The sequence below is a fragment of the Macaca nemestrina genome, chromosome 7, assembly GCF_043159975.1.
Source record: "Macaca nemestrina isolate mMacNem1 chromosome 7, mMacNem.hap1, whole genome shotgun sequence".
Lineage (NCBI taxonomy): Eukaryota > Metazoa > Chordata > Mammalia > Primates > Cercopithecidae > Macaca > Macaca nemestrina.
Window position 1 is genome coordinate 164,077,152 of NC_092131.1, and position 576,716 is coordinate 164,653,867.

The following is a 576,716-nucleotide window of genomic DNA, read 5'->3' on the forward strand; positions in this document are numbered from 1 at the left end:
GCAGCCGTGAAAGGGAAAGGGGGTTCCCAAAGGTCAAAATGCAGGCTGAGGAATGTGGAGAAAAAGAACCATCTCCGTTTGTTTTAGGGCTTGGGGAAGGATGAAATATTAAGGTCTATTTAAAATGTACAGATAGCAGCAGGACGTGGTGAGTCACACCTGTAATCCCAGCACTTTGGGAGGCTGACGCAGATGGATCACTTGAGGCCAGGAGCTCGAGACCAGCCTGGCCAACATGGTGAAACCCTGTCTGTACTAAAAATACAAAAATTAGTTCGGCGTGGTGGCACATGCCTGTAATCCCAGCTACTTGGGAGGCTAAGACACAAGAATTGCTTAAACTTGGGAAATCGAGGCTGCAGTGAGCCAAGATCATGCCACTGCACTCCAGCCTGGGCAACAAAGCAAGGCTCTGTCTAAAAAGAAAAAAAAAGTACAGATACCCAGGTTGTGTTTAGCTCCTCTTGACTCTCTGGCCCTTTTGGTGACATTCCACTGGTATCTGCCTGTCTCTCTACCCCTCATCCCTGTGGTACTGGCTTCATAAAACATAAGGGGCATGGTTACCTCTCGATTCTTGTCTTAGGATGGGCAGCTTAGCCTATATGCCAGGCTTACTTGATCAGTAAGCCACAAATATTTGTTTAGCATATGTATTCATATGCCAGGCCCAGTACAGGAACTATGAAATGCAACCAGCCTCTGCTGCTGACTTTGGACTGATACTCTTTAAATATCTGTTTTAACTATTATTTAACCAGGGCCACTTCTTTAATTGCTTGTGTGATGGGCGGAATTCCAAGGTGGCTCCAAGACGCTTGCCCCCAGTATCACTGTGCTGGTTATATTGGTTTATGTGGCAAAAGAGGTTTTGCGGGTATAATTACGGTTATTAATCAGTGGACCATAGAAGAGATTATCGGGGTGGGTCTAATCTAACCATATTACCACTTAAAGTGTTCTCCAGCTGGTCGTGGGGAAAAAGTCAGAAATTTGAAGCAAAGGAAGGATGTGAATGCCACTGCTGGCTTCGAAGAGGAGAAAGGCCAATGCAAGGAGCAGAGATCAGCCTTTAGGACCTGTGACCAATTCCCCACTGAGAGCAAGGAAAGCAGGGACCTCAGTCCTGCCGATCATAAGGAACTAAACCCTGCCACCAACTTGAATGTGCTTGTAAGTGGATTCTTCCCCAGAGCCCAGCTTTGATTTTAACTTCCTGAGACCCTATCTACAGAAACCAGTAGAGGCCCTCTGGACTTTTGACTTACAGACTGTGAGATAGTAAATGAGTATTGTTTTAAGATGCTAACTCTGTGGTAGTTTGTTATGCAGCAATAGAAAATGAATGTAAGGTCGGATGTGGTGGCTCATACTTGCAATCCTAGAACTTTGGAGCCCAGTGTGGGTGGATCACCTGGGGCCAGATGTTGAAGACCAGCTTGGGCAACATGGCAAAACCTTGTCTCCAAAAAAAAAAAAAAAAAAAAAAGATACTAGCCATGGTGGTACATGCCTGTAGTCTCAGTCTCAGCTACTGGGGAGGCTGAGGTGGGAGGATCACTAGAGCCCAAGAGGTCAAGGCTGCAGTGAGCCAAGATTGTGCCACTGCACTCTAGCCTGGGCAACAGAGTGAGACCCTGTGTCAAAAAAAGACAGACAATCAGAAAGAAAGAAAGAGATAAAGAGAGAGGGAGAGTGGGAGAGAAGGAGAGAGAGAGAAGGAAAGAAAGAAAGGAAGGAAGGAAGGAAGGAAGGCAGGCAGGCAGGCAGGAAGGGAGGAAGGAAGGAAAGAAGGAAGAAAGGAAGGAAGGAAGGGAAGGAAGGTGAGTATAGCTCATTTTCAGAGTTTCAGTGCAGCCCGTAGTTGTCCTGTGCAATTTGCAGTGTCATAAGAAAAGGTTTATGAGGAGACTTTATTTGTTTTTAGTTTAATTATTATTATTTTTTTTTTGGAGGCAAGATCTTGCTCTGTGACCCAGGCTGGAGTGCAGTGATGTGATCACAGCTCACTGCAGCCTCAATTTCCTGGGCTCAAGTGATCGTCCCACCTCTCAGCCTCTCGAGTAGCTGGGATAACAGGTGTGAGCCACCATGCCTGGCTAAGTTTTTGGGGTGTGTGTGTGTGTGTGTGTGTGTGTGTGAGAGAGAGAGAGAGAGAGAAGGAGGACGTTGTTTTGTCATGTTGCCCAGGCTGGTCTTGAACTCCTGGGATCAAGTGATCCTCCCGCCTCGTCCTCCCAAAGTGCTGGGATGAGAGGAGTGAGCCACCACGCCCAGCCTTAGCTTAAGTTTTAAAAATTCCATTTGGGCTCCTGTCAGTTTTGTTGGGGACAGTCTATGGCAGATACTGTTGACTGACTAATTATTCCTTGCTAAAGGGACCCTAATTTTTTTCCCCCAGTGCAGATCCTTTGATTCCATGGAAGGCATGCCCAAGTCTAAGGTGAGCAGGCTTATGATCCAATTCTGGCCAATGAGATTTAAGTAAAAGGCTGTTGAGGGGCTTTGGGAAAAATTTTACTTCTTGATATAAGAGACAGAAGCTGAGAAGAAAAGCTCTGCATCGCACTGTCACCTGCTTCCTGCCTTCCAAGGTGATGTGATGATGTGCTGCAACCGTCTTGTGACTATGAGCAGGAGGCCTTGAGAATCACAGAAATGCTGACTAAGGGCCTTGATGCCTTGGAACCAATGCTACTACTCACACCTAGATTAGAGAATTATATTTATTTGTTTATAATCTATATAATTATAATTATATAGATTAGTTAGAGAAAAATATTTATTTGTTTCAACTGTAGTTCATTGAGTTTTAATGGTTTATAGCTGAAAGCCATACAGAATTTGGGTCCTGGAAGTGGAATACTGCAGGAAACACACTTTTTGATAGGTCAGAGTGGAGGTTGCAGACTCAACTCTCAGGCAGGAAAACCTTCAGTGTAGCAAAATATTTAAGCAACCATTGGTTTTATCTGTCTTATAATGCAGACCACAGGTTGACTGAGGTTGGAGTGGCCTGGGAAATGAAAGGAAAAATTCAGGATGTTCCTTTGTGTTGGGTTATTTAAGTGGCTGTTAGCAAAAAAAGTCCTACTATGAGAGGACCAAGTTAGATAGGTAATCTCTAATCTGAGAGGAAAGGAAGTATGACTGCTCAGAAAGATGCTTTCTAAATGTGACCTACCGTCTAAATGAACAGAATTCCATGCTTTGTAGGGCTGGAGAAGGTGTCTTTGATATCTCAAGTTAAAACAAGCAAAGGCAGGAAAGTGGCATCTTTAAGACCGATAAAACTGGATATTTTTTAGCACAAAAACCTGATTGTGTGAGTTAAACACCAGAGGATTTAGAAGAGTGCAGGATCTAGCTGCAGAGAGACAAGGATTCTTAGCCTCAAAGACTGTCTAGACGAGATCTTTAGCTGTGGTTACTAATGCAAGGAATTGACCAGACACAAATAGACGGAATCTACTAAGTTTCTGAGAGGACCTTTATTGCTAAAGATACTCCAAGCCTCACCAATAACTGCATGTAATTATTGAACCCCAAAGGCAATCTTTAGCTGTCTGAATTTGTACGAACATGCAGGGGTTGCTAACATTCGAGAACTTTCTCTTGAATGCTCATTTCAGAAACAGGCATTAAAAATAGTGATTAAGGAATATCTTTCTAGAGGGAAGAACCAGAGGCTATGGAAGAAAAATCTGGAGATTTTCGTCAAGAATAGAACCAGGAATTGTCAGATTGACTAATCAAAGACTGTCTTCATTGAGAGGGCAGGCATTTCTCACTATGCCTTCCTAACAGAATGAAGTATATGCTGGCAAATATTAAAGATTTAGTCTTTTCCAACAATTGTATATTAGATGTGTTGGAAGCACATCTGATTTTTGGAGAAAATTTCCAGACCTAAAAGAACTTTATCTCTGGACCAAATGAAGATTGAACATTCCCTAGAGATACTACATTTGGAAGTGAATGTGGTAGTTAGAGGAATGCCGTAGTTTTCCTCCCTTGGGGAGAAGGGTAAGTACACCTAAAAACAGCATGTGTAGGAAGAAGGATGTGTGTGGATGTCAGATTGCTAAAGGGCTGGACTGTGGCAGGCACTGTGAGCTGGCTACCTAAAAGCACTATTTACCCAGCTTTCTTCCATATTAATGATCTTAGTCATCCACCTCCACACTCCCTGCTCACCACCCCAGCACTTTTTGGACAGAATTCCCTTGATTTCAGGAATAGTGAACTTAGTCATAAAACCTGTTGTGGGCATGTGATCCAAATCTAACCAATAATACAAAAGAAGATGCCTTCTAGAAGTTTCTGCAGGTAAATGGTCCCACTTTTGACATGTTATTAAATTGCTAAACTTAAACAGCAATCACCTAAGTCTAAATTTGTTATGTGAGATGAAAGAAATTCTTATTTAAGTCACTATTTTTGTTTATTTTTATTTCTTATAGGCAAACATTTCTGTTACAATTGAAAATTTATATTTTTGTCATTATGTAAATCAGGGAGTTGCCAAATTATAGTGTGTGCATCCAATCCAGTCCACTACCTGTTTTTGTAAATGGTTTTAGTAGAATATAGCCACTCCCATTCATCTATATAGTTGATGGCTGCTTTCACACTACCACTCAACAAGTTGAGTAGTTGCAACAGAAACCACGCAGCCTGCAGAACCTAAACAAATTCCACCTGACCCATTATAGAAAAATTTGCCAACTCCTGCTCTAAAGAGTCATACGTAGAAGTCAGTTTAAGTGGAATAAAATATCACTTGTTTTAATAATATTTTAGTATCGTCTTTCCCAAACTTGCCAAGCATGTGAATCATCTGTAGCCTTGGTCATACTTACGTGTTTCAAGATCCTGATCTAAGTCTACTGAATCAAAATATTCAGTGGAGAAATCTGGGAATCTGTATTATTAACAGTTTCCCCACAAGAATCTTTTGACCAGGCAAGTTTGGAAAATGCTGTTGTAGATGAGTGTCGTGGGCAGCTGCTTATTTGGCCCACCATTGAATTTATAACTAGCTCCTCCCTGTAATTCACTGCAAGACTCCCAGTATGACCAGGAGACTGAATAAGATTCTCTGAGATCACAGAGACTTGCTTATGAAATGAAATACAGTGAATAGGAAGATTTTGATGTAGTAAAAGTTGCATCAGCTCTGGAAATGAGAAACCCGGGTTCAGGTTCTAAATCAGCCTCTAATTAATTATTTGATCTTGGGCAAGTTTCTCTCTAGAACCTAAGATTCTCAACTGTAAAAACCTCAGTAAGAGGGGATGTCTCCAAGTTGCCTTTTTGGAAATATGAATGTCAGACTCAGAAAGTAGGAAGTGCCTAAGGAAGAAAGACAAATATAGTTTCTCTGTTTCTTGAAATTCTTGTCTTCTTGATCAGGGTTCCTCAATCCTGGCTGAACATTAGAATCACCATAGAGCTTTAAAAACACCGGTGCTTTAGGTCTCACCCAGAGAGTCTAATTTCATCAGCCGGGAGGAAAGCCTAGCCGTTAAAATATAAACTTGCTAGGTGATTCCGTGTGTTCAGTCAGATGGAGAAAACCATCTAGATGGTAATAGATTCTTTTTTTCTATTTCCTAGTCAAGGGTTATATATACATACTAGTTTCACCATTTGTGAAACACAATAAATAAGAAGAGAAAACAAGATCAGTAGTTCTCAAATACTGGTGAGTCAGGAAGGCTGCAAAAAATTATAAGGAGAGCCTGTTAAAAAATATAGCTCTGTAGGCTCCACCATCAGATTCTGCTATAGCAGCTCCAGGGCAGGAAATCTATATATTTTTTATTTCCTCAGGTCCTCCTAATACTCAACTGGTTTGGGAACCATCGGGCCCAGTGATCTCTGATGCTCCTTCCAACTTGTAGGATGTGAATTCCTGGGTTTAGTTATATAAGAGGTAAGTCACAATTTTAAGAATATTTTAAAAAGGCAATTGGTACTTCAAGATTAAGAGATTATAAAAGGGATGTTATCAAGCAATAGGAATGGGCCTGAGTGAGGTACTAGTTGATAAAAATTTGCTTACCTGTTTTACTGTCACAGAAAGAGCCATAAGGATGTGTCCACACAGTTCAATGATTTCCCCTCGGGAGCACTTGAAAAGGTTCTTCCTTTGGCCTCTTTATTTGCAACTGTTAAGTTCTAGTTGAAAAGAACGAAAACGCTTCTCTCAAACGGGTTAGATGTAGTTTATCAAACTATATATTATATACAGCAAATTGCAAATGAAATAAAGTATGGCCACAATCTGGTCTTGTATTTACTACTAAACCCTTTAAATTCTGGCATTAATAATTCCCCGCACTCATTCATTCTTTTGTTCATTTATTCATTCACTCAATAATGAATTTAAAGTTCTAACTATGAGCCAGGGACTGCTCTAGGCCCTGGGGATACAGCAGCAAACATGAGTGTCCTTCCTTTCAAAGCTTACATTCTAGTTGGGGAAGTTGGTAATAAATAATTAAAGTATTACACGGTGTTAATTGTTAAGGAACATAAGACAATGTAAGGCGAGAGAAAGTGGCGGGAGCTGGAGGAAAGTGTTATTTTAGATAGGTAATCAGGGAACGCTGCTCTGTTATGGTAATATGTTAGCAGAGACCTAAAGAAAGTTAGAGAAAAGTCATGGTGATATCTGGGGAAAGTATTATACAGAGGAAACAGCCAGTGCAAAAGTCCTGTGGCAGGAAGGTACTGGGCAGGATCTGGGATCAGCAAGTGGCTACAGTGGCTTGCATGGAGTGAGTAAGGGTGGGATGTTGGAGATGGGTCAGAGAGTAGCAAGCCGTCATCATGGGGGCTTGACAGGCCAGTTTTAAAGTCTTTGTATTTAACTCTGAAAATCAAGGATGGATCCCGCATTTGAAGCTTATAATCCTGAGGCTTTCTATAAGTAAAATAATACAAAATTAGCTACAAACCTAATATTTATTTGGAATGAAAAAAATCACAATAATATCAGTTTTAAAAGATATACACACACCACAAAATCCAAAAAACAAAAACAAACCCAAACCATAATAATTTTACTGTGACACCTCTCTGTATTACTTTTTTCTCCTTTTTTTTTCTTTAAAGGTATAAACAAAGCTAATTGCATTACTTTTTCCCTCTTCATTAGTTTACACTAAAATATCTTAGATTATTCATATTATTTTCTAACATCATTTTCACTGAAGATAATTCAGTCTTTCCTGTAGCTTGTTGGTACAAAATTTATCTTTTTATTGTTGATTTCATGGAAAAATTTTTCTTTAATTTTATAACTCATTATTGCTAATGATATGTATGTTTTTTAGAATTGTTGTCAATTTGAGAAAACTTTTCTCAACTTTCTTTCTTTATATGACCATAAGATTTGTAGGAATTTTCTGTGTACTAGCTTCTGGCTGCATATATTTCAACCCCCTTTTTTCCTCTACTAGCCACATATTTCTGGTATGATGAAGACAAGTTCCTATCTTATAACCTCAGGCTATGAACTTTAATGTCACAACGTAGATTGGTACAGAGGATGACAGAAGTATTCTTGGAAGCCATTCCAACACCAGGAAAATTTTTACACTGAAGTAACTGTGAACCACAATAATACATCCTACTAACCCAAACTAAATGCTTCTCTAATTCAACTTCTCCTTCCCTGGGCCTGCGAGTGTCTATGTCTGTTCTCACACCACTTGACTTAAAGAGAAATGTGACAGAGGGAAATAAGAAATAAAGAGCTTTGGTAAAAATATCTCATGTTTGCAAAGTAAAAAAAAAAAAACGACCACATGAGCACATGGCCAGAGCCCCTTCCAGGGCCTTGGAAGAGCTCTGTGCAATGAGGGACCCTGAATCTGCAGATTTATTAGCTTCGAGAACGATCAATGTCTGGTGAAATGTGAAGTCACTGGAGGGTTTTGAGCAAAGTATTAACGTGACCTAATTTCAGTGGTAAAAGGATAATTGTGTCTGGGGAGTAAAATATAGGGGAGCAAGCCCGAAAGCAGAGAGATCAGTCAGGAGCCTGAAGTTTAGGTTGCAAAAGAAAAACAAAAACGCAGACATAACTCATTCTGTGTGTTCTAGGAAAGCTGACTCCATTACTCATTAAGCTATTGATGTGTTTCCTAACAATTCGTGCCTGCCTGTGTCAGCATTATTTCTTTTCTTAGCTATTGTTGAGTCAGCAATTGTAGAGCATTCTCTTGATCTTTTCTCTTCTCAATGTCTTTAAAGTTCAAGTTTTACCAACAATATTTTTGTTATTATGGCGATTTCTCTCCCTATTTGCTGCTGCATAGATGCCTACGGTGCTGGGTGGATGATAGGCCTTTACCTACACTATTTCAGTTCACAGTCTCAGTGCAATCTGTGTCTGGGTTGAGAACTTCCCAGGAGAACTCTTTCCTGTTATTTAGAAACCCTTTAGAACCTGGTAATTTATCACTTCATATTATCGTATATCCCTTTGCCTGATGAAGAACTATCCAACTCACATCTTCAAGGCCTTTAGAGTTTAATAATTTTATTACATTTTGGGGGAAGTTAACTTTACGTTGTGTTGCATTAGAACAGGGATTGGCAAACCTGTTTTGTAAAGGGCCATCCAGAAAATATTTTAGACTTTGTGCACCGTATAGTCTCTGTCAGAACTACTAAACAATGCTATCATAGCAGTAAAGTGACTATAGAAATTATGCAAACAAACGAGAGCATGGCTGTATTCAAGATACTTTTATTTACATAAACAGGCCTCAGGGCTGGATTTGGCTTGCAGGTTGCAGTTTGCTGACTTCTGCTTTAGAAATTTCCTCTAGCTGTTTCATGTTATGTGTCCCAAATCTTAATCTCACGTCACCCCATGAGTCTAGAGTCTCCATCTTTAAAATGAGGACCCTAATATATGTCCTGTGTATTACACAGCATTGTTATAAGGGTCAAATGAGACATTAGTTAAAGAAATCTGCTAAAATTTTAAAGTGGCATATGTCTGTGTATTTCTTTTTTCTTTTATTTTTTTTTTGAGACGGAGTCTCGTTCGGTCACCCAGGCTGGAGTGCAGTGGTGTGATCTCAGCTCACTACAAGCTCCGCCTCCTGGGTTCATGCCATTCTCCTGCCTCAGCCTGCCGAGTAGCTGGGACTACAGGCGCCCGCCACCACGCCCGGCTAATTTTTTGTATTTTTAGTAGAGACGGGGTTTCACCGTGGTCTTGATCTCCTGACCTCGTGATCTGCCCGCCTCGGCCTCCCAAAGTGCTGGGATTACAGGCGTGAGCCACCGTGCCCGGCCTGTCTGTGTATTTCTTTCTCTTCCCTACCACTCTACAACACATTTCCCTGCCTCCCACTCCACCTAAAACACATATATAAACATTCAATCACAGAGGAAAATTATGGCTTGTTATCTTATTCTTCTCCTGAGCTTTATGGTGAAAACTGGCTTCCCCAAACATCGCCAAACTACCTGTAATGGCACAAAGCTGAGTTTGTACTTACCACGGTAAGAGAGTCCGTAATCTAGATATAGTCTTAATGGAGCCTCAAAAGAGGGAAGGCAAAGTCAGGAAATTTATTGAAATTTTAGAGACTCACCTAGATGAAAGTGGGTCTTTCAACGCAGGGCTTGGTTGGAGTTGAATATGGATTATGATATAACGGGTCAGGGTTAATGGACACAATGAAGTGAGGATTCTGAGGAGGGGTTCAAAGAATCTTGGGGTATATATTATCATTTAATGCTTTCTATTGAAGAATTGATTGATATGTCAGGAAGTTGCTGGAATAAAAAATAAACTCATTTGTAACTTTTATTTTTACGAGCAAATTTCCTGGAATAGTAAAATCATATTTATGAACCCATTGAAGCAGTAAAGTCATGTTAATATAGTCAGTAAGCTGTGTGGATGTAGACGATTTTAATTCTGTCTTAAAAAGAATATTGGAGACCTTCTGTGAGAAAAAGACAAGGAAACATAGATGGGATTGCAGGTTTTACTTAGAAAAGAGCAGAGAATGACTAGTAGAAAAGAAGACAATGCTATAGAGAAGAGGGGAAGAGAGGTCCAGGATGTAAAGGGTTTCTCAGCCAAAGTTTAAAGAAAATTTTGAAACAGAAGAGAAACTTTGGGGAACTAGAAGCTAGGATGTAAGTTATGTCAATAATGTCAAAAGTCAGAAAAGAGAATACTAAAACCTATCAAATATAAATTGTTTTCAATTAATTGTTCTGGCTGCACAGTTTTATTTTCATGTGCAAGTCTGTGTGAAGACTGAAAAATATGTGGGCATGCTTTTGAGGAGTTTACTTTTTTATTAAAAGAATACATTTTCTTAGTAGAAAATTTTAAATGTGTACATAAATAACTAGAAGAAAGACAGATAACTCTTAATTGGGAGGTGAAACTCCAGTGAAAATGAATATTAGTAGTCAAAAGTCCAGAGAAGTAAGAAAACTGACCTTCATTAAAAGTAAATAATAATTTCTTGGTGGAAGAGGAGTGGAGTGCAGACATGGGAGAATGACAGAAGAGAAGGGAGAGGATAAATTAAGAGCATGTTTGGAGGCTGTTGGCTGTTTTGTGGGAAATTGTCAAAGGCCATTGCATTTTTAGGAAACAAAATATTGATCTTAAATCTTAATTTTTTTTAGTTGCTGTGATATTTCAGAGTTTAGGCCAACAACAAAGTAGAGGTTGTAGTACCCAGTACTGTTCTCACTTCTGATACCAGCTAAAAGTTCAGGGGGTTCCCAAAACCATCCTCAGTTTTGATAATTTGCAAGAATGACTCACAGAACTCACTAAAGGCTATTCTACTCATAGTTCTGGTTAATTACAAGGAAAGGATACAGATTAAATCAGCCAAGGGAAGAACACATATGGCAGAATCTAGGAGCAGTAACAAATATGGCGCTTCTGTTGTTTTCAGCCCATGAAGGGAGGACATATCACTCTGCAGGCACTGATGTGTGGCAATACCCATGGAGAATTGCCAACCAGAGACTGATGTGTGGCAATACCCATGGAGAATTGCCAACCAGAGAAGCCCATCTGAGCCTCAGTGACCAGAGTTATTACAGGGGCTCTATTTAGTAGACATGATTGAATGATTGCATACATATTTGATCTCAATCTTCAGGGTGATTGTTACTGTGTTACCCCAAAGCCCCACTTTAATGTCACATTGTTGATCTATTGCCAGTCCTTATCCTAGGACCTTATGGTTGTGGTCACCTCCTGCCCTAAATCCCATTGCTAGACCATCCAGTATGACCTAAGGCCACCAGGCAAACAAACACCCTCCCATCAGGAGGGCCCATGGCATAGGCCAGATCTTTTCTTTGAGAAAAGCCAAATTCTTTGTTATACAAATACAAATCCCTTGTATTACCCCTCCTTCGATAGTGACTTCTTCACCCATACATAGAAAAAAATCATTCACAATCCCATCAATTTGACGGAAACACTTTGAGATGTTTTGGATTTGTGACCCCACCCAAGTCTCATGTCAAATTATAATCCCATATCAGAAGAGGGACCTGGTGGGAGGTGACTGGATCGTGGGGGTCGATTTTCCCCTTGCTGTTCTCATGGTAGTGAGTTCTCATGAGATCTGGTTGTTTAAAAGTGTATAGCACCTCCCCCTTCCCTCTCTTCCTCCTGCTCCAGCCATGTAGGATGGCCTTCTTCCCTTTTGCCTTCCACCATGATTGTAAGTTTCCTAAGGCCTCCCCAACCATGCTTCCTGTACAACCTGTGGAACTGTGAGTCAATTAAACCTCTTTTCTTTATAAATTACCCAATCTCGGGTAGTTCTTTATAGCAGTGTAAGATCAGACTAATACACGCTTTAAATATTTTGGCATAGATTCTCCTAGATATATCTTAGGTAGTTTAGGTATAAAATGTTAACTCACCTTTTCTTTATTGCTCTGCAACTTATTGATAAAATGGATAGCTATTTACATGAGTTAGAAAATGAATCAGGAAAATACAATTGTCAAATAGGAGAGTTAGATGAGACCTTAGACTTCATCTAGTCTTTTGGAAAGGTGAAGTGGTTTGTTCAAGACCAATGGAGTCAGTGAGACAGAGCTGAATCAAAATTTCAGGTTCAGTGACTTTTCTCTTACAACAAAGGGACGCTCAAGAGACCTTGTTTTGGGACCAAAGGATGTTACTGAACGTTTTGAAAATAGGGTTGCTTTGTTGATAAATGGCAGGAAAACTCTAATGCCTTTTTGATTGATTTGATTTTACCCCAGAATTTAGGATGTTTTCCAGATCCATATGTTAAAGCTTGTCAAGAAGACAGCTACTCAACTGCTTGCATATTTTTCTGATTAGCTGAGTTACATATGCTGCTGAAATAGTCAACTAGATTTCATGTTGTTGATAGAAGCAGCATGGGATCTAAAATTAAACACTATCTGTACCTCTCTAGCACTTTGGAAAAATTTCCCTTCCGTTCGGTGCTTCCTTGTCCTTCTTAGAAAGCTATTAAATTTTATGTTTCTCAGATTCAAATCTGGAACCTAGTTTTCAGCTGCTTTCTTATTCCCCATCTCCAAAATTTCTAAACGCTTAATTGACTTCTTTTTATGTGGGTGTGTGTCAGGGTTGGAGATTGTTAATCAATGAAAAATGGTTTAAAAGGGGGCCAGGACTTACTCTTCTGTCACACAAGCCTGTGAGTTGCAAGGGGAAATAAGTGGATGCACTCATTTTCATGAGCCAGAGCAGCATTGTGGATAGACGTAGTAGGTAAAAGATTGCCAGGTCTCATCTCATCAGATGGAAATGACCTGCTGTTCCAAACCATTTCCACTCTATTGACTAGATTTGCCTTAGCTATGACATAAGCAATGAGCAAATCATTTCAGTTAACTGGTGATCTATTTTAAAAATGCAAAATGCAAGCATCCCTTAGGGGAATTTTTGTACCTTAGAGCACTCTCAGTTTGATTTTGTCTTTTGTATACTTAACTAAAGTCAGCTGCAGTGAAGAGATACAATTCTGATGAAATACACTTGGAACTTGACGTGGGGTCAGGCATAGGGTAGGACATGTCAGGTATTCAGGAATGCCAGAGAAACTGGAGATCAAGGAGGAGGGTTAGGGAAATGGAGATGAGGAGGCCCTTCGTTTCTTCATTTAGTGTAGTTCTGAAGTGTGAGCTTAATGGAGCATCAATATGGAGTATTTGCAGAGGGGTTGACACATGTCTTTTCAACTACTAAGAGGAAAAATGTTGTAAATATTGGTAAAGTGATAGAAAAGGCCAGAGAGAGAGAAATCAGCTATGTACATTATGATGTACAAGTTTTAATTTTATTGATTCTCTAAATGCATAGAAATAAATTTTAATCTAGAAATACAGAAAATACAAAGAAACTTCAATGGTAGAAATTTTCAATGGGAAATTTTGTGGTGCTAGAAATTTTGCTTTACCTCATTGGGGTGTTGGTTACAGGAACGTGTGCATCGTCAATAGTTACTGAAGTGGACCCTTAAGATATGTATTTTTCTCCATGGAAATTATTCCTCAATACAACTAGTTAACAGCAGCAACAATGACAAAGTAGTTGTGTCAGTCAGGATCTTGGCAGGAAACAGATATCCATTCAGTTGGGTAATTTGAAGAGTTTAATAAAAGGCCAATTTATAAAAGGGTCAGTAGGGTGTAGCACCTCAGGACTGGAAACCTGAGTTCCCAATAGGGAAGGGATCTGTCACCAGAATGCGAAGACAGAGAATACTGCATGAAGAAGACCATTTTGCAGAAGCTGGAACCTTTGGTCAGGGACTCAGCCAGTACCTAATAACCCTACGGTGAGAGAACTGGAGGAATAAAAACCCTAACCTCAGACTCTTTCCTCCTTCCTTCCTACCCATCTCCCCCTTAGATGAACCCAACTAGAAGCCTGAGAGCAAAGAGGCCCAAAGATATAGTCTATACAGATCAGCCTGGCAGGGCACAGAGCAGGGTGGAGAAGGAGATGGAGAGGAGATTAGAGGGACAGTCAGAAGATATCCAGCAGAATGTTTTCCATTTTCCTGGAATCACTTCACTCCAAGTGTATATGGTAATTCTCCAAAGTGTAAATAATGTAAGTAAGACAAGGTTGCAGTACTTAAAACATTATACTGAAAGTTTGAGGATAACAGGGTTTCCAATGAAGCAAAAGCAAATTTAAAGCCTCACAACAGCTATCAGAGATCCATTAGCCATGCTTCATTCAGGGAGCTCCTCACTGCCTTCCTCTCTCTTCAGTCCCTAGTCATGTCATGGTGAAAGGGCCAGTCTACCTTACCAGTGGTAATTTTCTTGACCTCTTTTCCCAAGTCCAAAATCTGATCCACTGAATGGATCCCCAGTCAACTCCCCAACAGAGAGTGATTCTTTCCCTTTTTCCCCCCTGCCTCTTTTTTTTTTTCCCCAGGATGATCAATAGTGGCAATATCCATTTCATTTGGGGAAACCACTATCTTCACTATAGGCAGTGGTCTAGCCATAGTATATATAGCTCTTATCGGCTGTCGCATGGTAGTGTCTTGAGGTCCAAACGAATTGGATCATAAGAAGTCATGTCAAGGTTGAGAACATCAAGAAAGCCAGGCAAGACTAGGGCCTAGAAGAAGGGAACATGGGCCAGGACTGTTATGCTAAAGGTCTTTGGGTAGGTATCCAGGGGCCTCTCAAAAGTCCCACATGGACTGAATTCCACTTGCCAGCTATGTGGCCTTGGGCAAGTGACTTAATTACTCTGAGCTGTAATTTGTCTCTCTTCCCTTCCTTTCTTCCCTCCCCTGCCCTCCCCTCCTTTCTTCCCTCCCTTCCCCTTCCCTCCCTCCCTTCCTTCCTTCCTTTTTCTTTAAAAATAGGGATATGAAATGTACATGAAAACACTTTGTAAAACTGTGTGGTCCAAATGAAAATAAGTTCTTCCTTTCTAGTAATTGTCCATCTTTTTCTGTTGTCACAACATTCACATGTATAATGCAATGTCATGCAATAATTTCCAAGGGCAAAGCAAGGATTGGGGATTTGGGAATATGTGCCCAGAGATATATTGTAAGTGGGAGCTTGGTTAGTTGAAAAAGAGATTTTAATGAGGCTGCTCACCACATCACCCTCAACTGGGTCATATGGAGTTGAGAGTTGCTTTTGAGACAGAGGTTACAAACTCGTGTGGGTTGAAAGGTCCAGTAGATATAGCTTGTTTGGCTTTCATAGAATTGTAAAGTTGCTGAATTAGTTGTCAAAATTTTAAAATCAGAAGATTTCACATGTATAAAAACCTTATCATATTTCTGCCTTCTCTTGTAATACAGAATTTCTGGCAAAACCAAGTCTAGATTCTTCAATGCCAAAATTCTACTGGAGCTAAATAGTGGCTCTCCCTTTAGATGCAGCATGAATCCTCCAGCTGGTGTCACCTATTTGTGTCACGTGCCCTCTTGGTAATTGGGTTTGCCATCTTTGGTGTACACGATCATGCAATTGTTGATACTGGAACTGAAGGGGACTTCGGAGTGTCACAGGGCCCTGACTTTGCTTTTAGTCAGGTCGGGATTTAGTTTCTCTATTTAACAGCAAAAGCCTCCAGGCTTAAATGATCTCCCTGGCGGGGCTGAACGGGGACAAGCAGGCGGTGGAAGAAATGGATCAGATGGAGGTCAGTTTTCTCCCAGTGAAGGGCTTTTGCCTACCCTCATGTGTGCTCTCACCAGCAGATTATAATTTCTGAAGGCCCGCCGGTGGATCCATTGTGAGGAAAGGGAATCCCTAGATGAGAGAGGCTCCTGGAACCTCCCTGCAAGGTTCCACCAATGGAACACACACCAGTGCTCTCATGGGTGACCTTGAACCTGGACGCCCAGCCCTGCCCATCAAGCGCTAGCCTCACAGGAAGGACTGTGAGCTGGGAGCCTCCAGCGTCCTTGACCCCCTGGCAGGGATCCCAGGCTGAAGAAACCCTCTGTGTTTTGTTGTGGGATGGGGAAGAAAGATAAGGCTGGGGAAGGAGGGAAGAAAGGGAAGAAAAGCAGGGATAGAGAGAATACCTTTTTTCTTTTCCTCCAGAAGTTGAGTTTTTGTGTGTCTGTGCCACATGTGTGCAGTGAGATGTTCATTTTCTTTCTTGTTTTCCAGTTGTGGGATTGGTGTGTTGCCCTAATGCTGCTTGTTTTGGCTGCCAGAGGAAGTAGTGACAAAGGAAGTGGGAGAACAAACCATTTTGTAAGCAGTCTGCCTGAGAGGAACAATAAAGCAGAACTGGAGACAGGGTGTTGGGCTTGAGATTCTCTGAGACTCCCAGGCACCGGCATCCCTGAAGCTCTGGCCTGGGAGAAGGAGTGGGAACGTGGGGGTATTTTAGAGCTAGAAAAGGTTGCAGTGATCACTCGAGAGAGATGTGTCGAGCTATGCTTTGCGATTGTGACTGACCGGCTTTGGTTAGATGCCTTCTCTGGGCTCAGCTTCCCCCCTGCTCCTCCTCTCCCATCCTTCCACTGTGTCAAATACTGGGGCAACAGGCATTTTCCAATGAGGAGATAGTCTACACCAGCAAAATGTCTTTGTTTAGTGGGGGAGGTTAAAAATAAGATCAGGATATATGACTATGAAGAGGACCCCATAATGCGAATGTTCCAGAAACATTGGGTTTTATCCTTGGTCATACCTTTAGGAATTTGAAAAACATATTAGCACCCAAAGATTGTTAAAATTCCTAGTGATTGTTCAGTGGAATCTGAAAAGAATCCTATTTCACTTTACATTTTTCTCAAGACTAGCTAGGAGTGAAAGGAGACTTCGCATACATTCAAGGGATGGTGCCAAAGAGCTTGAGCTCGATTGAGAATGGTCACTGCACAGATAGTATCCTAGGGATGTGGTTGGAGAAACCCCCTTTGCCATAGATTTCTTAGAAATTGGGTCAAAGCATGTCAGAACTGGCTAAGGTGCAGTCCTTGCTCAAAACAGGACAGAATGGCTTACCCTTTCATTTTTCACCAAAGGGCTAAGAAGATGGATAAAGTCCCTAGTTTAGATGACTGCTGGGAGCCATGAAGCAGTAGGACCTTCACTTAAGCTTAACCTGCTCCCTGGGCCTCTGGGAATGAATGTGCCTAAAATGGTGATTTTTTTTAAAAGGATATTCTGCAGCTGAGAAAAAGGCCTATCTTTTTCTCTGGTGAAACCTTAGGAAGTCACCCAGATATTAGGTAACAGCACTGAATGAAAAGGTATATTGTTATATTTGAAACCCTAGATTGCTTCGAGGGATATAATGCACTTTTATTTTTTTCCTGATTCCATTAAGTGATAAGGGATGGGAACAGAGCAGGCACCAACTGGAACACTAAAGAAGTTACAGGAAATACCACTGCCTTGTAAAACTGTAGCACGTCTGCAGCAGTTAAATGACTCAGAGATGTAAAGCCTCTGGTTAATTACTGTTTCTCAGGATAAAACCTTCTTTCCACGTGGGTCTGGGCAGTGGGGTGGATGGAAGTGCTAGGTAGGTTGGATGGAAAGGGAACTTATAAATGGGCATGCCAATCTATGTGTAAAATACATCTCTATACTAGTATCAGTTTAAATTTATCTGTAAACTGGTATTAGTGGGTGTCCTTGTCTGGCTACGATTTCTGGCTATATTAGTTCTCTGGGTCCCTGCTGAACCAGTATCTGGAGCTGTTGCCTATTACACTACACAGGAGACGATAGCCTTAGTGCTGTCTGTTAAGCTTTCATATTCTAAAACACAGAGTAATTTTGGAAATTATTCTTTTATCAAACCATACCAGTACCTATTTCATATTTGAATTAATGAGGGAAAAAGAAGAGATCTTCATCAAAAAATGTGGAAATGGATTCCGGTCCATGTTATGGCAAAACTAAATTATTTTTGCTGGGCCGTTGGGAAAACCACTTGTCATCTATGTACAGGACCTGATTTTCACCTCTCCATGTCTGTACGGTGAAGGGATCTTACTGCAGCATAGATTTTCTGAGATGATCCCAATTTTGGATATTTATAGTTCTCACACATCATTTAAATGCCAGAGAAATGTGAATATTTCAATATTTTAGTATCTAAGAAATATGTTTTAGATTTAATTTTTTTCATGACAAAACTTGTGGGTCTTTTTTGTTTTTAAATAAAAAATATTTACTGAGATATGATTCACATGCCATAATAGTCACCCATTAAAAATTGTTAGTGTTTTCACAGAATTGTGCAACTATCACCACAATCTAAATATGGAACATTTTATTATCCCATAAAGAAAGCTCTTACCCATTAGCATTGTTCCCCACTTTTCCCTTCCCACAGCCCTGGGCAATCACTGTTCTACTTTCAGTCTGTAGATTTGCCTATTCTGGACATTTTGTATAAATGGAATCTTGCAAGCTGTGGTCCTTTGTGACTGGCTTCTTTCTTTTAGCATAATGTATTTGAGGTTCATCCATGTTGTTGCATGTCTCAGCATTCCATTTCTTTTTATTTCTGTTTAATGTTCAATTGTAAGGCTATACCACATTTTATTTCTCCATTCATCAGTTGACAAACATTTGGCTTGTTTCCACCTTTTGGCTATTATGAATAACACTGCTACGAACACCCACATACACGTTTTTGCGTGGACATATATTTTTACTTCTCTAGGGAATGTACCTAAGAGTAAACTTACTGGTTCATATGGCAACTCCCTTTGCTTGCAGAAGAATGGGACTGTGATTCCTAGAGAATGCCAGGACTTGCAGCCTGGTGACCTCTTCAGTGTCTATGGAGCCCTCATGATCAAGACAGCATTGTGGAAGTTGTAGCTGGGATAATAAGTATCCCCATTATCCCAGCCCCCTGATGTTTACTTCTTTGTCCTATCTCCTCCCTCTGACCTGGGTGGGAACTATAACTTGCTTCTGACCAGTTGAATATGACAATAGTGATGGGATGTCACTTTGCTGATTATGTTACATTGCATAGGGCTCTGGTAGGCTAGCGACTCTCCTTGTGTCTTGATGAAGTACACAGTTATGCTGGAGAAATACATGTGGCAAGGAACTGTAGGTGGCCCCTGGAACCCAAGGACAGTCAGTGAAGAGCTGAGGCTCCAGTCTTGTAGCTGCAAAGAGATGAATTCTGTCAACAACTGGGATGAACTTGGAAGTGGATTTTTCCCTAGTTGAACCTTTGATGAGAATGTGGCCCAGCTAATGCCTTGATTGCAGCCTTTGAAGCTCTACGCAGAGGACCAGCTAATTCGTGCCCAGACTTCTGGCCCACGAAGACTGAGATAATAATATGTGGTGTTTGTGTAGCTAAGTTTGTGGCAATTTGTTATGCAACATGAGAACAGTCATCCAAAGTCGAGGATTTGGTTCCATTATATAATCTGGGCTGGATGCCACTGGGTTTACTTGTCAAGGCAAATATTCTCTTTACTTACCAGTGTGATTATCACAAAAGATAAACGGCCATAGAAGTTCAGGTATGTGCTTGGTTGCTATAGAGTAATCTATGCCTGTGGGGTATACTCTAGAATGGGAAAGTAAGGATGGCAGAAGTAAGAAACAAGAGTTCCACTCTGTCTGCTTGACTCATACAGGAATCTCTACAAATCCTGTTCCAAAAAGAGTCCCTAAAAGATCAGAACACAAGAGGAATGATAACTTATATAATGAGAGCTACTGTTTATTAGGGACTATGGGACTGAGAGGATATGCATGAAATTGAGGCTGCGCCCTGATATAGCTTATGTTATACTGTAGTTATCATTTACCTAGCTCGCTGTGAAGCTATAAGCTTGATCTTGACATTCGTTTTCTCTTACACTTCTTTAGCCAAATAATAGCAAAACAAGCCCAGCCTAGTGAACAACACTTCTGTTTTTGGAATTTAGTTAGGATGATTCCATTTTTCTTAGTCATCCTTTTCTATATTTAACAGCCCTACACTCAGAATTTTAACTTATAACTTATTTACATCTATTAAATTAAATCTATTATGTTAAAACCTGCATTTTTTCCACCTGTCTCTAGACAGATGGAAACAGCTGATGATGTGAATCTCTTAACTGTCCTTGTCATATCATTTCATCTTGTTACATTTAATTCCTGACTGACTTAAGTGAGGAAAGTAAGGTGGATCTTATCCTGTAGCACAGGGATACATGTGGAATTTCGTCCACTTCCTTGGTGATCTGACTTTAATTTCAAGCACTGTAGAGATGACTCAGTGTGCAGCAACTAATATGAAAAGTCGTGCTGCTTATCACGTACAGTGAGTAACTACCCAGACTCACCTCAGATGACTTGGAAGTCTCCTAGTTGGGAGAATGAAGCAATTTAAAATTGATGGGAAATGAATGTCTGAAACCCAGTAGAGTAAAAGTTTCAAGCATCACTGAAATTTTCATCTTCCGTATCTCATACCAGTAGACACATAACAAAGCAAAATTTTGTTCTACTGAGGATGGAATCAACTGTGGTTCCCCGTATATTTACAGCAGTGCCATCATCCCATCATAGGAAACAGAGACGAAATGGATCGAGTAACATTTTATGTGATGTTCTTCATAGAACAGTTTTGCCAGGAAACAAGTAAAGATGACTTGGACACAGTAGGAAGAGACATTTCCATGAACAGGGTCTCGTCACTTTTTTTCTATATCTATAAAAGAAAATGTATAATTACACTCTGATGGAGCAAATAGAATGGTGAGGAATGTTTATATTTACATAGTTGATTTCATTTACTTTTAACAATTATTATTATTTTTTTATTTTTATTATTTTTTTTGAGACGGAGTCTCACTCTGTTGCCCAGGGTGGAGTGTGATGGTGCTATCTCGGCTCATTGCAACCTCTGCCTTCCGGGTTCAAGCGATTTTTCTGCCTCAGCCTCCAGAGTAGCCTAAACTACAGGCGTGCGCCACCATGCCAGGCTAATTTTTGTATTTTTAGTAGAGATGGGGTTTCACCATATTGATCAGACTGGTCTTGAACTTCTAACCTCATGATCCGCCTGCCTTGGCCTCCCAAGGTGCTGGAATTACAGGCGTGAGACACCGTGCCTGGCCAATAATTATTTTTATTTACTGTTGTCAGTAAAGCATTTTCACCTCTCTATGATGTGGGACATTGTGTGGTGATGTTGTCCTACTTCTCCATTCCATTGCCCACATCTCTAGTTCTGCAATAGAAACCCCTGATTCTCTGCTTATTGGTCTGCACTTACTCCTCTTGGCTATTAGTAGGAATTTTCTGGATGGCAAGTACTATCTTGGTTGCTCTTCCTCTTGTCCAGGTCCTTGGACCCCTTAACTTGGGAATATCACTCTACTTACCCATGGTTCTACTATCATAATTCCAAATGCTTCACAGACCCTTTTCATAGAGACAATATATGCTTGTTAATTTGGACCCAAACAGAAACGAGCTAATTATACATTACAGCTATCAATTGTAAAATGTTCTGTAGAGCAAGGCTTTAAATAAGTGTAAATGCATACATTGTCATTAAGATTAAACCAACATAGAGCAGATTCTGAGCATTTTGCTGTTTATTTCTTCCTCTTAGGCTGCACTAAGTCGTTTTCGTAGCATTAGCCCCACCTATTCCCAGTTCAGTCAGTGCTGTTACTCGTTTTTCATGTGTTAAATACCACATTAACACCTCGTTGGTATTTCCACAAGTAACATCAATGACTGAGCTGATTTTCAGTCTAATTTACTTCTCAGACTTTGACTCTGTTCAGCACTATTTACCTTTTGAATTCCCCCTTTTAAGTGTCTCTGCAAATGCCTCTTAAATGAGAGGTATGTTAGGAGGTACATGCCCCAGTTGTTCTTAGTTTTACTCAGAAGTGCTTATTCTTGCATTCCTTTAACAATCATGTCACCTCGTTTTGTGCTAACCACTGTGGTGGGTACCGAGAATACAAAGATGAATAAAACACTAGTCCCCGACCTGGAGGAGCTTCTAAGGATGGAGAGAGTCGTGCAAACACATAATTATACCATGATATAAGTCCTCTAGCAGGGATAGGAACACTGACTCAGCCTGCAGGAATAAGAAAAGGTGGTGTGTTCGTTGGGTCTTGACGGATCCATGAGGATTTATCAGATCGTTTAGGTACATATGAGGGGGTGGTGGCTGCAGAAATAATTTCTAGACTGAGAAACAACATGAACAACAGTATGGAGGCATGAAAGGAAATGGCTGGTTTGAGAATAGTGAGAAGTTGGGTGTGACTGAAGTGTAGTGTGTAGTGTGTGTGTGTGTGTGAGAGGGAGAGAGAGAGAGACAAAAACAGAGAGAAAGACTCTGGGTGATAAGCTTGGTGTGGGAGAAGTTTGGAAAGAGAGAGAAGGATGTTGTAGGCTGGGTGTGGAATTCTGACTTGATTTTGTACCAACAGGGAGTAGTGGAAGCCCTAAAACAGAATAGTTACATGATAAGAGATAGTACACGTAGCAGTGTATGGATGGGACTAGCATTGGAAGAGATGGAGCAGAGGGAGGCTCTATTAAAAGTCTGTTAAGGCTGCCTGCAGGAGACAGTTCCAAGAAATCCTCCACTAGTAGACCTGGGTATGAAGCTCTTGCAATTGAGCTGGAACTTAAACTAAGTCACTTGGAGGGGAATGCAGAGGAAGAGCTCTAGCTGAGAAACATTTCCAAGGTAGAATTGTCAAGAGTTTGTGACTGATTGGGTGATGGAGGGGAAGTGAGGCTGACTCCAGTATTCTCACCTTGGGAGACCCATTTGCTAGTCACATTATTAATAAAAATTGAATACAGGAGAAGATAGAAGTTTGGCTGGGAGGGAGGAAGGGAAATAGGTGGTACATCAAACATATCTGGTGTCTGATTCATATTCTTTTGGCATCCTCTCTGTTTTTGACCATGGCTGGGGCAAACCATTCTAGGGCAGCTTCAATACACTTTGTTCTGAGAACATCTTGCCTCCTGTGAGTGCCCTGGTCTTCATGCCTTGGGGCTTTCTGAATCCAAGCAAAGAAAGATTGAGGGGGTTAACACTCCCAGTACAACCATCAATCAATAGAAGGAACTAAAGGATAAATGCTACCACTTCCATCCTTTGGGTGGTCAATCTCAAGGCATTCTGTACCTTTGCAGAAACTGGCAGAATCAAGTTCTCTTGCCCACAGTGGAACTTCCATAACACACTCTTATGTTGGCTTTTCTTCTTCCCTGTCTCAGCCTCTCCACTCATGCAGTTCTGCTCCCTAGAATCACCTCTCAAGTTAACTACTTGTGTGTAAGTTCTTATTTTAGGCTCTACTTTTCAAGCACCCTAAGCTAAGACAGGTGGGGAAGAAAAGATTGGTTTGGTTTGGGATATGTTAAGTCTGTGGTGTCCAGGATCTCTGCTTATAGTTTAGGCACTTGGTGAAATGGTACATACAGAGGCTCGCATCCTACATGTCTAAATATTAAAAAGTTATAAGTCAAGCCAACACATAGTTGAATAAAATGTTATATTCTCCCATGTACTTGCATATGTTTGAATGTGGAATTCTTGGGCTCCTCTGAGCTTCATGCAAGAATGCAGCTATGTGAAAATGCTCCGACCCATGGCCTATCCTCCTTTCCTTTTCATCTCTGTCTCTATCATGCACTATGTATTGATACTCCAGTCTGCAAGCTCTATCCACACTCCCAACAAAGACCCACTCTCACACCTTGGGATGTGTACAAGGTGGTGCAGCTTGCCCTTAGGAGAATCAACCAAGGAAGGAGGACTGTGTAGGCTCTGGACGTGGATCCTGGGTACCTGGAACACGGTTTAGAAGTGGGACCATAGACTCTGGGTGGGCAGGTTCTTTTGTCCCATAAGATCCTCATTATGTGGGGAGGGTCACACCCAGAGGAGAGCCACATGGGGTCACTTTAAAGCATGGAGTCCAGAGGACCCTTTTGGTCATATTTAGGCATGGTGTATCCATTGGGTATCCTGGTGGAGCTGTCTGGCAGGCAATTGGTAACACAGATTTATGGCTTAAAGAAGTTGGAACTTCATATAAATATTTGGGAGTTGGTAGCATGTGGATTGTCATTGAATGATGGGAGTAGATGGATGTAACTGGGAAGATGAGTTGGAATGAATAGAGAAGGTCTAAGGACAGAACTCTGGAGGTGGTTGGGGAGGTGGAGCCAGGGAAAGAGGCTAAGGAGCATTAGCCTCTGGGAGTAAGTTAGAATGCATTGTCTTGATATTTTAAAGGGATGCTATTCTTTATAAGTTAATCCTTAAAGCAGCACAATGAAGCTTATGCATTTTCTCCTCTGCTCACTCAATGTCCCAGGTATACAAATTCTTATTACATAGCTGCTCACAAGCAGTCTGAGACTTTGAGGACAGGGATTTATTTTAGGACTCTGGTGCTCAATATCTTACCTGTTGCTGTGGCCTGAATGTGTCCCTTAAAATAAATATGTTGAAACTTAATTGGCAATGTGATATTAAGAGGTGGGGTCTTTAGGAGGTGATTATGTCATGAGGGTGGAGCTCTCATGAATGTGATTAGTGACTTTATAAAAGAGCTGGAGGGAACTAGACAGGCCATTTTTTGCCCTTCCATCTTTTCTGCCACCTAAGATCACAGTGTTTGTCCTCTGTGGAATATGCAGCAATAAGGCACTATCTCAGAAACAGAGAGCAACTTCCACCAGACAGTGAATATGATGGTGCCTTCATCTTGGACTTTCAGACTTCAGAACTGTGAGAAATAAATTCTCATTCTTTATAGTAATAAACTACTTAGTCTTGGGTATGCTGTTATATCAACATAAAATGGACTCAAACATGGAGGGGGACCAGGTGCGGTGGCTCATGCCTGTAATACCAGCACTTTGGAAGGCTGAGGTGGGTGGATCACTGAGGTCAGGAGTTCGAGACCAGCCTGGCCAACATGGTGAAACCCTGTCTCTACTAAAAATACAAAAATTTGCTGGGCGTGGTGGTGCACACCTGTAATCCCAGCTACTCAGGAGAATTGCTTGAAAAAGAGGCAGAGGTTGCAGTAAGCTGAGATTTCGCCACTGCACTCTAGCCTAGGTGACAGAGCAAGACTCTCTCTCTCTACAAAAAAAAGAAGAAAAAAACCCAAACAAACCAAACCAACCAACCAAACAAACAAAAACAGACAAAAAAAAAAAAAAAAAAAAAAAAAAAAACACACACACACAAAAAACATGGAAGGATAAATATAGTGCCTTTTTGAAGCATGAATACAGTATTTAGAGAAAGGCTATTTTGTGATTAAGGAGGAAATATCTCAAATCTCAAATTCTCATATGTTTCTAGGTGTCCATTTCTTTAACTGCAATATGAGGTAAATTATATCAGCATTAGTTTATTTTGAGAATCAAGTAAAATAACAGAATAGCACTTAGACAAAATTAAATGTTCTATATAAATGTAATTAGAAAGGCTGATTCTAATGCTTTAATTTTGAAGAATTTTAAATAGAAGCTCAGTGCTCTGGAAGGGCTTTCATAATCATCTTATCTGACTCATTTTCCACCTAAGGAAAGAGAGAGTGCAGAAGGGTAAGAGACCAAATTTCACAGCAATTTTATGACAAAGATCGGCCAACTCAGTCTACTTCCACTATTACAGCTCTTTAAGCATACCACTGAGTGTCCTCAGAGAGAGAAGAGGGAGGAAAAAGATCCACAAAGCATACAAAATGTGTGGCAAAATAGTCCATTAGCGAAGTAAGACAGAATGAGTTTTGTGACGATAGGGTTTCCTAACAGTGCTACCCTTAGTTTGCTGAGCAGTCCTCTGAGAATTACGGACATGGCCTCTGTTGTAGCCAGGTTCTGAATGAATTAATGCCTGGCTACCCACTGGGACACTCATGGAAACATCAAGGCATTGTCCCCATTGGATTTTATGTCAGTAGAAAAGACAGAAATTAACAAATAATTATAAATTACCAACTGCATGTTATTAAGTGTCTGATTAAGTATTAATAACTAAGTGAAGAATTACTCTAGATTATGAACTTTATGAGGGCAGAATAATGCCTGTTTTGCCCCTTTACGTAGCATAGCATTTGCCACACAGTTGGCATTCCACAGCTAGTTACTGAATGATATAGGAGATATAAAAAATGCCAGGAAGGAAAAAATGCCTGCTGTCCATAAAGTAGGTGAAAGATGACCTGATCTGGTGGGGCAGATGGAGAAATCTACTGAGGAAATGCTATTTATGCTGATATATAAAAGCAATTGTCTGCCAGGAGTGGTGACACATGCCTGTAATCCCAGCATTTTGGGAGGCCAAGGCAGGCAGATCACCTGAGGTCGGGAGTTTGAGACCAGACTGACCAACATGGAGAAACTCTGTCTCTACTAAAAATACAAAATTAGCCAGGTGTGGTGGTGCATGCCTGTAACCCCAGCTACTCGGGAAGCTGAGGCAGGAGAATTGCTTGAACCTGGGAAGCAGAGGTTGTGGTGACCCAAGATCACACCATTGCACTCCAGCCTGGGCGACAAGAGCAAAACTCCGTCTCAAAAAAAAAAAGCAATTGTCATGATGAAGAAAGGCAAAGAAACAGCATGTGAGAAGGGACCCAAGCAAGAGGGAGCCTGGCATAGTTCTGGAATTGAGAAAAGCCTCACAAGGGGCAGTGGGCTATGGCAGGTCTAGAGTGCTATTTATTGCTGGATAATACGTTTCTCTAGAGCTCAGCAGCTTAAGACAGTAATCGTCTATTATCTCATCATTTCTGGAGTCTGCTATCCTGGAGTGGCTTAGCTGGTGATTTTTTGGCTCAGGGTCTCTCATGGGGTTGCAACCAAAGTATTGGTTGGGGCTGTAGTAATTTGAAGGATTGACTGGGGTTGGAGGATCTGCTTCCACAAAGGTTCCTGTGTATGACTGTTGACCAGAGGCTTCAGTTCTTCACTGCTGTAGAGACTTTGCTTCCTCACCACATGGGTGTCTCCATAGGGTTGCTCATGACATAGCAGCTAACTTCCTGTAGAGTAAGCAGTACTCAAGAGAGAGAGGCAGAAGACATGATGGCTTTTATGACCTGAATGCAGGAGTCATATGTCATCACTTCTACTATGTGCTGTTGGTCACACAGACTAATACTGATACAATGTGGGAGGGACAAAGATGTGAAGACCAGGAGGCTGGGGTCATTGGGGGCCATCTTGGAGGCTGGCTACCACAAGTGGTAATGGAACAGGGACCCAATGGAATTGAGTTTTTAGGTCATATTAAGGGATTTAGACTTTATTCTATGATTAGAGAGAAGACATGGAAGGATTTTAAACAGAGTCCATCCACAGGACTGGAGATTAGGCAGGACTACTGTCCCTGAAGAGTGCAACGGAAAGCAGAAAGATGGAGTCATGACTTCATTTCTAAAGCCTGGGTGTTTATGTGCTAATTCAACCAGTATTTATGATGGAGCTTTGATACGGCAGGATATGTATTGGATGTGAGGATGCAGAGGTGATGAGATCTACTTACATATTTACCTTCTGGGGCTTACTGTCCAAGGACAGACAAAGGGAAGTAAGTGGGCAATTACAACCTCAGCACGATTTCCATCATAGGGTAAAGTACAGGTTTCTATGAGGTCATTTCAAAAGGCATATAACTCATTTTGGGCAATCAAAGGGTTCCTTGAAGAGGTGCCATGTAAACAGGGACCCAAAGGATGAGTGGGCTTATGTTCTCAGCATGAACATAGGCCAAGAAGTGAGAAAGAGAAAGCCTTGTTTGGGGGAACTGCAAGTAGTTGAACGTTTCTGGAGTGTAGATTGGAGGTGGGTGTGGGTGGAGGGGTAAGCAGTACAAAGTCAGTGTGGTCATCAGGGTCACATCAGGTTGAGCCCTTTATTCTCGTTAAGGAGTCTGAACTTAATTTGGGGAGCAGGAGGAAGTTACTAAAGGACTTTAAGAAGAGGGTGGATCATTTAGAATGATGATTACTCTGGCTGCAGCAGAGAATAATTTGAGAGCAGCCAACCTGGAGGCTGGGAGAGGAATTTAGAGGCTGTGATAATAAGACAGCTGTGAACTGATAATGGCTCAAACTGTGGTTAATAAGAATTGGATTCAAGTGAGGTTTAGGAATTAAGGTGAATAGAATCTGGTGATGATTCTCTTGGGAGATGAGGAAGTCTAGGGTAATGCCTAGGATCATGGCTTAATCTTTTTGAGTTCTGGACAGTGACCAGAACTGACACAAAATTTGTTAGACAGGGATAGAACGATCAAGCTTGAGGTAAAAGGTCTGGGATGAATCTCTCTGATCCAGTTACTGGGAATAGCCTACAGGGCTAGGAGATCATCAGTAAGGTGGATTTTACTTTTAGTCTCCTGAAAGTTATGTCACAGACACTGGAAAGAAGGGAGCCTAAAATGTAAGACTCCTTTCCATGGAGGCTGGAGAACAGGAAATTAAACATTTCCTAAGACTTATGAATATTTTCTCTATCCGCAATAAGCCACAGTCTAGAAGGCAATGGAATGAATCTTATGAGGTTTTATGTGGTGGTGAAATAAGAGTGTATCATCAGCTGCGATTTCTTACCATAACCATTGTGCAACAGCAAGTTTGCTGCCAAAAAAACCCCAGTGCATCCTATTTAATGGTATGAAAGCCTCCTGTTTATAAGTGCACGCCATTTGTGCTATACGTTTTCTCTTCAAATTTCTCAGTTCTGAGAAAGTTGAATTAACAACATAATCCACTTTAAAATACTAATTTTGGTTGGGCATGGTGGCTCACACCTGTAATCCCAGTACTTTGGGAAACCAAGGCAGGTGGATCACTTGAGCCCAGGAGTTTGAGGCAACATAGGGAGACCCTGCTTCTACAAAAATTTAAAAAATTAGCCAGGCATGGTAGTGCATGCCTGTGGTCCCAGCTATTCTGGAGCCTGAAGTGGGAGAATTGCTTGAGCCCAGAAGGTCGAGGTTGCAGGGAGCCATGTTTGTGCCACCGCATTTCAGCCTGGAAGACACAGAGACCCTGTCTCAAGATAAATAAAATAAAATACTGATTTTGTGGATTATGCTTCTTAGGATAATGAACTATCAGCAGTCAAACACAGTGTGTGTGTGTGTGTGTGTGTGTGTGTGTGCGCGGTATATGCATGCACACGTTTGTGTGAACATGTGCATGTGTGTATGTGTGCCTGTATGTGTGAAAGTGTGTATGTGTGTGTGAGTGTATGTGTGCGTATGTGTGTGTGTGTGTAGACTGTATACTTAATAGCAGCCCTAAATGACACCCAACCAGCACTGGGGGTCAAGAGTTAAAATTATGTTAAACACAGAGAGCCAAATAACTTTCCATGTGCCTCTTTTTACTCTGCACTTTCTCCCAGATCGTCACTACTCCCACTGGCCTTTTTATACACCCAAGCTAGTCTGATTCATCTGCTTCTCTTTCCTCCTTGCCTCCTACAGAAACTGCTAAAATTATTTTCTATTGAGTTATAACAGCATCTCTCTAGAATCCCAAGCTCCATCTTTAGGTTCCATTGAGTATAGACTCAAAGTTGGGTCTTCATTTTAGATGATTTTTTCTGACTTTCTTGTTTTCCTTTTTTGTTTGTTTCAATGAGGTCCTTTTTGGTCCTTTCTATGATCTCAAGGAAGTAGTTTTTAGAGTCCAGCAGGGCTCACCTATTTTGCACCAAGTGCACTGGAGATCCTTTGCAAGCATACACGGTGTTACCTTGAGCTGCTTGCTGCCCTGTCCTCTGCCCCTTACCTACTACCATTGCTGCTTTTCTGACACCATCTGCCCTTGATTGTTAATGCTTGACTCCATGTCCTTTTGGAGGAAGCCCTTTATGCAATTACAATTATCTTGACTTCTTTTTTTCTTTCAAAAGTCACCCTGGAAACAGACCCTGTGCTGCATCCTTTCAAAATATTTGTGTTTGAGACATTTCATGGAGAAATTAATCTGTGAGCAAAAAGTGAGTTGGCACAGGTAGATGCATTTGCTGAGAATGATTGAATGGAACATCAGCACCAACTGTGCCAGTCATCTAAGGCAGATTCTTATCTCAGGGGCAACTGCCATATAATGAGTCTTGAGATCAGCGGAATTAATGTGGAGCTAGTAACTTACATCTGCACTCTTGAGGTCACTTGCACAGTCTGTCTCCTATGAAACTGGTCACTTGAGCCATCTTTAACAAAGACACAGACAAAACCAATTCTGTTAAACACCACATGGTCATAATCACCACCAATCTCAAATATATTTTACGTTGTCTACATATGATCACGTTTTATTCCCATGTTACTGATGAAGAAAGTGAAAACAGGGGGCTAAGTGACTTCATCTAGTTACTACTATGTTATAATAAGGAGCTGAGCTAGGACAAACCAATTTTCTTAATTTGTGGTTTCATATTGTGTCCTCTTAAAACACTCCAAATGTAAAATTTCTCTTTCTTCAACAGCACATGTTTATTAAGTACCTATTATATGCAAGACACCATGTGTATTAGTCTGTTTTCGTGCTGCTAATAAAGACATACCCAAGACTGGGTACTTTATAAAGAAAAAGATGCTTAATGTACTTACAGTTCCACATGTCTGGGGAGGCCTCACAATTATGGTGGAAGGTGAGGATGAGCAAAGGCACATCTTACATGGCAGTCGACAGGAGAGAAATGAAAACCAAGCAAAGAAGGAAACTCCTTCTGAGCCCCCACAAACTGTTCTAACCCCTGCCTATTATCTAGTACCAAAGTCACTTCCACATTTTTGGGTATCTTTTCAGCAGCACTCCACCCTACCAGTGCCAGTTTAGTGTATTAGTCCGTTTTCATGCTGCTAATAAAGACATACCCAAGACTGGGTAATTTATAAGTAAAAGAGGCTTAATGGACTTACAGTTCCCTATGGCTGCAGAGGCCTCACAATCATGGTGGAAGGTAAAGGAAGAGCAAAAGTATGTCTTACGTGGCAGTAGGCAAGAGAGAAATGAAAACCAAGCAGAGGGAAACCCCTTATAAAACCATCAGATCTGGTGAGAACTCACTCACTATCATGACAAGAGTATGGGGGAAACTGCTCCCATGTTTCAATTATTTCCACCTGGTCCTGCCCTTGACCCATGGATATTATTAAAATTCAAGGTGAGATTTGGGGGGGGGACACAGAGCCAAACCATATCATTCTGCCCCTGGCCCTCCCAAGTCTCATGTCCTTACATTTCAAAACACAATCACGCCCTTTGAACAGTCCCCCAAAGTATTAACTCATTCCAGCATTAACCCAAAAGTACAAGTCCAAAGTCTTCTCTGAGACAAGGCAAGTCTATGAGATTGTAAAATCAAAAGCAAGTTAGTTACTTCCTAGATACAATGGGGATACAGGTATTGGGTAAATACGCCCATTCCAAATGGGAGAAATTGGCCAAAATTAAGAGGTTACATGTCCCATGCAAGTCGGAAATTCAGTGGGGCAGTCAAATCTTAAAGGTTCAAAATGATCTCCTTTGACTCCAGGTCTCACATCCAGGTCACGCTGATGCAGGAGGTGGGCTCCCATGGTCTTGGGCAGCTCCGCCCCTGTGACTTTGCAGGGTATAGCCTCCCTCCTGGCTGCTTTCCTGGGCTGGCATTGAGTGTCTGCAGTTTTTCCAGGCAAGTGGTGCAAGCTGTCAGTGGATCTACCACTCTGGGGTCTGGAGGACGGTGGCCCTCTTCTCACAGCTCCACTAGGCGGTGCCCCAGGAGGGACTCTGTGTGGGGGATCTGACTCCACATTTCCCTTCCTTGCTGCCCTAGTAGAGGTTCTCCATGAACTCCCCACTCCTGCAGCAAATGTCTGCCTGGGCATCCAAGTGTTTCCATATATCTAAAATGTAGGCAGAGGTTCCCAAACCCCAATTCTTGACTTCTGTGTACCTGTAGACTCAACACCACATGGAAGCTGTCAAGGCTTGGAGCTTGATACCCTCTGAAGCCACAGCCTGAGCTCTATGTTGGCCTCTTTCAGCCATGGCTGGAGCAGCTGGGATGCAGGGCACCAAGTCCCTAGGCTGCACACAGCATGGGGACCCTGGGCCTGGCCCATGAAACCATTTTTCTCTCAGGCCTCCAGGCCTGTGATGGCAGAGGCTGTTGTGAAGATCTCTGACATGCCCTAGAGACATTTTCTCCATTGTCTTGGAGATGAACATTTGGCTCCTCATTACTTATGCAAATTTATGAGGCCAGCTTGAATTTCTCCTCAGAAATGAGGTTTTCTTTTCTATCACATTGTCAGGCTGCAAATTTTTCAAACTTTTATGCTCTGCTTCCCTTATAAAACTGAATGCCTTTAACAGCACCCAAGTCACATCTTGAATGCTTTGCTGCTTAGAAATTTCTTCTTCCAGATACCCTAAATCATCTCTCTCAAGTTCAAAGTTCCACAAATCTCTAGGTCAGGGGCAAAGTGCTGCCAGTCTCTTTGCTAAATCATGACTAGAGTCACCTTTGCTTCCAGTCCCCAACAAGTTCCTCATTTCCATTTGAGACCACCTCGGCCTGGACCTTATTGTCCATATCACTATCAGGCTTTTGGTCAAAGCCATTCAACAAATCTCTAGGAAGTTCCAAACTTTCCCATATTTTCCTTTCTTCTGAACCCTTCGAGGGCTCCAGACTGTTCTGGAGTTCCAGCCTCTGCCTGTCATCAAGTTTCGAAGTCTCTTCCATATTTTTGGGTATCTTTTTAGCAATACCCTGCTCTACTGGTACCAGTTTACTGACTGTATTAGTCCATTTTCATGCTGCTGATAAAGACATACCCAAGACTGGGAAGAAAAAGAGGTTCAATTGGACTTACAGTTCCGCATGGCTGGGGAGGCCTCAGAATCATGGTGGAAGCGAAAGACAGTTCTTACATGGCAGTGGCAAGAGAAAATGAGAAAGATGCAAAAGCAGAAACCCCTGATAAAACCATCAGATCTCATGAGACTTATTCACTACCATAAGAACAGTATGGGGGAACCACCCCCATGATTCAAATTGTTTCCCACTGGGTCCCTCCCACAACACGTGGAAATTATGGGAATATAAGTCCAAGATCAAGGTGCCAGTAGGTTCAGTGTCTGGTGAAGGTCCACTTCCCATTTCATAGCTGGCTTTACCTGGCAGGCCTCATGAAGAAAAGCTGTCTTTCCCACACTAGGCTTGGTGCACGGCCTGTGCATTGCAGTGTCTGAAGGGGGTTGCATTCAATGACTCAGGGGCCCTGGCCGGTCATGTTCTTTCACATATTTACATTCCTAGTCCAGGTGCCTTCATTCTTAGGTCTCTCTATGTGAGGCCTTGGGCTGAAGTGCTCTTCACCTTCTCCTTAAGGGGGAAAGAGGGGAAACATTGAAGACATTTTTCCCCCCTCTGACTCAATAACTAGTACTCTTCCCTTAGCCTTTGCCTTCCCTCTGGCCTCAGGATCCATAAATCTGCTGAAATCTTTTGTTTGGGGCTCCCTGAACAGTGAAACAACCCCAACATCTATGCTGATTCACCTGATTCTCCACCAGGGTACTATTCAATGGGGGAAAATGGAACAGGGTGAGTCAACATTTTCTCTGCTTTTAGTCTCTTGCTTACACCATCACAGGGAGTGATTACAGATTCAACTCTTGTTTTTTGCATGTTACTTTAATTAGCTACTCCAACACCTGACAGTTCAGCTCTCTCTTCTAACTCAGCTGAACTCTTGACACATCCAGCACTGAACTGACTGCCATGATGGGGGACATCAGAACAGGTACAACAGCACCAGTCCTTTCTTCTCATCCCTTTTCCTCTTCCTGGAGAAGCTCAGTGGCAGCGTAGTGTGTGGCAGTAGAAGAAGTGGAAAGGCAAGAAAGAGGAAACTAAAACAAGAGACCATTGTCCTTTCTCTCCAGCTGATCAGGCCGAAGCTTGGAAAGCAGAAAAGTTGTACATTAGGATGTGAGATTCAAGTTTTGAATTTGATGAGATTGTGGTGTTGAATATCTGAAAATTGACACACTCTTTCCACAGGAGTTCCCATGTCCTAATGTCTGAAAAAGACTGGAAAAGCTCTGAGATCTTTCTGGAGTAGAATACAGAATTGGGAATGGTGATCTGGCAGAACCACTTTGAAGAGTGATAATATGAGGGAACAGAGCTATTTCACTATTTTATATTATGTAGTCCTTTAAACATACTAAATCCTTTTCTGTAAGTTATTTTTTTGTTCACTTTTACTTTAAAAAATTAACCCAGGTGATAGTTATATTTGTGTATGGTGTGAGGTAGGGATCAATCTTTTTCTCTCCTTCATTCGCCAAATGCTTTGCCAGTTGTCACGTTGCATTCTCATATGTAGTAAATTAATACAAACTCTTTGCTACTCCTCCCATTGAGAGGTGGGACTTAATTCCTCTCCACTTAAATCTGATTGGCCATAGTGGTCTGCTTGACCATTGAAAGGTGTCAGAAATGACTGAGGCTAGGTCATAAAATGCCTTCAACTTTATCCCAGTCCTCTTAGAATGTTTACCTTTAAAACATTCTTGGATCCCTGATCAGCATGTAACAGGTCAAACTACTCTGAGGTTGCTATGCTAAAAAGATCATGTAAGAAAACATATTGAGAGGTCTTAAGACTAACAAAGAGAGAGATGTCTGGCCAGCTCTACTTGTTAGAGCCCCCAGGGCTCATATGGAGCAGAGACTAGTCATCTCTGCTAAGATTGCAGATTCAGGAGTGAAATATTCTTGTATTTTAAGCTACTGTGTTGTAGGGTGATTTATCACTAACTGACACTGCATATGTCTGCTTCTGGACTCTATTTCATATCATGATCAATTTGTCTATTTTTGTTACAGTGCCACACTACTTCAATTACTGTTGTAAAGTTTGAGATGTAAAGATTTTGTTTCCCAAATTTTTCTTATTATTTTTGCACATTACATTTCCAGATGATCTTTAGACTCAAGTTTCAAACAGCATCAACAAAAGCCACTGGGATTTTTATTGGGATTGCATGGAACTTTTACAGTAATTTCAAATGAATTGGTTCCTTTATACAATGGAGTGTTTTCAAGAGGAAATAGAATAATTATATTATTCAAATCTATTTGTATCTAATATAGTTTCATACTTTCTTTATATTGATTTTACATATTATTTGTTATTTATTTCTAAAATATCATAGTTATTTTATTAAAGACTTTAAAAGAACAGTTTTACATTTACAACAAAGAGGAAGGCATAGAGATTTCCCATAGACCCCTGCCTCCACATATGCATAAACTCCCCCATTATCAACATCTTCCACCAAAGTGATACATTTGTTACAATTGATGAACTACATTGACACATCATTATCACCCAAACCCCATAAAACTATGGATTTACATTAGGGTTCACTCTTGGTGTTGTACATTCTATGGGTCTGGACAAATGTATAATGACATGTAGCCACCACTATAGTATCATATAGCGTCTTTTCAGTGCCCTAAAAATCCTCTGTGCTCTGCCTAGTCCTCTCTTCTCCCCCTCAAACCCCTGGCAACTACTGAGATTTTTACTTTTTTCATAGTTTTATATTTTCCAGAATGTCATGTAGTTGGAATCATATCATATATAGCCTTTTCAAATTGGCTCCTTTCACTTAGTGATGTACATTTAGGTTTCCTCCATATCTTTTCATGGCTTGCATTTCTTCTTTGCATTGAATAATATTCCACTCTCTGGCTGTGCCAGAGTTTATCCATTTACCTACTGAAGGCCATCTTCGTTGCTTCCAAATTTTGGCAATTAAAAATAAATTCATATGCAGGTTTTTGTGTGGACATCGTTTTCAGCTCCTTTGGGTAAATACTAAGAAATACGACTGCTGAATGGTATGATAAGAGTATGATTAGTTTTGTAAGAAACTGGCCGGGCGCAGTGGCTCACGCCTGTAATCCCAGCACTTTGGGAGGCTGAGGTGGGTGGATCATGAGGTCAGGAGATTGAGACCATTCTGGCCAACATGGTGAAACCCTGTCTCTACTAAAAACACAAAAAAATTAGCTAGGCGTGGTGGCGCTTGCCTCTAGTTCCAGCTACTCGGGAGGCTGAGGCAGGAGAATCGCTTGAACCCAGGAGGTGGAGGTAGCAGTGAGCCTCTGCACTCCAGCCTGGTGACAGGATGAGACTCCATCTCAAAAAAAAAAAAAAAAAAAAAAAAAAAAAAAAAAAAAGAAACTGTTGAACTGCCTTCCAAAGATGTTATAGTTTTTTGCTACATTGAATTAAAAAGTTAATATTATATATTCCAATTGAGTAATCTGTAATAAAACACAATTGATTTTTAAATTTTATCTTTTTAGATTTTTATACTGGTAAGCATTTGGATATTTCAAGTGGTTCTTGTGTGGAACACTGCTATTGTCAATCAAAACCTAGTCTCTCTTTCCTTCTGGACAAATAGCTAAAACATATTACTAAACACCCTGACTATTAGCTCTGGCCATGTGACCAAGTCCAATAATAGATTAAGAACACAAGCAATGGGGGTCACTTCTAAAAAATCCCCCACATACACCCTGCTATGCATATGATATTAAGTCCCCAGGGAATAATGGAGCCACAAGGTGGAAACATGCTGAGTTTCTGAGTTACGTCATGGAGAGCTGCACGCAGACCTGGAGCACTTTATCTAAATGAAAATAAACTTATTTTTAAGCAACTGGAAACTTAGTGCTCATTTGTTATAATGGTTTAGCCTACCTTAATGAATGCTTTGGATTTTCTAGGAAGGATGATCATATCATCTGCAAACAGACATATTTTCCATTTATTATGATTTCTAAAACAATGCTGAATCAGGCATCTTAGTCTGTCCTTATTTTAATAGTAGTGTCCCATTAAAAAGTGCTGTTCTGGTAACTACTTAGTTGCTTTGGGTTTCTGATAAGTAGGAAGCATCCATTGTTTTATTGTTTACAAATACATTTTTAAATACCCAGAATGCAAATTTGTCCAACACATTTTTGTTATCCACCTAATCATGTATTTTGTATTTTTTAATCTAGTAAACAACGTGAATACATTAACAGATTTCCTATTGCTGATCCATCCACAGTTTCCTGAAACCAACCTTACTAAATTAAACCAACAAAGTTTACTTTAAAATTGTATTTCTCTTAAACCAAAGAGCAATACTATGATTATATTATTTTTGTTTCTTCAGAATTTACTAGTTAACTTATTTTTATTTATTAATTTATTTTTATTTAAACTTTCCCCCAGCTTTATTGAGGTATAATTGACAAATAAAATTATATATATTTAAGATGTTTAATGTGATGCTTTGGTACACATATAAATTGTGCAATGATTACCATAATCAAGCTAATTAGCATATTCAGCACAAAATTATTTTGAATTTGCTTGGCTTATTACGTATCCATTGCTATCTTTTGCAAGTCCAGCTGTCTGTAGTAGTCTCAATCACTGCCCTTTTTCCCACCTTACCTCTTAGCTCCCCTTGGGTGGTACCAAGTGCTTCTGAGTTGCAGATACTTCAGCGGGCTTGCTTCTTTTCAGGACTGGCTTCTACAGTGGTACTTACATTGTGTATTTCTCTTCTTTCCCAAGTCCGTAACCGTACTTTCCTATATTTTCTTCCAAGGGTTCATTGAATTTTTCTCTATGAAGTTATTTCTTTCCTCCCCTCTCCCTATTCTTTTACCTCACAGTTTTTCCCTTTTAAAATACTTCCTGTGTTTTGATTGAAATTTAGAAAGAGAGGAGAACAATCTATTATTTAAAACTGAAGCTCTCAAGACCAGACTGGGCAGCATAGGGAGACTCCATCTCTACAAAAAATATTAAAAAATTGAAAAAACGTATTAGCCAAGCATGGTGGTGCGTCTGTAGTCCTACCTACTCCAGAGGTTGAGGTGGGAGGATCACTTGATCTCAGGAGTTTGAGGCTGCAGTGAGTGATGACTGTGTCACTGCACTCCAAACTGGGTGACAGAGCAAGATCCTGTCTCTAAAAAAAAGAATTTAAAAATTAAATTCAATTTATAAAAAAAAAACCTCAGATGTTGTACATGTCATTATACATTTGTCCAAATCCATAGAACTACAGCTGAGCCATAGTGGCTCAAACCTGTAATGCTAGTGCTTGGGGAGACAAAGCCTAGAGGACTGCTTGAAGCCAGGAATCCAAGACCAGCCTGGGTAACAAATCAAGACCCCATCTCTATGAAATAATAATAATAATAAAAATTAGCCAGGCGTGGTGGCACTGCCTGTAGTCCCAGCTACTCAGGAGGGTGAGGTGAGAGGACCACTTGAGTCCAGGAGTTCGAGGCTGCAGTGAGCTATTATTTTACCACTGCACTCCAGCCTGGGTGACAGAGTGAGACCCTGTCTCTTAAAAAAATAGTGAACTCTAGTGTAATATACCACTCTAGTGGGGGATACTTACTGTGGGGGAGGTTATGAATGTGAAGGGGTAGGAGGAATATGTGACTTCTTCATACTTTCAACTCAATTTTGATACAAACCTAAACCTGTTCTAAAATGTGAACTCTATTTTTTTTTTTTAAAAAAAGCAAAATTGAAACTTCTGATAAACTGACCCATATTTTCCTTAGAAGAATTAACCAGAATTTGTATTATCCCATCCATACAAGATAAATATTCTAGGTAGATTTTACTTCCTTTTTCCTTGTTACTTGAGCTTGAAATTACTAGGAATTTTAGTTCCAGATTGCTTCAGTTTTAGAAGTATTATTAACTTCTATTTTAGTCATCTTCTTCCTAACAGCGCCATTAAGTTTCACAATATTATCTGCAATCATTCTGACTCAAAGATTTTACTGATTTCTTTGCCCGCTACTATTTTGTTGGTTTAGTTTCACATCTTCCTCTTTCTTGAATTCTTCACTATGATTTATTTTTCATTTTACAGAAGTCATTCTGGGGCTCTTTTATTTCTCTCTGAAAATATATAGGTCGTATATGATCTGTGTCATTACACATCTGAAAATATTCTTTACCTCCATACTTAGTGATAATTTTGATTGCATACAGAATTTAAGGTTTAAACTACTTTTCCACAGAACTTCATAAACAGAGCTCCATTGTCTTTTAACATCTAGTGTTGTATGTAAGAAGTTCCATGCCCATCTAATTTTCATTTCTTATGCATAAATTGTTGTGTTTCTCTGGAAAATTAAAATATTTTAATTTTAATCCTGGATTTTGAATTTTTAGTAGAGACGGGGTTTCACCATGTTGGTCAGGCTGGCCTCGAACTCCTGACCTCGAGTGAGCCACCTGCTTTGGCCTCCCAAAGTGCTGAGATTACTGGCGCGAGCCACTGCGCCCGGCAGGATTTTGAAATCTGTATTTAAAAAAATTAATATTCCTGCTCTTCACTTACTGAACCCTTTTAATCTGAAGATAGAAAACTTTAGGTCAGGGAAATTTTCTTTTATTATTTCTTTGATTATTGCTTTCATTCATTTTCTCTGTTTTTTCCCTTCTTCATCTCCTATTACTAGATGTGGAATTTTTTAGACCTATCTTCCATATAATTTATCTTTAATCATTTACATCTCTTTTTTTTTTCCAGTTGTGTAGAATTCTATTACTTGTTTTTACAAGCCAACAATTTTTATTAATCTATTTTCATTCTACTATTTTGCCTCCCACCGAAATTTTACCTTTATAATCATATTTTTAATGTCTAGAATGCACTAGTTCTCCAACGGCTTTCTTTTTCGAATCTGATTTCTTCATTTTACTAAATCATGGCCACTTAACTCTCTCTGAGGACAATAATTAAAAAAAATTTCTTAAAGTTGTCTCCTATTTCTTGCTTTAACACTCTTTACTTAGCAGTTAAGTCTTCAGCTTAGTTATGTTGGTGCCCTTCTCTTAGCCTGTTGACTTTCTTCTTTGTTGTCTATAACTGTTTACCAGTAAAGACTTGCATTGATTAACAATGGTATCAAGTGTGGGTTTCTTCAGAATTTGTGAATGTCACTGATACACACCCCTAAGCAGGTATATTAGTCCATTTTCGCACTGGTGTAAATAACTACCTGAGACTGGGTAACTTATGAAGAAAAGAGGTTTGACTTATAGTTCTGCATGGCTGGGGAGGCCTCACGAAACTTACAGTTGTGGCAAAAGGCAAAGGGGAAGCAAGGCACATCTTCCCATGGCAGAGCAAGAGAGAGAGAGAGTGAAGGGGGAAGTGCCACACACTTTCAAACAACCAGATCTCATGGGGCTCACTCACAGTCACAAGAACAGCAAGGGGGAAGTCCACTCCCATGATTCAATCACCTCCCGCCAGGCCCTGCCACCAACACACAGGGATTACAATTGGAGATAAGATTTGGGTGTGGACACAGAGACAAACCATACTTGCAGGCCTCCCTGCTTTTCGGATGACTGCCTACAGTGCCCTCTGAGTACCCTTACCCAGATGCAGTCAGTAGGTGGGCACTTCTAAAAGCTGTGTTTTCCTCTAGGATGTTTTGATGGTGAGCAGACTGACAGAATAGGAGCCCCTCAACTGAGGAAGCAGGAACTTCTTATGATGAAGACAATGCTTTAAAAGCCTTTCCTGTTGCCCTGAGTGTTTTTTTCCTTTTCCTTTTCTTCCATTATACCGATCTAAATTTGAACAAGGCACAGCCATTTCTCTGGCTCCTCTGGCAGGCAGATTCCCATTTTTGTTATTGAGTTGCTTTGCTAACTGCAGTCAGGGGAGAGGCCATAGCCAGGCTTGAGAATGCACAGAGCAGGATTCTGGCCCAGCTCCTGCCATATTTCTAAGACCCCACCCACTCCCATGCTTCCATGACCCACTCCTGCTTCTTGGAGCTTAAACTTTTCTGAACTCTATTAGGAAACCAAACTATGTACTCCTCCATCACTCCTCCTTCTTTACTTCTATTAGAAGGCAGAAGTTTTGGCAATTCACTTAAAAATTAATTTCATTCTATATGCTTTTATAATATCCAGAAATTCCTCAAGTTTCTGGTCATTTGCAGAAGCTTTCTTTGCTTTCACAGGTGCTGTATATTTATTAGTATTTTTTTTATGTCAGTGAAATTTTAGTGGAAGCAATGCAAAGAAAAAAACATGAACTCAGTCCACTATCTTCAGTGGAAGACCCTTGGCCATATAAATACAGTCATATCTTCATTCTCTCTGTCTGTCTCTCAGTCTCTCCTTCTGTGTCTCTTTCTTACACTCTGTCTTAATGATCCAGGGTTCACAATCTGTTCCTTAGAGGTTTAAATAGTTGGAAAAAAAAAAACCTAGGTCAAGGTATCTAACTCCTATGGTATGACAACAACAGCAACAACAAACTTTATTCTTTTATCCTACAGGTAGTCATGGGTGTGTGAATAAACCCAGATAAACTTTTTGATGGTGTTAAGGCAAGGGGCAGAGAACAGGGTGGTCAGAAAGGGAAGATTATAGGGTGATATTTCCAAAAATTTAAAGCAGGAATGTTCAATAATTTCCATTATAACTTAGGCCTTATTATATACCTTTCCTTTGTACTTGGGGGCTAGACTTTTTCCAGGCTGAAAGTATAGCTGACCACTGCTTATTTCTGCAGCCCTGGAAGTTCGCATAGGTGCTTGATCTTGAGATGGCTCATGTATTCACTGGTATTTGAACAGAGATTGCACTTCTTTGCCACTTAGTCTTGCACCATCAGCACCCCTCAAATCATCCATCTTTTCGGACTACTGGATTATCTATCTTAGGCTGGTTAATTTGCTTTCAAGTCACCTTGGGAGTTCATGAGGAGTCCCCATTGTCCACAGAGCCTGATGCAGTGGCTACACTGACAGGTTTTCCATCACTCACAAATGGCACATCTATTCTTACTGGTCTTAATCTTCACTTTTAACTGTTATTGGCAATGGGCTAATAAAAATTCCTTTTTCATTTCTTCATAATCCCATTAAAAAATAGACTTTATTTTTTAGAGCAGTTTTAGGTTCACAGCAACACTGAGCAGAAGGTGCAGAGATTTGCCATATAACCCCTGCCTCCATATACACATAGCCTCCCCCATTATCAACACGCCCCACCATAGGGGTGCATTTGTTACAACTGATGAACCTACATGGACATCTCAGTATCATCTGAAGTCCGTAGTTTACATTTGGGTTAACCCTTGGTGTTGTACATTCTATGGGTTTGGATGAATATATAATGACATACATCTCCTGTTATAGTATCATGCAGAATCATTTCACTGCCCTAAAAATCCTCTATGCTCTGCCTATTCATTCCTTCCTTCCCCCAACCCTGGGCAGCCACTGATGCTTTTACTGTCTTCATAGTTTTGCTTTTTCTAGAATGTCATATACTTGAAATCATATAGTATATAGCCCTTTCAGTCAGGCTTCTTGCACTTAGTAATATATGTTTAAGATTCATCCATGTCTTTTTATGTCTTGATAGCTCATTTATTTTTGTCACTGAATAATAAATATTCCATTGTCTGGATGTACCATAGTTTATTTATACATTTACCTACCGAAGGCCATCTTGGTTGCTTCCAAGCTTTGGCTGTTAAGAATAATGCTGTGACAAACATCTATGTGAAAACAGCTTTTGCATGGACATAAGTGTTCAAATTTTTGAGTAAATACCAAAGAATATGATTTCTACATTGTATGATTAGGGTATGTTTAGTTTTGTAAGAAACTGCCAAAGTGTCTTCCAGAATAGCTATACCATTTTGCATTCCCACCAGCAATGAATACAGTTCCTGTTGTTCTACATCTTTCAGCGCTTGGTGTTGTCAGCGTTTTGAGTTTTGGCAATTTTAATGGTATTAATTTAATATCATTAAATGGTACTTAGTGGGTATTGGTATCTTATTGTTTCCTAGTTACTTTTGACTTTCTGTCCTCTAATGGAGAAGTGTCTGTGATGGTTAATACTGTCAACTTGATTGGATTGAAGGATGCAAAGCATTGATCCTGGGTGTGTCTATGAGGGTGTTGCCAAAAGAGATTAACATTTGAGTCAGTGAGCTGGGGAAGGCAGATCCACCCTTAATCTGGTGGGCACAATCTAATCAGCTGCCAGCAAATATAAAGCAAGCAGAAAAACATGAAAAGGAGAGACGGGCCTAGCCTCCCAGCCTACATCTTTCTCTCGTACTGCGATGCTTCCTGTCCTCAAACATCGGACTCCAAGTTCTTCAGTTTTGGGACTTGGACTGACTGGCTTTCTTTGCTCCTCAGCTTGCAGATGGCCTATTGTGGGACCTTGCAGTTGTGTAAGTTAATACTTCATAAATTCATATATATATATATCTCCTATTAGTTCTGTCCCTCTAAGAGAACCTTGACTAATACAGTGTCTTTTCCTTTAGGATTTTTACGTGACTTAGAATTAATTATGCATTCCACTTTCTCTCCTGCCATATACTGAGAGGCAGAAGGAGAGTAAAGGGAACATGGAAGGAAAGGGAAACACATTAAACAATTTTAGTCTTGTGGGGTAGAACTTGCAGGGTAGAACATGTGTGCACGCACACACTGAATGCCGTTTTCACCTCTCTCCATCAATTCAGAAATCCCTCTAACTCTTGGAAGACAACTGAAGTGGGTGCAGGGAGGTTGGTATACCTAATGGCTTGCAGAAAGCTTATGTCATTAGGTCTAGGAAATTCATAAGCTAAAGTATTTCTATTTTATTTTTAAAGAAATTAGACGGAGGGTTAAAATTGAGGAAACAAAATTTTCTTGAAATTAAGAATGGGGAGCTGAAGGGAAATCAAGTGTTCGTAATCTATGGTGTCTTGGTGTCTTGAAAGCCAGGGTCAGAGCAGGTAGGTTTTGAGATTCTTTTAAGTAAGAAAATATACACAAAGCAAAACTAGGTGATATCCAAAAGACTTTAATTTTAGGAAGGAGTGTATGATAGAAAGAATAATGGCCTCCCAAAGATATCTATGCCTTAATATCCAGAACCTATGAATATATTACCTTACATGGCACAAAATATTTTGCAGCTATGATTAAATTAACAATCTTGAGGTGGGGGAATTTTTCTAGATGATCCTCATGGACCAAATGTAATTGCAGCAGTCCTTCTTAGAGGGAGGCAAAATGAACAAAGTCAGATAATGTGAGGACAGAAGCAGGAGTCAGAGAGCAGAGAAGATGATACACTGCTAGCTTTGGAGATGAAAGAAGGAGCCATGAGCCAAGAAATGCAGTTCACCTCTAGAAGCTAAAAAGAGAAACGAATTCTTCCCTAGAGACTGCAGAAGGAATGCAGCCCAGCAGACCCATTTTAGATTTCTGACCTCCAGAGCTGTAGGAAAATAAATTTGTATATAGTTTTAAGCCACTAAAGTTATGATAATTTGCTATAGTAACAGTATAAATTGAATCCAGATTATCTTACTTAGTGATTGGTATGAGGAAAAATAAAATAGAAAAAATTATTTGCTATTTTAAATTATCACATGTTGAAGTAATAGAGTGGCTCATTGGGTCTATCAAACTCAAAATATTCCATAGATTGGATTAAGAAAAGTGAAGCAATACTAAGGTGTGACGCAGGGAATCATCTGTTTAAAAAGTCCCTAGGTGCTAGCACATTAGCAGAGCTGAGATTAGAGCTCATGTCACATCACTGATGACAGGAGTGTGCCTGTTATTGAATTATTGTCTCTCAGCTCCAAATCCACCCTTTAATGTTGTGCTTGATAGCCAAGATGGATCTTGTAAACATTTCTTCTTTACCTCTTGGCAGCACGTCAAGTTTTGTCAGTAGACGGCAATAGAGGAACACTAGAGGGGGAAGGGACTTCTTTTCCTGCTTTAGCTGTCCCTTTCCCTCCTTCCCGTGGTGCTTGGCTGGCGTATGCAGGATACCCAGTTGAGATGCCCCCTGGCGAGTTTGAATAGTATGAGCCACAGGCAGCTTCCTAAAAAGGTGGCTTCTTTGTGATCTTAGCAACATCTTTGTGGGTGGCTTCTGGGTGAGTTCTGTAGGGAACTTCTGACAGCCTTCAGTGAATTCATCAGCAGCCTCTGCTGACAGCTTCCTCGGGAGTTTCATTGGCACCCAATAGTGGTTCTCTGCCTGCCACCCTTGGCCTGCAAACTATGGGCCAACTGTGGCTTTTCTGCTATCCTATAGGCTGAAGCCACAGTCCCTTTATTGTGATCTGTATCCCAGTCCTGAGGAAGAGGCCCCCTTCCAAGTTTGTTCCATCTTTGAGTTCTCTCATTCAGACCTCGGGTAATCTTTAGATTTCTCTATTATCCCCTCTTGGTAGCTAATCCCCTATAAATGATTAATAATTCTTTACATTAACATTTCCTCTTAAAATTACTGTGTTCTTTCTGTCTCCTGACTGTTCTTTGACTGATACTACGAGAGGAAGCCAAAGAAAGAATTAGTGTGCTGCATGGGACCAAGCTCACACATGAACATCCCTTCTCATCACCCTCCTCATAACAATTTTATGATTCTTTTGGATATTATTTTTGTTCTGGCATGGATTTTGATGTTGCTTACAAACATTTCCTGAGTACATATTGTGTATTTGAGGACTAATGATAGCATCTAAAAGCAGTGCATAATGAACAACGCACATACACATGTGTGTACACACACACACACAACTACTCCTATTAGGAGTTGCTTCAACATCAATAGGCTTCAACATCAACTGTCCTTAACTAGCACCGAGAATATCAGAGAGAAAGCTCTCTGAGCTTTTCTTTTTGAGACTTGATTAGCTAAATTGAAGATATTTTGTGGTTCAAAAATCTGTAATATTTGATTTGAGTGGTGTGAATGTCAAATAGCAAAACGTTAGTGAAACGAAAGGACAGTTTTGAAGGCTAGCCATGGATTGTGGGGCTGATGAGAGGCATGGTGAGAGACATATGGAGTGACCATTGAGAACTAGAAAAGATGTTCTGGGCTGGAAGTTGTTCTCCTTGTGCCAAATGCAGGGAAATCTACAAAAACCCTCTCACTATATAGAAGAAGCCATTTTTTTTTTCTTTTTTCTTTTTTCTTTTTTTTTTTTTTCTGAGATGGAGTCTCGTTCTGTAGCCCAGGCTGGAGTGCAGTGGTGTGATCTCAGCTCATTGCAAGCTCTGCCTCCCAGGTTCATGCCATTCTCATGCCTCAACCTCCTGAGTAGCTGGGACTACAGGCACCCCACCACCACACTCGGCTAATTTTTTGTATTTTTAGTAGAGACAGGGTTTCACCGTGTTATCCAGGATGGTCTCGATCTCCTGACCTTGTGGTCTGCCTCCCTTGGCCTCCCAAAGTGCTGGGATTACAGGCATGAGCCACCATGCCTGGCCAGAAGAAGCCATTCTTAGATACTACGTAGCAGACATATTTTTCAGAGCAGAAGAAGATACACAGAAACACATGGAAGCAGATGTAAAACCATAAATCTACATAGACATGGTAGATTTTTACTTTAAAGTCTGAATTTTGGGCATTTGCAGATTGAATGACTGGGAACTTTTTCTATTAACAGTCTTGCATTCTGTAATAAACAGACCAATGTGAATTAGATTAGGTTAGCATTCAAAAAAAGTCAGCCGGTGATAAAGAGCCAGGGCAGCTGTCAAACGAAAAGACTTTGTGCAGGTAACTATTCTGGATAGTTAATGTCCTTAGACCTAGTGACTCACTTCTAACAAAGACACTGCAGCAAAAGTGATGGGCTGTCATTTCTGAGATTGTTTAAAAAGGTGTTGACTTCCACCAACACTCTCTCTCTCTCTCTCTCTCGATCACTGTCATGCTCATTCTGATGAAGTCAGCTGCTGTGTTGTAAGCTGTTGTATGAAGGGTCACGTGCGACAAGAAACTGAGAGTAGCTTCTGTCCACACTCAGCAAGATTTGAGGCCCTCAGTCTACTATTATGCAGAACTGAATCTTCCTTAGTTCCTTCTTCACTCAAGCCTTGAGATGAGACCACAGCCTCTGCCAATATCTTGATTCCAACCTTGTGAGACACCTTGAGGCACAGACACCAAACTAAGCTGTGCCCAGGCTCCTGACCCACAGATACTGTGGGATAACACATTTGCTGTTTAAGTAACTAAGTTTTGTTACACTGCAATAATCAGTGCAAATACATAAAAGATGCTGGGTGCAGTGGCTCACACCTGTAATCCCAGCGCTTTGGGAGGATGAGATGGGCAGATCACTTAAGGCCAGGAGTTTGAGACCAGCCTGGCTGACAAGGCGAAACCCTGTCTCTACAAAAATAAAAAAATTAGCTGGACATGGTGGCACATGCCTGTAATCCCAGCTACTTGGGAGGCTGAGGCACAAGAATCACGTGAACCCGGGAGATGGAGGTTGCAGTGAGCCAAGATTGAGCCACTGCACTCTAGCGTGTGTGGCAGAGCCAGACTCTGTCTCAAAAACAAGTAAGTAAATAAATAAATAAATAAATAGTATTGTTACACTGGTTTTCTGTGGCCACTGTAACAAACTACCACAAAGTTGGTGAGTTAAAACCACAGAAATTTATTTTCTCATGGTTATGGAGGCCAGATGTCCAAAATCAGTATCACTAGGCTGAAATCACGGTGTTAGCAGGACCACACTCCCTCTGAAGGTTCCCCCTGCCAGCTGCTGACATTCCTTGCCTTGTGATAGCATCATTGTAGCCTTTGTGAATGGCACTTATAAATCTCTGTCTACCCCCATCTTCACATGGCCCCTTCGTGTGTGTGTGTGTGTGTGTGTGTGTGTGTGTGTGTGTGTGATCTCCCTCTGCCTCCCTCTTATAAAGATACCTGCAATTGCATTTAGGGTCCACTCTATTAATGATCCAGATCATCTCTTCATCTCAAGATCCTTACCTTCATCACATCTGCAGAGGTGCTTGTTCTACATAAGGTGACATTTACAGAGTCCAGGAGTTAGGACATGAATACTTTTGGTGGTGGGGGGCGGCGGGCATTCTCAGCCTACCATACATACCTACTGTTTTAAAGCTCAGTATGCTCCAGATACAATGCTAAACACATATATGCATTTTCATTTATGTGCATTTCACTTACATATGTTACCATGCTTCATTTTTACATATGGAAATGGAGTCTCAGAGAGCTTGAGTGACTTGACTCAAGTCACACAGCTATTTAGTGGTGAAGCCAGGGTGAACCCAGGCAATCTGACCTCCGAGTTTGAATATCTAACTGCTCTGCTGTGTTGCTTTCCCATTATATGCTTAAGCTAACTAATTAGCAAAGGGCATATCTATTTTCCTGGATATAATATATTTGGTGAGTTCTTACTAATGGTGTGACTTTTGGTATCTTTATAGTTTCCAAATTGAAAGGTCTTTTTAAGGAGAGGCACTTGAACTGGGAGGACCTTATCTAACATTTAGAATAAAAATTACTGTTGCCTAGAGAAGATAGACCAAGTAAATAACATTTCTCACATAATGGATCTTAGACAAGCACATCACATTTACATAAACCCAATCTCTGTTGTTGAGGGTCTAAAGAACTAGAATAGGCAAGCTGTGCTCTTTTGTGCAAAGCTCTTCAGGGGAACTGATTGCTTTGAGCACTTAGAGGCACTTCTCTATAATTAGTTTTGGATGGATTTATTTGGCTTTCCTGGGAAAAGTAGATCTAGAGGTGAAATCTGAATGAGGTTAGAGAAGAGGTGATTCTTGTGTTGATCAAAGTTCAAAATGAGAAGATACGTAATGGATTCCAGATTAGGATCTGTTCAGCATTTGCTATGCTATTCCTTTAACAGCTTGCTGATTTTCCACATATGACCCGGTAGTCTAAAAATTCAGATCACACAGAAACTTCAGTCTTGTTTAGATTTCGGCTTTAGGCTTATGAATCTCTTTTTCCATATGTTTCTTCTTGGGGGCAGATTCTAAATTTAGGAAAGTAATGGTGTCGGAGGCCTAAGAGTGATTTCTTGAGCTTTTGTTTTTATTGCTGTCGCATTATGATGGCATGGCCATCCCTTCCTCAATATGACATGCCTGCACAGGTGTGCAGGTGGCTAAAGGATTCAAGAGATGGGACTTGGATGGCAGATGGTCATGCCTTGTCCTGATTCCAACCACACTTTGAACATTCTGTCCCTCCTCTGACATGCCTCACTTCAGATGGCAACCTCATTTGGAGGTAAATTGTTTTTCACTGTGCTTTTCGTGTTGGAGTTGACCTCGTGCCTGGCACTGTGTGAAATGATTGGCCTACTTTCTGCCCCACGGATATCAGAGGCTTACTGGTATTTAGTGAATGCTTTGTCATTTTGATCCTAGAAAATAGAGCCTGAAGAGATCTTCTAATTTTACTAAGATCATCCCATCTACCTTATTGCAGTATCTCCCTAAAGACAGATGCTTTATGAATGAAGGAGTTCTAGAGTCAACTAAGTTGGGATGCTTCACAGAAAGAAGTGTTTTGAGGCCAAATGACTTTAGAAAATGTTGATTTTCCCCTTCCTTCTATCATCCCTGTAGCTGAAATATTGACAACCACACCTTATCTCTTTAGCTCCCCTCTGAGTACCATGGTAGGTATTTCTGGCATTTTTATAGTTTCTCACTTTCATCCAGGTTCTTTTCTTCTTTGCCTGAGGAATTTCTTCAGCAATCTGGGAGAGTCTGTTCTCCTGCTGGTAAAACCTGAAAGTGTGGGTGAGTTTAGCCGGGCACGGTGGCTCACGCCTGTAATCCCAGCACTTTGGGAGGCCGAGGCGGGCAGATCACGAGGTCCGGAGATCGAGACCGTCCTGGCTAACACCGTGAAACCCTGTCTCTACTAAAACAACAAAAAGTTAGCCGGGCGTGGTGGCGGGCACCTGTAGTCCCAGCTACTCGGGAGGCTGAGGCAGGAGAATGGCATGAACCTCGGAGGCAGAGCTTGCCGTGAGCCAAGACTGCAGCACTGCACTCCAGCCTGGGCGACAGAGCGAGACTCCATCTGGAAAAAAAAAAAAAAGAAAGTATGGGTGAGTTTACACCCTCAGAGTAACCCTCAATCATGGAAAAACTGGACTTGATAGATAAATGCCTAGGCCTCCCCACCCTCTGTGAAACAATTCCAAAGCCATGTCATAGTTTCTTAGACAGTTTCCAGCAGAACTGAGCTCTACTTACTCATGGCACTAACTTGTTCATTAACGCAATCTTACTGTTTCCTCATTTCCCTATCAATCTTCCCTGTCTCATTTGTGTCTCTTATTTTTGCCTTTGACATTAACTACCTGCACCCAAGTCTTTGTCTAAGAGTGTGTTTTAGGGGACATTCTCCAATTCTTTGGATAATCCTAATTTATAGTAGCTTTGAGAAGTACAGAAATGTCTCTTATCCTGTTTCCTAAACATCCTCCCACAGACCTTTTTTAACTTTAACATTCTGTGCATCTGATGTTTTTCACACTGTAGTTCCTGAATTGCTGTGGTTCCTGGAGATATTTCAGGTAGAAGTATTCTAAAGAGCTTCCCATAAAAGAGAGCCTACAGCCCATTTTTGTGTTTGACTATCCTTTGCAAAAACCTCAAGGCCACAGGTCCACAAGGGACCTTATAGTGTATTTATCTCATTTTATTAATGGAGAAATAAAGACCTGGAGTGTTGAACTCTCATTTGGCTCAATCATCTGAGATTATATAGGAAGTGTACATACAAATTCTTTAGCCCAAGGGTCAGTAAACTATGGTTCATGGGCAAAACTCAGCCTGCTGTCTTTGTATATAGCCCACAAGCTAAGAATAGTTATGGCATTTTTTAATGATTGAAAAGAAATTTTAAAATAATATTTTATGACATATGAAAATTAATACGAAACTTAAATTTTAGCATTGCTGAATAGTTTCAGTGGGACATGGCCACACCCATTTTTTTAATCCATTGTCTACAGCTGCTTTAGTGCTAAAATGGCAGATTTGAGTTGTGACAGAGACTGTATGACTTGCAAATATTTACTAGGTGATTTGCTACAAAAACATAAATATAAATATAAATATTAGTATTAATAGAAAATATTTACTAGGTGATTTTTTACAAAAAAATTTGCTAATCCCCACTTTAGATTTCCAATACATGATGAATGGAATTGCATTATCTGCATAAGTCAATATAGTGTAGCCAAGAGATCATAGAATGGGGAATAGTGCATAGGGATTTTATTTTATGCAGCGCTGCTAGCAAGCTTCATTGGATTTTGGACAAATGAGGTCACATCTTTAAATATCAACTTCCTTATTTGTAAAATGAAGTGACTGGACTGAATGCTTCTCAGTGTTCACTCATGTTCTATGTTTTCTTCGATTCTTTATTTGTCTATTTGGCATTCATTAATCACAGGGCCAAACCAGTGGGTAAAGTTGTTTACATATCCCCTGTGAACAAAATCCTATTACAAATTCTCCAACCAATCCTGAGTCCATAAGCTCAATCACCTCATTTCTCTAACTCCCATACACCATTTCAATACTTCCCCTACTCTAAATCATACCAGGCAACTAGACACCACTCCTATGCTATATCAGAGCCCACAGACATTATTCCAAATAGCCAATACTAAGCTGTTTCTCCTCTCCTGCCTTGCCTCTCACGAAGAAAATACCATAAAGGCTCTAGACCATGCTCCTTCCTGCTTCTGCCTCCTGATCTACTCTGCTGCTTCCCCATGTGGCCTCACATGGTGTGCTGGGCCTCTTGTTTCTAGGGGAACTGTGAGTAACAACAAATTGTTCTTTCAATGGCCTTGACCTCTTCATATCATCACTCACTCCCCTGCAATAAATTAAGACTGGACACAAATCACTTAAGTGCAAATAATTTATCATTCTGTGCAGTTATCTCAGATTTAACATACATAATACTGGAATGGGGTTTGTTCCTAATGTTCAGCCTAAGCCAAACCTCCGTTATTGCCGTTCAGTTCCTTCGGTCTTCATCCATGAACTGTGAGAAAGAAAGTACTTAAGGCTGCATCCCTGCTGCACAGGGAGACTTTGCCTATTTCTAAAGTTCATATGACCTGTAAAGAAGACTCCTCGTTTGCCTTCTTATAAATCAAAAACTGAGATTCAGGAAAACTTTTTCATCATACAGTTTTTCAATTGTCTTTTTTCTTCACACTGCTCTAAATCACCGAACTACTTGTACTTTCTACTTAGTCCAATATGCGCTGTACAGTATTAACTTTTCTCCAAGTTGTTTCCTTTTTAAATTTTTTTATTTTTTAATTAATTAATTAATTAATTTTTAGAGACAGGGTCTTACTCTGTCACCCAGGCTAGAGTGCAGTGATGTGATCATAGCTCAAACTACAGCCTCAAATTCCTGGGCTCGAGGGATCCTCCCCTGACTCCTGTCTCAGCCTCCTAAATAACTTGGACTACAGGTGTGCACCACCATGCCTAGCTTTTTTTTTTTTTTTTTTTTGGTAGAAATGGGGTCTTGCTCTGGTACTCAGGCTATTCTCAAACACCTAGGCTCAGCTTTTCAAAGAACTGGGATTATAGGAATAAGCCATTGTGCCCAGTCTGGTGTTTCCTTTTTTTTTTTTCCTGTCAAGTACAACTATACTTTTTTTCCAAAAGTTTTCTGTCTTTCGGCACCTCCCCACACAATTGGCACTGTCATTTGCCTTTTAAGGATCCCCTCTCTAGGTGCCCTTAGGAATAAAGGTTGATTAGGACCTACAGGGGCATACTGGTGGCACAAATGAGTGAAATAGACTGGGCATAATGCAGTAGGGGTGATGGAAGCCATTGTAAAGAAACAGACCTATACTCTGGTAATAGCTGTTATTTCTGTTTGAGCAATTATTGTCACATGAGAATTCTGTCCAATGTTGACAAATCTTTTAACTTTTCAACAGAAGGGAGAGCAAGATGGCCAAATAGAAGCCTCCAGCAATTATACCCCCCACAGGAACAACAAATTAAGCAACACAAACAAGAAAATCACCTTCATAAAATTGAGAAATCAGGTGAGCAATCACAATACCTGGCTTTAACTTCATATCACTGGAAGAGGTCCTGAAGAGTGTAGGAAAGACAGCTTTGAATTGCCTACCTCACTTCTTCCTTAACCCATGTGGCTCAGAGAGAATCTGTGCACTTTGGAGAGGGTGAATGCAGTAACCGTGGAATTTTGCATATGACCTCAGGGCTGCCCTATCACAGTGGAAAGCAACAGAGGGCAGAAACTCAGATGGCACCCGCAGAGGGAGCATTTAGTCCAGCCCTACCCAGAGGAGAATCACTTATCCCGGCTGTTGGAACCTGAGTTCCAGCAAGCCTCACCACTACCACTGTTGGCTAAAGTGCTGTGGGGTTCAAAATAAACTTGAAAGGCAGTCTAAGCCACAAGCACTGCAATTCCTGGGCAAATCTCAATGCTGTGCTTGGCTCAGAGCCAGTGGACTTGGGGCACACATGACCCAGTGAGCCACCAGCTGGGATGGCCAGGGGAGTGTCACCTCTCCCCCAGCCCCAGGCAGCACAGAAAGAAACTTCTTCCTTCTGCTTGAGGAGAGGAGAGGGAAGAGTAAAGAGGACTTTGTCTTGGAACTTGGATATCCACTCAGCAACAGTAGAATGGGGCACAAGGCAGAGTCCTGAGGCCTCTTTTCTAGGCCCTAGCTCCCAGATGACTTTTCTAGACACACTCTGGGCTAAAAGGAAACCTGCTGTCTTGAAGGGAAGGACTCAGTCCTGGAAGAATTTTTCACCTACTGATTAAGGAATCCTTGGGTCCTGAATAATCAGCAGTAGCAACCAAGCAGTATTCACCTTGGGCCTTGGATGAGTCTCAGAGCCATGCTGGCTTCATGTGTGACCCAGCACATTCCCAGCTGTGGGTCTTACAATAGAGACTTCTTTTGCTTAAGGAAAGAAGAGGTAAGAAGAGTAAGGGGACTCTTTTGAAGCTTGGGTACCAGCAGCTCTACCCAGCGATGTAGAGTACCAAGTGGGCTCCTGGGGTTCCTGATTCCAGGCTTTGGCTCCTGGATAGCATTTCTCGATCCTTCCTGGGCCATAGAGGAGCCTACTTCCATGAAAAGAGAATCCCAGGCTTGGTAGCATGCACACAAGCTGACTGAAGAGCCCTTGGGCCTTGAGTGAACATGGCGGTAGCCAGGTAGTGCTTACTGTGGGCCTGGGGCAGTGGTGGCCATGGGGAGAGACTCATCTGCTTGAGAAAAGGGGAGGGAAGAGTGAGAAGGACTTTGTCTTAAGGCTTGGGTGCCAGCCCAGCAGTAGTAGAACAAAGCAGCGAGTAGATCCCTAAGGTTCTTGACTCCAGGTCCTGGCTCCTGGATGACATCTCTGGACCCACACCCACTATGGGCCAAGAAGAACTCACTGCACTAAAAGGAAGGACGTGAGCTTGGCTGTATTTGCCACATGCTGGTTATAGAGGCCTTGATGAACATAGGTGATAGCCAAGCAGTGGTAACTACGGGCCTTGAGTGAGACCCCAGTGCTGGCTTTGGGTCTGACCCAGCACAGTCCCAGTTGTGGTGGCCACAGGAGTGCTTCAGTCACTCCTCCCTTAGCTTCAAGTGGAGACAGAGAGATGGAGAGAGAGACAGACAGAGAGAGAGAGAGAGAGAGAGAGAGAGACTGTTTGTTTGGGAGAAAGTCAGGGAAGAGAACAAGGGTCTCTGCTGGATAATCCAGATAATTCTCTCAGGTCTTACTCAAGACATCAAGGAAGTACTTCTACAAGCCTGCAAGAGCCATGGCATCATTGGGCTTAGGGTGCCCCCTAATGCACATACAACTGCAGTGACCAAAGACATAGATTACAGTGCCCAAATCTCTTTGAAAAGGGACTCGGAAAGCCTTCCCAAGAAGGATGGGCACAGACAAGCTCAGACTGAGAAGACTATAATAAATACCTAACTCTTCAACACCCAGAAACTCACAAACATCTACAAGCATCAAGACTACCCAGAAAATGGCTTCACCAAATGAATGAAATAAGCACCTGTGACCAGTACCAAAGAGACAGAGATATGTGAACTTTCAGACAGAAAACACAAAATAACTGTTTTGAGGAAGCTCAACAAAATTTGAGATAACACAGAGAAAGAATTCAGAATCCTGTCAGATGAAATTAATGAAGAGATTGAAATAATTAAAAAAAAAATCAAGCAGAAATTCTGGAGCTGAAAAATACAATTGCCATACTAAAGAACACATCAGAGCCTCTTAACAGTAGACTTGATCAAGCAGAAGAATTAGTGAGCTTGAAGACAGTCTATTTGAAAATACACAGCCAGAGGAGAAAAAAGAGAAAAAGAATAAAAAAGAATGAAGCATAAATGTAAGATCTAGAAAATAGCCTCGAAAGGGCAAACCTAAAGTTATTGGCCTTAAAGAGGAGGGAGAGAGAGAGCGAGAGAGAGAGAGAGAGAGAGAGAGAGAGAGAGAGAGAGAGAGATCAGGGTGGAAAGTATATTTAAAGAGAAAATAACAGAGAACTTCCCAAACCTAGGGAAAGATATCAATATTTAAGTACAAGAAGGTGATAGGACACCAAGCAGATATAATCCAACTGAGACTACCTCAAGACATTTAATAATCAAGCTCTCAAAGGTCAATGATAAAGCAGCAAGAGAAAAGAAATAAAAACATGCGGAAGGAAAAAAAAAAAAAAACCTTTTTTCCTAAATTAGCATATCCTGTGAAAATATCCTTCAAACATGAAGGAGAAATAGACTTTCCCAGACAAACAAAAGTTGAGGGGTTTCATCAATACTAGACCTGTCCTACAAGAAATTCTAAAGCCAGTTCTTTGGTCTGAAAGAAAAGGACATTAGTGAGCATTAGGAAATCATCTGAAGGTACAAAACTCACTAGTAATAGTGGGTACACAGAAAGACACAGAAAATTATAACACTATAATTGTGGTGTGTAAACTACTCATATCTTGAGTACAAATACTAAAAGATGAACCTATCAAAAATAGTAACTACAACAATTTTTCAAAACATAGACAATATAATAAGATACAATTGGAACAACAAAAAGTTAAAAAGTGGGGGATGAATTTAAAGTGTAGAGTTTGTATGAGTGTTCTCTTTGCTTGCTTGTTAGTTTGTTTAAGCAATCAGTGTTAAGTTGCACTTAGTCTAAAATAAGGAGTTATAAGATATTTGTAAGCTTCATGGTAACCTCAAATCAAAAAACATGCAACAGATATACACAAAATAAAAAGCAAGAAATTGAAACATACCACCAGAGAAAATTGCCTTCATGAAAAGGAAGACAGGAAAGAAGGAAGAGAAGACCACAAAACAATCAGGATACAAATTTTAAAATGACAGGAGTAAGTCTTTACTTATCAATAATAACATTGAATGTAAATGGACTAAAGTCTCCAACCAAAAGACATAGAGTGGCTAATTCATTAAAAAAAATCCAATGATCTCTTGCCTATAAAAAATGCTCATCACCTATAAAGTGATGTAGACTGAACATAAAGGGATGGACAATTATATTCCATGCAAATGGAAATGAAATGAGCAGGAGTAGCCATACTTATATCATACAAAATAGATTTCAAGACAAAAACTATGAGAAGAGACAAAGAAGGTCACTATATATTGATGAAGGGGTCAATGCAGCAAGAGGATATGTAAGAAATTTAAATGTATTTAAATTTAATACACTGGGGCACCCAGATATATATATAACAAATATCATTAGAGCTAAAGAGAGAGATAGACCCCAATACAATAATAGCCAGAGACTTTAACATCCAACTTTCAACATTGGACATATCTCCTAGACAGAAAATCAACAAAGAAATATCTGACTTAATTTGCACTATAGACCAAGTGCACCTAATAGATATTTACAGGACATTTCATCCAATGGCTACAGAATACACATTCTTTTACTCAGCATATGAATTATTTTCAAGGATAGGCCATATGTTAGGCCACAGAATGTCTTAAAAATTAAAAAAAATTGAAATAATATCAAGTATCTTCTCTAACTACAATGGAATAAAACTAGAAAACAATAACAAAAGGAATGTTGGAAACTTTACAAACACTGGTAAACAATATGCTCCTGAATGACCAGCGAGTCAATGAAGAAATTAAGAAGGAAACTGAAAGATTTCTTGAAACATATGATAATGGAAACACAACATAAAACTTTTGGGATACAGCAAAAGCAGTACTAAGAGGAAAGGATATGACAATAGGCACCTTCATCAGAAAAGTAGAAAAACTTCAAATAACTAACACAATTATACATCTTAAAGAACTGGAAAAACAAGAGCAAATCAAATTCAAAATTAGTATAAGAAAAGAAGTAATAAAAATCTTAACAGAAACTAATGAAATTTAAATAAAAATACATATAAGATCAATGAAATGAAAAGTTTGTTTTTTGAAAAGTTAAACAAAACCAAGAAACTTATAGCCAGACTAAGAAAAAAAGAGAGAAGACCCTAATAAAAAAAAATTCTGAGATGAAAAAGGACACATTACAACCAATACCACAGAAATTCAAAGGATAATTACAGGCTACCATGAGCAACTTTATGCCAATAAATTGGAAAACCTAGAAGAAATGGGTAAATTCTTAGACAAATACAACCTACCCAGATTGAATCATGAAGAAATTCAATACCTGAACAGACCAATAACAAGTAACAAGATCAAAACCATAATCAAAAATCTTCCAGCAAAGAAAAGTCTTGGACCTGATGCCATCATTGCTGAATTCTACCAAGCATTTAAAACCAATTCTACTCAAACTATTCTGAAAAATTGAGGAGGTGGGAATACTTCCAAAATCATTCTACAAGGCCAGTATTACCCTGATACCAAAATTAAAGACACATCAAAAAAAGAAAACTACAGGCCAATATCACTGATGAACAGTGATGTAAAAATCCTCAGCAAAATAGTAGCCAACCAAATTCAATAACACATTAGACAGATCATTCATTACGACCAAGTGGGATTTATCCCAGGGATGCAAAGATGATTCAACATATGCAAATCAATCAGCATGATACATTATATCAACAGAATGAAGGACAAAGTCATGATCATTTCAATTGATGCTGAAAAAGCATTTGATAAAATTCAACATCCCTTTATGAAAAAGACCTTAAAAAAAACTGGGTATAGAAGAAAATACCTCAACACAATAAAAGCTGTATGTGATAGATCCACAGCTAGTATAACACTGAATGAGGAAAAACTGAAATCTTCCTCTAAGATCTGGAACATGACAAGGATGTCGCATTCACTATTGTTATTCAACATAGTACTAGAAGTTCCTAGTTAGAGCCATCAGACAAGAGAAAGAAAGAAAAGGGCCTGCAAATTCGAAGGAAGAAGTCAAATTCTGCTTGTTTGTGGATGATGTAATCTCATATTTGGAAAAACCTAAAAAATCTATTAGAACTGGAACAAATTCATTAAAAGTACAGACTACAAAATCAACATACAAGAATCAGTAACATCTCTATATGCCAACAGTGAACAATCTGAAAAGGAAATCAAGAAAACAATCCCATTTACAATAGCTATAAATAAAATACCTAAATATAAACTTAACCACAGAAGTGAAAGATCTTAATAATGAAAACTATACAATACTGATTGGGTTGGGCATGGTGGCTCATGTGTGTAATTCCAGCACTTTGCAAGGCCGAGGCAGGCAGATCACCTGAGGTCAAGACCAGCCTGACCAACATGGAGAAACCCTGTCTCTACTAAAAATACAAAATTAGCTGGGCGTGGTGGTGCATGCCTGTAATTCCAGGTACTAGGGAGCTTGAGACAGGAGAATCACTTGAACCTGGTAGGTGGAGGTTGCGGTGAGCTGAGATCACACCATTGCACTCCAGTCTGGGCAACAACAGCAAAACTCCATCTAAAAAAAACACACACACACAAAAAAACAAAAAACTGTACAATACTGATTAAATTGAAGAGGACACAAAAAAATAGAAAGGTATTCCATGTTCATGGATTGGAAGAATCAATATTGTTAAAATGTCCATACTACCTAAAGCAATCTACAGATTGAATGCAATCTCTATCAAAATACCAATGACATTCACCACAGGAAAAAAAAAAAAAAAATCCTAAAATTTGTATGGAACCACAAAAGACCCAGAATGGTCAAAGCCATCCTGAGCAAAAAGAACAAAACTGGAGGAATCCGATTGCTTGACTTCAAATTAGAGCTATAGTAACCAAAACTGTATGATACTGGCATAAAAACAGACACACAGAGCAATGGAACCAAATAGAGAACCCAGAAATATATCCATACCTCTACAGTGAACTCATTTTTGACAAAGGTGCCAAGAACATACACGGGGGAAGAGACAGTCTTTTCATAAATGGTGCTGGAAAAACTGGATATCCATATTCAGAAGAATAAAACTAGATCCCTATCTCTTGCTATATGCAAAAATCAAATCAAAATGGATTAAATCTTAAATCTAAAACCCCAAACTATGAAACTACTAAAAGAAAACATCAGGGAACTCTCCAGGACATTTGTCTGGGCAAAAATTTCTTGAGTAATATCTCACAAGCACATGCAACTAAAGCAAAAGTGGACAAATGGGATCACATCAAGTTAAAAAGCTTCTACAGAGCAAAGGAAAAATTCAACAAAGTGAAGAGACAACCTACAGAATGGGGGAAAACATTTGCAAACTACTCATGTGACAAGCGACTAACAGCTGGAATATATAAGGAGCTCAAACAACTCTATAGGAAAACATTTTAACAATCCAATTAAAAATGGGCAAAATATATGAATAAACATTTCTTAAAAGAAGACGTACAAATGGCAAACAGGCATATGAAAATGTACTCAACATAACTGATCATCAGAGAACTGCAAATCAAAACTACGATAGAATATAATCTCACCCCTGTTATCCAAATGACAGACAATAACAAATGCTGGCGACGATATGGAGAAAAAAGAACCCTTGTACACTGTTGGTGGGAATGTATATTAGTATATCCACTATGGAGAACAGTTTGGAAGTTTCTCAAAACACTAAAAATAGAATTACCATATGACCCAGTAATCCCACTGCTAGGTATATACCAAAAAGAAAAGGAATGAGTGTATTGAAGAAATGTCTACACTCTTATGTTTATTGAACACTTTTCACAATAGCCAAGATTTGGAAGCAGCCTAGGTGTCCATCCACAGACAAACTGATAAAGAAAGTGTGATACATATATACTATGGAGTACTATTCAGCCATTAAAAGAATGAGATCCTGTCATTTTTAACAACATGGGTGAAACTCAAAGACATTAAGTGAAATAAGACAAATAGAGAAAGACAACCACATTTTCACTTATTTTGGGAGTTAAAAATTAAACCAATCGAACTTATAGGAAAAAAACCTTTTTACTTTTTAAAGAGAAGCCCTATATCTGGGCTTTAAATGACATTTTCAGAATTTAAAATATTTGCAACAACTGCACATCAAAACAGAAAACACGGTGTGAGCTAAAGTGAGTGCGTCTGTAAATTTTTTTGAACATGTGAATCATCATTTTTATGTCTGATCTGTGATAAATAGAAAAGTCCTTTCAAACTCATTGTTGCCGTCTCCCAGGTCATTTTTCTCCCAGAACTTATGACTGTCAAACTGTTTGTTCTTTGTTGACATTTAGTTCTCCTACATGCCATCTCCTCACGTTCCACCTCCTTGTTATTTCTGATAAATGAGCGAATCTAATGAATTCATTCATCCTAATAAGAATTTTTTCCTTCAGTCGTTTCTTCCTTCTCAGTTAGAATGTATACTTTACGATAGAAGTTATAGAAATAATATTCTTAGCAGCTGGTCTAAAGTTGGAGGGTTTAAACATGTAAAAGCGTCAAAAGTACATGGCAGGCCAGAGGGGGATGTTTGGGTGTAACGGTAAGTGGTGCCTTGTGCTAGTTCCCAAATCACAGGCGTCATCAAGCTGCCAGTGTCCAGGGCCAGATCTGAAGACATTTTGGACCCATATCACTGCTCATGGCTATCATTGTTATTAGTATCAGCTTCAGGTAAGGGCTTGCTTGGAGCCATTAAAGAGCTTCAGTTGCTTCTCCCTTTCTAAAGTTGAGAGTCCTTTTTGGTTTTGACAGGTTTCAGGCTTTTAAAAATTGTTTGTTTATACACCTGGTAATTGGTTCCATTTGGCATCTTAATGTTACCTAAGCACTATTTAGCATGCCTAACAAGATTACCCTGAGCTTTTAAAACATTTAAGTGAAAGATTTAAATTCCATAAAAAGAAGAGGCGGCTGGTGAAACTTGGTCATTAGACAGGTGGAGAGCATAATTTTGAGTGGAGAAGCCCAAAACAGACTTCCTAGTTTTCTTTGCCCATTAGCCTGGAAGCCGCCCACGTTGAATCCACTTTTTTCATTCAGTGACCCCAGTGAAATGTCTGGTGCTCCCATCTTCTTTCATTCCCAGCAGCACTTATTAGAACCCAATGAGGAGCCTTAGACTGCTGGTTGACTAGCGCTCCCCCACACACTCCCAAGTCACTCAGCTCCCTCTGAGGCATAGTAAGGGTCTGTGCCAAGATTGCATACATCCAAAAGCCCAGCATGAATCACTCTTACGCCCCAGGGTTGCTAAAATGATTGAATCAGTGAGTTGAAAAGAACAGTGATTTTGTTCTGTTTTATCTCCCTGGGAAGTGGGGTGGGGAAGGGGATTAGGATGAACCCATCTATTTTAGGTGCTTACTTACAGAATTAACGTCCCCCTAGAAAAGTGATGCCTTGGCTACAGTATACAGCTTTGCCATTAATGAGAGGAAAGGGGAACTGTTTTCATTTTTCTTGCAAGACTGAGAAGGGCAATTTTTTTGAGGCTAGCACCATCGTGTGGATAAAGTGAATACAGGTCTTTTTTCTTTTTTGGAGGGGATTGCATAACAGGCCACTATAATATACCTCTGGAAACACAATTTTGTTATCTTCTCATCTATGTCTTATATATTTTCTGAGTCATCACGGAGCAGCCAGAGATAAAAATATTTTTTGCAGCAGTGCCATATACTGCTGGGATCCTAAGGATCATGTGCTTCTACAAAATGACTGACTGAACTGCAGGAACATGACAGTGGGAAATTCACAGAGCAGTTTTGGATCAGACAGAGCATAAATTAGAGAGCACATTTGGGATTAGCCACTGGGCTCTTCAGTGGAAGTTACCAATTTGGACTTTGTGAGAAATGCCAAGGCTTGTTACTGAGGCAACTTTCTAACCATTATTGTCCAAGAAATGAAAGCTAAATCAGAGGAAAAGAGGAGAAATAGAAATCTGATTGCAGGATGCAAAAGAATTTTACCAAACTGCATGGTTCATCTCCTGTGGAGTGAGAAGGTGATGTGGAGTTTCTCTGATTATTTTGGAATCCGAATGAAAAGGGAAAAAGAACAATGTGGAGAAGCTCTGTTGACTTGTGGCTTTAAGTCTTAAGAGCATGATGGGGGAGTGGATGGCAAAGTTAGGAGAAAGATTTTTTTTTACCTCTCTAGTGGCCTTTCCTTTGTAGCTGGCACCAAGGTCCCTAAAGAGGGGCTGAGTCTGCTTCTCCTCTTTTGTAGTGTTTTTCCTCATTTCCAGATTGGCTGGTATGTGGGCGTTGGGAGGGCACAAATAGGTGGAGGTAGGGAGAGCTGTTGCTTATAAAGATGTAGCACCATTGAACACCTAACAAATCACTCTTCCAGTATTATTCTTTCCTTTGCACATTTCCCTAGCCCCAAGGGAAAAGGTTTTACCAGGACTTAAAACAAGAATCTGTAATTGTAGAAATTTGGGGTAGTCAAAACCAAATCAAGAAGTGCTGACGTTTGCTCTGTTTGATGAGCTACTAAAGTGATAGGAACATATACAGAACAGTCCTCCCCACCCACCACTCACTCTTGTCTTCACACATTCCCTTCCTTCCTTCCTTCCCAGAACTGGGCTGGCTTGTACAGCTGTAGATATTAATATATCTGGAGTTTCAGATTGAAAGACCTTCTTGTGATTGAATACGGGCTGATGACGATCTGGAGGGAGTTTTTAGGCACATGTGAAGCTTTCCTCTGTAGGCAGCCATTTATGGAACTGAAGTGTGACAGCAAGCTGTGTGGACCGGCTGACACTATAAGTGCAGATGTAGGATCCCAGAGATTATCAAGCAGCTAGAATGAGAGGTTGAATCAAGAGCGCAACTAATTGCAATGACTATCAAGTCGTATATTTAGTATCCTTTTAGCATAATCTTTTAAAACTCTTTCCTTACATCCATATCTGAGGGTAGGGGCACCAGGTAAAAAGCCATGAGAATAGTGAGACTCCAGCTCAGGGAATATTTGAGCCTTGTTTCCTACTAGCCACTGGAAAATCTTGTCATGCTTCTCCTTCTCTAGCTCCTTACTCCCTTAGCCGGGTCTTGCATTATCCTTTTTAACTGAACACTGTTTTAATTTGGAAGCCTGTTAATGGTGGCCTGGGAGCCTCTTGGGCTCTTTTCTCTGGGGTCACTACTCTTTCACTGTAGACTTCTCCCTCTCTGTCACTGTATTACTTCCCTCACCTTCCAACTGGGCCACAGGGACACCCACAGTGGATCCTCTGCTCTGCAGAGGAAGACTCAATGGAGGAGAGGTTAAAATTCTTTTTTTGGGTTAGGGTTGGTTCCCCAGTTTTATAAAACTGAATTATGTTGAGGATTCTGGGAAGATGGTAGAGCAGGAAGCACCAGGAATCTGTCTTCCTACCCAGACAACAACTGCACTGGCAAAACCTATCTGATCTAACTTCTGGAACTTTAGAATCTATTTGAAGGCTTACAACTTCCAGGGGAAGGTTTGGATGACAAACTGTGGGTAAGTTCAGCTTTTAGCAGAGAAGCAGCTACCCATCTTCCACGCTCCACCCCAAGGGCAGGCAACACCTCCATACCCATTGTGGGAGCCAGGTAAGCCTCAAAGTCCTGCCCTTCATAAATTGAGGATCTATGATCTGATCCATGATTGCTATTTTCGATCTTGGAGATGCAGACACATACGTAGGCAGCCATTGTTACACCCTCCCCACTCCATTGCAAGGCTCTCCCTCAAAGATGAATCAACTTTCAGAGGATTTAAAGGGTCAACACTCTTTTGATATTCTACCCTCAATGTGCTGTCCCTTCATTGTAATCTGGTTTGGGGAGCCAGATACTTAAAATCTGAGACATTCAAAAGTAACCACATATACAGAGAAATTCAGAGAGTTACTGTCATGCCTAGGGACAGGTGCAGGCTCAAAAGACCTGAGAAAACGCTAACACCTCAGGCTCATCCCTCGCAGACAGTCTATAACAATCAAAAATAAAATAATAAGAAAAAAAAACCCAAATTAGCAAACCCTGGGAAAGGAGGAGAAACTTCTTTTCAGAATTACTTCATTATAATCCAGATGTTCATTTTTCAACAAAAAACATCACCAAGCATATTAAAAAATGGGAAAATGTAGCTCCTATTTTTTAAAAAAAGAAACCCCAAGAAAATCCAGATGGTGAACTTGCTAGACAAATACTTTAAAGCAACTCTGATAAAGATGCTCAAGGACTTAAAAGAAGATCTAGGAAAAGTAAACACAACAATGTATGAACAGAATGAAAATATTGATAAATAGAAAATGTAAAACAAAAACTAAAAAATTTTGGAGCTAAAAAGTATCATAGCTGAAATGTAAATACTTTAATTCTTAAAACACTTCTATTTTAGGTTCAGGGGCACATGTACAAGTTTGTTATATAGGTAAATTCGTCTCATTGTGGTTTGTTGTACAGATTATTTTATCACCCAGGTAATAAACCTAGTACAAAATGGTTATTTTTTTCTGCTCCTCTCCCTCTTCCCATCCTCCATTCTCAGGTAGTCCCCAGTGTCTGATGTTCCCCTCTTTTGTGTCTATCTGTTCTCATAATTTAGCTCCCACTTATAAGTGAGAACAATCAATATCTGGGTTTCTGTTCTTATGTTAGTTTGCCAAGGATAATGGCCTCTAACTCCATCCATGTTCCTCCGAAGAACAAGGCCTAGTTCTTTTTTATGGCTGCATAATATTCCACAGTGTTTATATACCACATCTTAAAAATCTAATCTACCATTGATAGGCATTTAGATTGATTCCATGTCTTTGCTATTGTGAATAGTACTGCAGTGAACATATACGTGCATGTGTCCTTATGATAGAATGATTTATATTTCTTTGGGTATATACCCAGTAATGGGATTTCTGGGTCAAATGATAGTTTTGTTTTTAGTTCTTTGAGGAATCACCACTCTGATTTCCACAATGGCTGAACTAATTTACACTCCCACCACTAGTGTATAAGTTCCTTTTCCTTTACAACCTCTGCAGCATCTGTTATTTTTTGACTTTTAATAATAACCATTCTGACTGGTGTGAGATGGTACTTTACTGTGGTTTTGATTTGCATTTCTCTAATGATCAGTGATAATGAACTTTTAAAAAATATACTTGTTGGCCGCATGTATGTCTTCTTTAAAAAAGTATCTGTTCATGTCCTTTGCCCACTTTTTAATGAAGTTGTTTTTTTCTTGTAAATTTGTTTAAGTTCTTCGTAGATGCTGGATATTAGACCTTTGTCAGATGCATAGTTTGCAAATAATTTCTCCCATTCTGTAGGCTGTCTGTTTATTGATAGTTTTTTTTGATGTGCAGAAACTCTTTACTTAAATCCCATTTGTCAAGTTTTGCTTTTGCTGCAATGGCTTTTGGAGTCTTCATCATGAAATCTTTGCCAGTTCCTATGGCCAAAATACTATTGCCTAGGTTGTTTTCCAGGTTTGTTTATATATATATATATATATATATATATATATATATTTGGGTTTTACATTTAAGTCTTTAATCCATCTTAAGTTGGTTTTTGTACATGGTATAAGCAAGGGGTTCAGTTTCAATCTTCTGCATATGGCTAGCCAGTTATCCCAGCACCATTTATTGAATAGGGAGTCCTTTCCCCATTGCTTGTTTTTTGTCAGGTTTGTCAAAGATTGGATGAAATAAAAAATGTATTGAAGGGATTCAAAAACAGATTTGAGCAAGCCTAAGAAATAATCAAGGAACTTGAAGATAAGACTATTGGAAGAAAAGTGAAAAGGTCCTAAGGGATCTGTGGGACACCATCAGACCAGCATACATGTTGTGGAAGTCCTAGAAGGAGAGAAAGATAAGCAGAGAATATTCAGAGAAAGAATAGCTGGAAACTTTCCAAATTTGATAAAAGACATAAATGTAAACATTTATCAAGCTCAAAAATGTTACTAGTAGAACTCAAAGAGACCCACACTGAGACACATTATAATCAAACCATGAGAAGCCAAAGTCCTTCAGAAACATTTAAAACTGTTCTTCAAAAGTGAGAGAGAAATGAAGATGTTTCCAGATAAACAAAAGCTGAGAGAATTCATTACCACTAGACATGTCCCACAAGAAAAACTAAAAGGAGTCCTGCAGGTTGAAATGAAATGTTCCATGTGCACTTGAGAATATTCAAGACAGTAACTGGAAGCTGTACGGAGAAACAAAGATCTCAGTAAAGGTAAATATCTGGGCAATTATAAAAGTTAGTATTATCTTAACTTTGGTTTGTAACTCTACTTTTTGTTTTCTACATGATTTAAGAGACTAACATTTTAAAAAATTACTAGTCTAAAAGCTAGTATTATGGAAACTTTGATTTGTAGTTCCACATTTTGTTTTTTATGTAGTTTATAAAATTGATGCATAAAACAATTATGCTTTTGGACACACAATGTATAAAGATATAATTGCATCAATACATTTATTCATCAATACAGTTATTCAGTGCATCAATAACTGAAAGGATGTGAGGATGGAGCTGTATAGGAGCAGAGGTTTTGTATGTTAGTAAAGTTAGGCTGATATAAATTCAAATGAGAGCATTATAACTTGAGGATGTTAAATGTAATCCCCACAGCAATCATAAAAATGGCTATAGAATATATACAAAAGGAAATTAGAAGGAAATTACAGCATTTCAATATAAAAATCAACTAGACACAAAAGAAGACAGTAATGCAGGAAATGAGGGTGAAAAAAGCTATAAGGTATATAGAAAAATATAGCAAAATGACTAAAATCAGTTTATTGTTATCAGTAAGTGCTTTAAATATAAATAGATTAAATTATCCAATGAAAAGACAGAGATTGGCAGAATAAATTAAAAAAAAACCCACACATGATCCAACTATATGCTATCATCAAGTGATTCACTTTAGATCCAGAGATATGAATAGGTTAACAGTAAAATGATGGGAAAAGATAGTCCATGCAACTTGTGACCACAAGAGAGCAGGAGTGGCTATACTTATATCTGGCAAAATTGACTTCAGATTAAAACAATTACAAGGAACAAAGAAGGACATTATATTTTAATAGAAATTTCTATACAGCAAAAAGATACAATAATTTTACGCCTACTAACAGACCATCAAAATATATGAAACAAAAACAGAATTGGAGGGAGAAGTAGATTTACAATAATGGTTGAAGACTTTAATAGCTCACTGTCAATAATGGATAGAACAACCAGATAGAAGATGAATAAGAAAATAGAAGACTTGTACAACACAATTAGCAACCAGATCTAACAGACATATACAGAGCACTTTATTCAACAACAGCAGAATTAACCTTCTTCTCAGGTTCATATGGAACATTCTTCAGGAGAGACCTATGATAGATCAGAAATTAAGTCTCAATAGATTTAAAAATAGAGATATAATATAAAGTATCTTCTATGGTCTGAATATGTTCTCCAAATTTATGTGTTAGGAACTTGTGGCCGTGTTGAGAAGTGGGGCTTTTGGGAGAACTCTCCCCTCATGCCGTTACAAAATGCTGTTACAAAAATGGCACGCAGGAGTGGGTTTTCTTCTGCTCTTACGCCGTGTGAGGACAGTGTTCATCCACCTTTTGTGCTTCCCTCTTCCACAATGTTAGAATGTAGCAAGAAGACATTCATAAGATTCTGGCACCTGATATTGGACTTCCCACCTTCCAAAACCATTCTTTGTAAATTACCCAGTCTGTGGTATTCTGTTATAGCAGCACGAATGTGTTAAGAGAGCCTCTTTCCTAACTATAGTGGGATGAAGGAAGAAATAAATAACAGAGAGAAAAATTGGAAAATTCATGAATTTGTGGAAAAACACACTTAACCAATGCATCCAAGAAGAAATTACAAGGGAAATTAGAAAATATCTTGAGACAAATGAAAATGAAAACACAACATACCAAAACTTATTGAATGCAGCAAAAACAGTGCTGAGGGGGAAATTTGTAGATATAAACACTTACATTTGAGAAAAATCTCAAATAAACAATTTAAATCTATAATAATTTAAGAAAGTAAGAAAATAACACACTGAACCCAAAGCTAGCAGGAAGAAACAAATAATAAAGATTAGAGCAGAAAATTTTTTTAATAATAGAGAAAATTAGCATAACCAAAAGTTGGTTCTTCAAAAGTATCAACAAACTGACAAACCTTTGGCTAGATAAACTAAGAAAAAGAAGACTCAAATTACTAAAATCAGAAATTAAAGTATTATTATTGATGTTACAGAAATTAAAAGGATTATAAGAGAGTACTATGAATAATTTTAACACATTAAATAACCTGGAAGAAATTTATAAATTCTTAGAAACACAAAACCTACCAAGACTGAAGCATGAAGAATTAGAAAACCCGAATATGCCTATAACTAGTAAGAAGACTGACTTAGCAATAAAAAATCCCAATAAAGAAAACCCTGGGCCTGATGGCATCACTGGGGAAATGTACCAAACATTTAGAGAAGAAGTAATACCAATTCTCAAACTTTTGAAAAATATCGTATAGGAGGAATTACATCCTAACTAATTCTATGAGGCCAGCATTGTCCTGATACAAAAGCCAGACAAAAACACTGCAAGAAAAGAAAACTACAAAGCAATATCCTTTATGAACATCAATGCAAAATCTTTAACAAAATACTAGCAAACTAAATTTAACAGCATACTAAAGAGATTATACACCATGATCAAATGGAATTTATTCCTGGAATGCAAGGATGGTCCAACATGTGAAAATTGATCAATGTAATATACCACATTAACAGAATAAAGGAAAAATTACATAGTTATCTCAATTGACGCAGAAAGGGCCTTTAACAAAATTTAACACCATTTTGTGATTTTAAAAACAACAAACTAGAAATACAACAAAACTACCTCAACATAATAAAAATCATATTTGAAAAAACTCACAGCAAACATCATACTCAATGGTGAAAGACTAAAAGCTTTTCCTCTTAGATCAGAAACAAGGAAAGGATGCCTATGTTTGCCATTTCTATTCAACATAGTACTGGAAGTTCTAGCCAGAGCAATAAGGCAAGAAAAAGAAGTAAAAAGACATTTAAATTGGAAAGGAAGAAGTAAAAGTATCTCTGTTTACAGATGGCATGATTTTATACGTGGAAAACTCGAAAGATTTCACCTAATAAAATTGTTAAAATAAGAAATGAATTCAGCAAAGTAGCAGGAAACAAAATAAACAAAAATCACTTGCATTTCTACACACTAACAATAAACAATCTGAAGAGGAAATTAATAAAATTTCATTTACAATAGCTTCAAAAATTATAAAATGCTTAAGTATTAACCTAGGAAGTAAAAGAGAGAGAAAATTATGAAACATTGCTGAAATAAATTAAAGAATAAATAAATAGAAAGACATTTTACATTCACAGATTAAAAGACTTATAATTGATAAGATGTCAATGTTACCCAAAGTGGTATACAAATTCAATACAATCCCTATCAAAATCCCAATGACTTTTTTTTGGGCAGAAAGAGAAAAGCTTATCCTAAAATTTACATGGAATCTTAAGAGATGATAAATAGCTAAAATAATCTTTAAAAAGAAAGTGGGAGGCTTATACTTCCTGATTTCAAAACTTACTAAAAAGCCATAGTAATCAAACCAGAGTGGTGCTGGCATAAAGACAGACATATAGGCCAATGGAACAGAATAGAGAGCCCAGAAATAAATCCTCACATATATGGTCAAATGACTTTTGATAAGGGTGCCAAGACAATTCAATGGGGGAAAGGTTAGTATTTTCAACATAGAGTCCTGGGAAAACTATATGACTACAAAACACTGTATGCAAAAATTAACTCAAAATGGATCAAAAGCCTAAACATAAAAGATGACACAGGACAAAGTCTTTATAACACTGGGTTTGGCAATTTTTTAGATATAACGCCAAAGGCCTAAGCAACAAAACAAAAACAACAGCAAATTGATCTTCATAAAAATTAAAAACTTTTGGCCTCAAAAGTCTTAATTAACAGAGGAAAAAGGCAACCCACAAAACGAGAGAAAATATTTGCAAAGTATATGTCTGATAAGGGATTAATATCCTGAATATAGAGAGAACTCAACAATAACAACAAACAACTTGATTAAAAATAGGCAAATTAACAGACATTGCTCCAAAGACGATACAAACAAATGGTCAGTAAGCACATGAAAGGATGCCAAACATCATTAATTATTAGAAAAGTGAAAATAAAAAACATAGTGAGATATCACCTTACACCCATTAGGATGACTACTATCAAAAATACAAAAAACATACGTTGATGAAGGTGTGGAGATATTGGAACTCTTGTGCACTATTGGTCAAAATGTAAAGTGGGGCAGGTACCGTGTGGAAAACAGTGTGGTAGTTCCTTAAAAAATTCAAAACAGAATTATCATGTGATTCAACAATTCTCCTTCTGGATATTTAGCCAGAATTGAATGCAAAATCTTGAAGAGATATCTGTACCCTCACGTTCATAGCAACATTATTCACAATAGCTAAAATGTGGAATTAATAGATTAATCATTCAGTCTTAAAAAGAAAGGGAATCTTGTTGTATGCCGCAATGTGGATGAACCTTGAAGACATATAAAGTGAAATAAGCCAATCATGAAAAGACCAATACTGTGTAACTCCATTTATCTGAGGTACCTAAAGTAGTCAAATTCATAGACAGAAAGTTGATTAGTGTTTTCCAGGGACTGGGAGAAAGGGAAATGGGGTGTTATTGTTTAATGGGTACAGAGTTTCAGCTTTGCAAGATAAAAAGAGTTCTGGAGATGGATGGCAGTGATAGTTACACAAAAGTGTGAATGTACTTAATGCTGCTGAGCTGCACACTTAAAAATGATTAAGACGAAAAATTTTGTATGCGTTTTTTACCACAATAAAAAATGTTTTATTTACACACACACATACACACACACACACACACACACACACACACCCTATTCCTTACCCCCTTGGCTCTTTTTTTGCTTCTATCAGAAAGATTTTTATTCAGTTATATTTCAAATTTAGAAAATGCTTTTATTGGGAGTTTTCCTTATGGCTTCTAAGCAGAAGCTGAGTAATTACAAGGCTGGTCAGTATGTCCATTTCTACATTCATTTAATTTCTATTTGTTAGATGTTCACTATGTGCAAGCCTCTCTTTAAAAATATATTTGAGAGACTGGACTGCCCTTCAAAATCTCATAAACCCAAGTTTCTATGATACTGTGTGTTCTGCCTTCTATTACTAGTTGTCTGTGTAACCCAAGGTAAGTCACTTAACTTCTCTAGAACTCAATTGTCTCAGTTGTTTTTTCTAGTTCCAAAATTCTACAGATTTTCAAAGCATAAGGATGATAATGGCATATTACTTTCTTCACTGGACCATTTATTTCTTGAGTGGAAAGGTTCCAACCAAGATATTAACTCTACAGAGAATATGGTACAAGTTCATTTTAAAAAAGCGAATATGAATTAGTAAGAAATTGAGTTTCAGAATTTTTTAAAAATAAATACAATCTCAAGAACGTAACTTGATTTTAGAAAAGATAACAGAGTGTTTTCAATTAACAGCTAGGAATGACCAAGGCAAAACTTCCATCTACTTGCATCAGAATGGAGACGCAGATGCAGATGACGAATTAAAGGGACTCAAGGAAGGTCCCTATTCTGCCTTGAATTTGTTTTCATGGTTCTCCGAGAAGTGTCTAGAGGTGAGAAAGTCAATTTAACTGATTATTTTCTAAAAATAGAATAAACAGAAAATTTTGTTTAAAAAATATTTTCTTAGCATAGTGAAGTACAACATTTTCTATAGTTATCCACAGTACTTTAAGAAATTTACAATGTACTGCTAGAACTTTGAGTGAAACTTAGGAATTTTATGTGCTTTGGATGAAAGATGACAGCAAAAAATTATACAATTTTAGTTCATTTGCATTAAAATATTCTTACAACAGAGCATAGAATCCAATAATAAAACCCAGGGAAAATCATTCTAATTTTAGGAGAAAAATTAACACCTACCTACCCTACAACCTCACAATTAAAATCTGGTGGAATTCTATAACCTTCCACATGGTTTGCCTCTTGTGTGGTGGGAAAGCTATTGACTCCTTTGAGAGAATGAAGGGGAAAGAAGACAACACTGTTGAAGAATCTTCTATAATCTAGATGTCAGCAGAAGCCACTCACTCTTTGATTGTAAGATTGCCTTTCTTCATCCCCCATTCTGTGTTCTGTTCTGTTGGGTTTTTTTCCCCCGAAAATTTCTACAAATACTTTCTCCTAGTATTTGTTGAATACTTCATTCTGTAACTAATGGCTATTTATCTCTGATCCAGCGCTGACCTAAAGTTCAGACATGACTCTTTCTTTCTTCCAAAATTCACTTGTAAGAGTATCTTAGTCCATTTCTCCTGCTATAACAAAATACCATAGACAGGGTAAGTTATGAACAACAGAAATGTCTCACAGTTCTGAAGGGTGGGGAATCCAAGATCAATGTGCTGGCAGATTTGATGTCTGGTGAGAGCTGCTTTCTGCTTCCAAGAGGGCACCTTGTTGCTGTGTCCTCACAAGGTGGAAGAGCAGAAAGGCAAAAAAAAAAAAGAAAAAGAAAAAAAAAAAAAAGACAAATGTTCTCTGCAGCCTCTTTTTTAAGGATATTAATCACCTCCCAAAGACCCTGCCTTCTAATTCCATTGTCTTGGTGATAGGTTTCAATATATGAAATTTGAAAGTACACATGCATTCAAACCATAACAACGAGACAACAAGAAGCAACTTGCACAAGCAAATATCTACAACTATGTGTGGTAGATTTTACTGGATATTGAAGTAATCATGTGCTCATGTTGCAGCGCTGTTTAGAAAATATTCTAACTTTAGTACTAGCTTTTCTGGTCCTCTGAAAGTCCCTTCTCCGTTTCCACCAACTTAGATTTCAGAGTCTCATGACATTGTTCAGCTTTCTCTCCTGCTGCTTCTCTGTCTCCCAGTTGTGATAAAAAAAAATCCTGATATTATTATGAAGAGCATTTTAGCTCTAGCACTTACCACCTCCTCCCTCATTCACACTTTACACAGCTTAAGATTTATTAATGTGCTCTGCTAAAAAAAGCTTCATGTATTTCAAGTGTTATCCTTTCTTCTCTACCCTGCCCCCCTTACTTTCTCCAGAAGCAGGGAGAGGAATATGAAGTTTTATTTCCCCAGAGGCAACACTTAGAATACATAAGACTTAGAAGACTTAGATGAGCAACATGTATCCTCTCATGACCTCAGAAGACATAAGTGTAGTTGACAATCCCAGCACTTTGGGAGACCAAGGTGGGCGGATCACCTGAGGTCAGGAGTTCGAGACCAGCCTGACCAACATGGTGAAACCCCGTCTCTACTAAAAGTACAAAAATTAGCTGGATGTAGGTGGCACATGCCTGTAATCCCAGCTACTTGGGAGGCTGAGGCAGGAGAATCGTCTGAACCTGGGAAGCGGAAGTTGCAGTGGGCCAAGATCATGCCATTGCACTCCAGCCTGGCAACAAGAGCAAAACTCTGTCTCAAAAAAAAAAAAAAAAGAGAAAAAAAGGACTCACAAGACTGGGTTCTTATTCTAGTTTTGTCACTAATTAATTGTGTTGTCTTGGGAAAGTACCTCATGGTACCTGAGAAACATTCTCTAAATTTATTGCCAATTCTATGAGTCTGTGATTTGAGAGTCCCTCTGGTACCTGGTTCTTCTATAAATGTAGTCAAGGTTGGGATTTCTCCTTTCACAGGTAGGTGAACTTTCCCCTACCCTGGGCTGTGCCCCAACATCTCCCTCGCTAGCCATCTGCTCAATGCCTGTTGTCAGAAGCAATAGAGGTTTTACAGACAGGCCAAGCTTTGGGGCCAGACACAGGCATATATCCTATTTTTTTCAACTCAGAACGTAGGTTGTGCTGTTTACTCTTAGAAGCTGTCTTACTTGTGAACTGAAACTGAGCATAATGATATCTACCTTAGAAGATTGTATAAAACAATGATGCACATGAAGCACTAAAGTGAAGTGCCTAGCACATCGTAAGTGCCCATAAATGGATCATTATCATGTCTATATAAGGGGGAGAGGTGAATGTCATGGCAAGCACATGACATGCTCTTTCTGGGTCTGCTGACACACTTGCATGTACATGGTAGAATGAACTCAGCTTACTGTACAGATAGCTCCTAAACTTTAGTTTTACTCAGTAGAAAACATAAGAGAGAGAGCTGAATGGTTCTAGGCAGCAGTTTTTTTTTAGGCTGTGATGAAGAAGGGAAAGGTAGATTGACTAAAGAGATGGGAAGAGAAAGGACTATGAATAGAAAAAATAAACATGTCCAAGGGGATGATTCAGTTTCTGCAGTATGATGACTGACAGGCATCCTTTGCCTTTGTTCTCATGAATCATATAGATACACATATATATATATATATATACACTCACATATATGTGAAATATAATACCTATTATATATGTCTGTTATATAATATAACCCAATATATTTATATATTATATATTTATATATTATTTAAATATCATATTTATATGTTATAGATACTTATATAATTATATTTATATATCATATAACATATGTGTTAATATATTATATTTGATATATAAGATATCATCTACTATATATCTATATTATATATCAGATATAATATATAATTATTTTATATTATATAATAGTATATATAATATACAATATATGAAAATATATATATCATAAAAATATATATCTATTATATAGAGATAATATATAATACATAAAATATTATATAATGGATGTCATATATATGTATATAATTGTAATATATAAGATATAGAATTATAAAGACATAAGATTATTGTAACCTAATATATGTGACATTGTGGAGTGAGAGCTATCTCGGGCACTTGTCAAAGTGTGAAGTCCTGCTTCAATGTGGGCATAGGTATGAGGACACATGCTTCATAAAGAAATTCACTCAGGATGCATATTCTGAAGATTTCAGGTGGATTACAATTGTAGGCAGTGACTCAGCCCTTGGGATTGATACTCAAATACTTTATCATCCACATCTATGTTTTCCACACCTATTCTCTTGATGCTCAAATCTGGCTAGAGCCTATGAACCTGTGAAAAATGGGACAAGTTTGCTGTTATCTTGGACGTTGGTCCATCTGTTCCGCATCTAGCAGGAATATAATTTGCTGACATGAATGACTAGCTGCTGAAGAGATCCCACGAGTGTCATGGAATAGTGGCCACTACTGTTCATGTGGGAAACAGGCTACCGTGGTCAAATCGTAAGGGAATACACTGCTTCAAAGGCCCATGCAGGCTGCTCAGTTGTCTGTAATGATTAGGACACTGTTGGGAAGGCCAGCCGCTGGCATCTATAGCCAGTCTCTGCTGTAAATATTCATCAGGAGAAGCAAGCTAGCCAGCCAACAGCTGTTTATCTCCCCTACAATAGTTTCTAGTCAGGCTGTGACCTCATGCTACATAAAAATGTCACCTTCCCAGGTCTGCACTGTAAACACAGAAAAGCAGCTGTTAGTTTTGCTTCTTATCAGAAATGTATTTTGTTTTTTTTATTTTCAGAGACAGGGTGCGGCCATGCTTCCCTGGCTAGCCTTGAACTCCTGGGCTCAAGTGATCCTCCCACCCCAGTCTCCTGAGTAGCTGAGACTACATGCGCTTGTCACTGTGCCCAGCTAGAAAGGTATTTTTAAAGCAATGATTTTAACCATTGGATGTTGCCTTTAAGACCTGAGTTTCTGAGTATTATAAAATCAAAAACTTTAAATCATTTTAAGGAAGCACAGTTAATAGGTGCAGTAAAATAAAAGCACATAAAGTGGCAGCTGTTCATTGTCAAAAGTTTATACTGGCAAGGAATCTTTCTCTCTTCCTTTCTTCCTTATCTTTTAAAATAAAACCATTTAAAATACCAGTGAATCTCCTTCTACAGTAATACTGTTACATGGCAAAAATATTTTGCTGGCTTGCTCTGCCTTCTGGGGCCAGTTTTTTTTTTTTTTTTTTGTGCTGGCTTTCTTTACCTCCTGAGCAAACATTTGTACATTGTATTCTCACCCTCAGCAACTATATTCTGGGTATGATTCCAAAGAATGCAGTCAACATTTACCTTTACTTTAAACAACAAAAGGGAAAATTTTGTAGATTTTAAGCTGCCAGTGGAGATTTGAATCCTCTACAATAACTTTTGAACTGTTTTCTCAGCACTATTCTGCTTAGCTACAGCAGAGAAAATAGAGTGATGAATAATGAAATATTCATGAAAGAAAAATTTTAAAAAAAGTTTTCTTAAAATAAATTGATTCTAAAACCACAATGTGTGAAAGTACTTTTTTATGATGCCAACTTTCAGATTCATGGGTTTAGAGGGTGTGGATTTGTTGCACTATCACGCGGTGGGGTGATGGTAAATGGGAGCCTACCACATTTTGCCAAGAATGAAGTCCAGTTTGATGTAGCATTGGCCACCCAGTGGGAACAAACTGCCAGGTCCCACTGAATCTTAGAGTTCCACTGCCATTCAGTGTAGAGAGAAACTAGATTTTTTTTTTTTTTTTTTTTTGTCAAGATGGCTGATAGAAGCAGCTGGTGTGCGCCGCTCTCACAGAGAGGAGAAAGAGTGGCGAATAAACGTTAGCTCTTCAACTGGATCGTCCAGGTGGACAAGTTGGGATGCATCCGAGAAGCAACACAGCTCATGGAGAAGGGAGAAGAGAGAGACCGGACAGCTACCCCCCCAGGATCGGCACGGAGCCAGGAGAGGCTCCCCACTGCCGGGAACGGGCCTCCGGACTGACATGAAGAGCTGCTTAGAGCCTGGGCAGAGCCACCACTCAGGCGCACATGGCTTCCTGAGGCCCTTAGACCCCTGGGCACCCTGGCACCAGCTATGGCAGCTCTGGTGATGGGGGAAGCAAGACTCCGTCACACGTCTGTGGGGTAGAGGCTGAACTGACAGGGCTGGGGACTGGACGGACTGCAGGCCTTACCTCCACTGTACCCCACCAGACTAGGCCCACTGGCCTAGGACCCTAGTGCAGCCCCCAGTGCCGCCTGAGCTCTCTGGCTTCTGCCCTTCCCTGGGATGGAGCTCCCAGTGGTGGCAGGCAGGCCCCTTAGTTTTCCTGCTCTGCAGCTCCCAGCTCCCGCTGCCCTCAGGCTCAGGAGGCCGCAAAGCGATTCAAGACTAACACAGCCCCCAGCACAGCGCAGCTGTCTCATGAAAAAGTGGCCAGACTGTTTTCCACGTGGGTCACTGCCCCCACTTACCCTCAGTGGGCAGGGCCTCCCAACATGGGACCCCAGCCCCTCGCCCCTCCTGGGGTGCTGGTAGCAGCTCTGCACTGCTCTGCGAGGGAGCTCCCAGTGGTGGCAGACAGGCCTGCCATTTTTGCTGCTCTGGAGCGCCTGTCCTTGCTGCCCTCAGGCTTGGGAGACGGTGAAAAGATGAAGGACTAATGCAGCCCTCCACCGAGCACAGCCCCCTTAAAGAAAAGTGGCCACTCTGTTTTCCTCATGGTTCTCTGTCCCTGCTACTCTTATTGGAAAGGGCCTCATAACCTGGGTCCCCACCCACCCCCGCTTGGGTTTAAACCCACAATGTGTGAAAGTACTTTTTTATGATGCCAATTTTCAGATTCATAGGTTTAGAGGGTGTGGATTTCTTGATCTGTTGTGTGGCAGGGTGCTGGTAAATGGGAGCCTACCACATTCTGCCAAGAATGAAGTCCAGTTTCATGTAGCATTGGCAGCCCTGCGCTGCCCTGGGACAGAACTCCCAGCAATAGTGGGCAAACCTGCTATTTTTGTTCCCTACAACTCCTGCTCCTGCTGCCCTCAGGCTTGGGAGGGAGCAAAACGACTAAAGACTAAGGACTAAGAAGGACCTCCAGCACAGCACCGCTGCCGTATGGAAAAGCAACCAGACTGTGTTCCGGGCAGGTCCTGTCACTCCTCACTGGGCAGGGCCTTTGACATAGTTAGGATCTGTGTCCCTGCCCAAATCTTATGTTAAATTGTAATCCCCAGTATTGGAGGTGGGGCCTGGTGGGAGGAGATTGGATCATGGGGGTGGATTTTCCCGTTGGTACTCTGTCATGATAGTGAGTTCTCACTAGATCTGGTTTTTAAAAAGTGTGTGGCACTGTCCCCCCACCCACCTTGGTCCTGCTCCTGCCATTAAGATGCCTGCTCCTGCTTTGCCTTCCACCGTGACTCAAAGCTCCCTGAAGCCTCCCCAGAAGCAGATGCTGCCATGCTTCCTGTACGGCCGGCAGAATCGTGACCCAATTAACCCTCTTTTCTTTCTAAATTACCCACTCTCAGGTATTTCTTTATAGCAGTACAAGAATAGACGAATACAGCCTCTCAAACAGGTCACCCAGCACAACCACCTTGCCTCTACCTGAACACGTCAGCCGGTGGTGGCTCTGCATTTCCCTGGAAAGGAAATCCCAGCGACAACCCTCAGACCCTCTCGCATTGCGGCGGCAGTGGTACCACCCTTACTACACTTGGGCAGGGGGAGGAACAAAGGGCCTGGTCCCATTGCTGGCACCTCCAGCATGTTACAGCCACCCTATGGAGAGGAGCTCAGTTTCTCTTTCCTGTGAGCCCCCACCCCCTAGTCTTCACCAGGCAGGTCCTCGGCTGGGGACCACAGAGCAGCTGCCCCACCCCCGACTGAGTGCTCCCACTGGTAGTGGCTCTGTGTTTCCCTAGGATCGAGCTCCAAGTGGCAACTGACAATCTCTGTGCCATTGCCATTGCAGCAGTTTTGCCCTTGTTCCTCTTGGACTGGTGAAGGAACAGAGTCTGAGGGCTTTATTTGTGCCCCAGCACACCACACTTACCATAAGGAAAGGAGCTCATTCTCTCTTCCCTGTGAGCCCTGACACCCTGCTCTTTATCAAGGAGGGCCCCTGGCTCAGGCCCCCAGTATAGTTGTCCCAATCCCTGGCTTAACATTCCCGTTGGCAGTGGCTGTGTTTCTCTGGGGTGGAACTCCCAGAGGCAACTGAGAGCACCTCTGCCACTGCTACTGCCGCTGTAGGGGTACTGCCCTCGCTGACTTCAGACTGAGAAGGAGCAAAGACTCTGAGTGCCTTATACCTCTAGCATGCTGCAGCCGCCATAAGGAGAAGAGGCCAGTCTGTCTACCCCATGAGCTCCCTGCCCCCACTATTTGTTGCCAGACGGGGCCCCCAGGTTGAGCCCACACAGCTGCCCCACTCCAGGCCAATCGCCCAGATTGGTAAGGGCCCTGCATTTCTCTGAAGGTAGAGCCATAAGAGACAAGTGAAAGATCCTTTGCCATTGCCACTGCTGAGATCCCTGCCCCCAAGCCAGGCAGGCAACCTAAAGGCTGAGCTTGTCCCAGGGCTGTGGTGTGCAACCCAGGAGTGCCAAACTGAGGTCTGTAGTCAACACTTGAGTGGGAGAAGAGCCCACACTCTCAAAGCACTGAGATGGAGCATGGCTGCAAACACAAGGAAATACAGAGGAGCCACGTGGATGAGCAAGAACCTATCTACTGGCCATTACACTTAAGTGCTGTCTACCAACCCAAAACTTCAACACCAAAAATACTTTGCTAATATACACCCCATGAAACCAAGGACAAGAATTCAGCTACGAGAGACCCTGCACGAAGCCTCGGCCTGCTGAAAATATCCAGAAATGAAGACAACAGACTATACTCAGATTACACCACAGTTAAAGGAACACTATCCCACACAAATAAGAACCAGCACCAGAACTCTGGCAGCTCAAAATGCCAGAGTATGTTCTTACCTCCAAACAACTGCACTAGTTCCCCAACAATGGTTCTTCACCAGGTTGAAATAGCTGAAATGACATAAATAGAATTCAGAATATGGATAGGAACAAAGATCATCAATTTTCAGGAGGAAGTTGAAACCCAATCCAAGGAATCTAAGGAATACAATGAAATGATAGAGGAGATAAAAGGCAAAATGGCAATTTTAAGAAAGAACCAGGCTGGATGCGGTGGCTCATGCCTGTAAGCCCAGCACTTTGGGAGGCCAAGGTGGGCAGGTCACCTTAAGACAGGAGTCTGAGACCAGCCTGGTCAACGTGGTGAAACCCTGTTTCTATTAAAAATGTGCAAGGTGGCAGGCACTGTAATCCCAGCTACTCGAGAGGCTGAGGCAGAAGAATCATTTGAACCTGGGAGGTGGAGGTTGTAATGAGCCGAGATTGTGCCATTGCCTGGGTGACAGAGTAAGACTCTGTCAAAAAAAAAAAAAAAGAAAAAAGAAAGAAAGAACCAAACTGATCTGATAGAGCTGAAAAACTCACTTCAAGAATTTCATAGTACAATTACAAGTATTAACAGCAGAATCAACCAAGCTGAGGAAAGAATCTCAGAGCTCAAAAACCAGTTCTCTAAAGTAACTCAATCAGACGAAAGTAAAGAAGAAACAAAAAAGAATTGACAAAACTTCTGAGATACGTGGGATTATGAAAAGAGACTAAACCTATGACTCATTGGCTAGTCTGAAAGAGGGAGAGAAAGCAAGCAACTTGGAAAACATAGTTACGGACATCATCCAGGAAAATTTCCCTAACCTTGTTAGAGAGGCCAACCTTCAAATTCAAGAAATGCAGAGAACCCCTGTGTGATACGGTACAAGATGACTATCCCCAAGACACACAGTAATCAGATTTCCAAGTCTGAAATGAAAGACAAAATGTTAAAGGCATCTAGAAAGAAGGAGCAGATCACTAAAAAGGGAAATGCACCAGACTAACGTGAAGGAAAAATAAGATTTTTTTTTTTCCAAGATGGAGTCTTGCTCTGTCACCCAGGCTGGAGTGCAGTGGTGCGATCTCGGCTCACCGCAACTTCCACCTCCCAGGTTCAAGCGATTATCCTGCCTCAACTTCCTGAGTAGCTGGGATTACAGGCATGTGCCACCATGCCTGGCTAATTTTTGTATTATTGATAGACACAGGATTTCACCATGTTGGCCAGGCTAGTCTCAAACTCCTGACCTCAAGTGATCCACCCACCTTGGTCTCCCAAAGTGCTGGGATTACAGGCGTGAGCCCCCATGCCTGACCAAGATCTTTTTCAGACAAGCAAATGCTACTGGAATTCTTACCAGTAGACTGTCTTACAAGAGGTCCTTAAGGGAGTGCTAAATATGGAAAGGAAAGACTAATATTGGCCACCACAAAAACACACTTAAGTACATAGACCATTAACACTATAAAGCAATTAAGCCATCAAGTCTGAATAATAACCAGCTAACAACATGATGACAAAATCAAACCTCAACTGATCAATATTAACCTTGAGTGTAAATTGGCTAAATGCTTCAATTAAAAGGCAAAGAATGGCAAGTGGAATAAAGAAAGCAAGACCCAACTCTATGCTGTCTTCAAGAGAATCATCTGACATGTAATAACACCCATAGACTTAAAGTAAAGAGATGGAGAAAAATCTACCAAGTAAATGGAAAACAGGAAAAAGCAGGGGTTGCTGTTCTAATTTCAGACAAAACAGACTTTAAACCAATGGTAATCAAAAAAGACACAGAAGGACATTATATAATGGCAAAGATTTTAATTCAACAAGAAGATCTGACTGTCCTAAATATATATGCATGCAACATAGGAACACCCAGATTTATAAAGCAATTTCTTAAAAACATACAAAGAGACTTAGATAACCAAACAGTAATAGGGGGAGACTTCAACACCCCACTGACAGTATTAGATAATTGAGGCAGAAAACTAATAAAGATATTTGGGACCTGAACTCAACATTTGACAAAATGGGTCTAACATACACCTACAGAACTCTCTATCCAAAAACAACAGAATATACATTTTCCTCCTTTACGTGGGCACATACACAAAAATTGACCACACAATTGGCCATAAAATAATCCTCAGCAAATTAAAAAACCCAAATTATACCAAACACACTCTTGGATACAGTACAATAAAAATAGAAATCAATACTAAGAAAACTGCTCAAAAGCACACAGTTACATGGAAATTAAACAATCTGCTCCTAAGTAACTTTTGCATAAGCAATGAAACTAAGGTAGACATCAAGAAATACTTTGAAACTAATGAGAACAAAGGTACAACATACCAGAATATCTGGGACACAGCTATAGCTGTGTTAAGAGAAAAGTTTATAGCATTAAATGCCCACATCAAATAGAAAGATCTTAAATTAGCAACTAACATATCACCTAGAGGAACTGGAGAAACAAGAGCAAACCAACCCCAGAGCTAGCAGAAGACAAGAAATAACCAAAATCAGAGGCAAACTGAAGGACATTGAGATGTGAAAAACCATACAAAAGATCAACACATCAGGAGTTGGTTTTTTGAAAGAATAAATAAGATGAGTAGATCACTAGCTAGACAAATAAAGAAAAAAAAGAGAGAAGATCCAAATAAAAACAATCAGAAATAACAAAGAGGACATTACCACCAACCCACAGAAATAAAAAAAATGCTCAGAGACTACTACTAATACCTTTAAGCACAAAAAACTAGAAAACCTAGAATAAATGGATAAATTCTTGGAAACCTACACCTCCTAAGATTGAACCAGGAAGAAATGGAATCCCTGAACAAACCAATAATGAGTTCTGAAATTGAATCAGTAATCAAAAGTCTACCAATCATAAAAAGCCCAGGATCAGATGAAGTCACAACTAAATTCTATCACATGTATAAAGGAAAGCTGGTACCATCCCTATTGAAACTATTTCAAAAAATTGAGGAGGAGGGACTCCTCCTTAACTCATTCTGTGAGTCCAGCATCTTCCTGATACCAAAACCTGGCACAGACAGAACAAAAGGAAAGCCTCAGGACAATCTTCTTGATAAATATAGATGCAAAATTCCTCAACGAAATACCAGCAAACAAAATCCAGCAAGACATCAAAAAATTAATCCACCACAATCAAGTAGGATTTATCTCTGGGATGCAAGGTTTGTTCAACATACATGAATCAATAAATGTGATTCATCACATAAACAGAACTAAAACCAAAACCACATGATCATCTCAATAGACACAGAAAAGGCCTTTGGTAAAATGAAAAATCTTTTCATGTTAAAAACCCTCGATACACTAGGCAATGAAGGAGCATACCTGAAAATAATCAGAGCCATATGTAACAAACCCACGCCAACATCATACTGAATGGGCAAAAACTTGAAACATTTGAGAACTGGAACAAGACAAGGATGCCCACTTTCACCACTCACATTCAACATTGTACTGGATATTCTAGCCAGAGCAATCAGGCAAGAGAAAGAAACTAAAGACATCCAAATAGGAAAAGAGGAAGTCAAACTATCTCCGTTTGTAGACAACATAATTCTCTATCTGGAAAACCCCATGGTCTCAGCCCAGAAGCTCCTTCAGTTGATAAACAACTTCAGCAAAGTTTCAGGATACAAATCAATGCACAGAAATCACTGGCATTTCTATACACCAACAATAGCCAAGTCGAGAGCCAAATGAGGAATGAATCACATTCACAAGTGCCAGGAAAGAAATAAAATACCTGGGAATATGGCTAACCAAGGAGGTGAAAAATTTCTACAATGAGAATTACAAAACCCTGCTCAAATAAATCAGAGATGACACAAAGATTCAATGTTTATGGATAGGAAGAATCAATATTGTTAAAATGGCCATACTGGCCAAAGAAATTTATAGATTAAATGCTATTCCTATAAACTATCAATGGCATTCTTCACATAATTATAAAAAACTATTTTAAAATTCATGTGGAAGCAAAACGAGTGTCAATAGCAAAAGCAATACTAAGCACAAAGAACAAAGCTGGAGACAACACATTACCTGACTTCAAACTATTCTACAAGGTTATGGTAACCTAAACAGCATGGTACCAAAAAAAAAAAAAAAAAAAAGGAAAAAAACCCACATAGATTGATGGAACAGAATAGAGAGCCCAGAAATAAAACCACACATCTACAACAGTCTGATCTTTGACAAAGTCAACAAAGCAGGCAATGGGGAAAGGACACCCTATTCAATAAATGGAACTGGAATAACTGGTTAGCCCTATGAAGAAGATTAAAATTGAACTCCTTCCTTACACCATATACAAAAATCAATGCAAGCTAGGTTAGAGACTTATATGTAAAACCTACAACTATAAAAACCCCGAAGACAACCTAAAAAATGTTACTGTAGACATACATTCTGGCAAAGATTTCATGATGAAGCTGCCAAAGACAATTGCAATAAAACCCAAAAATTGTCAAATGGAATCTGATTATACTGAAGATCTTCTGCACAGCAAAAGAAATTATCAACAGAGTAAACAGCCTACAGAATGGGAGAAGATATATGCAAGCTATATATCCAATAAATGTTGAATATCCAGAATCTATAAGGAACTTAAACAAATTTACAAGAAAAAAACAAAACCCCATTAAAACGTGCACAAAGAATATGAACAGACACTTTTCAAAAGAAGATATACATGTGCTCAAGAAGCATATGAAAAAATGCTCAACATCACTAATCATCACAGAAATGCAAATCAAAACCACAATGAGATAACATCTCACAGCACTCGGAATGGCTATTATTAAAAACTCAAAAAGTAATAAATGCTGACCAACTTGTAGAGAAAAGAAAATGCATATACATTGTGGGTGGGATGGTGATATGGTTTGACTGTGTCCTCACCCAAATCTTATCTTGAATTCCCACGTGTTGTGGGAGGGACCTGGTGGGAGGTAATTGAATCATGGGGGCAGGTCTTTTCCATGCTGTACTCATGATAGTGAGTAAGTCTCACGAGATGGTTTTAAAAATGGGAGTTTCCCTGAACAAGCTCTCTTCTCTTGTCTGCTGCGATGTGAGATGTGCCTTTCGGCTTCTGCCATAATTATGAGGCCTCCCCAGTTTATTGGACTGAAAGTCCAATAAACGTCTTTCTTTTGTAATTGTCCAGTCTCAGCTATGTCTTCATCAACAGTGTGAAAACAGACTAATACAGTAATTTGGTACCAGTAGAGTGGGGCGCTGCTGAAAAGATACTCAAAAATATAGAAGCAACTTTGGAACTTGGTAACAGGCAGAGGTTGGAACAGTTTGGAGAGCTCAGAAAAAGACAGGAAAATGTGGGGAAGTTTGGAATTCTCTAGAGACTTGTTAGATGGCTTTGACCAAAATGCTGATAATGATATGAACAATGAAATCCAGGCTGAGGTGGTCTCAGATGGAGATGAGGAACTTGTTGGGAAGTGGAGCAAAAGTAACTCTTGTTACATTTTAGCAAAGAGACTGGCAGCATTTTGCCCCTGCCCTAGAGACTTGTGGAACTTTGAACTTGAGAGAGAGGATTTAGGGTATCTGGTGGAAGCTTAGGCAGCAAAGCGTTAAAGATACGACTTGGGTGCTGTTAAAAACATTGTTTTAAAAAGGAAACAGCATAAAAGTTGGGAAAATTTGCAGCCTGACAATGTAATAGAAAAGCAAATCTCATTTTCTGAGGAGAAATTCAAGGCAGCTGCAGAAATTTGCATAAGTAATGAGGAGCTGAATGTTAATCCCCAAGACAATGGGGAAAATGTCTCCAGGGCATGTCAGAGGTCTTCGTGGCAGCCCCTCCCATCACAACTTGGAGGCTTAGAAGGAAAAGTGGTTGTGTGGGCTGGGCCCAGAGTCTCTTTGCTGTGTGCAGTCTAGCGACTTGGTGCCTTGTGTTCCATCCACTCTAGCCGTGACTAAAAGGGGCCAAGGTGCAGCTCAGGCTGTTGCTTCAGAGGGTGGAAGCCCCAAGCCCTGTCAGCTTCCACATGGTGTTGAGCCTACAGGTGCAGAGAAGTCAAGAATTGAGGTTTGAGATTGTCTGCCTAGATTTCAGAGGATGTATGGAAATGCCTGGATGCCCAGGCAGAAGTTTGCTGCAGAAGAACCTCTGCTAGGGCAGTATGAAAGGGAAATGTGGGGTCAGAGCCCCGACATGGAGTCCCTCCTGGGGCACTGCCTAGTGGAGCTGTGAGAAGCAGGCAACTATCATCCAGACCCCAGAATGGTAGATCCACCAACAGCTTGCACAAAGTGCCTGGAAAAGTCACAGGCACTCAATGCCAGGCCATGACAGCACCCAGGAGGGGGCTATATCCTGCAAAACCACAGGGGCAGAGCTGCCGAAGACCATGGGAACCCACCTCTTGCATCAGCATGACCTGGATGTGAGACATGGAGTCAAAGGAGATCATTTTGGAGCTTTAAAATTTGACTGCCCCGCTGGATTTTGGACTTTCAGGGGGACTGTAGCCCCTTCGTTTTGGTTAATTTCTCCATTTGAAATGTCCATATTTACCCAATACCTGTACCCCCATTGTCTCTAGGAAGTAACCAAATTGCTTTTGATTTTACAGTCTCATAGGCAGAAGGGACTTGCCTTGTCTCCAATGAGACTTTGGACTGTGGACTTTTGAGTTAATGCAGAAATGAGTTAAGACTTCGAGAGACTATAGGAAAGGCATGATTGGTTTTAAAATGTGAGGAAATAAGATTTGGGAGGGGCCAGAGGCAGAATGATGTGGTTTGGCTGTGTCCCCATCCAAATCTCATCTTGAATTCCCATGTGTTGTGGGAGGGACCTGGTGGGAGATAATTGAATTGTGGGTGCAGGTCTTTCTTGTGCTGTTCTTGTGATAGTGAATAAGTCTTATGAGAGCTGATGGTTTTAAAAGCGGGAGTTTTCCTACACAAGCTCTCTTGTCTGCCACCATATGAGACATGCCTTTCACCTTCCATTATGATGGTGAGGCCTCCCTAGCCATGTGGAACTGTAAGTCCAATAAGCCTCTTTCTTTTGTAAATTGCCCAGTCTCGGGTATATCTTTATCAGCAGTGTGAAAACAGAATAACACAGACTGTAAATTAGTTCAGTCATAGGAGAAAGCAGTGTGGCAATTTCTCAAAGAACTTAAAACAGAATTACCATTCAACCCAGCAGTCCCATGATTGGGTGTATACCCAAAGGAATATGAGCCATTCGACTATAAAGACACGTACATGCATATACTCATCATAGCACTATTCACAATAGCAAAGACATGGAATCAACCTCCTAAATGCCCATCAATAGTAGACTGGATAAATAAAATGTGGTATATATACACTATGGAATACTACGCAACCATAAAAAAGAACAAGATTATGTCCTTTGCAGCAACATGAATGGAGTTTGAGGCCATTATCATAGGCAAACTAATTCAGGAACAGAAAACCAAATACTGCATGTTCTTGCTTATAAATGGGAGCAAACATTGACTACACATGAACACATGTGTACTTGAGGGTGGAAGGTAGAGGAGGGAGAGGACCTAAAAACCACCTATTGGATAGTAAGATTATTACCTAGGTGATGAGATAATCTGTACAACGAACCCCTGTGACATGCGATTTACCTATATAACACACCAGCACATGTACCCCTGAACCTAAAAGAAAAGTTTTATAAAAAGCTGTACACAAAATGCAGACCTTATTGGAAACCCTCAAGGCAGTGACATCGTGTTGGGTATTCCCATTTAGGGTGATGGGGTCTTGAGTAAATATCTCAGCGTTACTTGTATTATCAGAATGTGGGTATTTGTGCATTACTCTAATAATTGCCAGTAGAAGAGGATTTGGTTTTCCCTGAAGGCTGGTATTATAAAGAATTTACCAACTCCAGACAACTTGAAAGATTAAGTTGCTCATTTTTGGGGGTATTTCTATTTGGTACTTCCATTTAAGATATTCACCTAGGATGGAAAATGTTTTTAGTCCTCCAGTAAAGAATGGCTTTGCTAACACATGGTCAGCTTATTTAATATGTGGCATGTCATGTTTCTTCTAAGTCTAGCATTTAATGTCACCTCTTATTGGATGTAGACATGGAGAATTACTCCTTCTTCTATGTTTCTGTTATAGGAGTTATCATATACACATGTATTATATCTGTCTTTCCTTCTCACCTTCTCAAAACCAGATATTATGTCTTCTTCATCCATATATTCCCAACACTACACAGTACTAGGGATTTAGCAAATATTCTTTTTCTTCCTTTCCCTTTTCTCCTCAAATCATTAGCAATGTGAACTCATTTGGATAATTATTTTGAAATGTAGAAGTAGGCCGGGTGCAGTGGCTCTTGCCTGTAATCTCAGCACTTTGGGAGGCCGAGGTGGGCAGATCACAAGGTCAGGAGTTCGAGAGCAGCCTGGCCAACCTGGTGAAACCCCATCTCTACTAGAAATACAAAAATTAGCTGGGCATGGTGGTGGGCGTCTGTAACTCCAGCTACTTGGGAGGCTGAGGCAGGAGAATCATCTGAACCTGGGAGATGGAAGTTGCAGTGAGCTGAGATCATGTCATTGCACTCCAGCTTGGGCAACAGGGCGAGACTCCATTAAAAAGAAAAAAAAAAAGAAATGTAGAAGTATAGAGATGTTGGCTAAACAGGCCAGTTGATAACAGCTTAGAAAACTCAGGTTTGACCATAGAAATGAATGGTGTCTCTAACACTAGCTTTTAGTAAACTTTTTCTCTTCTCCAGATGCAGAAGCTTCAAAGGAGTGTGGAAAGTGTCTGGAAGGAAAGGTGTGCACCTTGGAGCTTTCCTTGGAGTGTATCATTGAGCTCTTTGTGTTTGGGTGGTGGGTCTTTGGAAGGTAAGACTTCTGACCTCCGAGGGGGTGGATCTCCAGAGAGTAGCCTGACTTCCTGAAGGGCATCCTGGAGAGGCAAGGGTGAGGGAGGCAGAAACCAGTGTTCATCTTGATCCTCTAGGAACTTGACCTTGAAGCAGAGGGCTGAGTAGGGCTGAGTATTTGAATGGAAGAAGAGGTGCACCTTGAGTGTGGCACTGAGATACTAAGCATGGAACACTGTTATCTGCACTTAACACTGAAGAATGAAACCCACCTGCTTCAGCAAACCACATAGGGTGAACAAGATCTTGAATTACATAGAAGGTAACCATACATCCTGGTTTTCTGAAACAGTCCTGGCTAACGTCTCTTGTCCTGGCATAACTATTAACAGCATTCCTTTCTATTATCAAAAATGTCTCAATCTGTACAATAAATTACTTGACCACTTTGTGTAGGATCAGTTTTCAATAGCGACATTATGTGTTCTCACAAAGCAATGGCAGTGGACCAAGGTGTCCCAGGTTGACTCCTGGCTGGTGTGAATGCTAGAATGACCGCTCCCTGCCCTTGGACTTAAGAGCTGTAAAGATTCTGACAGTTTAGGTGGGAGGAATAACTTCAAGGAGTTCAAATATATCCTGTTTTTTTTTTTAATTTAATACATGATATATTATTCAATTTTATGCAACTTTCTGAAAAGATATACTTCACTGCAGTGAATAGTAACTCTATGTGACCAGAATTTCTGTTTTCATCTAATACTAAGCTAATAGGGTAGAATTTTTTACCTTAAATTAAGAAAGTGACAGCCTCTGGGAGCTATTCTATTCTCTATGCTTCCTCCTTAGCACGTAACTGACCCTATAAATGTAACCTCAGTTTGGATTTTCCATTTAATCGAGAAGTTAATTAAAAGGATCTTTTATAAAATTTGCATGTGGCTAGATATTACTGGTTGGTTACACATTTTCATAATTTCTATAGTCATTGCACAATGCCTAGAAAATATGACCTGCTTGATACCAGCTTTCTTAAAGTTAATGACATTTTTAGACCTAAAACCTTATCATGTAAAATAATTTTCTCTTGTACTGGAAAATAATGTAGAGTATATCCTATCAGTAAGGCATGTGAGTATTTCAGCAATTAATTGGAAAAATAAGAGGTGTGATGTATATGCTACTTTGAGTTGGTGAAGCAATTTATACCAGTCATATTCTAGTTATTTTAGAATTGTTGCTTACTTTAGCCCTAGTGACCTGATTATTTACATGGTTCTTAAACTGAGCTCTTTGTAGTGGTGTAGTAGCTTTCGCCAACTTAACCTACAGTCTTTAGAAGTTACAATTTTTGCTTATACAAAGACACAGAGTTTAACAATGAAGTAGACCTCTGCTTTTGCATGTCCAGCATCCCTTTTCTCTTCCATAGGAACTGAGCCCGTTTTATCGGGAGAAATGCATTCCACATAGTTTAGGTGATTCCCTTACTTTATTCTTCTTCTTTTACTACTCTTAATCCTTAATAAGGGGCTGAACATATGACATATGCTTGACCAATCAGAGTATTCCATCCCTCTGGCCACATTGACTGTGGGACAGGGTAGGCAATTGATCTCAGATAGGCCAGTTTATGATCTTTTCTGGACTTTACTGCTGAACCTATTGGAAAATGCTTTTATTCTGCAAAGATTGCTAATCTGGTAGTACGAGATTTAGGTTGTTGGCAGCCATCTTGTCACTAAAAAGAGAAGACCCATCTGAAGAGAGAAGAAAAAGAAACGATGTCTCAAAGACATTGTTTTGAGGTTTCTTGCTCCAGCCTTGTCTAAAGCCCCAAATCTATTCATGCACTTAAAAAAATTTTGTGGGTACATAGTAGGTGTGTATATTTATGGGGTATATGAAATGTTTTGATACAGGTATGCAATGAGTAATAATCACATCATGTAAAATGATGTACCCATCTCCTCAAGCATTTATCCATTGTGTTTACAAACCAATTATACTCTTTTAGTTATTTAAAAATGTACAATTAAATTGTTATTGATGATAGTCACCCTGTTTTGCTATAAAATACTAGGTCTTACTTTAAAAAAAAAAATCCACTAAGCATTCTCACCTCCCTGCCATCACCCTTCACAACCTCTGGTAACCGTTCTTCTACTCTCTATCTTCATGAGTTCAATTATTTTGATTTTTTAGGTTTTACAAATAAATGAGAACATGTGATGTGTGTCTTTTTGTGCATGGCTTACTTCACTTAGCATGATGGCCTCCAGTTCCAATGCAAATGACAGAATCTCATTTTCTTTTTATGGCTGAATAGCACTCTATTGCGTAGATGTACTATATTTTCTTTATTCATTCATCTGTTGATGGGCACTTAGGCTGATTCCAAATTTTGGCTATTGTGAACAGTGCTGCAGTGAACATGAAAGTGTGGATGACTCTTCAATATACTGATTTCCTTTGAGTATATACCCATCAGTGGGATTGCTGGATCATATGGTAGCTCTATTTTTAGTTTTTTGAGGAACCTCCAAACTGTTCTCCATGGTGTTTGTACTAACTTACATTCCCACTAACAATGTATGAGCATTCCCTTTTCTCTCTATCTTTGCCAGCATTTGTTATTCCGTTTTTGGATATAAGCCATTTTAACTGGGGTGAGATGATATCTCATTGTAGTTTTGATTTGCATTTCTCTGATGATCAGTGATGTCAAGTACCTTTCACATGCCTGTTTGCCATCTGTATGTATTCTTTTAGAAATGTCTATTCAAATCTTTTGCCCATTTTAAATCAGATTATTAGATTTATTTCCTATAGAGTTGTTTGAGCTCCTTATATATCCTAGTTATTAATCCCTTGTCAGAAGAGTAGTTTGCAAATATTTTCCCCCATTCTGTGATGTGTCTCTTAACTTTGTTGATTGTTTCATTTGCTATGCAGAAGCTTTTTAACTTGATGAGAACTCATTTGTCCATTTTTGTCTTGGTTGCCTGTGCTTGTAAGGTATTACTCAAGAAATTTTTGCTCAGATCAATGTACTGGAGGGTTTCTCTGATGTTTTCTTGTGCTGGTTTCATAGGCTGAGGACTTAGATTTAAGACTTTAATCCATTTTGATTTGACTTTTGTATATGGTGAGAGGGATTTAGTTTCATTTTCCTGCATATGGATATCCAGTTTTCTCAGTTTCATTTATTGAAGAGACTGTCTTTTCTCCCATGTTTGTTCTTGGCACCTCTGTAGGTGCCAAGGTGTGCAGATTTGTTTCTAGGTTCTCTATTATGTTCCATTGGTATATGTGTCTGTTTTTATGCCAGTACCATGCTGCTTTGGTCACTATAGCTCTGTAGTATAATTTGAAGTCAAGTAATGTGATTCCTCCTGTTTTATTCTTTTTGCTTAGATTAGTTTTGGCTATTCTGGGTCTTTAGTGGCTCCCTATAAATTTTAGAATAGTTTTTTTTTTAAATTTATGTGAAGAATGTCATTGGTATTTTGATAAAAATTGCACTAAATCTGTAGATTGCTTTGGGTAGTATGGATATTTTAACAATGTTAATTTTTCCAATCCATGAACTTGGAATAAGTTTCCATTTTTTGGTGTCCTCTTCAATTTCCTTCATCAGTGTTTTACATTTTTCATTATAAAGATCTTTCACTTCTTTGGTTAATTCCTAGATATTTAATTTTATTTGTGGCTATGATAAGTGGAATTATTATTATTATTATTTTTTCAGATTGTTCACTGTTGGCATATAGAAATCCTACTGATTTTCACAACGTGGGGACAGGTCATCATGGTGGATGGGAGGCAGGACTAGATTGCAGCTGCAACTCAGACAGAGAGAGAAGCATGCAGAGGCTCGCATTTTGAATTGTAGCTCCAGATCAACTTCAAGAACAAACCAGCGATTCTGAGAGGACTCACAGACCCTCTGAAGGAAGTGGACTGCTCCTGCAGGACCCAGAAGCCACCCCAAATACTCTGTTGGTATTAATGGCTGAGAGACCCATAGACAGTTCACATGACAGGACTCTGTGCAGACAACCCCCAGTACCAGCCTGGCACCTGGTAGACTTGCTGGGTGGCTAGACCCAGAAGAGAGGCAACAATCACTGCAGTTCAGCTTACAGAAATCCACATTCTTAGGAAAAGGGGGAGAGTACTACATCAAGGGAACACCCTATGGGACAAAATAATCTGAACAACAGCCTTCAGCCCTAGACTTTCCCTCTAACAGGGCCTACCCAAATGAGAAGGAACCAGAAAACCAACTCTGGTAATACGACAAAACAAGGCTCCTTAACACCCCCCACAAATCACACTAGTTCACTAGCAGTGGATTCAAGTCAAGAAAAAAAATCCCTGATTTACCTGAAAAAGAATTCAGGAGGTTAGTTATTAAGTTAATTAGGGAGGCACCAGAGAAAGGCAAAGCCCAATGCAAGGGAATCCAAAAAATGAAACAAGAAGTGAAGGGATAAATATTCAAGGAAGAGGTAGCTATTCTTATATCAGACAAAACAAACTTTAAAGCAACAGCAGTTAAAAAAGACAAAGAGGGACATTATATGATGGTAAAAGACTTTGTCCAACAGGAAAATATCACAATCCTAAACATATACACCTAACATTTGAGCTCCATAATTTATTAGACAATTACTAATAGACCTAAGAAATGAGATAGACAGTAACTTGATAATAGTGGGGAACTTCCATACTCCACTGACAGCAGTAGATAGGTCATCAAGATAGAAAGTCAATAAAGAAACGATGGATTTAAATTGTGTCTTGGAACAAATGGACTTAACAGATACATATAGAACATTTTATCCAACAACTGCAGAATACACATTCTATTCAACAGCACATGGAACTTTCTCCAATATATACCATATGATAGGCCATAAAATGAGCCTCAATAAATTTAAGAAAATTTAAATTATATCAAGCACTCTCTCGGACCACAGTGGAATAAAACTGGAAATCAACATAAAAAGAAACCTTCAAAACGATGGAAATACATGGAAATTATATAACCTGCTGCTGAATGAGCAATGAGTCAAAAATGAAATGAAGGAAATTAAAAAATTCTTCTAACTGAAGGACAATAATGACACAACCTATCAAAACATCTGGGATACAGCAAAGGCAGTGCTAAGAGGAAAGTTTATAGCCCTTAACACCTACATCAAAAAGACTGAAAGAGCACAAGCTGACATTCTAAGGTCACACCTCAAGGAACTACAGAAACAAGAACATACCACACCAAACCCGGCAGAAGGAAATAACAAAGATTAGAGCAAAACTAAATGTAATTGAAACAAACAACAACAACAAAAGAAATGCAAAAGATAAATGAAACAAAAAGCTGGTTCTTTGAAAAGAGTGATAAAATTGATAGATCATTAGCAAGATAAACAAAGAAAAGAAGAGAGAAAATCCAAATAACCTCGTTAAGAAATGAAACAGGAGATATTACAACTGGCACCACAGAAATACAAAAGATTATTAAAGGTTATTATGAACACCTCTACACACATAAACGATAAAACCTAGAAGAGATGGATAAATTCCTGGAAAGATACAACCCTCCTAGCTTAAATTGGGAAGAATTAGATACCCTGAACAGACCAATAACAAGCAGCGAGATAGAAATGGCAATTTAAAAATTACCACAAACAAAAAAAGTCCAGGACCGAATGGATTCACAGAAGAATTCTACAAGACATTCGAAGAAGAATTGGTACCAATCATTTTGACACTATTCCACAAGATAGAGAAAGAGGGAACCCCCACACCCCCAATTCATTCTGTGAAGCCAGTATCACCCTAATACCAAAACCAAGAAAGGACACAACCAAAAAAGAAAATTACAGATTGATATCCTTGATGAACATAGATACTAAAATCCTTAACAAAATACTAGCTACCTGAATTCAACAACATATCAAAAAGATAATCCATCATGATCAAGTGGGTTTCATACCAGGGATGCAGGGATGGTTTAACATACACAAGTCAACAAATGTTATATACCACATAAACAGAATTAAAACCAAAATCATGTGATCATCTCAATAGATGAAGAAAAAGCATTTGACGAAATCCAGCATCCCTTTGTGGTTAAAACTCTCAGCAAAATTGGCATACAAGGGAGATACTTCAATGTAATAAAAGCCATCTATGACAAATCACCAGCCAACATAATACCGAATAGGGAAAAGTTGAAAGCATTCCCCCTGAGAATTGGAACAAGACAAGGATGCCCAATCTCACTACTCCTGTTCAACATACTGTTGTAAGTCTTAGCCAGAGCAATCAGACAAAAGAAAAAAAGGGCATCCAAATCTGTAAAGAGGAAGTCAAACTGCCACTGTTTGCTGATGATATGATCGTTTACCTTGAAAACCCTAAAGACTACTCCAGAAGGCTCCTAGAATTGATAGAAGAATTCAGCAAAGTTTCTGGATACAAGATTAATGTACACAAATCAGTAGCTCTTTTATATACCAACAGTGACCAAGGGGAGAATCAAATCAAGAATTCAACCCCTTTTACAGTAGCTGCAAACATAAAATAAAATACTTAGGAATTTACCTAAACAAGGAGACGAAAGACCTCTACAAGGAAAACTAAAAAACATTGCTGAAAGAAATCATAGTTGACACAAACAAATGGAAACACATCCCATGCTCACTGATGGGTAGAATCAGTATTGTGAAAATGACATACTGCCAAAAACAATCTACAAATTCAATGCAATCCCCATCAAAATACCACCATCATTCTTTACAGAATTAGAAAAAACAATTCTAAAATTGATGTAAAACAAAAAAAGAACCCACATAGCCAAAGCAAGACTAAGCAAAAAGAACAAATCTGGAGGCATGACACTACCTGATTTCAAACGAATCTATAAGGCCATAGTCACCAAAACAGCATGGTACTGGTATAAAAATAGGCACATAGACCAATGGAACAGAATAGAGAACTCAGAAATAAACCCAAATACTTATAGCCAACTGATCTTTGATAAAGCAAACAAAAACATAAGGTGGGGAAAGGACACCCTTTTCAACAAATAGTGCTGGGACAACTGGATAGCCACATGTAGGAGAATGAAAGTGGATCCTCATCTCTTGCCTTATACAAAAATCAACTCAAGATGGATTAAGGACTTAAATCTAAGACCTGAAACTATAAAAATTCTAGAAGATAACGTTGGAAAAATCCTTTTAGACATTGGCTTAGGCAAGGATTTCATGACCAAGAACCCAAAAACAAATGCAATAAAAACAAAGATAAATAACTAGGACTTAATTAAACTAAAGAACTTTTGTCTGGCAAAAGGAATAGTCAGCAGAGTAAACAGACAGTCCACAGAGTGGCAGAAAATCTTCACAATCTATACATCTGACAAGGGACTATTCGGAATCTATATTCAGAATCTACAACAAACTCAAACAAGTCAGCAAGAAAAACCAAACAATCCCATCAAAAAGTAGGCTAAGGACATGAATAGACAATTCTCAAAAGATGTACAAATGACCAACAAACATATGAAAAAATGCTCAATATCACTAATGATCAAAGAAATGCAAATCAAAACCACAATGTGATACCACCTTCCTCTTGCAAGAATGGCCATAATAAAAATAAATAAATAAAAAAACAGTAGATATTGACGTGGATGTGGTGAAGAGGGAAACACTTCTACACTGCTGGTGGGAATGTAAACTAGTACAAACACTATGGAAAACAGTGTAGAGATTCTTTAAACAACTAAAAGAACTACCATTTGATCCAGCAATCCCACTACTGGATATCTACCAGGAGGAGAAGAAGTCATCATACAAAAAAGATATTTGCACACTCATGTTTATAGCAGCACAATTTGCAATTGCAAAATCGTGGAACCAACCCAAATGCCCATCAATCAACTAATGGATAAACAAATTGTGGTATATTTATATGATGGAATACTACTCAGTCATAAAAAGAAATGAAACAATGGCATTTGCAGCGACCTGGATGAGATTGGAAGCCATTATTCTAAGGGAAGTAACTCGGAAATGGAAAACCAAATATCATATGTTATTACTGATATGTGGGAGCTAAACTATGAGGACGCAAAGGCATATGAATGATACAATGGACTTTGGGGACTTGTGGGGAAGAGTGGTAGGGGGTGAGGGACAAAAATATAGGGACAAAAATATTTTTAAAAAGACTACAGATATAGTGCAGTGTATACTGCTGGGGTGATGGGTGCACCAGAATCTCACAAATCACCACTAAAGAACTTACTAATGTAACCAAATACCAACTGTACCCCAATAACTTACAAAAAAAAGTTACTGATTTTTGTATGTTGATTTTGTATCCTGCAACTTTACTGAATTTGTTATCAGTTCTAAATAACCTTTTTTGGTGTATTCTTTATTTTTTTCCAAATATAATATCATCTGAAAACAAGCAGAATTTGACTTCTTTCTTTTCAATTTGGATGTTCTTTATTTCTCTATCTTTTCTGAATGCTCTAGCTAGAATTTCCAGTACTATATTGAATAACAGTCATGAAAGTGGACATGTTCCAGAAATTAGAGGAAAGGCCTTCAGTTTTTCCTCATTCAGTATGATACTAGCTGTGAGTCTGTCATATATGGCTTTTATTATGTTGAGATATGTTCTTTCTATCTCCAGTTCTTTGAGGGCTTTTATCATGAAATATTGTTGAATTTTATCAATTGCTTTTTCAGCATCAATTGAAATGATCATATGGTTTTTGTCCTTCATTCTGTACATATAATGAATCACATTGATTGATTTGTGTATGTTGAACTATCCCTGCATCCCAGGTCATGATATATGATCTTTTTAATGTATTGTTGAATTTGATTTGCTGGTATTTTGTGGAGGATTTTGCACCAATATTCATCAGATATTTTGGCCTGTAGTTTTCTTTTTTGATGTGTTTTTGTCTGGTTTTGGTGTCAGGGTAATATTGACCTTATAGAATGTGTTTGGAAGTATTCCCTCCTCTTCTGCATTTTGGAATAGTTTGAATAGAATTGGTATTGTTCATCTTTATTTATTTTTAAATTATACTTTAAGTTCTGAGGTACATGTGCAGAATGTGCAGGTTTGCTACATAGATAAACATGTGCCATGTTGGTTTGCTGCACCCATCAACCCATCATCTACATTAGGTATTTCTCCTAATGCTATCCCTCCCCTAACCTCCCATCCCCTGACAGGCCCCTGTGTGTGATGTTCCCCTCCATGTTCATGTGTTCTCTTGTTCAACTCCCACTTATGAGAACATGTGGTGTTTGGTTTTCAGTTCTTGTGTTAGTTTGCTGAGAATGATGATTTCAAGCTTCATCTGTTGCACTGCAAAGTACATGAACTCATCCTTTTTTATGGCTGCATGGTAGTCCATGGTGTATACATGTCACATTTTCTTTATCCAGTCTATCATTGATGAGCATTTGGGTTGGTTCCAAGTCTTTGCTATTGTGAACAGACAGTGCCACAATAAATGTACATGTGCATGTGTCTTTTTAGTAGAATGATTTATAATCTGTTGGGGATATACCCAGTAATGGGATGGCTGGGTCAAATGGTATTTCTAGTTCTAGATCCTTGAGGAAATGCCACACTATCTTCCACAATGGTTGAACTAATTTACACTCCCACCAACAGTGTAAAAGCATTCCTATTTCTCCATTTTCTCCCCAGCATCTGTTGTTTCCTGACATTTTAGTGATTGCCATTCTAACTGGTGTGAGATGGTATCTCATTGTGGTTTTGATTTGCATTTCTCTAATGACCAGTGATGATGAGCTTTTTTTCATGTTTGTTGGCTGCATAAATGTCTTCTTTTGGAAAGTGTCTGTCCATATCCTTTGCCTGCTTTTTGGTGGGTTTTTTTTTTTTTTTTCTTGTAAATTTGTTTAAGTTCTTTGTAAATTCTGGATATTAGCCCTTTGTCAGATGGATAGATTGCAAAAATTTTCTCCCTTTCTGTAGGTTGCCTGTTCACTCTGACGATAGTTTCTTTTGATGTGCAGAAGCTCTTTAGTTTAAGTATATCCCATTTGTCTATTTTGGCTTTTGTTGCCATTGCTTTTGGTGTCTTAGTCATGAAGTATATGCTCATGCCTATGTCCTAAATGGTATTGCCTAGGTTTTATTCTAGGGTTTTTATGGTTTTAGGTCTTACATTTAAGTCTTTAATCCATCTTGAGTTAATTTTTGTGTAAGGTGTAAGGAAGGGATCCAGTTTCAGCTTTCTACATATGGCTAGCCAGTTTTCCCAACACCATTTATTAAATAGGGAATCCTTTCTCCATTGCTAGTTTTTGTCAGGTTTATCAAAGATCAGATGGTTGTATATGTGTGGCATTACTTCTGAGGCCTCTGTTCTGTTCCATTAGTCTATATATGTGTTTTGGTACCAGTACCATGTTGTTTTGGTTACTGTAGCCTTGTAGTATAGTTTGAAGTCAGGTAGTGTGATGCCTCCAGCGTTGTTCTTTTTGCTTAGTAGGGTTGTCTTTGCTATATGGGCTCTTTTTTGGTTCCATATGAAATTTAAAGTAGTTTTTTCCAATTCTTTGAAGACAGTCAATGGTAGCTTGATGGGGATAGCACTGAATCTACAAATTACTTTGGGCAGTATGGCCATTTTCACGATATTGATTATTCCCATCTGTGAGCATGGAATGTTTTTCCATTTGTTTGTATCCTCTCTTATTTCCTTGAGGAGTGGTTTGTAGTTCTCCTTGAAGAGGTCCTTCACTTCCCTTGTAAGTTGTATTCCTAGGTATATTATTCTCTTTGTAGCAATTGTGAATGGGAGTTTACTCATGATTTGGCTCTCTGTTTGTCTATTATTGGTGTATAGGAATGCTTGTGATTTTTGCACATTGATTTTGTATCCTGAGACTTTGCTGAAGTTGCTTATCAGCTTAAGGAGATTTTGGGCTGAGATGATGGGGTTTTCTAAATATACAATCATGTCATCTGCAAACAGGGACAATTTGACTTCCTCTTTTCCGAATTGAATACCTTTTATTTCTTTCTCTTGCCTGATTGCCCTGGCTAGAACTTCCAATACTATGTTGAATAGGAGTGAGAGAGGGCATCCTTGTCTTGTGCTGGTATTCATAGGGAATGCCTCCAGTTTTTTTCCCATTCAGTATGATATTGGCTGTGGGTTTGTCATAAATAGCACTCATTATTTTGAGAAATGTTCCATCAATACCTAGTTTATTGAGAGTTTTTAGCATGAAGAGCTATTGAATTTTGTTGAAGGCCTTTTGTGCATCTATTGAGATAATCATGTGGTTTTTGTCATTGGTTCTGTTTATATGAAGGATTATGTTTATTGATTTGCATACGTTGAATCAGCCTCACATCCCAGGGATGAAGCCAACTTGATTGTGGTGGATGTGCTGCTGGATTCGGTTTGCCAGTGTTTTATTGAGGATTTTCAAATCGATGTTCATTAGGAATATTGGCCTGGAATTTTCTTTTTTTTGTTGTGTCTCTGCCAGGTTTTGGTATCAGGATAATGCTAGCCTCATAAAATGAGTTAGGGAGGATTCCCTCTTTTTGTGTTGTTTGGAATAGTTTCAGAAGGAATGGTGCCAGCTACTCTTTGTACCTCTGGTAGAATTCGGCTAGGAATTCAACTGGTCCTGGACTTTTTTCGGTTGATAGGCTATTAATTGCTGTCTCAATTTCAGAACTTGTTATTGGTCTATTCGGGATTCGACTTCATCCTGGTTTAGTCTTGGGAGGGTGTATGTATCCAGGAACTTATCCATTTCTTCTAGATTTTCTAGTTTATTTGCATAGAGGTTATTCTTTGACGTAGTTTGTATTTCTGTGGAATCAGTGGTGATATCCCCTTTATCATTTTTTATTGCATCTATTTGATTCTTCTCTGTTTTCTTCTTTATTAGTCTGGCTAGTGGTCTATCTATTTTGTTGATCTTTTAAAAAAAACCAGCTCCTGGATTCACTGATTTTTTGAAGAGTTTTTCGTGTCTCTCTCCTTCAGTTCTGTTCTGAGTTATTTCTTGCTTTCTGCTTGCTTTTGAATTTGTTTACTCTTGCTTCTCTAGTTCTTTTAATTGTAATGTTAGGGTGTTGATTTTAGATCTTTCCTGGTTCTCTTGTGGGCATTTAGTCCTATAAATTTCCCTGTACGCACTGCTTTAAATGTGTCCTCGAGATTCTGGTACATTTTGTCTTTATTCTCATTGGTTTCAAATAACTTATTTATTTCTGCCTTTATTTTGTTATTTATCCAGTAGTCATTCAGGAGCAGGTTGTTTAGTTTCCATGTAGTTGTGCGGTTTTGAGACTTTCTTAATCCTGAGTTCTAATTTGATTGCACTGTGATCTCAGAGGCTCTTTGTTATGATTTCTGTTCTTTTGCATTTGCTGAGGAGTGTTTTACTTTCAATTATGTGGTCAATTTTGGAATAAGTGCAATGTGGTGCTGAGAAGAATGTATATTCTGTTGATTTAGGGTGGAGAGTTCTGTAGATGTCTATTAGATCTGCTTGGTCCAGAGCTGAGTTCAAGTCCTGGATATTCTTATTAATTTTCTGCCTTGTTGATCCATCTAATATTGACAGTGGGGTGTTAAAGTCTTCCACTATTATAGTGTGGGAGTCTAAGTGTTAAAGTCTTCCACTTTTTTTTTTTTTTTGAGATGAAGTCTGGCTCTGTCTCCCAGGCTGGAGTGCAGTGGCCGGATCTCAGCTCACTGCAAGCTCTGCCTCCCGGGTTCACGCCATTTTCCTGCCTCAGCCTCCCAAGTAGCTGGGACTACAGGCGCCCGCCACCACGCCTGGCTAATTTTTTGTATTTTTAGTAGAGAGCGAGTTTCACCGTGTTAACCAGGATGGTCTTGATCTCCTGATGATCCGCCCGCCTCGGCCTCCCAGAGTGCTGGGATTACAGGCGTAAGTCACCACGCCTGGCTGTCTTCCACTATTATAGTGTGGGAGTCTAAGTCTCTTTGTAGGTCTCTGAGAACTTGCTTTATGGATCTGGGTTCTCCTGTATTGGGTGCACATACATTTAGGATATTTAGCTCTTCTTGTTGCATCGATCCCTTTACCATTACGTAATGCCCTTCTTTGTCTCTTTTGATATTTGTTGGTTTAAAGTTTGTTTTATCAGAGACTAGGATTGCAACCCCTGTAGTTCATCTTTAAATGTTTGATAGAATTCAGGAGTGAAGCCATCAGGTCCTGGGTTTTTCTTTACCGGGAGACTATTTATTACAGCTTTGATCTCATTACTTGCTATTGGTCTTTTCAGGTTTGGATTTCTTTACGGTTCAATCTTGTTGTTTTTGTCTAGGAATTTGTCAATTTCTTCTAGATTTTCCAATTTACTGGCCTATAGTTGCTCATAGTGGCCCCTAATAAATCCTTTGAATTTCTGCAGGACCAGTTGCAAGTCTACTTTTTTCACCTCTGATTTCATTTATTTGGATCGTCTCTCTTTTTTTCTTAGTCTGGCTGCAGGTTTTTTAATGTTGTTTAACTTTTCAATAAAGAAACTTTTTGTTTCATTGATCTTTTGTATTGTTTTCTTCATTTTGATTTCATTTATTTCTGCTCTGATCTTTATGTTTCTCTTCTACTAATTTTGCGTTTGTTTTGCTCTTGCTTTTGTAGTTCTTCAAGATGCATCATTTTGTTGTTTATTTAAAGTTTTTCTTCTTTCTTGATAATAGGCACTTATAGCTATAAATTTATCTTTTAGTACTACTTTTGCTGTATCCTGTAGGTTTTGTTATGTTATGTTTCCATTATCATTTGTTTCAAGAAATTTTTTAATTTCCTTCTTAATGTCTTCATTGACCTACTAGTCATTCAGGAGCATATTGTTTAATTTCCATGTATTTCTATACTTTCCCAAATTCCTCATTATTGATTTCTAGCTTTATTCCATTGTGGTCAGAGAAGATAGTTGATATTATTTCAATTTTTGAGAATGCTGTTTTGTGACCTAAAATATGGTCTATTCTTGAGAGTGATCCATGTGCCAAGGAAAATAATGTGTATTCTGAAGCCGCTGGATGAAATGTTCTGTAAGTATCCATTAGGTTTATTTGGACTACAGTGCAGATTACATCCAATGTTTGTTTGTTGATTTTCTGTCTAGGAGATCTGTCCAAAGCTGAAAGTAGAGTGTTGAAGTCTCCAGGTATTATCATATTAAGGTCTATCTCTCTCTTTAGCTTTAATAATATTTGCTATATATATCTGGGTGCTCCAGTGTTGGGTGCATATATATTTAAAATTGTTGTATCCTCTTGCTGAATTAACTCCTTTATCATTATGTAGTGACCTTATCTCTTATATTTTTACTCGTTAAATCTATTTTGTCTTATATAAGAATAGTTATTCTTGCCTAAAGTGTGTTTCTTTTAGACAACAGATCTTTGGGTCCTATTCATAAATTCATTCAGTCAGTCTATGTCCTTTGATTGGAGAGTTTAGTCCACTTACATTCAATGTTATTATTGATAAGTAAAGACTTACTTCTGCCATTTTGTTATTTGTCTTGTTGTTTTGTGGTCTTCTCTTCCTTCTTCCTTTTCTTCCTGTCTTCCTTCTAGTAAAGGTGATTCTGTCTGGTGATATAATTTAGGTTTTTTTTTTTTTTTTTTTTTTTGCATTTTTTTGTGTATTCATTGTATGTTTTTTGAGATTACCATGAGGTTAGCAAATACTATCTTATAACCCATTATTTTAAGCTAGTAACAACTGAACATTACTTGCATAAACAAACATGAAAAAAGAAAACAAAGGCTCTATTTCTTAACTTTGTACCCCCACTTTTTAACTTCTTATTGTTTCTATTTTTATCTTGTTATAGTGTCTATGGTCTGAAAAGGATTGTGGTAGTTATTTTTGATTGGTTCATTGTTTAGTTTTCCTACTTAAGAGTAGTTTACATACCACAGTTACTATGTTATAATATTGTGTTTTTCTGTGTACTTGCTATTAGCAGTAGTTTTGTACCTTCAGATAATTTCCTATTGCTCATTAACGTCCTTTTCTTTCTGATTAATGTACTCCCATTAGCATTTCTTATAGGATAGGTCTGGTGTTGATGAAGTCCCTCAGATTTTGTTTGTCTGGGAAAGTCTTTATTTCTCCTTCATGTTCGAAGGACATTTTCACCAGAATACTATAGCAGGATAAATGTTTATTTCCTCTAGCACTTTGAATATATCATGCCACTCTCTCCTGATCTGTAAGATTTTCATTGAAATGTCTGCTGCCAGACATATTAGAGCACCATTGTACGTTATTTGTTTCTTTTCTCTTGTTGCATTTGTGATCCTTTCTTTATCCTTGACCTTTGGGAGTTTTGATTATTAAATGCCTTGACATAGTCTTCTTCGGGTTAAATCTGTTGGTGTTCTATATTTGGATATTGATGTCTTTCTCTAAGTTTGGGAAGTTCTTTGTTATTATTCCTTTGAATAAACTTTCTATGCCTATCTCTTTACCTCCCCTTTGAGGCCAGTAACTCTTAGATTTTTTCTTTTGAGGTTACTTTCTAGATCCTGTAGGTGTGCTTTGTTGTTTTTCATTTTATTTTTTCTTTTGTGTCTTCTGTGTATTTTCCACTAGCCTGTCTTTAACCTCACCAATTCTTTCTTCTGCTTGATCAATTCTGCTATTAAAAGACTCTGATGTATTCTTCAGTATGCTAAATGCATTTTAACTCCAGAATTTCTGCTTGATCTTGATTCTTTTATTTTAATCTCGGTGTTAAATTTATCTGATAGAATTCTGAGTTTCTTCTCTGTGTTATCTTGAATTTGAGTTTCCTCAAAACAGGTATTTTACTTTTCTGCCTGAAAGGTCACATATCTCTGTTTCTCCCGGATTGGTCCCTGATGCCTTACTTAGTTTGGTGAGGTCATGTTTTCCTGAATGTTGTTGATGCTTGTAGGTGTTTGGTGTTGGGGCATTGAAGAGTTAGGCATTTATTGTAGTCTTCTCAGTCTGGGCTTGTTGGTGCCCATTCTACTTGGGAAGGCCTTCCAGATATTCAAAAGGACTTTGATGTTGTGATCTAAGCCATTACCTGCTGTAGGGGCCACCCTAAGCCCAGTAATACTGTGGTTCTTTCTGACTTGTAGAGGTACTACCTTGATGACTTTGAGAAAAATCTGGAAGAATTCTCTGGATTATCAGGCAGAGGTTCTTATTCTCTTTCCCTACTTTCCCTCAAATGAATGGCATCTCTCTCTTTTCTGAGTCACCTGGAGCTCTGGGTGGTGTAACACAAGTACCTCTGTGGCCAAAACCACTAGAATTGTGCTGGGTTAGACCTGAAGCCAGCACAGCACTAGGTCTTACCCATAGTCTGCTGTAATCACTCCCTGGCTATGTCCTATGTTCACTCAAGGCCCTGGGGCTCTACAATCAGCAGGTGGCAAAGCAACCAGGCCTGTGTCCTTCCCTTCATGGTGGTGAGTTCCCCCTGGCCCTGTGCATGTCCAGAGATGCTGTCAGGGGCCAGGGTCTAGAGTCAAGAACTTTAGAAGTCTACCTGATATTCTGTTGTACTGCGGATGAGCTGGGTTTCAAACCAAAAGTCTCAGTTCTTCCCACTCTTCCCTCCCCTTTCCAAAAGCAGAGATGCCTCACACCATGGCCACTGCCACCATAGGCCTATGGGGGAGTACTGCCAGACTACCACTAATGTTTCTTTAAAGAAAGGCTCTTCAGTCAGCTTGTAGTGAATGCTGCCTGGCCTGGGACTCACCCTTCAGGGCAGTGAGATCCCCTCTGGCCTAGGGCAGTTCCAGAAATGTATTCCGAGAACCAAGTCCTGAAACTGGTGACCCAAGGGCTCACTCTGTGCTCTACCCCACTGTGGCCAAGCTGGAAGACAATGTCCACTTTGCTTTTTTCCTCTGCTTTTCTCAGGTAGAAGGAATCTTGACCTATAGCCACAATAGCTGGGACTATGCTGAGTCTCACGTGAAGCCAGAAATTCTCAGGGTCTCACCTAAAGCCCCCCATATAGTACCTAAATATTGCTGTTGGTTATTCAGGGCCCAAAGGCTTTTCAGTTAGCAGATGATGAGTCCTTCAAGGACTGAGTCCTCTTCAAAGTAGCAGGGTCCTTTCTGGCCCAGTGTGTGTCTAGAAATGTCATCTGGGAGCTAGGGCCTGGAAAGGGGGCTTCATGACTCTGACTGGTACCCTATCTTGCAGTGGCTGAACTGCTATTCAAGATGCAAGACAAAGTCCTCCCAACTTGAGTCCTCCTTGAGCAGATGGAAACGGTCTCTTTTGGAGTCATGTGCTGTGCTGCCTGGGATTAGGGGAGGGGTAATTCCAGCACTCCCTTAGCCACTCGGTGACCACCCCCGCTCCCTGCCAAGTCCACTGTGTCTGGGCCTAGTGCAGCACTAGGACTCACCTAGGAATTTCAACTTTATTTAAGCCTCCAAAGTACTTTAGCTTGGCAGTGGCAAGGCTTGCAGAAACTTAAATTCCGACAGCTGGGATCAGCAATTCTTCACTAGCTAGGGCTGGTTTAAATTATCCCTCTGTGGCAGGTGTCACGTGAGTTTGGTCTGGTTTTGTTTTCTGTTATAATAGGGAAGCTCTGAGTTCAATATCTCACAGATGCTGCAATCTTTCTCTCCCCAGCACTCAGAAATGCTCTCCACACCACACCCCTGCTGCTGGGAGGATGGGGAAGGGGTGGCGTTGGCGATTCCAGACTGTTTTTCCTATCTCTTCAGTGCCTCTTTCAGCAGTATGAAGTTAAAACTACAGACTGTGAGTGCTCATCTGATTTTTGGTTCTTATAAAGGTGCTTTCTTTATGTAGATAGTTGTTAAATTGATGTCCTTGAAAGACGGATAATTGATGGAGTCTTCTGATTTCTTGCCTGGCGTATTTATTCATAGGCTTTTTATTTTATGTTTAAATATGTAAATATAAATATTTATGGATTTGCTATAAATTACCTCAAGCTAAGGTCACTTATAACCTATGAGTTCTAATATAAGTAGTAAGTAATCTTCTGTATTTCAGGAATCCAATGTGTCAGATTTTTGAGACTCACTAGAATAATTTATGAATTAACTTTTCTTAGCATCTATGTAATTCCCCAAGGTCAGATTTGTTTACTATCAGGTACTAATTCAGCCGATCCATAGAGCCACATAAATCTATTACAGAGCTTTTTACTGGGCAAGGTTGATCCTGGAAAGATGATGGAAGGTAGTCAAGTAGGCAAACGATGAGAAAAAAACTGAAGCAAATCTCTTTCCTCCACAAGTTTCATGCCTCCCTTCTACACGCTCGGATCCCACTTCCCTTCTGTTGCTCAAGGATATTTCTTGAGGAATCAGTGGGGTAACATGTCCTCTGTCTCAAGTGTGAGAGATGGAAAGAAGAAGCATCTGAGCTTCCACAAGGTGCTCCTGCTCAGCACCTTGGGCAGTACATTGACGAGGAGATCTGGATTTATGAATCTTACATGAAAAAACAGGTAGCTCAGCAGTCTGATGAAAAATAGGGTGATGAAAAAGAGACAGCAAAAAATCCTAAAAAGAGAATGCCATGAAACTGTTAACCAGAAGGTTAGAAAACTTGGAACAAAAAATAAATCATACCTGAATGCATATCTGTCTCCCAATTGATACTCTAATGTCTCTCATGGATTATCACCCCCTTTCTTGACAACCTTTTATAATGGCAGCTTCCCTCTCCCATGTTCTGCCCTATTGGTTATTCTCTATCCTTTACCATGTTTTATTTTCTTGGTAGCATTTATCACTAAAATAATTTTGTTCTCTTATTTTTTGTTTTATTTTTGGTTTTGTTTTGGCAAGTTGTTTTTCAAAACAGTTTCATTGGTTTATAACCCTCTAGCAAGGTATAGGTTTTGTGGACCCATATCCTCGCCAACACTTGATTATCAGATGTAAACACTTTTGCTGATCAAATGGGTGTAAAATAATCTCTCACTGTGGCCTCAATATGCATTTCCATGAGGAACAGTGATGCTGAACATCTGTTGATAGGTTTATTGGTTTTACGTGTTTCTTCTTGCCCATTTGTCTACAAGGTAGTTTTAGCTTTTCTTATTGACTTGTAAGAGTTTGTTTTACGTTGTTGATATCAATCGTTTTGCATTGTGTGTAGTGTTATATATCCTCCTAACTTTATAACCTTCACTTGCTCTAAGATGTTAAAGAAAAAAATTATCAATTTTAATAGGGTATAGTTTGTCAATCTTTTCTTTAATTAGAATCAATGCTTTCTGTGTCCTTTTTACAAAAATTCCCTATCCCAAGACCTGAAAGATACCCATATTTTCTATTAAAAGTCTATGTTCATTTAAAAATATGTCTACAGATTCTTTATTACTCCTCCTTTCAAGAGAATTCCCCTCGATTGGAGTGTGGACTGGACTTAATAACTTACTTCTAAAGAATGGAATATGGTGGAAGTCACAGTATGTAGTGTAGCTTCCTAGATTACATCATAAAGGTATTGCAGTTTCCTCCACAGACTGTGGAGGAAGCCAGCAGTCATGTTGTGAGGACACTCAAGTGGCTTTATGGGAGGGTCTGTGCAGTGAGGAACTGAGACTTTGTGTCAACTACCAGAAAAAGCTTGCCAGATATGCAAGTTACTTACCTTGGAAATATAACTTCTAGCTCCAGCCAAACCTTCTAATGACTGCAATTTTGGTCAACATCCTAACTGCAACTTCTTGACAGATATTAGCTAGAACCACTTGGCTAGTACCACCTGGCCCATAGAAACTGTGCCAATAATTGTTTGTTCTTTGAAGTCACTAAGTTTTTGGGGTAATTTATTATGTAGCATAGAAAATAATACAGAGTTTCAAAGATTTTTTTTTTTTTCAAGCATTTACATCTTTAACACATCTGGGCTTGCCTTTTGTATATACTGCATTTAGTGATCCAATCTCATATAGATAACCATTTTTTTTTTCCTGCTGTTCTTATTGAACAGTTCATTCTTCCTTTTCCTTTGACATGCAGTCACTGTCACATACCAAAGTTTGCTATGTGCACAATTTCTGAACTCTTTGTTCCATTCCACTAGGCAGTTTTCCTATTCCTGTCCCAATACCACACCATAATGATTACTATAATGTCATAGTAAGTCCTGATATCTGGAAGGGCGTGTTCCCCACTCCCTGCTCTTTAAAACTGTCCAGGTTATTCTTGACCCTTTATTCTTCATATAGAGTATATTTTAGAATTATTTTATTCAGTTCCATGAAAAACCCTTTGGAGAGTTTGATTGAAATTTGGCTGAATTTATGAATCATTTGGAGGCAATTCTTACTGTTTTGATATGAGTTTCTACCCACGATTATGTTGTCTTCTTTCATTCATGTTATCTGTAACATTCTGTAATAATTTTTTATAAACCACCCTATGGTGGTCTTGATTGTTTTTTTTTCCTTTCAACTGATGAGTTATTTAGGCCTTATGGCTTCGTTATGATTTGCATGAGCAAACCTTCACCATTTCTTTCCTGTATTATCCTTACCCAGCTGTTTTGGGGGTGCCTCTGCCCCTGGACAAATTCACTATTGACCTTTAAAGGTCAAAAACAGCCCCTTCCCCTCCACTTTTCTCAAGTTTGCTGCTATGGTTGATCTTGGTGACAGGAGCCAGCACTCATTATAGCACAACACCTTGGTCAAAATTAGAATCAGAAGCCCTTGACAAATCTTCCCACCACTCTCCATGAAATTTGAGCCAATACACATGAGAAGGTTCTGGGATTGCATTCTCAGGGAAAATCCTAGGAATAGCCTGGCTTTCTTGTCTCTTGAGTTAGTGTCCAGTGTACCAGTGCCCCACAAGATGTAGAAGCAGAACAAGAAAAAAGACATTTATAGTTTGACATGATTAGCTAGATTTTCAGGATCTCTTTTCTAAGATTTCCTTCAGGATGCCAAGTCTGTTTAGGCAGACAGTCCTTATTCTAGAAATCCACACAGTCAATTCCATGGTGGGCCCTTGTGTTGGAGTATAAGAGAACAAGTAGGAGTTCTAGAGAAAATTCTTCTAGTTGTTTCAGGAATATTGTATCTAGGAATATTGAAAGATGTAATATTTCATTTATCTGGTATGAAGGGGTATTCTACTTAAGCAAATTTTCTAGATAATTGGAACTGACCTTTAAGCATCAATAATTTTACGTTAAACATTTTGATGGAACTCTCTCTAAATCATATTTCATACCATTTTGAATATATGTTTCTTTATACCTTCTTAAACAGACTATATTGAATATAATTTGACCTTTTCTTGAAAATGTAGTAGCTTCATGAATACCAATTTTACTTTGCTATCACAGTGTTTCCCTCAGGATGAATATCTACTCAGGTTTTGAATCTTAAATTCTTTTCAATTTAACCAGTATTTCAAGCAACCGTTATGTGTTAGATGCTCTTTCTCATAATGCTTGTCTCTCTTCTATCTCTTATTTGTCAGTGGTATACTAGCATGTGACAGGCTTCATTCTACTCTACCAATGCTACTAGGAAACCAGATACATGAAGCGAATCCAAATTGTTAAAGGGAAAAGGCGGTAAATAAGAGATTTGCCACATCTCTTTTACATAATCAAATTTCTATTTCTTGATACCACAAGGCTGTTGATTTTTAATAATGGAAAGTTGAGATTATTAATTACCTTTAAATAAATAAGTCATAACATTAGAATAGAGAAATACAGTCAAAGACGTTAGTTTGCTGACTTGTGTGTATGTGTGTGTGCACACGCATGTACAAGGTTCTCCTTGTCTAGACTTTTTTCTCTGTCAGGATGGCTAAATAGGGCTCCCAGTTTTATAGGAAGTTTACTTGAAGATATTTTACTTACTTTCTACTGAAAAATGTTGCTGTCTTTTGGGTAGGAGTACCCTGGAAGAAGAAGAAAGGATATTGATAAATAAGCAATTTCTGGAGGCTATTATCATTGTCCAATAATATTTAGTGAGCCATTAGTTATATGTTATTTAGATAACTTTAACAAATTCTTTTTATATGCATAAGCACATATAATTTTCAGGCCAAAAATTTAAAATATATTTATTATTATTGTTATTTGTCCTACCTTTTTACATATTTATATAACTAAACTAAGGCACAGAAAGTCAAAGTATGCTGCCCAAGGTCACATAGTTAGTTAGTGGCAGGATCGGGCCTGGAACCTGGATTGTCTGACCCCACATTCTTGGCTCTCTCAACTATACCATTCTATCTTCTGCTTAACCAGTGACTCTTAGAGAAGCTTATAGGCTAAGAAAACTACATAAACATATCTTAAGAGAGAAGTCTTAAAAGCTATAAAAATCTAAAGATGAGTGATCAAGTTTGGCTTCATCCCTGGTATGCAAGGTTGGTTCAACATACACAAATCGATAAATATAATCCATCACATAAACAGAACTAAAAACAAAAACCACATGATTATCTCAAGATGCAGAAAAGGCCTCTGATAAAATTCAACATCCCTTAATGTTAAAAACTCTCAATAACCTAGGTATTGAAAGAACATATGTCAAAATAATAAGAGCCACATATGACAAATCCACAGCCAATATCATACTAAATAGACAGAAGCTGGAAGCATTCCCCTTGAAAAATGGCATAAGACAAGGGTGCCCTCTCTTACCACTCCTACTCAACATAGCATTGGAAGTTCCGGCCAGGGCAGTCAGGAAAGAGAAAGAAATAAAGGGTATTCAGATAGGAAAAGAGGAAGTCAGACTATCTTTGTTTGCAGGTGGCATGATCCTGTATCTAGAAAACCCCATCATCTCAGCCCAAAAGCCTCTTCAGCAACTTCAGCGAAGTCTCAGGCTACAAACTCAGTGTGCAGAAGTCACAGCGTTCCTATACACCAACAACAGTCAAGCAGAGAGCCAAATGATGAAAGAACTCCCATTCACAATTGCTACAAAAAATAAAATACCTAGGAATATAGCTAACAAGGGAAATGAAAGACTCCTTCAAGGAGAACTACAGACTACTCTGAAAGAAATCAGAGAGGACTCAAACAAATGGAAAAACATTCCATGTTCCTGGATAGAAAGAATCAATAATTTCTAGATTCAATGCTATTCACATTAACCTACCATTGACATTTTTCACAGAATTAGAAAAAAATGATTTTAAAATTCAGATGGAACCAAAAAAGAGCCCCAATAACCAAGACAATCCTCAGCAAAAAGAACAAAGCTAGAGGCATCACACTACCTGACTTCAAACTATACTACAAGGCTACAGTAACCAAAACAGCATGGTACTAGTACAAAAACAGACACATAGACCAATGAAATAAAATAGAAAACTCAGAAATAAGACTGCTTGCCTACAACCATCTGATTGTCAACAAATCTGACAAAAACAAACAATGGGGAAAGGACTCCCTATTCAATAAATGGTGCTGGGAAAACTGGCTAGCCCATATGCAGAAAATTGAAACTGGACTGCTTCCTTACATAATATATAAAAATTAACTCAAGATGGATTATAGACTTAAATGTAAAACCCAAAACTGTTAAAACCCTAGAAGAAAATCTAGGCAATACTGTGGACATAGGCATGGGCAAAGATTTCATGATGAAAATGCCAAAAGCAATTGCAACAAAAGCAAAAATTGACAAGCGGGATCTAGTTAAACTAAAGAGCTTCTGCACAGGAAAATAAACTATCATCAGAGTGAGCAGACAACCTACAGAATAGGAGACAATTTTTGAAAACTATGTTAGACAAAGGTCTAACACCCAGAGTCTAAAAGGAACTTAAACAAATTTACAAGAAAAAAACAACCTCATTAAAAAGTGGGCAAAGAACATGAACAGACACTTCTCAAAAGAAGACATACATATAGCCAACAAACATACGAAAAAAAGTTCGACATTACTGATCATTAGAGAAATGCAAATCAAAGCAACAATGAAATACCATCTCATGCCAGTCAGAATTGCTATTATTTAAAAGTCAAACAACAACTGATACTGGTGAGGTCGCAGAGAAAAAGGCATGCTTTTACACTGTTGGTGGGAGTATAAATTTGTTCAACCATTGTGGAAGAAGTGTGGCAATTCCTCAGAAACCTAGAGGCAGAAATACCATTTGACACAGCAATGTCAATACTGGGTATATACCCAAAGGAATATAAATCATTCTGTCATAGAGACACATGCACACAAATATCATTGCAGCACTGTTCACAATAGCAAAGACATGGAATCAACCTAAGTGCCATCAATGATAGACTGAATAAAGAATATGTGATACATATACATATTGCAGGGACATGGGTGGTATTGGAAGCCATTTTCCTCAGCCAACTAACCCAAGAACAGAAACCCAAACACTGCATGTTCTCACTTATAAGTGGGAGACGAATGATGAGAACACATGGACACATGCAGGGGAACAACATACACTGAAGCTTGTCAGTGGGGGTGAGGTAGTGGGAGGGAGAGCATCAGGAAGAATAGCTAATAGCTGCTGGACTTAATACCTAGGTGATTGGATGATCTTTGCAGCAAACCACCATGGAACACGTTTACCTGTGTAACAAACCTGCACATCCTGCACATGTACCCCTGAACTTTAAAAGTTGAAGAAAAAAAAAATCTAAAGATGAGGCTATGTCCTGTATTTCTGTGGCATTCTTGTTTCAAAATATTTTCTGTTATTTCATTGTCCTTTAACCTTCCTTGTGAGATAAAAAGAGGAATTACGATCACATTTTAAAGCAAGTCAGGCATGGTGGTGGGTGCCTGTAGTCCTAGCTACTTGGGAGGCGAAGATGGGAGGAACCCTTGAGCCCAGGAGTTCAAGACCAGCCTGAACAACATAGTGAGAATTCCTCTTTCTACTAAGAAAAATTAGAGCTGTGGAAATGAGGCTCACAGAATTGGAATTACAAAGAAACTTTCAGGATTACAAATTTTGTTCTGTAGTTTGAGTAAGATTACATGTCGTGCCAAACAGTCAGTTCTCAGGCAGCCTGTCTCCAAAGTACTCAGACAACATTAGGTCATTGAACCATCATGGGACCCGGATGAGCTTGATGTAGACAACTTTATTTTTTTCCTCTCACACATAGTTAGAAGGAATATTTTGATGAGCTGTGGGGAGAGATGGTAGGACACATTGGAGATGTCAAAAACTTGGTTCTACAGAACTAGGTCGAGTTAATTTCAAGGATTTTGTTTACTAAGCAGAATATGCAAGCTTCAGGGCCAGAATGACTTGTTCGGTACTCTAAGAACCACGGACATGGCCTAACATATATCCAAACATTTGGATGACCCAAGCACAATGGCCAATATTTGATATTTGCTTTTAAGGAAGTGATTAGTTCTCTTTTCTGAGAATTTATCTTGACTATATGTAATTTCTGATGATTGTTAACCTGGACTCTAAAGTCAATATAAATTACAAAATTAAAACCCAACCCAAGTTTAACCTTTTATCCTTGCTGCCACAAGATATCAAGCAGGCCAAGAGGATTGGTTCTCTGCATGAAATTGTTCTGTTTCCTTCAGACCTTTACATGTGTGCTGGTGGGTTCATAATGTTAAATAGGAACAGACACTGAAACTGTCATAAAGAAGCAATAAGAAGCAATAGCTTTCTATGTTTTAACTCTCAGGCCAACTCTGACTAGATGATGATAGATGGTGGGTGCTCTGTGTTGAGAGAGATTAGGGACCATGTCGAGATCATCAGGAAAGAGTAATGTGATTGCAGGAGATGGAAGAGGTGGTGTATGTGCCCTATACTGGCCTCTTTCTATAGAGCACACCCTCAATTAAGGTTGCTTCTTGCCTTCATTCTGAGTTCTCTTAGGTCTTTGGCTAGTTTTTTAAGAGCCTGTTATTTGTATGGCTGAATGAGAAGAAAGTAGATTGTTCCTTAGAGTCTAGTTTGTTTGTTTAGGGTTGGAATGCTCTGTAATTATAGCTGGTACTTCTCTTGGAAAATGCACATGGCAAGACTGGGTATACATTTGGTGCCTTAGAGTTTGCTGGAGATGTCTTTGAAAGGCAATGACACTGTGAGGAGCTGAAGAGAGAGTGGAGTGTTTACCTCATTATTTTGCCTGGTATGCTCTTTTTCCACAGAGTTCATGCTCACAAGTTTTGATCTATGAAGATAAGAGCCAGGACAGAAATTGAACAAAGTGCACTAAAATATTCATACTACACCATTGTTATTTTAAAAAAGCTTTATATTCTACATCTGTACTGTCCAATATTATAACTACTGGCTTCCTATAGCTATTTAAATTAATTAAAGTTAAAATTCATTTCCTCAGTTGAGTACATCTTTTATGTACTCAATTGCCATATGTAGTTAGTTTTACCTACTAACTAGCACAGAAAATTCTGCTGGGCAACCTGTTCTAGAATCTTGGCTTAACAGTCAAGCCATAAACCAATGTTCAGCAGGGATCTTGAGTGACTTGAAAGTGTCCTTTAGAAACAAGGACCTACAAGTCCTAGGACCCTGGCCCCTAGGCCACAGTTTGTATTTGGCCTATATAGAAGCTATATGCAGTTTTGATCTCTTGTTCTTGATCTAAGGATTTAAAAATATTTCATAAATAGAAATATTGCTTGACTGCGTTAAGATTTAACTTACAAAGGGGGTCAAGAAATGGAGATGAGGTTTTTGGTAATTTCTCACCATTTAGACTCTTGACAAACTCAGTGTATTATGAGAAGTGCTTTCCTTTTATAATGTCTAATTTTAAATGTTTGTAGTTCAATACAGTGTACAGTTCTGATTTATATAATGTAGTAGCTGTGGTATGAGTCTAGAGATTAGTTTCATGCCTACCCAATATGGTTGGGTGTCCATATATTTGGGGGAAGTGAGGATGGTATTAATTAAAAGGCCTTTCTGTGATATATAAGGAATAGCCTACTTATCAAGGTGACTGACCACCAACTCTTTTTAAAGTACATGTTTATACTCTTAATGTCAACCCAAATAATAATGTGATAATATGATAAAATTATGAAGGGAGATGTGTTTCTGAGGTCTTTTTAGAAGGATGGGAGAATGACTGGAAGTTTTAAGTTGGTGTGATCTACTGGGATCAACCAGATCACTAACAGAGGGCAAAGATATGTGGTGTCGGAACTCATTCAATTCCACATAGAAACTGGTCTGAGAACTGTTTGCTCTGACTCAGGCTGAGATGGAGTTTCTACCAAAACTGGGATGTTCCTTTGCCAAAGCTCACACTTCTCTCTCAAGGAACCGAGCCTCTAGTTCTTCTTCTATTTTCTTCAATGTTTCCTGGTACTTCTTCAAAGAGAAACAAAGGAAGCCCCAGTTACTACTTAGGAGGTTTTTAATTTTTCTAAGCATAATGAGCACTTGTTATTTTACATGATACCATGAATGCTTGGTATTTCCACTGCCACTTTCTCTGCTTTCATAAACCTCACCCCACCACTACTCTTGATCTCTCACTACTCCTTACCACTGGATAGGTTTCTGGGCATCATTGACATTATAAATAGCAGAAGTGTGAATTATTAACTTAACAGCATAGAGAGTGGGAGAGCAGGGCAGGAATGCCCAGGGAGACAAAGACAAATAGAGTGATATTGGTAGCGAGGTGGGGTGCTGATGACCTTAAAGTCTCCCAGTAGCGCCACCTTGAAGTGTTGAAATTGCCCTGGACAGTATTCTTTGAAAATCCTGGTTCTATTTCATCCTGTACCTTAATAAACCCTTTGCTAGCCCTTTACCAAGAAGCTCTACCTTTATGTAGAGGGCTTGATCTTCACAGAGCTGGGTCACAAAAGCATACTCCTTCATTACCTGGGAAATCAAAATTTGGTTGTAAATATATTTCAGTAAATTGCTGTAAGAACACAAGCATACTTGCTTCCTCCAGTGTCCCAGCTCCTAAATGTGGTTTTCTAATTATTCTAAATATGTTTTCTTTTTTGCTGTACAGGTAAATGGATTTCCTTTGTTTAGGGTAAATAAGCTAAATGGGAGTTATTGGTCAAAGGTGGAATTTGGGAGCAGCTGGGAGAGGAATAGATAGATACTAATATTTGCAAGATATAAACTGTTGAGTGTATTCTGTAAAAAAAACACTGAAGAGAAGGTCACCTCAGGGATTGTGTTTATCTTCCTTTTTTTACCCCTCCCTAGCCCCATCATGGTCTTGGATCTGGAACCTTTATGTAAATCAATCATTTGAGAAATAGATTGTCTGACCAAAGATCACATTTCCCTTTTCGGGGAGAAGTCACACTGAAGTTCCTGCTGTTACCTTGAGCAGCTCCTTCTCTTGGCGTGCATAGGAAGCTTCCAGCTGTTGTAACTTAACCTAAAGAAAACAAAAGAGACTGCTAACTTGGCAAGGTGAAAGCTGTGCAGGAATGGAATGCTGTCACCAAGGTGGTCTCACGAGCCATGAGGAGCCTCAGGGCCACGACTTCACACGTCTCCTGATGGAGGAGTTAAACTACCCAGCACCCTTTGCAGCTGCTTGTTAAACTTGCTCTTTTATACTCCTTATCTTTTAGTCTTCATCTGATGCTACCTGCATCCCTAAACTTCAGTTCTGAGCTTCCTACTCTTACTTAGCCATTTCTCTGAAAAACAATACCAGTTTTGAAAAACTTCACTCTTCCTTTTCCTTTAATATAGTCGATCAGGCTCTAAGGCATTTGTTCACTTCTTTCTCCCTCCCTGTATGCCTTGCTCGCCCTTTTATTTCCTTCAATACTTGGAAAAAGACCATTCTACATCAGCTGCTATGCTGGAGTGAAGCATGTGTGTGTCGGGGGGCAGGGAGTAGTACTTAGGATACAGTAGTAGACAGGATGGACTAGCTCTCCACCCTTGCAGAGCTGGCCTTCTAGTAGGAAGACAACAAATACGTCTACATGATAATGGTATGTGCTATGAAGGAAACAAAAACAATGTTTAAAGATAGTGATGGTAGCGGTGGTGTGAGAGGAGGTGGTAGGTGGTTGGCAAAGGCCTCTCTGATGTGATGATACCTGAGCTAAAGCCTAAATGATAAATGCTAGCTAAATGGAGATCTGGAATAAAGATGTTCTCTGTGAAGGGTATGGCAAGGGCCAAGACTATGAGGTTATCACAGATTTGGCTTGTATGAGGGAGTTGTGTGACCAGAGCGTAAGGGAAATTGGTAGGTAGGAAGCAAGGTGGGATAAGGTAGACAGGGGCTAGATTGTGTAGGGCCTTGTGGCTTCTAAAAGGATTCGGTTCTTTGTTCTAATTGCAGTGAGAAGGCAGGAGAGGCTTGAAGTCTAAAGACACAATCTGATTAATGTTTTTAGAGAATAGCCTTTTCTGTGTCTGAAGAAAAGGATTGTTTGGGTGTGAGAGTAGAAGCAGGGAGACTGGTTGAGAGGTGACTCCTTTTGTCCAGGTAAGGGGTTATGGTGGCTTGCAAAAGGATAGTAGTAACAGAAGTGGTAGAGAGGAATGGATACATTTGGGAGATAATTTGGCAGAAGAGCAGACATGCCCATTCTTCCTTCCCTTTTTGGCTCTGCTGTTCCCACTTTCACCTAGGTGCTATTATTTCACACCCAGATTCTTCTGAGAGTTGCTTCACTCTTCAGTTAGTTACATCCAGGACCAGTTATCCAAATGTGCTAAGGGATATATAGTTTCAAGCCAATAGTGTGAGTCACAAAGGGTTGAATTAGACACTCCATTAAAGCTGCTGCACTGATGACTAGCATGCCAGAGGAACAGAAGCAAAAGAGATTCTGTACATTTCACAGAATTAGAGCTATCACCTGATAATTCAATAAAATACGTGGGCAAAGAGTGGTTCAAAGGATTAAACAATACTCTAGAACTCTTTAGGGCTAGCCAGCAAAATAATGGCCATTATTCTGACTAACACTAGACTCTATTCTCTATTACCTGACATAGTGAGCACAGCCAGACTTAAAGTGTCACCACTCAATTCTGACTGGGCTTATTTTCTGGGAAAAATAAGTGATTTTGTAAGAAAATCAGTGTCCTGACCACTGGAATCATATGGCAAGTGCAGTCAGGGGTGTTTATAGCTCTTCCTAATTTGGGCTCCAATTTCTTCCAGATTTCTCTTTCCAGATAATTTACCTGAATGAGCACAGCCAAGCAAGCTTATTTGGTGGCTTTGGACTTCCTATTTTTGTGGTCATCAAAACTAAATTGGCCAGAAGATAGGGGAGTGATTCTCCATACTTTCATTTTCTATTTCTATTTTCTATGTATCCAAATCTTCAGAGGCTTCATACACACAACCAAGTGTAGGCTTTAGAGGGTAAAGAGAAGTTAGATAAGGCAAGGACAAAGATTTAATTCTAGAGAAGGTGTCAAAAAAATTTTATCTGTTCTTCTCTGAAGAAAAATAAAGTCTCCGCAATGCAACATGTCTATGTTAGCAAAATGGCACTTGTACCCCCTGAATATATACAAAAAATTTCTCTCTCTCTCTCATCAAATAGGTTGTGGTTGGTCTCAGGTTCTTAGCTGTGGAACACAATTAGAGACATGCCAAGCAGAGTATGATGTGCTTAGCAGGTAGTGGTCACATTAAATACTTGAGTGACTAATTGAATCCTTTTCTAGATTGGAATCCATGACAGGGTACATAAATTGCCGAGCACTCAGTAGACTTACAAATCCTAGTTCTTCCTCTCTGAATTCATACATGCACCTCAGCAAGACTTTTAAATAATTACGTAAAACTTAAAGGAGAGAATATTTTATATACACAATTTCATTTAATCTTGAAACTGAGGCTAAGGGGGAATAATTAAATTACCCAACTTCATACACCAAATTATGTGCTGTGGCTTTAAACTGGGGACTTTAACTGCCCCCACATGTTACATATGCATTTGTGCCCTCCTCTTCCTAACAGAAGAGAGAACAATAAATAAGACTTAAGAGTGACATTCCTTACTAAGGGCAGAGAAGAATTCAGCACTCAGTGGCTCAAGCTTAAGCTTGATATGGGGGAAAACTACCAAGAATTTGTCACAACGTTGACAATGATTTCCAACTTAACAGCTTATTTCCTGGTTACATAGCCCGACCACATTTAGGATTGCTTTTTCATTTACCTTTGTCTCTTCTAGGGCTCCATCTGGACTGCTTTGTTCACACTTGGTTATCTTTTGTGATTTCCTTGTAAGCTATAGTTTCAAATAAAAAAATGTACTAAATTAAAAGGTGTAGAAGGCAAAGACTTTCTCTGGTGTGTGGAGATTAGTAACTATGGCCTTGATAAAACTTTCCAGGACATAGTCCTTTGGTAGATATTTGGTGACCTATGGAAAACATCTTTGTTCTACCTCCATCTTCTTCTCACTAGTCTTGGCCACTGATGCTAGAGTCCACTCAAGGCAGGAGTACTTTCCTTAACCCGTAATTCATACTGGGTTACTCAGGGATACAGCCCTCTACAGTAGAGGGCTACTCTCTACTCATGGTCAGAGAGTAGGGTAGTCATTGGAAGCCCACTGTATTCTGAGGAGGTATTGAGGTATTGGAAATGGCTAGGTAAGAAAAAGGAAATCCTTGGGGATTAAGTTAATTATTGTTGTTGTTGTTTGAAAGTTCTCTTTCAAAAGTAAAATTAACCTCTCACCACAAAGGTTCCAGTCAATGACTTCAACAGAGTATCTGCTGGAACCCATTTTCTGGCGATAGAATGAAGAACCCATGAGATTACTAAATATTCCATCCATTCCTTTCCCCTCATGCTTACAGAGAAAATCCATAACATTTAGGTCATGAACCTTGGCCTCAGGAGAGTGGATTAGAGAGTAGTATGCACTCCCCATACAGGCCTCTCTGACTTACGGGTTCCTCTATGATCACTTCCCCCCAACCTTGCCTCTTTGATGAGTGGGGCTGTTGTGGGGGCACTGGAGAACACAAGAACCCCACCTCACCTTTTGTTGAAGTTCTGTTATACTGTGAACCAATGTCTTATTCTTCCTTTCCTGTGAGAGAGAAATAACAGTGTAAGTCTGCCTCTGTACTCCACCTGTTCTCATTCAGTTGATTGCTGTCCATTTCACCCCAGCTATATTTTCCTTCAGTAACTTGACCTTATTTGCATAATGTCATGTGTATATTGAAATCAAACAACAGGTAAAATACAGGGATATAGATGCCCATCTGTAGGGCTTCCCAATTATTAAACATTGCCCAAGAAGCCAAACACATCCCCTTCCATGCATGGACAAATTCTGACATGACTTTTGAGGTGGCTACTCTTCATGTATAAAAAGGAGAGATAAACTTATCTGATAATTGATGAAGGATGGAATGAGGAATGCAACCTATTAAACGGCTCTTCCTAACTTCTTGCTTACAAGTCTGGCTGTTTCTTCCTCCAGCTCCTGCAAGGCTCTTTCCCTTTCCATCGTGGTGCGGTTCTCCTTCTCCCACTCTTCATCTTCCACCAGGTCCCCCGTCTGAATGATCTCACTTTCCAGCCTGGACAACACAAGCATATGCCATGAAGACCCATGCTTGGCAGTCTCAGAACTGATAAAACACAGATGTCTGATATACGGGAACTTTAAGGACAATGTACATGAATCTCAAGCTGAAAACTCTTCCTTACTGAATCCACAGGATCATGATCACTTCAGTATTATAAAAAGGAAGACCTGCCTGATTCCTAAGCCAAATACCCCAATGTTCTCTCAACTCCATCTTGTAGGAATCTATTTGAAACTTGCTGTGCTTCAGTGTTCAAGAGAAATGTCAAAGAATGAAGAAGTAACTTCCTGACACACAAGATAGAGGTCTCTAGAACAAGCAGGAAAATTCAGTTTTGGTTTTGATCCTCCACCCCTTCTTTGGATTGGGACCTTCCCTCATGAAACCTTAATACTCACCTCTGAATCTTATCTTCTCTCTCTTGGATTTTGAGAAGAAGTTTCTGATTTGCTTCATCCATTCTCTGCATATCCCTTTCAAGGTCCGTGTTCAAACTGATAATGTTTCTTTTTGACTGAGCCAATCTAAAGATTTCCATTTTCTCCGACCTCTAGACTCAGCCCCCAAAATGAACAAGGGCCAGTTATCTGAAGATCAATAATCATTGGGCCAAAAAGGATATTTAGAAGACATCTAGTTTATTAACCTTGCTCTCTCTGGGGGCATACCATTTTCATTCTTGAAAAATTACATTTCTTGATCATGCTCTACAACTGTTTCGATAATTCTCAGCTCAGTCAGCAAGGGTCTTTCCCAGGCTTTCTCCTCCAAAGTGCTCAATCTAATAGTGCACCTCCACTCTGGTTTCATGAGAAGCTTTGCTTCCTTAGATAGCCCCTAGCATTGAAGAGAAATGTTTCTCTTGGAAATCTTTTCTTAGATAAACTATTCACAAAACCCGCTCATACAATACACATCTATTGAATACTTTTATCTCAGCACCTGGCACATCACTTCTGATTGGGGCTGGCATTCTGCATAGCCACAAGGGGTTTCCACCAGCATAATAGGGCTTCATTCTTTCCCTTCCTCCTCCCAGCTCAACACCTCTCCCTCACTTATCTGCTACAAAGTTTGAAATTTTTACCATGAGAGTCATTCCATTAAGCACACACACACATAGGCTCTAGGCATAGCTTTCAAAAATGCAAACATCTTTTTTGAAGTAAATTCAAATGAAATAATGGTAACTCTAGAGTATTTTAGAAAGGGTACATGGGAGGCTCTTGATATATTTTTCTTTTTCTTCTAGTGTAAATTAATTCATTGGTTTGTGTTTGAATTGATTAACCACAACTAGTGTAGTGAGGCACCAGGGCTTTTGTTTTAGATAGGAATGAAGGATAATATTGGAAAGTTAAGTCCTATCTTGGAAGGGCTTGCTTGGATGGGGGATTTATAGTAATTACTTCAGGAGGGTATGGCATGCTTGGGGTTGGGTGTGGAGGTGGGTGCATAACAGGAGTAGAAGGTGAGAAGAAGGCTGGAAGATGAGGGAAGGGGTCAATAGCAAACCTGCTTTACACCTTGGTCTCTGGATGTGGCTTTGCATAATCATGACTACTTAATCCAGTTGATCTTTCTTGTGTCCTTCCATTGTAGATTCCCTAAAATGCCAACAGAGATGTATCTAATGAATTGGAAAAATGGCTGCATTTGTCAAGAACAGAGTAACTGGGGAAGATTCCCAAAATGTAGAAACCAAATTAAGTTAACTTGTTTTCTCCCTCGAATCCCCACATTTTAACCATGACAAAACTCAGCCCTTTGATTCTTCTGCCCATGATCTGATTATACCCTAGTAAAGATACAGTCAGGATACAGAGATAATGCTGGAATATACATCCTATTAGTAGACATAGTCAGAGATGGTTTATCAACATAAAACCCTGTGGAAGTTTATACAAGACAATATAAAGAAATAGAGGTAATCAATACTTAAGTCTCTTTTTGCTCTAGGCCAGTTGCTTTCCATAAAGCACCATAGGCATGGATGTAGGTTTACAACTGCCCTGAAAAATAATCTTTGCTCTCTATCTTGGTGTATGCCAGAAATTCCAGATATTAAGATCTTTAGTATTAAAGCGGGCTCAGAAAACCAAGTACATGTAAATCATTTGGCTCTCTCTTCCACTTAGTTTCTTTTTTTCCCCTTTATTTCTTCTATAAACTCTACCTCTCCCTTTTGGTGTATCTTGTCTCCCTGATCCTTCCCTAGTCAATTAGCTTCTGAGGAGTCTAATCTTTCTCCACTGGAACTATCCAGTAGAATCTCAGAACATTCTGAGAGGTCATGACTCTTCTTTTGACATAGGATGGGTGGGGCAACATGTCATAGTGGGGTGGGTGGCAATGGTTTCTCATCATTTGTGTAGAGTCTAGAGCCTAGATAAGTGTATGGATTTCATGGCCAAGTCTGCCCTAAGTAGCAGTAGGTTCAACAGATTTGATTTCTGGGTAGTTTGAGGAGCAGCCTCTATCTTTTATTTCTCTGGCAGATAAAGCTCTCTTCCTGCCCCAGTGTGACTAAAATGGAAAGTCTAGGTCCTTTGGCCAGCAGTCTAATTTCAACATATAGCCAACTAACTACTCATTCATTCAACAAACAGTGAAACACTGAATGAGCACAATGTGTGTCTTCTAGGCTCTGTTCTAAGCACTGGAGAGAAAGAGTGGACAAAGCAGCCAAAAGCCATTGACCTCATGAAGTTTATATTCTAAGATGTGTGTGTGTGTGTATGTGTGTGTGTGTATGTGCGTGCATGTGTGTAGGGGGGACTGGTAACACAATAAAATAAATAAAATTAGTTTTACTTGATACGATAAAAGAGGAGACTGCTGAAACCATACCCCAAAGAGTTAAAGAAACCAGTGACTAACAGAAATTCTTGAGCTTGCAGAATAGCAGATAAGAAAATGAACAACTTGCAGAAATGCTGAAACTCCCTCTATTTGAGAGGTTTTAAAACAAAAAACCTAGCTGAAATTGGTTGGAACCAATAAGGCCAACTGGAGTCTGTGCAGAACAAGCTTACTAATGTCACAGCTTGAGTTTCCACTGCGTGTTTCATACTAATTTCCTCTAAATTTGCACATGGGACCCATAAGGAGGCATGAAGAGATAATTGTGCATGCCCGAGGACTTTTCAGACCTCCCCTTTTCTTCTGCCAGTCATTTGCTAATTTCAGAATCCACTTCCTAAACCTTTTCTAGTAAAAGTACTGCCTGAAAGCCAGCGCAGGTAGACAGATTTTAGTTGGATTCCTGTCTCCTTGTTGGTAGACCTACAGTAAAAACCTTTTTTTTTAACCTCAAAAACCTCACGTCATAGTACTGGCTTCCAGCACATTGGGCAGTGAGGCTGTTTTGCTTGGGAACACTGCCGTGAGAAAACAGAAACAGGTGAAGGAGGTAAGAGCGAATGCAGTGTGTATATGCGTTTTGTGTATGGTGGGGAGGTTGTTGCAAGTACAACTAGGGTGGTGCAGAAAAAGCGGCTGAGCATTCTCAGACCCGGAAGTGGTCTGTATACGTGGTAAGAGGCTGGGTGGACAAGAGAAGCCCTCCAGTTGTGCTGAGGTGGACACAGAGTCCAGCAGATCTAGGAGCAGGCAGGGGAGGCATGAAAACCCAAACCCTTTCCTGTGATGCTTCCTGGGTACGTAGCTTTTCCTTGTACCTGCCACCATCTTAGGAAAGAGCAGCACACTGGAGAGGGAGAATCTCCTTAAAAGACTGAGAAATTACCTGAAAGAGATTTTTAAATTGGAAAATTTTATGATATCTCAAACTGACTTGAGTGAGTCTTTCCTGCCAACTTTAGGAACAGGAGCTGGAGGGGAAGGTATGATCAGTTGCAGAATCTAAAGCATATATTTCTACGTGCCTGAAGGTATGTTCCTTTGATAAGATTCTGTACCGTTTGTGACTTTTTGTGTATGCGAGTCACGGAAGCTTGTGAAGTTTTGGATCTCTACTTAGGAAGGACCACATTGAGTTGATTTGTGAGCCAGAGTGACTTCTGAACATACTGTCGTTTCCAATAAACTATTTGTAAAATTAATGGCCTCTGATGACCCCCATTACCATCTCCCTTCTTCCTGAAAGAAGGCATTTCATTGCTTTATGAAGCTGTACACAGAAGAGTAATTAAGTAACAATTCAGGCCAATGGCCTCTCCCAGGAATTAATGGTAGGGAGAGTTCATTAACCCCAGCTGGTTATAGCTTCTGCAGGAAATGCCCTGGACCAAGGTTATCGAAGCTGTTAATGGATTGGACAGGGACTTTAACTGGGATAAAAATAAAGCTCTATCTCCTTCCTGGGGAGCCTTTCTCCTTGAGGGGCTACTGAAGGCAAGCTGGTATGAGCAGCAGAACCCCAAGCTTGAGGCCTTGTGTGGGATGAGGACAACAGATTGCTATCATTGGGAATTGTTAAATCAAGGTAAAAACAGGGCCTTGGGGGCAAATTAAGGTGTTTGATATAAGCCTTCCTGCTATTCGGGAGATGGTTTGATTAACACAGAGTGCAGCTTTAGAGCAGCTGTTTTTGTCTTGTTAACTTTTCAGTGCCATGCCTTGCGCCATTCTGCTGGGAGACCCCATCCCTATAAAAGCATTCAAAGATTTTATTTGTATAAGCATTATAATTTTCAGTATAAGCAAAATATAAAACAACTTATATTTTGACCCTTTATAAATCAGTATTCAAAATAAAAAATATGAGAAAAGTAAGGACAAGAAGGAATAACTCTCTCACTGGGATTAAAAGTCAATATTAAAAGATCTCCCACATGTATGACTATACCCGGAACATTTTCTGACTCATTCTTCTGGAAGGCTGGAAAAGTGCAACAGGAAAAGGGAATTTTCTTGATTATCACATGGTGATGCTACCATGGAGCAGTGATTTATGTATGCTTCATCTTAGTAACAGTTTTTTTGTTTGTTTTTAATGAGGTCATTTCATCAGAGGTAACCAATGCTTGGTAGCTGCTTTCATCATCCTTTGCTTTATTTTAAGTTTGCTTCCCTAACTTTTATCTTTAAAATTTGCAGTTAGTTAGTGATAATTAAATGGAGGATTCCTAAAAAAGAATAACTGGAATAACTTACATGCAAAGTCTTATAAACAATTTCCACTGACTTCCAATGTAACTGCATACTCTTTTCTCAAGGCTTCCAGCTCTGTGTTTTTCTGCCATATATGGAAAACACAAACATTTAATTTTTTAATTAGTCTTATTTGATAATTGTAGAGAATCTTCCATACATTGAGACTTTGGAGCATCTTTGGTTCAACCAAAGTAATATTGTGCTGAGATAGTCATGCTATAAATGACATCATTAACTTAGCTTTGGCTACATACCTATCATTCTTTCTTTGTTTAACAAATATTTTTATTGAGCATCTATTATGTACCGACCTAGATCATGGGATAACCCATGGATGACTACTCAGTTTCGTAAGGGAGACAGACATGTACCTAGTATGGCCCTCCCTACAATGTAATACATGTCACACTGAAGAAAGGTAGAAAGTAGGTAGAAAGCGCTTTGGAATACAGAGAAGAAACATCTAGCTTTAAGTGATTTGGGGAAGCTTCCATGGGAAGGTAACTTTGGGTTAAGTTAATCCTGAAGGAAGGGAATAACTTTACCAGATAATGTAAAAGGGCTTGGTAAGAGGAGGAAAACAATAGTTTCAAAGGCACAGTATGCTCAGTGTACAACAAAGAAGTCACTGTAGTTTCTGTCTAGAGCAGTGCATACCAATGTGTGTTACATGAACGACTGGTGGTGTAACATGACACAGAGAGCAACTTCTTAATTTTAAAAAGTTAATTTCAAGAGTAATAGTCAACTATTTAGTAAAATTGAAAGTGGCACATTAAAACTTGGCTAAAAGACACTGCTTAGCATGAGGATAATTTTAAGTAAAAACATTACTTGGTTTATAGAAAACTATTAAATTGATAGCAATTCTGGGGGAACGTGAATGTAGTAAACACTGTGAAGGCAGTGTGTGAGTGACTGAAGTCTGGGAAACAGAGCTCTAAGAGTGTATGTGGCATGGCATGGTGGGGAAGAAACAGCTATGTTGGCTGAGGAGCACCATGTGCGTGTGCTGCAGACTTTGGGTTTCCCCTTGAAACCTCCTGAGGAGGCATTTGAGACTTCTAAGCAAAGAGTGGTAAAATCATTGTCTTTGAGAAAGATCACTCAGAGGCAGTGAAGGATGGATATAAGGAAGGAGTCCCCTCCTTATCCCCGTGCTTGTCTATGCTACGCACTCAGATTAGATGTCTGAGGGGAGATGTATTACATATATTTCCATTTATAACGGAGGCTCAAGTTTTTTTCTTTCCTCCAACCAAAAAGAGTACATTTGGAAATTTATTTTTGTTTGTTATCTTTTCTTTTTTTCTTTGTTTTTAATTGACACTTAATAATTCTATATGTGTATACAAGTTTTTACCGTGGATTTTTTTTCTATTGAAAATAATATATTGGAAGTTTTCCCCTTTTATATTATTTATACTCTGGTTAGTTTTTAAAGGCAATGCTGAGTGTTTTTCTACATGCACAAGGTCTGTCAAACTGGCTGTGAGAGTTTTTATCTCTGACTCCCTAACTTTGACCTGATTAGATAATCATTGGCTGAACAAGAGCTCATCCATAGATGGTTTGGTCTCCTATTGTTCCTTAAATTTATTTATTTTTTCCACTGGGACTAATTCTTCCTCCAAATGGAAACTTGGAAATCCCATGACATTTTCTGGTTGCTTCCAGTCACACAGCAATGTTCCAGTTCGATAATCAAGACATCTGATATCATGCAGTCATCAAAACCCTGAACTTGGTATGGAGTTGAGTATTCAACCCTCTGGCAGCTGAGGTCTACTGTAGGCAGAAAAGCTGTAACTGAGGAAAGGGGCTTTGTTTACTTATCTCTTTCCACATGGAGCATGTCTGCTCTTCCCTCCCACCAAGCTGGCTATGATGGTGAACATACACCTACTACATAGGAGAGGGAAGGGGACTTAAAAAGTTCTTACTTGCTCTTACAGATGTTTTGGAGGTTGCCCGACCAGTATCTTGGTGTAACTGGGATCTGTAGCCCTGACCTGGACAGTAGCATGTCTAATCTAGCTCTTCACTTGCTTCTCTACTAACTGCAAGACTTTTGTCATTTTTGTCAGCATCCCTTTGCTGGTCTCTTGTCCTTTTAGGTGACCATGATTGGCCACATAATTTTCAAGACCCAGTGCAAAACAAAATTGCAGGGCCCCTTGCTCAGAAATGATTAAGAATTTCAAGCCAGGGAAAACAGAACATTAAATTAAGCAGATTCCTTTTGAATGCAGGTCCCTGTGTAGCTGCACAAGTCCCATGTCCATGAAATTGGCCCCGCAGGTGGGTTTCATAAATAAGACCTTGACAGTCCTTTGCAGGAAAGGCACACTCACATATTCTTTGTCTCTCAACAGGCTCTGGAACGCAGGCCAATTCCCAGTTGTTCACTCTGATGTCAAAGCTGTTAGCTAATCTGTATCAAGCCCTTGGACTTTTCAGAGGACAGTCAGATAGCAGTACCCAGTGTTCACTGGGATTTAGAAGAAATATAGTAAGATGTCCTAGTGGGCTTTCTAAAACCTTTTCTCTTGTATTAGTTTTCTATGCCACTATGACAAATTACCACAAATCTTGTGACTTAGCACAATGCAAATCTACTATTGTACAGTTTTGGAGGTCAGAAGTCTGAGATGGCTGTCACTGGGTGATATGGTTAGGCTTTTTGTCCCCACCAGAATCTCATCTTGAATTGTAATCCCCATAATCCCCACGTATCAAGGGAGAGAATGAGTGGAGGTAATTGAGTCATACGGGCTATTTCCCCCATGTTGTTCTTGTGATAGTGAGGGAGTTCTCATGAGATCTGATGGTTTTACAAGGGGTTCTTGCCTCTTCTCTCAGCACTTCTTCTTCCTCCCGCCTGTGAAGAAGGTGCCTTGCTTCCCCTTTGCCTTCTGCCATGATTGTAAGTTCCTGAAGCCTCCCCAGCCATGCTAGACTGTGAGTCAATTAAACCTCTATCCTTTATAATTTACCCAGTCTCAGGCAGTTTTTAATAGCAGTGTGAAAACAGACTAATACACTGGGGTAAAATCAAGGTGTTGGCAGAGCTGCATTCCTTCTGGAGGCTCTAGGAAAGAATCTATTTTCTTGCCAGTTATAGCTTCTAAAGCCCACCTGCATTCCTAGTGTGTGACCCTGTCATTCATCTTTGCAGCCAGGAGCATGGGATCTTCAAATCTCTCTGGGACTCTCTCACCTTTACATCCATTGGCATATTGCTTCTCTCACTGTGACCCACCTGCCTCCCTCTTATAAAAATCTTTGTGATTACATCCAGTCCATCTGGATAACCTAGGATAATCTCTGTGTTTAAAGATGCTTAATCACATCTGCAGAGACTCTTTTTACCATGTAAGGTATATTTATAGGTTGTGAAGATTAGCATGTAAACATGTTTAGAAGCTCTTTACTCAGCCCACCTCACTTACCTTGCATAGGGAGAGCAGATCTCCCATCCTTCCTTTTGGTCCTCTTGTCTCTCTAGGTTTGGAGGGTTAGCCCTTGCACCCTTCCCTTTGGGGCTATACAGTCACAGCACAGCCCTCTGAAGAGATTGCGCTTCTAATCTTGGCTCAACTTTGTTTATTACTTTTTTTGAAAAATGCCTTTTGATTGATAAATCATAATCATATATATTTATGAGGTACAATGTGATGTTTTGATATATCTATATAATGTGATGTGATTAAGTCAAACTGATTAGCTTATCCATCACCTCACTTACCTGTCATTTTTTATAGTGAGACATCTAAAATGGACTCTCCTAGTTATTTTGAAATATATATTACTATTGACTATAGTCACCCTGCTGTGCAATAAATCTCAAAATATATTTCTCCTATCTGAAACTTTGTACCCTTTAATCAACAACTTCCTATTCCCTCTTTTCCCACCCCCAGCCTTTGGTAACCATCATTCTACTCTCCAATTCTGTGAGTTCAAGTTTATTAAATTTCACATCTAAGGGAGATCGTGTGGTATTTGTCTTTCTGTCCTGACTTGTTTCACTTAGCAAAATGTCCTACAGATTCATCTATGTTGTTGAAAATTACAGGATTTCCTTCCTTTTTAAGGCTGAATCATGTCTCATTGTGTGTGTGTGTGTGAATATCTATCTATCTATCTATCTCTCTATCTATATCGCATTTTCTTTATCCAGTCATCTGTTGATAGACACTTAGGCTGTTTCCATAATTTGGCTTTTCTGAATGGTGCTGCAATGAACATGGAGTAGTACAAATATCCCCTTGACATACTGATTTCAGTTCCTTTGGCTATATACTCACACATGGGATTATGTATAATATAGTAGTTCTATTTTTAGTTTTTAGAGAAACTTTGATACTATTTTCCACAATAACTGTACTAATGTACATTTCTCAGCAATAATGTTTAAAAGTTTCTGTTTCTCTGCACCCTATTCAGTGTGTATCTCTTATCTTTTTGATAAAAGCCATTCTAACAGGTGTAGGGTGATTCTTATTTGCATTTCCCTAAAGACGAGTAATGCTGAGCATTTTCTCATGCACTTATTGACCATTTTTAAGTCTTGTTTTGAGAAATGCGTGTTCACATCTTTTGCCCATTTTTTATTGTCTTTCTTTGTGTGTGTTTGGTGGTCTGTTCAGACTTTCTATTTTCTCATGACTCAGTTGTGGTAGCTTGTATGTATCTAAGTATTTATCTGCTTCTTCTAGATTGTAATATTTGTTAGTATATAATTATTCATGGTAGTTTCTTATGATCATTTATATTTTGGTGGTATCAGTTGTAATGTCTCCTCTTTCATTTCTAATTATATTTGAGGATCCTATCTTAACTTCCTAGTTAGTATAGCTAGAGGTTTGTCAATTTTGTTTATCTTTTCCAAAAAAAAAAAAAAAAAACTCTTGGCTTCATTAATTTTTTTTCTATTGTTTTCCTGATCTCTATTTTATTTATTTCTTCTCTGATCTTCGTTATTTCCTTCCTTACGCTAATTTTGGGGTTAGTTCATTCTTCCTTTTCCTAGTTTCTTGAGGTGTAATGTTAAATCTAAGATTGTTAATTTGTGATCTTTCTTTCCTTCCTTCTTTCTTTCTTTTCTTTTCTTTTTTCTTTTTTTTCTTTCTTTCCTTCCTTCCTTCCTTTCTTCTTTCTTTTTCTTTCTCTTTCTTCTCTTTCTCTTTCTCTCTCTCTTTCTTTCTCTCTTTTCCTTCCTTCCTTCCTTCCTTCCTTCCTTCCTTCCTTCCTTCCTTCCTTCCTTCCTTCCTTCCTTCCTCCCTTCCCTTCCCTTCCTTCCTTCCTCCCTCCCTCCCTCCCTCTCTCTTCTTTCTTTCTTTCTTTCTTTCTTTCTTTCTTTCTTTCTTTCTTTCTTTCTTTCTTTCTTTCTTTCTTTCTTTCTTTTCTTTTCTTTTCTTTTCTTTTCTTTTCTTGTTTTATTTCCCTCCCTCCCTCCCTTCTTTCCTTCCTTCATTCCTTCTTTCCTTCCTTCCTTCCTCTCTTTCTTTCTTTGTTTCTTTCTTTCTTCTTTCGACACCTCACTCTGTTGCCCAGGCTGGAGTGCACTGGCACAATTTTCACTCATTGCAACCTCAAGCTCCCAGGTTCAAGTGATCCTTTCACCTCAGCCTCCCAAGTAGCTGGGACTGCAGACACATGCCACCATATCCAGGTAATTTTTGTGTTTTTGATAGAGGTGGGGTTTTGCCATGTTGCCCAGGCTAGTCTCAAACTCCTGGGCTCAAGCAATCCACCAGCCTTGGCCTCTCAAAGTGCTGGGATTATAGGTGTGAGTCGCTTTGCCTGGGCCCTACTCTTTTTGGTATAGATGTTTATCACCAAATATTTCTGTCTTAGAAATGCTTTTGCTCCATCTCAAATGTTTTAGTATGTTGTATTTCCAATTTAGTTTGTCTCAAGGTAATATTGATTTCATTTTTTATTTGTTCTGTGACCTATTGCTTGTTATGAGTGTGTTGTTTAATTTCCACATATTTGTGTATCTTCCAAGATTTCTCCTGTTATCAATTTCTAGTTTTATGCCATTGTGATCTAAAAAGACATTTAGTATGATTTAAATCATATTATATTTGTTATATTTGTTCAGATTTGTTTTGTGGACTAGCATATGACCTATCCTGGAGAATGTTCCATGTGCACTTGAGAAAAATGTGTGTTTTGCTGCTGTTGGATGGAATGTTCTGTGTATGTCTATTAGGTCTTTTTGATCTAAAGTGCGACTCAAGTCCAATCTTCTTTCCTGATTTTCTGTCAAGATGATCTGTCCATTTTTGAAACTAGGATATCATGGCCCCCTACTATTACGGTATTGAAATCTATCTTTCCCTTCAGATCATTCAATAGTTGCTTTATGTATATATGTGCTATGATGTTGGGTGCCTATGTATTTACAATTGTTATATGTTCATGGTGAACTAACACCTTCATTATGTGTAATAACCTTTTTTGCCTCTTTTTATGGTTTCTTACTTAAACTCTACTTTGATATAAGTATCACTCCCCTTACTCTTTTTTGGTTTCTATTTGTGTGGAATATGATTTTCCATCTCTTTACTTTCAGTCTGTGTTCTTACTAGTAAAGTAGATCTTTTGTAGATAGCATATGGTTGGATTAAAAAAAAATCTATTTAGCCATTTGGTCTTTTTATTAGAAAATTTAATCTAATTTCATTTAAGGTAATTATTGATAAGAACATACTACTGCCATTTTGTAATTTGTTTTCTCATTGTGTTGTAGATTGTTTTTTTCTTCCTCTGTTGCTATCTTCCTGTGTGGTGTGATGATTTTCCATGTCGATGTGCTTTGGATCCTTTCCTTTTCTATTTTGTGTAACTACTATAGATTTTGCTTTGTGGTTGCTATGAGGCTTACCTAAAATATCTTATCCTTAAAGCAAGCTAGTTTAAATTGACTACTACTTGCCTTTAATCACAATAAAAAACTCTAACACTTTCACTCTTCTCCACTTTTATGATTTTGATGTCAAAATATACGTTTGTTTTTGTAATTTGCACTCCTTTACAATTTGTGGTAGCGACAGTTGTTTTTAACACTTCTGTCTTTTAAACCTCCTAGTAGGGATAAAATTATTTTACACACATTCTTATGGAATAAGAGAATTCTGAGTATGGCTATGTATTACTTATACCACAGAGATTTTCTTTTACTTTATACGTTTTTTGTTATTAATTAGCAGATTTTCATTTCAGTTTAAAGAACTAAAGAACTCCCTTTAAAAATCCTGTAAAGCAGGCCTAATTGTGATTAACTCTCTTAATTTTTTTTTGTTGTTGTTGTTTTCTGGGAAATTTTAATTTCCCTCTCATTTCTGAAGGACAGCTTTTCTGAGTAAAAAAATTCTTGTTGGCATGTTATTTTCCTTCAGCACTTTTTAAAAATATACTTTAAGTTCTGGGATACATGTACAGAATGTGCGGGTTTGTTACATAGGTATACACGTGCCATGGTGGTTTGCTGCATCCATCAACCCATCATCTACATTAGGTATTCCTCCTAATGCTGTTCCTCCCCTATCCCCCAGCCCCCTGACAGGCCCTGGTGTGTGATGTTCCCCTCCCTGTGTCCATGTGTTCTCATTGTTCAACTCCCACTTATGAGTGAGAACATGTGGTATTTGGTTTTCTGTTCCTGTGTTAATTTGCTGAGAATAATGGTTTCCAGCTTCATCCCTGTCCCTGCAAAGGACATGAACTCATCCTTCTTTATGGCTGCATCATATTCCATTATGCATATGTGCCACACTTTCTTAATCCAGCCTATCATTGATGGTCATTTGGGTTGGTTCCAAGTCTTTGCTATTGTGAGGAGTGCTGCAATAAACAAATGTGTGCATGTGTCTTTATAGTAGAATGATTTATAATCCTTTGGGCATATACCCAGTAAAGGGTCAAATGATATTTCTGGTTCTAGATCCTTGAGGAATCACCACACTGTCTTCCACAATGGTGGAACTAATTTACACTCCCACCAGCAGTGTAAAAGCATTCATATTTCTCCACATCCTCTCCAGCATCTGTTGTTTCCTTACTTTTTAATGATCGTTATTCTAACTGATGTGAGATGGTATCTCATTGTGGTTTTGATTTGCATTTCTCTAATAACCAGTGATGATGAGCTTTTTTTCATATGTTCATTGGCTGCATAAGTGTCTTCTTTTGAGAAGTGTCTGTTCAAATCCTTCACCCACTTTTGATGGAGTTGTTTGTTTTTTTCTTGTAAATTTGTTCAAGTTCTTTGTAGATTCTGGATATTAGTCCTTTGTCAGATGGATAGATTGCAAACATTTTCTCCCATTCTGTAGCTTGCCTGTTCACTCTGATGATAGTTTCATTTGCAGTACAGATGCTCTTTAGTTTAATTAGATCCCATTTGTCAATTACCTCCTTCATCACTTTTAATATATCATACTCCTACTTTCTCCTGGCCTGTAGGGTGTCTGTGAGAAATCTGCTGAAAGCCATATTAAGGTTACCTGGAATGTGGTATTTCTTTTTTTTAATTTTTAATTTTTTATTATACTTTAAGTTCTAGGGTACATGTGCACAACACGCAAGTTTATTACATATGTATACATGTGCCATGTTGGTGTGCTGCACCCATTAACTCGTCATTTACATTAAGTGTATCTCCTAATGCTATCCCTCCCCACTCGCCCCACCCCAAGACAGGCCCCGGTGTGTGGTGTTCCCCTTCCTGTGTCCAAATGTTCTCATAGTTCAATTCCCACCTATGAGTGAGAATATGCAGTGTTTGGTTTTCTGTTTTTGGGATAGTTTGCTGAGAGTGATGGTTTCTAGCTGCATCCATGTTCCTACAAAGGACATGAACTCATCCTTTTTTATGGCTGCATAGTATTCCATGGTGTATATGTGCCACATTTTCTTAATGCAGTCTGTGATTGATGAACATTTGGGTTGGTTCCAAGTCTTTGCTATTGTGAATAGTGCCACAATAAACATACGTGTGCATGTGTCTTTATAGCAGCATGATTTATAATCCTTTGGGTATATATCTAGTAATGGGATGGCTGGGTCAAATGGTATTTCTAGTTCTAGATCCTTGAGGAGTTGCCATACTGTCTTCCACAATGGTTGAACTAGTTTACAGTCCCACTAACAGTGTAAAAGTGTTTCTATTTCTCCACATCCTCTCCAGCACCTGTTGTTTCCTGACTTTTTAATGATTGCCATTTTAACTGGTGTGAGATGGTATCTCATTGTGGTTTTGATTTGCATTTCTCTGATGGCCAGTGATGATGAGCATTTTTTCATGTGTCTGTTGGCTGCATGAATGTCTTCTTTTGAGAAGTGTCTGTTCATATCCTTTACCCACTTTTTGATGGGGTTGTTTGTTTTTTTCTTGTAAATTTGTTTGAGTTCTTTGTAGGTTCTGGATATTAGCCCTTTGTCTGATCTGTAGATTGCAAAAGTTTTCTCCCCTTCTGTAGGTTGCCTGTTCACTCTGATGGTAGTTTCTTTTGCTGTGCAGAAGCTCTTTAGTTTAATGAGATCCCATTTGTCAATTTTGGCTTTTGTTGCCATTGCTTTTGGTGTTTTATACATGAAGTCCTTGCCCATGCCTATATCCTGAATGGTATTGCCTAGGTTTTATTCTAGGGTTTTTATGGTTTTAGGTCTAATATTTAAGTCTCTAATCTATCTTCAATTAATTTTTGTGTAAGATGTAAGGAAGGGATCCATTTTCAGTTTTCTACATATGGCTAGCCAGTTTTCTCAGCACCATTTATTAAATAAGGAATCCTTTCCCCATTTCTTGTTTTTGTCAGGTTTGTCAAAGATCACATGGTTGTAGATGTGTGGTATTATTTCTGAGGGCTCTGTTCTGTTGTTCTATTCCATTGGTCTCTGTTTTGGTACCAGTACCATGCTATGTTGGTTACTCTTGCCTTGTAGTATGGTTTGAAGTCAAGTAGCGTAATGTCTCCAGCTTTGTTCTTTTGGCTTAGGATTGTCTTGGCTATATGGGCTCTTTTTGGTTCCATATGAACTTTAAAGTAGTTTTTTCCAGTTCTGTGAAGAAAACTATTGGTAGCTTAATGGGGATGACATTGAATCTACAAATTTCCTTGGGCAGTATGGCCATTTTCATGATATTGATTCTTCCTATCTGTGAGCATGGAATGTTCTTCCATTTGTTTGTGTCCTCTTTTATTTCACTGAGCAGTGGTTTGTAGTTCTCCTTGAAGAGGTCCTTCACGTCCCTTGTAAGTTCGATTCCTAGGTATTTTATTCTATTTGAAGCAGTTGTGAATGGGAGTTCCCTCATGATTTGGCTGTTTGTCTGTTATTGGTGTATAAGAATGCTTGTGATTTTTGCACATTGATTTTGTATCCTGAGACTTTGCTGAAGTTGTTTATCAGCTTAAGGAGATTTTGGGCTGAGATGATGTGGTTTTTCTAAATACACAATCATGTCATCTGCAAACAGGGACAATTTGACTTCTTCTTTTTTTAATTGAGTACCCTTTATTTCTTTCTCCTGCCTGATTGCCCTGGCCAGAACTTCCAATACTATGCTGAATAGGAGTGGTGAGAGAGGGCATCCCTGTCTTGTGCCAGTTTTCAAAAGGAATGCTTCCAGTTTTTGCCCATTCAGTATGATATTGGCTGTGCGTTTGTCATAAATAGCTCTTATTTTTTTGAGATACATTCCATCAATACCAAATTTATTGAGAGTTTTTAGCATGAGGAGCTGTTGAATTTTGTCAAAGGACTTTTCTGCATCTATTGAGATAATCATGTAGTTTTTGTCTTTGGTTTTGTTTATATGCTGGATTATGTTTATTGATTTGCGAATGTTGAACCAGCCTTGCATCCCAGGGATGAAGCCCACTTGATCATGGTGGATAAGCTTTTTGATGTGCTGCTGGATTTGGTTTGCCAGTATTTTATTGAGGATTTTTGCATCTATGTTCATCAGGGATATTGGTCTAAAATTCTCTTTTTTGTTGTTGTTGTGTCTCTGCCAGGCTTTGGTATCAGGACCATGCTGGCCTCATAAAATGAGTTAGGGAGGATTCCCTCTTTTTCTTTTGTTTGGAATAGTTTCAGAAGGAATGGTACCAGCTCTTCCTTGTACCTCTGGTAGAATTCGACTGTGAATCCGTCTGGTCCTGGACTTTTTTTGGTTGGTAGGCTATTAATTATTGCCTCAATTTCAGAGCCTATTCAGGGATTCTAATCAAACTTCTCTGAGCTAAAGGAGGAAGTTCGAACCCACAGCAAAGAAGCTAAAAACTTTGAAAAAAGATTAGATGAATGGCAAACTAGAATAACTAATGTAGAGAAGTCCTTAAATGACCTGATGGAGCTGAAAACCATGGCACGAGAACTACATGACAAATGCACAAGCTTCAGTAATCGATTCAATCAACTGGAAAAAAGGGTATCAGCGATTGAAGATCAAATGAATGAAATGAAGCAAGAAGAGAAGTTTAGAGAAAAAAGGGTAAAAAGAAATGAACAATGCCTCCAAGAAATATGGGACTTTGTGACTATGTGAAAAGACCAAATCTACGTCTGATTGGTGTACCTGAAAGTGATGGGGAAAATGGAACCAAGTTGGAAAACACTCTGCAGGATATTATCCAGGAGAATTTCCCCAACCTAGCAAGGCAGGCCAACATTCAAATTCAGGAAATACAGAGAATGCCACAAAGATATTCCTTGAGAAGAGCAACTCCAAGACACATAATTGTCAGATTCACCAAAGTTGAAATGAAGGAAAAAATGTTAAGGGCAGCCGGAGAGAAAGGTCAGGTTACCCACAAGGGGAAGCCCATCAGACTAACAGCAGATCTCTCAGCAGAAACTCTACAAGCCAGAAGAGAGTGGGCACCAATATTCAACATTCTGAAAGAAAAGAATTTTCAACCCAGAATTTCATATCCAGCCAAACTAAGTTTCATAAGTGAAGGAGAAATAAAATCCTTTACAGACAAGCAAATGCTGAGAGATTTTGTCACCACCAGGCTTGCCCTACAAGAGCTCCTGAAGGAAACACTAACCATGGAATGGAACAACTGGTACCAGCCACTGCAAAAGCATGCCAAAATAGAAAGACCATTGATGCTAGGAAGAAACTGCATCAACTAACGAGCAACAAAACCAGCTAACATCATAATGACATGATAAAATTCACACATAACAATATTAACTTTAAATGTAAATGGGCCAAATGCTCCAATTAAAAGACACAGACTGGCAAATTGGATAAAGAGTCAAGACCCATCAGTGTGCTGTATTCAGGAGACCCATCTCACATGCAGAGACACACATACGCTCAAAATAAAGGCATGGAGGAAGATCTGCCAAGCAAAAAACAAAAAAAGGCAGGGGTTGCAATCCTAGTCTCTGATAAAACAAACTTTAAATCAACCAAGATCAAAAGAGACAAAGAAGGCCATTACATAATGGTAAAGGGATCAATTCAACAAGAAGAGCTAACTATCCTAAATATATATGCACCCAATACAGGAGCACCCAGATTCATAAAGAGTCCTTAGAGACTGACAAAGAGACTTAGACTCACACACAATAATAATGGGAGACTTTAATACCCCACTGTCAACATTAGACAGATCAGTGAGACAGAAAGTTAACAAGGGTATCCAGGAATTGAACTCAGCTCTGCACCAAGTGAACTCAGACATCTACAGGCATTTCTTATCTCTTGCTACTTTTGGTATGTTTTCTTTGTATTTGATTTTTGATAATTTTGTTATGATGGTTATGAGGTGTCTTGACTAACTCCTTTTTGGCCTTAATTTGGTTGATGACCCCTGAGCTTTCTGTACCTGAATGTTGCCTTTCACCAGATTTGTGAAATTGTCACCCACTACTTCCTTAAATATCATTATCAGGCCTCTTCTCTCTCTTCTCCTCTAGTAACTCCTATTATGTAAAGGTAAGTTTGCTTGATGGTGTACCATAATTCCTGAATTCATCATTCTTTTCCCTCATTTTTCTTATTACTCCTCTAACTGGAGAACTTTAAATGTTCTGTCTTCAAGCTCACTGAGTCTTCTGCTTGATGAAGTCTGCTATTGAAGTTTTTAATTGAATTTTTCAGTTCAGTTACCATCTTCTTTATCTTTAGAATTTATGTTTTTTATTGTTTCTCTTTCTTTGTCAAACTTTTAATTTTTTTTCATAAATTATTAGCTAAATTTTATTTCCTAATTTTCTATTAGTATTTTCTGGCAGTTCCCTGAACTTCTTTAAAATTATTATTCTGAATTCTGAACAGTTTTTCAAATAAACTGATTTACACTCAAGTCCTTATCTGAGTGTTTTTCACATTCACATTTTGTTTTACACTTTTCTAATTTCATAGTTAAAGTATTCCAATAGCAATTAGTATGTCAGCTTTAGTACTTGCAGAAAGTGTTATAATAGCAGTCATGTAGAAAAACAATAATACATCATTTCATATTCTATATGTTAAAAGATTCATTTCCCTCTGATTAAGAGTTTATTTTGAAAAGTCTGGGAAGTTGCTGTTGACTTCTACTCCCTGCTTTGCATCCTGATACCTTGCAGTTTTAACATTTATATGACCTAGTTTAAAATATTCAGTAGCATCTCATGTAAGTTTTTTTCCCCCTTTGGAAGTAGAATATTGGAGTAGATAACTCTGTGTGACCTGTTTGATTTTCTGCCCCACATTCATACAACTGCAGGTTCAGCTCTGTGCCAAGCTCCATCATCCATCATGGGGAGTCTAATTAAGGTAGAATCCAGTCAGCTTGTGCTAGGGACTGAATGTTTGTGTCCCCTAAAATTTATATGTTGAATCTCTAACCTCCAGTATGATGGTATTTGCAGGTGAGACCCTTGGGTGGTGATTAGGTTTAGACGAGGTGCTGCAGGTAGAGCCCCCATGCAGGAATTAGTGCTCTTATAAGAAGAGATAGGCATAGCTTTTCATCATGCTGGACAGGAGGGAGGACTAGATTGCAGCTCTGACTCGGATGGACAGAGCAGCATGTGGAGGCTCGCATCATGAATTTTAGCTCCAGCACGACTGCAGGAATGAATCAGGAAACCTGAGAGGACCCACAGACCCTCTGAAGGAAGTGGATTGCTCCTGCAGGACCTGGGAGACACCCCAAATACTGTGAGTGCCCAAACTGTAGAAGTTGAAAATGGAGATCCTCCGCCCCTGAACACACACCCCCACTGGGAAAACCAAAGGTCTAGTTTACAGGAGAAGATTCTGACCTTACCTGGAGCTGAGCCAATGTAGAGAGCTGAGCACAACACAGGGGTAGATGAAGCAATGGGAAAGGCCCTGTGAGCTTGCTAGGTCCCCAAGCAGGTCATTCCTGCTTGGCACTACAGGGATTCTTTGGGAGGGTGGCCAGAGATGCAGGAAAAATGCCACAGGGAGAACAAAACCTCCAGCTGAATGTTGTAACAGTTTGAACTGGTCAAGAAACCTGGCCAGAACTCGGGGAGGGCATGAATCTGACATGCAGACTCCAGAGGATGGGGAAGAACTAAAGCCCCACTTTCTTTCACAGCTGGGAGGTGGGTAGCCTACAGCAGTTTCTCAGCCCTGCTTGCCCACTGCCTGGAAATAGGCTTAGCACTGTTGGTGGGGAGGGCATGGTGGGAGTGAGACCAGCTCTTTGATTGTGTGGGAACTGGATGAGGCCTGTGGCTGCCGGCTTTCCCCCACTTGCCTGACAACCTGCATGACTCAGCAGAGGCAGCCATAATCCTCCTAAGTACATAACTCCATTGACCTGGGAACCTCACCCGCATCCCCCACAGCAGCCACAGCAAGACCCACCCAAAAAGTCTGAGCTCAGACATGCCTAGTCATGCCTCCCACCTGATGGTCCTTCTCTACCCACCCTGGAACTGAACACAAAGGGCATATACTCAGGGGTTATAAGGGCCCTGCCCACTGCCAGTTCCTCTCCATACTACTACAGTTGATGCTCTCTGGAAAGCACCACCTCTTGGCAGGAGGCCAACCAGCACCAAAATAGAGCATTAAACCACCAAAGCTAAGAACTCTCACAGAGTCCATTTCACCCCCTGCCACTTCCACCTGAACAGGTGCTGGTATCCACAACTGAGAGATCCATAGATGGTTCACATCACAGGACTCTCTGCAGACAACCCCCAGTACCAGCCTGGAGCCTGGTAGATTTGCTGGGTGGCTAGACCCAGAAGAGAGATAACAATAACTACAGCTTTGCACTCAGGAAGCCACATCCATAGGAAAAGGTGGAGAGTACTAATCAAAGAAACACCCCTTGAGACAAAAGAATTTGAACAACAGCCTTCAGCCCTAGACCTTCCCTCTGGCAGAGCCTACCCAAATGAGAAGGAACCAGAAAACCAACTCTGGTAATATGACAAAATGAGACTCTTTAACACACCCCCAAAATCACACTAGCTCACTAGCAATGGATCCAAACCAAGAAGAAATCCTTGATTTACCTGAAAAAGAATTCAGGAGGTTATTAAGCTAGTCAGGGAGGCACCAGAGAAAGGTGAAGCCAAATGCAAGGAAATAAAAAAACTGATACAAGAGGTGAAGGGGGAAATATCCAATGAAATATGTAGCATAAATAAAAACATTAGAAACTTCAGGAAACATTGGACACACTTACAGCAATGCAAAATGCTCTGGAAAGTCTTAGCAATAGAATTGAACAGGTAGAAGAAAGAAATTCAGACTTCAAAGACAAGGTATTTGAATTAACACAATCCAACAAAGGTGAAGAAAAAAGAATAAGAAAATATAAACAAAGCCTCCAAGAAGACTGGAATTATGTTAAATGACTAAACCTTAGAACAATCCATGTTCCTGAGGAAGAAGAGAAATCTAAAAGTTTGGAAAACATATTTGGGGGAATAATTAAGGAAAGTTTCCCTGGCCTTGCTAGAGACCTAGACATCCAAATACAAGAAGCACAAAGAAGACCTGGGAAATTAATTGCAAAAAAGATCATCGCATAGGCACATAGTTATCAGGTTATCTAAATTTAAGATGAAGGCAAGAATGGTTGGAGCTGTGGGACAGAAGCACCAGGTAACCTATAAGGGAAAGCCTATCAGATTCACTGCAGATTTCTCAGCAGAAACCCTATAAGCTAGAAGTGACTGGGGCCCAATCTTCAGCCTCCTCAAACAAAACAATTATCAGCTGAGAATTTTGTATCCAGAGAAACTGAGCATCACATATAAAGGAAAGATACAGTCTTTTTCTGAAAAACAAATGCTGAAAGAATTTGCCACTACCAAGCCACCACCACCAGACCTGTTAGAAGGAGCTCTAAATCTTGAAACAAATCCTGGAAACACATCAAAACAGAACCACTTTAAAGGATAAATCACACAGGACTTATAAAACAAAAATATGCTATTTAAAAAACAAAATAACACAAACAAAAAAGGTATACAGGCAACAAATAGCATGATAAATGGAATGCTACCCTACATCTCAATACTAACATTAAATGTAAATGGCCTAAATGTGCCACTTAAAAATTACAGAACTGTGAAATTGAAAGAATTCACTAACCAACTATCTGCTGCCTTCAAGGGACTCATCTAAACTTAATAAGGACTCATATAAACTTAAAGGGATGGAAAAAAGCATTTTATGCAAATGGATACCAAAAGTGAGCCGGAGTAGCTATTCTTTTTTTTTTTTTTTTTAAAGTTTATTTATTTATTTTTATTTATTTATTTTTTAAATTTATTTATTATTATTATGCTTTAAGTTGTAGGGTACATGTGCATAACGTGCAGGTTTGTTACATATGTATACTTGTGCCTTGTTGGTGTGCTGCACCCATCAACTCGTCATTTACATCAGGTAGAACTCCCAATGCAATCCCTCCCCCCTCCCCCCTCCCCCCTCCCCATGATAGGCCCCGGTGTGTGATGTTCCCCTTCCTGAGTCCAAGTGATCTCATTGTTCAGTTCCCACCTATGAGTGAGAACATGCAGTGTTTGGTTTTCTGTTCTTGTGATAGTTTGCTAAGAATGATGGTTTCCAGCTGCATCCATGTCCCTACAAAGGACACAAACTCATCCTTTTTGATGGCTGCATAGTATTCCATGGTGTCATTTTCTTAATCCAATCTGTCACTGATGGACATTTGAGTTGATTCCAAGTCTTTGCTATTGTGAATAGTGCCGCAATAAACATACGTGTGCATGTGTCTTTATAGCAGCATAATTTATAATCCTTTGGGTATATCCCCAGTAATGGGATGGCTGGGTCATATGGTACATCTAGTTCTAGATCCTTGAGGAATCGCCATACTGTTTTCCATAATGGTTGAACTAGTTTACAATCCCACCAACAATGTAAAAGTGTTCCTATTTCTCCACATCCTCTCCAGCACCTGTTGTTTCCTGACTTTTTAATGATCGCCATTCTAACTGGTGTGAGATGGTATCTCATTGTGGTTTTGATTTGCATTTCTCTGATGGCCAGTGATGATGAGCATTTTTTCATGTGTCTGTTGGCTGTATGAATGTCTTCTTTTAAGAAATGTCTGTTCATATCCTTTGCCCACTTTTTGATGGGGTTGTTTGTTTTTTTCTTGTAAATTTGTTTGAGTTCTTTGTAGGTTCTGGATATTAGCCCTTTGTCAGATGAGTAGATTGCAAAAATTTTCTCCCATTCTGTAGGTTGCCTGTTCACTCTGATGGTAGTTTCTTTTGCTGTGCAGAAGCTCTTTAGTTTAATGAGATCCCATTTGTCAATTTTGGCTTTTGCTGCTGTTGCTTTTGGTGTTTTAGACATGAAGTCTTTGCCCATGCCTATGTCCTGAATGGTGCTACCTAGGTTTTCCTCTAGGATTTTTATGGTATTAGGTCTAACATTTAAGTCTCTAATCCATCTTGAATTAATTTTTGTATAAGGAGTAAGGAAAGGATCCAGTTTCAGCTTTCTACTTATGGCTAGCCAATTTTCCCAGCACCATTTATTAAATAGGGAATCCTTTCCCCGTTTCTTGTTTCTCTCAGGTTTGTCAAAGATCAGATGGCTATAGATGTGTGGTATTATTTCTGAGGACTCTGTTCTGTTCCATTGGTCTATATCTCTGTTTTGGTACCAGTACCATGCTGTTTTGGTTACTGTAGCCTTGTAGTATAGTTTGAAGTCAGGTAGCGTGATGCCTCCAGCTTTGTTCTTTTGACTTAGGATTGTCTTGGAGATGCGGGCTCTTTTTTGGTTCCATATGAACTTTAAAGCAGTTTTTTCCAATTCTGTGAAGAAACTCGTTGGTAGCTTGATGGGGATGGCATTGAATCTATAAATTACCTTGGGCAGTATGGCCATTTTCACGATATTGATTCTTCCTATCCATGAGCCTGGTATGTTCTTCCATTTGTTTGTGTCCTCTTTGATTTCACTGAGCAGTGGTTTGTAGTTCTCCTTGAAGAGGTCCTTTACATCCCTTGTAAGTTGGATTCCTAGGTATTTGATTCTCTTTGAAGCAATTGTGAATGGAAGTTCATTCCTGATTTGGCTCTCTGTTTGTCTGTTACTGGTGTATAAGAATGCTTGTGATTTTTGCACATTAATTTTGTATCCTGAGACTTTGCTGAAGTTGCTTATCAGCTTAAGGAGATTTTGGGCTGAGACAATGGGGTTTTCTAAATATACAATCATGTCATCTGCAAACAGGGACAGTTTGACTTCTTCTTTTCCTAACTGAATACCCTTGATTTCTTTCTCTTGCCTAATTGCCCTAGCCAGAACTTCCAACACTATGTTGAATAGGAGTGGTGAGAGAGGGCATCTCTGTCTTGTGCCAGTTTTCAAAGGGAATTTTTCCAGTTTTTGCCCATTCAGTATGATATTGGCTGTGGGTTTGTCATAGATAGCTCTTATTATTTTGAGGTACGTTCCATCAATACCGAATTTATTGAGCGTTTTTAGCATGAAGCGCTGTTGAATTTTGTCAAAAGCCTTTTCTGCATCTATTGAGATAATCGTGTGGTTCTTGTCTTTGGTTCTGTTTATATGCTGGATTATGTTTACTGATTTGCGAATGTTGAACCAGCCTTGCATCCCAGGGATGAAGCCCACTTGATCATGGTGGATAAGCTTTTTGATGTGTTGCTGAATCCGGTTTGCCAGTACTTTATTGAGGATTTTTGCATCGATGTTCATCAGGGATATTGGTCTAAAATTCTCTTTTTTTGTTGTGTCTCTGCCAGGCTTTGGTATCAGGATGATGTTGGCCTCATAAAATGAGTTAGGGAGGATTCCCTCTTTTTCTATTGATTGGAATAGTTTCAGAAGGAATGGTACCAACTCCTCCTTGTACCTCTGGTAGAATTCAGCTGTGAATCCATCTGGTCCTGGACTTTTTTTGGTTGGTAGGCTATTAATTGTTGCCTCAATTTCAGAGCCTGCTATTGGTCTATTCAGGGATTCAACTTCTTCCTGGTTTAGTCTTGGAAGAGTGTAAGTGTCCAGGAAATTATCCATTTCTTCTAGATTTTCCAGTTTATTTGCGTAGAGGTGTTTATAGTATTCTCTGATGGTAGTTTGTATTTCTGTGGGGTCGGTGGTGATATCCCCTTTATCATTTTTAATTGCGTCGATTTGATTCTTCTCTCTTTTCTTCTTTATTAGTCTTGCTAGTGGTCTGTCAATTTTGTTGATCTTTTCAAAAAACCAACTCCTGGATTCATTGATTTTTTGGAGGGTTTTTTGTGTCTCTATCTCCTTCAGTTCTGCTCTGATCTTAGTTATTTCTTGCCTTCTGCTAGCTTTCGAATGTGTTTGCTCTTGCTTCTCTAGTTCTTTTAATTGCGATGTTAGAGTGTCAATTTTAGATCTTTCCTGCTTTCTCTTGTGGGCATTTAGTGCTATAAATTTCCCTCTACACACTGCTTTAAATGTGTCCCAGAGATTCTGGTATGTTGTATCTTTGTTCTCATTGGTTTCAAAGAACATCTTTATTTCTGCCTTCATTTCGTTATGTACCCAGTAGTCATTCAGGAGCAGGTTGTTCAGTTTCCATGTAGTTGAGCGGTTTTGATTGAGTTTCTTAGTCCTGAGTTCTAGTTTGATTGCACTGTGGTCTGAGAGACAGTTTGTTATAATTTCTGTTCTTGTACATTTGCTGAGGAGTGCTTTACTTCCAATTACGTGGTCAATTTTGGAGTAAGTTCGATGTGGTGCTGAGAAGAATGTATATTCTGTTGATTTGGGGTGGAGAGTTCTATAGATGTCTATTAGGTCTGCTTGCTGCAGAGATGAGTTCAATTCCTGGATATCCTTGTTAACTTTCTGTCTCGTTGATCTGTCTAATGTTGACAGTGGAGTGTTGAAGTCTCCCATTATTATTGTATGGGAGTCTAAGACTCTTTGTAAGTCTCTAAGGACTTGCTTGATGAATCTGGGTGCTCCTGTATTGGGTGCATATATGTTTAGGATAGTTAGCTCTTCCTGTTGAATTGATCCCTTTACCATTATGTAATGGCCTTCTTTGTCTCTTTGGATCTTTGATGGTTTAAAGTCTGTTTTATCAGAGACTAGTATTGCAACCCCCGCTTTTTTTTTGTTCTCCATTTGCTTGGTAAATCTTCCTCCATCCCTTTATTTTGAGCCTATGTATGTCTCTGCGTGTGAGATGGGTCTCCTGAATACAGCAGACTGATGGGTCTTGACTCTTTATCCAGTTTGCCAGTCTGTATCTTTTAATTGGAGCATTTAGTCCATTTACATTTAAGGTTAAGATTGTTATGTGTGAACTTGATCCTGCCATTATGATATTAACTGGTTATTTTGCTCGTTAGTTGATGCAGTTTCTTCCTAGCCTCGATGGTCTTTACATTTTGGCATGTTTTTGCAATGGCTGGTACCGGTTGTTCCTTTCCATGTTTAATGCTTCCTTCAGGGTCTCTTGTAAGGCAGGCCTAGTGGTGACAAAATCTCTAAGCATTTGCTTATCTGTAAAGGATTTTATTTCTCCTTCACTGATGAAACTTAGTTTGGCTGGATATGAAATTCTGGGTTTAAAATTCTTTTCTTTAAGAATGTTGAATATTGGCCCCCACTCTCTTCTGGCTTGGAGAGTTTCTGCCAAGAGATCTGCTGTTAGTCTGATGGGCTTCCCTTTGTGGGTAACCCGACCTTTCTCTCTGGCTGCCCTTAAGATTTTTTCCTTCATTTCAACTTTGGTGAATCTGGCAATTATGTGTCTTGGAGTTGTTCTTCTCGAGGAGTATCTTTGTGGCGTTCTCTGTATTTCCTGGATTTGAATGTTGGCCTGCCCTACTAGGTTGGGGAAGTTCTCCTGGATGATATCCTGAAGAGTGTTTTCCAACTTGGTTCCATTTTCCCCCTCACTTTCAGGCACCCCAATCAGATGTAGATTTGGTCTTTTTACATAATCCCATACTTCTTGCAGGCTTTGTTCATTTCTTTTTCTTCTTTTTTCTTTTGGTTTCTCTTCTCGCTTCATTTCATTCATTTGATCCTCAATCGCTGATACTCTTTCTTCCAGTTGATCGAGTCGGTTACTGAAGCTTGTGCATTTGTCACGTATTTCTCGTGTCATGATTTTCATCTCTTTCATTTCGTTTATGACCTTCTCTGCATTAATTACTCTAGCCATCAATTCTTCCACTTTTTTTTCAAGATTTTTAGTTTCTTTGCGCTGGGTACGTAATTCCTCCTTTAGCTCTGAGAAATTTGATGGACTGAAGCCTTCTTCTCTCATCTCGTCAAAGTCATTCTCCGTCCAGCTTTGATCCGTTGCTGGCGATGAGCTGCGCTCCTTTGCCGGGGGAGATGCGCTCTTATTTTTTGAATTTCCAGCTTTTCTGCCCTGCTTTTTCCCCATCTTTGTGGTTTTATCTGCCTCTGGTCTTTGATGATGGTGATGTACTGATGGGGTTTTGGTGTAGGTGTCCTTCCTGTTTGATAGTTTTCCTTCTAACAGTCAGGACCCTCAACTGTAGGTCTGTTGGAGATTGCTTGAGGTCCACTCCAGACCCTGTTTGCCTGGGTATCAGCAGCAGAGGCTGCAGAAGATAGAATATTTCTGAACAGCGAGTGTACCTGTGTGATTCTTGCTTTGGAAGCTTCCTCTCAGGGGTGTACTCCACCCTGTGAGGTGTGGGGTGTCATACTGCCCCTAGTGGGGGATGTCTCCCAGTTAGGCTGCTCAGGGGTCAGGGACCCACTTGAGCAGGGAGTCTGTCCCTTCTCAGATCTCAGCCTCCGTGTTGGGAGATCCACTGCTCTCTTCAAAGCTGTCAGACAGAGTTGTTTGTGTCTGCAGAGTTTTCTGCTGCGTTTGTTATTGTTTACTGTGCCCTGTCCCCAGAGGTGGAGTCTACAGAGACAGGCAGGTTTCCTTGAGCTGCTGTGAGCTCCATCCAGTTCGAGCTTCCCAGCGGCTTTGTTTACCTACTTAAGCCTCAGCAATGGCGGGCGCCCCTCCCCCAGCCTCGCTGCTGCCTTGCCGGTAGATCACAGACTGCTGTGCTAGCAATGAGGGAGGCTCCGTGGGTGTGGGACCCTCCCGGCCAGGTGTGGGATATGATCTCCTGGTGTGCCTGTTTGCTTAAAGCGCAGTATTGGGGTGGGAGTTACCCGATTTTCCAGGTGTTGTGTGTCTCAATTCCCCTGGCTAGGAAAAGGGATTCCCTTCCCCCTTGCGCTTCCCAGGTGAGGCAATGCCTCGCCCTGCTTCAGCTCTCGCTGGTCGGGCTGCAGCAGCTGACCAGCACCGATCGTCCGGCACTCCCCAGTGAGATGAACCCAGTACCTCAGCTGAAAATGCAGAAATCACCGGTCTTCTGTGTCGCTTGCGCTGGGAGTTGGAGACTGGAGCTGTTCCTATTCGGCCGTCTTGCTCCACCCCATCCCCCGGAGTAGCTATTCTTAGACAAAACAAACTTTAAAGAAACAGCAGTTAAAAAAGACAAGAAGGACATTTTATAATGGTAAAAGGCCTTGTCCAACAGGAAAATACCACAATCCTAAACATATATGCATCTAACACTGAAGCTCCCAAATTTAGAAAACAATTACTTATAGACCTAAGAAATGAGATAGACAGCAACACAATAATAGTGGGGACTTCAATATTCCACTGACAGCACTAGACAGGTCAATCACGACTGAAAGTCAACAAAGAAACAATGGATTTAAACTATACCTTGAAACAAATGGACTTAACAGATGTATGCAGAACATTCCATGCAACAACCGCAGAATATACATTCTATTCAATAGTGCATGGAACTTTCTCCAAGATAGGCCACAAAATGAGTCTCAATAAATTTAAGAAAACTGAAATTATGGCCAGGCAAGTTTGCTCATGCCTGTAATCCCAAAAGTTTGGGAGACTGAGGCGGATAGATCACCTCAGGTCAGGAGTTTGAGACCAGCCTGGCCAACATGGTGAAACCCTGTCTCTACTAAAAATACCAAAAATTAGCTGGGCATAGTGATGGGTGCCTGTAATCCCAGCCACTCAGGAGGCTGAGACAGGAGAATTGCTTGAACCTGGGAGGTGGAGGTTGCAGTGAACCAATATTGTGCCATGGCACTCCAGCCTGGGCAACAAGAGCAAAACTCTGTCTCCAAAAAAAAAGAAAAAGAAAAAGAAAAAGAAAACTGAAATTATATCAAGCACTGTCTCAGACCACAGTGGAATAAAACTGGAAATAAACTCCAAAATGAACCTTCAAAACCATGCAAATACTTGGAAATTAAATAAATAACCTGCTCCTGAATGAGTATTGGGTCGAAAATGAAATTAAATAACCTGCTCCTGAATGAGTATTGGGTCAAAAATGAAATCAAGATGGAAATTAAAAAATTCTTTGAACTGAACAAAAATAGTAACACAATCTATCAAAACCTCTGCGATACAGCAAAGGCAGTGCTAAGAGGAAAGTCCATAGTCCTAAATACCTACATGAAAAGACTGAAAGCACAAACTGACAATCTAAGGTCACACCTCCAGGAACTAGAGAAACAAGAACAAATCAGGCTCAAACTCAGCAGAAGAAAGGAAATAACCAAGATCAGAGAAAAACTAAATGAAATTGAAACAACAAAAAAAATACAAAAGATAAATGAAACAAAAAGCTGGTTTTTTGAAAAGATAAGTTGATAGATCATCAGTAAGATTAACCAAGAAAAGGAGAGAGAAAATCCAAATAACCTCAATAAGAAATGAAATGGGAGGTATTACAACTGACATCACAGAAATACAAAAGATCATTCAAGGCTACTATGAACACCTTTATGCACATAAGCTAAAAAACCTAGAAGAGATGGAAAATTCCTGGAAAGATACAACCCTTCTAGCTGAAATCAGGGAGAATTAGATACCATGCACAGACCAATAACAAGCAGTGAGACTGAAATGGTAATTAAACCAACAACAACAAAGAAAAGTCTATGACCAGGTGGATTCACAGCAGAATTCTACCAGATATTCAAATAGGAATTGATAGCAATCCTTTTGATGCTATTCCACAAGATACAGAAAGAGGGAACCCTCCCTAACTTATTCTATGAAGCCAGCATCACCCTAATACCAAAACCAGGAAAGGACATAACCAAAAAAGAAAACTTCAGATGTATATCCCTGATGAACATAGATGCTAAAACCCTTAACAAAATACTAGCTAACTGAATCCAACAATATAGAAACAAGATAATCCGCCATGATCAAGTGGGTTTCATACCAGGGATGCAAGGATAGTTTAACATACACAAGTCAATAAATATGATACACCACATAAACAGAATTAAAAATAAAAATCACATGATCATCTCAATAGATGCAGAAACAGCATCTGACAAAATCCAGGATCTCTATATGATTAAAATTCTCAGCAAAATCAGCATACAAGGGACATACCTCAATGTAATAAAAGCCATCTATGACAAACCCCCAGCTAACTTAATACTGAGTGGGTAAAAGTTGAAAGCATTCCCCCTGAGAACTGGAACAAGACAAGGATGCCCACTCTCACTATTCCTCTTCAACATAATACTGGAAGTCCTAGCCAGAGCAATCAGACAAGAAAAAAAAAAATAAATAAAGAGCATCCAAATTGGCAAAGAGGAAGTCAAACTGTCACTGTTTGCTGATGATATGATCGTCTACCTTGAAAACCCTAAAGACTCCCCCAGAAAGCTCCTAGAACTGATAAAAGAATTCAGCAAAGTTTCAGGATACAAAATTAGTGTACACAAATCAGTAGCTCTTTTATACTCCAACAGTGATCAAGCAGAGAATAAAATCAAGAAGTCAACCCCCTTTACAATAGCTGCAAAGAAAAAAAAAAAAAAACTTAGGAATATACCTAACCAAGAAGGTGAAAGACCTCTACAAATAAAACTACAAAACACTGCTGAAAGAAATCACAGATGACACAAACAAATGGAAACACATCCCATGCTCATGGATGGGTAGAATCAGTAATGTAAATGACCATACTGTCAAAAGCAATCACAATTTCAATGCAATTCTCATCAAAATACTACCATCATTCTTCATAGATTTAGAAAAAAAATTCTAAAATTCATATGGAACCAAAAAAGATCCTGCATAGCCAAAGCAAGACTAAGGAGAAGGAAAAAATCTGGAGGCATCACACTACCTGATTTCAAACTGTACTGTAAGGCCATAGTCACAAAACAGCATGGTACTGATATAAAAATAGGCACATAGACCAACGGAATGGAAATAGAGAATGCAGAAATAAACTCAAATACTTACAGCCAACTGATCTTCGACAGAGCAAACAAAAATATAATGTGGGGAAAGTACACTCTTTTCAACAAATAGTGCTGGAATAATTGACCAGCCACATGTAGGAGAATGAAACTGGATCCTCATCTCTCACCTTATACAAAAATTAACTGAAGATGGATTAAGGACTTAAATCTAAGACCTGAAACTATAAAAATTCTAGAAGATAACATTGGAAAAACCCATCTAGAGATTGGCTTAGGCAAGTATTTCATGACCGAGAACTCAAAAGCAAATGCAATAAAAACAAAGGTAAATAGTTGGGACTTAAACTAAAGAGCTTTTGCATGGCAAAAGGAATAGTCGGCAGAGTAAACAGACAACCCACAGAGTGGGAGAAAATCTTCACAATCTATACATCTGACAAAGGACTAATATTCAGAATCTACAGCAAACTTAAACAAATCAGCAAGAAAAAAAAACAACAATCCCATGGAAAAGTGGGCTAAAAACATGAATAGATAGTTCTCTAAACAAGATATACAAATGGCTAACAAACATATGAAAAAAATGATCAACATCACTAATAATCAGGGAAATGTGAATCAAAACCACAATGCAATACCACCTTACTCCTGCAAGAATGGCCATAATCAAAAAATTAAACAGAAAGGAGATGTTGGCATGGATGTGGTGATCAGGGAACACTTCTACACTGCTGGTGGTAATGCAGACTAGTACAGCCACTGGGAAAACAGTGGAAATTCCTTGAAGAACTAAAAGTAGAACTACCATTTGATCCAGCAATCCCACTACTGGGTATCTACCCAGAGGAAAAGAAGTCATCATTCGAAAAATATACTGGCACGTGTATGTTTATAGCAGCACAATTTGCAATTGCAAAATCGTGGAACCAACCCAAATGCCCATCAGTCAACAAGTGGATAAAGAAACTGGTGTATATATATGATGGAATACTACTCAGCCATAAAAAGGAATGAATTAATGGCGTTCACAGCGACCTGGATGAGATTGAAGACTATTATTCTAAATGAAGTAACTCAGAAATGGAAAACCAAACAGTGTATGTTCTGACTGATATGTGGGAGCTAAACTATGAGGACATAAAGTCATAAGAATGATACAATGGACTTTGGGGACTTGGGGGCAAGGGTGGGATGGGGGTGAGGGATAAAAGACTACAAATATGCTGCAGTGTATACTGCTTGGGTGATGGGTGCATCAAAATCTCACAAATCACCACTAAAGAACTTACCCAGTTAACCAAACACCACCTGTACCCCAATAACTATGGAAAAAAAAGAGATACAGGAATCTCTCTCTCTCCCTACCTCTCCCTCTCTTTCCCTCCCTCTCCCTCTCCCTCTCTTCCTTCCCTCCTCCCTCCCATGGGAGTAGAGGGTGGTTGTCTGCCTGCAAACCAGAAAGAGAGCCCTCACAAGAAACTTAATTGGCTGGTGTCTTGACCTTGGACTTCCAGCCCCCGGAACAGTGAGGAACATATTTCTTTTGTTCAGATCACCTAGTCTATGGTATGTTGTTATAGCAGCTTGGGCAGCCAAAAACAGCCTGCCTTCCTGTTTTCACTGACTCTGTGCTCTTGGTCTTGTACCTGAGCTTGTGCTTCATTCCTGTGACCAACGTCCTACCTTAATTTTCAGTTTCAGGGTCTGAAACCTTGACCTGCAAATGTAGTCCTGGCCAATCTGCATTGAGACACTGTTCTTGTCAAAACCTCCATGCATGGATCTTTCACTCCAAATTCTTCCCCAAAGCTGGGGCCCATCCAGGGCTTCCACATCTCTCTAAGGCCCTGCCTGCCCAAGTCTCCCTGTTTCTGTGATCTTCCTGTTTACCGGGGAATGCCACTATTACCATTTGTTGGATTTCTTTGGTTCTAAACACGATTTTGCCCTGTCCTCCTCCTTTGCCTATACTAGATCTCTAGGTTGCAATGGTTTCCTTTGCTACTGAATCAGAATCTGGACAGCATCCCTGTCCAGAAGTTATGTTTCACTCTTGTCTCAGCCTCTCCTCCTATGGAATATTCTGTAGTGGGTGAAATGCTTGTTTTAATAATATTAATATATAGATTTCATAAAAATGAAAAAGGAGACTTTAGAATTAGATACATTTTGAAAATTCTATGCATGTGATAAAATCTGGTGACATTTAAGCACATACATCATTGTAGAGAGCTCCTTTCTCAAATAATATATGTTTTCAAAGGCTGAGTTGTGCTATTGTTCAGGATAGAAGGTGCTTCCCTTTAAAGTAGACCTTCCCCCCACCAATTGTAATGACTTTTGCTTGAGTTTTTGTAATATCCAGCAGATCTCTTTCCTGAGAAAATGTAAGTAGACAAATAAAAATAAAGTTGAGTGCTTTCTTGGGCCAATTTTAGTTTTGAAGAAAATGTGTCTGAGAGGTCAAACTCAAGATAATTTCAGAATTCTAAACAGGTTCTATAACCTCTATTGGTGAGACATCTGTATTTGCAGAATCCATAAAGCTTTTAAGGTATAGTTGATATTGAAACAATAATGACCCTGGAACAGGATATTTCCTGGAGATTAATGACCAGCTGGGAGGGGTTGATGGCCTGAGGTGTAGTTGAGGGCCATTAACCTCAGACAGTCATTAAAGCCCAGGAAATGTCCTATGTCTAGGTCGTTATTGTTATTATAAATTGAAAATGGAAAAAAGAAACAGGCATACAGATTATCTGAAGGGCGACTCCATTTCCAGTGGTTGGAATGGGGAATGTTCTGGGGAGAATTTATTCCCCTGTCCATTAGCCAGCTAATCCCCCTGAATCCTCTTGTGACTTCGCCCTTCAACTGATGCGTCTTTGTGCTAAAAATCCCAGAATTCCCCAGATGCTGGAGTAAAGAGGACCATTCCCTCATTGCAGCAGCCTTTGCTCAGAGTGACTGGATGAAACAAACAGTAGTGGTGAATTACTTTGCCACCATTTTTTACTGCATCCTACATTACCATGTACTTACTTCCCCTGAGATCAACTGTTTTTTTCTCTGTTTAGCTGCAGTAAACTTCCCACAACTAAATTTTAAGCCCTTGACTATTTTATTTGTGCTTATTTCCCAGATCCTTGTGGGTGAAAGCACAGACTATTCACTTAGCAGTTGTGCTGCCTCTAGTCTATAAAATAATAAAATGTTGGAAGATTGCAGAAGGTTCCAGTCACTTTGTTATTAGAATACTCTAGTGTTGTCATTTCAAAATGTTTAAATTAAATTCAACATTCTTTTCTCCCTTTTATTATGTAAATAATTGACTTCTCTTTCCTCTATCTTATGGCCAGGAGTTTTTTTTGTTTTTTGTTTTTTTTTCCCTCAAAATCACGTTCAGGCAATGTAGAAGAGGGACAATGGCAAATGCCTCCCTACTTAACTGCTTGTAATGAGGTTGAGTTCTCTACTTGGTTAGTTGTCCTTGCTTATTTGTCTCAAAGTCATCATGAGTTCCCTCTGTGTGGCGGGCATGCAGTTGCTGGTCCTTGCATAAGTGGGTTCTTCTGAGGGTCTTCAAAGTTCCTCCTTTCCCAGTACATAGTTCCCAATATGAGAAATTTGCTATATCTTTTCCGCTCCCTTAACCCTGCCAAAAGTTGCACACCACAACACCAAGACCCTTTTTCTGATGGTCAGTCCCCTTGGTAAAGTCTGAGAAGTCAGTCAGAATTCAACAACATTTATTAGTGTCTACTGACTCTCAGGAAAGTCATCTATCAGACAATGTCAAATGATGGGGCCAGAGAGCTTCATTGCTGCCTCTTCTCTCAACCTCAGCATGCTCTCTAATCCTCTTTCCTTTGGCTCAGGTAGCCCAGGTATGCTGGCCACACAGATTGCTAACTGAAAAATGAATTGCCCATCTTGCCTTTATGTAGTCGCCGCTTATTAAAATGAATTCTATTGAAGCTTTCGTCCTTTGATTTTAGGTAGCATGATCACCTACTTTCCTTTTCCCTCATGAAATAGTATCTCTCTATAAAAGGTGATCTTCCTGACTACTCGCTAAGTTCTGTTCTTATATTGTCCATGGAGAGGTGGAAGTGGTTGGTAGTAAGGCTTTTTTAAAATAGCAAAACCTCTAGTAAACTCTTTAGGGATGTTTGACATATTAGAATATGGAGGGGGTTCTTAGCATGTTTTAGTCTTCAACTTTGATCTTAAATGCAACCCTGGGAAAACAGGAAAATTCCCACTTTGTATCTAGCTTCAATCCAGAGGAAAAACAAAGGGAGGAGAAGATTGAATGAAATCACTGTAGATGTTCCTATCCTAAAAGAATGAAATCAGAGTCAGATAGGCAAAGATAAATGGGCAGAAACCAATATAAACCATTTGGGAAAAATTGCTGGCCCAGAGGAGAGATGGCTTACCAGAAATCCTAAAAGGAGTGGAGGTGAGAGCCACTGTCCATGTGTGGCAGATGCAGTATCAACAGTTACCACAAAACAAAAGTCACAGTTTGCTCCTATTGGCTCTGAGTGCCTTATGTCTCTCCTGCAAAGAGTAGAACTGAAAACCTAAAGATGGACTAAAATCACAAGTACTAGGGCAAAGCAGAGAGCACCAATGCGCTCTAAATAAGTTCATATCTTCAGGCCCTAATATGTTATATCCAGAGTGCAAAAAAATCCACAAAAATTTGATTACCTTTTGCTTTTCATGAAGAGCTTATTTTTTAGTTGTTTCACTTTTTTTCTTGAAAGTTTATTGAAATTCACACAGAACCTGCCAAAATATCAAAATAAGGAAAATAAAAGGAAAGGAAAAGGATTTTGAAAACTCTAGCCTAGTGATTTTGATATCTATTCTAATCATAATTCTTGACTAGACTGGTAAGTAAATAAAACCAGGAGTGGTTGTGAGGGAAGTATGATTACTGAGAGTAACACATGAGTTCAAGAAGAACATTAGCTGGACTAGTCATATCTCTTCCTTGTCTGGTAATGCAAGGTAAAGTTGAAATATAATGTATCGTAAATTTTGTAGAGCACCTCACATTCTTTCATAGCATTCTCAAAGATAGGATAGGGAAACATGGGTAGATTAGTCTTTGCTTAGGTGGATTCACAGCTGCTTGAAAAACTATACATTCATTCAACAAAAATGTTGGATTCATGTGTTTTTGGCAACATGCTTAACCCTCATGATGGAAGGACAGAGAATTAACAGTCAGTAAACTTCTGCTGTGTACTACGAGAGGCACATTATACATGGAATCTCTTTTACTTCTCTCACAGTCGGGTATCATTGTCTCCATTTTACAAGTGAGGAAGCAGAGGTTTAGAGTTGCTGTCCAAGAGCATCATACATACAGGGGTGCAGTGGAGATTCAAACTATGATCTATCTGATGATAAGCCAAGATCTTCCTATAACATAATCTCTTGCTCCAGAGATAACTAGGATCAATGACTTAAAGTTACCAAGGGAAGAGTCAACATAAGAAAATCCAGCGTAAGATGCTGAGTCAATATCAGGAGGAACTTTTCATCACCTAGAGCCAGAAGAGTTCTTGAATTTGAAAGGGCTCTGAGCCTTGCCCCTCCCACTCTCACTGCAGGTCTGCAAATAGAAAATGAATGACTACCTGTCACAGATGCTGTGAATGTGATAGCTGTGTTAGGGAAAATGTTGATCCACATCACCTCCGAAATCCCTTCCAATTAGAGTACCCTTTGAGTCTGTGACATTCTGCACTCTCAAAGAGTCTATATACTTCTGAGAAAATGGGACAAAGGGGAAAGTAACTTTTTAGAAAGAATTTTAAACATTCGTATTGATTACCAACATCATGCTTATTATAGTCAATTTGGAAAATTCAGGAAAGTAGTAAGAAGAAATGCTATCCAACAACCCAGTGATAGCCACAATGAACAGTTGGTATCTGTTCTTTCATTTTTCTCCATGTTTGCAAAATTTTTCAGTTACAGTTATATTATAAAAACAAGTTTTTTAAATTGCCTTTATAATTTAGAGATATAATGAAAATATTTTACTATGCATTTAAAAACATTTTGTCAATGTCATTTGTAATTGCATGATTTTTGAAATTCCTTATACATAGTATTTTCTCTCTGACTCAGATAATTTCTTAGGATAGATTTCTAAATGTAGGATGATAGTAACAGAGTGTTAGCATGTTGAAGTGTCTCTGTATATTGAACAATTTAGTTTTGTAAAAATATTTGTACCGATTTATATTCCTATAAACAGTTTTTGAGAGTTGCTTATCTTTCCTCAACTTCACTTCCATTCTGGATGATCATTACAACTTTTTGGGTAAATTTTATAGGTAAAAAATGTTTTGGGTGAAATATGCTTTAATTGAATTTCTTTCATTATTAAGATGGTGTATTTAAAAATTTTCTTAATTAACTATTTTATCCTTTCATTAAATTGCTCGTTTTTTCTTTGAGGCAAAGTTCTTATCAATTTACATGGGTAATTTATACATTCAGAAAATTACCATTGTTATGCAATGTTTACTATACTTTTTTTCTCATTTTGAATTTTAATATTTTTTAGTTGTAAGAGACAGAAAACCACTTCAAACTAGCTTAACAAAAATGTGAATTTATTGGTTCACACCACTGAAGGCTCTGGAGAACTGCCTTTAGAGAGAGCTGAGTTGAAGGGACTTAATAGCATCATTCAGGCTCAGAATCTGTCCATTCTCACCACTTGGATTTCCTCTGGATTGACCTCATTCAGGCCAACATTTTTTTCTATCTGGAGGCAAAATGACCAGGCAGAAATTCAGCCTTCTCAGCCATCCCTGTGTAAAGAGGATTCTCTTTCCCAGTCATTTTAGTACAACCTCTTGAACTGAGTCTCAGGCATGGGCCATGCGCCTATTTCTGAAATGGTCATTCTGCCTAGGGATGTAGAATGTGGGATTGGTCACAGTTATCTGAAGTGTCCACCACTGGAGGAATGGAGACAGCCACAATTAAGCCAAGAACACTGTGTGCCCTAAGGAAAATTAAGGCACAGCTGCCAAATAAATTACATTTCTATTATATTTTAAATTTTGTTTCAAGGTGTTTTCTGATATAAAGACTTAAAGTAATATGTAGTCAAATTTAAATTTCTTCTGTAATTTCTTATCTAACTTTAACGTTTAAAAGGCCAAGGAATTGATAAAGTTAGCTTTTATTTTTCTCTATTTTTTTAAAGTTTAGATTTTTCTCACTTAATTTTTAAAATAAACTAGGAATTAAGTGGATTTAAAAACCAAATAGTTTTATTTCGATAACATTTATTGCTGAGACAAATTCAGGTTATCACATTTACTCTCTCTATATATCTTTTAAAATAAATGCTAGTGTTGTTTATTTCTAAGCCATCTATTGACCTTTTTTTCTGTCTGAATTTTTCCAGATCCATAGAATTGTAGCTATTGTAGCTGTTTAATATACTTTGATATTTGATAGGGTAAGTACACGATAGGTAGCTTGAATGAAAGGGCATAGAATGACCTGGTGCCAGGAGGCTGATGTACCACAATGGGTCTGTTTTTACTCAGAGGAGGCTGCCCGTGCACATGGGCTTTCCTGGAGCTGAGGTTACTGAATAGTTGAAAGGAAGTGGAGAGAAAGAAAGGAGGGACATAGGCGCAGAGAATCCGAACATTGCCTAATGCTTTAAAGTGTGGCAGTACCTATGTGTTTCGAAGGATGAGGGGCCTTTTCCATTTGGAGTTCAAGGCAAATTGTTAAGGGAGCAGCAGCTTCTTTTTGAAACATTTCTTTTTCTTTTCTTTCCTTCTTTTCTTTTTCTTTTCTTTACTTGTTTTTGACATCTCCAAATCAGGCTATCAATGCCACTCATGTTTCAGAGAATGACATCAGTTAGATATTAGTACTTCATGAACGTGCCATTTCCAGGGCCATTTGGCAGGGAGAGGGGTGATACTTAATGTGGAGAAATTACCCTCTCATGAGCACACTGGAGCCTGCCAGGGGAGCTTCTGGAGGTCAGCGAAAGGAGGAGACTCCTGTGCTTCTCAGATAACAGCTCCTAAGTTATCCCATTTTATCCCTGTGCAAGGTTGCTTCTTTCTCTGCCACAGCTCACAGCATCATAGAAGGGACATCATGCGTCTGTTTATTTCTCAAATGTTTATGGAACTCTTACTGTGTCCTGAGAATTGTGTTTGCTTCTGAGGGTTTTAATATAAAGAAGGTATCATCTCATTTTGTAAGGAGTTTATTGTCAGGTTGAACTTCTTCGCTCCTAGCACTTGCTTTCCCAAAGGATTCCCACTTGCAGGGTCTCATGCACTTGACATTGCCTACCAGCACTCCATATAGAGGTCATAATAAATTGCCTTCCATATTTATACAGACCCTGCAGGCTTCAGGGTTCCCATCGATGAGCACTCGCTGGCAGGAACTCACACCCCCAGTACCTGCTTCGTCTTATCCCAGGCCTGGCTGTTTGAAAGTATGCAATGTTAGAATCGTTTCTGATTTCTACTCAGGATACTTTGCTTATCTTTTCAAACTCCATGTGCCCTTTTTGCCAATGTCAATATGACAAGATTTTGCTGCCTCAGAATCTTGCATCTGGGCCCTTCAAAGCCCGGACTTTAACTTACATAGCCCCATTGTTAAATTCTTGGAGTGTTTGGTGCTATGGTTTGAATGTTTGTGTCCCTCCACAATTCATGTTGAAACTTAATCCCCAAAGCAACACTATTAAAAGGCAGGGCCTTTAGGCCACGATGGCGCCAACTTCATGGATGGGAAAAGCGCCTGATAAAAGGGCTGAAGAGAACTGTAACAGCTAGGCCTTTTTTTGCCTTTCCATCTCTTCTGCCATGTGAAAACACAACAACCATCCCTTCCAGAGAACACAGCATTCAAGACACCATCTTGGAGGCAGAGACCCAGTTGTAACCAGACACTGAACCTGCTAGCGCCTTGATTTTGTACTTGTAGACTCTAGAACTGTGAGAAACAAATTTCTGTTGTTTGAAAATTGCCCAATCGCTACACAGACTAAGACATTTACTATTTAATGGTTATGTTTTATTCTGTTTTTATGAAATTTTGTTGCTAACAGGGAACTTTCTGCTGGATCAGAAGACTAACTTGTAATTATCTCAAAATCACTTCATCGCAACACTGCAGAGGCAAAGCTGCTCTGGGTGATTTGCAATGGTGAAAAGATATGCTTCTTTCTTCATTGATCCTATTAAGTGAAAATATCCTATCTTTGGGGGTGAAAAATCTCCATGTTATTATATGCTCTAATTTATCATGCAATGATCATATTAGCTTTGTCACCTTCTTGCATTTTGTCATCTGAGCCCCACTGAGAGGTGAGGCTATTACCCTTCACAGGAAGGCGGTGACTTACTCATCACAGGGAGGCTACTTCCTGCACGTACTGCTGTGTCTCTCTGGAAGTCTTCCAACTGGGACATCCATCGTTTACAAATTAATTTGCACTGCCTTGGCCAGCGTTTAATTCCAACTCAAATTTTTTCTCCTGAAGGCCCTCTGCAAAATTTCAACTATTCCTTTCTGAGTTTCCCTTCCTTGTTGTCCTTTTATTTTTAGTTTCCTTATAGTTGTATTTATTTATTTACTTTGACAACATCTACCTTTACCAAGTTTATTTATCCTTCAAGCTTATACCATTTTTCAGCTCTTCCAGGAACCCTACCTGCTTACTGTAACTGACTTAAAAGTTACAATGTCTAGTTAAGAGTCTGCTAATTTGGTGATTATTTAACACCTTCCAATTACAGCATAGTGGTTAAAGTCACAGCCTTTGGGTCAGATTCTCTAGGTTTTTGAGCTGCTTGACCTTGGGGAAACTATTTGCCATTTCTGGACTTCAATTTCTTTCTTCATCAGTAAAATGGGGCCAAGATTCACCTTTCTTGGCATCATTACGCAACAGAGTCTATCTGGTGTTTATGTACATAGTAAATGCTCAAGCTTGGAAAAGAAAAGGCTTATGGCTTCTTTGTGACAATTATGGGTTTATTTTGGAAAATATTTTCCTGCTACTTTAGAACAAAATGTCTTATAAATATTGATTAAGACTGGTCTGTAGGTAAAACCTTATTAAGTTGAGAGATTATGGACCATAGACTAATGGATTATAATCTCAAATTTTCTAAATTAAAAATATAACAAGAGATGAATACGATTAATCTCACTGGAGATCAAATCAAGCTAAGAACCATTGTCATGCACTTACCTGACAGATGTCAAAAGAATGAATAGAATTTTGATGAAAGAAGTTCGCTGCACATTAATTATAATTTATTGAAACATTCAGAGTGATTGACTTTTTCATGAGTAATGTTGAAATAAATCTAAAAAGGCTTTTAAAAAGTTTTCTTTATGATATAGTTTCTCTTAGATTTTCCCCAACAGTTGTCTTGATTGTGTTTAATCATAGATGTATAAAGGAGGATTGGTTCAGTTCCAGGGATTTTTTTTCAGAGAATTTGTTCTAATGTTGTTTAAGGAGAGTTACTGCCTGGTCCTAATTTGACCTGTCCCTGAGACAAGGCATTCAATTGTATGCTTTTACATTCTTCTTTTTCAGAAGTCCCCTTGCTTTGCTGGTAAGTTCTGTTTGAGTTCTGCACTGAATAAGGTGTATTTTCTTAGTTTTTAAAATAAAAGGATGAATTAGATGATTCTCAACCATTCTGAAAGTTAGCATAATTCCTATAACATCAACGATTTTTTTTTTTTTTTGGTTGTGAAAGAAACTATATATTACCTGTACATCAGTTTTGTGCATTTAAAAAAAAGAATGATGCATACGATTTGATGTCATTTTTGTAATTATCATAATCAAAATAAGTGTTTAAGCTTTTTACACTTTAGCATTCAAAGGTTCTCAGCCACTGGCCTTTATAAATGACATGGTGGTGTACAGTACTGCTCCTCTTGCTTGTAACTTCATTTTTTTCCATTTCTTTTTTGGTTAAATTCACACACGTGCGCACGCGCGGGCACACACACACACACACACACACACACACACACACACACACACACACAGGCAGTGGGGCGGGGAGAGAGAATTTTCCCCTTAATTGAATTATATGTTGAAAATCAGTTGGAAGGCTGTGTCAGACAGATGTTTTATGTCGAGCGTCAGTCTCCAGGACACAGGTACTCATCATGCCAATGCCTGCTAACATAGAAAGTTTTGAATTATTTTGATTGATTCAGCAATTCTTATTGCCTCTGATTACATGGCCTATTATGAAGCAAATTTCTATAAACTGAACGATTTAAAGAAATTAATACTATATCACAATGTAATCTTTTTTGATATTTAATTCAAAACTTGGGATCCAAACTTAAGTTAAAAATTGAACTATGTTGGTTCTACCCATAGAAATAATGCAGTGGAGGTCGTTGATCAAATGTTCACCTTTAAATGTTCACTAGTTTGCACATGTGCAGGCAATGAGGACTGTTGGCACTTCACAATTCATTCCGCTGTCTGAATGTTGTCAAATATTTTTTAGACATCTATTCTGTGCAACTCACTTTTAGAAATGTTACGATGGAAAAATTATATCTTAGTAACAAAAAAGTATGGGGTATAATTTTGTTAATCTGACGTAATTTACCTTCTCTTGTTGCCCTGCTATCAAAGGCAGGTTTATATTATTTTTATTTGTTTAACACACAGAGTCCTTAAAAGATTTAAGAGTTTAAAATCCGTGAATACTGATGGTGTTAGGTATGAGGGAAAAAAAAAAAAAGATCCACAAATTGGTTGGAAAGCTTGGTAAAGGTTTGGTATCTTCTCATCCCAAAGGGGAGCCCTTCTGTTAAGGTATCAGATGCTTCCCCTTGCCCATCGTCCTACCCAGGGAGAGAAATTCAATCAGCCAGGACTTTACAGACCTATCTTCTTCCTCCAGGACAGAGGAGGGAAGGCCCGACACCTGACACTTGGAGAGCTTGAGCCTCAGAATAAAACACACTGCCATGAATTTGAATGAAGATAAGAGAAGAGGACAGTGAGAGATGCTCCAATGGTGAGGGCTGGTTGGTGTTGGCGGCTGCCCATCCCTCTTATCTCACCTAATGGCGGGCGCCTGCCAATGTTTATTTGGCCATTGCCATTCACCAGCTGCTCCTCTGCCATGTTGTTTTTCTTCCCAGATGGCAACACGATGTTCCATGATAAAACTGACACAAAAAACAATGCAAAATTTGTCTAAGAGAGGTTCAGCAAGCATGAGAAAAACATCTGATATCTCTCAGAGCCCGCCAAGTTCGCAGCTTACAGTGCCAGAGTAATTATGGGATGATTTGAACAGAGGCAATGCATGAGGAAGCCACTTCCAAATGTATCAGGTAGGTTTCCAGAAGAGGCAAACCATTCAGCTGTCTCATTCCTCTGGCGCTCTGACAGAATCGATGAGCATCGTCTGTGGCTCCCAGAAGCCTTGTACATTACTAAAGCCTGTGCTTTACCCCATGCCGCCTAATTAATGGCTCACTATTAAAAAAAAAAAAAAAACTCTTTTATTCAATTAGACTCTGCTTTCAGTAAGATAAACACTCCTGCCATCAAAATCCTGGGAAACCAACATTCATAGGCTGCCTTCATGCCAAGGCATCTGCTTTTCTGTGGCCCCTGGCCTCTTGTTCTGTCCAGCCTTGCTCTGGCTGTTTGATTTTGTAAAATCTGCGGAGAATGTCCCTGGTACCTTGTTATGCTGACAGCTATTTCTCCTTTAGCCTCTACACAATAACACAGAGTAAAGAGAATCATACTATTATTTTTATTGATTACAAAGAGCCACAGATGTTATTTAAAATGAGACATTGACTGGGTCTCATATTCATCACTATTACTCAAACTTTTGCCTTTTATGTGAGTTACCATTACCACATTCTTTGCTAGATTGGATTTTTAGGTGACAAGCTAGAGAGCTCTTTATTTTATCCTCGTGTTTCTTTACTTGAGTCAGAAGTAACTCCTGGAGATAATTGCATTCATGTCTATTTGGTTAGTTGTCAGAGGTATTATAGTGTATTATTTGGCTTGCTTTAGACAATACTGAGACAAAAAAAAAAAAAGTTTTAAAAGAATTCTATCTAGTATTTGAGGACTCTGTCCCAAACTGGTTCTATTGTGTTACTATTGGTTTTTAACTGTTGTTAATAATAATGAAGAATAGAAAATGCCCAGTAATCTCTAGTGAAAAACACTCTTTTAGTGAATGAATTAAATCTTCCTGATTTATAAGTGGTATAATGTATCGATAAAATTTAAAATAGATTTTTGCATTTACTTAGTGTGGTAAGAAAGTTTTTACTAGTAATATCTAACAGGAAAACATGTTCAAGAAACACTGACACATCCCCACATATAGGAAAAGGCAGTTGAAAGGCTCAGGATTTCCTGAAAAAGACCCGAGTTTAGGTCTTAGCTATGCCATTAACCTTGGATGAGTCACTTAAACTCTTAATAATCTCTATTTCCCTTTACAGAAAATGAAATGTAAGTAATAGTCACCAAATACAACTGTTACAAGGATCGAATCAGGTGACAAGGGCAAAAGTGTTTTATAAATTGCAATGCATGATATAACTATTATTGCTTATTAACTAGGTATTAATTTGTTATTGATGACACCTTTCTCTGGTTAGCTGCGTCTTCATAAAATCTTACTTTTTCTTAGACTATAACTTTCCTTCGATAGGGGATTTCTTTTTCTTTAGTTGTATAATTTGTTACTACAGACTCAGAAATCCTGAGAGGATGGGTTAGTGCAGATTTTATGGCTGTTGTGAATACTTGACCTTCTAAGGGTAGAAGAAAGATCTGAATATATTAACAGTTGAGGTCACGCTCTAATTCACTTTTGTAGGAAGCAACATGAGTTGACGTTTCAACCTTTTTGCAGGACAGATTGTTGGGCATTTTTCAAGGCAGCAAGAGCTGAACTTTTCCTTCCAGCATTGAAATTACTTGGCCATCTATATACAGGTGGAATTAATATAATGTACATATTCTCGATCCTATTTATGTGGGTTCCAAATGATTCGATGGACCTGGAGCAGAGCAAGGTCAGGCTGAGGACCCTTAAAATATTTGAGAGAGAGATTGATTTTTACTAATCTCTGCCTCTCCGAGATCGTATTCATCTCAACTAGACCAGTAGTTCTCAATCCTGGCTTAGAGTCACCTGCCTGTAGAATAGTTGTGTCCATTTGATGTTGATTCTTCCTAGCTATTGTAGCTTAATTGTCTATGATGGAATTAAAAAAAAAAGTGACAGTAATACTCAGCAGAACTCATGATCAAACAACTTGGAAGGCCAGTGTCTGGAATGTTAAATATTTAACCTCTCATTCAGTTTAGATCCTCTCCCTATCTCTGCCCCATAACTCGCACCCCCACTCAGTTTCAGAAACCTGCAGTGGGGAAAGAGGATGTGCCGTCTGTCTTCGCTTTCTATGTTTACCTTGTTCTGTGCACTTTTCAAGATCAGGGTGAGGTGAGGGAGAGAAGCGGAAGGAGGAGTAATGGCATTTCTTAATTAGTAGTAGTCATTCATAGGATATTGTAGCCTTCTGGGTGGCAGATGAGATATTTTGGGGGCTCCTTGGAGACCCCTATTATAGCCTCGTTCTCTGGCAGAGGAGATGCACCCTCTGGCTGACCCAAGGACCTGATTCTTTCTGTTGGAGTCATCGTACTCTGAAGGATGGCCACTTGGGCATGGCCCTTTGATGGTAACTCGACTTCTGCTACTTTCCCTGGCATCCATTCTGACTAAATGGAACCATTTGGCTCTTTTGTCCCATAAACTCTGGAAGTGCCATCTGCTCTCACCATAGCCCTCTCTTCTCCTTGACCATAAAAGGCAGTAACTCCTGCAAGCCTTGTACATTTGGCCTGTTCCATACTACAGTCGTTCTCCAGGCTCTGTGCCTTCCAAATTCTAGGGGTTGCATGTGGAGCTCTCTGAGGGGGTTTCCTGAAGCCTCCCTCACTTGGCTTGAATGGTTGTGGTGGGACCTCCTGATGCATATGGATTTTCAAGAGGGTTCACAAAGTCATAGATGAATTGTTGCTAAGAATGTTACTATGACCAGAAAAAATTGAATATAATATAAATGTCCCTCATTTTAACATTGTAATCATTTTAAGTAATTCAACTTCTCGTACTAAACATCTACTATATGACTGGTACTGCACCATGACAAGAGAGACAGCCCCAAATCCTACATTCATGTCCAACACATTACTTTGGACAGTAGCCTGGTGTGCACATTAACGACCTTGGATGAGAACCAGAAATGGGCAGAGGGCAGAGCACTAGGAGACTGAGGCTCACACGAATGCGTGTGCACTCACATGACCATGCTTCTAGCCAGGATGAATATTGCTGTGCTGGCACTGGGCTTATCACAGGGCTATGTGCAGAGAGGCAAATCTGACCGCTCGCTCCATGTTTACATATGAAAACTTGAAGAGTTCATACCATAGCTAGGGGAACAGCCTTGTGCAAACAAACACAATACAAGGTAATATGTTTTATACTGGACCAGCATTTTGGACAAAGCATTACACTTGTTGGCATATCACAGAAAGGAAGTGTGGTTTGGTAGAAGGAACATGGGCTAAATGATCCTCATATGTGTCTCTGCTCTACAATTTCATGAGATATGTCACCTTGAACATATTCATTTGAATTCTCTGAGTTTCAGTTTCCTTATCTGTAAAATATGGATAATATGTCTTTATACATGTACATCTACTATATTTAGCTAGCCAGCTTTTTTGCCTTATTCCATATATGATTTAAAACTGTATGAATTTGTATAATAAAATAGACAAAATGAATAAAATTCGTGATCATGGAAAATACTGACAAAGTAAGCAGTAAAGACTAGGGGAAAGGTAAAATACAGAAAGTTCCAAAGGCTTAAAAGAATGACTTCTGACTTCTAGATGTAGCTTCTGTCCTTTCTGGAGATTTCCTTAGTTTATTCTCCAGTTTTGGCCAAACTCTTTATTCCAGTTTCTTGGTAGCCAAACGATTTTGTACCTGCCAATCATGGCTTTAGCAATCTTTTGGTCTGAAGAACAGTGGCCTCTCTCAGAGCAAAATATGTGACTCTGGTCCGTTTTCCTTGCACATATACCTCTTTTTATGCATACTCTGGTAATTTGGTATACTTGATAAATTCCGGTGACCAAGTAGGTAGTTCTTTAGTCAGTAGAAAGTTGTCCAATCTATCTCTAAAATAAAAAATTGCAACTATCCTTTGGAGAATTTGCTTGGTATTAAATGAGTTTAGAGTGTGGGTATAGTTTTCCTTTATCTAGGAGCAAGGCTTAATATGTCTTCCTTATAAGAGGCTGTTTCTGATATTCAATTGTGAATTATTATCTTTAGTTCAATCCCATAACCTTAATGAGGTTATTCTGTTTAGTTATCACTATTTCAGTGAATTTATTATCTTACCTATTTTATAAAAATGAAATTTCTCTCGGTCCAGGAAGAGGGGCCAACTCTGGGTGAAGAATGTGGTTCTGGAGAGAGATGGAGAGTTTCCCTTTAACATATCCTTCGACTGTTCCTATCCAAACAGTCATATGGAGACAGGTGACAACCAGGTAGTCTGGACTTCTCTGCACTTCTCTATGTAACACTGGGAATCACTCTGTAAGAATTTGCCAAGGATATGAGTAAGACTATGTCAAGAAAAGACCTAATTGTTATTTGTAAAAAGCATCATATTTCCCTTGGTCTGATGATCTCACCACTCTGTAGGTGGATATGCATTGGAGAAAGCCACAAAACAGAGTGTGCAAGGCTTGAAGATGTGTGCACTTGAAGATGTGGTGGGAGAAATTAGTGACCCTAAGGAAAACGATGTTGACAGAAATTTCGGTGGTGGCCTTGGAAGCAGAGTGTGATTTGCACATTTATTCATTAACTTATTCAACAAATATTTGTTCAGCACCTACTGCATATCAGTCAGTGTTCCAGGCACTGGGGATGTATCAGTGATCCCCCCCCAAAAAATGAAAAAGGCAAAAATCTCTCATTGAGCTAACATTTTATTTGAGCATCAGACTATGCACAAGATAACTGAGTAAATTGTTTAGTGCCAAAACCTAAGGAGAAAAAAGAAAGCATGGGCAGGCAGATGAATCATGAGAAGAAGGGGCGTTCAATCTAGATACGTGGCCAGGGAAGATTGCACTGAGAACTCGAATTTTGAAATAGCCATATGGAATCAGCTGGGCTCTTCCTTGCCTCGAAAGAGAAAATTCAAAGGACTAGAGGTAGTAGTGGATCTGGATTAGAGAGATAGAGAGGAGGCCAATGTGGCTGGAATTGGGTGAGTGGGCATGACAGTAGGAGTTGAGGTTAGAGAGTTAAAGGGACATTGACTTATCTTGACACTGATGGAGAGTCATTGGAGAGCTTTGAACAGAGAAATTATGTGATCTCACAAACATTTAATAGGTCACCTTATTTACTATAAGAATAGATTGCAAAGACAAAATTGCATATCATTTAGGTGGATATTGCAATAATTAAGTTAAGAGATGACTGTGGGGATGGTGAGAGATGGTCAAATTTGAATGGATGTTAAGGGTAGAGTCAACAAGATTTGCTGATGAGGTGGTAAGAAAGAAGTAGGGATGACTCCAAGGCTTTTGATCTGAGGAAATGAAAGAATCACAGTGATGATGGGAGACATCACAGAGACATGTCAGCTTCTCCTTTGCTCTTTATTCTTTCTCTAGCTTCTGCCTCCACATTGCTTCTTTTGCCTTCTTCAACTCTTTATAGCTTGTTCATTTGTATCTTTCACCTTGAAGCTCATGATTGTTCCAGTTCTTCCTGTGACATGTTATTTGCCATCTTTTCTATTTTTTAATTTTTAATTTTTATGCATATATAGTATATGTATATACTTATGGGTGCATAAGGTATTTTGATTCAGGCATACAATACATAAGAATCACATCAGGGTAAATGGGGGTATCCATTGCCTCAAACATTTACCCTCTGTGCCATAAACAATCCAATTCTACTCCTTTAGTTATTTTTAAATGTACAATTAAATTATTATGACTATAGTCACCATGTTGTGCTATCCCATTTTAGATCTTATTCATTTTTCTAACTATTTTTTTGTATCCATTAGCCATCTCCACTTCCTTCCCCTCCATCCCACCCACTACCCTTCCTGGCCTCTGGCAACCATCATTCTGTTCCCCATCTCCATAAGTTCCATTGTTTTAATTTTTAGCTCCTGAAAATAAGTAAAAACAGGCAAAGTCTGTTTTGCTGTTCCTGGCTTATTTAGCTTAACATAATGACCTCCAGTTCCTTCCACACTCTGGCAAAGGACAGGATCTCATTCTTTTTTATGGCTGAATAGTACTCCATTGTTCCCCTTACTTTAAGTTTGTAGCTATTAAATAAAAAAGCATGACTCAAACTCCCTAAAAGCTAAATTTAATGTGGTAGAAATTATGGCATTTCAATCCAGAGTTTCTATTATCTTCTCTTCTTAATAGATTTTGTGGTGAAACCAAAAAAGATCAGTGGACTGGGTATTGAGAAATCTGCATCATTGTTTTGGTTGTGTGATCTTTAGAGTGAAAAATGTGAACATTTTTCTGAACTCGAATTTTGTCATCATCCAAACGCAACAAAGGAGACATGGCTGGCAAGGTCATTTCTGGAGCTGGCATCTAATGAGTAGCTGTTTATGTCTTTATCCTAGACATTTCTATTTGTCAGAAACAACAGGGCTCTATGAATGGTGCAGAATCATTTGATTCAGTTCATGTTGATGAGATGTCACTGATAGTACATAAACATTTATTGGGTACCTATTGTCTTGCTATAATACTCAGTGCTGCAGAGAACACTAAACATGAGGAACGTAAGATGTTTGCTATAAAGATCAAGTCATTCTAATGAGTTATTTATATGACAAATTCAATGAACAGATATAGTGTAGTGAGTCCTATGATGAAAGACCAAAGTTGGATGAGCAGAGATTTATTCTAACTGAACATTATTGATTAGAAGATACTTCAAAAAGTTGACTTTTCAGCTGCACCTCGAAGAATGAGTGAGATTTTCATAAGTAGAAATGAAAAGTAAATTCCAGACTAAATGAAGAGCATTAAAAAGGTAATGCTAATGGGAAAGCACATGAGTGTATTTAGAAAATAATGAATAGTTTTGCCTGGAAGTAAGGAATGCATTATAAAGCCTCAACTGCTACCCAGAGGACAGTGGATACTAATGTCCAGGCAATGGGAAACATCAATTTTGTTTCAGGTTTTCAGACTTCTTTTTCTCTCACGCTGTGCTCCACTCCTTACCATCACCAACTTGATTCTACTATTTCTCCCCACTCTCCTCTCAAACTAAGCTCCTGAACAATGCTTTCCTTCTATTCTTGCAGACGTTTGTTTCACTCCAGCTTTTCCAGACTCTATCTACATCTCATTCTGTAGTTCATGCTATGCAATCCCAGATCTGCAGCCACAGAATAACATTTAGAAACACTGGGTAGTAAATATCTTTGTCTGTGAAATCTCCAGACCACGGCGTAATCATCATTTAATTTGGGCCTTCCCTATTCCATTAAAATATCCATATATATCAAAGTCCCTTTTCTTTTATTCCTTTATCATTTAATTCTCTAATATTCTCCTTGTGTGTCACGAGGTCTTCAAACAATTCATTGCTTTACCGTTGCCCTTGACAATTTCATGAGTTATCTTAAAATGTGTAACATTAAGCCTTGCTTTTTCTGTTTAAGTTCAGCATTGTTAAGATTTACATAAGTCGTATCAATAACAGAGGAAGGAGATGTAGACACATTTTATTCCTAAACAAGGAATATATATATCACTATGGCTTTATCCAAATCAGACTGTTGAAGACTTGTGTGTCTGTACTGCAAAAAAATCAAAAGGTTTTTAAGATACAGGAGTCCATGAGCATGGATGGGGAAAAAAATTATGTCTTTCTTTTCGATAATCTCTCACTGAAATTGAACATTTCTTTCAATTAGGAATAAGGCAACAAACCACATTAGTTTTAGCAATACCTGTGAATTTGTCACCAATAGAAATCACAGACATTTTTACAACATGTTATAGGTGTTGTAGATCTCGCAAATGTCATTTATGCTCATCTCATCTCTATTTTTAAATTATGGTAGTTATTAAATAAACTGCTAGATATTGATGTGTAACAGGTTAAAGAAATGTAGATTTTACTTAAGAGTTGTGGCAAAGGATCAAAAATAAAGGGTAGAAAAAGATAGGGTAACATGTAATAGGCCAATATCTTAAAGATTTTAAAGGTAAACAATACCTACAAATTTGAAATTTTAAAACACATTTAAATATAATTGATTTCTTTGTAATTTTCTGTATTTTACTATACACATTAAAAATATTTTTTCTCAGAAAGTATCCACAGGTCTCACCAGACTGTCGAAGGAGTCTATGGCACAAAAAAGCTTATGAATGCTGGATTAGGTAATGTTTGGAATTACAGCTAGAATAATACATAGATAGATAAATAGATAGAAATACATAGACAGATGGATACCATCACCTTAAAGACAGACTTCCTCCTTTGCCTCCCCTACTGTCGTGAAGCAGAGGATGATCCAGCAACAGTGGATACTCTTAAATTGTTGACAGTTATAGCCATAACAAAGGACTGGGCATATTTTTCACAAAACCTTATTTTCTGCATAACTGAATGATTGTTCATGGTGAGCAACTACAAAATGCTTCAGCCCAGAGAGAAAATTTATACCTGGAGCAATCTTGGAAATGTTAATAAACATATTATATTTAATAACATATTTTCTTTATTGAGTATGTGTTTAGGAAATGGTAATAGATTATTTCTTCAAAAGTGATTTATCAGTTTGTCCCTTGATTTGAATATTTCTCCAAGCAACTATGTTTCATGATTATGTATGTGGGAATACACACACACACACACACACACACACACACACATATAACATACACACACATACACACAAGTACATCTGTACACACTGGTCTATATGTATACATACATGGAAATACATTGATATCAAGGTTTTATCTATTGTGTAGTTAAGTTACTGTTACTAATGTTAATACTTTAGACCTAAGACTTAAAATGAAATTTTCTCATTACCTTAAAGACTGGTATTCCTTGTTTATGTATCACTCTCTTATCCACTGGTGTTTTAAAAAATAATTTATAAAATGTATAAAATATCCACAGTTTAATTACTTTTATCTCATTATTTTTCCATGTCACATTGCAATTTAGTTATCAATTCCTCAAATATTATTACAAAAAAGAGGTAAAACTTTGGATTTTTAAAAATTTACTTTTAAAACAAATTGTTGGTTACTGGCAAAGATATTGTTCCATTTATGTGTTACCCTAAGTATCTTTCTCTCCGCTAACCTTTTATTTTTGATCCTTTCCCACAACTCTGACTTGGAAGCAACGTTTCTGTCTTAGCTACTTCGTAAAGTCTTCTTGAACTGGGGAAAGGAGAAGGTAGTTTATACCGTCTACATACCTTTTCCAACAAATGTCATTCAAAAGATGAATTTTGTTTTCTATGATCCTGGTAGATATTAAGTAGACTTGAATGTGTCATCCATTGCCATCTTGCTGGGATAGGCTTTATTCTACTCATTTATGTTGGGGTACCTTTAGTTGGGCTTACGTTTCAACTACTTTCTGTTAATATCAACCACTCAGGTAGTCACCGACGTGGACTGAGTTCCACTGTGTGGGAACCATAGTCCTTGGCACCATCCACTGCCTTTCTAGCCTTTTCAGTGAGACAGCTGCCAAGGTGTCTTGGCTTTGGCAGCTCTTCATTAATTGCTAACTCATGACAAAGAATGGACCTGTCTGATCCAAGTGTGCTCAGTAAATCTTCAATACGCTTTTGGGATAATTACTGATGAAACTTAATTTGGTCTCGCGGTGGCCATTAGGAGCGTATATTGTACTATGTGTTTTAGGAATATTCTGCTTCGTCCTTTTGAATTTCAGAAACTCACATTCAGTAAAGATACGATATAATATCGGGGGTGTATGTTATATTTTTTAAAATTCACTGTAATTTGTAAAGGAATTACATTCCTTTACATACATTATATTCCTCAGTAGCGCTAATCAGAATGGTAAAGCCAATATGCAGATTGCCTCAGAAAAATGTTTATTGTAAGATACTGCTTAATACACATTATCGTTGCTCAAGGATATTTCTCAAAGATGCATTTCCCATGACAATATATTATAAGATTTTATATTGACCTAGTAGGTTTTGAACTTGTTACCTGAGTAAAACTAGCTGTATAATTCTTTGCCAAAGTATAAGTCTGAGAATTACAACTAACTTTATGCTACATTTTATTAGACTTGTAAAAGGTAGAGACCTACTAAGGAGACCATAAAACTGAGTTCCTCCATTTGCCTTGAAGATTTCTGCCGCCACATTGGATTCTTATTGCTGTGCTCAAGTTCCTAAAAGGAAAGCTACTGAAAAGTTCTTCAGGAAATTAGAACAAAATAGATTGAAGGAAGAACATTTATTCCAACAACGATGAAACAGAATATTTTCTCCAAGTGAACTCTGCTGCCTCTCATGATTCTTTCAATCATCAGAGAGCCCCAACTCCACGCCAAGTATTGCGGCGTGTTCTGGGGATGGAAAAATAAACAATATATAGTTCATGCCCTCAAGGAATGCACAAACTCTTTTGTAAATAGCTAACGAAATATAGTACAGGACAAGATGAAATAAATGCTAGTGGAGAGAGAGGAAGAGGACAGTAACTGTTGACCACAACTCATCCTCGGAGGCAGCTTCTAACATAGAATGCCGTGTGCTCCCTGATGAATTGCTTTTAAAATTCAGTGTTCGACTAGAGGGGGTTAAGAATGAGCCTTGTTTGCCAACCAGGGTTGAGAGATGTATAATGAATCATGAAACTCATTTAATGAGGCTTTCTGAAAGCAGAAGTGCCTTGACTAGAGGAAACTTCCATTTGTCTAGTCATCATTGTGCTTTGCTCATAAGTAAAGGGCTTTGTTATAAACACATTCTTTTTCCAAAGGGCTTCTTTGACAACAGAAGGGGATTGCAATTCTCCCTATAGGCCAAAAGAGGGCACTTGGAGCTCTCCGAATGGCTGTTACAGCTGCATCAGAGCAGGGCCTTCGGCTCAGACTGTAGGGATGTTTTCCTGCTCCCATAGAATAGATCTGATTAAAATATGGTTTTGGAACCTGGAAGGAATGTTGAAGACGCAGTTTGTTAGGCTCTGACTTTGGCCTTTTGAAACTGAAGACAGGCATTTATTTAGGTGTATTTAATATTAGAGAATCATAATCTTATTCCCTGTGTGTTTGTAGAGTAGTGATATATTAATGTCGAGAGGAGCTGCTGTCTTCCTGACTGCAGAAAAAGACGAATATTTATATTCACTCTGAAAACTTACCTTTGTAGACTCTTTGCCAAAGGTCGGTTCCGTGGTGATTTGTTTGGACATTTGAATATGGAAGACTTCCCTCCTTCCTTTTATTTCTCTTCAAAGTCCTCCATTCTCAGTGTAGAATGTTGAATTGTTTTGAGGTCTATAGGACTATGGCAGCTCGTAAAGTTCTGAGGATGGGGCCATTAAACTTGAAAATACATCCTGAAGGTTGGTTTGTGGAGTTTGTATAAACAGGACTGGCCAACTTTGCACAGTTGTGAGGATTAGCCAGATTCTTATTTTGCCTTTAAGGGCAATCCTGCCTAGAGGCCAGGATGATCTAGGAGATCTCTTGAGGTAAGATCAAGGACTCTGAGAGAATTTCCATTAATCCTTTAAAAACAACATAATGAACTGGCCAGAGCATGGTTGTGAACTAGGATTCCCAAGTTTTAGCCTTCATGCAAAATGGACTGAGTTGCCGAGTGATCTGAGAATCTCACCTTTCTGCACTTTAGTTGTCTCCCAATTAGATGGATAAAATAGAGTTGCTCTTCTTTATTTGGTCTTTTCTAATAGGATTAATTTTCACAGGGGCATTAGTGTAAAAGCAACGGTAGGGTATGGGTCACTTTTTGTTTATTTGTTTGTTTTTTCATCTTTATCCCTGGCGCCAAACAGTCTCTGGCTCATAGTAGTAAGCTAAGAAATATTTTTTGAGTGAATAATGGAAATGAAAAGGACACAGTGATTTTTAAGACAGAACCCTTTACTGTTTGGTACTCTATTGACTAAATTTTTCCAATAATAGTGATGATAATGATACCATACATGTATGTAGTGCTTAAGAAGCTCACAAAGCACTTTTATGAATATGATCTCAATTGTATCCTCAGATCTATAATTGAGGAAACTGGAGTTCTAAAATCTTAAATGGATTTTTGAGGTCATATATAAGTGGGGTGACCATATAATTTCTTGTCCAATAGGGATAGTTTTGAGAGTGAATGAGAATACCATTAATAAACATGCCAGTTCAACAGCACAAGCTGGGACCATTCTGAGAAAATCAGTGTATGGTCATCCTATTAATAAGCAACGAAGTAAGAACTTGTCTCTGGGTCTCCCGACTCTGTTCATTACTCTATAGTGTCTCACAGGTTGCGATGTCTGCATCTTCCCATTGGTAAAGATCATAATAAATGATGATCATGAAGCATTGCAAGATCCTGTGGTGTCATATGAATCTTTGCAAAACAGAATTATATTCAACATAGTATGGGTGTTCAGTATATTTTTCTGGCCTTTGCTTTCTGATTGCTTAGAAACGGGCAAACTATAGAAGACTGAAATATTTGATTAATTTAAGCACCCAATCCCCTTATTGTGCTAAATAATAGAGACTCTTATATATATTTACAATAATATTTTATATACGCTAGAATGTAATACTCTTCTCACTTTAAGATTGAGGTAGGTAAACTAATTTGTCCAATATAATCAGTCTGCCAGCATTATTAGGACTCAGCTATCAGCCCCTATTAACACACAGCCCTACAAACTGTGGAAAAAGTAAGATGTTCCTTACCTTACCTTCATGGGTAAATATTTAAGGGTATGAACATACTATCACATTTGCACATTTTTTAACTTAATTTTCGTATTTCCTGGCCTCAGTCCTCTTGTTAATGCATATCTATCCCTCATACATTTGGTTTATATGTGGTATCTAACATATTTTGTGCCTTCGTTAGAATGATGGAGGTGTGGAGGGGCTCCCACATCTGTTATAAAAATAGCAACTTAGAGGCCAGAGTAAAGTCACTCAGAACAGGCTGCCTGGACATGTGTTATGTTGTGGAGATGTTCTTAGTAAAATACTGCAATCTCCGTGGGCTCCTCTATTCTCCCTATCATTCAGGCTGCTAACCTATTTCTTGGAGTCTTCCTTTTCCTTTTTACCTTATTTCCAATTATTAATTGCTGTCTGAAATTAGTTAGAATAAATCAGGTTATGCTATGGTAACAACCTAATCTTTTCCGTGGCTTCCAACTGCAAACGTTTATTTTTTTGTATGTCCGTCATGGGTTGACTGCTCCATGTTGTCGCTGTGGGACCCAGGGTGAGGCATATTCCTTGTGGATATGGGTCAAATTTCGTGGAACAGCGAAGTGAGAAGTGGCAAACCACATCCTGGCTCTGAAAGATTTGTCTTGGAAGTGACACATATTACTGCTTACCTATCAATGTCCCAAGCAAGTTACATGGCCAAGCATGATGTCCACAAGGTCAAGGGATCAGGGTACAAAGAGGAAAAGTGGACTATCCGATGAAAAAGTAATGCAATTTAGACTTCACTGAAATATTTTGTTGGGATCACATCTCTCTTCAGAGGACCAGTGGAATTCTCACTTCTTATCCTTTGTCAGTTTGCATTTGACTTCACAAAAATAGTTTGAGATTAAAAAGATTCCCATCTTACTAAGATTTCTGTGCTATTCTGCGTGTCTCTTCTCCAACCAATATTTTCTTATCACATACTAGGGGCAAATAATCAACTTAAAGTACTAGTCCTACCTTAAGGAAAATTACAACGGTTTAAAAACTCATAAATTTAGGTAGCTATACAAGCATACATATGTTTGTAATTCCACACTCTAGAGAACTTCTTCCCACTGAGTTCACCAGATAGTTTTGATTTTGAATTCTACGTTTTTGTATTATGCAGGAATACTCATTAAACAAAAAAGTCGCATTACATTTCCTTATTCCAAGGGGCTGTTATTATGTTAACATTGTCTCATTATAGTATTGTATCTTGAAGTGTTTTCTTTACCTTTGTCAACTCCCATACAAATTTTCCCAGAGTAGGGGCAGTTAGGTGTCTGCCTAGTGCCTCAGTCTAATACTTCTTTTGGAAAAGGCAGAAACTAGGTTTGTAAACTCTCCTTTTGGTCACTTGATGGTGAAGTTTGCTGAGGTATGGGTGAGCAAGGAACTGCCTTGGCACACTATGAAAACTCATGGAGATGCCACCTGCATGAGTGTCCATGTAACTTGTTGAAGGATGTGTACTTCTGGGTTCCTACACATCACTGGCCAGGAAACCACCTGCTGGCCACTGCATGGTCTGGGCAAGAAAAAAAAAACAGAACCAGGAAGAAAAGCCCCCTGGTCTTGTCCTTCCAGTGTCCTCTACACAAAGCCTAGCATTGTGCCGTTTGTCAAGGAGAAAGTTTACAGGATCCAGCTCTACCATGATAATGCTGAGCAAAGAAATATTATGTATTAGGAAGTGAGAAGCAGTAAGTTGATAACTAGCACAGTGACTCTATAATTTGCTCCCTAAACCAGAAAGCAAAAGGGACAGTTGTTAATATTTATATGGAGCCATTAAGTATACACTAGAATTAAGTATGCACTGTCTTGGGAGAAACTAGAGACATAGAACCCCCCTATGTAGGAGCCAAGTCTTGAGGAGTGAATAGAATCTGGGTGCGGGGAAAACGAGAATCAGTAAGGAACACTACTGGTAGAGGCAAGGAACAGCGCAGGCCGAGAAATGGGTGCTGGAGGTATGGAGCAGATAAGCTTGGTGTGTGGTATGAGAGAGAAGTACAGGCATCCTCAGCTTAGAATGGTTCAACTTAGATTTTTTGACTACGATGGTGCAAAAGTGATGCATGTTCAGTAGAAACCATACTTCAAGTAACCATACAACCATTCTGTTTTTCACTTTCAGCACAGTTTATTCAATAAACTGCATAAGATATTCAACATTTTATTATAGAATAGGCCTTGTGCCAAATGATTCACCCCGCTATCAACTAATGTAAGTGTTCTGAGCATGTTTAAGGTAGGCAGGTCTAAGCTACGATGTTTGGTAGATTAAGTGTATTGAATACATTGTTGACTTGATGGCATTTTCAATGTACAGTGGGTTTATTGGGATATAGCCTTTTCATAAATTGAGGAGAATCTGTAAGTATAAAGATGAAATCATAGTAATTTTTTCAGTAATGTTTTGCATAAAAGGATTAACAGCTCTATCTTATTATCTTAGTATCAAATGTCATAAATTTGGAGTTATTTCTTACAAGAATGTGCATTCTCCTTTCCATGATTCCCATCTTCAGGACTTGAAGTGCCTTCGTCAAACATTTATTGTGCTATGTGACATACTGAGAATTCACTGACTTCTGTAGGCCCACAGTTCAGTTGTTGAGAAAAGTGTGGTTGGTTGAATCTCTTGAAAATAGATGAAGAAAACAGTGGAGAATTTGTTCTTTGTAAATCTTTGGTTGTGGTTTAATTTTTAGTTTGGAAAACTTATACATCTAGATAAGAGAAAAATTTTAAGAAGTTGAAAGCTCACCTTCCTGTAATATATGGTATGATTTATACCAAAAGGAAGTCTATGTAGGTTATTCTTCAGGTGTTTGTGTATATGTATGGGTAAGAGAGAGCATAAGATTAGAATATCCTTAGCCTACATTCTAGGAACATATAATTTCTAGAACTAAAGGTAGTAATTTTTTCCAGCTTCTTCTTTCATCACCTAAACTCAGCCCCCAGTAATCAGCTCTCTTACAAGACGCCTGTTGCCAAGGTTCTTTACATAGATGGTGAAGAAACAGAGGCCCAAACTCTTGGGAAGCAGTTTACTCAATCCACCAGCTAATTTGTGGTGGGAGCAGGATTTCTGCTTTTCCAACCAGGGTTTCTTTCTTCTCTCTAAGCCCAGGGACGCATACATATCAGAACTTTAGTAACTGAATTTCACATGTAAGTGCAGTTGATCTTAGCCAAAAGGCCAAGAAGCGATACATGTAAGTGAAAATGAGCCCCTGAGATAGGCCTCTGGACATCTGCTGTCTAGATAAAGGGATGCTGGATTCAATTGCTATGTTTTTGGGCACAGACCCCACAGAATAATCGTTCCTTCTTTTCAGTGCTCTCTGTTAATCTACTTTTGTTCCTTTCCTTTCTTTCACAACTCCCCCAAATCTCAATTATTTCCCTCTCCTCTGTAGAAGTTTTAGAGGTTTAGAGACCAGGGAGTATGTTCCTTTGGAAGGCAAGGGTCATACTCCAGACACTAACAGGTCTCCACCTTTTGTCACTTCTCTAGCCATGAGTCCCCACACTGGTCCCTCCACTCTACAGTATTTCCTGAGCCTCTAGTCCCCAGGGTTCCCAGTGTAACCCTGACATCTGGTAAACCATGTCAGAAAAGCTTTTTCTGGAATTTCTGTACATCTTATACATTCCAGATAATAAATGAAAAGTATTTGGGGAAAAAATGAGAAATGAACAATTCTCAAAAGTTTATTTTAGATTGATTTATTGGCTGACCTCTCTGTACCTTTCTAACAAAATTGCTATTAAAAACAGGCCCATCTATTCCAATTCACCATATGTGACCCCATTAAATTCATGGTCAGCTTTCCATTGTATGGAACTCTATAGAGATTTGCAGCCATATTTCCAGCATTTAATTTCCCCGATAAGAGCCAAGGACTTTAATGATAAGTGAAAATAAGAGAAAACACTTTTTAAAATTTCCATTTCATAAATTATTACAAAATGTTTGAAAATAACTTGATCAAAATCAACCTGTAGATAATTGCGAAATATGTATCCGTTTTTCTACCTGTCCCATTTTCTTGGGGGGTCGTATCCAACCAGAAAGAGCAAAGGTTGTGGTTTATTTATTTATTTATTTACTTATTTATTTAGTCTTTGTCTCTGACATTAGTCATTGCTTCCTGTGGATGGTCGTTACTTCCTGCACTAAACACTAAGTGAATGAAACATTTATGAAATCTTAGGACTGGTTAGTCACTCTCTGTTTTTTAAATCCGTGTTTCCTGAACTTTTAAAATAAATTCATCAAAATTTGCAAGGCAGTTTTATTAACTGGGGAAATTTCCACAAAATATATAAGGATGTTTGAAGAAAACGAATCTGGTTTGAACTAATAGCTGTGTGATCTTGTCAGAAAGTCTTACTTTGTCGATAGCACAGAAAACTATAAATAAAGTGGCATCTCCAAAATTTTGAAAAGAGTCACACCACTCTTTCCTTCTGCCTGATTTAAAAATATGTGATAAAGTCAGAGAATTGGAAAAACCTCTCTTCCCATACCCTGTCTGGCTAATTCAGACCAACTGGGAAAAATCACATGATGGACAACACATCAAAAATTCAGGCTAAAAAACTGCCAAATCTATGAATAGCAGATATGGGAACCAGCCCAAGGCTTGTGTGTGGAAGGGTGACAGATAAAAATAGTGCCCTAAATTTTTCAAAGGTGATTTGAAACCTCCCAAGTATAGATGACCTTGCTACTGAAAATAAGATGACACGGGCAAAGTTGAAATTGTGACCCCTTTCAGGGGTCTGTAGACTTAAACTGATGTTCAAGAGAGAAGGGCTGCTTTTCCCCCCGCCTCATCAGCAAGCTTCACACAGCCACGGAGCATTTCTTTTTCTTTGACGAATTCTTAATATATTTATCCTTCTCTTCTGCTCCTTTTAAGAAAAGAAGGCAGCAGCTCAGGATCATGAGTTTTCAAAACATCCCATTTTCTGTTCCCTCCCGTTCTGGAAAGCATCGTCCAGAAGACAAGAGGTAGGTTCAGCATCAAAATAAAATAACAACAACAACAACAACAAAATTCTCTCACGATAAACCATTTCTTCTCTTTTTTGCTGGACATTCTTCATTCATACATGCCTCTGTCTCTACACTGTGCCTGATGTCAGCAGGGATGTGCCTGGCAGCTGCTTCAATAGAAAAGTTTTCAAAACTCACTGCTCCCCACATCAGTTAGATACAAAGAGAAAGTCCACACCACGTTTTATTATTTGGTGTTTTGGGAATGGAAGAGAGTGCAGGAGGAAGTGCTGGTGTTTGTCAGTGCCCATTTCTAAAGTTCTTTGCGTGTCTTCCATGCCCTGCTGTTGATTAAAACATCTTCACATGTCTCCAAGGCTCTCTAAGCTGGATGGGGAGAGTTTGGTGACAGTGTGGAACACCATTAGTGAGATTTCTTTTGGTGACAGACAGATGTAAATGTATCCATCTAATTCTTTACTCTCAGGTCTCTGTCTGCAGATGGATGTTAATAATTAGCAGTTGCATCTCCTCCCTCTTTATTAAATTGGATTCTCCATAAATTCATCATTTCTTTTTTATTTTCTGAAAGTAGCAGCAGCCCTGACAGCCTCCCTTTGTTCTTGTGCTATAAATAATTTATAACACAGAAATATCTCTTCTTAGTCTTAAAACATAAACTAATGGAATAACACAACATATTGGCCCAAACTACCTTCCTCTTGGAGGAAAAGCAACCTCGGAGTGGCGGAGAGATGAAGAGCTTTATTCCTAACAAAGGGAAACCAAAGATCACGTGGAAAAAACGTTTCTTCACCTGAATGCAGTTTTTTTGTTTTGTTTTAGTCCTACTCTTCCTTTCTAGATTCTAGCAGTGTAAGGGAGTTCTAGACAGCGCAAGCAAATCTTTTGTGATTTCTTTTCCAAATAGTGTACCTTGCTTAAGTTTCCAAATCCATAATATATTACATTAAGCTATACAGAAAGGAGACTATTATTCAATTAAAACCTCCACAGATGTTAAAAACATACCATGGTACATTTATTCAACAACTGTATGCTCATAACCCATGCACAATCTTTAAACACCAAATTACAGGGATTTGGTCCAAATTAGCAATAAAATACAATGTGTTTGCCCTCTACTGGGTAGTAATGACTGTGTAGTTTTCCTTGCATACCCAGTGGCCTTGTAGGCAGCTTCATAATGGTTTTATTTAGTCACTTACACAGTGTTATAAACAAATATGGCTAAGATTTGTGTAATTAAGGTAAATAGAACAATGTTGAATCAGTTTTTCTAAGCTAAGATCATCCATGGAGGTGGTTTTAAAATTTTTCTTACATTGCTCTAGGCTTGCACAGCACATCACAGGAGATAGCTTATAAGTCATCATTTGATATCCTGGAAATATATTCAGGTTGTAGATAAATAACCCGCCTAACAATGCTAATGCAGAATATCTGGCATGTAATTTAGATAGCAATCTGAACACCTCCTTACATCAGCTGTTAAGATTTTGCACTGAAGCAGAAATAACGTCTTATCTTCCATCTGGAACTGGGACATAGAAGGGGTGACACAAGTTATTTACAGAGTTACTGCAAAACAAGAGCAGTAACAGAGTAACTACAAAGCAACTCCCTGGATTACTGCTGCAATATAATGCCAGATAAATAATCATGCCAGAGTAAATAAATTGGGAGATGCCTTATTTTATAGAGCATAAATGTAACTCTCATTCCTATTGGGGTGGAGTGTTCCTTCGCATGTTGATCTCTGAAGCATTTTTCCAAGTCCGAGCTGACCCTGCAGAGTGATAAAGTGGGCATACACCACTCATGCCATTTCTACTTCTCAGGAGGTTGGAGGAGGAAGCCACATCCACCGCTGGGGATGGAGCCTCCGTATAGTCCAGACAGACAGTCTGAAAGACAAATATACCTTTACATTTAAAGTGATTGAATGAAGAGACTGGGTTAGACTGGAGAGGAATCTGGCTGGCTTTCCAGGTCAGGTCCTCTCTCACGGTCCCAATTGTCTTGCTCTTGGCAAATGATTTATTTTTTCTCTTCAAAATAGGGTGGGATTAATATCTTGACTGGGGGCTTCTGAATGTTTTCTCCCCACAAACAGCAGCCAGTCAGCATTATTGGTTGGAGTGATCCTGGCATGAAGCATTAAGTGTGTGTGTGTGGTGTGTGTGTGTGTGTGTGTGTGTGTGTGTGTCATGGTACTGGAGGACGACAAAATAATTACTAACTTGTACACAGCCTAACAATTAAGAAGAAATAAAATCCTTTCTTTGGCTTAAAAACATTCTACATAAGTACTGCAACTCCTCCCCTTCCCACTGGCCCACCCACAGGATATCTTTCTGGGCTCTGCCTGTATCTCTGGGGTCTTTCTGGGTTAGGAATGTAGCAACAAATCTCAGAGAAACATATTTTTTATTTAAAGCGCAGAATGTGAAGTGCTCGAGTGTCTACTTCTTTGCGGTTGTTCCTTTGGAAATTGACATAAGTTACTTGACAGAGTGTATATGTATGTGGGGTTGGGCGTGAGGAGAGAGGTAGGGAAGCAGGACCAGAACACTGCCTACTTTGGTGTAGAGGTTTCACATGAGGAAATCACGACATTGACTTCAAAAGAAGACAATTTGCTGCCATAGAAAGAACGAAAGAGAGAAAGAAGAAAATTCCCCAGAACTTAATTAATAGCTAATATTCAATTTAATGATGGTCTGGTGCGATCAGCGCATCCTCTAAAATTCTGGAATTTTCCTAACTGCCTGCTATGTCATAACACATAAGGCAGGGCATTTGTTTCTCCATTCAGGTCCTTGCCATCTTGCTAATTCTGTACTTAGCTAAATGGGTGAAGATGTTTTGGTTTGTAAGGCAATTCTTGCTCCCAGCTGCATTAAACTGCTATTATTAATTACCTCCTTTGGCCTAACATTATGCCTTTATAACATACGAATTGTCAGGCTCTCTGCGATTATTGGAAGGCTGTGCCGTACACAAAGGCATTAAGCTTAAAACAATAGAGGCTGCTTATTTGATAGGAGAAGATGTCAGGTGGAGACAAGCACAGTTGGCTGGAACTGACTTGAAACTTGTCATAAGGAAATAAGGGGTGAGGTGATCACAGCACGGCATTAACAGCGTCTGAGAGGCACACAATTCTACATGGCGGCTTCCATCATGCATTTCCCACGCAAGAAGGGGGGAAATGGGCTCTGAGTAAATGATGGGTGAATACAGAATCAATTGTCGTGTATGACAAGACACTTTCTCTCTTTGTTTAATATATAAATCAGGAGCACTTATGATTTGATATTAATTAAAATAATGTATTTGCTTTCTTTCAACAGTAATGTCAGCCTTGTTAAAAAACGGAACGCTAAATCTTCATTAGACTTTCAATATTAAAAATCTTGCATGAAATATGAATTAACATCTAACTTGTTGCTAGCTAGATTAAAGGGGAGAGAATGCAGTAGGCATTTAGCACTGTGGACAAAAGCAGAAGCAGCTTTCCCAAACCTGGGAATAAGTGAATATCCTGAGGCTGCCTGCATCATTGTCCATCACTATCTCCTAGCAGGAATGATTGCTAACCAGGTGAAATTATGGAATGCTATTGCAGCCATAGAATAAAGATCATATCGAAAGGCAAATGCGTAGCAAGTCAACAAATCCACAAAATGCCCAAACATAAAAATTTAGCTCTTAAAGGTGCTTAGAGTTCTGTCTATAGATGTGGAGACATAAGCCAAATGTTCTTTGTTTTAGAAGAAAGCACATACACGTTTCACTGCTTCACAATCTTTTCCACACATGGAAAAATTATGGAAAAGCTCAAAGTGTTGTTATTTGCTTTGTTGAATTTTGGAAGTCAGTGACTACTTGCTGGGGAACAGGTGCGTCAAACACTTTTGTTCATTCTCTTCACATAGATGGATATTTGATGTCTTCTGATCTTGTTGCATTGGTGGCCTGAAATTAAGGTAGATAATTGGAATGACCAGGCTGAGACCTCATATTGCATCCAAAAATACATTGTGAAACTTCAATGATCTTATTGGCATTGTGTTGTCTTAGGTGAAAGCTACTCATAAACGCACTTGCTTATAAAGTACACCATCGATCTTATAATTACATTCCACCTGGATTTATATGTTTGGAAAATGTGATTGAATTTTAGACCTCTCCGGGGGTAGTGTGTATGTGCACAGCAAAGCCACAAGGTGGTGGTATGGTGTCATCATATTTTTTAAGAACAACAAGAAAAGGGGGTTTGTTTAATGAGCTTGCACTCACAAGCCTGCTCATCTAGTGAACTGTGACTTTTCAAATACCAACCTATTAATGTCAAAGGCAATACTGAAGGGAACAGTTCTGTTTGATTTAAAAAATACAGACAATGTGAAGTCCACTATGGCCTAGTATCTATCACCTATGGGGCTCCATTCATGCCTAATGCTTTATTCAAGCTAAGACCTAGTTTTTATATATCAGATTAATACATATCTACAGCTTTGCACCTTTCTAGTTTGATTTTTTTATCATCAGGGCTCACCGGGGCCATTTTCATTCCCTTACTATAGCATCTGCAAGCAGGTGGATTAGAGATAACTCTCATTGTGCTTTGTTTTCCTCCCGACACTGTCATTAATCATTCCTTAAGCCACACTTCAACTTCTAGTAATCAGGACTGGCTGCTCCTGAGCTGCACAAGAATTGCCTCTCTCAGTGTAATATGGAATTGGAAGCGAATGGCTGAGGCCAGACGCCTCTTCTGCATTCCCCATCTATCTCATCATTTAGGTATTTATCCATCTAGGGCTTGTACGGAGAGCACCTCTCTCCTTCCCATGAGGACACAGATTGCAACAGAGGATCAGATTTGTTACCCAGGCTTTGGGCTTTGATTGTCCTCTTATAAGTTCGGGATTAAAGTGAAATTTCCCACAGGGCTATGCAGGATTTGCTAGCATTTAACTGTTTAACCTGGCTGTTTGTGAATGAGAATCCTGTGGTCAACGATTCCGTAGAGAATATTATGGTAAGCCGAGCCTGAATGGTACACATTCCGGTGTGTTCCTGTAAAGATGGGCGCAGTTGATTCCAATTAACTTCATATCTGATATTGGCTGTTTTCATGTACACAGACAGCAGGGATACTAAGGTAAAAAGAAAGTCAAAGCATTCCCTTTTATAAAATATGGATGTCGGTTTTAAATAAATGCAAATCTCCCTCAAAATTATGATTTCCGTTTATGCTTTTTACACTAATTGGAGAATTAATCAGTCTTGCATTGGGTTGTTTTCTATTTTATGTAGTTGTTTCATGTTCTCTGATGTGTTTATCAATTCGAGTCTAAAGAGGATTTGATTCCTTATTCAACATACCTTTGAATACGACCCAAAACAGAGACAGAGTTATGAATTTATTTACATTTTTTTCACAATAAGAAATATGTACTTAGAGTGTCTTAGCTTATATGTAGAACTTAAACAGACACAATTTCCTAATTCTTTGTTATTTCTGAAGAGAAACGTTTTTCTTATGTGTTCCTTATTCCCAAAACCAGAGCAATGAGAAATTGGGGGCAGAACTATTCAAAAATCAAGTCTATATTTTCTGTCTATTTGTTTGTTTAGATTTAGATTTACTTGAAGGATTTGAAAAAGTCAAAATCATTCTGCTAGCTGGTTTGGAGAGGGTTGTGTACCCGTCCACTGTAGTGATTCTATTTAATGCAAGTATGTTTTTTAAAATGCCGAAACGGACAGTGTTCATTTTATGTGTTTCATCAAAAGAAACAGAACAACGAGGCGACAGAAATACAGAATTTAGCAAACCATTTTAAGCTCATGGTGAAACCTGGCTTTTGCAAGAGAAGCAACCAAATCATTGAACATTTTATGCTTCCCCAAATCCTCCATTATATTTTCTTAACCTTAATTTTGTGATGCCAAAAAGTCAACAGAAATAGCTTTAAAAAACTATACTTAAAATGTTTAAAAATATTGGTCACGACAGATTGAAACATTTAAAAAACAATTTCAGGCATTTCACTGGAAATTCTTTTGCAATGGCTAGCGTAGGTGGCAGATTGATCATTTTGGGGGAGGCAAGGAATGGGAAGTGAGGAGGCCACAGGGGTCTCTAGACTAATTTATTTGTTTTGCTGCATGGAAGTCAGATGCCCTCTTATTAGGGAGCAGCTTTCAAAGCAGTCAGGAAGGACACCGATCTTGAGCCTGGTGAGAGCTTTGCTTGGGGTTACAAAACACGAACACGGCAGGGTTGGTGCTAAATATCTTTAACCCCGTTAAGGAGGCAACTGAATTAGGGGCATGGTGGGGGGATGCCCCTCCCCCGTGAAATGCAAGAGAAATCTCCAGATTCACATGAGTAATTTTCAGCTGGGTATTATGCTCCTGAAGTAACCTCTCATTCCCATTGTTTTAGTGTGAAATCATTTCCTCGGGAGATAATTAGAGTTGCTCCATTTATTACATTAAATGATTAGCATGCACTTGAAATGATCCAGTGTATTTTCCTTTATTGCTGATGACTCTTAAATATGGGCCTCCATTCTTAATGGATAAATTAAAGTTATCTTGGCTCTTTGTAGCCGACTATGTAGCCAAACAAGAGAGACTTTCTTTTCCAAACATAGGCCAGGTGTGCTGTGGCTGAGGTCTAGGTCTGAAGAGATTCTATTCATGTAGATGTCCCACCTGGTTCAACAAAGAGCTTGATAACATTGCTTAAAGGTTTTGTCTACCAGCCCCTTAATAAAAATGCTTTTAATGACAGTACTTTATCTGGCATTACTCATCCTATGTGTGGAGTAAGTAAGTTTAACATAAAGTGATCCAAGATCACATTTCAAAAAAAGTGCCTCACTGGAAAGGCATGCACATTATCTGAGTAAGCAATATGCCCTACAAAGCCATGGAAAAATGATATTTTAAGAATTACCAAATATAGATTTCATTTGGATGCAAGCGCTTTTCGTTGTCTTTGAACTAGCCTGGTTGTGTAACCGACAGAGTCATCTACAATCCACTGGAAAGTTCGGATCAAGCAGGCACTGCCTGATAAATAGGCACCGTTGCATATGTAATTAGAGAAATGAGAGATAAACTGGGTGCATCTTGTATTTGGTTTATATATGGAGATTTCCAAGAAATAATAAATAGAATTTAAGCGTCATGTTTGTTAAAAAGTTTAAATCAGTATTTAGGTACGAGATGTAAACATTCCCAGACGTAAAGACAAACTGATGAGGACCTACCAGTTTCACATTTGTCTACTCTAAGTGTGTGAGTAGCTCTCGTAAATTTCACTGTTAAGAGAGAATTTTACTTGAAGAGAAAAGAGTTTTAAAGAACATAATTGAAAAAATTTCCTGCAAACTTCCAATAGTTTTATATATTTTTGAGGATGAGGAGAAATTTTCTGCCACCTAGACATGATGATTCAAAACTCTGTCATTTTGCTTTCATTGATTTGTTTATGTATTTATTGTGTTCTAATAGCATTGTTATTTTCAAGAAAACACCGAGAGATGCTGTGGGAAGTTTATGGTTTATGGCAATAACTGGAGAATGAAAAAGAAAAGTGGAACAGACCAGGGGATGGGGGTGAAGTCAAGACTGTGCACTGACATTGTGGCCACAGTGACCCTTTCCTGAACAGGGTGTGGGGGGGGGCGTTTTCATTCACACTCTGGGGTTTCTCAGGTATAGAGAATAGAAAATAAGTTACCAGAAATCAGGTATTTCTTTAGCAAGTGAGAAGAGGAATTTAATACTTCTCTCATATAATGCTTTCACTGCTTCTCTCTTACAATTCATATCCCAGGAACGTTCACATAAATTCTCTGTAAACAGTAGCTAGCATTTTACCACCACAGAGCCAAATAAAAATCACCCATGGAAAAGTTATTTGTATCAGAACTATGATCTTCAGAAAAGAGGCCTGTCAATATTAATTGAAGGAGAATTTATTTTAGGCCTAAAATACTAGGATAACAGCTATAAGAACAACAACAGAAGATTTTTTTGTTGTGCTTTGTTTTCTTGAGGGCAATCTTCACTTTTAAGCATCTGAGCAACTGTGGAGAATTTCTTTCTGAAAGTTATTTAAAATATAATAAATTACAAATGATAAATGGTTGTGCTCTGGTTAAATATTTAAATGACTTAAAAATTTTTGCATTTTCCTATTCACTTTAGCAGACAAACATTTTCCATATTTAGTCTTTTATATGATAGCAAAATGCTGCTGAGCTCTGGCTGAGGCACAATGACTTTGGGAAAACCCGATTTCTGAAGACCCCACCGTGTAATAACATTCTCTCAGCAACATCTCACATTGTCTTCCTATTCGTGTGTACTCAGATGAGACACACCGTTGTAGGAGAGGAGAGAGTTTTCTAGATCATCTGGTCATATTTTAGATCGATAGCTACTCAGGTCCATAGACATGACAGGATTTATTTGGACACACGTGGTGGTCATGCCAGGACTTCTACCCAGTCCTCTAACTCTCTGTCTGGTGCTCCTTCTGCTACCATGGTAATACAACAGAGAAATACCCAAAATGTCTTCTCCAGCCTTTAGTTGGAAATGTTATTTACACATGGGAAATTCAGAGCATTCCAGTATGATTAGGTGTGATCCTTATTGATGAATATTGCCACCAAATATGATTTTAATTCTATGTAACACAGATTTTATTTAAATGGCTCTAAGTGGATAATGGTCAAATTGTATTACCTTTCAGCTAGCCACACCAAAGAATGTTTGGCAGATGGCAAATTCAATTAATATAAAGGCATCGGCAGTCTATTTATAGTAAATCTATCTTCAATTTCTTGAAGAACTTCCGAGAGCACTGTCAAACCATGGCATTTGGAGTTGGAGGAGATGTATTATCCAAAAAGAGTGCTATAATGTTGTTTAGCTTTGACAGGAGGATTTTCAGGGAAAGGATGCTTGAAAGTCTTCATCAGTGTCCTTTTGGAGAAACGATCTATCTGCAAATGATGGAGATGGAGGATAGGCTTAAATGGCACTTCTTTTCATAACTTTGTGAATTTCTTTTTAGTGTATGTGCCCTTTTCAAAAGGTGAAATTATAACAGTTCTAATACTTGTGGCATGGAAGGTTACAATGACTGAATACCATCTCTCTCAAACATTTATTCCATTTAAACAAAAATACCTGATAGAGAGCATTTCCATTATTCAAAAGAAATCACACAATATAATGGTTTCTAGCACTCCTTTTGTAATAGCTTACTTAAATATTTTGGGCTTCAATTCAAATTTCTACTTTGTCAGACTTCACAGAAATACTTTATTCCACTGATTACATTTTTATTGTTTATTTTACTCTAAGTAGCCTTTGATTTCTTAGAGCACCAAAAGTAAAAGTCAGGTTTGCCGTTATGCAAAACACAAAATTCTCTTCATGCATTTACTTTTTGTAAAAACAAAACCAAAAAAACAAACAAAACAAAAAAGGTAATACATACAAAAATGAAAGAATAAAAATCTTTCCCACCATTAATTTAACAAAAATTTAGATATAGTATATTAAAGAACAACTATGTTCTGTGGATTATTTTGCATTTTGGACACTTGAAATTTAATACAAATAAAGTTTTCTTTAGGTGGAGATCTTGTTTCTGCCAACAGCCTATTGTGATGTTAGACATTTATGAAGACAACCAAAGCCCTCAGTTGATGTTTTTAGTGATTACATCAAATTAAAGATAACCCCACCCCAAAAGGCAAATCTCATAAATAAACATGAATTCACAAAATCTGGTTGAAGTCTTCCAATAAGCTTGCATTTTCGACAGTGTTTTAAGAAGAATGACTGTAGCCACTGTGGCTGACACATCAGGGTGGCATCACTTCTCTTTATTAAAACTTTATCCCATAATTTATAGTCTTGAAAAAGCTTCATTAGCACTTCTGTGCACTTTTACAGAAAAAAAGAGAAACAAAGCTAAAAAAAAGAGATGGTCACATAATATATTTTGTTTATTTCAAAAGTGCTTTAAATTTTGCCTTTACACAAATAAGAAAAAATCTTCTAAACTTAATGCACAGAAAAAGAGCAATTCAATTGCTACAAAGAAGATGATATAAGTAGCCAATATCAAAGGAATTCAGACTCCGGGGCTGGTACATTTCCTTTTTTGCCTGAGTCCCTTCCAGGTGAAAATGGAGCACCTATCGTAGAATATGGGATATTTGACTTTATTATGATAATGCTGCAGCCGCTAAAGGAAAGATTCATGGAAAGATACCAGTGTGCGCCTTGGTATAATAGAAGTAAAAGACTCCATAGTTACAATACATAATTTAGCCATGCAAATACGGACTTAGGTGTGCAGTGATTTATCCATTTGCAATAGCCTGAAATTTTTTGAGAGGATTTTAAAAGACTTTATTGTCTAAAAATGAATATTTATAATGCTTTAGAGATAGTGGTTACTTACCGGCTAGGCAGTGACGTTTGCGACCAATAAAGAATGAAATGAAAAAACATACTTAGAAAAACTTCCAAGTGGGTTTTGGATAGATTCTGTGAAGATGTGTACCAAATTACTTGAATTGATGTAATGGCTTTTCAAATTCGATACTCCTATTTACGTTTGTTTTGTGTGTGTGTGTGTGTGTGAGCGTGTGTGTGTGAGAGCATGTGTGTGTGTGCGTGTGAAACTATCGAGTTTTATTCAGATATTCTTAATGTCAATTAAAGTCCTCATCTATTAATTATTTTTTATTTTTTATTTCCAGGAAAATTGAATGGATTTCTCTTAAGATCATGTGAAAATGTTTTTATATGTTGAAACAGAAACATTGAAATTCATTAAGAATAAAGCTCTGGCATATTAATTTGTCTGCCAGTTCTCAGCCTAGTGTGAATTCATCTGCTTGTAAGTCTTGAAAGTAGATATCAAAATAGAAGTACTCAGTAATGGTTTCAGTACCATTAACAGAGCTACCTGTTATTAAAAATGCAATGCATAATAATCTTGAGATAGTTATGATATGAATACGCTGATCAGTATATTAAAAAACAGTTTTCCCTCCCACGTTTTATCCTAAATCTATATGAAAGAACATCGTTACTTGCAAAGTTTCAAATATTTGACTTATACGCAATTGAAAGACATATTGAAACAACAAGTACAAAATGTCCAAAGACATGGTAAATATATAGTTTCTTAATTGCAAAGCCAAAGTAGATTACACACAGCCTTGCAAAATCTAAGACATCTGCTTTGTTTGAGACAAGAAGAAAGACATCTGCGGGCCTGAATGTTTCCTTGTGACCTGCTCCAGTGTGAGTAACCTTGTAGTTAACTAGGCATTTAGTCAGGTCCCAGAAAGATCATTGCCTGGATTCTGCCTCAGAGGCTGATGGGGACCAAGGCCAAAGCTAAAATGTCATACCCAAAAGATCATTGAAGCCAGGCAGCCGGGGTGGAAATGTCGTAACTGGGGCAGTGTAATAACAGCCATCAACCATTTATCTCTCAAGCAATCACAAAACTACACATATGAAATAATTGATGGGGCAGAAAAAATTTAAAACCTAAAAATAAAAATGTCAGCACCGAATTTTCATGAATCTTTTTTTTTTCTGGACTAATTTGTAATCCTGTTATTGCGTTCAAATATCCTTAAATGCTGGGGTTTTTCATCATACAGGAAACCTTTGGTGACTTCATATGGTATCGGTAGAACAAATTCACATTTAAAAAATTTCAATTGTGGGCTTCTGCAATTCCATTTGACACTGACTTCTCTAACTGCAGAGAAGCCCCGATAAAGTAGCTCTTCTGCTGTCGGGTTATATGCCTGGGTAGTGTTATGTGTGTTCAGTCTAGCACAGAGCAGTTTATTTGTTTAAAGCTGCCTCGATGTTCGGGTTTATTTGCTTGTTCATCGGCCAAAATGAGCGCCCTTCTCCTGGGGTTCCTGTCCCCCGCGTGACTTTGTAACAGAGTCCAGACGCGGCGTGAGGGCTTGTGCTGTCTGACAAACAAAACCAAACCCCAAACTGCCTGTGAGTTGTTGATAAATCTTTCCATTGGAATTATACTTGTCTAAGTGGCAGAGATACAAGATTCGCTTCTTATTCAGTATCTGAATGCGTGGAAGGCACAGTTAATTGCTCCCCATAGGCAGGAATTTGGCAGAGAGAAAGCAGCGCGTTTTAATCGGTCTGTCTAGCTGTATTTTAAAGCACCTCTTGCCACAGTGCCTGCATATTCGTGTTGGCATTAATAGAACAAAAATGTGTATTGGACTTGAAAGGTGTTTTGATGGTAGGTAAACACATTTATTTTTCACCTGATTCTGTTTTCTGTACTCACGCTGCCAAAAAGGCAGCTGAGAGAATGGTGCTGGCATCAGGGGGAGTTAAAACCTGAGCGTTTCTTTCACAGCACTACCTTTAGAATGAGAATATAGGGTTAATTTAATTAAGGGACAAAACGTCCAATGGTGGAGTTTAGAAAACAGGCCCAAGAGCGAAGAAGAGAGGATTTGGTTCTTAAAAAAGGAAAGCAGCTGCAAGTGAACCAAAGAACCCAAGGCTTTATTTTAAAAAGATTCGATGTCTTGATGGAAAAAAGTGATTTTACATGTTTATAAGAAAATCACGTTTTATTAAAAAATAGTAACGTCACATAGGACTGATTCTTATCGTAGAGAAAAACAGTCTAAGTAGCTGGACTACAAAACTGTGTGAGCACCACAATATCGCAATTCAGTGTTGATTTATGAACAAAATCAAGAATCATTAAATTGGAAAACTTTTTATACTCCTTTAGTGTAGCAATTTTTCCTGATCTTTCTTAGATATATCACAGGAAGAGCTCTTTCAGTGTAAAAATGCCTGATATTCAAATATCTTATGTTTGACACATCTTCTATGGTAAATTGTTTCTGCTTTTTTTTTTCCCCCCCAAATATCATCTCACATCAGTATGCTGCATTTTACCGTGAAAGCTCCTTCTCATGTTTTTCTCATCTTGAAATAATACGAGCTTTAGAGGCAGGCAAACAGTTATGATACAGGCCTTTCTCTTTACTCATTATAGGCCTTTAGGCATGCTTGACTCTCCTGTACCCAGCCTTTTTCAATGATCAGTGGAAGTAACAGCACCTGCCGTGCCTTGCCACGTGCCTCCCAGGTTGAAATACAATCAGGTCATTTGGCTTCCATGGAAGGCAACACTTTTCTCCTTGCCTGAGATGATGTAGCATTTGTTCGTTTGCATCAGTTTTTTAAAATGTCAGTAGCATATAATAGCAGTAAGCAAAGTTTTTTGCTTTGTCAAGAAATTAACAATGTAGCAAAATAAAAATAAGTACTAACAGCCTGCTGTGTGATGAGATGCTGGAAGCGAGTGAAATTGAGGCTGCTGTCTTGACAGTTGAGAGAGCAGACTCTTCAAGAAGGAAGAAAAAAAGAATTTTTCTATAAATTTAAAGAATTTCTCCCAATTATGTCTCGGTAAGAATACTTTTCTAATGTTTAAGAGCGGTATCCTCTATTACCGTGCTCATTATAGCGAAATGTAAGAATGCATGAGTGGTGGGTGTTTTGTTGTGACATCTGAACTATTTGTAAATATTGTTCACAGCTTTCTTAGCATATTTTAGCAAGGCAACATTTCAGCAAAGTATAATTTATTACACATGATATAGATGGTGAGCTTCCCAACCCATTTGCTGTAGACCTGTTCGCACAGAAGAAAGCTGACATTAGGCGTATTACAGCAAAGTAGAAAATTTCAGTCTATGGGTCTGGAGCCCTGAAGTGGTTGCTTTGCCTTTATAAAACCACCAGTGGGACCAAGAGACTGGCTTTACCTGATGTTGGGGTTCCAGATAATAAAAATGCTAGCACGGTCAGGGGCAAGAGTGTAATTATTTTTTCTATTAATATGCCATGTGTTTATGTGTGCATGTATATATGTATGTGTGTATGTATTTTGCCAGGCAGCTTCCTCTGGCTGTGGCATGCAACCCCAATTCCACTTGGCATGGTATTTTCTTTTTGCATTTTCTACATGAAAAAAACAGCCTTCACCCCGATGGCTCATTTGGCTTTGCTTTATTCTTTTAAATTTTCCTCAAAGGGAGGTAAAGGTCATGGAAAGAGTTAAGGTGATTTCTTTTCTTGTCTTTTCTCTGCCTGCTTTAAGTGACAATGAAAACAAATTTTACTTTAGCTAGGTGGTTTTTCTTTTTTTCTTTTTTTAGCTGTCATTTTGGAAGAAAAAAAGAGTTGGAACTATTTTGAAAAGGTGTTTTGTTTTCAGAATACAAGTTAACAGCGAAGTATTTGGACAGTAAAGCCTGTTTGTTTTCAGTAAAGGAAGGCTTGGGAAACCTAATCTCCCTCCCCTCCTTTTCTCCTTCTCCTCCTCTTTCTCTCCCTGTACTATGGGGAATTAGGTTAGTTTCACACGGAAGTCACAGTGATTGTGTGCCTATTATGTTCCAGACACTGGAGTAGTAACTTTACAGTAGCTCTGGGAGGTAAGTGGATTATTCCCATTTTACAGAGTGGGAGACAGAGACTTACAGAGCTAAAACGACTTGTCTGAGAGCAAGTGACAGGCATGCCAGGTTTTCAACGTAAGGTCGTCTGGATTCAAAACCATGGTTCTTTCCCCTCTTCCACAGCGCCTCTAAAGTAAAGGCAGAGGAGCAGTTCTCAATAGGGCTGCGAATCAAAATAACCTCCTGTGAAACGTGAAAAAAGTTCAAATGCTTGATTTTCATTCCTGGACACGCTATGCCTGTGGCCGTTAATTCTGAGCATCAGCATCACCTGTGGTGTTTCAAAAAATTCCATGCCAGTTTCCCACCCTAAGTCTACTAAGTTAGTTTTCAGGAATGGAAATCAAGTATTTGATAAATAAGGCAAAGAATAAGACAATTCTGAAGACAGAAGACATTTGTGTTAAGTTGGCACTAGATTCAGTACCTGTTGGTCTTTAGTATAGTTGATACGCTCTTTCATCTAAGTTTCCATTTGTAATATTTTTGCATCTAGTTTTCTGGGATAGATAATCCAGATGGCCACTGATAAATACTGGTAGAGTGACTGCTAGAATTGTTTTTAGAGCCATTTTGTCTGTCGAGGAGAACCACTACCATAAGCAAAATGGTTGAGATTGCTTATGAAGTCACCCATCACAGACGTAACTTTGTGATTTCTTCAGCTGAGAGTATTTGTTTAGTTAAGCATCCTTCTCAGGGGTTCCAAGAGTCTATATCTGATTCCCAGTGCCATCACTATCAGCCTCGGGAGGCAAAGGTGAGAAAGCCTTATTAGTCTAACTCCAAATTTGCTATTCATTTTATTAATTTCATATAGGAAAATGAACAGCGACTAGAACCTCTCTTTTAACCATCTAGAAGTCTTGTTTATTGCTTTCACCATGCATTACTAAATCATGTGGAGTTTGAGTAGAACTATGCATGCTCTTTTTACACTTGCTTCTGGGCACTGAACAATCATAAATGAACTTCCATCATGAATTTTCTGGATATGGGCTAAAGGACTTTTTTTTCTACAGTCTTTCAGTTAGTGGTTCATGCCAATAAATTGACTGTAGTGTGGAAGCTAGCAGAATATGAAAATGTTTGGCTTATGGCTTACTAAAACTGGAAAAATGACACATATTGCTGATTTCATTTACCTTAGCGCACCTCCCAAGTCTCGAAGATCTATTTGTGGGTGTTTTGCCATCATGAATATAACTGATGTCGCGAGGATTACTCAAACAGCAACTCAGGAAAACATCTTTAGAGAAATCTGATCTTAACCTCAAAGTGTATTTAGCAAGCAATATTGAAATTAAACTAAAATGGAAGGATAGTTTAAAAATCAATAGCTCAATGGTGCCATTCATAGTCTGATACAGGTATTTGCTGTCTTATTAAATGAATTTGCTATTTTATAAAATATTCCTGGCATTTTCAAACACTCTGCCTGTGCATAACATCTACACATATCTTAGTTTAAAACACTATCCAATGAGGTTTTACAATGAAAATGTTCCATCCTACTCTTTACATCCCTTCTCTGGCACCTCATCCCCTACTTCCCCAGAAACAAAGGCATACGATGCTGAAGCAGCTGAGGCATATCTATTCCATAACAGAGAAGTGAGTGATTTTGCATGACTGGCCTTAATGGTACCAGCATGGATCTCTGCCTGGCTGAACCCAGCAAAGACTCGGTAATTCATGGGTGACTTCCATTCTCTCCTGCTGTCTAAGTGAAAACTTACATTGAAAAAGGCCCTCAGTTTATATATAAAGTATAAGCAGCAAAGGTGTGCTGTCTTAATTTTCAGTCTAACCCTCAAGACATCCTCCATGGCATCAGTATTAAAGCAGAAACCAAAACTACATTTTCCTATTCAATAATAAGCTATGGAAGTTGCATGGGGTCGAGTCTCTAGGAAATCCCCTCTTTCTTTGAAAAAATGTCATTGGTAAGATAGGAGATTGGCACCACAATGAGTAAAATATAGTGCGGGCTGCTATGCACTGTCAGGTAGAATTTGGTTTGAGACACTGACTTTTGTCTGCGTGGTGTCTCCGTTCCAAAGAAGATGGAAGATGCAAAATTGCAAGTTTCCAATCTCTGGTTAATGTGGTCTATACAACTGAATAATGTATAAGGAGATGTTCCTTTGATAATGTCACAATTATTCATTGTACAGCCATAAACTCAAATATTCACATTAACAGCTAGGTATTATTTTTCTTCTCTGAAATTAAGTGAGCGGCATCAGTGGTCATAAATGAGAGCATTCATCAAAGGCGGAGCCATGGCAGAGGATTAAGTGAATGCTGATGAAGTGTCCAGATTCCCATAACTTGGAATGGAGCTGCATTCAGCATTCCTTTATTATCCATCTGCCACATAACAAAAAGTCTCCTATATTTAATGCAGGTTTGCCCTAGGCCACGTAATAGGATTAGGAATAATTTCTACAAATTTACAAAAACAAATCACATGGGAAGGCTTAGAATTTGCTAATAATTTCTCCATAGCTGGGAGATCAAAGGGATGTAAGAGTCCCTAGCCAGGCGGTAGTTTGACCCTGGCCAGGCTTTTTTAATGAAAGGGTTAATCTTCTCCGAGGTGACCATAGAGGAGCAAATAGTGTGACCAAAGGCAGATTCAGGCCTCCAAAAAACAAGGAAGAAAATAGTCTGAAAAGTACAACAGCAAGAAAACATTTACAGAATCACGCGACATTTTCTGGTTTAGAAAAAATAAAACTGCAGAACCTCATTGAAAGGGGCAAGACAAAGGACGAGAGCTGGCTGAGAAACAAACCCAGGAAAGATCAAAACCCCTTACCATTGCCTTGAGGAATAAAAGAAATTAGGCTGCTTGCTTGTTCTTTTAAAGGTTTTCCCATTGTGGTCAGGTAAGGGCTGCCATCCATCTCTTAGCCCACTCACACTGTTCCTGCTGAACTTTGAGACGCAGCCCACCTGGCAAGGGTCTGCTAGCATGCCATTTCAAGTGTACCACTTTATAAATAGGCAGATTGGGATAGAAAATCATGAATTCTTACATGGACTTTCTCCAATCTTAAAGGGAAATGAAGGTGAACAAAGGCATATTAAAAATAATGAAGGCAGCTAGAACTAATGGCATTGCTCCAGTGTCTTTCAAGATCTTTATTACTAATTCAGATAAGTGGAAATCTGTAGCCCAAATCTGCTATCCCACCTTTTCTTCCAAGAGGCTATAGTGATGAAGCCAGGGCTCACACATATCAGGAGCCCCACCAGTCCTTTTTCCTAGCAATGGTTATGGGATCCCATTGTCAGCCTGCATGATTTGTTCTCAAGACGTCCTGAACACAATGCTGGGCTTCTCCTTTATCTATTGTGCTACTCAGCAAATGGATTAAATATAGGATCTGTCTAGTGCATGAGACATGCTAGATACTTTTAATATAGTCTTGCTGAAAGTCCACTTAGCCTTTGATGGAGGTGAGAGGCTTCCTATTACTAAGTCTCACCACCTTAGTGTGGATCCAGCCAGAGGGAAATAAAAGTTGCCTGTCTCTTCACTTTTATTACCTGTTGGTTTGTTAAGACTAAGATTGAAGTTGGAGGTGAAGGTCCTTCTTGGAACACTCGCTAAAAGAAATCAGCTTGGGAGAAAAGGAAGGAGTCTGAGAAAAAAAATGGTCTCATTAGTCAAAACAATGGTCTCAAAATGAAGTAATTTCTTTTTTTCAGAGTTATACCTTTCTTTTGACTTCCAGCTCCTAAGAAGCAGGCTTATGACTGATGGGCTTCTTTCTGGGAAGAGTTCAGAAGAAATCAACTCCTTTCGTCCAGTGCCCTCTGATCCTCTCACTTCTTTCCCCAGAACTGAGGGAAAACTGATCATGAATTGTTCCGGGGCCCTGTGGGCATTGGTGGAAGATAGATGCCAAGATAGACTTCTGAAACCTCAATATCCTGCTTGCCAGTTCCATGCATGCTAGATTTCTTAGTGGCAACAGTGTGGAAGAATGGTTGGTTCTTCTGGCAGAAACAGCAGACCTGAGACAAAATATATAGACTATCTTGGTACTCAATGGCTTACTGACTTATGTATGGAGGAGGTCCTAAGTCCACCAGGTCTTGTCATTCTCATCTTCTCTCTCTCAAATTTATCTTTTCCCTGCTATTCTCACTGCTGCAGTTCAGACACTGAGAATTTCCAATCTGGTCCTTACTTCACACTTTCACAGCATCCAACTGCAAGTATGGTCCAATATATTTATACTGAACTGAATTCAGTTCCTCGATAAATGATTTTTCTCCAACATTTTTATGATTTCGCTCATTCTATCCTTCCATTCAAAACGTTTTCCTTCTTGTTCACATGGTAAAAACTTCAAACCTCAAATATAAGTTTCTCCATGAAGTGATTTCAGTCAGGAATACAACTAGTCAGCATTAAAGTGAAAAGCTATGAAGTCAAATTTAGGTTCATTCATGGTCATACTGTCTTGTATTTGGTAAGTGCTTTACCTGTCTGTATCAGTTACTGTTCTAAGTGCTATATGTGTATCAACTGATATAATTTTTACATGATTCTATGATGGAGAAACATTTATTATTTATGCATGCATTGTAGACAAGGAAACTGATGCTTAGAGAAGTTAGATACTCTCCTTAAGGTTATATCTGGTAATTGGCAGAGTCAGGCTTTGAACCCAGGCCTGCATGTTATGTTAGACTGTTTGTCAGTTCCCCTTATTTTCTGGCTAACTCTTGTACTTAAAGTCTTTGAGATGAGCGGGATCTTGGAGGTAACTGAGTTGTGTAGCTGTTTTTTGCTCTCAGATGATTAAACTGAGGCTCTGAGACAGTGAATGACCTAATCAAGGTTACAGAGTCAATAGCAGAGCTTGGGTAAGAGAACCCAGGTGCAAGACTGTCCAGAATTCTTTCCCTGAAAGCAAGTATATTTCCCTGCCCTGCCCCAACTAGAAATCTCCACCCCCTCCCCCAACTTGAAATCCCTGTGCCTCCCCCAAGTAGAAATCCCTGCCCCTCTCTCCTAACATTAATTTCTGTCACTTCCTTTAATGTACATTAGACAAATCGATTTGTTCACCAATCCTTAAAAGCCCACCATGATGTTAAATTTCGGTGATGCGAAGATGAATAGAACATAGTCTCTCCCTATGCTTGAAACACTTACTGTCCACAGGGGGCAAGGTGTCGAGAGAGAGCTGCAAACCACTAAGAACAGTGTTATGAATGGAGGTTTGTATCCAGTGTGCTATGACAGCATAAAGGAGGAAGACATCTCTTCATGATAAAGTCAGGAATCACTTCATGGAAGAACTTACATTTGACATTTGAAATCCTTACCATGTGAACAAGGAGAAGGAAGATATTTTGAATGGAAGGATAGTGTGTCCAAAATTGGTTCCTCCCAGTGGGTTCTTGGTCTCACCGACTTCAAGAATGACGCCATGGACCCTTGCGGTGAGTGTTACAGTTCTTAAAGATGGTGTGTCCGGAGTTTGTTCCTTCAGATGTTCAGATGTATCCAGAGTTTCTTCCTTCCAGTGGGTTCGTGGTCTTGCTGACTTCAGGAGTGAAGCTGCAGACCTTCACGGTGAGTGTTACAGCTCTTAATGGAAGCGTGGACCTAAAGAGTGGGCAGCAGCAAGATTTATTGTGAAGAGTGAAAGAACAAAGCTTCCACAGTGTGGAAGGGGACCTGAGCAGGTTGTCGCTGCTGGCTCCGGTGGCCAGCTTTCATTCCCTTATTTTGGCCAGCTTTTATTCCCTTATTTTGCTCCACCCACATCCTGCTGATTGGTCCATTTTACAGAGCGCTGATTGGTCCATTTTACAGAGTGCTGATTGGTGCGTTTACAAACCTTTGGCTAGACACAGAGCACTGATTGGTGTGTTTTTGCAGAGTGCTGATTGGCACATTTACAAACCTTTAGCTAGACACAGAGTGCTGATTGGGCATTTTTACAGAGTGCTGATTGGTGTGTTTACACACCTTTAGCTAGACACAGAGTGCTGATTGGTGTGTTTACAATCCTTTAGCTAGACAGAAAAGTTCTCCAAGTTCCCACCTGACCCAGAAGCCCCCGGCTTCACCTTTCAATAGAATGTGTGAAATTGTAAACACGTTGAAGAAAATGATGCATTGAGGAACAGAATTCAGTTTAGTATAAATATATTGGACCATACTTGCAGTCGAATGCTGTGAAAGCATGAAGTAGGGGCCAGGTAGGAAATTCTGACTGAACTGCAGCAGTGAGAATAGTGGGGAGAACACAAATTTGAGAGAGAGATGATAAGAATGACAGGACCTGGTGACATGGGAGAAGAATAAGAGGGACTCCTAGATTTCTTTCTTGGGTGGCTATGTAGATTTACACCAAAATGAGAAATACATTGTAGCAGAGAACATTGATAAGGTAATTCTATTTTGAGTGTCTATTAGACACCCAGGTACATCTGTCTAACTAACTGTGGGAAATAAGGGTCTGGAGCTCCAGGGATGCAACTGAGTGGAGAAGATGAAGATGTGGGTACATTGATGGTAAAGGAAACTAGGAAATAAAGATCTTTTGAAGAAGAGTGTATAGAGTGATAAGAGGGGGATGATAAGTATGCGAAAACAAAACAGAGATAGAGGGTGTTTACAGAGAAGCAAGAAAATAACTCAAAGAGAAAGACTTATGACGTAGAAGGAACAAAAGGAAGGGTGATAGTAGAGAGTGTTGTCAGTGGGGTTGCTCAGAGGTCAGAAAAATTAAGGACTGAAAAGTAGCCATTAGGTATACCAACTATTAAGAATGGGGATTGGAATAAGAACAATTTTAGAAGTCTGTTTGTAGGAGCTGCATAAGTGAATGAATGCTTAAGAGGAAAAATAGAGAACAGAATTAGAAAATGAAAGGAAGGTCAGAGATAAGAAATTGAGGTCTCGGTAAAAGACGAAGGGCCTAGTGGACCTCTGTAGGCCAAGGGGAAGGAGCTGGAAAAGAGGACAAGGCTGGAGACATGAAGCAAAGTCCCAGGGTTTGGAAGGGTTGGAATCAAGGGCACTTGTGGTCAGGCTGGCTTAGTAACGACTCAGCCTTGTTGGACATGTGAATAGTGCAACATCTTTTCTTCAAACTGTCTCTCTTTGTAGCCCATGATTTATCTGAAGGTGTGTGGAGCTTCCTGGAAGGGACCTGGGAGAGACTGGAATTGTAGAGTCTGGGGATAAAATGGAGAAGGGAGTATTTGGAAGTCATATTACAGGGGACATACGTTCTGATGGTAGAAGGTAGCGATGAGGAGAGGGGCTGAATGGAAGTCATATTTTAGGGGAAAGGTGAAAGAAAAGAAAAGGCGACCTGCCCATAATGGAAGATGGAATCTGGCAAAGGAAGGCTAACTTAGTGGCGGGTCCTCAGGGCTAAATGCAATCTTGGGAATGATGTTGCAGCTCTCATGGAACTTCTGTAACCGAAGGCTGAAAGAGGTGTGCTGCTCATTGAAATATCCCTTTCTCAAAATACGGAATATTTTGAACCAAGCCACTTAGCCCCCTTGTGGAGCTATCCATATATAGGTCTAGGGAAGTTGTCTTCATTCTCTCCCCTTTTCAACTAGCACAAAAGGAACAGTGGTGCTATTTCTCCTCTGTCCTTTGATAGGCATAGAGTGTACAGGAATTTAGCTTGGCAAGTGGCCGTTGTAGTTGGACTGGTGGTGGGAATGACAAAGCTTGTCTGAGAGAAAAATCTGTCTCACAGAGATCTGAAACCTTCTCTGGGGCTCTGATGACACTCAAAGTCATTACTACACAGAGGCAAGGAGGGCTTTTGTTTTGCAAAAGCATCGTTGGCCACTGGGCAGGAGCCCACATACAGGAGATAGTGGCTGCTTTGATGGTGACCCTGGCAGTTTTATTGTAGGGACTGGTGACGGAGTGCCATATCTCAGTATTCCAGGCAGGACTCCAAGTTCGGTTGACTGGACAATTTAAGAAAACACTGAGAGCAAGTATTTTTGCTTCTCAAGCTGTGGGACGGAGTATTTAAAAGCCACACAGTCCTGAATTCCAATCACAACTCTTCCAAGTACTGAGGCAAGTTATTGAACTTATTGAATTTGAGAGTGGGATCTGACTGAATGGAGCTTGGAGATATTGAAATTAGAATATTAATGTTAATGGCTACATTTATGTTGTAGGTTAGGGGAACTCAGGCATTGCAATTTAATTAAATTGTTTTCCATCTTAGACTTAAGCGTAGTAAGCAAGTTTACTCAGTTAAGAAGAAAAGAGCAACAGTTAATTACATTAGAATGCTGCTGAGCTTTCAAAGCAAAATCATTCCTAATTTGTACACTCAATCTGTAGCATATCTTATTCAGACACATACTCTTCCCCACTTTCTTCTTACCCCCATTTTATTCTGTCTTCAGGCAGTTTTTTGTCATTCTAAAGGAAGATAACAGATACGTCCATTGACTGTTTACTTTGCTACTTATTTCAATTCTACTGAATTCGAAAAATTTCACAGAGGTCCAGGTACACTAACTCATGCCTATAATCCCAGCACGTTGGGAGATGAGGTGGGAGGACTGCTTGAGCCTGGGAGTTGAGACTACGCTGGGCAGCAGAGTGAGACCCCATGTCTATAAAAAAATTAAAAAATAGGCTGGATGTGGTGGTGCCAACCTGTAGTTCCAGCAACTCGGAGGCTGAGGGCTGAGGTGGGAGGATTGTTTGAGTCCAGGAGGTCAAGTTTACAGTGTACTATGATTGTGTCACTGCATTCCAGTCTGGGTGACAGAGTGACACTTTATCTCAAAGAAAAAAAAATCACAGAGGTAGAAGAGACAATGGTCTTGGCTGATTCACAGCTGTTGTTGTGGTTATTAAAGTGTGTTTTTGGAACAGCTTCTGATTGGATGTTAATGTATCACATAAAATAAGGATAATTATTTCATAGTTTGGGAAAGCTGACCAATCATGTTTCATTTCTGTAGTAATATAGCTTCCCCAAGACTGACTATACTAACATGCATTTGGATCTCTCAAACTTATTTGACCCCGTAAAATATGAAAATGTGAAAGACATACTTTCCTTCAGAACTGTTGCAGAAATTGTGTATCATGGATCAAGCTTTCGGAAATTGTTTCTAGGAAAATGGGCAGCTTGGACTTTTGGGACCTGAGATATTGAAGTGGAAAGAGTCCTGTAGAAACTTCTAGAGTGAGAAAAGAAAAAGATTGAGAAATTTTTAGGAACTAGCTTTTGGTGTTTCGTGCTTTCTCTCTAATATGATCCCAATTTATTCCATTCGCACTTTAATCAGAACCAGGAAAATTGGAATGTGGGAATTCGAGTAACTCCCAGGCAAAATTCCTCATGTTACTCTTCTGTGAGTGGTAGGGCAATACAGTACTGTGTAGTTTTTATACCAAAGACTGACTGGCTCTGTGTTTTTCTTAAATGAATGCCAGCAATTTCTGGCAATGGCAATTGCTATAGCAAATACTCCAAACAATGATCAGGGCAAGGGATATGACATATTTTATCAAAATATCTAAAATAAGTCATAAGAAAGTGTTGTTTGGGAGATATTTTTACAAGGATTTTTGTCTTCTGCACATTCCAAATCTTTCAGATGTTCTGAATGATTATCCTTTAGCCTAGGCATGATGGAAATTCTTTTCTTCAGAGCATACATTCATTGACTATTCCAGTTACACTGGATAACCCATGTGAAAAATTACCCAATTGGTGATTCTTAACCAAGGGTAGGTAAGCATACACAATTCTACATAGCTATGTACAAATATGACACTTGGCCCATATGCACAGATTCTGATTCAGTAAGATTTAAGAGGGCCTCCTAAGTTTGTGTTTTTGCAGTGACCCCTGGATGAGTCTAATGTACACCTTGAGCTGAGAACCCTTGGGATGGATATAACTAAATTAGCAGAAATAGACTATTTTTCATTTATGAAACAGCATGGCATGCTAGACCTCACACAGTCCTCATTGATGATGGTGAAAAATGTGCATTTTAAAGTAAAAATGATGATCAGACATCTTTATTTGTATCTGTGTCTCATATTCTAAATATTCCTTTGGAGGCAAATTTGGTAAAGTGGCAAAGTGAGAGGAACAGGCAAGATGCTGACTCACCTGCCTATAGGATGTATGTACAAAACTCCCTTTATTGAGGCAGCTTCTGTGAGTGTGGCTTATAGGTACTTTTGAATTAGGGAAATATGATATTTCAGGGTAAGGAAAATAAGGTGCACTAGACTCTCTGGGGAATGCTACATCAAGAGAGGCGATGATGAGAGGAAAGTAATGGAGCTGAGCGTTCATATCTTGGCTTCATGTTCATATCAGCTCATTCTACTCAGATCATTGACACAGCCACCAATGATAATATTTTGGATTTGCAAATAACAGAAAACCTTAAGCCACCCAATGTTCCCAGGGAGACATTGCTGAAACAATGACAATGAGAAAATGCGATGTGTTTGTCAAATTAGAGTACCAAATTCTATCATCCTTTGGTGCAGGTAGGAGGAAATCCTGGTTAACAAAGTGTTACGACATCTCTGAATCTCCTAAATAAGCTTTCTAGGATGTGATGATGAAATGATAGCTTATTGTGCAGAGAGGAAGATCCAATTATCTTCATAGTAACAATTTTACCTTCTTTTGTTTTTGTGATCTGCTAGCAAGCTAAAAGAATAGCTTTTGAGAGAAAAAGTTGAAATTTCATTAATGGCTGATGGAATGGCTGAGATAATGATCTATCTACAACATCTGTCACCCTCCCTGTATCTTGGGTGGACTCAGAACTGTCCTAGAATGAAATCTCAGGATAAGGTGGACCCTATATGGCTTAGAGCATGGGTTTCCTTTGAGTAGCCTTGGCTTAAAAGCTAATATCCTCAATCACACAGCGCCTTTGAAAACCTTGGATTCCAGTATTGTTTCTTTCAAGAACTAACCACCTTAATCCCCATTTGTTAATCCTTCAGGGGAAGTGTGCATGATTTTATTATATATTGTTCATGATTATATGTATATTCAAACCACAGGGGAAATGAATGACATTATCTATTAATCTGTTTTATTTTAAAAAATCATTTGCCTATATTTCTCTAAGTAGGACCTGACTGGAAGCTCACATCACTACCCCCATCCCCAAATACTCAACTCAGATATTACAACATAATTGAAATTAGATTAAAAAATTAAATGACATTTTGCGAACCGTTTAAAAGGGTCAGCAATGTGTTTGAGCACTACGAGATTAACCTTTGTTCATTTGGGAAAATGCAGACTTCAATAGGGATTCTGTGGCTGGGGTTGCACTTGCTAAAAGTTTAAAACAGTAATTTTTTCCTAAGAAAGGTCATCTTGAGCTAAAATGTCAAATAAATTATTTAGATTACTGAATTAGAAAAGTGAGGATCTGACAGGCTGAATTTTTTATGCACATTAGCCACATCCAGGGTCTTTCTATGCTCTTTTTATTAGGTAAAGTGCACCCCCTTGCCTCTTATTAAAAATCTCTCCATTTAGTCCGATACACTTCCTTTGACAGATGACTGCTGCTTTTGAGCATCCAAATCCACGAGGCTGCTGAATTCATATGGCTTGTGTCCATTTTGCATTCCTCCTAATACAGATTCTAGTGAAAAGGCACACAAGTCACAGAGAAAAGAACATACACATAAGCACACACGTGAGCACACACACCAACCATAAATGTTTGTATGTATGCACACAAATACATAATGATATCTCAAGCATGTACACAAACGTGTATAATGTATATATATTCTTTAAGCAAGATAACCTTTGACTTCAGAAAAATAAAAATGTTATTCGAAGATAATATACACTCCTTGACTTATGATGGGATTACATCCCAGAAAGCACATGGTATATTGAAAACATTTTAAGTTGAAAATGCATTTAATAACCCCCAAAACTCAAAGCTGAAAAATCTAACCTATAGATTTAGAATTACAAACGCATTGTAATTCTGAAATGCGTTTTTAATAGAGAACGACTAGTATCAGATTGTTCCTACTTAGGAAATAATACCAAAAAAGTAAATGGCTTTGTGACCATGTGACTGAAGGAATTCTCCTGGATGCAAAAGTACTCTTTGAAGGAACCTCTAGGTGCCACTGCCATCTTGGGTAAATGGCAGTTTTCTGGTTAGTGCTGCTTTTATAGAGCACTGTGAGCCTTTTAAAACATTTTCCTGTTGTAGGTAGGTGATGCTGATACTAGTTCTATTTTACACATAAGAATTTGAGTTATAGAGCTGTCAAAATTGTTGATAAGGCTTGGTTACTATCACATTTTCACATGTGAGTCCTAATATTGGCTCCTGGCTCCTTCTCCACCAGAATATTTATGTCAAATCTGTGGTTTCTTATGCAGATAAGTTCTTTTGAAAGTTTAGTTGAATATTTTGGTGCCTATAGGTGGAAATGTACTTGGTACTCCCAAATGTCTTCATACCTTTATACATAAAATACACAATATTCTGTATTTTTGTGAGACTTTTAGCTTATACTTATGTTTCTGGCGCATATATATATATTTTTTAAATTCCTCATTTTAGAGAACTTTTTTCTCTAGAATAGTTATTTTTCCAAGCTGCTTTTTCATATCTATCTCAAGAAATTCTCTTTACTTGGCTGAGAATCCTTGTACAATCCTGGGTTGAGATTAGAATTCAAAATTTAGAGATTCTTGTTTCCAAATCTGTGGTTGGATTACATTCGTTTCTTTTCCTCCTCCTCCATCTATACTTTTCATCTCCCCCCATTTTTCCTTTATTTCCTCTTCTTCTTTGGCTGTCTACATACCTCTTGCTTATTTGGATAATGTTTGTGCCCTGTATTTCCCGGCCTCCTTGAAGTTGGGCAGAGTTTATGACTATTTCTGGCTACTGGAATGTGGATAGAAAGGAAGTATGTCACTTCCGGGTTAAAGACCTGAAAAGCCCTCACACACCCCTCTAGCTGCTGCTTCTGTTACCATGGCAGTTGAGGAGGGGCTTTAGCTGTGATGATAGGACTAAAACTTTGAAGCTGACCATGAGGAGATGCCCTGAAAAGGCACACATGCCTGCAGTAGACTTTCCATTAGCAGCACATTAATTTTTGTTTGGTTAAACATTTGAGATTTTGGAATTGTTAGCACAGGATAATCTAGTTTATTTTGACTAAAATAGATTAAGGGGGACTCTTTATTCAGAATTTTAGAATTTTATATTCAATGAAAATACAGTATATTTTATTGTTTCCATCTTGACCTTTCATTCTAACCATTGCCCTCTTATATGGGGTCTCTGTGAGTATCCAAATTCATATAAGGTGAGCGTTTTTTTAAATTCTGCCCTCAATGATTTTTTTTGAGTAACATTCTCATATGTTGCCTAAACTTGACATCTCCCTGAGTGTAATAAAAAAAACCGGGAAGTGCTGACACATGCAAAAAACTGTTAAATCCCAATATTTCTTCCATTTATTTGAAGAAAAGATGTCCTGGCAATTGTGGGATTTACAAATGTCCAATTCTAGAGAAAGAGTTCAAAAAGAAGAAAATGAAAGGATTTCAAAATGTCTATTTCTTTTATACCACTGTAAAAATAAAGACATATTGCTTTATGCATGGCCCATTAGGTCACTGAAATTTGGAATGCATGACTGTGGTTTTCAATTGATCTTTAATTTGAATGCATCTGAGAAGTAGTCTAGGAATTGCTGGGCCCTAAATATAATTTTCCAAATATCTGAATTTCTGGCACTGAAGTTGCACTAACTTTAAGAGCTTATAAAATTGGCTGATGCAATACAAAGGATAGCTCAAACTTTCCCAAGTTTAAATTCCTCCTAGGGGATAATACTCTCTCAGGGATAATGTATTCCTAAGCAACTTACATAAGTCAAGAAAAGACCTGTTGGGCTAAGCAGGTTTTTATTTGTGACCCAGGCTTTTGTATGTTTGTGTGTGTGTGTTTTTACCTGGGTATAATCTTGATTTACATGGTATTCCCTAGAAGTTGAGGTGAGGATATATTGTTTTTTAATTCATGTTCTCATGACCAAATGACATTTGAATATCCCTAGAATAAGAGCTTTCAGTGACTCCTGAATTAAGTCTAAACCCTTTGTCTCTGTGTATTTCTATAATATAGTCTTTCTCTGTGAAAACTACTTTCATTAGATACATTCTCTGATCTACTTGACCAGTGACCAGCTCATTCTGATCTTAGAGCTTTTGTTCATATTGTTTAGTCACTTGGAATAATCTTTCTTCTTCCTCCACTCCTATCCATGAATTATCCATTCTTCAGGAGCCAGCTCCAAGCCTAACTCTTCCACTAACTTTCTTTTATTACTAAAGGCAACAAATTTCTAGCAGCTGCCTTTGGTACTGAATTATGCCTTGAATGTATTATCCAATAAATAATAAATTTCATATGGGCGGTCCAAAGGATGGGGGTGGAGATGGAAAAATTGTTTACACATAGGTCCAGAAAATGGAGCCAAACTTTGAAAGCTGAGGGATGACCAGTCAGTCAGGAAGAAAATGAGTGTATCAGTCCATTGTTGCCTTGCTACAAATAACTGTTATGGGCTAATTTATAAAGAAAGGAGGTTTAATAGTTTCACCTTTCTGCAGGCTGTACAGGAAGCATGTTACTGACATCAGTTTGGTTTCTGCAGAGGCCTCAGGAAACTTACAATCAGGATGAAAGGCAAAAAAGGGGGAATGGGCAGGTCACATGGCCAGAGCAGGAGCAAGAGAGAGAGTGGGGAGGTGACACAAACTTTTAAACAACCAGATCTCTTGTTAGAACTCACTGTTGCAAGGACAGTACCAAGGAGATGGTACTAATCATTGATGAGAAATCTTCCCCCATGATCCAATTCAGTTCCCACCAGGCCCCACCTCGAACCTTGAGGATCACAATTGAACATGAGATTTCTGTGGGGACACAGATTCAAACCATTTTTGAGTGAGAGTTGATAATGAATAAACAAAAAAAACAGTTATATACGGGCAAAATGGGGCTAATTTTCTTATTGCTGAGTGTCTTCTGGGATGTTCCTTTTCCTTGTAGTTTAGCATCCCTCATGGAACTAAAAGTGAGCATCTCAAGAGATTGTTGACCAAGTTTCTAACTCCCTCTAATAAGGCCAGACTAAGGTTTTCTTAGGTTCTCTTTGTAATGAAAAGCTATGTTGCTATTAGTTGAGAATATAGTTAGAATGGGTGGAAGGCTTCCATATGTTCTGCCTTAGTGTAGGTATCACCCACTCCACAAACAATAGGCCTCTGTTGCTGAGGAAATTAGTCAGGATTCTTAGTTGTGAGTAACAGAAACACAACCCAAACTAATTTAAACAAATGGGAATTTATAGGCTCATCAAACAAAGGATTCCTATGGCTAATTTTTCAAAAGAAGGAAGGTTCTGTTGTGAACATACAAATACATTTCCACTAAATCAAAAGCATAGTATGTCCCACAACAAATGTTATGGCATCCCCTCTCTGATCACTGGGACAGAATCTAGAACTATGGTGTACAAAACTATTCTCTTTCAGGCTGGGTACAGCAGGGAGTGTTAGGATTCAGGGATCAATGGGCAGAAAGTGTGTAGGGAAGGAAGATGCTGGAGCAGATAAATTTCCTGGCTCAGAAACGCATGTTCAAGTTGATGAGCTCTAGTGGTATAAATGTGATAGGCTGTTGTCCACATGACTTCCCCTAGCATGTGAAGCTTGCTAGATGTAAACCTGAAATCCATAGGACTCACCAGAAGAAAACCTGCCCAGTCCTCTTGGGTAGATTGTGGCTTTTTCATGTGTTCTGGATTTAAAATGAGGGTGGTGGATGAGAGCAGGAAACCCGTGCATGTGTACGTGGGTGTGTATGTTATGTATGTGTGTGAAATCCATGATTTCAATAAAATGGTATATTTTAAGTGCAGCCATGATTGGTTGGATTAAGACAACCTTGATTTGAGGAGGTACTTGTGAGAAGGAAAAAAGCTGCATCTGAGATGTTTTTGCAATGCACGGTTTACAACTGTCCTCTGGTATTGATCTGGGATTGGTGGTGTGCAAGGAAGAAGTGGTTCTTGCTCTGAAGTGCTCTAAAAAGGACCAGCTCAAACTGGGATATAAACAGGGCTTCCTGGTTAAAGCAGACCATAGGACCAGTAAATTTCATGCAGGCATGGGAGATTCTAAAGAGCCCGACTTTCCTCCACTGTAGCCAACAGAAGTCCCTCACTATCTCCACATGGTCACCAGGGTTTATCTCTTCCAGCTTGTAGCAAAACCCTGTCTTCCTTTGTAGAGTGGGGGACGGATCTCCCTCTCTCTTTTTTAAGTTTCATAGGACATTGATATGCAAATGGACTAAAGGTGGGCTCTGTATATAGCTCCTATATTGTTACTTCTTCACAGCAGGCAAGCACTATTAGCTTAAACCCCCTGGTGCCAAACTCAATGCTTACATATCCAGTGGCTTTAAATATATCCCAGATAAGCATGTTTTAAGCCATTTAGAACCTGTCTGCTTTACCTACCCCACAAAACTATACCTAATATCTGCCAACCATAGATAAGATAACCCCTATAGCTATAAATGACCTCAAATCACGGCTGTTTTTCGTAGCTCTCTAGCCCAGGAACTGCTAGACACATAAGCCCCATCTCTGATTCCTCGCTCCCCTAGAAAGTCTCTTGCCCTCTTTTGCCTTCTGGGTGTTAATCCCATGCTGCTATTTCTGTCAGGTCTTCTACTCATCCCGGAAGGAAAAGGAGCTTCTTCTCTCTTGCGACTCTGTCCCAATACTGGCTGTAAAACTTACTGTGCAATACTGACATCCTGTAGTCCTGTCTTTTCCTTAATCAGTCCTGAAATCCCTGAACTCACCATAGACACCCCTACATTTTCTCCAGGAATAGTCAGAAGTGATATCAGAAGTATTTACCAACTTTTAGACCCTGAGTGCTTCCAATTAGAATGGATGTCTGACCACTCAAAATAGACACCAGCTATGAACAACTGATACAGCTGTTCTGATTGATTATCAGCCCTGCATAAAAGTGTTCGCGGATGGGACTTCAGCTGGTTGGCTCAAATACATCTTTATTTAGATTGGATGCCACCAGAAATGCAAATGGATTAGACTTATTTCCTTTTTTATTCCTTCAAGAATGTTCTTAGGGCTTACAATATGCCGTGTGCTGTCCTGAAGCTTTGCCAACCAGTGCTGATTGTAGCCGTCAAAACACTGTCTAGTACATGTGATTGAGACTTCATAGGTCTGGCTGGACTGACATGCATGTGACATTCTTCTGGTAGAGGATCCTACAGGGACGGTGGCCTTCAGGGCTGGACCTTGTGGACAAGATGGGGTTGAAACAGTGGTTCTAGATCTCTAGAATACACACGAGCTCTCAGCCAAGTTGTGGACATACAGGCCCACCAAACCTCCTAGGAAGCCTGAAGATGCTTAGGTTCCAATGCTTGACCAGAAAATCTCTAGATGATGATTTTAGGTTTCTAGAATCACTTCTGTAGCCTGTGATAGATTTTCCCCCTATTCTAGATAGTTTAACTCTTCTAGGGCCAACTTGTGAAAAAAATAGCAAGATAAAACTCCTTGTCTGGGTTGCCATGCTAACATTGGAGGCAAAGTCTACTATAAACTGACTTCGGATATTGGAGCTGGATTAAAGGTGAATAGCACCTTTGGCTTAAATACATCTGCCATTCCTGGGATCCGGTTGAATCTAGGATCCTCCTTTAGGTGGTATTGTGGACTGAATTGTGTCCCACTAAATCCATATGTTGAAGAGATCTACCTCTAATGTTACTGTGGAGATAAGGCCTTTAAAGAAGTAAATAAGGTTAAGTGAGGGCATAATGGTGTAACTCTATTTAACGTGTCTGATTTTTCCTCAGCTTCTGCTCCCATCAGTCACTAGCCTATTTGTTCCATAACTCAAAATATTTAGATTTCTTTAGAGTTCTGGCTACTCTTTGAGTTTTGGGGACCCACACTACAGAATTCTCTGGCCCTATCACCTCTCACTGGAAGTGGATCGAGCAGAACCACAGGTCTTTGTTACCTGAGGGCTAACAAGTGGGTTGTACATGGGAAAGTAATCTGAACCTCAGTCTGTTGGCATCGTCCATATCTCCTAAGGGAAAAAGCCAGTAGCCCAAGAACACTCCTTTGGATCACTCAAAAATTTAATAATTTGATTTTACAGCAAGATAAGATACTACTATTGATTCAGGCCCATATGTACAAAAGGCAGAGTATGAATGAATATATGGATATAAAACCAAGATCCAGGAACTATGTCTTACTCCTCACCAACCCCCTGCAAGATGTTGTGAAAACTGTTCTTCACTAGGTGCCGTGGCACTGTTTAGACATTGAAGGAGCTAAAAGGCTGAATATAACCAATGGGTTCAAGCATTGTTTAGTCTTGCAGTGGTTTCAAGCATTATTTAGTGTTGCATTCATTGCCCTCCTACAGGGGTATATGTTATGCTCCCTGGAGGCACAGCTTCATTAAGGCCTAGCCCCTTGGAGCCACTACAGAAGGTTGATTCTTTGGACTGCCAGGCATTCATCAAGCACTTCATTACATTTAGGGCATGTTCAGAAGATCAGAAATACTTCTTATCTTGACTTAACTAGGAACTGAGCAGCTTGTGAAACCGGCCAAATAAATTAGAAATTGAGGCAGCCCATCCTGGTTTTCTAAAAATTGTTTAAGGTGTAGCTGTTGGGGGTGTGGCCAGATGTGGCACTGTACCTTTTTGGCAAGGTTGAGTCATGTGTACTTACAGAGGTCAACTTCACCAAGGTGTTCCCCAGCTGTCTCGAGTGGGATCTGTTTTCACTACGAAGAGGTCATCTCTCATCAATGAATGAAAAGTTCTCATCTCATTCCTGAAAACTAGAACATTCTGCACACTCACATGCGTTTACATTCCATTATTTTCATGTGCCTCAAGGATTATGGACTGATGGGATAAAATTTAGTTCCCAACTGTGGGATTGAGTTATAATCAGAACGCACAAGAAAAATGCAGGAGTTTGAAGAAATGAGGGCCAGTTGGGCTCTCTACTGACTTATCTGTCCAAGGGAATGCCCAGAAGAGGAGAGTAGAATCAGAATCCAAAAACTGAGATAAAGATCCGAAGCAGGTTAGTGTAAACAAGCTGGAAGATCTGGGCAGCAGAGGGCTTGGAGAATGATGAACAGTAATGGGTAGGCTGAGACCAGCACCTCATAAGAGGGTGAAGCAGTACATTTCTGGAGAAAGATATGTGCAAGTTAACAGGTTTCTGGAACATTTTACATATGGCCAGCACTAATGGTGGGCCAGGGCCAGGTAATTAAAGGGACATAGCTGAAAGAAACAACATCCATTTTACTCCTTCAGAAATCTCATTAGACTTATAGTTAGCTACATAATTGAACACTTATTTCATATCTAAGCTCTTTCAAGTTGGTTTTCTACCCTCACAACATATGCCTCAATCCACTAAGAACATAGTGGCTTGTGTAGGAATGTTTCTTGATTGATTGATGAATAGAGTCCCTTATTTAGAGCGATTTCCATGTAACTGAACCACTGTCTATTCATTTCATGTTTGCAAATATTTTTCCAAGGGAGTATTCAATCTGTTTCTCATATACATCCAAGTTATGCCTCTCATGCATGTTTTGTTGCCTGCTTCATAATACAAACAAATTTCTCACTTGCCTATTCTGCCTAGAGTGGGACAGTAGGTGATATTTCTGGTACTGAATTACCCATTGATGCATCTGCCTGGACATGGAGATGGAGAGTGAAATATGAAGACTACTGCTGGAGGGAAGCTATTTAATTTTGGGTTGTGGCCACAGCAAAACTTGACATGGGGCAACACTAGGAAAGGGGCATGGGATGAATTTATTTGTCATATTGTATTTTTGAAAGATTTACTCATAAATTTCACTTTAGCCATTAACAACATGCAGCCATTACTCAAACTATTTATCAGTTGCCAAAAAAAAAAAAAGTATCCTTGTGGCTCAAACCTTGAATAATGTGGGAGGACCTAAGGAGAGATGGGAAAAAATTCACCCATAATTGTGAGAGGGTTTGTGTTTTTGTCCTTTCCTTCAGCAGGAGGAACACACCCGCATTTCTAGTATCAGGACCTCCATGATTCAGTCCTTTGAAAGGCCCTAAAATGCTCTCCTTATTTTTGTGTTAAAAGCTGTCATGGGTTCAGTTAAAGCATAATTTTGCATGTATAGGGTTTGAGGGGGTGGGGAACAACTGCATGATTGCAGCTCATTGCTATGATTTCTGGCCAGTTGTTTCTTTTTAAGGACTGATTAATTGCCAGGCTGTTGACTATTAATTGCTCTGACTATTCCTAAACCTCTGATGGCTAGCAGAGGCAGTGAAACAGCTATTCCCAAACTCCAGAAACTGGCTTCCCATGGCTCTAAGAGCAGGGCAGAAATTCAACTTTGGGGAAGATGTTCTCTTGGTTCTGAGAGAGTTTGAAGAACTCTCTCATTTTAGCCAGAAAGCTCTCATTCATAAACTTGATATTGACTGTTGTCGACATTGTTGAAAAAAATTGAAAGGCCAATACTTCAGAATGGGATATTGGCTTCTGTTAAAACATCTGAATGGTGGTCTCAGGGTTCTTGCAATAGATTTTTTTTTTTTTCTTAATGAAGAAATTTGGGATTTCTTTTGGTGGGTGTGGTGACAAGAGTTTGTGGGTTCTGAGACTCAGGGGAAGAAAAATATGGGAGAGAACTCTGTGTTAGAAAGCAGATCCCTAAAACAGGGTGGAAGGCCAGAGGACCAGGGCGAAAAATGGTCAGGAGGATCTCTCTGTCACAGAATTGCAGATCAGCTAAAGGGGAAATGAACTAATTTGAGAAAAATATTCTTAAGACAATGGACTATCCTGCAGTCTACTGTTTTGTTGAATGATCCTTCTTTGCATATCAGAAAGCAACTGATATACTTTGGGTGCTCTGTTAGTCAGGGTTCTCCAGAGAAACAGACTTCCCCCACCCCCGACCGTCCACACCCATTTTAAGGAAATTGGCTCATGTAATTGTAGAGGCTGGCAAGTTTGAAGTTTGTAGGACAAGCCGGTAGGCTAGCAACTTGACAGGAGTGGACATTGCAGTCTTTAGGCAGAAGTTCTCCACGAAGCCTCAGTTTGGCTTTTAAGGCCTTCCAACAGATTGGATGAGGCCCATTCACATTACCAAGAGTAATCTCCTTTTCTTAAAGTCAAGTGATTGTGAATATTCACCACACCTACAAGATACTTTTTATAGCATCACCTAGATTAGTGTTTGATTAAATTACTGGGTACTAGAGCCTAGACAAGTTAATACATAAAACTAACTACCATAAGCATTAATATCCATGTTCAAATAGTTTATAGTGGTGATAGTTCTACGGCCCTCAGTTATGTTCCTGTCTTACCTGCATCTTTACAGGCCCTGTCTTTCCACCCAGTCTCCTCTTGGAGGTCCTACTCATATATTTTAAGAACTCCTGTTGAATGTTTTCTCTTTTGCATTTAGTATTCTTATTGCTGTTTAGAATATTACCCCAAATTCACTAACACATTAGGTCTGTTTCTTCAGGAAATCGTCTACAGTAACTCCTAGCCCTGATGGCTTCCTAAATTAAAACTGATAGCTTAGTCCAAGTCCATTATTTATTTATTCATTTAATCCTTCATTTGTCAACACTGATTTTTAGTACTGACTGTATATAAATATACTGCTATCTTATAAGACCCGATGCATATATAAGGATGAGTAAGACATCTTTATATTCTTTTTATTCTCTGCATTACTATTTAGCTGACCACAGAGAAACACATTTACTACTATTCTGCTCACTTTCAAAGCCTTTTAAATCTTCCTGCATTTTATCCCCATTGACTGGGTTTTCTATAACCCAAAAGATATCAGTATTGTCTGCAAGTATGAGGATTTTATTAGATATTCCTTCATCTAGATCATTTATAAACATGCCTTGGCTTTGATCTTTGGGAATTTTCAGCACTTAAACTTATCCATCTAAAGAAGAACTTACTTATTCCCACTCTTTGTAATTTATGTTAGCTTCTTACTTAGAACTGAATGTTCCTTCAAGCCCACTGTGACTTTTTTAAGTTAAATATTTACTGAAGTATAGCACACATATGGAAAAATAATCATGTGATGAATTTTCACCAGGTGAACAGACCCATGTGACCACTACCCAGTTCCAGAATTAGTTATCAGCACTCCCCCAAATCCTCCTCATCCCCCATCTTCATTGCACACTCCTGAAAGTCAACAGAAGCTTTCTGATATCATAATTACTTGCTTTTGCCTGTTTTTACCTGCATATAAATGAAGTTATACAGAATGTACATTTTTAGTCTTTTTATTTTTTTTCTCATAACACTTTCTGAGAGACACAATGTTGCTATGGCCGTGTTGTTTGGAGGAACAGCCCTTAGTTCATCCTCAGTACTGGATAATATTACACCGTGTATCCATACACAATTTGTTGTCCATTCTACTGTTAATGGGTATTTAAGTTGTTTGCCTTTTGGCTGTTTAGTGCTACTCTGGACACTTGGACATGTTTTTTATTTTTTGATGTGGATGTGGATGTGTTTCTGTCAGATGTATACCTGGGAGTGTCATTGTTAAGTCATAGGGCATATTCAGCTTTAGCAGAGATCAGCAGAAATGTTTCCAAAGACATACGCCAATTTATAAGCATTCCTGTTGTTTCATATTCTTATCAATATTTAGTACAATCAGCTTCCAAATTTTAACCTTTTGTTATTGGGGTTTGAATCTCCTTTATAATGATGTTGAATACTTTTAATAGGCTTACTGGCCATTTTGGTACTCTTTTTGAAATGCCTTTTTTTTGGGGGCGGCGGGGACGGATTCCCACTCTGTTTCCCAGACTGGAGTGCAGTGGTGTGATCTTGGCTCACTGCAACCTCTGCCTCCTGAGTTCAAGTGATTCTCCTGCCTCAGCCTCTTGAGTAGCTGGCTAATTTTTGTTTTTTAAGTAGAGATGGGGTTTTACCATGTTGTTCAGGCTGGTCTCAGACTCTTGACCTCGTGATCCACCTGCCTCGGCCTCCCAAAGTGCTGGGATTACAGGTTTGAGCTACTGCACCAGGCCTTGAAATGCCTTTTTAAGTCTTTTGCATTTTTTATTTTTCTGATGACTTTATTTTTAAAAATCAATTTGTTGGAGTTATTTGTGTATTATTGATGCAAATTAGTTATCAGGTATATATTGCAAATACTTCTCATACTCTGTGACTTGCCTCTTCAAAATGGGGTCTTTTGATAAACATAAATTCTTAATTTTAATGTCCAGTATATCAACTTTATATTTTATGATTAGCATTTTGTTTACTGTTTTTAAAAATAGTTTTCTTCCACAAGATATCCTGTGTTTTCTTCTAAGGATTTATTGTTTTTACTTTTATACTTAAATCTACTGTTGACCTGGAATTGATTATTTTATATGTAGTATGAGTCTGGGGCCAATTTTTTTTTTCCATAAGGACATCCAATTGACCTAACAATACTTGAAAAACTATTATTTCTCCATTGCCTTTAGTATAATACTTGTTAAATCAAATAACCACATACATGTTAATCTGTTTTTGGACTTTTAAATTATGTCCCATTGATCTATTTATAGTTCTTTGGGTCAATATTATTTAGATTGCTTGTAAATTTCTCTCACTAATTCTTTGTACTTATCACTGCTGTAAGGAAATATAATTTTTGTATGTTGATATTGAATCGGGGTTCCTATAAATTCAATTGTTAATTCTGTGTATATATAGGTTCTTCTGGAATTTCTTGTTGTTTGTAAGTAATTATAGTTATATTTCTTCCTTTCCTTTTGTATATCTTGCTTTTATTTTCTTATTTCCTGCTGGGATTTTCAGTAAAATGTCAAGAGAATTGACAAGAGCAGGCATGTTCATTTTAGTTTCACCATTAGGAGGAAAGATTTCAGCAGTTCATTATTATTACCTCTGCTGTAGGGTTTTTGCAGATACTCTTTATAAAACTTAAAAGTTCCATTTAGTACTTGATATGTTACTAAAGAATTACAGTTAAAACAATGAGATACCATTACACGCTTACTAAATATAAAATTCCAAAACAGTGACAACACCCAGTGCTAGTGAGAACACTGAGCAACAGGAACTCTCAGTCATTTCTACTAGTAATGCAAAATGGTACAGCCACTTTGGAAGATAATTTGAGAGTTTCTTGAGAAGCTAAAAATACTCTTACCATATGATACAGTGATCACACTCCTTTGTATTTACCCAAATGAACTGAAAACTTATGTCTACACAAAAACCTGCACATGGATGTTTATAGCAGCTTTACTCATAATTGCCAAAACTTGAAAGTAATCAAGATGTCCATCAGTAGGTGAATGGAAAAATAAACTGTGGTACATCCAGACAATGAAATATTATTTAGCACTGAAAGGAAATCAGCTATGAACCCATGAAAAGACATGGAAGAAACTTAAATGCATTTTACTAAGTGAAATAAGCCAATCTAAAAAGGCTACATGCTGCAGGATTCCAACTACATGGAAAAGGCAAAACCATGAGACAGTGAAAAGATCAGTGGTTAAGAATAATCATCAAAAGATCACAAATAATCAAATGTTGGGGCCAAGAATGGTGGCTCACGCCTGTAATCCCAGCACTTTGGGAGGTCGAGGCAGGCAGATCACCTGAGGTCAGGAGTTTGAGACCGACCTGGCCAACATGATAAAACCCCGTTTCTACTAAAAATACAAAAATTAACTGGGTGTGGTGGTGTGTGCCTGTAATCCCAGCTACTTGGGAGGCTGAGGCAGGAGAATCACTTGAAGCTGGGAGGCAGAGGTTGCAGTGAGCCAAGATCGTGCCACTGCACTCCAGCCTGGGTGACAGAGCGAGACTCTGTAAATAAATAAATAAATAATCATCAAATGTTGGCTTTTCCTACTTGATTAATATCTGCTTTTATCTTTGAGTTTACTGTTTTTTAGAGTTGTATGTTGGACTCATTGATTTTAGCCTCTCCTCTTTTAAAAATATTCATTTTAAGTCTGTAAGTCTTCTTGTAAGCATAGCTTTAGATTTGTTTATACTTTTAGGGCAGTGAAACTATTTTGTATAATACTGTAATGGTGGATACATGTCACTATATATATGTTCAAACTGATAGACTGTACAACAAGAGTAACTCTAATGTAAACTATGAACTTTCAGTGATAATGATGTGTTCATGTAAGTTCATTGGTTATAACAAATGGTACCACTGTGGGATGTTGATAGCGGGGCAGGTTGTGCATATCTGGAGGTACAGGGAACATGAGAACTCTCAGTAATTTCTGCTCAATTTTTCTGCGAACCTAAAATTGCTCTAAAAAATAAAGTCTATTAAGTGCATATTTAATGTATAAAATATATCATTACATGTATAGTTAATTTTTTGACATATATAAAGTTAGCTAGAACTCATCTGGTCATCTGGCCCTGGTGACAATTCTAATGGTAATTAAAATAAAATAGATTTTTCAATAGTAAAAAATGTTCCCTTTTATTTCTTTCTATCTGATTTTAAAGTTAATGTGACTTTTTATTGTGAATGCATGATACATTTTATCAAATGTTTCTGTTGAGAAGATGCTATGGTTTGAACTTAGATTTTCCCCAATAAAAATCACATTGAGGCTTTGTCCCTAAGGTAACAGTGTTGACAGGTGATGAGACCTGTAAGAGACATTTGGTCATAAAGGATCCACTTTCGTGAAGGGATTAATGCAGTTTTGTGGTAGGGAGTGAGTTCTTGCTCTTTCAAGACTTGATGAGTTACTATAAAGGTGAGTTGTTATGTGAAGCTGCCTCTTGTGTTTGGTCTCCTTGCACATGCCCCGTTCCCCTTCCATTTCTGCCATGTTATGATATGGCATGAGGCCCTCACCCAGAAGCTGACCAAAAGCAGCTGCCTGATCTTGGACTTCCAGCCTCCAGAACTGTGAGCTAAATAAACCTCTTTTCTTTATAAATTACCTAGTATCAAATATTCTGTTATAGCAATAGAAAAAAGACTAAGACAAAAAATGATATTTTTTCTCTTTTATTTTTCACTAATTTAGGTTAACTACATTGATTTTTTTTTTTTTTTAATGTAAACTAATCAAACATCTCTGGAAAAAACCCCACTTGGTCATGATATAGTTGTTTTAAATCTCACTGGATTCAATTTGCTAATATTTTGTATAATTTTTTACATTTACATTTACTATTGAAAGTGGTCTGTAGTATTCTTGTAATGTCCTTGCCATATTTCTCTGTCAAGGTTATTCTGAGCTGATAAAATGAGTTGATAAGTGTCATCTCTCGAAGTGTTTGTGCAAGTTTGGTATGATTTTATTTTTAAATGTTTGATAGAATTCACTAGCAAAGCCCAGGGTTTTGTTTGTAGGTATGTCTTTAATTGGTGATTTAATTTTGTTTTTTAGATACAGAAATTTTATATATTTTTATTTCTTTCTGTGTCATTCTTGGTAAGTGTATTCCAGAAGTTTGTCAATTGTATCCAAATTGTTCAATTTATTAACAGACAGTAGTTCAGAATATTATTTATGTATTTTTAAATATCCAATATAGTATGCATATGTGTCCCTGCCCAAATCTCATATTGAATTGTAATTCCCAGTATCGGAGGTAGAGCCTGGTGGGAGGTGATTGGATCATGGGCGTTAATTTTTCATGTATGGTTTAACACCATCCCTGTGGTGCTGTTCTTGCCATAGTGAGTGACTTCTTGTGGGATCTGGCTGTTTAAAACTGTGGCCCTTACTCCCTCTCTCTCACTCCTATATTCATCATGTGACATGCAAGCTCCCGCTTTACCTGCTGCCATGATTGTAAGCTTCCAGAGCCCTCCTCAGAAGCAGATGCTGGTGTTATGCTTCCTGTACAGCCTTCAGAACCATAAACCAATCAAACCTCTTTTCTTATAAATTACCCAGTCTCAGTTATTTATTTATAGCAATGCAGGAATGGCCTAATACAATATCCTAGAATCTAGTAGTAGCATCCCTTTTTTAATATCTGACATTGCTAAATACGGCATTCTCTTTGTTCTTGATTAGTCTTATTAGAGGACTTATCTTTTTGTTATCTTCTTAAATAATCAAAGTTTAAGGTTTTTCTGTATTTTGCGTTTATTTTCTACCTCATTAATATCTGCTTTCATATTTAGGTTTAATTCACTGTTCTTTTTTAGAGTTGTATACCTAGCTCATTGATTTTAGCCACTCTTCTTTTAAAAATATACATTTTATGGCTATACATTTTCCTCTAAGCATAGCTTTAGCTTCATCCCAAATTAATTCAGTTCAAATAATTTTCTAATTTCCATTACTATTTCTTCTTTGACCATGAGTTACATAAAAGTACACTGCTTTAATTTATAAATACTTGAGAATTTTATAGTAATTTTTTGCTATTGATTTCTAGCTTTATTCCCTTCCTTTTTTCCTTATTAAGTTACAATGAAATGTTTGCTTGATTTTCCCCTCAGTCTTCCAGATGTCTGTGTCTCTTTCAGAGTTTCCCGCATTTCCTATGCTTTCTATTCTCCATTCTACTGACCTATCTTCCAATTCATTAATTTACTCTTTAGCTGAGTCTAATCTACTTTTAAATCTATTTATTGAATTCTTATTTTCAATTATTATATTTTACAGTTCTAGAATTTCAATTATATATATATATACATATTTATATGTATATATATACATATATATTTCTTTTTTTGAGACAGTCTCACTCTGTCACCCTGGCTGGAGTGCAGTAGTGCGGTCTTGGCTCACTGCAGCCTCCACCTCCTGGGTTCAAGTGATTCTCCTGCCTCAGCCTCCTGAGTAGCAGGGACTACAGGCATGCCCCACCATGCCTAGCTAATTTTTGTATTTTTAGCAGAGACAGGGTTTCACTATTTTGGCCAGGATGGTCTCTATCTCCTGACTTTGTGACCTGCCTGCCTCAGCCTCCCAAAATGCTGGGATTACAAGCATGAGCCACAATGCCTGGCCTCAATTATATTATTTTTGTAGTTTCTAGTTCTTGGTCATAATTTCTATTTTGTTATCTACTTTCCTGACATAATTAATCAGTTATTTAAAAATTCTTATTTGTTAACATTTGAGCTACCTCTGGGTCTATTTTTATTGTCTGTTTTTCTTCCTTCTTCATCTTATTTCTTAGCATGCTCATGAATTTTTGATGAAATACTGAACATTTTGTGTAAAAACTTTTAGAGACTCTGAATGTTTTCTTTCTCTAGAGCACATTTGTCCTATTTTCTAGCAGACAGCAAAAGTGTGAGCCAATCTTTTCAATCCATTCAGGGACAGAGGTAATTCAAGGTAATTTTCTGTCTTTGTAAGTTTTAGTGTGCTTCAGATTTACACCTTCCTCTAAGATGTAGCAACTGAGACCCCAGGGTCTTTATTGGGGTCCTTTCTTAAGTTTTGATTTTCTGTTTTTGTCTCCATACATTGAATTTTTCAAGAAATCCACTCTTGCTTTTCAGTTGCTTTGTCTTTAGCTTCTTAGCTTCTTGTCTTCCTCATCTGATCAGCAAATGCCTGAGGGAGTGCAGTACAGGGGGTGCAAACCCAGTGCAAAGTGCTGAGCTTACTTTTTAGGTTGTTTCTTATTTCTGGGATACAGCCCATTGTAATTCCAGTTGTTACCTCCCCAGTCCCATGAAATTGCCAAAAGTTCTGCTGGTTTCTCTGGCACCAAGCAGTGGATCTTCTACCTGAGTTTCTATCCTCTTTCTGGGCCTAGAGTTGGCAAACTCCCTAAGAAGAAAAGCAGCAGGCAGACGACGAATTTATATCAGTGAGCTTTTCTTCTCTCCAGGATGATGTCGCTTCAAGTTCTGGTTGCCTTATCACATGTTTGATCTTAGCTGGCAGTGAAAGCCTTTTATTTTATTGATATAACCTTTGCAATAGGATGTTGAATAATATCTAGAAAGATTATTTGTCCTGTAATTGTTTAATTCTAATGAAGTTATTTATAAATGCATATTCAAAAGCACAGATACTGGCATTTGGCTCCTCTAGCAATAGTTTCAATACTTTATGGATGTTTCCTTACCCTTAGTCATAAAAGGTAGATAAAAAGCATAATTTGTTCAGCCATTTACACAGAAAAAGAAGACATAATGCTATTAACATAGGGATAATTTCATGTTTCCATAGCAATTTGCTACGAATAAAATCCTAGCTTTTATGTTTATTTCTTACAACACTTATTTGGGAAAGAAGTTAGATGAATTCTGGAATTAGGGTAGAAGATTGTTATGTGGCCAAATTAAAAATTAGTAGGAGTGCTTTCTGTCTTGGCACCAGGACTTTTTCACTGTAAAATAATTTTTAAAAAGTTTTTGCAAGGCAGTATCTCCTGGAGGAAAATTCTTAGACACAGAGCCTGACAATAGATGGTCACAAGAAATCCTTTCTGGTTGTGTCACTCTAGGAAAGTCCCTATCCTCTGTGACCCTCAGTGCCATCATGTATAAAATGGAGAGGATAGATCCTGCTCTTCTTATCTCATGGGATTTTTGTGAAGACTGCAAGAGATCATGTGCACAAATGTAGTCTATAAAAACCTGTGTATAAATAGGTGGCATAACAGTTTCTTAGACTCAGATATTTAAAGTTCAAGTGGTTTATCTGCTCTGAACCCTTGATTAGAACTTGTTTATATGTCTATTCTATATCAGGGTGTACTAGATTGTTGCTTCTCTAAATGCAAAGGTTAAACCAAAATCTCCTCTGCACCCAAACTTCACAATTAAATCGAAGCTAAACAAAGCATTCTGTCTGCTTCCTGCTGTCTTATTACTCCTGATATCTCCCCAATTACAGCTAACAGTTTATATCTATAATCCTTTTAACCCCTCCTCAGCCTCATTTTACATCCCTATGTGTCCCCTGCCATAGTTTATTATCTTCCTCCTGTTTGGATTAAAGCTGTTAAACTCATGGGCTTCTTTGAAACCCAGTTAAGACACTATTCTCAGCCCCAGCTAATAGTACTCAATTATATCTGCATGATAAAGTTTTTTCTCTACTGTTTCCCCCTACTGAAAGATCACAAGCACAAGACAGGGAGCAGCCCTTGGCATTCCTATCACCGACTCTGTTTTCTTTTTCTTCTTATCTAGACATACTTTTGCTTGTATAGGGTTAGGTTTTCTCCCTCCTGCTCCCTAGACGATTTTGGCCCATTTTCAACTCTCATTCTTTTTGTGGCATTGGGAGTACTTAGTCATTTGTGCATCAGTGAGAAGAGGGATTTAGTGAATAGGAAGACCATAGACTTTCCTCTTTGGTCCTTCTTTCCTTGACAAAGTAAATCCCACTGAAAAACAGCATTAATAGAGCATGACGGTTTGAAGAATAGAGCCCTAACTGTTGACATTTCTGTTGTCAAGCTAGGTATTATGCTGTGATAAAGAAAAGACACATTTTTTTAAAAAGACAATCTCCATGGCATTAGGTTTATTAGTGCAATATCATTGTCATTGTTCTCGATTCCCCAGTACACTTAAGGGCCTATCAATATTTCCATTAAAAAATCCCATTTGCTGTCATTTAAAAGTAGCCTGGCTATGTCAGATCATTTAAACTGAAATTATAGATCAATTATTTTTAGGTTTATTATTGAATGTCAAGGGTGGTTAAATTCACTGAATTGGCAGGGGTTGAATAGTCTCTGTTCTGGAAGAAAATGGTCAGTGTAAAGACAAGACATTTTGCCTGTCCTAGGGGGAAGGTAAGACATTTAACTTAACATGAATTGCTGTGAGTTATCCATGTGTATCAATGAAAGAATAGGTTTACTTCTTCAAGATCAGGATCAGAAATGACCCCAAATAATCTTAGTTCTTCATTCAAGAGATATGAGAGCTAATTGCTGACTATATCTAATAAAAAGAGGTCAGCATGCTCTGGCCTCAGGGCTGATACAGCCATCTACTGAGCACTCACATGGCACATGTCATGTTAGGTAATAAGCACAATAACCGAACAAGTTAGTTAGGCCTATAGTATTTTACAGGTGAGGAAAGTGAGATTCCAATAAGTTACAAAACTTTCCAAATTAAGCAGCTAATGGGTTTGATGCCAAAGCCCTTAATTTTCTTTCGTACCACTGAAACACATAAAGTGATTTTTTCTACTACTACCTGGCCATGGTTTCTCTATCTTGTTTGACAACTGGGGAGAGGCTGTCCACATTGAAAGGTGCTTCCTGCTTCTGCCTGAAATGGTCATTGATATGTGGATAACATGAGAAAGAGATCGTATTTTTTAAGATCCCATAGTTTTCTTTTATTTCATTCATTAGTTTGGCCAAAACACTTTTTTTCTGTCACCCACCATGTGTCCAAGTGTTCCTTTTATCATCTAACCTAAAATAGATGTTGTTACCTTTTTTGTATTTTTGCCAGTGTGATTCTTTTACAGTGATGTCCCTTGTCAAACACTAACCTCATCCCTAGTGAATTTCACTCTCATTTCAGCATATCCTTGTAGGTCCTTTGAATGGCTGCTTTGTGAACTGTCTGTTCACATCCTTTATCTTATGTTTTCCCTGATTTATTTGCCTTTTATCTTATTTTGGTTATATTTTAACAATTGTTGGAAAATAGATTGGGTTTTTGGATATATGTTAATTAAGCACAGATATGCCAGGTGTCACTAAATCAGCCCATACACTGGAGTGGTAAATCTTGAGAAAATTGGGAGATTCTTGTATATCTTTCCCTAACATGCTCTTAAAAAGTGGGATTCTCAGCATTGAGATAAGCCTTTTTTTCTTCTTTTCTAAAAATTACAAGAGGGGCTTCCTATAGTGTCTACTCTGGATTTTTAAAGTTGCTTGTGGTAGGTATCTACACAGAAATTATAGTTTAAGCATCAGCTGTGATAAAACTGGCATGATACTTATTCAAGTCAATCATATTACTTTTTTGCATCACAGTGATACTATTTAAAGCCAATTAAATGGAATTCAAATCAGGATTTTTTTCATTGAAAAGCACAAGTGTCTTCATTGAAGACTATTTTCTTGCTAAATTGGATGTTTTACCTTTGAGCTATTGAAATCTTTTTTTTTTTTAATCTTGTAAATAGAAGAACATTCTTCTGGTATTCCAACACTAAAATAACATTTATGCTTACTTTAAAAAAATAGAATCTTCAAGCTGAGAGCCAGTAGGGTTAATTTCAGAGACTATTACTTAAGGTGGATAGTTTTATCCATATGGGTATAATATAAAGTTTGTTAACCATTGTATTTGAAGACATGGAAAAATATGCTTTTAACATAAGACACTAATACTGAACGTCTACTGCAGACCTTTTATTTCTTGTTCTAGGTTCAAATGTATTTGGGGAACTTGATTTCCTTCATGTGGATTTTGTGTTTCTCAGAAAATAAAGATCAGATTGAGTTTCTTGTTTTCTCTCAGACTCTTTGAGTTATGATTTCTTAGCATGGATTTTCATCCCTTCCAGTGTGTTTATAGACCCCTTGAATAACAATCACCAATAAAAACTAAAAGACGGTGGCTAATACAGTGAATGCCTGCTGTTTACCAGATACTATGCTAAGCATTTAACATGGATTATTCTATTTATTGCTCACATAGGATATAGTCTTTTTATCACTAAATTTCCAGGACATTCAGGCCTTAGGGAAGTTAAGTAACTTGCCCAAAGTCTCACAACTGGTAAGTGTTAGTGCTCTGTGCTTTTTTTTTGTTTGTTTGTGTTTCAGGTACAATATACTCTTAGGGAAAGCTTTATTGTAAAGAAGAGTGAATTTAAATCCTCACCAAATTATCTTCTTGATAACTTTGTTAATAATTTGAGCCCTTTATCACTAATTTTACCTTATATTAAAGCTGCATGAAAGCTCCCACTTGGAGAAGAAAGATCAGCCCTGCCACTTTTCTGCTTGTTCACTTGTGTTGTATTATTTTCTTAAATCCTTGATGTATATGCAGGAAAATCTTTAACTGCTCTCATGTTTTGAAGGTTAATTTAGTTAGTAGTAGGTAATATTCAGAGGTCTACAAATCCAGAAATAGTGGCCTGCCTGGAATTTATCTTAATTGCTGAAGGCAGACTCCTGTGTGAGGACCCCACTAGATCTGCAAGAGAGCACTTCTCTTCCCTCCACATATTTCTGCAACTCAAGGTGACATGCGGTTACCTGGCCTCATAGGCACTAAAGGAGAGAGCTGGTAGTAATTATTTATTAAATATTTTATTTTTCCCTTAATTTTGTGAAACATATATATGCAGTAAATTGCATAAAATGGAAATGTAAAATTGATGAATAACTATAAATTAAAAGCTGTGTAATAAACACTGCAATCAAAAAGTAGAATAATGGCAGCTCTCCAGGATCCCTTCTGGTCTTGAACTCAAGGCCTCAAGTGATCCACCCTCATTGGCCTCCCAAAGTGCTAGGATTACAGGCATGAGCCCCTCACTGCACCCGGCCTTCAGAATCCCTTCTAGTACTACCTTTACCTTACCCCTAGAGGTAACCACTATCTTGGCTTTCATGGTAATTGATTGCTTGCTTTTCTCTTTAGTTTTATCACCTATGTATATACCTATGATCAATGAGGTTAGGTTAGTCTCTTTTGGAACCTTATATAAAAAGAATCATACACTATCAACTCTTGCTTAAATTAAGCTTGTTAATGTATCTCGCTTTTCTCTCTTAATGTTTAAGTTTGTAAAATTCATCCATGTTGTATGTGTAGCTGAACGTATTTTATAATTTGTGCTGTATAGTACAAAATTATAGCTTAGACTTCCTTTAAAACATATGTGCACATCAAACTTGTGAATACAAAATTAGGTATAAGGACTTAGAGGTGAATCCATGCCAGTAAGATGCCGCACGGCTTAAATTTATTTAGCCTCATAGTAAACTGCTTTTTCTCTGGGTATATAGCCAGAAGTTGAATTGCTCAGTTCTAAGGTTTGCATATACTCATCTTTTGTTGGATAAGGCCAAATCATATTCCAGTGTTTGCACCAATTTGGACTAATATTAACAGTGGATGAATTTCTGTTTTTGTTTTTCTGTTTATTTTTTTTCACATTCTTGCTAATACTTAGTACTTTCAGAATTGTTCATTTTTACCTGTCTGGTGGGCATGCGTTGGTATCCCTTGTGTAAATCACTGATTACAAATGAGGTTGAGCAACTTTTCATATTGCCTTAGTTTGGGCTCCCTAAAACACAGAGCTTGAGGCTAGAGGCTTATGTGCTATTTTTTTAGTGGGAGTGTAATTCAAGGGAGCAGCACTGAGGCATCAAGAGAGTGAAGCAGGAAAGGAGAAAGAGCTAACTCAAGAGTGCATTTTAAACTAGCTGCCTCTGTTATCTTGTGTAAATGCTTGCTTGATCTCATGGGACTGTCTTCTGAGAGACTGTATAAAGGATTGTTTCTCACGAAAACCTGTGGGTGCATGCTAGTGTTAGGAGGAAAGCAAACGAGGAAGAAGGGAGAAGAATTTATTTGTTGGCTCCTATCTCCCTCTGGTCAAAGATTGATCCCATGAGACTTTGATCTCCATATACTTCTGGTCTGTGCATATGTGGGTGGTAAGTGGTCCTAACTATCAAACGAGAAGACCCTTTGAGAAGGAGGTGAGAGGTGCTTGGTGTAGGTTTGATGTTAGGTACCGTTGGGTTGTGTCCCCATGCAGTTGATCAGAGTCCCCTCAGAGTGGTGGCCTTCGCAATGGCTGGGGCTGAAACAAGTGGCAAGATGTTGTGAAGACAGTTAAGGTAAAGAAGATATTAGGTACGTGCATATTCATTGGGCCATTGGGATTTTTTATTTTGTGAAATATCTGTTCAATTTGGGGGTCTATTTTTATGTTGGATTATCTGTTATTTTGCAGAAATTCTTTATATATTCTGGATACTAGGCTTGGAGGTAGATGTCTTGCAAATAACTTTGATGAATCTCTGTGTTATCTTTAACTTCTTTTGGTGTCTTTTCATGAAGAAAAGATCTGAATTTTAATGTGATCAAATATTTCAATCTTTCCAGGTTACTGCTTTTTTGGTGTCTTATTTGAGAAATCATTCCCAAACTCAGAGGAAAGAGAGATAATCACTTATATTATCTTCCACAAGCTTTAAAGTTTTATTGTTCACACTTAGAATGGATTTTTGTGCTCAATGTGACTCTTATGCCCATATGGATATTCCATGTTACTAATATATTTTATTAAAAAAAAACAAGGTTATTTCCCAATGCTCTGAAGTACTATCTCTCTCATAAGTCAAGCCTTTATGCATGTAAAGGAATGTTTCTTGGTTCTCCTTGGAGTAATTTGTTTATCTGAGTGCCAACAACATATTAGTTACAATATCTTTTCATAGATTTTGAGATCTGGTAAAGCACGTCTTCCTACCTTGTATATCTTCTGGAGTATTTTGACTATTATTTTATCTGTGAATTTCCATCAGCTTGTTAAGTTTCATAAGAAATATAAATCATTCTACTGTAAAGACATATGCACAGGGATGTTTATTGTGGCACTATTTACAATAGCAAAAACATGGAACCAACCCAAATGCCCATCAGTGATAGACTGGATAAAGAAAATGTGGCACATATACACCATGGAATACTATGCAGCCATATAAAGGAATGAGATCATGTTCTTTGCAGGGACAAGGATGAAGCTGGAAGCCATCATTCTCAGCAAACTAACACAGGAACAGAAAACCAAACACCACATGTTCTCACTCATAAGTGGGAGTTGAACAATGAGAACACATGGACACAGGGAGAGGAATATCACATACTGAGGCCTGTCGGGGAATGGGGGGTGAGGGGAGGGAGAGCATCAGGACAAATAGCTAATGCATGCGGGACTTAATAGCTCGATGACAGGTTGATAGGTGCAGCAAACCACCATGGCCCACGTATACCTATGTAACAAACCTGGATGTTCTGCACATGTATCCCGGAATTTAAAGTAAAATAAAATAAAATAAAATAATAATTATTATTATTCCTGTTTCACAGATGAGGAGATTAAGCTGCTTGTCCAATGTTAGCTGACTTGTAAATGATAGAGCCAGGATTCAAATCCAGGTTGTGTTATACTGTATCCTAATGTAATATTAAATAAAAATTAAAAATACTAAAGAAAATTAAAAAAAAATCTATTGGGATTTTGATTGAGATTGCTTTGAATTTATTAATCTTAGAGAATTGACAAATTTACAATATTGAGTCCTCCAATACATGAATATTGAATATCTCTCCATTCATTTAAATCTTCTTTAATGTTTTTCAGTATGTTTTATTATTTTCCACTTTCTCTTTAGGGGAAAGAGGACTTTTTTTTTTTTTTAAAGAAAGGGGTAATTTTGGAATCTTTAGTTACATTTACTTCTAGTTATCCCATATTTTTGATACCATTTTAAGTGGCATTTTAAGTTTTAGTTTATATTCTGTTTCTGATATTTAGATATATAATTTTTTTCATAGTGACCTTATATCTTGACAACTTGTTGGACCCTGTAATTAATGCTAAAATGTGTAAGTATAGCTTTTTTTTTACACATTTTGTTATTTGCTAATAATAACTTTTCTCCTTCCTCATGTGCTGTGTAGGACTTCTAGATCAATACAGGAAAGATTTTCAGTTTTGGCTGGGCCCGGTGGCTCAAGCCTGTAATCCCAGCACCTTGGGAGGCCACAATGGGTGGATCACGAAGTCAGGAGATCGAGACCATCCTGGCTAACACGGTGAAACCCCGTCTCTACTAAAAAAATACAAAAAAAAAAAAAAAAAAAAAAAAAAAAAAAAAAAAAAAAACTAGCCGGGCGACGTGGCGGGCGCCTGTAGTCCCAGCTACTCGGGAGGCTGAGGTAGGAGAATGGCGTGAACCCGGGAGGCCGAGCTTGTAGTGAGCTGAGATCCGGCCACTGTGCTCCAGCCTGGGCGACAGAGCGAGACTCCATCTCAAACAAACAAACAAAAAAAGATTTTCAGTTTTATCAAAGGTTTTTTCTGAATATATTGAAATGGCCATATGATTTTTCTTCTTTAATCTGTTAAGGTGGTAAATTATATTGATTGATTCTCTAATATTAAAGATACCTTACATTCCTTGAATGAACTTTACTTAGTTATGGTATCTTATCCTCTTTGTATATTGCTATATTCAGTTTGCTTATATTTTATTTTAAAATTGTAAATCTGGGTTCCTGACTGAGAATGGTCTTTTAATTTCCCTTTCCTATACACTCTTTGTGAGAGTTTGGTATCGAGTTATGCTAGCCTCTGAAAATTTGTTAAAGGGTAGTTCTTCTTTTCCTGTTCTCTGGGATAATTCGTATATGCTTAGCATTATATTTTTCCTTAAATGTTTGGCATATCTCAATGGTGAAATCATTTGAGCTTCACATTTTCTTTGTGGGAAAGTGATTTTGATTCAGTGATTTAATGGACATACGTGAGAGTGATATTTTAAATGTTATTAACATGAGAGAGAATAGGCATAGGTGAACTAAACACCTGATGGGTCAAATGGTCATCAGCTGTAAATAAATAATATGATTATAAGTACTTATAAGATGAGCATTAGCCCTTTTTACCAGACTACTCAGGGTTTCTGTTTCTTTTTGTACACGTTTTAGCAAGTTACATTTTTCTAGGGATTCGTGTATTTTGTTTAAATCTTTAGTTAACTGGCATGAAGTTATCTATAGTAACTTTTATATCACTTTGATTATAGGATCAGGCAAATATTGAACATATTTGAAGAGGTATATGTTCTTTTGCTGTTGTTAAAAAGTAACACCTCTGTAGTGAAAAGCTAGTGCTTAAGCCACATGAAAATTTTCTGAATTATTTGTGAATGTTAGGTATACTCTCCAGAATATTTTTACTTTGCTTTCTTCGTATCTGTATCATTCGTAATGCCATTTTCTAAAATGCAGGTATATTCAGTTTATGCCCTTGTTTAAACGTAACTTGATCCCCAAATGACAACACTGTCACTGCTCTCACTGACCTGGATATCTCTGGAAGCCCTTGAGACTCAGGGGATCTAAATGATTAAACAATTTTTATAATAATACTAAAGCATTGTTTATGTTTTTCACTCTTATTCTCTCATGGATTTACAGTGGAATTTTTCAATGTCTCTGTGATATCACGACAGACTGAATGCAGAAACAGAGAATTCAGTTACTTTTCACTAACCCAGACATTAATGAGAATATTTCAAAAATAGAAAACTAAATTTTTCTCTAAAGTTTTTGGGGAAACATACAGTTTTTTTTTGTTAAAATATTTATGTTATCACCTAATGAGTTTATTATCAATAAAGATAAATTAGTACCTATTTTAAACATTACTCAGTTTTAATTTTTAATATGGTAAACATTGATAGATACAACACACATAATAGGAAGCTCTTTGGGATCTTCAATAGTTTCTAAGAGTAGAAAGAGATTCTGAGACCAAAAAGTTTGAGAACCACTGGCTTACAGGATCAAATCCATGTTCTTTAGCAAGGTAGACAAGGCTCTGCTTGATCCAGTTTTGCTCAATTTTTATCACTAAGCCCTCCACTAGAACGTGTACAGAAATCCCTGTAGTTTTTCTGGACCCATGCTCTTGCTATTTCATCTAACCAGGATACCTTATCTTCTTTGTCTTCCATTTAGACTCCTACTCATCTTCTCAAGATCTTGCTCAGGAGTTTTCTCTGTGGAACCTTCCATGAGCTCAACACACCTCCCCTCCTGCCACTCCCCTACTCCTTTCCTTGCATCACTGGCACCTTGTACATATCTATCGAGGACCACATCATACTGCAGTTTCAAATACGTGATACAATACTTGTATTATGTGAGTCTGCTTTATGTGAATTTGGAATAGCCAGCCCATTCTGCTTAGACGTTGTGTTAATCTGTGTAAGCTGCAGTTTGGAATGGAGTGATTGGCAGTGATGCTTATTATTCTTCTATCACCACATGGCACCTATTTTTCTAGAGCTTTGGATTCCCACTGTGTTTGTGTTTACCCCGTTGCAAGAATCTTGGTATTCTGGCTTCAAGTAAAGTCAGTACAAAATTATTTTGCTACCGGGAAGCAGAGTAGATAGGTAGTGTGTGTTCAATAAATCTGAAATGAATCATGTGTTCAATAAATCTGAAATGAATCAGTGGATGGACGAGTAGAGATGATGCAAGTAAAAAGAAGTAAATGAGAGATTTAAACTTGATGAAAACATCAGCTTCACACTTCAGTTTTTAAAATCTTGTAGCATGCATCAGATATACAGTAACTAAAAAGGTGGCCACTTGCAAGTCAGAGAGAATTCCTAAGGGTTTTAAAAAATATGAATTGTTTCCAAAGCGCTTCAGGAAATTTAGAGGCTCAGATCTCTCCCTGGAGTCAGAATTTCTTTAAAGGTTTTTTGTATTTGGTTTGGTTTTTAGTAGAATACATTGTTTATGAAAGTGGAATTAGTTTTAAAAGGAATATTGAAAAACACTTATATCATGTGTTTCTTATTCTTTGATGTAATGTTGCTTTAGGACATTTTCCTTTAAGAAGCCCAGAAAGCTTTTATGGATCGTACTCAATGGGTACCCCGCTATTAACCTCACAGGTCCCAATGCAACAAAAGTAGTCACGATACACAAGAAATGCCATTGCTGGCATCTCTTGAAAGGCCATATGAAGTAATTAAGCATGTGGATTGCTAAAATTTTAAAGGATTAAGATATATCTAATTCTGCCCCCCACTTCCCAATTTCACCATCTCAAAATGCCCCATTTTTAACAGTAGCATTTCCCTAGTTTGCCTTCTATTCTTTGCCTACTTAGAAGGTTTTTTATTCTAACCCTCATTAAATAAGTTCTCAATTCAAAATTCTGCACTGCCTTACTAAATTAAAGCCAGAACCCCCTGTGGTTACAGAAAGAAAGATTTGGAAAAGTGATAATTTTTCTTGATACTGAGACATCCCAGTGATCTGCCTTCATGGTTATTACTGCTATGGAAGAAAGGAGAGAGAGAAAAAAACCGTTGGAGAATGCAGTGAAGTAAGATACTCATCAGCAGTATGTGTATGAGAGCTTTCAAAATAAATTGCAGAATTCCAAACAAAGATCTGCCTCCATCCCAAAGTCCAGCTAACCACATAATCCTTTTTGAGAGTCTCCTTGACATATAAATTGAATGACATATTTGAATTTCACATAATTCTTTTTCTAAAACCTAATTAAAATAAATTCCCTGGCATTTTGCTGCTGTTAGAAAAGATGATGCTGTTAGATGTTTCAGTCATTAGCAATATGTTCACTGGATTAAAAACAAATTTCTGGTATAATATTGTAATGATTAGTGAATCCGTGATAATCTAAGCAATTATTAAGGAACAATGCCTACCCTGCTTGCTATCTTGATTATTTGTTGATGACATCTGAAAATGGGGATGTCAGGAGGCAATACTGTATTGTTTAACTGTGTTAATTTATTTTATTTATGTAAATTTCATGCTTTTCAGTACTTCACAGGCTTGAATACTGGTTAATTGTCTAACCAGTGAAGACAGAAAATTGGGACTAAAAAATAAATGACAATATAAATACACTAAAGGCTTTCTTTAAAATCTCAGCTCTTAAGATTAGTATGGCTCATAATTTTAATTAGACTTATTTTGATTTCTAAAATAAGAATAATTGTTAAATGAATCAAAAAGGTAGACTGGGTTTGGGGGGTAATGATAGTTCATAATGAAAGGAAATCAAATTACAAAATGGGAATTATGCTATCAAAAAAAGGAAAAAATGCTTTGTGGGCTCAAACTTTTTACTCTAAAATACTGAAAATGTCTTTGTATTCAGGCTTGTTTTCTTCTTGTCTTTAGGGATGTATGAGTTTGAGATTATTTTCGTATTTTTTTTCCTGTACTTGCTGTTCACCTGATTGCTTCATATGTTTTGCTAAAGGATGGGGAAATGAACATGCAATATTCGGTTGTAAGAGAGTGCACTTTAAAACCATGGGTAGAAATAGAGGTAACTTTGCCTACATCTTCATGTACAATTTATATATCACTAAGCTGTGCAGGGTTCAGGAATTTAAAAAAAAAACTTGTACTTGATGTTAATAGATTCTGAAACCTGAATTTCAGTTCCACAATGATGTAACACTCATTATTTGCTAATTTACAGATGTTTAAGACATACTTGCATTAGCAGAAATTGTCATCCCCGTCAGTTTTAGAAAACACCTTTACATACTTAGTATTTTAAACAGACCTTCAGTGGAAAGCTGTGTGGTTGTCAGTATTCAGTTCGTGGCTGGCGTCATGGAGAACCATGCCTCTGGGCTAGGCAAATGGGGCACAGGGAAGCCCAGAGGTGGGGATGGGGATGTTGAGTATGGCTTTGGGTCCCTTGATCTATGGCAGAATTGTCCAGAATATAGTGAGCAGCCAGCAATCCAAATGTCAGTGTCTTTGGGGGTGTGGCAAACACTAGCTCAACCCTGGCTGGCTCATGTGGACAAGGGTGAGGTAAAGTAACTGGTGTAGTGAAGTAGGAAGTGTCCACAAAGAGGAAAGTAGGAAGATGAGAGCCTGTTACCACTGCTATTCTGGGTGGTCTATACAAGGAGGTCAGGGACCATGGTTTGTGTGTAGCTGAGGTTTCTAGAGACGTAGTTTGGCCTTTAGAAAGACCTAGGCAGGATGTCAAGGTTTTAGCGAAGTAAGCTGTGGTTCAGCCGTAATCCCATTCAGGGACTTAGAATATGAAGTAGAAGCCGAGTCATGAGGGCTGGGTAAATGTGATGCAGAAGGAGATAGCAAAGTTACCCCAAATATGACTCACATCTGCTCTGGGTCAGCAGGACTCTTTCCAGACACCTCCTGCCGGTGGGACAGGCATTGCTGGAGGTTCCCAGTGCTTGAAGCTGGGCAACAGCGAGGACAGAATTTCAGATTTCCTCTTAAAGTGTCAGTTCTTCTCGCTTTATTTATTTTGATATACCCTAATATTTGAAAAGGTCTATTTTTTTTTGCCTAATGTTTTTCACAGCTTCATTCATTCACATAACAAATGTTGATTCATCATTTATTATGTCCCTTAAAAAAACAACTAATTCTTGAGGCAGGGCTTATGAGTAGTTATAAATGAACTTTATAGGTTATCAATTACTTGTCTCTCTCTATAAAAATGTTTTGGAAGTGCAGTTGAGGTTAAAACATATCATTCTTTCATTTTTTGTTAATCCTCTATGTATTTTGATTATCCCCTTTTCATTAGATAGATGCACATTGCCTTTGGGTAATCTGCTACAGGTTAGTGGGGAGACAGAAAACAGTGTAATTAAATTCAAATGAAGGACTTCACAAGGCACAGCGGGCGGCATAGGGGAGAGTGTGCTCCCCTCAGCCCAGCAGGCATCGGGGACTTGCCAGGGGAATTATTTACTTGCTCTTCTCTGTTTGTTTTATACGGGATACTCTCTGTGTTTGGCAACCTCCTACTCATCTTTTAAGGCTGAGATTAAAGTTTATCTCCTTAGTGAAATTTTCCCTGCTCCTCCAGGCAGACATCTTTGTACAGCCCTTGTAGGCGCTTGCACAGCCTCTCTCAGTATGCTGCTGTCTCTGCACGTCTGTCTCCACCCCGGACTGTGGGCAGTAATGGCAGGGACTGTGGCTTGCTTATTTTCATATTCTTGGTGCTGAGCACGGGACTGGGTAGAAGAACAAAGGTAGGCTGAAGCAAGTAATGGCTGTTAGTCTGTTCAGGCTGCTGTAATAAACTGCCATAGACTGGGTAACTTATAATTAACAGAAATTTATTTCTCCCAGTTCTGGAGGCTGGGAAGTCCACAATCAAGGTGCCAGTGGATTCAGTGTCTGGTGAGGGTCTGCTTTCTGGTTCACAGATGGCTCCCTCTAGCTGTGCTCTCCCAAGGTGGAAGGGGTGAGGGATCTCTCTTGAGATTCCCTAGCGCTAGTCCCGTTCGTGAAGACTCCACTCATGACCTAATCACCTCTCAAATACTCCACCCTTTGATATTAATACCCTTACACTGGGGATAAGGATTTCAACATTTGAATTTGGCTGGTGGCGGGGGGCACAAATATTCAGACTATAGCAGAATGGAAAGAGCATTTCTAGTCAGTGCTCACCTGAAAAAATCTGCTGTGTCACAGGCTGTCTCAGGTTCCTGGCCAAAATGAAGGTTCTCTTCATTATTCAAGTCGGTCAGTTCAGGAATCACAATTTACTGGCTCTCTATATAGCTGAGAATGCCATTACCATTGAATCCATAATGATACCTGCTTGTGAACAGGCAATTTATCCTGGAATTGGCACCATCAAGCTGAACTCATGAAATTGAACCTATGTTGCACACGGAAACTCTTCTCCACTTAAAAAGTATCCTGGGAATTTGATGGAATAAACCTGGCTGAAAGAAGAAGTCAAGTCACATTAGCACCAGGCTTTCTTTATAGACTATACAAGAATAAATGGGAAGAAATGTCCTCTCAAAAACTTGTAGTAGTGTAACATTGTGGTATAAGATGGATCTGAAGAAAAAGGCAACAATGTCAGCTCACCAACTTACAGGACTTTCCCTTTGTTTTCCGAAGATTCCTTAGGAAGAGGAATGGTACAGAGACTCATGGACATCTACTGAGAGCAAGGCTTTAGGAGAATTGTCTCCCTTAAGCTCCTGAAAATTACAAATTTAGTACTGTGATTTCTATGATAGTGCTTTGGAGCTTACAGAGGTAAACAGGACCAAGGTACCAGAATTAATGCTCAGGTCTCTGACACCAAAATCCACCATACCGTCGTGCTTCTGATGGAAGGTGTAAAAGAGGCAATAGCCACGCCCTGTCTGCCTCCCTCCAACCTCCCACACAATCATACTGATTATGATGGAATCAAACATTGTCAATTGAGAGATATAATAAGGTCAGAGTTACTTGTTGTAATTTATTTTGACTGAAATATGTAAATATCTGGATATAGTTGGAAGGTGTATGTGATTGCCAGAGTATATAAAGATCAACTTAGACTACCTAATGGTTATGAATGGAGTGCATATCCAAAGCTATGTGTGATGATATATTTTAGTGGATTAAATATATTAAAAGTTCTCTTTCTCTTCTTGGCCATCTTACTTGATTGTCTTTCTGCCTAGAGTTTCACACAGCAGTGATTCACCATAAGCCAGGCCAGATGCTTTGTCCATTGGTGGCCTCTTAAGGTGTTGCAAAAGTTAAGTTAGGTTATAGTTGTAAAATAGAGTACATGATTTAGGAAAAAATATACCTGTATGGACTATCTTTAAAAGGCTAAGTGTGGTAGCATAGGTAATTCTGACATTGTATCTTTTCTCTAGGCCAGGGGTTAGCAAATTATAGCCCAGGGGCCACATTTCACCTTCTGTCTCTTTTTGTGTGGCCTGCAAACTAAGAATGATTTCCAACCATTTTTAAGTGGTTGGATTAAAAAAACAAAATGATATTTTGTGAAAGATGGAAATTTCATGAAATTCAAATTTCATGGTCCATAAATAAAGTTTTATTGAAACATAGCCACATTCATTTGTTTGTGTATGATCTATGACAGCAGAGTTGAATTGTTGCAACAGAGACCAAAAGATTCTCAAGACTTAAAATATTTATTATCTGTCCTTTTGCAGAAAACTTAACCCACCTCTGGTCTAGGCAGTAAAGAAGTACTTATTTGAAAGTACGTGGCGACGCATATGAAATCAGCACACTGGATAGTTAAGCTCAAGTGTTGGGTGTTTGAAAGGAATCACTCTTCAGATGGGTACCCAAAAGTGTGGGAGGGGAAGCACCTGAAAAGAGAAAGTATGTAAGAATGAAAGAGGCATCCTGTGTCCATATAGCCTGGAAACAGAAAAGAAGGGAAATGCAGCTTACGTATGGATGTGTAGTCTTGATATACACAACATGAAACAAAGATTGATTTTTACTGCTGTTGTCCTGCCATACTGCTAGGTGTGTGAAAGCAACCAAATACCTGTACATTTGCTTGGAAGGGTCCTTTCACTTCTCCCTTGATGTTCATCAGACTTACATGCTTGAGAAAATACCAAATCAACCTCTTTTTCATAGTCACTTTTTTTATATAATAGCCTCTGTACCAGCTAAGCTCTCCAGTGTTGATGGGAAGGACTTGACTTTCAGGGTCCCGGGCAGCTCTGCTCTTCTCTGCCTACTTGAAGAAATGGCCTTAGAAGGAAAGATGTCTGGTCAAGAGCCCGTTATCGGGGATATTACCCGTTCTATGAGTGGCACTTCCCACCCACCCATCATTATTGAAATACACTTGGCTGCTAATTTCCTGGAAGATTCAAATGCTCCTACCTCAAGGTCATCTCAAAGGAGAGTTTAAAGAGCATCTCTCTCCCCCTCCCTTCCCTTGTAAAATATGTATATTTACAAGAGCATGCATAAATGGTCACCAGGGAAGATAAGCTATCAGAGAGTTGGGCGATGTCTTTCCTCATACAGTTCACACATCACTGAAGCAGATAAAATTGGTTTTGTACCTAGCCTCCAAATACACTGTTAAGGACTCTGTCCTGAAAATTGATCTATACCACTACGATAAAATTCAGAGCATCTCTTTCATAAATATCTAACGGTAGCGTCAGTGGCTGCTCCTCCTGCCTGGCTCCCAGGGACTGCGCTCCGGCAGGCAGAGAGCGGCCTTTATCTCATGGCCTGTGTGTGCACTGTGACCATCGTCAGAGGCTGCCTCAAAACTTAATTAAAGCATTAGGTTGAGTGCAGTACGATGTAAGCCTCAGTTTACAGTTATTAAAGTCAGTTGCCTGACTGCCCATGAAATGTTAGATTAAATCTCTGTTTAATTTTAATAACAATAATAATGATGGCATCCAGGATCCACCACTTGTCATTTTCCAAATGCTGTGCGCAGTTTTTTTCATGCCCGCTTCCTATGGCCCTGAGTGCTGCATGTGTTACTGTCAGGCTTTGTAACTCACTAAAAGCCGACAGGACTATGGGATTTCTTTGTTCTGTCTTAGAGTACTAATGTCATTGGAAAAGTCAGTGCATCCATGTATCTAGAGTTAGACATAAAGACCTCAGTTGGAAGCCATATGTGTACCATATGGGGCATCTGTGAAAAACAGAGGTAAAATAGTAGATAAAAATTAAGCAAGCATAAGGTCAGCTCTTAAATGGTAAGTCTAATTGGCTATTAGACAAAACTTGATTGGACAAATATGGAAAGATTGTATTCATTCCAATATAGAAAAAAAATGTGAACCAGTCTTTACATAGTGATATATAACCTTGGTGATATATCATTTGGTGATATATCTGATTATATATAGTGATATGTAATCAGAAGCCTGGCACATAGTAGGTATTTAATAAATGCTTACTAAATAGAATGAGGGATAGTGAGCAACAACCTTGGAGCCAGAAGATGTAGTAATGAGACGCTGCTTTTGTCATTCACAGGATCTGTCAGCGAAAGCGAGGAACGCAACCTCAGTTTAATTTACACTAAGGAAAGACTAGGTTTCTTCCTCTCTAAAGTAGAGAAGTGCCTGCTTCCCAAGAATTCTGTATGGGCTGAATTGTATCATTAATGTGAAGTACTTTGCAAACTTACAAAAGTTATGTGATGTATTATTTTCTTTACTAAAATTGCTACCTATGGATTGATGAGTTAAGTCCTGAGAAGGATCCAGATACTGCAAGACAAAAGACGGTTTATTGTGCATTAAAAATTGCATATTCAAAAGAAACACATCATGTCAATCAAAACCATATGTATAAATGATATAACGATTTTGGTGACATGAAAAAAAAAAAAGTCAGAATCATAAGATCTAAAACCTAGGACTGGTTTTGCTACTCTTAAGTATGTGATTTTTGGCAACTTCTTCTCCTTGCTTTCTTTAATCAGGAGACAGAACTGAGTGATTTTGAAGTCTTTTCCAGTTCTATGATTCAGTGATGCAGATCGTAGCAGACTCAAGAACACGTCAGGTTCTTCGTTCTTAAATTCATATGCATGTGTTTCTGTACACCTCAAGGTTTATTTTATTCCTGCATGAAAATATTAACTCTCCCCTTCAAGGAGTCCCAAGCGTCTCTGAGTGAGATTGGAAGAGAAAGGACGTTAGCCAAGTACAAATCTAGTTATTGGGTTTTGTGTGGCCCAACATTTTGTAGAATTGAATTTTTAAACACAACTAGAGGTTTCTAAGTGAGCTTTCTGAGATACTTCCTTTAGCTGCCTCCCTTTCTCTCTATCTTTAGGCGACTCACAGAAGACAAGTGGTATCTGATGCTGGGAGCTTCTGGTATGCAGGGATATTGCCAGTGATTCTCTCTAGGCTCTTTGTTCTGGTTGAACATGGATGGAAAGCTCTGGTGGTCACAGCTCATAGAGACTTTATTTACCCTTCAATGACAAATGATTTGTGAAGAGCCAATGGAGGCTGAAATTCTGATTTAAGCAGATGGCAGTCAACTAAGTATTTTCTGGAGGAAAATGACTGAAGTCTCTAATGTTGGGGTCGGGGGTGGGGGTGTCATGCGATGTCAGCAAACCTATCACTGCTATTCTTCTCACTCCTGCCATAGATGTGAGTTTCTAAAGCCTTGAGTTTGCATTTTGAAATTATTCTGTTGTTTAAATTTCTTAGATGGCCTCCTTACTTGCTAAGTAATTGGTGGTTTATTGTACAAATTTAGAAAAATTCTACTTATCTCTAAAAAACTGTATTTCTAAAAACTCCCATGATGAGGGCTCCCCTGTTTTTTACTACTACTATCACTACTACTACTAGTAGTATTCTTTACACAAAATGATGTGGCGATCATATACAAATTCATCTTAATACCATCCCGTTTTTGTTTATTGGGACTCCTTCTGCAAAGCAATTTGAGTCCTTTGGCTCTTTCTTGAGGGGGGTTAAAAGTGAAATAAACAATTATGCACCAGGGAGGGAAAACATAAAAACCAAAATAAAACATAACTATCATATCTCATTTAGGGTTCTCTCTGAAGTCTCTTTTATCTAGAATTCACTTAGGCTAACCCGAGGCCTGTGGTCTTATTTAATATCAGCCGGTAATAAAGAGCCCTTCAGCTAAATATGGTCGTATTCCACTATTAACTGCAGCTCTTGAAGCAGTCATCGAGGGAAGGAGAGTCGGAACCCTTCAATGTCAAGACGTTTAGAGGCACTCTAGCATCAATCAAGATGCACGTTCGCTAAGTGCCTGCTTTCATTTACATGAAATATTCATACAGCATTCCGTTTTGCTTTTCTCTCTCCTAATCATCACTTTTCGGAAGAAGCTACAATCATCTCAGTTAGGGGAGGGTGTTATGGGACGTGCTGTACCTTTCAAAGTCAGCCTTCCTGCAGATAGCTAGTTCTGTAATGAGGCAGCAGACTGCATAGACCGCCAAAGGTCTCCCTCACAGAGGCTAGCCTTGTTATCATGTACTATTCATCTTCAAGTATCCAACTTAGTGCAAATGAAAGTAATTAATTAACCATAACAAACCTGTCAAAAAGCTATTTAGGATTTTGACAGAAAAAAAATTTAACATTTGCTTTAAGTGGAAAACAAAAATCCTAGCTCGGAAAATTCAGAAGCAATTCTATTTACACAAGCTTTTCCATTATTGCTCCCCCTTAATTACATAAGTAGCATTTAAATTAATTTTCAGTCCTTTTGATTTATATTAATTGTATGATGCTTTTAAAGTTGATACAAGTTTTTGTGTTTTTTTTTTAAGGTAGCACTTGGGTGAGAAAATTTGTCCCTATATAAGTAATTTCAAAAAGTAGACATGGTATACTTTTGGTCATCTAAATTGTGATTAAGAGTACCTTCTCTCCCTTCATTTCTTCCATCTTTTCTCCCTGCCTCATTCCCTCCCTCCTTCCCTCCTTTGTTCTCCCCTTTCCTCCTTCCAAAATAGCAATTTAATTGTGTATTACTGGAAATCTTTCCTTAACTATTAAACTAGGCTCCAGGAATGGCATGTGTGTGATATACACCCCTTTGGAATGAAACACCAGTGATGTACTTGTTTGCTTATAATCGTTAGGACTATTTCATATGTCATTGTTTCTGATGCATTCAGAAACAGGTTAATAATCTTCTGGGTAAGAATTCTGAACCATTATTCCAGAGGTTAAGATTTATTTTAAAAGATTTTTCTGTGTTTTATTTATTTCTCTTTGGCTCTCCAGGTCTGACTGTGGTACAGGGAGATGCAAGAGTTGTTCTTTCCTTGGGAAAAATGTCTTTTGCGAATGAATTTTTACATTAAAAGAGAAATGTCAGGTTAATCGTTAAAGTCTAACGACAGAGTACACATGCAATGTTTTTGCTTAGAGTGCTGCATTTTTTTACAGACAGCATTTCAATCAGCACACACCGGAAAGGTACTCATTTTTAATGTTAGAAATGTTAATGGCCCTGAAACAATTTATTCTTCTTGTCTATTTAACCCTTCATATTGTATTGACTAAAATAGCAACCTGAGTGGCCAGTGATGAGGTTGCTTTACATTTAGGTAAACCGTTTTCTGCTTCAGAATACAATGCCTAAATTGTAGCTGATTGCCCAGAGATGGAAAATAAATGGCAAATTTTGGCAAAACTCTGTAAAAATGTTCTCAAATATTAGTGCTATCTTTATGCATTTTAACACACTCTTTTAAGACTATTTGTTTACTTTTTGACCCATTTAAAATTGGAGTCTTTTTTTTGAATTATACTATCTTTCTCTAAATAATACAAAATACCCTAAATATTATATATATTTTTAAAAGTCTAAGTTCCAATGATTTGTGCTCTTGTGGATTAAAGTGTGGATAATATAAAGCAATTGGAAACAATTCAGGTCAATGATCTTTAGTTACCTTAAGTAAAGAAACAATCATACTTACACATAAAGTACAATTGTGATTTTCCAAAGTGGAAAAAAAATGCCATATATGCACATTTTGGAAAATTATGTATACTTTTTTTCATTGTCAAGGTGACTAAGAACTTTGTTCTGAACTGAGCTTTAATACATTTTCAGGGTTGTCCTTTACTCTGTGATCAGTGTTCTTAAATAAACAAGTGGGCCGGGCGCAGTGGCTCATAACTGAAATCCCAGCACTTTGGGAGGCAGAGGCAGGTGGATCACTTGTGGCCAGGAGTTTGAGTCCAGCCTGGCTAACATGGCCAAAACTTCATCTCTACTAAAAATACAAAAATTAGCCAGGCATGGTGGCTCATACCTGTAATCCCAGCTACCTGGGAGGCTGAAGCATGAGACTTGCTTGAACCTGGGAGGTAGAGGTTGCAGTGAGTGGAGATTGTGCCACTGCATTCCAGGCTGAGTGACAGAATGAGACCTTGTCTCATAAAATAAAATAAACAAGTGGTATTGAATACTGAGAGGATTGATTACCAGGAGTTTCACAGTAACTGTAATTTTAAATGTTATTTTGTGGCCACATTTTTTTCTTTACTCTGTCTAGATAAGTTTTTTCTTTTGTTTTTCTTGGCTACTTAAACTTGTTAACAACTTGAAAATGTTTAATCTTTGTTTTTGCTTTAATAGTGCTTTTCTAGGGAAAAAGTTGAGTAATAAAAGTTGATATTTCAAGCTACAACAAAAGTTGCCATAATAATTGTAAACAGAACACAATTTGGGGGTAATTTAAAAGATGTTGGAGCTTGGAATATAAAGAAAATACCATGGGGTTTAAGATCCAGTATATTAAACCTTCAAATGTAAATAATGATTCTAGAACAAGCACCTTCTAAACATTAGCAAGTTGCCAAGCATGTTAACACCCACGGTTCCGCCCATCTTGAATAAATGTAAAGCCATTTAGAGCAGTGGAAATGCAGTATTCTGTAAAACTTAGTCATAAGTGGCACAATCCATTATCTCACCCCCTCCTCGCCCCACTATGTGACTTTTAAAGTTGATGTACTTCTACTTTATGGCATGAGATTATTGTTCACATATTTAAAGATTTCAAGTAACTAACATAAAATAAGTTGTTTCCCTTTACCCCCCCATAAAATGTGAGTTGGCTCAAGTTTCAACTTTGCTGAAAGTGGCTGAAGTTTCAGGGGCTTGAGTCAGATGTAACCCATCACACCTGTGGGGTATCTTTAATCCCCGCAAGTAGTGGGAGTTTATGTACATTGTTAGTTTTTGATCATGACAATGGGTTTGACTATAACTCTCTAGGCAGACATAAAAGAATGGTGTTCTCTTGTTCTTTTTCTTATAGGACTCTCAAAATAGGGAATACTGTTAACTCTGACGTTCAGGGTGGGTTTTGTGAAAGTAAATTTTCATGGATGGAAGGAGAGGTGGATGTGGGGATAACGATTTCTGCTGCAGTTTTATGGCAAGTTGGATAGACTGTTGGTATAAAATGAACGTCTCTGTTTCCTTTTCAAATAAGCTATCTGATTGTTAGTTTATTTGAAAACTGCTCAATTCCTTTGCTTGGACTGAGACTTGATTTCAAGGCAATAGTTACCATTAATAAATAAAATGGCATTCGTATGGCAGCACGCATGAAATAAGTGTTATTTCAAATTAATATCATTCCCATCATGCAATCACTTTAGGAAGACTTGAGGTTGATTTCTTCAAAGGCCCCTGTTATAATCTGCCCTCATATTCTGTTCCAAACACTTCCTGCTTTTTTTGAAAAAAGAAATTACATCTTATTTAATCTTTTTTGTTCTCTTTTTTAAAACAGCTTTATTGAGGTATAATTTACATACCATAAAATTCAGCCATCCTAAATGTACAACTCATTGATTGTTAGTAAATTTGCAGAGTTGTACACCATCATCACCATCCAATTTGAAAACATTTCCATTATCTCAAAAAGAAATCTCATACCCATTTGGAATCAATCCCTGTTCCCAACTCTGTTCGCAGACAACCTGTCTTTTACTTTCTACTACAATAGGTTTTCCTTTTCGGGATATTTCATATAAATGGAATCATATAATATGTGTCCTTTTTCATACAATATGTGTCCTTTTACATCTGGCTTTTTTTAGTTAACAGGTTTTAAACATTCGCCTATGTTGGAGCGTGTGTCAATAGCTGGTTCCTTTTCATTGCAGAATAGTTTTCCATTGTATGACTACACCAAATTTTGGTTATTCATTCACCAGTTGATGGATGACCATTATAAATAATCATGCTGTCCAAATTCTTTTGAGTAACATTATAGTAGCAAATCTTTACCAGTTAAAGATAGCTTTAGTTTCAGTGAGCAGAATAAAGTTACTTGAAGCCCAATTGATAAGGCAAATAAATAGAGGGAAAGTGTTTATTGCTATTAAAAGTAAAGTATCATTATAGAAAAAGAGTTATGGGATTTGTCAATTGTGTAAGGAATTTTTAAAGAGCAGTTGTCATTTTTAAAATTTTTAATTTTCAATTATAAGTACATAAGAGTTATAGATATTTATTAGGTATATGTGATGTTTTGATACAGGCATACAGTATGTGATAATCAAATCAGAGCAACTGAGGTTTCTGTCTCAGGTCCTTATCATTTCTGTGTGTTATGAATATTACAGCTTCACTCTTTTATTTATTTTAAAGTATACAAAAAATTATTGTTAACTATAGTCATTGTATTGTGCCACCAAATACTAGATAATATTCATTGTATCTATCTGGTAGTTTTGTACCCATTATCCCATCTCCACTTTATCCCCCCTCCCCACTTTGTTACTCTTTCCAGCCTCTGGAAAGCATCATGCCAGTCTTTATCACCATGAGTTCATTTTTTTTTTCAGCTGCCACATATGAGTGAGAACATGTGATATTATTCTTACTGTGCCTGGCTTATTTCACTTAACATAATGTCCTCCAGTCCCATCCATGTCGTTGCTAATGACAGGATTTCTTTTTTTTGTTTTTTTTGTTTTTTTTTTTTTTGAGACAGAGCTTCCCTCTGTCATGCAGGCTGGAGGGCAGTGGCATGATCTTGGCTCAGTGCAATCTCCACTCCCAGGTTCAAGCGATTCTCCTGCCTCAGCCTCTGGAATAGCTGGGATTGCAGGCATGCACCACCACACCAAGCTAATTTTTGTATTTTTAGTAGAGATGGGGTTTCACCATGTTGGCCAGACTGGTCTCAAACTATTGGCCTCAAGTGATTCACTCGCCTTTGCCTCCCAAAGTGTTGGAATTACAGGCATGAGCCACTGTGTCCATATCCACATTGTGGAATTTCCACTATGGATACGAACCATATTTACTTTAAGTCTTCAGCCATTGATGGATACTAATGTTCCTTCCGTATATTGACTATTATAAATAGAGCTGCAATAAATGTGGGAGTATAGTTATCTTTTTGATACACTGATTTTCTTTTTTTGGATATATACTCAGCAGTGGGATTGCTGGATCATATGGTAGCTCTACTTTTAGTTTTTTGAGAAATCTTCATACTGTTTTAATATACCTCTTGGCCATCGGTATGTCAAAGGACACTTGTCAATTTTGAGTAATGTCAGCATCTTTATCATGTACTTATTCTCCCCGTAGATGAGATCTATATTAATTTTTAAAATGAAACTGATATCTATTTAGTCATACCCCTAAGTACGTATTTCATTTTTCCACGTTCCATTTCAGAAAGCAGTTTAATCAGTCTCTACTTACCCTTGAATAATAACTGTAATAGATACCGAGTAAAATAAAGTTATTGGTGGGGGGCAGGCGGCAGCTGAAGAATTACGTATGAAGAATGCTTAGTTTTCAAATTTAAAAATAAAAAATTAACATCAGTAAATATAATTAAAGTAATTAGATTATAAATACATCGATAGTGCCATCATTGCCTTTTAGGTGCTTTGCTACCATAGAATAATTGTAGATTTGAAATAACAAACATCCTTATTTACTTTTTTGCTGTGTGTTTCTATGTAGATATCTCATGCATTGTCTGTATCTAATGTAGAATATATATGTGGGTCTATATTTGACTATTTCATTAACATAATTACATGCAATTATAAAACTGATGTAACTCATCTTACTTTAGCTGTCCATTAATACTGTTTATTTGAAAATTCTAAAGTCTCTGATTAATAATTGTTATTTCTATGTAATTATTTGTTAATCGCAAACTGTTGTTTGTCATTTATTTAAGTAGTCAATGTTAAGGGACCTATGTTTAATTAAAAACTGTACATTTGTATTTGTATTTCTGGCTTCTTTGAAAAGATAAAACATAAATCCATCAAACCACCTTAGAACTTTCAAACTTGCTTTTTTTCTTTTTTTTTAACATCTGTAGTTCTCATTACCCAGAAGTTATTCCGTCCCCTCTGTTAAATTACTTCGTGCTGCAGCTTAAACGAACATGTCTTGCTTTCATCTAGCATTTCAAATAGGGCAAAGACTGCTGTACAATTTCCAAACACAACTGTGCTAACAGAGATGAATTACTAGAGTTTATATAATTTATATTAGGAATTCATAGACCTAGCAAAAGGGATTAGTACATTTTATTTCAGGGCAGGAGATGATCCTGTCATTAATGGTCGATACTTTCATCATCTTTTAAACCTGAGGAATTTCCTGGGTGACAAGACTGTAAGGACATATCAGAGATTCACAGCTGTGAGCTTTATCTGGACATGCACTGCTTTACTCACAGTATGTGGACTATGTTCCATCAAAACTGGATTAGGCTGTCAATCACGTCTTCCGATGTATATTGTATTATGATTTTTTGAAAATGTCACTGAGATCAGAGTAATTTCTTGGCTAATTGCATCTTGTCTCTTCTTAATACTGTGCATTTAATGGTTTCATTACCTGACGTGACAATCACAGCCCCTGGTCCAGTATTAAGGGCAGTTTTATTTCTCTTCTTTTTCACACACACATATACATGCTCACATACATCGAAGGCCCTTCCTTAATAAGAAAGAAAAATGTATTTAAACCACTTCTGAGTTTTATGAAAAAAAAATGTAGGATTCCTTGTTTTCCCTATGGTCTAACATATGCGTAAGAGTTGAAATTGTTTCTGTAATCCCCAAAGCATACCCAATACTTAATATAGTATTTTCCCTTTCTGTTATAGAAATAGATTAAAGAAGATATTAACCTTTAAGAAACTGTCACTCATTACTCATAGCGCCTGTGCCTTTCTCTAGAGAATCTGCTCCAAACACACAAATATTTGTGTTTCAGTTTTATCTATTTAGCCATGGGAGATTCATTTGAATGAACATTAGGTTTCATTAAATCTACCTTGGTGCATGCAGTTCTAGTACTACCTGTTACTGGTGGAGAAATGGGCAACAAGAGATATTAAAATACCTATAATAATGAGTTGTTCTGAAAAAGTGGTTATTAAAAGTCTCCCTGAACACGCAGGTTTAGATTAAAATAGGCACAGTAGATACAGGGATGAATAATGTAATGTGCTAATCTCATACTAGTAAGGACAAATAATTCTATGATTTCTGGGTAGAAAGAAAAAACAGAACATAGGCTGTTGCTTTATTCTGCACCTCTTAAAAAATATCTGCAGTACCACAATGTGATCCCATGATTTCTGTGGTAGGGTTGGAAAGGAGGGAGTTAGCTATAGACCTGATGGGGAAAATGCTTCAAACAAAGGCTTATGAGATGTTGTTCTAATCATTAACACGTAGTAACTCCCAGTGGGTTTTGTTGATTAGATATTACCGTCTAAAATGATGGTGGTGATGGTTGGTTGGGAGGAGGGTAGTGCTGGTTGGGGAGGGATGAAGAAGTGTTTGAGGGAGTGACGTTGTTCAGTGTGCGCTTCTGACAACTCCCATATCCCATCAGTGATGGGGAAGAAGCTATACTTCTGGTTTCCTTTGATTTTCCTTTTCCACTGAAAATACTAATTGTGAGCTACAGGTTAGGAGATGTGGATGAAAGATGGGCAGATTTTGCCTGGCGTGCTTGGTAGGGGGCGGCAGCTGAAGGATGCACTCGTGTTTGGATCTGACAGCAGCTGTGGTATCCAATTCAAATTCACTGTGGCAGGAAGAAAGAGTGTGAATGCTAAAGTATCCAAGGTGTTTGTAAATACTCTGCTTTGCTAACCATTCAAATCCGGTTTGCATAGATCGCTGCAATTGCCGGTATAAATGTAGAATGACATTTATAAAAAAAATAATGTGCAACCGGTGATGAGTTTTCCTTCTAAATGTTTTTTAAAACAGTATTGCACAATCCATTGGTATTCATATAAAATAGAGAAAGAGTGATGATTAAAAAGCAGCTTCTGCCTACTCTGTATTGCTGGGGGGAAAATTAATTGTGATTTCATCAAAAGCTTCCTGCACATAGGTTCAAGAATCACCTATATTTTAGCTTCAGATAGATTTCAAAGTTAATGAACTATCCATTTGTCTTGCAGAAAGAACTTGCTAAACTGGCTGCAAATCTTTCCTTGAATGGGTAGTGGAATGTCAAAGTGCTATCAGACATTGAAAAGTCAAATAATAGTCATCAGGTGCCCACTTAACGTAGATAACTTAGTAGAGACTGATCTCAGTACATATGAACGTCCGAGTGGTACATTGAATTCCCTTACATGCACTGGAATGTAGAATTCATTGATACTAGGCACCTTTGAGGTGATGAGTCTCCCTCTGCTCATCCTGTCACTCTGGTTTTCTCAGACCTTTGTGGAAGTCTCACCATTGGAGATGAAGTTACCAACAAAACGGGTTAGGATCAGGATGACATGGAGTTCCATCACCTGTTTTGTGGTAGTAGAAACAGATTTGAAGGAAGTTACTACATTTTTAAATAGAACATAGAGGGATGGTATAAACACGGACACATTTTTGGTTTTCACATGGAAAAAATACAGTCACACGCCTGCATTTTGGAGCCATATTTGCACTGAATTGTGTCCATGCTCAGCACATTTAAGCAGATGTAGACCTAGGCCTCTGTTGTCATACTTGGCTTATGATGCTTCTTTTGAACTTCTGTGGCCCTATGTAAAAAGGCTGCTGGCCTAACCTGTAGTGATGTGGACTATCAGATTTTGCTGCTGAACAGCTTGGATTTTCCATTTTCCCCATCTACCTAAGATCACCCTTGTTGCCTGCCTTACAAATGAGACAGCAACCCCGTTTTGGCCTGAAGGGTCCATGGTGATAGATGGTTAGGTCATCCTCAACTGTCTCCTGAATGGGTAAATGCGTCAGAATGAAAATACAGTTTATGTTTTGACATCAGAGGGGAAAAATGAAACAAAGTTAGGTTGTTACCCGCCTGGTAATTCCCAAAATTCGGAGATTGATGTGTGTATCTCTTTGGGAAATATCACTGGTGGCGCTAGAACTTTACTTAGGAGACAACAAGAAATGTCTAGATAGAGAACTACTTAGGCAATCTCTTGCTGTTATACAGGGAATTACCTCTGACAACTCTGAATGTGTCATCAGTAGAGTCTTGGGCTGTGGACATAATTTAGGGAAGCTTTCTTTAAATGAGAGGATTCTTAATGTGGATTTCAGTAGACCCAAAATCCTAGCAGAATGGTGTGAAAACTCTGTACAAATGTGCATTCGCTTATGTCTACCTGTGAGGAGGTTCTCAGAGTCTGTGATTGAAAAATAGATCAAGAACAACTAATATACAATAAAGAAATGTTGAGATCGTTAACAGAAAAATCCACCACTAACAATGAATTTTTATCATGTATAGCGGTTGGTACCACCGTTCATGAGTGAGGTAAAAATCAGAAGGAGTCAAAATCCCTCATTAAAATCTCTTCGGAAAGCACCATATTAGGGACCAGTGCACCTTCTTTCAAAAAGGACAAGCAGTTGGTTTTCTCTCTCTCCAGCTAAGCCCCACATTCTTGTATCCTAATTAATAGTCACCCCAAGATACAGTAGATAAAAACACCAGCACAACTTAAATTGTACTATCTGTCTCTCAATTTTGGCTGAGCACATATAGCTGAATTCAAACTGGAAAAAGATGCATGTATAATACGTCTTCACTTTATTTGATCATCCCAGTAATATTTGAGGATGGCTAGGCATACATATGATTATTTCCATGTTACAGATCAGAGAAGTTGACTGAACTGAGTCTTAGTTTTTGGATAGAAAAAAACTTGTTTATTACCTTGACTCAGAGAGATAAATTGTACCATTTCCTTGGTTCTATAGAGTAAGTGGCAGAAAAAAGACTACAATTTATTTCTCAACATCTTATTTAAGATTTTTTTTACTGGAAGGAAGGAGTCAAAGTCAATAATGCTGACCAACAAAGATTGTTAGTAATGATAGGAGTAGCAAAAATACTGTAATTGTAATACGATAATAATCAAGGTACTTTTAAAACCCCTTTCTTTGGATATGTTTCTTAATAACCTAATTTTGCATTTCCTCATTTTTCTGTGCATCACAAGTTCCTGTGGAAACCATAAACATCAACAACTTTGCATACCTATGTTAATCCTGTCATTGAAGTTTTTTTTTTTTTTTTTTTTTTTTTTTTTTCTCGCTGTCACCCAGGCTGGAGTGCAGTGGTGTGATCTCAGCTCACTGCAATCTCTGTCTCCTGGGTTCAAGCGGTCCTCCTACCTCAGCCTCCCGAATAGCTGGGATTACAGGTGTCAGCCACCATGCCCAGCTAATTTTTTTTCCCTATTTTTAGTAGAGATAGGGTTTCACTGTTTTGGCCAGGCTGGTCTCCAACTCTCGACCTCAGAGATCTGCCCACGTTGGCCTCCCAAAGTGCTGGGATTACAGATGCGGGCCATGGCACCTGGCTGGTCATTATTGCTTTTGTGATTTTTCAGTGAGATGATATAAGCAAAGGTCTTTTGACAAATCTGTAAATAAAAGACATTATTATAAGTAAGATCAAATTTTATGAGCAATATTATTGCTATGTTTATTACTACTACTGCACGTCAGTTTACTAACTGTGTACAACAGTGTTTCCCAACAGGGACAAGTAGTGGGGAGAATAGGACTTAACAGAGTGACCCAGGAAAATTTTCAAAATACACATTATACCCTTGTTAATCCTAACTCATCTCTCAGTTCCCTTCACTCTTAAGTGGTACAAAAATTTGAGAGTTGAGCATACACAGTTTAAACAACCAAATGACAAAAATAAACTCCCAGGTGGCTCTGCATTACATCTTTTGGTTGATAACCACTCATCAATACTCTAGGAAGTAAATTCATTCATTTTACTCAGTCACTCATCCATCAGATACTTTTTGCACATCTGCATACACCTACTGGGCTAGATGGACAATTCATTTACTAGCTCAAAAGGCAATAAGAGTGACCATTTTTGTAGTTTTTCATTTGTATTTGTTAATAAAAATATATTGTGGAGGCACTAATACTTCATCCTGGTGTAGTTATTTAATATTTTTTAGAAGTTGATAGACAAAGTAACGCATTGATCTATTACCATACTAGAAACAGTGGTCCTTAGCAACTGCCAGTTTTTGTGTCTCTAATTATATATATCTATCTCATTTTCATATCTGAGTAAAGAAAACATGTAGGGAGGAAGAGATCAGGGCAGTTTCCAAGTAGGTTAAGGATACTATGGCTCTTTTGTGTAGTCCTTTTTGCAATATGTAGTGACTATGAGAAGCTATTACTATATATGCTTTTTGCTAGGCTGAAAGATAGATTTTTATATTGAAGAGCAAATTAATAAGGCAATACATAGGAAGAGAATCTCCTTGGCTAAATTCTGAGATTAAGGTAGACAAGCAATGGGTCCTTGTACCATTAATCATTGTTAGTGGTCTTCTCTTTACTATACATGTACTGTTTTATATTTCGCTTAAATTCCCCTCTTTTCCTTTCTCCTGTAGCCCACCTGCATGGCTCATTCAAGTTGCTCCTCCTGCTTCTGCGACTAAACATCAAATAACATGGTTGCTCTATGCTTCACAGAGCTTGCACTGAACTGCAAGATGTACCCAGTCTGCATCTGATGCTCCCCTGCCTCAGAATAACTCATATTATGGTATCCTGGTTCTTAATCTTATTTTTGTAATCATTTTGTACTTTTGATTTGCCTGTTCACAGCCTTGGCTCCCTCTGTGGGGTTACACTCCCCTAGGCTATTTTGGGAAATATTCTTTCCATATAGATTTCACCCTCGTCCGCTCGGCACAAATACAATTCTATCTATCTATCTATGTATCTATCTATCTATCTATCTATCTATCTATCTAAGATGGAGTCTCGCTCTTTCGCCCAGGCTAGAGTGCAGTGGCGCAATCTGGGCTCACTGCAACCTTTGCCTCCTGGGTTCGAGCGATTCCCCTGCCTCAGCCTCCTGAGTAGCTGGGATTACAGGGGTGCACCATCATGCTTGGCTAATTTTTGTATTTTTAGTAGAGACAGGGTTTTGCCATGTTGGTCAAGCTGGTTTCGAACTCCTAACCTTATGATCCGCCCACCTCAGCCTCCCAAAGTGCTGTGATTACAGGCGTGAGCCACTGTGCCCGGCCCACAAATAAAATTCTTATATCTAATTTTCAACTGCCTTTCTAGTTTCTTCCAATTCTGTTTCTACTTCTCCACCATGTATTTCTGTGGTTCTCAAATCTTGACTCTATTTCAGCTGTACCCAAAATACAGATTTTAAGGCCACATGCTGTACTTGCTGAATTTAGATTTCCAGGGTGTCACTTTTTGGAATGATGAAAATCATTCATGTCTATGCTGTTCTTTGTGATAGCCACGAGGCACATGTGGCCATTTAAATATGATGTTAAATAAAATTTAAAAATGTAGTCCCTCAGCTATTCTAGCCACACTCAAGTGTTCAAGAGCTGCTTATGATTATTGTCAGCACAGATCAGGTTGTGGATCCCCAGAAACTTGCTAGTTTGTTCCTGAAAGTTTGAGAACCACTTGGTTGGATGATCTGCAACCTCCTATGATTTTCCGTAGCTCTCCTGGTTTAAGAGGGGTGGCTGACTTAGGCCCTAAGACAGGGTCTTGAGTAGTCTGAGGAAAATACTGGTATAAACCCGATGAGAATGTGCCAGCATCTGTGTGTCTCAGTATTTTACAACATGAGAAACAAAAATATAACAATGATTCTATTATGTTAAAAAGAGGATACAGTTGGTGACACTTAGATAAGTAACTAATATTAACTTGGTGTGTATTGTGTTTACCTGACAACATACACACACATATACACATGCACGCACTGACATGTAAAAATACTCCCAAGATAGTTCTCTTAACAATGAAAAAGTAATGCAAAAGATCTGTGTATATCAATTAGAAGGAAGAGAGACCATATTAGGTCAACTGGATTATGTTATAGTCAGCTCAGGTGCTGTCACTGAATGGAAGGTGATGCATTGACCATTTTGAGGTATGTGTTATCTTCCCTTACCTGCAGGGTGGATGTGATAGTGGCCGGAATAGTTGGGTCACACAAGAATGAAACCATGAAAGTTAAACTGGAGGTCACTGTTCCCATGAACCTCCTAAGTAATTTTTATCAGGAAGACTCTAAGTTAAATGTAATTACCTTGATATGTATAGGATCTGTTTTTTAAGATATGAAATCTATGGCTAATGTATTTCTCCTTTGGAACACATACACACATTTACAAAATGAATTTCATACTTAACACAGTGTCAGATACATTATTGCCTACTCTACTTTTCTCCCAGCCAACGAATTATGACTTAACCAGTGTTTTGGAATATGATGGGGAAAAGTTTATACCAATGGGAAAAAAAATGGATTTCTACCTACAAAGAGTGATCCCAGGAACCAGTCAAGCTCCTGCAGAGAGAATCTTTGGGGTGGGGTGGGGGCGGGAAACAACAGCAGCCAACCTCTGGATACAAAACGGAACCCATTTGCCATATGGATTATTTCCATCTTAGGCATGATATTTAGGTAATGTGTACTTTTCTTGCACTTGGTGCTGATGAGATCAACATAAGTACTATTTCTGCAAATTGCAAACCTCACTAGGGGATAAAATTATCCACAACATGTCAAGCAACATGGTAAGGAAACAGTTTTCAGATGTAAATGTTAACTTTCCTTTTCATCAGAGACATTTTTTTTTTTTCTGTATTCTCTACTACATGGCATGGCAATCTCTTAAAAATACTGAAGTACCTACTCAAAAATGTTTCTGGCCACCATTTTGAATCTGAATCACTGAGTACACCAAAGGTATTTTATTGCTCAAATTCAGTAAAATACTCTTAAGACTTGTCATAGAACACAAAGACAAAGTGACAAATTCTAAATGACAACTAAGCAGTAAAGTTAAAACAAAAATTGCACTTGGTTTGGTAAAAATGTTGAATTGTAGTAGAAACTAAATATCATGAATTATATTTACTCTTAATCTGCAGTTTTTAATAGGGACATCTTATTTCACCAACATTGTAATCACCTTGTATTAGTTTGTTTTCATGCTGCTGATAAAGACATACCCAAGACTGGGAAGAAAAAGAGGTTTAATGGACTTAAATTTCCACATGACTGGGGCAGCCTCACAATCATAGTGGGAGGTGAAAAACACATCTCACATGACAGCAGAAAAGAGAAGCTTGTGCAGGGAAACTCCCCTTTTTAAAACCATCAGATCTACTGAGACTTATTCACTGTCACAAGAACAGCATGGGAAAGACCTGCCTCATGATTCAATTACCTCCCACCAGGTCCCTCCCACAACACATGGGAATTCAAGATGAGATTTGGGTGGGGACACAGCCAAATCATATCACACCTGAAATATTTAAATCTATTCCTATAATGTATAATCCTTACCTTCCATAAGGTTACAGCTTAATATGATAGTAACTCTGGTGACAAAGTTTCTGGTCACAATTTTATACCAGTACCTAAAGTGAATCAATTATTACCACCAGTATGGGTGTGGATTACCCAGTAGGCTAGGCATGCAGAGAACTTGGAATTGTAAGGATCCTGTAAAGTTAGTTTTATCTCTATTATGTTTGGAAGCAGTTGGGTAATGGTTAAAGAATATTTTTTGGAAACAGTTGGACCTGGATAGAATTCAGGCTCTGCCATGTGAATCTAAGCAAGTTATTTAGAGCCCTATCGTGCAGTCTCCGTGTCTATAGAATAGTATCTACTTCAGAATGTTATTGTGAAATAAATGAGATTATGCATGTAAAATAGCATAGTGCCTGGCACATAGTATGTGTTTAATGAATATTGAAATACTGTTGTTATTTTTATTATTTCAATTGATTCAGATTCTTAACTCTGGTTATATAAGCCTTCTTTTTCTTAAGCATGTACTTAAAATTTGTGAAGATGTGTTGTTTTGTATTTTAAATACATGTTTTAAAGTATTTAAACAGCATAGAAATATAAAAGTTGAAAAGTGAAAGCCTTCTCCTTTTCCGTATTAATTCTTCTGTACTGTTTTCTGGAATTCGTTTGCTTGTTTATTTTGACCCATGAACTCATACTCCCATGAAGGGATCTTGCTATACTATTTTGACATATATTTTTTTACCACTCAATACATCATAAATATTTTTTCAAAATGTCTCTTTAGATGCATATAGAATAATAATTGTTACTTAAACAGTTTTACCTGGTTTATATAGTTCTGCAGTTTGGTTTTATGTGTTCACTAGACCTACTTTGTTCCTTTAACCACTTCATGGTACTCTACAGTAGGCATAAAAGTTCCATAACTTATTTAATCATTCTCCTGGTGAAGGACAACTACGCTACCTCTAGTTTCCCAAGATAGACTTTTTATTTTCCAAATAGTTAGAATTTGTGTTTTAGGAGCTAAAATAGAAACTCTGATTTCTCTGAAGACTTTATTTTATTTTTCTGGTGAATATAATAGCCATGTCCCTGGCAGGATCAAAATATCATAACTATTTGCTGTACATCTTAAGAAATAGCTGTATTAATTGACCTAGTTACAGATTTCTAGAGATTTCTGTGACCCTTTCCTTTCATAGGACATAATTTATTAACAAAAGAGTATTCTTTAGAATGTCCTTCTTTCTGAATTTTTCAACATCTTTAAAAATGCACTAATTGCCCTTTGTTGAGCATCTACTATGTGCCAAATGCTTTTATTTTCATTTTGGATAAGGTTAGGGAACATGCCCAAGGTTAAAAATTTAGGATTTAGCAGAGGTGACATTTGAACTCAAGACTCAAAAACCTTCTGTTCCTTCAGCAAACTAACTAAAAATGGTCAAATAACAAGAAATCAATTAAATCACAAGGATTTATATAAACATGATGAGACATATATTACTTTAAACCTTAATAATATATCATTGCAGCCTTGGGAGCAGAATCTAAACCTCTGTCTTGTAATTACATCATACTGCTCCTCTGATCAAAATTCTCCAATGGCTTCCCAGCACACTCAAAATGAAATCTAATCTTTTGATGATGGTCTTCCCTGCCTGCTTCATTTAGCCACTCATCAGCTACTACTTACCCAGCCAACTTTGCTTTACCCATTCTGGCCTTCATGAAATTTCAGCAGCTTGAACAAACATCCACATCTTCGCATTTGCCTTGACGTGCCTGGAACACTTTTCTGTAGATCTATGCTGGGCTTGCTCCCCTCTTTCCAGTCTCTGTTCAAATGTCACCGTCTCTTAATAGGGCTTACCCAATTATCCTAACCCTACTGCTTCACTCTACTCCCTCACCCTGCCTTGTTTTCTCTCCAGCACTTGCTACTCCCTGATGTTACAGCATAGATTTATGTTTTACTTGGGAGTTGTCTGGCCTCCCCCAATATAATGCCAGTTACCCCCAGGCAAGGGGTTGCTCCTCTGTACTGGCAGCCCTAGAACAGAGCCAGGCTCTGAGTAAATACAGAGGAAGCTTTTACTAGAAGCAGGAATACATGATTGCCTCAGCCAATTTTTGCTACTTTATTTTCTATCATTTATTTTTTAAAATTTAAGTGATCTTGTGCCTTACCTTTGGCCATATGTATTGGAAGCACATTATTTAGCAGAGGCTAGTTTGAATATTAAAATAGAGCCAAGTACACATATACCTTTATTATTTATAACTTTTATTAAGGGATCATTAACAGTTTTTACTGAATTATTGAAGTCTTATTGAAATGTATTTCAGAAAAGTGCACAAATCATAAGTGCTGATTTTCAGACTGTGCTGCTATGCGTCCGTCACTTGGATCAGGAAAAAGCACATTACCAGTTCCCTAGAAGCATGCTCGTGGTCCCTTCCAGTCACTACCTACCCTCCACTAAGGGTACTGTTTGGCTTCCACTAGCATAGATTAATTTCATCTATATTCCATGTCTTTATTTTAATATTTATTTTAATTCTCTGTTTACAATATTTGTTCCTTATTTAGTCCCTGCTCTCCAAGGCTCTGGAATTCTTTTATAGAGGAAAAAAATTAATTAAGTCTTTTAACATCTCTTCTTCTTTTAACAGTTTTGTAGGAGCAAAACTGCAAAGCCTCCTAGTAATTCTCAATAGACACAGGAAATTCAAGCAATGAGTCAAGAGTTGAATGCATTTGATCTGTGAAATGATTTGGGCTCAAAATACTTTGAGGAATAGCAAATTTTGTGTGTATCATTTTAAGGATAAATACTATTTAAGTAGAATATCAAGCAAAATAATGAAATATATCAGTAATGGTAATATATTTAGAAAAACAAATACAGCCCAACAATGCACTTTGAAGAGATAAAAATTATCTGAAAAACATGATTCATGGTCTTACTACCTTCTAGGAAAAAGAAGGGGGAAAACATAGGAGAAAACTATAATGAATTAATGAAGTTAAAATATGATAGTAAATTTCAAGAGCATTTTCATGGAAATTACAGTGTTGTTCAGAAGCATCCATTACAGGATTTAAAAAAATAAAAAACAGTGCGTTGCTGATTCATTTATGATGGCTACTGCACAGATGGTATTAATATCATTATATCCTTGAATCCTTTCTGTAAGCATCTCAATATTTTTTACCAATATCAATTATTTTAAGCCCAACATATGTTTTAAAACATATCGCTTACTATGTAAATTAATATCATTTATATCTTTAGTCATTGGAGCTTCTGTGTTTGAATACACAGTTGTACTGTTTGGATACCATGCATGGTGTCACGGTGAGAGGAAAACCTGTCTTGCTAAAAACAGCCTGTGCATGTATCCTGTGGGAGTGGCAACGGGGGCAGATGGTCCCAGGTTTGGTCATTTTCTTTTTAGGTTTACTCTTCAACATAATTCATCTGCACTTTTTTTTTTTTAAATTTATTTATTATTATTATACTTTAAGTTGTAGGGTACATGTGCATAACGTGCAGGTTTGTTACATATGTATACTTGTGCCATGTTGGTGTGCTGCACCCATTAACTCGTCATTTACATCAGGTATAACTCCCAATGCAATCCCTCCCCCCTCCCCCCTCCCCATGATAGGCCCCGCATCTGCACTTTTTATTCAAGCACCTGTAGTACTCGGTTAAAGCACATATACCACATGGAATGGACAGTGTGTTCCAGTGAAATAATTTGAATGGAGAATTGAACTTGAGAGGTGGTTCTTTCAGGTCGCTGAAAACAGGCCAAAGTGATCATATCTCTAGAATGAAGATGCTGGTGTGCATCAGGGTCATAGGAGGGTATACTCAAACATGGATTGCTGGGCCTATTTCACAGAGTTTCTGATTCAGTAGGTAGGAGGTGGAACTTGAGAGTTTGTATTTCTCATCCTAACAAATTTCCAGGTGATGCTGCTGCTGCTACTCCAGGGACTACACTTTTAGTACCACTGATCAAAAATTAGCCAGACATAGTGGCACATGCCTGTAATCCCAGCTACTTGGGAGGCCGAGGCAGGAGAATCACTTGAACCTGGGAGGCAGAGGTTGCAGTGAGCAGAGATCAGGCCACTGCACTCCAGCCTGGGCAACTGAGCAAGAGTCTGTCTCAAAAAAATTTAAAAACAAAAACAAAAACAAAAAAACACAACCTTTGAGATTTATTCCAATCTGCTCTTTCTCCTGTCTCAGCCACCCTCTGACCTGCCGATGACTCCCCTATAGTCACAGATGATTTGGGCTCATGGATTCCAACCTTTCCCTGATCCGCAGGTCCTACCACCACCCTGGGAACCTAGATACAACAATGAATGATCATGCAATACTGGAGTCTTGCAGTTCCCAATTTTCTCGGTGCCAGGAGCCTTAGTCTTTACCATACTCACCCACCCTGGGGCCCAGGCTCTTACCCACAGATTTCACCCTATGCCATATTTTCAAACTGCAAGTCAGAGTCATTGGTTAGTCAGTTGCTTCATTTCTACAAAACAAAATAAAAAAGGAAAGAAAATCTCCAAAAACATTGCATGTAATAAGGGGTTTTTATTTCATGAAACTTCTGTTTGAATTATTTGTATTGATGAGTGTACAGGGCTGAGATGTCAGATTGTTTTCTCTCTGAGAGTTAGGCTCAAATCAAGTTGAAAAAAATAGAAAAACAAAAACAAAAAGATAGATGATTGTGACTTTGAAAGCAGTGCAAAGGAAAGGAGACCACGTCATGGGTCCAGTGCTTGTTTTGTTGGGTTGTGGAAATATTGTTTATACCTATGAATGAAGTCCAAAATTATGAATAATTTGTTAATGAAAAAAATCAGAGTTAAAATATATAGAAAACAGATATAAGCTCACCTTTGTAAATCATTAATATGGCAATGGGGAGGGTTGTTAAAGACCAACTGTTAAGATCTACCACTGTTTAGACAAAGCCTTAAAATGACCACATATAGCCTCTTGCTGAGCCTAATCAGAATTCCCACAGCTTAGGCCCAACAGCCAGGCCTGAGTGCTCAAGCAACTGGTCATCAGAAAGCCCATTACTTTATCCCAGAGAGGACGCTAGTGACAGTAAACTGGGTATGAGAGTCCTGACAACTAGGGCTGCTACCTGAAATAAACCTCAACAGATGTTTTATGAAAGCATAGAAGGCCTGCTTCTGCTATTGGTGGCCAGGCAAGCCACTTGGCTCAGAAGCCCAGTAAGGGTCTGAACATCCTTTGGAGGTATGAATGTCCCCACACAAATCTTCAGAAAGGCCAGACATGCTTTTTGCTGCCTTCTCTTCTTCCCCCAGGCTGTGAGCTTCCCCTCACTTTGGGCTCTGAGTATGCCTGCAGGGGAGTGGGGACTGGAGTTTGTGGGAGGAGGCACCAAACACCTGATCATTACTGCTTGTGCTCACTTTCTCTTCTCTCATGAGTTCAACTTACTGTAAGGTCTAATTATAGAACAAGGGCAAAGGGCATACAAAATAAAGATTTACCCATCTTCATCCCTAAAGTGTGGTGAGCATGAAAGCTCAGATATGAGAGAGAACAGAATCCTTTCTTCTAAGGAATTTAAATTTTCTCCTAGAGGCAGTGGGGATCTATTGAAGGATTTTAAACAAGGAAATTACATAATGCATAATAAGATCTCTATCTGGAAAGTTCACTTACCGATGGTACTGAGGGTGCAGATGCAGGTGGTCCCCTTAATAGTAAATATTGTTTCATAGCAAATAGTGGATGGGAAAGGTTCCATTGAATTCCTAAAATAAATTGTGACTTATTGAAAATGTGAATCTAACTGATTAACTCTCCTATTTAAAACTCTCTATAACTCCCTATCTCATAGAAGATGGTCTTCAGTTTGATCACACTCCTATTGTAAAGCAAAGTTTGAGAATTCCTCCACTGCACTATATGTCTATTTATTTAGTTGTCAATCATATGCACATAGAAAGTACTAGTGTATTCGTTACTTTATAAAAACAAACCTATTTTAAAAGCACAAAATAAAAATATAAGCAGACATTCTATTTTCTTCCTAATCTCCAAAGGATAATTGCACACCCCCCTTTGGAGACCTGGGTCCTGAGAAGAGAGAAATAGCTCTTTGGCATGACATGTCAACCCCTTCATGAACTGACCCGTGATGACATCTGCAGGTTGACCTGTCTCCATTGTTGATCGCCAGTGCCTCTAGGGCAGTTTCCTGCATTGGTCTAGCAGTTTTCCTCCTTTGGTTTTTTTGTTCATGATGACTTCTTTATGTGGACTCTAATTCTTCCATTGTTCTTTCTCCTTCTGTTTTATCTCTAAAGCATTTCTTCCCATGCAGTATGGACATTATGTATCTATGGGTCGCTTTTCCTCCCCTATACTGAGCTTCATGAGGACAGGGACTCTTTCTGAGGCTTGGCTATGTTTCCAATGGAACTCACAGACACCTCTGGCACATTCCCAGCTATAGCTTAATCAGATGTAAATAGAAGATATATTTGAAGACATGAAAAGAAGCAAATACAGGGTGGGATAATTATGAGATGATACTGGTTTTTTTTCTCCTGAATGAATATATTTTTCTGCCAGCTGCGAGCATCTTATAGTTTATAAAAATGCTTATTTCTAGTAGCAATATTAATAAACACTAATAATAATGCTTCATGAATAGGAATATCCTTACAGATACATCAAACTTATTGTTGGACAGTACTTTAATTATTAATCATACTTAGATCTTCCTAAGGAATAGTATTAATACTCCCTTATATTGATTTTTGCTTTATTATTTTATATGTAATTTAATAGAGAATACCTACACTTCCAAATAGGCTTCTTTCAAGGATCTGACAGAGAGGTAAAATTATTTTCAATTAAAGCAGGCTTTTCCCGAACAGGCTTTTCCCAAAGCAGGCTTCTAAAAGTATTTTGCAAGAGACAATCATGTCTAAATAAGTTCAGAAAATACTGGGTTAAATAGTTAAACATATAGGCCAGGTGCGGTGGCTCACGCCTGTAATTCCAGCACTTTGGGAGGCCGAGGTGGGCGGATCACAAGGTCAAGGAAATCGAGACCATCCTGGCTAACAAGGTGAAACCCCGTCTCTACTAAAAATACAAAAAATTAGCCGGGCGTGGTGGCGGGCGCCTGTAGTCCCAGCTACTCGGGAGGCTGAGGCAGGAGAATGGCGTGAACCCGGGAGGCGGAGCTTGCAGTGAGCCGAGATGGTGCCACCGCCCTCCAGCCTGGGCGACAGAACGAGACTCTGTCTCAAAAAAAAAAGTTAGATATATCTCCTACAGTAGGATTGTGAAATACTCATACTCATCTTAAAGGACATATAGGCATGATTCCCCCCTTCCCAGCCTTGTTTTTTTTTTTTTTTTTCTTTACCATGGGAAACTCTTTGCTCAAGAAACATCTCATTGAGCTATCCTTGTTCCACAAAACTTTGAGAAACTCAGATTTAAAGCATCGAGGACCACTCTTAGAAGGTACAACTGGTTTGGTACTGACTGTCTTTCAAATCACTATCAATCACCTATTCATAGTGTACCAATATCATAGCTTTAGCCACTGACTTTTTAAGAAACTCCAAGAGAGGATGACCTTCAGGAAAGAAAAATTTTGATATATAAATTCAGTATCTTTTTACTGAGTAGGTTTTCAATATTAATATTTGTTGATTAAAGTAAATTTCAAGGAATAACTAGGTCAGGAAGGGCAAGCTAGGGCAACAGAGTCATTTTAGGGACATGGAAGTTAAGGGGACAATGTAAGGGCATGACTAGGAGAAGATAAGAATGGGACACAAAGAAGGTAACAAAGCAGCTCCAAAGATTTAAAAACACATGCCAGACTATCATCAAGTCTGTTACGTAAGTATCAGGTTTGCAAAGCTGTCACGGTCCTAATACTAGTATCTAGACACTTTCTCTAAGAAACTCAAGGAGCTTTTTAGATTATCCCCTTGACTTAGATTTGTGATTTGCTGGTAGTTATTTCATGAGTAAGTAATGAATAAGTAAAGAGAACAATTACCCATAAATGATCTTTATCCCCTTCTTGTTACTATTTGTCTATGATTTATCTTACAAGATGTGTTAGGAGTTCTTAGTACAGGTCATGTCAAATACATTTGGACGTTCCTGTTAGTGACTGCCAGGGCTCCTCGTCAAGTAGGTGCTTTATAAATTCATTCATGAATATACAAATGAAATTTTATATAATAAATAATTTGATTGGACTTTGTCCATGATTTCTGGGAGAGAGATCAGGGGTGTCCAATCTTTTGCCTTTCCTGGGCCACATTGGAAGAAGAAGAATTGTCTTGGGCTACAGATAAAATACACTAATGATAGCTGATGAGCTAGAAAACAATAGCAAAACAATCTCATAATGTTTTAAGAAAGTTTACAAATTTGTGTTGGGCCACATTCAAAGCTGTCCTGGGCTTCACGTGGCCTGAGGGCTGTGGACTGGACAAGCTTGCTCTACATCCTTAAAACTTTCCTAGTAAAAGGAGTATCTTTGTTATTCCCAATCCCCTTGGAGCACACCTGATAGTGTGCACTAATCCAGGGACTCATGAAGGGCCCCTAGATAGCCCCAGGATGAAGGGTGATCATGCTGGAAAGACTAACCATGTAACTAGAGGATCGGGCTTTGCATCACTTGATATAGGCTAGACCTCCCACCCTTTGGGGAGGGGAGGAAGCTAGAGATTGAGTTCAGTCATCTGGCCAGTCAATGATTCAATCAAGCATGCCTACATAATAGTACTTCAATAAAAACTGTGGACCCTGAGATTCAGTGAGGTTTCCTGGTTGATGAAAACATTGATGTGCTAGGAGGGTGACACATCCTAATCACACAGGCAGAAGGCATGAAAATGCTGCATTCAAGACCCTTCCAGACCTTATTCTGTGTTGTGTCTCTTCATTTGGCTGGTCCCGATTGGTATTGATAATTAAACTGTAATTCTAAGTACAGTGGCTTCCTGAATTCTAAAAGTCGTTCCAGCCAATTATTGAATCTGAGGGAGTTGTAGGAACAATCCGCTACAATTGGAATTTGTAGCCAGTTGGTCAGAAGTGTTGGTAGCCTCGGGATCTCTGAAGTGTGGCTGGCATCTGAAGTGAGGGCAGTTCGTGGAGGACTGAACCCTTACCTTGTGGGGTCTGCAATAATTTCAGATGGTTAGAGCCATAATTGAATTGCAGTACAGTAGTTGGTGTCAGAATATAAACCAATAAAAGAACGCTGATGTCCTGACCCCCAGAAGAGTGCTCTGGCTTCTAATATATTCTGTATTCCTCAAGAACAAGGATGCTGTCTTATTCCTGTTGCAATTGCCCCATCTTGGCATCTAGCACAGTGAATTACTTACTGTGGCTGCTTCACAGAGTTAGATTACATGTTAGTTACATGTGTGCTAATAGAGTTAGATTTTATCAAAGGTGGGATCTCACAATCAAAGCCTAATAGAAACCCAAGTGAACACAAATAGTTAAGCAAAAATACAAAGCTGACGTTGTTAACAGATGCTACATACCTAGCTTTGAAAGTGATTGGAACATAGTTAGATCCCACTTTCTGTGTTTCAGTGCTTATTCCATGTACATTTTCATTTGACATCCTGTTGCCATGCGGTATATGCTTCCAAATGATACAGAAAAAATATTAAATATGCTATGAGTAAGACTCAGGGTTGGAATTCAATTTCTGGCTTTCTGGTCTGAGAAATGGTCCTTCAAAAGTGTCAGGACCGGGGGTATAAGCTGAGTCCTGCACTAGAGCCTTCAGCAGGCGGGAGTGTACTGAACTGAAGTGTATGTCACTTGGAAGTCAGGCCCAGGGGATAACTTCTAAGAAGCCACCCAGTCCAGCAACCTGCCTCAAGTACAAGATTCAAAGGGTGTCCTTCCCTTTTTTGGAGCCTTCCGGCACACTCTACAAGTTGTCAAAATGCCCTTTGATTTTTTCCAGATGTAAACCATCCTTTAAAAACAAACAAACAAACCAACCTCTCGTTTGGATCTTACTCATCGGTGGATTTTTCCTGTCCTTCCCTTTGTTCTCTTCTCTCTTCTTTACCTCTGTCTTTGTCTCTTCTTCCTCCTTCTCCTCCTCTTCCTTGTCCCTCTCTCTTTAGCTTCTTATCACATGTGCCTTTTCTTGCTTCAGTTGTGATTTTTCACTCTTGTCTTTTGCTTCTTATCTGCACCTAGGACTGCTTCACTTGAGTTCTTTTCACATGCAGATTCCTTTTGCAACAACAGGAAACCCTGTCTCCATATTCTAGAACAATCGTTAAGACCCTTGCTATAATATCTGTTTTAATATTGTGACTTAACAGACATGCAGGAATATTATTCAAGTTTGAAATTGGCCTTTGTTGCAAAGGACAATTGGCAAAGGACCAGAACCTTACTTTCTCTCATGGTCTCCTTAACTGCATGGAGAGCCTCAACCTGTGTCCAAAAGAATTGCTTTGCTAGATAAATTCTCTACTTTAAATTTACATATGGTCTGACAAAACAGTAAAAAAAAAAAAAAAAAAAAAAAAAAAATACTTAGTCACCACACCTAAAAGCCAATTACAACTTAATAAACCATTCACAGACAAAACAGTATATTTTTAAAATCATGAATTCTGTCTCTGTATCATATGAGAGGGAGTTTCACTGGGCACATGGCATTTACAAATTCTGATTGGCATTTCCTTTACTGTTGAAAAGCTGAACCTAGTTCAGTTTGCAGCAAATATGACAATAGGCTGTGCAAACGTATACCTAAAATGCAGCTCTGTGGGGGTTAAACATTCAAGCTTATATGAGACAGCATCAGTTTCAGGTCAAAGTGCTGTTCTTAAATGATCAGTATAGAACAGAAAAAAGGCATTGAAGTGACCTTGCTGAGGGTCTAAAACTGCACTGAAGCCTTTTCTGCATGATTAAGTGAGCAGAATCTTAGATTAGCTAAAAGCAGTGCAGAAACATAATGAGTTCACTTATTTTGGAGCATTTAATAACAGTTATAGACAGTTATGTGATCAGGCGGAGTTATGACTTATTCATTCTTTCATTGCTATTAAAATTACTGCATTTGAGGTTTTTAAAGTCATTGAAATAAAAAAAGTCTGATTTATGTTAGGAGAATTTAGCTTGCCCTTTGGTCTCTCAGTTTTTAAATGATATAATTAGACTTTTTAAAGACCATTCTAAAAGCATTATTAGCATTTTGTATAGCGGAAAGTAAATGCATGTTTTGTGGATAGTTTAATTTTAAAAGGGATAATAGTACTTGATTCAGACAGTGATATTCATAGATTATTAAGGAAAGATTTTTTTGTATAAAATTTCTCAAAAGGCAATTGTATAATTTTAGTAATCGACTATACAGAATACGTGTGGATTTTGCTGTGTGTACACACAGATACTCTCTTTCTAATGCACTCTCTAATTTCATTTTGAATGGACGTTACAAAGACATGGAAATAATACAACACAGCTTTCCTCCCATTTGGGAAAGCAAGGATGGGAAGAGAAAGTACCAGAGGATGTATTAACTCATGACCTTTAGCATATTTCCTCCAAAATTACAGAGCCATCTATCAGCCTGGGGGGAAAAAGCTCGCTTTAATCATAACAAAGAGCTTTGCAGGTGGTTTGAATTAGCAGTAAACAGCAATCATTAATAAATAGTTTTAGAGGAACATGGAAATTTCACAGATGCATCAACATTCTGTTCTTAAACTTTTCTTACACATTTCATTGTATGCAAATACCATCTCCTGTCCAAATTGTTCCAAATTAGACATTGCTTCTATTTTAAAGTGGGTTATTGCACAATGCATAAAATGCACAGACAAAACATATTTCATCATAAAACAGTGAAATAAAGTGCTGATTTTAGTTGGACACTACAGTAGGATTATTATATATACACATCTTTGCCCATAAAATCGAGCTGACTGCAATCTCCTTAAATAATAGCTATTTGTGCCATGTGTGTGTTCTGCAAACACTTTGTGTATCTCTTTTGGAGACTCAAAATGCAGTGCACTACATTATTGAAGGATGCTGATAACACATTACTAAGGAGTAAACACAAAGAAGCTTTTTAAATAGCCAGCAATGGAGGATTACCCATGCGACCAAACGATGGCCCAAACTTGTATTTGTTAAAACTTGCTATACACTCTTTTAGGTATATACACGTTTATATATGAGTGTATGTATGGGTGTAGGTATATACATGTTTATATATGAGTTTATATATGTGTGCATTTTTGCCTCCCCATTTTGTTTGGAAGTTTTTATTTTAATTACTGAAGTTTGCCCTCTACCTGAGTAACCACTCTGGTGAGCCCTTAGCTAGTCTGGAATAGCCAAGTGATCAATTCTGTTTGTCCTAGTTTGTTAATTGACAGGAAAAGGTGTCACTCTGTTTATAGGAGGGGAAGGTCAGGTTATCTGGGTGACAGCTGAGGGTCAGAACCGGGAAGTAGCAGCCTCCAGTGACTTCATAGCACTGGTGCTATTTGAGGAAGCTGCTCTGAAAACACTCAGTTTCCTGACAGTCATGTGAACTCCTACCTGGACCATTTCCTAAGGGACAAGATGGACTGGAAACAAGAAGCACATCAGGCCCTCAGACAGGAATGGTGGTGGGTAGGGGGAGGGTTATTGCAGCGGTCTCAAACTCATGCAGTGCAGATTTTTGTCCACTAGAGACTGATAGCCGCCCAGCAAAGATGTTGCTTAAGGCCTCACAGTTTAGATTTGAACTATGGTCTCAGAGGTGAGAGGCTAGCGTTTCATCCACTAAGCCATTTAGCCTTTTCCTTTGAAGGAAGATTGATTTTAAAAAAGCTATTAACCTTCAGTGATGTATCTCATCAGATCATCTTCATTTTCTTCTGCTTATAATAAGACTATATTATATAGTTTTATTCTTCAGTTAATTCTACAGGACTAACTGAAAGGAAAATACATGAGAAACATAAAGAAGGGTGAAATAATAGAATATTATCAGCAACACTGAAATGAAAATGTTAACAGGAAAAACAAAAGAAATTGAGCAAATAGTATCACAGATCTCAGAGGTACAATCACATAAGACATCATGGTTCTTTGTAACTCAATCTTACTGAAAAACTTTCCACATGTCACATTGATTCTAGGGCCATAGACCATGCTAATGATATAGGTATTACCTTCTCTTTTCTGGTGAAGAGACAAACGGGACAGGTTTTATTTTTTGCAGTAACTAAAATATAAGCTAAGGAACCAGTGATAATTAATTCACATTGAGTATATATTCAGAGGTGCACAAGAAACAGAAATTTTCAAAGAAATTGCATTAAAACACATTCTGTTCAGAGCCTGAAATTAGACATTTTATCTATTTTTAGTGAAAAATGTGAAAAATGTGTTAGGCAGTAACCTGTTCTGCTGCCTTATCCCGAGTCCCTTTTAAGTGAACTAGAAACTGGTCGCTTTCCCTACTGAATCATGTTTGATTTATTGCATTCTATTGATTGAGTTTCTACTTCGGAAAAAGTGTTACATTTTGTGAATAATGTGTTAACATTAATGACTTTAATTCATTCTCCATAACTTTATGACAGACACTAATTTACATTTCTTTTGGAGTACCTGATAGCAAAAGAAGTTTGGGCATTTTAATTTTTTTTTCGAGTATGTTATCAGGCTGAGCAGGAGTAGTGAATGTAAGAACACAGCATTAGGGAAAGCATCTGCTTTTAGGAGTGTGGGCCCCCTTTCCCCCAGCTCCACTCTGTCCCACCCACACGAGACACTCAGGTATGCACACTGAAAGTTAAACTGAAGGCTTACAATAACATTTCAATATTTGCTCAGTCTAAGCAACAATACACATCAGTGTCTGCCATTTTCAGGGCTTATTTAACACTCATGGTTGAAATTCCTTTTGTTTCAGGTACTGTTAGTTTATTTAAGTTGGTGTTTGGGCAGGTGAGGCTAGCTCAACAATGGCAAGTTCTGACAACTTATTTCTAAAGAAATCGAAGAAGCTGAGCTTGTCAAGCTCTTGTTCTGCATTTCCTGGACTGGTCAGTGAGTACACCAAGTAAGAGGATTTGAAGCCAGAGAAATAAAAGACCAGGAAAATATTTACAAAGAAATATTTAGACAAAGGTGGTAATGAAGTCACCTTTGTCTATATTTTTTGAGCAAAGTAAAGTGATGATAAAGTAACTCTTTGGCAGCTGGTTATACATCCCCTTCCTCTGTATTTCTCAGTATACCATGACTAGGGTTAATAACATCTTTTCTCTAATATTTAAGCACAGCTGTAATTTCCTCACCCTACTGTAGTGAAGTACAAAGACACCTCAATTTTTCATATTGGGAGTAATCTTGGAATTGATATTTACAAAATGAATTTCGATAGGGATTTTAAAAAGCAGAGTTGGTGTTCACAGTGCATGAAACAATAAAGATACAAGGAGATAAAAGTAGTGGTGCACGAAAGTGTGGTTCAGCTTTGAGGAAGGAAAAAGGTTTGAGGAAAAGGGACTTTGAGAAAGAGGGAGATGAAGTGATTGACTGTTGCCCTTACTTCCTGCTTCTCTTTGGTTCAACTCAAGTGCTAGGAAGGGATTCTGGGTTGCATGGATCTATTGTCTCTCTGCCTCTTATCTTGATTCCTTAGTGGGCAGAATTCTGTTGGTTCTTCTCCTTCCTATCCTAACTCCAAGCCCACTGAAATAGTCACATCTATTGAACTTCCTGAGTGTGATTCTTTTCATGATGACGTGGCAACTACAGTACTCTTGTGGTTCTTGGTTATTTCCTTTACCTTATCTATCAGGAAAAAGGATTAAACGTGATGAGCCAAAATAAGGGATGATAAATTGTCCTAGATCTGAGAACTTTGATAAACTCTCAAAATACGTTTTGCATAATAAGCTCTTTGAATTTGGTGGCTTATGATAAAGTATCATATTTAAAACTATAAATTCTATTTTTCTACAAAATTCACATTATCTTATAGTTTTCAAATTGTTGCTTAATATAGAAAAATGTTGTCTTAATAATAGCAATTAAATGAATTAACTGGGTCTTACTGACACATCTTAACATGATCTCCCATTCCAGATGTAAAATAACATGAGAGTCAAAATATTAAAATATAGTAGAAGATAGTGAAGAATAAAACCAAAACGATGTGCAGATTTCTCTTTTCAGCGTATTAAAGTCACACTACTTTTCCCTCTCTATTAAAATGTTGTCGTAGATATTTTAAAAAGTGGTAGGCCTCAGTTCTTAAGAGATGCTACTCATTTTAAACTCTGAGAAGAACAAGTAATAAATATAGAAAAGTAAGATCTAAGAGTCCCAGTGTCCCAAAGCAAACATGCTCCGGAAATCTCCCACAGTCATCTATTTGGTGAAATGGCAAGGGATTTTGATGGGCAACATTCTAATGATCTAAGTTTTTTGTGTTGTCCTATATTCTCCTTGCACCAGCCCATACATAAAAGGGGATTTCAGTTCCTGTTGGAGTTCTGAATTCTTGGCCTTCGATCTGATCCTTTGCCGTATTATTCCTCCTTTCACACTGCCACACCATTTCCATTTCCCCAGCTTCTGACAGCTTTGCTTGTTTTCTGCTTTGGATTTCTTTCCAGCTGTTCATGACTATGATCATGCTTCTTCATAGGTGATTATTCAGGTCTTCCTGCCACCCTCCATTGTTCTTTCAATGTGCCTCAGTTCACTGGGTTGTCTGTGATGCCTCCTGACTTTACACACTTCCAGACGAATTCAAGTAAATGTTGTCCGTTACTCTGTAGGTCATGTTCTTGCATAATTTGACCCAGTCCCGAGGAGGAAATCACAATAACAAATTCCTGTGACTGTAAAATCAGTGGTTTGAAAGGGACTGACTCCACCAAACGGAAGATGCTAAAAATATCTGTGAGCTGAATGTCAATAATTTCTTAGTAAAGCTGTTAGATTAGATGCTAAAAGATGCTTACCTAAGATTGTAAGAAGATTGTTTTTGGAATCTCTGGCCACGTCCAGCCTCTTCCCCCCATATTTTGGTGTTAGGCATGTCCTAGAGAGCTTCTGTTTAGCTACCATGAAATGTCATTGATGTGGTCCTGGCAGAGTCGTGATCCCACTGGTTAAACCTACTACATATGCTAAACAGCATTGAACCAAACTCATTTGAGTAACAAATGAAAGAGATAATGTGTTTCTAGTCAATTTTTGTTTCTCTTCTGAAAACTAGCATATGATTTTGAGAAACTACTCATGCAAAATGATTAATTTGGGACCACAGAGAATGGAAAGTAATGTGGTCTTATTTAATTGGTCTTTTAAAGGAGAAGAATAAAGGTATCATGCTTACCATGAACTAAAAAAAGTACCAGTAACTCCCCCAAACCCATTTGCCTTGTTACATGTCTTTTTCTGTTATTGACAGTTAGTATTGACTCATTTTTAATCAGGTGACGCTTTGCACTCTTGCCACTTCTTGATTAGTTGGCAGTAATTGATATGTTCTCAAGGTTGAGTCACAATTTTTGAACTTGGTTTTCAGCCGGAGTTCTGAAGGACAACATTCCTAAAGTCTGACTCAATCAGCGAGTTAGTCAGGCAGATTGTTACTTAGAAAGTGTATACTGAATGTCTACTATGTTCTAAGAAGTGTTCAGTCTAGGTGATACCCATTATTGAAGTTACAAAGCCATCAGATCAATTTGTATATTATTTTGTCTAGATATACTTGAACACAATTCCTGTGCCATTCCCCTCTGCCCTCTGCCAAATCTAAGTTTCTTCTAGCCTCTGGCAAAAAAGTCAGAACTAATCTTTTCTTTATAACTCCCTTGTGCTTTTCAGATCTTATTTGGAGTTATAGCAGTTTGGAAGCCAGGCAGGGTTTTTCTAGAGTAAATGTAATTTTCTCACAAGGCAGCAAGGTAGTTGCTACAGTTTTAATAAGTTTTAATCTTTAATTTCTCAGCGAGTCTAGTTAACTCTGGGTGGGTTATTAACAGCATGAATCGAATACATACAATGTGACCGAGAACAAAACTGCCCCAGGTGGACAAGTTACCATCTTTCTAACTTTTCCTAGTGACAGTTCCGTTTCCATTAAACTTCAGGGCTCTTAGGCCAGTGAGGTGACTCAAACCAACCCAGTTTACAGATTGGGCCCTACCTGGCCTATGATCGTTGAGTTTAGCCCAAACTCTAAATTATCCTCCTATGATATAGTCCTCAATTTCCAGCATCCTAAAGGATGGTTCTCAGTGCTCACATTCATAATGCAAACTGGCCATGCTTGAAATGAAAGGTTATTGATGGAAATTAAGAATTGCTTATGACAGCACAAAAAGCCATGTTAAAAGACAAGTGCAAATAAATGATGATATAAGAGCCTGGTGAGTTTGACTGTTTACCAGAAACAGCTCTGCAAATATTGCTGGTGGAGGTTTATTTTTCACCTGGCCTTTCCCTGTTCCTCTTCTAGGGGCATAGAAAGTAAGCATTAGGTTAAGAGAAGTAATAAAAAGAGAAAACAAAACTGTAAACTCAATTCAATGAAGACTTGTCTTCAACTGTAAGTGGCAGATGTATTTATCCGGGGTGATTCTGTCCCAGTTACAAAGGTATCAGTGCAATATTATGCCCAGGCTTTCAGCCATCTCTCAGGTCGAGTGAAATTGTGAGTGTTAAACACACAAGGAGATGTTCAGTTTTCAGTGTAGTTTCTAATCAAATATTTAAACTTTGTGTGTAAAAATAACCCAATCAGAGTCATTTTTTTCTCTTCAATAAAACAAAATAGAAGAATTGAACCACGTGGAAATAATGGTTGGGTTACCATGTTCAGAGGATTAAGCATCATTGCTTTTAATGAAATTCTAGTTTCTCTAAAAAGGTAGAAATTAATGTCTTAGAATATCATATAATAAATTCCTTTTAACTGATTCATATCCAGTTAGAAGTGTCGGATTTGAGTGCTTTTTCTTCCTGCTTTCCTATTTCCCATTCTCTGGGTCACTTTAGTTCCCCCTTACAATGTTTTCTAACTTCTGCCTGTTCAGTTCAGCCCGCATCCTCTAAGTGACCCTCCTGCCTTCCTGTACTCACCTGTCACAGAAACTTGCTTGCCCTTTGCACGCCACTGTACGTGCCTCCCCCCAACAGCTGCTGTGTGTCTTCTTTGGTCTACCGTTTTGTAGGGCTCTAGGATTTATCCCAACTTCTCTCAACCTGTGTCCCACTTTTTCCATAAGCTGTGGCTTCTTTATGCACTTCCATCCTCACCACTTCCATGATTCAACTTTCTCCCCAGGCCTGTGACTGTACTGTACTTCCTTCCCTCACTGACTGCTTTTCTTCCTAGCTTCTCACTGCCCCACCCACTGCCTCTACCCAGCCACTTTGGCCTAATTGTTCAATCCAAACACACATATACAGCTTTTGACAATTTTTTGGATAGCGATGGGGTTTCACTACATTGCCCACGATGGTCTCGAACTCCTGGGTTCAAGTGATTCTCCTGCCTTGGCCTCCCAATGGACATGTCTGACTACCTAGCCTTCTCATTCCATTTTATTTTTGGCCTTTTGACTTCACAATACTTTTTCTTCATTCTTTCCCTACTTCTGAACTGCTGACAGTGATGTGCTAGTGAATATCTAATAACCATTTTTCTGGAGGGGAAAAAGAAACCTCTGACATATAATGTTTTCTGATTTTGTTGGTGTAAATACTCTCACCGTGGTCCATTTCCAGCTACCAGTGTGACATCACTGAATGAACAGTTGTTTTTATCTGGTGCCAGTTGACTCCGACACATCACTGAGTCTTGGTTTTCTTGATATCTTAACCCTTGAAAGAGAAGTTCTCTGAAAAAGGGGTTTGCAAATTGGAGTGGATGTGTCCCATGGAGTTCTACAAGATAATCTATTGACACATGAGAAGAACATATTAGAAATTCTATTTACATTTAATTTCTAGGTGATCTTTATGAAATTTTTAGTTTTATGGGTTTTATTATAAATATATTGCATGAGTACAGCCTATGTATATTATATGCATATGATGTGTGTATGTATGAATAACTTACATTAATTGGAGTCTTACTAGATACTAGGCTTATGTTAGGTTATTTAATCCTTACTACATCCTGTAAGGTAAGTACTGGAGTCCAGAGAAGTTATCTAGCTTGCTGAAGATCAAGTGTAATATAAAAGTACATAAATAAAGTATACTGATGGTGCATCCTCAAATTTTTTTTAAACTGAGGAGTTAAGTGATCAAAATATTTTGGAGGTTGTGATCTGCAGCTTGGCTTGCTTCTCACTCTATTTACTCCTACCAGATTATCTTAAATGCACTATGGTTTTAACAACCATTCATAAGCATTTGATTCCTTTTTTTTTCCACCTCCAGCCCTGGAGAGCTTCAGACCTGAATTTCCAGAGCCTTCTGGTTGCTTCCACTTTAATATGTTGAAGACATAATGAGAAGACTTTGAGGCTCATGTATTGAATTTTTGCTAGTATAATTGATTCTAATTATAAAGAAAGTTAAATTTTCCGAAAAAAATGTAAAAACATAACATTAAAAGATATCACTTGTTGTCATACATATTTATGAAAAACTGTTTTGCAGGGCTCTAAAGTTAAATACATTCTGGATTTCAGTTTCCTCATCTATAAAGCAAAATAGTTGGATTTAATGGTGGGTTCCTTGAAACTCTTTTTGTCTTTGATTCCTTGTAATACCACACTCTGCTGGTGATTTTAGTGTAAAATGATGCTTCCAACTAAATTACCAATCAATAGCAATTCACTGGTTGTGGACTCCTGTGCTTAATAAATGAAATTCTAATTTTTCTTAACATTAAATTAACTTCTTTAAAAACAGATATATGTGACTGTTTTAGACATGACCTCTGACTTCTGACTTGGAAGTGACTCTTAATTTCAGCATAATAGGTCTCAGATGAAAGATTCTTTAAGTATCTCAGCAATATCCAGATTGACAAGTCTCTGAGACAATTTATGGTAAGATATTTAGGAAAAAATGCAAAATGTCCTTTGCGCTTACTATAGGAATGAAGGAAATCTGGGTCTGTAAAACATTAGGTGATTGCTAAGCTTTTGACACTTACCTGGAAACCTTGATGTATTATTGTCTTAAAAAGACAAAAAATATCAAAATGTAAAGGAGTAAGAAAAACATAATATTGAAGATTTTTTTCATGATCTGTTTTCAAAGTTCCAACTAGTTTTAATGTACTACAGTTTTCCTTGTGATAGGCTCTTTTTCTTCTTTTATATGTTCAATATTCCTATTTTCAAAAAGAATTGAGGATTCTTACTTAAAGCAAGAATATTTATGACTCTAGAAAAGATAAAATAAACAGAGAGAAAGGTAAAGATTTCGTTTTTTCACCGGTACTGATTTAGAAGATGTTGAAAAAATAAGTTGCCTAATTCATTTTTATTAATTTGGCAATATGCAAAATGGTAAAAGTGGAGAATTTGCATCTAGATAACATTTAAAACTTGCAAAGTTTTAAGTTATTCACTTAGTGAATTGGATTTTTTTCATTAAATGTATCTGAACTTTATGAGGCAGCTGTATAAATTAATCTCTCATTACCTATAGATGAAGCCTGTTATTTTTCCAGCGTTATTTTTTAGTCAACAGTTTACGCAAATCCAGTTGGCTGTGAAATTGAAAGACTCCTTTTAGATTTTTGTATGTGTACTGATATGCACAGAAGGTGGAGAAAATGTTTGCTCTAAAAAATGATATACTCATGATACGATGCCTAAATATACTGGGCCATTTCTGAACGTATGTTTGCAATTACCACCACTTACTGTCCACCTCCTACAGAAATTCTTACTCATTCCACATTCATAGTTTATCTATTTATAAAAGAGGGATGGTGGGAACTGGGAAGAAGAGTTATGAAGGGAAATTAAACCACACCTAAGGAAGATCTTAAAATTCCATTGACTTTGTTTGGCGCCAGAGCTGTGTGAAAGTATTTTTAATCCACAGAGATTTATGCAAATCATTTTAAAGTCCTAGTCATGTGATGTCATAGCCCTTAGGTGTTATCAGAAATTTTAATTTATATCAGCTGAAATTCCCAGAGCTAAATATGAAAATGTCTGAAAGGTACTAGGAAGATTTTGTGTTTAGGTGGTATATGTCATAAAGGCAGGAAAGTGAATTTGATAACTGTCTTTTGTTTGTTTTAAAATTATAAGAATAGTACTTTATTTTTTCTTAAAAAAATCAAACAATATAGAATTATATTAAGTAAAAGCCCAGTTTCACACATCCACCACTAGTTAACCAGTACTAACACTTTTCCCTTTTTAAACAAAAATTAATCTATAGTTATTGTTGCATGATTTTCTTTTATTAAGAATTGGCCTCTTTCCAGATCTGTACATCTAATTCATACCAAATATATATTTATCCATTTCTGTATAGTAGGACGTTTAGATTATTTCTAATTTGAAACCATTACCAACAGTAATAAATATTCTCATTCTTATACCTTAGTTCTTTTATGCTGGTATTTCTGAAGGCTTGGGAATAAAAATAGGGTTGTTGAGCATATTTAACATTTGTATTGGTGCTGTCATAGAAGGACTTTACATAACCTTCTGATTCGAAGATCTTGCACTTCTACACATACCTAAAAAACCTGGATTGGAGACCAAATGGAGCTAAACTAGGCTTGGTCTTCAAAACAAAGGATGTTCATGTTTTTGCTCATTGGGTTTAACTGCCTAACAATCAAGAGCCAACTTTGTGAACGAAGGCAACCCATATCTGTCGAAATGAAAATCACTGAATCGCTTATGCGAGTTTAATTTGGCTTTCTGAATATTTTTTAACATCATTCAAAAGGGAACTATAAATAATCTTCCTTGAGTATAATCTTTCTCTTAAGGAAAATAATACACACCTCACAGATTGAGTATGTTATTGCCTGCTGCTATTCCTGATTTATATCACTGCTGTTTTGCATTTTTATACTCTGTAGAATACTTTGTGAGTTAATAAATTTGCATTGGCACATCTATAGGTTTATCCCAAGTAATGGAGACACAGCCCCAGGGCAACTGGGCCAAAATAATCCATGTGGAAATTAGTGTAAGGTTTGGGATGAATCAATATCACTGAGAACAAATCTGTTCTCTTCTAATTCTCACTATTTTCTGAGCTGATTCTGTTGTCCCAGATCAATTCAGGAACACAAAAATAGTTTTTGGCTTTTCCTTCCTATGTTTTAGGCCAAAAGGATTACTTACCTGACTACTTCATCTGGTGGTTTAATATATTGAGATTGAGGACTCAAAGGGACAAGAGAATGCCAACAACAACTATGATTTTTGTCATTGTGGTTCTGAGAATTAGCAAGTTCCATAGGCCAATGGATCAGGGCTCTCGGGTAGAAGCAAGTGTTGGTGACCTTTCATGCCCTTCTTCAGGGAAATTGTTCCATCGCACTGATGACTTTATCCTTCCAGACTCCTAAGGATGCAAGCAACAGACACTCTTATGGCCTAGGCACACAAAGGGAAATGCTTGGATGAACACCTATTGTCCATGTCACTTAGTAGTTAATTTTTATACCTTTTCAAAGAGCTCATTTTTATCACATGCAAAACTAATACTTTGAGTTTTTGTAGGGGACAGTAATGAACAAATTGTTTCTAGCACTGTCTTATCATGTCATATGATGACCTTAAATTAAGCACTGGTTTGGCCCTAGGCTGTGCAATCAAGACCCCCAATTTCACTGCTGTGTTCAAACTTAGAAAATACATCAAGTCATCTAGAGCGGTTCTTTGTTTATATAACAAAATTATTATTTTTTAAATCTGGTTCTGCCTTCTACTTTCAGAGGGAATTGGAGCACTTTGTTAATAATAATCACTTTATTCCCACCACACCCCCAAGCTGAAGGAGCGAAGTCCCTCGTCTGAACTCTTGGGGTAGTTTCAAGCTGCTCTTTCTGCTTTTGTCTAGTTTCCATGGTTACTGAATGTTCTTTATACCAAACTGGTTGGTCATGTTACTCCTTTGCTTATTGGCTCCCTTTTAACTATAGGATAAAGTTCGAACTATCATTGTACCAGGCAAGGCCTGCCATGATCTTAGCTCTCTCCAAGGCTTTTCTTTCCAAAAAAAACCCTTTTCCCCTTTAAGTTCCAGTCACAAGAGATCACAGTTCCCAGAACCCTCCAAGGTTGCAACCTCTTCCACACAGCTTTTCCAAAATACTTTTCATCTGAATTGCCTTTCTTCACCCTGACACTCCTCTGGGGAATTGGCTGCTCAGCTTTTTTGTGCCCATTTATGTCTATGAGTATTTTAATTATAGCAACTGTAATTTCTTGTTAGGTATATTTGTTTAGAGGTCTGTTTTACATTTCTGTGCTGTATGTGCTTCATTGACAGAAGTAAGGGTCTTCATTTTTATATCACCATGTCTAGCATAGAATAGGCAATGACTTGTAGTCTTAATAGCTCATGAATAAATTTGAATATCTCCATTGTAACCAAAGGAAAGTCACGCCTACTTTATCAGAGTCATAAATAGGATGCTGTATGTATGTGCTTGTTTGTGTTCCAAAACAGATGGAAGGAATTCTTTAAAATTATGCACATTAACCAGGATGATAAATACCCGTGGACTTAAGATTAAATTAAGAGTAATTACAGAGCCATGATTAAAACTGAGTACACTTTGGCTTTAGCCATAAGCAAATGCAGGCTTAAATTATACTGTTAGGAAGAGCCAGAAGTAGACTAGACTAGAGACTTTAAAGAGCAATCTGGCACTTACTAAAGGAGTCATGGCATTGTGAAGAAGATAGGCATAGAAATTAGGGAGAATATTTTGAAGGGAAATGTCCATCAGTGAAATAAAGTATAAGAGCATGAAATTACATTCATAAGGTTAAATTTATCTAAGTTTCATAATCCATGCAGCTGAGAATAATGACATCTCACTGTTATTGCCAAAGGTCTGAGAATACACATGTATTACCATTGGATATTAAATTAAAATTCTTACTTTATAGAGGTTTCCAGAGATTTTGGGCTTAAAATTTTGAAACCTCTTTTTTGGAGGCCTGCCATCAAGTATAGTGTGAAAGACAAACAAGATATGTATTAATTCAAGGAAATAAGTTATTTTCTGTCAATAAAGGAAAAACAATAGGTGTTTGATGTGCTTTTCTTCAGAACACAATTTTAGCTACTTATCCATGCTGTTTAAATGTTGTATTTGTAAGACATTTAGGACCTCACAGTTTGGAAATGTCAGAGGGACTGAGAGATAAAGAAACTGTGGAATTTTAATGGACCTGAAAGAGTGAAAGCCAAGGTATTATTTTAAATCACAGAAATTATTGCATTTTACACAAAAAAAAAAAACCATTGGTAAGGAGAACTCTAATTGATAGAGTTTTTCCTGCTACCAAATTTAAATAATTATCCTTCAATCACTGGGAGAAGATTGAGTGTCTGGGCTTAATGTAGAAAAAGCTTAGAAGAAAAACTGAAATTTAAATTCTAGGTGTAACCTTAAACACTTTCTAAACAGTTAAGTTACAGTAAGTACAAGAACAAGAGTAGTTAAAATTTATCATGATCAGAGATTATCTGATTTGCATAAACTCTTACTAAAATACTGTTAATGCGAATGACTCCCAGGTAGAAGAAAGATACATATATCATGGGGTATGATAGCTGCTTTCAGAAGCAATAATCAATTACAGTTATTTAGTTCTTAAAGTTTTGAAAGGAGGCACAAAACTAAGTGACACTCATGAAAAGCTCTAATTATATTTAAGGCAAATATTTAGTAGCTTAAGAATCCACGTTACCTTGGATATATTACTAGACTGTTTTTTTGTTGTTGGGAGTTAAGGCTAATCTTCGAATACATAGTCTGAATTTCAGCTAAAATAAATGGAGATCCTTGATGATATCTGTCCATCAGGCAATCATTGGAATTTCCATCTTTCAAGAAAATGTGTTTTCTCCATTTCAAGTTAATAGAACTTTTATATTGACTCAGCTGTGGGAAAGGAAAATGGGAAACATATGACCAATTTATTTCAACATTGTGAGTAAAAGAGGATTTTTAATTCAGAGTTTCAAGGAAACTCCACCCACAAAATTCTTCAGTAGGGTATAGAGCTGAGATTTCCTACAATAAACTCTAACAAGACTGTCAGTTGCCAGGTGTAGATAATAGCCCATGTCTTTTCTCCCAATATTTGTCATCTCTCTTTATACATATTAGAGATGAGGAGAGATGAATTGGGTGGAGACAGTGGCCTGGAGATGAGAAGAAGCTAAACTTCCACTGATTCCTTTGGATTGAGCCCAATCCAAATTCCTTTAGGTTTCATTTGAGCCCAATGAAAAGTGTTAAAGGTCGTAGCTGAAATTCCCATTTAGTAGAGATTTTATAAGATTGGCCTCAGGGCAACTTTAGGAACCCAGGCAACCAACGTTGAAATGGCATTGTAGAAAAGACCCTTACCTTTGTGTATGCATGGTGCCCATCAGCTCCTGGAAGATGACATCCTTTTAGGTGAACGCAGAAACTGCACATAAGCCATGGTCATGGCTTTCTTATGCCAATGAGCATTGGGTAGTGAAGCTTCTCTGGAAGTCTTGACAGCACATGTGGACCAGTGAGAGTAAAGCAACCTCTGGGAGATTGGACAAGTACAGCAGGATGACTAGGGTGCACAAAGAACCTTGGGAGGCAGTACCCTGGTTACTTCTAGAATCACTGTGTGAGATCATTGTGGAGGCGGTATAGTGGAGGAGGATTCAAGCCTTTTTATGATATGAGCAGATGCATTTAACTCAATCACACCTTTGAGCTACAAAGGCATAAGGAATGTTCTTTCTTCCCATTTAAAAAATGATTTAATGTTTGCTACATGCAAAAGTGAGTGTGTGTACACAGTCATTTTTTATTATCACACATTCTGTGTTTGCAAATTTGCCTACTCACTAAAATTTATTGGAACCTCAAAATCAATGTTTGTGGTGCTTTCTTGGCATTTGCAGGCATATAAAGAGTGGTAAAAAATTTGAGTCACCTGATGTGTACATTCCTAGCTGATATTGAATATGGTGATACTCTGCTTTCCTGTCTCAGCATTCCTAATGTAAATGTGTCCTTTCTGAGGTCTATTTAGTGCCATCTTTTTTGCATTTTTTGTGCTTTTTGTTGGTGATTTCCCTGTTTAAAATGGTCCCTAAGCATAGTGGTGAAGTGTTGTCTAGTACTCCTAAGCACAAGAAGGCTGTTATATGCCTTACAGAGAAAATACACATTTTGGGTAACGTCTGTGCAGGCATGAATTATAGTGCTATTGGCTGTGAGTTCAGTGCTAATGAATTAACAGTGTGTCCGGGAGGAGGAAGTTGCAATGAGCCGAGATCATGCCACTGCACCCCAGTCTGGGGGACATAGTGAGACTACGTCTCAAAAAAAATAAAATAAAATAAAAAATAAAACAAAATGGTGTCTTTACACATAAACGCACATAAAATGAGGCTATGTATTGAATTTTTGATAAAAATGTGACTAGAAGCTTGCAGGAACTTAACTATCCCTTAGGAGCAATGGCTCAGTATTGCTAATGCGTTGTTAGCTGTGGCTTTATAGAACACAACTACTTTATGAATCTGGGTGCTCCTGTATTGGGTGCATATATATTTAGGATAGTTAGCTCTTCTTGATGAGTTGATCCCTTTACCATTATGTGACGCCCTTCTTTGTCTCTTTTGATCCTTATTGGTTTAAAGTCTGTTTTATCAGAGATTAGGATTGCAACTCTTGCTTTTTTTTTTTTTTTTTTTTTTTTTTTTTTGCTTTCCACTTACTTGGTAAATATTCCTCCATCCCTTTATTTTGAGCCTATCTGTATCTTTGCACATGAGATGGGTCTCCTGAATACAGCACACCTAGGGATCTTCACTCTTTATCTGTTTTGCCAGTCTGTGTCTCTTAATTGGGGCATTTAGCCCATTTACATTTAAGGTTAATATTGTTATATGTGAATTTGATCCTGTCATTATGATGCTAGCTGGTTAATTTGTCCATTAGTTGATGCAGTTTCTTCATAGTGTCGATGGTTTTTACAATTTGGCATGTTTTTGCAGTGGCTGGTACTGATTGTTCCTTTCCATGTTTAGTGGTTCCTTCAGGAGTTCTTGTAAGGCAGGCCTGGCAGTGACCAAATCTCTCAGCATTTGCTTGTCTGTGAAGGATTTTATTTCTCCTTCGCTTATAAAGCTTAGTTTGGCTGGATATGAAATTCTGGGTTGAAAATTCTTTTCTTTAAGAATGTTGAATATTGGCCCCAACTGTCTTCTGGTTTGTAGGGTTTCCACAGAGAGATCCGCTGTTAGTCTGATGGGCCTACCTCCCTTTGTGGGTAACCTGACCTTTCTCTCTGGCTGCCCTTAACATTTTTTCCTTCATTTCATCCTTCGTGAATCTGACGATTATGTGTCTTGGAGTTGTTCTTCTCAAGGAGTATTTTTTGGTGTTCTCCATATTTCCTGAATTTGAATGCAACCTGTCTTGCTAGGTTGGGGGAAGTTCTCCTGGATAATATCCTGAAGAGTGTTTTCCAACTTGGTTCCATTCCCCCATCACTTTCAGGTACACCAATCAAATGTAGATTTGGTCTTTTCACATAGTCCTATATTTCTTAGAGGCTTTGTTCCTTTTTATTCTTTATTCTCTAATCTTGTCTTCTCACTTTATTTCATCAAGTTGATCTTCAATCTCTGATATCCTTTCTTCCACTTGATCGATCTGGCTATTGATACTTGTGTATGCTTCACGAAGTTCTCCTGGTGTGTTTTTCAGCTCCATCAGGTCATTTATGTTTTTCTCTAAACTGTTTATTCTAGTTAGCAATCCGTCTAACCTTTTTTCGAGGTTCTTAGCTTCCTTGCATTGGGATAGAACATGTTCCTTTAGTTTGGGGGAATTTGTGATTACCCATCTTCTGAAGCCTACTTCTGTCAATTTGTCAAACTCATTCTCTGCCCAGTTTTGTGCCCTTGCTGGCGAGGCATTGTGATCTTTTGAAGGGGAAGACCCATTGTGGTTTTTGGAATTTTCAGCCTTTTTGAACTGGTTTCTTACCATCTTTTGTGGATTTATCTACCTTTGGTCTTTGATGTTGGTAGCTTTCAGATGGGGATCTCTGAGTGGACATGCTATTCCTTTGTATTTGTTAGTTTTCCTTCTAACAGTCAGGCCCACCTGGGTGTGGTGGCTCATACCTGTAATGCCAGCACTTTGGGAGGCCAAGGCAGGCATATCATGAGGTCAGGAGATCGAGGCCATCCTGGCTAACATGGTGAAACCCCATCTCTACTAAAAATACAAAAAATTAGCTGGACATGGTGGCGGCCGCCTGTAGTCCCAGCTACTCGGGAGGATGAAGCAGAAGAATGGCGTGAACCTGAGAGGCAGAGCCTGCAGTGAGTGGAGATTGAGCCACTGCCCTCCAGCCTGGGCAACAGACACTGTCTCAAAAAAAAAAAGAACAATCAGGCCCCTCTGTCACAGGTCTTCTGGAGTTTGCTGGAGGTCCACTCCAGACTCTGTTTGCCTAGGTATCACCAGTGGAGGCTGCAGAATAGCAAAGGGTTCACTAATTTTCACTGCTATAAGGAATTCCATTGTATAAATATACAACATTTATACATTTTCTTATTGTGATAGCTAATTTTTTTTTTTTTTTTTTTTTTTTTTTTTTTTTTTTTTTGAGACAGAGTCTCCTTCTGTTGCCCAGGCTGGAGTGCAGTGATGCAAGCTCAGCTCACTGCAGCCTCCGGCTCCCAGGTTCAATTGATTCTCCTGCCTCAGCCTCCTGAGTAGCTGAGATTATAGGAGTGCATCACCATGCCCTGCTAAGTTTTTATTTTTATTTTTTGTATTTGTCGTAGAGACAAGGTTTCACCAGTTGGCCAGGCTGTGCTCAAATTTCTGACCTCAGGTGATTGGCCTGCCTCAGCCTCCCAAAGTGCTGGGATTACAGGTGTGAGCCACCACGCCCGGCCTGTGGTAGCTAATTTTATGTGTCAAACTTGATTGGGCCGAAGGATGCCCAGATCTTTGGTCAAATGTTATTCTTGGTATGTCTGTGAGGGTGTTTCTAGATGATATTGATATTTTAACTGGTGGGCTGAGTGAATATGAGTGCCCTCACTAATGTGGGTGGGCCTCATCTAACCAATTGAAAACCCAAATAGATCATGAAGGCTGAATAAGAGTGAACTCACTGTGCCTGACTGCTGGAGTTGATCTTTGCCTTTAGGTTCAAACTGAAAAGTTATCTCTTTTTGAGTCTCAAGCCTGCCAGCTTTTGGGCTGACACCATCAGCTCTCCTGATTCTCTGACCTTTGGAGTTGGACTATACCTAACGTTGTTGACTCGCCTCGCTCTCTAGCTTCTTGATTTTAGATTTTGGGACTTTTCCGCCTCCATACTCACAGTTACCTATGAAAAATCTCTTTATATATTTATTATGTATTTCATACCTGGCATGTGTTTAGTTACTTTTGCATTCATTTCATAAGTGAATTATCCTATAATTTTCTTTTTATACTTTTTATATTACCTTTATCTGATTTGATATCAAAGATATATTGAACAAATAAAATAATTTAGAAAATGTACCCTTTTTCTCTTTTATGGAAGAGTTAGTCTAAGATTAAAATTGTTTATTGACTATTTTGCAGATAATTTATATAAAATAATCTAAGCCTAGTGTTTTCTTTTGAGAAAATGTTTCAATTTCTTTAGTCGCTTATGTCATTGACAGTTTCTATTTCTTCTAGAGTCAGTTTATTGAAGTATATTTTTTGTAGGCATATGTTCATGTTTAATTTTTCAAATTCAATGATATAAACTGGTTTATAGTTTTCTATTATTTATTTTATGTCTCGAATCAAATTATGCATTCGTATTGATTATCTTTACTCCTTTTTAAAATAATCTCTCTTGCTAATGGTTCATTAATTTGTTTTTCAAAAAGCTAGTGTTTGGATTCTTTGATCTTCTCTACTGTATCTTTACTTTTTCTTTCATGAATTTCTGCTCTTATTTAAAATTATTTCAAAGTCAAGTTACTAGATGCATAAATATTTAAAACTTGAGTAACTTCTTGGCAAAAGGACTATTATATTGTTAAATAATGACTCTCTTCATTACTAGCAAAGCTGCTACTTTTAAATTTATTTCATTTTATGTTATAATAATAGACCTGCACATTTACTATTTTTCTATTGTCTAGCTTTCAATATTTCTATGTCTTCATGTTTCAATCATATCTTTAATAAGTTTTTAAACCATAATTTGAATATCTTATTCTTTTAACTAAAGAACATATTTACATATATTTATTGTGATTATTGATATGGATTAATTGTTATCTTCTATGATTTTCTTTCCTATATTATTTTGGATTGAGTTATTTTCTCATGTTTTAAAAATATAGGCTAGGTCTTTATACTTTTACCTCACTCAGTCACCAGAGAAGGGTTCTCCTGGGAAGGGCATGACCTTGGGTGAGGTGGCTGTCTGTAACTGAGGTGCATGCTGAAGGCTGTTGGCTGGCCACACTTTCTGTAGTTGGGTAGCACATCCTACCTTCAAGGGGAATCTGGGGAGTGTATTTCTGTGTCTACTACATTGTGAAACAAATGTGGGAGTTTTGAGATAACCCATAGAAAGTTTGTATATGTTAAAAGAGAAGAGGATTAAAGATCAGACCCCTGGCATTTGTGGGGTGACTCATGAAAAAGAATACGATATTTGAGAAGGAAAGGCCAGAAAAAAGAAGGTCCTTTTCTTGAGGTTTTATAATAAAAATAAATGTCTGAAAATGACAAAACCAACATTATAAAATGGAAACTGCATTACATTCAGCATAATTTAACTTAATCATGAATGCAGATATATAAATCATAAATGCTCTGCATAATAGTTCTCTATCAACCACTAATTCTGCTTTAAGAATCAGTAAAATGCTTAACCAACTAGGCATAAATAAAATGTCTCCATTCTGGTATTTATCTCTGGTTTTATTGTCCTGAATTCATTCTCTGTATATAATTTTATTTTTTTCTACATTGTTTTGCAAAAATGGTTATTGCCTTGAATCATGGATTTTAATACTAATTAAGATATTTCTCAATATTTTAGCTGAAAAAATTATCAAAGTTCAGACTTTATTAGCTATAAAGTCTAAACTAACTGCATTTCCAAAGTTTTGCTTCCTTAGAATGCATTCTTCAAAATTCCACCCATCAATTTATTATTGCCCTGAAGATTACTTTGATCTATATTTGTGAATTTCTTGAACTCTGTCTGTGATCTGATACTCAGTGCTCTATGTCTGTTGTCTTTTTCTGCCGACCTGAAGTGCCCTGTTCTAGCTTTTGATTGGAAGGCCAATATACTGAATAAATCTGTGCTGAAAAGGAATTTCCCAATCTAAAGATAAAGATTCTCTGCTACTTCCTGTTTAACACTATTAAATAACTTCCATGGCCACAGACATATGGAGTTTCATAATTCCATTCAAATCCACTATCATTCAAGCTACATTAGACCTATGGAGCAGATGTTTTGCCAATTCTTTGATTAAGTTAATGGTCTTATTCTAGAGAAGAGCCCTTGAAATTTAAAATAACTGCCAAGATTTTTGAGGAAAGTGGCGCCCAATCTTTCTTTGGTCTTTCTTTTTTTTTTTCAAACGGAGTCTCGCTCTGTCGCCCAGGCTGGAGTGCAGTGGTGAGATCTCAGCTCACTGCAAGCTCTGCCTCCCCGGTTCACCCCATTCTCCTGCCTCAGCCTCCGGAGCAGGTGGGACTACAGGCACCTGCGACCACACCCGGCTAATTTTTTGTATTTTTTATTATTATTATTATTATTATTATACTTTAAATTCTAGGGTACATGTGCATAACGTGCAGGTTTGTTGGGAGTTATACCTGATGTAAATGACGAGTTGTTGGGTGCTGACGAGTTGATGGGTGCAGCACAGCAACATGGCACAAGTATACATATGTAATTTTTTGTATTTTTAGTAGAGACAAGGTTTCACTCTGTTAGCCAGGATAGTCACAGTCTTCTGACCTCGTTATCCGCCCGCCTCGGCCTCCCAAAGTGCTGGGATTACAGGCGTGAGTCACCATCAATCTTTCTTTGTTCTTATCACTGCTATGGCTTATTTCATATGCATTAAGTCAGATGAACCCAGGAAGGCTTGTCACAACTATTTGACCATAGAGTAGTGCCAGGTGCAAAGATTTATGGACTGGAAACAAGCAAGGCAATAACCTGCCCACCACTGTGGATGGTGAAAGACCGACCTAATCAAATCTTCTGTCTTAGGAAGTTTGGGATCCACAGATGTATAAGAACATGTGGGTAAATGTTGTTGATCATTGTCAAGCAGTGTCTCCACTCCCCCCAGGTTGCCTACTCTACTTAGAGATCTTCAATTAAATGTTAGGAGAGTTCAAGGACCTCAAGATTTAGAGAAAAAATGACAAATGAGTAGATTCTAATGCCAGTTCTATTAATTACTTGTTGTAGGTTTGAGGAGCAGAAATAGCATGAATAAAAAATTCGTTGGTCAATAATTATGTGTCTATAATCAATAGTAGCTATACCCTATAAAGCTGCTGAAGTCTATTTTTCAATTTGTAGAAGATTGTTGTGTTATAATGATTATGATATGTGAAAATAACATAACTTCCCTGATTCTCTTCATATGTACAGGTAGGTAGACAATATTGTTTGGCTTTTCTAACATTTGATTGATGGTCCGTAATCACAGGTGACATTACTAGGTACTTAATCCTTTCAAACTCATCTCTTTCTCATTCTTCTTATCCTCTTCTTCCCAATCACTTTCTTTTATTATATTCTCAATCATTTCTTTTTATTATATTTTCCAACTTGACTTCTCACTTTTCTCTCTCTTTAGAATTTCTCCTTTTGCCTTTGCTTTTGGTCTACTAGTAACTCACTAAGACATGTGGTGACACTCCAGTCTAAGATAGACCATGACTCATGGACTGCTAGGTATTTTGAGTTTCTTACCAAAAATCACAGTAAAAGTGAAGTATTATCATAGAAAATGAATTTTACAAATTTAATTTGCATTGATAGAAACAGCAAAAGACAAGAACTTAAGCCAACTTTGCCTTTGATTTTTTGCTGTATTTTCCTTATAGTGCATATTTGGAGGTCACACTGGGTAGAGAGGACCTGCAAGATATGGTTAAAAATTCCATTACATAGGTTGGAAAAAATAAATGAGGCACTTAAGTTGTTTTCCAACAGAATTTCACACACTTTTATCATATCACTTTCTTTCTAGGCCACAAACCTTCCTCTGGCACTAAGAGAGGATGTGGGTTGCTTGGAATCTGCTCCAGACTGTCACGTCACTTAGCTGCCACAGAAAGACATTCCTTCTTAGTCATAACAGATCCATAGGGCCATATTTTTAGTTCATCTCTCCTTCAATGAACGCATGTACTTGCTACTACTAACATCACTGCATTAGCATCCTGAGAAGGATAGACGTAGGGTGGGGCTCTCCTTCCTCAAATTTGACAGTCCAAAAATGATGTTTCCAGAATCTTTGGGAAAACTTGGCCTTCGTAGAATTTGTCAGAATGATATTATCAGACAGTAATAAAAAGTCATGTCAATAAGTTCAGTCTGTGTTCTCAGAATGCCTGGGTTAACCAGAGTTATAATTCTGTGATTGGCAAACACAATGCTACCATGCAGTTATTACAATCCGTCTCGAGAAATTTTATTTCCACAGGAAAGTGTGTTAAAAAGATAGCTAGGTTGTACATGAGGAGGGTTTGTGAAGATAAATTTTATATCCCTCACTTGTAGCAACAGGTGCTGGTTCTTTGTCATTCTTGGGAGGTTCTATTGCTTGACTGGAATAGAATTTGGGAGAGTGATTCATATTCTACATTGGTAGTTTCTTTATTGCCTCATCTGGGAAAGTAATTATTTCTCTCTAATACTGTTTCTATTAGTTTTAAAGGATAGAGAAAAGTAGAAGAAAAGAGGAGAGAGGCAGGACCCTAAGACAGTTTCATCAAAGGCAGTTTAGCATTGATTTTATTTTTTTCAGAGAGGGGTTTGTTTCTGTTTTTTATGTTAGTATTAGCATCAGTTTTTATTTGAATAAAAGAGTAGTGCAGCTAAGGAGCTTAAAAACCTTGTCTTAGGGCACTTTTGGAAACATTCCATGTTTTATTTTCATTAGGCAAGAAATAATGATAATAGTATTTACATCCTTACCTCCGTAACGCTCACTGTCCCAACTCCTACTTTCTTCCCAGATGCCATCAATGTTGTGGAAGTATAATTAGATCAAATGTATGAAATGCCTTCAGCTTTGAGAGAAAGACCCTCTGAAAATACAAGTTGTCATTTTGCTTGTCTCCCAGAGATACATTCAACCACAGATGTCTCCATCCTAACTCAGGGCCTATCAATCTGTGATATTTAAACTTTAGAAAACAGTTGGAGGTATCTGATGACTTCTAAAGAACCACCGATCTACAGATCTTAGTGGGAGATTGAGCAGCAGGATAATACACCCAGGACACCAAATATGTATCCTTTATTGTCTTTATTCCTTCTCCACTTCATTTTTTTCCGGTCATTCTCCTCTGTCTTCTTACCTATACTCCCAACCCCCTCTCCACATGGTCCTAAGGCCTTGAGACTTTCTTTAAATTTTATTAAAAGGAGCATTTTTATTAACAAAAAGTATCTTTATTAAAAGGGGTACTGATAGATCATTGTCATCACTTCAGTTTCCTCCCTCATTTAGAAGTTGGCATGAAAGGTTTGATGTACTGAACAATATCATCTGATCTAATGATCTGTAGACTGGAACAGGAGCTCAAAGGCTTCAGCCTTTCTGCCTCACACTGTGCAAGGGGAAACGGCTGGTGCTCATGTTTTATTGGAAGGATGGGAACAAAGGAAATTAAGAGGACTACATAGGGGCCATGTGAGTCATAACAAGCCTTGTGAAATTGTTTCAACTCCTTTCCTCAACCTTAGCCGTTGTGACAAATGTGTCAAAGCTTTAGACAGGGAATACTGGATGTTGATGGAGCCTGGGTAGATGTAGAACAGGATTGTGCCTCCAAGTCAAGGTACTGAAGCCAGAAATAGAGAAAAGAAAACTCTTTGCAGAAGAATAAGGTTACTGACATTGACTCTTACACTAGCTAAGCATTATTACTTTAAGAAAAAATTCATTTCTGATCTAGAAATCCACTTTATCACAATCCTTGTGACTGCTTTATATTTGTATTGATGCCATTACAATCTGTTGACCTGGGATTGAAATCTATAAAACCACCAAATACTCAGAAGAAACGTATTCATCTCAAGGTGTGCAGGTAGCTTGCTTCCACATGTGAAGGGGTGTTCGTGCCTTCCCCAGGCCAGCTGTCATCAATCGGAGATTTCATTTAGATTGTCTGTGAACAAGTATGTTTGGGTAAGTTGTGCCTTCTCTGCAAAGAAACAAGATATGCATTGAAGCCCACGTGGCTTCCCTCTGGGACATATATCTGGGGCTGAGCTCGAAGCAATGATGACAAAAGTGCCCCAAGTAAGTTGCCAATGTTTCTGTCACCTACTCTATGGAGATTTTAAGTTCATAAGTCCTTGAATTTTTCCATGACTATCTAGGAGCGTAGAGAGAAGTTAATATTGAATTCTTCAGCTTGCACCTTATTTTCTGTTCATTTCCCTCCACATCCGCAGGGTTAACCAATGAAAAGACACTAGTAACATTTACCAGAGGAAGCAAAGGCCACCACCTGTGTAAAAACTGAACCTGAGGTTCCTTTGGCTTGCACTCTGTTGTATTTCTTAATTATCATTCAGCTTTAAGTGGGAGTTAAGGAAGAAATTTGTTTCTAAGGCAAGTAGCTGGATTTTCACTGGCTATAAAAGGTTGCACGTCAGAGTTTTGTTTCTGGATCTGAGAATGCGTTATCACCAGAAAATGAAGACGCAGAAACTCGAAAGAACTGCGTTCTTATTTTCCATACTTCTACACACCCTAGTAGAAATTTTTACTTACTTTTTTATGCTTTAAAATTTGCATCTGCAAAATGGGGATAAATAACCTTTATTGACCTTTTAAAAACACTGTAAGACAGGTAGTTAATGCCTTTAAAGTCTAAGGTAAGTAGCTGTTCAATCAAGAGAGTTTTATTATTATTATTATTATACCAATCACAGAGTGAGGTCACACCAAATAATTGTTTTCTTTCGTGTCTAATGATACATTCTTAAAGCTCTTAGGGAGCCACTTTCATCACAGAGTTAACTGGAGTCCTGTTGATTACTCTTTGAAATTGAATGCAAAAAGATTGCTAATATCCAGCGGAGAAACAGGTGCTCTCAGATGCTGTTGGTGGGAGTGTAAATTGGAGCAGTCTTTTGGAGGGCAATTTGGTAAATTCTATGAAAATGTAAAGTGTTCAAACCCCTTTAACCAAGCAATTTCACTGGTGGGTTGTAGTTTTAGAGAAAAACTTTCACATGTGCTCAAAGTAGCAAGTACAAGGATGGAGCAGGAATTTGAGCCTTTTTTTTTTTTTTTTAGATAGTAAAAAGTATTGGAAATTCTTACAAGTTTGCCAAGGCACAACTGGAAAAACTTAGGTGACAGTACATGCATAGTGTGATATTCTGTGCAGCAGTTAAAAAGAATGAAGATCTGATTGTACTGATGGGAATACACGTAGATGTATATCTAAGTGAAAAACATACCATATTCCCATTTATGTTACCAAAGATATATTTTTATATGTGTATACTACTGGAGGGTTTAGGAATATATAAACCAAATTGATGACCTCTGAAAAGGAGAATAGAAAGAGTGAGCAAGGGGAAGCATGATTTTACTTTTACTCTACAGTTCCATATCCTTTGGGTTTTTAAAATACAGAGAAGAACTTAGGTATTTTTTATTGAAATCATTAATAGACTGCAGAGACACTTCCGTTTTCCAATTGAAAATTGTCAAGCTGGTTCTCTAGTGTATTTCTGTGGTAGGAACCATTAGGATTGATGGAACAAGAGGTACAATTGTCAGGGGAAAGTCAAGGTTTAGATGTGTTGTCTCCATTGGCTTCAGTTTCCCTAACCCCCTTTTCTCCATTTTGTTATAAGACACTAGAGACTGCAGGAACAAGAAAAAGAAAAATAAGAGTGGTATTTTTGTAAGTATGTTTCACAGAGCACTTACCTCAGACTTGAATGGGAATTCTTTTATTCAAAGCAAAATCTACAGGACTCCATTTCTCCATTTCTCTTTCCTGGAAAAACCTAATTTCCCTGTAATGCAGCTTGCCTGGAATTGGCTCTAATCTCAGCTTCACAAATGGGCCCTGACTGACCTAAGCCCATCCACTCTACCATAATTTGTTTATGTCTAAACAAACTGAAAACAATCAGCACATCACATTTCTACGGCCATAATGGATGATACAAGGTGGTCATAAGACTTAATCAGAAGAGGCTAACAATTTTATTTAATGTTTGGGGAAAGGAAGCTTTCTCTTCTCTTTGGAGATAAGCGGGTACTACCTGGGACAGACTACTATTATATAAGGGAGCCTGCCTGGGGATGAAGCTGACATAGGAGGAGGTCAGAAATGAATGAGTGAATTTCAGAGATTGGAACTACATACACACCTGGTGCTTGAAACTCACGCTATTTTTTAGTTAATTGTGACCATAAACTCCTTTTGTCCTTTGTTCTTTTTTGTTTGTTTGTTTTTGAGACGGAGTCTCACTCTCTCTGTTGCCCAGGCTACAGTATAGTGCTGTGATCTCGGCTCACTGCAACCTCTGCCTCCTGGGTTTAAGCGATTGATTCTCCTGTCCCAATCTCCTGAGTAGCTGGGATTATAGGCATGTGCCACCACAATTTTTGTATTCTTGGTAGACACGGGGTTTCGCCTTGTTGGCTAGGCTGGTCTCAAATTCCTGACCACGAGTGATCTGCCCGCTTTGACTTCCCAAAGTGTTGGGATTACAGGCATGAGCCACCGCGTGGCTCCCTTTATTCTTTAAATCAGTTTTGATTGAGATTTCTGTTATTTGCAGGTAAAACATCCTAACTTGATATGCTTTGGATGTTAGTCCTCCAGATCTCATGTTGAAATGTAACCCCCAGTGTTGGAAGTGGGGCCTAGTAGGAATTGTTTGAACGTGCAGCGGGATCCCTCACGAATGGCTTAGCACCATCCGCTTGATGACGAGTGAGTTTTCACACTGAGTTCACGTCAGATCTAGTTGTTTAAAAGTGTGTGGCTTCTCTCGCTCTCTCTCTTGGTCCTGCTGTTGCTGTGTGATGAACCAGCTTACCCCTTCACTTTCTGCCATGATTGTAAGCTTCTTGAAGCCCCTGCCAGAGGTAGATGTCAGCGTCATGCTTCTTGTACAGCTTGTAGAACGGTTAACCAGTAAAACCTCTTTCTTAATAAACTACCCAGCCTTGGGTATTTCTTTATATAATAGCAATGCCAGAACTGATTATCACATAACTGATACACATATTTCATATCATAAGAAGCAATATAAAATGCTGACTCAGAATGTGACTCATGTCAGAGTACTAGGATTTGAATCCTGCTGTCACCTAGTGACTGAGCAATCTTGGGCAAGTAAAATAGAAATAATAAGGGTACCAATCTCATAGTATTGTTATTATGATTTAATGAGTTCATAGAGGTAAAATGCTTGACATCGTGGCTGGCATGTAATGTACTGAATGAATTATTAGTGCAGCAATAACCATTGGGTGGAAAAAAAAAGTTATATTATCAGGTAGGCTTGGGGAACCTGAATCAACCAAAGTAAATGTGATTTCTTTATTGCAGGACTTCTTGAAACATTTAATATACCAGTGTGCATTGTGAATTTCCAAAACTGAAATGTTGTATTTAGCATTTCCCAGTTGTTTGCCCATTGGAAACTTTTTTTGGGGGAAATACCTTGAGTAATTACTAATCTGCAGAATCAAAATATTGGCTCTGAGAGGACATAATTAAAATAGGACTTGGTGTGTTCAATGTCCAAGAGTCTATTGGTTTGGCTCCTGTCCTGTTTCTGCAACTGGGAGACAGACATCTGAAGAATTTTTTCCTATGCCCACTTGCAAAAAAGGGACACTTCTTTTTAATTCTCAGTCTACCTTTGAAAATATAATTTTCATTCCCAGGCAAAACTATCAAAAATTCAGTGCAAAATGTTTCTAGTAATGATAGCTACTGTTTATTGAGTGGTTATAACCTGCTAGGCACTTTCATAAACACTTCACATTCATTATCTCATTTAATATTCTCAACAGGCATATGAGGTAGGTACGATGAACTCTCCCTTTTGCAGATAAGATAACCAAAGTTTAGAGAGTTAGTAATTGCCAAGATTATCAGCTAGTTAGTAGCAGAGCTTGAATTTGGAAGCAAGTCTGTCAAAACTTGGGATAGTAACTAACATATTAAGCCGATATAAAGAAAACTTCCATTAGAAAATGCCCTGGAGTTCACACCTAGATATTTATAACCCAACACTAACAACCCAATAAAATCCTTAAACCAATTTGTGCATGGACAGTTAAGTGTACACACAATACTACTAGATGAATGAAAGCGCTTCTTTTTCTTCTTCATCTTATGTGAATTTCAAAGCCCTCACTATCAAAGCACCATCACCCGAGAAACTGAGAACCCAACAACATGGCTTCTCTATCAACAAATGTCTGTTTCTTGCAGTGGGCAGGTTGCCTTTCAGTCTTGTTCTGCACAGTTGATCATTCAGAAGCATTCTCCTATACAGTAATTAAAGATGAGTTTTCCAGCCCTGTTGAAAAACTCCTCAATTTAGCTATGACAGGTTAGATTTTATAATGAGGTGAAAGGATATCACTGCGGGAGAAAAAAAAAATCCACGGACTCTGCTACTCACAAAAGGCTGTCAAATACTATATGCTTCAGTGTAGTGGCTCGTTGTGAAAGAAATGCTTCTAGAGGGTTTCAGATTTTCCTTGGTCTATCTGTCGTCTCAGAACAAACAACTGTGAAGGAATGGTAAAGCTCTTTAAGGAGTCAAACTCTCAGTGACTGACTGAGCCGTTTTCCCCCGGAACAGAAGCAAATGCTCACAAATGACCCTGTTCACTGTCTCTCCAACACCCCTTCAAAAAAATCCCTAATTACAGTCCAGACCATCACAATAAAGGCATAGCTGGAGGATGGAAAAATTCACTCTGGCATTCACAGCCTTTCTGTGGGCCTAGGATGTTTAGTATAAACTATTTTTTGGACTGTTTTGGTAGACAGTCAAACCCCTATCACATCTTCCTCCTGTTTCCTTCTTTGAATATGTTTTGCAAAATTACTGTGATTGTCATCCTTGCCCTGACCAAAAGGTAGCAATGACCTAACTTTATTTCCTGTGTAAATTTAGAACAGAATGCATGCAGAATTCATGTAACATTTATTGACTCTGTGTGTGTGTATATGTACTGTTTTATACACACACACACACACACACACACACACACACACACACGCCCTATTAATTCAAGGCTGAAACTGCTGGACCAGGGCCAGTTTTCAGCTTTGCTGTGCCATCTTAAATGGATCCTTTGGTCCCCAAGGGCTTGCAGCCATTTGCCCTTTGAAAGTGGCTAACAGGTTGAAAGCTGGTTCATTTCCTGTGGTTCTTTTAAACACAGCCAGCTGTGAGAAGACGGGAATTTGCTGTCTTTCACATTGTTCCAGTAGGCGTTTCAGGAACTTCCTGAGTGGGACTCAAGTTAGTTCCTTTTTCTTTTCCTTACCAAGTTGAGACTTTTTTTCAATGGAGATATATATGTATATTCATATATAAAATAAACTATGTATAATTAACAACATAATCATATATAGCATATAATAATATATAATAGTATATAAATGTAGTTATATCTTCAATTATATAATCAATTATATATAATTAAACTACACATTATATACATAATCCTTTTGAAATAAAAAGATCTTATGGGAAGTTCACAGCTCTAAATTTCAGAGTCAAAAGAAAAATATAGAGACCTGGATCACTTAGCTTTGTGTTCAGTTCTCTGACACCAGAGACTCCAATGTCTAAACAAAACCAAAGGGGAAATAAAATTTGTCATCTAGAAAATTTTATTTAAAAAATAGTCACAGTTATACGAAATATTACAGATTATATGACACCATATAGCCTTTATTTATCCGCCTCTTCATTGCCACAGAGTACATGTTAACCTTGAGAGCGCCTTAAAAAAATTCAAGAGATCTGAGTCCTTGATTTCCTATTTACTTTCAATAATAATTCAGGTTTTGTGTCAAAATACTAATAAATATTGCCAGAAAGACAAATTATTTCTGGACTTTGTTTCTTCAGAGGATGATATCACATTAAAACTTGGCAGAAAATGTGTTTGTTAAATATTAACTTCAATAGCTTGAAAGGAAAAATATTGGGAGCCAAAATATGTTGGACAAATAACATTATATCTTAGTGTATCTGAGAGAGAATCGAGTCATAAAGTAGGATCTTTCCTGACTTATGTCCCATTGGGACAATACTCTTTCAGTATATTTTGTTTGTTGCACTGTTCTCTGCATCACTCTAATGTTTATTGCATTTTGGTGTATATTTAATCTTTATTGCTTTTTCTCTAAATTGTTATAAGTTTAGGGTCCACAGAGTACTGTCCATCCCAATTTGTGGCAGTGCCATCTAGTGGCAGAATGATAGCATGTTCTCCCTAGATTTAAGTGGGGAAATGGGGAAAGAGCATGCTGGGAACAGAAGCCATTTTGTGACGCTCAATGGTTGTCAAAGATGAACTGGAACTAAAATTGCACGTATGTAACAGTTTTATCTGCTTTCTGTGCATCTTTTGTCACCCCTAAGAAAGAGAAGTTTGTCAGAAGAGGATAATAACCAAAGCCAGTTTCATTAATTTCTTTGTGAAGACTTGTTGCAGCATCTTGTATTCAATGAAAGCTAGTAACTTTCAAGAGTCTGTGTACAGTTTCTCTTCTGATGCCTCATCAAGTTGATAAGACATCTATTTTCTAGGATTTCATACCTTAATTGACTCCAGAATTTGTTATCTCTTTCCTTATTGGTTCTCTTAAGCCATCCCACATTAGAATCCCATTTTTAAAGATGTTTAAGAGAGAAGATACAGGATCATATTTATTAATATATCCAAGTATAAAGGAGTAATATACACTTCATGCAAGTAGTATACTATAGTATATAGTATAAATGTATCCCCAATATTCTATATCCAAGTAATATAATTTATCCAAGTACAAAGTGAAGTAATGGAGAAATAATAATTCTATAGAATAGAATCTGGAGAGGATTACCAAGCTTCTGGTTTATTCTTCTAACACGAAACAGGGACTTTGCCTTTTAATTTTAATTAATTTTTACCTAAAGCCTATATTACTTATGGAGCAGTTCACTGAGATTCCATAAAGATGATAGTTATGTTAGAAAAAGAATTATTAGAGTAACTTTGCTCACACACTATTAAACAACTGAAGGAAAATATTCTTCATAGTATTTCTCGAATATCGTATGCTGTATTTAATTTCACTTCCTTTTTTTGTTTGTTTTCATTGGGATTTATCTCACTAATGGGTACTTAAAATTGGTTTTGTTTCCCTAAATTTATAGGTCCTAGGTATTTGTGGCCAGTGAATTACATGTTTTTCTCTTTTTCCATACGTGCTGTTGTGACCAGGCTTCTGCCTTACAAATGTCAGAAGTAGAATCCTAGCCTTGAAGTTCAGCCCACTGGGCTGAGTTTCTGATCCCCAACCTAGTTATTAACCTTCAGAAGTACAGATTCTAGAATCAAAGAATTTGGTGCTGCTTCCTAGTTGTATGACCTTGGGTAAGATAAGGAACTTCTAAAAGTCTGTTTTGCCATCTATACAATATAATTTTTCATGTGTGGTCTTGGAGATTAAGTGTGTAGTACACTTCTTGGCACATGGTAAACACTTATTAAATTTCTGGTGTTACTATGATCACGTATCTCTTTCTGCTAGGGATTGGGTTGGATGCTGTTCACTTGGGCTATGGTCCCAGCTGTAAATGGGATAGGAACATTGCTAGATTACTGCTAATAGTTTGGATCTTACATTTTGTGGAGGAAAGTTTACTTCTTCAGGGGGATAAATGATGTCCTTCAGACACTGGCCATACCTTTCTGCGGACAGTTCTACAGCTTGGTTAGTTTTCCTAGCTATTGCCAGCTCCCCTCCGTTTTCCTTCCCTTCTGTGACAGTCTTCTAAGGTCCTAGTACGATTCAGAGGTGAGTTCACTTAGATTATAGATGACATTTTATCTTTCATTTTTTCTTTTTAACCTTCCTCTGTCATCTGATAGTCATGGGGGATTTGAAACTAGGAGGAAGGTGACATCTGCACATGGTTTACTCTAATGATCTGTACCTCCTAATGCTTAAAACAAACTCAAATGGAAGTGAGATTTTCACAAACAAATCACTTTCGAACATGCCTTTTATAGCTATACCAAAAGTTGGTATGTGGTTCTCTACTCCAGACTATCTTATTTCTTTGTGTAGTGATAGTTCCCTTGCTTTCTTGGCATCTGAAGACAGGTGTTTTATTGAAAATTCCTTGAGGGCAACAACCATGGCTTATTCATCTCTATATAGCCCTCACAGAACCTAGCACAAAGACTCTCACATGGTAGATGCTTCATAAATATTGGTTGAAAGGACAGGCTGCTTTCCTGAAACAGCCCTTCTAGAAAGATCACTTCAGGAAGTAAAGGCCTCTCTGGTGGTTAGTAGATGAGGTAGGCCCCACATATTTTGAGGTTGACTCTTGCCGTGAGTATGATTACAGGCTTCACCTACTATCCTCTTGCCAACTTTACTTGGAATTAAAATTAGACATAAGTTGATTTTGATTTTTTGAAGATGTGTTACTGTTTTTGTTGTTACAGGTGTACGAACCTAATTCAGAAATCCAGATATCTTCAAGAACGATAACCATAACTTTATAAATAATAGCTAACCCTAGTATTTAATATTACTCTTTCTAGTCCCAGGCAATAGGCTATATGCCTTAATCCTCATTATCACAACTCCTCTGCCTGGAAAACATCAACTCTTTCATAGATAAAATTTGTTCCAACATTCTGCCCATTATAATCTCTTAGGAGGAAGAATTTTTTTCAACGACCTTGCAAATAGAACGATGTATAATCCCTCTTACCTAGTTGTCTGTAAGAGTTCAAGATTAGTGTGTGTCCATTTATTCTTTTGTTTATCCATGCATTCTTTAGCTCACTTATGTATTTAACATTAAGTGAGTGCCTCCCATATAGCAGGACATGACAGAGGTCTTGCAGACCAGAAACATCAAATAAATGCTGCCCTTACCATGAGAAACTCACAATCCTGTAAATTGGAGAGACATGAAAACAAAATGTTTTGTGCATACAATGTGACCTGTGTTTAGAAAACATGTAAAGCGATTTTGGGAGCACTGAGAGAAGCATATTTTGTAAGAGTTGTAAAAGACCACGTAGTGCGACGGGAGTGGGTGACCTTCAGCCTAGGTCTTAAAGAGTAACCAGAAGTTCACCAGGTGAAGTAATGGAGAAATAATAATAATTCTGTAGAATAGAATCTGGAGAGGATTACTAAGCTTTTGGTTTATTCTTCTAACACAAAACAGGGACATTGCTTTTTAATTTTAATTAATCAATTTTTACCTAAAGTCTATATTAAATATGGAGCAGTTCACTGAGTTTCCATAAAGATGATAGTTACATTAGAAAAATAATTATTACAGTAACTTTGCTCACACACTCTGCTGAATATTCAAAGTAATTCAGGTTTATTCTCCACTTGACTTAACCTGTGTCCTTTGGGTGGGCTCTCTTGCAAAGTCAGAGAAATTAGTTGCAACAATTGCTAATCAAGAGGTTCAACTGATGCAGTGTGGCCCAAAGCCCAGGCACACAAAAACAAGTGTTCACCATAAATCACATTGTTAGCATGCACTATTTGGTACGGACCAAAGCTTCAGGTACACAGAAGACACTCTTATTAAGTAGAATACTCCAGATTGAGCATGGTGGCTAACTTATGTAATCCCAGCACTAAAGGCTGAGGTGGGCAGATCATCTCCAGTCAGGAGTTCGAGACCAGCCTGGCCAATATGGTGAAACCCGTCTCCACTAAAAATACAAAAATTAGCTGGGCATGGTGGCGAACACCTGTAATCCAGCTATTCTGGAGCCTGAAGCAGGGGAATTGCTTGAACCTGGGAGGTGGAGGTTGCAGTGAGCCGAGATTGCACCACTGCACTCCAGCCTGGACAACAGAGTGAGACTCCATTGCAAAATTAAATAAATAAATAAAAGTAAAAATAAAATGGGATACTTCAAGGGCTGAAAAGTCATCTCCAGGAGCTGGACCAAAGGTCAGTCCTGAAGACCTTGGAAATGTGTAGGGTTTGAGCAGCCCAAGCCTGCTGAATTAATCCTTTACTGCCCAGAGATACAGAAGGGTTTCTTGAAATCAGGGACCTTTCCTCTTAATCTGTCTTTTAAGTGTGACTCAGCTTACATTTCTCATGTGTCTTTGTTCCCAGCGCTTAGTGCTAACCTGCTTTTTCTCTTATTTCAAGACACCGATAAGCACCTCTGTGTGTGTGTTTATTGGCTTCTCGAAATAGGAGAAAAAGTTGGTAGAGAGGAGACATTCTAGTACAGGGTTCTAGCATCTCTGACATCTGTTTTCCCAAGGCAACACTGACTCATGCCCATTTTATTAAATTAGTGCCTACGTCTCAGTGGACTTCTTTGTTTGGAAAATGTTCTTATTTGTCATGTATCCTGTGTAGAAGGATCCATGTATCTAGACTGTAATTATATAATTTTAAAAATATATTTTATAAGAGCAAACACTGAGAAGTGTAAAGCTTTATTTTATAGTACCATGTGTTGACCTATACTTTGTTTTTGTTTTTGTTTTTGAGACGGAGTCTCGCTCTGTCGCCCAGGCTGGAGTGGTGCAGTGGCCGGATCTCGGCTCACTGCAAGCTCCCCCTCCCAGGTTCACGCCATTCTCCTGCCTCAGCCTTCCGAGTAGCTGGGACGACAGGCGCCCGCCACCTCGCCCGGCTAATTTTTTGTATTTTTTAGTAGAGACGGGGTTTCACCGTGTTAGCCAGGATGGTCTCGATCTCCTGACCTCGTGATCCGCCTGTCTCGGCCTCCCAAAGTGCTGGGATTACAGGCTTGAGCCACTGCGCCCGGCCGACCTATACTTTGAATTTAAGTGACTATACGTGTGCTGGAGATGGCAAGGACTGGAAAGAGGAGAGGTATAGAGGTATGGGAGAAATTTTTGTTTGTTTGTTTTTTGTTTTTTCGAGATGGTGTCTTGCTTGGTGCCCCAGGTTGGAGTGCCAGGGCACGATCTTGGCTCACTGTGACCTCCACCTCCTAGGTTCAGGCGATTCTACTGCCTCAGCCTCCTGAGTAGCTGGGACAATAGGTCCCCACCACCACACCCGGGTAATTTTTGTATTTTTAGTAGAGACAGGATCTCACCATATTGGCCAGGTGGGTCTTGAACTCCTAACCTGATGATCTTCCTGCCTTGGCTTCCCAAAGTGCTGGGATTGCAGGCCAGGAAAAAATCTTATGATTGATAACTATTTGTTTAGTAGCAACATTTAAAAAAAAAATCTGCACTCACAAAAGTAAAGTGCAACTTACTATATAATATACTTTAGGTATACTCTTAGTAAACAAACATAGTCATTATATCCTCTCTTTTAAGATCAATGTTCTGTATGAATACTTTGTCTTCCTGAAACACATTCATTCCCATCTCTCAGAAAGTGTGCAGTGGAGAACTAAGCCCTTTCCTTCTGCCTCTGATGTGGTGGTCCTGTACTTTGAGGGAGAATCCATAGTTAGCAAAATTAGAGAAGAAATGAAGTGTCAGCTCTTTTCATTACTGACAGAGAGGGCTTAAATTTGATGAACCTACTCCCCTGGGGCTGGAGGACAATTGTCACCTCTCTGAAGAGTGGTATGGGGTGAGGAGGGAGGCATTTCCTTGCACCTGGTCTCAGAGAATGTGTCCTGGACCCATCATCCATTCCTGTTCCCTGGCCATGCTCTTTGCTTGTTTACCTCTGATCCTTGTTTTGTGAACAGGAGATTTATGTGGGAAGTAAATTTGTATCTGGTGCCAGAGTCACTTAATATGTATTACTTTATAGTGAAATAAGAGGTTCACTCTAAACATAATATAAAAACAAAACAAAACCTACATCAACTTATCTAAATTAATAGAGAAAGGTCACATAAAACAGTTTCACTTCATTTAGACCAAACCATTATGTAGTTTTCTAGTTGTGTGACTCTCAGGATGTTGCTGCTCTAGGTGCAGCTCTGTATATTTATTCCACAAAGTGTTGTGTTGGAAATTCGAATCTACCACGGCCTTATTTGGCTGTCTTGCCTGTTTTAATTTTTAGCACCACTTCATGCACTACTGGTTTGAGTGAAGTGTGCTTTTTTGTCTGATAATCTGCACTCTCGCCTCCTAAACTCTTTTCTAACCTGTCCTGTGCATTGGTTGGTGCAGATATTTTTCTTTCTTTATCTATCATGCTTCTTACTGACTAATCTGTTTAATATTCTCATGTCATTTTAGTCTCAAAAACTTTTAATGGCTCCCCAGTGCTTATTAATAAAGTCCAAAGTTCTCACCTTTGTGGTTTTTTTTTTTTTTTTTTTTTTTTTGTTTGTTTTGCTAAGCCTCCCTCATGACCTGGGTGCCTGTCAGCCTTTCCAGCTTGATTTCTCTCTCCTCACCTTTGTATTCTCTGCATTTTGTCCAGACTACATTGCTTGTTGCTCCCTATGTGTACACTGTGCTTCCTGATCTTCCTGTCTTGGTGCACACCATACCTCAGCCTTGATAGTTTTTTTCTTTCTTTCTTTTCTTTTTCTTTTTTTTTTTTTTGAGATAGGGTCTTGCTCTGTTGCCCAGTGGCACAATTTTGACTTACTGTAGCCTCAACCTCCTAAGCTCAAGCAGTTCTCCCACCTCAGCCTCCTGAGTAACTGGGAACACAGGTGCTCGCCACCATGCCTGGTGAATTTTTGTATATTTTTTTAGAGATGGGGTTTCACCATGTTGCCTGGGTTGGTCTTGAACCAAAGTCATCCTTTGCTAGAAATGCTCGTTTCACATCAATGGCCTTCTCTTTCTCTTTCTCTCTCTCTCTCTCTGTCTCTCTTTCTTTCTTTCCTTCTTTCTTCCTTCCTTCCTCCCCTCCCCTCCCCTCCTCTCCTCTCCTTTTTTTTTATGGAGTCTTGCTTTGCTGCCCAGTCTGGAGTGCAGTGGTGTGATCTCAGCTCCCTGAAACCTCCACCTTCCAGGTTCAAGCAATTCTCCTGCCTCAGCCTCCCAAGTAGCTGGGATTACAGCTATCCAGCTGTAATCCAGTTAATTTTTGTATTTTCAGTAGAGATGGGGTTTCACCATGTTGGCCAGGCTGGTCTCGAACTCCTGACCTCAGGTGATCCACCCATCTCAGCCTTCCAAAGTGCTGGGATTACAGGCATTAGCCACCGTGCCCAGCCTCAATGGCCTTTTCCAAGAGGGGTTGTTTGTACACCTCTTATAGTACTTATTTCACTTTGTACTATGTTAGCTTTATTTATATACCTGCTTCATCTTTTGTACTGGAGTGCCAGCTCTTTAGGGTAGTTTACATTTGCTTCTTTGTCATGTGTTTCATGCTACCTGTGTTTAGCACAATATCTGAAAAATGTGAATGATGCGTTTATTGAATGAGTGAATGAATAAATCAATGAATGTCTCGAGAAGAAAGAAGTCCTGATGGAAGTATATCTCATATCCTAACTCAGTGCCTAAGTGTGAATAAATTAAAATAATTACCCTCAGCACATCAATTCTTCCAGATATTTTGTAATTGCTCTTATCATGTAAAACATATGAAGATAATTGGGCTCAATGTGTTTACAAGCTATAAGATGTTTTACTGCCCCAGATTGAAATTTGTTTCCATCTAAATTAGTAACACTGCTTTCTGATGACCTCTGCATTTTGCAGCAGAAGTCATTAGGGTATTTATCGGAAATAGAAATCAGATGGAAAAATCATCAGCTCTTTTCCCCTTCCCTTCACCTTCACCTGAATGCAGAAAATAGTATCTTCAAAACATTTACTGTTCTATGGCTTTTAAAGAAAACTCCAAATTTAAAATACAAACACATTGTGTGCCTTTCTCATATTCTGACCTATAAAATTGCACACTTTAAAGTTATTTTGAAACTTGGAAATAGAAATGGGAGCATCAAAATGCAACACTGTCAACACATTAAAAAATTTTGTAGGTCTGAGCTTTCAGAAAGGGACTTATTATTTTCATTCCTCCTGCTGAAACTCCCATTTATATGGCATTGCCTTCCCCAAGGATCCCCAATAAGCTTCACCCATTTCCCCACCACTGAAACAGAGAGGTACCCCTAGGCTGGAGAGCAGCTCCCATTTAATAGTGCATAACAACAGAACCAGGGCTGTCAAGCTCTGACAGCTTGAATGAGGGAAGATTTCAAACAATTATGAGCGGGATTTTAAATTCCTCACCTGAAATACACTGAAATACATTGCAGAGTTTTTATCACAAAAGGGAGATACCTTGGAAACTGCCTGAAAATTTATCCAAGAAAAATTTAAGAGAAACTTGGCAGGTCCTCATTACACAACAGTTGAGAATAAGAAATGAAGTGGTGCACTGAAGGGATTTAGAGAGGTTGAACATAATCATTGATGTAAGAATGAGGCCAGGACCCAGGAGATGCAATCCCTGCCCTTTGTTACAAGACCTCGGGAATTAAAAGTGTCTAAACCCTTCCTCATTGTTTTGTGCTTTGTCCTAAGCCAAGCAGTATTATCCTTATTAGGTAAAAAAAAAAAAAAAAAAAAACAGGTATTGTTTAGTCTGGTAAAACCCATTCAAGACTGTACAGAAAGGGACATTGCTGCTATTAATCCACCATTCTTTAAAAAACATTCATTCGTCCTTAATAGGACCCTGATTTACTATCAGTGCTTGTAGGTCTGTTTTGTTGATGAGGACTTTAAGTGAATAGGTACAAATTGTATTGTAATCAGGTTCAAGGTGAGAGAGTTTTTGACGAGGCTTGCCCTCTCTTCTTTCCAGACAATGTCAATGTGTTCTAATGACTTGCCAGCTTTACTCTTTTAGTATCTTGTAATTTTTTGAACATACTGCCTGACAATTTATTTAGACTATTTTGAATTTTCAGGGCTCTTAACATATACTTTTGCGAGCAACTTTACTTCTTCCTGTCTTTAAAACAAATCATTTAAAAATCCATTTGAAGTGAAAAATTTAACAGGTTACCTAAATGAAGTTAAGTCATTCTAACCACTTCCTTGATTTTGCTGAATTATTTTAATTTTCTTGCTTTTTTTCCCCAAGCACAAAGCAGTTCTTTATTGTCCTATACATCCAGGATTTGACATGAGAACCTCAAACATATAATAAATAGAATAACATATAATATTTAACATATAATACCATATAATACAAACACATTGCATGCCTTTGTCATATTCTGATCTATTAATACTGCATACTTTAAAGTTATTTCAAACTTGGAAATAGAGATGGGAGCATCAAAATGCAACATTGTCAATACATTAAAAAATTTTATGTATGTGGTTGATCTACTCGCCTTGAACTTGTAAAGAGTTGGGATTACAGGTGGGAGCCATTGCGCTCGGCCGTTTGCCCACTTTTTAGTGGGGTTGTTTGTTTTTCTCTGGTAAATTTAAGTTCCTTACAGATGCTGGGTATTAGGGCTTTGTCAGATGCATAGATTGCAAATATTTTCTCCCATTCTGTAGGTTGTCTGTTTACTCTGTTGATAGTTTAGTTTGCTGTGCAGAAGCTCTTACGTTTAGTTAGATCCCGCTTGTCAATTTTTGCTTTTGTTGTGATTGCTTTTGCTGTCTTTGTCATGAAATCTTTGTTTGTACCTGTGTGCAGGATGGTATTGCCTAGGTTGTCTTCCAGGGATTTTATAATTTGGGGTTTTACATAATCCATCACATGAACTAAAGATGAAAACTAAAGACAAAAACACTAAAGACAAAAACCACATGATTTTCTCAATAGACACAGAAAAGTCTTTTGATAAAATTCAATACCCCTTCTTGTTAAAAAGTCTCAACAAACTAGGTGTTGAAGGAACATGCCTCAAAATAATAAGAGCCATCTATGAGAAACCCGCAGCCAACATTATAATGAATGGGAAAAAGCTGAAAGCATTCCCCTTGAAAACCAGCACAAGACAACTATGCCCTGTCTCATCACTCCTATTCAACATAGTATTGGAATTCCTAGCCTGAGCAATCAGGCAGGAAAAAGAAATAAAGGGCATCCAAATAGGAAGAGAGAAAGTCAAACTATCTCTGCAGATGACATGATTGTATATTTAGAAAACCCTACAGTCTTGGCCCCAAAACTCTTTCAGCTGATAAACAACTTCAGCACAGTTTCAGGATACAAAATCAATGTACAAAAATCACCAGCATTCCTGTATACCGATAACAGTAAGCCAAGAGCCAAATCAGAAAGGCAATTCCATTCACAATAGCCACAAAAGGAATAAAATACCTAGGAATACAGCTAACCAGGGAGGTGAAAGATCTCTACAATGAGAATTATAAAACACTGCTCAAAGAAATCAGAGAAGACACAAACACATGGAAAAACATTTCACGCTCATGAATAAGAAGAATCAATAGTGTTAAAATGGCCATACTGTCCAAAGCAATTTACATATTCACTGCTACTCTTATCAAACTACAAATGACATTCTTCACAATATTGTTAAAATAGCCATACTGCCCAAAGCAATTTATAGATTCAATGCTATTCCAATCAAACTACCAATGATATTCTTCACAGAACTAGAAATAAAACTATTTTAGAATTCACACGGAACCAAAAAAGAGCCCAAATAGCCAAGGCAATCCTAAACAAAAAGAACAAAGCTGGAGGCATCACATTACCTGACTTCAAACTATACTATAGGGCTACAGTAACCAAAATAGTGTGCTACTGGTGCAGAAACAGCCACATAGAGGAATGGAACAGAATAGAGAGCACAGAAATAAGGCCACACACCTTACAGCCCCACCTAATCTTTGACAAAGCTGATAAAACAAGCAATGGGAAAAATATTCCCTATTCAGTAAATGGTGCTGGGATAATTGGCTAGCTGTATACAGAAGACTGAAAGAAGAATGCTTTGTTAAGAGCTGTATGGGCTCACAATCCTTACATCTAAAGCCTTTGAGGCCAAATGTGTTTAAAGTTCACTTTTTTTTTTTTATTTTAGAAACTGAATATGGTGCAATATTTATGGTAACACTTTTAGTGACATAGGCAAGATCTTGAATTATTACACTAATATTTCTGTGGTAAAATGTATTGCTATAGTTTGAACATGTCCCCCAAAGTTCATGTGTTGGAAATTTAACCTCAAATGCAAAAGTTTTGAGAGCTGGGACCTTAAAGAGGTGATTATGTCATGAGGGCTCTGCTCTCATGAATAGATTAATACTGTTATCACTGGAGTATTATCCTAATAAAAGGATGAATTAGGCCCTCTTCCTCTTGTTCTCATACTCTCTTGCCCTTCGACCTCTTGCCATGCCATGGGATAACAGAGCAAAAAGGTGCTCAGTATATGCATGCCCCTTGACTTTGAACAGAATTTCTGTTCTTTATAAATTACCCAGTTTGTGATATTCTGCTATAGCAACATAACATGAACTAAGACAGGTATGCATATTAACTTCAGTTCTGTTCTGCCATCAGTGAAATACAAAAAAACCCTTTTGGCTTTCAGAGATTTTCAAGTTTTCAAATTGCAACTAAGGGATAGATATATACATATTTTTCTTCTTTAAAACAGAAAATTATGGGCCAGGCACAGTGGCTCATACCCATAATCCCAGCACTTTGGGAGGCCGAGGTGAGTGGATCACAAGGTCAGGAGTTCGAGACCAGCCTGGCCAACATGGTGAACTACTAAAAGTACAAAAATTATCCAGGCATGGTGGCACATACCTGTAACCCCAGCTACTTGGGAGACTGAGGCATGAGAATTGCTTGAACCCAGGAGGTGGAGGTTCCAGTGAGCTGTGATCATGCCACTGTACCCCAGCATGGGTGACACAGCGAGACTCCCTCTCAAAAATAATGATAATAAAACAGAAAATTATGAATGACAACAAAAAACCTACAACATTCTTTTTTATTAATGAGTAAATCAAACCTCAGTCCAAGGTCAAACAACTAGCAAAGGATGAAGCCAGTGCCCTTCCATTCTATTTTACCACATTGCCCTTCTTTATCCTGAAGACCCACTTATTTTGTTTTTTCCATTTTTGACCTCATTTCTACTGCTTAATATTCATGGATCCATTGAAATCATAGATTTCTGTCTATGCAGTGTGGGTCCTGATGCAATATTAAAATGAAAATGTATTTGATCTCAAATAAAGCCTGAAATCCTCTGCAAGGTCAGAATTCAAGTCCTAAAACCAGTTAAGTATTAGAATGTGGTAGGACTTCTTTTTCTTGTAAAAATACCATTTGAAAAACCTAACTCAGGTTTTTAAGGATGGATATCAATGAGTACATGAAAATCTGGAAGATATCTCAGGCTTTGTCAAATATTTTCAGAAATATTCAAAGAGATAAAAAAAGGAAAAGAATGTTGCAAGATTATTTTTGTTTGTCGTTTTTGTCACACCAACAAAGATCAAGTGGAAAATGTTATTTTGAAGTTATGAGAAGAACATTTTTGACACCAGGCTAACTCTCCACATCTTTATTACAAATAAAAAGAAACTCTTTTACATATTTCTTTCACATAGCTATCACCCAACAATTTTTGAATTATGTGATTAAAAAAGACTTAATGATGAAATATGGGACATCTTGTAGCTTAAAGATGAGATTGCCCAAGCAGTGGTCACATTCATATTAAAGCTTCCAAATACCACATTCATATTAATTTTTTCCTGGCCACAAAAAAAGTGTATATATGAAAACTATAGAAATAAGTTTATTTCTGAGTACACTGAATCCTCTCCTCAGAGGGCAAAAATACTTCAATTTGACCACTCAGGAATGTAAAAGAAAATACCATGCCCCTAAAAATTCATGATTTTTTAAAACATTTCCTTCCTTCCTTCCTTCCTTCCTTCCTTCCTTCCTTCCTTCCTTCCTTCCTTCCTTCCTTCCTTCCTTCCTCCCTTCCTCCCTTCCTCCCTTCCTCCCTTCCTCCCTCCCTTCCTCCCTTCCTCCCTTTCTCCCTCCCTCCCTTCCTCCCTTTCTCCTTTCCTCCCTCCCTCCCTCCCTTCCTTCCTCCCTTCCTCCCTTCCTCTTGCTCTCTCTTTTTCCTTCCTTCCTTCCTTCCTTCCTTCCTTCCTTCCTTCCTTCCTTCCTTCCTTCCTTCCTTCCTCCCTCCCTTCCTCTTGCTCTCTCTCTTTTTCCTTCCTTCCTTCCTTCTTTTCTTCCTTCCTCCCTCCCTCCCTCTCTCCCTCCCTTCCTCCCGTCCTTTTGCCCTTCCTTCCTTCCTTCCTCTCTTTTTCTTTTTCTTTCTTTTATAGAATCCACAACTTTATTTTAAAATTTTATTTATTTTTATTTTCAACCCAGGGGGGTGCATGGGCAAGGTTGTTACTAGGGTATATGCTTGATACTGAGGTTTGGGATACAGATGGTCCTGTCACCCAGGTGGTGAGCAGAGTACCCAATAAGTCATTTTTTGGCCTGTGGCCACCTCCCTTCCTCCTGCATCTAGTAGTCCACAGTGTCTCTTGTTCTTTATGTCTATGTGTTTTCAATGTTTAGTTGCCTTTTATAAGTGAGAATATGCAATATTTGGTTTTATGTTCTGTTTAATTCGCTTAGGATAGTGACCTCCAGCTGTATCCATGTTGCTGCAAAGGACATAATTTTGTTCTTTTTATGGTTGTGTGTTATTCCATGGTGCATATGTACCACATTTTGTGTATCCAATCCACTGTTGATGGGCACCAAGGTTGATTTCATGTGTTTGCTTTTGTGAATGGTGCTGTAGTGAACGTACAAGTACATGTGACTTTATAATAGAATGAATTATTTTATTTTGGGTATATGTCCAGTAATGGGATTGCTGGGTTGAATGGTAGTTATATTTTAAGTTCTTTGAGAAATCTCCTCTCTCTTCTATTTTAAGTTCTTTGGAAAGCTCTTGAGAAACTGACTTTTTAATGGTAGCCATTCTGCTTGTTGTGAGATGGTATCTCACTGTGGTTTTGATTTGCATTTCATTAATGGTTAATTAGGATAAACTTTTTTTTTTTTCATTTCTTTGTTGGCCACATGTATGTCTTCTTTTGAGAAGTGTCTGTTCATGTCCATGGCCCATTTTTAAATTGGATTATTTGCTTTTTGCTTGTTGATTTAAGTTCCTTTACATTCTGGATATTAGACCTTTGTCAGATACATAGTTTGTGAATATTTTCTCCCATTCTGTAGGTTGTCTGTTAACTTTTTTAGTTATTTCTTTTGGTGTGCAGAAACTCTTTAGTTTTATTAGGTCCCACTTGTTAATTTTTGTTTTTGTTGCAATTGCTTTTGGGACCTAGCCATAAATTATTTGCCAAAGCTGATGTGGAAGGTGTTTCCTAGACTTTCTCCTAGGATTTTTATAGCTTGAGGTATTACATTTACATCTTTGATCCTTCTTTTTTTTTATTTATTTATTATTATTATACTTTAAGTTGTAGGGTACATGTGCATAACGTGCAGGTTTGTTACATATGTATACTTGTGCCATGTTGGTGTGCTGCACCCATCAACTCATCATTTACATCATGTATAACTCCCAATGCAATCCCTCCCCCCTCCCCCCTCCCCATGATAGGCCCCTGTGTGTGATGTTCCCCTTCCTGAGTCCAAGTGATCTTATTGTTCAGGTCCCACCTATGAGTGAGAACATGAGGTGTTTGGTTTTCTGTTCTTGTGATAGTTTGCTAAGAATGATGGTTTCCAGCTGCATTCATGTCCCTACAAAGGATGCAAACTCATCCTTTTTGATGGCTGCATAGTATTCCATGGTGTATATGTGCCACATTTTCTTAATCCAATCTGTCACTGATGGACATTTGGGTTGATTCCAAGTCTTTGCTATTGTGAATAGTGCCGCAATAAACATACGTGTGCATGTGTCTTTATAGCAGCATAATTTATAATCCTTTGGGTATATACCCAGTAATGGGATGGCTGGGTCATATGGTACATCTAGTTCTAGATCCTTGAGGAATCGCCATACTGTTTTCCATAATGGTTGAACTAGTTTACAATCCCACCAACAGTGTAAAAGTGTTCCTATTTCTCCACATCCTCTCCAGCACCTGTTGTTTCCTGACTTTTTAATGATCGCCATTCTAACTGGTGTGAGATGGTATCTCATTGTGGTTTTGATTTGCATTTCTCTGATGGCCAGTGATGATGAGCATTTTTTCATGTGTCTGTTGGCTGTATGAATGTCTTCTTTTGAGAAATGTCTGTTCATATCCTTTGCCCACTTTTTGATGGGGTTGTTTTTTTCTTGTAGATTGCAAAAATTTTCTCCCATTCTGTAGGTTGCCTGTTCACTCTGATGGTAGTTTCTTTTGCTGTGCAGAAGCTCTTTAATTTAATGAGATCCCATTTGTCAATTTTGGCTTTTCTGCCATTGCTTTTGGTGTTTTAGACATGAAGTCTTTGCCCATGCCTATGTCCTGAATGGTACTACCTAGGTTTTCCTCTAGGATTTTTATGGTATTAGGTCTAACATTTAAGTCTCTAATCCATCTTGAATTAATTTTCGTATAAGGAGTAAGGAAAGGATCCAGTTTCAGCTTTCTACTTATGGCTAGCCAATTTTCCCAGCACCATTTATTAAATAGGGAATCCTTTCCCCATTTCTTGTTTCTCTCAGGTTTGTCAAAGATCAGATGGCTGTAGATGTGTGGTATTATTTCTGAGGACTCTGTTCTGTTCCATTGGTCTATATCTCTGTTTTGGTACCAGTACCATGCTGTTTTGGTTACTGTAGCCTTGTAGTATAGTTTGAAGTCAGGTAGCGTGATGCCTCCAGCTTTGTTCTTTTGACTTAGGATTGTCTTGGAGATGCGGGCTCTTTTTTGGTTCCATATGAACTTTAAAGCAGTTTTTTCCAATTCTGTGAAGAAACTCATTGGTAGCTTGATGGGGATGGCATTGAATCTATAAATTACCTTGGGCAGTATGGCCATTTTCACGATATTGATTCTTCCTATCCATGAGCATGGTATGTTCTTCCATTTGTTTGTGTCCTCTTTGATTTCACTGAGCAGTGGTTTGTAGTTCTCCTTGAAGAGGTCCTTTACATCCCTTGTAAGTTGGATTCCTAGGTATTTTATTCTCTTTGAAGCAATTGTGAATGGAAGTTCATTCCTGATTTGGCTCTCTGTTTGTCTGTTACTGGTGTATAAGAATGCTTGTGATTTTTGCACATTAATTTTGTATCCTGAGACTTTGCTGAAGTTGCTTATCAGCTTAAGGAGATTTTGGGCTGAGACAATGGGGTTTTCTAAATATACAATCATGTCATCTGCAAACAGGGACAGTTTGACTTCTTCTTTTCCTAACTGAATACCCTTGATTTCTTTCTCTTGCCTAATTGCCCTAGCCAGAACTTCCAACACTATGTTGAATAGGAGTGGTGAGAGAGGGCATCCCTGTCTTGTGCCAGTTTTCAAAGGGAATTTTTCCAGTTTTTGCCCATTCAGTATGATATTGGCTGTGGGTTTGTCATAAATAGCTCTTATTATTTTGAGGTACGTTCCATCAATACCGAATTTATTGAGCGTTTTTAGCATGAAGGGCTGTTGAATTTTGTCAAAAGCCTTTTCTGCATCTATTGAGATAATCGTGTGGTTCTTGTCTTTGGTTCTGTTTATATGCTGGATTATGTTTATTGATTTGCGAATGTTGAACCAGCCTTGCATCCCAGGGATGAAGCCCACTTGATCATGGTGGATAAGCTTTTTGATGTGTTGCTGAATCCGGTTTGCCAGTATTTTATTGAGGATTTTTGCATCGATGTTCATCAGGGATATTGGTCTAAAATTCTCTTTTTTTGTTGTGTCTCTGCCAGGCTTTGGTATCAGGATGATGTTGGCCTCATAAACTGAGTTAGGGAGGATTCCCTCTTTTTCTATTGATTGGAATAGTTTCAGAAGGAATGGTACCAACTCCTCCTTGTACCTCTGGTAGAATTCAGCTGTGAATCCATCTGGTCCTGGACTTTTTTTGGTTGGTAGGCTATTAATTATTGCCTCAATTTCAGAGCCTGCTATTGGTCTATTCAGGGATTCAACTTCTTCCTGGTTTAGTCTTGGAAGAGTGTAAGTGTCCAGGAAATTATCCATTTCTTCTAGATTTTCCAGTTTATTTGCGTAGAGGTGTTTATAGTATTCTCTGATGGTAGTTTGTATTTCTGTGGGGTCGGTGGTGATATCCCCTTTATCATTTTTAATTGCGTCGATTTGATTCTTCTCTCTTTTCTTCTTTATTAGTCTTGCTAGTGGTCTGTCAATTTTGTTGATCTTTTCAAAAAACCAACTCCTGGATTCATTGATTTTTTGGAGGGTTTTTTGTGTCTCTATCTCCTTTAGTTCTGCTCTGATCTTAGTTATTTCTTGCCTTCTGCTAGCTTTCGAATGTGTTTGCTCTTGCTTCTCTAGTTCTTTTAATTGCGATGTTAGAGTGTCAATTTTAGATCTTTCCTGCTTTCTCTTGTGGGCATTTAGTGCTATAAATTTCCCTCTACACACTGCTTTAAATGTGTCCCAGAGATTCTGGTATGTTGTTTCTTTGTTCTCATTGGTTTCAAAGAACATCTTTATTTCTGCCTTCATTTCGTTATGTACCCAGTAGTCATTCAGGAGCAGGTTGTTCAGTTTCCATGTAGTTGAGCGGTTTTGATTGAGTTTCTTAGTCCTGAGTTCTAGTTTGATTGCACTGTGGTCTGAGAGACAGTTTGTTATAATTTCTGTTCTTGTACATTTGCTGAGGAGTGCTTTACTTCCAATTACGTGGTCGATTTTGGAGTAAGTACTATGTGGTGCTGATAAGAATGTATATTCTGTTGATTTGGGGTGGAGAGTTCTATAGATGTCTATTAGGTCTGCTTGCTGCAGAGATGAGTTCAATTCCTGGATATCCTTGTTAACTTTCTGTCTCGTTGATCTGTCTAATGTTGACAGTGGAGTGTTGAAGTCTCCCATTATTATTGTATGGGAGTCTAAGTCTCTTTGTAAGTCTCTAAGGACTTGCTTTATGAATCTGGGTGCTCCTGTATTGGGTGCATATATATTTAGGATAGTTAGCTCTTCCTGTTGAATTGATCCCTTTACCATTATGTAATGGCCTTCTTTGTCTCTTTTGATCTTTGATGGTTTAAAGTCTGTTTTATCAGAGACTAGTATTGCAACCCCCGCTTTTTTTTTGTTCTCCATTTGCTTGGTAAATCTTCCTCCATCCCTTTATTTTGAGCCTATGTATGTCTCTGCGTGTGAGATGGGTCTCCTGAATACAGCAGACTGATGGGTCTTGACTCTTTATCCAGTTTGCCAGTCTGTGTCTTTTAATTGGAGCATTTAGTCCATTTACATTTAAGGTTAAGATTGTTATGTGTGAACTTGATCCTGCCATTATGATATTAACTGGTTATTTTGCTCGTTAGTTGATGCAGTTTCTTCCTAGCCTCGATGGTCTTTACATTTTGGCATGTTTTTGCAATGGCTGGTACCGGTTGTTCCTTTCCATGTTTAGTGCTTCCTTCAGGGTCTCTTGTAAGGCAGGCCTAGTGGTGACAAAATCTCTAAGCATTTGCTTATCTGTAAAGGATTTTATTTCTCCTTCACTTATGAAACTTAGTTTGGCTGGATATGAAATTCTGGGTTTAAAATTCTTTTCTTTAAGAATGTTGAATATTGGCCCCCACTCTCTTCTGGCTTGTAGAGTTTCTGCCGAGAGATCTGCTGTTAGTCTGATGGGCTTCCCTTTGTGGGTAACCCGACCTTTCTCTCTGGCTGCCCTTAAGATTTTTTCCTTCATTTCAACTTTGGTGAATCTGGCAATTATGTGTCTTGGAGTTGTTCTTCTCGAGGAGTATCTTTGTGGCGTTCTCTGTATTTCCTGGATTTGAATGTTGGCCTGCCCTACTAGGTTGGGGAAGTTCTCCTGGATGATATCCTGAAGAGTGTTTTCCAACTTGGTTCCATTTTCCCCCTCACTTTCAGGCACCCCAATCAGACGTAGATTTGGTCTTTTTACATAATCCCATACTTCTTGCAGACTTTGTTCATTTCTTTTTCTTCTTTTTTCTTTTGGTTTCTCTTCTCGCTTCATTTCATTCATTTGATCCTCAATCGCAGATACTCTTTCTTCCAGTTGATCGAGTCGGTTACTGAAGCTTGTGCATTTGTCACGTATTTCTCGTGTCATGGTTTTCATCCCTTTCATTTCGTTTATGACCTCTGCATTAATTACTCTAGCCATCAATTCTTCCACTTTTTTTTTCAAGATTTTTAGTTTATTTGCGCTGGGTACGTAATTCCTCCTTTAGCTCTGAGAAATTTGATGGACTGAAGCCTTCTTCTCTCATCTCGTCAAAGTCATTCTCCGTCCAGCTTTGATCCGTTGCTGGCGATGAGCTGCGCTCCTTTGCCGGGGGAGATGCGCTCTTATTTTTTGAATTTCCAGCTTTTCTGCCCTGCTTTTTCCCCATCTTTGTGGTTTTATCTGCCTCTGGTCTTTGATGATGGTGATGTACTGATGGGGTTTTGGTGTAGGTGTCCTTCCTGTTTGATAGTTTTCCTTCTAACAGTCAGGACCCTCAGCTGTAGGTCTGTTGGAGATTGCTTGAGGTCCACTCCAGACCCTGTTTGCCTGGGTATCAGCAGCAGAGGCTGCAGAAGATAGAATATTTCTGAACAGCGAGTGTACCTGTCTGATTCTTGCTTTGGAAGCTTCCTCTCAGGGGTGTACTCCACCCTGTGAGGTGTGGGGTGTCAGACTGCCCCTAGTGGGGGATGTCTCCCAGTTAGGCTACTCAGGGGTCAGGGACCCACTTGAGCAGGGAGTCTGTCCCTTCTCAGATCTCAACCTCCGTGTTGGGAGATCCACTGCTCTCTTCAAAGCTGTCAGACAGAGTCGTTTGCGTCTGCAGAGGTTTCGGCTGTGTTTGTTATTGCCCTGTCCCCAGAGGTGGAGTCTACAGAGACAGGCAGGTTTCCTTGAGCTGCTGTGAGCTCCACCCAGTTCGAGCTTCCCAGCAGCTTTGTTTACCTACTTAAGCCTCAGCAATGGCGGGCGCCCCTCCCCCAGCCTCACTGCTGCCTTGCCGGTAGATCACAGACTGCTGTGCTAGCAATGAGGGAGGCTCCGTGGGTGTGGGACCCTCCCGGCCAGGTGTGGGATATGATCTCCTGGTGTGCTTGTTTGCTTAAAGCGCAGTATTGGGGTGGGAGTTACCCGATTTTCCAGGTGTTGTGTGTCTCAGTTCCCCTGGCTAGGAAAAGGGATTCCCTTCCCCCTTGTGCTTCCCAGGTGAGGCAATGCCTCGCCCTGCTTCAGCTCTCGCTGGTCGGGCTGCAGCAGCTGACCAGCACCGATCGTTCGGCACTCCCCAGTGAGATGAACCCAGTACCTCAGTTAAAAATGCAGAAATCACCGGTCTTCTGTGTCGCTCATGCTGGGAGTTGGAGACTGGAGCTGTTCCTATGATCCTTCTTGAATTAATTTTTGTGTATGGTGATAAGTAGGGGTCCAGTTTCATTTTCTGCATGTGGGTAGCCAGCGATCCCAGCACCATTTATTGAATAGGGAGTCCTTTCCTCATTGTTCATCTTTGTCAATTTTGTCAAAGATCAGATGGTTGTAGGTGTATGGGTTTGTTTCTGGGTTCTCTAATCTGTTCCATTGGTTTATATGTCTATTTTTATATCCATACCATGCTGTTTTGTTTACTGTAGCTGTATAGTGTAGTTTGAAGTTGGGTAATTTGATCCTTCCAGCTTTGTTCTTTTTGCTTAGGATTGCTCTGGCTATTCAAGATACTTTTTGGTTCTGCTTTAATTTTAGGATAAATTTTTATTATTCTGTGAAACATGACATTGGTAGTTTGATAGAGATAGCATTGAGTCTATAAATTGCTTTGGGCAGTATGGCCATTTTAAGGATATTAACTCCTCTGATAAGCATAGACTATTTTTTCATTTGTTTGTGTCATCTCTGATTTCTTTCAGCAATGGTTTGTAGTTCTCCTTGCAGAGATCTTTTACCTCTTTGATTAGATGTATTCTTAAGTACTTCATTTTTGTGTATGTAGTTATTGTAAATGGGATTGTGTTCTTCATTTGGCTCTCAGCTAGCGAAGTCCCAGGAGACTTTTTGTCAGTCTTCAGGGTTTGCTATATATAAAATCATATTATCTGCAAAGAGTGATAGTTTGATTGCTTCTTTTTTTATTTGGATGGCCTCTATTTCTTTTTCTTGCCTTATCACTCAGGCGAGGACTTTCAGTACTCTGTTGAGTAGAAGTGGTAAGAGTGGGCATCCTTGTCTTGTCCTAGTTCTCAAGGGGAATGGTTCCAGTTTTTGCCCATTCAGTATGATGTTGGCTGTGGGTTTGTCATAGATGGCTTTTATTATTTTGAGGTATGTTCCTTCTATGCCTAGACTGTTGAGGGGTTTTATTATGAATGGATGTTGAATTTTATTGAAATCTTTCTTTGTGTCTATTGAGATGATCTTATGGTTTTTGTTTTTGATTCTGTTTATGTGGTAAATTACATTTATTGATTTGCATATGTTGAACTAATCTTGCATACCAGGAATAAAGCCTAGTTGATTGTGGTGAATTAAATTTTTGAGGTGCTGCTGGATTCAGTTTGCTAGTATTTTGTGGAGGATTTCTGAGTCTATGTTTATCAGTGATATTGGCCTGAAGTTTCCTTTTTTTGTTGTGTGTCTGCCAGATTTTGTATCAAGGTGGTGCTGCCTTCATAGAATGAGTTAAGAAGGAGTCCCTCTTCCTCAATTTTTTTGGAATAGTATTGGTAAGATTGGTGTCAGTTCTTTGTATGTCTGGTAGAATGTGGCTCTGAATCCTTCTGGTCCAGCTATTTTTTTTGCCTCATTGTGTGTGTGTGTGTGTGTGTGTGTGTGTGTGTGTGTGTGTCTTTTGCATTAATAATTCAATTTTGAAACTTCTTAATGATTTGCTCAAGTTTTCACTTTTTCTGTTCAATTCTAGGAGGTTGTGTTTTTAGGAATTTATCCACATACTCTAGATTTTCTAATTTGTTTGCATGGAGGTATTCATAAGACTCTGAGGATCTTCTGTATTTCTGTGTGATCAGTTGTAGTCACCTTTTTTATTTCTGATTAAACTTATTTGACTTATTTGGATCTTATTTGTTTTCTTTGTTAAAATCTAGCTAGTATTTTATCAATCTTGTTTATTATTTTGCAGAACCAAATGTTGGTTTTACTGATCTTTTGTATGAACTTCTGCATCTCAATTTTGTACAGTTTTTTTTTGTTGTTGTTGTTTGTTTGTTTGTTTGTTTTTGTCAAAGTCTTGTTCTGTTGCCCAGGCTGGAGTGCAGTAATATTATCATGGCTTACTCACTACAACCTTGAGCTTCAAAGCTCAGGAGATCCTCCTGTCTCAGCCTCCCATGTAACTAGGACTGCTGGCATGCACCACCATACCCAGCTTTTTAAAATTTTTTTTTATTTTTTTAAGTTTTGTAAAGATGGGGTGTCACTTTGTTGCCAAGGCTGGGCTTGAATTCATGGGCTCAAGCAATCCACCTGCCTTGGCCTCCTCCAAAGCCTGGGATTACAGGTGTGAGCCACCATGCCTGGCAATTTCGTTCAGTTCTCTGATTTTCATTCTTTCTTTTCTCCTGCTGGCTTTAGGGTTAGATTTTTCTTTCTTGTTTATTTTTATTTATTTTTAAATTTTTTTTGTTTGTTTGTTTCAGTCCTCTAGGTGTGATGTTAGATTGTTAATTTGAGATCTTTCTAAACTCTTGATGAAGGCGTTTAGTGCTATGAACTTCCCTCTTAACACTGCTTTAGCTGTGTCCCAAAGATTTTGGTGAGTTATGTCTCTGTTTTCGTTAATTTCAAAGAAATTGCTTCATTTCTGCCTTAATTTCATTGTTTCCTTCATGAGTTATTCAGGAGCATGTTGTTTAATTTCTATGGTTTCATGTAGTTTTGAGAGATCTTCTTGGTGTTTATTTATATTTTTATTGCACTGTGGTCTGAGAGTATACTTGGTATGATTTTGATTTTTTTGAATTTATTGAGACTTACTTCTGGCTAAGCATGTGGTTAATTTTAGAATATATTGCATGTATGGATGAGAAGAATGTATATTCTGGGTTGTTGGCTGGGGTATTCTGTGGGTGTTTATTAGACCTAATTGATCAAGTGTTGAATTTAATTCCAGAATTTCTTTGTGAGTTTTCTGCCTTGATGATCGGTCTAATGTTGTCAGTGAAGTGTTGAAGTCTCCCACTATTATTGTGTGGCAGTCTAAGCCTTTTGCATAGGTCAAGAAGAACTTGTTTTATGAATCTGGGTGTTCCAGTGTTGGATGCATATATATTTAGGATAGTTAAGTCTTTTTTTTTTTTTTTTTTTTTGACAGAGTCTTGCTCTGTCGCCAGGTTGGAGTGCAATGGCGAGATCTTGGCTCACTGCAACCTCTGCCTCCCAGGTTCAAGCAATTCTCCTGCCTCAGCCTCTCAAGTAGCTGGGACTACAGGTGCATGCCACCATGCCCAGACTTTTCTGTGTGTTTTTAGTAGAGATGGGGTTTCACCATGTTGGCCAGGATGGTCTCAATCTCTTGACTTTGTGATCCGCACGCCTTGGCCTTAGGATAGGTAAATCTTCTTATTGAATCGAACCCTTTATCCTTATGTAGTGGCCTTCTTTGTCCTTTCTGATTGTTGGTGGTATAAAGTCTGTTTTTTTTTTTCTGATAAAAGAATAGTGACTTCTACTTCCTTTATTCCTGTTTACAACATAGATTTTTCTCCCTCCCTTAACTTGGAGCCTTTGGATGTCATTAGATGTGAGATGCATCTCTTAAAGATAACAGTCAGTTCTTGTCTTTTAATCCAGCTTTCCACTATATTCCTTTTAAGTGGGGCATTTAGACTATTTACATTCAGGGTTGGTGCTGATATGAAAGATTTTGATACTGTCATTTTCTTGTTAATTGGTTGTTTTGTAGACTTCGTTTTGTCGTTGCTTTATATTGTCTGTGGTATAAGTGCTTGAGTATGTTTTTGTAGTTGTGGGTTTCAGTCTATCATTTCCATGGTACACCCTTATGGACCTCTTATAAGGCCGGTCTTGTGGTAATAAATTTCCTTAGTGCTTGCCTGTCTGGGAAGGATTTTATTTATCCTTCACTTATAAAGCTTCATTTGGTGGGCTATGAAATTCTTATTAGGGATTTATTTTCTTTTAGAACACTGAAAATAGACTCCCCAGTCTCTTCTGATTCATAAGGTTTCTGCTCAGAGGTCTGTTACTAACCTGATAGGATTCCCTTTGTAGGTGACCTGACCTTTCCTCTAGCTCCTTTTAAGAATTTTTTCTTTTGCACTGACCTTGGTGAATCCAATAATTATGTGCATTGAGGATGGTTGTTTTGTATAGTATCTGACAGGGGTTCTCTGTATTTCTTGAATTTGTATGTCCACTTCCCTAGCAAGACTGGGGACATTTTCATGGACTATATCCCCAAATATGTTTTCCAAGTTGCTTATTCTCCGTTCTCTCTCAGGAATGCCAATGAGTCATAAATTTTATCTCTTTATGTAATCTCCTATTTCTTGGAGGCTTCGTTCATTAAAAAAAAATTTTGTCTGTATTTTTGTCTGGCTGAGCTGATTCAAAAAACTGGTCTTTGAGCTCTGAGATTCTTTCCTCAGTTTGGTACGTTCTATTTTTAATGCTTCCAACTATATTATAAAATTCTTAAAGTGAATTCTTCAGTTCCAGAAGTTCACTTTGGTTCTTTCTTAAAATGGATATTTCGTCTTTCAGCTCTGGATTATTTTATTGAATTCCTTGGATTGAATTTCAACTTTCTCCTGGATCTTGATGAGCTTCCTTGTCTTCCAGATTCTGAATTCTGTGTCTGTCATTTCAGTTATTTCAATCTCATTAAGAACTGTTGTTGAGAGACTAGTTTGTTCATTTGGAGGTAAAGTGATGCTTTGTCTTTTTGAATTGCCAGAGTTCTTGTGCTGATTTGTTCTCATCTGAGAGGGCTGGTGTTCCTTTAACTGTGTGGTGTGTTGAATATAGTCAGTTGGCTTCATTTCTGGGTGCTTTCAGAGGGTCAAGGCTCTTTACAGAATCTTTATTTGTAGCTATATTTTAGGCTTAGGTTTCACAGGTGCTGTATACTGGCAAAGTATTTTTGGTATTATAATTTGGGCTGTGATCCAGTAAGTGGTACTTAAGATTACTGGCTGGCAGTTAGGCTCTGCCATGTGGTTCTTTGGTATTTTGGCACATCTACAGTACTCCGTAGTGGGGTTGGGAGAGAGATAACCCCCTCACCAGACCCTCTCCCAGACCTTTGAGGAGCCTCCATCCAATCTCTGGTGCCCACTTGAGTTTCCATCATTAGGTGTTCTGGGCTATGGAGCTTCCTCCAGCAGTGGTCGTGGCTGGCAGACCACTTCCTCAACTGGCCCAGTGGAGGGAGGCACACCCACTCACCCACCAGCCCATGAGCCCAGCCATCTCACCCCTCTCATTGTTCTCAGAGTGGGACTTCCCACTCTTGCTTGGGCACTTCCCAAGCCAGTAAGAAGTGCCTAGCTAGGGGCAGCAGTGGGTGGAGTTGATCCATCATCTTGATATTTCCTGGGGGAACACAGAACTGTACCTGCCTGCAGAATTCAGGCAAAGGTGGGGCTGCTTTGCTAGGAGACCCAACTAGCAAGGCTTACCTGGCTAGCAGCAGTGGGGGTGGGTGAAGTCACCCAAACTGCCATCTGGGTGCTTCCTGGGGGAATATGGAGCTGTGTCTACCCTCAGAGTTCAGGCACAGACTGGTATACTGTGCTAGAAGCCCCAGACAGCATGTTCCACCCAGCTATGAGCAGTGGTGATGGGTGGAGTCACCTGATCTGCCATCCAGATCTTTTCTGGGACTGGGCTGCACCTACCCACAGAGTTTAGGCAGAGGTGTGTCCACTGTGCTGGAAGCCCCAGTTGTTGTGACCTGATGGACTCTGATCAGTGCAGAGGAGGATGGTTAGAGTCACCCAATCCACTATCCTGATGTTTCCCAGAGGAACACGGAGCTGCACCTGCCTGCAGAATTCAGGAAAGAGCAAGTCTGCTATGCTCAATTAATGATTTCTTATGCTGAAGTATTAATTAACATTCTAGACTACATATAGTATTGCAACTATCTTCCCTAATTAAAAAGGGTAACTCTGCTCAGAGTCTTTGGGAGTAGGAAGCAAGTTGTGGAGAACATCTATGTAAGACTATAATTTTAAAATTTAGACAATATTTTCAGAATTCAAATTATATGGTAGTGCAATATTTTTTGTTCAGGAAACTCACAGTAGAACTTTAAATTCAGAGTTTATCTCTTGGTAAAAAAACTGCTTTGTAATAACAATTCTTTAAAGAAAAAGTTTTTCTCTCATTTCACAATGGATCCAGAAACTCTTTATGTCAAAACATAACTCTTTTTTTTGTGATTAAAGTTTTCAGACACATTAGATGGCTGTAACATTATATTTCGTAAGGTCAGTGATATCATCAATTCAATTCTCTCAGTTATCCTCTGCATTGTTCCAAAACTGTTCTCGTCAGGGTGGCCAATGTGATGGTATCAACAGGCGGGGAGAAGCTGCCTGGCATCCTGGTGGATTTTGGTCAGTGTGGTTTCTACACTATCAAAATATTCGTTGTGAAAGACCTGGAGTCTTGTTTTTAAAATGTTGTCATTCTATTTTAGTTTGCTTACTTTTATAAATAGAGTTGAGAAAGTGCAAATGTGTGCCGTTTATCAATACTTACTTTGTATATCTGTTTGCCTTGTGGCATATAGACTCTGATCTTTTCTGTAATATATATATTCAGATTAATTTTGTGAATTGTGTGTATGAGCACACAATCTTTGAATGACTGAAGATGATATTAAAATAAAAATTACTGGACCTCTTTTTCCCCTCCCCCCCCGCCCCATGCAACTCTCTTAGGATTTATGTCCTTTCCTTTGAATGCTTTGGACCACTCTAGGAAGGTTTTCTCTCTGGTAACATGCTAAACACTTACACTTTATCAAAATAAATACAGTTTTGAAACACAATACATAAATGCATCTGAATATGTTTTAGGGCTTTAAAAAATAATCGATAAAGTGCTAGTTTCATGTTTCTACCTGTTCTAACAGTGCTTTTTAATTTACAAGAAACCTTCGTGAAGTGCTTTATTTAAATTTGAGGATAAGGAGAATTTGGAGAAGGTCCAGATAGAGTAATAAAAATCAGTAAGCCTAGATGCAAATACATTTTGGGAAAATGATAATGTGTGCCAAGATTTTAGTCAACCTGCCAAAAATTGCATTTTACAAAATGCAGTGGTGTTATTCACGCATTTTTCGCACTGTGAATGCTAATGAATAATTCCCAGTGGTTGTAGAGGGGACTGATCCAATGCTTAACGTAGATGTGGTTTAAGATTTTCTCTTAAAATTGGGCTCCATGGGTACCTAATTCTTACTATTCTATGTTATGGTAATGAACCTAAAGAGAAGAGAAAATGTAGGAAAAAATGTTTTTAATTCTAGACCCTGGTTGTAGAAAATTTTTCATTAACTGATCCATTTCAGGTTTGCTAAAAGAACAACTGGAAGAAAAGTAAGTTTTCCTCCTAACAATGTTGAGTTAATATAACACTCATATCCTGATTTTACCATCTTGGTTTTTCTCAAATTCAGTCTTTTTTTGTAAAAGACAGGAAGAAGAAAGATTCAGCCAACTATTCTGAGGCAGTTTTCACACTAGAAAGAGTCATTCAGTTGACTCTTTGCCATTCAGTTGACTTGGCTACTGATCATACCTCTGTCACCTGGTGGCTTTGTAACTTGTGCTAGTTGTGTAAATGAGAATAGTAATTGGTATCTAGCTTTTAGAGTTCTTGTGATGATGAAGGAAAATTTTTTAAAAAATTCAAGCACTGGTTCATAATAGATACTCAATAAATGTAAACCCTCTTCTTAAAAGCAATTATGGTACAGTCCAACCTAACTAGGAAATTGAAATCCGGTCATACATTTAGAAGTAATGAGTTTTCAGGTAAATATATTTAAGTGATAAAATGGAGAATTTCAGGGAGGGAATCATTTGTTACACTAAAAACAGACACATTTGAAATACCCACTGAACAAATAAAAGGCAACTCTACTCTTACTGCATCTGCCTGTCTGAATTCTTGGTTATCATATTTAATTTAAACATTTAAACCTGTTCCTTAGAAATACATTCCTAAAGCTAAAAAGAATGCACTGGTATCAGAGTAGGTAAAGCATATAGATGCAATGGACAATTATTGTCTAAATCACAAAAGTAGGTAGATCTGTTGATGTAAAAGATTTATCTTGCATTATTTAAGTTACACTTTATGGGTTATTATTATTATTATTTTTGAGACAGAGTCTCGCTCTGTCACCAGGCTGGAGTGCAGTGGCATGATCTTTGCTCATTGCAACCTCCGCCTCCCAGGTTCAAGCAATTCTCCTGCCTCAGCCTCCTGAGTAGCTGGGACTGCAGGTGTGCTCCACCACACCCAGATAATTTTTGTAATTTTAGTAGAGACAGCGTTTCCATATTGGCCAGGATGGTCTCGATCTCTTGACCTCATGATCCGCCTGCCTCAGCCTTCCAAAGTGCTGGGATTACAGGCGTGAGCCACCATACCCAGAAAGCTAGACTTTTAAAGTAGGTTCATATTTCGAGTTACTGGATAAAATATAAGATGTCCAGTTAAATTTGAATTTTGGATAAACAATGAATATTTTCTCAGTATAAGCATGGGGCATACTTATACTAAATTATTATTTGTTATTTATTTGAAATTCAAATTTAACTGGATGTTCTATATTTCTATTTGCTAAGTATGGCAACCCAACTCATATTTTCAACTCTTATTTATACATGTTATGATTATATTATGAATTATCCTACCATAAAACCAACTCCCTTTGCTTATAGTTGATCTCAGCAATTTTATACATATCATTTCTGACTTATTTCTTGAGACATTGTTTCTTTATATGTAAAAGAGATGGTGAAGTTAAAATTCTAGGAGAACCCTGAAGCTAACTACTCTATGAGAAACAGCTTCTACAAACTGCATAATGGATTTCAAGTTGCATTCACATTGCTCTATTTTAATAAGTATGAGCAAAAGATCTCTAAAAGCAGAAGATAGCTGATATCATCAAATTCTACTACATGGCATTACAAAGGAGAGAGAAGGACCAATCAATTCAGAAGTTATGAAAGGCTCTCCCTTGGTAAGCTGCATATACGGTGTGGGAAGGCTCCTGCTTATGTAGCAGTATAATGAAGCTACAAGAGAGAGACTATGCTTTCAGTTTTATTCATATCAAGCACAAGAATTTCAACTTCGTTTTTATGGAGGGTAAGCACCTTAAATCACCCGTGTAACATCAGCTTTATTGTTCAGTGTTATAGAACAGAAGAAATAGGAAAGGGTTTGAAGAATTAAACGAATATACAGAAAATTTGTTCGTACATGTGCCTTATGTTTTAACAGTAAATCGCTAACTTTTTAGACCTGAAACTGCTTGCTAACACTTAGTTCCAGGGGGAAAAGATGAAAGCAAAAGAGAAAATTTCCCCCGGATTGGAACAGAAAATAATGTTGAAGCAAATAGAACTCTATATACTTCTGACAGTTCAAATGATACATAAGTACACAGGCTGACAAGGGCTGAGTTGTCCCTGCAGTTCACTTCCCTCAACTCTGCATGGTTCTGTAGGACAATGAAATTCAATGCACTTAGAATTAAAAAAAAAAAAAAAGAAGAAGAAGAAGAAGAAGGAGAAGGAGAAAAAGAAAAAAAGCTCAGATTCTTTTAAAAGCATTTCTATGAGGAAACGGATCATTTACATGCCAAAAGCACTTTTAATGTGACATATTTAGCACATGTATTATTTAGAATGAAAGCTGCTTGAACTTAGTGAATTTTAAAGTCTATAAAATGGCACCCCGCTGAGCAGAAAGGTAGCTGTTCTCTGTTATGTGATTATTTTGAATAATAGACTTGTACATAACTTTTTACGAAATTAAAGGTATGACATTTACTTTCGTTTAGCCCCATAAATTGCACTTTAGAACATAAAGAATGGGCTGATGTATGAATTTGTTGTGCCTTCAAGCAATGTAACTGATTTTTAAAGAACAGTTTTGTGTTTCATCTATTGAGTAACACATCAAACAGTTATCTTAGTAGACTTAATGAGACTCCTTATCACTTAACTCTTCCAAGAAATATTCAGGGACGTCTAAAATGAGAGAGACGGACACTAGGTTTGTTTTGTTTTCTGCTTTCACTGGAGCCCAAACCCAATTTGAAGAGTACCGACTCAGCCCCAGGAGTAGTTGGGTGCTGAAGGGAGCATGGCTTCTCATTAGCCATTGCGTGGCGGGACAATGGTATAACTCCAATTCCTTTGGAGAAGAAAATTGGAATTGCAAATCTTATATGATTTTGGACATACTCTCCAGACATCCAATTTTACAAGGTGACACTTTCGTCAGAGCCCACTGTTTGATTTCTAGGGAGCACTGAGAAAATGTTTGTTTCTTTGAGTGTAACTGAGGACAAAATAACCAGATCTTGAAAAATAAATAGGGATCTATTGAAAAAGGTCTGCGTTCTCGGCTCTTCCTCATTTATGATGATTTTGGTTTGGATGCAGAGATATTGATGAATTAAGTTGAACACACACATGTATTCTCACAGAAACACACATATTGGGCTGAATCTCTATGATACGGCTGACCAGAACTCTATGAAGAAGTGACTCTCCAGGTGGAATCCTCAGAAATGGCATTAGGTACAGATAAATTCAGGACTGTACATATGTTTACCAAAGAGAGTCCAGGATGCATCGGACCTCTGTGAATTTAAAGATGTGAATGACTTGCTAGGTGGTGTTAGGGTGAAGGTGTGGCGTTTGTATGCAGACTGTTTAGAGATTTCCATTTTTAAACCTCTTCTGTCTTCCCCACTTCCTTCACCCCCTCCAGAGATTTCAATGATAGTGTTTAAATTTGCTTCAGGCTTTAAACATTCAGAAAATCAGCTCAGCAACTCTTGAGTAATTTATCTGGGTTTCCAGAAAGTCTCTCTAGTTCCCTTTAAAGATAGAGACACTACTTGATTGAAAAACAAACTGCTGTGGCAAAGTCACAGATTTGCTGCGAGTCCACGTAGCTCTACAAACAGGGTGTTTGTTTCTTTAAGGAAATGTTGCTTTGGCTAATCCTGACAAGGTGTTTTTCTCTCTCTCTCTTTGTTTTTTGATTTTCTGAATTAAAAGAAGCAAGATTTTGAGTATTAAGAAAATTAGCCCTTATAAAAAGGAAGATTTTTGCTATTTGTATACCCTTGTCTATGTTGCTGTTACAACAGGTTTGTTCAGAGACAGATGGAACTAAAAGTGGATCTGCAGCCCAAAAGGTGCAATTATGGTCATTGAAGCCAATAGCATAATTATGTATATAGCGTATATATTTATCAGATATGTGCAGCCATTTTGAACTCTTTATGTATTATCATTACCACTTTGCAGCTTTCTTGAAACAATTTTGAACGTCATCTAAGCAAAAATCACTGAGAAGGTTAAATGCTAAAAACATACTTTTAAATTACATTGAGGTTATGGCATAAAGCCAAGAAAATCACAGAATTTTTGTCCTACCACTGTTCTCTATTTCCTCGAGATTAATTAACATCAGAAATTTAATTAATTCTTTTTGTAGTCAGCAGTCTTTTGTTCTTATTTTGAGGAATCTGATTCAAGAAGATAATCAGAAGGACTTAAACGAAAACTGTTTCAAACTCTACCAGGAATTTAAGTTTGCTTCTTTATTTATGTGCGATATTAATTTCCATTTCCAGAATAAACACCTCCACCTGGGATAGTGACAACTTTTCATTTTTAAACCAAACATTTTGCGTTCTTTGAAGTCTAGTTTATTTCACACCTTTCCAGGGCTCTCTTTAATGCAAGCAGGCAGGATCCCTAATCTTCCCATCTTGCTGCAATCCAACAGTTACTAATATTCACATGTATGTGTTGGTGAAAAGGAACGTTTCTCTTAGCAAGCATGAGGCAAGGTTTTAATTTGTAGCTGATAATTTGCTACTGGAAGCTTACCCTGATTAGTCTTCTTACTGCACCAACAGTTTTTGAGGTGGTGTGAATTACCTGCTGTGTATGTTTTTACCACTCACTCAGGGATGAAAATGAATTACAGCCTAGCCCTCAATTAAAGCTTGAAATAAGAAAACCTCAAACTTCTTTTATGTCCTCACTTCTAAAGAACAGAATTAGTTGTTTCTGATATCATTGGAATTGTAATTCACACTCTTAGAAATCCTGCAATGGATCTTTCAGCTCCACTCAAACAAGCACATCTCAGCTGTTACCCAATTACATTGCCTTTGCTCCAAGTCAAATCATCATCCAACAGCTGAGAATTGAAACAAACTCCATTTGTGAAAATGAACCGTCGGTTTATTGATAATGCAGAATGTTTTAAAGTGTTAATTCCCTTCATCCTACAGAAATTAATATGTTATTTTGGGTCCTATTAATTGCGAAATCTAGGAAACTGAGTCATAGACTTTGGTTTAAGTTGTCGTTAATGTAGTCTAATTTTCAGCAGTGCTGGAAAGAAATAAAGTCATGGAAACCTTGAGTAAATGTTTTTGACACACTGTTGTTAGATCTTTTGAGAAAATGCCCGTCACTTTAAACCAGTATGTTACAAGTCTATAAAAGCTCACATTGGATGGCTCATGAGATTGTCGGGTAATCTCGCCATCTCAAAAGGGAGCACAGAGGCAGTCAAGTAGTCTATGTGTTTTTTAATTGGTTCATGTTCTTATTGGGCACCTATTGTATGTTTCATTTGCTCATGCTGCAGGAAATGGAGAGCTCGTGCGTCCTAAAGCACTTTTATTCCACACAGGAAAACAGTTTATTCCACTCACTCTCAGGAAGAAGGGATCCTAAGTCTGTCTCTGTTCTACAAACCTCTTAGTTTTCTATGGAAAAGAAGGGGATACCTGAGCATCTTCTCATGCAAGAACAGCATAGTAAGTGTCAAGGAGAAGGAAAAGCAAGCAGGGACTGAAGTTATAGTGTGGTCTTCAGCTCTGATGAGTAGAAAGACTAAGGCCAGTTGAAGGGTACAGCCTTGTTCAATTAAAACACAACCTTTTTTCTTGGTGTGGCTGAGGAAAAAGATATTCTATTTGAATTCTGAGAGAGGAAGCAAAGGGCCGCTCAGCTTGGAGTGAATCACATATAGGGCTGTGTGGGAACGAGAGGAATAAACAGAGGAGACAGAGCCGGGCACTTCCAAACAGATGATAAACTCCTTGATATTAAAAGTCTGTGTGTGGAACATGCAGAGCAACACACGTCATCTTTCCTGTGATGTTACAGAATAGAGTTATAACTAGTAAATGTGTTACTTCAGAGTAGAGGAAAATATAATGAAAATTCATCGGTAAATTCGATATAAGTCTGTTAATATCAAGAGTAAGGTAAACTCCGCTGAATATAATGTATCCAGCATATCACTGCCCTTCCTTTGGCTTTATAAACTTGAGTTCTAACCTGGGAACATGAATTGCTAATTAGGAAACCAAAATTGATACCAATTGTGAATCCAGTCCTGAACTAGCTACTTACTGGATCCTTTCAGAGCATCTGCTGACCTCGTGTTGGCGAACTGTTCATCGCCTCACTCCACTATGCCTCCTGCCCCACATCCACACCACATAATGTATGTTATTTTTGGTCCTATTAATTGTGAAATCTAGGAAACTGAGTCATAGACTTTGATTTCATTTGTCATTGATGCAGTGTAATTTTCAGCAGTGCTGGAAAGAAATACACTAATGGAAACTTTGAATAACTATTTTTAAAACACACCATTGTTAGGTCTTTTGAGAAAATCTCCATAACTTTAAACCAGTATGTTACAGGTCTAAAATTTGGGAGTTTATCAATTACATAGAAACGAGAAATTATGAAATATGATATTGATATATCAGGCTGATTCTTTTTGCAGCCAGCTGGATCATATAAAGCAGAATTACCAACTTGTTCAAACTCTGGTTATTTTTTCTCATATGCCAGATAAAAATCCTAAATACTCTGGAGGAACTAATGCTGAGTAGTGAGATACAAATCACTGAAAGAAATTTTTAACTGCTAATATTTCAAAGTTTTTCTTTGGAAAAACATGGAAATGTGAATGATTTCTGATTTGTGTAATACTTAAGTGCATTTTGCTTGCCTTTCAGGCAATTTATTCTACTTAGCACAAGATAGTATATATTATCATAAATTAAGATGATTTCAAAAAGATGGAAGACTAGTTCAAAAAAGCAATTCTTTAAAAGTTCACACACAATTCTAGAGCATTTAGAAAGAGGACTTTGGAGATTTAAGAGTAACAAGCTTTGTGTTAGTAGTGGTATAAGCCTGGCCCTGTTCACAAGTAAATCAATAACAAAATCAGTCTATTACCACATCTACAGTTTTAATAGATATTGCACTATGGGACTTGTCTTTTTTAAAAAAAATCTTGCGTTTGTATCTTAGCTTTTGAAATTTGTACTAAAATAAATGCATCTATTAAGTCTACTAACTTCATTGTATTGTTGAGTAGAATATGTGGTATGTGAGAAGATACGGTATTCAAAACAGTTCATACTCAAAAAGAGTTGCAGACCTATTTTTCCTATTAAATCATGAAATTGTATTCCTTCACAGCCACACATACACAAAAGAACCTGAAAATATTGGTAAGACTATGCATATTAAACTTAATCAGTACATGAGAAGAAGCCTTCAAAAGAGGCAATGTGAATACTAAAGAATCTGTGGAAAATGCCACATTTTGAAATGAGCCCTAACTCTGAGGGGGTAAATATCTGGGTTGCAGAATTTTTCTCAGCTACTTACAAGCCTAATGATCTTCAGCTTGTCTTACAAATTCATTTTCTCATCCCTGAAGAGATAATAATGTTTTTCCTGTCTCTGTGTTTTGAGGTGCAAAATAAGAAATGTGGAAGAACTATGTAAGGTGTAAACCGTTATTCAGATGTGAAGCAGTATTATATTCTGTTCATGTATAAGAATTAACCTTGTTGATGCTCATCTGGGTCACTGTCTATTTTTTAATTTTAAAATTTTTTTCCCACTTTTAATTTTTAATATAGACTCTAGGTCTATTTCAGAGTCATGGGTTATTTTATGTAAAACTAAACACCAAATTTGCTATTGTAATGTTGGTGCATAATTAATTCAACCATCTAATTATTGAACACATTTCTTAGTGCTTATTCTGTACAAGCACCGTATTCATGTGATACAAAAATAATCCAACACAAATATTGTCCTCATGAAGGTCACAGTTAAGTAGGAGACACAAACACATCATTGTTGGGTCTGGGGTTTGGTTTTAGCTTACTTACAGGCTAATAACATAGCCTATTGCTATTTCATGAATGCTGGCAGAATACATAGATTTCTGAGTCAGAGACGAACGATTATATTACTCACAGCACAGGAAGTGGCATCATGTTTGTATTAGTTCCATTTGCCCACTGAGTCTCAGCCAGGTGACACAGAATGAAAAGGTGGATATTGCACATGCAACAGGCAGAGGGCATGTTTTGCGTTGCAGCTGAGGAAGATCGAGCTTGGGAGACCCACTTTTCAAACAGTAAATAAGCAGACCTGCTCTTCCTCCTGGAGGGAGAGAGTATTTCATCCCTCTAAGATTGCTTTCTACAAATATAGCCCTGAGAAATAGCCCCAGGAAAAAGCAGTCAGAGTCTTGCATTCCTGGCCTAGCAATATGAATAGGAAAATGTGTACGACTATTATGCATCAATGAAAAATGAAAGATGTATAGGAGCACTCCATCGTTCTATCTCCCAGTAGTCATAAGGTAGACATTGACAAGTGATGAGGCTGATTTGAAATTTAAATTTAAGAGATTTTAGACCTATTCCATGTTCAACACAAAGTCAACTGCTTTCTTGTTTAATTTCTTTTTTATTGTAAACTATTTGTTGAGCACTTGCTGCTGTGTGTGTCTCACTGTGGAACATCATACTGATAAGAGGATTTTAATCTTCAGGTGCCCAGTGAGGTTTCTGCCATTTCTGTCTTTGGACTCAATGAGATTCCTCACTTGGCACTTGTGTTGTTTCTTAAGAGCACTTCTTGAGGGCTACCATTGACCATTTTCTATCACAAAGCACCAATGTTATGGCAAGCATTTCAATATGAGATATTAGAGTCAGTGTCCCTACTGAAGGTATTTCTGGATTTCTCCATGAGTTTATGTTAGGAAAAGTCACATTTAGTGTTCATCCCATTTTCCTACTTGTATTAATTGGTTTATATTAAAAGAAGTAGCATGGTGGGTTGACGCTTCTTATGGCCAAGCAGAGATTCAAATTCAAGTCTTTCTCCAGAGGTGGGGCTCATTCCATTACTGCCCACCGCACCCTGGGAACCAGAGGACATGAGAGTTGGAGGACAGAGCTCCTTTGCCTTTTCATAACTAGATTATAAAATAAACTTTAATATGCTCCTCAAATAAAGTTGAAACATAAATAAATAGCTCAGTTTGCCACATTGGAAATTTTTTTCTTGAAGTCTTCATTGCTATAAAGGTGTAGTCCCCACCATTATCTGAGGTTTTGCTTTTCAGTGCCCTGCAGTCAACTGAGGTCCAAAAATATTGAATGAAAAATTCCAGAAATAAGCAATTAACAAGTATAAAATTGAGCAGCATTCTGAGTAGCACAGATGAAATCTTGTGCTGTCCTGCCCAGGATGCACATCCTCCCTTTGTCCAGTGTATCTGTGCCATACCCATTCCTGCCTGTTTGTCACTTAGTAGCCATCTCCATTATCAGATGAACTGTCTTGGTATTGCAGTACTTTTGTTCAACTAACCTTTATTTTACTAAATAATGTCCCCAGAGCACATGAGTACTGTGCCTAATTTATAAATTAAACTTTGTCGTAGGTATGCATGAACACGAAAAAACATAACACACACACACACACACACACACACACACACACACACATATATATGGTTTGGCAGTTTCAGGCATCCACTCGGGTTCTTGGAATATATCTCTCGTGGATAAGGTGGAATTACTACGTAGGGAACACATTTGATCCCTCAAATGTGAGTGAGTTAATGACTAAGAGGTTAATTTTTAGAATTTGAGAGGGTCCTCCCACTTGGCTGTTTGAGAATTTGATGAAGATATTGCCCTAAACCAGCTGACAAGAGACAAAAAAATTTACTGAGAGAGAAAGAGAGATTTCCTATTAAGTCAAAATACAGAGTACTGTACAGGAAAATCTTCCTTGGGAGACAACATTCTTTTCAAAAGAAAAGTGAGTTTGTTTTGGCAGGGGGCCTTGGAATTCTAGTTTGCAATTTAAATCTTAGTTAAAAATTGCATTTTTAAGGCAGGTGCTTGTCTAGCACAAGTGGTTAGTGTAGCAATCACTGTATCGACAGAAAAATATTATGATGAGGTGTGGAGACACCAACCTAATGAAATAAAATGAAAAGGAGGAAAAAAAATTGCCTCTCTCTTCTTTCCTCCTTCACATACTCCTCCAAATAATTGTAATTTAATGTTCTATTCAGAAGAACATATTTATAACAGGGCAGCTCAATATTAATCTTAAAGTCAGAAAAATAACTTGTCATTTATTTAACCCAAGCCTGATGGGAGGTTAGATTCACTACTGAAAGTCTGTTACAAATAGCTGGGACATTCTAAGGTCACCAAATGATGGCTGTCATTTTCTTATTCAGTCCAATGATGAAAGAGCTTTTAAATGTTTGGACATTCAATCTATGTAGTGCCACGACCTGGACATACCCTTTTACTAAACACTAGCCCACTAAATCCTCTTAGAATGTTGTTTACCTCCAGATAAATCAAACCTGACAATGTAGGTTAACTTCACTGATTCATTTTTCAGCCACAAATGATTAATAATTTTTACAGAATGAAAGCTACAGACTTCTTATTATACGGTGGACTACAGGGAGTGATATAATTCTTGGATGTCATGTGAAATGCGAAGCCATTTTTTTCTGGAACTGATGTTCCCAGTTCTCTACTAAGCATAGTAGCTACCTTTCCTCCACTGGAGGATCATCCAGCAGGAATGACCTTATCAATTACTGTAAGTCAGCATCTTTCCCCCAGAGTTTGAGCAAGCTGTTCTCTGCAATGTGTACCGGTAGCCCAGGACTAAATCCCGAATCCATTTCCAAGCCTAAGCATGTCACATGCTGTAGCAATGAAAGACATGTTGCTGCAGTAAGCAAAGACAAGGCTCTGTAAGGAGAGCTTTGCTGGCTGACCAGAAACCCCCACATGATGAAGAAAGGCCAAGACACAAAGAAGCGAAGTGAGCAGAGAAGGGGAAAAGGGCTCTTACTCTCTTGAGCCCAAGGTGTTTTCAAGATAAATGGCAGATTTTTGCAGCATTTATTTTGGCCAACTTCTCCTTCTCTGTTAACTAGCTACCAAATATCTCTGGTGTTCATTATGATTTAGTAATGATTAAGAGTTAAAGTCAGCAAGTGTTTCTGCTACAGGTGTCTTGAAATTCCATCAGGCCATGTTTCCAGGTTAGCTGAGCTTGTGATTTTTTTTTTTTTTTTTTTTTTTTTTTTTGACTTCTCAGTCTGCCATTCTTGAATAGCTAACACTTTCCACATTTAGAATTGCTTTCTGGTATTCTGGCGGGGAGAGATTTCTCGAGAGATACAGCACATATAACCTCTCTTGACATCAAGGGCACAGAAATAGTTGATAAAATAGATGATTGATTACCTACTCTTTGCTCAGCACTTATATTTTCCATTAGGTTCAGAAACTTCCATTAGGTTAACACCTAGAAAATTTTGACATTTGCCCTTAATATCTTTATTTGCTGGGATGCCTTGTGATATTCCTGCTTTGGGACTGACTGCACTTGAAAGAGCAGAGGAACTAAGTCAAAAACAGTATTTTTTCTCTAAAATAGATTAAAATCTTAATGATAACCCAATTTGGATTTGGTTGATGTTCAGCTTGAAGCTTTAGATTAGTTCTAATTTTATTTCTACTGGCTTGAATATACATATTCTAATACCATATGAAAACCAACATTTCATAATAAAATTATAGTTTGCCTTTATTGTAAGACCTCCATCCATTATGCGATACATAGATTATGCAGGCATTGGACACAAGGATGAAACGTCTTCTCTTCAGCTGTTCTTTTCCACTGTGTAATTACATAATTAGGATATAGACTATCCATCATACAATTCTTTTTGTAATTCCATGGGAAAAGCTACTGAATATGGACAACAAATGATTCCTAAACCTCAATATCACAGCTGGTTTACATTTTTTACTCTAAATCCCGTAAGTGGGCAGGCCATGTTACAGAACTCTTTCATGCCAAATTTCCGTTTTTAAAATTGAAACCATTTGGTATTATCCAAGAGAAAGGGAGCTTTAAAGGATGGTTGACTGTTTACCTGATGTTTATGAGTCTACCCACATTGTTTTTCCTTTCTCTAAAAGACAGTTACCATCTTTAACGCACATTGTAGCTGCTTTTTTCATCTTTTCTAATTCCTTTTTTGTATTATTCAAATTTTCCACCTCTTTTTTTCTCTAATACATTTTAAAATTATTTGACTCATAGGCAACCTACATTTTAAAGTGTTCTAAATTTCCTAAGCAGGTTCTCACTCCAAGTCATCCTGATTTTAGTGCCCAAAACACCTACTATCTACCTTGTATCACTTCACTTCTCCCTAACAGAACAAAAAATTCCTTTTATGATGGATTTAAATTCAGTAACTTGTATTAATGCTTCAAAAAAAACCCTAAATTGAACTTTTATTTACCATTGGTGGGAAGGTAAAGTAGGATAACCATGATGGAGAACAGTAGGGAGATTCCTCAAAAAGCTACAAATAGAACTGCCATATGATCCATCAATCCCACTATGCATTTATCTAAAGGAATGAAAATCAAAGAGACAACTGCATCCTCATATTTACTGTAGCACCATTCACTAAGCCAAGGTATGGAATCAACTTAGACGTCCAACAGCAGGTTGATAAAGAAAATATGTATATACATTGAAATACTATTCAGCCATAACAAGAATAAAATCCTGTCATTTGTGGTAACATGGATGGAAATTAAATATGTTAAGTGAAATAAGCTAAGAACAGAAAGTTAAACACTGAATGTTCTCACCCTTATGTGGAAGCTATAAAAAAGTTGATCTCATGGAAGTAATAAGTAGAACAGAGGATACTAGAGGCTGGGAAGGGGAAGGGGAAGGGAAAGACAGAGAGAGATTTATTAAAGGATGCAAAATTATAGCTAGATAGGAGGAATAAGTTCTAGTGTTATATAACACTGTAGGATGACTACAGTTAACAATAATATATAATTTCAAATAGCTAGAAGGAGGACAGATATTGACTGTTCCCACCAGAAAGAAATGATAAATGTTTGAAATGATGGATATGCTAATTACCCTGATCAGATCACTAAACATTGTATATATCAAAACATCAATATATACCCTACAAAAATGTACTACTAGTATGTGTCAATTAAAGAAACCCTAAATATGTTTAACAGAATTGGTCTGACATAGGCTTTATCACTAATGCCATATAATAATAATAATAATAGTAATGCAATAACATAAATTGGGAAAAACTGGGACTTAATTTGATGCAAGAAAGAATATGGGTCTCCTACTATCATAAATCTAGCTCAATGGAAAGACAGCAAGATATATAATATTACAGGAGATTTTAGTTTCATTTTTATAAATAATGCACAGTGGGAATTAAGCCAAGTGGGCCGTTTGTTGTACATTGCTTCAGTTTCTATGGCTATAGAATGGAATACATTACAGGAATAAAATAATTTTTAGCTCCAATCAGTATAATCAGTATATATTTAACATCTATTCTGGGTAACATACTTACCCAGTTGAGACAAATAGAGTTGCTTATGTCATAATCTCTTTTTCTCAAGTTGTTTATAATCTAACCAGGCAAATAAACCTAGCAACAACAAACTACTAAACGATATTCTAAGTGTTACATACAATGTAAACAAAACATGGAGACCTATATGAATAATTTCATTTAGAAGGATGTCTACAGTGGCTAAATCAAAGAGCTAGCTTTGGAACTGACCTTTAATCAGTGGGTATTAGCTCAAAATGCAGAGAGAAAAATATAGTTCAAAATGGGAGAGTAACGGAAGCAAAAGAACATAGGTAAGAAAGTTCAGGGAACGTGGAGAACAACAAAAATCTGGTGGGAGATGAGGCTGGAAGGGTACAATTTGATTTCAATTATGTTTTCATTTGCAGAAGTTTCATTTCTTAAAAATCTATTTTGTCCTTATTCATAGTTTCTTATGCCTTATTCTATTTTCAAGCTTTATAAATTCTTGAGATATTTGGTATTTCATAATCTGCATCTGATAATTACAATATCTGAAATTTTTACACATTGGGTTCTGCCATCTGCTCTTTCTGCTTGCTCCCACTCAGGATGATTTATTATGTGTCATTAGATTTTTGATATGAACTATTCATTTCCTTTGAACTTGTAGCTGTGGGAGTTCTTTGAGACCTCAACCGAAGGACTCAAAGATTCTTCCAAAGAGGATTTGCCTTTGCTTGGGGGAGTTGTGTGGTGGCACTACCAACACAAGATCACTCTAAATAAATTATTCATTTAAAGTTTTTTGACCTACATAGGTATCAGGAATTCAAAACCGTAACACCATGAGAAGAACCTGCATGTGCTTCTCAAGATATATTTCCTTCTTCTTCAGCACCAAAATCAATATAGACAAGTAATGTGGTTTAGCTCTGTGCCTCCACACAAATCTCTTCTCAGATTGTAATCCCATAATCCCCATGTGTCCAAGGAGGAACCAGGTGGGAGGTGATTGGATCATGGGAGTGGTTTCCCCCATGCTGTTCTCGTGATAGTGAGTTCTCGTGAGATCTGATGGTTGTATAGGGCAGTTTTCCCTGCTTTTGCTTCCTTTTTCTTTCCTGCCACCATGTGAAGAAGGTCTTTGCTTCCCCTTCTGCTTCTGCCATAACTGTAAATTTCCTGAGGCCTCTTAGCCATGTGGAACTGTGAGTCAGTTAAACTTCTTTTCTTTATAAATTACCCAGTCTTGGGCAACTCTTTGTAGCAGTATGGAAACCAACTAATACAATAAATTTCCTGGCTTTCTCCTTTGGTGTGGCAGATTTATTTTTTGTTCTGCCTTACACTGAATGTGATACTCTTTGGGATCCTACATATGTGGGAGTAACCCATTCTCACCCCTTTATGACAACTGTGTACTTTATCTACTGGTTCTCATGTATGATGGAGCCATTAATGAGGAGCTTAAAATCATCAGAAGTCAATAGAAAACTCTCTGACAACTGGGAATCTTTGGTAAATGCTTACATACCAGGAGTCCCTACTTTACTTCTATTTTAGCTGTTGAAGTATTCTTTCATGCTAGTTCAGCAATTAATTTCTAAAGATTATTTTTACATTTTATTTGGCATGTAGATTATTTTAGCTAGGAAGTTCACTCAAGGTATTTAGTCTGTTATACTGCCAGAAATATAATTCATAAAGGTAAATTCTGGGCCAAGATGGGAATCCTATTTTTTTTCCTGAAAGCTAAAAATGATATGTTGTAGTTAATAGGTATTCATTGGTACTTTTTTTTTTTAAGAGGAGGAAAACGTGACTTACTCAGGCTGTTACTTGGAAAGGTAAGTCTAACTAATATAAAGAGTTAGAAGGTGTTTATCATGGTTTAGGTGAGAGGTGAAGAAGTTTAATCTGGGAGAGTGGCACAGGGAATAGAAAGGAGTCTAGGGCTATAAAGCATAGCATACAGATGAGAAATTATCTTTGTTTTCATTGGTTAAACCACCTTTTTGGAATGTAGACTAAAGAGATATATTGCTGAAGATACCAACTATAGAGGGGCCTTGGTAACTCTATCAATATAAAGTCTGACTGAAATATTAATAAAGCATTTGAATGCCAGCCTATTAAACTAAGGATAGATTCATATAATTGGATTTTCTAAGAAAGAATTCCACTAGCATTATTCTTCATGTCAATTTATTTGGGTAGGGTAGTCCTAACCTACCTTGAAGTATGACAAATCCCAGGGAAATGCTACCTTGCTTTTTATAATCCAAGGAAGCATCTTTCTTCCGTGATGAATTCCAGATAGAATTAAACAGTTACCCTTAATAGGCTGAAAATAGATTGCAAATTCAGTTTTAATCCATTCTCTAAGTTGTAATCTTCTTAATACAAAGCAATCTAAAATGACATTTACTTTTCCTGAGAAACAATAAAATAAAGGGTGCAGAACCACAAAGGAGATAGCAGTGGTTAAAATACAGGAAATAATGTCTTATTTTGTCAGTGTTCTTAAAAAGTTATACAGGAATGTGTTTTATGACACTAGATTCTAATGGCTTTATGTTTGCTGAAGAGAGCGTGACATTTATTCACCTGTCAGCCTTCAGATATCTAGCTCACTAGGCTGTCTTTCTGTTGGGCATTCATAATTAAATTCCCCTACGCATCCTGAAGAAGTGGGTTGAAGACTAGACTCTTAGAGTTGTAAGAGAATCTTAGAGACTGTTTCTTTAGACTTCTTCTACCACTGAGAAGGAGTGTGGGGTTGAGAAAAGAGGGGTGTCTGTGGTGGTGGGAATCCGGAGTCCGAAACACTTGGCTTCAATACTTACCTCTGCCTTTTACTAAATATGTGAGCTTAGCCAAGTGACCTTCGTCTTCATACCTCAGTTTATTTATAAAAATCTGAATAATGATAGTGATTTCGCAGAATTGTTTTGGGTGTTAATGAGATACTTACGAAAATGCCTAGCACAGTGTCTGGTACATTACAGGTACTCAGCAAATAATGCCATACCTATTGTTAATTGTTATTGCCTTATCACACGCAGCTTCTCTTTGATGTGGAATTTACGCGATTCACCCTGTGAAATGTTTATGCTAAACTCTCTGATGAATACAAATCTGACCCCCTAACAATTCCATTCTTTGGTCCATGTTCTGCTCTATGAAACAACAACGGATACATACAGGCATACCTCATTTTATTGCACTTTGTTGTATTGTGCTTTGCAGATATTGCATTCTTTACAAATTAAAGGTTTGTGGTAACGCTGCATCAAGCAAGTCTATTGGTGGCGTTTTTTATTTTATTTATTTATTTATTTTTATTTATTTTTATTTCTTAATGAATTTTATTCCTTGACCTCAATTGATTTATCATTCATTGCCACCCTTTATCGTTGTGCACAGCACACTGTGCATACAGACATAACCCTGGCGGTTACGCTGAATTCTTGTCAGGTTCCATCCACTCCAGCATTGGATGGTTACTCTTCCTTTATCATTTAAATAATAACATCTTGAACTCTTCCCTCCCTAGCACGATGAGATACCCAGCATCTCTCTCATGAAAATGCCTCTGAGGTCCTCTCTTGCTTCTGTTTTTACCTCCCCTGAGCTGGTTGTACTCATATCTTTTTTTTTTTTTTATTTTTGTTTTTTATTATACTTTAAGTTCTAGGGTACATGTGCACAACGTGCAGGTTTGTTACATATGTATACATGTGCCATGTTGGTGTGCTGCACCCATCAACTCGTCATTTACATTAGGCTTTTCTCCTAATGCTATCCCTCCCCCCTACCCCCACCCCACAACAGGCCCCAGTGTGTGATGTTCCCCTTCCTGTGTCCAAGTGATCTCATTGTTCAATTCCCACCTATGAGTGAGAACATGCAGTGTTTGGTTTTCTGTTCTTGCGATAGTTTGCTGAGAATGATAGTTTCCAGCTGCATCCATGTCCCTGCAAAGGACATGAACTCATCCCTTTTTATGGCTGCATAGTGTTCCATGGTGTATATATGCCACATTTTCTTAATCCAGTCTGTCATTGATGGACATTTGGGTTGGTTCCAAGTCTTTGCTATTGCGAATAGTGCCGCAATAAACATATGTGTGTATGTGTCTTTATAGCAGCATGATTTATAATCCTTTGAGTATATACCCAGTAATGGGATGGCTGGGTCAAATGGTATTTCTAGTTCTAGATCCTTGAGGAATCGTGGTGGTGTTTTCTAACAGCATGTGCTGACTTCATGCCTCTGTGTGATGTTTTGGTTATTCTGCAATATTTCCAACTTCTTCATTGTTATTGTATTTGCATGGTAACCTGTGATCAGTGATCTTGGATGTTACTATTTTAATTGTTTTGGGGTGTTATGAACCGTGCCCATATTAGATGGCAAACTTAATTGATCAATGTTCTATGTGTTCTCCCTGCTCTACTGACTGGCTGTTCTCCCACCTCTACCCCTCTCCTCAGGCCTCCCTACTAGCTGAGACACAACATTATGAAGTTAGGGCAATCAATAACCCTACAATGGCGTCTAAATGTTTAAGTGAAAGGAAGAGTACCGAGTCTCTCATTTCAAACCAAAAGCCAGGAATGATGAGTCTTAGTAAGGAAGGCATGTTGAAAGCTGAGATAGGCCAAAAGCTGGGCCTCCTGTACCAGTTAGCCAAGTTATGAATGCAAAGGAAAAGTTCTTGAAGGAAATTAAAATTCTATTCCAGTGAACACATGAATGATGAAGAAGCAAAACCATCTTATTGCTGATATGAAGGAAGTTTTAGTGGTCTGAAGAGATCAAACTAGCCACAACATTCCCTTAAGCCAAAGCCTAATACAGAGCAAGTCCCTAACTCTTCAATTCTGTGAAGGCTGAGAGGGGTGAGGAAGCTGCAGAAGAAAAGTTGGAAGCTAGCAGAGGTTTGTTCATGAAGTTTAAAGGAAGTGGCCATCTCCATAACATAAAAGGGCAAGGTGGAGCAGCAAGTGCTGTTGAAAAAGCTGTAGCAAATTATCCAGAAGATCTAGCTGAGATCATTGATGAAGTGCCTACAATAAATAACAGATTTTTTCAATGTAGATGAAATAGCTTTATGTTGGAATAAGATGTTATATAGGGCTTTCATAGCTAGAAAGAAGAAGTCAATGCTTGGCTTTAAAACTTCAAAGGACAGACTGACTCTCACATTAGAGGGGAATGTAGGTGATGACTTTAAGTTGAAGCCAATACTCATTTATTATTCTGAAGATCCTGAGGTCCTTAAGAATTGCATTAAATCTACTCTGCCTGTTTTCTGCAAATGAAACAACAAAGCCTGGATGAGAGCACATTTGTTTACAGCATGGTTTACTGAATATTTTTAAAAGATTGTCTTCCAAATATTACTGCTCAGCTCATTGACAATGCACCTAGTCACACAAGAGCTCTGATGGAGAGGTATTAAGAGATGAATGTTATTTCCATGTCTGCTCACAAAAAAATCCATTCTGCAGCCTATGAAAAAAGGAGTAATTGTGACTTTCATGTCTTATTTAAGAAACATATTTTGTAACACTGTAGCTATGATAGATAGTGATTCCTCTTATCTGATGCATCTGGGCAAAGTGAACTGAGAACAGTCTTAAAAAACTTCATTCTAGATGCTAAAAACATTCAGCCTGGGCGCGGTGGCTCACGCCTGTAATCCCAGCACTTTGGGAGGCCAAGGCGGGTGGATCACGAGGTCAGGAGTTCGAGACCAACCTGGCCAATGTGGTGAAACCCCATCTCTATTAAAAATACAAAAATTAGCTGGGCGTGATACTGTGTGCCTGTAATCCCAGCTACTTGGGAGGCTGAGGCAGGAGAATTGCTTGAACCTGGGAGTCAGAGGTTGCAGTGAGCCAAGGTCATGCCACTGCACTCCAGCCTGAGCAACAGAGCAAGACTCTGTCTCAGAAAAGAAAAATGTATGATTCAGAGGAAGAGGTCAAAATATCATCACCAAACTGGAATTTGAAAGAAGTTGATTTCAACTCTCATGAATGACTTTGAGGAATTCAAGATTTCAGTGGAGGAAGTAACTACAGATGTGGTAGGAATAGCAAGAGAACTAGAATTAGAAGTGGAACCTGAAAATGTGATTGAATTTCTCTACTCTCATGTTTAAATTTGAATGGGTGAAGAGTTGCTTCTTATGGATGAGATGAGAAAGTGGTTTCTTGAGATGGAATCTACTCTCCGGGTGAAGATGCTGTGAACATTCTTAAAATGACAACAAAGGATTTAGAATATTCCATAAACCTACTTAATAAAACAGTGGCAGGGTTTCAGAGGATTAAATCTCATTTTGAAAGAAGTTCTACTGTGGGTAAAATGCTACTAAACAGCATGACATGCTACAGAAAAATGGTTCATGAAAGGAAAAGTCAATCTATGTGGCCAACTTCATTGTTGTCTTACTGTCTTAAGAAATTGCTACAACCACCATGACCTTCAGCAACCACTACCTTGATCAGTGAGCAGCCATTAACATCAAGGCAAGACCCACCACCATCAAAAAGATTATGACTTGCTGAAGGCTTAGATGATTGTTAGCATATTTTTAGCAATACAATATTTTTAAATTAAGATATGTACGTTGATTTAAACATAATTCTGTTGCACACTTAATAGACTATAGTGTAAACATAACTTTTATGTGCACTGGGAAACAAAAAATTTTGTGTGACTTGCTTTGTTATCATATTTACTTCATTTTGGTTGTCTGGAATTGAACCCACAATATCTCTGAGGTGTATGTTCTTTCTTCTGGAAGACAGAATTCAATTACTTGAAAATGGTTGCCATGTTTTGGCTTAGTGTCTCCTATTTAGACTAAATGGATGTTGTAATTGGGTCAAGGGATATGAAAAAGCAGGGGGGATGTATTTCTTAGTTAAAAGGATTAGAATAAAAATGATGATGAGGAAAATATGAAGTTATAAAATTTCTCCTTCAGTTTGTCTATCTATTGCTTTCAAATTAGGCTGGACCCTAGATAAAAGACATCTTCTTTTCATATTTAGGAATCATTTATATTAGAATAAACTTTTGTTCTGACTATAAAAATATATTTGATATTCTTTTTTATTCTAACTTTTCAATTTAATCATTAAGTATTCTGCAGGAGTTAAGTTATGGGAGCTAAAGGATGCCAAGCATCTATTTTTCCATATTTGTCTTTATTCAATGATTCATAAGAAATTTATGTAACTTAGTTTTAATGATATCTACTTTAGTCTATGAATATAGTATTCTGAACTCAACTTATTTTCCCAGAAGCTTGTATGTAGTATGTATGTCATTTTTCAGGTAATAAATACTTATTCTACATGCGCTATTTGCCAGGCATAGTGCTGAGGGCTTCAGTTAAATGTACTAAGCATCACAAAGGGTTTTATAGTGCAATATAGTACAGATGGTTAAAGGGCTGTGGTAAGGGTGATCATGGGGAAGTAGAGTGTGCTATGAACAGTCATTGGAGAAGTACATAATTTAGTCTGAGGTTCAGGAAAGACTGTCTGAATAACTGACATCTAACTGAGACAGGGAGAATGAGTGTGAGATGGCCAGATGAAAATAGAAATAACAAATATTTCAGGCAGAGAGAATAACCAATGGAGAGGGCAAGAAATGAGAGAAAACATGGGAACTTTGAAGAACTGGAAGAAGTTCAATATGGCGGAAGCATAGAGGGTGAGAACTGAAGGTAGAAAATTCAGAGACTTGACCATGAGAGAACATGAAATTCATGCTGAGGGGTTTGGACTCTGTCAAAAGAGCAATAGAAATGTGGTGAGAGGGTTAGGGAGGCAGAGATGAGAATGATGCACCTAAGATATGAGGAGCTAGGAAGAGACAAGGAAGAATCTTCCTCCAGAGCCATCGGACAGAGCCTGGCGTGGCTGAAAACTTGATTTTAGACTTCCAGTCTTCAGAAATGAGGGAGAACAAAAATTCTGTTGTTTCAACACAGCTGATTTGTGGTACTTTGTGATGGCAGCCTTAAGAAACCAATACAAATAAAAACTTGAAAAACACCATGGTCAGAGGAAGAAGAGCTTAAAATGAGACTGAAGAGGACCAGTCAGAATGGCGGGAGGAAGAAAACTAAAGAGATCAATGTCACAGAAGTCAAGTTGAAGAAGATTTCATGAAGGACAATAGCAGTCAACGGTGCCACATGCTGCCAAGAAGTCACATAGATATGGACCAAAATGTGCATAGAAATAATTGCAAGATAGTCACAAGCTTGGTGAACTTGGGAAAAGAAGTTTTCATGGTATGGTGGGCTAAGTGCACGTAGGAGGTAAAATCAGCACGTGTAACAAAGCTTTCAAGAAATTTGCTGGGACAATGAAGTGTAGGAAAGTAACCACAAAGTGATGTGGGGAATAGAGGACAGAGATTTCTAAATCTAGGGAGACTTGAGCATGTTTAAAGTGCTGACAGCAAGGAATTCTTAGAGAGGGAGAGGCTGAAGACAGAAGTGATAAAGGGGGAATCGTCAACTGAGCCATATCTCTGAGGAGACTGAAAGTGATGAGCTCCAGAGATTAGGTGGAGGGACAGCCTCTTCTTTCATTGTTCCAGAAAGCAACAAAGGAATGATAGGGAGAGGCACAGACACATATGTAGGCTTGCTAGAAGAAAGTTCAAGGACTTCTGTTTTCTGTATGAGGTGAGGTCTTTGGCTGAAAAAGGAGATCCGTGGTGAGACTAGTTTTAGGGGAGTGGAAAAGGTTTGAAATAGTCTCTTTGTATAACTGGAGAGAAAGCTGATGAAGGACTGTGGCAGGCAGCAGCGAGAGTGCAGCTGAGGTTGAAGAGCCAATGTTAATATTGGCATCAGGTGTTTGGCTGTGCTCTCTGCTAGCTGCATTGAGTAGTCTCAGTGGAGGCCAGAGTGACGATGTTTGAATCGACTCAGGTTTGGAGCTTTTTTTGGCAAGTGGAACGACCGTCAGTGAGGCAGAAAATTTGAGGAAGATTGCAAGGGAGTGGCCAAAGCAGTAGACCGTGGGTCCAAAGTTTAAAGAGAGAGAAGTAAAGGCAGGAGATGGCTGATAGTTGCGGAGAGAAACGAGGAATCAAGATGCTGGGGGTCTCCCTGAGGTTACAGAGTAATGTGAGCAACTTAATGCATACTTGGTGCCTAGCTCTGTGCTTGAGGAGATGGTAGTAGGATAAATATTAGACAGGAAAACAAAAGCCACAGTGCTTGCCCTTGAAAAATCCACAATCTAGTAAGCATAGTTGGATTATTGTGAGTGTTTGAAGTGTTATGTTCTTGAATACTTCTATAGAGTTTAAGAGGAGCAGAGATTGATTAAAAGCCACAGTTGAATGGTGCTTTCATTTCTCTGTACCCCAAATGGCTCAATTTTAGAATTGGATCATCTCTTCCTTTTAACCAAGTTGAGTTTTAATGAGTAAATTTTCCCTATTTTTGTGCTTTGCAGCACATATTTTTTTAATTAAAACAATTTTAAATACTCTTTTAAAAATACTTTCATATTAGCGTTTCCATAACTATTCATCAAATTAGTTTTGAAGTTCTGATCTTTTAACTATGCATCTCCCTAGCTGTGTAGCAATTACAAGAACACGCTGACACTGCTTGGAGCTCACATATAGGGTTTTGTGGTTACTGATGAGTCTGGGAATTTTGTGAACTTCAGGAGTAATGTTGGTACTAGAATACAATGCACAAAATTATAGTTTGCTATATACGCTTGTCATAAAATTATGTTCTGATATTATAGAAATATTATGTGCTATAATTATATTTGAATCTATTTCCACTTATTTAAATCCATGGAATGTAAAAAGACTTAGATCCTTATCTCTTAATAGCTTTTCCCCCCATCTTTACTAGAAAGTGAGAAAAAATTAGTTATTTTTGTAAATTGGCAGCTCGTATGTATTTTAGAGTAATGTGATAACGATAAATTGAAATAAAATGTATTTCCTCTAAAGCGGTCTACCAACAATAATTCAGGAGTCATAAGAAGTCACCTGCTTTGTAAAGCAGGCATTGTCTACCATTCTAAAATGATTTTCTGTGGGAAAAAAATGGTTACATTCAGTTGAAAAATCATGTTATTTTGGAGAAAAAAATGATTCCTAATTTTAAGTAAATTTATTGATTGAAAAATAAAGGATGTGTGTTTCCTTTGTGCAGTGTTGGTTTCCTCTGAGACCTCACTCTGGCCTATAGATAATGGTCTTCTCCCTGTGTCTTCACATGGTCTTCCTTCTGTGTGTGTTTGTGTCCAAATTTTCTCTTCTTACATGAACACCATATTGGATTAGGGCCAATCCTATGACTTTATCTTAACTCTTTGAAGATCCTATCAAATATAGTCACATTCTGAGGTATAGTGCGGTTAAGACTTCAACATACAGATTTGGGGCAGAAATAATTCAGCCTACCACAGGAAACAAAGCAGACAAATTCCTGCACTATGGAATTCATACTCTAGTGTAGGGATTGGCAAACACTTTCTGAAAGAATCAGACAATAAATATTTTAGCCTTCAAAAGCCACAGGTAGTCTCTGTTGCCTAATTCTGGATTTGGCTTGTGGGCCTTAGTTTAGCAATCCCTGTTCTAGAGTAACAAATAAACAACTGCATATATGATGTAATGTTAGGTACAACTAAGTGCAAGGAACATGCATAGAGCTTGATAAGTGCATATAGAGTGACATTAGGGTACTATTTGGTGGTTGGGAAGAGGCATGACATTTGAAGGATTTTCTCTTAAAATGAAGAGTGAAGTGAATCTCATGTGAATGAAGTAAGGGAACAAATGACCCAGGCAGAGACTGTGGCATATGCAAGGTACTTAAGTAGTAGCATGCATGAGATGCTTCAGGAATGATGAGGAGGGCACTGTGGCTGGAGTGCACCTAACTGTATTCACCTGTTAGTCTATTTTTTTATTTTTATTTTTATTTTTTTTTTTGGAGACGGAGTCTCGCTCTGTCACCCAGGCTGGAGTGCAGTGGCGCAATCTCGGCTCACTGCAAGCTCCGCCTCCCGGGTTCACGCCATTCTCCTGCCTCAGCCTCCCGAGTAGCTGGGACTACAGGCGCCCACAACTGCGCCCGGCTAATTTTTTTTTGTATTTTTAGTAGAGACGGGGTTTCACCGTGGTCTCGATCTCCTGACCTTGTGATCCGCCCGCCTCGGCCTCCCAAAGCGCTGGGATTACAGGCGTGAGCCACCGCGCCCGGCACACCTGTTAGTCTAAATACAACCAGGTATTGGCATTTAAGCAGATTTCCCCCAAACAAGTCATATACTAATACTAACCTTGATGTTTTAAAATTCACTGGTATATTTGCCTCTTGATTGTAATTCTGATAATTTTACAACATTGGACCTTATTGGAACATCATTTTAAATGTATTTAATGTGCTGATTTAAGCAGTATGCAAACCTAGTTTACCTGGAACAATTTAGAAAATAAAGACTCAAGTCTAAAAAAAGAAAGGAATAAGATGAGAGTATGTGCTTCGCAGGGCATGGATGAAGCTGAAAGCCATCATTCTTGGCAAACTAACACAGGAACAGAAAACCAAACACCTCATGTTCTCACTCATAAGTGAGAGTTGAATAATGAGAACACATGGACACAGGGAGGGGAGCACCACAAACTGGGGCCTGTTAGAGGGTGGGATGGAAGGGGAGGGAGAGAGCATTAGAACAAATAGCTAATGCATGCAGGGCTTAAAACATAGATGATGGATTGACAGGTGCAGCAAACCAACATGACACATGTATACCTAGGTAACAAACCTGCACATTCTGCACATGTATCCCAGAACTTAAAGTAAAATAAAAATTAAAAAAGAAAGATGGAAAAGAAAAGACTCAAGCCTTCTCAAATGTCCTTCAAGACTTCAGCTTATTCAGAATGTATGCAACACTGGGATTAAATCTTCTTGACAACAATGTTTTATTACCACCATACCCACAGACGCTAGAGTTGTGCTGGAAGTTCCTAATGGAAGGGTTGGAGTAAGGAAGGTGATTTTTGCTCTGGCCAGGGGCTGGCCATTCTGAAATTTGATATGCTCTATGTGGTCTTGGAGAGCTCAACATCGTGCCACTCTCTCGACTGCTCTAGACATTTTTCCTCAGACCCTGACTTGTATTTAGTGTGAGTTTTCATATAATCAAATTTATTAAAATCTGTGATAAAGAAATCTTAAAACCAACTAGAAAAAGATTTTGGTCATTCTTTCTTTAAATAGGAAGAACAACTTGCTGGCGTTTCCTTCAGTGATTAAAATTACCTGTATATTAGGATTCTCCAGGTTGTTCCATAGCTCACTGATGCTCTCTTCAGTTATTTTTCAGTCCTGTTTTTTTCTCTGTATGTTCTTTTACATAGTTTTTACTCTGATACATCACGTTCACTAGATTGTTCTCTGCTGCAGTGTCTAACCTATTGATTCCATTCACTATGTTTTTTGCTTCGAATTTCAGATGTTATTTTCATCTCCTAAAGTTTGATTTTGCTCTTCTGTGTGTCTCCTTTAAATGTTCATCCTTTTCTATACCTTTCTAAAAATATAAAACGGAGTTATAAAAACTCTTTTAATGTCATTGTCTACTAATTTTGACATCTGAGTCACTTCTGGACAGTTTTTGATGAGTTGATTATGGGTTATATTTTTTGTTTCTTTGCATGCCTGGTAAACTTTGATTGAGTGCCAGGCATTGTAAGTTTTACACTGTTGGGCCTTAGACATTTTTATTTATCTGGAAATAGTTATAAGCTTTGTTATGGCAGTTAAATTGCTAAAAATAAATTTTTTTGAGGCTTAGCTTTCAAGCTTTTCTTTTTTTTTTTTTTTTTTTTTGAGACGGAGTCTCGCGCTGTGTCACCCAGGCTGGAGTGCAGTGGTGCGATCTCGGCTCACTGCAAGCTCCGCCTCCCAGGTTCACGCCATTCTCCTGCCTCAGCCTCCGAGTAGCTGGGACTACAGGCGCCCGCCACCACGCCCGGCTAGTTTTTTGTATTTTTAGTAGAGACGGGGTTTCACCATGTTAGCCAGGATGGTCTTGATCTTCTGACCTCGTGATCCACCCGCCTCGGCCTCCCAAAGTGCTGGGATTACAGGCTTGAGCCACCGCGCCCGGCCGCTTTCAAGCTTTTCAAGGCCTAACCAGAACAGCCTTTAATCTATAGCTACTTTTGTCCTACTACTGAGTCGATACCCTTGTGTGTGAGCTCTGGGGATTGCTCCCTCAGTTTCTTTTTGGGCGATCTTCTTCTAGCCTTGGTTATTTAGTTCCTTCATATCATGCACTAGTCAGGACTCAGCTGAAGACTTGAGGGAAACCTTATGCAAATTTGAAAGGCTCCCTGTGCAGCTTTGGTCTCCCTGGCACTCTGCCATGATTACTCCAGTGACATTGGACCTCCCACACTCTCAGCTCTGTCTCCTCGACACATGAGGTTTTATGTGGTTCTGGTTTCTCACTCACTGCCTTGGCCTAGAAATGTATTTCAAGTAATAAACATGGGAAATCTTAATGCTCTTTATTTATTTGCTTCTTTATCCTGTGCTGTCTGATGTCCAATGCCTGAAAACTGTTGTTTCATGTATTTTGTTTACTCGTATTGTTTTTTGGGTGGGAGAGTAAATCTAGTCCCTGTTACTCTGTGTTACTCCATTTCGTTTAGAAGTTGAAAGTCTACACTGTCATTCCAAAACTTTTCAAGGGATAGATCATTAAGTTAATACAGTATGAGAATTACTGGAAGTAGTTCCTAACTCTAGGGAAAATAAACTGGTAGGAACTGAGAAGAGGTAAGGTTTCAACTGTCTGGAATGGGCTTACAGCTGGGATGTTGTGCCTAAGAGGATGTTTGCAGACACAGAAGTAGATAGGAGAAAAGACGGAGAGTGTCGCTCATGACATTCTATCCCAAGAAGATAAGGGGAACTAAAACATATGTCATCCTCGTGCTTAGGGCTACCAGTCATCTGCACTCAGATTATAAATTATAGCAGTTGTCAGTATTTGTTATACATGCAAATAAGAAATGAACAATTAATTTGTAATTGATTAATTTCTCAAATTCACACTCAGGAACACAGGACAAAATATGTTCCATAAATTCTTACAAAATAACAAGAGTAGAGAACAAGCTGTATAAAGAAGATAGAAGCTGCTGAGAGGATTGGAACACCTACTTACTAGCCAAAGATTCATTCCTACACTCTACTCTAGCAAAGTTATACATTTCTACCTGTTATGGGTCTTTGGGGTTGTTCTGAAACCTTGAATGCAGAATATGTGAATGCCAAGGTTTTACATTATTTTGGGTTGTTTCTCTGCATGACTAAGGCGTGGAGGTTTGAGAAGGAAAAGAAAAAAAACTGAAGAAGTCAAAAAAAAAAAAATCTAAGCCATTATTCTTTGAATTTGGTCTTTATTAATTTAATATTGCTCTGAGAAGCTAAATCTCTAAGTGAAACATCAGGATGACTCCAAAATACTCTGTCCTCTGAATGACAGAGTAGTGCTTGTCACTGCTCTGCTTTACTATGTACTGGAAAGAGTGAGCCAACACATCACCTCTTTATATCCTTTTTATTCTTAGATCTTAAGTATTACTAGTCCAGGGAATAGGTGCCATAAATCATCTTTAGTGGTTGGGCCACCTAGTTCATTGAAATAAGCTTCTTAAACATGGACTTTAAAATAGTTTTAAATTGAGGGGAAGCAAGTAGCTTGGTGTTTCAGACCTGGAATGCTGTTCCAGGCTCATGAGTTGGAATGTAAGAGAAAAATAAGAGAGTATTTGGTCAAGAGGTTCATTTAGGATGCAGGAAGGAGAAAAGTGACACAATAGGATTTATATTTGGGGGCTTTGAATAGTCTCTGGCTACTGGATTCCTACTCTCTTTGAAATTAAGAACATTTAGCCCACTTGGATATTAAACTAATCTCATTCTCTAGGATCAGTTTTAATGGAGTTGGGTTCTTAACCGTGAGACAAACACACGTATAAGCAATAAATATTATTCCAATAAAGAGTTATTTATATTTTATCCATGATAAAACCCATCACAAATGATTGACATTGGATAATTTTAAGCTTCAGAGTTCAATTTAGTTTCTTTCAGAATTAGAGCATTCAGAATTAGAATTTGGTTAGAAAGCCCGAGAACAAATCAGTGTGATATTGAAATTATTTTCTATTTATAGAACTACTATTTTTGATATAACCTTTAAGAGAAATCCCCTTCTTTTTTAGCTAACCCTTTGGAGTTTGAATTAAAATTGAAGAGTTCTTTATTTTGGTCTCGCATTTAATTTATACATGCATGATTCAGTTCTGTTGGTGTGTTAGGCCATTCTTGCATTGCTATAAAGAAATACCTGAGACTGGGTAATTTATAAAGAAAAGAAGTTTAATTGGCTTATGGTTCCACAAGCTGTAGGGAAAGCATGGAAGCATCTACTTCTGGGGTGGCCACAGGGAGCTTTTACTTATGGTGGAAGTCAAAGCAGGGCCTGGCATCTTACATGGCAGGAGCAGGACTAAGGTGAGAGGAGGTGCCATATACTTATTAACAACCAGATCTCATTAGAACTCACTATGGTGATGACAGCACCAAGGGCAATGGTATTAAACCATAAGAAACTGCCCCCATGATCCAGTCACCTCCAACCAGGTCCCACTTCCAATATCGAGGGTTACAGTGGAACATAAGATTTAGGTGAGGACACAGATCCAAACCATATTATTCCACCCCGGTATCCCAAATGTCATTTTCTTTTCACATTCAAAATATAATCACCCATTTACAACAGTTCCCCATAGCCTTAACTCATTCCAGCGTTAAGTAAAAAGTCTAGAGTCCCAAGTCTCATCTGAGATAAGGCAAGTCCCTTCTTCCTATGAACCTGTAAAATAAAAAAAATAAAAAGTTAGTTATTTCCAAGATATAGTGGGAATATGGGCATTGGGTAAGTACTCCCAAAGAGAGAAATCAGTTAAAAGAAAGGGACTACAGGCCCCACACAAGTCTGAAGCCCAGCAGGGCAGTCATTAAATCTTAAAGCTCCAAAATATAATCTCCTTTGACTCTATGTCTCAAGTCCAAGGCACACTGGTGTGAAGGGTGGGCTCCCAAGGCCTTGGGCAGCTCTTCCCCTGTGGCTTTGTGCATTCAGCACCTGCAGCTTCTCATGCTGAGGGTGTGAGCTGCTGGTGGATCTACCATTCTATGTTCTGGAGGCTGGTGGCCCTCTTCTCATAGCTCCACTAGGCAGTGTCCTAATGGAAACTCTGTGTGAGGGCTTCAACCTCAAATTTCCCCTCCATACTTCCCTAGCAGAGGTTCTCTGTGAGGGCTCTGTTTCTGCAGCAGGCTTCTGCCTGGACATTCAGGTTTTTCTGTATATCTTCTGAAATCTCAGGGGAGGCTCCTAAGTCTGAACACCTGCATTCTGTGGATCTGCAAGCTTAATATGATGTAGAAGCCACTAAAGCTTCTCTAGCCTACAGCCTCTCAAGCAGCAGCCTGAACTGTACCTGGACCCCTTTGAGCTACTGCTAGAGCTGGAGTGGCCGGGATGTAGGGAGTGGCATTGATATAGAGAGTACCATTGTGAGGCTGTGCTGGAGCAGTGGGGCCCTGGGCCTGGCCCATGAAACCATCCTTCCCTCCCAGGCCTCCAGGCCTGTGATGGGAGGGACTGCCACAAAGATTTCTGAGACAACTTTAAGGCCTTTTCTTCATTGTCTTGGCTATTAGCACTTGGCTCCTTTTTACTTATGCAAATTTCTGTAGCTGGTTTGAATTTCTCCAGGCAAATGGGCTTTTCTTTTCCATCACATGGCTAGGCTGCAAATTTTCCAAACTTTTATGCTCTGCTTTTCTTATAAATATGTTACCATTTTACATATTTTCTTTGCTCATGCATATGAGAATAGGCTGTTAGAAACAGCCTATTGAACACTTGAACACTTTGCTGCTTAGAAATTTCTTCTGCCAGATACCCTAAATCATCTCTCTCAAGTTCCAAGTTCAACAGATCCCTAGAGCAGGAGTCAAATGCAGCCTGGCTCTTTGCTAGGGCATAACATAAGTGCCCTTTGCTCCAGTTCCCCAAAAGTTTCTTATTTTCATCTGAGACCTCATCAGCCTTGACTTACCTGTCTGTATCACTATCAAAATGTAGGTTGCAATCATTCAACAAGTCTCTAGGCTTGTTGAACAAAATTTTTCCTCATCTTCCTGCCTTCTTCTGAGCCTCCAAACTCTTCCAACCTCTGTCCATTACGCAGTTCCAAAGCCACTTCCGCATTTTCAGGTATCTTTATAGCAATACCCCACTTCTGGTGCCCTACTCCTTGGTACCAATTTTCTGTATGATGCTGTTCTTTTATTGCTGTAAAGAAATACCTGAGACTGCGTCATTTATAAAGAAAGGAGGTTTAATTGGCTCATGGTTCCATATGCTATACAGGAAAGATGGTGGCTTCTGCTTCTGGGAAATCCTTAGGGAATTTTTACCTAGGGCAAAATGCAAAGTGGAAGCAGCCATCTTATATGGCAGAAGCAGGACCGAGAGAGCTGGGGGAGGCGCCACATACATTTTAACAACCAGATCTTGTGAGAACTTACTGTCGTGATGACAGCACCAAGGGGGTTTGTGTTAAACCATGAGAAACCATCCTGTGATTCAATCGCCTCTCACCGGGCCCTACCTCCAACAGTGAGGATTAAAATTGAACGTGAGATTTGGGTGAGGACAGAGATCCAGATCATATCAGTAGGTGTTTCTGTATGACTACTATGCTTAATGTAGCTTATTAAGTGCTATGGGTATAGGCATACAAAAAAAAGTATATAAAACAAAGTTCTGGCTATGTAGAGAAGATGAGTCATGGGCCAAAATACAGTTGTTCAGTGACAGGTATGGTATGTATAGGTTGTGATAGGTCGTCCAATGAAGAAGAGAACATTTCTGGATGAAGAATTAGGAAAGAGACTATGGAGAAAATGCATTTTTCATGGGGACTTGGAGGATAGTTATATTTTTAAAGTTAGAGTCAAATAGTTGCAGAGAATAGAGGCTGGGAAAGTGTTTTTCTAGAAGAAAATGAAGTCAAGGAAATGATTTCAGGGGTTCCAGTCTTACTTTGATGAAATAATTATATGTATATATATACATACATAAACACAGAGAGAGAGAGAGAGAGAGAGAGAGAGAGAGAGATCTGTTACTACTTGAAGGAAAGACCTGAGTTCTCAAAAAGAAAGAAAACGAAACTCAGGGAATAAGAAGAAAATATATAATAACTATGTAATATGTAATAAATACAATATTCATTTCATAATTTTATCACAAGTTTCAGCTGAGTATATGTAAATTTTGGAATATGCATATTCCTTTTTATTCTGTCATGGCTTGGGAAAAAAATTATTCCATATTCCAGAAAGGAACTTAAATTTGTGCAAGGGGTGCTTGCTGGTGTTTTCCAACACAGGCTAACCACAGGTAGCATGGTGTTTAACACAGAATAGGAGACCAATATTATCTTGTTTATTGAAAGGACATCAGCTCCTCAAACCTTCCCTGCAATGTGGGTAGGGTGTGGAGCACTGGAGTGAGGATTCGGTTTACTCCTGACTGGGTTTGGTTTATTCTAATAAGCTTCTTCCTGGGGTCCTGAAGATAGAACTGTGCATTGCCGTATGCTGAATATTTACGTGGGACACTGATTATAAACCAACATCAAAGGACTATGCCATGAGCTGTGTTAGCGCCTCATTAACACTCCCTGCACAAGAATCCCAGGCATAGAACAACCCTGTCAGGTCTGTTTTCTGCATGTAGGTGTAACCCATACTCACCCTGAGCTAAATGAGTCTTTGTTTCCTTTGGAATCTTATGTTTTGAAAGGAAAGGAGGAAAAGAGGGATGCAGGATAATAAGTGGTATAAAAGGGTGTTTTATACCATTTGTTTCTTATTTGACTCTTCTGTATCTAAATAAGAACATTGTTTTAAATGTGCAGTATTGATTTCTTTTAGGGATTTTTTTAAAAAGAGGAACAAATGATTAAATGCCTAGTCAGTTGATAGCTAAATTTAAGGAATCTGCAGGTATTTACGATATTACTGATTCTTTCCACTTTTCCTCTTCTTGGAATGCTGATTAGCCATAATGGATAAATAATGATTATGGATGGAGATTTACATAACAGATGAATCTGTTTATAAACTCTGTTTGAGCTTCAGACCATCCTGCCAACCTTTTTAGAAACCCATACAAACTATTTATTGGTGTCTACAGCTCCCAAATAGCTTCTCCTAATTACAAGTATTTAAACATAAATGAAAGTGGAAGTTTGGAATTGATGCAGTAGGCAATTCTAATAAAATTTCAAATTGGCAGGAAAACCCAGTTCTACTCACACAGCATGATAATTTTTTTCTATTTTATAATTAACAAAACTCTTTCACATAAATGGCAGCAGATCCTCAATGTGGGGGCTGGGGGTAGGGAGGAATGAATTATTGACCTTCACAGATGAGATCTTTTTCAGATGCTTATCCACTGAGATACCCACGAAAATGCAAAACTGTAAAATGAGATTTTTTTTTTTCTTATTGATTTGGTCAGTTGGTAAAAGGGGGATGACAGTAAGAGGAATGTACAGCCCCCCATGTTCTGATCTTTCTGAGTTTGCAATAGAGAGGTTATACATTTCATTTGAGCTGACAGGAATTTGAAATGCTATAGATAGGTTTCCTGAGTCCAACCATTACTTACTGTTTGACTATAATGTCAGTCTCTTTCTGCTTCTTCAATATTGTTTGCACTTTACCTTTGTGAAACGGGCCTTGATTGAGCCATACAAGGGGAGATATTTCTATCTTTCTGTGGGATCAATGAAGATGTGTTTACAGGTCCCCTGCACAGTGTACACACCACAATAATGGATTTTAGTCCATGTTGACTGAAAGCTCTTTTTCTTTGTTACTTGTCAATCTCGTATCTATTACTTGATTGCAACATAAAAGGCTATTTGGCCAAGCACTGAAACAACAACTGTATCAGTCAAGCTGAAGTGGTTGCCTGAACTAAATATATTCAGCCCTTAGCCTACAAGTCACTTACAACTTGAAAGCAGGCAAGACTCTATTTGCCTCCACATTTAGAAGCCATTTCATAGTTTTACTCATCTAAATTTTTAGGTTTTTTTTCTTTGAAGGAAGTTATAATTAATGTGCAGTTATGATAAAAAGGGGTTCCAGTTCACTTTAATCAGATAATTACATACATAATAAGATGTCTGTTATTATTTCGTGAAGGAGAGACGTGAGTTTTCAAAAGGAAAGAAGAGTTCCACACATCGAGCGAGATTTCTGCTTCTCGAAAGTGGAGGCTGGATTTCAAGGCTGTAAAGAAAATAATGAGTCTCTCCACTCCACATATAGGTATGCCTACTTAGCAAATGATGCTATAAGATTGGAGATGAGAAATTTCCTCCTTCTGGTCATTTCAGTGACAGCTTCATTACACTAAGTTAGATATCCTTCTGTTAATCATTTAACCTCTAGAGTGGCTAAAGGTTGTGGCCCTCTTCCAGCTGTCTTGAAGATGTCCCGGAATATCTGGGTCAGTACTGACTCCATGCCCTTGGGCTCAGATTATACTTATTTTTACACTAAAACAAGAATTAAATTGGTATATATGCTAAAGATGACTGGACATGGGGAAACTTTTTCAGGGAAACCATTTCCCATTGTCACTTTTTTTTTTCTTTCTAAAATTATCCAGCACCATTCATCTGGGAAACCATGGCCAAAGAGCTTAATAGGACATTCTTTGGGAATAGATACATTATTACTAGTTCTATAGCACAAGTATTGACTTTAAAGTAATGGGAATAAATTTTACTACCATAAGCATATTTCACTTCCTGTAACAGACACTTGGAAAAGATACATGCAAATTAAATTTTAATAATTAACGTTATACTTAAAAGAGATAGAATCTTCAGTAAAAAACTGTATTCAATTTAGCTTTAATATAAAGAAACTCTTTTGCAATATGTGCATTCATTCATGAATTCATTGTTTTGTAAGCCTGTGTTTCTGTATAACAGATAAAACACAGTTGAGCCTACTGATGCTCTCTTGAAAGAAATCTGTGCCAGTTTTGGCACTTTAGAATTTTTGAGTTGGATGGTACCATTATCTTTCAGACAAAGAAACTGAGACCTGGAATAATTAGGTGATATATCCAAGTTTTTGTGGTTAGACTCTGATGAAACCGGATTCAGAACACAGAACTCTAGGTGCCTAATCTAGTACTTATTTCTCCAAGCTCACTACTCTAAGGAGATAGGAAGGAGAACCCATTTGGGAGCTGTATTGGTTTGCTAGGGCTGCTGTAATGAACTACCGCAAACTGGGTGGCTTCAATAACAGAAATTTATTGTCTCACAGTTCTAAAGGCAAGAAGTCTGAGATCAAGCTATCGTCAAGGTTGGTTCCTTTCCAGGGCTGTGAGGAAGAATCTGTCCCATGCCTTCTTGGTTTCTGGTGATTTGTTGACACTCTGGTGTCCCTTGACTTGTAGACATATCACCCCATCTCTGCTCTGGATTTCACATAGAGTTCTTCTTTGGCGCATGTCCGGCCCCAAATTTCTCCTTTTTATTGGGGCACCAGTCATTGTGGGTGAGGGCTCGCCTAATGACCTCATTTTATTGTGATTACTCTGTAAATGTCCTGTCTCCAAATAAGATCATATTATGCGGTACTAGATGTTAGAACTTCAACATACAATTTTGGGGGTGGGTGAAATATATTTCAACCCATAGTAAGGGCTCTCTAATTCTCAGTTTAGTAAGTCTTATTATTTCAGAGGCCATGTATTAAAAGGGGAAGGAAGGAGGGAGGCAAAATTTTATTTAACAAACAAACAAACAAACAAACAAACCAAGGAAATACTCCAGATCCTTTCTTCCCCCAGAGGAAATGTAAATTAACAGTATACACAAATTAGATGGATTTCAAGGGGAGAAGGAGCAATTTTTAAGTGTCCTCAAGTGTTTTGGTATACAAATAAACAATTATTTGTATACAAATAAAGAATTGCAAATAATTCTCATCTGTGCATTACTGTGGTTCCCTAAGATTCTATTTTAAATAACATTTATCATCCTAATTCGAATTATTCGATTTCCTCATAATAAAACTGCAATTTATTTCATGATCAAAGCTTTTTACAAATCCAATCAGCTTCTTTATTAGAAATTAGCAGGATTTAAGATTTAATTAAAAAATACCGAACACATATACATCTATTGGAATATTCCCTATAACCACTTCCAGTGAATTTTTGTCAATTTACCAATTTTTTGAGGTTTCTGCCTCCTATTGTTTTGTTTTGTTTTGTTTTCAGAGACAGGGTCTTGCACTGTAACCTGGGCTGGAGTGCAGTTATGGCTCACTGTAGCTTCAAACTTCTAGGCTCAGTCAATCCTCCTGCCTCAGCCTCCTGGTTGGGATTATGGGCAGGTACCACCATACTCAGCTAATTTTTTAAGTTTTTGTGAAGATAGGGTCTTGCTATGTTGCCCAGACTGGTCTTGAACTCCTGGGCTTAAGTAATCTTCCAGCCTCAGCCCCTCAAAGTGCTGGGATTATAGGCATGAGCCACCATGCCCAACTCCTACCACAGTTATCCTTAACTGTCAAGCCTCTACATATGAAGTCTTGTGCTCAACATGTGCTCTCACATATGAACTGGGCTTCTTGGGGAGGGTTTATCAGTTGTGAATGCTTCTGTTGATCATCTTAACAATAACATCTTCCATAGAGCTCAACACATGGAAGGGTGGACCTAGGAAAGAGTGGAAGAGTTAATGAGGAGTGGGGAAGATTAATAAGGAGGTCCTTCCTAATTTTATTTTCAACTGACACTGCTTAGGGTGATGTTTTCTATTTTTCCATACAAAAAAAATAAAGATATGTACCTGAAAGACAAACAAAATGATAAATTCACTCTCTAGGTACCTATGCAAGACTCCTAGAACCTTTGGCTTTTTGAAGGTTTGGGGGATACAGATGAGCAATCTTCTGAGGGGAGCCGTGGATCATCCTGTCAGTACTTCTCAAGCTGCTGTGTGCACACCCCCAGAGATGTTCTGGGAATACTGGATGTCACAGTCAAAATGATGCATTTTCCTTAGGCTTTCACTAGAGATTTTTAGAGTTTTAGAGTTTTACTAGAGATTTTAGAGTTTTACTAGAGATCGTAGGTAGGTGTTCTGATTTTCTAAACTCTTCAAAAAGTTGTATTGCATGCATGCAAAAGCAAAGGTAGCAACTCAGTGAAGAAAGCATTTCTGCAGTTAGTTAAAATTTAGTTCTGTGGCATGGTGTTGTGTAGTGCTATTAAACACTACAGAATTATCATCATGAACAGGTTAACAGGTTGAAACACTGTGGCAAAATGATTATGCCAATGTGATTGGCCAATGCCATTAAGGCTTATCTTCAAAATAACAAATATTGCCATATAAATGTGTGATTTCTCACCAGGCCTGCAGGGGTCCAAACAGTTATATGCATATTGAAATCAACTAGTCTAATTTTGGTTTATAAAAATATAAGTAAAAATAGTTTCTTAATTTAGCTTCTTCTGGAAGTCAACCATAGGACAAGGATTTGAGTGCAAGTAGTTTAATTGGGAAGTGGTTTTGGAAGACATCACTGGGGAGAAGGCAAATGAGTCAAGAAAATGAAGTAAAACAATAAGGGGAAAGAGTGTATTATTGAGGTATATGGAATGTGGAAAACTGAGATGCACATCTTCTGGGAATTCTGGGATACAGTATAGAACACACCTCAGAGTTGGCATGACAGAGGGGCCAGGAAAACTAGGGTGTTTAAACACTGCTTCCATCTGTCATATTTGAAACTATGCCTATGGGCTCTTACTGTTTGAGACTTGTAGCTCGTCCTGGTCCCTCAGTGAGTGTCTTCCTACATCCAGGAAGAAGATCTCAGGGAGAAACTTGGAGGTGTTTCCAGCAAGCAACCTTCAGTATACAAAGAAGAATGGCCAGAAAGTGGGGAAGGGAGGGCACACACAGCATCTGCTGCAGTTACTTCTACAGTAAACAACAACAACAACAACAATGTATGATGCCTTATTTTCTCGCAGCCTCCTTCAAGGTCAATTTCAGAATTACCATGTAAAGTGATTCTCAAATAACAAAGAAAAATTCAATGATGTGTATCTGGTCAAATCTGTCCAAAGAAGAAATAGACTCAAAGAGTTGCCGTTACTGAATGTTCAAATGATGCATTTATTGGGGTCTTAAATGTATTTCTGAACAACTGTTTGAAAAACTGAAGTTAACCGAGTTCTTTATGTGGCATAAAAACATATATTCATATTAATCCTTACGCTCTACATTTGTATCGATGGCATATATGAAGCCATGCTAATCTGATAAATATTTAGTGTTGCAATAAATGGCAAAGAAGTGTTCTGCCAATAAGTAATTTCAAAATCATGATGTTGACTGGGAAAAGACGTGCATGCAACTGAGCTCAGATGGGGAGAAACCCAGGATATGAAAAGCTGCTGTGAAGGTCATGCTGCCCTGTCCCTGACAGTAGCCACCACAGTTTCAAGCAGGACACCAAACCCCAAAAGTTGACCTCTTGATTTTCTTGATGTATACAGCAAGGCGCTAAAAGGCAATATTTATTTAACACAATGGTTTGAAAACATTTCATTTTAGGATATTTGTTATGGATTTGTTTTAAAAATATAAAATTATAGCTAAATAGGAAGAATAAGTTCTAATGTTCTATATACCACTGTAGGATGACTGTAGTTAGCAATAATGTGTAGTTTTAATTAGCTATAATTGAATAGGAGGATAGGAACATTCCCAACACCAAGAAATGATAAATGCTTGAGATGATGGATATTCCAATTACCCTGGTCTGATCACTCTACATTATATGTATCAAAACATCACTATGTACTCCATGAATATGTAATTACTATTTATTAATTAAAATTCATAAAATAAATTGGATATACAATTTCAACCTTCACAATTGGATCCCAGTCCTACTCTGGTCCAAAGAACATGGCCCCAGCAACCAAAATAATTTGAAAATGATATTTCTTGTTTATTGGACAAAATGAAGAGTGGTATATAGCATAGAAGTTTTTGTTTCTTTCTCATAACTATCCCTATAGGTCATAGTTACTCCTTTCCTTCTCCCCTCAAAATTTTCAGAAAACCCCTTCTATACCTCAGACCTGTAAAATACTTGCTGCCTTATTTTCTCCCCATTACTTTCCTCCTATTCACAAAGGTCTAAGAAAGATTAGGGAGGGAAGGACCCCTTTAAGGGCAGGAGAGAGCAAAAGAAACTAAATAAAGCAAAGCTAGAAATCCTTCCAACAAACAGAGAAAGGAGAAAAATGAAAGGCTTGAAACAGTCCCACAGTCATCATTTTTAGCCCAACAAATTTATAAATGAAATTGGAAGTGACCTTGAAAGTGTCTTTTTCTAAATAGATGGATGCAACGTAACATGATGGTTACAATTTAAACTCTGGAGAGCCTGAGTTAGAATCCTGTTTCTACCGTTAAATATTGGATTTTTCATATGTAAAATGCAGGTAATCATTATACCTACTAATAGGGTTGCTTAAAGAATTGAATTAAATAGGCAATGTATATAAAGCAATTACATATCCTGTCTCGTAAATATATCATAAATGTCAGGTATCATTATAATCATTATTACATAGACTTAGCATGGACAAAATGCAGAAGGTGACTTGATTTGATGTGTGTATGTGTGTTTTAAATTGGAGAAAATAAGGCATCATACATAGTACATGGTAAAAACTCTGAAGAGAATGAATACATTTCTCAGCCTTATGATAAAAAGTGGCTGACCACATTTACTTATTTAGCTGACTCTTTCAATCCATATCGATATGGTAGAATTCTAAATGGTTTTACATTACTTGACATAGTTGAACTGAAACTGAAATCTGAGAGTTGAATGAAGAAGATGGATGTAGGGACTCTAAGTTTTATGGGACTTAATTCATTTGCAACTAATAAAAATTTAAGTATCTGCATCAATTACAGGACATAATTACAAGTATTTTTCTTTACTGGAAAAAGGCTTTGATAAATATTTCTTTGAGATAGAACAGAATGTACCACAGAAATTTCAATTTCATAGTAAGATACACAGGAGCTTACCTTGTAGTAAAATACCACTATTTCAATTCCTGCTATGAGTATCAAGCACTCTGCCATCTCTTTGGCAGCATTCTGGCCATAACATTGCAGTGATTTTTCCTGAAATAACTCAAAAAGCATTAAAAAGATGTTGCCATTTGTATTCTCACATTTATGTGAGTCTAGGATCTCAAAGCAGTGTGATGTTAAGTCAAAAAAGAAGCGGTGCTTAGATGCTAAACCAGCTTGCTTCATCTCAGCCCAGCTATCCTAAACTGATAGATTCAATACGTAATTTTACTATCAACTGTAAAGAAAATTAACAATTGTTTTTATTTGTGATAATTAAAATATTATATGTTAACGTAACAGTTTTATTATAGCGTATAAATTCAAAATCAGTTTTAAAGTAAATAATAAGTCTTCAAAGAAACTTCTACTTTTGGAAGACCATTTTATTTTATGCCTCTAACCCTTCCTTCTTTGTCCTTGAAGTTTATGGAGAAAACTCTATAAACAAAGTAATAGTTGAGCTGGTGCTTGCAGAAGCATGTGAGTATGCGATTCCGGCACTCTTTGGTCGGGCTCGATCTGACTGAGGTTCAAGTCAATATTAAGGCCGAAGGGTGCTGATTTTCCTGACAGACAAGTGAGCTTGTGTTCATTATAGGAGAAGAAAACATGGCTCAGATCCCTGGATAAGTTCCTTTCTTTAGTTTTTATCATCAGACCAGGAGGGTATGAGTAATACATGTTTTGACAAAGATCTAAATATACAAGACATACATCAATTTGGAAAAGTAGTGTTGGAGGGAGGGTGAGATGTATAGCAATGTAGAAATCCCATGACATCTCAGCCGAAACTTAGGCAAATCGCTGCAGAGATAGAGAGAGAACGAGAAAAGAAACAAACAGAACTTAAAATGTGATGATCTCATGTAGTTTTACTTAAGAATTTTCTGAAATAATGAAAAAGTGACAATATTATCCGTCCCCTTGCTAAACTGATTGTAAATTCAATGCTAATGGGCTGTTGGAATGAAGCCTTAGCTTTTATTTTCTTTCTAAAGATAAGTAGGATTTTTCCAGTCCATTTTGAGCATCTTGAACAGATAAAGAATCAACAGGTCACTATTTTATTATTTATGTTTTTTGTTAGTGGTAACTGAGTGACTTTAGATAATTTGTATGTGCTGTTAAAAAAATTCATAGTTTCATAGAATGTTATAACTGCAAGGGACTTCAAATAGCATCTAGCTCAGCAGTTCAAACAACTAGTTAATGGAACAATACAGAGGAATAATATTTTGCTTTCATTTTTATTAACTAATCATGTATCTTTTAAGCAAATAATTTGCATCTAAGCTATAGGAACCAATACTAAATGACACGTATAAATATTATTTATTTTTATTTCTTACCGTCAATCTTTTTATCAAATAGAAACCTAATGCCCAATATTGGCATAGTGGGAGAGATTTTTAAAATAATTCAATGAGACATGAGTTTTGTGATCTCATATTTTAATGAGAAAAGGAATATATTTTAATGGAAATAACATACATTCTCTCAGTATGTGCTTACATATACTATTGGAATTGTTTATATAATATATATGTCATGGAATTTGTTCTTAAATGATAACAATAAGGTACTGTATGTACACATTTTATGTTTATTCATTAATTCTGACATCAAATACTCATTCAATGTCTGCTCTGTGCTTATACTGTGTTAGGTTGTGCATATACTAATGAACAAAAATGTAAGTTCCCTATCCTTAAATGACGTTTCAGCATGAGTGGCAGACAATAAATAAGTAAATCAGTAGTTTAAATAATGTCAAAAAATGATAAATGCTATGAAAAATTATTAAGTAGGGTGGTAAAAGCTCATGGTCAGATACTACTTTATATAAGGGCGTCAAGGGAGCTCATATCGAGGAGGTAACACTTTAAGTAACGGCTTGCATGAAAGAAGGAAGTGAAATTAATTCAGAAGAAATGATCTGAAGGAAGAACAAAACCCCATGGTGCGAATTAGCTTGTGGTGTGAGGAATAGAATAAAGAAGGCAGAAAAGTGATAGGGGACTGGGGTAGAGGCTGCGTGGTCTTTGGATCTTATTTTAGGTATGAGAAACCATAAGGTGATAGAGAACAGGAAAGTAATCTAATACATATTTTTAAAAGATTACTGTAGCTGGTGTGTGGGGCATTATCCAGGAGAGAGAAAAATGGATGATGCAGAAAAGAAGGAAACAATTGCAGGGACAAAGTCCCAAAGTAGGTGAGAGGGGATGGGACCTAGCTCAGTGGAGGGGTCCGCATTAAATAGAACCGAGACTGTTAACCTACTGGAACAGGAGGCTATGCAGAGCACATGAGTAGATTCAGATAGGTAAGTACATTTGATGGTAGGAATATGGAGACATTATCTTCTCCTTGCTTCTTTTTTCCAGTGAAGTAAGAATCTACTTAATCAGCTGAGAATAAGGAAAAATAGAAGTGGTGTTTAAGGTTTAAAGAGAGAGGAGATAATGAGAAATTGTCATCCAAAGAGTTGGAGAGTGAATCAGCTGGGTATATATACATATGTATATTTATACAGACAGTCCATGACTTATGATTTGACTTAGAATTTTTCAACTTTGTGATGGTGTTAAAGCAATATACATTCAATAAAAACGGTACTTTGAATACACATACACCGATTCTGTTTTTCACTTTCAGTACAATATTTGATAAATTACATGTTATAGTCAATACTTTATTATAAGATAGGCTTTATATTAGATGATTCTGCCCAACTTCTGAGCAAGTTTAAGGTAGATTAGGCTAATCTATGATGTTTGGTAGGTTAAGTGTAATTAACGCATTTTTGATCTACGTTATTTCCAACATGAGGTAGGTTTATCAGGACATAACCCCATCATAAGTTGAGGAACATCTGTATATATCTGTAAAATGTACATGTTAAATTAGGTTATCTCTAAGGTAAAGTTGAGATTAGAATGCCAAAGAACCTACATACTGTTTTCAGGCCCTGATGAGCTGTATTTATATGTATTTTATACCATTTCTGACATTTTTTTCCTCACTGTTGATCAAGAGATTGAAATAATCCGCTAAACAAAATTAAAATTATCGAAGGAAAAACTGATATTTTCAGAAATGAAGATACTTAAAGTGGACAAAGTCTTTGCTTCCAAAAGTCTTTGTTTCCAGAAGCATGCTGAGAAGCTAATTGCTGTTTGGCCTCACATGATGAGCCATTTCTCACTCTCATGATATGGGGTGACTGGGGTAAAGAGAAGAAAAGGGTGATGGAGACACTGAAACCTTGCTATCAGAATGTACCACATTTATTCTGTTTTAAATGTCTGTTTATGTATTTTTTTCTCATTTTTCACTGTACAGAAAAAAATCCTTTAGAAGAGCAGTAGTAATACTTGGCATGTGTTAGAGCTACAATTCAATGCCTTTCTAAGAAGCTTGACATTGAGACCTGTGGCACCAATTTTGGTCATTCTGTTTTATAAAGTGCTGTCAGCTCAAGGAAATTAATGAGTAATGCTGTAATAAGACAATCTTAAGTGGATTAATAATATAGGATTTTGGGGAGAATTAAATGTGATAATGTATGTAAAGCATGTAACGTCAGGCACATATAAAATGCTCCAAAAACCATATCTATCGTTATTATTATTACATTTTTGTGTTATTGAAACATCTGGATAAATGTCATGAGGTGTATTTTATACATAAATTTATCTCTTGGAACATAGACTGACATAGTTTATTATGGCAAAGCTTTAGATATAGACTCATACCTACATAAAATAAGACCTCTGATGAATGGGTCATATCTTGGAAGTTCTTATAAACCAGTACTACAACCAATAACACAATTTACTAAATACAGATTAACTATTTTTATTTTTTTAAAAAATCTCCTCATGATAACTACTATGTTTTAGTCATTTGAAAATAGTTGAGCTCTATCTGGTTACATAGATGTTTAGTCAAACTGCAAAGTCTGAGGAAACCATCTCCACAATACTGCCCTCACTTCTAACACTGGCCATAATTTCAGGGGTTCTCAAGGCCACCCTCATTTCAGTTAAGCTGGCTACAAACTCAGACATTCCCAGGACCACCTTCAGATTTAATGATTCACTAGAATGACTCACAGAACTCAAACTCTGTATTTACGATAACAGATTTATTACAATAAAATGATAAAAATCAGAATCAGTAAAAGATAATGACATGTAAGTTGAAGTCTAGGAAGGTCGAGCCCAAAATTTCTGGCTATTCCCTCTGCATGATGTCCTGGATGGCATTACATCCTCCTTGCTATGATGTGGACCAATACACAAAGGATATTGTCAACCAGGGAAGCTCACCTGAGCCTTTGGTGTCCAGAGTTTTTATTGGGGCTTGATCATAAACTACTCTTGTGGCCCAGTCTCCTGGAGGACAGACTGAAGCTTTTACAGTCTCAGGTTGCTCTGAAGGTTAGAACTGATGTGTCATGGCTCACAGTTTCCATAAGAAATCACACTGTCACACTGCCAGTGGCCAAAGCCCCCAGGCAAAGACATTCCTTTTAGGCAACCAATTCCAGGAAGGCTAGACATCACAGTAGCTGAGAGCAAAGGCAAGATTTTTCTTTGGGTAAAATTAATTATTCCTACCCAGTGGTTTTGTCACCAACTAGCAATACTGTTAGGTTTGTTTGTTTCTTTCTGGTTTTTGTTTGTTTTTACAAATTAAAAAAATAATAATTTTGTTTGGTTTTAGAATCAAATAAAATATTGAGAGTTCCAAGTCTAAAAAAATAATGGATACAGAGAAGTCTAGCATCTATTTCTGACACTCTATTCTGTCACTCTTCTATAGGTGATTTTAGGTTTATTTCATAGCTTATCTTTAAACTTTTTTTAGTATAAGAAAGCATGTAAAAGAATCTGCATTCCTCCATATTTTTAGGTAAACAGCAGCTCCAGTACAATTTTCTGGAAGAAGTTATTCCATTTTACAGATTTGTAATACCACCTCTATCACATCTATTATGTCTATTATATATGTAGGTCCTTCTACATACACAATTCTGTTCCATTGGTCTATCCAACACCAATAGCACCTTGTCCTCATTATGACAGCTTTATGATAAAACTTGATAGCTGGTAGGGAAAATTCTCTTTATTTTTCCTCAAGGATATTTTGGCTTTCCTTGGTGCCTTTGGAATATTTGTTTTACATTTTAGGTTCAGCTTACTGAATATCTTTAAAAAGTGTCCTGATATTATCAACAGGACATTACATGTATATCAATTTTGTGAGAATTTACATCCTTAAAATGTTGTCTTTCAATCCATGAATATACTATATCTGCTCATATAGTTAGAGCTAATTTATGAGACTTTTTTCATAGAGCTTTATAATTTTCTCCATAATGGTCTTAACACATCTTTTGTTAAATTTGCTTCCATGCACTTCACATTTTTGGTGATTCTCTAACAGTTGGTACCCTAAATAGCAGCTTTCTTAAAATTTTGATTTCCCTTTTGTGGTTAGTATATAGAAATGACATAGGTTTTAAAAATATTAATTTATTTTATTTTATTTATTTATTTTTTTGAGATGGAGTCTCACTCTATTGCCCAGGCTGGAATGCAGTGGCACGATCTTGGCTCACTGCAACCCCTGCAGCCCAAGTTCAAGCAATTCTCCTGCCTCAGCCTTCTGAGTAGCTGGGATTACAGGCACCTGCCACCGTGCCTGGCTAATTTCTGTATTTTTAGTAGAGATGGGGTTTTGCCATTTTAGCCAGACTGGTCTTGAACTCCTGACCTTGTGATCCGCTCTCCTCAGCCTCCCAAAGTTCTGGGATTACAGGCGTGAGCCACTGCACCTGGCAAAAAAAATATTAATTTCATAACCAGCAAATTTGCTTACATTTTTCTGATATATTCTAATAATTTGTTATAAAGTATTTTTTACTTACAGGGTACACAATCGTATCATTTTTTGACAATGATAATAATTATTTCTTTTTAAATTCTTATATCATATTTTTTCTTGTTAATCTGCACTGGCTAGGACTTCAAGTTCTTGACCTGAAGAGCATTCCTTTCTTGTTTTGAATAGATTGTAATATTTCATCATTTTGATTTTTGTGCGTGTGTGTAGATTAAAAAAGAAATTCTCTTTTATTTCTAGGCTGCTAAGAGTTTTTTTTAAGTATAAATCGATAATAGATGTTGAATTCCCTGATTTCTTTGCCTCCACTAAAAATCATGTCTTTTAATACATTCAGTAATTAATGTTAATTGATTGGTTAATTAATTGATTTGTTTTCTTGTCTCAAGCTAACCTTGCTTAAATTTAGAATTATCTTTTCGTATGATAATTTTATTTAGTCATGAGGTTATTGTCTTTTTACACATTGCTGAATTTGTTTTGCTAATATTTCGTTCAGGAATTTTGCATCTTTATTTGTAACAGCCTGTATTTTCCTTTTTCAGCACTGTAAATATTAGGCTTTGATATCAAGGTTGTGCTAGCTTCATAAATGTGTTGGGATCATTTTATTTTCTATTAATGGAAAATTTTTATATTTGTATGACTTGTTTCCAGAAAGTTTGGATTTAGAGTTTTCACTGTGGGAAAATTTTTATGGATACTGAGAAATGTTTTGTTAAAAAGACAAAAGAAAAGGTAGGCAACCTACTGTGTTCACTGTAATAATTATTCTTATGTCTCAAGCATGTCGGCAGTTTTAAACAATGTGAAAGTATAAAACAATGTAAAAGTGCACGGCACAGTTCTGGCAAATGGTACATGAATACATGAACTATGTAAAAATGTATTAATTTTTCCTTTCTTTTTTTTTTGAGACAGTCTCACTCTGTCGCCCAGGCTGGAGTGCAGTGGCGCGATCTCACTGCAAGCTCCGCCTCCCGCGTTCCCGCCATTCTCCTGTCTCAGCCTCCCGAGTAGCCGGAACTACGGGCGCCGCCACCGCGTCCGGCTAAGTTTTTGTATTTTTAGTAGAGACGGGGTTTCACCGTGTCAGCCAGGATGGTCTCGATCTCCGGACCTCGTGATCCACCCGCCTCGGCCTCCCAAAGTGCTGGGATTGCAGACCTGAGCCACCGCGCCCGGCTGAGTTTTTCCTGTCTAGTAGTAAGTTTCTAAGCTTCTGTGGCACTTGTTGGGGGTTTTAGTCATATCCCTAGTTTTTCCGGAATCTCAGAAGGACAAGGGATATTTTTTAACAGTTGTATCTCCTTCCTGCCCTGTTAACGTGCCTCACCGATAGTATGTACCTTGTGGGATCTCCTGCCTAGCTTAGGAGAGCCTGTTTCTCACCGGGCAGTCAGAAACTAACTAGGTGGAGGCATGGTAGTCATCCTCAGTGTCAACGTAAAAGGACTGAGCAATGGAGCCTAATATGACATACTAGTTCTAGTGGAATAAAAGCAGAGTGGGATTTTGAAACCTGGGTTCCATTTCTCGCTCCGACCCTGTGTGATTTTGGCCCAAGCATTTAATTTTTGCCAGCCTTGGTTTCCCTGTGTTGAAATGTGGGGATTGGAGGTTTCCCTGTGTTGAAACGTGGGGATTGGAGGTTTATCTAAAATTCCTTCCAGGTCTCAGACTCTGATTTCTCTCACTGAGTCTAAGGTCTGATGTGCCACTACTTTGGCAGTTTGGGCTGACATAAGCATTCTTTTCTTTTCGCTCCCCATAAGTTAACTTTTGGAGCTGTTTGGCTATTGTGACTGCTGAGTTTCTCCCCAGGGAATGCTCTATTGCCTTAGTGAATTCATGATTCCTACATAGACTGTGAATAGAGAATGATATTGCTGAAAGCAGTAAGTGGTTTTGTTGTTGGCATGAACAAAAAGTTTCACTTTTCTTCCTCCTTCTCTAACCTTCACTCTCTATTTTTCTATTTGGCTCAGCAAAATGTTGTAAGCATCAAGCATATCTTTTGCTTTAGAAATTGAGAATGCAAGATATACTAAGGTATAATAGCACTGGGGACAAATGGAAGGGGCCAATGACTGGGAGAAGGGGTGGATTTCATCAGCGGCACGATAGAAGCACCATTTAGAAGCGGAAAATTACAAATATTTTTATGTTGGCCTCTTTTCTGATCCCACCCTTGACAGGTCTGTGCCATTGCAGTGGGTGCTGCCACTGTCAATCTCTGTCAAATTCTCTCCGTTGTCCTGTGAACAGTGGAAAATTAAAAAGAGGAATGGGCATGCTATCATGAGCTCTAAAAGGAGAAGTATTTCTCTGTTAATCAAAAGATGCTGAATATTAGAACTATCAGAGTACATAGAAATCTGTGTGTGTGTGTGTGTGTGTGTGTGTGTGAGAGAGAGAGAGAGAGAGAGAGAGAGAGAGAGAGAGAGAGAAAGAGAGAGAGGCATTGCCCTCTGCAGAAGAGAGAGCACTGAACTGCTTGGGGGTCAGCCAGGTTTCAGGCCAGTCCTGGCTTCGTGTACCCTTAAGGAAATACTTCCTTCTCCTTAGAATCTTAACCATATATAATGGGATTGTCGAATTAGGTGATCTCCAAGCTCTGGGGCTAAGCATTTCTGATGTAATATTTTTTAACTAAAAGTTAAATAATGTGAGATGTCATCTTAATTCCAATTGTCACTGAACACACAATCTCTTTGTGTTATTAACAAAATAGATATGAAAATTCTGCTCCTCCCATCCTAAAAGTTGTTTTGTGCTTTTGAGAATAAAGGTCTGTTTTAAATCCATTTTTCTGTCTGTACTCATAACATACAGTGGGATTATAAGGAACTGAGCAGAAATCCTAACTCCTCCACTTTGTGTGAATATGGGGAGATGACTGAACTTCTCTGAGCCTCATTTTCTCAGAGTAGAATAATCTTAGAGGTTTGCTGTTAGAATTAGACAAGATAAAATATTCATTGCTTAGGAAAGGTCTTAGTTAACAGAAGTGGATAGAATAAATGGTAGTCATTATTATTTCTCAAATAATCAAATTATTTTTTGTTGTAAAGAATCTGAGTCTCGGGTTCATGTGACTTTCACAGAGGGCCCCACGGTGACTCAGTGGTTGAGGAGGGGCTGCATCCATCCCTGAGGTGCACTACATGTATACTAGATCCCACTTTCCAGGTGTGGACCAAGTGTGTTATCTTCCTCACCTGGCTGTATGTTATTACCAGTCTGCTGTAATTATTTGTGTGGCTTCCTTCATATCCATTAAAAAATGGTGGTTAATAATCCACCATCCCTGCTAAAAAAAAATTCTCTTTGAGTTTTATTTGGATGAAGTTTTGTTGGTTAAAATATGAAGACCTAATTTGTATCATCATATTTAAATAAAGTAAACTAGATGACAGAAAATATAAATGAACATTTTAAACAATTTTAGAGCATAGGAAGGGATTGATATTTTAGCTTCTTTGTGTGTGTGTGTGTGTGTGTGTGTGTGTGTGTGTGTGTGTGTTGTGGGTGGAAGGATATATTTATTGGCCCAGTCTACAGATGTGATTAAACCTGAATGTTTGTGGTTTGGCTAGAGAAGGGAATAATAAAGGAGAGGATACCAACCTGTCACCAAGGCTAAGCAAACTATTCACCCTGGCAAGTGGCCCCTTCAGAAGACGCTTTGGTGAGCACTCCAGTGGCTGGATATTAGCCTCTCATTTCTCTTGTAACAGTGGATGCTTTCATGTTTCTTTTTCAGCTAGAAAATGACTTGTTATGGCCCTTGAAATTATTTCTCAACTGCAAATTTTGCCACTGGAAAAATATCTAGAAAATATTATAAAATTATCCATGTTCATAGGATTCCTAAGATTTTTGTGGTTCCTAAGATTATTATAGACTAAAATGATTCTAGAAGTTTCAATTAGATGTTGATTCCTCATTTCTTAAGCCTATGGAGTCCACAAAATGTGAGTTGTTATAAATCCTTAAGAATATCTCTGTTCAAAGAAAAAACCCTGAAAAATTGCAAATTTGAGGATAACATACTCTTTCTTTAAAATTGAAAATGTAAATCATGTTTTTAAAATTTCAACAAGTTTAAATTGGACATTTACTTACCATTCATTAGCTTCCTGCCTGCATGTATGCATATATGTATGTATGATGTATGTATGTATGTATGTATGTATTCATTCATTCCTGAGTCACAAACAATGCTTTGGAATTTATAGTGTGCGTAGTTTCAAATCCTGTTTGGATATATGAGGAGTATCATACATCTACTTGGCAGTCATGAATAGAACTGACACGTGAGAATTAGAAAGTGATATAAAACACATTAGAATATACATACAGAATAATTCAAAGAAGAGAGCTAAAAGTGTGTGCTGGATGTTGGTAGAAAAGAGAAAAATGAGAATTTGATTCATATTGTGATGAGAGAATAATGAAAGATGCATACTTTCTTATATTTAAGAGTTACTAAGAACAGTCTGACTAGAATAAAGGTTTTAGGCTGAAGAAAAGCAGCTATGGAATCACATTTTTGGTGATTTATATCAGAAATACAAATTCTAAATGGGAATTATTGAAGGCTAAAAAATAGAGAAAAAATGCTAAAAGTGGTATTTTAACAAAGCATTGTGCAGGATGATGTGCCGAAGGATTTTGGTTTTGGCTCTCTCTTTTTCTATTAGTTTTTAATTTCATCAAAATTATGCATGGAAATAGTTTAACGTGGCAAATATTCTACAAAGCTCTAATCCTCTAGACTTCTTACTTCTATTCTGTTTCTTGGGAGAAAACATGTTCACACTTTTAAATTCAGATTCTTTTTGTTTACCTATCTCTAAATAACATGCTTCTATTGCTATGTTCTGATTTTTCAGACACCTATTTCCTGTCTTCCCTTTCTTCTAATGTGGCTATTTGAAACGGTTTCTTTTTTTTTTTTTTTTTCTTTTTTTCCTGAAGCTTTTCTCTGCCCTGCTGTTTCAGATTTTCAAAGGCATTATGTGGTGTGGATCTATTTTCATACGCTGTGCTGGACACTTGGTAGACCATTTATGCTGGAATTTTATGTACTTCGGTTCTGGAAAAAAATGTTGCAATCATGTCGTTGATGACTTCCTCCATGTATTTTCTTTCTCCTTGGGTCTTTTGGTTATTTGGAATTTTCCTTTAATTTTCTTATTTTTCATGCCTATTTTACATGTTTTATCTTTTCCTCTGCTTTCTAGGAGATTCCTGTGGCTTTATCTTTGATCCTTCCACATTTTTTTTCCATTTATGCTCTCTTGCTTTTAATTTTCAAAAGCCTTTATTTATTCTCAAGCTTCCTTTATAGATGACATTCTTTTATTCTTTTGTAGTTGTAACGCCCTTTTTTTTTTTTTTTAATCTCTCTAGGGTATTAATGATAGTTTTAAAGTTCTCTTTTTCTGCCACAGTTTTTGTTACATGTGGCCCTTTTCTGTTTGTCTTGGCCTCCTGCTTTCCCATCAGAGACTTTTCTTAAATGTTTTAGCAGCCAACTCAGATTTAAGGAGAAATACGGAATTTCAGTCTGAAGACTGAGCTGATGGGCAAAGCTTATCCTCTGGGTTTTCACTTTAGGATCTCCTGGCTGGGTGCCTTGTTAGGCAACAAAAATCACAGTTTCTTAAGTCTTTTGGGCTGCAAAATAGGTGACTCAGTTTGATGCTTTCTATGTGAAAATCTGGATGACCGCATTCTCAGATCCAACAAAGACAGGGCACTCAACCTTCAGGTATCCTGAAGCACACTATCTTAATCTCCCCAGTTATAATGTGGAATGCTTACAATTCCCAGTCAGTAATCATCAGCTTGTTGCCTCCAAAAATCTACAGCTTTATTCTTCTTCCAGAGTTAGGAAGGGCCGTGGCCCAACTGCACAGAGTCATGATGGGGATCTGCCCACCTTATTATTTTGTTTTATTTGGAATTTGATCCTTCCACTGTTTTTTTTATTTATGCTCTCTTGCTTATTAATTTCCAAAAACCATTATTTATTCTCAAACATTCCTTATGGATTACATCCTTTTATTCTTCTGTAGGTGCAACACTTTTAAATTCTATCTAAAGATATTAATGATAGTTTTAAAGTTCTATTACCAAATTTCTAATCAATCTTGCCATTTCTGGCCCTGCCTTCAAGCCACTTCCAGAGGAACCCTTGTGCTGTGGAATTCTGAATGTGTCAAGAGTTCTGCAATGTTAAGTAGGTTGCTTTTAGGCTTCTCTATTCCTGGCCAAGAGCTCAGCCTTTTTATGTCTTCTATGTTATCTACTGTTCTATTATTTTCTTTCTAGCTCTCCACATTTTGTTGCTATTGAGTTTTAATCCAGTATCTTTATTCTTATGGTTTATGGCTTTAAAAATCTCTTTTATTCTCATGAGGTTTGGAAAGCAATTGGGGGCAAATATGAATGCTAAATTTTTTCTGCCTTTAACCAGAAGTTTCCATCAGATTTTGCCTTTATTTTACTTGTGTGGGAATATTAGAGCCAGAGCAGATAGAAGTTGATAAAAGAAATAATAAGTGAAGAGGATTTAGAATAGAGAGGTAATGACAATAGATGTTTTCAAAGGAAGATTTAATAGAATATATTGACTGACTTGGATGGAATAAATAAAGAAAAAAGTCAAGGGTGATGCCAGGATGTTAAGTTGGTTGACTAGAATAATGGTGGTGCTACTGCCAAAAAATAATACAGTAGGATTGGGAATCAGGTTTAATAAAAGATAACCTGAAAGATCATGTGTGCATTATTTTTTGAAGTAAATACTGATTCACTTAAGGTGCAGATTTTTCTTCTGCTAATTTTAGTTTGTGTTCTATTAAGATTCAGCTACAACAACCAAACCTGCTCCAGCTAGTTTAAGCAAAAACAATTTTAATATGGGGAATTAGTAACTACACAATTATTAGAGGTACTACAGAAGAAGACTCTATGTTGGATGTCCAGGAGTAACTTTCAGAATAAGATTGTTGAAATACCATGTCAAGAGAACTGCTTCCTCTCCTGTAGTCATAGATCTGTGGAATCAAGAGGCAATCACAGGAACCCGAGTTCAGAAACCCACAGCCATAGGTGTGGTCCAGTGATCAGGATATTGCTGCTGCCACAAATGTGTCTCAAACTCATAAAAGGCCAGACATAAGAATGCTTCTGTAGACACAGCATCTTTATAACTAACTGGTCCTTTGTCGCTCCTTGCTTCATAGGAGTAGCAGCCAAAATAGCAGCAAAGCTGTCCTTTTTAACATTTACCTTCCAAATCTTTTGCAAGTGTATATCATTAATAGAACTTAATTACACATTCAATACTCTAGCTGCAAGGGAGTCTTGAAAAAGTCATTTTTAGCTTCCCAGCCTCTAAAGTAGAGGGAAGTATGATGAAAGGATGTTGGAATGAATGCTGAGTGTGAATTAATAATATAAAACAGAATCATACTCTTTCTTTACTCAGTGTACATAAATATTACCAAATGATAAAAAAGAAACAACCCGGTCCCACATTAATGCAATGTATCCATTGTACAAGTGAATAAGTACTTAACTTCTCACCTGAAGAGAGACCTATGTGCCATTAATTGTGAGTCCCTCTCAGCAATGTTTATTTCTTTTTTGGTTCAATCAGATGCTTGCCTTGGTGTTCTATAAACTAAGGACTAAATGAGAAATTTATTATACATACAATATAAAAAATAAGTGTAGAAAGGGAAATTTAAAATAAGTTAATGTTCATCAGTATAAACAAAAGAGAGAGAGAGAGGAAGAAAAGTTAACTAACAAAGTCTATTACTGAAACCAGTTACTGAACTGTAATTGATAGCTAGAACTTCCTTCCTCTGCTATGCTTTAAATAATCAGTCTTCTCTCAACTAGTACTTCAGCTAGTTAGTTTCTTGAATGAATGAAGAGTCACTCAACGCTTCATTCTTGAGGAGATTCTTGGTCATCCTTCCAGTATGCTTCAGGCTTCTAATCAATTTTACTATTAGGCATAAAAGTGTTGGGGTATCCCTAAATAATCCCTTGCATATAGACACAAGCTTGTCCCGTTGTCTATCTTATTTCCTCTTGTTGATTAAGATAAAACTCTTCAGTCAATATAGTAACCTAATTTTTTTGCCTGTTGTTTAAATGACAAGAGGAAATGAGGACGACAGTTTCAACATCCAATTAATATTTATATCCTTCCCAAGAAAGAAGCATTCTTCCTTTAGTGATGAATACCTCTAAATCATAAGAGCCCAAAGTTGTAGTGATGAAAAGCAAAACTCTTGCAAGTGATTCATTAGGTAAAATAGCGTGAGGAACCACATACCTACTTCTACCAGTTGGTTCCCAAATTCATGCATTCTCAGTATGGGAAAAATGGCATCATATGTAGTCACAGGTTTAGAGTATATTCCATATCATATAGGCATCACATAGGCCAGTGCCAAGTTTGCAACTATTCGTTCTCTAGCTGGTACCACAATTAAGTCTTCAGTAGGCTAATTACACAATTCTTTAAGTATAGCTGCTTCCAAACGATGGGGTACATAAAAAGACCAATGAATCCCGTGTCGATCCACTGCTTTACTGTCTTCCTGTATATTCTGTATAATGACTTTTCTGTTATAATGAAAGGATATAGGCATAAAAAATAATACGTAAAATAAGACCATGGATGCTGGGCTTGTATATGCAGATCAGGCAGGGCAGAAAAATTATTTCTGTTCTCTTCCAGTAAGGAATAACTTCTAGCCCTTCTTTGGGGTATAGGTCCAGTGTTATTAATTAGCAGGAACTGGTGCCATGTTGGAGGTTTAGGATTGATTTCTGATGCTGGAAGACAAGGTATCTATTCATTTCCAGGACAGCTTTCGGGAAGGTAAATCATTGTGGTTGAGTGTGTGTGTACAGCAAGCCCTGCTACTGTAGCCAGCAGTTCATGGATACTTTGAACAAGCCCTCAAGCAGTTATGGGACAAAGCTGATTGGGAAAAAGTTTTGAAAAAATGCTTGCCAAAAAGTATCTGCTCCTCGGCAGTGGATGTCCTTGGATGACAATTCATAAAACATACAAATATTCTCAAATTCTGGGGCAATTCTAAGAAGTATATCCTATCTTTTTCTGAGATTCCTTTATTATTTCATTCAATATATTTTTTAAAATTTTTATTTTTGTGGGTACAAAGTAGAAGTATGTATTTGTGGGTTACATGAGATATTTTGATTTGGGCATGTAATGTGTAATAATCACATCAGGGTCAATGGGGGTATCCATCACCTCAAGCATTTATCTTTTGTGTTACAAACAATCCAATGATACTCTTTTAGTTATTTTAAAATGTACAATTAATTATTTTTGACTATAGTCATCTCATTGTGCTGGCCAATAGTAGGTCTTATTTATTCTTTCTATCAACAAATGTTTTCAAGAGTATGTGATATGCTAAGCATTGTTAGCACATGGGATACAGTAGGGGACAAAATGTTGGCATTATGGTATCATCAGCGCTGCTCCAGTCTGTTCCTTCTAGTCCTTGATCATCTGTTAGCTACTGATCAAAGATCAATATCCATCTCTACCTCTAGTCATATCTCCTTCCAGGTAAACTGAGAAAGCTGATATGCCACTCAAATTTCTGTCCACTAGAAGATTCTCCTTTTGCAGGCCTCAATATAGCTTTTAGGGCTGCTAATGTGTATGTAACTTCCTCGTGCAGAGATGAGCTAATTAGCCCAGTGGCTAACAGCCCAGGGCTGATTTGAGCACAAGATGGAGTCTCTGGTTACTTAAGGGGGGTGGTATGACATATTTTTCTCACTTATCACAAAGGGAATCATGAAAGAATGTTTGAGTGAATTAGCACAAAATCATCAATGCTCACAAACACATGCACCCAATGGTCATTTTATACTGATGTTAGGTTTGTTACTTCAGTTTTATATATGAAGTGATATGATGGAAAGAGCAATAAACTGAGTCAGATGCCTTAACTCATGGTCTTTATTTCACTAGTGATTTGCTAAGAAACTTGATTAACCCCGATCCTTTGTTTCTTCTACAAAATAAAGATTGTAGCATTTGACCTATTTCTTAGGATCATAGTGAAGTTAAGTTATGAAAATGCTATAAAGTATATCACATAACATGTAAAAAATACATGTGTACAACTTACAGCAAATACGATTGTCAAAATGTTATTGCCTAAATATCTAATAGTGGGAGAAAATTAAATAAATATAAGTAGATAATTATGTTTTCAGGGAATATTTAATAACTTGGGATATTTCTATTAAGCAATGTTATATGAAAATCTATCCAGGAAGATTGAATTATGAGCCAAATTATAAACAGAAGAAAAGTTACAAAATTTTAACCATATTAAGAATTGCTTACAATTTTTAAAACTATTTAAAACCACAATATTTAAAACTATTTTAACAATAGCTTTTGAAGAACTGTTGGGTAGAAGAATTATGGGTGAAGTTTGTTTTCTTCTTATTTTCCATATATATAGATAGATACAATTTGCAAGTTGAATTTTACAGTCAGAGAAAAGTCATTTAAGATAACATTTCAGTGCAATTTGTCCATTTGGTAGAAGTAACAGGGTTACGAATATACTGTCAAAGGTGTACTTATACTTCACCAAAATTTGAGAAAAACTGCATATTAAGCTTATTTTTCCTCTATGTTTAGAGAGTAGATTATCTTAATGATTAATTACAGAGGATAGAAAGGAGCAGTACAACCAAGCCTTCCCCCCTACTTTCATTTTCTAGAGCTGGGTCTTCTAAGTTGCCGAGCAATAACTCTAAGAGATCAGTATTACCATATTCTCCATTTTCTGGATGAGAAAATTGAGGCACAGAGGATCAATAACTCATCCAGATTTAAATCGAGATCACAAAGCTAGTAAGTTACATAGATGGAATTTGAATCCATGTGGCTGTATAGTCTAAGGTTTTCATTGTTATGTTGTAGGGCATGTTGCCTCTCTTCCTATCTTCAACATCCATTTCTTGAGTATTTCTTAGCTCTAATAAATCTTAAGTAAGTCCCTGTGCTTAATTGAGTTTTGTTAATATAACCAGATAAACATAAGCAGATATGTCAAAATGCATCAGGATAAGTTAATGCAGGTATGAATGGAGTCATGGAGGAGTTGAGAGGAAGATGCGAGTTCTCTTGGGGACAAAGGGGAGGCATTAGGTAAGGCTACACAGAAGATGTGACATTTGATCTGGGTATTGAAGAAAGAGAAGCAGCTGGCTAGGCAGAAAAGGTGGACAGGGCAAAGTGCTCTACTGACACCTCAATGAAATGGCCTGTGTGTTATTTTTATATTCTCCATATTGGGCAAGGTGGCTATTAACATGGTAAGTGAGCATTCAAATAACTCACGTTTGTAGGCAAGACAAGACTAGAGATGGAAATCTAGGCCTAAAAACTTTTCTGGGAGTGGAGCAGGATGATCTTATATATTTCTTTCTGTGGCCAAGAAATGCTGATGTTGATCTATGAGCTGTGTATCCTCCCTGGATCATCTTATTCCTATAAGGCCAACAGAACATGCTCTGCCAGTTTGTAAATCTCTCAAAAGCTTTGGACTTGTAATTTTGAATTAAAGTGAAGCCTTTATTTACTCTTGGAAAAATATAATTTCCCATTCAGTCTTTTTTAAGGAGTAAGAACACAGCTTTACAAAACCAAATTTTATTAGACGTAAAAAATAAGCGAAGCACAATTCTGATGAATGAAGAAAAAAACCCCCAAAAGTTGTAGAGTATAATTTGTTAAACTAAAAATTAACTTAACACGCTGAGGCAAGGCATTTATCACAATTTACTTGAGGTTTTATTGAATCTGTATTTAAAATTGAAACCTTCATCAGAGTCAACACTCAGGATGGATATGTCTGTCCCAGATATTCACTGTAGCCAATGAAAACAGGAATTACTTTCTATGCTTACTGATTACATGCTTAGAATGTGAGCGACTGCATTTACAGTAACTAAAGGAAGACATAGAGATATTTGTTGGCTATACCAAGGTTTATGAAAATCAAAAATACCATTTATGGTTTCTACACTTATATTATGTTGTCAACAGAAATATGTGAACTTGCAAATCATACATCTAAACTTGATTTTTAGTGATTCGTATCTTTATATGTTAATAGCATGGTAGTGCTATGGACTTAGTCCAAAAAATCAAGTGTTTCATTATGTTTTACTCTCACTACCCTGGGACAAAGTCGGCTTATGTTAGTGAGGTTTTGGAAACAAGATTATAACAGTGCCTTGGAAACTGATCTCAAAGTACTGGCTTAAACAACTGAGATCTTGTCTGGAGAGTGTATTATAAAATTATTAAAGTGATTGCTGTAAATTATTGTGGACTGTCATAAAGAATGTGGTGTATTGGTATGTTGGAACACAGCTGAAAGCAAAACAAATGTCAGGGTTTCTAAGGAAGTAGTACTGGCTTCGAGCGAAAGGATTAGAGGATTGGAAGAGGCCCTTGTAAAGGACTGTGATACAGTTGTAGAAACTTGCCCTAAGAAAATAGTTAAAAAGAGAGTGAAAGAAAAAAAAAGATTTTAATGTAAATGTTTCTTGTAACTTTATTTATATTAACAAAAATATACTTTTTACTGATTGAATCTTGAGCCAGTTCATAACTCACAGTCTGCTCTACCTGACCTCAGTGTTCCCTGCACACCTGACATCTCAGCTAATGATGTCTAAGACTGAATAATCAATCATTAGTCACTTGCCCCTCCCCTGTGCCAGCTAAATTATTCTGTATGCATTTCTTATTCTAGGACAGTAGGCTCTCCATTCCCCTTGAACTTCTGTTTGAATTCCTGGAATCATCATGGATGTCATTAATTACTTGTCGGATGCATTCATTGGTCTGTCTTCACAATGTTGACTCTTTTCCATTCATCCCAGTGGTGTTCTAGTTTATTTCCTCCCCACCTTTTTCATTCTTTTATAATCGCCTAGTAACTTGCCTTCCTGCCTTTAGGATCCCTGCCCTTTACTACTTCCTAAACCTCAACTTCAACTCTTCTCGACATGTTGTCACAAGTTCTTAAATTCCATCAGTATACTGATATTAAATTCCATGTTCCTGCAAATATCACTGAGACACTGGAACAAACATCCCAGTGAGTTCTCTCATCTACTGTTCCTCCACCTAGACCTCATCTACCTTTTCTATTCTATGCCTCCATGTGTCCAGACCCTGGACGCTTGAATGCATCTCATACTCCAGCCTCATCTCCACAGCATTTCCTTAAAAGCCCATTGTTTTCTTTTTCTTATTTTTCCTCTTTTTATACAACCCTGTCAACTGTTTTCTTTCATATGTGCTAGTATTATGACAATTTATTTTGGTCTGAACCACGACTGGTTAATTGTTCATATATCTTTGTCTTCCTTAGTGGGTTATACGCTCATTGAAGGTATGGATCTTAACATTTCTCATCTATAACTTTATGCTTACACCTCACCCAAAGAAAAATATAAATTTTCTGCTTATAATAGATCTTAAAGCATATTTGTTGCCTTGTCAAACACAATATGTTATTAATATCTAGTTTTAGATAATTATAACTTTATATAACCTATGTAAACTAAAAGATTAATTGTTCACATTTGCAATTAAATGAGTTAGTTGGGAGTGATGGGAGGGTGTCAACATTTATTATGAACAAGCTATGTGCCCATCACTGATGTAGTGCTAATCTGTTTAATGGATTCAGCTGGTCATTCAAATGTTTGCATTGTGAGTTTACTATGTCCTGGGCTCTGCATCAAGAGCTAGGGATAGAAAAATAAATAAGATACAGTTCTACCCTCAGTAATCTGACAGTGTAGTTACAGGGAAGGAAAATAAAAGTACCAATCTTAGTATTGTACAGTAAGTAATATAGTAGAGGAAAGCAGAGGATGCATGGGACACACAGGAGTGATCGAACATGAAGGGAAAGCTTGCTCAGGGCAGACTGTTTATTCTAGGTAGAGGCAATGGAGAAAGCATCAAAACAAGATGTTGGCATTTGGATTTTATAAGAAGTTATATAGTTCCATGAAAGAGAGAGAGAGAGAGAGAGAGAGAGAGAGAGAGTGTGTGTGTGTGTGTGTGTTGGTGGAAGTTGATAGAGTTTGGTGATGCAAGAAGCCTGAAAGAAGTTAGGACTGAGCAATGGAGTTATTGATCTAAGAGTTTGAATTTTGTTTAGAAGAAAATGGGAAGTCACCAAAAGTTTTGAGTGAGTAAATGACATAACTAGAATATTGAGAAAGTACATTCTATGGCCTTTGCATATATTATCTCATTTAATCCTCTCCTTACCAGATAGATGACATTTATCCCTGTTACAAAAGAGGAAAGTCAGCCATCTTTTATTTCCATTCCTTTCAGGGCTGTCTGTCTCTCATCATTTACCTCTCTGCTTCCATGTCACCTGCTCAAAAAGAGTTTATCTGACAAGTTAATCTAAATAGAGCAAGGAGTACTGAAACAAAAGAGGGGATGGGATTTTAAATAAGTTGGCCAAGATAGGCCTCATTGAGAAGCTGACATTTGGGAAAATGTTAAAGATGGCAAGAGAATTCATCATAAAGATATCTTGGAGAAGAGCATTCTAGGTAGCGGTATCCGCTTGTGCAAAGGTCCTGCGTCAGGATTATGTTTGACTTATTTGAGGCACAACTAAAAGAATGGAGCTAGAGTATATTGTATCTGCTAGTAACAGAATCCCTATAGAGAATAGGTTTGCAATGAATATTTTTTGAATGAATAGATGAATAAATAGAGGTCACATATCAGGTTCTCAACTGGTTTGCTCAATCCCGTACCCTTGCCAGTATGTCACCCTGACTCTTGATAATTAATTCCTAGATGAGTGAGATCATTTAAACAGAATTGGCATAGAATCTCTATGAATGGGTATCCATTAAGGATTCTGTACAAAACCATTGATTCTTTATGCGTAGATACGTGTGCCATCTCTGCAGACAAATACCCTTTCGTGTGCCTTTACGAGAAGCAACAGTGACACACAGTGGTTAATTGAATGAATCAGACATGTTCTCCCTCCAGATATCCCAGGAGGTACCCCAGATATTTCCCAGACTTTCTTCCTTTGGAGAGTTGGTTGTCTTGTTAATTCAGACAGGTATTAACTACCCAATATATTCAGCATATCCCTTGTTGTAAGCTGTCAGGCTGTGACACAATATCACATAATGTGACGTTACATGATAATGCCTGAAAAAAAAAAAAAAAAAAAAAACACCCAGACACTTCTTTCAGTGAAATAGTAGGTAGGTAGTCTGAATATTTGGGGTAATTGGCTCTAGGAAGAGCGAGGCATCATTATCCCAGGCTCCCTAGTGAGTGTTAATTAGCCATATTGCTTTATCGTGTGACAAAGAGAACACTACTGGTAGTGCTAAATCTGTAATGACACCTTGGCTTTAGGAGCACAGGTATTTTAAACTGCCTTGACGGACTGACATGTAGGTAATTCTATTCAGAGCCTAGCAGTGAACTCAGAGGGTTGGAACTCCTCGGAGATGCAAGAGTCTGTTGTTGTGATGACTCTGAGAGGTTTCCTTTCCTTTGTCCTACCTGCTCCCCGCCAACCCCAGTAGTCCCTCAACTGGGGAAAGTCATCAGTATTCGAGACGGCAGGCCTGTGTTCTGTCTGGGCTTTAAGAACAATATATTTATGTTTTTGAAGCATCAAGTTCTGCAGACAGAGATTCAATAGCTCTTAACATTTAAGGATGGGCTATGACAGTTAGGAAGAGCTTTCTGGGACCCTGCAAGTCCCTTTAATCCTTTGTTTGCAGTTATGACAGGAAGGCCACTTGTAGAGCAGAAATGTTCTTAAAGGCTGAATTTTGTGGGACCAACAGCCAACAACATTTTCATTATTTATTTTAATAATAATAACACCAAAAATAGTAACCTTGGTAGCAAAGGATAAAACACTAGCACAGTGGTACTGTCCTCTTACCTTGGGAAAGAGATAAATTGTCCTGCACATTAGAAGGTGATACTGCTTATCCTCCACATAGAGGAAATGCCTTATGATTTTCTCTATTTTTATCCCAACTGTGACTTTACGTTTTCCCTTACCACCCATGTCCTCTCACCAGTGTCCTTGGAGACCAAATATGCATACTTAGAAGACAGATGGCCAAGGCTTAACAGCCTAAAGCCAAGGGTCAGAGAAAGACTGATGGGCCTACGATTGCCACTGTAGCCTCAGAGAACACTAAGAACTGGAACTAAAGATTCTAAAATCTGTGTTTTCTGACAGAGCTCCTGAGATGCTGATCTAAAAACACCATTTAATTTTCAACTGCTGAAAGAGGATGTCTTTAAGGGACTTCCTTCATCTTTAATTAAATATGAACTACTTTCCATGAGTTATAAGAAGCTATCCATGATCCATGGATTCAAACATTGAACTGAGTATGCAACTGAGACTGGCATTATCTGTGCATCAGTATAATGTGGGTAGGGGAAGGGAAGATGAAGAAACTCAAAAGAAAGCAAGAGTTATAGCATCCTATGAAGACAGGAAACTTAAATAATCAACTTCCAGCCTTGAACACATCTTTGATGGGGGTAGCAGTGGCATTTGGCAAGAATCTCTTTCTGTCTGTTTTCCGTTTTTGCTCTGCTTAAAGTACTGATGACAATAATAGTATTCATATAATATCTTATGGTTTAATAAATGCATTCTCATATATTAGCTCACTTGCCTCTGATTTTATCAACATAAAATATTTATTGACTCCCCTACTGAATGACAAATCATTTGCTTAATATCTTGCCCCTCTTCATCAGGCTAGATTTATTCTTCTCCCCATTACACTAACTCAATTCAATATTTTCCTGAATCAGAACAACAACAAATGTAGAGTGAAGTTTAAAAAAAATGTTCTAATCTGGTGTTATCTCTTCAACAGCTTATAAATATGAAAGCTCTGACAATATTATTTTGGGGGTGCAATAAAGAGGATAGGAAAGATAGAAAGAGGTATTAAGAGGGAAGAGAGGGCTCCTGTCCAGATGAGAGAGTTTAAGTCCTGGGTTTTATGCTGAGTGAAGGACACTCTTATAGTGACCTTGCACTTTCCTCTTCTGGGGACAGTGTTACAAAACCAACAAGAAGTCTAGAATGTGACATAGTTGGAATTCCTAATTACAATTTTTTTAGGTCCCAATGATTGTCATGTTCTCTACATGTGAAAGTTAAGAATTCCACATTTCCATTTAAAAGATAGTTGTTGGCATGTGGTTACATGGCAAGGTTACACTAATAATACATTTTGATTGGTTGCTACAGGCAGAAGCTCCTGTCATTTATCAGAATTCCTGTTAAGCAGTCATCTTAAAGAAGTAGGTACAAAGGATTTTAATTTGACTTTTTATGGAACCTTCTTAAATAGAACCCTTGAATTTTCCCAAGTGAATGGGAAGACTTCAAAATCATATCAAACACAAATTTTAGTGGTGAAGGCTGTTTTTATTTTATTTTTGGCAGATTGATCTTATTTTGCATAGTGAAAATAGAAATGAATTACTTATGACTAATGTGCTATTTTAGAGCTTGATGGAAATTTAGAAATGATCTGGACTTTTTATAGTGGAAGAATCTGAAGCCCAGAAAGACAAAACAAGACTTGCTCAAACCAGTTCCATAACTAGTAGAAACAGTAAGTGAAACTAGTTCTTACTGTCAGTCAAATGCTTTTCCTGACACGGCATTTAGCCATTCTCAGTTCTTTACAGACTCCTATTGGCCAGACAATCTGCTGGTAGACCAAAACATCTACGATGACTTTCCCTTCCTCTTGCTGGCATCTCCTCGCATAAGGTGTCGCAGTTTCCTGACCCTCAAACACTGGGTGTACCTCTCTGTGAGACACACCCTGACTCCACAGATGGGGTCTTCAGGGTGATTTTTGACCTCTCCAGCCTCTTGGGGTCCTTAATCCTGAGGCTGACTCTTGGCCTGGCTTTACATTTGTGGTCGCTGGCTTTAATCCCTGAAGCTGGGCTAGAAATAGATTTTAAGGGTAAAAAGAGAGTAAATTTTGCTAAAATATTTTGCTATAGCGTCTACTTAGATTCGAGAGTTTTACTGGGAATTCATATTTTAAATTAGGATGGGGAATAGTAAAACTGGAAAGAGAGGATAAATGGAAAAGATGGAGGAAACAGAACTAGATAATTGGAAATCCCATGTTGACAGATCTCAAATAATGTGGACTGATCCATAAAACTCCTAGTTTCATGGAGAACAAGGTATCTGTGTATATGATGGAAACCCATTACCTTTACTAAAACAAAAATGTATGCTGCCATCTAACTGGTAGAGAACTAAACCATCTTTGTACATGAAGAATAGCAAATGTTTATTATCATCTCTTGGGATATTTAGTTGGGATACTGCTTCAAGACTTGGATTTGTAAAACCAGCGCTCTAGCCCAGGGTTCCCCAATTCCCAGGCTGTGGACTGGTGCCAGTCTGTGGCCTGTTAGGAACCCGGCTGCACAGCAGGAGGTGAGCTGTGGGAGAGCAAGGATTACTGCCTAAGCTCCACTTCCTGTCAGATCAGCGGTGGCATTAGATTCTCATAGGGGCATAAACCCTATTGTGAACTGCACATGTGAGGGATGCAGGTTGAGCATTCCTTATGAGAATCTAAAGCCTGCTGATTTAAGATGAAACAGTTTCATCCCCAAACTATTCCTGCCTCCCCACATGGAAAACTGGTCCCTTCCAAGAAACTGGTCCCTGGTGACAAAAGTTTGAATTTATGTCCCTGCTACCAGGTAAATGCTTTAAGATATGGTTGTGGATATCATGGAAAGTATGAAGATGTACATTTTCCAGAATCATATAATTTTTAATTTTTTTTTCCATGGACATTAGTAGCTATTATCAGGTAAAGGTCCTATGAGAATCTGGTACAAGAAAAAAAAAATTCCTACTTGACATGAATAATTTTAGGCCTCATGTATGTAACAAGGCCATCAGGTTGAACTCACTGGGTAGAAACACTAGCAACACTGTGATCTTCAGAAAAAAACATTTTTCTCTAGAATTGTGCCCTGGAATCTTTAGACCTGATTAGTTTATTTCAAGGAAGGATTTGAGGGGGAAAAAATATCTCATTTGCCTGGCAGCATATCATTCCTGGGGGAACACATGTTTACATTTTGCTGAATTAGACAACTCCACAGCAGTTATTGGAGAACTAACGATATATTAATATTGAAATGTAGGCAACCACATGTTGATAATGAGCCCACTTTGTGTCTTGGCTTGCGGAAAAGAATGTGAAAATGCCTTATTCTGTATTATTTTTTCCTTCTGACAGTACTGATACACTGCCGCAGGCAGTCTAAAAATAATAGCATGAGGTTAACTGACAATTGCAGGTATATTTACACTGCTGTTCTGATACTAGCATGCTGCTTAAAAAATACTACTGGAGGTGATACAGTATGTATTCAAATAATTTTTGTATTAGAGGTTAAAAAACTGATAGAAAAGACAAATATTCTTTTAAATGATCAATAGAAATATCTGTGGTTATTTTAATATCTGCTACAAATAAACTAAGATTTTTTCAAAATCTGTGCCCTATGGATTAAGAGCAAGAGATTCCATGAGAATGGTGTCATCAAATGTGCCTCCTTACACACACACACACCCACACACACACACACACACACACACACACCCTCTACAGGTGCATCCACACAGCTGTGTGTGCACACACACCAAACAGTTTAAGTCATGATTTGGAAACCCCCTGAATCTCTAAGGAAGCCTCTTGTCTCTGGGGCATTGAGTCTACCTCTGACATCAATATTGATGACTTTTCTGGACCATTATATTGTTTTGTCTTTGGATATATTTGCTTGTAGGCATCATTCTTTTATTCAAAAATTATTATTGATTAATGTGCTGAATTTTTTCACCATCAAGGTCCACTTTCCACCCCCGTGTTCTTCCTATTGACTGCATTAACGGGCTTGCTGGCCTCTACTTGGATTCAATCAATGAAAGCTACCAGCAGAATATTGGAGTGACTTTGAAGTATGTATTTCTCTGCAGCCACCCCCCATGGGGCTGCAGGCCTGTTCCTCTAACAAACGCTACCGCTTCTTTCAGGAGCCCTTTCCTAAAGCCACAGTTCCCACTAAGTTTCAGGTAAGTCTCCCATTCCCTTCCCACTGGGCAAGATGAGGTAAGAGCTTTCTGCTGTTGCCAGTCTCATATGCCTCATCTCTAGTTTTTTTCTCTTAACCTTGAGTAAGTAATTCTTTTATTGAACCCTCTTCAGTTACCCTGTTTGGGTATGATTTCTGTTTCTCTTGAGTACCCTGAACTGAAAAAGATACTGTGTACAGGGACTACAATAGCCACTGGATTATAAAAGGTCATAAAACCTAGTATTCTCAAGGAACTGATCATAGATAAGGTGGAGTTACACACAGAGCAGTGCGGAAGCACTGACAAAGGCTATCTAAATCAAGTTGGGAGTGGTGCTAAGGAAAAGTTTTTTTTTTTGAAAGAGATGATGCTTGCTGTGAAAACTTTTGTTACTGAAAAATTCAAATACATAAAAATGGAAAGAATATTGTAATAGGCTTCTCAGCTTCTAAGTAACCATTACTCAGTTTCAGTAATCATTAACGCCATCAACTCAAGGCCAATTTTATTTATCTCATCTACTTCCCCATCTCCTCCCCAGATTTGTTTTGAATTTTTTTGTGGACAGCATATAATTACATGAGTATCTCCAAAATATCAGTAGAGTATCACCATCTTCCAAAAAAGCAATGATTAAAGGTTAATACTATTGAATAGTTAGTGCTCAAAATTATCTAATTATATTATAAATGTTCTTTTTTCCAGTTTATCTGAATTTGAATCAGCTCAGGTCCATCTATTATTATAATTGGCCTTTCCTAGTCTATAGGTTGTTTTTCCATGTATAATTTTACCCTTAGAATTTCTTTGTTGGAAAAACCTGGATTATTAACCTATAGAATTTCCATCTGTCTGGATTTTCTTGATTGCATAACATGTTTATCTCTATTTTCTATCACTTGATTGTAAGAACTAGAGTTTAATCTGACCCAGGTTCAACTTTGGTTTTGGTGGGAGGCAAGATTACTTCATAGGTTGGCAGTATGTATTTTTGTCAGAAAAAGTATAATGTTTGGTTGTTTCTCATTTTTTGATGTTAAGAGCCATTGATAATCATTGCCCTTGAGCAATGGTTTTCAAACTTCAGTGTTCATCAGCATCACTTGGAAGACTTACTAAACCCCAGACTGCTGGGCCCTACCTCAGATTTTCTGATTCAGCAGGTCTGAGGTAAGGCAGAGGACTTGCATTCCTTACAACTGCACAGTCGATGTTAGAACTCTACCGGCCCAGTGACCAGATTTTTAGAGTTGCTCCAGTTATCTTATCAATTCATTAAGGACCGTCTCAAACATTTCCCATTCCAATCACAGACCTGGATTCAGCAATTTCTGCATGGATCCCTGTTTCTTTATAGTAGGGTGTTTAGTTTAGAACCCGTATTCTGAAGACTGAAGACACTAATTTCAGCTGGGATATACATTGTTTTGAGACATTATGGAGGGTCAAATTGGGAAAAAAACAAATCGTGACTTTGTATTGACAGTTCCAATCAAAATTTAAGACTACAGTTCAAGACTGCTTAACCTTATCTGCGTTACGATAGTGTTTCTTTCTCTCACTATGAAAGATCCCTGCTTTTAATAACACAAACATAATTCTCATTTGTTTATCCCATAATAATCACACAACAGCCTAAGAAGAACATTACCAACATGTCCAGTAACTATATGATTCCTCAAAATAGTCTAATCTTAGTGAGTGTTTTTGTTTGCTTATCCTCTTTTATTCTACTTTTAATCCTTAGGGCATATCCTAGGAATGTGCGATCAAATTACCATGTTTTAAACTCACTTGAATTAGTTCCTTTCTGTATAGTTATGCCCCCACTGTTTATACAGTTGAGTCATTTTTATACTTTTATTTTTAATTTTTAGAGATTAATTTTGTAAATTAAGCTTGCTTTGAAATTATGGAAAATATTTACAAGGGTCCAAAAGTAAACTGTTATTTATTTATTTATTTATTTATTATTAAGGACAGTGTCTTGCTCTGTCACCCAGGCTGGAGTGCAGTGGCATGATGATAGCTCACAGCAGTGTTGAACTCCTGGCCTCAAGTGATCCTCCCTCGTTAGCCTCACAAAACACTGGGATTACAATGCATGAGCCATTATGCCCACCTCGAAATCAAAGTTTTGAAGCAAGTTATAATAAAAGAAGCTTAGCTTTTATTTCTGGTTATTTCACTCTAACTCTTCTCTTTCCCCACAAAAATTAGATATTTTTTAAAAGTTTTAAAAAATATCTTCTGGCATTTAGGAAGGTTTGCATTTTTTGTTTTAATAATTACTTTTGTATTTATTTTAAGAAATCCTTTGTAATAGTAATATCCATCCCTCCCTTTCTGGTTATTGACTGTTGTTTCCTGCTATGAGCACTAATGCAACCAACTAGTGACCTCTTTCTCTTTCTTTCTTCCCTCAAATCCAGCATTTGTTGATGTGATATCCTTGTAGACCTAATGAATACATATGAAATAATAAATGAGTTTATTGTACTTATCTATATTTGATTCTTGTACTATATCTACATTATTAGGGCACACAGACATTTTATTGTTATAATCATCAGTGTTGATTCTATAGAAAAAATATATTTAGAACTGCCTCTTGTCCTTATGTCAAAGGCTCTTAAGCCATTGTATTTTCATTGTATGAAGCTCATTCTCTAATGGATTATTCAGGAAGGGTTTAAGGGAATAATATTCTCTGAATAAACACACACACACACACGTATGTTCATGTATATATCTCCAGTCAGTTAGTAGAATATTTCTTAATGTTGGCATTATAGATTTAATTCCCAGCTAAATGGTATACCCTTTCAATGTTTAGTCTTAAGACTTTTTTTTTTTTTTTAACATTGTAAAAGATTTTCCTGAGTTGTAGTTTTAATATTTATTCTGTCCATTGCTTTGATTTTCCTCTTCAGAGACTACTGGTATATTTATGTTGAATCTCTTTTGCTTTTCTTCTATATTCATCACTTACTCTCAAATGCTTTTTAGCAGTCTTTCAAAATTCTGTTATCTAAAAAACTTCCTCTTTTCCATATTCTATTTCTCTTAAGGTATATTTTGTTGTGTTTATTTACTTTTGTGTTTTTTCCTAACTTTAGAGGTAGTTATTTTTTCTTTTATTTCTAATTCTTTCCTGAATTCTTTTACCTCTCTTTTTAAATCTTTTTCTTCAATCACCTCACTTCTGAGTTTTTAAATTCTGATATATGTTGTTCTTTATAGATTCTAGAATTCTCTTATTTTTAGCCCATTTTGAAACATTAGGTTCTTCATCTGTTTTGTGGGCATGATTTTCTGGTGCGCTTTCCTTATTTGAGAGTTTTTTTTTCACTATTTTATTTTTTATACTAATTTTATGCAGGATCCTGTGGCATTCTTTTGCTCCTCTTCATTGTTAAGTAAAATGATTTTTTATGTACTTTTAAAAGAGAAGATAGATCAAAATAGCTACCTCTTAGAGCCTCCTCTGCTACTCTTCTCATTTTATCTTCACCTTGTATTTCTTTACTCTTATAGTCCCTGTTCTGCTCTCTGTGGCTTTTAGAATACCAGCAGTTACTCCTTAGGGCTAAGATCTGTAATGTAAGGGTTGATTTGTCTGTCACTTTTGAGTTTATAGGCCCCAGACCCCAAAACTCTCTGGGACCATCAGATCATTCTTTAGGCCACTTGCACTTACCCTCATTACTCTAAAAGTGGAACTTTCAAAATCCTCTCCCATTGTCTCCTGTTGTTCTCAGAAAAGCCCACTGTGCTTTCTAGGGGTGCCTGATAGTTGGGGGTTTCCAGCTCTCAGGGTCATCAGCAGTCCCTTTGTCTTTCCTCTGATTTCAGCCAGACTGTTTTGATACTGTGTAGGTCTTGGAGGTTTTCCTAACTTAGCCCCACCACGTTCTATTTTGGAGTTATATTTGTGATCTAGACTTATTGCAGATAGAGTCTATGAGGTCTTGTTTTTCCTACTATAGTTCCTCTGACTATCTTAATAGGAGGATTCAGGGAGTTTCCAGGTATTCCAGAACACTTCTTGAACTGATTCTTGGCAAGTTAGCTGGGTGTATAGGAGGGAGGTCTAGGAAGGAGAGCAAAGAAGGGAAAGGGGAGAGTTTCTGAATAAAAATTGCATATGAGAAGGCAGGAAGGTGTAAAACACCATGATGCAATAGTAGAGCTGTATTCTGTTTCAGTACCAGTAAAAGGTTTGTGTGAGGTAATGGAAGGAATGAATTACTGAGACAGAGGGGATATGACCACAGTAAGCTATGTGTGCTAACCTGGGAAGCCTGAACTTTAACACTATAGGGAGCTGATGAAGGAGGCAAAGCAAAGTGACATTAGATTAATAACTTAGAGAAGTTTCCTTGGCAGCAGTGTAGAGAATGGCCTTGAAGTAGTCCTGGGGCTAAACAGGAACCCTCTCTCCTGCCCATGTTAGGAAACTAGTAAAGTGAGATGTGATGAGGGACTAAACCACGGCAGTGGTGGATGAAAAGAATTGCTGTTTGTTATGTTAAATCTACAGGGTATGGTAAATGGTTGGATATGAAGGTACAAGTTTGGATGTGCAGGATAAACCTAAAATGAGTCTTATATTTCTGAGCAATATCTTGGTTCCTAATATACCATTCTACTTCTTGCATCTCTTATTCTTGTAGGGTTGTTCTGATACTTCTGAAAATGGTAATTTTGGAGATGCTTGTTTTTCTGATTTTTACCTGGTGAGCTTAGTGATATAAAGCATTCTGTATGAGACTTGTTTCAAACTTCTATAAAATAGTCTGTAATCTACAAAGTAATACAAAGAAGACACAGGATTATTTTTCCTTAACACATGTCTGAACTGGCTATCTCCCTTTCAGAATTTGGTGACAATATTTATATTTATATTAGCATTCCAGTTTTCTTCTTTGAGACAAGGGGAAAATAGGATAGAAGAGGAAAGAGTCAGAGAGTTGAAAAGGGATCAAACTAGATTGTGACATCACAGAAACTAGGTAATGGAAATGAGGGCACAGGAAAGCAACTGGAGCTGTACTTCTATCCCTTCGATGCATCTCAGGAAAAATTCTACAGACCTGCTACTTAAAGTGTGGTCTGCGGCAGCAGCAAAGGCATCACCAGGAAGCTTGTTGAAAATGCAGACTCTCAGGTTGCACCTCAGACCTACTGAATCAATATCTACACTTTAAAAAGATCCCCAGGTGATTTATTTGAACATTAAAATTTAACATCACTGCTTTAGACCATGTGAGGTGGTAAACTTTTTGTTAGTCTACCTTGACTCTCTGAAAATAGCAAGAGTCTTTATTATGGCAAAGCATTCATTTAGTGAATATTCTTCAGGAACTTGGAAGAGCGAATGTAAGGAGGGTGTATAAAGAAGCAGTTTAGGATTTGTGTTTTGTAGAGAGTCAGTTTACTTAGGTTCAACATCTGGATTCACAACTAATTCGTTATGTGACTCTGGAAAAGAGACTTAATCTTTCTACAGATTGGTATCCTTACTTAGAAATTTAATTAAGAGTGCTTACTTCCTAAGATTACTGTGAGATCAAAGGAAATAGTATATATAAAGTGGTTAGTACAGTTGCTGGTGCACAAGAAATGTGTCGTTATCTATCATTATTAAAAACATAATAGCTTTTAAATGTCATACATCTTGGATGTGTATACTACTTTATTAGAAATAACAATATTGTGCAGGGACCCCATTTTTTTCAAATATACTACATTGTCAGTGAATATGGCACTTTACATACACCTGAACATACTTCTCAGAGAAAGGTAAATCTTCAATATGATGGTTATATGTATTTGTATTATATGATTTCCTGGAAAAGGCGAAATATCAACCTTAGAACTTACAAATATTTTAAACCTGTCTGGGTGAGCTAAACAAGAAACAGTACTTACTTTTTTTAAAAGAATCTTGAACTTCAGAAAGCTTGAGTCAGTCTTCATATTTCTATTCAGTCTGTTTTATATGTTTTTGGTATCTACATGCTGATAAAATCTTGGTGAAATTTTACTTTTGATGCTTCATGATTCAGCCATTGTTAATGTCTTGAGACATTCTGAGCCAGTCATGTCAGAAATCAGCAACAACCATTGCATCTAACCACAAACTAAGGAACAAAGGCAGAACACTAGACACAAAACCTTAAGTTTTTATATGCCTCGGGAACCTACCTGATTTATTCTATTTTCACTCACACATTTTAAAAGCCATGTTAATCCCTAGCAAGCATTTTTAGCTAGAGAGGCCCATACTATGGAGGGTAGAATGAGGTCGGAGGAATAAGCCCCAGATTGTATTTATTTCTTGTTACAGAGCTCAGCATTTTTATGTTCTCTCATCAACAAAAAGACTCCCCCCTATACACCCTTGGTGTTTTCTATTTATGTTCACCTGCTACTCAATTAGCACCCCATCAAAACCCTCGCTTGCAGGGAGTTTATTGCAGACCACTGCACTGCAGCCCTTAACCCTCTGTCTCACCTACATTACACATAGAGCTAAAAACAGTCCCCTGACTGTGCTTAGAAAACATGTCTTTTTATTTGGTGTTTGTGTAAGGTTTTCCTTGTGTGCATTACCCTGAGTGTTCATAAAGTTATAACTGTATCTACATGTGTTTGACATTTATTACCTTCCATAGGACTGTAAAGCGCACTTTTCTCTTTTAACGGCATCTGCTGACATGTTGCATAAAATAAACTTTAAATATTATCTATAAATTAATTAGCATTTTCTCTCTATTAGGGAAAGCAGATGAAGACTTACTAACACTGTTTTAGTATACTCAGAGGTTTTAATTGGATTCTGTGTAAAACACAGTGGAATTATTCTTATCTAGTTTTATTTTTTTATTTTGTTATATTTATATATTTGTATGAGACATGCAATCTATTTTCCTTTGTAGAATAAGGAAATACAGTAAAGTTTCAGAAAGAAAACTAGCACCTTCCCCTTTAAAATTATTTCACTGGTTTCATAAACTCTATTACTATTTTATTTTTCTTAAGTGTGTAAATAACTATTATTTTATTTAAATTTTGATTTATAAATATGTTTATTAATTTAAGCATTTTCTATATACAGTACTCTATATCAGTGTATTTTTATACAAAATTTGGTATTGGGTTTATAATTTTTGTGTTGTTTTTTATCCTATCTTTATTACTTAGTATTGCATAATTATCATGTCCCATGTTATCATATACTTTTCTTGATTTGGATTTTTAATACTATCTACAGTCATTTATCTTATGAAGATGCCATTATTTTATTATTTAGATGAGTTCAAAATTTTGCTGTTATAAATGACATTGAGCTGAACATCCTTGTATGTAAAGTTATGTTCGCATTTCGGATTATTTCTTCAAGTGAAATTCCTAGAAGTGGAAACACTGTTTAAAGCTTCTGAACAGCAAAGGAAATAATCAACAAGATGAAGCAGCAGGATATAGAGTAGCAGGAAATATTTGCAAATCATGCATCTGTTAAGGAATTAATATCCAAAATTTACAAAGAACTTACACAACTCTATAGTGGAAAAGCCAATAATCGAACTAAAAAAAAAATGGGCAAAAGATCTAACTAGACATTTCTCCAAAGAAGACGTAAAAATGGCCAACAAGTGTATGAAGAGATGCTCAGCGTCATTGATCATCAGTGAAATGCAAATGAAAACCACTGTGAGATACCAACTTACACCTGTTAGGATGGCTATCATCAAAAAGTCAAAAGATAACAAATGTCAGCAGGGGTATGGAGAAGAGGGCACTCTTGTACATTGCTGGTGGGACTGTAAATTGGTACAGTCATTATGAAAACAATATTTCCATACTGTTTCTAAAGAAATTAAAAATAAACTAAAACTAGAGGTATGACCTAGCAATCCTTATTCTGGGCATATACCCAGAGGAAATAAAATCATCACTTTGTAAAGATACCTGCACTCCCATGTTCATTGCAGCATTATTCACAACAGCTCAGATATGGAAATGACCTAAGTGTCCATAGACAAATTAATGAATAAAGAAACTGTGGTGCACGTACACGATGGAATAATATTCAGCTTTAAAAAAGAACAAAATTTTTTCTATTTCCCACAATGTGAATGAGCCTGGAGGATATTTTGCTGAGTGAAATAAGGCATACATAGAAAACCGTATTGCATGATGTCTCTTACACAGGGAATCTAATAATAATAAATCATATATAGAGATAGAGAACAAAACAGTGATTGACAGAGGCATGGCAGTGGGAGGTAGGGAGATGAGGATATGTAGGTCAGAAAATGCAAAGCAACAGATGGTAGGATAAACAAGCCTAGACATCTAATGTACAACATGATAACTATAGGTCATAAAGGTATGTATATGGGATTCATGCAAAATGAGTAGGGTTTTGGCAATTCTTGCTACTAAAAAAATGGATAACTATGTGAGACAATGGATGTTAATTTGTTTCACTATAGTAACCTTTTTACTATCTATATATATCCCATAACATCATGTTGTATACTTTAAATATGCACAAGAAAATTTATCTTAAAAAATTTTAAAGATTTCAAAGATTCTTAAAACCCTTTACTAGAATGCTTTCCTGAAAGGTTGTAAAATTTTGTATGTCCACATTGTGCCCTAATCGAATTTGGATATTTTTTAATCATGCTCGACTTATTAGTTGATTATTGTTGTTAAGTAGCCATTTATTTAATTAGTAGTTAGATTGAACATATAAAACTATTGCTATGTTGTGTCATCATTAATCTTCATAGAACTACTGGTAAAGTTCCTGAGCTCTAAAGATAGATGAATTTTAGTTCAAATCCAGACTTAATCACTGGTTTGGGAAAAGGTAAATTTCATGTCTAAAGCTCAGTTTCCTCAAATGTAGATGGTGATGATATTGGCATCTATTTTACAGAATTGATGTGAGGATTAACAAAATAAGCATTCTTGTACATAGCCTGGTATTTGACATCCTCAATACATATTAAATACTTAACACATATTAAATGTATTCTTATCTGAATTGGTTTTCATTACTTCCATCTACTTTTTTAAACTGGTAGTTAATATAAAAAAGTTCTTCAAAACTAGTAGAAAAGACAGTATTTTCTATCATTGACTGCTATATAATTGATTTTGCTATATTTTGACCTAAAATTAGATTATAATTTTTATTTCAGCCATATCTCCAGCACCCAGAGCAATGTCTGGAAAATAGGGGCACAGAGTAGAGATTTTTTTGAATGAATGTATTCTTTTTCAAAATTTTCTTGGCTATTTTTGAACATTTCTCTGTAACTAAATCTTAGAATCAGTTTACGAAATTCTCTAAAACATTCTATTGGAATTCCAGTTGCAAAAGCATTGGATTTATTTGGGGGGGGGGAACTGAAATATTTATAAAATTAGATGTTCTCATCCAGAAACATGGCACTTCTTTCCATTTAGTAGGGTCTTCTTTTAAATTATTTTATAAAGTTTTATACTTACTATTATGTGGGACCTGACCATTTCTTGCTAGGTTCATGTGAGGTTTATTGTGTTGTTTATTGTTTTATCAGTGAATTTGGTGTTTAAAAAATTTTGATTACATTTTCTAATTGGTTATTGTTCTGAATAGAACTACTGAGTTTTTACATGTAGATATTTTATTAATCCAATGTACTGATTCTAGTCCTCCTAGTTATAGTAGTTGTTCAGTTAATTCTCTTAGCTATTCACATCATTTACCAAAGATGCTTGTTTTTTCTTCTTTTTCTATATCTATTATTTATATTATTTTTGGATCTTTTTAGCTACAATTGCAAGAATAATACTGAATAGTAGTGGTAATAGCAGAATTCCTTGCACCAAAATCTGGCTTTAATGAGAAGGCTTTTAATTCACAATTAAGTGTACTACTTGCTGTGAGTTTCTGCATGATTTCTGCATAATATTCTAACATTTAAAGGCAAATTCTTTTTGAGTCTACCTTGATAAGAGCTTTTTGTCAGAAATAGATGTTCAATTTTATTGAGTTTTTCCACCATCTATTAATGTGGTTTTTTTTCTTGTGCCTTTAAACACCTATTCAAATGTATCACACGATTTTTAGATACTTAGCCAATCTTGTATTTCAAAAGATAAATTCTTCTGGGCCATCATGTATTCTTTTTACTACAATTAGTTAAATTCAACTTATTAACATGTAATTTAGGATTTTTACATCTGTCAAGTGAAACTGACCAGTAGGTGGTCATTTTGTTGTGATATCCTTTTCTGATGTCCTAAAGAAGTTTACTGACTGTATTCAATTTACACCACAGTTAAAGGAACTCAAAGACTCCGTTAGTTCCATAGCAAGAGTTGTTAACCAGGCTGAGTTGGCTGAAATGACAGAAATAGAATTCAGAATATGCATAGAAACAAAGGTAATTGAGATTTAGGAGATCATCAAAAACTAATCCAAGGAATGTAAGGATCACAAAAAAAGATACAGGTGCTGATAGATGAAATAACCAGCATTAAAAAGGATGAAATTGAGCTAGTAGAGTTGAAAAATGCACAACAAGAATTTCATAATGAATCCCAAATATTAACAGCAGAATAGACCAAGCTGAGGAAAGAATTTCAGAGCTTGAAGACTAGTTCTCAAAATAAGACAGAAAAAAACAAAGAAAAAAGATGAAGAGGAATAAATGAAACCTCTGAGAAAAATGGAATTATGTAAAAAGACCAAATCTGCAACTCATTGGTGTCCCTGAAAGAGGGAGAAAGGAAACAACTTGGAAAATATATTTCAGGATATCATACATTAAAATCTTCCCAGTCTTGCTAGAGAGGCCAACATTTAAACTCAGGACATCTAGAGAACTCCTGCATGATACTAAACAATAAGATCATCCCCAAGACAATACAAATCAGATTCTCCAAGGTTGAAATGAAATAAAAAATGTTAAAGAGTATTTGACAGTGAGAAAGAAAGAGCAGGTCACCTACAAAGAGAATCCCATGAGGACCTTTTCTCTGTAGCAGAAACCCTACAAGCTGGAAGAGACTGTGGAACAATATTCAACATGCTTAAAGGAAAGAATTTTCAACGTAGAATTTCGTATCCAGCCAAGTTAAGCTTCATAAAGGAAAAAGAAATAAGATCCTTTCCAGACAAACAAATGCTAATGGAATTCATTACCACTAGATCTGCCTTCGAAGATGGCAGATCTCCTTACAGGAGCACTAAGTATAGAAAGAAATTACCATTACCAGCCACTACAAAAAAAGTATGCAGATTAGTGGCACAATAAAGCAGCCACACAAGCAATTATAATGTTGCATAATAACCAGCTAACAACATGATGACAGGATCAAATCCCATTTCAGTACTAAACTTGAATGTAAATAGGTGAAATGCTCCAATTAAAAGTCACAGAGTGGGAAGCTGGATAAAGAAGCAGGGCTAAATGCTGTGCTGTCTTCAAGAGACCTACCTCACATGCAATAGTATCTGTAGGCTCAAAGTAAAAGGACAGAGAAAAATCTACCAAGCAAATGGGAAACAGAAAAAGCAGCAATTGCAATCCTAATTTCAGACAAAACAGACATTAAACCAACAAAGAGAAAAAAGGACAAAGAAGGGCATTAATATTAAAGGGTTCAATTTGAGAAGAAGACCTAACTATGCTAAATATATATTCACCCAACACAGGAGGACCCAGATTCATATAGCAAGTTCTTAGAGATCTACAAGGAAACTTAGGTTCCCACACAATAATAGTGAAAAACTTCAACACTGCACTGAATATTCGATCATTAAGGCAGAAAATTACCAAAGATATTTAGAACCTGAACTCAGCACTTGATCAAATGGACCTAAAAGATATCTTCAGAACTCTCCATCCAAAAACAACAGAATATACATTCTTCTCATTGCCACATGTCATATACTCTAAAATTGACCACATAATTGGACACAAAACAATCCTCAGCAAATTAAAAAAATCATACCAACAACACTGTTGGACCACAATGCAATAAAAATATAAAATATGAGGAAAATCACTCAAAACCATACAATTACATGGAAATTAAACAATATGCTTCTAAATGACTTTTGGGTGAATAATGAAATTGAGGCCAAAATCAAGAATTTCTTTTAAATTAATGAGAACAAAGATACAACATACCAGCATCTCTAGGACACAGCTAAGGCAGTTTTAAGAGGGAAATTTATAGCACTAAAACATCAACATCAAAAAATTAGAAATCTCTTAAATTAACAATGTAACGTAACAACTAGAAAAACTAGAGAAGAGCAAACCAAATTCCAAAGTTAGCAGAAGACAAGAAATAATCAAAATCAAAGCTGAACTGAAGGAGATTAAGACATGGAAAACCCTATGAAAGATCAATGAATCCAGGAGTTGGTTCTTTGAAAAAATTAGTAAGATAGACCAGTAGCTAGGCTAAAAAAGAAGAAAAGAGAAAAGATCCAAATAAACACAATTAGAAATCACAAAGGGAATATTACCACTGACTCCACAGAAATACAAATTACCATCAGAGACTACTTTGAACACCTCTATGCTCACAAACTAGAAAATCTCGAAGAGTTGGGTAAATTCCTGGATGAATACATCCTCCTAAGACTAAACCAGGAAGATTCTCAGACAGATTCATTGCCAAATTCTACCAGATGTACAAAGAATAGCTGGTACCATTCCTATTGAAACTATTTCAAAAAAATGAGGAGGAGGGACTCCTCCCCAGCTTATTCTGTGAGGCCAACATTATCCTGATATCAAAACCTGGTACAGAGACACAACAAAGAATGAAAACTTCAGGCCAATATCTTTGATGCAATAGTCCTTATTGCAAAAGTCCTCGACAAAATAGTAGCAAACCAAATCCAGCAGCACATCAAAAAGCTAATCGACTACAATTAAGCAGACTTTATCCCTGAAATGCAAGACTGGTTCAACAAATGCAAATCAATAAATGTGATTCATCATATAAACAGAACTGAGTTCAAAAACCACATGATTGTCTCAATAGGTACAGAAAATGCTTTCAATAATATTCCACATGGCCTTACGTTAAGAACTCTCAATTAACTAGGCATTGAAAGAACAAACTTCAAAACAGTAAGAGCAATCTATGACAAACTCACAGCCAACAGCATAGTGAATGGGAAAAAGCTGGAAACAGGCACCAAGATAAGGATGCTCTTTCTCCCTACTTCTGTTCAACATAGTTTTGAAAGTTCTGGCCAGAGAAATCAGGCAAGAAAAAAAATAATAAAGAAAATCCAAATAGAGAGGAAGTCAAACTGTTCCTGTTTGCAGATGATATACTTCTATGTCTAGAAAACTGTAGTCTCTGCACAAAAGCTCCTTAAGCTGATAAACAACTTCAGCAAAGTTTCAGGATACAAAATCGATGTACAAAAATTAATAGCATTTCTACCAACAATATCTAAGCCAAAAGCTAAATCAGGAAGAGAATCCCATTCACAGTTGCCACAGAAAGAATAAAATATCTAGGAATACAGCTTACCAGGGAGATGAAAGATCTCTACAGTGAGAATCACAAAACACTGCTCAAAGAAATCAAAGATAACACAAACAAATGGAAAACATTTTATGCTCATGGGTAAGAGGTAATTAATATTATTAAAATGGCCACACTGCCTGCCCAAAGATAATTAAAGATTAAATGTTATTCCTATCACACTTCCAATATTATTCTGTACAGAACTAGAAAAAAATCATTCCAAAATTCATATGGAAACAAATAAAAGGTCAAATAGCCAAGACAATCCTATACAAAAAGAACGAATCTGGAGACATCATGTTACCTGACTTCAAATTACACTACAGGGCTACAGTAACCAAAATGTATGCTACTGGCACAGAAAAAGACACGTAGACCAATGGAGGAGAATAGAGAGCCCAGAAATAATGCTGCACACCTCCAACCATCTAATCTTTGACACAGCTTCCAAAAACAACTAGTGGGAAAGGACTCTGTATTTAATGAATAATGCTGGGATAACTGGCTGGCCATATGCAAAAGACTGAAACTAGGACCCTTCTTTACACTATATTAAAAAAAACTCAATCAGGATGGATTAGAGATTTAAATGTAAAACCCAAAACTATGAAAACCCTGGAATATAACCTAGGAAAAATCATTCTGGAAATAGGAACTGGGAAAGATTTCAAAGATGCCAAAGGCAATTCCAACAAAACAAAAATTGACAAATGAGACCTAATGAAACCAAAGAGTTCTGACAGGAGAAGAAACTATCAACAGAGTAAACAGGCAACCTACAGAAAGGGAGACAGTATTTGCAAACTATGCTTCTGACAAAGACCTAACATTAAGAATCTATAAGGAATTTACATTACAAGCAAAAAAACATTAAAATGTGGGCAAAGGACATGAACAGACACATTTCAAAACAAGATATACATGCAGCCAACACACGTATGAAAAAATGCTCAACATCATTAATCATTAGAGAAATGCAAATCAAAACCATTATTAGATGCTATCTTACACAGTCAAAATGGCTATTATTTAAAACATCAAAAAATAACAAATTCTAGCAGGCCAGGTGCAGTGGCTCATGCCTGTAATCCCAGCACTTTAGTGATCATGAGATCAGGAGATCAAGACCATCCAGGCCAACATGGTGAAACCCCGTCTCTACTAAAATACAAAAATTAGCTGGGCATGGTGGCTTGCGCCTGTAGTCTGAGCTATTCAGGAGGCTGAGGCAGGACAATCGCTTGAATCCAGGAGGTGGAAGTTGCAGTGAGCCAAGATTGCGCCGCTGCACTCCAGCCTGGGCCACAGAGTGAAATTCCGTCTCAGAAACAAAAACAAAAACAAAAAAACAAAACAAAACAAAAAACAGATGTTGACAAGGTTGCAGAGAAAAGGAAATGTAAATTAGTTCAGCCATTGTGGAAAGCAGTGTAGTCATTCCTGAAAGAACTAAAAGTAGAATTACCATTTGACCCAGCAGTCCCATTATTGGGTATAAACCTAAAGGAATGTAAATTATTCTACCGTAAAGACACATGCACACATATACTTATTGTGGCACTTTTCACAATAGCAAACACATGGAATCAATCTAAATGTCCATAAATGGTACACTGGATAAAGAAAATGTGGTACATATACATCATGGAATGCTATGCAGCCATACAAAAGAATGAGATCATGTCCTTTGCAGCAACATGGATGGAGCTGGAGGCCATTATCTTTAGCAAACCAGTGCCAGAACAGAAAACCAGATACTGCATGTTCTCATTTATAAGTGGGAGCTAAATAATGGGAACATACGGACACAAAGGGGAACAACAAACACTGGGGCCTACTAGAGGGTGGAAGGTGGGAGGAAGGAAAGGATTTTTTTTAAAATGACTGTTGTGTACTATGCTTATACCTGGGTGACAAAATAATCTGTACTCCAAGTCCCTATGACACGAGTTTACCTATGTAACAAGCCTGCACGTGTACCTGTAAACATAAAATAAAAGTTAAAATAAAAATAAAAAGCAACACCCCCCTGCAACCAAGTTAAGCTTTATTAAATAGCTAAAAAAAAAAAAAAATTCGGCCTGGAACCGTGGCTCACTGTAATTCCAGCACTTTGGAGGGCCGAGTCTGGCATATCACAAGGTCAGGAGTTCAAGTCCAGCCTAGCCAGTATGGTGAAACCCCATCTCTACTAAAAATACAAAAAATAGCTGGGCATGGGGCGGACACCTGTAGTCCCAGCTACTTGGGAGGCTGAGGCAGGAGAATCGCTTGAACCCAGGGGGCAGAGGTTGCAGTGAGCCAAGATCGCACCACTGCACTCCAGCCTGGATTAAAGAGCAAGACTCCGTCTGAAAACAACAACAACAACAACAACAACAACAACAACAACAACAACAAATTCCATTGTAAATGGGTAGCTGGGAGTTCTTTTCTTTTAGATCCAACTTCTTTCCTTGTTCATAACCCCCTCGAAATTCTTTTATTCCTATCCCCAAAATCTAAGCACCATTTGAGGAGTACAGAGGGGTTATTATATCTTGAAATTCTCTTAAGTACATGCTTTAGAATGAAATATCTACAATGTAAAGAAATATTTCTTTTCATAATATTAACTAGTTCTTACAAGATAATTTTAATGCATAATTATGCTAATATAGTCTATATATTCTTCCTCTGTGTACATCCCTATCTATAGCTCTATCTTTATATCTGATCAAGGATTTCATCCAAAAATTTGGAAAGGAGGAAGAAGATAAGCAAAAAGGAGAATGGGAAGGAAGAAAACCTTCACCCTCTGATGCTTACCAACTTTTGATCTACTTCATTTCTTGATTGCTAATGAGGTATACATCCCACAGCACTGTGGATTTACCATATGTCTTCTTGAATCTCAAGTTTTTCCCTTTATATAATTCAACACTATATTTTTAGATTGTCCTTGGTAGAGTGTATATTTTATCAATGTGAAATTCCTCTGATACAGTTTTTCAAACTTTTTACCTAATATGCTATTTTTCTGGGTACTGTTTGTTTTAATGAGTATGTAGTAGTCATATTTATATTGGATAATTATACATATTTACCCTGATAATTATTTGGTTTTCTATTTGTGCTTTTTTTTTCTTTTGATTTTTTTAGGGGATTGATTGAATTTGTTACTTTATTTCTTCCTTCTTGTTGGTTGGCAGTCATATATTTTCTCTATTTTTTTATAATGGTTATTCTTACATCCTAAACCATACTTTTACACTTATGTTTTTCTATTAAAGTCTAAATAGAACAACTGTACATAACTTCCCCCTAAGACAGAAATGTTACGTACGTCCGTTTTCCTCCTTTTTGCTTCCCCAACTCCACCACAGCTAACTCTCTTAATACAATCATCTGGAATTACACTATTACATTTTTAAATCTCTAAATTTTATGTTTGTATTTATTTAGTCTTAACTATTTAGAATATTTATTTAGTCTTAACTGTTATATTTCAGACTTTCTTCTATCTCACATCTTCATTTTCTGAATGTTTACGTGCTTCCAAACTATATTTATTTTTCTAGTTGTATTGAGGTACAATTTATAAATAAAAATTGTATCACTCTAAGATATACAACATAATGGTTTGCTATGTATGTACATCGTAAGATGATTATCACAACCAACTTAAGTAGCACATCATTACCTCACATCATTTTTTGTGTGTGGTACAAACACTTAAGATTTACTTTCTTAACAAATTTAAAGTATACGATACAATATTATTAACTATACATACCACACTATACACTAGATCATCAGAACTCATTCATCTTATCACTGAAAGTTTGTATACCTTGACTTTTATATCCCTATTTCCTCCACCACTCATTCCCTGGCATCCACCATTCTAATCTCTGTTTCTGTGAGATCAACTATTATAAATTCCACATAAAAGTGATATTATACAGTATTTGGCTTTCTGTGTCTGGTTATTTAACTTAGCATGTCTTCCAGGTTCATCTGTGTTGTTGCAAGTGGCAGGATTTTTTTCTGCTTATGGCTGTATAATATTCCATTGTGTGTGGGTGTGTATGTGTAGACACACACCCCCTCCCTTCACATTTTCTTCATTCATCTGTCAACAGACACTTAGGTTGTTTCAATATTTTGGCTATTATTAATAATACTGCAATAAACATGAGAGTGCAGATATCTCTTCAAGGTACTGATTTCATATTTGTCGGATATATACCAAGCAATGAGATTGTTAGATCATGTGGTAGTTCCATTTTTAATTATTTTAGGAACTTCATACTGTTTTCTATAAGGCTGTACCAATTAACATTTCTAGCACTAATGTACAAGGGTTTCGTTTTCTCTGCAATCTCATCAACACTTATTATCTTTCATCTTTTTGATAATAGCCATTCTAATAGGCAGGAGGTGATATTTCATTATGGTTTTCATTTGCATTTGCATTTTCCTGATGATTGGTGATGTTGAGCATCTTTTTATATACTTGTCATTTGTATACCTTTTTTGGGAAAATGTCTATTTAGGTCATTTGCCTATGTTTTACTTGGGCTATCTGTTTTGTTTGTTTGTTTGTTTGTTATTGAGTTGTATGAGTTTCTTACATATTTTAGATATTAACCTTTTATCATATGGTGTTTTAGTCTGTTTCGTGTTCCTATTACAAAATACAACCAACTGGGTAATTTATAATGAACAGGAGTGTATGGACTTACAGTTTTGAAGGCTGAGAAGTTCAACATTGAGGTACCTGCATCTATTAGGCCCTTTGTGCTGCATCATAACATGGTGGAGGGCATCACATGGCAGAAGGATAAAGAGAGGACAAGAAGGAGACAAAAGTGGGATGAACTTGTGCTTTTATAAAGAACCCACTCCTTGATAACAGCATTAATGCATTCATGAGGGTGGAGCCCTCATTACCTCAACATCTCTTTAAAGCCTCACCTTTCAACACTTCCACATTGGGGATCAAATTTCCAACACATGAACTTTGAAGGGCACATTCAGACAATAGCATATGATTTGCAAATATTTTCTCCCATTCTGTAGGTGGCCTTTTCATTTTATTGTTGGTTTCCTTTGCTGTGCAGAAACTTTTTAGTTTGATGTAGCCCCAATTGTTTAGTTTTTGCTTTTGTTTCCTATGCTTTTGGTGTTATATCCAAAAAATCTTTGCCTAGATCAATGTCAATAAACTTTTCCCCAATGTCTTCTTCTAGGAGTTTTATGATTTCAGATCTTACATTTACATCTTTAATCCATATTAAGTTAGCTTTTGTATATGGTGCATGAGTCCAATGTCATATCTTTGCATGTAGATATCCAATTTTCCCATTTATTGAAGAGATTGTCCCTTCTACAAGGTGCAATCCTGATACATTTGTTAAAGACTACTCGACTGTATACACCAGGATTCATATCTAGGCTCTCTATTCTATTCCATTGGTCTATGCGTAATCCATCTTTAGTAGAGACAGGGTTTTACTGTGTTAGTCAAGCTGGTCTCAAACTCCTGACCTCAAGTGATCTGCCCGCCTCAGCCTCCCAAAGTGCTGGGATTGCATATGTAAGCCACCATGCCTGGCCTATGTGTTTGCTTTTATACTACTGCCATATTGTTTTGATTACTATAGCTTTGTAGCATAGTTTTAAATCAGGAAGTGTGATGTCTCCAGGTTTTTCTTTCTTTCTGAAAATTACTTTGGTCACTTGAGGTCTTTTGTGGTTTTATATGAATTTTAGGATTTTTGTTTTCTATTTGTATGAAATATGCCATTGAAATATTGATGGGGCTACAGTGAATCTGTAGATTGCTTTGAATAGTCTGGACATTTTATCAATATTTACAATCCATAAACCCGGACTATCTTTCTATTTATTTGTGTTTTCTTCAATTTCTCTCTCACTGTCTTATAGTTTTTGAGGTACAGATCTTTCACTTCCCTGATTAAATTTATTTCTAAGTATTTAGTTGTTGTTTTTGTAAATGGGACTGTTTCAATTTCTTTTTCAAATAGTTAATTGTGTAAGAAACACAAGTGATTATTGTGTGTTGATGTGCTTTCTGCTACTTTACTGAACTAACTTACTAATCCTAAAAATTTTTAGAGGACTATTTAGAGTTTTCTAAGTATACATCATGTCATCTATAAATAAAGACAATTTAACTTTTTCATTTCTGATTTGGATACCTTTTTTCCTCTTGACTAATTGCTCCAGGTAGAACAGTTCTCTGTTGAATAGAAGTGGTAGAAGCAGGAAGCCTTGTCTAGTTTCTGATTTTAGATGAAACACTTCTTAATTTTTCCTTATTTAGTATGATGTTAGCTGTAGGGTGGTCATACATGGCCTTTAGTATGTTAAGGTACATTCCTCTGTACTGAATTTATTGTTTTTATCAAAAGGATATTAATTGTTTTCAAATGCATTTTGTGCAGCTACTGAAATGATCATGTGATTTTCTCCACTTTGATAATGTGGACTGTTATATTTATTGATTTCTGTCAAACCATCCTTGCATTCAAGAGACAAAGCCCATTTGTTCATGCGTATGATCCTTTTAATGTGTTGTTGAATTTGGTTTGCTAATATCTTATTGAGAATTTTTGCACCTATGTTCATCAGAAATATTGGCCAGTAATTTTCTTTTCTTGTAGTGTCTTTATCGGGCTTTAATATTAGAGTAATGCTGACCTCATAAAATGGGTTTCAAAGTATTCCTTCATCTTCAATTCTTTGGAAGAGTTTGAGAAAGAATGGCATTAATTTGTTTTCAATGCTTGGTAAAATTCACCAGTAAAGCCATCTTGTCCTGAGCTCTTCTTTAATGGGAAACTTTTTATTATAGATTCAATCTTCATACTTATTATTGTTTTGTTCAGATTTTCTGTTTCTTCATAATTCAGTCTTTGTAGGTTGTATGTTTCTAGAAATTTATTCATTTCTTATGGGTGATACAATTTGTTGGTGTATAATTGTTCATAGTGATTTCTTATGATCCTTTGTATTTCTGTGGTATCAACTGTAATGTCTTATCTTTCATTTATTATTTTATTTATTTGAGTTCTCTCTCTTATTTTTTTGATTTGTCTAGTTAAAGGTTTGTCCATTTGTTTATCTTTTCAGAAAAACAACTCTTAATTTTGTTGATCATTTGTATTGTATTTACGATTGTGATCTTTTTCTAATGGAATAGTCCTTTTATAATCATATAATGTCCCTCTTTATCTTTTTAAACTGCTGTTGCTTTAAAGTTTGTTTTGTTTAATATAAGAATAGCTTCTCATGCTTGCTTTTGTTGTCCATTTGCATGGAATATCTTTTTCCACCCCTTTTCCTTTAAGTTTATGTGAGTCCTTATGTGTTAGATGAGTCTCCTGAAGATACAAGAAACTTGGTTGGTGAATTCTTACCCATTCTCCCATCCTGTATCTTTTAAGTGGAGCATCTAAGTCATTTACATTCAATGTTAAAATTGAGATGTGAGGTACTCTTCTATTCATCATGCTATTTGTTGCCTGAGTACCTTGTTTTTTTTTTTTTTTTTTCTCATTGTGTTATTATTACATAGGTCCTGTGAGATTTTTGCTTTAAGGAGGTTCTATTTTGGTGTATTTCATCAAAGATTTGCTTCAAGATTTAGAGCTCCTTTTAACAGTTACCGTAGTGCTAGCTTGGTAGTGGCAAACTCAACATTTGTCTGGAAAAGACTGTATCTTTTCATCTATGGAGCTTAGTTTCAATGGATAAAAAATTCTTGGCTGACAATTGTTGTTTAAGGAGGCTAAAAATAGGACCCCAATTTATTCTAGGTTGTAGAGTTTCTGCTGAAAAATCTGCTGTTAATCTGATGGGTTTTCCTTTATAGGTTGCCTGATGCTTTTGCCTTATAGCTCTTAAGATTCTTTCCTTTGTCTTGATTTTAGATAACCTGATGACTCTGTGCCTAGATAATGATCTTTTTGCAGTAAATTTCCCAGGTGTTCTTTGAGCTTTTTTTATTTGAGTGCCTGGATCTCTAGCAGGGCCAGGGAAGTTTTCTCCTCAATTATTCCCTCAAATATGTTTTCCAGACTTTTAGATTTCTCTTCTTCCTCAGGAATACCAATTATTCTTAGGCTTGGACATTAAACATAATTCCAAATTTCTTTGAGGCTTTGTTCATTTTTTTAATGCTTTTTTCTCTGACAGATTGGATTAATTCAAAAGTCTTGTCTTTGAGCTCTGAGGTTCTTTCTTCTTTTTGTTCAGTTCTATTACTGAGGCTTTCCAATGCATTTTGCATTTCTCTAAGTATGTCCTTTATTTCCTGAAGGTGTGATTGTCTTATATTTATGCTATTTCACTGAAGAATTTTCCTTTCATATGCTGTATCATGTTTTTTATTTCTTAAAGTGGGACATCACCTTTCTCTGGTTCCTCCTTGATTAGCTTAAAAATCAACCTTCTAACTTCTTTTTCTGTCAATTCAGAGATTTAATCTTGTTTTGGATTAGTTGCTGATGAGTTGGTATGATCTTTTCAGGGATGTTAAATAACCTCATTTTGTCATATTACCAGAATTGTTATTCTGGTTCCTTCTCATTTAGGTGGACTATGTCGGAGGGAAGATCTGGGATTCAAGGGCTGCCTTTCAGGTTATTTTGTCCCTTTGGGTCCTCCTTTTATGTGGTGTTCTTCCCCTTTCCCTAGTAATGTGGCTTCCTGAGAACCAAACTGTAGTGAGTGTTTTTGCTGTTCTGGGTCTAGCCACCCAGCAGAGCTACCAGGCTCTGGGCTGGTACTGAGGAGTGTCTGCAAAGAGTCCTCGGATGTGATCTGTCTTCAGGTCTTGCAGCTGTGGATACCAGCACCTGCTACAGCAGGGTTAGCAGGGGAGTGAAGTGAACTCTGTGAGGGTCTTCAGTTGTGTTTTTGTTTAGTGTGCTGGTTATGTGTTGGTTGGCCTCCAGCCAGGAGGTGGTGCTTTCAAGAATGCATCAGATGCAATCTGGCAGGGAGGATGCAAACTTGCCATAGGGACACCTGGTTGGTTAAATATTCAAGTTTCTCAGGCAGTGGGCAGGGGCATAGAGATTCCAAGAGATTATGACCTGTCTTCAGCTACCAGGATAGGTAGAGAAAGACCACCAGGTGAGGCAAGGATAAGCATGTCTGAGCTCAGCCCCCTCCGTTGAGCAGAGCTCGCTATGGCTGTTGTGGAGGATGGGGGTGTAGTCCCAAGACCAACAGACCAAGATTCACAGAGGGATTATGGCTGCCTCAGCTGAGTGATAGAGGTCACCAGGGAAGTGGAGGAAAGCCAGCAATTATAGGCCTCACCATGCTCCCATGCAGCTCACAATCCTAAAGACTGGTCTTATGCCCATTGTGCCCCCACAACAGCACTGAGTCTGTTTCCAGGCAGCCAGTGACCAGGGCTGAGAACTTGCCCCAGACCATGAGCCTCCTGCATTAAGAAAACAAGCAGACTCACAGTTTTTTGTTATCTCAGGGAGCCTGCAGCTGTGATTCAGTTCCTTCAAAGGGTTTGTGAATTCTCTCAGCTTTCCTGATATATTCCTGCAGTGGTTATTGGAGCAAAATTCATGATATGAGTCTTCACATGCTGCTCTGTCTGTCTGAGCAGGAAGCTAGTCATGCCTCCTATCCCACATCTGACCTGTCATTAAAAATAAAGTCCTAATTATAGTCCTTAAAGTAAGTACAGGATTATTGCTTTTGATTGCCACAAAGATGGAGATGGATCTGGTTACCTGTACTTCAGGACCTTGCAAGGGTTTTCCCCTTATCCCCTCCTATCTCCTGAGGACATAGGGCTTCTAATTTTCATGTTCATTTGTTTAATAGTGGCATGCTTTCATTCTTCTTCTCTTTATCTTTTGTGTATCTACTAGCGATTTTTTTCTTTATGGTTACCATGAGCCTTATATAAGCGTCTTATAGTTACAATTCTCTATTTTAGGCTGATAACAACTTAACTTAGTCACACAGAAAAACTCTACACTTTTGCTTCTCTCCTCCCTCACATTTTATACTATTGATGTTACACTTTACATATTTTTATATTGTATATCATTAACAAATTATTGTAGCTATAGTTATTTTTAATACTTTTATAACATTTATTCTAGAAGTAAAAGTAATTTGTGCACCACCATTGCAGTATCAGAGCATCCCAATTTGACTATACATTTACCTTTACCTGTGGCATTACACATTCATGTTTTCATGTTGTTATTTACTGTCCTTTCATTTCAATGTGACAAGTTCTCTTTATCATATGCAAGGCATATCTAATGCTGATTAACTTCAGCTTTCATTTGTCTCGGAATATCTTTATCTCTCCATCATTTATGAAGAGTACCTTATATGAGTATAAAATTCTTGATTAGCAGATCTTTCTTTTGGTACTTTGAATATATTACACCACTTCCTCCTGGCCTGCAATTTGTTAGTGGCCTCATAGAGTTCCCTTGTGTATTACAAGTTATGTTTCTCTTGCTGCTTTGAAAACTCTCTTTTGTCTTTGACTTTTGATAATTTGATAATAATGTGTCTCAGGTATTTACTTTGGGCTCATGTTGGTTGGAGTCTTTATGAATCTGCATGTCCTTATATTTTTCTCCAGTTTTGGGAGGTATTAAACCATTATTTCTTATTTTTTTTTAGATGGAGTCTCACTCTGTTGCCCAGACTGGAGTGCATGGTGCAATCTCAGCTTACTGCAACTTCTGCCTCCTGAATTCAAGCAATTCTCCTACCTCAGCCTCCCAAGTAGCTAATTTTTGCATTTTTAGTAGAGACAGGGTTTCACCATGTTGGCCAGGTTGGTCTCAAACTCCTGACCTCAAGTGATCTGCCTACCTCAGCCTCCCAAAATGCTGGGATTATAGGCAAGAGCCACCACACTCTATTTTTTTTAAATTAAGAAATATACTTTAAATAAAATTGTTTCTCTTTTTTCTCTCTCTTCTTTTTGGGAACTCTCATAATGCATATATTTGTTTGTTCAGTGGTATCCCATAGGTCCCCTATGCTTTCTTTTTTCTTTTTCTCTCATTCCTTTTCTTTTTTGTTCCTCTGTCTGACTATTTTTAAAGACTGGTATCAAGTTCACTGATTCTTTTCTCTGTAGAATGGAGTCTGCTGTTGAAGCTCTCAATTGCATTTTTTTTTAAGTTCTGCCATTGTATTCTTTAACTCTTGGATTTTTGTTTTGCTCTTTCTTATGGTTTTTATTTTTTATTGAAGTTCTTATCTTGTTTATGCTCTTTTCCTGATTATATACAGTTGTTTCTTTGTATTCTTTTATATTTCATTGAACTTCTTTAAGATAATTATTCTGAATTCTTTGTCAGGTAATTTGTAGACCCAATTTCTTTGGGATTGGTTATTGGAGCTCTATTAGTTTCCTTTGGGTGTGTTGTGTTTGCATGATTCTTCATGATTCATGTAGATTTGCATAAGTGCTTGTGCTTTTGAAGGAGCAAACATCTCTTCCAGTCTTTACAAACCAGTTTCACAGTGGCTCATACCTGTAATCCCAGCACTTTGGGAGGCTGAGCAGGGCAGATCATGAGGGCAGGAGATTGAGACCATCCTGGCTAATGCAGTGAAACCTTGTCTCTACTAAAAATACAAAAAAGTTAGCCAGGCGTAGTGGCGGTCACCTGTAGTCCCAGCTACTCAGGAGGCTGAGGCAGGAGAATGGTGTGAACCTGGGAGGCGGAGCTTGCAGTGAGCCGAGAATGTGCCACTGCTCTCCAGCCTGGGCAACTGAGCGAGACTCCATCTCAAACAAACAAACAAACAAACAAACAAACAAAAAAACGTTTCAGCAGGTAAAGACCCCCTGCTGGAAGTCACTGGGTTGATGGATTGCCTCTGGGATTACAGTCAACTGGAGTTGGAGCCAGGTTATGTGGTTGCTATTTTTTTTTTTAACTGGGGTCTATGGTTGAACAGCCTATTACCAGAGTTTCAAGTGAGCACAGATCCCGTCTAGGTCCTGGGCAAAGGATATTGCCTCCAAGACCTTGATCAATAGGGCTGGCACTGGTACAAGGGTCTGCTTTCAGGTCCACAATTGGATCCACATATAGAAGACCTCTTACCAAGTGTGTAGATGGGTGTGATTCCTGCTGGGTCTTTATAAGGAGTTCTGTCAGGTCACTGTATGGGTCTCTAGATGGATAGGACTGCCCTGAGACTGTGGCTGAGTACAGTTGCAGCTGGGTCACGGGGCTTTCTCAGGATCTAGAGTTGATTTGAGGTTGGCAGATCCAGATTCCAACATGGACAGGCATGTCGCCTGGAGGGTCCTTGAGTGGGAAGGACTGCTCTTGGGCCACAGATAAGAGGAGCTAAAATGGAATTACCAGAGCTACTTCAGGATGAAAATTGAATCAAGATCTTCAAGCCTGCCCCCAGGGACACAGACGGGTATATCTCCTGCCCGGTCTCTGTGCAGGCAGGACTGCTCATTGTCAGTAGTCAAAAGAGTCTATAGCCAACTTACTGGGATACTTCAGGATCTGCAATAGGACTGAGGTCAGTGGGCCTGCCTTTAAGGATATGGTCAGGCATGTCTCTTGGCTGAATTCCAGTAGAACCTAGATACATCTGCAAGAGTATTAAATGTGAAAGTCAGGGGAACCAACCAAAAATCTGGTAGTTGCTATCCTATACACATTTTCCTTCTGTGTGAGACATAAATGGTGTATAGCTTGAGCACTATTTAACTCAGCAAGGCACATCTAACTCAATAGGATACATACTAGTAAATCTATAATTGATTCTGCTCTTTCAAAGCTTTGGATGACTTTCCTTTTTGGTGTCATAATCTGAGTTGTAAAACTTATCTTCACCATAGTAGCTAGACTAATTCCCCCTGGAAATGTTTAGAATTTTCTTTCTATGCTATTGTAAGGTTTTGGAATAGTAATGTCCAATTATGCATATTTTCACATTAGTTTTGTTTGGCAATTGGTTAATCTTTTCGACGTGAATGATTTTTCCTTTTTAAAAATTATCGTTCATAATTTTTATTTGGGAAACTCTTTCATAGTTTCCTTGTTTATTTTGTACTATTTTCTTCTATCTTTCTGTGATTTCTATGGGAAGTTATTGAAAGTTCTATATCTATTCTCCATGTCACTTAACTTTTAATTATATTTTCCATCAGTAGCTGGTGCTGTTGATGTTCCACTCAGTTCCCAGTTATCACTTTTGAGAATATCCTCCAAATGCTATCCACATTACTACCAAAAGTTTACACCTCTGACTTTCTTTGGAGAGCTTTCCTTGGGCACTTGGAGCTGCTTTGCTTGGGAGATGACCAGTAGTCAATGACTAACCAAGGTAGGGGTATAAAAGCCCACATCCTTTGTCTCAAGGTGAGACAAACTCTCTAAGGCAATTTGCCTTTCAGAATGCTCCATAAAATAGAGTGAGGCTAGACATCATTTGAAATCACAATTTTGCTTGACTTTTTCTTTTCTGTTTTCTTCCTTGCTTACAAGTTTTCTTTTTCATGGGGAGGTAGTCCTTAATAAATTACATTTATATAAATCCTTGACTCAGTTTTTAAAAATATAATTCCATGGTCTTTTTATCTTGTTGCATTCCATTTCTGGAGAGTTTTTTAGTTCTATCACTCAGCTCACTAGATTTATCTTTGGCTATGTCTACTTAATAATTAAGCCTAACTGTACATTTTTTATTTTGCTAATTAAAATTTTAATTAATAAAAATTGTCCCCAAATATTTATGGGTTAAATGGCATCATATCCGGGATTTATTTAAAATACCCCAGGATGGAAGTAAAAGGGTAAATGGGGGTAATGATGAAATATGATGAGCCATGAGATGCTAATTATTGAAGGTATGTGAGAGGTACAGGGGTATTGATTATATTATACTTCCTTTTATTGAATATGTTTAACATTTTTTGTAATAAAATCTTGTTTTATAATTATCTGTTGGTTAATTTTTATTATTTGTGAATATAGTCTTGATTTTTTCTAAGATTATTAAAGATGGTTATGCCCAATGGACATTGTCTTTTTGAGGGTTTTTAAATGTTACTTCTCTTAGTTTATTTTTTATTTCATTTTTGCTTTGACATCCTTCCTTTCTCATTCATTGTGTTAATTTTTCTCAGACGGTTAGGAATATTGAATAGTTATCATTTAAAAAATTTTCCGATCATCTTTGAATATGAGAATCCCTGTTCATTAGTCTGTTACGCTTATAGCAGCTTGTGTCAGATGACTGAGTGAATGAGTGATAGTGCCCATGCTATGCAGTGGTTTAATAGTTTATCAACAGTACACAGGTATTCCTCATCTCTCATGGAACACTTGGCTATCTGGGTTACTGGTCTGCCTCTCTGACTGTAGTATCACCAGTCTCTGCTATATTTTATACATAAAAGTGTAAATACAGAGTGTTTTTGGAAGGTGATTTGGGGTAGAGCTAGGTATTGTATTAGTCCATTTTCACACTGCTATAAAGAACTGCCTGAGACTGGGTAATTCATCAAATAAAAAGGTTTAATTGACTCACTGTTCAGCATGGCTGGGGAGACCTCAGGAAACTCACAATCATGGTGGAAGGTGAAGGGGAGGCAACGTACCTTCTTCACAAGGCAGCAGGAAGGAGAAGTGCTGAGCAAAGGGGGAAGAGTAAAACCATCAGATTTCGTGAGAACTCACTGTCATGAGAACAGCATGTGGGAGACTGCCCCATGATATAATTACCTCCACCTCTGCCTAGACGTGGGGACTATGGGGATTCAAGATGAGATTCGGGTGGGGAAACAGAGCCTAACAATATCATTCTGTCCCTGGCCCCTCCCAAATCTCATGTGTCCCTTTCACATTTCAAAACCAATCATGCCTTCCCAACAGTCTTCCAAAGTTTTAATTTATTCCAGCATTACAGCGAAAGTCCAAGTTCAAAATCTCCTCTGAGACAAGGTAAGTCCCTTCCACCTATGAGCCTGTAAAATTAAAAGCAAATTAGTTACTTCCTAGATACAATGAGGGTATAGGCATTCGTTAAATACACCTATTCCAAATGGAAGAAATTGTCCCAAATAAACATGCTACAGGCACATGCAAGTCAGAAATCCAGTGGAGCAGTCAAATCTTAAAGCTCCAGAATGATCGCTTTTGACTCCATCTCACATCCAGGTCATGCTGATGCAAGATGTGGGCTCCCATGGCCTTGGGCAGCTCCACCCGGTGGCTTGCAGAGTACAGCCTCTCTCCTAGCTATTTTCACAGGCTGGCATTGAGTGTCTGTGGCTTTTCCAGGCACATGGTACATGCTGTTGCTAGATCTACCATTCTGTAGTCTGAAGGATGGTGACCCTCTTCTCATAGCTCTACTAGGCAGTGCTTCATTGAGGACTCTGTGTGGGGGATCTGACCCCACATTTCCCTTCTGCACTGCCCTAGCAGATGTCCTCTATGAGGGCTCTGCCCCTGCAGCAAACTTCTGCTGGACATCCAGGCATTTTCGTACATCCTCTGAAATCTAGGCAGCAGTTTCCAAACCTCAGATCTTGACCTCTTTGCACCAACAGCCTAACACAATGTGTAAACCACCAATGCTTGAGGCTTGTACCCTCTGAAGCAATGACCCAAGCTCTATATTGACTCCTTTTAGCCACTGTTGGGACGCAGGGCACCAAGTCCCGAGACTGCACAAAGCAGCAAGGCCCTGAGCCTGGCCTATGATACCACTTTTTCCCCTAGCCTTCCAGGCCTCCAATGGGAGGGACTGCTATAAAGACTTCTGACATATCCTGGAGACATGTTCCCCATTGTCTTGTCAATTAATATTTGAATCCTTGTTACTTATGCAAATTTCTGCGGCCAGCTTGAATTTCTCCTCAGAAATGGGTTTCTCTTTTCTATCACATTGTCAGCCTGCACATGTTCTAAACTTTTGTGCTCTGCTTCCCTTTTAAATATAAGTTCCAATTCCAAACCATCCCTTTGTGAATACATGAAACTCAATGCTTTTAAGAGCACCAAAGTCACATCTTGAATGCTTTGCTGCTTAGAAATTTCTTCTGCCGGATATCCAAATTAATCTCTGTCAAGTTCAATGTTCATAGATCTCTAGGACAGGGGCAAAATGCTGATGCTGTGCACCTCTTTGCTAAAGCACAGCAAGAGTCACCTTTATTCCAGTTCCCAACAAGTTCCTCATCTCCATCTGAGACCACTTGAGCATGGTATTCATTGTCCATATCACTGTCAGCATTTTGGTGAAGGCCATTCAACACATCTCTAGGAAGTTCCAAACTTTCCCACATCTTCCTTTCTTCTTCTGAGCCCTCCAAACTGTTCCAACCTCTGCCTGTTACCCAGTTCCGAAGTCACTTCCACATTTTTGGGTATCTTTATAGCAGCACCCTGCTCTCTGTGGTATCAGTTTACTGTATTAGTCAGTTTCATATTGCTATAAAGAACTGCCTGAGACTGGGTAATTCATAAAGTAAAGAGGTTTAATTGATTCACAGTTCAGCATGGCTGGGGAGGCCCCAGGAAACGTCTAATCATGGCAGAAGGCGAAGGGGAAGCAAGACCACTTCACAAGGCAGAAGGAAGGAGAAGTGCTGAGCGAGGAGGGGAGAGCCCCTTGTAAAACCATCAGATCTAGTGAGAAATGACTATCACGAGAACAGCATGGAGGAAACAGCCTCCATGATCCAATTACCTCCACCTTGTCTCTCCCTTGACATGTGGGGATTATGGGAATTATGGGGATTATAATTCAAAACATGATTTGAGTGGAGACATGAAGCCTAACCATATTGGTATCTATTTGTTTAGCTTCTCTAAATGCAACCCTCTTCTCTGAATATAGCAGGAGTTCTTGTCTCCACTGACTGTTGATTTTGAAGCATTCTCCTCTCAAACAATCCTTACTCCATAATGGCTTATTCCTGGACATTTTTAGTGCTATAATTTTCTTCAATTTTAAATTTTCATAAATTTTCATAAATATAATACTGCCTGCTTCTATCTTACATGGATTTCCTTTCCTGTACTGTTATGAATTATTTTTTATGTGTGTGTCTGTGTGTGTTTGTGTGTGTATGCCTTGTTTCATGGTATCTGTAAAAAGGAAAGAGTCATGTGAGCAGAATTCACCATCTTGATCCAATCCCCCTTTTACATCCACTATAATGTATAATGTTATTGTTGCAATTTATTTTCTTGTCATCTAGTTTATAGTTTTTGCATCCAATCCTATTTTCTTTTGTCTCATTTTGTTATTTCCTCCTGGCTTTCTGTTCCCATGTCATGGTCTTTTGCATGCTATGGAAGATGCTACATGCCTTATTTTCAAGTTTGTTCTAGTTTCTATACTAGATTATATTCAGAAAAGAGCGTAACTTTGGGTTAAACTTAATTCATCTTTTTTGAGGTAGAGCAGGAGAGCATGCTGATTCAACAGTTCAGAGCACAGTTCCCATGACCCAGTCGGTGTCTGTCAGTTGTTTCTCTAGGGTGGCTTCTTGAACCAATGCAGGAAGACATACCCTGATGTCCATTTCTATTTCTCTAATACTCCGTGTCCTCTCTTCCCCTATCCTCTAGCTCTAAAACTCTTTTGGTTGGGGTCAATCTCACAAAAAGATTGTGCCAAAACCAGATCTTTTATACCATCTATGAATTTCTAGGTGCAAATTAAAATAGAAATATTAATTCATTCGATTACTCAAGAATTATTACCTTCCTTCTCCATGCTTTCCTGAGACTGGGACTGGGAGTCAGCAGGTGAAAATTTACTTTGTCTATCGTGAAAGCCACGTAGATACACTAGAGGAAGAAGACTTGTGGATGTTATGGATTATCTGAGCTGAAGCTAGTGATGAAGAAGGCCTTCCTACATTTCCTTTTTTCACCTTGAGTGGGCTTTCCCTATTTTGTCTATTCTATCTTTAGGGTACATTTCTTATATATGTTAACGATAGTTTCTCTCTTAGGGTTTGATTAGGGTGTTGGTATGAGGTATTTGTTTTGTTCTCACATACATTCTGGTGGAAAGTGATTTGAATGCCTGCCTCAAGAACCACTAGCAACTGTAGAAATACAGATTAAATTTTTACTTCTGTTAAGCATTGATTTTGCTTTACAACAGACACCATATCTTAACTGTGGTTTTATCAATAGTTTACCATTCCAGATTTTAAATACTTTTTTTTTTTTTTTTTTTTTTTTGAGTCAGTCTGTCTCTGTCACCCAGGCTGGAGTGGAGTGTAGTGGCGAGATCTTGGCTCACTGCAACCTCTGCCTCCTGGTTTCAAGCGATTCTCCGGCTTCAGCCTCCCGAGTAGCTGGGACTACAGACATGTGCCACCACACCTGGCTAATTTTTTGTATTTTTAGTGGAGGCGGAGTTTCACCGTGTTAGCCAGGATGGTCTCAATCTCCTGACCTCATGATCCACCTGCCTTAGCCTCCCAAAGCACTGGGATTACAGGCGTGAGCCACTGTGCCTGGCTTTTAAATACATTTGACTCACTAATTATAATCCTGACAGAAGAAAATTATTTCAAAATCAATCTTCATTACTAGACAAGATTTTGATAGACATTGGTAATTCAACATGTTGCATTGTCCAGTAGAATATTACCAGGAGTTACTCTCTCAAGTTCCACCAATGTCGTTGGTTTTTCTTAAAGAAAACTCACTGAACAAAGTAGCTGTTTGTGGCAACTTCACAGATTGTACCACTTCAGATGATGATTCTGCTTCTGATTCTTACTAGATTAAAAACACCAAACTTACGGGGAGAACTGCTTCTCTCCACATGTATGTATTGCACTTCCATATCACCTCTACCATAATTCTAAACTAAGCATATGAAAGAACAAAGACAAACAAAATAACAGCATTTTCTATTATAGCATCAGTAATGGCATCAATCTGTTCCCTCTCTACTCTTTTCTTGAACTAAGACTTGGGTTTTCTTTAACCACCAAATACTTTAGAAGTTGAATTTTGTAAAGGGAATTTCTTATTTTGAAGCATTTTAAAGTTTCCTTCAATGTTTTGAAATGTTCCATTGAAATTTCTAGTATAGGATTAATATTTTTTATGTTTGCTACAGCATGGACATAATTTCCTTATTATATTCAGAAAGTTATTGTCACAATTTTTAAGTGACCCAGAAATATTCTTTTAAAAAAGTATATCTAACATAAGTGTCCACTGAAACTAATAAAAATTTAGAGACTTCAGTTTTGATTTTAATCTGTTAATTATTATTTTGCCATAATAGTGAAAGTTATAACTGGGTATATCTATTAGTGACTTTATTCCTTACTGGCTACTGGGTGTGAGTATGTCTAGCTGTAATCTTATCCTCACTATTAATTACCAGGGTTGGACTAGCTTCTCTGTTCCATTTATACTCCGGACACTATGCTGAAGTGATGATAAATATTATTGTCCTTAGTGACACTGGGGGTTTGTCTGTTAAAACCTGAATTTCTATAAATGCATACTGACTTCTGAGTGAATGTCTAGCCTATAGTACTCTCAGGATTGTAAAGTCATAGCTTCCTCTAATTTTTAAATGCTCCCTGGAGCAACTCATGAATCCTTAGCAAGAATATACACAGACCTTCAGGAAAATATGACAGCTGGAGTATGGATTTTCAGACCACTAACCATTTATTAGTTCTACTTTGGAGGCCTAGAAGTGAATTCTTTGGGAAAAAATGTACCTTATATTGTGTCTAAATTTTTGGTGGAATGAGTATAGGTTATGTAATCTCATAAAATTCAGGTCTGAGAGTCAGGTCTCCTTTTGATATCTCCTTTTGATAATGCAATATCTGTTTAAAAATAGTATCTATATTTCTTTTTAAATCATTAACATACATTTTATTATAAGAAATGTAAAAAAGAAGGATGAGTAAAACAAAACAGGAAAATAAAAATGCTCAGATAAAAACTCCATTAACAACAAAGAAAATGGCTTTCATGTATTTTTAAAATTAGTTTTTAATTACACATTTAATATCTGAACACCTCCTTTTTGTATAAAATTAAATTACTAAAGGTAATCACCATCTTAAATTCCAATCTCTACCTGGTTATTAAACTTCTGTTTATCTGCCCCAACTTTTTTCCTATGCATTACAGAAACACACACACACACACACACACACACACACACATACACACAAATGTAAGTGCTCCATTGTCCCTTTATATGTCAGTGTGTACTTCTTAAAAGGACACTCTCCTACATAACACATTGTTACCGTCATTATTAGGAAATCAACATTGCTACGATATCAACATCAAATTTTATTGACTGTCACAATAAAGCCATCTATAACTATTTTTTCTCATTCTAGTATCCAATCAAATATTATGAATTGTGTTTAGTTATCATGTCTCTATAGTCTTTTTCTATATAGAACTGTCCCTTAATCTTTTCTTGTGTATCATGACCTTCATATTTTTAAAGAGTATGATTAGTTTCTTGGCATAATGTCTCTCAATTAGCATTGGTCTATTGTTTCTTCGTGATTAGAATTAGGCTATGCTTTGGTTATAGTGATGTCTACATCCTGTAAGAGGCACACAGTGCTGATATATGTGATATCCACTTTTGACATGATTAAGATGGTCTTTTCTAGGTTTCCCCATTGTAGATTTAATTAAAACATATTTTATAGTTATCTAATTAGTATTCAATAAGTATTTTTCAGAAACACTTAAAACATCTTGTTTCTCATCAAAATTTTCTTCACTAATTTTAGCATCCATTGCTGACATTTGTCTGAAATAATTAATAGTAGGGTGCAAAGGGGGACTGTCTAATGCCATCTTTCTTTACAGATTTATTACTAGGCATTTTGCTACAAGATAAAGCTTTCTGGTTTTGTCCATTTGGTATTCATTTTTAAAAAATAGTATAGAATAATAGATTCCTATTTTATTAAATGGGTTATAATTCCTTAGTATCATTATTTATCTTGATACTCAGATTATCCAAGATTTGGCCCTTTGTTCTTGTGTTCTCTTCATTCTTTAAGCAGTTGTTTATTTTCTGGCACAGCTATTTTTCCAAGGATTTCTAATTTTTTTTAAATTTTTTAATGAGGAGAGGTATGTAGAAACCAAGATTTGGGTGCTCAGTGTGTTTGTTAGTGACGTGTCATTGCTTCAAGGACAGAGCTTAGAAATATATGTTTCCACATGTACTTCTATATTTATTTTTATATTAGAAACTATGTGTTCACGGTAATACTGTCAATACCAAACCAATACCACAAGGTTTATTTTAGAGTGTTCCCTTTTCATATTTGTAACTTCTGTCTCTTGCAAGAGACATGTTCCCACTATCCTCATTATGTTTATTTATTTACTCAGTCTCCCTATATAAAAACAATATCCTGAATTTGCAATTTGCCTCCTTAGCCCCAGCCATGACGAATATACCAATGCAGCCGGTGCACTACTTAGCCTCTCCAAAGGAGGGAAAAGGAGAAAAGGGCCTCTAAGACTTTTAAATAAATATGTTTCAGCTTGTTTTTTCCCATCATAATTATTCATTATCTATGTTGTCCCCCTGTATAAGTCAGTAAAGAAGCATGCTTTCAATTTTATCTGTCCCCTCAACCCCTATTTCTTAGGTTGATATCATCTGAAATTTGATTTCCAGATTAATACACTTTGTATGCTTATTTATGTAGACTTAATAATTATTTTAAAGTTTTTAGTCATTATTGTTGTTTCCCCCGACTCCATTCTTCTTCTTGCTGAATTCCATCTTTTAATAGAATATTTGTCAGTCTATGACTGGTAAGTGTGTTTATTTCATTCTTATATGCTAATATTATTTGTCTAGCCATAGATTTAGAATTATATTGTTTTGAGTTCTTTAAAATTTCTTCTCTTTTTTTATTTATCTAATGTAGCTGATGGGAAGACTAGTCTCAGATATGAGACTTATGACAGTTATTAATAAAAGCCAATAGTAACAACAACCTAGAAAGTTAACAAAACATAAGTACCAAAATAAGGCAGCAAGGAAAGCTATAAAGTATTTTATATTTAAACAAAGCAGTCCTAAGACTCCTGTGGAGAATGATGAAAACTGTATTAAAGAACATACATAGCTCAGAAAATATAAGGATAGTCCATGCTTTTGGACGGAAAAACTTGACGTATAAAGATACCATTATTTACACCAATAATCTATACATTTATTGGAAGCTCTTTCAAAGCTCTAGCTGAAATTTCTTGCAAATGTATTCTATGAGTATTGTATTTGCTAAATATAAGATAAATAAATCAGTAGAATAAAGAGCTCAGAGAAGGGAATATATATAAACACACACATACATACATATACATATATTCAGGAGTAAACTTAAGTTTAGGTCCCAGCCTTTTTAGAAAATATACAATCTTTACCAAGTTTTCTTTATGTTAACTATATAAAAGTGAATTGCATATGATTTTCTCTATTTCTAGTTTTTAGAATTATTTATAGGATATAATAATCATTTATTCTTTAAAAGTTTAAAAAGCCTATTTGAATAAAATGACTTGATAACTTGCTAAATTTCTTATCAAAATTTTAACTAATTCTCTTATAAATCAATATTGGTAATTTATATTTTTTGAGAAAATTGATCATCTCTTTTTTTGTAAAGAGAGCTATGATATTGCATATACTAATATATTTTAAATTAATTCCTGATTTTTCTGTTCTCCTTTTGTGTTTGGGTAGGTTTGTCAGATATTTTTCCATTTTAAATGTTTTGAAAGAACCAGCTCATGTTTATTTTACATATTATTATTTTAAAATTATTTTTTCTGTTTGGGTTATTTATCTTGTCTTTAGCTTTTAAATTACCTATATTATTATTTAATTTTTCTTTTTTATATTAAAAACACTTAAATGTATATATTTTTGTATTTGATTTATATATATATTGCTTTTTAATTTTTATTAACTTTTATATAGCTCAAAATTGAAGCTTTGAGTTATTTTTCAATCCATAACTCAATACCTTTTTTCTTCCTTTCTTTAGTATGGTGGTTTAATTTTAAAAACTCTTTTTAGTCCTTTGAAATTTAGAAGAAAGATCTATTAAACTATTCTTTAAGATATTGAAAACATATTTATAACTATTAAGGTAAAAATAAAGCAATTTCTAATGATTCCAAGAGAATGATAAATTTTGTATGCTTATACTTTCTTTAGCTGTTTTTTACCTCTTTATATTACAATTTCTTATTTATCACAATCCTGAATTATAAAAATCAGGTTATTCACTTTTAGAGTATATATTAGCTCGTTCAATATTTATGATGACACTTGCATTACATTTTATGAACATATTTTCAAAAATTATTTAAGCAGTTGTTCAAATACTTTATTATTACCAATGCCCCTTCATAATATAATGAAATATATAATACAATGTAAATAAATATAAATAAATAAACGTAATGTAATGGGTAGTGACTTTTGAGTTTTTAGATGTATCTCTCCATCAGCTTGAGAATGGCCTTCAACAATTTTTAAGGAATATAATGTGGGTGGTTAGTTTTCTGAGCCCTGCTTTCTTGGCAATATATTCCTATTGTTCTTACCACATGCCTGGCAATGCATATCTGTTGCTACTTGGGTTAGTGCCATACCTCTTCCTCAAGTTATAGTGATTGCACCATTTTATCCTGGAGAATTAATTTTGTCCTGGAGATTAAAAACTGAGAACAATAGGATTTTTCTTTTTCTTTTAGAGATCATGTGTTTTTAAAATTTGTTTTCTGCTTGAACAAATGTGTGATTTTTTTCTTATTATTAAAATTCCAAGAATGTATCAAGACATACAGATATTTTACATGTATTTTGTCTTATATGTGTAAGTATGGGGAGAGTAAAAGTCTACCCCTTTGCCTCATGGTTCTGTGAGGAGGCTTCATTGACACTCTTGGTCCCCTTGAAGGCTCCTTTTCCATTCTCTAGCCAACTGCTTGGGAGGAGTTACTTATCTATTTTGTGAGTTTAGAAGATGTTGGTCAGTCACTTCTGAATATTTATCTCTGTCTTTTTAGTTCAGTCTACCTGCACAGAAGATGCATATCTGGTGTCCTCTGACCCCTGTGGTCAGCTACCAGCCCCTGTGTTGGAGAGCTGTGGTTGCACAGCCTTGCTAGTAACTGGGTGGGTATGTCTGTCTGACTCAGGATTAAACTACTAAGAAACTCTTGTGGTCTAAGATTTAAGTCAGGTTCTCAAATCAGCCCTATTAACCAGCTGATAGTTTTATTTCTCATTACATGAGTATTTTGTCTTCTTTGTGATTCAGGAGGACAATGGGCACCCCATCCAAATTCTTAGTATTTGGTGTATTCTTTCTTTCAACTCACGGGTTCAAATATTTCTTCAGTTCCAAAAATTTCTTCTTGTTTTTCTCCTCTTCCTCCTCCCTTCTGTTTGCTCTGTATTTCTCTTTAAATTTAGAAATTCCTATTATTGCTTTGTTTTCTTTGTGTGCGTGTTTGTGCGTGTATTTGATTTTCTTGATCTGCCAGTGGTCCTCACCCAATTTAAAGATTTTTGTGAATTTCTGCTGGGATTCCATCCCATTCACTTTTCAGGTGTTTTGTAGAGATTATGAGCTGAGTTGGCCCTTCTTTCACTGTTTGTTGTAGCAGACAACTCAGGAATTCTGGTGCGTGATGCCTTGTGGACTGTTTCCATGGCTGATACAGTCTTTTTTCTATTTGTATGCTTGGGTAGTCATTTCAAGACAATTTGGAAAGTGGACCAGGGACAGCTCATCATGTTTAAGCTACTATTTTTTCTCCAAGTCTGTTCACTTAAATGGGTTACATTCACCTGTGACTTAGTTTCCCTATTTGTAAAGCAGAGAAAACCTCAATTACTTACCAGAGTCATGAAGATAAATATAGTTCATAGATGTGAAAAAGATCTGGAAGTGAATATTGTATGAAGCAGAAATTATGATTGGGCTTTTGAATAGTCACAAATATTACAACAAAATAAATTATGAGTTCAGGACTAAAATTTCCAACTGCTGTCTGTGGATAAAGTACTGATTCCTTACATTAAAAATAGCCACTGGATATAATAATTTAGTTTAGTGATGTGCTCTGAGGTAACCAGAACAGAAAGTAGTGACATATTCTTATAGCAGACCATGTGGGCAATCAGAATAGGAACAAATAAAGTATGCAGTTTCTTTTTATTGTACATCTGTTCTTTCATTTCTATTTTCTTTGAAAAAACTGCTTCTTCAATAGAACAACCTTATGATGACTTTACTGTGTTTCCATAATATTATGATGCAGATATTTCTTTACAGCCAGAGCCTGAGTGTGCAGCGGTAAAAGGCAGTGTTGCAAAGTTACTATTGGGATTTCTTTTTCTGTTTATCTCTTCAAATACAGGTGGGAGTTTCTCAGAATCTATAGGACTCAAGATAGTATTTTGGAAGCTTATTGTGTTTTTTGTGTGTGTGTGTGTGTGTGTGTCTTTTTTTTTGTTACTCATTTTAGAAAATCGAGTAACTTATTAAGCCTCAATTTCCTAAATAAAATAGAGATTATGTAGCTTTGCTGAGTTGACAATTTTATACATACATTCACATATATTCATGTAGGTTTATATCAATATCTCAATTAGTAATTTTAAAATGAGTTTAATAATCTAATATTGCAAGCAATATCTTGTCTAATAATCACTCATTTGTTCTAGGATGGCATGGAAGTAGAATCTGATTTAGATTGCCGAGAACTAAGAGGCTCTTTCCCTATGCTAATATTTTCTTTATCCTCTGTGGGATACCTCTACATGTCACAGGTTATATGCAGAGATAACATCTATAGGACAAACTTAACAATAAGTAAAACACTTCCTCATTTGCTTTTTAGAAATTATGCTGTACTAGGTATGAAGGCAGTAGGTATGAAAAACATCAACTTAGTGAGTATGCTGAGGGGCTGAATCAGTGTGGCTGAAGGCTGCGGATAACAAACAATCTCATTATAAAGCATGTGATTAACATGGAATTGGTTAAATTGGAACCTATAATTCCTAACAGTCAGATAATGGGCAATGAGAACTCTTAAATTTAAATCATTTGCTCCTACATCTGATGTTGATGTGCTATTAGTGAACAATTTTTTCCATGAAAATAATGAAATACTTATTAATAGTATGGCCATATATTTATTTACATATAGACTTTGATTTCTTCAGGGAAATAACATATGGAATAAAAGAATCAAATTTTTAATTACTTAGATCTCTTACAAATCTTGTTTGGGCAAATCTTAAGGTACTTTGTTTGAATGATGCATTTCAAATGTCACTGAAGTTTTAATTACATCAATATAAAGACTCTTAATTAAACTCACAAGAAAAATAATTATTCACATTAGCCATAATACCTAGTGCTATCATGTACTTGGCATGTCATTCAATAGAACCAGATCCTTGATTATTTAAATGTGATAATAAATTACTTAGTATTGACAGCTATGCTCAATCCTAGTTTGAAGAGCATACATTGTAGAATCAAAGTTCAGCTGTGAATCAAGTTCAGAATGCTGTTCAGGCATGGCTTCTATATATACAATGGTAATTCCACTGAAATCCACAAAATACCTTGATTATTCTTCAAGAGATAGGGTCTAGTGAGTGGTATTTATCAAGGCCATTATAGAAAAAAAGATAGTGTACAATTTCACTGTCTCTCTGGATTTCCACTTACTCTATGTCAATTTCCCTCACCCCATCAGCGTCACTATAATAATTTTTCAGCTCCTTAGCTAATATGTTTCAACCTGAAGAAAGCTTCATTGACACTTTAGACTAACTTATATTTCCTATTAAGGGCTCACATATCCACCCGTACTTTGTCAATGAAAATATTCATTTTATAATGTTGATGTGACTTGTTTAATTATCTTGTCCCAGCTCAGTTCTCAAGACTAGACAGTGAAATAAACTCTTAGAAGGCAAGAACCACGCATGTTACATTCTTCTAAATCTTTTGCCTCTGTCAGAGGACATGGTCTGTGTCATATGTTAAAAGTTATTGTTGAATAAATAGGTAAATGAATAAATGGTTATGCAGATTTCTAGGTATGATGAACTTCTCAGTGAAAAACTTCACTCAAAGCTAAAGAAGATTTACTTGAAGCTAAAGTTTATCTTAATACCAACGGGTTTCAGTCAGTCAGTGAATTAACCAGAACAAACTAATAAAACTGCCTAGGTGGTTTTGGAACCCTGAAAAATATGTGTATATTTAAAATTTTAATTATCTTAATTCAATGACATTAAAAATTATGAATGAAGCTATTCTCTAAATTTAAAATTTACTGATAAGGAAAATATGGATCTTAAGTCAGTAAGGTATCTCATACAATTTTATGGTCTATCCTTTGCTTTCAGACAGATTTATAAATGAATTCTGCTCATCACATTTTTTCCTCTAGCCACTTGAAAAATGTTTAAGACTGTAATTTGATTATTCTAATGAGGTAAAAAAAATTATCATTGCCCAAAACATTATAAGTGAAAAGAGGAAACCTATAATTTAACCCCAGTTAAGGGTATTTTCTTTGTTAGGCATGTGTACACTGTCTGTGAGTATTTATTTATAATAAATGCTAGACATGCTATGCTAGGTTTTTACCTTGGATATGATGGGGATACCTTCTCTGCTACCTTGTAAGGCAGTGTAATAGAGTAGAAAGAACCTGGTTCTTGAATTAAATGAATCTGAGTTTAAATTCCATCCCATTCTGTATTGGAACTGAATATATTTATTTCTCCATGGTTCACTTTCCTTTTGTTTTCGGGGAGAAATAATTGTAATAGAGGATGAAGTGAAATAATTGGTGTCTTTTGGGTGGAGGATCACTTATTCTTTAGAGAAAAGGCTTCCCAGAAATGTATTACTCTGTCTTAACAACTTCCACTGGAGAAAAGCACAAATTTGGTTTTAGTTAATATTCCTTTAAATCTAAAAATGGATTATCCTTGCCTATTTATATTGTATTTTGTTCCCAACCTTAAATCCTCTTTGGTCCTAATCTGATATAGTATATGTTAATGTCTCAGGTTTATCTTTTCATCAATATTAGGTATTTTGGTTCTAGTACATAGGAGTTTTGAGTCACTTCTGATGGGGAGAATTTGAAAAAAAGGAGAATTCTATGAAGAAATGAGAGTTAAAGGAGGTTGCAGAATGGTTGCAAAAAATGAGCCGAGCGTGATGGCGTGTGTGTGTAGTTCCAGCTACGCAGGAGGCTGAGGTGGGAGGATCACCTGAGCCTGGGGAAGTCGAGGTTGCAGTGAGCCACGATCTCATCACTGCTCTCCAACCTGGACAACAGAGTGAGACCCTGTCTCAAAATAATAATAATAATAACAACAACAACAACAATAACTGTCTCTCTCCTAGTTAGATTTCATTTGATATTTTATTTGTAAACTATCAATGAGGAAAGTGTTATTAAATGAAGAGTTTTGTACATGTTGACTTTAGTTGACAGTAAATAGATTTCAATTTCTAATTTATATTTATAAAATGTATATACTTTTTGTGACTATAGATAGAAAAAATATACATAAGGAGAAGAACCTCCACTGTATTTGGTGAACTTAAACTTTCTCCTTGCATTTATTATTAATGCAATAATGTTAAGATTTAATCTTAACCTATTTACTGAGGCCACAGCAGTAAATAAGATGTATTTTAGCAATTTATAGTTAAATATTAGCATTTAAATTTGCTAATACAATTTTACCTTCTCTATTAAATACTTAATATATTATTTTTATGAATTAAATTTTCTCTAAAATATTTCTAGACTGATAATCACTTGTATATAATAGTCATAAATTTTATATACTGATTTTTACTTTCAATAGCTCAATAATTTAAATTATTTTCATTAGCTGAAGTACATTTAACAGTACAGTAAACCATATTTCTTGATTGCTACATTAGAAAGAAAAGAAATTTATCTTTTATGTCATTAATCTATTTTAATGGATATATAATTTCTGTGGGCTGTTCTTTATTAGTAAATTCATACTTTCTGTATTACCCATTTAAAAATATTTGTATAGCTTAGAGTTGAAGGCTTCTTAAATTTGTTTTTGTATTTCAGGCTTTCCATATAAATGTATGTGCTACTGATTTTGAAAGAAGAACAAAGCCCCTGTGAGCTATATTGTAGATGTTAATGACATTGTTAAAATGATGACAGATTGCTTTAGTGTTGGATATGCACTTAATTGGAGGAAGTGTAACAAAATACGCTATTTCATATTATTTAAAAGAGTCAGTCAAGAGCCATCACCCACTTACAGTGGTGTCTTTACCCAAATCATAAAGCGTGTGAAGTATTAAAACTGATAGAAATTGCAAGTAGCATGTATTCATGCACTGTACATTCATCTAGACAACCCATTAAATAGTGTTTGTTAACCTTTAATTCAGATGTCTACAATAAGATAATATAATGTAAAACACAAGTCAATGGAGGGTCATAAAACTGTTTCTGCTACAGTTTTTATTAGCCTGGTATTTGATGCCGAATATAGTTAAACCCTGAAGCAAGTCTTGTATACAAGTGTGGAATCAATATATTCTGATACAAGTTTAATCTATTAAATATGTGACAAGTATTATGTTTATTGCTAGGATCCATTAAAATATAGACATTGTTGTTGATAAATGTCACCACATCCTACTCTATATCATGCGCTTGCCCTTGCAATTCAGAGAACCCATGGGGGCTCTTGGCTGCACCCTCTAACTTAGGTTGCCATAAAATCCAGCGTTGTTTAGCTACCCAGAGCATTTTTAACTTAATTTTTATGTTAGCTATTATATAAGGAAAGGATATGTATAAACACATAGATACATATTTTGCATAGACGAAGAGCAAGAATATCCTTCTAAAATGGGTGGAGGATTATGCATATATTAACTTATGTTATTTTCACTTATTTGTATTTTAGTTTTTATGTAATGAACATATCTTCTTGCACATTAATAATATTTAATTAAGTTGACTATTGAATAGAAAAAGTGATGATAAAACTGTGCTAATCTCCTGCTCATATTCACAAAACTATCTGTTGCAATCGGAAAATTAGATACCATCTTAGAGAGGGGCTTTAATTGAAGTTTAACATTCATTTGATCAGCCAGAGAAGCTATGTATATTATAATATTTGCTCAACATTGATGGAAATTACTTTTTCATATTCTTCCAAATACAAAAGTTCAGAGTGATGACCAGCTTATGAGTAGTAGCCACCAAGATATTCATACGGCCCCTCAACACTGCGAATGGATGACACCAGCTCTCAAACTTTGGATAGAGTCAGAAAATGGAGTTTATTAACTATCTGTTAGATTCTCATCTTCCCTGGCTCAGCATTGATAAGCATTCAAGGTTTTCCTTGAACAGATGACCTGAATTGGAAATAAAGTGGAATAGTTAGGAAACTTCGAACCATAACCTTTACACTAACTGAATGTGGTTGACACGGCTTCTAAATCTACTTAGGGAAGGGGCACAGAGTCTTGAGTTCTTTCCCTTGTGAGTTCTTTGCATCTTTCCATTCATATGCCTATATACATTCATGCACATACACACACACAGACATTTACATTTAAATTTTCAAGTCCTCAAGAACCAAGTCTATTTACAAGTCCTCTGAAGTGATGAATGTGTATTTGACTTACAGGAAAACAAGTATATGTGGCTCTTTTTCATTTCTACCAGTTAATCCGAAGTCATTTTTGCCTCTGAGTTTTTAACCTATTTTTCTTCGTGGTTGTGAGCCCAGTCTTACTTTAAGAGCGATAGTACAACTTGCTTTGCTGTTTGAGGATTTTGAGATATGGAACCTTAATTCCCTCATCTTTGTCATAAACTCACACCTAAAAATAGTGTAATTGTGTGGTCTATTTACCTAATTCTTTTAAACATATACAGGTTTCACATAGGCCATTATGGTAATTCTCATTTTCCTCTTTCCCAAAGCTTGTGACTTCTTAATATCTAGATATTAAATTTTTAGCTTATACTTGGAAGCCATAAATGTCTAGGGCTGAATCTAGAATAAGTTATATAATGTTAAAATAGCTAATCAAATCCAAGGATTTGCATTTAAATACATTATTAGCCCTCCTAAGATTTTTTTATCCCTTATAATTAGTTCTATGAGATTATTTACATTATTTATGCTGTTACATAGAGCCACTTCTTCCAATTAAATTGAGTGTCTACCAACACTTCAACCATTTTATTAGGACAGTGGTCAAGTTGCTGTGTCTTTAATTAAGAACCACTATAATTTGGACTGGTTAGTTTTTTATAATCTTGAGTAGGTTGTTAATGGAATTGAAAGTTTCTTTTCCCTCTTAAAAAATTTTCTGTCTGTAAACTGCATTCTAATAACTCTACCTAAATGTTTGAAAATTTTACGCAGCTTCCAACGATTTGCTTGCTGAAAACATTTTATTCCAGTCACATTCTTCTCTAATTTTCAAATCACTGGACAGTATCGTCTCCTGAACCAACATGCAAATAGCCTGTTGGAGGACTAAAAAAAGATCAACTTTGTATTAGTTTTCTAGTGTGGTGTAACAAATTACCACAAAATTAGTAGCTTTAAAGAAACTCATTTATTGTGGCATAGTTTTTGTGGGGTAGGAGTCAGAGGACTAGAGTCAAGGGGTTAAACAGGGCGTATTTCTTTCTAGAGCTTGAGGCCCCTGTTCAAGTGCACATGATTTTGGGCAGAAATCTGTTCTTAGCACTTGTAGGACTAAGGTCTCCTTTTGTTTGGCTGCCTGTAGCCAGGGGTCACTCTCAGGTCCTAGAAGGTACCCAGTTCCTTTCGATGTAAACTTCCCACACACCTCTCACAACGTGGAAGCTCGCTTTCTGAGGCCAAGAAGAGGATCGGACCTCAGAGAAAGTCTAAGCACTCTGTTAAAGGGCTTCAAACTGATTAACTCAGATCCATCCAAGATAATCTCTCTTCTCATTAGTTTAAGTCCACTTGATCTGGGCCATTCATTACATATGCAAAATCCCTTCACCCTTGCCATGTAAGGAAACAGAATCATGAATCCTCTTTTAATGTGAAGTGCACTTGAAATGTTGCTGTTTCTTATACCATTACATCTCAGAAGATTCCTTTGCTTGAAAGCTGTTATATTTATAATTAAAGGTAATGGCTCCAGCATATTGAACATCTATTATGTATTAGCACATACTTTTTAATCCTTAAAAACACTCTACAAAGGCATTATTGTGAATTTTTTTAAAGAAACCAAAGATCAAAAAGTTTATATTATTTTCTGAATGTCACAAAGACTGTAGGGATAGAAGACTTATGTGAATTAGGTTTTTCTAATTCTAAAGTCTGTGGTTTTTTTCCCCCTTTTATTTTGCAGTATTGAAAAATCACATGGATTAGGTAAAGTTGACATAGCCCATCTGAAAAGTCTACTGAGCCCCAAATGACCAATGTATAGTCAAATTTTGCTCATAGCAATTTCCCCTAGCGCCTTGGGATTTGGTATTAAAAAGGATTTAAATCTATAACCAGAAAGAAATCTTTGTGCTAAATAGATGTGTGTATCTCATTGCACCATTGATGTCAAGCATTGAAATGGTAATAGATTATACCACTTCCAGAGGCGTGGTGGAAGACAGATGGAAAAAGGGTTAAAATACCTGTATGCTTTATTGCAGCTTAATGTGATTTTCTCCATTGCTCCATGTGAACAAAAAAGCTCTAAATACTTCTAGAATATTCCCTAGAGTCAATCGCTTTGTTAATGCACAGTAAAGTTTGAGGATGTATTCTTTCTAAAGAAAGCTAAGTTTACTAGGACATGTGAGTTACAGCACCACCCCCACCCTCCTCACCCCTTTCTAATATTAATCTTATAAGAGCTACAGTTCGATTTCTTAGATCATTGCTCACTTTAGGGGGAAAAAAAAATCTTCCTTATGAGAATCACTCCTTGTATAGATCAGCCCTCACAGAAGATTTTAACGTAATTCTGGTTAAGAATTTTAGAATACATTTTGTGCAACACTGCACAGAGGACTCATGGGCAGCACACCTATGAGTGTATGGAGAGTTACAGTGAAAACTTTCTAGGCTTTTGTGATAGTCCACTGATTCCAAAACACCAACAAGAACTTTGCCTGGTAGTGCTCAAGGTGCTAGGTCTAGTCAAAGTATCCTCGGCTTTGTAACATATTTATTTAAGGGCTGGGAATCTACAAGCAGCTGATGATAAATATCGATGTACGAAAACGTTGTTAAGCACTGCACTTAACTATCAAACACCAGTGAAAATGTACAGCAGGTACCCGCTTTCTGTGAATCTCTATCTTTTGAATTATTTCCTTAATTATTTTGTTTCCTAAGTTATCTTCTTTATCCCATAAACAAAAATATTGTTTAAATGCTTACTTACTGGATTATTTTAAAGAAAGCACTGCATAAGGCAGATAGGCAGTAATTTGTTAAAAGGCCAATTTATCAAGACTCAATGGGGCATGACCCCATAGCACATGCCATTCATTGCTTATGCCAGATTGGTGCTTGGCATAACTATATCCTAGAAAGAAAATGTTGTCTCTAGCTGGCAGAGTCAATCCATGAAAATTTAGCTACTGTTAAGATTCCTCAAAGACAAGCCAATAAATATAGCATACTATTGGGAACACTTACTAGCAATGTCAGGAGTGGAAGTACCCACTAATGTTTTAAGGAATGCACTTTTAGTGACATTGTGACCCTAAAAGATGATGTCATTTTTTTAGCTAACTTTATAGCATGATCTGGATAAATATGTGTCAGGCATAAGGCCAGGCACTCTACATACTTGCCTCACTTATTCCCCATAACCTGATGAGAAAGATGCTATGTTCCTAATGTTGGCAAGGATAAAAATGAACCTGCTTCAGGAATCTAGAAGCTTCTCCAGGGTAAGGACAATAGATTATCAACCATACACTTCAGTGCCATCCACAAGAGCTGATACAGAGCAGGGGTTTAATAAATATTGTGTTTTCACATCTGGAGGGGCAGAGATAGAATTCAAACCCAATTCCATCTAGCTCTAAAGGAAATGCCAATCAATTATCCCAGGTGGATAAGTATAAAGTGGTATATTTATATATAAAAGCCAGATTGATAGTTAATGTGATCTGACCACCAAAATGACCACAGATCTTAGAAATGTAGCTTCCTTAATTACAGTCTACTATACTCAGGCCAGCCGATGTGAAGATATTTTAAGACTATCATCAATGTTCTCTCTCTTTCTCTCTCCATAGATATATTTTATATGTATATGTGTGTGTGTGTGTGTGTGTATATATATATATGTACATATATGTATAAAATCTGCAACCCAGATTTTTCTTCTGAACCCTACATTAGGTTATCCAACTGATTGATTTAACATATCTGTGTAGAAATCTTAAAATTATCTCTAATCCAAATAAAGAAGCAAGCACCAAATAGGACAGAGAACATGGTTGTCTTGTTCATGACTGTTTCCTCAGAGTTTAGTACGATTCCTGACATAAAATAGGTTTTAAAGAAATTTAAGTTGAATGACTACATGGATGAATTAACAAACTGATAATCTTCTCCAATGCCTGGTAGTTCTGTCCAAATCTGCCTTTTCTCTTGTATTTCTTACAAAGAAAGGGCACCATCTTCTTCCTGGTAACTCAGGTCTAAAATCTAGAAGTTATCCTCTACATTCTATTTCATTTGCTCCATGACACTCAAATGTAATTGATGACCGCATAGTATCATGTGCCTTTCCTAGAGTCCAATACACTTGTAGTCTTTCCTTCTATTCCAACTGATATTGCTGTAGTTCAAATCCATACCTTTCTTTTCTGAACTGTTGGGCTAGCTTCCTGGATGACGTCTATGCCTCCAGTTTTGAAATCCTCCCATTTATCTTTCATACTATGCTGTTATCTTCTAAAACACAAATCTAATTATGTTATTTATAAGTTTAGAATCATTCCATAATTTCACCCTATCCAGACAATTATTGTTAATACCTCAAACGAGGCAAACAACGGCAACAGCATACCTGACAATGGATCCCATGATTGCTAACATATATTTTGGATTCTATTCCAGCCAACTTTTTTTCTAGAAATTTTCATTACCAGTTTTTCCTACGAATTAACCTCTTCTGCTTGACTGGAACTATCCCATGAACATTTGCATGTAACACATGCAATGTTTTTCTATGTTTAAAAAAATGTAAATCTTCCTTGGCCCAGCAGGAACCTAATTTTACTTCCCTCTTTGTAAGCAATTGTCTGTCTCCTGCGCATTTTTTATCCTCACAAACAATGCCATCGACCTTCCTGTTGCTAATTCCAATATTCAGAATTCATCATCCTTAACCTCTTAGCAACATTTGAGAGTTATTCAGAACTTTTCTCTTCCTGGAATGATTTGCTTATTTCAGCGTTGTGACATCACACTCTTCTTGTTTTCCTCCATCTCTCTGGTTATTTTTCATTTTTCATTGCAGCCTCTTTCTCCTCTATCTGGCCATTAAATGATAGCTTCTGAGAACACAGCCATATACCCTTTGTTTACTTGACATCTCCATTCGATGTCTCAAAGTAACTTCAAGTATGCTTACAATGTATTAGATGCAATGCTAAGAAACAATAATAATGAGAAAAAGCAGCCCTTGAAATCTAAGAATTGGTCCGATACTTACAGCTAGGCCATAATAGTCTCCTATTGGGCGTATATAATCTTCCTAACATCAGACAAGGTCACACTGAGACCGTAAGACAGAAGACCACTTCTTAACTTTGTCTAAGCACAGACAAAAACAAGATCATTGTGCAAAATACCAAACACTCTCCCCTCCTGGCTAATATGAGTGGCCACTACTTAACCAATGACCACTTTAGCCATGCTGTAGCCTGCCTTCTCTGAGGCTAATTATTGAGATACCCAGTAATAGAATTCCCCCAACTTCCTGACACCAACCCTGTCTAGACCCAAACCCTGCTTTCTTGGATCGTCCCCTAAATCTTTCAATCAAAGACCAAATTCTAGGATAGATCTTCCTTAACACTTCTTACTGAGGAGCCCATAGCTCCCCGTATTGTGTTTTCTATTTCACTATGACAAGCAATAAACCCAACTTACTCAGTTACGAGTGTGTTCTTAATGGTCTTTGGCTGGAGAACATGACAATGCTAAGAATTTTAAGTGGATTACTTTATTTAATCTTTGTAACAACTCTATAAATTGTAATTACCGTTATCATAATCTTTCCCAGTGTACACGTAAGCAAATTGAGGCTTATAGATGTTTAAAAAAATTTACCCAAGATCACATGATTAGTAAGTGGTAGAGGAATTCAACATGGCCAATTTAGATCCAGAGCCAGAGCTGGTAAAACTTACACTAGACTTCCTCAATACATATTATTTGAATAAATTGAATAAATGAATTACCACTTATAACTCAGTATCTCCTAACTTTAGACATGTGGAATTCTTGCTGTTTTGTGCCTTAATATAGTTTATTTAACCCCAAATTTCCAAAATACCACAATTTCAACATATAATCAGTATAAAAATTGTTAATGAGATGTTTTACATTCTTTATATCAAACTAAGTGTTTGAAATCTGGTATCTATTTTACATTTACAGCATCTTTCAACATTGACTAGCCACATTCCAAAAGTTTAAAAAGACACATGTAATGAGACAGCACAGCTTTAGAATACTGAAATATTTCTGGCTTTAGGAAATTTAGTCATGGGTTTTTAATTTTAGCAAAAATTGTCACCCACCCAAAACACACTAAGTCAATAATGACAATAAATATTCTCTTACTTTACAATATACCTAGTAGTATGATTAAATTTATTCCTTTTATTATTTTTTAAAATATTTACTTTCTTGATAACAGCTTAGCAGTGCTGTGATAGATTCAGTTATCATAATGTAATCAGTGTGTATTTGCAATGTATTGACTTGGCTTAAAAGACTATATCTTGCTGTCAAATTTCAATATCATAGTCTCATTGTAACTACAAATTTATCAAGAAAAGCTTTTGCTTATCAGAACTTTCACATTTCCAAGAATAGAATAATGTATTTCCAAAATACACTGACAGAGATATGCAACTGAAAATATTAGAGACATTTCATTATTTTCTTCTTCAGGGTGCAATAGCTCAGCATCACCTTATCATAAAAACAGTAATAGACAAATTGGATCCAGGCGCTTCCAGATGAAATTTTTGATAATCAAAAGAAATCAGTGTGCTCAACTCTTAAATATTTAAAAGACCACTGAGGTCACTTGAAAACTTATACTGATTCCCTTTAGGAAGATGATGGAAATAATAAAGTCATATTTAAAGAAAACTTATTTCATAATGATAGAGCAATAAAGTGACAATGTAACTGTTACTCTCATGAATATACATTTGTTATAGACAAATTTTCAATTTATTGGAGATGATGGATATGACTCAAATAGATTTGAATAAAAGATCCTTTGATTCACAGTTAGAGAAGATGTCTTCTTGGGAGACAGAAGTAAAAAGTTATCCCCGGCTTTTGTTATTGCAAACTAACTTCTGAAAAATGTTATTAGTCTCCAACTCTAAATTGCCAAGAATAATGTCAAAAATAAACAGCGTCACAGGTCTTTCTGTGCATGTTAATGTCACATAAGTTGTATATGTGCACCTAGAATATGTATGTATAAGCGATGTTAATATTGTATTCTTGCCAATGATCTTATATTTAGATTTTTTCTCCTCATTACCATTCATGTGTTATTACTAATTTAAGATTTTTAGGAATGTAGTAAAGACCACTCATGAAGACAAAATAAGAGTTTATGGGATGGGTGACAGCCACAAGAAATTTGAAAAGATTTCCAGTTACTCCTGAGTATAACTGATCAACACTAGATGGGCAATGTAAAATTGATTCACACCTTGATGACTTTGATGAATTCCCTTTATGAGACATCCTGCACCGTAATCCCTATTTTTTTTTTTTCTTTATGGTCCCATGCCTTTCCCCTATGCCAGCTCCAAATGCACAGTGGCACAGGCATCTACAACTTTGAGAGGCGACCTCAGATAAGGGAGCTAGGAAAGGAGCTCCCGACATAGAAGAATGTGGGGAGAGTCCCAGTTATTGTGTATCTCATTTTTTGCCACTGTACTCTAGTTGCTTGGAACTGTACAAGAAGGCAGGAAAGCTAAAACTCTGAAATAATCTCATCTTCCTGATCAGAGGAATTGGGAACCAGGAACCTCTTAACTGGGGCTTCTGACAACTAGAGAGAACGGCAGAAAACGCTGGCAGGAGAGAGCTGAAGCACATCCTTCATTTTCTATTTGAACTGAAACGAATATTGAGATCACCACTAAGCGGTGCATGTGTCATACATAACCAAAGAAGCACAGCAAAGATTTTCAAAACCGAACTTCAAAATAAACACCTATTATCTGAATTTTAAATAATGACAATGGATGTCCTTTATAATTTAAAAATTAAAAAAATGAAAAACTGATGTTCAGAAATAATGTCAAGTGCAGTAGAGTCTAAGGCAAAAGCAATACTAGAGATAGAGAGGAGTAGAGTTCCAAATTTGTAGGCATCTAATAAAACAATGTCAAAACATATAAAGCAAAAATTGGCAGAACTACAAGAAGAAATAGACAAAGCCATAGTAAGAAACTAAGAAAGCTGGTTTTTCAGTAGCTGATGGAATAATCACACCTTTTTAATACTCGTATATTTTAGATACATCTCTTATTTACCCTATGAACATTTATTTTTAATTCAGTCTGACAATCTTTGCCTCTTAACTGGAGCCTTTAGTATATAGTCATGTATCACTTAATGAGAGAGGTGCATCCCAACAAATGCATTGTTAGGCAATTTTGCTCTTGTTTGAATATCATAGGACATACATTCACAAACCTAGATAATATAGCCTACTAGACACCTAGGCTATTTGGTATTTCTTGTTGCTCTTAGCCTACGAACCTGTTCAGCATGTTACTCTGCTGAATACTGTAGATAGTTGTAACATAGTGGAAAGTATTAATATTTGTGTATGTAAATATATCTAAACATAGAAAAGGTACAGTGAAAATATGGTATTACAATCTTATGGGATCACTGTTGTATATGCAGTTCATCATTGACTGAAACGCTGTTATGTAGCACATGACTGTATTTCAGCGTACATATGGAAATATTTGAGTTTAAATCTATTATCATACTAAATGTTTTCTATTTGCTCCACATTCACTGGAGTTCTTTTTGGTTTGAGTTTTTTTTTTTAATCCCATTTTCCCTCTTATTAGCTTGAAATTTATAGAAGTTTAATATTTTAATGGTTTCTCTGAATATGACAACATGGATTATTGTTTATGAAAACCTAATATTAATGGGCACTTTTAACCTTTCTAAAGGTTAGTGAAAAGACTTTGAAATCTCTTTACCATATTTTCCTATTACTGACTTGTATGTTATTATCTTAAATATAAATGAATGAATACAAAAATAAGTAATTACTATTGTATTAAGCCATCAATATTAATCTATATTTACCCAAACCTTTGAACTTTTAGTGTTTGTCCTTGGATCTCTCAGCTTCTGTCATGGCTAATTACCCGTTTACCTGAAGAATAGCAGAGAGTACTTTTTAAAAAATGCTTTTCATTTTCAATAGTTTTCACTACGCGCTGAGTATTCTTTATCTGAAATTTTGAAACCAGAAGTGTTTCGGATTTGGATTTTATTTTTTATATTTGTATATACGTAATGAGATCTCTTGAAGATGGAACCCAAGTCTAAACACAAAATTTGTTTCATATACACCCTATGCACATAGTCTGAAAGTAATTTTAAACAATATTTTAAATAATTTTGTGCATGAAACAAAGTTTGTGTACACTGAACCATCAGAAAGCAACAGTGTCACTGTCTCAGCCACCCATGTGGAGAATCTGTGGTTGTTTATCATCATCATTATTCCTAACTCTGAATTTATGTGCTACTAGTAAGTAATCATTTTCTTACTCTTACTCATGCATAAATACTTAACAGTAAAAAATATAACATACCATTAGTACAGAAAAAAATGTGTTCAGGTTAACTAAGCAGCACAGTGTCATCATCAGAATACCTCGATCAGCTATTAAACAACAGCAGAAACAAATGATGGCAGGCTTTCATTCTCCACCTACAATGCTGTGTTTTGATTAAAAGGTTACAGAACATGTTTTTGTTGTTGTTGTTGATGTTGTTTGTTTGTTTGTTTTAGGTGGAAAGAAACATCAGAAACAGTTGAGGGACAGGAAGTAGGTCTTCTAGGGATAAAGAGGCATTATGATGGATAGCTTTTAAGAATGTTTTCTTGGATGGGGGCAGTGACTCACACCTGTAGTCCCAGCACTTTGGGAGGCCCAGGCAGGCGGATCACGAGGACAGGAGTTCAAGACAAACCTAGCCAACATGGTGGAACCCTGTCTCTACTAAAAATACGAAAATTAGCTGGTTATGGTCCATGCGCCTATAATCCCAGCTACTCGGGAGGCTGAGGCAGGAGAATTGTTTAACCGGGACCTGGGAGGCAGAGGTTGTGGTGAGCTGAGATCAGGCCACTGCACTCCAGCCTGGGCTGCAGAGTGAGACTCTGTCTCAAGAAAATGAAACAAAATAAGTTAAAAATGTTTTCTTTAGAGTCATATGAACATTGCCTTGTTAACAATGTTTTTTTGTCTCAGAAGTCTCTCTTTTATTTTGTTTTTTATTTTTTTCGAGATGAGTTTCACTCTTGTTGCCCAGGCTGGAATGCAGTGGCGTGATCTCGGTTCACCATAACCTCCGCCTCCTGGATTCAAGTGATTCTCCTGCCTCAGCCTCCTGAGTAGCTGGGATTATAGGCATGTGCCACTGCGCCCAACTAATTTTGTATTTTTAGTGGAGACGGGGTTTCTCTACGTTGGTCAGGCTGGTCTTGAACTCCCGACCTCAGGTGATCTGCCCACCTTGGCCTCCCAAAGTGCTGGGATTACAGGCATGAGCCACTGTACCTGGCCCTCTCTTTGACTTTATAAGCTGACATGATTTCTTGTTCTGTTATGAGTGAATACTGCTCTAGTCCTTCTACAAGCCCATAACACATTTTAACCATGTCATTTATGAGCACTTGACTATGGTGTTAACATCATCATCTTCATCTTCACTATTATCACAATCACCTTAATTCAGAATCAGTTTGGCTATTTCCTTATTGATTCATGAATGAAAATCTGAAGTCTCATTATCAATGTTAAAAACTTCTTTGATATCCACTTCTTCCAGCTTACTGAGAGACTCTGAAAGTATATATTTTGCATATGTAGGAAGGTCAGATTTTTTTCTTCATGTGACATATGGAATCCTTCAAAGTCACCACCTTGTTTAACATCATCACTGAACGTAGTCACAAGCCAGGATTTGTGCCTAGCATGCATACAACTGGGTCATTCGTCACTGTATGCCAAGCATTGACAACAGCATATATGGCATCATTCCTGCTAACTTCCTTTTGAAAACCTTCCACACCCACGCCTCTGCACTGCTGTTGGCATGCTGTTCAAGAGAGTGTTTTTATATTTACTCTTCACTGGTCTAAGAATATCCTGGTATCTGAGTGAATTAATGAAGTCATATTTGGGGAAAGTACATAGCATAAACATTATTTTAATGACCATTTCAGTTGGAGAATAAACAGAATAGTTGTCAAGGAATAACAAAATCTTGCATTCATTATCCAGTCCAGTTTCCCCGCAGTAACTATGAGCCATTGGTACAAAATGTTTGTGAAACTAATTAGAAAAGATGCCCTGACTCCCTCTTCAATAAATGGTACTGTGACAACTGGCTAGCCATAGGCAGAAGAATGAAACTGGACCCCTAACTTTCACCATGTACAAAAATGAACTCAAGATGGTCTAGAGATTCAAATGTAAGGCCTCAAACTGTAAAAATTCTAGAAGAAAACTTAGGAAATACCCTTCTCAACATCAGCTTTGGCAAATAATTTATGGCTAAGTCCTCAAAAGCAATTGCAACAAAAAATTGACAAGTGGAACCTGCTTAATCTAAAGTGCTTCTGCATAGCAAAAACTTAAAATTAAAAATTAACAGCTCCAGCTTCATCCATGTCCCTGCAAAGGACGTGAACTCATCCACTCATCCTTTTTTATGGCTGTATAGTATTCCATGGTGTATATGTGCCACATTCTCAGCAAACTATCACAAGGACCGAAAACCAAACACTGCATGTTCTCACTCATTGGTAGGAATTGAACAATGAGATCACTTGGGCACAGGGCAGGGAACATCACACACTGGGGCCTGTCAGGAGGTGGGGGACTGGGGGAAGGATAGCATTAGGAGAAATATCTAATGTAAATGATGAGTTGATGGGTGCAGCAAACCAACATGGCACATGTATACCTATGTATCAAACCACATTGTGCACATGTACCTAGAACTTAAAGTATAATAAAAAATTAATAGCTCCATCCCCACTGGAAAGAAGAAGAAAAAGATATTAACAGAGTAAACAAACAACCTACAGAATGGGAGAAAATACTTGCAAGCGATGTATCTGACAAAGATCTGATATACAGAATCTACAAGGAACTTAAATCAAAAAGCCAGAAAACAAAACAAACAAAAACATTAAAAAAATGGCCAAAGACATGGATAGACATTTCTCAAAAGAAGACATAAGTTGCCACCAAACATATAACAAAATGCTCATCATTACTAATCATCAGAAGAAATGCATCAGAGCAATGCAAATCAAAACCACAATGAGATACTACCTCACACCAGTCAGAATGGCTATTATTAAAAAGTCAGAGAAATCACAGATGCTGGCAAGACTGCAGAGAAAAGGGAATGCTTCCACACTGTTTGTGGGAATGCAAATTTGTTCAACCACTGTGAAAGCAGTTTGGAGATTTCTTAAAGACCATCAAACAGAACTACTATTTGATCCAGCAATACCATTACTGTGTATATACCCAAAGGAATATAAATTATTCTACCAAAAAGACACATATAGGCGTGTTTTCATTGCAGTGCTATCCACAATAGAAAAGACATGGATTCAACCTATGTATCCATCAATGGTGGATTGATTAAAGAAAACGTGGCACATATACCACCATGGAATACTTTGTAGTCATAAAAAAGAATGAAATCATGTCATTTGCAGCAACATAGATGGAGCTGGAGGCCATTATCCTAAGCAAATTAACTGAAGAACAGAAAAACAAATACCTTAGGTTCTCGCTTGTAGGTGGGAGCTAAACATTGAGTACACATAGATAAAAAGATGAGAACAATAGATACTGGGTATGGAACTACAAGAGTTGGGAGGGAGGGGGCCGTGGGTTGAGAAACTATGTATAGGGTACAATGCTCACTAACTGGGTTATGGGATGATCCATGACCCAAATCTCAGCATCGCACAATGTACCCATTTAACAAAACTGCACATATGCCCCCTAAATCCAAACTGAAAGTTGAAAAAAGATAAAGGGATGACATACGGAAAACAATTAACTACAAAAAGAAGAGAAAATATGTCCCTGACGATCCATGGTTTTAGTTAGCATAACAACCAGGTGGTAAGGAAGTTATTCCTTGGAAACGGCCAGGACACAAAGCTTTTTCCTATCACAGAAAGTTACATTTAACGTGAGCCTGTTGCAGTAGCACATCCCAGCACAGCTATTCTGTCCTTGGCATCCTTAATTCCTGTAGGACATCAGCTGATGTCAGTGTCTTTCTGGGGCAGTAGCACCAAAACAGTGATGTTTCATCAGCATTATGTACTTGTTTTACTGTCAGATTTTCACCAGGGATAATGCTGCAAACTTGCAATGAATTTCTCTACTGTTTCATGACTAGCAGACACTTTATTACCACAAATCTTTAAAAATTTAATGCCATGTATTTTCTTAAATTTCTGCAATCAACCTGTTGAGTATTCACAGTTCCCTTCAAGTTTTCAGTTCATCCTGGTAGATGCTTGCTTGTTTCATTATCAGCATATCACGAAGTGGCATGTGTTCACTGAGACTCTGATGGATCCACTCTTACAATATATGATTGAGATTTTCAGTTTTAGCTTTATGCAGTGTCTGTCCCTCCCTCCCTCCCTCCCTCCCTCCCTCCCTCCCTCCCTCCCTCCCTCCCTCCCTTCCTTCCTTCCTTCCTTCCTTCCTTCCTTCCTTCCTTCTTTCCTTCCTTCCTTCTCTTTCTTCTTTCTCTTTCTTCTTTTCTTTTTCTTTCTTTCTCTTTCTCTCTTCTTTCTCTCTTTCTTTCTCTCTCTCTCTCTCTCTTTCTTTTTTGAGACAGGATCTCACTCTGTAGCCCACATTGGAGTACAGTGGTGCGATCTCAGCTCACTGCAACCTCCACAACCCAGGCTCAAGCAATTCTCCTGTCTCAGCCTCCTGAGTAGCTGGGATTACAGGTGCGTGCCCCTACCACCCAGCTAACTTTTGTATTTTTTGTAGAGACAGGGTTTCACCATGTTGGCCAGGCTGGTCTTGAATTCCTGACCTCAAAGTATCCACCCGCTTTGGCCTCCCAAAATGCTGGGATTACAGACATGAGCCACCACGCCTGGCCTATGCAGTGTTTTTGTGTTTTTCATTGACTTCTTTTTATCACCTTCAGCATAAAACTTCATCAGTCTATTCTTCTGTTTCTTCAGGTCATATATCATGGTCATTTGAACACCACACTCTTCTTTCACACTGCCGTCTAGTTTCTCTAGAAGCTTGACTTTCTGTGCTATAGGTAATGATAAATGTTTCCTCTCTTTCTTATCACTGTTACCAACAGGTCCAGCCTTTTGAACATTTTTAACAATATCTATAGCATAGAACAGAGACTAAGCAAACACACACAAAAAAAACAGTGAGTAATGCATGTAGGTCTTGTTCATGTAAGTCATCGTGGGGAACCTGCCATTGGTCCGTCTGGTCTTTATTGGTGTCATTTTATGACACTTTGTGGGTGTGCTTCTGTAGGGAAATCTGGGCATGTACAGAAAAGATATATTGCAGCTGAAAAGACCTGGGAAGGTCTTTTTTCCCTCAGAGACACTGAATAAACTGTGTGTTGTGTGCCTGAGTTTAGACTGCAACTCATCATGTAAGGCTAGGTGTGGAATTTTATAAATGTGGCGTAATGTTGGCACTCAGAAAGTTTTGGATTTTGAAGCATTTATGATTTCTGATTTTCAGACTAGGGATGTTCGATCTGTAGCAGGCACCCAGTTTCTTTTTAATCCTATAACACTGTTTGCATCTGTGGCTTGAAGTCCTTCAGCAGTGTTAGAAAGTTCACAGCCATTAGCTTTTCAAGTAGTACTTCTTCCTCATTCTCTCCCACTCCCTTTTGGATTCCAGGATCTTAGTATTTTCTATGGTATAATCAATGTCACATACACTATTTTCTGTATTTTCCCTTCTTTTGTCTCTTCTCATTTCACCTTGTATATTTTCTTCCGACATATGCTCCAGTTTCCTTTTTTTACAGCAATAACTGTCCAATGTTAACCTATCTGTTGAGTTCTTATCTTGCCTATTATATATGTATTTTTATATATTTAAGTTCCAGAATTTCTATTTTATTCTTCTATGTATTTTGAGGTTTCTGATGATGTTTTCAATTTTTTCTTTTATATCCTTGAACATCATAAATATAGCTGTTATAAATTGTATGTCGGATAACTCCAACTCTGGATCCCATTTGGGGAGGTTTCTATTGTCTGTTGTTTTTTTCTGGTTTTATTTGTGTTGAGTTGGCTCTTTGTATCTGTTTGTTTATTTATTTAATGTGCTAGACCTTATATTTGCGGAGTTGTTTGTAGAAATAATGTAAAGCCATTACTTTAAATGGCAAAACCCACAATTACTTTTGTACTAACCTATACTTTCCTACATAGAGGAGTCTTGTTTGTTTATGTCAGGCAACTGGTGACACTACCAGTATGGACTCACCATAGTCCAAGTTTAGCAATGGAGATAACTCAAAGCTGAGCTGCAGTACCCGTGATAATCTTGCTACTTGCAGCTTACCCTATTTACTTCTGAGTCACCAGAACTACCTTCCTACTGGCAGTTGAACATTGATTTTTTTTTATTCTAGCCCATGGAAGTCATAAAAAGTAAGTATTAGTATTTTCGCCATTTAGAGTCACACTCTGGATTTAGTAAAGATCCCACGAGTGATCCCAAGTTGGTAGTGTCGTCTTGAGTAACTCATTTGTCTAAGCTTTTGTCTTCTCTAGAACCTAGCCTGGTGAGTCTTCAGCATTTTGTTACTCTATAATACTTGCAAAAAGATTTTATGTTTTCATACTTTTTCTTGCTTTTCTAGTTATATTTTTAGGAAAGGTTAGACTGATTACTTTGCCCTCCAATTCTAGACTTTGATAAATTTTTCTCCTTTATGTTAAGCTGAGAGGCTGGTGATAGATTGATGCTGAAAAACCATTTCGTTCACCTCTTTCCAAGTTTTTCAGTGATGGTCATGCTTCCCCATAATATGTAGAATATTTAACACTGATTGTCTTGACCTCTGGGTCTCTTCTGAAACTCTGAAATGAGAGGAAGAGTCTCATTTAATATCATTTGCTGTACATTTCTCACATTAAAATTAAATAGTACTTTGTAGGGCTTCATATTTCTAAGAGATTTAATTGAGTTTACAAAAATTATATCGTTATGTCTAATGTGTTAATAATTTTATTTTATATATTAAGCGTGATTATCTTTTTCTTAAACTATTTTATCACCTTTTAATGTAGAAACTAGGTAAGGTAAAAAACAAAATCAAATTTACACAAGTAAGGCACTGGGCCAAAGTAGTTCTTTAGTTTCCTAAGCTGGTTCCACTTGTTGCCAGCAGTCTATTTACGAAGAACCTAAAATTTATTTCTTTTAAAGTAATCAATTCTTCTTTAATAGAGGAATCAATGTTATTTCTGACTTTAGGATATTTAGAACTGAGTTCAGCTGTTTGTGGCCTAATTATATGACTTGGATTCTAGTTATTTTTTTAACAAGTTTTTAGCATTGGTAATGTGACTTTGGAAGACTTGCATTTCATCTTGAGAAAGGTTGTAAAAGAGGTTGTCAGAAGACCCAGATAAATCAACAAGATCTAGGGATTCCAGAAGATTTTTTGGAGAATTTAAATCTGTTTATTCAAGTCTTCGTGAGTACTTATTATTTGCCGTATGCTGATGATACAATGGTGAGCACAAGTGATAATGTCTTCATGGAGCTTATATTCTTCTCAGGATTAGAGATATATTAAACAAATAAACACAACAGATCAGCTCGGGATAAATCCTATTCAGAGAGATAATATAAGATTATATTATGGAAATTAATTGGCTATTTTAGGTTGAGTGGTTAGTAAGAGGAGATCTTTTTGATATAATATTTTAGATAACATCTAGATGACAAGAAAGAGCCAGTCATAAAAGATCAGGGTGAAGAGTAATCAAGGTAGAGGATGACGAAATGTCCAAAAATGAGAAACATACCAAATGTGCTCAAGAAATTGAGAATGCCATTAAGCTTGGGACAAGACAGAAAGTAAAGATGAAGGAAACATCTTTCTATGTAGGACTTTGCAATTCAGTGTAAAGAGTTTGGATTTTATTATTTTTTAATTGCAGTAGGAAATCACTTGAAGATCTTAAGCATAGAGTAATATGATTTGATTTCATTTTTAAAATGGCAAATATCTGCTGTTTGGGAAATGATTTGTAAGGGCCAAGACCAGTTAGGAGGTGATAGTAGTAGGTCAGGTGAGACATGGTCGTACTAGTAAAGAAATAGAGAATAGACTATTCAAAGTATATTTTTTGATAGATATGAGGTGGGCAAAGGAATTAAGATACATTGAAGGGTAAATAGAAAGGTAGTCTTTCAGATTGTTGGCTTAAGCAATTGGGTAGATGGGGCTGCCATCTACTGAGATGGGGATTCTGGAGAAAGGATCTAGTTTTCTGGAGGGCTGTATTTCTTTTCTTTTTTTTTTTAATTTATTTTATTATTATTATTATTGTACTTTAAGTTCTAGGGTACATGTGCATAACGTGCAGGTGTGTTACATATGTATACTTGTGCCATGTTGCTGTGCTGCACCCATCAACTCGTCAGCACCCATCAACTCGTCATTTACATCAGGTATAACTCCCAATGCAATCCCTCCCCCCTCCCCCCTCCCCATGATAGGCCCCGGTGTGTGATGTTCCCCTTCCCGAGTCCAAGTGATCTCATTGTTCAGTTCCCACCTATGAGTGAGAACATGCGGTGTTTGGTTTTCTGTTCTTGTGATAGTTTGCTAAGAATGATGGTTTCCAGCTGCATCCATGTCCCTACAAAGGACACAAACTCATCCTTTTTTATGGCTGCATAGTATTCCATGGTGTATATGTGCCACATTTTCTTAATCCAGTCTGTCATTGATGGACATTTGGGTTGATTCCAAGTCTTTGCTATTGTGAATAGTGCCGCAATAAACATACGTGTGCATGTGTCTTTATAGCAGCATGATTTATAATCCTTTGGGTATATACCCAGTAATGGGATGGCTGGGTCATATGGTACATCTAGTTCTAGATCCTTGAGGAATCGCCATACTGTTTTCCATAATGGTTGAACTAGTTTACAATCCCACCAACAGTGTAAAAGTGTTCCTATTTCTCCACATCCTCTCCAGCACCTGTTGTTTCCTGACTTTTGAATGATCGCCATTCTAACTGGTGTGAGACGGTATCTCATTGTGGTTTTGATTTGCATTTCTCTGATGACCAGTGATGATGAGCATTTTTTCATGTGTAGAACTCAAACAAATTTACAAGAAAAAAACAAACAACCCCATCAAAAAGTGGGCAAAGGATATGAACAGACATTTCTCAAAAGAAGACATTCATACAGCCAACAGACACATGGAGGGCTGTATTTCAAAGAGCTTTGTTGTGAGCCATGTTAAATTTGACCATGTTGAAGATGCCTATTAGCCAGGTGAAAATGTCGTGAATACAGTTGTTTAAATGACCATGGAGTTCTGGTGCATGTTTGAGGCTAGAGATGTGGATGAGGGAATCATTGGCATGTAGTCGTTTAAAACCATCAAAGAGGATGAGTGTACTTAGATAAAGTGAGCAGGTGAGAAAAAAAAGGGAACTCAGGATAAAACTCTAGAAATGCCCAGATATTTAGAGATGGAGCAGAAGAGCCAAAGTCAGCTAAAGACACTGAGAGGGAACAATCAGTGGCCCAGAAGAAAATTGCCATAACTAAATGTATTAGAAACTGATGGATATTATGTTTGACAGAAGGTGAAACATAAAATGAGTTCCTCTGAAGTCCTTTTTGCTTGGCATGTGTGTGAGATAAAAGAGGAAAGAGAATGAAATGTTTTAATCAGTTCCCTGATTTTCTTTCCAAAAAGCAAAACATAGAAAGAGTGAATTCAGAACAATTGTGAATGAATGGCACGATTTTGTAGATGAATTCATCTAGGAGCCTAGGGGTCTGCCTAGGCACTTTCCAAGATTTTTTTGGGATTCATTCAAGTGGATGAAATAAAATGAGTTTGCTTCTCTTACTAGGTTATACTACTCAATTGAGTTGTAGTACTCAAATGAAGTAACTTCTGGGAATGCGTTTTGAAAGGTATGAATCTCTACATGAAAGACAATGTTAATTGGTCCAGTTTTAAGGACCGATTAGGAAGCAATAGGCTCCTAAAGAGAAAATTTAATTTTAAAAGGCTATTAGTAACAACAACAACACAAACAAACATCCCAATTCGAAAGTGGACAATGGATTTGAATAAACATTTTTCCATGGAAGATATACAAATGGCCATAAACATGTGAAAAGATGCTCAACATCAGTTACAACTAAGGAAATGCAAGTCAAGACCACAACATGATACCCGCTCAAACCCATTAGGATGGCTACATAAAAATAAAACGAAAAAACAAAACCCAGAAAATAACAAGTCTTGGTAACAAGTGAAAACATTGGAACCCTTGTGCACTGTTGTTGTGAATGTAAAATGGTACAGCTGTTCCAGGGAACAGTGTATGACAGTTCCTCAAAAAATTAAAAATAGATTTACCATAGGATATAACAACTTCACTTCTGTTTTGGGCCATGTTAAATTTGTATATGGATAAAACCACTGAAACAGTCTTGAAGAAATAGTTGTATACCCATTTGCATAGCAGCATCATTCAAAATAGCTAAAATGCAAAAGCAACCTATGTATCCATCCACAGATGAATAGTTAAGCAAAAGGAATACACACACACACATACACACACACACACACACACTACACACATACAATGGAATATACAATCAAATATATATACACAATGAAATATTATTCAGCCCTTATAAAAAGAAAGGAAATTGTCACATATGCTACAGTATGGATGATCTTTGAGGACATACGTTAAGTGGAACAGCCAGTCATGAAAAAGACAAATGATATATAATTCCACTTATATGAGATACCTACAGTAGTCAAAATTATAAAGACAAAGAGTGGAATGGTGGTTTTCAGGAGCTGGGGGGAGAGGAGAGATAGGGAGTTATGGTTTAATGGGTATAGAGTTTCAGTTTTGGAAGATGAAAATAGTTCTGATGATGAATGGTGGTGATGGTCATACATGAATATGAGTATGCTTAATACCACTGAATTGTACACTTAAAAGTGGTTAAGATAGTAAATTTTATGTTATGTATATTGTACAATAAATATATTTGAAAAAATAAATAAGAAAAAGTTTTTTAAAGGCTGTTGGTAGTATCTGAAAATTATTCAGGAGAATTCCATTCGGAAGAAGAACTGATTCTGACATATGGTCACTCAATAAAATTTGTTGAATAAATAAAATTGTATTGTTAAGGAGACAAAAAGAATGATAAATGAAGGAGTCCAAATAGAGTGAATGATACATGTACAGTGACTAAAATGTCTGTTTATTTTAACCTAGGAGTTTCACTCTGTTGAGGGGATGTTTTGAAATGGATGGATATAGGGACATAATATTCAGAGTGGAGATAGTCCGAAATGTTACTTTACAGCCTCCTTTTCTTCAGTAAATATTTAGAAAAGTCTTCTTCATTAAGTAAATTAATATAATTTGAGTATGTTGGTGCAAAAGTAATAGAGCATTCAATAATAACTGAAACTACTATTTTTCTTTCTTGAAAGATGTTCAAAAAAATGAAAATTATGCGCTCAATCCCATGGCTCCATATGAAGATGGTTTATCTGAGTAATAGCTAAGTGAATAACAGAAGTAAAAAATGAAAATTATATTTAAAAATTAGTTTAAATTCTACAAGATGACATTTTCCTGTCTTTAAATTCTGAAATGTTAATTGACTCAATCAAATTTTAAAATGCGGCAGTTGTTGACCCCTATAAAGTCAAAACAACTAAGATAACTTTCAGATAGTTGTTTTACAGATTTACCTTAGAAATAAAAATTGGTAAAATATGAAAAAAGTCAGGCAATTACCCTATTTCAATCTTTAAATTCAAGAAAATGATTTGTCTCAAGTAATGTAAGGCCATAGTGTGAGAGGTGACAAAATAGCCCAGAAAGCCAGTAACTTAATGAATGAATACCTGTTTTGTATGGCCCAGTTCACAGAGGAGGTAGGAATAATAATTGTTTAATTTATAGATATTATATAGTTTTTCTAATGTTCTATGTATCTATTTTAACCAATTTCTTTCATTTTACAGTGAAAATGAACAGGTGAAAAAATATTTCACCAGGTGCATGTATGTCACATTTAGGGGATCTAACAGCTTATATTCAGGCAGCATGATGATGTTTACCAGGTACAGATCTAAATTTTGTGGAGACTAAATCATATGCAACTTGGGTGAGGGCTTTTAAGGAAAATAATACAAAATAATGAAGATAAAATTATTAGAAATACAACATTCACTTTGGAGGGTCTATTTAGTTAATGGACCTTGACACAATGCTATACTAACTTTGAATAAAATCTGCCTCTGTTCCACTCCAGCCTGGGCAACAGAGTGAGACCCCGTCTCAAAAAAAAAAAAAGAAAAAAAAAATCTGCCTCTGTTAGAGGGAAACACTGGATGAGTTTTTCATTACTCTTAAATATATTTAAATAAAATTAACATTTTGATAAAAACTTCTGTTTGGATCTTATTTTGTGTTATAAAATAATCCACTTTTTAAATTCTAAGAACTCGCCAAAATAGCATATTGTGCCTTCATAGTTTATTTCTATTTTGAATCTTGACAGTATTTTAATGACAATGGAAGATACCAAAAGTTATCCTTTTAGATTTCGTCAGCAGTATTTATTTGGCACCTACTGTGTGAGGAACAGGGAAATAATGGTATAAAACATCTATTGGGGTCTTTCTTCTCAACAATTTGATGCTAAGAACAACATAACTCCTGACTCCATGAGGGCACTTGGGAAAGGGTAAATGAAGTGGTAGCACAAGGTTTACTTTAACAACTGAAAAAATGTGTCACATGTATTAATGTCAACAACTGGAATTTTACCTCATTAGACAATTTCTGGATCTAAGGCTCTGATTATTATTCTAAGCAGAAAAAATATGCTAATTATTCACTCTGAATATAGAAGGAAAAAAGGTGTAAAATCTCCCGTTAGCCGTGTGACCATGTACTAATTGCATGTCATGTGTCAAAATAATGCAGCTCACTGTGCCTAAAGCAATTAGACATACAGAACTCCATTAATGAAGCACTGTCTGTCACTAAAAGTGTTTTCTGTGCTATAGTTGAAGATTAAAATATTAACTTCTCAAATATTTATGATCGTTACTGACAGCGTTTCAAAATGTTGCTTTTAACAAAAGCTTTCTATTAAGAATTAGTTTTTAATTTGGATTTTATATTCAAAGAATATATTAATATATGGAAGTAAGAAGGGATTTCTTACGTATCTGAAGAGAGTTTATTATAAAACGTAGATCACTTTTAGAAAACTTTACCATGCTTTTGCCCACTAATTTTTTTCCTCAGAAAGGGAGTTTTCTCAGGGCATTTCCAAAACGTCTCTTTTTCTCATTTAAATATTCATTTGATGATGATGTGCAAATGTAGGTTTTACTTCTATTATTTCTCTTTTTTATTTAGATTAATCAGTTCTGAACTCCTTATAACCAGTCAGACCCTACTGGTTAAATATATTATAATCTACATATTGTTTGGTGATTTGAGAGGCAAGCAGAAGTGATGACAGTAACCTTAAAGATCATCAATTCCAAATCAGTCAGGAACAAGAATGCTGCTACCTCTATGCTTAACTCACTTATGCAGTGATTGCTAGGTGCCAGGTACTATGATAAACATATATATATATATTTTAATTTATTCCAGCTATGGACTTTACTTTTGTTTATTTTTTGTAACTATCTGATTCTGAACTAATTTCCATGACAGCAAATTATGGCCTATGCTGCAATTTTTACAGTTTGAAAGTTTTGGACAGAAAAAACAGCCTTCTTTAATTTTTGCATGTTTTGCATTGTTTCAGTGCATGCGATTCCCTACCAAGTTTTATGAATGAAAAAAATTGTGTTCTCTTTTGTTCAGGATTCCTTGGTTCCAGTTTATTTTAGATCAGTGGTTTTCTGAAATCTGTTTAGATTCATGCCAAGATGACATAAACCTACTTACTAATTCAGGTAAAAAAAGAAAACTAATGGCTGTTATTAGACTAGCAATATTACATTAAGATGACATTCACTGATTTTTTTAACATTTGTTTTGCCATTTTTGAGGTATCTTCTGAGTTTACTGGAAATCTTTTGTTTTGTAAATATACCTTAGAAAATGTAGTGCCAAATACTCTATCTTGGGTTAGTGCTCTAAACTTTTTAGTTCAGCTCAATAAATGCTGTAACTCAATCTAAAATTAAATTATACCTCTTTACTCAGGTGGCAGCAAATACTACCTTTTTGTTTTTATAGTCAAACATAAGGATCACTTGTAGTTTTTGTACTTGACTGTGTTTCTTTTACCCTCTGTTCACTCCTACTTATATAGGAGGACAGCCTTGCTATCTAGAAACATTCATTATTATTGCAAACTAAAAGTAACACATTTTGTAGCCGTATTAGATATTTTTCAGATTAGTAATTTCTCTGCTGTTTGTAGCTGACTGAGTGCTTAAGATTAACACCCTGAATGTGAAAACCTCCAGATTCTCTACTTTGGGATAGTATATGGTTAATATGGACAAGGGTTTATTTGGTTGAGGGTTCACATTGTTTCCAAAGGAATAGGCAAAGGCTTGTTATCTGTAATTACGATACCCTCAGTCCTTATCTGTGCCTAATGAGTATTGAATATTTAGAGGTGAAAAACATCAATTCTTTTTCACATTTGTGAAGCATTAAATAGAAAATACATTATTTAAGCAGCTAAAACAATCATCTGTTCAGTTTGCCTTTCAAACCAAACCCTTTGGCCATCCCTGAAGCTCTACTTTGTATGGAAAGGGTGAAATAAGATGACTATATTGAAGAGATTTGATCTATTAATTGTTTGTCATCTCCTTTTGTCTAGATTATTGGTAATTTTTAAGTGAAAAACATTGACTTTATTTCTCCTACAGGCAACTTTGTAAGTATATTAATTTCATAAGTTCTATTGCATTAATTAGTTTAGTTGAATCTAGTAGAATGCATGGTCTATAAATACAAGAGTTTTCTTCTGTCACATTTCATACCAGTGGTATTACTTGTATTGTTTAATATCTGGTACATAGGGTGGCTTCTAGCACTAGTAGGTATTTAATAAGTATTTGCTAAATGAATAGATGAATGTTTTGTATTCTTTTATATCTTCATTCATTTTATTTTTATTGTATCAATGTTTTGCGTACACAAAAGATTTATATGCCTATGCCATGCAAATATTATTAGTAGAGCATAAGGACACAATGACTCATAAGCGCAACACTCAGCCCAAGAAATAGGATATTACCAGTAATTTGCATCTACCTCCATGTTCCTTCCCTGTCTTATAACTGTGACTCTTTCCTCAAAGATACCACTATCCTAAATTTCGTGTTTATTATTCTGTTTCTTTTTTTAAATATGGAGTTCTTTCAGAAATACTAGCTCTTAAAAATATATTGTTTACTTTTGTTTTGGGGAGGGTTCTATAAAAGTGGTATTCTAAGTTATCTTTATCTTCTTAGACTTGCTTTTTTTAACTCAACATTTCTCCTTGTTGTTCTGTGTACCTGTTTCTTTCCTTTACTGCTGTATGATAGTCCATAATGTATCTATCCTGTCTTAATGAAAAATTTCCACATTTTCCAGCTTTTTACTCTTATTAATAATGCTATTGGCATTCATGTATATCTTCTGGAACATGTGCATAAAACTTCATCACGGGCAGATACCTAGAAATAGAATTTCTCGGTTTTAAGGTATTTAATGGATTACCTTTGAGAGAAAATGTCAAATAATTTTCCGAGGTAATCTAAAAATTGAAATCAGCAACTTGCCTTCCAAGCCACAGCATAGGAGAATTCCAGTGCTCATGTCAGCTTTCATAGTTTTGTTGGTTTGCTTTTCTGCTTTTGTTATTTATGGGTTTTGGAATGGAGGGATCCTTAGAGACTAACTTTACCTTTCTTGAGTCAGAGATTTCTCAAATAGTGTAGCTTTTCAAACCTCAATTGTCTTGCAGCTAAAGGGCCCCTTGGTGCTCTAAGTCAGCCCTATTGCCAGAACCTGAATACTTGCTATTTGAAAAATTATTCAAAGGTTTCTAGATATACGTCCAATACACAAAAGCCACTTACAGTTTTGCATACAAGTAACAACCAATTACAAAATGTACCCTAAAAAGTCACTTAAATTACTAACTAAAAACATAAGTTATCTAAAAATAAATTTTAAAAAGGATGTGGTAAACCTGTTAGGAACAAAGCTGTAACAGGTAATTGATCAACAGAAAGTAAGGAGATATGCCATGTTCATTGATAGAAGACTCAATATTCACAAAAATATATGTCCTTCCAAAACTGATCCATTACGTCAAAGCAACATCATTTCAAGTTCTAATATATTTATTCACCTTTCTAAATAATGAACTCATTGGATAATTTATGTGGAAGAATAAAAGGCTAAAAATTGCAAAGACACCTCTAAAGAAGCATTGGCAGGAAGATTTGTCCTATGAAATATCAAGACTTCTAAAGGAAAATTATTAACACAGTGTAGTGGTATTGGTGTAGGGATGGAAAATGGATCGATGGAACAAAATAGACAGTCAAGGAACCTATGTATAAATGAAAACACATGCATTTATGGATATAGCTTTCATGATATCAATGAAGAAAGGAAAACATATTCAGTAAATATTGCTGGCACTAAAAATAAAAAATATTTTTATTTGAAAAAAATATTTTTCTCATAGTATACACAAAAATCAACCTTAGAGAAATCAAGAACTTAAAGAAAAATTTCGAAATTTTTTTAAAAATTAAAATTTTGAAAATTTAAAAAATAAGATATATTTACCTTAGGACAAAGAATTATATCTCTTAAACAAGACAGAGAGAAAGAAAAACTCTAAAGAAAAAGTAATGAGTTCAATAATAATAAAATTAAGAATCTTAAGTACATACACAAGAGAAACTCTTGTACATGAAGATGAATGCAAGAATGATGAAAATAACACTGACTAATAAAAAAAAAAAACAGCCAAGTGTCTAAAAAAAAAGAGAATAGTATATTAAAAATGGATCAGCATGTAGTGATTTAAATGAACAAAGAGGAATATTTATCATTATGACTAACCCTCAAAAACATATTGCTTAGTTAAAAGAAGTAACATAAAAAGGCTAATTTCATTTAATCTTTGATTTTTCCAAAATATGTGCTCACTAGAGATGCAAACATATAGTGAAGTATAAAATATGTATGGAGATGTTAACCCAATTTAACAGAGTGATTACTGGGGAGGTAGAGGGAGAAGAACGAATGGGATACTTGTGGTTACACAGGGACATTTAACCATATAAATAATGTCTCATTTCTTAAGTTTGATACATCAATGTCCATTATAATATTTGTTATGCCTCTTGGGTGTCTGATGTGTTCCACAAAATACACCTTCAGTTCCTTTTCAATTTATAAATTTCTAACTAATTATAATATGTCCTACTTGGTTTGATTTTTCTCCAATTCCTAACTTATATTAATCCATCTCAGTTCAATATAGTTCAAAGCATAAAAATTGGTTAATAAATGTCCTAATGTTTATTTTAAAATATTTAAAAAATCTATCTGCCCAACCGTCATGTATTGACTCTATGTGAGGTACTGTACCGGTTGTTAGAAAAGAAGGAATAAAAAACAGATAGCACCTCTGCTCTGGAGGATCTCCCAGTTCAGTAAAGAAGATCAGCCTGTTAATTATGGTGTAAAATGCAAAGTAATAGATAAAAGAAACTAGTGAACTGGGTCACAAAGTATGAACAGCCTTGTCAGGCATTTAGGATAAAGGGAACAATGTATTTAAAGGTGAAGATGTAGACAAAGTATTAATTGTTTCAAAATTTGGAATTTTCTGGAATATCCAAATGCTGATTCCATTTATCTTGAGAATGTTGATATTACTTGCCTTAGTTCTAACAAGCTATTGTTGTAATTCTGCCTATTGTTCCAATACAATAGAATTTTCTTTGTTTTCTGGACACTTTTGTCACTGAGTGTCAGTTTGTTTTAAGTATGGAATTTATTCTTAATTTCCTATGGAAACAGTAATTATATACTTTGGGAATAATAATTTTAACTGGTTTACAAATCGGCATATATTAAATAATAATACCATTTTGTAAATCTTACTCATCTATTTTATAGCCCTGACTTCTTGGAAATAATAAAACTGGTGTTTCTTTTTTTTCTTTATTTTTCTTTTCTTTTTTTCTTTTTTTTTTTCTTTTTGGAGACAGAGTCTTGTTCTGTTGCCCAGGCTGGAGTGCAGTGGCACCATCTCAGCTCACAGAAAGCTCCACCTCCCAGGTTCACGCTGTTCTCCTGCCTCAGTCTCCCAAGTAGCTGGGACTACGGCGCCTGCCACCATCCCCGGCTAATTTTTTGTATTTTTAGTAGAGACGTGGTTTTGTGTTAGCCAGGATGGTCTCGATCTCCTGACCTCATGATCTGCCCACCTCGGCCTCCCAAAGTGCTGGGACTACAGGTGTGAGCCACCGCACCCGGCCTAAAACTGGTGTTTCTATGTTGGAAAATGGAGTTGATTATGATTGAAGTAAGTAAGAAAGAGAGAGAATGTGTGTGTATAGGTGTGGGTGACCTATGTTTAATTGGGTTTAGGGTTTGAGTAACTGGCTTTCTGTAGCGCTGGGTTCAACCGGACAGAAACTGGCACAGTATGATTCCTCTAACAGAAACTCAATCCGCCGTGAGAGTACAAAGAGGCAGACAAATTTCCGTGGGAGAACTGGGGAAAGCCTCATGTAGGACTCTGCATTTGATCTGTGTGTTGGCAACTGGAAGGATTTAAAGTGGCAATAAAGAGAAGGAAGAAATCACAAGTAGATGGAAGAAGTCATTCACAAACAACACGGTGGTGACTGTTTAGTGATCAAAAATTAGATCGCAGATAAAAAGTTCTAGTGTTGACTTTAATCTTCATTATCAGTTAACAACTTGATTGAGTGCCTACTCTAAGCAAGCTAATATGCTCAAGAGATTATGTTCTCAAATAAGTTAGCAATTCAAGGGATGAAATAAATGTACATAACAAGAAATCTAAAATTAAAAGTCAGTATCTATTGAAAATTAAGACATACATCCAGGCTTTAGATGTCAAAAGAAGAGTTGAATTTTACCTTAGCACCAAATAAAAACAGGACCCTAGTGCCAGAAACACCCTTTCAACAAAAACGCCAAGTTACCTTTACTTGCATATGTATTCTACCCCTCTCCTGGATATAGCTGCCTTGCGATATGTTTGGAATATCCAATTATTCTCAGTACATGGTTATAGAAAAATGGAAGTATTTAGCAGAAAATAATAAGAAAAAGTGTTATAACAATACATGCATATTAAATGGAATCTTCTAACATTGGCAAAAGCTCAATTTTTTGAGTGTCTTCCACATTACTTACAGGAGCTAAAATTGTACAAAAGTTTCTTGTTCCAGATTCCAGCTTCTCCTCCTGGTTTTTCAGCCTTTCTCAGGTTTTCTCAACCTTCTTGGAACCTAAAGGTTATTGTAGTACCTCTGACACGTTCTCAATTATTTTGTGCTGAAATAATCTGCATTTGGACTCAATATCGGCAGGAAAGAGAACAAATTGAGCTTTAATTTGATATTAGGGCCTTCTTCCTTTTTTATTCCTGAAATTGGTATTTTAATTCATTCACTGTCAGTAGAAAAAGTGATTTCTATTTTCTGGACTTTGCACATCTTTCCTTCAAATCTGTCCTTCTAATAGATTCCTTGCTCATCCTTCCTCCTTTCTCCTCAAAAAACACACACATGCACACACACACACACGCACACACACACACGCACACACACAAACATTCACATCTTCCAGATTCCATACTATCTTCAGCTTTCTCTGGCACGTCTGCTTTCTCACACAGGTGTTACAAATACATTTAAATAGGGCTAGCCACATCATTTGCAGAATCCAGTAAAAATGAAAATGTGGGACTCCCCTTGTTTTAAAAGCCAGAAAAGAAAAGGCTTTTTTTCTTCCATGATCTCTCTCCACCTAGTTAATGTGCTTCCTCAGCCACCAGGTACAGATGGTCACAGGTGCCTGGGGTCCTGTGGTGAGATGCAAAGCCTGTGGAGTGTGCATAACCAACTCAGTCCTTTCTGCATTTGTGTCCAGGCCCCTGCCAGGGGTGAAGGTTGAGGTAGTCATTGGATGGACACATGGGAGATGGCTAAGAACTGATTCCCAGAGGTAGCAGGAGGCTGGCTGTATATAAGCTGAGTCTCCAAGCCCTTGGTACAACCTTTATTATTCCGTTGCACTTCACTAACAAAACAAAATCAAAGATAAAATTATTACTAAAGATTAAATTATTAACAATCTGAAGCTAGTGACTACAAAGCATTAAACCTCAAGTGGAGTGGCTTCTGAGTGTGAGGCTCTGTGTGTCTACTGGTCACAAGCTCATGCAATGAAGAATGAGGCCCTATCATCGTTTGGCATCTCCATACTGTTATTTTAAGGCTTTTCTTGACAATTTCTGTGGATCCAAGAATGTGACACTGGAAGAAAAGAACCATGTCTACTTTTGTAAGGGAGGTAGGAGCTGCTCGTCAAAGGAACGGGAAGAGTTGAAATAATACAAGTTATCTCCTGGAGGGTTCCCTTAAACTGTACTGGTATGGAATTCTTTTAATGAAATTTTATGTTGACTTTAGAAGTAATAACTACCCCTCATCAGGCACCAAGATATCATTGAACAATTTTATGTGCTTATTTTTCTATAAGAAATGTGCAACTTGGGCTTAATACAAATGCTGTATCTAATTAGGTTGAACCATATGAAATTGCTGATACTCAACCGTTTCTGACCTACAAAAGCAGCAGTTTTATATGGTTCCACCTAATCTTCACTGGTCAATGTTCCTTTCTCTGTTAATAAGTGTACACGAATATTTTGCCTCACTTCTCATTTTCCTCCATCCAACTTCAGTTGCTTGATAATTCTGCAATATTACATCAATCTTTAATAAAATATTTCAGCATTTTTAACATGTAAGTGTTTCTAGGAAGTTTAAAGAGATACCCTTTAATAACAGTAGAAAATTGGCCTTCACTGTTTAACTAGAAAGCACACCAAAGTTAGAAGCAAACATATTTGCCTTGATGGCAAGACCATGGAAACCAGAAGATACTGATGTCGCTGCTCAGAGCTTTCTTTCACTATGACCCTATTAAGCATTGCTTTACATATTCAGTCTTTTAAGAAACAAGTTAAGTTTATGGGGGCAAATATATCTCTTTCACTCTTTTTTAGTTCTCTTTTTTTGGGTTACTTTGTTATATATTTGAAAGGAAGTTGGTATATATTTCCGTTAGTCAACCAACTTTTTCCCCTTTGATAATATGCAGAAAGAAGTATAAGGTATTTATTAATTCTTTTTTTTTTTTTTTTTTTTTTTTTGAGACGGAGTCTCGCTCTGTCGCCCAGGCTGGAGTGCAGTGGCCAGATCTCAGCTCACTGCAAGCTCCGCCTCCCAGGTTTACGCCATTCTCCTGCCTCGGCCTCCCGAGTAGCTGGGACTACAGGGGCCGCCACCACGCCCGGCTAGTTTTTTGTATTTTTTAGTAGAGACGGGGTTTCACTGTGCTAGCCAGGATGGTCTCGATCTCCTGACCTCGTGATCCACCCGTCTCGGCCTCCCAAAGTGCTGGGATTACAGGCTTGAGCCACCGCGCCCGGCCTATTAATTCTTATAATTAAAAAAATTTTCGTTCAGCCTGGCACTTAGGGTGGGCTCAGAGACTGACAAGGAGAGGCCACAAATGGCACTGGGTAGTGCAGAAGAACACAGTGCTAAAAACTGTAAACCCTACACATTTCCTATTTGAGCAACTGTCATTCTTCCTTTGATTTCAATTTCTGGTGTATTTGGATTGAAAGAACCTCATACTCTTTAGATATTTATGAAATAAGTGACGAGCAGCTCTAAAATGCTTGCTCTTTGGAAAAAGCAAATGTTGCTTTGGAAATCAGTAATGCAAGAGCATAATAAAAGTGATAGAAGTGCATTGGTACAATATTTCCTACCATCATAATCTTAAAAAACTAGCAAGAATTCTGTTAGAAAAGTTCGCAGCACTAATATTAAAACCAAAATTTCAGGTAGCGTGTTGTCTGAGAAAAATCGTAAGAGAAAACAAACATATTTTTAAATATCATTTTTTAAAAGTAGCTTGCCACATTTTATATTCTGTAAAAACATTATAAAATTACTTAAACCTAAAAAATCAATGTTGTATGACTTATGAGCATCATCGGTCAACTTTTACTCCAAAAAAAAAAAATGAAGGAAATTTGACCTGGAGTGCCTCTGGCCTATCTTACGGCATTAACTGTCAAACTTCCTTTTTTCATTTTAACCACAGAATTGTTATTCCTGTGTGTTGACTGCAGACTCTGCCTTAGTTTGGGAGCTATTAACATCTATCAGGATCAACTGTATATACTTGAACTAAGAAAAATTTACTTGACAACTCTAATGGCTGTGAAAAAGCCATTACAGAGTCACAGAGAAAAGGGGGAAAAGAGGCCAAGGCATGCCAGAACCAGAGGAGGAATTTTTCTCTTCCTAGCCCCTAACATTTTTTCCTATTTCTAGCCCCAACTCTGTCATGTTTCCTTGTCCATTTTTACAAAGTTAAATGCATATGTCTCAAAGTCTTTGCGTTTTGTTAAAAACATGCATGTATAATAAAGGGGCACGGGCTGGGAGCTGTGGGCCGCTGGGAACACATGGCAATGCAGTGTGATGCAGCTGACAGGGCCAGCAAACACTGGAGAGAAGACTCTCCTTTAAAAAGGGCAGCAAAGAGCATGAAGGAAATCTCCTGATAGGTGATATTTGTCAGGCCACCAGAGAAGCACTGCCTGTGTTCAGTTCTGCCCAGGAGCCTTTCGAATGGCAAATAAGAGAATGATGCTTTGATGAGCTGAACCATTTCTCTGAGTCTTTTCCATTATATTTCAGAACAGCTCCACCCAGCAAATCCCTTACAGTCCCATTCCGTCTTTAAAGTAAATATACCTAGAAAAGGTAACCATAAGAGCTTTGTAAGTTCAGCCAAATTATTTGTAAATTGGCGCTTTGGAGGATTTGGGCAGACAATTAATATCCCTTTCAATAACATGGAAAAGTATATAATTCATATTAACCTTTGATGAGTAGTTGTCATTTTCCCCAAATACATTAAGATTTTTCCTGTTGCTTTTCCTTCTGATCCTGCCTCCTGTTGTATGCCTGCTTTATAAAGCAACAAATGGGTGAAAATGCTTATCGTCCCAAAGATGACTATAGAAGATGATGGTGAAAAGGGCTGTCCAAGAGTGGTGGAATTGATTTCCAAATCCAACCACTTGTTTATAAAAATAATCTTATAGCCACAGCATCTATTTAGAATGCAGCAGAGATCTGTCCAGGAGGAATAAATGCACCAAAAAAGAATAAAAAAAGAAGGAAGAAAGAAAAAAAAGAAAAGAAACAGAGATTTTACTTTTAGCTCATCTTCAGATTTGCAAGGGACAATAAGCGAGATTCATTAGGCCATTTGTTTCTGTCATCTGCCATGATTCAAAATGAAATACTAAATGTTTCATGGACTCGGAAAAAGAGTAAAATTTGTCTTTGTGTTGGCTGTGCAAAGACGGTGTGGCTTACAGCCCCTATACAAGAGGCCTGACGGATGAAAGGGGGCAGGGTAGTGCCGTCTGAATGATGATGGGCTAATATCATCACCCTCTTGTCAGCTGTAATAGGCTTTTCCTCACAGAAATAATTCATAAAACCGCTACATTATATTCTATCCCTGACAGGCCCTATCTATCCTCCAACCCAGCAGGCTCACAACTAATAAGAAAATATGTGGTTCAGGAACCCTGAAAAATTAAACAGGTAGTTTATGAACAATTTGTTTCATGGGGATGTTTATTATGTTTATTAAATATTGAGCCTTTAATGTTTTCCCAGTGCAGATGATATCATAAAAATGCTGACTTAAGCCTCAAATGTATTCTTAGAAAATGACATTTTACAGCACTAGTAGCACATAGTAAATAACTAAATTATAGCAGCTTCTGTGTGTGTATAGAGACAGTATGTAGAAAATGTAATTTATAATGTATCTTTATGTACATGTGTATGTGGGCTGCGCCCTTGTGTCTCATGTTGAAGCTTCCCTTGTAGGCTTAGGTTTAAAAGTAAGTTGGGGAATACCATTATTTTAGCACTTGTCTGGGGGAAGGTCAGCCTGAGATTTGTTTTATTGCTTGTACTAAAGGAGAAACCTTGAGTTCAGTGTTTCAGGCATCAAGAGTATACATACTCTGGACACTAATAATAAACTTAATCAGGAGTGTTACTTTGTAAGTACAATTTTTATATAAATCCTTTACCTGGGTTTTCTCTGGAGACCAATGCATGTGAGAATGTGAGAGTAAAATGGCTCCCGGTAATGTGATGTTCTTTATTTGAAAAGTATCAAATTAGATACAGAAACTGTTCTGCAGAGAGCTGGCAGAGAAGGTGCATGAAGCATGTTCTTCCCGTGCCCATACCTTGCACATTACTAGCTTTGCTGTCATAATATATTTAATCAGTGTGACAGTAAATGATCTTCTGCTGTAGACAAGCAAGTGGAAGATTATCTGCATCTTACAGGGTTAATGGCCCTTCCGTAATAAACAATACCCACAGTATGAAAATAAGGCAATAATTCACGTACATATTTCAGAAAGCACATGCCCAAGGTGATTTACAAAGGAAGTTGGATCAAACCTGTGGTTAAATGCTATAGCATTCCAGGGCACAGCTTTACTGATCTCAGAAGGACATCTTAATTTACTATATATACCCGCAGAGAAACATACACACAGGCATTTTGTAGCGAATACATCATCATAGGGTTTCATTGAGGGTATAGGTACATGTAATATGAAAATTCAGATGAATTTGAAAATACCAGTATGAACAGGTTAAATGCAGGGTCTATTTGAAGAGTGGTTATCGGTGAATCAGCTTCAACCTAGGGGAGTTGTTTGGAGGCCACTCGTGGCCCTTTGTTGTCTAATACTTATAAATATTCGAAATGATGGAATAGAGACAAACTGACCCCAAGCTTGAGGATGACCCTGGAAGCTAGCATTAAAATTAAGGATGACTTTGGTAAATTATGAGGCATGGCCAGAAATTCATCAGAAAAGGGAGGTGCCCTTGGGTAAGAAAGCTAAGCTTGCACATAGGCGATAGGGGATGCCTAATTCTCTCCAAGGGCAGGAATAACCTTTCTTGCTTTCATTGTGGATAAGCTAGCTGAGAGAAAAACAAAATAAGTATTGAAAAATCAGGAAAGCTACTATGATTATTAAAATGGTCTAGTTTAGGGAATGTAAAATCACTTTTGTGTTCAGTACTCTCAGCTTCTGAACTGTTTTCAACTTAGCTGCTATAAATGAGCAGTGTGAGAATTTGGACAGAAAAAGTTAAAGAATTGAGATATGTAGCTTTCAGAAGAGAGCAGTAAGACTGAATAACCACCTTTACTTCTAAAGGGGTTTTTATCTAGATTTTGGGAAGAAGCTGTTTTCTGCTCTCCCAGTAAACTGGTCCAGCAGGATGGATTGAGATTAAGTGCATTTTTAAAAAATCATAGGATCATTAAATATCAGATTAGTTAGCAAGAGCAGGATATTCTGTTGCTGAGATTTTAAAAGTAGAACTGATATGCATTGGGTAGAAATAGGCTAAAAGCACTCTGTCTCTAAGAGAAGGGGATTGGTTGTTTAACTTCTTGTGGTTCCTTCCAACTTCAAGAATCTGCAAATCCAGAGCAGGGGTCCCTGTGCTGACATTGTTTCTGACGTTGCCATTTAGAGTCTGTTTTAATGGTGATTAGACCTCCTGAGGCTTCTTTTGCAACTTCATGTTAAATAATAAAAACTATAACTTCCTCTCCTTTTGCAAGCACCTTTCCAAGTGGCAGGCTGTTTTCTAATAATGTTGAAAAATTATTATTTTTTAAATGTTGACCTGTTTGGAATTTTATATCCAGGTAGGAGCTGATACCTACTAAAAAGCTGTGTTTAGTTCTTGCAGTGGGTGGAGATGGGAGTAGCCCTTTCTATCCCACCTGTGGCTTTCTACGCAGTCTGAATTTGTTTATGAAGCCAAAAAGCCCTGAGTAGTTCTCTGCACAAGAGACAGACAAAATGCATGGCAGTTTGTAGAAAGAAAAAGTTTACTCTGGGTCATTAAAGAACCATGAACATCCTAAACAGCATTAGGCTATGTTTGGTCTCAGGGGCACATGTTGTGCTACCAATTGCAGACACTCTCATTTTTAGAGGGAGGCAATTGGTGGCAATTAATTACCCCTGGATTGCACATACAGCAGCAACCTATGTATGGAAACAGAAGAGAAATTAGATTTAATTGGCCTTAGTGCAATCAAGAATGTGGCATTTATTTAATGATGACTTGTTGGGAATGAAACCTTGATTAGTGTTTTATTTTATTTTTAATATTAATATTAACATAATAATAACATACAGCACATAAAAATGAAATACGCTTTTTGGATGTTACATTAAGGTATCGCATGTTATTTTTGGAGACACATGAAGTATGTTCTTTTGACAATCAAAAAATACTCAACTGTATCAAAAATTGAGTGTCAGTCACATTGATTATTTCAAAGTTTTCCTTTAGGACCTGACGCATCCTCGGCAGAGCTTGTATTAGTCAGTGAAATGATTCATTGAAACCCAATTTATTTTCTATTTTGGTCTATTTTTTGGCTTTGAAGTTAAAATGTTTGTCATTAAGTGCCCTTGCATCTTTTACTTGGTAATAACTGGAATTCTTTCAAAGGGGAAAAAAAATCTGCAGTTCACACTCAAAGTACAGAAAATAACACATTCTAACTATATGGGGTTTTTAAGTTTGACCTAATTCTGAAATACTCATATTAATAAGAGTTCTCATATTAATAAAATAATTGCACTTACACTTTAATTATTTACATGATATTTTTCCTGGTTTGTATATCTTAAATAAATCTTAAATATATCCTTAAACATGAGCCTACAGAGTTTTTTGACCTTTTGGTTTTGGAGGATGAACATTTGCTCCCAATTTACTGGAACATACTGTATTACAATATGCATTTAAACACTGTCTCCCTGATGGGAATGTCCCCCAAATACCACACAGACTAAACAAAATGAATGCTTCTGACTGCCATGCTGTATTAAAAAAATCTGTCTTATATTCCACACGTGCCAGGCAATCTTTCTGCACAGTTTCACACAAAAGCAGCAGAATTAGAAATGCTTTGCTGTTGCATAAAGCATTTGTAAACAGAGGAAAAGTAACACTCCATGGTCCTATAGATGTTTATAAACTAAAGCAGTTGTGTGTTCTAGAGAGTAAGATGGGAATTGTCTTGCCACACTTGTAATAGTCTCAGTGACTTGCTATGTTGTCTAGAGATCACTGTTTATTCTTAAATCTTCCACCTCTGCAAGTGGGATGCTGAAATATTACACCCCCCAGAGTTAAGCAGAGAGATAGGATTTAACAGTGATACCAAATTCAGAGGGTAAGCAAGAAGCTAGGAAGGCCAACCATACATGCACAAGGCTAAGGCTGGGAGAAAGAATTATTTTACAGACGGCAGTTTTTCTACTTTCTTTTCCTTGAATGTTTTGTATTCTTTTTTTTTCCATTATATGAAGAAAAAAACTTTCATAGAGGTCTCGACACTTTATTTCACCCAACATTTCTTAAATACTTGCTGGGTGTACATATCATGTTCAGGATACATTGAAAATTAAAGATGGGTTTGCTCTTTAAAAATCGTGAAAGAACCTGAGAATTAAAGCAATTGCATGATTTTTTTTTAAATGTGGGGCACCCAGAAGCAGTGCTCATGGAAAACCTGTTCCAGCCTTGCAGTCATGAGACCTAGTTGTCATTCTTGTTATTTTGCTAGGAATTGACAACATGAGCTTGGGCTCACCATTCCTTCTCTTGAACTCAATTTCCTCACTTGCAAAATGAAGCTGTTAGGCTGCTTAGACGATCTCTGAGGCCCTTTCATATCTAATGTTCTACTATTCTTATCTATAGGACTGAGGGGAAATGCTGGAGCCTTAACAAAGGAAAAGGAAAATCCTAAAATTCAAAAATATTTTCTAAGGATGTGTCAAATATATATTCAAAATGAGAGAACAGATTCTTTTTGCAAAAAAAAAAAAAAAAAATCACTATGAAAACCAACTCAAACAGGAGAGTAGGAGGTAGGGGAAAATAATTGTTTCATTTTCTTTTTTCAGAAGCAGAGACATGTGCATAACTGTGAGAATCTAGCTGCTACCTAGTGCTCTGTGGTTCTCTGCAGACTGAGCTCCATTGTTGTGCCTTGAGCATCCTGCCCTCCATAGGCCATAGCCTTTCACAAGGGGATGGATTAGTGCTGAAGAAACACCTCAGCTGACCCTTGAATCAACCTTTAAAACTTAAGCAGGAGAAAGACAGAGAGAGTGAGTAACCATACCTCAGATTACAGCAGCATTTGGCTCTTGGTGGCATACATCAGAAACAATCATTGAAAACTAACATGTATGTGTACATTTATATGTGTCTATAGACATAACCTCTGCCTTCCTGCTAACTTCCCTGCTAAGCTGAGCTCACTGTTTTTGTCTGATTCATTGAAGGGCCGTTTTCAAGATCTCCCAGTTGGAAGTAGCTACGTTTTATAAAGTTAAATGAGCCTGGGTCAGAAAACAGTCCTTGTATGATTAATTTCATATAAACATACGGGAACTGAATTACTTGTTACTTTAAGCAGATGACAAGTATCATTATCCAAAGTGGTGTTGGTTTGGTGCAGGAGCAGTGGAGCTGCCTGTGCTCCTCACTTACTTTCTTTACTTTTCTATAGAAAACCCCTTAGATACAGTGTATAATAGCAGCATGTACCTGTCTGTCAACAAAGAAGCCTGGGATATGAAATCACCATTGCAGCAGCTGGCAGAGACAGGCAGCAAACAACCCAAGCTTGACAGAATCACCAAACCTTTGGTGGCTAAGAAGCCAGTTGTGAAGGAACTATTAAGAACTGAGATTTGATTTCCAATTCCTCCAACCCCATCTTCTCATCAGTTTTTTTTTGTTTTACAGAATATATTACTATAATAAAGAATTACAGTGAGAACGAGGTATCAGGGATTCTCATAGCAAGCATACTTAAAATAAAAATATTACACACACACACACACACACACACATGAAAATAAAGTCAGGTGAACATGAATAGGTATCCACCGGGTAAAATTACAAAGCAGATGCATTCCAAGCTTCATTTTCAATGTATGATTTGACATGTTCCTTACAATGTAACTCATTACATTTACAAATAAGTCTTCACAGGTGCTGAGAATAGAATGACTGGCTGGAGCATGTACTAAATTCACAGAAAAGGAAGGGCATGTGTGTTTGTTATGCATGTGGCTACTTAATTAGGCTTTTATCTAAATATGGTTTTCTTTTGTGCTGAAAAAATATAATGACATATTTTTAAGATAAAAATTTTGTAAGTCAGGGGGACTCTAAGTGCCTTGATAAGGTGCTGTCTTTTGTTGGAGTTTCTTGGGGTGTCGTGGAGATAAATCTAGTCTCCTTTTGTTACCACACTGGGCAACTGGGGAGTGAAAAGGATTAGGAAGTTAGGAAAAGGAAGACAATCCTTTTTTTTTCTGGCTCAGGAGAAACTTGTATTCATTAAAGGTAGTTTCCACATATGACTTTCAGGCTACAAACTGACTTTGTAGATTCATATTGGGGAGAAAGGTGGAAAGCAGAAATGAATGACTTCTATATACACTTGCCCATAGTGTACAAATGTAACATATTTACTCCTACTGCCAGTAGCCTCTCTTTCGTGAATAATGTGATGCTGCTTCTTAAGACTGATTTCCAGTATCCTATTGCAGGAATGAATTCAGAGCTGTTTCGTATAATACATTGTGTTTGTTTATTGGTTAATAACTGTGATTTAAGTTTTGAAATCTAAAAGTAAAACAGAGACTGGATTGGATTTGGGGGAAGTTTGAATACTTCTGTGCTGGAAAAGAAGTAATTGCAACTGATCCAAACTGCTGCAGGGCATCAGATTACCTGTCCCCTCTGGCCCCAGATGTTTATTTTATTGAGAGGTTTTCTGTGCCTCAGAATCATCTCCCTTTGCCTTATTATTTCCTCTCCCTTTGGTGAGCTATTTTAACTTGTCTCCAGCTGCCCAACAAAACAGCATCACATCCCTGACACCAGAAGGAGAAATAAAATCAACTTTTAAAAAAGTGCTTTCATGTCAACGTTTTATAATTTTGAAACATTGAAAAAAGTTGTCTGTGCATCATACGTTGCGGTTACCTAGTAAACAATGAGGTGCACAGACACTGAGGAAGAATAAAACAAATCCAACTTTTGCCTCAGGGAGGAATAAGCAAGATAGGATTTTATTATTTCCATGTGTTATTTTGAATACATTATTCTGAACATCACTTAGCACCTCCATGGTGCTAAATTAATTTAAAATGATAATATTGTCCCTTCCTTCCTAAGTGATCCCTTTTGTGGGTATTATAGGGTACAGGTGGTGGGCAGAGAACTTGTAGGTTTTCATCCTGCGTGAGAAATATTTCAAGTTGTTAAGTTTTTACATACCCAATTTGTTGCTGGGTAACAAACCATGGAGGTAGGATATGATTATATTTCCAGAATAGGTATTTTCATTGGTTTGTAAAAATGGCATTTTTATAACACATTTACAAAGCTGTACTTGCTTTCTCTAAGCATTTCACATTTGTTATCTTACTTAACCCTTCCACTTTGCCAAGTGCTGTTAGTTGAGGTGCTGCTTTACATGATTTACAGAGGAGGAAGGATAAGGACCTAATCAAAAGTTGGAAGTGGTGTTACCACCAGAAGCTGAATATTATCTCCTCTACCTCACAGCACAGCCAAACGAGGCACAGATTTTATTTGAAATAGAAAGTAATTTGAATCTATTTCATCTTTAAGTCCTAGAAAACCAGGACCCATGGCTTAAGGTGGCCTAGAAAGGTTTTCCAGGGAGATGTAACAAATGAAACTGACTCTTTGTGAAGGCACCTTATAATAAAATGTAGTCAACTTGTAATTATTACTGTAGTATTTGCTTTTAGTTTTGTTTTTGTTTTCAGATAAATATGCCGAGCTTCATAAAAGGAATATATGACTCTGAAATCCAAGCTCGGCCCCTTGTTTTTGCAAACATGGGTCTTTGTAGTAGACATGGGTCTTTGTTGTGGTCCCTTTCCTCCCATTGCTCTGTGCTTAAGCCTCTTTCTTCCTATCAAAACTAGCTTTCTGGAAATACACTGGTAGCATTCTCTGAAATACTGAGAATTCATATTAGGTTTTATACACAGATACAGACACACACACACACACACACACACATATGCACATACACACAAACTTTAAATGAGGCATATTTTTATTGTCTTTATCTCCAGTGGTATCAACTGGGAATAACTTTTCATTTACCATCACTGGCATGGAAAGGTAATTGAAAAGTAGAGTTGAGTGATAAAAGGATATTTAAAAGAGAAGAAAGAAAATTTTAGGAGTGAGTTGAAAGAAAAATACTAGCTATTGATGCTGTACGAAAGTTGTGAACACAAGGAGAGAGAAAAAAGAGAGGAACAGGGAGGAAATGAGAAGGACAGGGAGAGCTAGAGAAAGAAAGGAAAAAAAAAATGAAGCCCAGAAAAAGAGGAAGTAGGGAAAGGCAAGAAAGAAATGGGAAAGGAAGGTGTAAGGCAGGAAAATAGAATGAAGGGAAAGAAACAAAAGGCAATTAAACAAAGAATGAGGTAGAAAGAAAGAAGAAAATACATATACGTTTCTAAAAGATGAAAGTGAAAGCAGACAGTCGCAGATCAGAACTTGTATTTAGAGACTTTGAAGTTAAGTTTCAAATACGAACAAGGTAATATTTAATATGATAAAATTTTCAAGGTTGGATTTTTCTTTTTAAGTTTCCTGAAGATGTGATATAGGAGATTATAGATGGACATCTGGCATCTTTTAAAATAAAAAGTAAAAAATATGAAGTTAATCTGGTCCTGAGCATCGTATTCATGTCTTAATTGTTCAAATGGAAAATCTTGATCCAGAGAAATTTGAAAGTTTAGACAATTATAAAGTTGATAATTATGATTAATCTTAAAGATAAGTTTTCCACAAATTATTACTTTACACATTTAAGAAGTATAGTTATCTTGATTTGATTATTTTAAAATGTAGATGACAACTCATTAATGAGTCATAAGGTTGACTTAGATGATAGCAAACACAATTTAGTTTAAAAAATGCAATAGAATAAATAACAGTATATTAGAACTGAAATGTAAAACTGAGTGCAGCAGATATAGGAATGGTAAATACTGATTTCTGAAGCTTTTGTTCTAGGCGTGTGTGGGTGTATATCTCAAAAGTAAGATGCTTTTCTCACTGCAGATGATAATCTAAAAATGTTAGGAAAACACGGATCTGGGTGATATTGAACAAAAACTCATTAGGATATGAATATGTCATATTCTCTGAGCTGTTTTAATGTGTCTTTATTTCTGGTGGGAGGAGGTTTATTTCATAATGTATGCATTTTGTTTGCCAGCCCATCATATTCCCAAAGTTAATTTTTCATTCAAAGGCATCACTTGATTAATGGATACATATATATATATATATGAGATTCCTTAGCTCAACAGCATATGTCACTGGAGAATTTCAGGCTAAAACAACACTAGGATATCACATCACACCTATTAGAATGGCCAAAACCCAAAACACTGACAACACCAAATGCTGACAAGGATGTGGAGTAACAGGAACTCTCATTCATTGGTGTTAGGAATGAAAAGTGGTATCGCTACTTTAAAAGACAGTTTGGCAGTTTCTTAAAAAAACTAAACATACTTTTACCATATGATCCATCAGTCATGCTCCTTGGTATTTACTCAAAGAAGTTGAAAACTTATGTCCATACAAAAACCTGTACAGCTTTATTCATAATTGCCAAAACTTGGAAGCAACCAAGATGTTCTTTAGTAGGTGCATAGATAAATAAACTGTGATACACCCAGACAATGAAATATTATTCCGTCAAAAGAAATGAACTATCAAGCCATGAAAAGACTTGGAGGAACACTAACGGCATATTATTGAATGAAAATAACCAATTTGAAATGGCTACATGCTGTATGACTCCAGCTCTATGACATTATGGGAAAGACAAAACCACAGAATCAGTAAAAGGATCAGTGGTTACCAGGGATTTGGGGGAGGGAGGGATAATTAGGCAGAGTACAGAGGACTTTTAGGACGGTGAAACTGTTCTGTATGTTACTGCAATGGTGGACACATGTCATTATACATTTATCCAAACCCACAGAATACATACCAAGAGTTAGCCCTGATGCAAACTACGGACTTTAGGTGATAATCTGTGTCAATGGCAGTTCATGGATTGTAGCATATGTACCACTCTGATGCAGGATGTTGATTGTAGGGCCGGCTGTACATGTGTGGGAGTTGGAGTTTATGGGAGCTATCTTTACTTTCTGCCAAATTTTGACATGAACTCCAAACTGCACCAAAAAGTTTATCAATGGATATGCACTTAAAATGTTGATTCGTTTTGCCAAATTGACCCACTGTAAATTTAGTATGTTTATTCTCCCATCAACGTTATATTCACGAGTGTCAGTTTTCCTACTCCCACACCAACTCTTTGTGTACAATTAATTTTCTTTTATCTATTTACCGTACTAATATGTGAAAAATAGTACCTTGTTACTGTTTTAATCTGCATATTTTTAATTATGATCAAAGTTAAGTTTTCCTATGTTCATAAACTATTTAGACTTCATTTTAAATCAACTGTTTATTCATGATCTATGACAACTGTGTAATTTTTAGAATTGATGATCATTAAAAAAATCCGAATTTTTTTTAAAGGTGCTTTGGATCCTTTAGAAAGAGCCTTAATATAAGTCTAAAATAGAAGAAGCAATTAGCACTATATGGTGAAAAACTGTGGAGATAACATCAGATCAACTCTCACTCAGTCCCGGCCTGTTCCTTAGGCAGCCCGGAGACCACTAGTGCTGCCCTGGCTCTTGGGGCTGTGAATTACAGAGCAACATAACCATTGCCTTCAGTAGCATACTCTTAAAGAAGTTGGAAATCTTTCTCTTTTGCTTCTTTTCCTCATAAAGAGGTAAAATGAAACAGAAGGAACGAGAGGCAGGAGGTAAGGGAGAAATGGGCAATGAACAGACTTTTTAGCTAAGGAGTCAGAAGCGAGAGATGACACAGAAGAGACATAGAAAATGGGAGAGGCTGCAGTCCTGCAGGGTGTTTGGATGGACTCTCTGGAGGAAAGCACCAGCCCAAATGCTAACACTGCTGTGTGATCTGCAGATTCTCCTCCAGATAATTATAGCAAATCAGACAAATCTGTTGTAGTCTCTGTAAATGAGAGTGAGTGACAGGGAGCTGTTTCAGGCACTTCTGCCTCAACCAAACTACCCTGCTGCCGAGGTGCAACCTTTTGTTGACTGTGGTTGGGGAGAGTCCTGGGGACGTGCTTGTCCACCTGCGGTCCTCAGATCTTGACTTGCTGACCAAAGCACTGCTGGGAGCCAGGAAGAGGCCCAGGCACCCACTCTATTCTTTGGATTTGCCACAATCAGTTATTAAGAAGGCAGTGAAAATCTGGGGGGCCAAGGCGGGCAGATCACAAGGTCAGGAGTTTGAGGTCATCCTGGACAATATGGTGAAACTGTCTCTACTAATAATACAAAATTAGCTGGGCGTGATGGTAGGCACCTGTAGTCCCAGCTACTCGGGAGGCTGAGGCAGGAGAATCACATGAACCTGGGAGACGGAGGTTGCAGTGAGCCAAGATTATGCCACTGCACTCCAGCCTGGGCAACAGTGAGACTCTAAAAAAACAAAAAAAAAAAAACAAAAACAACAACAACAACAACAAACTTTACCCAGCAATTAAGACACATTTTATGTGGTCCAGTCTCAGATGCACAAATTAGGTATCTTATTAGTGCCCTTTTTTGCGAGCCATTTCTGATTATCCAAGTCTGTTTACATTGGTTCAATATTACTGGAATGTTTGGGCCAGGTTGGAGGATACAACTTGGATACAACCCTTTATGACTCTGTTTATGAAGGAAACAGCTCATTTGCTAAAGCTTTGAACTCTTCGTCAGGATTGGCAATCACAGAAAGCCTCCTTTCTCTCTCCCTCTCCTACAACTGTTGGAGTTACATTGAAATTATTTTTCCTGCCTCCAGAGGAAATGTCATTGGAATTCAGCTTCCTGGTGCACCATTTCCACCTACACATCTTAAATAGACAATCCCAAATGGAGGCGAACCCAAAATTATGTTTGCATTGTTAGCCTTACCATAATTTCAGAATATGTCCCCAGACCCCCCACCATAGCTCGTGTCTCTGTAATCCCCCTATCATTCCATTTGCATGCCTTTATTATGTAGTCTACCTTTATGAGGGCAGTGTGTCAGGAAGCAACCCGTCTGTAAGTGACTAGAGTTAAAATCATCCTCAACAAATCAGCAACGCGATCAGCTCAGAGCCATGCTAATAATGCCATCCTGTCAGCTTCCACGCTTTTGATAAACACTGCTTCCCAGAGAAGGATGTGGGGAAGTTATGTAATCATTTGGAAATATGTCAACATAGCCATGGGATTGGAGCAATTAAGCCTGCTCTTCCTTACATAACTGCAGGGTAGGGTCAGAAAAGTGGGTACTTATACCCAATTTCATGACGACGTCTGGAGCCAGTTCATTTGTTTAATATCTTCTTGTTTATGTATAGTTGGAATTTCTCTGGGGAGGGGTGGCAGAAGGTGGGGAAAGGGAAAGGGAAGGTGGAGAACAGGTGAACAGGAGAAAAACTAAATAGGAGATAGAGGTTGTGTGTGTTGGGGACAAGACTGACATGACTTCCCATTTGCTCACCCTAAAATAGCAAAATAGCTCCTATTTCCTTTACGATTCTCCTGGACAAGCATCCTACCATGCCGCTGGCTTCCTCTGCAGGAAGTGGACGCCATCACTGACACGTGCAGCAATCTACGGATGCGTTGCTTGGCTGGTGTTCTGACATTTGTCTGTGACGAACAGCAATCATATTTCTGTCTCTTTTCATGCCAAATCTCATATAGTGTGGTAACTGAGACTCCCGGTGTGCCTACTCAATTCGGTGCACATTTCAGAATATCTCCCCTGTTTCTAATCCCCCAATATCATGCTGTTAGGTTTTGTTTGTTTATTTTGGATTAAGTTTTTACGTTACCCATTTTCTGGTCATTCTTGACTCACACATCTGGGTTTCTTCATTTCTTTGAAAGCAGAGAGAATCAAGTTAGCATTTCCAACTCTCATCAGATCGATGACTCAAAGCCAGACAAATTTGGGTGGATTGGCAGCTTATAAGAAGTGACAGTGGACTTGGGCTGATGCTTCACAATGCGAATGACCACAGAGCTGGGATCCATTCCTATCAAACCCATTGCTGGGGTGCCATCACGTGTTTGTGGTATGGGAGGTCTATATGGTTTCTGGGCTTGCACTTTGAGGCTGGTGTCTAGCTGGGATCATGCTTACCCTGCTTTCTCCACCCCGCATGGCTGCTTTGGTGGTGGCTAATTGCAGGGGAGGTGGATTCCTAGGAATACCTGCAGTGTTTAGTCCGACATCCTTGCAGTGTTTAGTCCGACATCTGACACAGTTGTGGTCACTACTGTTTCTGATGCCAAGGGCCAGACCTTGAAGCAAGCCTGCTGGTGAAGCCATTGCTGTAGCTCGTCTCTGGAATCCTTGTTGTTTGGAGATGGAGAGTGGTGGGAGGTGGGAAGAAGAGAGATGAAATCAGAGTCCGGTCTAGTCCAGAGGGGGAAGCAGTGGAGGGTGGAGGAAGGGAGAGGGCAGAGAGCACTTCTGTTAGAATGTTTCCTCTCCTTCCTTCCATCTCTTCTTTTGTCCTCTGCACACATTTTTTTCTCCAAACTCTTGTTTCTGATCTCATCTGGAGTTCATTCTTGACCTGCCTCTCTATTGTTAACAACCGTGCCAAGGTCTGCCAGGTGTTTCCCACTGTAAGACTGTGTATAACAAGATGGATAAGAGAGGAAACTGGGAGGGGTCAAATATCGAAGGCTTTGAGTAAAAAAAAAAAAAAAGTTGAGGTCTGATGAAATAGCATTCTTTAAGCAAAGAAAAAGTAAAACGTTGGGAGGTTGCTGATATTACTGCTCATAGTATCAGCAGACTGTGGGCAAGATACTTGCTGGGCACCAGTAACTATGATGTCAGCAAAGAAGGCCTTCTCTCCAGAGACCTTGGCCCTCTGAGGTCTGAGGAAACTGTACTTAAAATGTCAGACACTGTCCAAAAACTTCAGCCACAATTCCTTGCATGCAACACAGGAATAAATTAAGAGCCATCCTTTGAAACTTCAATAAATGCAGTTTCGTCTGCAAGTAAGACACGTTTTGTATGTGCAGGAAAGCTGTCTTCATCGGGGGTGGCAAAGGCAAAAGGAAAGTCTGAAGACATTGTTTCAAGAAGGAGGTGAGTTCCAATTTAACAGTTGTCTGGAATGTGGAAAATGAGGGTATTAGGTTATGGGTGAAAAATTCCAAAGCAGAGAATAACAGAATAAATTTGCTTGATGGTATTGGTGGGCTAGTCTAGGAGCTCCAACTAATCTGAGATTACTAATGACACCTGGTATGTTGCTGCCCCTCAGGACAATTTTACTTTCTGAGATTAAAAGATATTACAGTGGATGTTATATATTAAGATGTACTTTATATAAATGACATACTATGTATATTCATATATACTAGTATGTACATTTGTACATATTACAGAAAAATAAACAAAAACAAAACTTCTCCTTTAGGAATCTCTGAATTATGTATGTTTATGAGAGCTGTTGCTTGTGGATGAAGAAGCTCAGCAACGGAAGAAAAAATGATCCCAGACTCCATCACTTTGAGATTGAGTGATGGTGATGAGAGATAGGCTAATTATCTCAAAAGGAGTCCACTGATTTTTAAATAATCACTCTGTACAGATTACTTAGAGAGTTTCTTACTTTTGGTATTGTTGAAAGTTCCAGAAACATCTGGCTTCCACACATATCCACTCCTTGTAACTATTTCCTCTGTTGGAGAGAACACTGAGTCTTCCTAAGCACCCCCATCCCACCATAAAATCCCTTGACTTGGTGTTTTTCTGAGAGGTGGTTTTGCCTGGATTTGAGATGACCCTGTAACCAAAAGAATAGTGTGTTTTCTACCTATGTGGTACTTTCAGTGTTTTATCATTGGAATTGGTGCATTGACTTCTGCATTGCTCTTGTTTTGAGCTATGTAATTAGGTCATCCTGATTAAAAATGGCTCAGATTAACACAAAGTTTTAAAAAGGCATTTTCTCTTAAATGAAATATCATTGTTTCATTGCTTACTTTTCCATAATGCAGAAGTCAAAAATTTTGAGTGAATTCTTGAATATTAATCTTTATCATTGTAGTCTATCCATGTTGAAGGAGATAAGGAGAAAATAAAACAAAACAATATATAACAAAAACTCTACCAGAATTTAACTTATCTATTTTTTATATTGTGCTATTTGAAGGAAAGAATTGGTAAATATCAGACATTAAAAATAGGACTGCCCAGATTATATTCTGGAGTCAAAATCAGTTTGGCTTAATCTCCTGTGCCTATTATATTTAGAGCTTTACTTCTGTACATTGAGAATTAATGTTTAGAATACTAACTTCAAAGCATTGCAGCATCTTAAAATAGGTAACAAAAAAATCCTATTACAGAAGAATGTCTCTTACCCTAATTCCACTTAACCACCTCTAGCATAACTGATTCTCTCCACATCTTTGGCAAAACTCACAGACTGATATCATGTGCTTCTGCACTCCTGTGGCAAGCATGTTGACACACTAATTTTTTTCCCCACAGGTTGAGTTCCATGTTTGCTAAGAGCCCGTGGTATTTGCTCCCAAATCTGATTATGTCAGTTGTGCTTGTTCTTGTAATTACATAATTTAATTAAATATTATGTAAACTGATAAACTAAGAATAGGAGAAGACCAATTGTTTCTAAGTTGACTGCTTTGAGGACTCAACAAAGCAAGTCACTGAAAAGCTACTATCAAAATATATGAGGGCAAAGCAACTACAAAGGATTGAGAGAAAAAGTCATTTATCAACCTAGATTCTTCCCTGAGATTAATTCACAATCGTCGTTAAGCTCCTAATCCAGTTCAAACTGTCACAGGATCCTTGTGGTGTCATTTTTCTGGCTGGAAACCTCTGTGACTGGTGGTGCCTTTGCCTGAGTTTTGCTTGGGCCCACTGGGCTCGTTCTGCTCACTTGGCCTGGCAGGCTGCACTCTACTCGTGCTACTGGCCTGGATCCCATGCTTGCCAAGGGCGAGACAGGCACAGAGCAGTGCGGAGTGTGTGAGGAGTGAGCATGGGATCTGGCCACTGTGCACAGCCAGACATGCTGGCTATGGCAGAGCAGGCAGCTCCAGGCACCAGCTCGGACCCTGGCCCACTGCGAGGCTGCCGCTGGAGTAGATGTACTGCAAGCAGTTACTGTGGCTGGCACAGGGGAATGTGGTGGTGCCCAGAAGCTTGGAGATGCCAGGAACCACAGAGCCCTAAAGAGGGTGTCACAGCCCTGGCTCTGGGGGCTCCAAGGCCTGTGTTCCCTGAAGGGCCACAGCTGTTCTCTCCTTCTCATCGCCCACAATGTGGTGAGCAAGTGGCATGTCTCAGCCCTGTTTGTGTTACAGCTCTTTCAGCCCCACCATTTGGCAGCTCCCAAGTTCTTGTCCCATGTCCAGGAAGAATAAGGTATGTGACCAAGTGGAGGGTGAGGAAGGCAAAGAGGTGCTTTATTGAGCAACAGAAGTACTCAGAAGAGACCCACGGTGGGTAGCTCCTCTCCGCAGGCAGGTTGTCTTGTCATATGCCCAGCGTATCTAAATTTGAGTTTTTATGGGCTTCAGAGGGGAGGAAATGCGTGCTGACTGGTCCATGGCCAGCCATGGGCAGGCCCAGAAAAAGCACCGTAAGTTCTCACTCCAGTCCATGAAACCAGCAGCCCGGCCCTCAGGCCTCAGGCCTTCCCTGGTCTGAAGGTGGGGATTCACCAGGGTCCTGCCTCTTTCCACCCAGGAGCCTGTCTGCCTTCTGCTGCCATTAACCTGCTGTCCATGATGCCCGCAGAGCCCAGGTTGTTCGTGCCCATGGTGCCTGCACTCCTGTGCTGAGCTGCCCTTAGCCTCCACTCAGCCTCCCGCCAGTGCTCCTTGGTGCCCAAAGTCTGGAGGGGGCCGAGGTGGCAGGGTGCTGGCGTATCAGCACTGCCCTGAACACACACACAGCTGCCAGGTCATGACAGTGCCCCTGCTGGGCCACAGCTTTACTCCAAAATAGGAGCAGTCGCCGGGAATGGGGAGATGTCAGGCAGAAGGAGCAGGAACTTCCAAACCTGTGGGGCAAGGTGGGGTCGGGGTGGTTTCCCAAGTCTCTGAGAGTTCAGAGATGCCCAGGTCTGCAGCTGCTAGGAAGGTAGGGCCCCCAACCCTCCAACTTGGAAGGGGGCGGGGCTTTCATCTGTTCCCAGATCCCCTCAGCTTCATGCAGCACAGAGCCCCGAAGGCGCCTCCCCCACTGCAGCCAGTGCCATGGCAGCCCGCTCCAGACAGCCTGCCACTGTCATCAAAACTGGCAATCAAGAAGATCACCTTGATTTGTGTGACTGCAGCTGAATCAGAGAATCACTAATTTCAATGTTGTAGGCTAAGAGGACTTATATTTAGTATGCTGTTTTTAAGGCAATAGAGTATCTCTGTACTATTTATTCATTCATTTATTCAGCAAATGAATATTAACCATGCGCTATGTTCTGGGACCTATGCTAGACCTGGAATTTAAGGCCGTTGCCCTTAAGGGTCTTATGTTTAGTGGGGAGAGAAAGACACTGAAACAGATGGTAGCAATGTAATTGGAGTTTTGAAGATGAATAAGAGTTGGCCAGATGAGTAAGGCAGGGGGATTCCTACCGTAAGAACTGGAACTATGAAAGACTGTGCTGTTTAAGAGGACCACTTGAGGTAACAAAATGGGAAGTGAATGTGGTTGGCAGTGGCCATGAGGTGATGGGTCTATATACTGAACTCTGAAAATTGTACTTTATCCTGAAGGCTGTGAACAACTGCTGAAGGTTTTAAACCAGAGTGAAGATCAAATGTGTGTTTTAAAAGAATTACTTGGGCATTCACTTAGAGTTTAGATTAGAGGAACTAAAGATTTAGACCAAAGAGACCAGTAAGAAGGCTATTGCTCAGTTGAAAAATGATGAGTATTTGAACATCTGTACTAATACACTCTTAATAGTGAGCTTGTATGTGGAGAGAACAAGAAGGCAGACAGAGAGAGAGAGAGAGAGAGAAATAAAGAAACAACAGGTCCATTTCTGAAACTTCATCCCACTGGGATTTAATCAACTATGGTCCTACTAACATGTGTATAACATACATTTTATTTCATTTATTTTATTTTATTTTATTTATTTTATTTTATTTTATTTTTTTGAGACTGAGTCTTGCTCTGTCACCCAGACTGGAGAGCAGTGACACGATCTCGGCTCACTGCAACCTCTGCCTCCTGGGTTCAAGCAATTCTTCTGCCTCAGCCTCCCACATAGCTGGGATTACAGGCACCTGCCACCACACCAGGCTAATTTTTGTATTTTTAGTAGAGACGGTGTTTCACCATGTTGGCCAGGCTGATCTCTAACTCCTGACTTCAGGTGATCTGCCCACCTTGGCCTCCCAAAGTGCTGGGATTACAGGCATGAGCCACTGTGCCTGGCCAACATTCTTTTTTATTAAAACACTTAATTGAGAATTTATTATTAAGAATAGTAAAACTGAATTTTAAAATAACATGGTAAGGAATAATGAATAAAATTATCCTAATATTTTTGAATCAATAAATCATATAAATTATATGTAAATTATACCAATAATGCTTCTAATTTAGGAGAACGGTTACTGGTCTAAAATGTGCTTTTTTTCATTGATCCCACACTAGTTAGCGTAACAGAGGTAGCCTTTTTAGATGAAGAATTTCAAACTTTGTTTTCCTTGAGAGTATCCAGACATGCCTTTTAGAAGTTGGTTTAATTACGAATTGGACTGCAGTACTTTGCCATGATTCTAAACATGATACTGCCTAAATTTAAAATAGATTCCTGCCCACTAAAAGTCCCAAACTGAATTTGCTAGAAAATATCAAAAGCTAGGGTTGGAAAAGGAGGGCATAAAAGCCAGTTTTGACTTGGGGCCATTATTCTCAACTTATGGATATGTTTAAACAGAACAAACCCCAGAATAAAACAAAAAACAAATATCATTCCACAAACTTGAAAACATAGTTTTCTAATAAATATTCATATATATTTAATTAGTAAAACTGCTTAACATCCTCTTCTGTAACAGAAAAAAACCCAGTTATGCTAAAAACCTCTTTATCAAAGGTATTTTAAAACCAGGTGACATATTTTTATATGTTGAGTGATTTTTGAGTCATTGTGTCAACAGTAATTTTCAAAGAAAAATATAAAATCATATTTCTGCTTTAAAGATTGGTATTCAACTTTACCTGGAAAATAATGTTATTAAGGTCTGAGCCAGGACAATGCCTCCTCAGGCAACAGATAATAAAAGCCCAACTCTTAATATGCAGTAAGTCTGAAGCTAACATCGTTACTCTGCTCACTTTCTTACTTTGTTAGTTAAATGTGTATTGTACAGTTGAAAGCTGAGGCACATCTGCTAACAATGCACTTTTCATTATTCAAAGACTTAAAAAAAGATCTTAGTAATTTTGCAGTTCTGAAGATTAGATTGTCGTAAATGTCCAGCTATATAAGATCAGAATTAAATCATTTGTAAGCAAAGTAGCTTAGAAACTAGCAAAAAACACTTCAGAATTTCTGTATTCTTCTCTATATTCACAACACCGTGCTGCAGGTAATTTTGAGGTGGCAGCACTCCATTTATTGTACAATTATGTCATGTTATTTTCTTATTGCCACAAAGCTGCCATGAAGCATGCTCCATATATGCCTGAAGAGTTTACCTTGTATGAATATTTGCATTAAATAAATGAAAATTCACCTCTTTCTACAGATATCATGCAGAGACACAAAAGTGTTCCCTGCTATTAGAAATGGGCTTTTACCCATAAAAATTGTAAATGAATTTTTGGTTGATTTGTTCCATTTATATAAAATAGATTGAACATGCAGCTTTATGAAAATGTGTTTATTTAACCAGAAACCACAAATATTTTTAAGAATGCACTTTCCTATTTAACTTTTAATTCCAGGATTTCTCTTTATGAATGTTCATAGTGATTTTATTGAACTGTAAGCTAAAATAAATGCACCAGTGGGATTTTGTAGTGTTTCTTTTTTTTCTTAACAAAATGTTTGTTTGGGATAGAACATAAGTTTAGAGCTATGATTGATAGATGGCTGAAATAAAATACCTGCAAAAGCAGAGACAGCAAATTGAGGACAACTTCACTCTGAATATTTAACCGTCCAGGGCAATGTAAACGCTAACGGACGAAGGCAATCTCCCAGAGTAATTATGCATTTTTATTGTGATTAAAAATTCCCACATGACCATACCTTTCTTTATTTGCGGCCTCAGCAAGAAAAAAGTGGATCCTTTATACAGTAATTTTATTACTAGTTTGAAATGCTAGGAAGCCAAATAGAAATAGCAATGTCCATTGTGAACATTGGTGCTTGTCCTCTATTCTCCACAAAAAGCATGCAAATACACCTATATAATAATTAGTTATAGAATCTAAATAACATCTGAAGAAAACAAATGCATCCAGAGAAATGAAGTCAAAGGACAGATGTATTTTGGTTATTCTGTCGGTAATTCATGCTAGATAATCATGAGCCCAGCAGTTAATGACCTCTACTCTGATACATTAAGTCCAACCAAAGATAATGGTGTCCTGGGTAAATTAACAAACCCAGTGGTAAACTTGCTTCCAGTTCAGCAGGAGACAGTGTGCAAATTAGCATAAGTTCTTAATAAGATCAGTGTCCTGCAATCCTCAGTTCTTCAGTGTTCATAATGCTGCCTCTTTTCAGGTGAAAATTGTTTCTCCTGAGAAGCCTTACACAATACGTTCTCTTGACAGAGATTGTTGTCATCCTAATCAGTCCCCCACCTTAAAACTTTTTCCATTTTTCCCACTTTCATGCTGTGAGGGCCGCTGTGAGTTGTTGAGAATGATTATTCATTTGTAATGTTTTTTAATAACATTTTTGTTAGATGTTGAGGTTCCCGACGGAATCAACGAAGAACTTGATTTTATAATTATAACCATCCTGAAAAAGTTATGGTCAGTGTGTGGGTAATCTTGGTGGAATTTACTAATCACCACCTTACATATCTTTTTTCAAACAGAATTTATATTTTGTTAAATAACTGGAACACCCATAGGCAAGTAGGTGCTGAGTTACTTTGTAGGACACTGGATCTCTTAGGCGGCTGTGTCTGTCCTAAGTTACATTTGGGAAAGAATAAGACCTGCAAGAAAAGAAGGGAGTTGTCTTTTAAATCCCCTTGAAAAGCATGTTTTACTACAGAGTTTGGAAAATTACCTATATTTGAAAGCAATTATTTTTGTAAAACCTTGTGATACATATGATATTGGTAGATATCTGCTATTTTGTTTTTTGAAATAAGTATGTTTGGCTTTGTAGAGTACCTGCTAAAAATGTTATATGGAGTCTTAGTATTTCAAAGAGATGACACTTAAGTGTCTAAACAAGTAAGGAGTGTGCGTGTGCATGTGTGTGCATGCTTGTGTGTGTATGTACATTTATGTGTTTACAACCACCTATCTTAGAGTTGAAGCACAAGATGATGAAAGAGTACATACATATTTCTATGGGTTTGTTTGGGATACAAGTTCTCACATATTATCTGTTAAAAGTTTCGTAAGTTAAAAAAAGTTAAATACATGGATCTTGTCTGAAGAATCCTCCCGTTGTAAAATGTTTACCTTTTGTGACACATATTATTATTTCATGATTATGTTAAAATACTCTTAAGGAGTTTTACATGTTAACCAGCTACTAAGAATGCCTTAATAGAGTACTAATTTTTGTTAGAGGTGTCTCGACAATTTGAATTTTATATGCATGCATTATATTTTCTTAAAATGGGAAAATTATGCATCTGAAGGAATCTGTCTAGAATAATGGGGTTCTATAGAGGTTACTTTAATCACGTTCTCCAGCAGTTATAGCTGTTTTACATCTTATTTGCAACAAAAGGGAACTCTAATTATCTTCAAAAAGAGCATAAAATGGTGTGTCTTGCTGCTGATGTAATGTTGATTCCTGAATGCTGCTGATAGGAACTGACAACTAAATGCATGTCACACTTTGCAAAAATCAGCCGTAGTGACAGGATAACCACCTTTTGTGACCTAGGAGCCCAAAAAGGGAGTATATATTTGCCTGTTAAGTAGAAACAATTTGCAGTCTTTCTTTTTTTAAAATAAAAATACACTTGTCCTTAGGTTAGCAATAATTTATTTACCAATGTTAAAACTTACTTATGTGATTTAAATTTTTAGTAGCCACCTATTGTAAATTATACCAAGTGCATTTAATCGCAATTCGAACCGTGTGAGAGGAGAGTATACTGAATGACCCATCACTTCCTTACATTTTTTTTCTTTTTTTGGCCTATATACATAGGTGGGTATATATTTACACCCAATACTGGAGTCCTGCAATATGTGATTAACATGTGCTTCAGTTTTATTTCCAACTCACATGGATCTCATTTACAAATACAAATGAGATGCATATAGCCTATTACAAAATATTAAAATTAGAATTGAAAAGAAGATTGCATGTTTTCAGCCTGGCTGCAGTAGTCGTGTTATACAGTGATTGTGAGATTGAACTGGTTGATTCTGAGCCCTACATATGAAATTAATCAATGCAGGTCTGTAATATACTGCAAATAACCAACCTGTACCACAAGACTTGATTTAAGGTTCACATTAAGTGATGGTGAGCTGGTCTAGAAAAGAAGTCACACTCATCCATACATAGCATGTTCAAATATACAGAACTCAACTGCAAAACTAAGGTTGAGCCTTTGTGAACAATAAAACTTATAGTTTACACTCAGGCAGACTTTTATGCACAACAGTGACACGACATCAGATCCTATTGCTTCTATCTGTCTTTATTCCTCTCCTGCCTAGAGTAGGAGATTTGAAGGAAGTTGGGGGACAAAGGTGAATACGAGAAGAGACATTTACCTGTGTCATATAGTAAATTACCTAAAATATACCTCTATTATGATTGCTTAGACCAGAGCAGATTTTTAGTGAGCTCTGAATTTTGAACATATAATACACATTTATTGGTCAACTATTTGCAGAATGGATTGTTACTTTTAGAATTAAATTGGCCTTCACTTTTTTCCTTTGCCTAGCTATCATTCAAATTTTCAATAATACAACTGAACTATAAGGAATCATAGCAGACAGAAAGATGGAGAGAGAGAGAGAGAGAGTTAAAAATAGAAGGAGGAGGCTGGGCACAGTGGCTCACACCTGTAATCCCAGCATTTTGGGAGGCCAAGGCAGGCAGATTACCTGAGGATAGCAGTTCGAGACCAGCCTGATCAACATGATGAAACCCTGTTTCTACTAAAAATACAAAAATTAGCTGGGCATGGTGGTACACGCCTGTAATCTCAGCTACTCAGGAGGCTGAGGCAGGGGAATTGGTTGAATCTCAGAGGTAGAGGTTGCAGTGAGCTGAGATTGTGCCATTGTACTCCAGCCTGGGCAACAAGAGTGAGACTCCATCTCAAGATAGATAGATAGATAGATAGATAGATAGATAGATAGATAGATAGATAGATGGATGCAGAGAGGAGTGGAAGAAACATCTGCAATCAAGTTTGATAAAAATATAAATAATCTCAAATAATTATTTGCCTTTTAGGATATGTGTACCTTCTACTTCAAATATAGTAAATAAAAATGGGTAGAAATAAAACCTTACATTTGAGCAGGTGATATAATTTGAATGTATTCCTTCATTCCTCCAACAAATATTACCACAACTTCTCTTGAAGGAGGTGAGTAGCATAGGTCCTGAGGACACAGAAGTGAAAAATGCCACTAAAGAGATGACATTGTAGTTGAGGAGATACAGGATATAATTAATAATCACATTACAGTCATGATAAGGTCAAGGGGAAATGCAAGGTACGTGGAAGTTAGGGAAGATGTTTTGAGGAAATGGCGCACAGGTTAGAGAGGGTAGGAAGCAAGCGAAAAGCGATGGGTGTCTAGATTGGTAGCAACTGTAGAGTATAAGAGATGAATGATGTCCCTAGAATTAAGTCATTCTTTTACTCCTTTGGTGGCAAGAGCAGTGATACTCTTCACTGTTCTTTGCTTCTTAGATCGAGGAAAGATTCTTGAGTGCTCTGTGATGATAGAAAAGCATTTTCTATTGTCCAAATTAACTAATTTCTTAAGTTGTGAATATGGAATGGAATGTGAAAAAGACTAGCTCCAAAAAATTATTTATTTAGTTAGTTAGTTTTCTTTTTCTTTTTATTTTTTATTTTTTTTTTTTTGAGACAGAGTTTCACTTTGTTGCCCAGGCTGAAGTGTAGTGGCACAGTCTCGGCTCACTGCAACCTCTGCCTGCTGGGTTCAAGGAATTCTCGTGCCTCAGCCTCCCACTCCAGCTCCAACAATTTCTAACTGTGTAACTTGGGGGAATTTACTTGGAGTCTCCATTTATTCATTTGTAAAATAGAGAAAACACCGACATTACTGCGTTATTGTGAACAGCAAAATACATATAACATCACATCTAGTACACAATAGGTACTCAGAAAAACGAATCTCTAGTTAAATTAGTTAGTAAACAAAGGTTTTCTGGAAGAGATTTCGAGATACAAATGGAAGAAAATAAAAACAAAGAGTTGGACATTAATGGAGAGAATGCCTGCTACCTAAAAATCCCTTAAGCAAGAATACCTTACTCCTTGCTCACTTCCAAGGCTGCAGCATTGAATAACCCATCATGTTCCCATCCTTGGAATTTCAACCTCTCCAAGCCAGATGCCTTCATTCTGCGTTCGTTTTTCCTATAGCCTTACCTGGCATAGATTGTATCAGAATTTCAGCAAGTTGGTTTTATGGGATATGAATACATGTTATATGTAAAATATAAAGCAAAAGTTTTTTGGCCAAATTAGTTTAGGAAACTCTGGCTATATAAAGCCAACCCTTCACAGAACTTCTTTTTTTTAACTTTTATTTTAATTTCAGAGGAATATGCAGGTTTGTTACATAGGTAAAATTGCTTAATGGAGTTTGTTTTATAGATTATTTTGTCACCTAGGTGTTAAATCTAGTACCCATTAGTTATTTTTCCTCTCCCTCCTCCCACCCTCCACCTTCCAATAGGCTCCTGTGTGTGTTGTCCCCTTCTATGTGTCCATGTGTTCTCAGAACTTCTTTTCCTTTCTTCTTCTTTTTTTTTTTCTGGAGATGGAGCCTTGCTCTGTCATCCAGACTGGAGTGCAATGGTGCAATCTTGGCTCACTGCAACCTCTGCCTCACTTGTTCAAGCGATTCTCCTGCCTCAGCCTCCCAAGTAGCTGGGATTACAGGCGCCTGCCACCATGCCCAGCTAATTTCTGTATTTTTAGTAGAGACAGGGTTTCGCTATGTTGGCCAGGCTGGTCTCGAACTCCTGACCTCAAATGATTTACCCACCTCAGCCTCCCAAAGTGCTGTGATACAGGCGCGAGCCACGGTACCTGGCCTGTTCTCAGAACTTCTTAATAAGCTTATGTGCATTATTTACTCCTCAGCCCAGGCCCACCTTCCAGAAAATGGCATGGTGTATCTAAGTTTTCTAAATGTTCTTAATGTATCAGAGCATCTGGAGAAACACTTTTTCTCTAGAGGAACAAAGATCTCTTTGCTCCTCTTAGAAACTTTAATATGGTCTCTCATTTCCTCTCTCTTTCTCACATACACTCACACATTTCTCTTGTGAGAAAAATGGTTATTAAAAGTTGAAAGAGTCTCAAGACAGTGTAGTAGGCATGAGGATGGAAATGCAGATCAAGGAAATAGAATTGAGAGTCCAAAAATAAATCTTCACATTTATGAGTCAATTAATTTTTGACAGGGGTGCCCAGGTGATTAAAAGAAAGATTATTCTTTTTGACAAATGGAACAATTGGAGGTCCACATGCAAAAGAACAAAGTTAGACCCCTTCCTTACACCACACATAAAATTAACTCAAAATATATCATAGACCTAAATGTAAGAGCTAAAACTCTACAGTCCTTAGAAAAAAAAAAAACGTAGGGGTCATTCTTTGTGATTTGGGATCGGATGGTGGTTTCTTAGTTATAATACCGAAAGTACAGTAACAAAATAAAGAATGTAAATTGAATATTGTCAATATTAAAAAAGTTTGTGCTGCAAATAGTACCATGAAGAAAGTGAAAATAGAACCCACAAAATGAGAGAACATATTTGCAAATTATATATTTGAGAAGAGGTTTGTATCTAGAGTATATAAAGAACATTAATATTAAATAATAAAAATACAAATAACCCAGTTTGAAAACAGGCAAATGATTTGAACAGACATTTCTCCAAATAAAATATATAGTTAATTATCATATAGATATATATACACTCAACAACATTATTAATTAGAGAAAAGCTAATTGAAATCACAATGATATATTATTTTACATCCACTAGGACATTTATAATTTTAAAAAGACACATAATAAATGTGTTGGCAAGGATGTAGATAAATTGGAACTCTCTTATATTGCTAGTGGGAATGTACAATGTTAAAGCCACTTTGAAAAACCATTTGGCAGTTTCTCAGTAAGTTAAACATAGAGTTACCATATGATCCAGGAATTCCATTCCTAGGTATATGCCCAAGAGAAATAACAACATATGAACACACAAAAATTTGGACATGAATTGCTCATAGCCACATTATTCATAAAAACAAAAAAGTGTAAATAATCTAAATATCCATCATCTAATGAATGGATAAACTAAATATGGCATATTCATACAATATAATATTATTTGGGAATAAACAGAAACGAAGTACTGATAGATACAACAACATTAATAAACCTCATAAATGTTATGTGAGTGAAGGGCCAGCCCCAAAAGCCACATGGTAAATAATTCTACTTACATGAAATGTCCAGTATAGGCAATCTATAGAAAGGTAAAATAGCCTAGAGCTGTAGAAGGGTGAAGGAGGAAGGGGAAATCACTGCTGTTGGGTATAATGTTTCTTTGGGTAATTAAAAATAAGGTTCTAAAATTAGATTGTGGTGATAGTTGTACAACTCTGCAAATAATATTACAAACATTGAATTGTATACTTTAGGTGGGCACACTTTATGGTATGTAAATGATATCTTAAAAGAGCTGGATTTTTTTAGGGGAAAAAAAAACCAGATGTTAAAAATGTTGAAGGATTCTGCTAGTCTTGGATAAGACTCACCAAGATGAGTCTTGGAGTCTTCCATAATTTTCTAAAATAAAAGCATTGGTAGGGAAATAGAAATCCAAATATCACCAAGTATTTTAAAAAATACTATCAAACTCAAATTATCATAAAACAAAATAGTTTGTGAATGTAAGTAGCATATACTCAGATTTACACACAGAAAAATAAAACTCTGGGAGATCACTATTACCTACTCACTGTCACCATTGTGACTGAAATATTGACTTCTTATAGCATACATTTTTGTTTTACAGATTTGTATTCTACAATTTTAGAAGGGTATTGTGTTTATTGGAAACACATGCACTTCTAAAACCAAAGAAATAGTTGGTATTTATCTGGACTGTCAAACCTGCATAATATATCTAAAATGTATGTATGTATATATATAAAATACATAAAAAAGAAAATATTTTATTTTATATCTGAGTGCTTTTTATGCAAAGAATCTTTATAAACTACTGACCTGGAAGTAATATTACTTTTAAGAAGGAATTTTGATTTAATCACTTGGCAGGTCTCTGTTTTTGTTAACCTCACCTAATACATGAAGGAAAACTTATATTTAAACTCTGTGAAGCTAATTCCTTCTTTCATGATTTTTAAGTAGGTACGAGGAAGAAATTTTTTTTTAAGACTGAGGCACCATTTTTAGACCTTAGTAGTACTAGTATATTGCTTAGTCTAGATAGGATTAAATTAATGGCAATCTGCAGAAGTTTTTTCCTAAAATTGAATGATTTTTGTGTTTATTTTAGCTAACTAATATTCCTGAAATTATGTGAGTGCAGACCTATGGAAAAAGGAGGAATGGGTAAAATGGAAAAAAGCTACAATGTTAGCATTTCTCTAATGGCAAATGACTTTGAATAAATTTTCATCTGCTTATTTGCCATCCATATATCTTCTTTGGTAAAAATGTTTCCTATATTTGGCCTATTTCCTAATTGGATTGTTGTTTTACTGTGGAGTTGTGAGAGTTCTTTATTTATTTTAGATACTAATTTGTCATATGACATGCAATTTGCAAATATTTATTCCCAGTCTGTAGCCCGTCTTTCATCTTCTCACTAGAGTCAGTTACTGAACAAAATTGTTTAATTTTGATGGAAATTCAGTACTGGTGTCAAGGCTGAGAACTCTTTGCCCAGTCTCAGATCCCAAAGATTTTATTCTATTTTTTTCTAAAAGTTTTATGATTTTACATTTAGGTCTGTGATCCAATTTGAGTCAATTTTTGTATGAAGTGTGAGACGTAGGTTGCAGTTTGTTCTGTTGCTTTTGGATGTCCAATTGCCCTAGCACCAGTTTTTGAAAAGACTGCTTTCACATCTTCGTTGCAAATAGTTCTGTGGATTTAGTTCTGGATTCTATATTCTATTTTGTGGATCTATGTCTTAATTACTGTAGCCATATAATGTCTTTAAATCAAATAGCTGGACTCCTCTCACCATATTCTGCTTTTTAAAAATTGTATTGGCTCTTCTGTTTCTATTGCTGTTCCATATAAATTTAAGAATAATATTGCCTACATTTAAAAAAAACTTTAAAAAATTTTAGTAAGAATTCCATTTAACCTGTATATTAGTTTGGGAGAACTGATTTTTTTTCTTTGTCATCTTCCAATCTATGAACATGGTCTGTCTCTCCATGTATTTAGATTTGTTCATTTTCATCAGCATTTTGTGGTTCTCTGAATGTAAGTCCTGTACTTTCTTGTTAGATTTAATAGCTAAGAATTTATTTTTCTTTTTTGGCTTGTAAATTGTATTATATTTTTAATTTTAGTGTCCACATGTTTATTGCTGGTATAATTAAATTCAACTGACATTTGTATATTCATCTTATGTCCTTGTGACCTTGCTGAATTCATTTATTAGTTTTAGGTCTTTGGGGTTTTACCTTTAGGTGTATTTCTTAGATTTGGAAATGTCTTCAGGCTCATTCTTCCACAATTCGGATGAATAGCATTTGGCGTCCTTCTCTCCATACTAATCTCCCTATCAAATTGTCACTTGGTCACGTCCTTGGTGTTCTGTCCCAAATATGCTTTTTCATTGATTACAACGTGGCCAGGCTGATAATGTTCCAAATCTTTAAATTCTCCTTCCCTTTTGATTATGAATTCTATCTTTAAGTCATCACTCTCACATTTTACTATAAGCAGTCAAGAAGAGCCATGGCACTTCCTCAACATTTTCTTTAGATATTTCTTCTACCAAATACCCTATTTCATTGCTCACAAGTTCACCTTTCTCAAAACACTGGTATATGAACATGATTCACTAAGATTTTCGTTTGCTACATTATAACAAAAATTGTCTTTTTTCCAAGTTTTCAATATCATGTTCCTCATTTTCATCTAAGACCTCATCAGAATGAGTTTTACTATCCATGGTTCTACCAACACTCTGTTTATAACCATGAAGGTAATCTCTAAGAAGACAGAGGCTTTCTCTACAGGCCTCTTCTTCTGAACCCTCACCAGTGTGACTCTTAATACTCCATTCATGGCAACGTAGGCTTTTTTTAGTATGCACCTCAAAACTCTTGCAGCCTGTAGGCTGGGCGCGGTGGCTCATGCCTGTAATCCCAGCCCTTTGGGAGGCCGAGGTGGGTGGATCACCTGAGGTCAGGAGTTGGAGACCAGCCTGACCAACATGGAGAAACCCCATCTCTACTAAAAATAGAAAATTAGCCAGGCGTGGTGGCACATGCCTGTAATCCCAGCTACTTGGGAGGCTGAGGCAGAAGAATCGCTTGAATGTGGGAGGTGGAGGTTGTGGTGAGCTAAGATCATGCCATTGCACTCCAGCCTGGGCAACAAGAACTAAACTCTGTCTCAAAAAACAAAAACAAAACAAAACAAAACCAAAAAACCTCTTGCAGCCTCTACTCAATACCCAGGTTCAAAGCTGCTTCCACAATTTTAGGTGTTTGTTAGAGTAGCACTTCACTCTCAGTACCAATATCTGTCTCAGTCTGTTAAAAATGGTGTAACCAAATTAGCAGCTTTAGACTAATTTGTAAACAACAGATAATTATTTCTTGCAATTCTGGACGCCGTGAAGTTCAAGGTAAAGGTGCCAGCGATTTCAGTGTCTGGTGAAGGCTTGTTCACTGTAGATGATGCCTTTGCTTTGTCCTCATAGGGTGAAAGGGGCAAACAAGCCCCCTCCTCTTTTGTAAGGGAACTACTTCCATTTATAGGGGCTTTGCCCTAGATTACCCAATAACCTCCCAAAAGGGCCCAATTCTCCATCACCTTGTGGTTAGATTTTAACATACAAGTTATTTCTTTTGGTTGGAGGAGACACATTCAGACCATAGTATTGTAGTTTGTGTTTTTCCAGGAATTTATGTGTATAGAGTGATTTGTTGTATTTCCTTAATATCTTTTTGATGTCTGCAGAGTCTGTACTGATGTTTCCTGTTTCACTTATGACATTGGTCATGTCAATTTCCCCCCATTTTTCTTATTCTGTCTTACTAGAGGTTTTATTCTTTTAATATTTCCAAAGAACTAGCTTATTGTTTTATTAATTTTTCTCTATTTTTTTAAAATTTAGTTTCATTGATTTCTGCTCTTTATTTTTTTTTCTTTCATTTACTTTGGGTTTCTTTTACTCATTTTTCTAGCTCCTGAGTGGGCGTTTAGATTATTGAGACTTTCCCTCTTTCCTAATTAATGTACTTTGTGATATAACTTTCCCTCTCAGTACTGTTTTGTCTGTGTCCCACAAGTTTTAATATGTTTATTTTAATTTCATTTAATTCAATATTTTGTCAATTTACTTGAGACTTCCTGATCCCTTGATTATTTAGAAATATGTTGTTTAGTTTCCAACTATTTCAGTGTTCTCCTGTTATCTTTATAATATTAATTTCTACTTTGATTTCATTACGATCAGAAAACATACTCTGTATGATTTCTCTTCTTTACATTTTTTGAGGTTTATTTTATAGACCAGTATATGGTCTATCTTGGCATATATTCTGTTGACATTGAAAGGAATGTGTGTTGTGCTGGTTTTGGATGGAGTGTTTTATATTTTTTCAGCTGTTTAGTGCATATACTTTTAGAATTGCTATGTCTTTTATTAATAGCTTGATCCTATTATTATTATATAATGTTCTTTTATGTTCCTTTTCTCTGATATCTACTTTATCTGAAATTCATATTTACACTCCTGTTTACTCTTGATTAATATTTATATGACATATTTTTTCTATTTTTTTTTTAATTTCAACCTGCCTATATGGTTATATTCTAAATGAGTTTCCTGTAGATTACATATAGTTGGGTCATGTTTTTTGTAAGCCACCTCTCAATCTCTTTTAATTGCATTTAGACCATTTCCATTTAATGTAATTATTCATATGGTAGGAACTAAGTCTGCCATTTTATTTTTTGGTTATGTGTTTTTCTTTCTGTTTTTCATTCCTCTGTTTTAATTGCCTTCTTATAAGTTATTTGAACATTTTTTATAATTACATTTTCACCTATTTATAACGTTTTTGAATGCATCTCTTCTTATAGCTTATAGTTGATTACTTTATGTATTACATTAAATATTACTTATCTCAGTTTATTGGTGTCATTTCACCAGATTCAGTGAAGTATAGAAATCTTACCTGCCTTTATATCATTTTATTCTCTCCCATTTATAATAGTATGTCTTAAATATTTAATCTACCTTCATTTAGAACCAAATCAGATATTGTCATGACTTTTGCTTCAACTGTCAAACATAATTTAGAAGACTCAAGAAAAGAAGAAAAATCTAGTGTATTTACCCATATTTTTGCTTACTCTATTTATTCTTTCTTCCTGCTATTCCAAGATTCCTTTCTTTATTGTCCCCTTTTCTATTAAAAAACTTCCTTAGCCATCCTTTTAGGGCAGGTCTGCTGGCAATACATTCTCTTAGTCTTCCTTTATCTGAAAATATCTTCATTTCCCCTTCATTCTTGAAGGATATTCTTGTTGTGTTTTTTTTTTTCCTTTTAGCACTTACAACATGTTATACCACTTCCTTCTGGCCTTCATAGTTTCTGATGGGAAACCCACTCTGATTTGAATTGCTTTCCTTTATAGGTAAAATGTCTTTTCTTCCTCATTGCTTAAAGACATTTCATTTTTCTTTTGTTTTCACAGCTTTGATTATCATGTATCTTGTGAATTTCTTTGGATATATCCTATTTTGCATTGATTAAATCTCTTGAGTATATCGATTTATGTCTTTTGCCAAATTTAGGAAGTATTCAACCATTATTTTTTTGAGTACTTTTTCAGCCTTGCCTTCTTTCTCTACTCCTTCTGAGACATAGAATACACAGATGTTAGACCTTTTGTTAACAGTCCTACAGAATTCTGAGAACTTGTTCTTTTTCTTTTGTTTCTCAGACTCACTGGATAATTTCTGTTACTCTATGTTCAAGTTTATTTATTTTGTTGTTGTTGTTTTGCTTGTTTGTTTTTGTTTTTGAGACGGAGTCTCGCTCTGTCGCCCAAGCTGGAGTGCAGTGGCGCCATCTCGTCTCACTGCAAGCTCTGCCTCCTGGGTTCACGCCATTCTCCTGCCTCAGCCTCCCGAGTAGCTGGGACTACAGGCGCCCGCCACCATGCCCAGCTATTTTTTGTATTTTTAGTAGAGATAGGGTCTCACCGTGTTAGCCAGGATGGTCTTGATCTCCTGACTTCGTGATCCACCTGCCTCGGCCTCCCAAACTGCTGGGATTACAGGCGTGAGCCACCACGCCCGGCCGTTTACTAATTTTTCCCTCTGTCCCCTCCATTCTGCTGTTGAGTCCAACCATTTAATTTTTATTTTCAGTTTTTGTATTTTTTAATTCTAACATTTGTTTGGTTCCTGTTTGTATTTTCTTTGCTGAAAATATTTTTTCATTTGTTTCAAGTGTGTTCATAGTTGTTCATTGAAACCTATTTATGATAATTGCTTAAAAATTTTGGTCAGATAGTGCTAATATATCTAATTTTTGTGTCCTCATTTATTAGTTGCCTTTTTTAAAAAAATCAGTTCGAAATCTTCCTGGACCTTGGTATGATGATTTTCAATGGAGAACTTGGCATTTTGGGTATTAAGTTATGAGACCCTGGATTTTATTTGAACCTCTCTTTTAGATGGCTTCTTCTGATACTATTCCGGCAAGTAAAGGGGGAGCACTATCTTTTTACTACCAAGTGGGGCTGGAAGTTTAAGTTCTCCACGTGACTTTGTTGACATCTACTGTAGAAGCGCTTCATGACTACTGAGTGAGGGTTGGCATTCTGGTTCTCCACGATGCCTCTATTGACTTCCCTGGTTGAAACGTGTAGGAATGCCTCCTAGTTGCTCCCCAAGTGCCCTTCACTGACAACATGGGGGTAAGGCGGGTGGCTTTACCAGCATTCGATGGTGGGGAAGGTCCTGACACCATCCCAGCAGGGAGCGGGAGGGGTTTCTCATTACTGCAGTGGTCATGAGCTGGTGAAATTTCAGGATCTCCACCACCTGAGAATCCACTGACATGGGGAATAGGATAGGGGAGGGAGGAGCTCATTACTACCTAGTAGGGTTGGAAGCCTTGACTCCCTACTTAGACTTCTCTTACACTCCACCAGCGGAGGATTTGGATACCTCAATACAACCTGGTTAGGCTGGAAGTCTACACTCCTCACTAAGCCTTTGCTAACGTGGGTGGGGGTGGGGACTACGATTTTTTTTTTCTGTGTTGTTTAGCTTCAGCAGAGCAGTTATTTTCTGAAAGTTTCCATTCTTGCAAGGCTACTCCTTTTCTTATCCTTTTGCTAGAGAAAGTAAACTTTTGTTTGTTTGTTTGTTTGTTTTTAATGCTCATTGACATTTCTGGTATTGCTTGCTTCTTCAGGAACAAGTCTGATATATAAGAGGCAAAAAGATAAATGGAAATCACTGCCGTGTGATTCCATGTGTCCTCATGTCTCTAGCATTCTGCCTTCTCTTACCTTTCAGAGCCTTTGTGTTTGTTTTATAAATCATGTTGAGGGGTTTTACTTGTACTTAATGAAAGGAATAGGAAAAGGTATGTCTACTCCATCTTGCCAGAAGCAAAAGTCTCCCTGTTTAGTGTTTTGTTCTTTTGTATTTTGTTTTTTTAGAAGCTGCCATACCATTTTCCAGAGTGGCTGACTGTACCATTGACATTCCCACCAGCAACATGGAAGAGGTCTAGTATCTCTACACTCTCTCCAGTATTTTGTGTTGTCACTACTGTTTATTACTGTTGCTCTAATAGGTATATAGTTATAGCTCTTCATACCCTTAATTTGCATTTTCTTGATGGCTATTCATGTTGAACATCTTCTAATTTCCTTATTTGCATCTATATGTGCCCTTTGGTGAGTTCTTTATGCCTTTTGTGCATTTTGTAACCAATTCCAATTTAACGGTGTCAGATTACCAGGAAAGTGAATTTTCATGATTATTAAGCCATGCTCTGTCAACAATACTAGGAAGTACAGAAACGAGACAACATCAATAGGAAACAGTATCATTGATTATTTAAGCCCAAGTTGCTCAGCTTAGGCACCATTGATACTATTGATATTTTAGGATAAATAATTTTTTGTTGTGGATAAATCTTCTATGTATTATAGCATGTTTAGCAATATCCTGACTCTTTATTCATGGGACACCCGGCTCCACTCTATTTCTCCTCCAACTTATGATGACCAACACTATCTCCAGACATTGCCAAATGTCCTCTGGGTGGCAAACTCACCCTCACTTGAAAACCACTGATCTACACTTGTTTCAACCAATATCAGTGGAGAAAAATATATATTAAATTCAGGATCTTTTAAGTACGTAGGTTCAATTTGACTCTTATACACACAACTCAATTTTATCTTCTATCATAACTTCTTCACTTATGGTACAACACCTCCTTTACTCCATGAGCTCTGCTGTGGCACACCCTCCATGCAGCTATTCCCACGCTTGCTTTCATGTTAATGTTTCATAGACTACATGTGAAACTGCCTATGATTATGATTTTTCTCATTTGCACGTAGTTTTTCTCATCCAAATGTCATTATCACAACGTGGAAGCTCCTTAGTTAGGGTGTCATGGAAAAGATCCATTGGCAGTTCAATCTTTAGTGAAATTTTAACTCCACTTGGTAAAGCTCCCACTGTGGTATTGGCTCACTTCAGGTTTGTAGTCAAAAACTGCTTAATATGGCACCATTTCATTGATTTTCCAGTAGTTTTCCCATCTGTCCGTACTTTCTTGCTGAACTTCACAGTTTCTCCTGAATGTATCTTAACTCATTTTTTTTCTGCTAACAAACTTGATACTTTCTGCTCTTCTTTTATAAGAGCAGAATTCCTCATCTGAATTCCCCTCTGGTCAATCATCCCTAAATAAAGGTAGGAACCTACATCAGTATTAATGAAAAAAACTCTTATTTTCTGAAACAGCAAAAATAAAAATAGAAATGTGAACTCTTTATGAGTGACATAGCTGAAACTGTGTTCCAGGGAAACCAAAACCTAAGAAAAAAAATTGTTTACTGCATAAGGAGATCTGGCTAGGAAAACCCTATTTCATGAAGGTATATTGACAGATAGGCATAACATGATAATAATGTGTGTCTTTGCTATATGGCATTCCTTAATGTGAAGCTGTATCACCAGGGACAAAAAAAATTGTTAGAGTTCATTATTTGTAGTATTGTAAATACAGTACTTAGCAGAACCACGAAGGTTAAATCATAATAATGACCTTTCTCCTTTTCATTTGTAGAATTGATTGAAATCAATGTATCACCTTTTGCTAAGAACTCAGCCCTGGGATCGTAAGTGTCTAAAGACACTTCCATGAGAATTAACATTTTGTGCTGATGTACTTCATCTTCCTCACTTTGGAGCTGCATTATAGAAAGCATTAAGATGGCATATTCAACTATTCATGGAATATCGACATTTAAATTTTTTTTAGCTTTCATTTTAGCTTCAGGGATACATGTGCAGGATTTTTAGATAGGCAAATTCTATGTGGTGGTGGTTTGGTATATAGTTTATTTTGTCACTCAGGTAATAAGCATAGCACCCAATAGTTATTTTTTTGATCCTCACCCTCCAACCTCAGGTAAGCCCTAGTGTCTGTTGTTGCCTTTGTTGTGTCCATGCCAACAGAGATCGTTTGACTTCCGATTTGCATGCCTTTTATTTATTTCCCTTACTTGACTGCTCTGGCCAGGACATCCAGTAGTATGTTGAATTCGAGTGGGGAGAATGGGCATTCTTGTCTTGTTCTGGTTCTCAAGGGGAATGCTTCCAGGTTTTGCTCATTCAGTATATGGTGCTGGTTGTGGGTTTGTCATTGATGGCTCTTAATATTTTGAGGTATGTTCCTTCCGTGCCTTGTTTGTTGAGGGTTTTTAATGTGAAGGGATGTTGAGTTGTATTAAAAGTCTTTTCTGCATCTATTGAGAGGATCATGTGGTTTTTGTTTTTAGTTCTGTTTATGTGATGAATCATATTTATTAATTTGTGTATGCTGAACCAATCTTCTGTTTCAGGGATAAGGCCCACTTGATTGTAGTAGATTCACTTTTTGATGTGCTACTGGAATCGATTTGCTAGTATTTTGTTGAGAATTTTTGCATCTATGTTCATCAAAGTTATTGGCCTGAAGATTACTTTTCTTTGTGTCTCTACTAGATTTGGGTATCAGGATGATGTTTGCTTCATAGAATGAGTTAGGAAAGAGTTCCTCCTCCTAAATTTTTTCTAATAACTCCAGTAGGAATGGTTCCAGCTCTTCTTTATACATCTGCTAACATTTCGCTGTAAGTCCTCTGGTACTGAGCTTTTTCTGGTTGATAGGCTTTTTTTTTTTTTTTTTTTTTTTTACTGATTCAATTTTGGAACTAGTTATTCGTCTGTACAGGGATTCAGTTTCTTCCTGGTTCAGTCTTGGAAGCTTGTATGTTTCCAGGAATTTATCCATTTCTTAGAGGTTTTCTGCTTTGTATACACAGAGGTGTTCTTAATAGTCCCTGAAGGTTTTTGTATTTCTGTAGGGTTGTATTTCTGTGTTGGTAGTGCCCACTTTGTCATTTCGGATTGTGTTTATTTGCATCTTCTTTTTTATTAGTTGAGCTGGCAGTCTATCAATCTCATTTTTTCTTTCAAAAAACAAACTCCTGGATTCATTAATCTTTTGAACTTTTTTTGGTCCCAATTTCATTCAGTTCAGCTCTGATTATGGTTATTTCTTATCTCCTGCTAGCTTTGGGTTGCTTTGCCCTTGTTTTTCTAGCTCCTCTAGTTGTAACGTTAGGTGGTTGTTAGTTTGAGATCTTTCTAATTTTTTGGTATGGGTGTTCAGTGCTGTAAGTGTTCCTATTCACATTGATTTAGCTGTGTCCCAGAGATTCTAGCATGTTATATACTTGTTCTCATTAGTTTCAAAGAATTTCTTCATTTCTGCCTTAATTTCACTGTTTACCCAAAAGTCATTCAGGAGGAGGTTGTTTAATTTTCATGTAATTGTATAGTTTTGAGCAATCTTCATAGTATCGATTTCTATTTTTATTGTGTTGTGGTCCCAGAGTGTGATTGGTATGATTTTTTTAATTTGCTGAGAATTGTTTTATGGCTAATTATGTGGTTGATTTTAGAAATGAGCCATGTGGCAATGAGAAGAATGTGTATTCTGTTATTTTGGTGTAGAGAGTTCTGTAGATGTCAGTTAAGTTAATTTAGTCAAGTGTTGAGTTTAAGTCCCAAATATCTCTATTAGCTTTTTGCCTTGATCTAATACTGTCAATGGGGTGTTGAAGTCTCCCTCTGTTACTGTGTGGTAATCTCAGTCTCTTCATAGGTCATTAAGAACTTGTTTTATGAATCTGTATGCTTCTTTATTGATGCATATATATTTAGGATAGTTAGGTATTCTTGTTGAATCGAACCTTTCTTTGTCTTTTTTGATTGCTGTTGGTTTACAGTCTGTTTTCTCTGAAATTAGAATAACAACCCCTGATTTTTTCTGTTTTCCTTTTGCTTGGTGGATTTTTCTCCATCAATTTACTTTGAATCTATGGGTGTCATTGCATGTGAGAGTATCTTGAAGACAGTATACAGTTAGGTCTTGCTTCTTTATCCAAGTTGTCACTCTGTGCCTTTTAATTGGAGCACTTACCCTGTTTACACTCAAGGTTAATATTGATATGTGCAGATTTGAGCCTGTCATTGTGTTAGATGGTTGTTATGTAGACTTGACTGCGTAGTTGCTTTCTAGTGCCTGTGGGCTATGTGCTTAAGTGTATTATTTAGATGGCCATTAACAGTCTTTTATTTTCATATTTAGCACTCCCTTAAGGACTTCTTGTGAAGCACGTCTGGTAGTAATGAAATCTGTTTACATTTGCGTGTCCGAAAATAATCTTATTTCTCATTTGCTTATGAAACTTAGTTTGGCTGCATATGAAATTCTTGGTTGGAATTTATTTCCTTTAAGAATGCCAAATACTTTGGGAGGCTGAGGCGGGCAGATTACCTGAGGTCAGGAGTTCGAGACCAGCCTGGCCAACATGGTGAAACCCCGCCTCTACTAAAATTACAAAAATTAGCCAGGCATGGTGGCACACACCTGTAATCCCAGCTACTCAGGAGGCTGAGGCAGGAGAATTGCTTGAGCCAGGGAGGCAGAGATTGCAGTAAGCCGAGATCATGACACTGCACTCCAGCCTAGCCGACAGAGCAAGACTGTAAAAAAAGAAAAAATAATGTCAAATATACGCCCCCAATCTCTTATGACTTGTAGGGTTTCTGCTGAAAGGTCCACTGTTAGCCTGTTGGGGTTCTCTTTGTAGGTTATCTGCACCTTCTCTCTAGCTCCTTTGACATTTTTTCTTTCATTTTGACCTTGGATAATCTGATGACTATGCATCTTGGGGATGATCTTCTTGTAAAGTATTTACTGGGGTTCTCTGTATTTCCTGAATTTGAAAGTTGGATTTTCGTCGATGATGTCCTCAAATATGTTTTCCAAGTTACTTGTTTCCTCTGCCTCTCTTTCAGGGACTCCAATGAGTCATAAATTTGGTCTCTTTATATAATCTCATATTTTTCAGAAGTTTTGTTCACTTTTTAATTTTTCTTTATTTTTGTCTTCTGGTTTCAGGCTCTGAGATTCTTTCCTCACTTTGATCTATTCTGCTGTTAATGCTTGTGATTGTATTATAAAATTCTTGTAGCAAGTTTTTAAACTCTTTAAGCTCAGTTTGTTTTTTTCTTAAACAGAGATGGCCTATTCATCTTTCAGCTCTGGTATGGCTTTATTGTGGTCCTTAGATTCCTTAAATTGGGTTTCAACTTTCTTCTGAATCTTAATCATCTTCACTTCTATCCATATTATAAATTCTATGTCTGTCATTGCTATGTCTGTCATTTCAGCCATTTCAGCCTGTTTAAAAACCATTGCTGAGGAAGTACTCATTCAGAGGTGAGAAGACACTCAGGCTTTTTGAGCTGCCAGAATTCTTGTACTGGTTCTTTCTCATCTACGTGGGCTGATGTTCCTTTAATCATTGAAGTTGCTCTTCTTTTGGAGGGAGTTTTTTGCTCTTATCTTCTTTGATGCCCTTGAGTATTTCCTTGTGGTATAAAGTGGTTTCAGTTGACTGGCTTCATTTCTGGAAGATTTTAGGAGGCCAAGGATGAGCTCAGCGCTCCTGAGCTGCGTTCTTTAACTCTGGGGGGCTGGTACTGGACCTTTGGCTTTATTCTCTGGTCCCTTGAGGTTAGGAACCTGTTGCACTGAAGGGACTGAGGCTTTCCCAGTCTGTTGGCCACAACACTGTAATGGGGCTGCCAGCCAAAGTGCTTCACTGGGGCATTGGCAGAAGGAGGCATGCTCACTTGCACGTGCCAGCTGCCATGATAGCAGGGCGGTGTGCACACATGTCAGCCTAGGGAGGGCACCGGCAGTGGTGGGTCAGGGGAATATGCATGCACACATGTCTGATGGGGGAGGGGAGTGGGAGTCTACCTATGTGCAATCACTGGCAAAGCAGTGGGGGACAGGGAGTGAGTGAATGCTGGCAAAGCAGAGAGGGGAGGCTGCAGTGGGGGCAGGCTGCAGATGGGCTGGTGCATGTTGACAGGGGCTGGTCTGCTGAAGCATGTTCTGCCTGTGAAAGAACTATGATAAGGGCCCCAAAGCACTCTGGTTGGGCATCCAAGGCTGTGCTGAAGCAGGTGAATCAGGCTGTGGCCCAAGGAGAAGCCAGCAGACAGGGGACACTGAGATTAGACTGGCTTTGTCCCATGGGCAAAACCGCTCTGTTCTGTTAAGACCTGTCTGTCACCCAAAGGCTAAAACTTCCTAGGGGAGCATAGCAAACACCAGGGGACAGGCATCCCTGGCCATGATCTACTGCGGCTATTCCCATGCCAAATCCTCTGGGCTTTGCACAGGCTGGAGTCCTGCCCCTTCCACCTCTCTAAGCAGCTCTACCTGCCAGTTCAGTTGTCCATGTGGGTCGTGGAGGATTCTGGAGGTCAGTTGGAAGAGCAGGCTACTCTTCACCTGTTCAGCTTACTCCTTCCTCAGGAGTCATGGGCCAGGCATTGGTCCTGGTGCTTAGCAGCGCTGTACACAGTTCTCAGCTTCCTTCCGGTTCAGCCCAGCAACTGTGTCCTCCTTCCATCCACTCTCAATGCCTTTATTCTGAAGATCTGCTTGGAGTGTGCCGGTCTTCCCAATGTTTTGGTCTCTCGGTGGCACATGTTGCTCCTGGCTGCATCCGGTCAACCATCTTGGCTCCCATCTCCTAAATTTTGAAAAGATGTATACATCTCTGATAATTTTTGAATAGGTACTTCTTATTTTAGTATTCAGTTCCAATATTTTCCTAGTCAAGAAAGTCTGGATGTGATTAGGCTTTACTTTTTCTGAAGAAATTGAAGGAATATTTTGCCATTCTCAACTTCAGTGATGTCTTGGAATATTTGAAATAACTATGTATAGAGAAAATTTAGGCGAACTTTTTAAAAGCTTGACTTAACATTTTTGAAGGTAGTTGATTTCACATTGGAATTCAGTAAGATGTTCAGCCAGTGCTTCCATATAAATTCGCGTGTTGGTGAGTCGTATGGGTGTTGGAGATTTGAAAAGTCATGATGTTTTCTTCAACATGTAATACTAGCACATTTGACATGCAAAGGCCAACGTGAAGGATGTATCTTTCTCAAAACATTTTACAGCTTAGGAACTGCTCCATTTCGGCATGCTTTACAGCCTGTTCTAAAAAGCATCCGTTTTTAATTAATGCCAACTATTCAGTTTGAGGATTATGCACATCTCTTGCTGTTACTATTTTTTATTACTGCTGACCTTTTATTCATGACCTTGCTCATTAGCACATCCAATTGCAAAAGAAGCAAAAATAAAGTAGAATATATAAATTAGCTCATTACATAATTTTCCAACCATCCTGGTAAATTTAGAAGTGGAGATAGTACCATCTATGTGCCAAATTACCAATTTTTAATACTTGTGAATTTTAAATTACATTTTAGGTGGCCCGGAACCAGCATAAGTGAACTAAACGAATATGCATGCATATGTTCTTGTAATTATTTCCTGTAATACACTTAACAGCATCAGTAAAATGAAGGATTGAGGATGGCATTAACTAGAACTTAGGTTTATTAAGTTCTGATAGGAGTTAAAAAATATTTCTTTTAGAAATATAAGGTTTACATTCTGTGCAACAGAAAACTGGCCTTCCATTAAAATCTTTGAATTACTAAACAAAATGTATATATGTGTAGAAAAATAGTTCTTTTTAAGATTAAACTTATATCAAGCATATGTGTCGTGTATGTATACGTGGATATATATCTATATTTCTATCTACCTATGTCTTGTTTTTCTATTGAAAATATAATTTGTTAGTTGGGGTAAATTTAATATTATTTTTAGCCAAAAATGAAGATAAAAATAACCTTGCATTCAGATGAGAGAAAAGGATTTAGTCTCTTAAGATGTCTTCTTGGGGAAGTAAGAAAAAAACACTTTTTAAAATCAAAAGACAATAAAGAAATTAAAGACATCTTTAAAGTGTAAGTTCACCTAAACAATTGTTTGGAATATTTTCCATGGTCATAATATAGAGAACAAAAGGTGAGAATTTCCAACTATATGTGTATACACACACACACACACACGCACACGCACACACACACACACACATCTATCTCTCTCTCTCCAAGACCTCAATTATATCTTGGAGTCCGCAATTATCTGTCTTTATCTGAAAATATCTTATATAGAAGTGTTGCTTTAAATGCTAATGTAGATGAATATTCAATTCTATTGACAATTATTTTCCCTCATATTTATATAGGTTCTATTTGGTTCCTTTAAAACAACTTCTTCTTTCTTAGTTTTTTTTTTTCTTTCACTATGCTTTCTATTTCTTCTTATATATCTTTTGTCATTTTAAGTATACTTATTTTGTGGCCTAATATTATCTCAAGTCCTTAGGATGCAAATTATCAAATTTATTAGGACTGTTGATCATGTTTCTTGGTGGATCATTTCCTCTTGTGCTTTTTTTTTTTTTTAATTTTGGAAGTTTAGCCCATTTTGAAAAAGAAATATTATTTCCTGGGAGTCCAATGCTCTCAGAGTCATTTAAGTTAGACAATAACAACTTTTCCTTGATGAATTCCAGCTTTAAGCAGTTCAAGATAAGGTTTTATGTTTGTGTAAATGTAATTTCCAATTTTCACATGATATAGGCCTGGAATTAACGTTCATAAATAAACCTTTTTTTGTCTTGTCCTGTCATGCCCTGCTTTGCCTTGCCTCATCGTAATCCTGAGGGAAAGGCAAGTTTTGGTACTACTTTCCTGAGCAGAAGAATAGGATATTTCTAATCGTTCTTTCCATGAGAACTCAGCACATATAGAGTCTCAGCTCGATGCAGAAATTTCTCTTCCAATGTGCAGCCTCACCTGGGCCCAAAAAGTATGTTCCTCAATCTGTATGGATGTTCAAAACTCAAGAAAAAACTCAAGAGCCTAGCCGTCAGAGTTAATACTGGCCTGACATTCTTCTGGGGCTATAGAATTATCTAGAGAGTCACATTTTCCATTCTAGATTTGCTTCTTTTTTTCTACCCCTAGTGATTTCCTTTTCAGGTATGTATTTTTAGTTTTTTCATTATATTTTATTGTTCCATGTTTTCTTTGAATTGATTTGTTAATTATACATCTTTGATTCTTCTTTTTGTGGGCATCTTAGAGATTACAAAATATATCTCTGACTTTTTGAAATCTAATACAAGCCATTACTTTTAATACTTTCTTAATAATGTGGATGCTTAGAGCATATAATCTCCATTTTCTTTTTATTTTAATGTTTTTATTAGACTTTAAGTTCTAGGGTATATGTGCACAACGTCCAGGTTTGCTACATATGTATACATGTGCCATGTTGGTTTGCTGCACCTATTAACTCATCATTTTCATTAGGTATTCCTCGTAACGCTATCCCTCCCCACTCCCCCGACCCCATGACAGGCCCTGGTGTGTGATGTTCCCCACCCTGTGTCCAAGTGTTCTCATTGTTCAATTCCCATCTATGAGTGAGAACATGCGGTGTTTGGTTTTCTGTCCTTGTAATAGTATGCCCAGAATAATGGTTTCCAGTTTCATCCATGTTCCTACAAAGGACATGGACTCATCCTTTTTTATGGCTGTGTAGTATTCCATGGTGTATATGCACCACATTTTCTTAATGCAGTCTATCATTGATGGACATTTGGGTTTGTTCCAAGTCTTTGCTATTGTGAATAGTGCCACAATAAACATACGTGTGCATGTGTCTTTATAGTAGCATGATTTATAATCCTTTGGATATACACCCAGTAATGGGATCACTGGGTCAAATGGTATTTCTAGTTCTAGATCCTTGAGAAATTGCCACACTGTCTTCCACAATGGTTGAACTAGTTTACAGTTCCACCAACAGTGTAAAAGCATTCCTATTTCTCCACATCCTCTGCAGCACCTGTTGTTTCCTGACTTCTTAATGATTGCCATTCTACCTGATGTGAAATGGTATCTCATTGTGGTTTTGATTTGTGTTTCTCTGATGGCCAGTGCTGATGAGCATTTTTTCATGTGTCTGTTGGCTGCATAAATATCTTCTTTTGAGAAGTGTCTGTTCATATCCTTCACCCACTTTTTGATGGGGTTGTTTGATTTTTTTCTTGTAAATTTGTTTGGGTTCTTTGTAGATTCTGGATATTAGCCCTTTGTCAGATGGGTAGATTGTAAAAATGTTCTCCCCTTCTGTAGGTTGCCTGTTCACTCTGATGGTGGTTTCTTTTGCTATGCAGACACTCTTTAGTTTAATTAGATCCCATTTGTCAATTTTGGCTTTTGTTGCTATCGCTTTTGGTGTTTCAGTCATGAAGTCCTTGCCCATGCCTAGGCAAATCCTGAATGGTATTGCCTAGGTTTTCTTCTAGGGTTTTGATGGTTTTACATCTAATATGTAAGTTTTTAATCCATCTTGAATTAATTTTTGTATAAGGTATAAGGAAGGGATCCGGTTTCAGCTTCCTACATATGGCTAGCCAGTTTTCCCAGCACCATTTATTAAATAGGGAATCCTTTCCCCATTTCTTGATTTTGTCAGGTTTGTCAAAGATCAGATGGTTGTAGATGTGTGGTATTATTTCTGAGGGCTCTGTTCTGTTCCATTGGTCTATATCTCTGTTTTGGTACCAGTACCATACTGTTTTGGTTACCGTAGCCTTATAGTATAGTTTGAAGTCAGGTAGTGTGATGCCTCCAGCTTTGTTCTTTTTGCTTAGGATTGTCTTGGCAACGTGGGTTCTTTTTTTGGGTCCATATGAACTTTAAAGTAGTTTTTTCCAGTTCTGTGAAGAAACTCATTGGTAGCTTGATGGGGATGGCATTAAATCTATAAATTACCTTGGGCAGTATGGCTATTTTTACGATCTTGATTCTTCCTATCCATGAGCATGGAATGTTCTTCCATTTGTTTGTGTCCTCTTTTATTTCATTGAGCAGTGGTTTGTAGTTCTCCTCAAAGAGGTAATCTAGTGGCACATCAAAAAGCTTATCCACCACAATCAAGTTGGCTTCATCCCTGGGATGCAAGGCTGGTTCAACATATGCAAATCAATAAATACAATCCATCATATGAACAAAACCAAAGACAAAAACCACATTATTATCTCAATAGATGCAGAAAAGGCCTTTGACAAAATCCAACAGCACTTCATGCTAAAAACTCTCAATAAACTAGGTATTGATGGAACGTATCTCAAAATAATAAGAGCTATTATGACAGACCCACAGCCAATATCATACTGAATGGGCAAAAACTGGAAGCATTCCCTTTGAAAACTGGCACAAGACAGGGATGCCCTCTCTCACCACTCCTATTCAACATAATGTTGGAAGTTCTGACCAGGGCAATCAGGCAGGAGAAAGAAATAAAGGGTATTCAATTAGGAAAAGAAGAAGTCAAATTGTCCCTGTTTGCAGATGACATGATTGTATATTTAGAAAACCCCATCATCTCAGCCCCAAATCTCCTTAAGCTGATAAGCAACTTCGGCAAAGTCTCAGGATACAAAAGTAATGTGCGGAAATCACAAACATTCCTATACACCAATAACAGACAAACAAAGAGCCAAATCATATGTGAACTCCCATTCACAGTTGCTTCAAAGAGAATAAAATGATCTCCATTTTCTATCCTCTGATCTTTTGCATTATTGTTGCCATGCATTTAAGTTCTCCCTATATTTTAAACTCCAAAAGCCATTACTGTTATTGTTTTGTATAGTAAGTACATGATTTTTATTTACTCGCATATGTATACTTTCCAGTGTTCTTCATTTCTTCCTGCATGCCCATCTTTACATATGGTACCATTTTCCTTCAGCCTAAATAGCTCTTTTTAGTTTATATTATTATAGGCCTATTAAAAACCAATTCCATTAGATATTCTTTATCAGATAAAATTCTTATTTTACCTGCACTATTGAAAGATAATTGTGTTTGATGTAGAATTTTAGGTTGTTAATTATTTTCTTTAAGCCCTTTAATATTTCTTTCCATTGTCTTTTGGCATATATTACTTCTTTTCAGAAGTCAGATGTCATTCTCATTGCTACACCTCTGATGGTAATGTCTTCTTTCCTCTTGTTGCCTTTTAATTATTAATTTGTCTTGAGTGTTTAGCAATTATATATTGATGAGCCTAGATGTGTGTCTTTTGTATTTGTCCTGGTTAGTTAGGCTTTATGTCTCTGTAAATTTATGTCTTCCATCAATTTTGAAAAATTCTTCTGCTTTATCTCTTCGAAGATTGCTTTTGCCCCATTTTCTCCATTCTGCTTTTCTACAATTCCACTTTCCCATAAATACAAATTTTGAGCATGTTCTATATTTTCCTCTTGTTCTTTTCTTTCTTTTTTAAGTCACATACTTCTCTCTATACTTTAATTTCAGTATTTTCTATTGATTTGTCTTCTTGTTTATTTTGTCTTCATTTGTTTCTAGTCTATTGTTAAATCCTTGATTGTTTTCTTAATTCAGATATTGTATTTTTAATTCTAGAATACTCATTTGATTATTTCATATAGATTTCAGTTTGGTATTATTTTTCCTCATCTTTTTATTATTTTCCCCCAATTTTAAAATGTATTTTCCTAAATATATTAGTGGTAATTATTTTTAAGTATGTCTCTGCTACTTTAAAATTTGGATTATATGAATCATTTACAAGTTTGCTTTCATATTCTTATCACTGCTGCTATATGTCAGAAATTGTATATATGAAAACCCATATACTCTCCAGATGATGTTCTCTTCCATCAGAAAGAATTAAGCACTTCCTCTGTTTAGAACATAAAGTTCAAGATAGGGTAGGTTGGAGGGTTTATCATATTAATATAATCAGGAATTAGGTTGTGTTGAGGCTGGGTTGTAATTTTGGTAAGACTCAATCTATACCTGGGCCTTCCCAATTCCTAGGGCATTGCCACCACAGATTTTAAGTGAGAGATTGATGGATCTTTGCTTCCATCAAATATCTGTGGCAGAAACACTGCAGACATTACTTCTGCCTATGAGAGGTTTTAAACTTAGGTCTTTAGCCTCACTCAATAAAACTTCAAAATCTGGTCTTAAGGAAAAGACTGACGTTGTGTTTGATGCCCTCCTGTCTCCAATTTTAACAGCCTGGCTCAACACAACACCAAAGTGTTGGTTGGTTTCTTGGTATCTCAGCAGCAGCCTTCTGCTGCTAGCGCTAAGCCTGGATTATTAGCCTCCAGCTATGCTCAACAATAAAAGGTGTTTCTAGGGAAAAAGTGCCTGTGGATACTTAGTGTCAATTCTCAACTCTATTTAAAACTCTTGCTAAGAATTTTGTTTCTTGTTTGCTTTTTTTTTTTTAATCATATCTCCTGCTTGTGACAGGTCTCTCTAAGGCCCATGAAACTGTAGGGTAGTCTACTTTTTCCACAGATTTCAGAAGCTTATTTGCTTCCCCAATGCAGCCTCGCAACTCAACAAATGTCTCGTGTGAAGGTTAATCAACTCTTGTTTAAGATCTCTTGAGTTTTCCAATTTTGTCACTCCCATCTCTGTGATTACTAACAGATTTTTATGTTTCTAGCAAAAGCAACCTGTGGTTCTCAACCTCTAGCCTGTACCTATAATTAGCAGTTGTTACAGGGAAAGATCAGCTATCATCTCGCCTCACTTCTGGACACTTTAGCCCTCTCTTGAAATTCAGTTTTTCTTGTTCTCATTGCTTCTACAGTTCACTGATTTTTTTTTTTTTTTTTTTTTTTTTTTTAAGACAGAGTCTCACCCTGTCACCCAGGCCAGAGTGCAATGGTGCAATCTTGCTTGGCTCACTGCAGCCTCTGCTCCCGGGTTCCACCGATTCCCCTAGCCTCAGCCTCATGAGTAGCTGGGATTACAGGTGCGTGCCACCAGGCCCAGCTAATTTTTTGTATCTTTAGTAGAGATGGGGTTTCACCACGTTGGCAGGCTGATTTCAAACTCCTGACCTCGTGATCGCCTGCCTCAGCGTCTCAAAGTGTTGGGATTATAGGCATGAGCCACCGCTTCTGGCCACTGATACTTTTTAGATTATAATTTCTTTTTCTGTGATGCTATGAGCATTTCTAATTGTTATGAGTAGATTATTTATATCTTGCCTGGAATCAGAAGTCAGATTTGCTTCAATATGTTTCATCTATATTATTTGTATTTGTTTGCAGCAAGAGGAGGTCCTGTTCAGGTATATCATTATAATCATTGCTAGCATTATCTCCAAATACTTTTGTTGAAAGTTTAAGCTAGATGCTTTACTAAATGCTTAATATAGTCTACTTCATTTAATTCTTATAAAAAGCCTACAGGAAAATTTCACTGTTAAAGTCACTTTACAGATAAGAAAAATTGAAGCTTTTAGGCTAACTATCCTAAGGTCAAACAATTAATAATAATTGGTGGAGTTGGGATTTTAGTTCAGACTACTAAACTCTACTACTTCCACGACATCCTTCTATAATACAGGACATTATAGTTGGTTTATATCATTTTCTGGGTCTTTTATATGCATTTGATTATCTCCCCCCAAATAGGATAAAGATCTAAACTATTAGTACTAAGTTTAATACTAAACTAATAATGCCATCCTTATTTCAGGCACTTGAAAATATATTGACATGACATGTCAATAACATGTACAATCTAAGTGTATGTGTAGCAAATACTAATAAAAATGCAGTATTTAGAAAATGGACCCAACATGTGGCATTGTCTACTAAGTCTCTGCTCATGCTGATTCCTGATGGTTTTGTGGAATATTGTGTTAGTTTTTTAGGGCTAATGAATTTGACTTAATTTCTTTACCCCTCTCAGCCAAGTCTTTCCACATTGTGGCTTCTCCCATGGGGTCCTTGCTAATAAATATTTTAATTGAACTGCTTTATTAAAATGAGTGTCTCTATGATCATCTAGACACCCCACAGATGTAAGGGGAGATTATGAGTTCAAATTAGATTGGAGTAGACGGATCCAGGTTTGATCCTGCTACTGCATTATCACAAATTCTGCTAATAAGGGAATCCAAGTTCACACAGATTAGTAAACATAATGAAATGAGACTTTAAGTACTTGTAAGTTTTCTTTCAGTAAATCATTGATATTTATTAAGCATGAAAGACTGACAGTTTCCAAGCAAAGAAAGCAGATAAGTGCTATTAACTACATATTAATTTCAGTTGCTATGTAGCTTGATTATTTGCTGATTTTATTCATCCAGGTGGGTGATTTCTAGTTTATTGTTCCTACAAAGAATGTCCTTCATTTATTATTAAAACAAAATAATACAGAATAAAATTTCTGCCTCTATTTCTGTTTAGAATAGCATTTCTCTATTATTTTATGTTTTCCTAAGCAGGCACAACTATTCATAATTCATTTAATTGTGAATAATTTTTATCATTTTATAATGTTTCAATTTTTATGTGACTTTATAATTATATGTATAATTCTATGAAAACTGCCAAAGAATGTAATAACAAATTGAAATTTTTAAAAAGAACAAAATCTCCTTAAAATAAATTTCCAGGTCTCATACTTCTGAAAGTTTTTCTTGCCATATTTACTCTCTATATTAATTAAAATCTAAGTAACATGTAAATATTCTTGTATTAAGGTTTCTTATTTAACTGAAACCTTTCAATAGGAGGGCTGTCAAATATTTCATATTCTAAGACAAGGACAAAAAAAGTCAGACTAATGCTAATATTGATGGCAGTGGCTGCTGCCATCACCCTGGCTGCAACAGGGAGGCACAGCTTGCGTTGAGCACTCCATGGGGCTGGTGGGAGCCCCGCCTTTTCTGAGTTGGAGCGGGAGCTGCTCAGGTGCGGCTGTAGTTGCCCATACCAAGGCTGCAGATCCAGGCCTCCTGCTCTACGGAGCTCTATGGAGCAGGCAGCCTCCCAAACCGCAGCTGTGGATCCGAGCCTCCCTGCGCTCTTGGAGGAGGGTCAGAAGCAGGCAGGACCTGCCTTCCTGGTGCAGCTTCAGGGCAAGACCCAGCGTCTCTGCAGCCTGCATCCTCAGGGGCCCCAGGAAAGACTCCCCCAGCCCCCGTCCCCATCTCTGCAGGCTCAGGAGTGTCTGCTCCTACGGCCTGACCTCTCTCAGCTCCTAATGTCTGCTCCAATCCGAGTGGGGTTGCGGCTGAGTCCTGAGGCCTTGGATGGCAGTGGGAGGCAGACAGAGTCCTGGGCGGAAGGAGGCAGGTGGCTAGTAAGGCCCCATCTTCAGGCAGAGGAGGGCCTGAAGGCTTGAGGCCAGTCCCGCGGACTGGAGTGGGGACTCGTGGTGCCTTCTCTGGTCAGCCCATGGCAACCCATAAACAGCAGGCACGCACTTCCTCCCCTCTGAGATACATAAAAGCTCTGGGCTCAGCCAGAGGAGAAGGCAGAGAGATGAGGGGATAAGAGGACTAGCTGCAGAGAGGACTGGCTCTCCACAGAGAGCTACAGAGACAACCTGCTGGCAGAGAGAAGCTACCCTCTCTACTGAGAGCTTCAGAAACTGGGAGAGAGGAGCTGCTGTCTCTACTGAGAGCTTCAGAGACCTGCAGAGACATCTGAATGACCTGCCTGCAGAGGGGAGCCACCCTCTCCAGGGCCTCCACTATGCTGAGAGCTGAACACTCAATGGGAAGACCTGCCTACAGAGAGGAACACCCATTGTATGTCTCCTCTGAGCTGTTCTAACACTAAATAAAGCTCTCTTCTTCTTCACCCTTCTCTTGTCTGCATACCTTATTCTTCCTGGACGCAGGACAAGAACTTGGACAAAGGCACCGCAGCCACGGAGGTTTCTGGCCAGAAAAATTGCCATACCAGAGATCCTATAACAATATTTTCCTCTATTGCTAAATTGAAAGCAGGTTTTATTATTACGGTTTGGGGAAAGAGGCTGAGACTTCCCTTAATTTAAATGGGATCTCACTTGGTAAAGAATTCAAAAGGTGTAAAGGATGATGGAAAAGAAAGGGATAGTGCTATTGGTATGAAGTAATCCAAGACAAGTCTCTTGTTGAGAAAGTACAAACAGAAATCTAAAGGTGATTCAGTTCATTATACAGAAGAGGTGTGAATGACAAATTGATGAATATTATATTTGTTTATATAAATATTATTTCCATTTAAGCAATAACTGAAAACTGCTTGTAAATAAATCTTTTCTAATCATTGCTGTTCTGGATAGCTTATTAATTTGAAAATAAAAAATGCCCATTAAATGTTTACTGAGTTTTACTAAATCTTAAGAATATTGAAGTTTATTGTCAATTTAATTTGTATTCCATCAAAGAGGGAACAACAAACTCTAAGGCAGCCTACTTGAGAGTGGTGGATAGGAGGAGGGAGAGGATTAGAAATAATAATTCTTGGGTACTAGGCTTAGTAGCCAGGTGATGACATAATCTGTATAACAACCCCTCATGACATGAGTTTATTAATACCTATATGACAAACCTGTGAATGTATCCCTGAATCTAAAATAAAAGCTGTAGAAAATGGGCACGTATTCCATTTATTATAACATTTGGGCCTTTTAAATTGTCCCATTTTAATCTGGTTAAAGCAAATTTTCTCTAATTTTCTTTGAGACAGAATAAACCTTTAACACTGGTTACAGTTCCCCTCAGCCACATCTGGTTTGGGTCACCTTTTAGGCTTGCTAAAATAATAGTAAGAGAAATAATAGTAGTAATGATAATAATAAAGGTAAATTAAATACTCATAAATACACATTATTGGTTTCCTAAATTTCTTTTAAGTTGTGTTTCTGCCTCCATTCTTAATTTTTGGGGCAAAATTCCTAAATGCTTCCACTATGATTATTAATTTCCTGTCTCTCAAATTATCTTCTTTGTGACCTTTTCTGCTATTTGGAAATACTTAGGAATATTTTAACCCATCCTAGAATTTAAACCACAAAAGAGAATAGGCCGGATAAAGTACCCTCCCAGAAGTTTCTTTGGGTCCTATGCAATGTGCATCTACTCTTTCCTTCTCAAGTGACTGCTTGAGAAGCTTTGTCAAGTCACGAAAGATTCCTTACTCTTCCTCCTAGGGTAATAGTTATCTGCTGTTTTATATTTATGTGATTACGTTACTATATAATCATTCCTAAAACTAAAGGAGATCTGCACAGTGATGATTTTCTGTCTCCACAGATAGGTGGCTAGCTACAGTTAAATGATGGACTTCTTTCAGTAATACATACATAAATACCACATTTTCCACCTGTTCCTCATGCCCCAAATTCACACAAATCAGTGGGTACTTATGAAAATCCCAATCTTTGCTAGCAGTTGTGTGAGGATAAAGGCATATGGCTACATGAGGCACATGGCCTATGCTCAAGGAATTTACATTATAGATGTTGATAGTTTGCAATACATTTCTGTGAATGTTGGCTGCAGAGAAGGTAAATTCCAGTTTCAGTGCCACTTTAAAGATGCTGTTTCTTTTCTGTGTGACTCCAAGTTAGTCTCCCCTGCCCAAAAACAGCAATAGGAGATTTTCTGATTGAACTGTTTCATACCCAGAGATCACGTATTTTACCAAAACGACATGCACACATATACTGTACCTTCTCTTTAATTCTCTTTTATCCTCAGTCAAAGCCCTAAGTATAAGTACGGCCTCTAGTTAGTTAATAGACCAGCAAAGAGAAATTTCTTTTTTTTCTTTTCAGCAGAAAGGTTTAAAATAATAAATTATAGAGGTTTTTATTTTATTTTAGTTTAGTTTAGTTTTACTTTTAGATTCTGGAGTACATGTGGAAGTTTGTTACGTTGATATATTGTATGATGCTGAGGTTTAGGCTCTAATGGTTCCATCACCCAAGTAGTGAACATAGTACTCAATAGATAGTTTTCAACCCTTTACCTTCTTCCTAGCCTGCACCTTTGGAATTCCTAGTGTTTATTGTTCCTATCTGTGTGTCCATGTGTACTCAGTGTTTAGATCCCACTTGTAAGTGAGAACTTGAGGTTATTTCATTTTTGTTTCTGCCTTAATTCACTTAGCATAATGGCCTACAGCTGCATCCATGTTGCCACAAAGGACATGATTTCATTCTTTTTAATGGCCTTATGGTATTCTATGGTGTCTATGTACCACATTCTCTTTACCCAGTCCACCGCCGATGGGCAGCTAGGTTGATTCCATGTCTTGCTACTGTGAATAGTGCTGTAATGAACATACAAGTGCATATGTCTTTATGGTAGAGCAATTTATTTCCTTTTGGGTATATACCAAGTAATAGGATTGCTGGGTCAAATGGTAATTCTATTACTTCTTAGAGAAATCTCCCAACTGCATTCCACAGGGACTGAACTAGCATTTCCACCAACAGTATAGAAGGGTTCTCTTTTCTTCCCAACCTCACCAACATCTGTAATTTTTTGACTTTTTAATAATAGCCATTCTGACTGGTGTGAGATGGTGTCTCATCGTGGTTTTGATTTGCATCTCTGTTGATTAGTGATGTTGAGCATTTTTTCGTATGTTTCTTGGCCATGTATATGTCTTCTTTTGAGAAGTTTCTGTTCGTGTCCTTTGCCCACTTTTTAATGGGTTGTTTGTTTTTTGCTTGTTGATTTGTTTAAGTTTCTTATAGGTTCTGGATATTAGTCCTTTGTCAGATACACAGGAAATATTTTGTGAATATTTTCTCTCATTCTGTAGGTTTTCTGTTCAAAATTATAAACTAAATTTTTTTATAGTTTGAGGTCTTACATTTAAGTCTTTAAACCATCTTGAGTTAATTTTTGTATATGGTGAGAGTTAGGTGTCCACTTTCATTCTTCTGCATAAGGTTAGTCAGTTTTCCCAGCACCATTTGTTGAATATGGTATACTTTCCCTATGCTTTTTGTTTACTTTGTCAAAGATAAGTTGGTTGTGGGTGTGCAGCTTTATTTCAGGGGTCTCTATTCCGTTCCATTGGTCTGTGTGTCTATTTTTATACCAGTATGATGCCGTTTTGATTACTGTAACCTTATGGTGTAGTTTAAAGTTGGATAATGTGATACCTCCAATTTTGTTCTTTTTTGTAGCATTGCCTTGACTGTTCCAGTTCTTTTTTATTTCATACGAATTTTAGAACTTTTTTCTAATTTTGTGAAAAATAATGTGGGTAATTTGATAGGAATATCATTGACTCTGTAGATCGCTTTGAGCAGTATGATCATTTTGGAAATATTTATTCTTCCAACTCAAAAGCATGGAATGCTTTTCTATTTGTTTGTGTCATCTCTGATTTCTTTCAGCAGTATTGTATGGTTCTTGTAGAGATCTGTTACCTCAGTTAGATGTATTCCTAGGCATATTTTTGTGTGTGGCTATTCTAAATGGGATTGTGTTCTTGATTTGATTTTCAGCTTGATTTGGTTCTCAGGTGTATAGAAATATACTGATACTAGTGTAATACTACTGATACTAGGTGTAAAGAAATACTACTGATTTTGTATGTTGATTTTGTATCATTAAGACTTTACCAGTGCAGGGAAATTTTGATGGAAATATTTTTTTATAGGAGTAAACCTGAGGCTAGTAGGTGGAAAACCAGGTAAAATGATGAAAAATGCCCTCAGTTCAAAGTCAGCAGACATATTTTATGAACTCAGCTTTGCCATAAAGTGAGAGTGAGTCCATAGTTTCCTGGGTCTCTGTCTCTCACCTTGCAGCACAAGAGATATTTCTTAGCTCAGAAACTCTCTGTAAGAATAATCATTTCAAGCATCATTTACAACTGCAGAAATTGCAATTAAAATGTAGTTTGCTCTCTCGTAAGTAGAAATTTTTGCATCAGGTTCAGTTAGAGGAGCAGAATCCTGGCAGGAGAGTCTTCTAGAATCTCTTTCAATTGAGTTTTGGCCTTCATCAATGCAGATGATGTCTCTGGGACTTTCTGGGTCCAAAAGGAGTACATCAGGCTTTGTAATTATGCAGGTTCCACTTGCTTCATGTTTTTCTAAGTGTCTCTAATGAAATATATTTGAATATAGTTGATTATATTTACTTGTAGCAAATTTAATTATTGCATACTTTAAGAAAGTAATATCTTAGAGAAATCCTTTGAATAATTAACTATTAATTATAGTGTTGGCTGATATTAAGGAAAAATGTGCTTTTCAATTTTTATGTGAGTATCTATTTTCCCTGTAAGTAAATAGTGAAGTACAAATACTTCTACATTCTAATTTAAATGCTTTTTAACTCAAAAGAAGGATCGTGGAGTTATTGTTTATTAATAGAACAGAAGCAGCACATGATTGAAAATCTAGAGAAAATAGAACTGGACTTTTTCCTTCTATCTAGAATCTAAAATTCTTCCTCTCCTCTGTCTCTCTGTCTCTGTCTCTGTCTCTGTCTCTCTCTCTCTCTCTCTCTCATTTTCACAGAGTTCCAAAACACTAGAAATAATTATGTTGGTACCAAAGACATTAGAAAATACATAAATGCATGAAGATCCTATATAACCGTATATCCAAACAGATTGACTAAGAGTGCCAGTATAGTAGTTGGATTTGATGTGTTAAATGTTTATATATTTTATCTTTTACTAAATGCAGTAAATAATATAAATTCTGCCATTCCCAATGTCTCAAAATCCTGAAATGGGTTGAGGTAGAGATTTACCTTTGCTCTACCTATGAAAAAAATATTTTCTAAGCAAAGTCATTATTGAAAATATATTTCAGCAGGAAGGCATTTATCCCATTTAGGAAATTTGATCAAGTAATTTAAAAATCACCCAGTGTTAAATTATTTACACATAATCAATATGGTAATTACAAGTAGTTCTATCATTTACTTACTTGCATGTAATAAATATAACTTTTGTTTGTTTTCATTTTCTTTTGAAAATTTCAACTTTTTAAAATGTTAGATACGGGGGTATGTGTGCAAGATTATTACATGGGTATACTGCACCCAGGTAGTGAGCATAATATCTAAGAAGTAGTATTTCAACCCACATCTCCCCTCCACCACTCTAGTAGTCTACAGTGTTTGTTGTTTCCATGTTTATGTCTAATTATGCTCAGTTTTAGCTTCCACTTAAAAATGAAAACATACAGTATTTGATTTTCTGTTCCTGTGTTCATTTGCTTAAGATCATGGCCTCCAGCTGCATCTGTGTTGCTGCAAAGTACATTATTTCATTATTTTTATGGCTGTGTAATATTCCATGGTGTATATGTACCACGTTTTCTTTATCCAAACCACCATTGATGTGTACCTAGGTTGATTCCATGTCTTTGCTACTGTAATTAGCACAGCAATTAATATAGAAGTGCATGTGTCTTTTTCGTATAACAATCTATTTTCTTTTGAGGTATATACCCAGAAATGGGATTGCTGGGTTAAATGGTAGCTCTGTTTCAAATTCTTTGGGAAATCTCCAAACTGTATTCCACAGCAGCAGATCTAATTTGCATTCCCACCAGCAGTGTATAAGCATTCTCTTTTCTCTGCAGCCTTGCCAGTTATCTATTGTTTTATGACTATTTAAAAAATAGTCATTCCAACTTGTGTGAGATGATATCCCATTGTGGTTTTGATTTACATTTCTTTGATGTTTAGTGATAATAAGCATTTTTTCATATGTTTCTCAGCTGCTTGTATCCCTTCTTTTGAGAAGTATCTCCTGATGTTATTTGATCATTTTAAATGGAATTATTTGTTTTTTTTCTCATTGATTTATTTAAGTTCCATAGAGATTCTGGGTATTAGATTTTGGTGGAGGCATGGTTTGCAAATATTTTCTCCCATGTAGGTTGTCTATTTTCTCTTGTGATAGTTTCTTTTGCTGTACAGAAACACATTAGTTTAAATATGTCCCACTTGTCATTTTTTGTCTTTGTTGCAATTGCTTTTGGGGACTTAGCAAAAAAATCTTTCTCAAAGTCAATGTTGAGAAGGATACTTAGATTTTCTTCTAGGATTTTTATACTTTGGGGTCTTACATTAAATTTTTAATCCACCTGGAGTTAATTTTTGTCTATAGTGAAAGGTAAGGGTTTAGTTTCATTCCTCTGCATGCAATTAGCCAGTTATCTCAACACCATTTATTGAATAGGAAGTTTTTTCCTCATTGCTTGTTTTTGCTGGCCTTGTCAATGATCAGATGTTCATAGGTATGCAGCTTTATTTCTCAGTTCTCTATTCTATTCTGTTGGTATACATGTCTGGTTTTGTACCAGTACCTTGCTATTTGGTTACTATAGCCTTATAGTATAGTTTGAAATTGGGTAATGTAATGCTTCTGGCTTTGTTCCTTTTGCTTAGGATTGCTTTGGCTATTCAGGTTCTTTTTTCATTCTATATAAATTTTAGAATTTTTTTTTTCTAATTCTGTGAGGAACAATGTTGGTAGTTTGACAGGAGTAGTGTGGAATCTGTAAATGGCTTTGAGAAGTATGACCATTTTAACGATGTTGATTCTTTCACTTCATGAGCATGGAATGTTTTTCCATTTATTTGTGTCATTTCTGATTTCTATCAGCAGTGTTTTGTAGTTCTCCTTGTAGAGATCTTTCACCTCCTTGGTTAGCTGTTTTCTGAGGTATTTCCATGTGCATAGATTTTTTCATAGTATCTCTAATGATTTTTTATATTTCTGTGGGATCAGTTGTCATGTCCTTTTTGCCATTTCTTATTATACTAATTTGGATCTTCTGGGTTTTTTTTTTTTTTTCCTTTGTTGCTCTAGCTAGCAATCTATCATCCTTTTTTTCTTTCTTGAAGGACAAATGCTTTGAAAGTTTCATTGATCTTTTGCTTCTTAATTTCATTAAGTTATTCACTAATTTTAGTTCTTCATTATGCTAGCTTTGGGGTTGGTTGTTTTGTTTTGTTTTGTTTCTAATTCCTTAGGTATGTTAGACTGTTTATTTGAGATCTTTCCAACTTCTTGATGAAGGCATTTAGGGCTATTAACTTTCCTTTTAGCACTGCTTTAGCTAAATACCAGAGATTTTGGTTATTCATGTCACTATTTTCTTGAATTTCAAAGAGTTATTTGGGAACAAGTTGTTCCATTTCCATGTATTTATGTAGTTTTGAGAAATCTTCTTGATATTGATTTCCATTTTTATTGCATTGTGGTCCAAGCATGATCTTTGTATGATTTCAATATTTTTGAATTTATTGAGACTTGCTTTATGACCAAGCATGTGGTCAACCTTATAATATGTTCCATGTGCAAATGAGAAGAATGTATATTCTGTTTGTTGGTCAAGTGTTGAATTTAAATCCAGAATTTCTTTGTTAGTTTTCTGCCTCCATGATCTGTCTAACACTATCAGTGGGATGTTAAAGTCTCCCATTATTATTATATGGTTGCCTATATCTTTTCATAGGCCAAGGAAAACTTGTTTTATGAATCTGAGTGTTATGAATATTGTGTACATATGTATTTAGGGTAATTAGGTCTTCTTTTAAGATTGTACCCTCATCATTATGTAATGCCCTTCATTGTCTTTCTTAATTTTTATTGATTTAAAATCAATTTTATGCTATATAAGTATATTTACTTCCCCTCTTTTTGATTTCCATTTGCATGGTATATTTTTCTCTGTCTCTTTACTTTGAGTCTGTGGGTATCACTACAGGTGAGATGGGTCTCCTGAAGACAGCAAAAGGTTGGGTCTTGTCTTTTGATCCAGCTTTCCACTCTGTGTCTTTTAAGTGGAACATTTAGCCCATTTACATTCAGGGTTAATATTGATATGTGAGATTTCGATCCTGTCATCATGTTGTTAGCTTGTTATTATGTACACTTGATTGTGTAGTTGCTTTATAGTGTTTGTGGGCTATGTGCTTAAGTGTGTTTTTGTGGTAGCTGGTGGTGTTCTTTCGAATCCATGTTTAGCACTCCATCAATTACCTCTTGAATGCTTGTCTAGTTAATATAAATTCCCTTAGCATTTGCTTGCATGAGAAAAATTTTATTTCTCCTTCACTTATGAAGCTTCGTTTGGCAGGATATGAAATTCTTGGTTGGAATTTCTTTTCTTTAAGAACATTGAAAATAGGGCCTCAATTTTTTCTGGCTGGTGAGATTTCTCCTGTGAGATCTTCTGCTAGCCTAATGAGGTTCCCTCTGTATGTGACTTGACCCATTCTCTCTAGGTGTCTTTAAGATTTTTTTTTCTTTGTACCTTGGTGATGGTCATCTTATGTAGTATCTAATAAGGGTTCTCTGTATTTCTTAAATATGCATATCAACCTCTAGCAAGATTAGGGACATTTTTATGGACTATATCATCAAATATATTTTCCAAGTTGTTTATTCTCTCTCCTTCTCTCAAGAATGTCAGTGACTTGTAAATTTAGTCTCTTTACATAATTTCATATGTCTCAGAGGTTTTGATCATTTTTAAAAGTCTTTTTCATTTATCTTTATCTTACAAAATTAATTTGGAGAACTGGTCTTAAAACTATGAGATTCTTCCCTCAGCTTGGTCTATTCTCCTGTTAATACTTCCAATTGTATTATAAAATTATTGTACTAAATTTTTCAGTTCCAGAATTTCAGTGTGATTCTTTCTTATAACGGATATTTCATCTTTCAGTTCTTGGATCGTTTTTCTAGATCCCTTGAATTTATTTGATTGGGTTTCATCTTTCTCTTGAATCTCAATATGCTTCCTTGCCATCCAGATTCTATGTCTGTAATTTGAGAAAAACTGGATTTAAAAAATACTTTTTTAATTGCAAGGACTATTTCCTATAGACTATTTACTATTTATAGTGCCCTTCTCTCCTTTTCCAACTTATTTCTCCCCCAATGAGTTGAGTTTTTATATGTATAGAAATTACATAACTGGTCATTTATTCACAATGTAAGAGTTGCTCATCTTATTAATGTGCTCTAAATTTCCCTATACTTATCCACTGTATTACAGGTAGATAGACAGATATAGAGAGATAGATAGATAGATAGATAGATAGATAGATAGATCACCTTTCTTCCAAGGAGCTCTATGTGTTTCATTCATTTTATCACTTGCCCCCCATCCTCCCACCCCCCCGCCAAGGAATGGACATTATCACATTGCACAGAAAAATAAAAGCAAAATTAAGAGTGGGGCCTAGAATCCAAATTATCTGTGTCTGATGCTGACTGCAGATTTCTATAAAACAATGACAAGCGTTCATTGAGCACACACTATATGCTTAGCATTGTCCTAGAGGTTTCACATGCATAGTCTTATTTATTGTTCTTTAAGACAGGTAAAATCAGTAACTCCATTTTGCAAAGGAGTAAATGAAGGTGTGGAGAGGACAGGTTAAGTAACTTGCTCAAAGTCTCAGCTTAATAAGTGGCAGAGCTGGACCCATCCTGGTATATGAATATTCAATGCCTTACTCTAAGCACTAAACTTAATACAGCCCAGTCTTTGCATCATTGATGTGCTCTCATATGTTCATTGTTCAGATTTTTCATGCCAGAGAAGTATTTAATATTATGTACATGAAGCTTTAAGCTTCAGGGTCCCATTGGTTGTTGGGAGTTGCTGTAGGTTTCAGAAGGGGAGAGAAAGCCTGTTTGTAGTCAGGAAGAACGTCTGTTTAAGCATTTCTGGTACATTGCCTGAAGAGATCTCAGAAGAAAGAAACCTAAATCTCAAAGTCTCCAGGAAATTGTTGTGATTTTTAAATTTATTCCATATAAGTATTTATTTTAATATTTAATTTTGTATTATAGCTTGATATTCTTTTCCTTAAAAAGGGCACCCATAACTGTGTAAATTTTGGTCCCATAAATCCTGGCTCCTCTCTTTATTTACCTTTTGGAATTTTTGCAAATAGAAAATTACAGCATCTATTTCATAGTTAGAAACATGCTGAATGCTAGGTACCAGTGGGAAGGGCTGATTGTATGGACAGAATCAGACTGCCTTAACAGGCAACTAATAATTTCAGGGGCTATTGCAGGTCTATATTTTTTAAGATAGTAGGAGAGGCCAGGCGCAGTGCCTCATGCCTGTAATCCCAGCACTTTGGGAGGCTGAGATGGATAGATCACCAGGTCAAGAGATCGAGACCACCATCCTGGCCAACATGGTGAAACCCCATCTCTAGTAAAAATACAGAAATTAGCTGGGCATGGTGGCATGCACCTGTAGTCCCAGCTACTTGGGAGGCTGAGGCAGGAGAATCACTTGAACCCAGGAGGCGGAGGTTGCAATGAGCCGAGATAGCACCACTGCACTCCAGCCTGGAGTGCAGAGGAAGACTCTGTCTCCAAAAAAAAGTAGGAGATAGCAGATGACCTATTGTTTCTGAATTCTCTCTTAATAATCTGGCATGGTGGAAATTTGTCTGGTCAAAAAGCATCTCCTTAATGCTAATTTTTAATCCAATATGTAAATAAGCAGTGGCTTTCAAACATTTTTTAATGCAACCCACAAAAATAAATATAGGTTACGAGCTTGACGTGACCCATTAAATGGATTTCCCAAATTGCTAACAGGTGACAGAATTTAGTTTGAAAAAGACAGTTCAAGAACATACTGGCTCCCTGAAATGAATTTTTTCCCATAAGCAAAAACATGGGGGATATAGGGAAAGTGCACTAATCTAGTTGTCCCTCCTCATCCAATCAGTCTCCACAATGAGAAGTAGAACTAGCTGTTCCAAAGGGAAACTAACCTCAGACAGTAAGGAGAAATCAGTCATCCAAGGTATTAAAGAGATGTCATTGCTTTGTTGGTTCATTTATTAATTGGGAGTGAGCCATTCCATGGCTTTTACTGCCCATTTTACACAGGTGCCTCACACTGGTTCATTGGCTACATTGTCTAACCATCCACAGGAGGCTAATTTAAGTGACTATGCTATTTGTGGTTAAGCCATCAGTTGATGATGGAACTAAAGGTTGTTAAATTCCCCTCCAAAGATTTTTTTTTGTAACTATTTAAACACAGAAACTAGCTGAATACAGTGATGAAGAAATTTGATACACTATATAAAAAGGAATATTCTTCCACAGTATGTATACAACTACTGCTGATTAATAATCAGCATATGTTAGCTAAATTGCACATTTTGTGAAAAAAATATATCGCAAATTGAATGACTGCTCAACATCTTTGAAAACTACAGACTTTTCACAGGGCTAATTTTTGTATCCTATGTCTTTGCAAAAATGAAATTCATCAATAACTAAATGTAGTCAGCCTTGGAACATGAATTTATGAATCAAAGTTATCTTTTCATTTAAAGTTAATTGCTTTTTAAATCAAGGAAGCTTAACATAGATATTAATTGGCAAAATAGAGCTGCAGGTGCACTTTTGGTTTTGAATTTAGTACAGCAATTTCTTCTTATCTGTAATAAAGTATATTTATCAAATGTTAGCCACCTGTAGGAATTTGGAAGACACCTGGAAGACTCAAAGTGCGGCCTTTTTAAGTCTGAAGAGTTTATTTGTAATCAGTTTTTAATATATTGGCAAAATGTCCAGTAACCCTGTTAACAGCCACTGGGGAAAGCATCTGCTAAGTGGTTATTCCCATTTTGTGGATGAGGTGATCAATGATTTTTTCAGCAGATTTCCTCAGTAAGAGGAAAGCTCTGTTTGTGACTCACTGCCTTACATGAAATACCTTAGCTCACTGAGCCTGATGTTGGTCTTAATGAATGTGTATTCTTGAGGATATAGATATGTAAGGAGAATGGTGATAAAAAATCCCTCTGGGTTATGTGAGCTATTCCTAATCGTTCTCTCATCACATAAGCCTGCTGAGAACCACTACAGGGGAAACTTTATGCTCCAACAGTTTGCTCCTCTGCCTAAATGACCAGGTCAATCCTGGTCTTGTTTTCCCAGTGCCTGTGAATCTTTTCCACAATTATATTTAATGGAGTCCTCTAAAGAAAATGAAGCTCTTTAGTGTTAGTCCTACTTGCTCAATCCTGTCCACTCTGATCAAGGCAGGATATTATTCCTAAATGCCTGGATGAAAAACCAAGATGATTCAGGCAGGTAAAAAAATGAAAATAAACATTTTAAAATACTTACTTAGATCAATATTTAGTGCCTCTGTCCCGAGCACTATGCCAGGTGTTTTCCTGATAGCATCTCAATTAAACCTTTACTGATTTCCCTAAGAATTTTCCTTATTCCTGTCTTACAATAAGGGCAATCAGACTCAGAGAAGCAAATCCCTGAAAGATGGCTGTGAGGTAGTAAGCAGCTGAGTCAGAATCCATGGGGAAGTGTGTGTGAAGGCACAGCTCATTACAGTATGTTCTTGGAGATCCCAAATCAATTCGGGGCTTGTCTGAGACTAGAACCAAGCTCCAATCTTCATGACCTACTTTCCTTACACTAGACTATGCTGCATCATGACATGGCCACAGATTTATCAACTAAGGGAGAGATCGTCTTCTGAACATGGGCACTTTACTAATAAAGTATCTGAGGTGAAAGGTCCTGAGCTTTCCAATGACAGCCTAGTCATTCAATGAATCATCCTACTACATATTTGTGACACAGCAATCAGAGGTCTGAGTCAATCAAAATCAAATCTGACTTCATAACTACAACCAAGGGTTGTTGCCATCCAGGAAGAAACTTGGCTTCATTGATTAACAAATAGCCGTGATAGTTGATTGAGAACTGAGCAAAGCAGTCTTGCTTACTCTATAAATGCGGCCTTTCCATTGTGGTCATAGTCTGAGAGTCTTCAGAACTTATAGTCAAGACTACTAAGCTCAACCTGCTCTGTCTTAATTCTTCAGTGCAAAATTGTTCTAAGCTATAATTACTTACAAAAACGTAGAATAGCTCTTGTCTAGCTTTCCCTTCTCTAAACAGTGCTGTTGATTCTCTGTTCCGTGATAACTATTGCTTTCTAGATCTGGATAGATGCCAAAAGAAATCATTAAAATTCTCAAAGCCAGTTAAATACAATGAATATCAACTACCTGTAGCATGGCAGGCATAGTCCAAGAGCCTAAGGAGGTTACATAAACGAATGCATAGTCCATCAAAGGAGAAAAACATGTGCACAAATAACTCTAATGTAAATCATGCTGTGCTTGAAAATAGAGTTGCATGATAGAGTTGGCTACCTCTTACTAGGAGAAACAGCAATATATCAAAGAAGAGGAAACACTGGATCCCGGCCTGGAAGACAAAGAGTATTTTAACAGTCAGAGAAGGGCCTTGGATGACAGGGAGGAGAAATGCAAGAACGTTACACACAGGGGAGACAGCACAAACAAAGGCACATTGGTATGAATACATATCAGCAGAATAATACAAGTAGCACCACAGTGAGAGATGAACAGGGAAGAGATGGTTGAGATTCAAGGGGTAGATCGATCTAGAAATTCTTGTGAAGCAAGCAAGATTGCTGAGCAATACCAAGAAGTTGTAATTTCATTTGGTAGGAAATGGGAAACCTTTATGAATTTATAAGTAGAGCAGAGGAATGAATATTGCTTAGGACATATAGCAATTTCAAGGTGAGAAATGACTGTGAATCAGTTAGGAAATAGAAAGCAATTCTGTCCACCTCAAAACAATACTTAAGAAGGCTGTAAATAAATTTCACCTAGATTCATATGACAGCGAGTCAGTTTCAACCTTGGATGTCAATACTCCAACTCACCATTTGAAATATACTCCATGCTGAAGTTTTTTTGAAGTACAGGCTTCTGTTATGTAGCAAATGTCTAAGAAGGTTATTATCTGAATACTTGCTAGGTAGAATAATACAATGAAGGCACAGTTTCTCTCACGCTAATAAAGATGGCAGAATAAGCATCTCAGCCATGCTGTTTGGAAATTATGGTCTCTTAGCATGAAATGATTTGGTTTGGGAAGTGTAATTCTAAAAACAGTAAGCATCCAGGTACAATTCAGAAACTTTCATGACTTTGTGAATTACCAGTGCTATTAGAAGAGAATGACACCCTAGCCTTTATAAACTTCCTAGCTTCCCTTACTTTATAAACTTCAAGATTCTAAAGACTCATAGGTACATAACAAGAAGATATTAGAGAACATGAACAGAAACCGGTGAGAAAAAAAATCAATTCATCTCTGTTATTATGGATGAGAAAAACAAGTTGATCATCTCATTCCTTTACCCCAATAATGACCTCTTAATTTTAATTACATGTATTTCCTAATGCAAATTTTCTGTGAATGTGCCGAATTTTCTCTGTCCACTATGACGTGGAAGTGTACCCACCTTATCGTAGGATGTGTTTCCAATCCTTGTCTCTTCTATTTGCTCATGGGTTAATTAATTTTAATCCTTCCTTGGTGCTTTTAGTGTCTCAAATGAGACTATAATGCCAACAGGTTGATTCTCACTCTTTCATTAACAAATATGAAACATATGTAAGTCATAATCACCTGGTTGTTCTTAGCCCAGGGCAACCAGAGAGCCTTTTCAAGATATTTACTCTTGTAGGCACTCACCAAAAGGGAATACAAGACTCGGCCATTTTAACCCTATGAATCTGGTCCAGATTTAATTGTTCAGGGTTTCTATTTCCTACATTCTGTCATAAATCCAGCCTGGAATTTATCTAATAGATATTTTAAGCTAAATGTTTAAATAAAAATGATAAACACTAATGAAGACTTCTAATGAGAGAGTAATGTTGGACTGAATCAAGAACTCAGTTTCACTGTTTGTTTAGAAAGAGGCATATTATACGTAGATATTCCCTGTTTTAATGAATTTTCTGCATTAAACGCTCTTCCAAACAACCACAAATTTCTACAGTTGTAGACACTTATGCGAGTACATTGATTACAGATATGTGAATCCAAGATGCTTTTTCAGAATAAAACTAATTTTCCCCTTATCCAGCTAAATGATAGCAGTGGTAGGCAGAAAAGAACAGCTTAATTAAAATTCTTGCAAGTAATAATTTATTCTTAGGATCATTTGTCACAGAGAACCGTGAGAAATTTCTCAGTTGCTGATTCCACATCTAAGAATGTGTTGATAGTTGATATGGGTTTTCTTATTTAAGAATAATGATTTTAATATAACAAAGGAAAGCAACCTCCAAATTGTACTGATTTCTGTTATTACTGGTGATTGGGATTGCTCTTCATACAGCCACCTTCTCCTTGTCATCACATTGTGACCTGCTGAGACAGGTGCCCTAAACAACACAATCTTGAGGAGCCCCGTGACGCTGTTGCTATTGCACTATCATCTTTTTTTCATAGCAGTTATCACTATCATATGTTTTCTTGTTTATGTATTTATATATTCGTTTACTGTCTCTCTCCACTCTAGAATGTAAGCTCCATGAAAGTAGGAGCATTTCTGTCTTGTTCACCACTGTATTCCCAGTAAGTACATCTGTCTAGAATTAACTGGAAGCTCAATTAACATCAAGGTATGATTTTGATGCACTGGGACATATTGCTTCTAGAACTTAGAGAACGTTTGTTTTATTTAATGGAGGTCTGTCTTTCAGATACAAACTTTTAAAATCCCGTAGAGGTAAGTATGTTCATGTTAAAATGTTAAGAGTGAGAAAACATCTGTGTGTCCTGTTTGCATCTATATTGTAACCATACTGTTATAGACTGAATTGTGTCCCCCCCCAAAAAAAAAACGTATATGTTGAAGCTGTAACTTGGTAATATGGTAACTGTAACTGTAATATGGTAATATTTGAAGAAAAGATCTTTTAGAAGGTTTTATCATAGTCCACTTTCTGTTGCCTATAACAGAATGCCTGAAACTGAATAATTTATAATGAAAAGAAATTTATTTCTTACAATCATGGAGGCTGGGAAATCTAAGGTCAAGGGGGTGCGTCTACCGAGAGCATTCTTGCTGGTGGGGACTCTCTATGGTGTTCTCTGGCAGTGCAGAGTATAACATGGCGAGGGGGCTAAGAGTGCCAAAATGTTAATATACTAGATGAGGTCTCTCTTCCTCTTCTATAAATCCCCCAGTTTCCCTCCCATGATAACCCATTAATCAATTAATCCATGAATGGATTAATCCATTTGTGAGGGAAGGGCCCTCATGATCTAATCACCTCTTAAAAGTTCCACTGCTCAGTAGTGTCACATTGGGGATGAAATTTCAACATGTTTTGCAGGGGACATTGAAACCATAGCAGAAGGTAATTAAGTTTAAATAAAGCCATGGGGTGAGACCCTAGTGTGATGGGATTAGTGCTGTTTGTCCTTATAATAAGAAACACCTAAAAGCTCCCCTTCCTACCCCTTGCCATGTGAGGACACAGGAAGAAGGTGGCCATCTCAAGCCAGGAAGCTCTCACCAGAAACTGAATCTGCCTGCACCTTGATTTTACACTTCCAACTCTTCAGAACCGTGAGAAAATGAATTTATGTTGTTTAATCCGCCCAGTTTATGTATGGTATTTTCTTCTGGCAGCCTGAGCTAATACACATACTAATAAACATACAATTTTTTAAAATGACTACATTAGAAATTTCTCTATTTCTCATGCTCCATTATTCAGGCCTTTTTATGCTTATGCTATCGATAGCGTTTGCTGTGGTGATGGGGATGAATGGAGAAGGGAAAACACAGTTCTGTGAGATCAGAGCTGAAATTGCCACGATGTAAAGTTTTTTCCTCTACATGCTTCATCATTTATTATGTGCTATGTTCCAAAAAGAGTTGGCATTGAATGTACAAGGGATGGCATATTGGTTGCCATTATATGATCACTGCTTCAATTTTAGACTGGTCAAGGGGATAGACTTCACGGAGGAGCTTTCTCTTTAATTGGCACTAATATTCTGTTAGATCAAGAAAATGGATGGTGCAGTGTTTCACCATTCTTTGGACCTTAGGAAAGCAGGTTAACACCAAAATTGTGACCACAAATAATTCCCATGATCCTCTGTGTTATTTTCAGGAAACAGGTCTATCACATGCAAAACAAAAACTCAGACTAAGTGCTTACATTGTTAAATAACTTAGTGACACCTCCAAATTTTGGGGAACGTAAGTTTTATTTTATTTTGTTTTCAAGAATTGAAGGCTACAGGTATTTATGAGCATGAAGAAAAGTCGTTGTTGCCAAATGTTCACCAAACTTGTGATTATTTTTAAATGATGTTGGTCATTTTAAAATGCTCCATATACTAATAATCTAGATTACTGAATTAAGCAGGTGCTTACATTGTTTTAATGAACAACACCTGCATGATAGCAACGTTGTAGGAGCTTTTTGTGACATCATGTGTTAAGAACATGTTGCCAATGCATTTTATAACATGCATTATAAAAAGTTATTAAAAGATGTGACTACATCTTGGAATCATTCAATAACTGTTCATAAAGAATGTATGATTATGCTTTAAAAGGTCATCATTATCATTCAAACAGGTGTTAGACATCAAGTGTCAATGAGCCACTCGATGGCATAAATAGTACAGTAGTAGTTAGCAGTTTCCCTGAGTATGTGTTAAATATTCTTCTCTTTATTATTTTGGAAGTAGTCTCTATCTAAATGGTAGCTCCTGAGTCTCCTTGTGTGCTACCCAAATATTAATAGGAAAATAGACCAAACAAAACAAAAATCTTTAACTGCCTCAAATCTTGCCTCTGACTTTTAAACTATAGCTACATGTAACTCATGTATTAGATACTGATGATGGTTGAATTTTTCATGCCACTTGTAACTATTATAGGAAATTGGTTAATTTCCTTTAAATTCTCTTGATTACATTACCAAATATATTTATTGAAACAGAATAATTCTCTAAAGTCCTAATGGGATTCCATAGCCCATTCATTGCTTTGACATCTCACGAATCAGCTTGCAACTTGCTTTTGGTGTAGGTAGCAGTGCTGAATGGAATGGCTAAAAATGGAGCCGCTTATTTCATTAATCGTTTGTTTTACCAAATATCAGTTTACAAAATAATGCTGAGGAATCTTCTGTAGATGAAACAGGCTAAAAATAGATATAGCATTTTTGGAATTAGAGATTCTCATACAAATCAATAAAAAGTCCTGAAATGTGTTCTTTTTACAAGGTAGAAAATTCAAAGACTTTGTAAACTACAGCTATGATGATTAATAAGCTATGAAAGCAAACAAATTACAGAATTAACATTTCTCTCTCTGTGATACAGAATACAAAATTATGAGTAACTAAAATTTAGCTACAATTCTTTTACTTTTATTCAATGGAATCCTAGAATGTGACCTTTCCCCACCCCCAGCAAACCTGTTTGCAATGAAGTTTGTATTCTTAGGCCAACCAAGCAAGCACTATTGATGCCACCTTTCATTGTCAGTAGATGAATCTATTGAATTTTCTGTTTTTTCTCAGTTAAACTAGATTCATTATTTCTAGCCTAAATTCCTTAGCTTTTAAACTGAGACAGAAATTTAATACAGCCCCCCCTTTTTTTCTTGCCAAGAAATGCTTATTAACTTCTTTTCCTCATCTGAGGCAAATAAATCCAGAGGATAGCTATGTTTTCTATCAAATAGATCCTGTTCTTAAAGGTTTCTTTCATATAAAAGAAGGCTAAATCCTCAAAGAACCCAAATCTTTAGACCTGTTTGGTTTGTAGCATCTCAGGCAACATTTCATGGTGAGGAATATGCCACAAGGTGATTGACTTTGAAATTTTCTTATTTTAAAAACAGAAGTATATATACATATACATCATATATATACATATATTTGTTTTTGCCCTTTTTTCTTTCCTCCCTTTTTCTCTCCATATATAGTCATATATATATATAGTCATATATATAATAGCCATATATAGCCATATATAGAGTCATATATAGCCATATATATATATATATGCTGCTCAAAAATATTGATTCCTAAAACTATATTTTTTAATCCAAGAAAGGTATTACATATAATTATGGTTTACAATTTTCTAAACCTAAGTAGGGTTTTGCTCTTGATGCATAGAAAACACCACAGATTGCAAAGTGTGTGTACATTGTATACTTCATATTATAGAATTATTAGCTAATGTTAATTGAGCAATTGTTATATTTGGTAGTGTTTCAAGTGCTTTATATTATAAATAATTTAATCCTCCTATGAACCTGATAAGATAGACAGTAGTGTAATTTCCACTTAACAGTTGAGGACACTGAGACACTAACTTGTTAGGTAACTTTAAAGGCTCATAGCTAATAAGTAAAGGAATCAAAATTTGAATCCAGGGTAGAGACAAAGCCAAAGCTTACAAGATGTGCAGTTGTGCCCTGAATTTCCAGCCTTGAATAAGTTCAAACCCATTTCTTGAGACTGCTATGTGAAAAACAAAAACAAAAACAAAAAAATGACTCAACACAGTGGATCAGTTCTACTTTAAAACTTTATCTCAAATTTCAGATGGGTTCTCAACATGGTCCAGGAATTCTGCAGTTCTTGTATAGTAAACTTCATCTCCTGCTTTCTGAGATGATGATTTCATAGTTTTTCCTCTCTTTAAATGTTCTACATCAGCTTTTCTCTCCCAATTCATTTTATTCCTGCCTTTTTTTCTAGTAAAAAAAAGAAAGGGAAATAGTAGAGTAGCACTTTCTCATCTCCCACCAACTCTGTGAACATTTATACCTTTCTCCTCCTAATACAATTAAGCAAAAGTTTCTCTTTATTGCAAGAAAAGTCTCTCTGTGAGGGTGCTGGATTCGAGTCTTACCCACCAGCTTTGCCCAGCCCCCTCTCAGCTGAATTGGCAATATCTTCCTCTCTAATAGACCACCGTTGGTACCTTGCAACCTACTCTGGCCTTTTCATACTAAAAATAATAGAAACTTCCACAGAACCCCTTGTCTCGTCCATCTTTTATACCATTTCTCTGCTCCTCTTCACAGCAAATTACTCCTCTTGATTTCATTACTTCTTCATATTTATTCTCTTATCATCCTAATTTGATGTGGCTCTGTTACTATCACCCAACAAAAATGGCTTCTGGCCACATTGCTAAATCCACTGGACACCTTTCTGTCCCTGTTATATTCCACCTGTCAGCAATATCCAGCATGGTTACTTACTCTTTTGAAAACTCATCTGTCCAGCATTCCATAATGCCACCTTTGTCTAGTTTTCCTCCTGCCTCTTTAAAGCATTTTCTTAATCTCCTTTACAGGTTCTGCTGTCTCAACCCAACTTATTATCTAAACATTGGCGTTTCCCACCATTCTGTTCTGAATCTTTTTCCTCTATTCTCTCCTTACCCTCTTCTTAAGATCTTCAACATTTTAAACTGTCTTTACATGTTCATGGTGGACTGAATAATGGCCTTTCCAAAAGATATCTCTCCTAATCCGTGGAATCTGTGAACGATACCTTATATAGCAAAAAGGGAAGTTTCTGCTACGATTTAATTAAGAAACTTGAGATGGTGAGATTATACTGGATTCTCCATGTGGGGCCTAAATGCAATCCCACTTGTCCTTATAAAAGGAAAGCAGAGGAAGATTTAGGGCATACAGAAGGAGAGAATGTGATATGAGCACAGAGGCACAGATTGGAGTCATGTAGCCACAAGCTAAGGAATACTTGTGGCCCCAGGAAACTGGAAGAGGCAAGGAATCGATTCTCTAGCAGAGGCTCCAGAAGGAGCATGGCCTTATTGACATCTTAATTCTTCCTTGATTTCAGGCTTCTGGTCTCCAGTACAGAGAATAATGTCTGTACTGTGGTTCTAAACTACCAAATCTATGGTAATTTGTTACAGCAGCCACAGGAAACTATTGCAAAGCTAAAGGTTAGTAACTTCAATATACAATCCAAATTTCTTCTCTGAGCTTTAGAATAATAAAGAAGTATCTTCTGGCCTTTGCCATATGAATATCTTAGAGTTATTTCATCTGTAACATGTCCACCATGGAATTCTTGTTTCCGTATCCCTTCTCCATGCTTGCTCCTCTCCCAATCTGCCTGTGTCAATCAGTGGTATTGTCATCCACCCAACATCTCAGGCTAGAAATTGCATCCCTCCCTTGATGCTTGTCATTTTCTTGCCTTAGAAATGCATGGAGGGATCCCCACATCTAATCTGTCAACACACCGTGGCAGTTTTTTGGAGTCTCAGGTACATTGAATTGGTTTAATCATGACACTCTTATCATTTGTCCATGCATGGTTTATTTTTATTTATAAGTACACCTCATTTTATTGTACTTCACTTTATTATGCTTCACAGATTTTTTTTTTTTTTTTTTTTTTTTTTTTTTTTTTTTTTTTACAAATTGAGGGGTTGTGGCAACCCCTTAGTGAGGAATCTGGTGGGTAGGACTAGAATCCAGCACCCTCACAGCATCCTGCATACAGTAAGTCTATTGGTTCCATTTTTCAAACAGAGTGTGCTTTCTTCATGTCCCATGGTCATATGTTGGTAAGTCTCACAATATTCCATACTTTTTCATGATTATTTTATTTGTTTTTGGTGATCTGTTATCTGTGATCTTTGATGTTGCTGCTGGCATTGTTTAGGGATGCCACGAACCACACTCATCTAAGAGAGTGAACTTAATTCATAAATGTGTGCATTCTAAATGTTCCACCACCTGATTGTTTCCCCCTTTCTTCCTCTCCTTGGGCGTCCCTATACCCTAAGACACAACAATATTGAAATTAGGCCAACATATAACCCTTTGGTGGCTTTTAAGTGTTCAAGTGAAAGGAAGAGTCACACATCTCTCACTTTAAATCAAAAGCTATAAATGATTAAGCTTAGTGAGGAAGACATGTCAAAAGCCAAGATATGCTGAAAGCTAAGGCTCTTGTGCCAGTTAGCCAAGTTGCAAATACAAAGGAAGTTTTTGAAAGAAATTAATAGCACTACTTCAGTGTACACATGAATGATAAAAAAGCCAAACAGCCTTATTGCTGATATGGAGAACGTTTCAGTGGTCTGGATGGAAGAAGATCAAACCAATCAAAACTTTCCCTTATATCAAAGCCTAATCCAGAGCAAGACCTTCAATCTGTTCAATTCTGTGAAGGCTGAGAGAGGACAGGAAGCTGCAGAAAAGTCCAAAGCTAGCAAAGGTTAGGCCATGAAGTTTAAGAAAAGATGCCATCTCTACAACATAAAAGGGCAAGTGCTGATGTAGAAGCTGCAACAAGTTATCCAGGAAATCTGCTTAAAATAACTGATTAAGGTGGTGTCATTAAAACAGCAGATTTTTCACTGTAGAAGAAACAGCCTTCTATTGAAAGAAGATGCTAGCTAAGATTTTCATAGCTAGAGAGTAGAAAGTCAATGCTTGGCATCAAAGCTTCAAAGCACAGGCTGACTTTCTTGGTAGGGACTAATGCAGCTGGTGATTTTAAGTTGAAGTCAATGCTTATTCCTCATTCTGAAAATGCTAGGGCCCTTAAGAATTGTGCTAAATCTACTCTGCTCCTTCTCTTAGAGAACAACAAAGCCTAGATGAGAGCACATCTGTTTAGAGCATGGTTTACTGAATATTTTAAGCCCACTGTTGAGGCCTACTGCTCAGAAAAAAAAATACTTTCAAAATATTATTGCTTATTTACAATATGCATAGTCACCCAGGAGCTCTGGTGGAGATGTACAAGGAGATGAACATTTTTATGCCTGCTATCAAAATATCCCTTCTGCAGCCGAGGGATCAAGGAGTAATTTTGACTTTCAAGTCTTATTATTTTAAAAATATGTTTTATAAGTCTGTAGCTGCTGTAAATAGGAATTCCTCTGATGGATCTTGGCACAGTAAATTGAAAATCCTCTAAAAATTTTTTTACCATTTCAGATGCTGTTAAGAACATTTGTGATTCATGGGATGAGGTTAAAATATCAATATCAAACAAGAATTTGGAAGAAGTTGATTCCAACCCTTGTGGATGACTTTGAGGGGTTCAAGACTGCAGTAGAGGAGGTAATTTCAAATGTGGTATAAATATCAAGAGAGCCAGAATTAAACGTGGAGCCTGAAGATGTGACTGAATTGCTCTAATCTGTCAAATGATAAAATTTTATCAGATAAGTTGATTTTTATGAATGGTGAAGAAAGTGGTTTCTTGAGATGGAATCTAGGCTGGGTGTGGTGGCTCACACCTGTAATCCCAGCACTATGGGAGGCCGAGGGGCTTACTTGAGGTCAGGAGTTCGAAACCAGCCTGGCCAATATGGTGAAACCCCATTTCTACTAAAAATACAAAATTAGCCAGGCATGGTGGCATGCACCTGTAATTCCAGCTACTTGGGAGGCTGAGGCAGGAGAATCACTTGAACCTGGGAGGTGAAGGCTGCAGTGAACTAAGATTGCACCACTATACTCCAGCCTGAGTGACAAGAGCAAAACTCTATCTCAAAAAACAAAGAAACAAACAAAGAGATAAAATCTATGGTTGGTGAAAATGCTGTGAACACTGTTAAAATTACAACGAAGATTTTAAAATACTGCATAAACTTAGTTGATAAAGTCATGGCAGGGTTAGGGAGGATTAATACCAATTTTGAAAAAAGTTCTACTATGGATAAAATGCTATCAAACAGTATTACATGCCACAGAGAAATCTTTTGTGAAAGAAAAAGTCAATCTCTGTGGCAAACTTCATTGTTATCTTATTCTGAGAAATTGCCACAGCCACCCTAACCTTCAGCAACCACCACCCTCACCAATCAGCAGCCATAAACACTGAGTTAAGACCCTCCACAAGAAAAAAGATAATGACTTGCTGAAGGCTCAGATGCTGGTTAGCAAGTTTTAGCAATAAAGTATTTTTAAATTAAGATATGTACATTGTTTTTTAGACATCATGCTAATATGTCTTAAAATTATTACTTAAAAATTAAATTTCTATTAAAATAGACTACAGTATAGTGTAAAGATAACTTTCATATGCACTGAGAAATCAGAACATTTGTGTGACTTGTTTTATTGTGATATTCACTTTATTGCTGTGGTCTGGAACTGAACACACAATATACCTGAGATACAGCTGGAGTTGGTTTTCAAGTTTGTGATTATCTAATAAGCACCTGTGAACCCAAAACAAACATCTGTGAACTCAAAATAAAATGTAGGACCAGAAAATAACCTCCATCTAATCCTTTTCTCTCTCATTCCATAAGCCTGCCTCATTCAACCTGAGCTAAAATATCATCTTGAATGCCATGTCTATCATTTTCTTGCTTTCCTTTTTAAAAACAGTTTTTTTGGCCTCTGCATGTACAGTATTCCAAAATAGTATATCTCATTATTTTAGTTATTTCAGTTTTATTTTAAAAATGGTTTCATGTAGCTAAGAGTTGGACTTACTTTTTTAAAAAATTAATATTATATTGCTAAAATGTAAGCATATTTGTGTTGATATAGATTTTTTGTTTTTGCTGTTGTCTAACTTTTCACTGTGTGAGTGACTGTGCCACGGTTTATTCATCACTGTTTTGATGATGGGCACCTCCGTTGTTTCCATATGTTCCTTTTGTAATTAATGCTGCTATAATCATTATTATGCATGTCTACTATTGTATAGGTGCATAAGTTTGCGTATTATATATTTAGTGCCAACATTACTGAGTCATTTTCTTGTAATTTTTGTTTCCTAAGCACCCCTTCTCTCCATCTGCACCACCCATTCATCTATATCTTCATTATCTCTACCCCGTCTCCTACAATCTCTTCCCTGGTATATTTTCTGGTTTCTCCTGGCAATTTAGGCTTCACACTGCAGCCAATGTAATATTCTTTATGAAGAGAGTAAGATTATTTTTCCTCTCAAATCAAAACTCCTCACTCATTTCTTACTATTTTTCAACAAAATCTAAACTCCTTGCTAAGGCCAAGGGAGTTTATACAAAACCTGGCCCTTTCCTGCCCACTGCTCCAGCCTTCCAGCATTCCTCCCCTGTTCTCTTTTTACATGCCAATCACACTGACCTCCTCTCGGTCATGCAAAGATCCCAGGCTCTTTCCCACCTCAGTTACCTCATATGTACATTTCTTTATACCTGGAATATTTCCTCCTGCTTCTAATGTGGCCAAGCTTTCTCTTCATTCAAGTCTTATCATAAAGCTCGTCTTCCAGAAAATTGTTTCCTCACCACCTGTCCATTGTTAGATCCTTGTTCATTATCTTTTGCGAAATCTTTTCATTGCCTTCATAATATGTGCCACAAGTTGTAATATTTGTTTCTGCCTCTTTTTGTGCTGTGCTATAAAGTCTCAAAAGGCAAGGACTGGTTTTATCTTCATAGAATGGCCTAGCAAACTGTTTGCCGTACACAGATCAAACCATATGAAATGACCAGTGTATACTGCTTTCTTACTATGAAAAGGCAGTATCACATGATCATCTGGTTAAAACCAAGAATAGTTGGCACTCAATGAAAAATTCTTAGAGAAGGTCCTAGCTAAATGAAGGAGTGGATGGATACACATGCTATAGGGTAAGGACATTGGCAGCACAGTGTACGTTGAGAATTCTAGAAGAAAGGCACCTCATGAGTTAGAATGCTGTTATGTTTTGACTCCACCTTTCAACACTCCACACAAGAATAATCAAGTTTCAGACAAGTTGGTAAAGTAACAACTTTCACTTTTATTACCTGCTCTAACATCCTAGCACCTGAAGACACTTAGCCCAATTAACAATGTTGATCAATGTCCTCCACACAATGGAATCCAGTTCTGCAATGTTTTACTTTATCCATTGAACTTTATTCACTACCTTATTTCTTTTATTAATTTTAACAATATTCTTGGGTTCCGACCTGCCTCAAACAAGTTTCAATTCCCATAGCGATTCTTTAAATATATGGTATTTTTTTTTTTGATTCAGTTTATCCTGAGTCTAATAGTCAAAGTCTGCCCTGTGTTCTTACCAGCCCATACTTTTTCCTTTTGGCTTGTGTCCAGCTGTGGCAACTAGTGTTATTCTGTTTTGTTTTCCACAATACTTTTTCTATTTGTCTCTTGCTTTTTTTTTAAGAGACAATATCTCACTCTGTCACCCAGGCTGGAGGCTAGAGTGCAGTGACACGATACTAGCTCCCTGCAGCCTCAAACTCCTGGGCTCAAGCAGTCCTCCCAGTTCAGCCTCTCAAGTAGCTAGGACTACAGGTGCATGACATCATGCATGGTTATCTTTTTTTTTGTTGTTAAAACAGGGTCTTGCCATGTTGCCCAGGCTGGTCTCAAACTCCTGGCCTCAGGTGATCCTCTTGCCTGAGCCTCCCAAAGTGCTGGGATTACAGACATAAGCCACTGTGCCTAGCCCCTTTTTATATAAAAATATATCATCTGGACATTTATATGCTTTCTTTTTTTGTATTTGTAGTTACAATGGCTAGAAATATATATCTTCTTTATTTGCAGTATTTACTCACTTCATTGCTATTTGCCCATTTTTTTTATCCACTGAGATTCATTTTTGCTCTGGGGTTGTGATATAATTTGACTCCGTGCTCCCACCCTAATCTCATCTCAAATTGTAATCCCCATAATTCCCACGTGTTGCAGGAGGGACCAGTGACAGGTGATTGCATCCTGGAGGTGGTTACCCCATGCTGTTCTTGTGATAGTGAGTTCTCAGGAGATCTGAGGGTTTTGTAAGTGTTTGACGGTTCCTCCTTCACAAGCTCTCTCTCTGGCCTCCTGCCTTGTAAGATGTGCCTGCTTCCCCTTCTGCCATGATTGCAAGTGTCCCGAGGCCTCCCAGCCATGCACAACTGAGTCAACTAAATCTCTTTTTTAAATAAATTACCCAGTCTCAGGGAAATTCTTTATAGCAGTGTAAAAGCGGGCTGATACAGGTTGTGAATCAGATCTAACTTGTAAGCAGTGAAAATGTTATTCTTGGCCTTTAGACTTAAAAGCTTTTGGATACTATATACTAAATCGTATATAGTATATTGTACTATACACAGTAGTCGAGACAAAGACATTTTGGCATTCTCAGAATATATCCCCATATATACAACAGAGTGATAAGAACTTTCTGGTTCTCAAACCCATTCTCAGTCAGGTTTTGCTCTGGAACACAGAGTGATGCAAAGTTTTCATAAAGTAAGTTTACGGGATATTTTTGCCTAGATAGTCTATGTTTAGGAAAGTCGCCCATTATTTGCAGCTGATTCATTTTAAAGTTTTGCCAAAGTACTATACAAGTAACAAAACTATTACATTATGTGTTAATATGCTAATAATTACTCATCTATACGTCATCTTTTTAAAAGACCAAAATGATGACTTGAGCTTAAAAACAAATAAGAACAAAGAAAATCTCAAATATTATGAAAATATAAAAGTTTAAAAGTATCAAAAGCTTGCTTTTTCAAGATCTCTGTAAGAGATCTTTTCTCCAGACTTTTATACTCACGTTTGAAGCTGAAGGTGGGCATCTGGAAGAAGCATCTATCATAAACCATAAGAATGATTAATCCTCTGGGTCATATATCCCCCCATCATTTGCTCATGGCCAGATTCCTCTTGAGCTTAAAACTAATTCCATTCATGCTTTGGGCCTGGAGCACTGCACTCATTTGCATAATACATTTTGCACTCACTGGATGCCAAGTGTAGATTAATAATCTGATTTGGGGAACAGTGAACAATTGTTTGGGAAAGTTCAATGGTTACTGCTTTTGGGGTGCTTGAATTACAAATCTAGTGACAAGTGGCATATTGATGCAAACGTGCTTATGTCATAGAAATAAATATCATAGAAATATCAATATTTGAATTTAAAATATGGCAGTCTTGCCCGACATTCACTGCCTTTTGGCAGGCAATTCAGTGAATCTGTGAATGTATTCATGCGAATAATTGTTCATGATCACACTAAATCTCTTGACTGCTATTGTTAGCTCAAACCACACAATGCCATAGCAGGGTTTTTGGAACTATTTTTGAATTTTTCTGAATGGAATACATACCCAGGGGCCCACAGTGGGATTTTAACTGGGTTGCATTTATTTTTGGCTCTCTATCTGTCTGTTTGCTCATACCTCACAGCACTTCAATCCAAAATACATTTTTATAAAATGTAGAATTACTTGGTTCAGGTAAGTGTTATTTGAATGCTGCTTCCATGGTACCAAAGAGATAGTCAGAGAGTCAATTATTTTCCTATTTTGAGAGGCCATAACAATTCTAACACCACCCCTCACTAATATTGACCAAGTTTATGGGTCTCCTTAATAATGTTTTTCTTTGCAAATGATCTTTTGGCCAGAGCCATGAGACCACAACCAAGTCACTGGAAATCCCTGAGAAAGAAAACATTTTGGTGCAAAGGGGTTTATGAAAAATGAAACTTTGTTGCAGTTTTTCCAAGCAAAGTATAACTGCCTATCATGTAGACAAGGGTTGCCATGGTAAGTGGTTTTTCGAATAGGTAAACCAAATAAAAGTGAGACAGAGCATGTGTAAAGCTCGTGGGAAAGAGAAGTTCAAGTTGTCTGGAGCAAGAATAACTTCAGTATTTCAAGTCACGGAAGAACCCAACACCCTTTCGCCAAATGTAGTGCAGGCAAATGTCTATTTTCTTTCTCAGGCAGTTTCTTTCTAAAATGTTTAGCATAGAAATCACTCATGGTTTGTAGGAGAAATGGCTGAATGATAGTACTATTACTATTGAGATTGGGTTAATTGTTTGTTGATTCTAAAAAAAATAATGAACCTCTCTTCTCTTCAATGTACATCGTTGTCATTGTGCCAAGTATAGAACAGTATTTCACATACTTAGTCTTCAAACAGTAGCCAAAAGGCAGGGTAAAAGTTTCAAAATTCTAACACATAAGCTTATTAAAATTATTTAGTAGGACATTGTCACTTCTAAGTATCCCTAATTCAAGAACTCTTATGTTTATATTATGATTTCACTTGTCAAAATGTATCGATACCTACCACATTATTGAACACACAGCTTTTAATACCCTTTCTATGATGCTGGCTCTCTCATGTAAGTGTCAAAAACTCCAGCCCAGTATTCCATTCTCCCATCCCCAGATTTGTACCTACATGTGCCTACAAATATCTTGATTTGCATGTCTAACAGATAAATCTCTTCTTCAATATAGTGGGCTGAGCATGAGCTAGGTTGGCCCTCTCTACATAAAGTCTGTAGGAATGACATGTATTAGTAATTAAACAAATAAATAAATCATGCATAGAAACTAAAAGTTAGAAAAGGGAATTCACAAGTAGAAAATTCTTAGAAGACCGAGTATGGTGGTTCAAACCTATACTCTCAGGACTTCGGGAGGCCAAGGTGGGCAGATGGCTTCAGCACAGGAGCTGGAGACCAATCTGGGTAACATGGTAAAACTCTGTCTCTATGAAAAATACAACATTTAGACAGGTGTGATGGCACGCACCTGTGGTCCCAATTATGTGGAAGGCTGAGGTGCAAGGATCACTTGAGCTCAGGAAGTTGAGGCTGCAGTGAGCCATGGTGGCACCACTGCACTCCAGCCTGGGCAACAAAGTGAAACCCTGTCTCCAAAAATAAATAAATAAATAAATAAATAAATAAATAAGAAAACTCTTAAAAATTCTGGAGGATGGCAAGCAATAAGATTGAAGCAATAGGATTAGAGTTGTTGGATACTGAAATCAGGACGTGGCCTAGGAGGCATCATCGGAAGGCTAGAAAGCAAAAGCAGCCAAGTGAAGCAGCACTGTCACAACCTGAACCAAGCTGCTATGACAGAGATTTTTGTCTCCAAGTAGTGGCAGGGGTGTGTGAGCTTGGGTCAGAAGAAATTGCCACATCCAGATGGCTAGCGAAGGCTGGAAGAAATAGCATACACACCCAGAGGACGAGCTACCCAGTTATAGCACCGAAGTATGTCCCACTCTTCCTCAGAGTTCACTGACTTCAAACTATACTACAAGCCTACAGTAACCAAAACAGCATGATACTGATACCAAAACAGACATATAGACCAATGGAACAGAAGAGAGACCGCAGAAATAACACCACACATCTACAACCATCTGATCTTCAACAAACCAGACAAAAACAAGAAATGGTGAAAGGATTCCCTATTTAATAAATGGTGCTGGGAAAACTGGCTAGCCATATGCAGAAAACTGAAACTGGACCCCTTCCTTACACCTTACACAAATATTAACTCAAGATGGGTTAAAGACTTAAATGTAAAACCTAAAACCATAAAAATCCTAGAAGAAAACCTAGGCAATATGATTCAGGACATAGGCATGGGCAAACAATTTATGATGAAATCACCAAAAACAATTGCAACAAAAGCTTAAATTGACACATGGGATCTAATTAAGCTAAACAGCTTCTGCACAGCAAAAGAAGCTATTATCAGAGATTTATGTGGCCAAAAAACATATGAAAAAAAGCTCACCATCACTGATCATTAGAGAAATGCAAGTCAGAACCACAATGAGATACCATCTCATGCCAACACCTCCTGGAGAGGCTTTGGAGAAATAGGAACTCTTAAATTGTTGGTGGGAATGTAAGTTAGTTCAACCATTGTGGAAGACACCGTGATGATTCCTCAAGGATTTAGAACCAGAGATACCATTTATTTGACCCAGCCGTCCCATTTTTGGGTATATACTCAAAGGAATATAAATCCTTATGTTATAAAGATTCATGCACACGTGTGTTTATTGCAGCACTATTCACAATAGTAAAGACATGGAACATACCCAAATGCCTATCAATGACAGACTGGATAAAGAAAATGTGGCACATATACACCATGAAATACTAAGCAGCCACAAAAAGGAATGAGATCATGTCCTTTGCAGGGACATGGATGAAGCTGGAAATCATCATCCTCAGCAAACTAGCACAGAGGCAGAAAACCAAGAAAACCAAACTCTGCATGTTTTCACTCATAAATGGGAGTTTAACAATGAGAACACATGAATGCAAGGAGGGGAACACACACACTGGGGACTATCAGGTGGGAGTTGGTAAGGGGAGGGAGAGCATCAAGACAAATAACTAATGCATGTGGGGCTTAAAACCTAGGTGATAGGTTGATAGGTGCAGCAAACCACCATAGCACACATATACCCATGTAACAAACCTGCACATTTTGCACATGTATCCTGGAACTTAATAATTAAAACATATAAAAATATTCAAGTTTTATTTTAGATACAGGGAGTACATGTGCAGGTTTTTTTACATGGATATACTCTGTGATGCTTAGGTTTAGGGTATGAGTCTCATCACCCAGGTAGTTAGCATGGTATCCAGTAGGCAGTTTTTCAATCCACAACACCTTTATTTTCCCTGCTCTAGTTGTCCTCAGTGTCTCCTGTTGCCATGTGTGTGTCCATAAGTACCCAACTTTAGTTCCCACTTATAAGTGAGAATATGTGGTATTTGGTTTTCGGTTCCTGCATTAATTTGCTAGGGATGATGGCCTCCAGATCCATCCATGTTATTGTAAAAGACATAATTTCATACTTTTTATGGCTGCTTAGGATTCCACAGTGTATATGTACCCCATTTTCTTTATTCGATCCACCATTGAGGGGCACCTGGGTTGATTCCATGCCTTTGCTATTGTGAAGAGTGCTGTGATGAACATGTGAGTGCAGAAGTCTTTTGGTAGAATAATTTGTTTTCTTTTGGGTATACATTGCAATAATGGGATTGCTGGGTTAATTTCTTTGAGAAATCTCTGAACTGCTTTCCACAGTGGCCAAACTCATTTACATTCCCACCAACAGGGTATAAGTATTCCCTATTCTCCATAGCCTTGCCTATAACTAATATTATTTTAATAGTAGCCATTCAGATTGGTGTGAGATTACGTTTATTGATTTGCATATGTTGAACCAGTCTTGCATCCCAAAGATGAAGCCGACTTGATCGTGGTGGATAAGCTTTTTGATGTGCTGCTGGATTTGGTTTGCCAGTATTTTATTGAGGATTTCTGCATCAATGTTCATCAAGTATATTGGCCTGAAGTTTTCTTTCTTTTTTGCAGTGTCTATGCCAGGTTTTGGTATTAGGATGATGCTGGCCTCATAAAATGAATTAAGGAGGAGTCCCTCCTTTTCGGTGGTTTGGAATAGCTTCTGAAAGAATGGTGCCAGCTCCTTTTTGTGCCTCTGGTAGAATTTGGCTGTGAATCTGCCTGGTCCTGGGCTTTATTGGTTGATAGCCTTCTCATTACTGCCTCAATTTCAGAACTTGTTATTGGTCTATTCAAGGATTTGACTTCTTCCTGATTTAGTCTTGGGAGGGTGTATGTGTCCAGGAATTTATCCATTTCTTCTAGATTTTCTAGTTTATTTACATAGTGGTGTTTATAGTATTCTCTGGTGGTAGTTTCTTTTTCTGTGGGCTCAGTGGTGATATCCTCTTTATCATTTTTTATCCTATCTATTTGATTCTTCTCTCTTTTCTTCTTTATTATTCTAGCCAGTAGTCCACCTTTTTTATTAATTAAAAAAAAAACAGCTCCTGGATTTATTGATTTTTGAAGGATTTTTTCGTGTCTCTATCTCCATCAGCTCCACTCTGATTTTAGTTATTTCTTGTCTTCTGCCTGCTTTTGGAATTGTTTGCTCTTGCTTCTCTGGGTTTTTTTTTTTTTTTTAATTGTGATGTTAGGGTATTGATTTGCGATATTTCTAGCTTTCTGATGTGGGCATTTAGTACTATAAATTTCCCTCTTAATACTGCTTTGGCTGCATCCCAGAGATTCTGGTATGTTGTCTCTTTGTTCTCATTGGTTTCAGAGAACTTCTTGATTTCTGTCTTCATTGTTTACCCAGGGGTCATTCAGGAGCAGCTTGTTAAATTTCCATGTAGTTGTGTGGTTTTGAGTGTTTCTTAATCCTGAGTTCTAATTTGATTGCACTGTGGTCTGAGAGACTCTTTGTTTGATTTCAGTTCTTTTGCATTTGCTGATGAGTGTTTTACTTCTAAATATGTGGTCTATTTTACAGTAAGTGCCATGGGGCACTGAGAAGAATGTATATTCTGTTGTTTTGGGGTAGAAAGTGATGTGGATATCTATAAGGTAAACTTGATCCAGAGCTGAGTTCAAGTCCTGAATATTCTTGTTAATTTTCGGTCTCATTCATCTGTTTAATATTAACAGTAGGGTGTTAAAGTCTCCTACTATTATTGTGTGGAAGTCCAAGTCTTTTTGTAAGTCTCTATGGACTTGTTTGATGAACCTGGGTGCTCCTGTATTGGGTGCATATATATTTAGGATAGTTAGCTCTTCTTGTTGCATTGATCCCTTTACCATTATGTAATACCCTTCTTTGTAGTATGTTTTGATCTTTGTTGGTTTCAAGTCTGTTTTGCCAGAGACTAGGATTGCAACCCCTGATTTTTTCTGCTTTCCATTTGCTTGGTAAATTTTCCTTCATCCCTTTGTCTTGAGCTTATGTATGTTTTTACACATGAGATGTGTCTCTTGAATGCAGCACACCAATGGTTCTTGACTCTTTATCCAATTGGCCAGTCTATGTCTGTTATTGGGGGCATTTAGCCCATTTACATATATAGTTAATATTGTTATGTGTGAATTTGACCCTGACATCATGATGCTAGCTGGTTATTTTGCGTACTAGTTGATCCCATTTCTTCATAGTGTCATTGGTCTACATATTTTCATGTGTTTTGCAGTGGCTAGAACTGGTTTTTTCTTTCCATATTTAGTGCTTCCTTCAGGAGTTCTTGTAAGGCAGGATTGCTGGTGACGAATTCCCTCAGGATTTGCTTGTCTGAAAAGGGCTTAGTTTGGCTGGATATGAAATTCTGGGTTGAAAATTCTTTTTTTTTTTTTTTTTTTTTAAGAATGTTGAATATTGTCCCCCATTCTCTTCTGGCTTGTAGGGTTCCTCCTGAGAAATCTGCTGTTAGTCTGATGGGCTTCCCTTTGTAGGTGATATGGCTTTTCTCTCTGGCTGCCCTTAACATTTTTTCTTCATTTTAACCTTGAAGAACCTGATGATTATGTTTCTTCAGGTTAGTCTTCTCATGGAGTATCTTACTGGGGTTCTCTGTTTCCTGAATTTGAATGTTGGCCTGTCTTGCTAGGCTGGGGAGGTCTCCTGGATAATACCCTGAAGTGTATTTTCCAAATTGTTTCCATTCTCTCCATCTCTTTCAGGTACTCCAATCAGTTGTAGGTTCAGTCTTTTTACATAGTCCCATATTTCTCGGAGGTTTTGTTCATACCTTTTCATTCTTTTTTCTCTAATCTTGTCTTCCTGCCTTATTTCAGCAATATAGTCTTCCATCTCTGATATTCTTTCTTCGGCTTGATCAATTCAGCTACTGATATTTGTGTATGCTTCACAGAGTTCTCATGCTGCATTTTTCAGCTCCATCAGGTCATTTATGTTCCTCTCTAATCTAGTTATTTTAGTTCACAGCTCCTCTAACCTTTTATCAAGGTTATTAGCTTCTTTGCATTGGGTTAAAACATGCTCCTTTACCTCAGCACAGTTTGTTATTACCCACTTCTGAATTGACCTTCTGTCAATTTGTCCATCTCATCTCTGTCCAGTTCTGTGCGCTTGCTGGAGTGGTATTGTGAACATCTAGAGGAGAAGAGGCACTCTGGCCTTTTGGCTTTTCAATGTTTTTTCTCATTGCTGTTGTTGATTCTTTCTCATCTTCATGGGTTTGTCTACTTTTGCTCTTTCAGGCTGCTGACCCTTTGACGAGGCTTTCATGGGGACTTTTTTGTTGTTGTTGATGCTGTTGTTGTTGCTTTCTGTTTGTTTGTTTTTCTTTCAATAGTCAGATCTCTCTTCTGTAGGGCTGCTGTGGTTTGCTGGAGGTTCACCTCAGGCCTTACTCATCTGGAGTTGTCACTCGAGGAGGCTGGAGAACAGCAAAGATGGCTGCCTGCTCCTTCCCTTGGCCTCTCTGGTCTTGAAGAGCACCAAACTGATGCCACTAGGAATGATACTGCATAGGATGTTTGACAACCCCTGTTGGTGGGATCTCACCCAGTTGGATGGCACAGGAAGTAGGACTCATTTAATGAGGCATTTTGGCTGTCCCTTGCTGGAGGGCATGGGCTATGCTGGTGGGGGAACCTGCTCATCTGGGCTGCCCAGATTTCTCCCTTGGCTGGGTCGGGGGCTCCGTGTCCCGTGTGGCTCTCAGGTGGGCCGCCACACCACATTGCTCTTCCTTCCTCTCCATGAGTCATGCCAGCCACCGAGTCAGTTCTAATGACAAAATCTGGATACCTCAGCTGCTGGTGCAGGATTCACATGCTGTTTTGGATCTTATTGATGGGAGCCTCCAATCGCCACTGCTTCTAGTTGGCCATCTTGTCCACTGAATATTTTTTTTTTAAGAAAAGATCATGACCTTTAAAGGAGAGATAATTTCTGTCTCGTTTGCCAATGTATTTCAAGAACTACTTTAAACTCAGAACATTGTAGACAGAGTTTTTACTTCTTGGTGCTTGACACCAACTGGATACTGAAAAATATGTTGTTACTTCTTCCTCATATTATTTTTAAATTCAATAATATTTGCCAAATTGGAACTATTATCAAGAAAACTAACCTACTTACCTGGTTACGGATTGCTTAAAAAGTTTTAAAATATGATATTTGGGAAATATTGTACATATAGAACCCCTTTTCAAATATTTTGTAGTTCCCAAATATATACTTGTTTATCTTGGCATACAGAAAAAGAAATAAAGAAATACAGAAATGGTTACAATATGTAAAATTAATTGAATTATTATGGAATATAATATAAAGGACTAGATATTCAACTCTAAAACTCAAGAGTTGGTCCGATTTATAGTTTTTCTTTTTAATATTTGTTTTAGAAAATTGCTATTTATCTGCTTTTAATTTGGTAGTGCATTTTACAATTGATGGCATATTTGATTCGATAAATTATTAGAGAGTCAGGAGAGTCTTTTCTGAGGAGGTACATTTTCCCCAAACCTATCCCTCAACAGCAAACTGGCTGAACTTGCAAGTGTCCTTGCATCTGACATACACCACTTACAGCTAGGCTATCTGTGTCAGGTATCCTGGGGCCACTGACTCCTCTTCCAGAATTATATTCCTCAGAAGGATCCTGTTTCATCATCTCCACCTGGAGGAACAATAGAGGCCCTTCTTCTCAGGGAGCTACAACTTGCTACTAATATTATGGAGCTAATATTATGGAAATTCACATACTGATGGACAGAAAGAAGTAAGAAAAAGTTCCTAGGAGAGGTCTATGACTATGATTTGGTTTTTTATTGTCTACCAAAGTGTAAACTGTAGTGGCAGAGTCTGTCTTTCTCTCTGGCATATGTGTTAATGTGCCCAAAGGCTAGTAAGCATTGAGTATATTTAATATGCATGATAAATAAAAGGATAAAGCCACAAATTTTGCCTTTTTTTGTTTATTTTCCAAAATTACAAACTTCACTGTAAATAAAAATTGATAAAACATGCTATCAATCTGAAATGCTTTGAAGTAGGAAATAATAGTAGAATAATTCTGATACTGTACAAAAAAATGCAAATTGTTCATTGGAGAGTGGTCTACCTCTCCTTATTCCCTACCTCTTCATGCCAGAAATCAGAGAGGAATGGATTAGGATGAGACTGAGGCTTCTGGGCATGAAGTGCAGTGCAAAGCCCGCCTGCAGCTACTAAGCATAACATCCATGTGTTAAATGACACAAGTAAGGGAGGCTGGTGGCATTCAACATTCTAAATTGTGTGCCCTGTGGCTATAGCTTACTCATAGTGAAATTGGGCCCACTTTGTGTTCCAACTCATTCTGTTTCATGTGTTGAGCGGAACTAAGCCAGAAATTGAACCAGAAGTCCCCAGACATGTTGGTCAACTATTGCTTTAACAGATGCATTCTTTCATTCTGGCTCAATCTCAAATTCTTGTACTTCATGGATCTAAAAGAGGAAGAGCATTTTACTCTGTCTTCATCATCTGGAATGCCCAAGTGTGAGTTTTATAAATTTTTAAATATATCTTATAAATATTCTTTGGTATACATTCAATATTTAATAAAATTATTAAATATATATAAAATCAAGCCATCTGTATGGCTCATATTCTGAGCTATATTGCCAGGTATTTATGAGTCCAAGGCCACTGTATTATGGTATGATGTCTGACAAACTGGCAAGAGGCGTGTTAACTAAACATAGGGGTACGGGGATGAAGCATTATTAAACCCAATGTTATCTCTTTGGATTATGAAGGGTCCATTTTCTCTCTGATACTGATAGTTTCCAACTTTGGGAAATGGGTCTTTCTGTTTGTTTAGACTGACAGTGCTGATAAAGACAGAATTGTGAGTTTAATTTTTGAAATGGCAACTCAATTTGGCACAGAGGAAGGCTCTTATGCTTAGTCCCTTCTTGTACTGCTTGCTGAATGCCAGCAGCCTATTGTAGAGAAGGTTCAGTGTAAACATGTGGATGGAGCCCTGCAACTATCAATGTTGTGTAGAAAAACAAATGTAAGTACATGTACACACGAGTATACTTTTCAGCCATTCATTTCTTCTTTCAGCCATTCATTATTTCATTCAATAAGCTATAGCTGAATAACCACAGGATACAGAATATATTAACAGCTGAGTGACCAAAGACAAAGTCATCCTGTTGGATTTGAATCCAGGTATGTTAAGGCCAGTACATACTTTGAGTGTGTGGACTTTATCTAGGTTGTTTATGACTTGACTTTGATTAGTTTTTAATTTTCTTTATTAAAGACAATATTTAAGAAGGGGTGCTAAATTTGATTATTTTATTTTATTTTATTTTATTTTACTTTACTTTACTTTATTTTATTTTATTTTATTTTTTATTTTTTATTTTTTATTTTATTTTAGAGATGGAGTCTTAGTCTGTTGCCCAGGCTGGAGTGCAGTGCCGCAATCTCAGCTCACTGCAAGCTCCACCTCTGGGTTCACGCCATTCTCCTGCCTCAGCCTCCCGAGTAGCTGGGACTACAGGTGCCCGCCACCACGCCTGGCTAATTTTTTGCATTTTTAGTAAAGATAGGGTTTCACCTTGTTAGCCACTTAAAGCTATGATAAAAATGGATTTACAGAAAGGTATCAATTAGCTTTGGTAAACTTGTAGTTTACTTCCCTTTTTACAAAACTCCCACTTATTACTTAAGGCTTTTTCTTTTTTGCATCTGTATGGAATCTAGTATGTCTGTAGGAAACCTAAATCTCTCCACAAATGAAGTCCATAATCAATTATTTGGTTTAGTTGTAAAAGTTTCTTTCATTCAGTATTATTAAGCCCTTCTAAGATTGTGCCATTTTATATATTTTGTGTGAGGACTTCTGATAAATTAGTAATGAAAAATGATTACTTGCAGTTCTTGCTCTTGTGTTATTACATCCTTTGGGCCAAAGATCGAAGGTTAGGGAATTAAAATTGACACAGATTGCTTTATCAAATGATAGTAAGATGTGGTTTTGTTACACCATATAATGAGAAGTATATGCATGACACCTAAAAAAATGAAAAACTCTCCAAGTTCATATTCTGTAAATTCCAAAATTAAGGATACATTATTTAAATACACTGTTTTGGCCGGGCGCAGTGGCTCACGCCTGTAATTCCAGCACTTTGGGAGGCCGAGGCGGGTGGATCATGAGGTCAGCAGATTGAGACCATCCTGGCTAACACAGTGAAACCCCATCTCTACTAAAAATACAAAAAATTAGCCGGGCGTGGTGGCGGGCGCCTGTAGTCCCAGCTACTCGGGAGGCTGAGGCAGGAGAATGGCGTGAACCCGGGAGGCAGAGCTTGCCGTGAGCCGAGATGGTGCCACTGCACTTCAGCCTGGGCGACAGAGCGAGACTCTGTCTCAAAATAAATAAATAAATAAAAATAAAAAATAAATACACTGTTTTCCATAGCAGAGTCATACCCACTTTTTCCTTTATATCATTCATGTTTACCAGGCCTTGCCTAAAAGCTCCAAGTTTGGTCTTTGGGCTGGCAATACAGTGTTTGCGTCCTAGCTGTGATATAGAAAGAGGTACAGTCGGAAAATTCAACTGCAAGTGGCTGGATGATTAAGTTCACTTTTCTGAGCATTTATTTTTTTTTGTTTTCAAAACGGAAATTATAATGTCATTCTTATTTGTAAGGATTAAATGTTTATAATGGACATAAAGTTATCCATAACTATAAAGTGGGCATAAATGTAAGTTCTTATTAGTGTTATATTAGACTGTAGTAGAGCTATATTAGATGTGATGGTGCTTTCTCAAATTCCTTGTAAGCATCCAGTTCACTACAGGCAAAAATTCTTCCATTCAGTCACAAATATATTTGATGGTATTGCAGTGATACTTATGTTTCATTTGCATAAGTGGAAAACTGACTAAACCTGCAGATTTTATTTTCACTTATAATCCCCATGTGTCTGATGACAAAAATTCCCCTTCTGTCTTTCACAGAAGGGTAATTATTGGTACTAAGGTGTAGGGCGTAATGTTTGGGAATCCCTTACACAGTTTATCCTGTACTTGAATTCTAACAATGAAAACAGAAAAATGGTAGGGATTTCAAGATGAACTCTGAGGAATGATCAGACAAGCATGTTTTTATTCCATTTCCATCATTTTGAATTTTAAATCACCTTTTAAAGGGCACTAACTCATTCTTGGAAATTAATCTGCTCTCCAATTAATGTGCCCAACATGACAAACAGACCAGTTTTAGCTTGGCTAAGCAGACCAGTCAACCAGGAGTGTGTGACTTGAGGACTTGGAAAGCTTATTGGACTCCACATTTCCTTCCCCCTCCTTCTTCTGGGGCTCTTTAACAGCTTAGATTTAATTAGGCCGGCTAATCCACCTAAAACTGGTGGATAGAAGAGTTTCTATAGAAACCCTCCCACTCTACCAAACAATATCAAAATCTCCAATATTCCCAATACTAATTACTACATGGAACAATGGCAGTACATTTATTAATCTGGATCAGTGCTTTCCAATAGAAATAGATTGTGAGTCACATATCTAATTTTAAATTTTCTAGTAACCATGTCATGAAAAAAGAACATTTTAAAAACACAAAAATCAAGTGAAATCAATTTAACAGCATATTTTATTTAAATCATCGTATCCAAAATATTATCTTTTCATCTTGTTATCAATACAAAATGTTGTTAACGTGGTATTTTATCAATTTTTACATGTCTTCAAAGTCTTGTGTGTATTTTACACTTACAGCTCATTATAATTTGAACATTTCAAGTGCTCAATAGCCACATGTTGTTAACAGCTACCATATTCTACAAGCTAGGTCTAGATTATGAGAATTCTTTCCTTGATAAGCCCATTTATGACATTTACTGATATATAGAAGTTTCCTTCTTTGTCTTTTTATTTTCCAGACCATGCACATTCTTGACATGCATTAAATTTTATAAAAGTAGACTGCAAATGGTAGCGATGAGAAATGCCAGGTTTTATTACAAGAAAGTGTTCATAAATAGAAATGACTTTGTGTTTTCAATCAAAAAGTAAATAATGCTTGCATGAAAATATGAGCATCAGATTTTCCAAAGGAAAATTGAAGAATGGTGTGCGAGAAGAAACCATTTATATACTTTATGAATGTAGAGATGTGCTATATCCCAAGTTTCTATAGAAAAATAGTGATTTTGAACTACAAGGAATGTTAAGTCATAGTACAAAATAGTGCTTAGTGGTATTCTGGTTTGAAACATACCTATTAAATGCTTGCCTTAGGTGGTTAGGATTAAATACCATACCAATAAAGATTGGCCCTGGCATATTGGAACTTCTAAGTTAAAATTGGTCATAGGAATGCAAACGTACAGAGATGTACTGGTTTTCTAAAATACCCTCTTCACTATCACCTTCAAAATAATGTTTTCTCAGTTTTGGAGTGTCTGAGAGAGTGTTTCTTTCCTTTCACTTTTGTTTACTCAATTTAGCATAATCTTGAGGAAATGGGAAAATGAATAGAGAGATTACATGCCCAGAAAACCATTCACATCCATGCAAGAGAACATGTATCCTTAATATTTTCCTAGCCCTTCCTTGTTCTAATATCTTATAGCCTTAATGAATATGGCACCTGGGTACAATCACAAAGATATTATGCCAGAAAAAAGTGTCCTCAGTGATGTTGAATGTCTGAGGCCAGCCAGAGTCTGTGGAATTCTTTTGAGGAAGAGTGGACTCAGAATCACCAAAGGCATCTTATTCATTACCAACCCATATGGTATCTTCTGAAAATGCATCTGCCATGAAAGGGGGACAGATTGTGTTTCTGTATCTCAAGATCTCAAGATATTTGAAAACTTATTATTAGGTAATTAGAACTAGTAGCAGTAGTAGTAAAATTATTATTGAAAACACATTTTATCCATAGATGTTATAAATAGTCAAAATGAAAGTAAATATATATCTACATAAAACTTGCACATGAATGTTTATAGCAGCTTTATAGTTGCAAAATTTGGAAGCAACCAAGATGTTCCTCAATGGATGAATGGATTAACTGTGGTACCTCTAGACAATGGATTTTTTTAATTATTATTTTTAAAAATTTTATTTCAGATTCAGGGGTCACGTGTGCTTTTTGGTTACATGGGTATATTGTCAACTCTTGGGGACAATGGACTACTATTTAGCGCTGAAAAGAAGCTAACAAGCTTGAGCTATTGAGTCATGAAAATACATGGAGGAACCTTAAATGTATATTAGTGAGTAAAAGAAGCCAATATGAAAAGGCTACTTACTGTATGATTTGAACTACATGACATTCTGAAAAATGCAAAACCATGGAGACAGGAAAAAGATCATTGGTTGCCAGTGGTGAGGGGGGAAGGAGGAATGAATAGGTAAAGCACAGAGGATTCTTAGGGTAGTGAAAATACTCTGTGAGATACTGTAATGGTAGATACATGTCACCATTCATTTGCCACACGCATGTATAACACCTAGATTAAAGCTCCATATCAACTATGGACTTTGGGTGATAATGACATTTCAACGTAGGTTCATCAATTGTTAATACATGTACCACTTTGGATGGGGGATGTTGATAATAGAGGAGGCTATACATGTTTCAGGGCAAGGGACATATGGGAAATCTCTGTGTCTTTCTCTCAGTTTTGTGGTGAAGCTAAAACTGCTCTGAGAAAATAAAGTCTTCTTTAAAAAGTCACCATAGAAAGGTAGGTAGGCTTAAAATAATTTACCATCATTTGAGAATTACAGTTTATTCATTTCTTACAAAGCATATGCAAATACTGGCCTACTGTATTTTGTTCAGTTTAATGTCTATATATTGTGTTATCACCTGAGGGGCATGAGAAAATTGATTCCCAGAGCTTCACTTTCAGAGATTCTAATTCAGTAGGTACAACGTGGGGCCCAGAAATGTGAATGCATTCAAGCTCTCTCAGATGATTTTGAAGATCACATTGAAAGAGACATGACTCTGTCAGGATTGATATGGATCAGAATCATGTGTATAGGTGTACGAATTGCTGTCTTAGCAGATGGATTAATTATTGCCAGCAATGCCAATAAGCTTAAGGTCAAATCAGTTAATAAATGTTAGTTCTTTGTGTGGGCAATTTTTGATTAAGTTGTGCTTTCAACATTTTAAAATACTGTACTAAGTACAGATTTTTAAGGCATTCAGCCCCTTAAAAATCAATACGTAATTTGCATTTTAGGAAGAGGAATGGAAATGTTCAATATAAGGACATCATAGTCATTGGTCATTAAAATATTTGGCTCTATTTAAGTGCTAATTATGAAAAGTGGAAATAAATATAGGTACTATTCTAAATATAAATTAGTTCTCTCAGATGGAGGCTATTTTGTATTTGCTAAGATATCCCTTTATTTACATTATTAAAGAAATGCTTTTATTGTTTGAAATGAAAAATTACCCTTATTTAAATGCTTATTAAAAATGACAACATCTTTTTTCTTCAGAAACATGCAGAAATATCTATGTGATAGATTTTATCAGCACAGCTCCATCTGTCAACAGGTAGTTGTATTTGCTTCTCAGTAGAATTGATGACAGATTCCGACAATTTGTTATTATCCTAATAAGCAAAAAGTATTTCAGAGCCTCATGGCTGAACCTGGCTGCATCTTCACTTATTTCAAAATTAAAGTTTTATTAGCCTTTTAGTTATCATGTTTGCTGAGAAATTATGTCATATATTTCATAGTGGAGACAAGAATCACAGTGATTCACTATTGATACCAAAAAGATAAATGTTTTCTTTCTATGTTTCAGAAAATTATAATTGTTATTATTCTCATAAAGAAAATAAGTATATTTTTGTTCAAAATATATTACATACAAAATACATGAAATATATCCAAAATTAAATATTTGTATTTGCTATGAGCAATTAAGGTCATTTATTTTATATGATGAAAATAGAAAAACCTTCTTTAATTTCCAGGTCAAATAAATTTAAAACAAAACATCCATAAGTTTTAGCATCTAAATTTGCTCCCTGGAATGGACCATAAGCTATAACAATGTCTAGCCCAAGAATTACTATGAAATGTATTCATAAGAATTAAACTTATTTTTCCTCATGAGTACTAAGTTAATAAGAAAACAGAAAGTACAACCAGATTTATTTTTTTTTCTAAAGTGACCAAAAACTGAAGATGTAGAAAAACTAAACCGAAAGGCTTACAACTTTGTTTGCTAAAGAACAGGTGGTATTATGTTTCTGTGTATAAAATAATTACATGGAGATTATTAAAAGAAACATGGAAAATCAAGAAAATTGGCAAAATTAATCAGAACCCATTATTTACAATGCAGAAATAATTACTATTTCTGTATTTCATTTCTGTATGTCTAAGAAGTATGGATAAATATTTTTATATAATCCATATTTAAACTTTCATGTGCAGCTTCAATGAACTTCAACTTTAAATCATGAAGATCTTCTTATGTCATTCATTTTCTGTATTTTCCTTTTTTAGTGTTACGTAATATGCCAATGTATTATAATTTATTTGAAGACTTCTTTAATTTTCGGCCTTTAGGGTTCCAAGTTTTTACTGTTATAAATAATGCTGTGATAAACACACTTATATGTTAATCATTATCCACATTTCCATAGGACGAACGTTATAAGTTTGGTAAAAGTACCAACATTTCTATGCCACCACATATGTATTGCCACATATGTATTATTACACGGTAATATGTATTGCCACATAACACACCATATGTATTGCTTTCCACAAAGATTATGCCAATTTACACTTCCACCCCAGTGTTTTAAAGTTCTGGTCTCATCACACCTCAAGAGAACAGATGAATCTCAATATGTTTTTTGTATGCGAGAGTACTATTCCAGTGGTCTTTAAAAGCAGCAATTAAATGAGGTCAAAAGGAAGAGCCTGACTTAATCCGTGAAAAATACGACTTTACTGTTAATTAACTGGCCTCAAAGCTTAGTGATATTTTTCCTGATTAGCTCTTAGACCCTGAACTTTTCCTTGTGCTGATGCAAGTCAGGCTAATAGGGAACATGTAATGGCAATCATTAATTGCATTGGATATTTCATATCAGAGGTATAGTTATTTTATTTTATTTTATTTTTTTTGAGACTGAGTCTGGCTCTGTCGCCCAGGCTGGAGTGCAGTGGCCGGATCTCAGCTCACTGCAAGCTCCGCCTCCCGGGTTTACGCCATTCTCCTGCCTCAGCCTCCGGAGTAGCTGGGACCACAGGCGCCCGCCACCTCGCCCGGCTAGTTTTTGTATTTTTTAGTAGAGATGGGGTTTCACCGTGTTAGCCAGGATGGTCTCGATCTCCTGACCTTGTGATCCGCCCGTCTCAGCCTCCCAAAGTGCTGGGATTACAGGCTTGAGCCACCGTGCCCGGCTCAGAGGTATAGTTATTGCCCATTTTCCTGTTTGTTTTTAAAACTAGTCGTTTTCTGAAGGATTGACTGTGCCTGTCATTATCTCTTTGCCCTTGTCATAGTTTATGAGAGACACATATACAGATATTTGCCAAAGATAAATTGAGTCAAGGGGATCTTTCTTTTGATTGTCAACATATGATACTGTGTCCAGTTACACCATTTGTTGATAACATTGTTGTTGTGTTATTATTTGGTGACAACCATCTCTCTTGATCCTATTTTTAATATTAAATATGTAGACTTCATGCATAAATTATCAAGAAAAGACTGAATTGAGTTTTGCTCTACCCTAGGGATCTAAAATATGAGGCTTAAAGTTCTATAACATTTAGTCTGGGTAAGTCAAACTAGTAATATGCCTGGTTAGCCCCCTCTATTACCATCACCCATGATGTGTTCTTGGTCTATAGATTTGTGGGTATTTACAGTTTTGTTTGTTCTGATGTTTCCCATAAGACTTGATCTGGTATGTTTGAGGGACTTACCTAAAAGGCTTTAAGTAAAGCTGAGCAAGTAGCATTAATAGATTTATCATGGTTCTGGAAATGCTTAACAGTCACTGTGCAAGGTAACAAACTGCATCTCCACTGGACTGTCTCATCTCAAGTAGCATGAATCCCTAAACCTACTTCACCTGCCACTTTATCTCTCAACTGTCGGCAGCTGTATCCTCCAAGACTTTAGTTCAACATCCTTATACCTAACAGCTGATGTATGAAAGAATCCTATCAAGGCCGGGCGCGGTGGCTCACGCCTGTAATCCCAGCACTTTGGGAGGCAGAGGCGGGCGGATCACAAGGTCAGGAGATCGAGACCACGGTGAAACCCCGTCTCTACTAAAAATACAAAAAATTAGCCGGGCGCGGTTGTGGGCGCCTGTAGTCCCAGCTACTCGGGAGGCTGAGGCAGGAGAATGGCGTGAACCCGGGAGGCGGAGCTTGCAGTGAGCCGAGATCACGCCACTGCACTCCAGCCTGGGCGACAGAGCGAGACTCTGTCTCAAAAAAAAAAAAAAAAAAAAAAAAAGAAAGAATCCTATCAGTTTCACTGTTGAAATGGTTGCAGACTCCATTATGTCTAGTCACTTCTACCTTGATCCAAGGCACCATTATCTCTTGGCTGATTTATTGTCAGGTAAGACAAATCATGTCACTCCCTTCTCAGAATTCGGAAATTCGTTGTTCTCCATCTCATTCAAAAATTTTAACAGTCCCTAGGGTCGCCCCTGCTGACCTCATAACCTTCTTTCGCACACTGATCCTCTTGTTCACTTCACGTTGGGGTCATTGTGACCTCCCTGTTATTCCTCTGCCCCAGGACTTTTGCACTAGCAATGTCTTCTATCTAGAATGCTCTGCCTCCAGGTAACCACTTACCTGAACTCTCACTTTCTTCAATGTTTTGCACAAACATCGTCATCTTAATGAGGCCTATGATGACCACCCTATTTAAATTGCAGCCCCAGGACTTAGGCTTTTTCTTAACTCTGCTGTATTTCACATTTTTTTCTCACCAATGTGACATACTTATTTACAGTTTTTATTGTTTTGTGTTTGTCTCTTCCACTAGAAGGCAAGGTACCTGAAGGCAAGGATCTTTGCTTGCCTTATTCATTAATAAAAATTCCAAGAGTCTAGGACAGTGCTTTGCACATAAAATAAACGGAATAGTTGACAAATAAATGCACCCAAAACAAACAAATTAAAAATCTCGAGGTTAAGAATTAATTCTTAAAATGCTAATGAGCTTTAATAGTAACTGTGGAGATGCAGCTGCATAAAAATGTGCCCCTGCTTCTCCTAACTACTCCTTATCACCTTAGGTTTCCATCCCAATTCACACCTATAAACCAGCTTGATCAAAACCAACAATAACTTCTACCTTGGAAAATTCTTATCTCCTTGATCTTTCAGAAGTTTTGTTTTGTTTTTTTGAGATATATGTGCCTTTATTAGCTGAGCCACTATTTGAGGGGGATGAAGCAGGAGTTGCACCGATGCAGGGCCGGCCGTGCTTCACAGGGTTGTAGGGGATGGAGAACTCGCCCAGGTAGTGGCCCATCATCTCTGGCTTGATCTCCACCTGGTTGAAGGTCTTACCGTTGTAGACGCCCACCATGCTGCCCACCATCTCGGGCAGTATGATCATGTACTGCAGGTGCGTCTTCACCACTTCCGGCTTCTCCATGGGCGGTACCGCCTTCTTGGCCTTGCGCAGGCGCCTCAGCGGCGAGTGCTGCTTCCGCCCGAGGCCCCGGTTGGGCCGCTGTTGCTGGAGTGCACTGTACAGTTGCATAAGTTGCTTGTAGGACAAGTCCAGCAGCTGGTCCAGGTCCACAACGCGGTAAGTGAACTTGCGGAAGGTCTACCCATTGCCTTTGTTCCTGTTCTGTGTTCCTAGAATTCATTTACTACACAGCAGACAATCAAATTAGATGATGACACCCGTGCTTAACTCTACAGAAGTGTCCTATTGTAGTTAGAATAATCCTGAAGTCTTTATTGTATTTTCTAAGATGGACATGATACATCCCTTTGCACCTCTAAAACCTCATCTCATACCACTGTCTTATCTCATTCACTACGCTTAAACCGTCTTGGTCGTCGTCGTCTTTTTTTTTTTTAAACTGAATAAGCTCTTTCCCCCTTCAAGGTTTATTGCTTGATGCTCCTCTGCCTGGACAACTCTCTGTTGCTTCAAATGGACCCAAATTTTACCCTCTTAAAGAGGACTTCTCGGACCATTTACTCAAAGAGCACCGCCACTCAGTTACTATCAAAATACCCTTTTACATTTGTTTCCCTCAATCCTCAAGTAGAATATAATCTACACCAAGAGCTTGGACTTTGTATTTCTTGTTCAATTATATATCTACAGTGCTAAGTATAATTTCTTAGTATAATTTCTGGCTTAACAAATATTTTTGAAGAGATAAGTGAATAAATAAAAGAATAACTGAATAAATTAGCTAGAGTTGAGTACTTTAGTGGTTGAGCATTTATTTGGTGTAAAACATTACTAAATAAGATAATTTCAGACACTTGGAAAGCCCTTTTTATGCACATCTCTGAAACCTTGGCCAATGTATATATCTCTAAGGTAATTGGATATTATGGCTGGGTTTCTTTGTTTGTTTTTATCTTTATAGATGGAGAAACTGAGATGCAAATTGACTCTCCAACATTAATGGTAATCTTTGGGACCATTAAAACTTTATTCAGAGTTGCTAATGAAACTTTTGGCCCATTTCCAAATGTTAGACTTTACTTTGTAAATATAATTGATTTGCTTGTATAACAGACAAAACAGTGTGTACAGGACTCCATTTACTTGGCTGCTTTCTTTTTTGCTCAAGATACCTGGCCCTTTGCTATCTTAGTATCAGAGACCTATAATGCTAATACTGAGTTTTTGGGGAGACTGCAGAATGAACATTTTAGAAAGAAAACCAAGAAGCAGGTTATGATTTGGCTAGAACTTTAATATTCTCTCTTTGGACATAAATCTGGACAGATGTCTGCCACTTACCATGATCAAAAATTTATTTCTTGTTTTCAGAAAAGTAAGCCAAATAATTCCACTACCGTTTAACTAGCCCATTTTATTTAATGAGCAGGGAAACATAAGACTATATTTACCCTATCAGTAATGATCACTTTCCTAGTAGAATGGACCCAACAAGAGATATGACAATATCTTAACTTGAACTATTCATTAACTATCTGTATAAGGGAAGAACAATTAAAGTAATCGAAAACAAACTTGCCAAAATACTTCAAGGATGATCAGAGAGCCTATCTTTATCAGATGAAAGAATGTGGCTACTCAGAAGTTACTGTTACCAGAAACTAAGATGAAAGGAAACATGGGTGAGACAGAAAATTTGCCACAGAAATGATTGAATAAAAACATGAAAGAAAACACATGAAGCATACAAGTATAGACCTAATTGCAAAGAGGAGCCATTCCATGAAATGCAATTAAACTTCTAGAGAGATCAAAGCGTTCTCCCAAAAGGGAGGTGTAAGGGCAAAGAAATATTTCCCTTACAATTAAGAAACATTACCAAAATTTAGAGGAAAATGCAGAATATCTCCCAAGTTTGGGGGAAAAAGTGAAATTACTATAATAGGATGAATTGTTTGTTATAATGGCGCGTGTATAAAAAATAAATGCAATTAGTTCAAGGTACTCTAGTAAAATAAATTACCTTGTACTGCAATCAAATGTCATCTCAAAGTATCTTTATACTAATAGTTACTTCATTTTATAATATTTTTTGAAAATTAAATATACCAACTGAGTGGAAATGATTCATAATTCTCTGTTATGCTAAATGTAAACGCAGAAGACTGAGTTTGTAATGCTATTCTTTTGAATTGCTTGAAGACAATGAACTTCACTACTTTAAGCAAAGTAAAATGGAGAAACCTATTTTGTACATAGAATATATACATGAATGACTTTCTCACTGAGAGTTTTTCTTACCCCAAATCCTAGCTAATTTAGATTTGATTTTGTTTCCAGCTTGTTACTAATAAGAAAGCAAGCAGATGGCAGGTGGAAGTGTAAGTTTTGTTGTTATTGTCTATTTTCAAAGAAGCCTAGGACAGCAAAACAGAAGCCAAGAGACTTTAGAGTCAAATTCTGTTAGGAGAAAAGGTATCAGGACATGTGTGTCAGCAGGCAGTTTCATAGTGCTTTAATAAGAAGGTTCCATGCATTGTGTAAGACCACATAATCACCGAATGTATGAAGAGAGGTTGAAAAATGTCTACTCGACTATATCTTACAGGGTAAAATGTTACTCAAAGTCTCTCAAACAATTAAAGGAGTCTATGTCTGAGGCCAGGTAGTATCCTGAGGCAGGAGATAACAGTGTTATGTCATAAAATCAGAAATGCATGAGAAACAAAATAAAGCAAACCTCTTACATATTTTATTTCCAACAGAGCACTTTCAGGTAGTTTGTTAAAATTACAAGAAAGGCAGTTTTTGAAATGTTTATATTAAACATGAGATTCTAAATGAAAATGAACTGTTGCAGTTAACTATTATAGCTAAGTAAAGATATATAAAACATCATTGATATTGGCTTTAAGTACTTTGCCAGATTAAACTGAGTTTTCTGACCCTAGTTTTCTAGTTCAATCAATAATTTTGTTATCAAAAGGCTAGTGAGAAACCATACTCTCCTGATCAGAAAAACAGGCTTCTGTTTTATTTTTCTAAGGAGAAGAATGAACTAGTATTTCCAATGTATAACTGCCATGCATATCTAATAAAGCCAAGTATTTCATATCCCAACCACATTTCTTTTTCATACAAAAATTCTCAACAAGTGAATTAGAACATTTATATTCTGGCAAAGTGTTTATTTCTGGGGAAAAAGTAACAAACTTAGATTTTTGAATTTTAGATTTTAATTTTCAGTAGCAATAAACGAGGGAGATTTAACTTGAAATTTCCTTGAGCCTCTTTCTCCTTTATCACTACTTATGTCTAGATGAGGTTATATTTCTGTTCTTAAATTTTGTTATATTATATTTAAGTCATTTAAAATTTCACACATTTAATTAAAAATAATTATAACTCAAATTCTAGGAGACACACAGTGATTGAAAGTAAAGCAAATGGAAACAGCGTTTTATGGTGTTTACCAGGAGCCATGGCACTGCACAAGTAGAGATTCTGATATATATTTTTTTTAATTTAGTTTCCAAGCAAAAATGGACACTTATGTCTCCAAGATGTATTATTAGGTGGAAAAAGCAGGGTGGAAATCTTTCGTATTATGTACTACCTAGTCTATTAAAGGATGAAGATTAAGAGTATATGGATACTTACTTTCACATGCATAAAGAAACCATAGAAAGATACCAAGAGCAAACAGCATGGGCCAACAGAATGAACACAGACAGGGAGCTCAGGTACAGAGAAGCTTTCCTGAGGTTCATAGTAAAGAACACGATGGCCTTCCAAAGACATACTGGAGGAGGGCAAAGACCCTGCTTAGAGTGAAAGACTAATGGTAGATGTGAAATCTGTAATCCTAGTAATAAGTGGGGCGCGATGCAAAAACAGCATTCCAGCACACTGGTAGAACGCAGTCTAGTGCAACGTGTAGAGAAGTTTCAGGAAATTGTTCCTGGAGAAGGGAGACCCAAATAACACTTGGTGAGGAGGGACCAGGTTGCCTGTGGAGTTGCTGGTGCAGATATGCTTGAGTCTGTGCAGGATAAAGTATGTAAGTTCTCTTTTTTGGCCTTAGGTTAAATTTTTATAAAATCTTGTGTTGGTAAATGTGATGTAATTAGATATGTAATTTAATAGGTAAGGTATAACTATAAAAATGTAGCAGATGATTACAATCACTGCCCTCCACTCCACGGAGTGGGGATGGGGGAGACAGTGAGTAGAAAGACTTTAATTTGACACAATCCCAAGGATGACAAAGCAGCCTTCATAAGCCAGAGCAGTTTTTGTGTTTCGCATTGTAAGTGCCCTGGTGGAAAACTGAAGAAACCAAATGCTTTTCAAAAGATGATCAGTACCCATTAACTCCAAGGGCAAGAGTTTTTGGTAACCTGCCATTAACAGGCAAAATTATTTTGTTTTATTTTTTTCCTTCAACATGAGTTTAAACTATGATCCTGAAAAATTTTTTTTTTAAGATTTGAAAGGTAACCTACCTCCAATTGTCAAGCATAGGAAAAAAAAAAAAAAAAAAAAACCAAGAACCCTCCCACACAGGTTTAAAAGATTTAAGAAATAAAACACTTTCCTGAGACAAAGGGTGGTAATTGCCGTGTGG

The 576,716-nt window shown here is 37.6% G+C and overlaps 2 protein-coding genes and 1 long non-coding RNA gene across 14 annotated transcripts in view; 2 read left to right on the forward strand and 1 right to left on the reverse strand.

Annotated features, from left to right (window-relative positions):
- Positions 1-36,845: 36,845 nt before the first annotated feature.
- Positions 36,846-124,229, reverse strand: LOC105492607 (transmembrane and coiled-coil domains 5A). Of its 9 annotated transcripts, XM_024796118.2 has the most exons (13): positions 124,126-124,207; positions 123,465-123,556; positions 122,618-122,786; positions 122,348-122,497; positions 121,817-121,940; positions 121,391-121,441; positions 120,557-120,628; positions 117,730-117,786; positions 117,207-117,266; positions 116,680-116,744; positions 115,518-115,575; positions 111,286-111,326; positions 107,497-107,954 (listed from the first exon to the last, which is right to left on the reverse strand). In XM_024796118.2, exons 4-13 carry the CDS (start codon positions 122,485-122,487, stop codon positions 107,756-107,758), a joined length of 867 nt encoding a protein of 288 aa, XP_024651886.2. In that variant the 5' UTR covers positions 122,488-122,497; positions 122,618-122,786; positions 123,465-123,556; positions 124,126-124,207; the 3' UTR covers positions 107,497-107,755. The 9 variants fall into 9 exon arrangements, with proteins under 9 accessions (XP_070923225.1, XP_070923223.1, XP_070923224.1 ...); XM_011759839.3 differs by lacking the exons at positions 107,497-107,954; positions 122,618-122,786 and adding an exon at positions 90,978-91,074 and having other exon boundaries at positions 124,126-124,205; XM_024796113.2 differs by lacking the exon at positions 122,618-122,786 and having other exon boundaries at positions 107,496-107,954; positions 123,476-123,556; positions 124,126-124,229.
- Positions 124,230-125,205: 976 nt separating this feature from the next.
- LOC105492624 (uncharacterized) lies at positions 125,206-369,116 on the forward strand. 4 transcript variants are annotated; one of them, XR_011606165.1, is made up of 7 exons: positions 125,206-125,361; positions 125,774-125,842; positions 164,823-164,939; positions 165,067-165,261; positions 364,138-364,263; positions 365,278-365,316; positions 367,835-369,116. It is a non-coding gene; the product is annotated as an uncharacterized lncRNA (long non-coding RNA). The 4 variants fall into 4 exon arrangements; XR_011606164.1 differs by lacking the exon at positions 367,835-369,116 and having other exon boundaries at positions 365,278-365,956; XR_011606166.1 differs by lacking the exons at positions 364,138-364,263; positions 365,278-365,316; positions 367,835-369,116 and adding exons at positions 182,969-183,060; positions 193,884-193,995.
- A 197,284-nt stretch (positions 369,117-566,400) lies between these two features.
- The window catches only part of LOC105492632 (uncharacterized), a 121,736-nt gene continuing 111,420 nt past the window's right edge, over positions 566,401-576,716 (forward strand). Inside the window, exons 1-4 of the mRNA XM_071099258.1 lie at positions 566,401-566,481; positions 567,341-567,539; positions 571,113-571,266; positions 571,888-572,245. Of these exons, the coding sequence (XP_070955359.1) occupies positions 566,401-566,481; positions 567,341-567,539; positions 571,113-571,266; positions 571,888-572,245 (792 nt within the window). The remainder of the gene's footprint in view (positions 566,482-567,340; positions 567,540-571,112; positions 571,267-571,887; positions 572,246-576,716) is intronic.

Coding starts and splice junctions, on each gene's coding strand:
- LOC105492607 (XM_024796113.2), bottom strand. CDS start 123,507: ATGATTATGCAAAGCCACATCCAGAGACCAAG. Junction 120,629..121,390: donor TAACAGAACTTCAACAAAAG/GTGAGGTGGGGT, acceptor TTGAAACTATAG/CTTACAAGGAAATCACAAAA. Junction 115,576..116,679: donor CGGTTCCTTGAGAGAGAAGT/GTGAGCTTTGGC, acceptor TTATCTTCATAG/ATCAAAACTTGTGAGCATGA.